At 35.4% G+C, this 576,716-nt stretch overlaps 1 protein-coding gene and 1 pseudogene across 1 annotated transcript; both read left to right on the top strand.

Moving 5' to 3' along the window:
• The first annotated feature begins 123,839 nt into the window (after positions 1-123,839).
• On the top strand, positions 123,840-576,133 carry Nell2 (neural EGFL like 2). The gene is made up of 21 exons (XM_047551259.1): positions 123,840-123,962; positions 124,357-124,442; positions 124,883-125,011; positions 195,849-195,999; positions 270,436-270,609; positions 270,697-270,793; positions 273,107-273,179; positions 273,355-273,437; positions 274,307-274,435; positions 275,964-276,066; positions 337,032-337,123; positions 341,523-341,625; positions 349,621-349,749; positions 393,122-393,247; positions 449,856-449,978; positions 452,879-452,974; positions 554,336-554,476; positions 563,078-563,271; positions 564,358-564,534; positions 566,061-566,285; positions 575,435-576,133. Exons 2-21 carry the CDS (start codon positions 124,388-124,390, stop codon positions 575,483-575,485), a joined length of 2,451 nt encoding a protein of 816 aa, XP_047407215.1. The 5' UTR covers positions 123,840-123,962; positions 124,357-124,387; the 3' UTR covers positions 575,486-576,133.
• Positions 442,440-442,853, top strand: LOC124982172 (60S ribosomal protein L37a-like; annotated as a pseudogene).
• Positions 576,134-576,716: the final 583 nt, after the last annotated feature.

Genomic DNA, 576,716 nt, shown 5'->3' with positions numbered 1-576,716 from the left:
ACAGGAAACATATGAGCACTAGTAGTAATGACAGATTTTCCACTTGTTGAGTATCTACTGTGTTCCAGATACTGTGATAGGATAATTTAATTATCCAATATCCACTGAAGTAGGTATTACATTTTAATTTTACATCTCCCAGGTGCAGAGGACACATGCCCCAGATCTGACTAATTAGAGCATCCCCGTTCCTGGTCCTAGTATTAGGTTCACAAAGAGTTTTCTCATAATTGACTGCCAGAACTAATGGGGAAGCTTCTTTCTTTTGGAAAGGTTATTAAGATAACATGGTATGGGTGTTGCAGGATGCAACAATTCTTTGTGTCCAAAAGAGCTAATTGTCCAAGAAAGGGACAGTGAGAGCCATTTGTGGAACACAGATTCTGCTCTTCCCAAAACTTGAAACTCATGAATTTTTTATTTACTTAAGCTAATGAAGTCTCTATTTTCCTCAGGTTGGTTTAAGATGGGGTTTTCTCACTGGACAATGAAAGACTCCTAATAGAATTGATCATGACACTAATTTCCATTATTCACTGTGCTTTGGTCACAAAATACTAAGTTATAGAGCCCAAGACTTTTAAAAAATCCAAACAACTAGAAAAACATAGACAAAATGTGAAAATACATGATATTCATAAGGCTTGGATAATTATCTTAGTTATTTCATATTTCAACCACCACAAACATTTCCAAGTGATGCAGAATATGTAGAATTTTTCTTTTAAGTGGAAGGCTGTACCCATGTTTACAGCAGTGCAATTCACCTTAGCCATGTTTTAGAATCAGCCTAAGTGTCCATCAGCTGCTGAATGGATAAAGAAAATGTGCTATAAATACACAATAAAGTTTTACTTTACTCAGTCATAAAATGAATGAATTATGTCATTTGTATGAAAATAGATGGAATTGGAGAACACCATGCTAAGTGAAATAAGCCAGACTTAAAAAGTCAAAAGTCAGATGTTCTCTTTCACATGTGGAAGCTGGGGAGATGCGTAAATCAGCTTTTCCTTGCTATGACCAAAACACTTGATGAGAACAATTTAGAGAAAGAAAAGTTTATTTTAGCTTACAGTTTCAGAGGGTTAGTCCATGGTCAGCTCATATCATTGCTCTGAGACCAAGATGAGACAGAACATTATGCAATAAGGTCATGACAGAAAAAAGCAGCTCAGCTCATGGCAGATAGGAAGCTGAGAAAGTGAGAGAGGAGCCAGGGACAATAGGTGGCCTAAAATTACACCCCAGTTACTTACTTCCTCTAGCCATTCCCTGCCTGCCTTTGGTTGCCACCAGTAGTTCATTCAAATTAGAAATCCATCAAGTTGATTAATGCACTGATGAGATTACAGTTCTCATAATCTAACAATTTCACCTCTGAACATTCCTGAATTGCCTAAGATATGAGTTTTTAGGGGAGGCATTAAAGGTCCCTACCATAAAAAGAGAAAAAGGGGAGGAAAAGTGATCTAATGGAAATATAAAGGAGACCAGTAGAGCAGAGGAAATGGCCAGGGGGAGAGAGGAGGGAGGAGAAAAGGGAGGTGCTGAGGAATGAAATTGATCAAATTATGTTATGTGCATGTATATTATAACGAATCCCACTATTATGTCTAATTATAATGCATCAATAAGACATTTCTGAAAATAAATAAAATGGTGGTATTTGGGATTTTGAGGGTACTATATAATATTTTCCAAGGGAAATTCATCATGCCAGCTATATTAGAAGCTTGATGGAGATAGTAGAAACTAGTTTTATTAGAAAGAGTTTACAGTGTTCAGGTCTTGAATCATGGAACATAATTTCTTTCAAGGTGAAGAGGTAAATAATAGTTAATGAGTCATAAATCCTGTGGAGAAACTTCAGAAATCATAGAATCAAAGTCATGGTAATTACAGAGACAGGCACAAAATCTGGTGAGGAATAAGACTGGGGGCTGTATTGATAAATTGATGTGGTCCTGAATCAATAAATTGATGAGACTCAAATGAAGTAACAGATGGAGATAGTACTGGGAGTTGGGTCATGTTTGCATAAAATTATTGCCTTCTGAGAGAGAAAACTCAAATTACTAAAATTCATGATGAAAAAGGAAATATCACGACAGACACCACTGAGATACAGAACATAATGAGAAACTACTTTGAAAATCTGTATTCCAACAAAATAGAAACTACCGAAGACATTGACAAATTTCTAGAGACGTATGCTCCTCCCAAACTGAACCAGGAGGACATACACAATTTAAACAGATCAATATCAAGCAATGAAACAGAAGAAGTCATTAAAAACCTACCATCCAAGAAAAGCCCAGGACCAGATGGATTCTCAGCCAAGTTCTACAAGACCTTCAAAAAGAACTCATTCCAATACTTCTCAAAGTATTCCAGGAAATAGAAAAGGAGGGTACCCTACTGAACTCATTCTGTGAAGCTAATATCACCCTCATACCCAAACCAGGAAAAGACACATAAAGGAAAGAAAATTTTAGACCAATATCCCTGATGAATAAAGATGCAAAGATCCTTAACAAAATATTGGCAAACTGTATCCAAAAACATATTAAGAAAATCATGCACAACGATCAAGTGGGGTTCAACCCTGGAATGCAAGGATGGTTTAACATTCATAAATCAATAAATGTAATCCATCATGTCAATAGACTTAAGGATAAGAATCATATGGTTGATTGATTCTTATCAATTGACACAGAAAAAGCATTTGACAAAATACAACAGCCCTTCATGCTCAAAACACTAGAAAAAATAGGGATAGTAGGAACATACCTGAACATTATAAAGGCTATTTATGCTAAGCCCATGGGCAACATCATTCTTAATGGAGAAAAACTGAAACCATTCCCTTTAAAAACGGGAACAAGACAGCGATGTCCTCTTTCATTACTTCTATTCAACTTTGTCCTCGAAACTCTAGCCAGAGCAATTAGGCAGACTAAAGAAATTAAAGGGATATGAATAGGAAAAGAGGAACTTAAGCTGTCACTATTTGCTGATGACATGATTCTATATTTAGAGGATCCAAAAACCTCCTCCAGAAAACTTCTAGACCTCATCAATGAATTCAGCAAAATAGCAGGCTATAAAATCAACACACATAAATCTAAAGAATTTTTATATGCAAGCAATGGTACAACTGAAAGGGAAATGAGGAAAACAAGTCCATTTGCAATAGCCTCAAAAAAAATAAAATACTTGGGAATCAATCTAACCAAAGAGGTAAAAGATCTCTACAATGAAAACTTCAAAACATTGTAGAAAGAAATTGAGGAAGAACTTAGAAGATGGAAAGATCTCCCATGTTCTTGGATAGGCAGAATTAATATAGTCAAAATGTCCATACTACCGAAAGTGCTATACAGATTCAATGCAATTTCAATTAAAATCCCAATGATGTACCTTACAGAAATAGAGCAAGAAATCATGAAATTCATCTGGAAGAATAAGAAACCCAGAATAACTAAAGCAATCCAATCCTTAGCAGAAAGAAAGAAACAGGGGATATCACAATACCAGAAATTCAACTATACTACACAGCAATAGTAACAAAAACAGCATGGTATTGGTACCAAAATAGAAAGGTGGATCAATGGTACAGAATAGAGGACACGGACACAAACCCAAATAAATACAATTTTCTCATAGTAGACAAAGGGGCCAAAAATATGCAATGGAGAAAAGATAGCCTCTTCAACAAATGGTGCTGGGAAAACTGGAAATCCATATGCAACAGAATGAAAGTAAACCCCTATCTCTCACCCTGTACAAAACTCAACTCAAAATGGATCAAGGACCTCAGAATCAGACCAGAGACTCTTCATCTTATAGAAGAAAAAGTAGGTCCAAATCTTCAACATGTTGGTTTAGGATCAGACATCCTTAACAGGACTCCCATAGCACAAGAAATAAAAGCAAGAATCAATAACTGGGATAGATTCAAACTAAAAAGCTTTCTCTCAGCAAAGGAAGCTATCAGCAATTCAAAGAGAGAGCCTACAGGGTGGGAGAAAATCTTTGCCACTCATACTTCAGATAGAGCATTCATTTCCAGAATATATAAAGAATTCAAAAATCTCTACACCAAGAATACAAATAATCCAATAGACAAATGGGCTAAGGAAATGAACAGATACTTCATAGAAGAAGATGTACAAGCAATCAACAGATATATGAAAAAATGTTCAACATCTCTAGTAATAAGAGAAATGCAAATCAAAACTACCCTAAGATTCCATCTCACCCCAATTAGCATGTTGATTATCAAGAATACAAGCAACAATAGGTGTTGGTGTGGATGTGGGGAAAAAAGTACACTCATACATTGCTGGTGGGGTTGCAAATTAGTGCAGCCACTCTGGAAAGCAGTGTGGAGATTCCTTAGAAAACTTGGAATGGAACCACCATTTGACCCAGCTATCCCACTCCTTGGCCTATACCCAAAGGACTTAAAATCAGTGGACTACAGAGATACAGCCACATCAATGTTCATAGCTGCTCAATTCACAATAGCCAGATTGTGGAACCAACTAGATGTCCTTCAATTGATGAATGGATAAAGAAACTGTAATATATATATTGCTGGTGGGAATGCAAATTAGTGCAGCCACTCTGAAAAGCAGTGTGTAGATTCCTTAGAAAACTTGGAATGGAACCTCCATTTGACCCATATATATATATATATATATATATATATATATATATATATGAATATATATATATGAATATATATACACATATACATACATACAATGGAATATTAGTCAGCTAGAAAGAATAATAAAATTATGGCATTTGCAGGCAAATGGATGAAATTAGAGATTATCATGCTAAGTGAGATAAGCCAATCTCAAAAAACCAAAGGATGAATGATCTCACTGATAAGTGGGTGATGACACATAATGGTGGGTGGGCAGGGGGGCAAGAATGGAGGAAGGAGGGACTGTATAGAGGGAAAAGAGGGGTGGGAGGGGTGGGGGGGAAGGAAAAAATAACAGAATGAATCAAACATCATTACCCTATGTAAATGTATGATTAGGCACATGGTATGCTGTTACTTCATGTACAAACAGAAACACCATGTATCCCATTTGTTTACAATAAAAATAATTAAAATAAAAAAAGGGAAAAAATTATTGCCTTCTGATATGCACAGAATAATCAGCATCGGTTAAAACGTGTTTGTTAATTTTCATTTGTGTGTTTGATTTCATGTCTGTTATACTTGTGTGCTAAAAAAAAAAGTACGTAGAGAACTGTTGCTATACAGGTCCAAGGAATTAAACAAAATGTATGAGGATCTTCATAGGACTGAACAATCTCTACAAGGAGGCTGAAGAATGGTTCCATGTAGTCAGAGAGCAAGTCTTTGTAGCTTGGTAGCCAGTGGAATGTACTTTCATGTTCCTGGAAAAAGAGCAACAGTTTACTCCACTTGATAGCTAAGTAGTTGGCAACATTCACTTAGTACTAATTATGTGCATCATAGTTTGTTTCTCTCTTTTATTCCACCCCCAACCCATGCCAATGATGTATTATTCTTCTTAAAACAATCATGATGCTATTACATATTGAGTCTTCATTGGCAGTGGACACTTTGCTAGAAGCTTACATGTTTTCTGATCCCCACATTAATCCTGAAAAGTTGATATTATTGTAAAAGTTTTGTAGATGAGACATCCAAAGTTTAAACATATTAAGAAAGTTCTCCTAAATTCCATGACTATAAAATTGCAGATCCTGAATTTAAACTAGGACTGTTTGACTCCAAAGTTCATGATTTCGTTTTGTTACCCCCTGCATAAAATTTTGATAACATTCCCTTGATTTAAGATAAATGAAGTCCTTTTCCCTTTCCCCTTTCCCCTAGCGGACACGTTTTGCCCGCTTGAATAAAAGTTCCTCGTGTGAGACCTGTATCTGCGGAGCGTCTTTTCTGGGAGTTATCGACGAACCAAAACTGCCCCCCTTTACATATAACTAACATCTGGTGCGGAAAGACCCGGGATGGTTTTTTTTTTTCCGCTGAAGCAAGCGGAACCCCATCCGATTGCTCCTGCGCCCGCAGATTCAGGCTCACCTTCCATTTACCTGGATGCCCAATTTTCTGCATACAACACCGGACTCCAAAATTGGACTTTATTTTTCTTAAATGCTGTATTTTTGAGCTCACAATTTTGATCCTACAGACCTAGAAGTACTGCTTCAAGAGTGAACACCGTGAAGTTTCAAGATGGCGGACTAGGGGGCGGCTGCATTTCACATTGCTCCAGGTCGCAAGATTCAAAAGAGGAGATAGTGAGAGACTTGGGACCAACTCAAAGCCGCTGGGTGAGTCTCTCCCATTGGGGAGGCGTCCCAGATGGGGTGGTAGCCCCAGAACGCAGTGAACTTTGTGAAGTAGAGTTGCTCGGCGAGACGCCCCTCCCCCCAACTGGAGCGGTAAACATGGACAACTGGGAGCATTGTAGAGGAGGCGGCTCAGCACAGCGCTTGGACTCGGAGCAACCACTGGGGCTCCGGGCGGCTGCCTGAGGAGGAGCTGCGTGGCGTGCTGTTTAGACCCAGAACGACCGCTCCAGAACACCGGGAGGTTGCCTGGAGGAAGGGGAGGAGCGTGGCGGGTCACTTGATCTAGGAGTGACTGCATCAGAGTCACAGGCAGTTGCCAGAGGAGGAGCTGCGTGGCGAGCTGTTTGGACTCAGAAAGACCGCTCCTGAACACCGGTGGCCTGCCTGGAGGAGGAGCGTGGTGGGTCACTTGGACTCGGAGTGACTGCCTAGGGCTATGGGCGGTTGGTGGGAGGAGGAGACGCGAAGTGAATTTCTTGGGCTCCTAGTGACTGCGTTGGAATCCGGGTGGCTGTCCGGAGGAGGTGTGTGGTGGGTCTCCAGGTATCGGAGCGATTGTATGGGGCTCCAGGTGGCGGCTCAGAGGAGGGGCCGCATAGCCAGGCGATTAGGTGCAGAGCAGGGTCCCAGGAGGTAGGTGACTTCTTGCTGGAAGAGCCGCACAGAGACACGCCTAGGGGCGGAGCGAAGTTTCCAGGACTGCGGGCAGATTCTCTGGGAGAGGCAGCCTAAGGAGACTCGCCTGAGAAGGGTGAGGCTCCCAGGCCCAGGAGGTAGGTCCGGGCCCCTGGGAACGTTGCAGAGGAAGACAGCCCAGCCCAGGCGGTAGTTGTAGATTGAGGGGAACCTCTAGGAGGGGAACTGATCAGCAAGACGTCCCCCCAAGTGAGTCTTCTCTGCCGGGTGAGGTTTTCCCACAGCGACGGTAAAACCAGAGACACAGGCACAAACAGGACTTGCCTCAGCCCACAGCCTAGTTCCCCGTTGGATGACCATTGGTCAACAAGTGGAGGCACCTCTGCCCACTAGCAGGGAATATACGCCACCTGAGGGTCACCACCCCTAGAGAGGCAGCTTCTTCGTGGAGCTCCGCATTATCAACTTCCTCCAAGTCTTCAGGCTACTGAAGGATAAGAGGGGATATACTAGCAATCTTCAGGGACATTATAAGTCGATAGAGGAAATCTGCAATATCTTAATGACCCACTGATTCCTGAACAATATGAGAAAACAAGGGAAGAAAATGCCCCAAACAAATCTAGATGTTACATCAATAAAATCCAACGACAGCATGGCAGAAGGAATGACAGAAAGGGAGTTCAGAATGTACATAATTACAATGATTAGGGAACCAAATGATGAGATGAAAGAGCAAATGCAGGCCTTGAATGATGAGATGAAAGAGCAAATGCAGGCATTGAATGATAGTACCAATCGACAGTTAACAGAGCAAATACAGGAAGCAAAAGATCATTTCAATAAAGAGTTAGAGATATTGAAAAAAAAAACAAACAGAAATCCTTGAAATGAAGGAAACAATAAACCAAATTAAGAACTCCATAGAAAGCATAACCAATAGGATTGAACACATGGAAGACAGAACCTCGGAATATTGAAGAAAAAATATTTAATCTCGAAAGCAAAGTTGAACAAACAGAGATGGTAAGAAATCACGAACAGAATCTGCAAGAACTATGGGATATCATGAAAAGGCCAAATTTGAGAATTATTGGGATTGAGGAAGGCTTAGAGAAACAAACCAAAGGAATGAATAATCTATTCAATGAAATAATATCAGAAAATTTCCGAAATCTGAAGAATGAAATGGAAAATCAAGTCCAAGAGGCTTATAGGACTCCAAATACACAAAATTACAACAGACCCACACCAAGGCACATTATAATGAAAATACCTAACATACAAAATAAAGACAGAATTTTAAAGGCTGTGAGAGAAAAGAACCAAATTACATTCAGGGGGAAACCAATACAGATATCAGCAGATTTTTCAATCCAGACCCTAAAAGCTAGAAGGGCCTGGAGCAACATTTTTCAAGCTCTGAAAGAAAATGGATGCCAACCAAGAATCTTACACCCAGCAAAACTTACCTTCAAATTTGACGATGAAATAAAATCATTCCATGAGAAACAAAAGCTAAAAGAATTTACAAAAAGAAAGCCAGCATTACAGAACATTCTCAGCAAAATATTCCATGAAGAAGAGATAAAAAACAAAGAAGCATATCAGCAAAAGGAGGAATTACCCTAAAGGAACTGTCAAATAAAGGAGGAACCAAGATGTGTCAGAAAATAAATAAATAAATAAATAAAATTTTAAATATGAACCAAATGACCGGGAATACAAATCATATCTCAATAATAACCCTGAATGTTAATGGCCTGAATTCATCAATCAAAAGACATAGACTGGCAGACTGGATTAAAAAGAAAGATCCAACAATATGTTCCCTGCAAGAGACTCACCTCATAGAAAAAGATACCCATAGACTAAAGGTGAAAGGATGGGGAAAAACATACCATGCACATGGACTCAGCAAAAAAGCTGGAGTATCCATCCTCATTTCAGATAATGTGGACTTCAAGCCAATGTTAGTCAGAAGGGATAAAGAAGGACATTTCATACTGCTTAAGGAAAGCATAAATCAGCAAGATATAACAATCATTAACATCTATGCCCCAAACAGTGGCTCATCCATGTATGTCAAACAAATCCTTCTCAATTTTAGAAACCAAATAGACCATAACACAATAATACTAGGTGATTTTAACAACGCCTCTCTCACCACTGGACAGATCTTCCAAACAAAAATTGAACAAAGAAACCATAGATCTCAATAACACAATCAATAATTTAGACTTAACAGACATTTATAGAATATACCATCTAACCAAGAGCGAATACACTTTCTTCTCAGCAGCACATGGATCCTTCTCTAAAATAGACCATATATTATGCCACAAAGCTAATGTCAGCAAATACAAGAAGATAGAGACACTACCTTGTAGTCTGTCAGATCATAATGGATTAAAGTTAGAAATAAATGAAAGAATAAAAAACAGAAACTACTCCAACACCTGGAGATTAAACAATATGCTATTATATGATGAATGGATAACAGAAGATATTAGGAAGGAAACTTAAAAATTCTTAGAGGTAAATGAGAACAAAGAAATATCATATCAAAATCTCTGGGTCACTATGAAAGCAGTACTTAGAGGAAGATTTATTTCATGGAGCACATTTAATAAAAGAAGTAAAACTCAAAAAATAAACGACCTAACACTACAGCTCAAAGCCCTAGAAAAGGAAGAACAGACCAACACCAAAAGTAGTAGAAGACAGGAAATAGTTAAACTCAGAGCTGAAATCAACGAAATTGAAACAAAAGAAACAATACAAAAAATTGACAAAATAAATAGTTGGTTCTTCGAAAAAATAAACAAAATTGACAAACCTTTAGCCACACTAACAAAGAGAAGATGAGAGAAAACCCAAATCACTAAAATTCAGAATGAACAAGGAAATATCACAACAGACAGGACTGAAATACAAAACATAATTAGAAGTTATTTTGAAAATCTATACTCCAACAAAATAGAAAATTTTGAAGACATCAACAGGTTTCTAGAGACATATGAATTGCCTAAACTGAACAAGGAGGACATACACAATTTAAATAGACCAATTTCAAGTAATGAAAGAGAAAAAGTCATCAATAGCCTACCAACAAAGAAAAGTCCAGGACCAGATGGGTTCTCAGCCGAGTTCTACAAAACCTTTAAAGAAGAGCTCATTCCAATACTTCTCAAAGTATTCCAGAAAATAGAAGAGGAGGGAACCCTCCCAAACTCATTCTATGAAGCCAATATTACCCTGATACCTAAACCAGACAGAGGCACATCGAGGAAAGAAAATTTCAGACCAATATCCTTAATGAACATCGACAGAAAAATTCTCAACAAAATTTTAGCAAATCGCATACAAAAACATTAAAAAGATAGTGCACCATGATCAAGTGGGTTTCATCCCAGGGATGCAAGGTTGGTTCAACATCAGGAAATCAATAAATGTCATTCACCATATCAATAGACTTAAAGTCAAGAATCACATGATTATTTTGATAGATGCAGAAAAAGCATTTGATAAAATACAGCATCCCTTCATGCTCAAAACACTAGAAAAAATAGGGATAGTGGGAACATTCCTTAACATTGTAAAGGCCATCTATGCTAAGCCCATGGCCAATATCATTCTAAATGGTGAAAAACTGAAAGCATTCCCTCTAAAAACTGGAACAAGGCAGGGATGCCCTCTTTCACCATTTCTATTCAATATTGTCCTTGAAACTCTAGCCAGAGCAATTAGACAGACTAAAGAAATTAAAGGGATACGAATAGGAAAAGAAGAACTCAAACTATCCCTATTTGCTGATGATATGATTGTATACTTAGAGGAACCAGGAAATTCCACCAGAAAACTTTTAGATCTCATAAGTGAATTCAGTAAAGTAGCGGGATATAAGATCAATGCACATAAATCTAAGGCATTTTTATACATAAGCAATGAATCTTCAGAAAGAGAAATCAGGAAAACTACCCCATTCACAATAGCTTCGAAAAAAATAAAATACTTGGGAATTGATCTAACAAAGGAGGTGAAAGACCTCTACAATGAGAACTACAGAACACTAAAGAAAGAAATTCAAGAAAACCTTAGAAGATGGAAAGATCTCCCATGTTCTTGGATAGGAAGAACTAATATTGTCAAAATGACCATACTACCAAAAATGCTATACAGATTCAATGCAATTCCAATTAAAATCCCAATGATGTACCTTACAGAAATAGAGCAAGCAATTATGAAATTCATCTGGAAGATTAAAAAACCCAGAATAGCTAAAGCAATCCTTGGCAGAAAGAGTGAAGCGGGGGGGTATCGCAATACCAGATCTTCAACTCTACTACAAAGCAGTAGTAACAAAAACGGCATGGTATTGGTACCAAAATAGAAAGTTGGATCAATGGTACAGAATAGAGGACATGGACACAAACCCAAATAAATACAATTTTCTCATACTAGACAAAGGAGCCAAAAATATGCAATGGAGAAAAGATAGCCTCTTCAACAAATGGTGCTGGGAGAATTGGAAATCCATATGCAACAGAATGAAACTAAACCCATATCTCTCACCATGCACAAAACTAAAGTCAAAATGGATTAAGGACCTCGGAATCAGACCAGAGATCTTGCATCTTATAGAAGAAAAAGTAGGTCCAGAGCTTCAACATGTCAGCTTAGCACCAGACTTCCTCAACAGGACTCCCATAGCACAAGAAATAAAAGCAAGAATCAAGAACTGGGATAGATTCAAACTAAAAAGCTTTCTCTCAGCAAAGGAAACTATCAGCAATGCGACGAAAGAGCCTACAGAGTGGGAGAAAATCTTTGCCAATCATACTTCAGATAGAGCACTAATCTCCAGAATCTATAAAGAACTCAAAAAACTCTACACCAAGAATGCAAATAAGCCAATTGACAAATGGGCTAAGGAAATGAATAGACACTTCACAGCAGAAGATCTACAAGCAATCAACAAACATATGGAAAAATGTTCAACATCTCTAGTAATAAGAGAAATGCAAATCAAAACCACCCTAAGATTCCATCTCACCCCAATTAGAATGGTGATTATCAATAATACAAGCAACAACAGGTGTTGACGAGGATGTGGGGAGAAAGGTACACTCTTACATTGCTGGTGGGGCTGCAAATTAGTGCAGCCACTCTGGAAAGCAGTGTGGAGACTCCTTAGAAAACTTGGAATGGAACCACCATTTGACCCAGCTATCCCACTCCTTGGTCTATACCCAAAGGACTTAAAATCAGCATATTACAGAGATACAGCCACATCAATGTTCATAGCTGCTCAGTTCACAATAGCCAGATTGTTGAACCAACCTAGATGTCCTTCAATTGATGAATGGATAAAGAAAATGTGGTATACATATACAATGGAATATTAGCCATAAAGAATGATAAATTATGGCATTTGCAGGCAAATGGATGAAATTGGAGAATATCATGCTGAGTGAGATAAGCCAATCTCAAAAAAACAATGGACGAATGATATCGCTAATAAGTGGATGATGACACATAATGGGGGGTGGGAGGGGTTAATGTTGGGGTTAGAGTTAGGATTAGGGAGGGGGGCAAGAATGGAGGAAGGAAGGACTGTATAGAGGGAAAAGAGGGGTGGGAGGGGTGGGAGGGGTGGGGTGGAAGGGAAAAAAAATAACAGAATGAATCAAACAGCATTACCCTATGTAAATTTATGATTACACAAATGGTATGCCTTTACGCCATGTACAAACAGAGAAACAACATGTATCCCATTTGTTTACAATAATAAAAAAAAAGCCACAAAAAAAGATAAATGAAATTCATACATAATATAACAACTTCCTAGATAAGGTACTCAAGACTTATAATCTGATTCCACTTTTCTTCCTTAATAGAAATATTTTACTGGTAAGCTCAGTTTTGAAGATAGAACCTACTCATTCCTGTTGTATGCTTAAAAGACTTTAAAAGCTTTCTCCATCTCTGCTTCAAATTCGATAGAACTATTAGCAACCTTTCTCTGAGAACTGCCTTCTCACAACATTTATTTCACATTTTAATTCTAGACTCTCTGTCTTTGCCAACCCATCAACTAACAATATTGGCTGTTATCATGGTTTTTCAGATACCTCAGAGTTTGGGCTACAGGTAAGAGTTTTCAGTGAGGGTATTAAATAAAAGACCTGATATTCCATTTCTACATTCAGCCAGATAATCCAGGATCTAATATGGTCCATTACCTATAGTTTAATTTTTTAAAAAATATAATTTGACAGTTTTGTTGAAGATGATTGACATGTATACAGTAGAATACACAAATTTAAATTGTGTAAATTTTGCATTTTATACACCTATGAAAACGGAACCATAATTAATGAAAATATTTCACTCTCAAAAGTTTCTTCATTCCAGAGAGGAAGATGGGCTAGAGGAAGGTGCGCATCCCAGCAGCACCTCAACACTGGCCTTAAAGGCAGGACGATGGCTTCTCGGTAAGGTGCGTAACTGGAGGATCTCACTGAAACTTAATACTGAACTGTAAAAAAGAGAAATCCAAAGTTACAAAAGTCATAAATGCAAATCTGAGAAATGATTCGTTAGAGAAGCACCAGCTTGGGTGCCAGGGTGGCTGCCAGCAGCTGTAGCAAAGGGGAAGGGAAGCACAGACAAACAGGACTGCATGGCCTGCAGATAAACAAGTTAAAAAATAAAGAAGAATTGACTTGGGGTAACCTGTGGATTACAGAGGAAAGCGGAATTTAATAGTCACAGAGACAGTAGGGAAAGCGAATCAGTGAAAGCAAATCCAAAAATAACTCCCACAGGAGGGGAAGCGTTCTGGGCAGGGAAAACCACTGCGGAGCTCTCTTCCCTGGTCCCCACTGCTAGCAAAAGCACATGCGCTCTCTACCTGGGAAGGCCGTCACCCATTGCAATAGCATTGCCGGAGAAAGTGACCGCTTTCCACAGTTGTCAGTTCTGAAGCACACACTTGTGTGGCCCTCACCACCCCACCCCACTACCACTACCTGCAATCCTCTTGCAGCCTGGAGACAGGAGATGGGGAACACCTGCAGCTAACCAAAAATTTCTAGAAGGCAGATGAACAGAAAGACTGAAGTAGGCACAAAGAAAAATTTCCCTGGACCGGTCAGGCTCTCGATCCCAAGCGAGAAATCTCCCCCTGTTGCCGGTGATTCAGCATCTGCACTCCAGGGCAGACACCCGTATATCATATTCATAGTGGTGAGAGTGAAACCTGTAGAGGTTTGGTCCCTACGTCCTAAAAGGGGATTTTACCAGAGACCCTACAGTTCCAGATATCCTTCGGAGACAGACATCCCCCCCTCCAAAGAGTGTGGGTTGAGCAATTCTCAAACACATACCCACAGAGTTCGAAAGTTTTATCTAGACTAAACCCCAATTGCTGGAATCTTCAAATTAGAACTCTGTAACACCCCCACCACAGAAGCACACTGTCTGTGTCAGTTCCCCATTGTGCTACCTCAATGTATACTGGGATACTGGAACCTGAGATCTACTACAACCAGCAATGCCTCCTACTCACAAGGGCTGGGAGCTAAGAGAGGAACCCAAAGGTGCACGAAGGTGTTGCACTTAATAATTCCCAATCCTCAACCCAAGGGTTACAAAGCCCAAAACAAATTTTGATCACCTCATTGGATATAAGTCCTTTATTTCTCAGCAAGAGTTTTTATTTTTTATTCTTTATTTTTTCCCTCATTTCTTTTTTCTATCCTTTATACTTATATTTTTAATTATTTTTATTCTTTTTTTTAAATTTAGCTATTTAATTTTTTTTCAAATGTCACCTCATCATATTGTATTTCTCTTTACTTGTTTTCCAGTATGTATAATTTTGTGTGTATAGGGGGTATACATACATAGTGAGTACATGTAGTGTATGAACTATGTGAACAGATTAAAAAAAGTATACTCATATCATTTTAATATAATTTTACTTTGACATTAATTGCTTCCTTCTGAACCTGTTTATTATTTAGCCAGTTTTGTCTCAAATGGGGTTCAATTATGTGTGATTTTGACCTGGTTTGATCTTACAATTGTTGGTTTGTCCATACCTCTGCTCTTGTCCCTCTTATGTTCCCTTGATCACTCTCTTCCCCCATTAACAACCAAATTGCTCTATTCCACATTCTTTCTTTTTTTATTACTTCCTGCAAATCTTTTATTCCTTCTTCTTCACAGCCAACCTCTTCTAACTACCACCTAAAAATATTCTATGTTCTATTGTAAAAATAGAACATTGAGCAGAATGTACAAAAACTCTGGGGTAACATCAAGAGACCAAACCTGAAAATCACTGGGATAGAAGAGAACACTTTGATCACTTTTTGTAAATATTGCAAACTTTTACTTTCCCACCCTACTTTCTCTGTGCTTAAGAAACTGTAATTCTGCTAAATAATAGAATTATATAGTTTATGTAATTTATACCCCATTCATGTTGTGGTGGTTATTAATACGGTGAATGAAATAATAGACGCCTGATGTGGAATGCCTGATGTAGTCCACGGTTGCATATTGCTGGTGCTGCTGTTAAATGCTGACCACACCATTTCTATATATGTGACAATTATTATTATAGATGTCAAAGTAGACACTGGAAATTTATGTCAAAACTGTACATTTGTGGCTGATTTTAGTGCAACTCCTGGCTCCTCCCTCCAAGAGGGGTTGGAAAGAGATTGGCACATTTCAAGACCACAGAGTAGAGATCCTGCTGTCAAGAAATACTCACAAATCACTGTAAAAAATTAAAAACTAAATAATAATAATAATAATAATAAAAGAAATACTCATAAATCAGCTAAGCAACAGTGAATCTTGACCACACATGATCTAGACACACATGAGCCTAAATATTATGAATTATGAAGACTTTGAATTATGGAGACAAACACTCCAAACCAAAAACCAGACCCAAGGAAAAACAACTAGAGGGGAACTTTGGGTCCAACCCCTCAACATCTACTACTATTTCAAAAACAGAAATACATCCTAGAATAAAAAAGAACTACAAATGTAAGGATACACATATAAAAGAGGAAGAGGAAGAGGAATCCATCTCAATTGATGCACAGTTCAGGACCTCCAAAACATAGGAGGAAACAGGGAAATAAATCTTCCCCTCAAATTCAAAATCCCCCAATAAAGGATCACACAGATATGAAAAAGGATGAAATTCCAGGGGAAAATTATAAAAAAAAAAACTAATCATTAAAATGTTCAATGGACTAAAAGAAGATCTAAGGAATGAATTGGGAGCAAATACAGATGAAAAAGCAATTCAATGAAGAAATAGAAATATTAAAAAGAAACCAGTGAGAACTCCTGAAAATGAAAGACACAATGAATCAAATTAAGAATTCACTTGAAAGCATCACCAACAGATTAGCTTGCATAGAAAATAAAACTTCAGTGCTTGAAGACAGAACTTCAAGCCTTGAAGACAGGATCAGTGAATTTGAGTACACAGTATGCAATATAGGCAAAAAAAAAAAAAAAAAAAAAAAAAAAAAAAAATAGAACATGAGCAGAATGTACAAAAACTCTGGGGCAACATCAAGAGACCAAACCTGAAAATCACTGGGATAGAAGAGAACATGGAGATAACAAGCTAAAGACATTAAGAACATTATCAATGAGATAGCAACAAAAAAATTTTCCCCATATCAGAAAAGAGATATCCACATACAGGTGGGGTACAAGACCCCATATAGACCTAACCAGAGGAGTTTTCCAAGACACATCATAATCAAACAAGGAAAGAATATTATCAAAAACTGCAAGAAAGAAATAACAGGTCACATTCAGAGGCAAACCAATAAGGCTTACATCTGATTTCTAAACTCAAACACGAAAAGTAAGGAGGGCCTGGAATGAAATATTTCTAGCTCTAAAAGTAAACAATTGCCAACTAAGGTTGCTATACCCAGCAAAGCTTTTCTTCATATTCAATAAGGAAAAAACTTCATGTGACAAAGTAAACTAAAAGAATTCACAACCAAGCTAGCACTACAACAGATTCTCAAAGATAAACTGCAAACAGAGGAAGGAAAAATAAAAAAAAAAACAAAGTTCCCATATAGATGAAGTTCAATCAGAGACTAATCATTTAAACGAGAATCAAGACAGAGTTAAATATAACAAAAAAATCAAGATGGTAGTAAATCACAAATGTATACCTATAATAACACAATTTGAAAGACAGATTAGCAGAATGGATCAAAAAACAAAATCCAACTACATAATGTCTGCAAGAGATTCATCTCACAGGTAAAGACATTCACGGAATTGTTTTTCACAGAACTAGAAAAGCAGTCCTTTCATTCATTTGAAAGAATAAGAGACCCAGAATAGCCAAAGAAATTTTGAATAAGAAGAGTGTTGCAAGAGGCATCACAATACCCAATCTCAAATTATAATACAGAGCTGTAGTAACAAAAATGGCATGGTATCGGCATCAAAATACACATGAAGTCCAATGGAACAGAATGGAAGATCAGAGACAAAGTCACCTACTTACAGTCATGTGATATTGAACAAATGATTCAAAAGTATATGTTGGAGAAAAGATAGCCTTTCAAACAAATGGTGCTGGGAATACTGGGTATCTATGTGTAGAAAAATGAAATTAGATCCCTGTATTTTACCCTGCATAAAAGTCATATCAAAATGGATCAAAGTCCACCTGCTAGAAGAAAACAGGGCCAAAACTCCATCATGTAGGTGCAGGCACTGACTTCCTCAACAAGACCTCTAATGCTCAAAAAATAAAACCAAGAATCGACACATGGGAAGCCATTGAATTAAAACTCCTACACAGCAAAGAAAATCACTAAGGGAGTGAGGAGAGAGCCTTCAAAATGAGAGAAAATCTTGGCCAGCTACTCCTCTGACAGGTGGAGTATAGACTATGTAAAGAACTTAAAAAATTTCATTCCAAAAATACTCCACATAACCCAATCAATAATAGGCAAAAGAACTAAACAGAAATTTATCAAAAAAGAAACACAGGGAGATCCAAGATGGCGGACTAGAGGGTGACTGCATCTCCTGTCGCTCCAGAACTCAGGATTCAAGAAGGGGAGGTATTGAGAGACTCGGACCAACATAGAGCAGCATGGTGAGTCTCTCCCACCAGGTGAATCTCGTCCCTGGTGGCAGCCTGGACAGGGGCAGCTTCTCTGAGCAGGGCAGGGCAGCGAGAGACTTCCACAAGCAGCCATACTATTTCCGGCGGCAGGCACGATCTACAGCCAGCTCCTTGGAGCAGGCCCGCCCGGTGAGAGCTTTTCTGCATGGAGCCAACCCCAAGCCCGGGACCCAGAGGTGGGTCCCAGCACGCAGGCAGCTTCTGGAACGAGGGAAGGGAAGAGAGAGACTTCCCCAAGCCCCCTGCTACCTCTGGCTGCAGGCTCAATCCACAGCCAGCTTCTCGGAACAGGCCCGCCCAATGAGAGCTTATCCACATAGAACCAACCCCAAGCCCTAAACCCAACGGTGCGCCCCGGCCCGCAGGCAGCTTCTGTGAACAAGGCAGGTCAGGGAGAGGCTTTCCCTAAGCAGCTGGCTCCCTCTGGTGGGGGCAGGCACTGTCTATAGCCAGCATCTAGGAGCAGGCCCACCCAGTGAGAGGATTTCCACACAGAACCAGCCCCCAGCCCTGGACCCAGCTGTGGGGTAGGGGCAACTTTCTTTGGAAGCACTGCTTTATCAAGTTCCTCCAAGACTTCAGGCTACTGAAGGCTGGGAGGTGATATACTGGAAATCTGCAGGACACTATAAGCCAATAGAGGAAATCTGCAATATCTCAGAGTCCCACTGATATCTGACCAATATGAGAAAACAAGGGAAGAAAATGTCCCAAACAAACCTAGATACTATATCAATCAAACCCAATGACAGCACAGCAGAAGAAATGTCAGAAAGGGAGTTCAGAATGTACATAATTAAAACAATCAGGGAAGCAAACTAGGAGACGAAAGGGCAAATGCAGGCATTAAATGACTGCACCTATCAACAGTTAAAAGAGAAAATACAGGAAGCAAAAGATCATTTCAATAAACAGAGATACTGAAAAAAAAAAAAAAACCCAGAAATCCTTGAAATGAAGGAAACAATAAACCAAATTAAGAAATCCATAGAAAGCATAACCAATAGGATTGAACACCTGGAAGACAGAACCTCAGATAGTGAAGACAAAATATTTAACCTTGAAAACAAAATTGACCAAACAGAGAAGATGGTAAGAAATCATGAACAGAATCTCCAAGAATTATGGGATATCATGAAAAGACCAAATTTAAGAATTATTGGAATTGAGGAAGGCTTAGAGAAACAAACCAAAGGAATGAACAATCTATTCAATGAAATAATATCAGAAAATTTCCCAGATCTGAAGAATGAAATGGAAAACCAGGTACAAGAGGCTTATAGGACTCCAAATATACAAAATTACAACAGACCCACACCAAGGCACATTATAATGAAAATACCTAACATACAAAATAAAGACAGAATTTTAAGGCTGTGAGAGAAAAGAACCAAATTACATTCAGGGGGAAACCAATAAGAATATCAGCAGATTTTTCAATCCAGATCCTAAGCTAGAAGAGCCTGGAACGACATTTACCAAGCTCTGAAAGAAAACAGATGCCAACCAAGAATCTTATACCCAGCAAAACTTACTTTCAGATTTGATGACGAAATAAAATCATTCCATGATAAACAAAAGCTAAAAGAATTTACAAAAAGAAAGTTGGCATTACAGAACATCCTCAGCAAAATATTCTATGAGGAAGAGATGAAAAACAACAATCAGCAACGGGAGGAACTAGCCTAAAGGAATAGCCAAATCATGTCCAAAAAAAAGAGTCAAATGGCTGGGAATAAAAATCATATCACAATAATACAATAATAACCCTGAATGTTAATGGCCTGAACTCATCAATCAAAAGACATAGACTGGCAGATTGGATTAAAATGAAAAATCTAACAATATGCTGCCTGCAAGAGACTCATCTCGTAGAAAGAGATACCTACAGACTAAAGGTGGAAAGGATGGGAAAAAACACCATGCACACGGACACAGAAAAAAAGCTGGAGTAGCCATCCACATTTCAGATAATGTGGACTTCAAGCCAAAACTAGTCAGAAGGGATAAAGAAGGACATTTCATACTGCTTAAGGGAAGCATAAGGATGGGAAAAAACACCATGCACAAGGACACAGAAAAAAAGCTGAAGTAGCCATCCACATTTCAGATAATGTGGACTTCAAGCCAAAACTAGTCAGAAGGGATAAAGAAGGACATTTCATACTGCTTAAGGGAAGCATAAATCAGCAAGACATAACAATCATAAATATCTACGCCCCGAACATTGGCTCATCCATGTACGTCAAACAAATCATTCTCAATTCAAGAAATCAAAGAGACCACAACACAATAATACTAGGTGATTTTAACACACCTCTCTCACCACTGGATAGATCTTCCAAACAAAAAACGAGTAAAGAAACCATAGGTCTCAATAACACAATCAACAATTTAGACTTAAGGGACATATATGGAATATACCATCCAACAAAGAACAAATACGCTTTCTTCTCAGCAGCACATGGATCCTTCTCTAAAATAGACCATATTTTATGCCACAAAGCTACTGTTAGCAAATACAAGAAGATAGAGATACTACCTTGTATTCTATCGGATCATAATGGATTGAAATTAGAAATAAATGACAGAATAAAAACAGAAACTTCTCCAATACCTGGAGATTAAATAATATGCTATTATATGATGAAGGATAGCAGATGACATCAGGAGGGAAATAAAAAAAATTCTTAGAACTAAAGGAGAAGAAAGACATCATATCAAAATCTCTGGGACACTATGAAAGCAGTACTTAGAGGAAGATTTATTTCATGGAGCACATTCAAAAAAAGAAGAAAAAACAACAAATGAACGACTTAACACTACAGCACAAAGCCCTAGAAAAAGAGAGCAGACCCACACCAAAAGTAGTAGAAGACAGGAAATAGTTAAAATCAGAGCTGAAATCAACGAAATTGAAACAAAGGAAACCATCGGAAAAATTAACAAAATAAAGAGTTGGGAGGGGGCCAAGATGGCGGACTAGAGGGCGGCTGCATTTCACGCTGCTCCAGGACGCAAGATTCAAAAGAGGAGATAGTGAGAGACTTGGGACCAACTCAAAGCTGCCGGGTGAGTCTCTCCTGTTGGGGAGGCGTCCCGGATGGGGCGGTAGCCCCGGAACGCAGGGAATTTGTGAAGTGGAGTTGCTCGGCGAGACGCCCCTCCCCCCGCTGGAGCGGTAAACACGGACAACTGGGATCATTGTAGAGGAGGCGGCTCAGCATAGCGCTTGGACTCGAGCAGCCGCTGGGGCTCCGGGTGGCTGCCTGGGGAGGAGCTGCATGGCGAGCTGTTTGGACCCAGAGTGACCCCTTCCGAACACCGGGGGGTTGCCCGGAGGAGGAGGAGAGGCCCGGCGGGTCGCTTGGGTCTAGGAGTGACTGCATCAGAGCCACGGGCGGTTGCCAGAGGAGGAGCTGCGTGGTGAGCTGTTTGAACTCAGAGTGGGCGCTCCTGAGTGCCGGGAGGTTGCCCAGAGGAGGAGGAGGAGCGCGGCGTGTTGCTTGACCTGGGAGTGACTGCATCAGAGCTGCGGGCGGTTGCCAAAGGAGGAGCTGCGTGACGAGCTGTTTGAACTCGGAGTAGCTGCTCCAGAACACTGGTGGCCTGCCTGGAGGAGGAGAGCGGTGGGACGCTTAGCCTGGGAGTGACTGCATCAGAACCACAGGCGGTTGCCAGAGGAGGAGGCGAGTGGTGAGCTGATTGGACTAAAAGCAACCGCTCCTGAACACCGGTGGCCTGCCTGGAGGAGGAGCGTGGTGAGTCACCTGGTCTCGGAGCCACCGTTCCTGAACACCTGGGGGGCTACCCCAAGGAGGAGGAGGAGGAACAGGGCGGGTCACTTGGACTTGGAGTGACTGCCTAGGGCTACGGGTGGTTGGCGGGAGGAGGAGACCCGAAGTGAGTTGTTTGGATTCCTAGTGACTGCGTCTGAAACCGGGCGGCTGTCCGGAGGAGGAGGTGTGTGGCGGGTCTCTGTATCTCGGAGCTATTGTACGGGGCTCCAGGTGGTGGTTCAGGGGAGGGGCCGCATAGCCAGGCGATTGGTGCAGAGCAGGGTCCCAGGAGCTAGGTGGCTTCTTGCTGGAAGAGCCGCACAGAGACACGCCTAGGGGCGGAGCGAAGTTTCCAGGGCGGCGGGCAGATTCTCTGGGAGAGGCAGCCTAAGGAGACTCGCCTGCGAAGGGTGAGGCTCCCAGGCCCAGGACGTAGGTCCAGGCCCCTGGGATCGTTGCAGAAGAAGACAGCCCAGCCCAGGTGGTAGTTGTAGATTGAGGGGAACCTCTAGGAGGGCAACTGACTAGCGAGACGTCCCCACCGAGTGACTCTTCCCGGCCGGGGGAGGTTTTCCCACAGGGACGGTAAAGCCAGAGACACAGGCACAAACAGGCCTTGCCTCAGCCCACAGTCTACTTCCCCATTGGATGACCATTGGTCAACAAGTGGAGGCACCTTCGCCCACTAGCAGGGAATATACGCCACCTGAGGGTTACCACACCTAGAGAGGCAGCTTCTTCGTGGAGCTCTGCATTATCAACCTCCTCCAAGACTTCAGGCTACTGAAGGATAAGAGGGGATATACTAGCAATCTTCAGGGACATTATAAGTTGATAGAGGAAATCTGCAATATCTTAATGACCCACTGTTCCCTGAACAATATGAGAAAACAAGGGAAGAAAATGCCCCAAACAAATCTAGATGTTACATCAATAAAATCCAACGACAGCATGGCAGAAGAAATGACAGAAAGGGAGTTCAGAATGTACATAATTAAAATGATTAGGGAAGCAAACGATGAGATGAAAGAGCAAATGCAGGCATTGAACGATCGCACCAATCGACAGTTAACAGAGCAAATTCAGGAAGCAAAAGATCATTTCAATAAAGAGTTAGAGATATTGAAAAAAAACCAAACAGAAATCCTTGAAATGAAGGAAACAATAAACCAAATTAAGAACTCCATAGAAAGCATAACCAATAGGATAGAACAGCTGGAAGACAGAACTTCAGATATTGAAGACAAAATATTTAACCTCGAAAACAAAGTTGAACAAACAGAGAAGATGGTGAGAAATCATGAACAGAATCTCCAAGAACTATGGGATATCATGAAAAGGCCAAATTTGAGAATTATTGGGATTGAGGAAGGCTTAGAGAAACAAACCAAAGGAATGAACAATCTATTTGAAGAAATAATATCAGAAAATTTCCCAAATCTGAAGAATGAAATGGAAAATCAAGTCCAAGAGGCTTATAGGACTCCAAATACACAAAATTACAACAGACCCACACCAAGGCACATTATAATGAAAATACCTAACATACAAAATAAAGACAGAATTTTAAAGGCTGTGAGAGAAAAGAACCAAATTACATTCAGGGGGAAGCCAGTACGGATATCAGCAGATTTTTCAATCCAGACCCTAAAAGCTAGAAGGGCCTGGAACAACATTTTTCAAGCTCTGAAAGAAAATGGATGCCAACCAAGAATCTTATACCCAGCAAAACTTACCTTCAAATTTGATGATGAAATAAGATCATTCCACGATAAACAAAAGCTAAAAGAATTTACAAAAAGAAAGCTAGCATTACAGAACATTCTCAGCAAAATATTTCATGAGGAAGAGATAAAAAACAAAGAAGCAAATCAGCAAAGGGAGGAATTATCCTAAAGGAACTGTCAAATAAAGGAGGAACCAAGATGTGTCAAAAATTTTAAATATGAACCAAATGACTGGGAATACAAATCATATCTCAATAATAACCCTGAATGTTAATGGCCTGAATTCATCAATCAAAAGACATAGACTGGCAGATTGGATTAAAAAGAAAGATCCAACAATATGTTGCCTGCAAGAGACTCACCTCATAGAAAGATATACCCATAGACTAAAGGTGAAAGGATGGGGAAAAACATACCATGCACATGGGCTCAGCAAAAAAGCTGGAGTATCCATCCTCATTTCAGATAATGTGGACTTCAAGCCAATGTTAGTTAGAAGGGATAAAGAAGGACATTTCATACTGCTTAAGGGAAGCATAAATCAGCAAGATATAACAATCATAAACATCTATGCCCCAAACAGTGGCTCATCCATGTATGTTAAACAAATCCTTCTCAATTTCAGAAACCAAATAGACCATAACACAATAATACTAGGTGATTTTAACACGCCTCTCTCACCACTGGACAGATCTTCCAAACAAAAATTGAACAAAGAAACCATAGATCTCAATAACACAATCAATAATTTAGACTTAACAGACATTTATAGAATATACCATCCAACCAAGAGCGAATACACTTTCTTCTCAGCAGCACATGGATCCTTCTCTAAAATAGACCATATATTATGCCACAAAGCTAATGTCAGCAAATACAAGAAGATAGAGACACTACCTTGTATTCTATCAGATCATAATGGATTGAAGTTACAAATTAATGAAAGAGTAAAAAACAGAAACTACTCCAACACCTGGAGATTAAACAATATGCTATTATATGATGAATGGATAACAGAAGATATTAGGAAGGAAATTAAAAAATTCTTAGAGGTAAACGAGAACAAAGAAACAACATATCAAAATCTCTGGGACACTATGAAAGCGGTACTTAGAGGAAGATTTATTTCATGGAGCACATTTAATAAAAGAAGTAAAACTCAAAAAATAAATGACCTAACACTACAGCTCAAAGCCCTAGAAAAAGAAGAACAGACCAACACCAAAAGTAGTAGAAGACAGGAAATAGTTAAACTGAGAGCTGAAATCAACGAAATTGAAACAAAAGAAACAATACAAAAAATTGACAAAATAAATAGTTGGTTCTTCGAAAAAATAAACAAAATTGATAAACCTTTAGCCACACTAACAAAGAGAAGACGAGAGAAAACCCAAATCACTAAAATTCGGAATGAACAAGGAAATATCACAACAGACACGACCGAAATACAAAACATAATTAGAAGCTATTTTGAAAATCTATACTCCAACAAAATAGAAAATTTCGAAGACATCAACAGGTTTCTAGAGACACATGAATTGCCTAAACTGAACGAGGAGGACATACACAATTTAAATAGACCAATTTCAAGTAATGAAATAGAAGAAGTCATCAAAAGCCTACCAACAAAGAAAAGTCCAGGACCAGATGGGTTCTCAGCCGAGTTCTACAAAACTTTTAAAGAAGAACTCATTCCAATACTTCTCAAAGTATTCCAGAAAATAGAAGAGGAGGGAACTCTCCCAAACTCATTCTATGAAGCCAATATTACCCTGATTCCTAAACCAGACAGAGACACATCGAGGAAAGAAAATTTCAGACCAATATCCTTAATGAACATCGACGCAAAAATTCTAAACAAAATTTTAGCAAATCGCATACAAAAACATATTAAAAAGATAGTGCACCATGATCAAGTGGGTTTCATCCCAGGGATGCAAGTTTGGTTCAACATCAGAAAATCAATAAATGTCATTCACCATATCAATAGACTTAAAGTCAAGAATCACATGATTATTTCGATAGATGCAGAAAAAGCATTTGATAAAATACAGCACCCCTTCATGCTCAAAACACTAGAAAAAATAGGGATAGTGGGAACATTCCTTAACATTGTAAAGGCCATCTACGCTAAACCCATGGCTAATATCATTCTAAATGGTGAAAAACTGAAAGCATTCCCTCTAAAAACTGGAACAAGGCAGGGATGCCCTCTTTCACCACTTCTATTCAATATCGTCCTTGAAACTCTAGCCAGAGCAATTAGACAGACCAAAGAAATTAAAGGGATACGAATAGGAAAAGAAGAACTCAAACTATCCCTATTTGCTGATGATATGATGGTATACTTAGAGGAACCAGGAAATTCCACCAGAAAACTTTTAGATCTCATAAGTGAATTCAGTAAAGTAGCGGGATATAAGATCAATGCACATAAATCGAAGGCATTTTTATATATAAGTGATGAATCTTCAGAAAGAGAAATTAGGAAAACTACCCCATTCACAATAGCTTCGAAAAAAATAAAGTATTTGGGAATCAATCTCACAAAAGAGGTGAAAGACCTCTACAATGAGAACTACAGAACACTAAAGAAAGAAATTCAAGAAAACCTTAGAAGATGGAAAGATCTCCCATGTTCTTGGATAGGAAGAATTAATATTGTCAAAATGGCCATACTACCAAAAGTGCTATACAGATTCAATGCAATTCCAATTAAAATCCCAATGATGTACCTTACAGAAATAGAGCAAGCAATTATGAAATTCATCTGGAAGAATAAAAAACCCAGAATATCTAAAGCAATCCTTGGCAGAAAGAGTGAAGCAGGGGGTATCGCAATACCAGATCTTCAACTCTACTACAAAGCAATAGTAACAAAAACGGCATGGTATTGGTACCAAAATAGAAAGTTGGATCAATGGTACAGAATAGAGGACACGGACACAAACCCAAATAAATACAATTTTCTCACACTAGACAAAGGTTCCAACAATATGCAATGGAGAAAAGATAGCCTCTTCAACAAATGGTGCTGGGAGAATTGGAAATCCATATGCAACAGAATGAAATTAAACCCATATCTCTCACCATGCACAAAACTAAACTCAAAATGGATTAAGGATCTCGGAATCAGACCAGAGACCTTGCATCTTATAGAAGAAAAAGTAGGTCGAGAGCTTCAACATGTCGGCTTAGGACCAGACTTCCTCAACAGGACTCCCATAGCACAAGAAATAAAAGCAAGAATTAATAACTGGGATAGATTCAAACTAAAAAGCTTTCTCTCAGCAAAGGAAACTATCAGCAATGCAAAGAAAGAGCCTACAGAGTGGGAGAAAATCTTTGCCAATCATACTTCAGATAGAGCGCTAATCTCCAGAATCTATAAAGAACTCAAAAAACTCTACACCAAGAATGTAAATAATCCAATCGACAAATGGGCTAAGGAAATGAATAGACACTTCACAGAAGAAGATATACAAGCAATCAACAAACATATGGAAAAATGCTCAACATCTCTAGTAATAAGAGAAATGCAAATCAAAACCACCCTAAGATTCCATCTCACCCCAATTAGAATGGCAATTATCAAGAATACAACCAACAACAGGTGTTGGCGAGGATGTGGGGAGAAAGGTACACTCTTACATTGCTGGTGGGGCTGCAAATTAGTGCAGCCACTCTGGAAAGCAGTGTGGAGATTCCTTAGAAAACTTGGAATGGAAACACCATTTGACCCAGCTATCCCACTCCTTGGCCTATACCCAAAGGACTTAAAATCAGCATATTACAGAGATACAGCCACATCAATGTTCACAGCTGCTCAGTTCACAATAGCCAGATTGTGGAACCAACCTAGATGTCCTTCAATTGATGAATGGATAAAGAAAATGTGGTATATATATACAATGGAATATTACTCAGCCATAAAGAACGATAAAATTATGGCATTTGCAGGCAAATGGATGAAACTGGAGAATATCATGCTAAGTGAGATAAGCCAATCTCAAAAAACCAAAGGAAGAATGATATCTCTAATAAGTGGATGATGACACATAATGGGGGGTGGGAAGGGTTAGTGTTGGGGTTGGAGTTGGGTTTAGGGAGGGGGGCAGGAATGGAGGAAGGAAGGACTGTATAGATGGAGGGGAAGGGTGGGAGGGGAGGGGGGGAAGGGAAAAAATGGCAGAATGAATCAAACAACATTACCCTATGTAGATTTATGATTACACAAATGGTATGCCTTTACGCCATGTACAGACAGAGAAACAACATGTATCCCATTTGTTTACAATTTTATAATAAAAAAAAAAACTAAAAAAAAAAAAAAAAAGGCATGCTTAATCATCTACCGTATAACCAAAAAAGTGTTTTTCATCCATCACCATGATTTAGTTTTATATGTGATGAATATCTTCTGAAAACAGAGTTCAAACATGTTTTTCAAAAGAATCTTTCAAATATTATTCAAATTTTTCACAGTAATTTTATTTAAATATTTTTTTAAATTAAGGCCTTTTATTATTTCTTCAAACATCCTGTAAAAGCTAATATAAATAAATCCAACTCTGTTCACACCAGTAAAAAAAAAAAAAAAAAAAAAAAAAAAATAAAGAGTTGGTTCTTTGAAAAAATAAACAAAATTGATAAACCTTTAACCACACTAACAAAGAGAAAGAGAAAACTCAAATTACTAAAATTCGGAATGAACAAGGAAATATCACTCCAGACACTATTGAAATACAAAGCATAATTAGAAGCTTTTTTGAAAATCTATACTCCAACAAAACAGAAAACCTCCAAGACATCAACAAGTTTCTAGAGACATATGAATTACCTAAACTGAACCAGGAGGACATACACAACTTAAATAAATCAATTTCAAGCAATGAAATAGAAGAAGTCATCAAAAGCCTACCAACAAAGAAAAGTCCAAGACCAGATGGGTTCTCAGCTGGGTTCTACAAAACCTTTAAAGAAGAGCTCATTCCAATACTCCTCAAAGTGTTTCATGAAATAGAAGAGGAGGGAACCCTCCCAAACTCGTTCTATGAAGCCAATATCACCCTGATACCTAAACCAGAAGAGACACATCGAGGAAAGAAAATTTCAGACCAATATCCTTAATGAACATCGACACAAAAATTCTCAACAAAATTTTAGCAAATCGCATACAAAAACATATTAAAAAGATAGTGCACCATGATCAAGTGGGTTTCATCCCAGGGATGCAAGGTTGGTTCAACATCAGGAAATCAATAAATGTCATTCACCATATCAACAGACTTAAAGTTAAGAATCACATGATTATTTCGATAGATGCAGAAAAAGCATTCGATAAAATACAGCATCCCTTCATGCTCAAAATAGGGATAGTGGGAACATTCCTTAACATTCTAAGGGCCATCTATGCTAAGCTCATGGCCAATATCATTCTAAGTGGTATAAAACTGAAAGCATTCCCCCTAAAAACTGGAACAAGGCAGGGATGCCCTCTTTCACCACTTCTATTCAACATCATCCTTGAAACTCTAGCCAGAGCAATTAGACAAATCAAAGAAATTAAAGGGATACGAATAGAAAAAGAAGAGCTCAAACTTTCCCTGTTCGCTGATGACATGATTATATACTTAGAGGAACCTGGAAATTCCACCAGAAAACTTTTAGAACTCATAAGTGAATTCAGTAAAGTAGCAGGTTACAAGATCAATGCTCATAAATCCAATGCATTTTTAAACATAAGTGATGAATCTTCAGAAAGAGAAGTTAGGAAAACTACCCCATTCACAATAGCCTCGAAAAAAATGAAATACTTGGGAATCAATCTAACAAAAGAGGTGAAAGCCCTCTACAATGAGAACTACAGAACACTAAAGAAAGAAATTAAAGAAAACCTTAGAAGATGGAAAGATCTCCCATGTTCTTGGATAGGCAGAACTAATATTGTCAAAATGGCCATACTACCAAAAGTGCTATACAGATTCAATGCAATTCCAATTAAAATCCCAATGATGTACCTTACAGAAATAGAGAAAGCAATCATGAAATTCATCTGGAAGAATAAAAAACCCAGAATAGCTACAGCAATCCTTAGCAGAAAGAGTGAAGGCGGGGGTATTGTAATACCAGATCTTCAACTCTACTACAAAGCAATACTAACAAAAACGGCATGGTATTGGTACCAAAATAGACAGGAAGATCAATGTTACAGAATAGAGGACATGGACACAAACCCAAATAAATACAATTTTCTCATACTAGACAAAGGGGCCAAAAATATGCAATGGAGAAAAGATAGCCTCTTCAACAAATGGTGCTGGGAAAACTGGAAAACCATATGCAACAGAATGAAATTAAACCCCTATCTCTCACCCTGCACAAAACTCAACTCAAAATGGATCAAGGACCTCGGAATCCGACCAGAGACCCTTCATCTTATAGAAGAAAAAGTAGGTCCAAATCTTCAACATGTCAGCTAAGATCAGACTTCCTTAACAGGACTCCCATAGCACAAGAAATAAAAGCAAGAATCAACAACTGGGATAGATTCAAACTAAAACACTTTCTCTCAGCAAAGGAAACTATCAGCAATTCAAAGAGAGAGTCTACAGAGTGGGAGAAAATCTTTGCCACTCATACTTCAGATAGAGCACTCATTTCCAGAATATATAAAGAACTTATAAAACTCTACACCAAGAATACAAATAATCCAATAGTCAAATGGGCTAAGGAAATGAACAGACACTTCACAGAAGATCTACAAGCAATCAACAGATATATGAAAAAATGTTCAACATCTCTAGTAATAAGAGAAATGCAAATCAAAACCACCCTAAGATTCCATCTCACCCCAATTAGAATGGCGATTATCAAGAATACAAGCAACAACAGGTGTTGGCGAGGATGTGGGGAAAAAGGTACACTCATACATTGCTGGTGGGGTTGAAAATTAGTGCAGCCACTCTGGAAAGCAGAATGGAGATTCCTTAGAAAGCTTGGAATGGAACCACCATTTGACCCAGCTATCCCACTCCTTGGCCTATACCCAAAGGACTTAAAATCAGCATACTACAGAGATACAGCCACATCAATGTTCATAGCTTCTCAATTCACAATAGCCAGATTGTGGAACCAACCTAGATGTCCTTCAATTGATGAATGGATAAAGAAACTGTGGTATATATATACAATGGAATATTACTACACCATAAAGAATGATAAAATTATGGCATTTGCAGGCAAATGGATGAAATCGGAGAATATCATGTTAAGTGAGATAAGCCAATCTCAAAAAACCAAAAGAAGAATGCTCTCTCTGATAAGTGGATGATGATATATAATGGGGGATTGGAGGGGTTAATGTTAGGTTAGGGTTAGTTTAGGGTTAGTGTTAGGGAGGATGGCAAGAATGGAGGAAGGAAGGACTGTATAGAAGGAAAAGGGGGGTTGCAGGGGTGGGAGAAGGGAAAAATAACAGAATGAATCAAACAACATTACCCTATGTAAATTTATGATTAGACAAATGGTATGCCTTTACCTCATGTAGAAACAGAGAAACAACATGTATCCCATATGTTTACAATTAAAAAAAAAACACAAATGACCAACAAATGTATGAAAAAAAATGTTCAACATCTCTAGCAATCAGGGAAATGCAAATCAAAACTGCATTACGATTTCATCTCATTCCAATCAGAATGGTAAATATCAAGAATACAAATAATAATAAATATTGGGGAGGGTGTGGAGAAAAATGTGTACTCGTACATTGTTGGTGGAACTGCAAATGAGTACAACCACTTTGGAGAGCAATATGGAGATGCCTCAAAAGAGTAGGAATGAACCCACATACAATCCAGCTGTTCCACTCCTCAGTTTTTATCCAAAAGAACTAAAATCAGCATACTGTAGTGATATAGCCACTACAATATTTATTTCATCACAATAGCCAAATTATGAAATCAAACCAGATTCCCATCAATAGATGAATGGATCAAGAAAATGTGGTATATATACAAATGGAGGTTTACTCAGCCATAAAGAAGAAAGGAATAATGTCATTTGCTAGTAAATAGATGGAAATGGAGAAAATCATACAAAGTGAAATAAACCAGACTCAGAAAATCAAGGGGTTGAACACTGTCTCTCATATGTAGACTCTAATGCAAAATAAAGGACAGAAGGCAGTAGAAGAGGGGTATCACAAAGATATAGGGAAGATCAGTACAGTAGAAGTAGGAGAATGAGAGCGAGGGAGGAAGGAAGAGAGCAAGACATAAATATGGAATGAATCTAACAGAATCATGTTACATACATACATGATGTACCAAAGGGGATATCTCCTTTATGTTTATGTAGAAAGTACCAATCAAGAATAAATAAAGGAGCAAAAGGAAGACCAGGACAGTAGAGAGAAAAGTGGGAGGAATAAGAGGAGAAAGGAGGATTGAAATGAAATTCCCTGTATGTATAATCATGTCAAAATAAATACAATACCATATATAAATATAATGCTTTAATAAAAAAAATTAAAAAGTTTCCTCATTCTTGTCCCCTTTATCCCTTGGTCCCATTTCTAAACAGTTGCTGCTCTATTTTCCTTCAATTTTCATTTCTACTAGTTTTCTTTATTTTTAATTGACATAAAATTGCATATATTTGTGGTGTACAACATGATGATTTGAACTATGTATAAATTGTGAATGGCTAAATCACGTTAATTAATATGTATTATCTTACATGTTGTGTGTGTGTGTGTGTGTGTGTGTGTTTGTATATCTGGTGTGGTAAGAGCACTTAAAATCTCTTAAGTACACAAGGTGTTATATACTTAAGATATAAGTGTACAACATGTTGTATACTTAAGATATATAGTATATTGACATGTAATACATATACTATACTGTTTTAAGCTATATATCATTACTATGTACAGTATTTATGATGTACAATAGGTCTCTTGAATTTATTCCTCCTGTCTAAACTGAAATTTTGGATCCTTTGACCAACATTTCCCAAATCCACCAATTCCTTAGCCTCTGGTAATTGCCATTCTATTTTCAGCTTCTATGATTTCAATGTTTTAAATTCCACATATAAGAAAGGTCATGAGGTGTTTGTCTTTCTGTGCTTGAATCATTTGAACAAAAGGTCTTCCAGATTAATGTTATTGCAAATGACAGAATTTATTTCTTTTTAAGTCTGAATAGTATTCCATTGTGTACATATACCACATTTTTTTATCCTTCTATCTGTTGATGAGCACTTAGGTTGATGCAATATTTGCTACTATGAACAGTGATGAAATGAACATAGAAATGCAGATAACTCTTTCACACACCGGTTTCATCTTCTTTGAATGTATACTAGTGGGATGACTGTATAATATGGTTGTTTTTGTTTAATTTCTTGAGGACTCTCCATAATGGCTGTTTTCCATAATGGCTATACTGACTTACATTCCCATCAATAGTGTGCAAACTTTGCCTTTTCTCTGCATCCTTGCCGACATTTATCTTAGATATTTTTGACTGATAGACTTTCTAACAAGTGTGAATGTAAGTTCATTGTTTTAATTTGCATTTCCTTGATTATTACTAATGTTGTTAATTTTTTTTAAAAAATATACCTGCTGGCTATTTTTATGTTTTCTTTTTGAGAAATATCTATTCAGGTCCTCTGTTCATTTTGAAATCAGACTTTTTTTTTATCATGGAATTGAAAACCACTGCTCTACTTTAATTTACATTTTCACTTCCAAGAATTTCATACAAATGAAATAAAACATTATGAACACTTTAGTTTGTATTCTTTTACCAGCATAATTATTTGGGGATTCATCTACATTGTAACAGTAGTTCATTTCCTTATATTTTAAGTAGTATTCCATTGTATGGATAGACCACACTTTCTTTATTCATTCACCTGTTCATAGACATTTGCATTGTTTCAACTTTCAGCTATTACAAATAAAGGAGCTACAGGAATTGTGTACAAGTGTTCATGTAGATAATTAAAGGCAATAGCTAATAGTATACATCAGCTTGACTGGGTTAAGGGATGCCCAGATAGCTAGTAAAATATTTTTTTCTGGGTGTTTTTGGAAGAGATTAGCATTTGAATCAGTAGATTCAATACAGATAATCTTTCCTCCCCAGTGCGGGCAGGTATCATCTAATACATTGGTAGATCTGTTTTCTCCCTCTTTGAGCTGGTATATATACTTTTTCCTCCCTGCAGACAAGGTATCTCCAGGTGCTCATGTCTTCAGACTCTAGGTCTTACCCAGTACCCTCTCTCCAACCCCTTCCATATTCTCAGTCTTTGGCCTTAAGACTAAGCATTGCATCATTGGCTTCTATGGTTCTAAGAGCTTCAGATTTGGAATGAATTACTCCATTAACTTTCTTGATTCTCCTGCTTGAATACAGCATATTGTGGTTCTTCTCAACATCCATAATCATGTAAGCAACTGCCCATAAGAAATTTCTTCTTATAGCTGGGCATCATTTCTCATTGCTATAATCCCAGTAATTTGGGAGGCTGAGGCAGGAGGATCACAAGTTCAAAGCCAGCCTCAGCAACTTAGTGAGGCCCTAAACAATTTAGTGAGACCCTGTCTCAAAATAAAAAAATAAGAAATGCAGTGACTGTAGCTCAGGGGTTAAGCTTCCCTGGGTTCATTCCCAGTACCAAAATAAATAAATAAATAAACAAATTCCTTCTTATACATTATATAAATTTCTATATATCCTATGAGTTGTTTCTCTGGATAACCCTGATACACACATACATACATACATGTGTACGTATATTTCATTTTCATTGGGAAAATATCTAGGGACAGAATGGTTGGATCATAGGGTAAGTGTATGCTTAACTTCTTAAGGAACTTCCAAAGTTTTTTACCTCCATTATATTCTTACCAACAGTGTGTGAGAATTCCACTTGCTCTATGTTCTTGATGACACTTGATGTGGTCAATATGTTAATTTTAAGCATTCTAATAAGTATATAGTGGTATCTTTGGGGTTTTATTTCCTGTAATGATGCATGATATTGAACCTCTTTTCAAAAGCTCATTTTTCATTTGTGTATCTTCTTTGGTAAAATATTTGTTTAAACCTTTGCCATTTAAAAAAAAACTGACTTATTTTTTGTTGTTGTAGTTGTTGTTGTTGTTGTTGTTGATTAACTTGTAGTATTCTTTATATATTCTGGATACAGGTTTTTCATGAGGTATGTACTTTATAATATTTTCTTCCAGTCTGTGATTTTCTTTTCATTCTTAAGCAGTATTTTATATAGAAGAGAAGGTTTTTGTTTTAATAGAGTCCAACTTATCTACTTATTCTTTCATATATTATGAATTTGATTTTAATTTCCTCAAGATCAAAAAGATTTCATTCTATGTTTTTCTCCTACGTTTATAGTTTTAATTATACATTTAGGCATGTTAAATGTAGAAAAGTGAATTCTTGAGTCTGATGAGAGGTATGGATGCAAGTTCATTTTAGAAAATATGAATATCCAATTCTTTCAGTGCTATCTTTTTGACAGACTATGTTGTCTCCCCCACTGCCCTTTCTCTCTGTTTTAGGGATGGCACTGGGGAATAAACCTCTCTATGGCCTTGCAAGTACTAGACAAGTGCTCTACCACTAAGCTACCACTCAGCTGCATTCCCCGTCTTTACAAAATTTTATTTTGTAACAGGGTCTCATCAAATTGCCCAGACTGGCCTTGTACTTGTGATCCTGATTCGGCCTCCTGAGTAGCTGGGATTACAGGTGTGCCCTGTGGTACCTTGCTGGAAAAAATGATCCTTTTTATGCTGCACTGCTTTTGTAACTTTATAAAAAGTCAGTCATCCATATATGTGTGAGTATAGTTCTAGATTATTCTTTTCTATTTTATTCCTCTATTTGTCTATACCCATAGCATGCCAACTTGATTATGGTAGCTTTATAATAATTCTTAAAAACCAACTACTGTTAGCTTTTTCTCTTAATTATTTTTTTTTATTTTTACAGACTGCATTTTGATTCATTGTACATAAATGGGGTACATCTTTTCAATTCTATGGTTATGCATGATGTAGATTCATACCATTCATGTGATCATACATGTACATAGGGTAATGATGTCTGTCTCATTTCACCATTTTTCGTACTCCCCCTCCCTCTCATTTCCCTCTACATAGTCTAAAGTTTCTCTATTCTTCTCTCACCCCCACCCTCCCACCCCCATTATATATCATCATCCACTAATCAGAGAAAACATTTGACCTTTGGTTTTTTGGGATTGGATTATTTCACTTAGCATGATATTCTCCAATTCCTTCCATTTATCTGCAAATGCCATAATATTATTCTTCTTTATGAATGAATAATATTCCGTTGTGTATATATACCACATTTTCTTTATCCATTCATCTGTTGAAGGGCTAAAGAACTTACAAAACTTTACACCAAAAATACAAAGAACCCAATCAATAAATGGACCAAGGAACTGGACAGACACTTTACAGAAGAAGATACACAGACTATTAATAAATATATAAAAAAGTGTTCAACATCTCTAGTAACTAGAGAAATGCAAATTAAAACAACTCTAAGGTTTCATCTTACTACAATTAGAATGGCTATTATCAAGAACACAAGAAATATAAGCAATATTGGTTTGGATGTGGGGGAAAAGGCACACTTGTACATTGCTGGCAGAGTTGCAAATTGGTGCAGCCACTCTGGAAAGCAGTGTGGAGAATCCTCAGAAAACTTGGAATGGACCCACCTTTTGACCCAGTTATTCCACTCCTCGGTTTATACCCAAAGGACTTAAAATCAGCATACTACAGAGATACAGCCACATCAATGTTTATAACAACTGAATTCACAATAGTGTTAGCTTTTTAAGTTCTTTTTCTATTTCAGAACTAGTATGACAATTCTAGGTCCTTGGTATTTCTACATAAACCTTAGAATCAGCTTGTTAATTTTGACACAAAAAGTCTATCCTCCTCACTATGGTTCTTTTTGCTGGTTTCCTTGTTTGCCTCCTAATTTTTGTTTGAATGACTTCACATTGTGAATTTTACCTCATTGAATGAGTTTTGTTTCTGTAAATGATCTCAATCTTTATTTTGAGAATCAAGTAGAAATGGTGTGGTTAAAGGTTATTTTTAACAAAAGATTGTTTTAGCGATATTTTATTGGTCATATTCAATTATGCTAAATTTTGCAGTGCTTTTCCTTTTGATTCTTGTTTTTACAGGTTAAAGAAACTTAGAATACACTATACCATAAAAACTTTCATTCTTTTCCATTAATATGTTGACAGAACTTCATGCATGTAGTAAACTCTTAATGGGCTTTTTTTAACGATTGAAGGAGACAATAGACAGCTGAAAATGAGAAATTATACTTTAAACTAGTGATATATGTTAAAAACCAGGTATTAGACCTTTGTGCAAGAGGAGTGATTTATACAGATGGTAAAAAACAAGCCAGAGAACCTCTTTGCAAGTATTTGAATGAGAGAGACAAGGGAATAAAAGTGATACAGTAGTCCAGAAGCCAAGGGATACTCCAAGAGAAAGAAGAAAGAAGCAGCAGTGAAAAAGCAGAAGATGTGTAAGCAATGAGTCACAAAGAAAAGAGGGAATGACATATTCATATTAAAGAACTTAAAGAACAGATAGAGGATGAGGCAGAAGAATAGTCATGAAGTTGACAGAAAGGTAGAGTTGCTATCTGTTCTTAAAGACTGCATAATGCATACAGGACACACTGAATAGGAAGGAATCATGTTTATTTTATTTTATTTTTGTTATTTTTAAAATTTTGTTCTAATTAGTTACACATGACAGAATGCATTTTAACTCATCGTACACAAATGGAGTCAACTTTTCATTTCTCTGGTTGTACACGATGCAGAGTCACACCATCGATGCAGCTATACATGTACATAGGGAAATAATGTCTGTCTATCCGATTCCACCATCTCTGTCACCCCCATGCCCCCTCACCTTTCCCCAAACCCCTCTGTCCAATCCAAAGTTCCTCCATCCTTCCTTTGACCCCAATTATATACCAGAATCTACATGTCAGAGAAACCATTTGGCCATTGGATTTTTGAGATTGACTTATTTCACTTAGCATGATAGTCTCCAGTTCCATCCATTTACCAGTAGATGCCATAATTTAATTCTTCTTTAAGATTGAGTAATATTCTATTTTATATGTATATATGTATCACAGTTTCTTTATCTAGTCATCTATTGAAAGACATCTATGTTGGTTCCACGGTTTTTGTGAATTGAGCTGCTATAAACATTGATGTGGCTGCATCACAGTAGCATGCTAATTTTAGGTCCTTTGAGTATAGACTGAGGAGGGAGATAGCTGGATCAAATGGTGGTTCCATTCCAAGTTTTCTAAGGAATCTCCATACTGCTTTCCAGTGTGGTTTCACCATTTTGCATTCCCACCAGCAATGTATGAGTGTACCTTTTTTGCCTCATACTTGTCAACACTTTTTGTTGCTTGCATTCTGTTTTTTTAAATTGTAAACAAATGGGATACATGTTGTTTCTCTGTGTTCATAGAGTAAAGTCATACCATTTGTGTAATCATAAATTTACATAGGGTAATGTTGTTTGATTCATTCTGTTATTTTTCCCTCCCCCGACCCCTCCCACTCCTCTTTTTCCTCTATACAGTCCTTCCTTCCTCCATTTTGCCCTCCCCAACCCTAACCCTAACCATAACACTAACCCCTCCCACCTCCCATTATATGTCATCATATGCTTATCAGCGAGATCATTTGTCCTTTGGTTTTTTGAGATTAGCTTATCTCACTAAGCATGATATTCTCCAATTTCATCCATTTGCCTGCAAATGCCATAATTTTATCATTCTTTATGGTGTAGTAATATTCCATTGTATATATATACCACAGTTTCTTTATCCATTCATCAATAGAAGGACATCTAGGTTGGTTCCACAGTCTGGCTATTGTGAATTGAGAAGCTATGAACATTGATGTGGCTGTATCTCTGTAGTATGCTGATTTTAAGTCCTTTGGGTATAGGCCAAGGAGTGGGATAGCTGGGTCAAATGGTGGTTCCATTCCAAGTTTTCTGAGGAATCTCCATACTGCTTTCCAGAGAGGCTGCACTAATTTTCAACCCCACCAGCAATGTATGAGTGTACCTTTTTCCCCACATCCTCGCCAACACCTGTTGTTGCTTGTATTCTTGATAATCGCCATTCTAATTGGGGTGAGATGGAATCTTAGGGTAGTTTTGATTTGCATTTCTCTTATTACTAGAGATGTTGAACATTTTTTTCATATATCTGTTGATTGCTTGTAGATGTTCTTCTGTGAAGCGTCTGTTCATTTCCTTAGCCCATTTGTCTATTGGATTATTTGTATTCTTGGTGTAGAGTTTTATAAGTTCTTTATATATTCTGGAAATGAGTGCTCTATCTGAAGTATGAGTGGCAAAGATTTTCTCCCACTCTGTAGACTCTCTCTTTGAATTGCTGATAGTTTCCTTTGCCGGGAGAAAGCGTTTTAGTTTGAATCTATCCCAGTTGTTGATTCTTGCTTTTATTTCTTGTGCTATGGGAGTCCTGTTAAGGAAGTCTGATCCTAAGCCAACATGTTGAAGATTTGGACCTACTTTTTCTTCTATAAGATGAAAGGTCTCTGGTCTGATTCTGAGGTCCTTGATCCATTTTGAGTTGAGTTTTGTGCAGGGTGAGAGATAGGGGTTTAATTTCATTCTGTTGCATATGGTTTTCCAGTTTTCCCAGCACCATTTGTTGAAGAGGCTATCTTTTCTCCATTGCATATTTTTGGACCCTTTGTCTAGTATGAGAAAATTGTATTTATTTGGGTTTGTGTCCATGTCCTCTATTCTGTAACATTGATCTTCCTGTCTATTTTGGTACCAATACCATGCCGTTTTTGTTAGTATTGCTTTGTAGTAGAGTTGAAGATCTGGTATTACAATACCCCCGCCTTCACTCTTTCTGCTAAGGATTGCTGTAGCTATTCTGGGTTTTTTATTCTTCCAGATGAATTTCATGATTGCTTTCTCTATTTCTGTAAGGTACATCATTGGGATTTTAATTGGAATTGCATTGAATCTGTATAGCACTTTTGGTAGTATGGCCATTTTGACAATATTAGTTCTGCCTATCCAAGAACATGGGAGATCTTTCCATCTTCTAAGGTTTTCTTTAATTTCTTTCTTTAGTGTTCTATAGTTCTCCTTGTAGAGGGCTTTCACCTCTTTTGTTAGATTGATTCCCAAGTATTTCATTTTCTTCGAGGCTATTGTGAATGGGGTAGTTTTCCTAACTTCTCTTTCTGAAGATTCATCACTTATGTTTAAAAATGCATTGGATTTATGAGCATTGATCTTGTAACCTGCTACTTTACTGAATTCACTTATGAGTTCTAAAAGTTTTCTGGTGGAATTTCCAGGTTCCTCTAAGTATATAATCATGTCATCAGCGAACAGGGAAAGTTTGAGCTCTTCTTTTTCTATTCGTATCCCTTTAATTTCTTTGATTTGTCTAATTGCTCTGGCTAGAGTTTCAAGGATGATGTTGAATAGAAGTGGTGAAAGAGGGCATCCCTGCCTTGTTCCAGTTTTTAGGGGGAATGCTTTCAGTTTTATACCACTTAGAATGATATTGGCCATGAGCTTAGCATAGATGGCCCTTAGAATGTTAAGGAATGTTCCCACTATCCCTATTTTGAGCATGAAGGGATGCTGTATTTTATCGAATGCTTTTTCTGCATCTATCGAAATAATCATGTGATTCTTAACTTTAAGTCTGTTGATATGGTGAATGACATTTATTGATTTCCTGATGTTGAACCAACCTTGCATCCCTGGGATGAAACCCACTTGATCATGGTGCACTATCTTTTAATATGTTTTTGTATGCGATTTGCTAAAATTTTGTTGAGAATTTTTGTGTCGATGTTCATTAAGGATATTGGTCTGAAATTTTCTTTCCTCGATGTGTCTCTTCTGGTTTAGGTATCAGGGTGATATTGGCTTCATAGAACGAGTTTGGGAGGGTTCCCTCCTCTTCTATTTCATGAAACACTTTGAGGAGTATTGGAATGAGCTCTTCTTTAAAGGTTTTGTAGAACCCAGCTGAGAACCCATCTGGTCTCGGACTTTTCTTTGTTGGTAAGCTTTTGATGACTTCTTCTATTTCATTGCTTGAAATTGATTTATTTAAGTTGTGTATGTCCTCCTGGTTCAGTTTAGGTAATTCATATGTCTCTAGAAACTTGTTGATGTCTTGGAGGTTTTCTGTTTTGTTGGAGTATAGATTTTCAAAAAAGCTTCTAATTATGCTTTGTATTTCAATAGTGTCTGGAGTGATATTTCCTTGTTCATTCCGAATTTTAGTAATTTGAGTTTTCTCTTTCTCTTTGTTAGTGTGGTTAAAGGTTTATCAATTTTGTTTATTTTTTCAAAGAACCAACTCTTTATTTTGTTAATTTTTCCGATGGTTTCCTTTGTTTCAATTTCGTTGATTTCAGCTCTGATTTTAACTATTTCCTGTCTTCTACTACTTTTGGTGTTGGTCTGCTCTCTTTTTCTAGGGCTTTGTGCTGTAGTGTTAAGTCGTTCATTTGTTGTTTTTTTCTTCTTTTTTTGAATGTGCTCCATGAAATAAATCTTCCTCTAAATACTGCTTTCATAGTGTCCCAGAGATTTTGATATGATGTGTCTTTCTTCTCCTTTAGTTCTAAGAATTTTTTTTATTTCCCTCCTGATGTCATCTGCTATCCTTCATCATATAATAGCATATTATTTAATCTCCAGGTATTGGAGAAGTTTCTGTTTTTTATTCTGTCATTTATTTCTAATTTCAATCCATTATGATCCGATAGAATACAAGGTAGTATCTCTATCTTCTTGTATTTGCTAACAGTAGCTTTGTGGCATAAAATATGGTCTATTTTAGAGAAGGATCCATGTGCTGCTGAGAAGAAAGCGTATTTGTTCTTTGTTGGATGGTATATTCCATATATGTCCCTTAAGTCTAAATTGTTGATTGTGTTATTGAGACCTATGGTTTCTTTACTCGTTTTTTGTTTGGAAGATCTATCCAGTGGTGAGAGAGGTGTGTTAAAATCACCTAGTATTATTGTGTTGTGGTCTATTTGATTTCTTGAATTGAGAATGATTTGTTTGACGTATATGGATGAGCCAATATTCTGGGCATAGATATTCATGATTGTTATGTCTTGCTGATTTATGCTTCCCTTAAGCAGTATGCAATGTCCTTCTTTATCCGTTCTGACTAGTTTTGGCTTGAAGTCCACATTATCTGAAATGTGGATGGATACTCTAGCTTTTTATCTGTGTCCTTGTGCATGGTATGTTTTTTCCCATCCTTTCACCTTTAGTCTGTGGGTATCTCTTTCTATGAGATGAGTCTCTTGCAGGCTGCATATTGTTGGATTTTTCATTTTAATCCAATCTGCCAGTCTATGTCTTTTGATTGATGAGTTCAGGCCATTAACATTCAGGGTTATTATTGAGATATGATTTCTATTCCCAGTCATTTGACTCTTTTTTTTTTTTTTTTTTTTTTTGACATGATTTGGTTTCTCCTGTATTTGGCTATTCCTTTAGGCTAGTTCCTCCCATTGCTGATTTGCATTATTGTTTTTCATCTCTTCCTCATGGATTATTTTGCTGAGAATGTTCTGTAATGCCGACTTTCTTTTTGTAAATTCTTTTAGCTTTTGTTTATCATGGAAGGATTTTATTTCATCATCAAATCTAAAAGTAAGTTTTGTTGGGTATAAGATTCTTGGTTGGCATCCGTTTTCTTTCAGAGCTTGGTAAATGTTGTTGCAGGCCCTCTAGCTTTTAGGGTCTGGGTTGAAAAATCTGCTGATATTCTTATTGGTTTCCCCCTGAATGTAATTTGATTCTTTTCTCTCACAGCCTTTAAAATTCTGCCTTTATTTTGTATGTTAGGTATTTTCATAAAAATGTGCCTTGGTGGGAGTCTGTTGTAATTTTCTAGATTTGGAGTCCTATAAGCCTCTTATACCTGGTTTTCCATTTCATTCTTCAGATTTGGGAAATTTTCTGATATTATTTCATTGAATAGATTGTTCATTCCTTTGGTTTGTTTCTCTAAGCCTTCCTCAATCCCAATAATTCTTAAATTTGGCTTTTTCATGATATCCCATAATTCTTGTAGATTCTGTTCATGATTTCTTACCATCTTCTCTGTTTGGTCAATTTTGTTTTCAAGGTTAAATATTTTGTCTTCACTATCTGAGGTTCTGTCTTCCAGGTGTTCTATCCTATTGGTTATGCTTTCTATGGAGTTCTTAATTTGGTTTATTGTTTCCTTCATTTCAAGGATTTCTGGTTTTTTTTTTTTTCAGTATCTCTGTTTATTGAAATGATCTTTTGCTTCCTGTATTTTCTCTTTTAACTGTTGATTGGTGCAATCATTTAATGCCTGCGTTTGCTCTTTCATCTCTTCCTTCAATGCCTGCATTTGTTCTTTCATCTCCTCGTTTTTCTTCCCTGGTTGTTTTAATTATGTACATTCTGAACTCCCTTTCTGACATTTCTTCTGCTGTGCTGTCATTGGGTTTGATTGATATAGTATCTAGGTTTGTTTGGGACATTTTCTTCCCTTGTTTTCTCATATTGGTCAGATATCAGTGGGACTCTGAGATATTGCAGATTTCCTCTATTGGCTTATAGTGTCCCTGTAGATTTCCAGTGTATCACCTCCCAGCCTTCAGTAGCCTGAAGTCTTGGAGGAACTTGATAATGCAGTGCTTCCAAAGAAATTTACCCCTAGCCCGCTACTGTGTCCAGGGCTGGGGGCTGGTTCTGTGTGGAAATCCTCTCACTGGGCAGGCCTGCTCCTAGATGCTGGCTATAGACAGTGCCTGCCCTGACTGAGGGGGCACAGCTGCTGGGGGAAAGCCTCTCCCTGTCCTGCCTTGGTCCCAGAAGCCGCCTGCAGGCCAGAGCCCGCTGCTGGGTTCAGGGCTTGCGGTTGGCTCTTGGGGAAAAACTCTCACTGGGCAGGCCTGCTCCGAGAACCTGGCTGTGGACCGGGCCTGCCACTGGAGGGATCCGGGTTGCTTAGGGAAGTCTCTCGCTGCCCTAACCTGCTCTGAGAAGCTGCCCACTGTCCAGGTTGCTGCCCAGGCCAAACTTCACCCAGTGGGAAACACTCACCCTGCGGCTCTATGTTGGTCCGAGTCTCTCAATACCTCCCCTTCTTGAATCCTGAGTTCTGGAGTGATGGGAGATGCAGTCACCCTCTAGTCTGCCATCTTGGATCTCACTTGTATTTTTGATAATTGTCATTCTGACTAAAGGGAGATGAAATCTAATAGTATTTTTTTATTTGCATTTCTCTCATTGCTAGAAATGTTGCATATTTTTTCATGTATTTGTTGATCAATTGTGTATCTTCTGTGAAGTGTCTGTTTAGTTCCTTAGCCCATTTATTGATTAGTTTATTTAGTTTTTTGGTGTTAAGTTTTTTGAGTGCTTTATATATCCTGGAGATTAGTACTCTGATGTACATGTGGTAAAGATTTTCTCCCATGCTGTAGTCTCTCTCTTCATGTTTTTGATTATTTCCTTTGCTGTGAGAAAACTTTTTAATTTGAGAGTCCATCCCACTCATTGATTCTTGATTTTATTTCTTGCACTTTAGGAGTCTTGTTAAGGAAGTCAGGTCCTAAGCGGACACGATGAAGATTTGGGCCTACTTTTTCTTCCATTAGGCGTAGGGTCTCTGGTCTAATTCCTAGGTTCTCACTTTGAGTTGAGTTTTGTGAAGGGGGAAAGATAGGGGTTTAATTTCATTTTCATACATATGGATTTCCAGTTTTCCCAGCACTATTTGTTGAATAGGCTACCTTTTCTCCAATGTATGTTTTTGGTACCTTTGTCTAATATGAAATAACTAGACAGGTGGGTTTGTCTCTGTGTCTTCTATTCTGTACCATTGGTCTACATGTCTCTTTTGGTGCCAATACCATGCCAGTTTTTTGTTTTGATTTGTTTTGCTTCACCTTTTTTTTTTTTTTTTTTTTTTTAACTATTGCTCTGTAGTATAGCTTAAGGTGTGATATTCTGATGCTTTCTGCTTCACTCTTCTTCCTGAGGATTGCTTTGGCTATTCTGGGTATCTTATTTTTCCAAACAAATTTCACGATTGCTTTTTATAGTTCTGTGAGAAATGTCATTGGGATTTTAATTGAAATTGCATTAAATCTGTATAACGCTTTTGGTAGTATGGCCATTTCGACAATATTAATTCTGCCTACCCAAGAACAATTCTTTCTTTAGTGTTCTGTAGTTTTCCTTGTAGAGGTCTTACACCTCTTTTGTGAAATTGAGGAATCATGTTTTATAAGCCCTGGTTTGCTGCTGTATCCAGCTATTTTTAAATTTCCTGTGTTTTCTTAAAATTACCACTCATTAGTGGAGACAGTCTGACTGTATGTCTATTTCTTACAACTTGATACAACTTGGAAATTGGTCCCAAAGTAGATCTAACCAGAATCAAATTGATAATGAAGACAATAGATGAGCACATTCTCCATGGAACCAGGTTACTGCAATTTTAAGAAGATTAAGGAATGTGAGTGGGAAGTCACCTCCTCAAAACGTTAAGCATGTGGACAGAACTTTAAGGATTTGAAAGACCTTAAACAATCTTATCAGCCAGCTTAAATTATTTGACATTTATAGGACACTCTCCACAGGAAAACATTCTTTACAAGTGCACATGAAACATTACCCAGATAGACCATACTCTATTCTTTAAAACAGTTCTCAAAAACTGAAAAAAAAGCAACAAAGAAATATGAGCAATATTATCCTAATAAATTTTAAAAATTACTTTAAATAGATTCATTTATTTAATGACAAGTACTTAGGTACACACACACACACACCAAAAAAAAAAAAAAAAAAACCAAATAGCCCTATATTTATTAAAGCATTTGAATTGATAACTTAAAAACTTTCCCACTGAGAGAATTTGGGAGAGTCACAAATAGATTCACTGGTGAATTCTACCAAATATTTAAAGAACTAATAACTTTCTTCACAAACTTCCAAAAAATTGAAGGGTAGGTAATTTTTGCTACATTATTGCAGAAAGCATTAACGTAGAAAACAACTGACCAATATTTCTCATTCACAAAGATGCATGAATTTTAAAAAATGTAGCAAATTAAATCCATCAATATATTTAAAAGATGCATCATGGCCAAATAAGATTTATCCCTATAATGTAAGTTAGGTTTAATACTATTTGAAAATCAAATCAATTGATGTAACTCAGCATATTAAAAACTCAAAAAAGATTATGTCAACAAATGCATGGAAAGCATTGCCAGAAACAAATATTCATTGCTGATTCCAAAGTTTCAGCCAAGTAAGAATAGAAAGAGATTGCCTCAAGCTAATGAAAAGCATCTCTGAAAAAATACAGCTAACATTACATTTAATGGAGCAAGACTAAATGCTTTCTTCATAAGATTAGGAACCAGATAAAGATGTTCCCCCAGAGCACTTCTGTTCAACATTGATTGTACTTAAGATTTTACCTTGTGTAACATAGCAAGTGGGAAAAAAGCAGACACTGGAAAGAAAGAAGTAAAACTGTCTTTATTTGAGGAAGACATGACCATCTATATACAAAATTCAGTGGGTCTATAAAAATCTATTAGAACTAGTCAGTTATGTAAGTTTTTGGCATGCAAAATCAATATTCCCAAAATAGATCATACTTACATATGCTAGCATCAGATATTGAAGTTAAAATACTTTTTTTTATTTAGCTTTTAATTTTTTACAGACTGCATTTTGATTTATTGTACACAAATGGGGTACATAATTTTGTTTCTATGGTTGTACACAATGTAGATTCATACCATTTGTGTAATCATACATGTACATAGGGTAATGATGTCTGTCTCATTCCACCATTTTTCATACCCCCCTCCCTCTCATTTTCTTCTACATATTCTAAAGTTCCCCCATTAAATACTATTTTAATAATATCCATAAATACTAAATACTTAGGGAAAATCTGGTAAAATACATGAAAGATCTATATACTGAAGACTGAAAAACATTATTGAGATTAATGAAATAACACCTCAATTAATGGGAAGATAGACCCCATTCATGGTCAAAGGATGTAAATTCAACCCAAATTGACTTTTAGATTCCATGCAATTTCAATTAAAATACCAACAAGTTTTTTAGAAATTGACAAGCTGATTCTAAACTCATATACAAAAGCAAAGGACCTAGAATGAAAAAATATTTCTGGAATATAAAGTTAAAAGGTAAACTCTAAATAATTTGAAGACTCATAAAACTAGAAAAATCAAGAGAATGTGTAATAGATAGAAAAGTAGACCAATGGAAAATAATAAAATCCAGAAATAGACACACATATATACACAACTTAATTTTTACAAGCTTGCAAAAACAATCAAAAGGAGAAAGGATAGTGTTTTCAATAAATTGTATTTGAACAATTGGAAATCCACATACAAAAATAAAATGGGAGATAAATTAGACTCCATCAAAACAAAAATTTTTGCTCCTTAAAAGACATTGTTAAAACAATGAAAGATAAACCAAATATTGGGAGAAAATAATTGGAATGCACATATCTTGTGCTTATCATCCATCCTGGCTTTTAGACTTGAGTGTGAGTCTAACTCCCTTGTTAAAAACAGTGTATTCCATGGTTTAGTTTTGCTCCACATGCCTACAGTTCCTCCAGTGACTTGACAGGCAGAGGTGGTTGATTAAGGGCAGTATTTATGTATCTGGAACTAATTCTAAGACCATCAACTTCCCCCAGTGTAAGTATCTAGTGATACCCTATTTTGATGCAATTTACAGTGGCAACTCAGTTTATTGAAATCCCCCATATGTAAGTATAATTTAGAATATTACTTCTGTCAGAAGTGTTTTCTCAACATTGGAATATACACCTATCATTTATTAGCTTTCTTTGCAACAGAAGACAAGATATTCTAAATTAGAATAACTTCAAAGTTTCTGTGAATTGGGAACAAAAGGAAATTTTGTCTCTGATGATTGAGGGGCTTAAGGTCTGAACCTCTCCTCACCTCATAAATGAAGTATATGGATAGTTATAATTCAAGGGATACTAAAACAAAGATACTTATATCCCCTTAAATCCAAATATGTTTATGTACATGCACCTTACATATGCTTTTACATACATATTTGCAAATAAGCTTCTATATAAATGCATCTATATAAACTCATAGAACTATGATCATACTATATAATACCTTTTTAAAAATAAGAATTTTAAGTTTGAGATACAGTCATCAATAGTGTGGCTCTTTCTGGACTTTGGTTTCTTTTATATAAATGCATCATGGATTAAATGCCCTTGGAGATTAATTCCAATTTCAGCTGTAAAATTCTGCAATTCTATGATGATACTGTGGTAACAATAAAATCTTTGTAATTCTAAATGTGGTTATCTGCACCTTCATCTGTGTTGACAGTTCTTGATTCAAGTGAACTCAGGGGTGTACAAAGTAAATGGGATATGGTCCCTTCCTAAAGACGATTTCACTGAAATAAGGGTGCCAGCAAGGCAGAAATAGCTTACATTTTCATAGGGTAAACTGTTTCTTAATTAATTCATAGTGTGGTCAATTCAAACTAATGATTTTAATACTTCAATTCTTCAAAACTGTCCTTCTTTATTTCAAACATATTTCCTCCATAATTTTTTTCATACAACCCAAGGTTGGACTAATGTCTTCATAAATACACTTTTTCACACATGTACAATACTTTATTGAAATATTTTTCACATTTCCCTTTTTATTGGTTCTTTTTAGTTGTACATGACAGTAGCATCCATTTTGATATAATTATACAGGTGCAGAGTATGTTTTATTCTGATTAGGATCCCAATCTTGTGGATGTACATGATAGTAAGACTCACTGTGGTATAGTTACATATGTACATAGGAAAGATATGTCAGATTCATTGCACTGTCTTTCCTTTTCCTATCCCCTCTCCTTTCCCTTAATTTCCCTTTGCCTAATCCACTGAACTTCTATTCTTCCCCTGCCCCCTTATTGTGGGCTAACAGATAGGATGTTAATTTCCAGGATATACAAAGAACACAAAAAATGTAACACCAAAAAATTCGAATAACCCCCATATTTCTCTTACACATGAAATGCTAAGTTCTTTGAGGGTAGGGACTATGTGCTATTTATCTTTGTATTTTTCCCAGTGCATAACTCTCTGGCACAAAAAAGTCCTTAATACGTGCTTATTGGTCTGAATGATAAAGAAAATTTGGTATATATACACAATGGAATATTACTTGGCCTTAAAGAAGAATGAAATTATGGCATTTGCAGGTAAATGGGTGGAGCTGGAGACTCATGTTAAGCAAAGTAAACCAAACCCAAAAAAGCAAAGGCTGAATGTTTTCTCTGATAAGCAAATGCTGATCCATATTGGGGGGATATAGGGAAGAATGAAGGAACTTTGGATTGGGCAGAGGGGAATGAGGGCAGGGGAGGGAGTACAGGGGCGGGAAGAATGGTGGAATGAGGTAGATGTTATTACCCTATATACATGCATGGTCACACTACTGGTGTGACTCCGTATGATGTACAGCCAGGGGAATGAGAAGTTCTGCTCTGTTTGCGTACAATGTGTCAAAATGCATTCTACTGTCATGTATAACTAATTAGAACAAATAAAAATAAGTAAATAAATAGAATTGGAGGACTCCCCTTTCTAGTGAGGGAGGACTCCCTATTAAGTGAGAGATGATGGATTTTCAAGTCAATAAAGTAAATTTTAATTATATATAGAGGTCAATTAACTACCTTTTAAAAGGAGGTTTCAGATAACAGTAGTGAACTGAATCCAATGTGACTGGCAGGCTTATCTATCTATAGGACCATTCTCAGGAAAACTACCTTTTTGGCAAAAAAGGGGTTGCAACCAGCCTTTTATATTTTAAAAAAATGCACTTTTCTTTGTTGCATGTGATCCTAACACTTTGGCTTTAGATGATAAATCCAGGGATCAATGCCTGACCTGGAGTCAAATAGATAGGCTAATCATAGTGCATAGAGCACCTGTATATTAATTAACTGCTCAGTGGATGTTCAATCAGATCTTTCTTCTTAGGGAAGTCAATGAAAGTATGCAATATTTTATCTCAACCTATTACTTGAGTTCTAACCTTTCTTTTCTTGAAGTTACTCCATCCCCACTAGATGCAGAAAAGATTTAAGAAACTGGTCACCAAATTTGAGACCCAAGTTTCCAAGACTTGCACAAAGAACCTTTTTTTTTTTTTTTCTACTTTGAAAGATTAGGTCTGGAAAGGGGAAGAATGGAAGAGGAATTTCAAGGTGATGACCGGGAGAAAAGAGGAACACAGGACAGAGTGAATTTCTCCAGTGAGCAGGAAAAGAAAGCTTGCTCAAGGAGTGGAGAGTAAAGTGGAGGAGACTCCAGTCATGCTGCCCTTGAATATGGGCCACTCAAGGTTCCAGAATCTTGGGCACTTGTTAGCCTTGCAGAACTTGGGGGCTCATACTTCTTGCATGTGGTTGGGGCACACTACGATGGAACTGAAGCAAGCAGTTGGGAATTTCCCCAAGAGCTGGGACCATGGTGGACCCATTGTCATGTTACAGAATCGGTGACATTGAAGGGATGCTAGAAGAGAGATGGAGTGTGAATAAGTTCAGCTAATGTAAGATGAGTCAAACTTAACGTTTCATTGGCCAAGGCGTGTCATAAGATCACACGTATCTCCAAACAGGCCCGAGGGCATCCCGTTAGGGCCCCTGGAGTATAACTTGAAGCATTCTGTGGGCAGCACCAACGATGACTGGAGAATGAAAAGGGAATTTAGATGAAATAGGCTTCCTGTGCTTTTAAATCAACAGGATGTTATCATCTTGAGTAATTATTTACAAATGTACACCATCTGTGCTACAGTTTGGAGATCTTTTTGTCAGTCATTATTGTCCGTGAAATAGTACTTGTATTAGGATGATATTTTCAAGGAAATTTATGACTAAACCTCCTTAAATGACATACCATTCCAAAGGGACCAAGGAACCTTTGCAGAAAAACCATTAACATGTGGTCATGGTCTACTTTCTTAGTACAGAGACACGTATGCTTGATTTTAAGTTAGTACTTGATGTTCTTTAGGTTTGGAAACCTCAGTACAGTAGCTACCACCACCGGATGTGGTCAGAAAGAAACACATATTCAAAGGAAATACGGTTAAGCAAACTTTTCTTCCTAACCAATCTAGCCAAGCACTTAGTAATTTACATCTTGACACATGGTTAGGTCACTCTAGATTTAAGCAGGTAATTGATAGAAATATCACATATTTAAACATTTTGAAAATGTTCCTATAATGAAAAGATCTATAGAAATTATTATAAACTCATATATATCAGAGGAAACTAACTTTCAGAATATTTTGAAGTCACACACTAAAGTAGGAGTTCAGTAATGATTCCAAGAATTCCAGTGCAGGGAGAAAAATAAGTTTTTTTTTTTTCTCATTTCCACTGTTTGAAGTACTTAATGATAAAAATCTGAAATTATGTGTCCTTATCTCTAAAATGAATTGATCATTAAGAGAAACTATGATTTAAGTATCAAAGATTCATGCCTTGACATCTTACATTTTTAGCAGACCTTCTGTATTTTCATTTCTCTTTCCTGAGTGTGCCAGATGTTGTCTGGATGTGTAAGCCACACTGGCATCATAATGTTTTATAGTAAAAAATTCTTGGCACAACCTCAGTCCTTTCTTGTGCAGGAGAGCTGTAGGGAGAAAATAACAGAAGTGAATTTCTACAGTATATAATTCTTTAAGATTTTCTGCTTAATGATTTTTATACAAATTTTCCCCTCCCACCTCATTCTTACAAAGATTACTTTTAAAAAAAGTCATTTTTAAAATAACTTTAATCCTTGTAACAGGCCACAAGAATATTATGGTTAAACATTTCAAAGCTCTTCCATTAATGCAGGAAACTATTAGGGCGCTTTGAACATTTGCTGCTTAGTTTCCTAATTATTTCAGCTTGAAATTTTAACGGAGGTTTACTTCTGCTTTGAAAGTTCACACAAATGTTAAAGAACATGAGTTGCCTCAAGATTTATAAAAGTCAGTGATGGTGCTGGATATTTTTATATGGTTTTCTAGAAATTTCCATGTTGATGATAATTTAGCAAGTGAATATTTGTTAGTGTGTAAATCCATTTACGCTTTAAAAGTTTTTTGATACAGGTTTGAAAGGATCACTGCTTGTCTAAGATGATGATAATTTAACTTCTTATTTTGAAAAATTTCAAAGTTGATAGAAGTAATATCTGTATAACATAAAGTAGGTGCATCATTTGTCACTTTTCCTTTCTCTTACACATCAGATATATTTTATATATGTATTCAGAATTATTTGAAGATAAGTTGCAAGCACCATGCTACCACTTTCCTTGGCATTTCAGCATCTCTCAAGAACCAGGACTTTTCAATGTTGATACAATAATATTATCTAATGTAGAGTCAATATCCAAATTCCCTCAATTGTCTCAACAATGTTCCTTACATCGTGTTTTTAAAAAATCAGGGTGCAATCAATGAAATGATGTATATAAAGGGACATAGTAAACAATTAATAAATCCTTATAAAAGATAAGCTATTAATAAATCATAAATCACCATGCAGACTTCTTATCATTGCTAGTCTGAAATACCTAGTCTTCAGCCTGAACTTTGATGAGCTCCACATAGCTGCTTGACCTCTGCCCACTGCTTGACTCCCACTATTTCCATCTATTCTCTCTCTCTCTTTCTCTCTCTCTCTCTCTCTCTCTCTCTTTCTCTCTCTTTCTCTCTCTCTCTCTCTCTCCTTGACACATAGCAAGAACTTTGTATAGGTAAAATTAGTGAGTAAATGCATTGATTTTTTGCCCTCATTTATTTGCTCTTGTTGCCCAAAATGGGCTTTTGCCTTTTTGGTCTCTAAGAAATCATTAACAGATCCAAACTAAAGTCAAGTGGTATTGTACAGTCCTATGCTATATACTTTAGGGAGTGACAAGATTCATCAGATGCAAATCCTTCCCTTTCTACTCTTAATGAGATCACAGTCTGGTGATGGTGTACATTCCCCAAATATAATGCAACAGCAAAAGTGATATGCTGTGAGACAGATACAGAGAAAGTTCTGAGAAAGTTAAGGAGAGGAAAATAGTATTTTGTGCTGGTGGTGGTCCTTGAAATATTAAGCTTTGGAATTGATTTAGACACTGAACAGGGTCGTTGGGAATGAATCTTCCACATGCTACCCAGAAGACCCATCAGGATGAATAAAAGAACAGAGGGGGAACACAAGTGGCTTAATTCACTTGGAACAAATTTCATGAAGTGGGCAATGGAACAAGTAAATGGAAAGGCTGATGGGGGGGCTCTCCTGCTTGACTGTGCCTAGTGGCTTTAACCCAAACTGTCCATAAAGTTAGGGAAGTAAGAAGGATAGGAGAGAACTAAGCAATGGAGGAAGCGAGGGCAGGAGAGAGAGAGGCAAGACTAAATAGTTATTGAATTGAACTAAATGAATAAAGTTCCCCTTTATTTCAAACCAAATTTGTGTAGTTAAATTTGTTTCCGTTGTTTTATACCACTTACTATGATGAACTGTAGCCCTGTAAAGCACCTTATGTGCTTGGTGTGAAAAAATGTAAACAAAGCTCTCACAAGCCAACGAATTAAATTATTTTCCTGCTTACATTTCTCATAAAATGATTGGTTATAAACACAGATATGCAGGCAATATGCATTTGTTTTGATCTTTTAGAAAATACAACTTGCCCCTCTTGTATCTGTTATCAGAAGGTACATAAAAATGCCTGAAGGACAGAACATTAACTATTCTTAAATTTAATGGTTACTCATTTCAAAGAGTTCAACTTTAGTGTGGGAAATGATACATTTAAAATATAAAGTGGATACAGTAGCCTCAAGGTATAACATGTAAAAAGTGTTGAAGGAATATGCAAAAAAAAAAAATTACTGTGGGTTAAATCTAAAAAATTGCATACATAGGTTAATTCTTACCCAAATCAATCTGTCCTGGTAATACTGTGGGAATGTTATATAGCTACATTTTTTTTAGATGGGGGTGTCTCACTGTGTTGCCCAGGTTGCCCTTGAATGCAGGGCTACAGAGATCTTGCCTCAGCCTCTCTAGTAGTTGGGACTATAAGTGTGCATAACACCCAGCTATATATATATATACTGTCTTAGTCAGTTTTTCATTTCTGTGACAAATACCTGAGAAAAACAATTTAGAAGAGGAAAGATTTATTTTGATTCATGGTTTCAGAGGTTTCAGTCCATGGTCAGCTGACTCCATTGCTTTGAGGTGGAGTACCACTGCTGGAAGAGTGTGACAGAGGAGAGCTGCTCTGCCTTGACTGGTGGGGGTGGTAAGGTGGGGGAGGAAGCAGCTGGGGACAAGAAATATACTTTGAGGGTCCTCCCCTGTGACCTACATCCTCCAACCTTGCCCCTTTGCCTGTAGTTTCCATCACTGTCCAGTAGTTCATTCAGTTATCAATAGATTAGTCTACTGGTTCAGAGTCTCATGATCCAATAATTTCCCGAAAGCACCACCTCTGAACAGTGCTGTATTGGAGACCAAGCCTTCAACACATGAGATTTTTGGGGAATATCCAGATCCAAACCATGAAATGTTACCAATTATCAAGTGCCTGTATTGTGCTAGGAATTGAAAATACATTTTTATTCTTTACAGTGACCCTTTAATATCTCCATTTCCAAGACAAGTAAGCAGAAGTGGATAAGAATAACCTACCATGGTCCTTTGACTAGTAAATAAATAAGCAGGAATTTCAGGCTCTTCCAGGTTTGCATTTATTCCGACAACTTGCACTATGCTTTTGGAATCTTTCATCCCCACAGAGCTTCCCATCCTGAGGCATCTAGTATTCTAAGCTGGAGTGTTCCAAGTATTCTCAATTGCAAAGGTCTCAGCAGAATACACGCCAGGTGCATTCTGATTTCTGTTCTTTGTTCCTTTGTTAGAGTTGTCAATCTTATCCCCAAATGGTTTTATTTCTGTTTTTATTTCCCAATTTCAGAGGTTTTATGATCTGTTTGGTGACCTGCTGAGATAATCCAGATAGCATTTATTTGTAAGGAGGTTGAGAAACTTTTTGGAACTGTCTGAACCAGTGTGCCTACTTGAAAAGTTTGAAATACATAAGAGAGAGAATTCCATTTCTCCTGTGAGAGAATAATTCCTAAAGGGGAAAACAATAGTAATTTCTTATATCACAGGAGAGAGCAGATATACAGAAAATAGCCTAGTGACTGTTCCTTAAATCACTGTTATGAATCACCAGTTACTTTTATTGCTCGTTGATATTACTCATTGACTCAGTCTCTGGACCTGTGTCTGGGCCTCTGTACTTAGTGTTCTCACAGCCAATATGCTTTTCTCCTCTGCCAAAATTGTGAGCACTTGGAACTATGGAAACCAAGTTCAAGGAAACTCACTATTGGTCTTTGTCTTATTGAATAATAAACTGCTATGAAACCAATAAAACAAAGCATTGTGTATAACTATGTACTGAATGCCTTGTATTATTTTTATTTTAAAAAATTGGCATCATGTTTTATTACAAATGGGAGTTGTGTGCAGAGAACTTTTAGGATATAAATATTTTTTCAATATTTTGAAAAACAACCTATTTTTTCCTTTCATTTTGTTTTCAAGTAAAAACAAAATACATACTTGTGGTGAAATCACTTGACATATATATATATATATATATGAGCAGAAGAGAGAAAATAAAATGGCACAATCTTACTAGGGAAACATAACGGATTGGTTTAGTCAGCTTTTGTGTTGCTGTGACCAAATACCCACAAGAACAACTTCGGGGGGGAAAGTTTGTTTGGGGTTCATGGTTTCAGAGCTCTCAGTTTGCAGATAGTTGATTCCATTGCTCTGGGCCCAAAGTGAGGCAGCACATCCTGGGGGAAGGACCCAATGGAGGAAAGCTGCTTAGTGCATGGTGAGGTCAGGAAGCAGGGAGAGAGTTGGTGGAGGAGGAAGGATCACAGAGAAGATACTCACCTCTTCCAGTGACCCATCTCTTCCAGTCGCTGCCCAGTCAGTCTATTCAAACTAGGATGAATTAATTAGGTTACAGCTCTCAAAATCTAATCATTTAACCTCAAAACATTCCTGAATTAATGGGAACTTTTGGGGGACACCTTATATCCAAACTATGGCACTGATGTTAATTTCTTGGTGTATTTTTACAATCTAATCCCTTTTGGTGGTTCTTTTATATGTAGTTAATATACATATATATATATATGTATATATATATGTTAACATATATATATACATATATATAAATGTATATGAAAGGCAATTTTCATACAGTTTTGTACTTTTATTTTTCTTTTTTTGGTACTAGAGATTTTACCCAGGGGCATTTTACCACTGAGCCACAACTCCAGTTCTTTTTATTTTTTTATTTTGAAATAGGGTCTTACTAAGTTTCCGAGGCTCTCCCTAAGATGCTGAGGATGGCCTGGAACTTATGAACCTCCTGCCTTAGCCTCCCAGTTGCTGAGATTACAGGATTACACCACTGTTTCCAGTTTGTACATATATTTTTATAGTTGTTATAAGGACAGGTAGAAATGAAAAATAAGAAGCACAATCCTTCCTGTTGGAAATAAGGGAGGAGAATTCTCTCCACTCCATTTTTTTAGAGTATATACTATACAACAGTTGTAAGTACTTTCTCCTCTCTTTTAAAGGTATATAAACCCTTTTGGAAACTAGATAGAGCTCTTGTTAACTTTGTGACCCAGGAATGCCTCTCTCAAAGACCTTGGAGTTATCTCTTTGAATGCAGGCACCCAGGGAGATCATACCCCACAATCCCCTGTGGGAGGGGACGAGTTTAACTTCAGGGTGCGTGTTGCTCCAAGTTGCAAAAGTTCTAACCTCTTGTTAGAAAGATATGAGAGGTTTCTTTTTCCTCAGAACAAAGGCAATTAGCTAATGCAGATGGTCACTTCAATTACCAGGTAAATTCAGGGCCAATTGTATGGGATAGATGATATTGCCAAATTCTCTTATTTGAAGATTATTGCATTCCTAAAAAAAAAATAATGCATGTAATGGGATATGTCTATTTGGTTATGTAATATGGTAACATTTTGTTCTGTCTTGATAACATCTTAGCAGATTACCTTTGATGCACATCACATTCTGGATTAACACTTATTTAATAAGAGTTTTCTTTCTCTACTATATTGGTGGAGAAAATTTCTGTTGGGGGAGAAGTTTAGTTTTTAAAATATTTCCCCAAGATTGTACTTGTATATATCCATCGTGTATATACATCAAACATAATAAAATAGGATACTCTCAAGTCTTAGATGAAAGATAATCTGAACAGGGGTTTGGTAAATATTTTTCTTATATTTCACATTAATATTTTCTAATTAACAAATACTCAGATTATTCATTTTTAAAGATACCTAAAATAATTATTTGCATTCCTTGACATAAAATAATTGTTATTTCACACATTTCAAGGACTGTCTCTTGATTGACCTGACATTATTTTTTAGAAACAGAATATAGTTCAAACCAACTTAAATACCAATTAATTTTTCCATATGAAATAAAGAAAATTAATTGGTTTCACTAGATTAAAGAAGTTCGTTCTAACATCTTTCTGTATGTGCACATGTGTGCATTCCCTATTGTACTGATATGACAAGCACTTAAGATACTTATGGTAAAAAAACAAATATATAAAAAGGTTGTTAGTCAGGTGTTAGCTGGTACACACCTGTAATCCCTGTGACTTGGGAGACTGAGGTAGGAGCATTGCAAGTTCAAGGCCAGCCTGAGTAACTTAGCAAGACCCTGTCTCAAAATAAAAACTAAAAGAACTGAGAATGTGACCCCTTGTGTTCAATCCTTGATACAAAAAAAAAAGTTGCCTATGAAATAAAAAAGTCATAGAAAATGTCTAATTGAATGTAAATGTCATCAACATATAGCTATCTTATTTTTTTCCTTTTGCAGAATATTGCATTCAAGGTCATTGTCATGCTTGTTGATGTTTTAGACTCAGTGTTATTTAATGTTGCATTGTCACATTTTTCTGATGTTTTAAACTAGGGTGGAAAGGGACAAATGTCAGTGACTTTTTTTCTTTAAACAGGGCTGATAATTTCTATTCCACTAATATCCCTTACAAATTCTCTGGATGTCTTACTGTGGGGTTAATTGACACATGTCACAATTTCACTTAAGTTTAGCATATTCTAACTCTTTAGATCAGGTGACTTCAAGTTACTTGTGTAGGTCACTATTGTACTCTGATGGTCTAGGAGGCTGGCGATTGGGAAACTGTCTTGCTTCTTGAATCTGAAGCGAAATTTCCAATGTTACTTTTTCATCTTATTTCTGCATTTTTAAAATTATTTTGTGAAGAAAGAGTATTTCACAGGCTGCGACAGCAGTAGGTACTAAAAGTCAGAAGTCTGGTACTTTTTCATTTAAGTATAAAAATGTCAAATGCTCATTTAACTAAATTTGGACAATACCACAAACAGAAAGTAGAACATAGAGAGCATTGCAAGTTCAAGGCCAGCCTGAGTAACTTAGCAAGACCCTGTCTCAAAATAAAAACTAAAAGAACTGAGAATGTGACCCCTTGTGTTCAATCCTTGATACAAAAAAAAAAGTTGCCTATGAAATAAAAAAGTCATAGAAAATGTCTAATTGAATGTAAATGTCATCAACATATAGCTATCTTATTTTTTTCCTTTTGCAGAATATTGCATTCAAGGTCATTGTCATGCTTGTTGATGTTTTAGACTCAGTGTTATTTAATGTTGCATTGTCACATTTTTCTGATGTTTTAAACTAGGGTGGAAAGGGACAAATGTCAGTGACTTTTTTTTCTTTAAACAGGGCTGATAATTTCTATTCCACTAATATCCCTTACAAATTCTCTGGATGTCTTACTGTGGGGTTAATTGACACATGTCACAATTTCACTTAAGTTTAGCATATTCTAACTCTTTAGATCAGGTGACTTCAAGTTACTTGTGTAGGTCACTATTGTACTCTGATGGTCTAGGAGGCTGGCGATTGGGAAACTGTCTTGCTTCTTGAATCTGAAGCGAAATTTCCAATGTTACTTTTTCATCTTATTTCTGCATTTTTAAAATTATTTTGTGAAGAAAGAGTATTTCACAGGCTGCGACAGCAGTAGGTACTAAAAGTCAGAAGTCTGGTACTTTTTCATTTAAGTATAAAAATGTCAAATGCTCATTTAACTAAATTTGGACAATACCACAAACAGAAAGTAGAACATAGAAAATAGCCACACATTGTCTCATCTAGAAAAACACTTATACTATATGTGTTCTCTGAAGTCCTCCACCATGTCCATAAATAACACTGAACTCTGCATTACTGAAGGCATTTAGAACACTTAATTTTATATCTTCTGAAACTTGGTATTTGAAAAACTTGCAATCATGTATTTTCTAAAACATTGTTGATTTAACAAACACGATTCAGTTATTTTGGAAAAGAGATGTTAGTTCTTTGCTTGACCTAAGAATAAAGTAATTTCACAGGTATTGGTATTTCAGGCCCCACAGCAATTTAAAGTAGGTGCTGAATATTACCCTTAGAGTTTAGTTATTGCTACTTCATTGAACTGGCAATAATAATGTTGATTAGATTTGAGTTTAATAAAAAGATCAAGTTAAACAATGTGGACTATTAGCTCCTAAACTCCTTTCTCCTTTTAAATCTCCTTCTTGTCTATTTTGTTTTCTCTCTCTCTCTCTCTCTTTTTTTTTTTCTGTGTTTCCTTCTGTCCCTCTGTTGGTAGTGAAGAACACAACACTCTATCTTGCTTCAAGGAGGCAAGTGCCATCATTAAGTCTTTAAAAAAATTTTTTTTTCCTGAGATGGAGAGTATTTTAGGAGTAACAGTCATGAAATCCAACACTTGGATTTGTACAATTGGCTTTTCTAAGTAGTTTGGAATCTTGCTTATGCTGATAGATAGACATGTTGTTAAATGAGCCTGAACTGATTTGGAGATGAACCCAGGGATGCAGCCTCTGCTGAACACAGCGATATCCCTGTACTGGACCCCTATGCAGAGTAACCATATACTGAAGAGGACACATGGACCTTGGACTCAGGATAATCCAAATTCTGCTTACTCTTTGATAAGGTATTTAGACCTTATCAAAGGTCTCACCTTATGCCTCACCTTACTTATTTGTAAAATGAGGGGAAGCATACACACTTAACTTAGGAGGCCCTCGTAGGAGACCAGTTTTCAATTGATGCTGCAGGTTTCTCTTTCATCCCTCAGTCTGCCACATACTCTCCGTGGCACAGCTTCTAATGCTATGGTCTCCAAAGCCTAAGAAATCCATCCTGATGACCAATTACCCAGTGATTTATTTATTCTTACATTGATCTGTTTGATATATGATAGGAGGCTAAAAGGTGATACCTGAGCTCTGGAATTCCCAATTCACTAAGAAGCAGTATATTACCTAATTATGTCTCTTTCTATGTGATGTGGCATGATTAATCTCCGCCTGATCTTTCTAAGCAGCAGCCCAACCCAGAAGTTTGTCTTTGTCATGAGTGCCATGATGTCTATATTTTATTGCCCTTTGTCTTACAGTTTATCAATGGAAGAATACTAAAAATAAGGCACATAGATTTGATTTTCCATCTAAAAATATCAACTCCTACAAGTCAGTGGCTGACATGCAAAGGTCACCATTGAAATATTTTTATTAGACATCCGAATCCTGCAACCCATTTACTAGTTTGGGAACTTGGGAAAGTAATTTAAACTAGATTAGACTCAGTTTCCCTCTGAGGGAGGTGTGAGGAGTTAAATACAACCCAAGTTCTTCCTGTATACATCCCCTACTCTATTAAGGGAAAATTCTCTGTTAACATGCTAATACTTTTGACTTGCTAGTTCCAAAGTTCTAACTAGGCATGTTTTAGAGCTAATGAATTTCTCAGAGCCATTTATTAGGAGGCAATGTTACTTAGTGGTTAAGAGTATCAGGCTTCATCTCTTTAAGTATTACCTATTTAATTACTTCTTTCCATTCCATGGCTACTCTCATGCTTACTACTGCCATAATCTCCAACTAATCTGTTCTCACCTTTTCCTGAGTCTTTCCATTATCTAGTCTTCATAGGAGCCAGAGCAGTTTAAAAAGTTAATAAAAAAGAGAGGCCAATATGGTAATTTTAATGTTCATTTATTTTTCTGATAGTTCAATTTTTTTGACAAAGCCAATTTCCCCCTAATATTTCTTCTTTTATTGTCATTCATATTCAAGCAGATGATAGTTAGTTTTGTATTCTCTGGCTCAGAGAAGGGATATAGCAGGAAGGAAAGAAAAATTCTTACAAGTTTGATTTTCAAAAGTCCATTATGATAAGGGAAATTATTCTAGTTGCCACAAACAACAAGAAAGAGAGTGAAGAAGCATAAGGCAGAGAAGGGATTTCTCTCCCTTTTAGAAATAAATATCTGGGCTAGGAAGGGTATACACCAGGAAGACCTATTAAGATCAGAGATCTCTGGGTTGGGGAGATAGCTCAGTCGGTAAAGTGCTTGCCTTGTAAGCACAAGGCCCTGGGTTCGATTCCCAGCACCCAAAAAAAAAAAAAAAAAAAAAAAAAGAATTCAAGATCAGAGATCTCAGTATATCCTGTCTCCCATTTTACATGGCATAACCCTAGAGACTTCAGCCTTATGAATAAGATGGGATAGTTAATGTGTACTAATTAAGATTTTTTTTCAATATAAAGGCCACTCCATGATGTTAACCTGTAGAAATATTTCAAACATTCCAGCCAACTCTTTTGTCTCAAGGTGATGGGAATGGGGAGGCAGTAGACCTGAGTATAGCTGCAGACTCAAGGGATAACCAAGAGCCTTAACACCTTTCCAATACCTGTTTAACACAGATTTTGATCACTATTCTTGGCATTTTTGTGCAAAAGATGGATTTTGTTCAATGCCCCTACCAGGAAATCCTATAAGCCCCTAAACTAGTAGATTTAGGTTGTAACCTGCTATCAGGTCTCCTCTTGGCTATTGAGAGCACAATTCTTTTTAATACTCAAAATAATCCCATTCCTTTCACTCTTGCCTTCTGTTGTTGTCTGTGAATTTCATTTGAATTTGTGAGACAAAAACCCAGAAAGAAGTTGGCAGTGAGCTGCAAGGGTCTGCCATTAAGAGCTGCAACCTGCCACCCAAGAGTAGTGGAGAAGAATTGGACTTTGCTGGTTTCGACCCTTGGAGCTGATGCCGGCAGGCATCTCCTGCCATGATTATCTGCTAACACTGAAAGGGGCTATCTCAGCTGCAGAGGCCTGCAAATTACGCATACCCTGCTCACCAGCAGAAGCAGAGAAACTAGTTTCATCTCAAACTCCGATTTCATTTACACCTCAAAGAAACAAGATGTCCACCAATCCAGGTAGCTATTCTTGTGTGCTAGTCTAGTACACAAGGGTCAAAAGTTGCTATTTCCTTATGCATGGCATAAAATTAGCAGACTCCCTATACTGGTAAGGCTCATGTAGACGGGAATAAGGAAGAATGACATGGCAGAAATTTCCCTTAGGGATAACCCTGGGAAAGGGAAAATGAAGATGGTGCTGACTGAACAAGTTATTGAATCCTGTAAGTATTCTTTTTGTCTTCTGTAAAATGAGGATAATCACAACAGCCCTATCAGGCATATATGCATTTGCATATATGAATATAAATAATAATATGCTCAATTGAAAATTTGAGACAATAGGATAAAACTGATTTTGCATACTGAAGTGAAGGGCCACATCAAATGCAGATTTTGAAAGCCTCCAAACAAAAACCAGCTTTTACCTCTCCTTTTTCCAGAGATAGGGTTACCAACTGTCCCACCTTGCCTGGGATTGAGGGATTTGCTGGGATATAAGAGTTTCAGTGCTAAAACTGGGAGAGTCCTGGACAAACTGGGAAGGTTCATTATCCTATTAACAACATAAAGGGTAGAAAGAGTGAAAACAGAGTATTTGTTAAAAGGTTTCCTAGAAGAGAAATTCTATCCGGTTGGTTGTTATTTCACTACTTCCCTTTTGAAGAGTCTGGTTAGGGGTTTTAGCACATTTATCTCAAGCCTAGAGAGCAAGGCTTAGTAGGACTATTCCAAGACAGCTTGAGCTGTCTTCTGAACTTTGGGAGACAAAGGAACTGGGGTCTGATTGCTATCCAAGAGATCCTGAGTACAGCAGAGAACACCATGAGCTACTTTGTGGGAGAGTGAGCACTAGTTGCTATGTCTTGGGAGTATGTGCACTCCTCTCCAGCTGTGGATTAGATGTGTGGGTGTTTCTGCAGGCTAGATATGGTTCACAGAGTAGAAAGCCACTGAAATGTCTAGAGTCATTTGAAGTCCAAGTGCATTTCCAGGATGGGACTGCATGGAGCACAGCAAAGCCAAGGACTGCAAGGAAAGGGGTCAGGGAAAGGAGGTATTTCCCCCTTCACTGAAGCTATAGCCTGAGGGGCATGGCTGAGGACATTCTGATGATATTATTTGAACCTTCAGTAGCATCCATAAGTAGCAGAGTCATTTATAAATATTTGTCTTGTGCAGAAAAGTGAAACCATCTCACGTCAGATATGTTCAAAACTAGAGATTTCTATCTTTAATTCCCTGTGGTGGGAAAGTATAGGGCTGAACCGAGCAGGAGGCAGGTAGTCCTATGAAGGGACTAGCATGAAAAGGGGCCATCACCAAAGAGAGTATTGGGAGGTAGGGAAATAAAACCAGGACTCACACATGGAAGGAAGGTACTGCCAGAGAAGGCACCAAGACAGTAAAATAAACCTGACTTGCTCCTTCTTTTACCCTCTTATTTAATGAATTGATTATTCAATACTTACTGGGCCTTCTCACAGTGACATGAACTATGTTGGGTGCTGAGAACACAGCACTGAAACTAGAGAGTTCACAATTCAATGTAATGTATGTAAAATTAGAATCCAGTATATTCCATTCACAAACCTGAAAGACTATTTCATTTCTTCCATTTACGTATGAGGTGAATCAGGATTTATGTTTATAAGACAAACCAATCATTCCCCAAGAACATGAATCTGTGATAGTGTTAGGTCTGAGGCTAGAATGGATCTTCCCATTCTGTTTCTCCTGTAGTGAAAGTTCAATCTGATTTATCTCCTAGACCCAGATGGAGAAGCTATACTGTTAGTTTAGTTTAGCTATGGAATGTTTCCCAAAGGCTCAGATGTTGAAGGCTTGATCCACAATGCAACAATTTCTAGGGCTGGGATTTTTGGGAAGCGATGGGATCGTGAGAGTGTTAACTTCATCAATGGGTTAATCCACAGATGCGTTCATAATTTGAATGGACTATTCGTAGGTGATAGAAACTGTAGGAAATGGGGTTTAGTTGGAGAAAGTGGATCTTTGGAAGCATGCCCTGTAAAGCATATCTTGTTTTCTACCCTTTCCTCCCTGCTCCTTCTCTGTTTCTTGGCTGCCAAGAGTGAGCAGTTTTCTGTCATACCCTTCTGTCACAATGTTCTGTCTTGCCTCAGGCCCAAATTACTGAAGGTAGCCAATCATGGACTGAAACCTCTGAAACCCTGAGCCAAATTTTTTCATTCTCTAATTTGTTTTTCTCAGCTATTTTATCACAGTGACTCAAAGCTAACTAATATAGGCACATTGAGCTATTCTATTTACTTAAGGCTAAGGTAAGGTATTTGACACATCAACCCAATTTCAATTCATAATAAGTTCATATTTAAGGTCCTATATATTTATATTTTTGGCTAAGATTATCATAACTTTTTTTCTGCACAGTTTTTCTTTCTGCACATTTGCCACCAAATAAGGAATAGATAAAAATTTGGTGTTTTGATATCAACATAAATGAAGTGATAATCTGCTTTAAATGTGTGACAGAAAAGGTGGGTGGCTAGACCTGCAGAGAGAAAGCTGATTAAATAGACATAAGGAAGAAGGGCCCAGAAGGTGAAGCCAAACTAAAGGTAGACCTGAAGAGCTTATTTCTTAAAAACTGTAGCTTTAAAATCATATGAGAGGGGATGCTTATTATTTTCTCATAGCTGCAGTAATAATTTTCACAAACTTGGTGGCTTAAAACAAGACAAAATTATTATCTCAAAGTTCTGATAAGAGTCTCTCTGGGCTAAAAGCAAGATATCAGTGTGCCTGTGCTCCTTTCTGGAGTCCCATGTAGAGAAACAATTGCCTTGCCTATTCCAACCTCCTGAGGTAATCTATATTCCTTGGCTTGTGGTTCCCTTCATCTATCTTCAAAGCTCTCAAAAACAAGTCTAACTTTCACATTGCCATCTCATTGGTTTTTTGATAACAACTTTTTGCAAGACCCATGTGATTAGATTGTAGCCACTGGATAACTCAGAAAAATCTCCCCATTTCAAACCTAAGCCTTAATAATATCTGCAAATTCTCCTTTTTTATGTAATGCAACATAATCACAGCCTGTGGAGATTAGTGGAGACTAGAAGCTATGTTCTGAATATTGGTCCCCTTACCTCCACAATTCAGATGTTAAAATCCCAAAGTGGGCATCCAAGAGGTGATTGTCATGAGAACTCCACCCTCCTGAGTGAGATTAGTACCCTTTAGAATGACTTGTCCTTTTCTCTTATTGGTACACATAGAGATGCCACATATGAGGAGCAGGTTCTTACAGACACAGAATTTGTTGGTGCCTTGATTTTGGACTTCTCAGCCTTCCGAACTATGAGCAATAAGTGTATGCTGTTTATAAATTATCCAGTTTCTAAGGTATTTGTTATAGGAGCCCAAATGGATAGAGATAGTCATCTTTGGGAAGCCGTTGTTCTGCTTACTATAGGATGACAACATTTATGGTTCAGGGTGTTTGCTAAAATTAAATGAGAAGAACTTAATGGAAGTTGTGACCCTTGAGAGACTGTAAGAAAATTTGGTTGGAATGGAAAATCCTGAGTTAAAAGGAAGCACAGACTACCCAGGAGACTTTGGGAAAGTGATGACCTCACCCATCCTTCACAATGGAAATGTAATATTGCTAATATTAACTAACAATTATTAAATGTTTGCTATGTGTTCAGCCTGTTCCAAGTGAATTGTCTGATTTAATATTCATAATGATTTTTGAGGTATGCACAATTGTTACATTTCACACTTGATAAAACAGGGTCAGAGAGTTTAAGTAACTGTCTCATCACACAATTAGCAAGGGGAGAGCAGGGACTCAAACCCAAAGGCTCAAGGATGTATGCTTTAAAGCTTGAATTCTTAACTTTTAGAAACTTTTCTTCTGTATTTTAGAACTGTCATTAAAAACATAGTTCTTTACAGAGGTGACTTTTTTTTTTTCAATGTCCTTTGAAATCCAGAAGAACTAGTGATTTATGTCACTATTGATAGAACCAGTCCCTTGGAGTCATCACATGACCATATTTTCAAACTAGTTATTAAAAAATAGGGATTGTACATCAATTAGAATGTAATAAGCTCATTTTCTCCATCTAGAAACCTAAATGTTTAAAAGATGAGTCTACTGTAATTTCAGAAAAAAATTGTCTACCGAATGTTACTGGATGCATGCCATCAATTCTTAAAGAAATGGAAAGAAAACAGAAAATGTGGAAAATAATCTAGCTTGTTAAGGTTTGAGTCTGCATAATTAAAGTAAAATTTTACTAATTTTTTCTGTGCTGAAATAAAAACCCAATACATTTATTTTTGCAAAAAGTTGTTAAAACTAAGAACATTGATACAGAAAAACTGAGACATTTAGTTATTAGACACTTGATCTTTCATAAAAGGAAATATGCAAATACACAATTTAATTTTGTTTTGATTAATTTCCGAGTCCCTCACTGGTTCACCCTTAATAAGTGCACTTGGTATCTGACCTCTTCTCACTATCCTGTCAGTGTCATTCTGATCCAAACCACCTTTATCTCTCCTTGCATTGCTAAAATAACTCCTGGCTTGTTTCCAGCTTCCACCTCTTACCCACTCAGTCTGCTCACAGCAGCTAGGTCACCCATTTAAAATTAAGTCAGGTCATGACTCCCCTTCTTAAAGCCCTGAAATGTTCTCCCTAAACTCATGTCTCATCTTTTTCAAGTGTGAATTATAGGCTCCCTCTGTGAGCTCATCACTTTTCCCCTTTTCTCCACACTCAGGGAGTTCCAGCACTCATGCTTCCCCAGACCACACCAAGCCCACTTTAAGATCAGAGTTTTTCAATGCATTTATTTCCTACTATGCCTTATGCCTATAACAGTGCCTGAAACGTGGTAGGTGCTCAAAAAATATCAGTTTCATAAAGGAACATTATTTCTTCTGAAAACAAAACTAATATTTATTGTAAAGTATGGAAAAAATACAGAAAGATACAAAGAACATGCATTCCCCAAAGAGATAGTTACTGTTAGCATTTTATTAGATTCTTCCAGGTTTTCTCAAGAAGATACATTTTCTTTTTGTGAAATGAAGATTATTCTTTATATAAATTTACATGCAGTTTTAAAATACAATATTATATTATATGAAAATGCATGCTTTTTAGTTTAATATTTTCCAAGTCAAGTTGTAAAATTTTGGGACCAAAACTGTATCTCAGTGACAGGATGCTTGCCTAACTGCATTAGGACCTGGGTTTCATCTCAGTACCATGAAAACAAACAACCAAAAAAGTTATAAAATTTTTAGTTTTATTATGTGTTTTCCAGTCACTTTTGTGATTAATAACTTGATCATATGAAGTGTTATCATTTCACTTAAAATGATATAATTGTATGTGCTCATTTATGTCTAAAGAGTATGTGTGATTGACATCATTTTAAGAAATTTAACATTAAAATAGAAATTCCATTCATAGAGTATTAAATTCTAAAAGTATTAAAAAAAGAAATTTGTGGTGGCTGACATAACTTCCTGAAGAAATAGTTTTCCAAACTAAGCTTACCATGCTGGCATGTCAATATTTCAGTTTGTTCTAGGACACTTGAAAATTGCTTTATATCCAGTCCAGAGGATATTGAAATAGCAACATGCTTTTGGTTACCTAGAAAAATGTATGTCATTAAAATACTCTTTATATTCAACCCTGGGAACATATCCCATGCATAATGTATTCATAAATAGTTCATTTTATTTACAGCTTGTCACATAATATGGCATAAGGAAGCACAGTTCTGATACACTTCAATTGAATTATGCTTTTCTTTTTGACAGAGTGGGGAAATATATTTGTAAAAATGAATAAACACACCTTGAACTGCCTAATTTTTTGAGACGGAGTCAGAGACAAACACATTAACATTATTCTGTTATTAAAACATCTATGGCAATAGAGGTTTTGGACGTTTAATAGCTGTTTGTTTTCTAAATTGGGTGCTTGAAATACTTTATATCAAAACTTCATGACAGTGATTTTAGAAAGCAGCAAACTCCTAGAAAAAAATATTGTTAAGAGTTGCAGTTTTATAATGTGGGTATGGAAAAAAAAAACTATTGTTACCTTTTCTAGCAGTCTTTTGATGTTTAATGCAAAGTAACATGGGAATTAATTTTCATAATTGACCAGTGTGGCACATTTTCTGTTATTGTAGATTGGATAGAGACATTGTTTTGTGGGACAGAAAGTACCAGTATTGCATTTGTACATTTTTTCATAGGAATATTAGATAAAAATCAAGTCAACCACGTTAATTTTTCCTTCTCAACTAATTGTTAATTTCTCAATCAGTAAGAATAGTAAGCTAGAATGTTGCAACTGGAGAGTAAATGAGAAGTACTCTATAACTTTTCAAGATGAGTATAGTATCCAGTCTGTCATGACACACTTTTGGTAAGGTCTAAATTCTAGTGTAATGTCTCAATGAACCATTTAGTGTTCCTTGCAATTTGGGGGCCACAGATTTATTTATGTGCCACTTCCTCCCATGTTGCAATCTGGAAATCTGTGCCCTTGGTCATAACAGGTTTTGGAGGAGAAAATGAATGGATAAGTGGAAATCTACCATTAATACAGGGGGAACATACCAAAACATAAATGAAACTGAAGCAAAACAATCACAAAAACACCAAACCAAATGCAAAACCTTCAAGTACATACTATGTCACAAAGAGACAAAAGCTATATCATATTAGTTAAAATTTTTACATGAGTTAACTTCTTAATTAAAGGATGAGAAACTCTTTTAATAGTCATTTCTGTATGTTTTAATGAAAATATTAATTATAAAAATAGCTAATGGAATTAATTGATTCTATCTCTATAGCCATTTCTCTGTTAAGAATCTGAATGTTAGTGCAGTGACTCTAGACAATAATTCTAGATCTCATTCTTTTTATACATAAAAAAGAATCAATAACTAACTGGTCTTTTGAGAGTTTTCAAGATATGAAGGTGGGATATTTGTCAGCAAGGGCTGGGGAAAATTAACTCTAATGAGATCCAAAGTTTAAAACCTAAACTGAGAAAGTAACAGTTTTATTATGGGCCAAAGCCAGTATTCAAGGAACTAATTCAAAGACAGTGGGAAAGGAGAACCTTCTGAATGAGCATCAAGGGGGATTAAAATCATTACACAGGGAACTGGATGTGACTGACAGGATGTTTAACAGGTGGATCCTGAGGAGGGTAGACTAAACCCGCCAGCAATACCAGGGAAAGGAACTGGAAGGGGTTAGTTGGGTAGATTAGTCCCTGCAATATTATTACCTCTGCTCCCCACTCTGCTGATTCTGGCAACTTCAATCTAGGAAAAAGAACCAAAGAAGCCAGATATGCAAAAGGAAGTTCCATTTAGAATATTGGCTATACTTGTTAGGGGTTTAGGTAGGAAGGCTACAGACTAAAGTTCTTCAGAACAATTAAAAATCTATGCCCATAGTACAAAACAAAGCAGGTTTGGAAGCAGTAGACTTTTCTGGGGCATCTTGTGTCTCACTACATCTAGCTCTTGGTCTGGGTAGATCTTGACAGAGATCCCAGATTTTATTAAAGGTAGCTGGAGATAGCACTGAATGATACCACTTAAAGACTCAGTGATTGAAACTGTATTAGGTTAGATGAAAATAACAAAACCAAGTATAAAACTTACTTTTATTTGAATACATTCTAATTTTGAAGCACCTCCAGATCATAAGTACTTTGTAGTTTCAGGATAAGAATACTGAAGTTTAGAGGGATTAAATAGAGTTAGTTTTCTGTATCTGCAGGTTTCACATTCATGGATTCAACCAACTAGGGATTGAAAATATTTGAAAAAAAAATGTGTCTGTATTGAACATGTATAGACATACTTTCTTGTTGTTATTCCCTAACAATACAACAATTTTTACATGGCATTTTATATCGTATTAGGTAATACTATTAACCTAGAGATGGTTTAGAATATATAGGAAAATGTACATAGTATGCAAGTAGTATATGACTTTATCAGGGATTCAAAGAGACACCACAGGGATCCTAGAACTAATTCCCAAAGGTAATATCATCTCATGCTAATAAATGACAACATTGGAATCTGAATACTAGTTTATTTGGCCTTAAGCCTATATATTAACCATTATTTTCTTGTTCTGACATACAAATTTTCATCATACTTCTTTGCATATGTGTGAAATGCTAGAAATGCATGTGGAAGGTCACCTACTACTAAGCACACGAGATGTCAGTGACCCAGGTAGCCTCACCATCTAGCTCCAAATACCTGAGATTCATTCCCTACATTCAAAAGTTATTTCCCTTAGCCTCAGAGCTCATGGGCATTCATGTACATTTCGTCATATCACCTAACTGGTTCCTTCCTACAGCCCCCAGAAGGCATCCTGTAGCAAAGAGCCCCTTGAGCCCTCTAGTGGTCGTTAGGAGGCTCCACCCTTCCCTAGCGGATCTCCGTTTCCAGGAACATTCTCCAAGCCCCGCAGATGTTGCCCAGGGAAGCAAGGCGGTGTGACACCACCTAGAGTCGCCCTCATGGCTTCCCTTTAGGTGCTACTGGGGCATGTCCACTAACACTGCCCCAGCTCAAGATGACTTCTCCAGCCTGCCAAGTGTACGCTTTTGGATGCTACGGGGTAGATTCTGTCACAAAAATTCAGGAAGAGTCAAATACAGGTATCTAGAGGATGTGGCAGCAAGTTCAAAATTTATTTTTGTTTGGTCGTCAAAATGCACAGGGTGGCTTATATAAATTGACTCCCAGAAGCAGCTTTGGATATCTTATATTTCCCCAAGGTAAATATTTAAATAACTCTAGTCACAATCCTAGGTTACGTGGGGTAGTATGTTTATGATTCTCTGAGATGTTGTTGATTATGTTTATAAGATATATTTAAATAACACTGGGATGCCTTACATAGTCTAATATAGGAATACTATCAGTATTTACATGAGTTTAATATAATCATGATGACATATTAATCATTTCCTTGTTATTAATTTAACTTAACAACTAGATTCTTCTTCTTCTTATTTTTTGTACCAGGAATTGAACCTGGTAGTGCTTAACCACTGAGCCACATCCCCAACCCTTTTTTAAATTTTGAGATCTGGTCTCACCTATAGCCTTATTAAATTGTGGAGTCTGTCCTCAGACTTGTGATCCTCCTGCCTCAGCCTCACAAGTTTCTGGGATTACAGGCATGTGCCACAATGTCCAACTTATTCTTACTATTTTTAAAACATGAACAAGTCTGTATTTAAATATGCATATATTTTAACATGTATATTTTGGTTATTAAGCACACTTACCAAGTATATATTTATTTCATTGTCTACTGGAGTTTACTGATATTATTTATTATTGTACTTAATATAAACCAATATATTTTGAAAACATTGCTGTTGTTTTTAAATAATTGCAATGGAAAGACTTTATCAGTATAGCTTCTTAGAAAATGATATAGATTTTAGTAAAATAGGAAATAACATTTTCTTTAGGCATATCTGTTAAAAACCACTATTATCCACTTAATTATTATTAACAAATTGAAGCAAATTTGATGTGTTGAGAAAATATTCACAGGGTAATGCAGTACTGTGTTAAGTGCTGTATAATAGTCAAATGGAATTATGATATGATTCTTATCCTCAAAGTTCAGGAGAGAAGTTAAGGAAAAGACCTAAATAAAAATTTAAAAGGACATAACAGTGAAATCCCATCATCTCAGCAAAGCAAAGGCAAACTAACATCTCAAAAGACAGAAAAGTTGCAATTCAAATAGTATTGACAACACTGTCCATCATTTCTTTCAATAATTGCCTGGAGTAACCATGACAGGGGAGACATGAATCTGTGATTACCTGGGCTTGTCACTGTTCTGGGCACCTCTCAAATGCAAGCATATCACTGAACTGAGTGTGATTCTAATTTTAAAGATATGCATATATGCATTTTTCATATAAAATGGACCCTAAAAGCAAGCCAACTACTTCATCTGGTGCTCAACCAAAGAAAACAGGAATCTGTTCCAATGCTGGAGAAAAAACTGGCTGTGATGAACCACCTCATGGTCTCCAGTGGAATGCCTGTCGAAGGACATTTCCAAGGTAATTTTGATTATTCATGATTTTCTCGTTTCTGAGTTTAGAATCCAGTAATCTTGACTGTGTTGTAAGTTAAGTATCAACAGGGAAATACAAGCATCCTGGAGGGGTTTGGGTGCCAGGTTAGGTAGGTTGACTTTATTTTGCTATCCAATATAAGATAGTTAAAAGTTTCTGAATAAAGGATGTCATAAAAACTGGACATTGAAAGATTAATTTGGCAATAATGTTCTGAATGGACTGAACTGCGGAAAAACTAGAGGCAATTAAGGAATCATTGATTGCAGAGGTGAATAAGAGGCAATGATTATCAGACCTAGGCTGAAGGTAGAAAAAGTCAACCTTTCTCACTGACTAGGGTGGATTAAAAACAGAGATTTAAGTTTGAATGACCATGAAATTGGTGGCATCTTTAGCCAGATTTAGGGAAGTTAAGAGAACAATTGGTTTGAGGACTGAAGATGAGTGTGACTTTTGATTGATTATGAAGTCAATGTAGGACACACAGATGGAGATGTTCAGCAATGGATTAAAACTGCAGGTAAGAATTCTATCAACATTTGGCTTGAAGGTACATTCTGTTTAGGAATAGCCCTTGAAATCATGAGAATAAATAACATGAGTAATGGAAATCAATCTTGTAGAAAGAAGGGAGAAGTTCAAATGTAAATTTTTGAGGATTGACCTTTGATACCTTATTAACTTTTCTTCTTCTAGACTTCAAAAAACAATAGAAAATAATGAACTAATTTTAGAGGCAGAAGGAAGAAAAAAATAGTAGGAGAAGGAAAGAAACATTATTTTAAAAGGAACAAGATTTTCACAGAAAAGGGATAGCCAAGTATTTTAAATGTTGCTAAAATTTCAAGGCAGCCTGGAAACTGAGTTAAGGGATATGGGAGTTTCAACCTGAAATTATGATGTGTAGTTTATTGAAGGATTTTTTCCTGATCTGTAAGCTAGCATAGGACTAATAATTGTATGAAAATCAGCTCATACGTAGTTACATAGTTTATTCTGTATATACTCAAAATAAAGTTTTGGAAACTGGGATTTTTCTCAAAAATAACTATCCAAATAGTCATTCAGCCTAAGAGTATGAGCCAAAGTCTGATTGTAAGACAAAGAGTAAATTGGACTTGAGAAATATAGACTTTGCTTTTGAGAAGTTCAGTGGTGACAGCAAGGACAGAGAATTTGTGGTTAAAATGTAGGAAAGGCTTGAAAGACAGTTTGAACCAGCAGCAACTTCTGAATTATTTTACAGTTAATCTATTGTGTATTCTTTCAGTCTTTTTTGCATATGTTATTTTGAGGCCACTTAATATGTCCCAAATTTTGTATATGTACAGTTTTTTAAAAATGGAAATGAACATTTAGCATTTGCTGCATATGAAAGTGGAAGTACACAGAAACTACATTTAGTGCATAATCTGAGTGAAGGGTTCATGCAAGAGTTCACCAAGAAGATGTTTTTTATGATTCTGTAAATACTTCTAAAGTATCTTTATGGTTTCTCCTATCTATGAAAAACTATGTTTCTCCATACTCTAGGTCCTGAACTCTTGGAAATAGTGGAGTGGGAAATGGAGACACTTCTGTGGAAGAGATTTCTCATTATAGGGTGATGCTGCAGTACCCATCTTTTCCTGAGCAAGACTGGGACTTTTCAGGCACTTAAAATATCTCTTGACCATAGAGAATTAATAATAGCTTTAGAGCAAATTACCTATAAGGTGATCATTACCTTTAAGGAATCAAAGTAACCCAAAGTGGGAGGAAAATTTTCTTGGAAATATTTGCCTCAGGTCCATCAGCCAATGTAAGCAAAGCATTTCATTTTGAGATGAGAAATTACAAAGATAGTAATTGTAACTACCACATGATAAGTTTTAAAATTAAAACCTCATAACATCGATATCACATAGGACCTGGAAATAAACTGGCATCATCTTTTTATTATTTCATCCAGAAAATATCTCATTTATCCTCTTCTCTCAAAAATTCCTTCCTTGTTCATGGAGGCCTAGGATGTGGCACACCAGGAAAGTTCTTGGTAAACTGGGCAGAGTTGGAACCCTTCTTTGGAGCATACTCATCCTTCTATCCTGCAATAATTAATCCTTGCCAATTTTTTCATTTTGGTGAAGATTTTAACATCAGGCTTACTTCTTTCTTTTTATAGCTGCCCTTGTACAGGTATATAATCCACCTACCCCTTATTTTCAGTTCCTTGGCCTTTTCCATTTCAGTCTTCTTTTTTACCCTGTCCTGACCTTAGCTGCCAATTCTCGTAATCAAATCAGACTTCGCTATTATGAATAAGTGTACCATCCTCAAAATATCAATTTCTGACACCTTGTCTCCAGTATGTCAACACTGCTCTTTTCAGCTGTCACCACGTTTTTTAGCCACTCTGGGACTTCCAGTTCATTGACTATCACCATTTTTAGTGCCTACCACCCTTAGTTCCTGTTTTCACTTTCCCTCCATCGTAGATTCCATTGTCCAATTACTTGCAAATAACTCTTGCTTTCTAGCCTGACTCTGTTACACTCAAATGATAGAACACCAACACTAGTTAATCTCAATGATTTACATAAAAGTAGTATAGTTTAGAGATTAAGAGTGTAGGCTCTGGGCCCACAATCCTTGAACCCTGTGTCCAACATTTACGAACTTTATGAAATACCTTGGTAAAGGTAGGTTTCTTAATAGTTCTGTACTTCACTTTTCAGATGTATGTATCTCATGGGGTTGTTATGTGCTTGAAAGTATTGATAAAAATGAAGTCTTAAGAACAGTGCTTGACATGTAATAATTTCCCAAGTCTTCAGCTGATGGTTGGAGAAAAACATTTAATTAAGTTGACTGATTTCTTTTTGTAATGTTCATGATTGTCTTTCTCAACTGGAGAAATGCCTGAAATTCAACTGACTATAGTTATCATTTTCTTATTGATTTATTTTTTCTTTCACAGAGATTTCTATGTCACATCTTTTTCTTTCTTCTCAAATTTCCAAATCCTGCTCCCTGTTCCTCATTCTCAGTTGATGACTTTGCTTCATATCTTTGCTGAGAAAACAGGAACAATGTTGTTTGGTGGGAGATGGTGCCATTTTCCCACCAACCAGCTTCTCACAACTGTATCCTTCTATTATAATGGGGTTGTCTCTGTCCCAAATTTAATCCTTTTACTTGTGCACTGGGTTCAACTTCTTTTTACTTAATCAGTGACTTTGCTGACATAATCTTTTCCTGTCTTGCATCATTATTACATGTTTCTTTTCCTCTTTGCCACAGTGTGCTAAAAATTAAACAGGGTAGAAGAGAGATTTCCCTTTTTTCTAAGCCTCCTATAGTATCACTTTTTTTTTTTTTTAAGATTTGAATTTAGAGGATTTGGAGACCACATTTTTGTCAACTGATCTTTTTTAAAATATTTTTTTAGATGTTGATAGAACTTTATTTTATTCATTTTTTTATATGTGGTGCTGAGAATCAAACCCACTGCCTCACACATGCTAGGTAAGTGATCTACCACTGAGCCACAACCCCAGCCCTAGTATCACTTTATTTAACATCTTTTGCCTTAAACCTTAATGTTTCCATAGTCAACTCTCATTCTCAAGACAAATCCAATCAGACTTTCATCTCGATTGGATTCTTCTCTGGACCTTTAAATATTGACTCTGTGTGTGTGTGTGTGTGTGTGTGTGTGTGTGTGTGTGTGTTTTGCTGGGAATTGAACCCAAGGCCTTTCACATACTAGGCAAGCGTTCTATCACTGAGTCGCATCCCCAGCCCTAAATATTGACTTTTAAATAATGACATCCTCCAGAGTCAGACTTGGCATTCTTGGGCTTGCTGAAGTGATTGGAGTGACTGAATCCAGAAGAAATTCATTTCATAGGTTTATAAGAGGCCATTAGAACTGTGTTGCAAAGGGAATAAGCATAGTTTGTAGGAATGAGAAAAATAATTTATGATCATTTTATACTGAATTCTACTTAATGTTAGATATTTTAATGGAAGCAGTTTTACTGTGATAAATTGAGTTCCATGAATGTTTTCTGGCACTGGCCTTGGAAAGAGGAGGGGCAATCCAAAAGTGAAGTCAATGAGTTCATGATGACATGGTTCTGAAATTAGTCAGTTTATCCTAATTTAACTAGTGGAAAATCAAGAACAAAATCAGTACTAGAAATAGAACCCAAATTCTTGGTGGTTTTGGGTCTTTGATTAAGTTATTTGCTTTCCATATTGAAATACAGTAAAGAAGAATGAAAAGAAAGGATAGGGGATAGGAATATTAAAGACAATGATTCTGACACAACTTTCTATACATGTAAGAATACATCACAGTGAATCTCCACATCATGCGCAATCCACAAGACTGAGATTTCAATTAAAATAAGATATACTCCATGTTTGTATGAATATGTCAAAATATACTCTAATGTCTGTATATCTAAAAAAATAAATAAAAAAGGTATTCAAGTACAAAATTGCTGGAAAGGGTGATAAGATAGCAACACAAAAATACAGTTTTCCTTAGTATTTTCAGTTTAACTATGTGAGAGCTGCTAAAGAATCTCTTATTGCCGTTTCAAGATCTCAGATTTTTTCTTCCATTACTACAACTTTTACATTGGTGAAGTTAGGTTTTCTTTTTGAAAACTGATTTATGATGAAGAATGAACTGAATATAATTACAATTTATTATTAAGAACCAAAAGCTGACACTTTCTGCAAACTCATGATTTAAAAGTATCATCATAATAAAATTGTTTAACTATCCTAGCAGTTTTCTATCACGTAACACCAACAAGAACTAAGCACAGTTTGTCTATGTAGATTTGAGTTTTGATGAATATTATAAAAGAAGACTGACTATGGAGTTTATATCAAACCACTCTAAAATAAATAATAGTGATAATAATGATAGCTACTTTCTATCAGTAACTACTTATGATCAACTAATTATATCTTTTATATATTTTATTCCTTGTTATTATTTTTGAGATAGTGTTATCATCCTTCACAGGGAGAAACTGAGATTCAGGAAAGTTTGACAAATTTTTTTCATAGCATTCACTAGCATGCTCACAATCCTTTTACTTTCAAAGGGAAAGGTTAAGGAAATAATGAAATGCTGAATACTATGCCTGAAACTTTTGTGTGATCATATTGTTTAATCAAAAACAGGAGTTAAGATATAGAGGGTAATATAAACTTCATGCTTAGTACTTTGTATCACATGAATGGCATTTTAAATTAGAGAGATTTGCAATGTGTTATAATGACTTCCTCATTTCAGCAAAACATTTTATATGCGATGCTTAAATTCTTGACCCTACAAAGAACTAAAAGAATTATTTCACATCCAGCTTTTTCCTCTTATTTAATGACTAGTGAGGCATTTCTTCTTTGCAAATCAGTTTAAGAAACTATTGGTCTTCAACTAAAAAAATAGTTACTGGGAATTAGGTCCTTAATCTGTACACATATGGCAAAATCATATTAAAACCTCTATTTTAGCATCCAAGAAGACATTAAGTGTAGGATGTTTTGATTGTTTTATTTAGCAGTGGTTTCTTTAGAATTCTTAATGTCAATTTGTTGGTTAAAAGTTGGCAAATGATTACTTCTTTTGGCAGTCAAGCATATTGATGTAAATATATCAAGATGAGTGCTTACATGTGGTCCCCAAAATCCACCCAAAAGACAAAAGTAAAAATTATGTTTTTGACTCTTTTGTCTAGTATGAGTAGCTGTATTTTTGTGAGTTTGTCTCTGTATCTTCCATTCTGTACTATTGGTCTGCCTGTCTATTTTGTTGCCAATACCATGCTGTTTTAGTTGCTATTGCTCTGTAGTATAGTTTAAGGTCTGGTATTATATAATGGAGAAAAGATAGCCTGTTCAACAAATGGTGCTGGGAAAACTGGAAATCCATATGCAGTAAAATGAAATTAAACCTGTATCTCTCACCCTGCACAAAACTCATCTCAAAATGGAAGGACCTAGGAATTAGGCCAGAGACCCTGCACCGAATAGAAGGAAACTAGGCCCAAATCTTCATCATGTTGGCTTAGGATCAGACTTCCTTAACAAGACTCCCAAGGCACAAGAAATCAAAGCAAGAATCAATAAATGGGATGGACTCAAACTAAAAAGCTTTTTCTCAGCAAAGCATACAATCAATAATGGGAGAAGAGAGCCTACAGAGTGGGAGAAAATCTTTTCCACACACACTTCAAATAGAGCACTAATCTCCAAAATTTATAAAGAACTTACAAAACTTTACACAAAAAATATAAAGAACCCAATCAATAAATGGACCAAGGAACTAGACAGACACTTCACAGAAGAAGATATACAGGCAGTTAATGAATATATGAAAAAGTGTTCAACATCTCTAGTAATTAGAGAAATGCAAGTTAAAACACTCTAAGATTTCATCTTACTCCAATTAGAATGGCTTTTATCAAGAACACAAACAATAATAGATGTTGGTGTGGATGTGGGGGAAAAAGACACACTTACATTGCTGGTGGAGTTGCAAATTGGTGCAACCACTCCGGAAAGCAGTATGGAGATTCCTCAGAACACTTGGAATGGACCCACCTTTTGACCCAGTTATCCCACTCCTCAGTTTATATCCAAAGAACTTAAAACTAGCATACTGCAGTAACACAGCCACATCAATGTTTATAGCAGCTCAATTCACAATAGCTAGATTGTGGAACCAACCTAGGTGCCCTTCAACAGATGAATGGGTAAATAAACTGTTGTATATATACACAATGGAATATTATTCAGTCATAAAGAAGAATAATATTATGGCATTTGCAGATAAATGGATGGAATTGGAGAATATCATGCTAAGTGAAATAAGTCAATCCCCAAAACCAAAGGCTGAATATTTTCCCTGATAAGTGGATGATGATACATAATGGGGGTAGGGGGCTGGGGGCTAAGAGAACAATGGAGGAACTTTAGATTATGTACAGGGAAATGAGAGGGAGAAGGGGGCAGGGGTATGAAAGATGGTGGAATGAGACAGACATCATTACCCTATGTACATATATGATTACATGAATGATATGAATCCACATCATGCACAACCACAGAAATGAAAAATTGTGCCCCATTTGTGTACAATGAATCAAAATGCAGTCTGTAAAACTAAAAAAATAAAATAAAAAAATAAAAAGTAAAAATTAGTCAAATACAATGGAAATTGGATTTCAAATTGTTTTTGTTAATGATTTATAACAAGATTTCCTTTCATAGATGATAAATCTTTTGTAATCAGCTGTTAGCATTTTAGATAAAAAATAACATCCATGCAGAAGGGTGAGTGGGAGCTAAGAATTTCAAGAAGACAAGGGTAAAGAGGAGGGAATTGAGAACAAATGTATCATACTGGAGGATTTACATCATCTTGGTAATTATTACTTTTTCTTGGTTCATATTTTTTAGTTCTCTGTCATGTAAGCAATCTGCTTCTTTTTGTAAAGAAAGAACATTTTAGAAAAAAATCACTCCAAATCCCCATCCCCAGACAAAAACATAGATGTAAGATAGATTCAACTTTTATTTTATTTACTGACCTTGTTTGGTCAGAAGATGGAGTTATAAAGGTAGTTTCAGGACTGGAGGCATCAAAACCAGAGGTTGATAAATGACAACTTTGGAAATTGGTAGCGCTTGTGTTCCATGCTGGTCTGGGCACCTTAAGGAAGGCCCTGTGGTTCTTAACTCAGGAGGTTATCACTTTGGCCAAACAAAAATACTACTATAAAGTATAATTAATTCAATTCAACAAATGTGTTGTGTAGCTATGAAAGAATGTGTAAGATGGTCTTGATTTTCAAAGAGATCATAGTCCTTTAGGAGAAACAGGTAAATAATTATTAATAATGATACATAGGAAGTTAATTCCTTATTAGATTATGAACAAAATGCTAATGGAGCACAGATGGAAGAGAGAATGCTTAATTCTACACAATGGTTATTATGCACTCCAATTTTTATTTCAATTTTTATGAGATACACACAGTAATATGAAAAGTACTTCCAAAAGTATCTTAGAGTATAGGGTCATACAAGATTTCACCATTTGTATCCATTCACACATTTGGGAGAATGAGAGAAAAATATTTTTTCTATTCTCTCATCCCTCAAAGGTCTGTTCTGCAGATACCATGAACTCACAGACTAATCTAGGGGCATCCCTGGCTTCTCTGAGAATTTCTTACAGTTCAGCGTTTCTTTAGGCACTTCTTGGGTTTTAAAGAGTCTTTGGAGTTATATAATATATTGTATCTATCTATCTATCTATCTATCTATCTATCTATCTATCTATCTATCATCTATCTATCTATCTTATTCTTAAGCTACCAAGTATTTGGCACATTGTAGCCTCTCAATAAGTTGCATTTAGTTGAACTGAGAAATTCCACTTCTTCTAAATGTTCTACTGATCTCACCTATTTAAATTTGTTTCTCCCCACACTTCCTTGACCTATTCTCTTCTTTCTGATTGTGGATTTTAAAGGATGTGCATCCTTAATGAGTTTTTCAGGAACTTTAACCATGTTAAGGGTTTCCTTTCAATTTTAAAAGAATGATGGAAGAGCCAAGACCTTCATCTTGATTCCTCTCCCATCCCTCACCCTTGTATAGATTCTTTCTTTGGTTCCAAGGCAACCTCAAATAAAGATACTGTCCTTGTATTTTTCTTTATATATAAAAGTTGGAAATCACTTAACTTCTGTATCATATACTGTATTATATATGCTACTGCTGTATGGTAATAGTTCCATTCACCATTTGATAGATGTTCCAGACTAAAGTGTTTTAGAGTAATGGATCACTAAATGAAGCTAGAATTGATGGCCAAGAAATTCAATCATTGTCTTTTCTAATGGAATCAAAGTATTTCACTAATTAGATCTTTCATTCCACAAGATGGCGCTGTAGTTCTTCTGATTATTTGGAATCTGGCAGCCCAGGGTTGTATTTTACTTTTAAAAGTATCTCCTTTTCCCCCTTTCTTTACATACAAAAGTGACATAAAAGAAAGAATGTAAGAAGTCTGTCTTTTCATGATAGACCATATTTAGTACATAATAGGCATAGAATTGTTTATACAGGAATTAGTACACAACAAAAAATATACAGAAATGAGATTATTTTTGTACTACTTTTTACTTGAATAATTGTTTATTAAGAGAAATAAACATTTCAAACATGGTCTAAGTTAAAAATTATTTAGGAGTCATTTATGAATGGTCTAGTATTGTAGTTTTGGTGTTCAAAATGAGCAAATCACCAATTGGTTTTTGAAGTCTATAACAAGATTGTAATAATGATTGTTGTAGTAATTTCCATAACTCTCACATAGGCGTCAGTTCATTTTTTTTTCAGACTGTGTTCTCACTGGCTCCTCAGGCTGTACTTGAACTCAACATCTTCCTGCTTCACTCTTCCAAGTACCTGAGACTACAAATGTGGGTCCTGGTGCCAGTGTCTCAGTTCATTTCTTATGATAGTCCAGGAAAGCCAGAGTTACTTATGTCTATCTGATCTCACAACAAAGTCTTCAGAATGTTTAGTGGTAAAAAGAAAAGCACAATTCCTTTAGTTATATGTAGAAAAACATATTTAATATAGGACTGACTTTTAAAACTAAATATTTTAATGTTTCATTGTTTCCTCACTTTTGTTCTAAATATTTTTAGTTTCATTATTTAAGTTTTAATATTTAAATATTTTAGTTTCATTTTTATTGTTTCCAAATAAATTTATGTTTAAATCAATTTGTAGTAATGATTTTGAACCTTTTAATGTGCGAAAAACAGTTTCAATATGATCTATCAAAGAGAATAAAATTTAATTATTACTTTCTTATGATCTACTAAATCTGAAAAATAATTTAAAAACACTTTGCTTAAAATATGACCAGAAGACTTGGTTTTCATATTTAGGAGTGAATTATATTTTTTTCCATTTTTTATTGGTGCATTATAATTGTACATATTGATGGGTTTTGTTGTTACATATCCACATGTGCACTCAATAAAACAATATAATATGAACAATATCATTCCTCAGCACTTCCCCCTCCCTCTCTGTCTTCTACCCCTTAGGCCTTGGAGTGAATTCTTTTTGAGATTCACTTTATACTGGGTCCATTTAATGAAAATTATACATTGACCCAAAATACTAAAGATTTTAATTATTGTTCTCATGTAGTCCCTTATTACTTAGACATTTAGTAAATAAGAAAGTCCAAGTAACAAGAGAAAATGAATAAATCAGTGTGTGTTATTCTTAATTATATCTAATTACATTGAGTTTGTAATGCATTTACATTTATAAAATCACTTAAGTTATCAATGTCTGAGACAACAGTTTATGTTATGACTTGCACATTTGTAAGGAGTGAATTAGTTAAAGTGCTAATTAGAAAACTCTTGCAAAAGAGAAGACAGGTTGTGGTTCACTTTTATTTCTTTCTATTTGAATCTTATAGTGGTGAGTGGGTGGAAAAGTCATGGTTTAGTTTAAAATATTTGAATGCACATTAGCAGACATGTTCACACTTTTAGTTGGTGCTTGAAATATTTAATCCATTTACACTCTCATTACCCCTACTACTAATTACATTTTTGAAGGCCTACTATGTGCCAGGTATTTAATTCATACAATAATGTTATGGAGTTGGTACCATTACTCTGCTTTCACAAATGAAGACACTGAGGCTTAGGGAAGTGAGATAATTTACTAAAGGTCAGGCAACTGGTGAGTGGAAACTGGATCTGAAGGCCAATTCCTGTTATTCCAGAACATTTTTTTAAACCTTTAACCTATATTGTGTGTATCACTGCCATGTCTGGTAACTTTTAATGAAATCTATCAATTTATTATGGAATTTTGTGTTTTTAATATTAGGAGTAGCTTAGGCTTTTGAATTTTGATGTCCGTTTAAAGCACAGCAAGAACATTTGCAAAGGGGATTTGTTATGTTATCATGATTTAGACAGCAACCAGATCATTTCAAGGGCTTACCAGATTATCATGGGAAAAAAATGGGAGTATGGCGTTTGAAAATATGTAAGTTCTTGTTTTATTTCCTTCTTTTCCTTCTTCTCATATTCTAATTTCCCCATCTCAGTTTTTCAGTGCACAGCATATAAGCTAATGCAAGCCCTTTTGAAGTATTTTAAAAATACTCGAAATCCACCAAACTTACTACTTTGCAACACACTTAATCAAAAGATGAAATCTATTCCAAAATGCTGTTAAATTCTTAAAATAAAAGAGTTTTCATTTTTTTATGCTCACACTTATATTTCAACTGAAGGACTTTATGTGCTCTTTGTAGGGAAGATTTTCTGCATAGTCTTGTTTAAGCATCTAAAAATGATTAAAAGAATCACAAGGACGATATTGAATAGAAGTGGTGAAAGAGGGCATCCCTGCCTTGTTCCAGTTTTTAGGGGGAATGCTTTCAGTTTTTCACCATTTAGAATGATATTAGCCATGGGCTTAGCATAGATGGCCTTTACAATGTTAAGGAATGTTCCCACTATCCCTATTTTTTCTAGTGTTTTGAGCATGAAGGGGTGCTGTATTTTATCAAATGCTTTTTCTGCATCTATTGAAATAATCATGTGATTCTTGACTTTAAGTCTGTTGATATGGTGAATTACATTTATTGATTTTCAGATGTTGAACCAACCTTGCATCCCTGGGATGAAGCCCACTTGATCATGGTGCACTATCTTTTTAATATGTTTTTGTATGTGATTTGCTAAAATTTTGTTGAGAATTTTTGCGTCGATGTTCATTAAGGATATTGGTATGAAATTTTCTGTCCTCGATGTGTCTCTGTCTGGTTTAGGTATCAGGGTAATATTGGTTTTATAGAATGAGTTTGGGAGGGTTCCCTCCTCTTCTATTTCATGGAATACTTTGAGAAGTATTGGAATGAGCTCTTCCTTAAAGGTTTTATAGAACTTGGCTGAGAACCCATCTGGTCCTGGACTTTTCTTTGTTGGTAGGCTTTTGATATTGTCCTTGAAACTCTAGCCAGAGAAATTAGACAGACCAAAGAAATTAAAGGGATACGAATAGGAAAAGAAGAACTCAAACTATCCCTATTTGCTGATGATATGATCATATACTTAGAGGAACCAGGAAATTCCACCAGAAAACTTTTAGAACTCATAAGTGAATTCAGTAAAGTAGTGGGATATAAGATCAATGCACATAAATCTAATGCATTTTTATACATAAGTGATGAATCTTTGGAAAGAATAATTAGGAAAACTACCCTATTCACAATACCCTCGAAAAAAATAAAATACTTGGGAATCAATCTCACAAAAGAGGTGAAAGACCTCTACAATGAGAAGTACAGAACACTAAAGAAAGAAATTAAAGAAAACCTTAGAAAATGGAAAGATCTCCCATGTTCTTGGATAGGCAGAATTAATATTGTCAAAATGGCCATACTACCAAAAGTGCTATACAGATTCAATGCAATTCCAGTTAAAATCCCAATGACGTACCTTACAGAAATAGAGCAAGCAATTATGAAATTCATCTGGAAGAATAAGAAACCCAGAATAGCTAAAGCAATCCTTGGCAGAAAGAGTGAAGCAGGGGGTATCGCAATACCAGATCTTCAACTCTACTACAAAGCAATAGTAACAAAAACGGCATGGTATCAGTACCAAAATAGACAGGTAGATCAATGGTACAGAATAGAGGACACGGACACAAACCCAAATAAATACAATTTTCTCATACTAGACAAAGGGGCCAAAAATATGCAATGGAGAAAAGATAGCCTCTTCAACAAATGGTGCTGGGAGAATTGGAAATCCATATGCAACAGAATGAAACTAAACCCATATCTCTCACCGTGCACGAAACTAAACTCAAAATGAATTAAGGACCTCGGAATCAGACCAGAGCCCTGCATCTTATAGAAGAAAAAGTAGGTCCAGATCTTCAACATGTCAGCTTAGGACCAGACTTCCTCAACAGGACTCCCAAAGCACAAGAAATAAAAGCAAGAATCAAGAACTGGGATAGATTCAAACTAAAAAACTTTCTCTCAGCAAAGGAAACTATCAGCAAAAAAAGAGCCTACAGAGTGGGAGGAAATCTTTGCCAATCATACTTCAGATAGAGCACTCATTTCCAGAATATATAAAGAACTCAAAAAACTCTACACCACGAATACAAATAACCCAATCAACAAATGGGCTAAGGAAATGAGCAGATACTTCACAGAAGAAGATCTACAAGAAATCAACAAACATATGGAAAAATGTTCAACATCTCTAGTAATAAGAGAAATGCAAATCAAAACCACCCTAAGATTCCACCTCACTCCAATTAGAATGGCGATTATCAAGAATTCAAGCAAAAACAGGTGTTGGTGAGGATGTGGGGAGAAAGGTACACTCATACATTGCTGGTGGAGCTGCAAATTAGTGCAGCCACTCTGGAAAGCAGTGTGGAGATTCCTTAGAAAACTTGGAATGGACCTACCATTTGACCCAGCTATCCCACTCCTTGGCCTATACCCAAAGGACTTAAAATCAGCATACTACAGAGATGCAGCCACATCAATGTTCATAGCTGCTCAGTTCACAATAGCCAGATTGTGGAACCAACCTAGATGCCCTTCAATTGATGAATGGATAAAGAAACTGTGGTATATATATACACAATGGAATATTACTCAGCCATAAAGAATGATAAAATTATGGCATTTGCAGGCAAATGGATGAAATTGGAGAATATCATGCTAAGTGAGATAAGCCAATCTCAAAAACCAAAGGATGAATGATCTCGCTGATAAGTGAATGATGACACATAATGGGGGGTGGGAGGAATTAGTGTTAGGATTAGAGTTAGAGTTAGGGAGGGGGGCAAGAATGGAGGAAGGAAGGACTGTATAGAGGGAAAAGAGGGGTGGGAGGAGTGGGGGGAAGGGAAAAAATAACAATGAATCAAACAACATTACCCTATGTAAATTTATGATTACACAAATGGTATGCCTTTACTCCATGTACAAACAGAGAAACAACATGTATCCCATTTGTTTACAAAAAAAAAAGAATCACAATTGTGAATTTCTTTAAAAAGTGGGTAGTTAATCCTGGTGATGTAGGTTTGGATGAAGTGAAGTTTATCATAAAGTAATCAAATTCTTAAGGCTTATTCCAACCCCAAATGCATCCCAATTCTAAGATTTTTGACTCCGGAATGATGCCAGAAAGGTACACTGGGCTATGCTTAAAATTGCACAAAGCACAGTTTCAGTATAAAATGGAACAGCAATAGAACATGCTAATAGAAGTTTTTGTGAATTGGGTGGGTTGATTCGATCACTCTCCTTCATTCATTCATCCATTTTTCCAACTGCCATTTGATGGTTACATAGTACTTGTAGCATATTCAATTCAGTATCTATCGATCTCTTTGTTATAGGCACTTTGTACTACCAAGTTTTAACTTATACATAAAATTAAATGATCAATTCAAGTATTTGCCTCCATATGTGATTATGTATTTTACAATACAGCTGACTGAGCTGTTTTGGGATTCAGTCCTTGTTTTGTTTTTTTTTTTTTTTTTTTTTTTTTGCGGTGCTGGGGATCGAACCCAGGGCTTTGTGTTTGCAAGGCAAGCACTCTACCGACTGAGCTATCTCCCCAGCCCCAGTCCTTGTTTTTTATGGTCAGCTAATTTTGAGCAAGTGATAATCTATCAATTTTTAAAGAATTGGTGAGATTTAGGTTGAGTGACTGAGTTGATCTAATTGCTTGGTGATTAAAGGATCTGATGCTTTCTTAGACATAATCACATATTTAGTAAATGAAGTGCTTTGATACATCCACACAGTCGTCTAGTAGTTATAGTAATCATAGTAATAATTTTTATAATACTAATTCTAATACAGTTAGTAAATTTTGCTCTATTGGTGGGAAGCAACTGTCCTGTTAGTGCTTTAAATATTAAACTGAAGTTCTGATTTAGCAACTTCATTTTTAGAAATGCAATAAAAACATGTTATCTCAGGAAACTCACTATTTTCTCTGTTCCTTAGTTCCTTCCTATGTAAGACAAAGAAGCTACAGTTGAAGGGCTCTAAGTTCATGACTGACACCAAAGTTTTATAATTTTAGGATCTGTGTTTCCCCCATTTTAGGAATTTGAAGAATTCATCATTTAGTAATTATTCATCAAGCATCAACCTTGTGCTAGACACTAATTTGCATGCTTGTAGGTCTAGCTATAAATTGGATTAAGGTCCTTCTTCATGTAGTTTACAACCTAATGAGAAAAGATGGATACTAAACTTGTAAAATCACTAGATTTTTAGATAGTAACAAGTTTCCTACAGGATAGAAAGAGGGTATGTACAGGATGGTGAAGGAGGGCTACTCTGCTGTGTCAATATCAAGGGTAAGAATATTCTAGAGACTGGGAAAAACTAAAGCAAAGATCTTGCTTTGGATAGAAGTTGTCATTTTCAAGGAACACAGAGGCAGTGAATAAGGAAGTAGTCTGAGGTGAAGATGGAATTGATTGCTTTTGAGCTGGTGTTGGGTAAAACCTTAGTAAGGTGTGAGGATTTTATTCCATTTGCAATGGAAATCTAAGAGAGTCTTAAGTATTTACCTAATTATCCTGTTATATAAATGTATAACCTTGAATTGTGGATCCTGAGGCCTACTTAGCCAAATATTGGTGGTATGCTATTACTTTGTCTTTGAAACTCATTTGTAAAATTACTTCATTAAAATAAGAATATCTTTCCTGTTCATAAGTTAAAAATTGCAATTTTTCCAAAGTTCACATTGAGAATTGAGAAGCAAATATGTTAAACTCTAAGAGGAGAAGAAAAAGGTATTTGTATTCTATTTAGAAATTCAGCATTTACAAACCCTTTTTATTCAGTAAGATTTCTGGAAGAGTGGGAACCAAATTTCTATTTTGTGATAAAGAGTTATGGGTTTATGATTTCCCCTTAGTATGCTTGGTATCATGAATTAAGGAAGAGCACAGATAGACTCATCAGAGAAATGATGATTTTATATTACTCTGGGGTAAAGGAATATTCTAAATATGACCTCATATGGTGATAAAGAGAAGGAAAGCTTGGAACCAAAGTATACCGATATTCTTTTATAAGATCTTTAGTATGTAATAAGATATGCCAGTAACCTTTGAAAGATAATTGGGAAGTTGATTAATGTCCATTAAAGTGAAGCTAACTTACAGCAGGGTAAAATGTGTGTATGGTGATAGACAATGTCTAGCTTCACAGAGATTTCCCTCCAAAATATGAAAAATTTTATTGTATATAAATGGTGTCTACTGGTTTGAACTAAAGTAAGACTAAGTAATATAGTTTGCTATATTAGTATGTATTTGGGGGGATGTTATTTAATGTATTCAAACTTCTGTTTCCTCACCTGTGAAAAGAGGTATGAACCAAGTGAATTCTGAAGACTTTTGTTTCAAATTTTCTCTAATTCTATATGATTAACACAAATAATTTGATTTGTAAATAATAAGAAAAATAGAGGAGAGAGAGAGTATAACTTAGGATCAATTGTTGAATTAGGGATGCTGGAAGGGACAGAATAAATAAATTTTAAGAAGCAAGACTCTTCAAAGATTGGTTGGTTAGAAATAAATTTTTGTTTTGCCATAATAAAGAGGCATCTTAAAATTTGCAGTTCTTCCTCTGTATTGAGTATTGGATTTCATAAACATTTTCTTAATGTTGGCTATTTCAAAGTCAGTTTCTGGAAAGAAAACTGTATGTGTTATTGTTTCCTGTGTGTGTTTTCACACTCCTGTGACCTGAAGTTAGTTCTGTGAATTAGTCATGGCATTAAGTCATTGCTGTTTCTTGCCTCTCTTTCAGTTTCAATAATCCAAAAGCAAATCAGAAAAATGAAAGGCCAGTTCAAAGACTATGAGGATTCAATCTTGTGACAGTAACTTTTGTGGATTGTATGTAGCTATTTATATAATAACCTTGAATATTATGAGGCAAGTTGGTTTCTTGTATGGGGATTATTTATCTAAAACCTACTTGGAGTTGAAAAATGTCCAGTGATTTAATTACTCTAAGTTTGTCATTGATAGATATATCTAAAACATTAAATTTTGTAATCCTCATTAAGTTAAATTTAGGATCTCAAAAAGTTCAGAAGATTTGATGTTTTTCTGTGTGTGTTTGATTAGAAGATAACAACTAGGCAATGGATGGGTTAAAGTCAGGAAAATAAAAATTAAAAAACTGCCTAGATTGTAATGAAATTAAGGTTATACCCAAGTATTTTAGTTTCTTAAGACACAGTACAAGACTGTTTTCTCTCCTCCCTAAATACTTTCTTCAGTGCCAGGGCTTTCAATTACCACCTGTGGGTCTAAGTTTCTTTGCATCCATGTTTCTAAACCAGGAGTCTCTGCCAAGATTCAGACTGTTTAGTTCCTGCAGGTGGTGTCTCAATGAACTCTTAACTCAACATGGTTAAAACTAAATGGTTACCCGTCCCCCACACCTGATTCCCTTCCAATTTCTCATCAGAAGAAAGGATCACCCAACAGCATTAACCAGAGGCCTTGTCCCTATCTTCAGTTTTCCACTGCAATCTGTCACAATCACAATCTTCTGTTCTTTGCATTTTTTCTTTTTTTAACCACAACCTTTGAGTCTGTCCATTTCTTCCTAGCTCCTTCTCTTCTCTGAGCCACTCTCCCCTCTCATCTAGACTGTTGCCATAGCCACTAACTTATCCCTTCATATTTACTCTTGCCTGTTTCCAATATTTAGTCAAGAACCAAAAAGAACTTATTAAAAGGCAAATATGATCATTACCTCTCCTTTTGAAAACTCTGCAAAGATTTCTCATTATCCACTAGAATAAGCTCAAACATTAATGCAGTCCCAAGCCCAGTAAGATCCAGCCCCTACCTTCTTTCCCAGATTCACCTTGACGTAGCCTCCCCTTCACTCTTTGGACACCATCCACTTGACATATGGGTTTATTAAATATGCCTTTTTTCCCTATATAGGACTTCATAGTACTATTTTCTTTGCTTAAAATATTCTTCCATGTCTACTTTTTTAGCCCCTAGTGATCAGTTAACTCCTATTCATTACTCTGCTGAAACATCATTCTCCATTTTGATCTTTTAGTAAAGGTCACATCTCCTTAGTCAATGCTGTCTCATCACCCTGTACCCTTTCTTTTTTCATTCATTCACTGAATAGCTGCAGTTTAGAAGTCTACATGCTATGCACTCTTCTAAAAGCTGGGAATGGAATGAGAGATAAACCACATCATAGAACAAAACAGAATAATTACAGATGGGAACAAATATTATAAATAGACTATTGTGTTAGAGAATGATTTGAGAGAGTTACTTGAGTTAGGATGTTTGTAATTGCAATTAAATAATGATGATATTTTTGTCTTCTCTGTAAAAATGTAAGCTCCCAAGAACAGGAACTTTGTTGTGCTTGCTCACACAGTACCCAAGCAAGTTATAGTATGCAGCAGCTAGCCAACTCAGTATTACCGAATGAATGAATTGGGCAACTGTATTAGTTTCTGAAAGCTGCTGTAACAAAGGACAACAAACCAGGTGCCTTAAAACAATATAAATTTATTATATCGTGGTTTTGGAGGGTAGAAATCTGAAGTAAAGGTGTCAGCAGTGCCATTCATCCTATGAAGTCTCTGGAAAGACTCCTTTCTGACCTTCTTCTCTACATTCTGGTGTTTGCTGGCAATCCTTGACTTTCCTTGATTTGCAACCACGTGACTCCTTCATTGTCACTTGACCTTCTTCTCTGTATGTTTGTCTCCTCTCTCTGTGTCTGAATATTCCTTTAAACAAAATAATAAGGATATCAGTCATGTGATATACCACCCTAATCTAGTATGACCTCATCTTAAAGTGGTTACATCTGCAAAGAACTTATTTCCAAATAAGATCAGATATGGAGTAGGGGTGTGTAGTGTGGTTTGATTCTTAAGTGTCCCTCAAAAGCTCATGTATTGAAAGCTTGGTCCCCAAGTGATGGCACTGGTGATGGCACTAGGAAGTGGACCCTAGTTGGAGGAAGTAGGTCACTGGGTATATGCCTTTGAAGTCTATATTTTGTCAACAGTTCCTGGATTTCTCTCTCTGTTTCCTGGCTGTTATAAAGTGAGCAGCTTAGCTCTGTCTTGGCCATGATGTTCTGCCTCATGATGGGTCCAGTATAAACAGAGCCAAGAAACCAAAAACAAACTTCTGAAACTATGAACCAAAAAAATTCTTCCTCCTTTAAGTTGATTTTTTCTGGTATTTTGTCACAGCGATGAAAAGTTGACTGACAGGATGTTTTGTTAGGACTTTATTATATTTTTGGGGGACACATTCAAAAACTCAACTCATATGCATACTTCTCTCAGTAAAAGGAAATCTAAAAAGTTCATATTAAAAATTTATACAGTTGAGGTTATAGCTCAGTGGTAGATTGGTTACCTAACACATGTGAGGCACTGGGTTTCATCCTCAGCACCACATATAAATAAATAAAACGAAGGAATTGGGTCTACCCAGAACTAAAAACAAATTAAAAATGTGTGTAGTGTGCTTTTTAAAATGATTTATTTTTAGATAAACTGTATATAAAGTTGGGTATGTATGATGCATTGTTTTGATTTATTTTAGACTATTTGGTTGAGCTTAATATGATCAATATCCATACCATTCTAAAGTATCATATGATATGAACCAGATTGATCTTATGTTCTCTATTCCCATAGCATATGAGAACTTGCTTCTTCATGTATTAAAAATAAATGAATGTGGAAGGATATTCATGACACTCACATCATAAAAATTCACCCTGACATTTTTGCAAAGACTGTGTGTAGGATGTTGACATATTTTGTTAAAAAATGACAGTTTTAGTGCAAGTTGTTCTCATTGTGACCAAGGAGAATGAGCAAACAAAAGGAGAAGAATAAGTTACAGTACTATCCACTTGTGAAGTGAACCTGTCAAGCAAAAGAATAGCAGAAGTACTCTCTGAAAAGGTGGAGAAGTCCTTTTGTGTATGATGTGTGGGGTGGGGTGGGAGGTTACTAATATTTTCTGCTTCGTGCTCTTTGTCTTAGAAAAGTCATTCTTGATTTTTTCCATCATATGCATCATCTTGTGTCCTTTGAACTCTGTTAGCACTTTTTTCCCATTTTCATAAATGATCCTTATATTGTATTTATTGCTTGTATGGTTCCAAGTGTTTGCATGCACTGACTCAATTAGTCTTTGTAATATCCCATTCCTATTGCACAGTTGAGGGGCGGAGTCACAGGGATGTTATATAACTTGTAAGCTGGAGCCACAATTCAACCCCACCAATCTAATTGTGAGTTCATGCTCTTCCTTATCATGCTGTGCTGCCTGAGATAATGAGTTTTAAACTTGTTTCCTACCTCTGCCAAACTGTAAGCTTCTGAGAACTTGGCCACCATGTCCTTACATTTGTATATCCCATAAAACCAATGTTTATAAATGAATGGACATTAGATCATGGTTTCACATTGCTATCCAGTGTTTAGGTCTCTGACTTCTATGTCATGATTTGAATAAAAAGATGTTTATATAAAAAATAGAATCCTGAATAGATATAAATAACAGAGGGAAACTGACAAATGTCAATTTGGGCACTTGAAATCTCCTTCCTGAAGTCCCCACCTGTGAGTTATAATTTGCACTTAGGCTGGGTTCTCAAAAATGTTGTCACTGAGAGTAACTTAAAGTGTTAACCCCTTCAATAACATTTGTCTTTTCACAGGAATTAATTTATCATTTCAGCTATCAGTCAATAAATGGGGGAGATATTTGAGCAGTGAGCTATACCTGAGTTGCAGAATTTTGTTCATTTTTATGTAAAATATGTCATTTAATAGCCCTATTGGTAACTTTTCCACTTGTTTGCACTCTTGTATAAATATAAGATTAATTAAAAGCAAATAGCTTTAATCTTCAATTTAAAATCTGGCGATCCTGAAATAAAGTTGGCATGTTGGTATTCATTTGCTTGTAGGAAATTCTGCTACATAAGAATTTAAATTTAATTTTACCTTTTTATTATGTGATATGTGCATCACAAGCCTGTGGGCAATAGAAGAGATTTAATAAAGCTAAAAATAAATAAAATGGGAATGTTAATAAACCTTGTAGCTCATTAAACATTTGGATTCACTGTGTATATACCTATTAATTTTAGATGAGACTACATTAGAAACCTTTGTTACATGAAGGTTGTAATTAAGTGAATAATATATTCAAATTTAATACAAAACATCTTCCACATCTTTTTACTGGCAATTCTTTACTGAAAAATTTCAAGGAACTAAGAATACCTAAAAAGTAATGATTAAATATGCAAATATAACAATTTACACTACTTTCTAAAGAATTAAAATTGAAAAGATATGTCTAAATGTATTCTCTTCTCACATCTTATTATCTTCTTAATCTACTTTAACATTTGTGATTTTACCATTTTATTAAGAAAATGTACTTGTCTCTTAATCTTCTTCATTATTCTGCTTCATTTCTATATTTGAAAATTCTGTTAGATTTTTGTTTCCTCATTCTATTAAAATATATTGCATAACTTTCAAATTATTCTTTTTTCTTTGTGTGTGACTATTCCTCTTTCTTTTAAAATGCTCTCTAGTTTCTTACCATAAAATCCGTGTGTAATGACTTTATTTCTTTATTTTGAGAATCAGATTTCTTGCGTGGCCATTAAATATCCATGAAAATAAACACTAGCTTATAAACATATGACTATGGAAAAAGTGAACCCTCATTTTCTGAGTTTTCTAGGCCTGCCATGGCAAGGGACCACAAACGGGGAGTCTTAAAACACATAAATATATCATCCCATAGTTTGGAGTCTAAAAATCTGAGATAAAAATGCTGGCAGAGTTGGTCTTTTAAAGGCTGTAAAGAAGAATCTGTTCCAGGCCTCTTCCCTGGCTTCTGGATATTTGCAGACAATCTTTGGTGTTGGTCAATAAGTACTTCACCTGATTTCTGTTTTCTTGTTCACACTGTATTCTCCCTGTGCTCATGTTTCTGTGTCCAGGTTTCCCCCTTTTTAAAGGATATATTCATATTGAATTAGTTCTCACTCTAATGAACATGTCTTAACTTGATCATCTGCAGACTGGATTTTCATATAAGGTCATGGTTACAGGTAATTGGGGTTAGGACTTAACAACTCTTGAGGGACACTATCAACCCATAACAATGCAGTTACATTCAATATATAGTTATTGTGTATCCATGTAGTTTTGTATTATATTACTATTATTTTATGTTAATATTAAAAGCAATAGTTTATTTTTATTGCATATTTAATATATGCTGGACACTAGTATAATGTAAATGTAATATAATGTAAATTCATTATGTCATTGAATTTCCACAATATTCTTGAGATACAATTATTTTCTCCTTTTTTTTTTTTGACCACAAAAAAGAATGTGGCTGTATCTTCTTCAGCAACATGAGTGGCACTAGTAGACATTATGTCAAGTGAAATATGTCAGAACCAGAAAGACAGATACCATGTATTCTCTCCTGTATATGAATGCTTAGCCAGTCTGAGTGTACAATAGTGATTACTACAGCGTGGGAAGGGCAGTGGGCAGGAGAGATAGGAGGAGAATGGGTAATGGATACCTATATGGTCCTAAGAGTCTCTATATTGGAAAACAGGGACTGCATGCAGGGGGGAAAGAATCAATGGATGACTTAGGTAGTATCTGTCAAAGGAGGGGTATGGTTAATCTCTTCTGCTACCACTTTACAAAGGATAATTAAAAGGCTTCCTCTGGAAATTAAAAATAGACAATGTATGTAGTCTGACAAAAATGATTAGTGAGCAATGATGGAAGAGTGAGGCTTTATGATGTCTTTGGATATGAATTGATTAATGTACTTTTCCTGTGCAAATATGGAAAGAGAAATACTAAAGTTCTAAGGTTTTTCATATTGATAAGAGAATCTATGCACATTCATGCCTGAGCATATAAATATGCCAAGTTAACATAAGACTAATGAGGTCACTATGCAACTCAAATATTAATACAAATTGTAATTGATTAATATAGACTACAGTAGAAATATTTATGACTTTATGAAACTTTCTAAAATATACTTTGCAAGCTTTGAAGTTAATACAAACTTCAGATTGGATGGGTTATATTCTAGATGAATAAAGAGAAACTCATTAGCAAAACAATTTGATAATAATGGAGTCCTTTTTCTTTCTTCTAAATGCCAGGGTCACATAATAGAATGGATGTGTACCTTAGGGTAAAAGCAGGATATAGCAAAATTGATTGTAAATATTATGTTTTTCATTAAATTTCTATCACTACCACCACCCTAGAGGTAGTATCCTTTGATGCTTTCTGCCTGAATACATTTTTTCTTTTTTTATATATTTTTTATTTGTTCTTATTAGTTATACATGAGAATGTATTTTGACATGTTATATATATATAACTTCTCATTTTTCTGGTTTTACATGATGTAGAATTACATTGGTTGGGTAATCATATATGCACATGGGATAGTAATGCCCTATTCATTCTACTATCTTTCCTATTCCTGTCTGCACTTCTTTCCCTTCATTCCCCTTTGTCTAATCCAAAGTGTACATTTTACTGTGATGGTGGCATATACTTTGTAAGTCATACCTTGAAATAAATTTGGCACAGTTGGAGGTGTTTGGGGTACAGTGACCAGGCAAGCCCTTTCAAAATCCTTTTCATGAGGAAAGGACTTAAAACATTCAAAAAAAAAAAAGCGATGTTTAAGAGTTTTGGTTTTTTGTTTTGTTTTGTTTTGTTGTACTGGGACGTGAACGCAGGAGCTTTTTCACTGAGCTACATGCCCAGTGCTCCCTTTTCTTAAAAATTTTGAAACAGTTCTCCCTAAGTTGCCCACAATGGCTTCTAACTTGTGATCCTTCTGCCTCAGATTCCTGAATTGCTGGGATTACAGGTGGTGCCACATTAGTCTTCTGCTGCCAACAAAATGGCCTCAAGTTTAGTGACTAAAATAATTTACATTATCTCTTTGTGACTCAGGAGTCTGTGTACAACTTAACTGGGATATTCTGCCCAGGGTCTTACAGGTTGTATTTACAGTTTCATCTAGAGATTTTCAGAGAAGATCTGCTTCCAAATCGTTCAGGATGCTGGCTCATTTTATTTCTTTTCCTTTGTGGCTGAGAGCTGTTTTTTTTCCTGACTTGACCAGAAGCTACCTTTAGGTCCTCAAAGCCACCTGTAATTCCTAGTTACTTGTCATCCACAGTTACTTGCCAAGGAACTTCTATTACATGACCTCTTAATCTTACTTCTATAACATTACCATTTACTCTTCAACCCCACAGAAGAATCTCTCATACTGGGAGTCTTGGGCTTCTGTGAGGACCCAGTTGCTCTTTTAAGATGTTTGCCTAATTAAGTCAGGCCCACCCAGGATCACCTTTGTTATGCTTAGCAATTTGAAATCAACTAATTTGGATCTTAATTGCTTTTGCAAAGTCACTTCATCTTTAATCATATTCTAATGGTTAGAAGCAAGTCACTGGCCCCACATAATGGAGGCTTCTTGTCTCAAGGGGAGGGGATTGTATTGGAAATGAATATCAAGGGGTGGGAATCATGGAGCCACTCCAGAGTCTGCCCAACACATTTACCTTTTGAAGGTTTGGGAGGACATGATATCACTTTCTGGCCAAGTGGAATGTCGTTGCCTTTTAATTGGTTATTTTTATCCTCCTTTTATAATTGTGGAAACTAAGACTCGACAGATTGATACCTTACTGAGATCCCTCACTTAGGAAGTAGGTGGGCCACATCTCTCTGAATTCAAATCTTGTACTTTCTCTGTATTATAAAGTTGCTTATTCTTTTGTATAATCATCAATGGAGATTAGTGTGTAAAAGTTTTTTAGAGAGATGGATCCTCTGATATTTTCTATAACAGTGACTATACCATGGTGTGTACTAAACCCAGTTTAATGTGATGTCTCTTAATCCTGGTGCATATTAGAATCACTTGGAGATCTTTAAAAATACACTAATTCTCATGATGTGACAATCAGATAACAAAGTGGTTTCTATGGGGTAGGCTAGTCATGATGGTGTTTTTATTTTCTTGTCAGCAACTATCTTAGGTAAATCGTTCAGTTTGAGTAGCAATAAGAATTGAATAAATAATGGATCAGAGGAATGTTTGAAGGTGAAATGGGACATTTTGGAGAATGATGGATTCTCTGTCAATCCACATGTCTCAGTAATAATAATCTAGCTGGTTGAAGGAAAGGTTAGAGGAACTTTGAGAATGAATACTTGGTTGGACTAGAGGACCTTTAACATGTCTTCTGACTTTTAGTTTGTGATTCTGTGGTACTGGTATTCAATCAATGTTAAACATGACTTATAATAGTTTGACTTGAAGGTTTTCAAATTTTGTTATTTTCTCAACTTTCAGACACTCTACAAATCTCTTCCAGGAAAAATCATTCTGCTGAGTTAAGGAAGGTGGGATTTATGTTTATAATTCTGGGTGCAATGAGGACTGCAAGGGAGGTGTGCTGGAGTAAAGAAGGTCCTAGATATTTTATTGCAAAGGAGACTAAGAAAAATTCACAGCTATGACCTATTTAATATTGGTTTCTACCATATTCCAGAAATTCTCTTGCTTCCTCTACTACTACCTCATTTGTCATAATTTTCATTTAAAAAATGCAGAGCCAGTGTGAGTGATTAATACCAACTTAGTTTTAGTTTTGTCAGATCCTGAGCCCAGTTTGTTTGCCTTGCTTGCTGCTTCTACTTACTGTTTAGGCAGATTTTATATGTTCAGTTTTCTTGCCTTTATACTTTTTCTTATTTGATTCCCCTTGTCTGTTTCCTTTATGAAAATTTTAAATTTGTTCTAACCTTCTTCATAACTTCAAACCTGCAGTTATTTGCAGTTTTCATAGAACTAAGGTTGGCCTGTCGATTGCCTATCATTTGCTGAGTCAGCACCCTCTAATACATGTCACTTGTTAAATTATGTAGACTTTTCCAATACTTTAGCTTTGATTTAAACATACTTGAAATATATAATGCAGATTTTAGAAATTTAAATATAGTAGGTGGCGGAATATGACATTTTGGAAAGTGATGGCTGTGAATATGCTTTAAAGGTGTTTGAAGAAGCTTTCAGATTACTCTGAAGCTAGGTATTGTCCAACCCAGCTGTGTTTTCATTATGATGAAACAAATTGTAGCAATTGATTAGCAGTGTCATTTAAGAAGTACAATGGGTGACAACTTCATACATACAATTAACACAAATTACTAAGTAGTGGTGGTGGTTATTGTATAATACTTTCCCCACTTTCACATCTGTTCTGCAGATAGCCGAGTCTTTGAGAAGATTGTTCTGCATTCTAATGACTGATTCTCAGTAAAGTGTTGTCTGACCTTGGGCTCTGCATTTATTATTTTCTTTGAAGATGCTTCAGAATAAGTTTTAAATTATTGGAGAGAGAATTGTAATCTCCATTTACTTCCAAGTATATTACTTTCAATTCCCACATGTCCTGCCAGTCACCAGTACAATCAAATGGTCACAGAAGATGAAGAATAGAGATGGGAATTCATTAGGAAAAACACCTTGCTTGTGTTTCAGTTCCTTATTAGTGTTCTGTAGTGGTTGTTCAGATTAGATGGTTAACAGAAGGATGAGAAGTCTCTCATGTTCTTCATTTACTAAGAAGAGAACCTTGAATATGAAACAAAGCAAAATGCAATTAGAAGTAAATAAAAAATTATTGATTCAGACTTCTGAAATTAGTTGCATATTGAATCTTTTAATACCTTCATTTTTGTAAATTTTGCTAGTTTAAAGTTTATGAAAATGAATTATTTTATCACTGTACTTTTTCATCGAAATGCAAATATTTTTATCATTGTGCTTTTCCAACAAATATTGTGAGACTAAGTTCGGAACATTTTGATTTTACTGAATCTAGTCTCTTTAATTTTAAAGCCATCTTCTCTGGTAATTGATAAAATTATATCTCCCATCCAGGACTCTCCAAATTCCAGAGTGTATAACTAATAGTATGCTCAAAATTTTCACTTTTGTTTAATAGCCATAAGTATTTATTGAGTAACTAGTATGTACTAAGCACTGGTATGGGCTCTGAGAATACATCCAGCAAGAAAAGAGAAAAATTCTGTCCTCATGAAGATTTCCTTTTACTGAGGATGTAGGATGGAATAAATAAGGAATATTAGATGATGTTAAATACTGTGTAGAAAAAATTCTGAGAAGGGTTGTGGGAAATATGTGAATGGGGTACTTTGAAATTTTGAAAGAGGGGTGTTAGGGAAAATATTGACATGTTGACATTAGAGCAAAGTACAGAGGAGGTGAGGGAGTAAGTCATGTGAACACTTGCAGAAATGACTGCTCTGCCTAAAGCATTCTTGGCAGAAAGAGGAGCAAGTGTAAAGACCTGAGTGCTTGTTCTGGAAACAGTCAGGAGGCCACAGAAACCTAAATGGAACCATGGATGAAGAGTGAGACCAGAGGGGTAACATCGACCTGCTCATGGGACACTTGGCAAGGACTTCAGCTTTTATTTCAGTTAAGTTGGAGAATTGCTGAGGGTTTAGAACAGAGGAATGACAGGACCTAAATTATATTTTAAAGGGATCACTCATTTTAAGCATACACTGAAGGAAAGGAGGACAGTAGCAGGGAGATCAATTAAGATGGTGGCTTGGCCTTATGTGGTTGTGGGTAGAGGTGTTAAGTGGCCAGATTCTAGATGCATATTGAGGAGTAGCAGACAGGACGTTCTCAGTGATTGAATGTGGGATGCGAGAGAAATGACTGCAAGCTTTTTGGCATGAATAATCAGAAGGATCCATCTAGCATTTACTGAAATGAGGAATATGCTTTTATTCAATCTGGAAGGGGTAAAAGCCTTTTATTATTATAAAATGTCTGTAAGATTTCTTTCCTATTTTTTTTTTTATTAATTTTTGCACCAAGGATTGAACTCAGGGACACTTGATCACTGAGCCATATCCCCAGCCCTATTTTGTATTTCATTTAGTGACGGGGTCTCACTGAATTGCTTAGCCAAACTGCTTTTGCAGAGGCTGGCTTTGAACTCGAGATCCTCCTGCCTTAGCCTCTAGAGCCACAGGGATTCCAGGCGTGTGCCACTGTACCTTGCAAGTTTTTTTTTTTTTTTTTTTTTTTTTTTTTTTTTTTTTTTTTTTTTCGGTGCTGGGGATGGAACCCATGGCCTTGTGCTTGCAAGGCAAGCACTGTACCAACTGAGCTATATTCCCAGTCCTTGATTTCTTGTTTTTAATCCTCAAAATATGAGTTCTTAAATTCTCTCATATCATTTTAATTTAACTCTGAATGCCATTTAAAACAATTCTTTGAAGAAGGTACAGTGACTTGGATTTTCAAATATCTGTGATTTCAGTGTGAATCATATTGTTTTTGTTTAAAATATATTCATGTTCATAAATTTTGTAGTATATTAAGATGTTTGAAATTTCTTTGGCAAATTCACAACAATTTCTAATTTGAAACAATGTTGAATACTACCTTGACCTCTAAATTATTTCTGGTTATTGGACAGAAAAACAGAGTTAATATACTCTACTGTTTTTATAATCCTAGTTTGAAATCTGAATTTTTAAATAACATTTTTTTTTCCTAAATACAAAACTAAGACTTATCTGCGGTGGTTTAAATGTCTGTGCCTTCCAAAATGTGTGTTTAATGGCCATTGTAATACTATTAAGATGTAAGCCTAAGGGGAGGTGTCTCAGATCCTGAGAGCTCCACTCATGAATGGATTTATGCTCTTACCATGAGATTGGGGGTTAGTAAGCACAGGAGAGATAAATTCCACTCTTCTGTGTGCACTCTGGCACATGTGGTGCCCTCTGCCATGTTATGCAGCAAGAAGGTCCTCACTAGATGTGGCCCCTGGATCTCGGACTACCCAGCATTCACAACTGTAAAAATGAAGTCTCTGCTCCATATAATTCACCTAGCCCTTGGTATTCTGTTATATAAGCAGAAAATTAACTAAGACAGAAAATTGGTACCAAGAGTGTTATTGTTTCTGTGACAAATTTCTTGAAAATGTGGAAGTAGCTCTGGCATAGGGAAATGGGTAGAAGCTGGAAGAATTTGGGAGACCAGGCCTACATTTCTGTGAATATAGTGTTAAGGGTGATTCTGGTGAGAACTCAGAAGAAGAAAAAACTAGGGAAAGTCTGGAACTTTTTAGAGATTACTTAAATGGTCACCATTGGAATTTTGCTAGAAATATGGATAATGGATAATAAAGGCCGTTCAGATGAGATCTCAGATGGAAAGGAAGAACAAGGTACTGGAAACTGGAATAAAGTTCACCTTATAATGCAATTACACATAATTTGTATTATGTCCATGACCTAGGCTTTTTGGAAGATGGTTCTTTTTTTTTTTTTAATTAGTTGCTGAGGGTCTCACTAAGTTGCCCAGTCTGACCTCAGACTTGTGTTTTTCCTGCTTCAGCCTCCTGAGTCAATAGGACTACAGGGATGTGCCACCACACCCAGCAAAAGATGTAATTTAATAGTGACAAATTAGAATATCTGAGCAGCAAAGCATTCCGGCTGTGGTGTGGCTGCTTTTAACTGCTTATAGTGAAATGAGAGAGTAAAGAGATGACTTAAAGATGGAATTTATAATTAAAAGAGAAGCAGAGAAGAAAAATTTGGAAGACTCTTTGGCCATCTAAGGAGTCAAAAAGCATATATGGGAGTGAATACTAACTGTGCGGCCAAATAACTGTTGGCTGAAGAGTTATGCATGGATAGAAGGAAACTAGGCTCTACTAATGAAGACAATGGGAGAAAGATCCCAAAGGGATTTCAGAGTATCTGAGGCCTGCCTCTCCTATTGTAGATCCAGAGCTCTAGGAGGGCAGAATGGTTTCAGGGGACTGGACTAGGGTACCCTCCACTAGCTCAAAGTCATCATGTTATGACTTTTGCTCTTGACTTCCCAGCACCCCTAACTGTGAAAAATATATTTCCTTATAAATTACCCAGTCTAATTTATTCTGCCTTAACAACAGAAAGTGGACAGAGACAGTAGCCAGAGTGGAAAATTTGAAACTCAGAAAAAGTATAAAGCAGAATTTAGAAATCAACTTTATTCCTTCATCCTGCTGTTATATTTTTAGATTCTAAAATTTTCAATCAAGTGTGTGGAGAAAATAATGAGAGCTAGGAGACCATGTCTCACCACCTAGGGTAAAGATGGATGTTTCAGTAAAGCATTCTACTTAAGGAAAGATCCCAAATGCCCTTGTGTTATCTCATTTTCACCAATATCTAAAGAGGCTACTGATTTATTGCAAAAATTTCCCGGAGTAAGTGTGCAATAAACTACTTTGGAAAAGGAAATATAAGCATTACAGATGTAAAGATTAGTGATTCTGGCCCTTTCCTTTAAATCATTCTCTAACTTTAAAGTGTACTGAAAATTTGATTGTATTTATAGCATAACATTTTGGTGAAGTCATTCAGGGAATCTAACCTCTTTCCGTGATTTTTAAAAAAATTTTTAATCTTCACAGACCTCAGAGTTTTCTTTTGGATATTTTTACATTTATTCTTTAATTTGCTATCTTTATAAATTAGTGATCCAAAAAGAGTGCTAAACCGTGTGCGGTGCCACATGCCTGTAATCTCAGTGATTCAGGAGGCTGAAGCAGGAGGATCACAAATTAAAACCAGCTTCAGCAAAAAGCGAGGTGCAAAGCAACTCAGTGAGACCCTGTCTCTAAGTAAAATACAAAAATTGGGCTGGGGTTATGGCTCAGTGGTTGAGTGCCCCTGAGTTCAATCCAAAAAAAAAAAAAAAACACCAAAAAACAAAAAACAAACAATCCCAAAACAAAAAGAGTCCTTGACATTAGATAGATTTGCTTTGAGTGATCCTGGCCAAATATATTCTTTGACTAGATTTTGAAGATGTTGTCATAACAGAAGAAAACGCTTTTCTACTCTCTATATAATTTCGTGTCACCCTTCATTAGAAAACTATTCTGTGGTTTCTGAGAATGTTATGACCAGATTCTGCACTGTGTTCAGTGATCTGGCAACTCTGACAGGTGTTCTACCAACCCCAGAGGGTGATTATTACTCTGGGTCATCTTGTTAAATTTGAGAAGCATCAGAGCTTGTTTTTTTATTGTTTGTTCTATTCAGTTATACATGACAGAAGAATGCATTTTGATTAATTGTACATAAAGGGAGGACAACTTTTCATTTCTCTGGTTGTACACAATGTAGAGGGAAATGAGGGGAGGGGAAGGAGCAGGGTATAGAAAAGATGGTGGAATGAAGCAGTGCTTCTTTTTAACATTCTGACTTCATCAGCATTGTATAGATGAGTCTTTTTAAGAAAACATGTCAATAATATAGTTTTTTTTTCCCAAACAAGAGCAAAGGGCACTTTAGTTTCTCTTTTTTTAAATTGCTTGTTTCCTTTTTTGTTTGTTTTTGCAGTGCTGGGGATTGAACCCAAGGCCTTGGGTTTGTGAGGCAAGCACTGTACCAACTGAGCTATATCCCCAGCCCCTAATTTGTTCCTTTTTGATTCAGTCATTCCTCTGCTTAAAAACCTTCAATGGTTTCCTACTCTTTTAAAATAAAGCCCAGGATCTCTGTAGCTTTCAAAGTATGGAGCCACCCTTGCCTGCCCATCCTTATTTGCTGTTTTCTTCACCTTATGTCTAAACTAGACTTTCATTTGTTACGCAGGGAGTGAACTTTTGCTTCTGTTGTGTCATCCATCTGAAATATTCCTCATTTGCCCTTTAAAATTATTTATTTTAAAACCTCCTATTTTTATCCTCTGAAAACTCCTCTGGTCTTTATTTATCTATTATCTTTGTTGTCTGTATTCTTCTATTACTTGGATAATATTTTTCTTATAGAATCAATTGCATATTGCTTTGCCAATAAATATCTTATGTATTCATATATCTCTCCTTGACTAGCTTGTACTGTTTTTAGAAGCATAGACCTTTAGAAATAAAAACAATTGTAGCTTTCATCACTCTTGTACACACCTTTAACTAAAATTTTAAAATTATGTTAATTTCTGTCACTTATTAATGAAAGGTCACTTAACTAAGAGTTAAAAACGTTAGAAATTTCCTCAGTTTATTTAAGGAAGCCTATAAAGCTAACCTCAGCTAGATATTTTGAACTAAAAAATGCATTTTCTTCTCTTTTTAAACTTTGCTGTGTATTTCATATTAGCTTACACTAGCATATATATTTACTAACCATCAAGAATTGCTGAGTTGGATTATTTTTGTGAAATAGTAAAACTTTTAGCCTTTAATAAATGACATCTTCTTGCTTTCTAATTTATTGAACCAAAGACCTATACTAATAGTTCCTTCCTCTTCCGATCTTTCTGAATGGTCACTATTTAAACTACTTTGACCCAAATGGGAATCTTAAGTTCTTTTGTGTTTATTTTTCTTCCTTCCTAAAACACTAAATGTTTTATTTTTTCCTAGTCTAAATAATTAGGCTATTGCACTTTATAAGACTTAAATAATGAAAAATTTGAATTTATAATGCATATAATTATGACTTATCAATTGTTGAATTGAGAGTTTATTAGTGTAGACATGTTAGGTGATAATGTAAGCTGGTTGTTTACTCCATCTCTGTTTTTGTTGATAATATGATGCCACTAAAGAAAAATTGAAGAATTTCTTTCAACTATGGATCTTAAAGTGGAAGAATGTGTCTTGTGGTGGTGGTGGTATCAAATGAAAGGGGGAGACATGATATATGATTTCATAATTTAAATTACAGAAAATAGATATCAGAAAAAATCTTATTGCATTATATGTATATAAATCTTAATCTCCTTGGGTATGTTTATTAAAGGAACATAGATTTTAAAGTAGGTTTCAGGGTTTCTAATTCAGCTCCACAGGATGTCACATTCTCATGACAGTGATTTGTGTTTATAATGCAGACTTAGATCAAAGTAAGTTTTTTCATTTATCTAAAAAATTTTGTATTTAATCATCAGTATGGATACTAGTCTATTATATAAATAGATGCAGAAAAAGAAAAAATGATTTTAAGCAAGACTAAGATAAATATAATCTTGGTTGCAAATTAGGATTTCCTTTTGCATTTCAACAGTTTCTCTTTGTTCCTTTTAACTGAACTAATGGGTCTTTATTAAATTGTTGTAATCTCATTATAGTATCCTTTGACCCAAGTTGTCATTCACTCACCCTAATAAGTGCTCTTCCAGTACTGCAGCAAGAAATCAAACTTGTTCTCTAAATCAAAATGTTCTCTAAATACCATGGGAAAGGCTGCAGGGGAAGACTTCCTTCCTCCATAGGGTTGCTTTCTGCATTCTCTACTTCTTGTTCTCTACTGGCCAACTCCAGCCAATCAAATGGAAGAACAAAATGTAAGAATAAATGTCACCTTTTTCCTTTTACCTACTTTGTGATTCATACCTTTGATCCATATGTCTACTGCTCGTTATATCTTTTAGCTTCCTTTTATTTTTTAACCAGGATTTTGTATCTGCCATCATAGCTTCTATCTGAGGTTCCAGCTAGAATTTTTTTTGGTAAAGTGATTAAAACTTCTCTTCTATATTCTCCCTCCTCACAATGTCTTTGAGTGTTATAAAAACAAGTAGTATCAGTAATTGAAAATCCAGTAGGCAATTTAGTCAGTTTCCCCTTCTCCATCATGCTACAAAGCTATTTTATAAACCAGAATGTAATTGAGCTCAAATTTTTAAAAATTGAAACTTTTTGTATAAAGATGAACTTAAACATTTATTTTACCTGTGATCACTACATGACTTTAAGTGAATAGGATTTATAAATGATGATATAATTACTTTTCATCACATTACCCATTTTAAAGACTGCACACACAGTTGAAGACTTCAAATGTCAAATCTGAAGTTCTGCAGAAGTGGCAGTAATGCAAATACTAATGGTAATAAATCTGGTCCAAATAAATATATTCCCTTAGGCTACTATGAAATTATGTTATATAGTTAAGATAAACTGCCAATAATGTGTAATTAACAAATCTAGAAATCAGTATCTTCTTTATTACTTTAGATAGGATAGAATTTATCTCTATGCTGCAGAAAATTGGGAATAAAAATAGTCTATAAGATGTGAAAAAATATTTACCTATGTAGTCAGATTTAGAAGATGTCTTAAAATAGAAAAATCTGATATAGTTTTTTTGCAGTTATTTATACTGATTAAAGGCAGAAGTCTAAATTTGAACACTGAGAAATATGAAAAGACATTCCAAATCACAGAGTGTTTTATCATCTGAAGGCACAGCATTTGGGAACTCATGTCATGAAAAGACTGACAAATTATGAGTCCATTCTTTGATTGAGGAGCCAAAAGAATGGATCAGTAAATATGCAGGACCTGGTGGTTTAGATGACACTTTTTTTTCCTGCCTGTTTCTATTCTATATGTCTTTATTCTTGTTCTGATTGTGACAGCACAGTTTTCTATTTTCTCATTAGCTTAGTTCTCTATCTTGTTTCCAGAACAAAGCACAACATTCTTCCTTAATGTAGCTTCTCACTGAGAGATTGTTGAAAAAAATACATGAATAAAAACAAAGATACTCAATTGGAGAGTATCCAAAAAGGATAAAATTTCATAGGATATTAAGTGTTTTGTGAAATAACTCAAAATGATCTCTTGTGACTTTTTTCTTATCTATTTTTTCTTATCTATTTTTTCACCCACATCTCTGTCTTCATTTCCTTCCCCCTTAAAGAGTTCGTTTTACTGCCATTTGTTCTAATATCCAACCCTCACACCATATAGGGTCCTTTCTTTTTGCCCTTTGCTACTCCCCTAACCTCTGATGCCCTGTCTCACCCTACTGACTCCTTGTGGCTATGAAAATAGACATAAGCCATGATCAACCATTATATTAGTAAATGTGCATTGAAATTACAGTTGGTGCTATTGTCTGAATGTGTCCCTCTCTAAGTTAATATTCTGAAATCTAATCCTCAGTATGGGAATATTAAGAGGAGGAGTCTTTAGAAACTGATAGATCCTGAGGACAGAACCCTCAGGAATGAGATTAGTTCCCTTATGCTAGAAACTCAAGGAAGCTTATTAACCTCTTTTATCCCACGAGAATATTGATAGAAGGTGCCATTTATAAGCAGAGAGTGAGCCCTCACCAGACATCAAATCCTACAGTCCTTTGATCCTCCAGAACTGGGAACAATATAAATCTGTTTATAAAATTACTCAGTCTTATGTTGTTTTAGCGACCTAAAAAGACTAGAACTCTGAATTAGGCAGGAAGCTAGGTTCTCGTACCTCAAAGGTGAAAAAAAAAAAATACCACCTAAGGAAGACACAGTCTGGGTAGAGAAAAGATAGACAAGTAAACAACTTTGTAACAATGTCTGAGATGTGCTACAATATAGGTGGACACAGAATGCTGTAGATTTGAAGACTACAGTAGAGAGAGGGAGCATCCAGCTGGTGCTCTGTGTGTATATGTGCCCACATGTGTTTGTGTGTTAATTTGTGTAAGGGATGTAATAACCATGTGAGTCTTGAAGGATGAATGGAAGCTCATCAGGAGAGGACTGGGGTGAGAGTGGAAGACTATTCTAGGTAGAGTAAGTGGCACAATACAGAAAAGTTAGCAGCTTTTGTACTGCTGATCCAACTTGACTTCCTTCTTCATTTATTTCTACCGTCCTCCCATTCTTTCTCACTCCACTTTTCCTTTATTCCTTTTATTTTTCTGCCTTCCAAAGGCTTCAGATCTAAATAATTTTTAAAAGGAGACTAGTAACCGGTGTGACTCTGTACCCGTGTACAACCGGAGGAGTGAGAAGTTGTACTCCATTTGTGTACAGTGTGTTAAAATGCATTCTCCTGTCATGTATAACTAATTAGAACAAAATTAAAAAATAAAAGAAAAATGAAAAAATTTAAAAAAGAAAAAGGAGATTAGTATTATCAAAGAGAAGAGTCATTTTCACTTTTTGCTATCCAGTGAGTCTTAAAATGTTATTTTACATTTTTCACTAAAGATATGAGACTTTTATTGTGACTGATACTTTAAAGAGTCAGTTCAGTGAATACTGACAACTTTGATGTCCCTGGAATTGGGAATTTGATGATAAACAAATGTAGAGAAGGATTCTGTCATTATTGTAGTTACATTCTTGAAGAGAATACAGATATTAAGCAAATAGTTATAAGGACAAGTTCTAATAGGAAAACATAGGGCCTGAAGAGGGAGAGAACATGGTGTATTTATATGTGACCAGAGAATAAGAGGAGGGAGGAAATGGCATGTGATGAGTCTGAAAAGCTGGGTAAGGGATGGATTCTGTAGAGTCTTGCAGACCAACATTACTCAAAGTGTGACGCCAGTTTAAAAACTCTGTATAATGAATCCATGTGAGAGAAATGAGCAAGTATTTTGAAATTCTTAGAACATTTTGATATTACCACAATTTTAAGCATGTGATCATTGTCAGCATCTGTGGTAGGAGTATCTGCTAATGGTGCAACTACAATTATAGGAAAACATTGTGGAATAATACCCAGAGTAAGAAGCTTGGGTCAGAGTGTCATTTAAAGAAACTATTTCCTTCACTAAGAATGTTTTGTTCTGAGAAAAAAGGCAGCTGAATTAAATAGTGTGCTTAGTGACATAGTAAAAATCATGTAAAGGCTAATATGTTAAATTTTACAGTATTCTCTTGTTATATGATGATATGGATGATATAAAAACTGATCAAAAGCAATTTATGCACACTGAATTATGATGGTTATAGACAAAACGTTCTGCTGGCAATGTTTGAACTACAAAACAACCTATGTTGGTCTACATTTCATTGTTATAACAAAATATCTGAGACTGGATAATGTATTAAGAATAAAGGTTTATTTTGCTCACAGTTTTTGGAGGCTGAAAGTCTAAGATTGAGTGGCCTCACTTGTAAGACTTCTGGAGAGGGTCTCATGGTGAATGGCATCATGGTGGGAGCACATGTGAGAGGGATGACATGGCAAGATAAGAAATCAAAGACAGTTTCAGGGTTCAGGCTCACTCTTTCATAACAACTTGCTCTCATGTGAACTAAATGGGTCCCAGGAGAACTATCTTAATTCTGTCCAAGTGCAGTGCCCCCAGTGACCTAATTACCTTGCACTAAGTTACACCTCTTAAAGGCCCACTGCCTCTCAACACTGCCACCTTGTGGGTTTTGCTTTCAACATATGAACCATGGCACTCAAATCATATGCAAACCATAACAGAAATTCTCAGTCTTTATAGAAAACATAAAATCAGTTTCATCCCTCTTGTTTAAAACTATAAACTGTGTAGCGTAGGTTTATTTATAAATCTGACATCTTTGATGCTTTCAATGATCTTAATATCTTGATACAAGGAAGGGATGCACAATATTTTTCAATAATAGGTAAAACTGAAGGATAATATTGAGAGTTGGAAGCTTGAAAAAACAATGTCTGAAGAGTGTTAATTATAACAAATTTAACAAAATTTATTGTTGAGGTCCTTGATGATCTTGATATTGCAAATCTGTGAGACATATCCAAAGTGTTTGGATTTTTTCTTTCCATCTAAATAGATACATACATGAAAAAAAATAGTGGATCCATCATCCCTTTCAATTCTTGAAAGATTATCTGTAGGATAAGTTATTGTAACTATTTACTGATAAAGGATTAAAGAAGGATTTTGAATATACAGCATCACTTATCCTACTTTAAATAGAAATAAATAATAAATAAATATCCTGAGTTTACTGTTATTTCTTTGTTTCCATTCCAGTCAATTTACTTTTGTGAGACTGATTTCTGTATTTTGAATGTTAATAAAACAGGACATAGATGGATGTTATTCCCTGAGAGTAGCATTGCCATCATTCCAATCTGGATAACTTCAAAAGCAGAAACCAAGCTCAATAGTTGATATACATGATGTTCATTCAAAGTGTGTGTAATACAATTTAATATTGGGAATTGCTATTTCCTTTATAACTTTCTGTTTTTATGATAGTGAATGAGAAAAGTTATGAGCATAATCAGGAGTTCTCCATTTTATTCTCCTAAAGGCACACTTTTGATAAACATTGTATATTATTTCTCTAATTTTCTTATTATTTGTTCTGATTAGATTTATTGAATTGCAATTTCAGGTCAGTTGAATTTGTATGTCTTTTTTCACTTATTTTTCCTAAAAACTTATACTTTACAAACAAAAATATATCATTTTCTAATCTATTGATTTATAATGGAAGAGATTTAAAAAGCATTAGTTTGTCTCTACAGATAGTTTGAGAAGCACATCTGAGGCCAGGTTTAGGATTTTGGACGCTGTCCTAAGGACAGGAAGAAGACTTTTCAATGATATCTCCTATTCTCATTTAGGATGCTGGGTGGTCATTCACAGTTAGGAGGCTTTTAGGGATCCCAGCTGTCATGCTTATTCCTGGGAACAACTAACCTCAAATCCTTTAGACTATTTTAAGACCATATGATTGCCTACTCTGCTATGATGTGTAATAAGAAAACCATGAAATTTTTCTATATCATCTCTGAGCAGTAAAGAGTTATCAGTCTATTCCAAAAGTACTTTATTTAACTGCAATAAATAATGTTAATAATTGCTGTTTAAGTGAGAGCTGACCATTGATGCTTAATTTTTATTGTGACTATTTGATTTTGTATTATTACTAAATATGTGAAAGATTAATTTGGCTATGTTTTACGTAAAGTAATAGAATTTTAGAGCTGAAAAGATTTGATGTTTTCAACTTAATCTCTGATGGAGAAAATTGAGGCTCAGAGGGGTTTGACAGAACTGATTCACAAGTTATTGGAATCAAGACATTGTAGTATGCTACAACAGACCAAGTAACACCTGGGGTTACCAGAAGCAAAAAAAGTCAAGTAAGAATCCTCCTCTAAAGGCTTCATGGCCATGACAATACCTTGATTTCAGATTTCTAACTTCTTGAACTGTAAGAAAATAATTTCTGTTGTTTAAGTCACTCACTTTTTGGTTATTTGTCATGGCAGCCCTAGGAAAATAATACATGGATGGATAGCATATTGTGAATAACAATTTATTTGATGTGTGAATTTCCAGATGAGTTTAAATAACATCCTCTCTGGATATTGATGCTTTAAAAATAGTTTGGATCTGAGAATCACATTGTTACAATACATGCAAAGCTCAATTGTGTATCTTACTACTGTTGGTGTTGCTTTGGTTTCATCAGTAATAGTTTGAAAATAATAATAGTATTTGCCTTAGAGGGCTATTTGTAATGATTGATTAACTGAAATAATTCACAAAGCCTTTTAAATGCAGTTTCTGGAAACTAATAGGTGTTTCATATGTATTAGATATTATTATAATTATGTTGATGATAGAGACCTGGTGGTGATGGAGATTATCCTTTGACCTGTCCAATTGGAGACTGGAAAAATTATAAGTAGAATCCTGGATACTGTCAATCTAATGATGTTTTTACCTCTGTTCTAGTCTTTCTAGTAAACTCTTACTCATGTGCCTTCACAGATTCTTCTTTATACACAGATTCCTTTTTCAAATACTCAAATCTTGAAAAAGATGTAAGGAAAACTTCCTCCTGACTCTGCCTTTATTTTCTCAACTGTGTGGCAGTCTTGCAGCTTTGCTAGATGTCTCACCCTGTGATGAACAATCTCCCAGGAAACCCAGGCATTGTGCATCTATTGTTAGAATGGGCTTGTTCCATTACTGAGATGTATTTGAAAGCAAATTTTCAGTTTTGAAATTATAGTGTACTTTACTGATGTATTGGATAAATGTATCTATCTAATTAGTAAAACATACTCTTCTGAGATCCTCTCAAGACAGGGAATGGAACCACATTCTATGCATTGTATAAGAAAAAAGAGATAGAGGAAATTGCATTTCAATGTGATTAAAGAAATATGTATTAAGTTCTGACTGTCTGCATGACATTATGTTGGGCCCTTAATCTTATGAATAGAAAAGGCATGAGCTCTGTTGTTAGAGAACTTTCAGTCTAGTGGGAAAAGTGAGAAAAAGTTTTTTTTTCTATATAGAATCATAACCCAAAGGAGGGAAAAGATCAGTCATAGAAATAAAAAGAAAACATTTAAAGAGAAAAACGTGTAACCTCTTTAAAAAGTAAGAATGAACAAAAAGTCAATGATAAAAGAATAACAACAACAATAATATAAAGACCTTCCCATGAGCCTGAGCTCCCATAGTGGCAGTGACCAAGGCAAGAGCAGAGACCCTTTATAGGACTATCCTGCAGGAGAACTAGAAGAACAACACCTTTTGTAGGGAGTGGAGGGCACACTGCATATGGATCTGCCAGAAATGAGGGCATGAAAATTTTAGCATGACTTCCTCCCACGGTTTTAATTTCCATCTCTGGGCTAGCCCCAAGCCTCTTTTCTTGGTGCCAGTCTATTTGACATTGTTATATGGATATTTGGCAGGTCCATCAAACTCAGAAAACTGTGACCATATTGGCAGAGCACAGGGAACAAGTTTGGTGTCCTCTGAGTGAGGAACACCCCAAAAGGGGCAAATGACCAAAGTATAAGGAAAAATTTGGACACCAGTAGCATACCCTAGACTGGAGGATTAAAAATGGGAATGATGTTTTCTCTACTTCTGCCTTGATGAAATATATGCATGCTTGGAGGCAGTGATATGGAGGGGGAGAAATATGAACTTAGGTTAAACTGGAAGTAAGCTGAGAAAACACAGAAGTGATTGAATAAGCCTGAGATTCACTAGATTAAAATTTCTAGCAACTTTAAAAAGAGGTAACTATAGTGGAGTGGTTTTGAGGATCAACTCTGTAGTCATACCACTGTGTTTGAATTCCATTCCTGTCACTATCAGCTGTAAGACTCCGGGGAAGATATTTAACCTCTCTTACCTCACTCTCCTCATCTTTATTTAAAGAATGTGTATCTGGTGAAACAATCATGAGAATTAAAGAGTTAATGTTCTTTGATCATCTGACACATAATAAATACTCAATGAAACATAGAGAAAAAGTCACACTTTTACCCACTAGAGTTTTGACAATTAAAATAGCATATGCTCTACCGAAGGAAACTAGAAAATTGTAGTCAAGCCAAAGGGAAAGAAAAATAAATTGATGTGTGGATAAATGGAGCAGAAAAGCAAAAGGTTGAAAAATGTACCTATAATGTTTGTGAAATAGTTGTCAGTCACATTGATATAATTTGCTGTGGGAAAGGGAGGGAACCAAAGGAAATGAAAAGAATGTGTTTATCCTAAGTTGGAGGTATTTTGAGGAACATTTTTGTGTACAATCAATAAGAACCTGAAATACTGAGATAAATAACAAGTGAGAATAAGTTGTCAATTTATTTTCATTGCTGAAAAATTGTTACAGAACTGCTGCAAATATTACACAGGAGGTTTTGCTCAGAAACTTAGACCTCCATCAAAAATCATTTGTTGAACCCATTTTGAATGTAGAGTAGTGATTTAGAGATGAAAGAAGCAAGCTTTTGCCATATCTTAGCAACTAGATAGAATGTTGTAAAAAAGTTAAAACAGAGACTTCACGTGCCCTGGAGGATGCCCTCTTGATCAATAGCACACAAACTTTCTCTGTAGTAAATTCTAAATAACAATAGCTACCGCTTTTGAATGCCTTCTACATGCCATATATATATTAGGTATATTTATATACATTATTCTTGTATTCAGCCAGTGTGTCTAATGTACATGTGTAATGTATAAAGCAGTGAACAAAATCATCAAAAATGGAGCTTATATCCTAGAATGGGGGGATACAGACATATATATATATATACACACACACACATGCATACGTACATATATACATATATATATGCACACACATATAATAAAATATATAAATAATTAATGAGTAAAATATATAAGGAGGAAAATATATAATAAGTATGAGGAAAGCAGATAGGGAGTGCTAGGTATATGACTCCACTTGCAATTTTAAGTAGAGTCATTTGGGAAGGCCTCACTGAAAAGATGACATTTGAAAAAAGTGAAGGAACAAGCCATCTGGCTGTCATGTGCAAAGTTCCTGGGACAGAAGTATGATGAATGTTTCAAGAACAGCAGAGTGGGTAGGGGAAACAGTGAAATCTTTGGTCAGGGAGGTGTCCATGGGGCCTAAGTAACCCTTCATGTAGGTGGTCAGGGAAGTCTGTTGGGGTGGTGCATCATTTCTTTTGAAGATCTAGTAGTTATATTTTTTAATGAGTCTATGATCCTTCAGAAGGGTTCTTTGATCTAAGTGGTGCCAGAACCTTGTTTGAGATTCTGTAATTTGAAACATGAAGCACCATACTCACCACATATAATTGGACCTCCACAAATATCTGTTGAAACAATGAATAAATTAGGAAAATAGGTATGAAGAACTAACCTTGAATTAGTTGCACTATGATTTTGGACAGACTGCTTGATTTGTCTGAGACTTCGTTTGCAAACTGAGAATTTTTCACGTTTCTATTATATGATTATGAAAAATGACCATTATTCCCATAAATCTCTTCCTTTACATCGTGAATACCAAGAGTCAGCTTGTATAGGAAAAGGATAAGGATGACCTGGACACCCCAGTACTACTCCCCCACTTGTCTACCTGCTCATTCAGCAGCTCTGTCTACCTTTTCAGATTCTTAGTTCTAGGTTTTGGCCAAGATAGTTAAGCTGGAGATAGAGGTGGCTCTGGCAGTGTGACAAACTCTTGGGGCACTTCTTCCTGTCAGAGGATTGGATGATATGTATGAACAGACACTTTGGCAGAGATAATGCTGAATCTGGGTCCCTTCCAGCCTTTTAAGGTACTAACATAAACTTATCTTGTTCCCAAGCCATGCATTTGGGAAACCTGGCCTGGGCTTTTCATCTAGCAACTGCATATTCATCAAAATGAAGATTCTAATGACAGTAGTTAAGCACTAGCAAGAATTCTATGATGAGTCAGAAAGGATTTTGAATTATTGTGTCTTTAGGCCTGAACTTAATACATTTTCTTTAAGGTGAGGGCAACATATAGCCTTAGAAAAGAAATTCTTTTTGATGATAGCAGAGAGAATCAAATAAAAATCTTTCTTTGAAAATGGAATTGTTCATCACTTTTCTAGTTACCATTTCTGGAGTGTTTATAGGATGAAGGGAGAAATCTCACATAAGCAAAACTGATTTCTGGGTATCACTAAGAATACTCTGGTCTTTAGCCCTTCAGAGGAGGGCTACTTGTTTCCTAATGCTAGGCAAAACCCTATCTTTTAATAGAAAATCTAAAACAAGGCCAGAAGCCAGCAGACCAGCTGGGTCCATGTGGATGCTTCATTCTATTCAGATGAACATTAAGTACTGAAATGTACTGGCAATAGCAGCCAATGCTCACTATGTTTGACTGTTGGCAGTTAAAAATAAGGGCTGCATGGTGGGATAAGCTTTTGAACCGATGACTCACAGCTCTTGGAGACTGATACATTTGATAAGCCAGTTAGTTCTATGCTCAGAATGCTATATATGTATTTTTAACCAGCAGTGCACTAACTAATTGTGCTATTTAGTTAACATTATTCACATTTCTAGTTCTCTTTTCTGTGCCTATTCCTGTGGACCAACTTTACCATGATTTTACATTGTGATAACTGAATCACAAAGGGGAGTGATAGAAGTAGGTCAGTACTGATGTGGTTTGGTTGGATGTGATAACAGCAGAAAGAACAAGCGTTCATATACTGCATGGCAACGCAGACGACCCCCAGCAGCCCTGAGATAGATAGGCATTAATGATCATGCTATCCTGCTAACAGGTGCAGGGAGGTTGTGTCTGGCCCTGGAAAGAAAGGACAAGGAACTTGACCTGAAAGATCCTAATCAAGTTCCAAGCTTGTTTCTTTTTGTCATGATGCCTCTAGATGTTTGAAGAAATACTTTTTTTTTTTTTTAGAAAGAGAGAGAGCTTTAGTTGAGTCATGTGAATAGTTGGAGGTGTGTGGTGAATTCAAAGAATGTTGACTGAAACCTAATCTCCTCCCATATTCTCCAGCTAGGCATCTCTTTTACTTTCTATTGTCAACAAATGAGAGTGTGCTTTGGGAGGAAAGCCATCTTTGTTTCACAAATTATCTTCTCCTATTTACCATTTTTGGTCTATATTATATTTAATCATTCTGCTTCTTTAATCTTTTTTTCTCTTATAGTTTTTCTTCTCAATGTTTTATTTCTTTGATCTCCTTTGATCTATTTGTGCATTCTTTCTAATTCTATTCCAAAATCATTCTGTTATTATATGTGGTCCCCAAAGTCTTAAAGTGTCAGGCCCCTTTGAACCACATGTGGAGTAAGGGAAGTGTCAGAGTGTGTGGTTGGTGAAATAAGCCACAGCCATTTTGTCTTATACCCTGAAATAGAAACTGAGATACTCTGATTATTTTACATATACTGAGGGGAAAACACACACACACGCGTGCACACACACACACACACACACACACACACATACCCACACACACATCAGAATCACACTATAGCCATCCCAGATTTTGTGAAGGGTAACAGCATGTGAGAGAAGCATGCTGTTCCATGTATTAGTAGTTAGTTGCTTTTCAATGCTGGGTAGTATTCCAGGGTATGAATTTACTATACTTTGTTTATTCATATATGAGTTGGTGGATATTTGGGCTGTTTCTAATATTTGGTTAAAATGAATAAAATTGCTGTAAACACTCAGCAATGGGCATATATGAGGAAATATATTTTCATTTATTTAGGGTAAATATGTAGGAGTGAACATGTTATTGTATAAGGAGCTTCCAGACAGTTTTCCAAAAGTCTTGTATCTTTTGATTCCCACTAGCAAAGAATGAGCTCTCTGGTCACATTACATCTTGTCAGCACTTGGAATTGTCAGCCTTTGTTTTTAGCCACTCTAATAAAGTATATATCATACTGTGATTTTAATTTGGATTTCCCAAATAACTACTGATGTTGAAACTTTTTCATGTACTTTTTTTGTTTGCCATCTGTACATCATTTTTGGTAAAGAATATATTTAAGTACCTTGCCTGGTATTTTTAGCTGATATTTTTTGGATTCAGTGAATTAAAATAGCTTTTTATATAATCTGAATAGAATTCCTGTATTAGATATATTTTGGCAAATATTTTTTTCTTATTCTGTAGTTTGACTTTTAATGACAATGATATTTTCAAAAAACTGTAAGGTTTAAGCCAGGCATGGTGGCTTATACTGCTTCATAATCACACTAAGTGGACTAGTCTCATACCACATTGTGTTGATAAGAGTTGCTTTGTAGTGTTGTTCTGAAGTCAGTGCAAATCCTCCATTTTTTTTCCAAACATATTTTTGAATTTTCTGTTTGCTTTTATTTTACATATAGATTTTATAAACAGTTTATCAATTGCTACAAAAGAGCTTCCTAGAATTTTGATTGGAATTGTCTTAAATCTTTAAGATGATATGAAGATAAGTGATCCCTTAGTAATATTAAATCTTATCTGTGAGCATGGTAGATCTTTTCATTGATTTATGTCTTCTAAATTCCACTTAGCAATGTTCTGTAGTTTTCAGTGTAAAATCTGGCAATATTTTGTTAGATTTCCCCACATGTATTTTATTTTATTTTTTAAAAATAAATGTTCCTTTTTTTTTTCAGTACTGGAGATTGAACCTGGGGCCTCACCCATACAAGTACTTTACCCTCAACCCTTTTTATTTTATTTTGAGACAGTGTCTCAATAAGTTGCCAAGACAGCCCTTGAATTTGCAATCCTCCCGCCTCAGCCTCCCTAGTTCCTGAGATTGTAGGCATGCTCCACTGCACCCAGCATTATTTTGTGTTTTTAATGCTATTGTGAATGATATTTTTAACTTTTTTATTTTCAATTATTCACTGCTTGTATATAAAAGTATGGTTGGTTGATTTAAGTCAATATTGTATTCTGCAGCCTTTCAAACTGACTTACTAAGTCTGAAAGCTTTTTCATAGATGCTTTGGGAATTTTTAAATGAGATAACCATATCATCTAGGGAAAACTTTATTTCTTCCTAATGTGAATGAATTTTATTTCTTTTACTTGCCTGACTTTCAATACAATGTTGTCTTGTTAGACTAGTTGTAGGATCTTTTTAGTTGTGCATATTAAATTGAAGAAATTCCCTTCTATTTTTACTCTGGAGCAAGTTATTTTATTATGACTAGCTGTTGAATTTTTTCAAATGCTTTTCTTGCATCATTTGATATGATCACTATCTTCCATAAATTATAAATATGGTAGATTTTGTTGATTAATTTTAAATTGTTTAATCAACTTTGGGTTTGTGGAATGTACCCTACTTGGTTGTGGTTTATTATTCCTTTTACACATTGCCGTATATAATTTACCAATATTTTGTTGAGATATGTGTGTGTGTGTGTGTTCCCCAGAGTATGTTTCAGACATTTTTGTTGTTGGTTTTGTTTTTGTATTGTCTTTGTCCAGTTTTGACATAAGAGTTAGGAACTATTCTCTTTTACTTTCTGGAAGAATTGTGTATAAATGATGTTATTTCTTCTTTGAATATTTGGCAGACTTTGGCCTTGAAACTACATGGAAGTAGAGATTTTTGTTGATTATGAGAAAGGAAGGTGGGAGTTTTCAAATATAATTGTGAATTTGTCTATTTATTCCCTTAGTTTTCTCACTATTTAGGCAAATGTTTCATATATTTTTATACTTTGTTGTTAGGTTCATTCATATGTAGGATTGTTATGTCTTTGTGAATTTATTCTTTTATTGTTATATAATGTACCTCTTTAGTCCTGATAATTTTCTTTGCTCCAAAGTTTACTTTTTCAGATAACTATATAGCAACTCCAATTTTATTTTAATTTATATTTGCATAGGATGTATTTTATTCTTCACCTTATTATGTTTGAAATGGTTTTCTTTTTAACAACACATAGTTGGATTTTGTTTTTGAAATCTGTTCTGACAATCTCCTTTTCATTGTTGTGTTTAGATCACTTGCATTGAGTACAATTATTAACATTCCTGGATTTTGGTCTGTCATTTTCTTTTGTCTTTAGTCCATCCTTTTTTTCTGCCCTTCTTCTAACACTTTTTTTCTTTTTTCAAGTTATTTGGGATAACTCACCTTACATAGCAAAGGATGTTTGGAAATATGATGAGGATTAAGGGCCTTCAGAAACAATGATTATACACTGAATTATCAAGTGGCCCCAATATAATCATATAAATCCTTAACAGCGGGAATTTCCAAACTGTAGTCAGAGAACCAGTGTGTGCCATGAGAAGGATTTAGTTTACTGCTGCCAGCTTTGAAAACAGAGGGGCAATGAGACAAGGAATGCAGACACCTGCTAGAAGTTGAAAAAGGCATGGGAATGAATCTCCTCTAAAACTTTCAGAATGGAGTAAAGCCTTTCAACAGTTGGATTTTAGCTTGGGGCATCTGGTGGAATTGCAAGATTATAAATTTGTATTGTTTTTAAGCCACTAAATTTGTGGTAATTTGTTATAGCAGGAACAGAAAAGCTAATACAATCATCAAAACTAATACAACCATCTTCCCATCTCCAGTACCTCTTTTTCTAGCATCTAGAGATTTTCTCTTCTTAACGATTATTTATGAATGAAATATATTGAACATTTTATTTAGTTTTGATTTATGCTTATGGTAAGAGGGGATCCCTTCAAAGTCAGTGGAATTAACCACTTTGAATGAACTTCTCACTTTGTGGTTAATATTTATTTTAGTTTTCTATGCATATATGACAAAATGCCATGAATTCAGTGGATTAAAACAACACACAAATTTATTATCTTACATTTCTGATTCAGAAGTATAAAACGAGTCTCGCTGGCCTGAAATCAAGATATTGACACTACTATATTTTTCTGTGGAGTTTCTAGGGGAGATCCTTTGTTTATTTTCATTCTTTTTGCCTTTTCCAGGTTTTAGAGGTTACCCAAATTCTGTAACTTGTAGCCTGTCTATATTCTTCCATCTTCACTTGCAGCAATAGCAAGTCAAATTCTTCTGGTATTATATTACTTTGATCTCCTCTTCTGCCTCCGTCTTCCAACATCCTTGTGAGTATATTGGGTATACCAACATAATCCAGAAGAATCTCCTTATTTTAAGGTCTTGAGATCAGCAATCTTAATTTCCTTTGTAACTTGGAATCCCCTTTGCCATGTAAGTTAGCATCCACAAGTTCCAGGGATTAGAACATGGAAATTTTTTTTGCAGGGGTGTAGGTAGGGGTGTTTTGCCTGCCACAGTGCTTGTAAGCAAAGAATTTTAACATTGTGTAAAATGAGTTTCAGTGTATATTGATATAATAAGAAGACAATCACAGCCTAGAGAGGTGAGGATACACTATATAGTGGTAATGTTTCTATATTCCAGTTGAAATGGTAACATACAACTCTAGGTAGAGCGCAAAAAGTTAAGTCAGCATATTGTATTCTCTAGGATACGAATTTTAAAAACTGCAAAAGAAGACATAGTCAAAAGACATACAGATAAAGTTTGTTACAGCAGCAACATTATTATCCATTGTAATTAAATGGATAAAATGAAATTCTGAAAATACTGTCATCTTGTGGGTAGAGATTAGGAATACTACCAATCATTCTATAAATCATAAAACAGTCAAAAACATGTCAGTAGCTCTAAGGTTGAGAATCCCTGCCCTAAATAATATAGTGACTCACCTCTATTATAGATTTCCAAATTTTACCCTTTGATTTTATTAAAACAAATTTCTGCCCCTGTCTGTACTCCTATTTTAATAATTTCCATAATATTTAATTAGGTCAGATAGTTGAAGTAGCAGGTTCAGCTGGAATAATTTGGGGTACATAATATCACTCTTCTGGAGGAAGTGTAAGTGTGCATGGGGTACTGGAGACAAGTCATCAACTTTTAGCATGTCATAAGTGAGAGTCAGAGAATTTGGAGAATATTGCTAATTTTATGATTTGATTGAGTACAACTAGGTTAGGAGAACTTCTATATGTAATTATGTGTATATACATATATTTATATTCTCTCATTTTCTCTTCCAATAGCATTTTAAATAATGACATTACCTAAAATTTATGTAACTTTTGCAGGTATGTATTACAGTGTCATATTTTGTATGTACTTCCATAGAATGGCTTTTAATTCCTTGAAGAATTATTTCCTTTGAATTAGTTAATAAATTAAATTAACTTTATTTGGTGTAGTTTTAAAAATTTGGGAAGTTTTATAACAATCAACTTCATCACATATAAGTACTGGAATATTTCTCAAAGTTTACAAAATTATAATTAAGTGGATTATTTTTCATAAGCAGAGAGTACTAACAATTAATTTGGAAAAAAAACTCTCAAATTATGATTTCTTTCTCTAAAACATCCAAGACCAGAGCTAAAAAGTTCCACTTTCACTACACTGTTATACTGTTGTGTCTACATATACTTACATGTAAATATATATACATGTACATACATATATAGAGAATGTATATTAAGCATATTATAAACATTTGTCATAATATCCTGCCCTGTAGGAACCTCAGATTACTCAGTAAGCATTTTAAAACAAGCCGTGTCAGAACCAGTTGGAGAAGTCAGAATTCATGTGTTTGAATGGAAGGTTAAGAAACACAACCTGCCCTTGTTCTGATTAACATTCGAATCCTTTTGAAATCGTTAACTTTTCCGAAATGGAAAAGTTACATTTCCTAAAAAAGTACATTTCCTAAAAATGTACCTCAAAGTTTTAGGTCTTTGTTGAAAAGTATTATGTGCCATTGACTCTGAATGTACTTTTTGCCTGCTGAGAAGTAGAGCACGATTGACCTCACTTTTATGGTCCAGAGCATGCGTGGTGAAGGTTGGGTAGAGCCTGCTTGAGTGTAGTCGATAATGTGGTGTTCCTTCTCTCTCTTCTTTCTCACCCGGACTTTTTTTTTTTTTTTTTTTTTTTTTTTCTTTTTTTCCCTCCCTCCCTCCCTCCCTTCCTCCCTTCCTCCCTTCCTCCCTTCCTCTCTTCCTCCCTTCCTTCCTTCCTTCCTTCCTTCCTTCCTTCCTTCCTTCCTTCCTTCCTTCCTTCCTTCCGATCGTCTGTTTATCCGTTCACTACCTACCTAGCTATCATCTGTCCACTGTTTCCGGACCTCATTAGGCATCCTGTTAGGTCGCCTGGACTCCTGCCAACTGTGTGCTTGGTGAACTAGAGCCTAGGTTCTCCACTTTGACTTTGGCAGGGGGCGCGCGAGGTCCCGGAGCTGTCCAGCAGCTCCTAAGTTTTTCTCCGACTCTGCAAGCCTCGGAAGCTCTTCAGCGCCCCGCCCCAGACTGGGAACATCTCCAGTAGGGCTCCCAGGATGTCCCAGGCTCGCCACCCATCTACACCAGTCTTGCTCCTTCCTTTGAGTTCATTAAGCTCTGGTGGCTTTCTCCCTGCGCCCGGTGCTGCTCCCGAGCCCTGTGCACCAGTGTACTCTGGCTTCACCCCTTTGCCTTAAGAGTGCCTCTCGTTCTAGCCTAGCCTCCAGCAGCTGGGTGGTCCTTTCTCTCTCTGTCTTTCGAGACACGCCCGAAATCTAGGGGTGAGAGCAAAGACCGCCCATCAACTTAGCACCTTGATTTTAGATCTTTCAATCCCGAAAGGAAATTGGCGTTGACTGTCCCCGAGAGAGAGAGAGAGAGAGAGAGAGAGAGAGAGAGAGAGAGAGAGAGAGAGAGAGGAGGAGGGCGGAGGCTGCAGTGGCTCGGGGGCTCGCCAGACCCGGCTTGGAACCCGGGAGCCCATGCGGGAGAGGGATACTGAGCTGCGGCCTCGCCCTGGCAGCCCCTCCTTCCTCCTCCTCTCCCCGCCTCCGGGCCCGCCCCTCCCTCCCGGAGGAGCAGTCTCTCCTCCGCGCGTCTCCCGAAGCTCTCTCCATTGTCTCTGCCTTTACAACAGGTTCGGGCGGCGGGGAAGACGGGCGGGTGCGGGGCCGCCCCAGCCCCGGCTTTCTTGGGGCCGCCTTCCTTCCTCAGGGTGTGCACGTCTTCGGCTGTATTTATTCTGCTCGGGAGCTAATTCCCTGGCGTAGCAGGTCCTGGGTGAGCCCAACCCCTCCCTCCCGGCCCCCTCCCAGCCCGCGCCGCCGCCTGGGCTCTGCGTGTGGGAATGATGAGCGCATTGGAGGCTCTAAGTTCTTCACGCGTCTCCGGGGGCCACCCTTTTCTTTCTTAGGCAACCAAATCGTGTTAATCCTACTAATCAGTAAATCCGAGGCAGCCGGAGGAGAGGCACACGCTATTTTCTCGCTTGATTCCAAGAACCTCTTCGATTTTTATTTTTATTTTTAAAGAGGGAGACGATGGACTGAGCAGATCCACACCATGGAGTCTCGGGTCTTACTGAGAACATTCTGTTTGATCTTCGGTCTCGGGGCAGGTGAGTGGTCATAGAGCCGGCGCGGGGAAAGGGATGGCTCCCGCCACGGGAATGCCTCGTTTTTCCTGGACCCGAAGTAGGTCTGGAGTGGGAAGCTTGGAGTGGGGGGCGGGTTTGGATTTAGAATTTTTTTTGTGTGTGTGTGTGCTTGCCTCGGAGACAGCGAGGCGGGTCACGCCCCTGGTCAGGTTTGAGGGCTAAGGGGGAACTTCCTACAGAGAGGGGCTTAAAGTAGGTCATGGAAATGGGACTGGGTGCCCCGCTATTTAAAGCTTGGCTGCTGATCTCAGGTAAGGCTCTTGTTGGTGGAGGAGGGAGTCGCCTCTTGTCATCACTTCCCAATATTGTCGCGAAGACGCGGTTCTTTGCTGCCCTGGAGTAAGAGGCTTGCATTTTAATGGAGCTTTTTCTTTCTTTCCTCCTCCTACCCACTCCACCAGTTTGGGGGCTTGGGGTAGACCCCTCCCTGCAGATCGACGTCTTAACAGAGTTAGAACTTGGAGAGTCCACAGCTGGAGTGCGCCAGGTCCCGGGGCTGCATAATGGGACGAAAGCCTTTCTCTTTCAAGGTATGATCCTGTGCAGTAAGTCCTCAGTGTGGTTTCAGTTGCGATAGCCTTGGGAGGAGTTGGCCTGGCCTCTCCTAACTTTGTGTTTCTTCATGGATGACAGTATCAGAGCTGAGGGTTGAGTGTAAGACACATTACCCGATCTCTTTTCAAGTGGCTTGGGTTTTCTCCACTCCCGCACCCTCCTCCTCACTTTGTACTCTTGCCAGTCTAATGGAGAGTCCCTTAATTACAGATCCGAAACCCCGATGGCAGATGGTTGATTTTGGAGTCTGGGGAACAATGAATTATAACACAAACGCCTCATTTGGGTGAAATTGATTTAGATAGGAAACAAGATAGCTTAATCTTAGTTAAGACATTGATCTCTGAAAGTTTCAGGTATGGTGGTACCTTACTGGGAAGCATTTCTTTGTGCGGGTAGTTTCCCGGAAAAATGTACACCTTTTAGTAGTATTTTTTTCTACTGTATATCACAAGTACACTATAATTGTGGCAAGATTCATTATGGAAAGATCATCGTTCCTCCTTCTCCACCAATGACAAGAGAAAGGGAATAATATTCTCTTAAAATATTTTGAAAATATTTCAAGTAAACAATCTTAATGTCTTCTACTGTCATTAATTGTATGCTTAGGATTTTAAAACTTTTTGAAGTCAATGGACATTGGCTATGCACAAATGATTACTTTTCAAATTATATTTAAATATGTGGTACAATCACAATCCAGTTCAATAAGCCTTTAATTTTAATTTAGTAAAGTTTTTGAAAATTACTTGGTTTGTGGAAAGATGCTGTAATCTGAGCTTCTAAAAGGTACTAAATATATACAGAAAGAGTAGAGTTACACATGGTGAAGAATAGATGAAAGCAAAAAAGAAATGGAGTATGATTCAACATATCTGATGGAGTAAGGCATCTTTCCCCATGCCACCTAGGTTTTTCTTTGGCCATTTTGGGACCATGTCTTCATTAGGAGTGCAACTCATAATTACTAAGGGGTTGAATGTGCAAAATACATCCACTCCAGCAGATCTTCCACCAAGAAATTGCAACCACATAAACTTGAGTGTTTCTCTAGTGGTGTCATTGCCTGTTATAACCAGTATGTGTCACCATGGACATTAACACCAAAGCTCACAGTTGGGAAAGGAGGAAATTGACATGTGTTGCATTTATTTAAAAGAAGTTTTGCTCTTACTGGAAATTAAAGTGTAATTTTCATTTTAAAAACTGTCATTTTGATTTTATTTTTAAGTTAGTGTTTTTATTGTGACAGATATTTAAGATAATATCTTATATCCTTAAAGACCTTGTTTTGTTTGGAGGGTGGGGCTTAGATATTGAATCTTTTAAAAACAATACCCTAATCTAATAAAGGAAGTAAGCCACAGCTGTCAGCAAAATTGCAGAGTTTAATAAACATGTTATCAGGGCTAAGCTTTTGTTTTTTGTTGTGTATTATTTTATCTCTGATTTTCAGTTCCTGTGAAATGGAAAACAAGTTATTTCATGACTGCCAATTCCAGTAACTGGAAAACTTTACAGAATCTAAAGCTTCTAATAAAAAAAAATGGTATTGAAGTGCTCTTAATATTTCTAAGGAGCCTTTAAATTTTATTAGTGTTCTTCCTGGCTCCATATGAAGACTGCCTGAACTGTCACATATAGGAACCCTCAGGATTGTACATTTTATATGAGACAATTGGAAAACTAGATATTAGACAGTTTCTTAGAAAAAGTCTAAGGAACTAATATTTTTTCCTGGTTAATTTCTATTTTAAAAATGAATGTTTACCACTTATTTTTATTAAATTGCCAACTTCTTTAAGGTAGCCATTATGTTCCAAATAGCAAGGCACATAAAATATGTTTTCTTTGAATCATCCTCAGTAACTAGATATCTATGTACATTGATGATTTGGTTATTTTTGTTTCACAATTGATGCCAAGTCCAATATTTAGACAGAGTAAATGCCTTAGAAATATAGTTTATGAAATTTGAAGATGTGATTTTATTTCCTGTCAAATTATGAACTTTATTTCATGTAGCCAATCATTCAGTAATGCTGTGTTCTCAGTAGGCATATAGTACTGATGTATTGATTATGCTTTAGTGATTTCTCTTTTTCTAAAATTGGGATTCCAAAATTGACAACAAGTGAACCTTTGACTCTGCATGTAGTTCTGCATTGCCTTGTAAAGGTAATGCATTTAGGATGTGGAAGGTTTTGTTAAGTCGGTTCTGAGTCTTGCTGCTTCATTGTATTCCATGGGCTTAGAGAAACAAAAGCATTGGGACTCTGGAGATTTTATAGATCCATTTATAGTGAATTGAGGGTGCTGCAGATATTTTATATGGTGTGTAAAACATCACAGCAGGAATAGTAACAAATTACAAAATCTGTGAGATGCTTTTAGATTTCAAGAATCTATCATACAAGTTTCTTTGTGCTATTAGATGTGTTCTAAATAGACAGAAGAGATTTTGAATTGTCAGATTTCTCCTGCAATAATAAAACTATCTTCTGTCTCTTAGCTTTAAAATAAATAAATTTCTCTCTCTCTCTCTCTATATATATATTTGTCCAGTGATTTTTTTACTTATTTAATATTAATTTTTCCTTTTGGCTACTTTATTTTTGTCTTTAGTGATTTTTGAGATGCAATTCAGTACTTTTTGAAACTATAAATAATCTTTGTAAATTAGTATGAAGCATGAATATATATATTATTAACACTTTATTATATGTTTATAATCACATGGGAATATATTTCAAAGTCATACCTTTTTATTGTAATAGCAACAATAGTATCACTAAGATGGTTTTATTGTTGCTGAAATTTAATTTATGGCTGCTTTATAAATTTAGGTACTAAGATACTAAATTAGATCATCACTTAATAAATATGGCTTTCAGTTGGTCCCTATTATATTAGATTTCCTAAGAAAAAAGTGTCCAGGCAGTAGTATAGAATTACATTAGAATCTTTTAGTGACTTCAAGCTTTAGTCTTTCTCATAGCCACAAAATACACTTCTTATTATTTAAAAAATAGAGGAGTGAATTCTGACAGTGAGGAAAAGCTGTGAATGGTTATAGAGTCCTGAAATCTTAAGGACTAGTGCAGTTATACATAGAATTTTGCCTACCTTGTTTTAAAGTCTAGGAAGTATTTTACAAGATAATGATCATAGCAATGTTCTTTTTTCTGTGTACATAAGAAATCAGGAATGAGAGTGCACAGAAGCAAAGTTTTAGGCCTTTCTAGAAAAGTTAGCATGATTTTTAGATCTTTGATTTTTTTAACAATTCATCTGTCCAGGTTCCAAATATAGATAGTTTTATCTGTTGGCTTAAGAAAATTTCTTCTGAAGTGTTCATAGATTTTATAATCTCACTAATTCCCCCAAAGTAGATAAAATCAAAGTATATTTTTTCCTGAGCTGATAATTTCAAAATGTTTAGTAATTATTTTTAAAGGACTTTAAGATTTAAAAAGAAAAAAACTGTTCACAAATCTACTCTTATGGCAGTTTGAAAATAGAATGTAATAAGGACATTGTCTTAGAAGACCAAGGTAACTGCATTAAGGAAAGCAAGGTGTCAATGAGTACTTGTATGATAGTTAATGGGCCTGTCTAAACTTAGGGATGCTGGTTATTGATGTCCCAGTGGAGTAGAATAACACAGTAATTAAGAAATGAACTTAGAAACCAAATAGACTAGTTATGTTACTATGGTGAGGGCCCTTTATTTTTCTGAGCTTCAGTATCCTTGATTATAAAATGATCAATGTTATGAAGATTAAACAAGTTACGTTCATTCATCCAAATGAATCATTCCTATGTGTTACTAGGTGTATGGTAAAGAAGTAGAACTTTCCTTTGTCATCATAGTGCCTTAAAAACAGCCATTAAATAATTACACAGATAACTTAATCACAATTGAGATAAATTATATGAAAAACTATGGGTGTAATGGGAATCTGTATTTTAGTTTGGAGAATCAAAAGGTCAGGAAAATTGTCTTTGAGGAAGAGTCATTTATGCTGATAGCTGAAGGATATATAAGAGGAGTCTGGAGAAGAAAGGCTGAGGGAATTCATGGAGAAAAAATAACACAGGCAAGGGGAATGGTATGAACAAAGGTCCTGAGCCTAGAATGAGCATGGTGCATTGAGTAAACAGAAGAAGTCTAGAGGAGTGGAGACACAGGGGTTCTAATATGAAATGAAGCAAATAAGTATAGTAAGGACCAGGTTACATTGTAGATCACACTAATATAACAGAATTGAAAAGCTATCATTATATAAACATGTATTGGTAGGCAGAATAATAGACCCCTAAAGATGTTCATGTTCTAGTTCTTGGAACCTGAGAATTTTATGTATATTATATGATAAGGTTGCTAATCTGCTGTTCAGAGGATAAGGAGCTGTCAGGGATTATCTGGGTGGGCCCTATGTAATCACAAATCCTTTAAATATGTAAGAGGCAGGTAGAAGAGTCAGTATCAGAATTCTTTGATCAGAGTCAGTATCAGAGTTCTGTGATGTGAGAAAGACTGGACCAGCAGTTGCTAGCTTTCATGATGGAAGAGGTCCCAGAATCAAGGAATCTACGAAGTCTTTAGAAGCTGGAAAAATCAAAAAAGTTTTTTCCCCTTAGAGTCTTCAGAAGGAACACAGCATAGTTGACACCTAGATTTTTGTCCAGTTAGGCTGATTTTCGATTTCTGACCTTCAGAATTGTGATGTAGTAAATTTATGTTGATTGAAGTGATTAAGTTTGTTGTGATTGGTTTTTAGCAGCAATTGGAAACTAATATATGTTTTGGTATATGGAAGTGGGGTACTCTGTAAGAAATACCTAAAAGTGTGGAAGTAGCTTTGGAGTTGGCAATAGGCAGATAGAATTTTGAGAACATACTAGAGAAGGTCTTTATTGCTCTGAATATGATTTTAATTGAAATACAGATGTTGCTGACTATTAGGGAGGATTCAGAAGAAAGTAAAGAGCATGGTAGAGAATCTAAATCTCCTTAAACAATATCTAAATCATCATGAACAGACGGTTGGTAGAAATATAAACATTAAAGACACTTCCAGAGAGGACTCAGATGGAAATGAGAAACTTGTTATTATAAACTAGAGGAAACAGTATCCTTGTTTGTGTTGTGGTAGGAAACTTAACTGAATTGTGTCCTTCCATTATGTGGAAAGCAGCACTTTTAAACAATGAACTTGGATATTAAGCTGAAGTGATTTGTAAGAAAAATGTTGAAAGTGCACTCTGGCTTTTTCTTGCATCTTATAGTAAAATATGAAATGAAGGAGAGAGTTTGGGGAGAATTGTTTAGCAAAAAGGTCCAGAACTTGATATTTGAGAAATCCTCTGCCCATCTATATTACAAAAAGAAAAAATTAAAATAGGAGATTCACTGTTCTGGAATGGCTGTTCTAGAGAGAAAACCAACAGTATGACTGGAAAATTTTTTGGTAGTGTCTCAGAAATATAAAAGGTCATATTGCATTTAGGGCTCTTTGAAGGACATACAATTCATGGATCCCCTTAATTATTTCAGCAGAGGTCAGGAGTTTTTAAAAGACACTTTCTTTTTATTTTACCTTTTTTTCCCTCTTACTTTGCAGTACTAGGATAGAACTCAGAGGTGGTCTCCCACTGAGCTACATACCAAGTCTTTTTTTGTTTGTTTTGAGATGGGGTCTTGTTAAATTGCTCTGGTTGGTCTCAAACTTGTTATCCTCCTCCCTTGACCTCCTGAGTTGCTGGAGTCATAGGTGTGAGTCACTACACCTAGCTGGAGGCCAGGAATAGAAATGGAATTATTCAGGAAATATCTGTGGAGTTATCTTTTTATCTGAGGAATATCTATTTCTCCCACTATGACTGAATCTCCATGATATACATGGGAAACCTATAAGGTTCTTAAGAACACTGTACCAGGAAAAATGCTGCTGCTGGTTTTGCTTGAGTCAGAGGATAAAATTAAAGAAGGTCATGAGATCCTAAAATTTCTAAAAGCAAGAAACAGACTGATAAACCTACTTCATTGTGAACTTGGGTCACCTTTCATGAAAAAAGAAGGTTTAATCAAAGGTAAGAATTGAGATGCCAGCAGATAGAGTTAAGAATCATAAAGGATTATTCTCAAAACTTGATACCATGTGGTTTTCCTGGCTGGATTTCATCATTGCTTATGTCTGGTGACCAGCCTCTTTTTACTTCTATTATTGTGCCTAAGAATGTGTTATGCCTGGAGCCTCATTCATACCTGATTTAGGTAAGATTTGAGACTTTTATTATTCTTAATCTATTTTTTTAATGACAAATATAAGTTGTAACATTTGTCAGGTACAACGTGTTTTCACTATGTACATTGTGGAATATCCAAATAAAGCTGATCAACATGTTCATTTCATCACATATTTGCAAATTTTTGATGAGGACACTTACAATTTAGTGTCTTAGAGATTTTTGAAAGTACAATACATTGTTTTTAAAATATTTTTTGTTGGAGCATTATAAGTTTTATAATGGTAGATAGAATTCATTATTTTGTATACATACATACAATATAACAATATAATTTGGCCAATATTATTCCCCAGTATTTCCTCTTTCCCTCCCCTTCTCTCTCTCCCTAGTCTCTTTCCTCTACTCTGTTGATCTCCCTTTGATTTTCATGAGCTCTATCCCTACCTTTATTTTCCTCTCTAGAATTACAGTTACCATATAGTACAGTAGACTTTTTGAACTTATTTCTCCATCTAACTGAAACTTTATATCCTTTTACCAACATCTCCTTGATGATCTCCCGCACTCAGCTCCTGGTAACTACTGTTCTTCTCTCTACTTGTATGAGTTCTTTTTCAAATTCCACATAGAGGTTAGATCATGTGGTATTTGTGTTTCTGTGCCTGTCTTATTTCACTTACTCTAATGGCTTCAGGTCCATCTATGTCATCCCCAGTGACAGAATTTTCTTCCTTAATGTGGGTCAGTATTCCCTTGTCTATATATACACCACATTTTATTTATTAATTCATCTGGATGGACACTTAGGTTGATTTTTTATTTTGGCCATTGTGAATAATTCTGCAACGAAGGAAGGACTCCATATATCTCTTTGACATACTAATTTAATTTCCTTTGAATTTATACCCAGAAATGGGATTACTGGATCATATGGTAATTCTGTTTTTAACTTTTTGTTTGTACTTCCCACACTGTTTTCAATAATGTAAAGGATGAGCCAATTTATATTCCTACTAGCAGTATGCACAGGTTCCCTTTTCAGCACATCCATGGCAATGTTTGTTATTTTTCCTTTTTTTTTTTTGATAAGATTTATTCTATTCTAAAAGGTTTAGGTGATATCTCATTGTGGATTTAATTGGGATTTTAATGATAATTAGTGATGGTAAACATTTTTTCATATTCCTGCTAGCCTATTGTAAATATTCTTTTGAGAAATGTATATTTAGCTGTGTTTTTAAAAATTGGTTTACTTGTTTAATTGCTATTAAGTTGTTTAGTTTCTTATGTATTTTGGATATTAACCCCTTGTCAAGTGTATGGTTTGCAAATATTTTCTTTTAATCAGTAGATTGTTTTTTCACTTGTTGCTTCTTTTGCTATGCAGAAGCATTTTAGTTTACTGTAATCCTTATCTATTTTTGCTTTTGTTGTATTTGGTATGATATTCAAACTATTGTTGTCCAGACAAACACCCTTGAGCTTTTCCCCCTTCTTTTTTTTAGTAGTTTTATGGTTTTGGGTCTTACATTGAAGTCTGTAATCCATTTTGAGATTGTTTTTGTATATGGTTTGAGGTAAGGGTATAATTGCTCTGACTAGAACTTAACAGTTCTATTTCAATTAGGATTGGCAAGCTTGGGCATCTTTTTCTTGTTCCTGCTTTTAGATGAAAAGTTTTCAACTTTTTTTAACATTGAGTATAATGTTAGCAGTAGTTTAATCATACATGCGTGATATTGTGTTGAAATACATTTCTTCTAAGTTGTTGAAGGTTTTCAGCATTAAAGATGCCTTTTTTGGTTTATAGATATGATCATATGGTATTTGTCCTTAATTATTTTAATTTGGTGTTTTACATTTATAGATTTTTGTATGTTGAACCATTTTTGCATCCTTGGCATAATTCCTACTTGATCATGGTAAATAAATGATCCTTTTAATGTGTTGTTGAATTTGATTTGCTGGTATTTTGTTGAGGATTTTTGAATCTTAATTCATTGGTATATTGGCTTATAATATCTTTATAGTATTCTTATTTTTTTTTTTTTTTACAAATGGAATACATGTTGTTTCTCTATTTGTACATAGAGTCAAGGCATACCATTTCTGTAATCATACGTTTACATAGGGCAATGATGTTTGATTATTTTTTCCCTTCCCCCCCACCCCTCCCACCCCTCTTTTCCCTCTATACAGTCCTTCTTTCCTTCATTCTTACCGCTCTCCTTATCCCTAACCCTAAACCTAACCCTAAACCTAATGCTAACCCCTCCCACCGCCCATTATATATCCTCATCCGCTTATCAGCGAGATCATTCGTCCTTTAGTTTTTTGAGATTGGCTTATCTCACTTAGCATGATATTCTCCAATTTCATCCATTTGCCTGCAAAAGCCATAATTTTATCATCTTCATTGCGAGTAATATTCCATTGTATATATATGCCACAGTTTCTTTATCCATTCATCAACTGATGGGCATCTAGGTTGGTTCCACAATCTGGCTATGGTGAATTGAGCAGCAATGAACATTGATGTGGCTGTATCTCTGTAGTATGCTGATTTTAAGTCCTTTGGGTATAGGCCAAGGAGTGGGATAGCTGGGTCAAATGGCGTTTCCATTCCAAGCATTCTGAGGAATCTCCATACTGCTTTCCAGAGTGGCTGCACTAATTTGCAACCCCACCAGCAATGTATGAGTGTTCCTTTTTCACCACATCCTCGCCAACACCTATTGTTGCTTGTGTTCTTGATAATCACCATTCTAATTGGGGTGAGATGAAATCTTAGGGTAGTTTTGATTTGCATTTCCCTTATTACTAGGGATGTTGAACATTTTTTCATATATCTGTTGATTACTTGTACATCTTCTTCTGTGAAGTATCTGTTCATTTCCTTAGCCCATTTGTTGATTGGATTATTTGTATTCTTCGTGTAGAGTTTTTTGAGTTCTTTATAGATTCTGAAAATTAGCGCTCTATCTGAGGTATGGTTGGCAAAGATGTTCTCCCACTCTGTAGGCTCTCTCTTCACATTGCTGATAGTTTCCTTTGCTGAGAGAAAGCTTTTAAGTTTGAATCTATCCCAGTTGTTGATTCTTGCTTTTATTTCTTGTGCTATGGGAGTCCTGTTAAGGAAGTCTGATCCTAAGCCAACAAGTTGAAGATTTGGACCTACTTTTTCTTCTATAAGATGAAGGGTCTCTGGTCGGATTCCGAGGTCCTTGATCCATTTTGAGTTGAGTTTTGTGCAGGGTGAGAGATAGGGGTTTAATTTCATTCTGTTGCATATGGTTTTCCAGTTTTCCCAGCACCATTTGTTGAAGAGGCTATCTTTTCTCCATTGCATATTTTTGGCCCCTTTGTCTAGTATGAGAAAATTGTATTTATTTGGGTTTGTGTCCATGTCCTCTATTCTGTAACATTGATCTTCCTGTCTATTTTGGTACCAATACCATGCCGTTTTTGTTACTATTGCTTTGTAGTACAGTTGAAGATCTGGTATTGCAATACCCTCTGCTTCACTCTTCGTACTGAGGATTGCTTTAGCTATTCTAGGTTTTTTATTCTTCCAGATGAATTTCATAATTGCTTGCTCTATTTCTGTGAATTACATCATTGGGATTTTAATTGGAATTGCATTGAATCTGTATAGCACTTTAGGGAGTTTAGCCATTTTGACAATATTAATTCTGCCTATCCAGGAACATGGGAGATCTTTCCATCTTCTAAGGTTTTCTTTAATTTCTTTCTTTAGTGTTCTGTAGTTCTCATTGTACAGGTCTTTCACCTCTTTTGTGAGATTGATTCCCAAGTATTTTATTTTTTTCGATGCTATTGTGAATGGGGTAGTTTTCCTAATTTCTCTATCTGAAGATTCATCACTTATGTATAGAAAATGCATTGGATTTATGAGCATTGATCTTGTAACCTGCTACTTTACTGAATTCACTTATGAGTTCTAAAAGTTTTCTGGTGGAATTTTCAGGTTCCTCTAAATATATAATCATGTCATCAGCGAACAGGGATAGTTTGAGTTCTTCTTTTCCTATTCGTATTCCTTTAATTTCTTTGGTTTGTCTAATTGCTCTGGCTAGAGTCTCAAGGACGATGTTGAATAGAAGTGGTGAAAGCGGGCATCCCTGCCTTGTTCCAGTTTTTAGGGGGAACGCTTTCAGTTTTTCACCATTTAGAATGATATTGGCCATGGGTTTAGCGTAGATGGCCTTCATAATGTTAAGGAATGTTCCCACTACCCCAATTTTTTCTAGTGTTTTGAGCATGAAGGGATGCTGTATTTTATCGAATGCTTTTTCTGCATCTATTGAAATAATCATGTGATTCTTAACTTTAAGTCTGTTGATATGGTGAATGACATTTATTGATTTCCGAATGTTGAACCAACCTTGCATCCCTGGGATAAAACCCACTTGATCGTGGTGCACTATCTTTTTAATATATATTTGTATGCGATTTGCTAAAATTTTGTTGAGAATTTTTGCGTTGATGTTCATTAAGGATATTGGTCTGAAATTTTCTTTCCTCGATGTGTCTCTGTCTGGTTTAGGTATCAGGGTGATATTGGCTTCATAGAACGAGTTTGGGAGGGTTCCCTCCTCTTCTATTTCATGAAATACTTTGAGGAGTATTGGAATGAGCTCTTCTTTAAAGGTTTCGTAGAACTCGGCTGAGAACCCATCTGGTCCCGGACTTTTCTTTGTTGGTAGGCTTTTGATGACCTCTTCTATTTCATTGCTTGAGATTGGTTTATTTAAGTTGTGTATGTCCTCCTCGTTCAGTTTAGGTAATTCATATGTTTCTAGAAATTTGTTGATGTCTTCGAGGTTTTCTGTTTTGTTGGAGTATAGATTTTCAAAATAGCTTCTAATTATGTTTTGTATTTCAGTCGTGTCTGTTTTGATGTTTCCTTGTTCATTCCGAATTTTAGTAATTTGAGTTTTCTCTCTCTTTCTCTTTGTTAGTGTGGCTAAGGGTTTATCAATTTCGTTTATTTTTTCAAAGAACCAACTATTTATTTTGTTAATTTTTCCAATTGTTTCTTTTGTTTCGATTTCGTTGATTTCGGCTCTGATTTTAACTATTTCCTGTCTTCTACTACTTTTGGTATTGGTCTTCTCTTCTTTTTCTAGGGCTTTGAGCTGTAGTGTTAAGTCGTTTATTTGTTGATTTCTACTTCTTTTTTTGAATGCGCCCCATGAAATAAATCTTCCTCTAAGTACTGCTTTCATAGTGTCCCAGAGATTTTGATATGATGTGTCTTTGTTCTCGTTTACTTGTAAGAATTTTTTATTTCCCTCCTGATGTCTTCTGTTATCCATTCATCATATAATAGTGTATTATTTAATCTCCAGGTATTGGAGAAGTTTCTGTTTTTTATTCTGTCATTTATTTCTAATTTCAATCCATTATGATCTGATAGAGTACAAGGTAGTAGTATCTCTATCTTCTTGTATTTGCTAACAGTAGCTTTGTGGCATAAAATATGGTCTATTTTAGAGAAGGATCCATGTGCTGCTGAGAAGAAAGTGTATTCGTTCTTTGTTGGATGGTATATTCTGTATATGTCCGTTAAGTCTAAGTTGTTGATTGTGTTGTTGAGATCTATAGTTTCTTTATTCAATTTTTGTTTGGACGATCTATCCAGTGGTGAGAGAGGTGTGTTAAAATTGCCTAGTATTATTGTGTTGTGGTCTATTTGATTTCTGGAATTGAGAAGGATTTGTTTGATGTATGTGGATGAGCCAATGTTCGGGGCATAGATATTTATGATTGTTATGTCTTGCTGATTTATGCTTCCCTTAAGCAGCATGTAATGTCCTTCTTTATCCCTTCTGACTAGTTTTGGTTTGAAGTCCACATTATCTTTGATGAGGATGGATACTCCAGCTTTTTTGCTGTGTCCGTGTGCATGGTATGTTTTTCCCCATCCTTTCACCTTTAGCCTATGGGTGTCTCTTTCTTGAGATGAGTCTCTTGCAGGCAGCATATTGTTGGATTTTTCTTTTTAATCCAATCTGCCAGTCTATGTCTTTTGATTGATGAGTTCAGGCCATTAACATTCAGGGTTATTATTGTGATATGATTTGTATTCCCAGTCAATTGACTCATATTTGTTTTTGACATGATTTGGTTTCTCCTTTATTTGGCTATTCCTTTAGGCTAGCGCCTCCTGTTGCTGATTTGCATCTTTGTTTTTCATCTCTTCCTCATGGAATATTTTGCTGAGAATGTTCTGTAATGCTGGCTTTCTTTTTGTAAATTCCTTTAGCTTTTGTTTATCATGGAAGGATCTTATTTCATCGTCAAATTTGAAGGTAAGTTTTGCTGGATATAAGATTCTTGGTTGGCATCCGTTTTCTTTCAGGGCTTGGTATATGTTGTTCCAGGCCCTTCTAACTTTTAGGGTCTGGATTGAAAAATCTGGTGATATTCTTATTGGTTTCCCTCTGAATGTAATTTGATTCTTTTCTCTCGTGGCCTTTAAAATTCTGTCTTTATTTTGTATGTTAGGTATTTTCTTAATAATGTGCCTTGGTGTGGGTCTGTTGTAATTTTGTATATTTGGAGTTCTATAAGCCTCTTGTACTTGGTTTTCCATTTCATTCTTCAGATTTGGGAAATTTTCTGATATTATTTCATTGAATAGATTGTTCATTCCTTTGGTTTGTTTCTCTAAGCCTTCCTCAATCCCAATAATTCTCAAATTTGGCCTTTTCATGACATCCCATAATTCTTGTAGATTCTGTTCATGATTTCTTACCATCTTCTCTGTTTGGCCAACTTTGTTTTCAAGATTAAATAATTTGTCTTCAATGTCTGAGGTTCTGTCTTCCAAGTGTTCTATCCTATTGGTTATGCTTTCTATGGAGTTTTTAACTTGGTTTATTGTTTTCTTCATTTCAAGTATTTCAGTTTGTTTTTTTTTCAGTATCTCTCTTTATTGAAATGATCTCTTGCTTCCCGTATTTGGTCTTTTAACTGTTGATTGGTGCGATCATGTAATGCCTGCATTTGCTCTTTCATCTCCTCCTTCAATGCCTGCATTTGCTCTTTCATCTCCTCATTTGCTTCCCTGATCATTTTAATTATGTACATTCTGAACTCCCTTTCTGACATTTTTTTGCTGTGCTGTCATTGGGTTTTATTGATGTAGTATCTAGGATTGTTTGGGACATTTTCTTCCCTTGTTTTCTCATATTGGTCAGCTGTCAGTGGGACCGAGATATTGCAGATTTTCGCTATTGGCTTATAGTGTCCCGGTAGATTTCCAGTGTATCACCTCCCAGCCTTCAGTAGCCTGATGTCTTGGAGGAATTTGATAATGCAGTGCATCCGAAGAAAGCTGCCCCTAGCCCCCTACTGGTTCCAGGGTTTGGAGCTGGCTCTGTGCGGAAAGGCTCTCACTGGGGGCCTGCACCGTCCAGCTGGCCGTGTGGGAGGAGCCCACTGCCGGAGTGTGGAAGGCTACCTGGGGAAGACTCTAGCTGCCCTGCCCTGCTCTGATAAACCACCTCTATCTGTGCCTGCCACCCGGGCCGAGCTTTACCCAGTGGGCAGACTCACCCGTGGCTCTATTTCAGTCTGAGTCTCTCAATACCTCCCCTCCTTAACTTCTGGGTTCTTTAGCGACTGGGGATGCAGTCACCGTCTAGGCCGCCATCTTGAATCGCCCTGTGGAAAGAGCCTGCGGCCGGAGTGGGCAGAGCCGCCTGGAGAGGTCTCTGGCTGCCCTGCCCTGATCCCAGAGGCTGCTTGCGGATCGAAGCTCTCCGTTGGTTCGGGGACTTGTGGCTGGTTCTATGTAGAAAGCCTCTCACTGGGCGGTCTGGTCCGAGAAGCTAGCCTTGAAAGGCACCTCCCACTGCAGGGGTCCAGGCTGCTTGGGGAAGTCTCTGGCTGCCCTATCCTGGTCCCTGAAGCTGCTTGTGTGCCAGAGTACGCTGGGAGTACGCTGCGCTGGCTCCGGGACTTGGAGCTTGTTCTGGTCAGAAAGGCTCTCACTAGGGGGCCTGCTCTGAGAACCTGGAGAAGCTGGCCTATAGTATTCTTGTCTGCTTTTTATATCATGGTAATTCTGACCTCATGAAGTAAGTTTGAGAATATTGTACATTTTTTGGAAGAGTTTGAAAAATATTGGTGTTAGTTATACTTTAAATGTTGGTAGAATTCAAAAGTGAAGCCATCGGTTCATAGGCTTTTCTTTGACAGGAAACTATTTATGATTAAATCTCCTTACTTTTTACTGGTCTGATCATATTTTCTGTTTCTTCATGATTCAGTTTTGATAGGTTTATGTGTCTAGGAACTTATCCATTTCTTATAGGTTATTCAGTTTGTTGGCATATAATTGTTCATAGTAGCCTCATAATCTTTTGCATTTTTGTGGGAGAAGTTTAAATGTCTCTTTTATTTCTGATTTTATTTCTTTGAGTCTTCTCTCTTATTTGCTTATTCTAATTAAAGTTATATCAATTTTGTTTATCTTTACAAAAAATCAACTGTTTGTTTTATCTTTTTTATCAATTTTTATTATCTCTATTCTATCATTTTTTAATTCTCTCTTTTGTTTATTTCTGCTCTGATCTTTATTATTTCATTCCTTCTACTAACTATAGGCTTAGTTTGTTGTTTTCTCTCTTGTATTGATGTAACATTAGGATGTTTGTTTGAAATCTTTCTTCTTTTTATTGTAGGCATTTATTTCCATAAATTTCCTTTTTTAAAACTGTTTTCACTGCATCTCAAAAGTTTTGGCATGTTGCATATGTTATACTCATTTATCACAAGATATTTTAAAATTTCCTCTTAATTTCTTCCTTGACCAATTGGTTGCTTGTGATCATGTTGTTCAATTTCCATATTTTGAATTCACTGATTTTTTTTTCCTCTCAATCATTTCAAGATTCATATCTGCCCTAGTTTGGTTGCTAAAAGAAAATACCTTACACTGAATTATTTATAAATAATTGAGGTTTCTTCATCACAGTTCTGCAGTCTAGGAAACTAAAATCAGGACACTAGCAGAATCTGTGTCTGTTGACAGCTGTTTCTCATAGGTGGTGTCTTTTAATGTATTCTCATATGACAGCAGGACAAAAGGGTCTTGGGTGCTCCATTCGGCTTCTTTTATAAGAACATTAGTTTCATTCATGAAGGTGGAACACTTATTATTAATTACTTTTCCAAGGGCCACACCACAATACTATCACATTTGGTATTAGGTCCTAAGATATGAATTTTTGAGGGACATATATATTTAAAACATAGCAATACCATGATTGTTGGAAAAGATATTTGATTTCAGTCTTTGTAAATCTGTTGAATCATTTTTTTAGACTAACAAATGATCTATTCTGGAGAGTGTTCCATGAGTGCTTGATAAAGTGTATTTTTCTGTTATTGGATAGAATGTTTTATACATATCTATTAGGTCTATTTAATCTTAAGTGTAGTTTAAGTCCAATGTTTTCTAATTGATTTTCTGTCTGGATGATATGTGCATTGCTGAAGGTGGGTTATTGGAGTTCCATACCGTTATTGGTTTATAGTTTATTTCTCCTTTCACATCTATTAATATTTGCTTTGTATATTTAGTTACTCTGGTTTGGATGCATTTATATTTACAATTGTTAGATACACTTGATGAATTAAGTCCATAGTTTATATGACAGTTTTTCTTTTTACAGGTTTTACATTGAAGTTTAAGTATACCTACTTCTGCTTTTTGTTTTGTTTTTCATTTGCATAGAATATCTTTTCCCATCCCTTCACCTTCATCCTCCACATCTTAAAGGTGAAGTGAGTCTCTTCTAGGCAGCATATAGTTGATTCTTTTCTTTTTAGGAAATCCATTTAGCAACATTTGTCTGTTGATTAGAGAATTTTATCCATTTAGAGTCAAAGTAATTATTGCTAGATAAGGACTTACCACTGTTATTTTGTCAATTGCATTTTGGTTTTGTAGATTCTTACTTCCTTTTTCTCTTGCAGTTTTCCTTTGTTATTAGATGACTTTCTCTGGTGATATGCTTTGACTCCTTACTTTTTATCCTTTGTGTCTTTGTTAGATTTTTCCTTTGTGGTTATAATGAGACTCACACAAAACATCTTGTATAATAACATGCTGTTTTAAACTGATAACAAGTTAAATTTGATCATACAAAAAAAATAAAACCTCTGCACTTTACCTTACCTACACACATTTTATGTTGCCAATGTCAATGTTTACATATTTCTATATGTGTATTTCTTAACAAATAATTGTAACTTTTATCATTTAATACTGTGTTCTTTTATCTTTCATACTTAAGATAAAAGTGATTTACACAATACTGTTACAGTATGACTATTGCAAATTTGATTTTGTACTTATTTTTACCAGTAAGTATTATACTATTACATTTTCATGTTACTCCTTTTTGTCCTTGTCATTTAACTTGACAAACTCCTTTTACCCTTTCTTATAAGACATGTCTAGTGTTGATTAACTTTCTCAGCTTTTGTTTGCCTAGAAAAATCTTTCTTCTACTTTATTTTTATAGAACATTTTTGCCAATTACAGTGTTCTTGGTTGGTAGGTTTTTTTGGTCCAGAATTTTGTATTATTCCATTTTCTGCTGACCTTTAAGATTTCTTCTGTGAAATTTTTTGTTAGCCTTTTTGTAACTTCTTTACGTGGGATTTTTTTTCTTGCTGCTTTTAGGGTTCTCTTTTATTTTTGAATTTTGACAGCTGATGATGTTTTGTGCCAGTATTGTTAGTATTGAATGTGTTTGGAGAACTTTGACCTTTCTGTACCTTGTATATTTGTATATTTTTCTAGATTTGAAAAGTTTTCTGCTATTATTTCTTCAAGATTTCTACCCTCTTTTTTTCCCTTAAACTCTCATAATTCTAAAATTTGCTGTTTTGATGTCAGTTGTCCTATAAATCCCACAGTTTCTTTATTCCTTTTCATTCTCTTTCCCCTCTCATTGTGTATTGTCACATAACTTGTCTTGAAGTTCATCTAGTCTTTCACTGTTTGATCAGTTCTGTTGATATTGCTATCATGTTTCTCATTTCTTTCACTGTATTTTTCAGCTCTATAATTTCTATTTGAGTTTCAAAGAATAATTTCAGTTACCTCATTAAATTTATCATATTGGTTTTGTTTTCCCCTAATTTTGTTGTATTATTTCCAGTATCTTCTTAAAGCTTGCTGACTTCTTCAAGGCATTTATTTTTTAATTATTTGATATGCAGGTCATTCATTTTCATTTCTTTGGGGCCAACTAGTAGGACATTATTGTGTGCTTTTGATAGTGCTGTGTCTCTGGTTTTTCATGTTTCTTGTTGCCTTGTATTAATGTCTCTACATTTGAAAAAGTAGAAACTTTTTCTAGTCTTTGTAGCCTGGCTTTGTCTGGGAAAGCCCTTCATCAGTCATTGTATCCAGAGATTCTCCGCAGGGCTATCTATTGTGTTCTGTAGGTGGGCTTATTGCTGAAGTTCTTGGGCAGGCTTTCTTAGCAGTGCTGGTGCTTTCTTAGCAGGTGATCAGAACTGTTGCCTGGATCCAGTGGTATGGACCTATTGATTGAATCTGTGTATCAGGTCTGGAGCCTACATTCATGGGGGACTGATCTGTACCCTGAGTCCACAGGGATTGACCGGTGCTGATATTGGCCTGTAACCTCTATTTTCTGGGATGAGTCTAATGAGTAGGACTGTGGGGACAGTTTGGTGTTGAGGTAGGCTTGAAGCCTGGGACTGTGGGGCCCTGACTGGTACTGGGACTGGCCTAGAGCCTGGCCTGACTGTGGGGTGGCCTGCAACCTGAGACAGTGAAGGCCAGCCTCATGTTGGTGCTACTCTGATACTTAGTGTAGTTGGAGTTTTCCTGGAAGTGGGTGAGTTTAAAGACAGAGTCTTCACATTAGTCCTGAGCCTTGATCTGCATGATCTGATATGGCACTAGAGTGGTCTCTAAGCTCTGTCTGGGGGTACTGCCTTGGAACCTGGGGCCATGGAGGCCTGCCTAGAGCTGTACTTTACTGGGGAAAGTCTATTTTGGAGGTCTGATACAAAGACTGGTGTTGACTTCTCTTTTCTTCTCCCAGGTACAGAGCATGTCTCCCCAAGCTATGCTGCCTGTGGTTTGGGGAGGGATGACATGGATAATATAAAACTTTCCTTTCTCCCCTCTTCAATCTGTCTTTTCTTACTTCTGTACTACATCCAGGTGCTGTAATATCACATCTGGTTTCCTTAGCTCTGTGTGATAGTATTTTTATGTGTGGATAGTTGTTCAAATTGATGTTTTTCACAGAGGATGATCCCCTAAAAGTCCTACTTTGCCAATATATCATCAATGTCTTGTTTCTAAGGCTGTTGAATTGATAAAGATTTAGATGAGATTTTGTGGATATTTTGGGTTGGCATGAATGTATTTGTATGACAGATGGATGTGAATCTTTGGTGATCAGGGAACAGACTGTGGTAGGCTGAATGATAATCTTCCAAATGTCTACATATGAATCTCCAGAACCTATGAATGTGCTATGATACATGGAAAAGAGGAATTTAATTTGGAGATTTAATTAAGATTGTTAAGCTAATCAGCTATCTTTAAGATAAGGAGATTATCCTGGATTATCTGTTCATCCCCATGCAATCATAAGGGTTTTTAAAAGGTGGTATAGAAAGATATTTGAGCTAATGTCAGTGTGATGCATTGTGAGATTCAACTGACCATAGCTGTCTTTGAGGCTAGAGGACAGACATAGGCCATAGTCTGTAGAAGCTATAAAAAGGAAGAAAGTAAGTTTCCCCTTAGAGCCTGCAAAAGGAACACAGCCTTGCTATACCTTGATTTTAGTTTAGCCATTTTGAACTTCTAACCTCTAAGTCTGTGTGATAATATGTGTTGATATAACCATTAAGGTATGGTAATTTGTTATAACAGCAAGAGGAAACTAAGATATCTCTTGAACATTAGCATTCATTTAATTTTAATTCAATTAATTTTCTTTTGAGCCCTCACCAAACTCCAAACTATGAATAAAAATGTGTTTATGGGGTGATTGGAAAATTGATCTTGACAGTAAAAAAGTCTTAGTCATTTGGTATTTAAAATAGTGTTTTATGGTAAATGTTGTCTTTAGAGGATTTTCCCCATCATTTAACTGTGAGCTAATTCTCAGAAAAAATAATAAAATAAGGTGTCAGGTTTTCAGGTATAGTCTTTAAAAAACAAAACAAAGCATGCTTTCTCCTCAAAAGGTTAATGGAGAGAGTAAAATTAGGAAGCATGAATCTTTTGGCAATAGAATGGACTGAATGTAGCATGCTCTTTGACACTCACTGAGTATAGGAGTTGGCTGGGGAGATAGCTCAGTTGGTAAAGTGCTTGCCTTGCAAGCACAGAACCCTGGGTTAGATCCCCAGCAACTCAAAAAACTGAGTATAGGAGCTACATTTATTGACTAGGGCAAGCATAAACAGTCTCCTATGAAAAAGTGCCAGGGATATCTGAGGGTTTTTAAGTAAATTTGGTTTGAGTAAAGCACTAGAGTCATCTTGAAAGACTCTGGCCAGTCAATGGCTTAGGATATCATGGTTAAATCCTACCCCAAGAAACAAAAGTAAGAACGGTTTTCTTTTGGCTTTTCCTGAATATCCTTTTCCTGCTGGTTTCAGGACCCATTCTTTCAGGCACCTACTCTCTCTCCTGTTTAAGTAAAATAGATTAGAGATGGTGCTGTTGGGAAAGAAATGTGTGGAATACAGCTTCCATCTCTTTCATTTGACCTTATGCCAGGAACTGAGCAATTAAATATGTACTTTCTGATCTGTTCTTGATGGCATCTCTGCTGATAGCCTTCATTCTGGGGAAGGAATGAGGAACCAAGACAACCAAGTATCTGTTCCTACAAAGGAAAGATGCAGAATGACAACAAATTGCTACTTCAGAAGGTAACATTCAACTTATTTAGACAAAGGGAAGAAATGATGGATGTAATTATGAGTTCATGCTGATGTGCAGTAGTATTTAGGAGCATGGGCTCTGGAAGTAGCTAATTTGGGCTATAGTCTTGGCTCCTTCATTAACTACTCATGTGGACTTGATCTTGGTGCTTATCCTGCTTCTTAGGATTGAGATGTACGTTAAAGGAATAAAACCATGCCTGACACTAAGCATTCAATAAATGTTAACTGTTATTTTTATTTTTTAGTTGACTCAGCAGCAGGTCTTACTCTGGTGGATTTTGGGGGGCTCCTAGGTGGAAGTGCTAGGTTTTGTGCAGGACTAAGGAAAGAAGACTTTTCATATGATAAGGTGGAGAACAGATGAAGGTAATCTGGGCTAGGGTAAAACTGGCCCTGAAGTGTTTACTGTTTTCTTTTTGCTGTTTTTTGCCTTATAGGGGAAAAGAGGATATGGAGATTTGGGTAGAGGGGATGAGAACAGATGGGAAATTAGTATAGGAATGAGTATATTCTGCTTTGTTGAACTACTGGAAGCATAGAAATAACCAACAGAAGGATCATGGTGTAGCTCCTTTCTATAGTTACACCAACATACAATACTTTTCAAGCATAATCAAAGTTTAGCTGAGGTTTTCTCCTATTTCCCTATTGAGAACATAAGTTCCCTAGAGAAAGAATTATTCCCTATATTTCAATTTCCATTAACAAGTCTGAGCTAATTTTCTACCCTGGATTGTTCTTATTTTGTTTTTGTTGAACTTGTACAACTCAGGTAAGTTGTCACTTTGGCTGCACATCATTCTTTTGGGTGATTTATTGTTTCTTTTTCTGTTCTCTTTCAACATCTTCCGTTAAAATAAGCACCACATTGTGTCATAGCTAGTTTTTTAAAATGTATAAAATACCAATACTTCCCTTTTACTTCCTCACCCTTCTGGTCCAAGCTGCTACCCTCTCTCATCTGGATTACTGTGATAGCTATATAAGTGGTATCTCTGTTTACATTCTTAGTCCCCTGAAGTCTATTCTCAACATAGTTGTTAAAGAGTGATCCTTTTTGTTACTATTGTTCTGTAGTATAGTTTAATATCTGGTATTGTGATACCTCCTGTTTCCCTTTTTCTACTCAGGATTGTTTTGCCTATTTGAGTTCTCTTGTTCTTCCAGATGAAGTTCATGATTGGTTTCTCTATTTCTATGAGGAATATCATTGGGATTTTAATTGGAATTGCATTGAATCTGTATAGTGCCTTTGGTAGAATGGCCATTTTGACAGTGTTAATTCTGCCTATCTAAGAACATGGGAGATCTTTCCATTTTCTAAGGTTTTCTTCAATTTCTTTCTTTAATGTTCTGTAGTTTTCATTGTAGAGGTCTTTCACCTCTTTTGTTAGATTGATTCCCAAGTGTTTTATTTTTTTTTTGAGGCTATTGTGAATGGAGTGGTTTTCCTAATTTCTCTTTCAGAGGATTCATCACTTATGAATAGAAATGCATTAGATTTACACATATTGATTTTATATCCTGCTACTTTGCTGAATTCATTTATTAGTTCTAGAAGTCTTCTAGTGGAGTTTTTTGGATCTGTACTACAGAGCAGTAGTAACAAAAACAGCCTAGCACTGGCACCAAAATAGACAGGCAGACCAATGGTACAGAATAGAAGACACAGAGACAAAACCACATAAATACAGTCACCTCATACTGGACAAAGGAGCCAAAAACATACTAGCCTATTCAACAAATGGTGCTGGGAAAACTGGAAATCCATATGCAGTAAAATGAAATTAAACCTGTATCTCTCACACTGCACAAAACTCAACTCAAAATGGATCAAGGACATAGGAATTAGACCAGAGACCCTACACCTAAAAGAAGACAAAGTAGGCCTGAATCTTCATCATGTTGGCTTAGGATCAGACTTCCTCAACAAGACTCCCAAAGCACAAGAAATAAAAACAAGAATCAATAAATGGAATGAACTCAAACTAAAAAGCTTTTTCTCGGCAAAGCATACAATGAACGTGAAGAGAGAGCCTATAGAGTGGGAGAAAATCTTTTCCACACACACTTCAGGTAGAACACTTATCTCCAAAATTTATAAAGAACTTACCAAACTTTACAACAAAAATACAAAGAAACCAATCAATAAATGGGCCAAAGAACTGGACAGACACTTTACAGAAGAAGACATACAGGCAATTAATAAACATATGAAAAAGTGTTCAACATTTCTAGTAATTGGAGAAATGCAAATCAAAACAGCTCTTACTCCAATTAGAATGGCTGTTATCAAGAACACAAACAATAGTAGATGTTGGTGTGGATGTGGGGAAAAAGGCACACTTTTACATTACTGGTAGAATTGCAAATTGATGCAGCCACTCTGGAAAGCAGTGTGGAGAATCCTCAGAAAACCTGGAATGGATCCACCTTTGACCCAGTTCTCCAACTCCTGGGTTTATACCCAAAGGACTTAAATTGAGCAAACTACAGTAACACAGCCACATCAATGTTTATAGCAGCTCAGTTCACAATAGCTACATTGTGAAACCAACCTAGATGCCCTTCAACAGATGAATGCATAAAGAAACTCTGGTATATATACACAATGGAATATTTTTCAGCCATAAAGAAAAATAATATTATGGCATTTGCAGATAAATGGATGGAATTGGAGAATATCATGGTAAGTGAGATAAGCCAATCCCAAAAAACCAAAGGCTGAATGTTTTCCCTGATAAGTGGAGAAAGACATATAATCGGGTTGGATTGGGGGTAGAGAGAGAAGAATGGGGGAGCTTCAGATTATGTAGAAGGAAATGAGAGAGAGGCAGGTATTGGTGGAATGAGACAGACATCATTACCCTATGTACACGTATGATTACACGAATGGTATGAATCTACATTGTGGACAACCATAGAAACGAAATGATGTACCCCACTTGTGTACAATGAATCAAAATGCAGTCTGTAAAAAATTAAAAAATAAATAAGTAATTAAAAAAAGAGTGATCCTTTTAAAACATTTTTTAAAACATTAGAAAATCTCTGCTCTTATGGAACTTATTTTCTAGTTAGAAAGACAGAAAATACATATACATAGTACATATCTTTTCACTGCTTTGCCCCATACCTTTAAAGGTTCCCCATTTCGCTCACAATAAAAGATACAATTTTTAGATCTATGGAGTCCTACATGAACACTCTCAACCCCACCTCATTGCTTTTCTGATTTGGTTGCTTGTCTCTCGTTGATTTGCTTCAGCTCCACTGGCCTTTTACTTTTCCTCAAATAAACCAGGTAATTTTCTGCTGTAGGACCTTTGCACTGACTGTTCACTCTGCCTGGAATGCTCTTTCTCCACATATCTGTATGTTTGCCCCTTGCCTTCTTTAAATGCTTTTTCAGTTATCAATTTTGTAATGAGGATTTCTATGATTATTATTATGGTTTGGGTTTGAGATGTCTCCCTTTTATAGTTTGAATATGAAGTGTCCCCCAAAAGATCTTGTATTAATGCAAGAATATTTGAAGGAAATAATTGGATTGTAAGAGTTGTAACCTAATCAGTTCATGCTAGATTGAATGGACTGACTGATACCTGTAGGCAGGTGGAGCATGGATAGAAAAAATGGGTCACCAGCAGGGTAGTCCCTAGAAAGATGCTTCTTTTCTGAAGCCCCTTGTCTCTTTTCCCACTCTCTTGCTGCTTTCTGACCCCTCCATGAGCTGAGCAGTTTTCCTTTGCTGTGCCCTTGCCCCATGATGTGTTGCCTCACCTTGGCGACAAAGCAATGGAGTTCACTCTCTATGGACTGAGACTTCTGAAACTGTGAATCTCAAATTTCTGTTCTCTAAGTTGTTATTATCAGGTGTTTTGTTCACAGTGATACAAAAGCTGACTAAAACAGAAATTGGTTTTAGGAGTGAGTCCATTCCTGTGACTAATCTGATTGTGGTTCAGAAGTTTTTGGAGCTGGATTGCAGGAGGAATTTTGAAAAGTTTAGAGATGAAAGCTGGAAAAGCTTTAGAATATTGGAAGGGGAACTTAACGGGCAATTCTGGTGGGAGCTCAGAAGACCATAAAGGCAATAGGAATGTGGCCTGTGCTCATGAGGTTTCAGAGGGAAATGAGGACTCTACTGGGAACTGGACTAGAAATCCCTCATGTTATATTCTGGCAAAGAACTTGGCAAAGTTTTGCCCATGGCATGAGATTTTGTATGAGGCTGAATTTAAAAGTGATGAACTAATTAATCTGTTGGAAAAAATTTCAAGGCAGCACAGCATTCAGTCAGTGGCATAGATATTGCTGGCAGATTTTAGCTAAGTTTACTGTGAGGAATGTGAGTAGAAAACAGAAAAAGCTCACGTGTTAGTTAATGCAGGAATGTTCAAAGGTGAAATGCTTAGATTTTGAGGACTGTAACCTAATCAGTGAATTATCCATGTGATGAATTAATAATTTAATTTGAATGGATTACTGGTGGTAAACTGTAGGCAGGTGGGACATGGTTGGAAGAATTAGTTATTGGGTGTACCCTTGCAGGTTATGTTTTGCCCCTGCCTCCTGGCTCTCTCTCCTGCTGCTTCCTGGATGCCATAAGCAAAGCAGCTTTCCCCCACCTTGCCTTTCTTCCATGATGTTCTGCTTTCCTCAGGCCCAGAGGGATGGAATCAGTCAACTGTAGACTGAACCTCTAAAACCATGAGCCCAAAATAAACTTTTCCTCCTCTATGTTGGTCTTGTGAAGCATTTTGGTCCTAGTGGGAAAAACAAAACAAAACAAAACAAAAAACTGACTAACATAATCACCAATTGAAATTTCAACTTGTCTTCTCCATAAATATTCTTGACACCCCTTACTCTCATCTCTTAGTTTCTCTACATTTATCATCTAACATACTGTATTATTCCCTTATTTACCATTTGAATTGTTTACTGTGTGTATCTCCTTGTAGAAAGCAAGCTTCATAAGGGAAGTGATTTTTGGGGGATGGTGTTGGGGATTGAACTCAGGGGCACTTGACCACTGAGCCACATCCCCAGAAGGGCAATGATTTTTGAGTATTTTATTCACTCATATGTATACCAAATGTCTTATATGTATTAAAACCCCCATAAATATATGATAGATGAATATACTGACTAAATTGTTATCTTCTTGTTCTTTGTGGTGGTCTCCTACCCTACCATGTGGTACTCTTAATGTGTTCAGTAAACCTCCAGTGAATAAATACTTGTGGAATCAAATTTAGTTCATTTATTCATGGCAAATCTTATTTTTTTTCTGGTGACATTATTGTGTTATATATATATATATATGTACATACATATATATATATACATGGTTGAATAGCCCTTCTTTTAAATCAAAATACTTTCTTTTCTAGTCATAGAAAAGGTAAGAGGGTTGAAAAACATGTAAAAAGGTTAGTTTTGCTTAACCTAGTGCTCTGAATTACTATAAGAATTCTCTTTTCTAGCCCACAATGAGTTATACAGCTTTTTGAAGAACCTGGACATCCCAAATTCTTCTTAATAATGACGGTTTAAAATTTTAGTTTGAAAAGTTGTGAATTCAAAGTTTAGCAAAGACACTCATTCATATATAAGTACTGAGAAACATTTCAAAGACAGATAAGGATTAATTTGTATTATTTATGCTGTGGTACTTCTCCATTATTGCAAATAAGGACATACTGGAGCGAATCCAGAGAAGAGCAACTGGGGAGCTGAAAGGTTTAGAAACCATGCCAGATGAGGAATGGTTGAAAGAGCTTGGAAATTTAGCCTGGAGAATAAAAGACAGTGATGTGGCAATTTCTTTTAGTTTTTGGAAGGACAGTCATGTGTAAGAGGACTGAGATTGAGTTTGTGTTGTTGTAACAATAGTGATTCCCAAATGTCAACTTGATGTGGTTTATTGACTGCCATATTAAAAATACTCCCTTGCCCTCCTAAACCTACTGAACCTGAACTTGGATGAATCCCAGGAATCTGTATTTTGAAAATGTTTCCTGAGATTCTGTTTGTTCATATTTGTGAACTACTATTCCAAACTGAGCTATCCAATATGGTGGCCTCTGACCACAGGTGGCTATTGAGTAGTTGAGATATGCCTAGTATAAATTGAGACCCAGTGTAAGTATAAAATTACAGGATGGATTCTAAAGACTTAGTAAAAAAAACTGTAAAATAACACTAATATTTTTATATTGATTATATGTTGAAATACTGTTTTGGATATAGTGTATCAAAATATGTTATTAAAATATAAATCTGTTTCTTTTTACCTTTTGATATAACTGCTAGAAATTTAAAATATTTATATGACTCACTTTTATGGCTCTCTTACTTTTACCAGCACTGGCGTAAGTGGCAAAAGTAGGATTTATAAAGTCAGAAAGTGTCAGATTTTGAGTCAATTTGACAAAAATGCTTCTCACAAAGTCCCCCCAAGTCTGGTGGCTTGTTTTAAGGAATATCTATCCATCCATCCATCCAGCATATTTCCAATATACTCAAGAAGAGGTTAGGTGAACAGGGGGAAATATTGAAATGGATAAATATGAATGGGAGTTAGAATAAATGATTTCTATGGTCACTTGATTTTCAACCAAAAGATTATTTTCTCGTCTTTTTAAATTAACTGTTCTTTTTTTTGTCCTCTCTGATGTCTAGAACATCCTATTTTTCCATCTATCTTACAGTCCTTAACATGTCAAAGCAATACTTTCTCAAAAGCCTTTTGAATTGTTCTAGCACTCTGAAGTTTGCTACTTAGAGATAACCTTTTACTAGTGTGCTATGTACTACATATCTGTTTTGTAAATATTCATTTGTAATGGTACTTTATTTCTTCTATGCACTGATGGTTTAGTGTTTAATCTATTTTGCTTATCTTTTTAAATTGAGAATCCCCTAGGCAAGCACTGTGTCTAATTCTGTGTTCATACATTCTAAAACATTGTACGGATGGACCATTAAATGTTACAGGAAAAGTGCCAAATAGATTAAGTATTTCAGAATGGAACATAACCTATATTTTTAGAACTTACTTAAATTTCCAGCAGTAATTGGTAGCTGACTATCCTCACCATGAATTGTGTTTGTTGACATGTACTTGTAACTGGGCAGAGTTCTTTCTGGAGAATGACAGATTGTTAAAAAGAAAACTAAAAAGGCATATAAAAATGTTTGCTCTAGGCTACCTAAGAGATGCAGCACTTGTAGTAACTGAATGCTGAACCTAGTTGTTTCCTGCAATCGTGTCGACTTTGTTTGAAGGAGGATATGTCATTTGATGATATATTCTTACTATATTTCATCAAGTTACTAATTGTATTATAAATACATATTTATTTAAAGTGAGTACTTCAGAGAGGCAACTTATTTTATGATACTATCCTTCATATGTTTGTTATTCCTTGTGAGACTGATTTTCAAAAGTTCCAGTGTACGGTATTAGTATTATTGCTGTTAATACTTTCTATTCCCTAATGTTCAGAGTGAATTTATATAGAATACTTAATAGATAATTTAATTTAGGCAACTTAGAAAATCATCATGACTGTAGGTTTTATGTTTTTGGAGGGCTGGGGAGATAGCTCAGTTGGTAGAGTGCTTGCCTCACAAGTACAAGGCACTGAGTTCGATCCCCAGTACCACAAAAATGGTTTATTGTTTTTGCCTTTCAAAGTAAAATAGGGATTTTTCTCTCTGGGAAAAGAAGCATTCCCCAAATAAAGGGAAGAAATACTTTAAAATGCTTCAAGGGGGAAGGACCATTGAGTCTAAATTTGAATCCAAAAACTTTGGATTCGGGTTTGCTGTGAGTTTAATACACTTAGTGTTTGACTGTTATTCTGAAGAAAATACATAGATGACTTTACTAAATTCCTTGAATTTAAAATTCAAGGATTAGAAACTAGAACTCATTTTAACTGGACTTTTAACATCCCTAAATCAAATTTGAGTTGTTCTGACTCAATTCTTCCGAAAGTTCATTATTAATTTTTTGATTAAATTTTAACCCTGAAGATATAGGACACTATTTCAGCATACATTTTATAAGACCTACTAATGTTATGGGTTAAAAGTAAGAGTGATTTGAAGTTGAAATGAAGTGGATATAAGAATTTGACTTGGGATATGAAGTTGGAGCATAATTTGTGAATTTTGGAAATTCACAAAAAAATGAGGACTTTAAAGGGAAAGAAAGAGAATAGAATAGATATGTTTTTATTACCACTCACCTTGAAGACACTGACTCTGACATAGAAGTCAATTTTTGAAGAGTTGCTACAAAAATTTTTATTATCCTTATTCTAGATGCCTCTCCACAACAAAGCATCTCATAGAGCCTTTTTATCCCTTTGCTGCCATGGTTTCAATTTTTAATAATTAGGTTGCATTTCCAATGACAATAGTGTAATTTAAACTGTTCTTTGATAACATACTTTCAAATTACAACATGTTTCAAAGACTAATGGAAAAGAATGGGTGTTCACTCTGTGAATCTTTGACCAGGCAGAAAACTGTTGAGTGGGGAGAACTCACCTACTTAATGGATGATTACTTTTTGGTTATTTTGGTCAGTAAAGTAGTGAATTCTGAGGGTGATGTTGGGATAAGGGCAGTTAGCTTGTAGATTGTAAGGCTCAGTCCTATTTCAAAGATGTTCTGTGACTGGTGTTAATTACACAGATGTCAGACAAGCAAGAGAAAGGCTTAAAAAATACTTTCTTAGTTGCCTTAGGAAGAAACTAGAAGGAATATTTAAACTGTAACCATCTGTGTAATGAAATTTTTCTCACATGGGAAAAACATGAATAGAGATACAAATGCATGCTGCCTCATTTTAGGCTCTCTGGAAATTATAATATAGCTGCTCAAAAATATATGTTACTGGAAAATTTTCTTTTCCACACTATCTTAATAGAAGAGGTAGATAAGGAAAATATAATTTTTTTAAATAACTGTATTTTCAAATATGAATCAATAGAAAGAAATCTTCTAATTATTAAATTGAAATCTAGAATTCCAGCAAAAGATTCTTTGTTCTAAAAAAAGAATAAATCAAATACTCTGTTGATATTGACAATGAGTACATTTATATTTTAGTGGGTTAAATAACAGGATTCATTCAAAATAAATTGGAAATATAAACAAGAGACATGGGAGGTGTGAAGTAAGTTTTCTAAGTTCTTTCTGCAGACACATTTATTTATAACTATAGAAGGTAGAATGAAATGTGCTTATAAACAAAAGATCAAATGTTTTTAAATGACAAAATCTGTTCTTGTGGCATTGTAGGTACTGAGGGAAGAACAAGTTATGGCATAAGATTTCATAAAACAGATTCAGCTGTCAGTATGTGATGCATGAATAGAGCTGGACACTGCTGGCTCTGGAACCAAGTCTCTTGTTACAGATGCCTGCCAATCCTGGAAAAAACAGGTCATTTTGTGCATGGCACATCATCCCTCTATAGGATGAATGGGATTTATAAGTGTTAGTCAGCCATTCTTCCCTTTTCAGATAGACCTGCTAAGCATTTTTGCAGTTTGATTTGAAGCACTCATGTTGGGAGCTATAGTTTAATTCTATCTTTAGCTCTAGCTGTATATACACAAATTACTGGCAAGAAGTGAAAATAACAACATGGCCTTGTGCAGGATGTATCTATATCATTTTCACACTGCCATGTAGTAATTGCATTTGATTCTTTCTCTGTTTCTACAGTGTTTGAGATTAAACCCAGGGCGTCCTATATGCTATTCAAACATTCTGCAACTGAACTATGTCCTCATCCCTCTATAGTTTTACATGTACATATCTTGTTATTAACATGTAATCATAAACAAAGAATCCAAATTTGGCTTTGTTTGAAGTTTTAGGACATTTATGTTTCACTATTAACCTGAAACAAATGCATAGAAGTGATTTTACCAAAGTTTTTACAAAATTCTTCCTGAAGCTTTAACCATTAATATTTATTTATTGATGTGAATCTGTTACTCCTCTTAATTATGATAAAGTGCCGTGATGGGTGAGTGAGTTTGGAAGACTAATACAACCAGATATTGTCTTCTAATTCCAGAAGAATAGTGTGCTCTCCAGATGGATTCTGTTATAAGCAATAATTGTTAGTTTAATCTTGTTGCTTCTTTGAACTAAAAAGGAAGTATTGGATTACTTCATTAATAAAACAGATATAGCATTTTAGCCTAATTTTGTTCATAGTTATATAAATACATATAATATATCAATATTTTAAGTATAGTGTATGTAAGATAATCTCAGACTCCTACATCCTCCTGTTTAGCCCCAGGAGTCAAATCATGTTTGCCTGTTTCTTCTAATTCCTTTATCTGGACCCAGTGCTCCTAAAATTACTTTTTGTCCTTCCTGATCTCTTTGGATGCCCTCCTTAACACTGACATATGTGTTATCACTGTTGGCAAAGATTTCTGGAGTCCGGTGAAGCAGGCGCCATTTAATAGTATTCCCAGGAATTTAATGGCATTGCCTATCATTTCAATTATTTTTTCATTTTATTGTTGTTTTCCTTGTATTTCAGCTTGGTATATTTTGCAGTGACTCACAAAGTCCAGTTTCATGAATGTACATTATTCAGTGAGCCTTTATATGCTTCTGATATTAACATTTTATAGAATAAAAATTACTATTACTGTTTGTATTGATTCCCTCATTGATAAATGAAATTTCAACTCTAATTAAATGTAATTTTCATATATTAAACTATAACAAATAATCTATAAGTAACAATTTGTTAACAAAACCATTAATCTGTTGTGACTTTACAACTAATCAAAATATTTTCAATATATTATTTTTTAAATTTATTTTTATTGTAAACAAATGGGAGATACATCTTGTTTCTCTGTTTGTACATGAAGTAGAGGTATACCATTTGTGTAAACATACATTTAACTAGGATAATAGTTTTTGACTCATTCTGTTACTTATTTCCCTTAACCCCACCCCTCCCACTCCTCTTTTCCCTCCATAGAGTCCCTCCTTCCTCCATTCTTGCCCCGCTCCCACCCCCACATTATGTGTCTTTATCCACTTACCAGTGAGATCATTCATTCTTTGGTTTTTTGAGATTGGCTTTTTCATTTAGCATGATATTCTCTAGTTTCATCCATTTGCCTGCAAATGCCATAATTTTATTATTCTTTATGGCTGAGTAATATTCCATTATATATATATATATATATATATATATATATATATATATATATCACAGTTTCTTTATCCATTCATCAATTGAAGGGCATCTAGGTTGGTTCCACAATCTGGCTATGGTGAATTGAGCAGCTATGAACATTGATGTGGCTGCATCTCTGTAGTATGCTGATTTTAAGTCCTTTGGGTATAGGCCAAGGAGTGGGATAGCTGGATCCAATGGTGGTTCCATTCCAAGTTTTCTAAGGAATCTCCATACTGCTTTCCAGAGTGGCTACAATAATTTGCAGCCCCACCAGCAATGTATGAGTGTACCTTTTTCCCCACATCCTCACCAACACCTATTGTTGCTTGTATTCTTGATAATTGCCATTCTAATTGGGGTGAGATGGAATCTTAGGGTAGTTTTGATTTGCATTTCTCTTATTACTAGAGATGTTGAACATTTTTTCATATATCTGTTGATTGCTTGTAGATCATCTTCTGTGAAGTGTCTGTTCATTTCCTTAGCCCTTTTGTTGATTGGGTTATTTGTATTCTTGGTGTAGAGTTTTTTGAGTTCTTTATATATTCTGGAGATTAGTGCTCTATCTGAAGTATGAGTGGCAAAGATTTTCTTCCACTCTGTAGGCTCTCTCTTCACATTTCTGATAGTTTCCTTTGCTGAGAGAAAGCTTTTTAGTTTGAATCTATCCCAGTTATTGCTTCTTGCTTTTATTTCTTGTGCTATGGGAGTCCTGTTAAGGAAGTCTAATCCTAAGATGACATGTTGAAGATTTGGATCTACATTTTCTTCTAATAGATGGAGCGTCTATGGTCTGATTCCAAGGTCCTTGATCCATTTTGAGTTGAGTTTTGTGCAGGTGAGAGATAGGGGTTTAGTTTCATTTTGCTGCATATGGATTTCCAGTTTTCCCAGCAACATTTGTGGAAGAGGCTATCTTTTCTCCATTGCATGTTTTTGGCACCTTTGTCTAGTATGAGAAAACTGTATTTATTTGGGTTTGTCTCTGGGTCCTCTTTTCTGTACCCTTGATCTACCTGTCTATTTTGGTGCCAGTACCGTGCTGTTTTTGTTACTGATGCTTTGTAGTAGAGTTGAAGTTCTGGTATTGCAATACCCCCTGCTTCACTCTTCCTGCTAAGGATTGCTTTAGCTATTCTGGGTTTCTTATTCTTCCAGATGAATTTCATGATTGCTTGCTCTATTTCTGTGAATTACATCATTGGGATTTTAATTGGAATTGCATTGAATCTGTATAACACTTTTGGTAGTATGGCCATTTTGACAATATTAATTTTGCCTATCCAAGAACATGGGAGATCTTTCTATCTTCTAAGGTTTTCTTTAATTTCTTTCTTTAGTGTTCTGTAGTTCTTATTGTAGAGGTCTTTCACCTCTTTTGTTAGATTGATTCCCAAGTATTTTATTTTTTTCGATGCTATTGTGAATGGGGTAGTTTTCCTAATTTCTCTTTCTGAAGATTCATCACTTATGTATAAAATTGCATTGGATTGATGAGCATTGATCTTGTAACCTGCTACATTACTAAATTCACTTATGAGTTCTAAAAGTTTTCTGGTGGAATTTCCCAGTTCCTCTAAATATATAATCATATCATCAGCAAATAGGGATAGTTTTGAGTTCTTCTTTTCCTGTTTGTATCCATTTATTTTCCTTGGTCTGTCTAATTGCTCTGGGTAGAGTTTCATGGATGAAGTTGAATAGAAGTGGTGAAAGAGGGCATCCCTTCCTTGTTCCAGTTTTTAGGGGGAATGCTTTCAGTTTTTCACCCTTTGGAATGATATTGGCCATGGGCTTAGCATAGATGGCCTTTACAATGTTAAGGAATGTTCCCACTATCCCTATTTTTTCTAGTGTTTTGAGCATGAAGGGATGCCATATTTTATCAAATGCTTTTTGTGCATCTATTGAAACAATCGTGTGATTCTTGACTTTAAGTCCGTTGATATGATGAATTACATTTATTGATTTCTGGATGTTGAACCAACCTTGCATCCCTGGGATAAATCCCACTTGATTATGGTGCACTATCTTTTTAATATATTTTTGTATGCAATTTACTAAGATTTTGTTGAGAATTTTTGCATCAATGTTCATTAAGGATATTTGTCTGAAATTTTCTTTCCTCGATGTGTCTCTATCTGGTTTAGGTATCAGGGTGATACTGGCTTCATAGAATGAGTTTGGGAAGGTTCTATCCTCTTCTATTTCATGGAATACTTTGAGGACAATTGGAATGAGCTCTTCTTTAATTGTTTTGTAGAACTCAGCTGAGAACCCATCTGGTCCTGGACTTTTCTTTGTTGGTAGGTTTTGGATGACTTCTTCTATTTCATTACTTGAAATTGATCTATTTAAATTGTGTATGTCCTCCTGGTTCAGTTTAGTTAATTCATATGTCTCTAGAAACTTGTTGATGTCTTCGATATTTTCTATTTTGTTGGAGTATAGATTTTCAAAATAATTATGTTTTGTATTTCACTCGTGTCTGTTATGATGTTTCCTTGTTCATTCCAAATTTTAGTAAGGGTTTACCAATTTTGTTTAGTTTTTCAAAGAACCAACTATTTATTTTGTCAATTTTTTTGGTTATTTTCTTTTGTTTCAATTTTGTTGATTTCAGCTCTGATTTTAATATTTCCTGTCTTCCTCTACTTTTGGTGTTGCTCTGTTCTTTTTCTGGGACTTTGAGTGTAGTGTTAGGTCACTTATTTGTTGTTTTTTTCTTTTTCTTTTGAATGCGCTCCTTGAAATAAATTTTCCTCTAAGTATTGCTTTCGTAGTGTCCCATAGATTTTGATATGATGTATCTTTGTTCTGATTTACCTCTGAGATTTTTAAAATTTCCCTCCTGATATCTTCTGTTATCCATTCATCATACAATATGTATTATTTAATCTCCAGGTGTTGGAGTTGTTTCTGTTTTTTACTTTGTCATTTATTCCTAATTTCAATTCATTATGATCTGATAGAATACAAGGAAGTATCTGATAGAATACAAGGTAGTATCTCTATCTTCTTATATTTGCTAACATTAGCTTTGTGGCATAAAATATGGTCTATTTTAGAGGATCCATGTGCTGCAGAGAAGAAAGTGTATTCGCTCTTGGTTGGATGGTATATTCTATATGTGTCCCTTAAGTGTAAATTATTGATTGTGTTATTGAGATCTATGGTTTCTTTGTTCAATTTTTGTTTGGAGGATCTGTCCAGTGGTGAGAGAGGTGTGTTAAAATCACCTAGTATTAATGTTTTGTGGTGTATTTGATTTCTGGAATTGAGAAGGATTTTTTTGGCATACATGGATGAGACAATGTTTAGGGCATAAATATTTATGATTGTTATGTCTTGCTGATTTATGCTTCCCTTAATGCGGTATGAAATGTCCTTCTTTATCCCTTCTGACTACCTTTGGCTTGAAGTCCGCATTATCTGTTATGAGGATGGATACTCTAGCTTTTTTGCTGAGCCCATGTGCATGGTATGTTTTTTTCCCATCCTTTCACTTTTAGTCTGTGGGTATCTATTTCTATGAGATGAGTGTCTTGCAGGCAGCATATTGTTGGATCTTTCTTTTTAATCCAATCTGCCAGTCTGTGTCTTTTGATTGATGAGTTCAGGCCATTAACATTTAGGGTTATTATTGAGATATGATTTGTATTCCCAGTCATTTGGCTCATTTTTGTTTTTTGACACAACTTGGTTTCTCCTTTATTTGGCTGGTCCTTTAGGCTAGTTCCTCTCTTTGCTGATTTACATTGTTGTATTTCATCTCTTCCTCATGGAATATTTTGCTGAGAATGTTCTGTAGTGCTGGCTTTCTTTTTGTAAATTCTTTTAGCTTTTGTTTATCATGGAAGGATTTTATTTTGTTGTCCAATCTGAAGGTAAGTTTTGCTGGGTATAAGATTCTTGGTTGGCATCCATTTTCTTTCAGGGCTTGAAAAATGTTGTTCCAGGCCCTTCTAGCTTTTAGGGTCTGGATTGAAAAATCTGCTGATATCCGTATGGTTTCCCCCTGAATGTAATTTGATTTTTTTCTCTTGCAGCCCTTAAAATTCTGTCTGTATTTTGTATGTTTGGCATTTTCATAATAATGTTCCTTGGTGTGGGTCTATTGTAATTTTGTATTTTGGAGTCCTATAAGTCTCTTGTATTTGATTTTCTATTTCATTATTCAGGTTTGGGAAATTTTCTGATATTATTTCATTGAATAGATTGTTCATTCCTTTGGTTTATTTCTCTGTGCCTTCCTCAACCCCAATAATTTTTAAATTTTGTCTTTTCATGATATTCCATAATTCTTGTAGATTCTGTTCATGATTTCTTACCATCTTCTCTGGTTAACTTTGTTTTTAAGGTTAAATATTTTTTCTTCAGTGTCTGAGGTTCTGTCTTCCAGGTGTTCTATCCTATTGGTTATGCTATCTATGGAGTTTTTAATTTGGTTTATTGTTTCCTTCATTTCAAGAATTTCTGTGTGTTTTTTTTTTTTTTTTCAATATCTCTAACTCTTTATTGAAATGCTCTTTTGCTTCCTACATCTGCTCTTTTAACTGTTGAGTGGTGCGGTCATTCACAGCCTGCATTTGCTCTTTCATCTCATGTTTGCTTCTCTGATCATTTTAATTGTGTACATTCTGAACTCCCTTTCAGACATTTCTTCTGCCATGCTGTCATTGAATTTTATTGCTGTAGCATCTAGGATTGTTTGGGACATATTCTTCCCTTGTTTTCTCGTATTGCTCAGGTATCTATCCTTCTAGTAGTGAAACTCTGGGATATTGCACATTTCCTCTATTGACTACTATTGTCCCTGTAGATTTCCAGTAACTCACCTCCTAGCCTTCAGTAGCCTGAAGTCTTGGAGGAACTTGATAATGCAGTGCTCCACAAGGAAGCTGCCCCTCTAGGAGTGGTGGCCTTCAGGTGGGGTTTATTCCCTGTCAGTGGGCAGAGGTGCCTCCACTTGTTGACTGATGATCAGCTAAAGGGGGACTAGACTACAGACTTGGGCACATCTGGTCTGGGCCTGTGACTCTGTTTCTCTGCCCTGGTGGGAAAGCCTAACCCAGTGGGGAAGACTCACCCGGTGGGAAGTTTCACTGGGCAGCTCTCCTACAAAAAGTTCCCTTTGGTTCAGAACTACCGTCTGGACTGGGCAGCCCTCCTCTGTGATGTTCCCAGGGATCTGGACCTATCGTCTGGGTCAGGGAGCCTCACCCTGCACCGAAGTCTCTTGCTGTGTGGCCCTCCTCCAAGAATCTGCCTGTGGTGCTCCTGCCGCCTGGGCCTGGGACCCTCACTCTGCATCAAAGCCTCTCACTGTGTAGCCCTCCTCTGCAGTGCTCCCGGTTGACTGGGTTCATGGCTCCAGTGGGGGAGTCTCACTGGGCCACTCTACTCCACGAGGTTCCCTGCATTTTGGAACTACTGCCCCATCCGGGGAGCCCGCCCAGTGGTAGAGACTCACCCGGTGGCTCTAAGTTGGTCCCAGTCTCTCAATACCTCCTCTTCTTGACTCCTGGATCTTGTTAAAGGTCCTCTAGTCTCCTGTAGGTGTCTCAGAAAGGGAGCTGCCCTTCCATTGATGATGGCCACGCCCTCAGGAATAATTCAAAATGCCTGTAACCAGCCTATAAAGAAGCTGGGGAGTCTCAGGGAGAGTGTGCTGAGTCAGCATAGAGGCATTTGCAGTGTCCCTCAGCAGTAGGGGGGACAGGCAGGCAGGGTCAGCAATGGCATCTGACCTTGGTGTGGGGGTCAGGCGGGGTTGCTCAGTGAAGGTGTCCAACCTCGGCGTGGGGTTGGGTGGGCTGGCTCACCATTCGGCTCTCTCCATGATGGCGACTGACCAGATGTTGGGATCAGGCAGGCTGGCTCGTCCGTGGGTTTGCTCTGTGATGCAGGTGGGATGACTAGCCTGCTTAGTTCTGAGATGGCAACCAACCTCGGTGTGGTGGTTGGGCCAGGTTCTCAAAATACTTCTTATGATAACTTTTTAAAACTAATTACCAAAAAGTACATGGAATAGACATCGTTGACACTTCCATCTCTAACACTGTCCCATTTTAGGAATTTCATTTCTTCTTAATTCATTTACATATGGTTGGAATTATTTGTAAGTTTGCATTACTTTTATTATCTTTAAAAATAACAATTAAAAAATCTTTTTCAGGACTACTAAATTAGTAGTTCCCTTATAATTATCATTAATCCTGTAAATTACTTTTCTGCTTTTTATTTTTATCTATTTTTGTTAAAGCCTAATTAATATGTAATTTAATGAACAATTCAGGAGTACTTATTTTGGTGAGCTTTGATAATTGTATATAATCAGGTCACCACCTCCAAGCTAAGATCCAGAGCATTACCATTACCCCCAGAGAATTCCCTGTTCCCCTTTGCAGTCAGTTTTCCACCCCATTTCCCACAACTACTTTCTGATTTCTCACAGGATACAGTAGTTTTTCTGTTTGGATTTTACATAAGTAAAATCAAGTAGTATGTATTCTTTTGTGTCTGACTTTTTTCACTTAACAAAATGTCTTTTTATCCATGTTACATGTATCATTAATACTTTTCTTTTCATTACTAATTATTATTTTCTTGTATGACTATACCATAAATTGATAATTCACTTTTCTACTGATAAACATTGAGTTATTTCTAGTGGTTGGCATAGTCTGCCATAAATATTCTGAATGTCTCTTTTGGATATATGTTTTTTTTCTCCTTGGATAAATGCCCAGGGAGGAACTTCTTGGGAGATGTTTATTTAACTTTGTAAGAAACTATTAAACAGTTCTCCAAAGTAGTTTACAATTTTATATTAATAAAGAAATGTTAGAGAGTTCCAAGTGCTCTGAATCCTCATGAACATTTGTTTCTTGAAGTTTTTTTTGCTTTTATCCAATTTAGTCGTTGCAAAGTGCTATCTCATTTTGGATTTAATTCACATTTCCCTGATGTCTTATGCTATACTCACTGACTGTCATATATTTTCTGTTTGTAAAATGTCTGTGCAGTTGTCCTGAATGTGTGTTTTTCATATTTTTATGTTGATATATAGTTTTTTTTAAACATATTCAGCTACAAATCATTTGGATATCTGTTTTGTGAATATTTTGCCCAAGTGGAACTTGTCCCATCATTTTCTTTTCTTGTTTTTTTTTTGTTGTTGTTGTTGTTTATTTTTGTTTTTATACCAGGGATTGAACCCAGGGGCACTTAATCACTGAATCACATCCCCAACCTTATTTTGTTTTTTTTATCAGAGACAAACAAGGTCTTGCTGAATTGCTTAGGGTCTTGCTAAGTTGGTGATGCTGACTTTGAACTGGTGATCCTCTGAGTCAGCCTCAGGAGCTGCTGGGATTACAGGCTTGTGCCATGGCACCTGACTTCAATCATTTTCTTAATAGAATCTTTTGATAAGCAGGTATATTTAGTTTTGATGAGGTGTCCACTTTATCATTTTGTTTTCATTCATGGTTTGTGTATTTTGTGTTGTCCAAGAAATTTGGTATCCTATTACTTACACAAAACTTGTAACTTGAAAGTTCTTTTTTTCCCAATCATGCTAATACAACAAAAGGAAACAGACCTAAATAATTTTAATTTTGAAGTGGTCTGACCTTATATTTTTGCTTACACAGTCTAGGTAATTAAAAAAATGGGTTCACTGAACCTGAATGAGTTATAAGAAGTAGTGAGACCATTGGGTAAGTGCAAAGTTCAGGCTTAACTTGGAACCTTTTTAATTAAAATGTACTTGTATGAAGATGGATGACACAGTTGGGGTTTTTTGGCTTGTGACCTCTGCCTTAAGAAATTGGTGGACTGTGTTCTTAGTAAATGATATTTGTCCAGTGACCACTGCTTAAAGTATGAGTTCTTTGTGGATGGGAAGTAATGACCAGTCTATTGATTAAAACAGAACAAAAATCCAGTTTGTTATAGTGTTTCCTTTCCTGCTTTTTTCTAAAATAATGATGGATCATGAGGAGAAGGGTTATGACTTTGGTGACCTTATACCTGCAGAGAAGTTTGGAGACTTTTGGGAGGAGCGTCTTATGGCTTTTCATGGGGTTGGGGGAGGATGAGGGCCAATGTCCTGTGTCTTTTTCCTGCTGCTTTATGCTTGTCCTCCTGTTACTACCTGTTCTGCTGATGTTTGAGGTCCCGGTATATGGCTGCTGTCACTTGTATATTGGCCTGCTGTTCCCTTGGTCAGAACTCAGTTGTATCTCCTGGATGACTGCCATGTCCTGGTTCCTGTTGGTGTTCTGGAACCTTTTGTCATCTGATTTTAATCCTGTTTGAGCCTGGTCTGACTGACTAGCTCCTCTGTATCACTCTTTATAATGCCATCTCTTTGCTTCTCTGATGCCCTTTCTGGCAAGGTGTCCATCCCGACCTTGGGAAGGATAAATCTCAGAACATTCCTTCTCTGTAACTGGTTGTACTTCTGAATTTACCTGGATGTAGCCATGCCCTAAGTGGATGCATTGCAGCCCCCAAAGCCATCATTTACTTGAGTTCAAACAGGGAGTGAGCATGAGTCTTTCTCTGCCCCATTGTTTAAAAGCCCCAAGAGAGGAAGATCTTTTCTCTTTGTTCCTCTTTATTTTCTTCTCAACTCATGCAGTTTTGCAAGGAGTGGGATTTTTAGAAACTATTATTATTTTATCTTCTTGCTTCTGTCTTGTGCCCTCTCATTCATGGAAAGGGTATATTTAATACACTACTAAGGAAATCTTTGAGCCACATTCAACATGCCTAGCCCTTGATATATGCAAGGAAGGAATTGTGAAATTTATAAAGTCTTCTCTAGAGATAGTAGCTGGCTTGCAACGCTATAGTCTTTCTGCAAAATCCTAATTTTGAATTATAGAAGTTGAATATTACCTAGGCTTTTTTTTCCTTTACATTCCTCTGTACTGGGCCAAAATCTTCCTCCCAGGCAGAAGGATGCTTAAGCTAGCTGAGGTGAGTGCATTCAGAAAGGCACATTCATTATTTATAAAATATTATCCCTGTTACACATAAGAAAATAGAAATAAATCCACTGTGTTAAATCTACTGTATTAGTCTCCATGGAGTTAAACAGTAAATTGTAATAGGCTATGTGATCATAATACTTAAGGAACCTTTGCCTTAGTTTGGAAGATAGGATTAATATATGTAAAAACATATTAATATATGTTTTTTACATATAATACATATAATACACCTAATAATACATATAATACACCTAATTCATAAAGAAAGAGAATTCAAATATTTAGTTTTTAACCCTCATTGCATCCATATTGAACTGATGTTCTTAGCATAGGGTGAGTTACTGCCCTGCCAATGGTAATAATGGTGATGGTGGTGGCTATACGAGCTGGGAGCCCATTATTGTAGTCCTTTGTCCTGATCTGTTAGCCCGGGAGCTATCAGAAGCATAGAATGTTATATAATACTCTAAGCTCTGGTATCAGGCATTGTATTGTATGGGAGAAAACTTTGCCTGGCAATAAGCAGCTGCTCTAGCACTTCCATAAGATATTCTTGCATTAAAAAGGCATTCTCAAAAGACCTATGACTGACACTGACTTTAGAACATTGTTTATGAAGTGTCAGATGCCATGGTATATAGATGAATGTTTTTTAATTCTGGATGGTGTTATAATTTAAAAAATCCAAGTAATATTTGTTTGTATCATTTATATGGAGCTTAAATGGAAATTGAAAGATTATTTGAACAATGTAAAAAATTGTGAGTTATAAATATATACTTGCATAATGAAACACAGATGCCACTGGTCTTGGAAAAACTAGAAAAAATGTTTTAAGATTTATTTTGTTTTGATTGTTTTAAATGAGTTCCATTGCTTACAGTAAGATATCATAAAGCTTTAGCATATTGGCTTAGGGGAAAATATGGAAGAAAAATTAGAACTTTTTTTCACCTGGAACCTAGACTACTACACTGATGCAGCAACTTAAAAATGCAGTGGATTGTAGTAGCGATAATATTGACATGACAAATGATAATGGTTCCAGAGGAGTTGTGCTGATCAATATTGCTAGTGATCCATAAACTGAGAACTCTCTTAGCAGGTTTTGATATGATTGGACCACAGTGGCACTAAAGAAGCCATTCCCATCTGCAGTGTCAAGAGTCTTCATAAAAACAGAATGTCCATGTTGATGCTGACACCATAAACTTCCAGGCAATGCTGGAATTTTTCCTTAATGCAAATACATTGTTAACTATGATGGCTTCAAAGGAACTTTTGTGGTCTTTGGGGGTCAATAATCTCTAAATACATCCTTGCATAATGAACCACAGATGCTATAAGAGCACTTTTGCAGACATCTGGCCTTTAAGTTGTCCCTTAAATGGACTTAAACCATGTACACGGTCAAGTCAAGTAACTTGAAGGGATCTACTCCAATCATTAGTCCATATGGTTATTAGTGCTCCTGGTGTGAATGTTCCAAGTCCCTTTCATTATATTAGCATTTTTATAAGTTCAGAATAAGCTCTGCCTTAATATGGAGCTCAAGTCATTTTCTAATCTAAGATCTTGAGTTTTAAAAGCTTTCAGGATTAAACTCTGACATAGAGACTAACCAAATGAGTCAGAGAAGTACATGTTGGCTTAAAGATTTTCCCCAGAAGTGGAGGCAAATTGAATTATCCTGCTTTAAGCTCTTTAGGGTGGTAACTTTTATATGACTGGAGAGGAGGCAAGATAATGAAATGGGTGGATCCTTAGTTTTTGCCTTAAGGCTGTGTGTGTGTGTGTGTGTGTGTGTGTGTGTGTGAGAGAGAGAGAGAGAGAGAGAGAGAGAGAAAGAGACAGAGACAGAGAGAGAGAGAGAGAAGAAGAAAGAGGAGAAAGAGAAGGGGAGAGAGCGAGAGGAGAGAGAGAGAGAGATAGAGATAGAGAGAGAAGAAGGAGGAGGAGGAAAGGAGAGGGGGGAGAGAGAGAGAGAGCACGAGTGAGTGCATGAGCACACATACAAGTATTTATGAAGACTCTTTGACTCACAAAGTTCCAAATCTTAATCTTTAGCTTTGGGTCATTTCCTTCACTTTAGAACACTGAGTTTCCATTAAATTTAAAGTGTAGGGTTTCCTTTAGGAATTTCTTCTGCCCTCAGCTCTTTCTCTAAATCAGAGCTGTCCCATAGAATGAGGTGATGGATGTCCAGTACAACATAGTAACCATTAGCCACGTGTTCAGCATTTGAAATATGGCTGGTGTGAATATGGAGCTGAATTTAAACTTTTTATTTAATTTTAATGATTTGGCCTTATGTGGCCAGTGTACTGATTTAGCCATGGAATACTGCACTGTGTATCACACTGAACTGTTGTGAACAGCAGGACTCTAAATGCTGTCTGCCATTCCCGTCCCTCCTCCATGTGCTTGGTGAACTTTTGGTCAGATATTATAATACTTGAAAAAGAAGAGCCTCAGTTAAAGGTTCCTGTTTTTTTATATATGTGCTTGTTTGTTATAGGGAAAGTTTCATTTGACCTGTATAAAAATAAATTAGTAATGATGACTTTTTAGAATAAAATTTGGAGCTTGAACTTTTTAATCACAATTTTCCTTAAGTTATGAAATGGTTGATGACTGAATTTTTCTAGTTTGCAAAGGAACATGGCTTACCCCAGATTAAGAAAACTTTACTGGAACTTTGAGACTTTCATTATTTCCATTTTTGAGTAGAAAATATCAGGGATTAAGAGGATAAATATTCAATAAGTGACAAGTTTACCTGGAAGGTTATGGATTTTCAGAATTGAGATAATAGAATAGCTACTAATTGTAATTGTAAAAAAGTAGATTCCTTTTATGTCCGTTGTACACAATGATAAACTGTACTAGGGTGTTATTCTTCACTAACATAAAGAAAGGAAAAAGAGGTTTGCAGTGCACAGATCTTCAGAAATGAATACTGCCTAATACATTTGTGACTTATTTAAGATTTTGAACTGGATTTCAAAATTGAGTGGATTTATATTTATATTTATCTTTAAAAATATTAATTTGTTTACAGAGAAATGCACAAACACTACGTGCACAACTCAAACCTGTGTATGCTATATCTTCTCACTCTAGGATCTCGCAGTATTTCCTGTATACAATTTTCAAGCATCCTTATGACTTTTCCAGGTGATCCTTGCCAATACTCCTTCCCTACTCTCCATCTTTGAGGAAATTCTTATTTCTGTAACAATAGCTTAGTTTTGGCTGTTATGTTGCTTTGTAGGAATGGAATCATATATTGCATCATTTTTTTCGTGTGCCTAGATTTCTTTGTTCCCCCATATTTTTGTAGTTTATCCATATTGAGATATATTTGAACTTTGTCCTTTTTTGTTGCTGAGTAATATGCTATTGTATAAACTAATCATGATTTATTTTTTCTTTCTTTTGTTGCTACATAGTTGCATGTTTCCCTTTGGGGGTTATTGTGAACATTCCTGTATGAGTTTTTTGGGGACACATGCTTTTATTTTTCTAGGTGAATACCTAAGCATGAGATTGCTGGCTCCTAGGCTAGTTGTACATTTAGCTTAGTAAGAAGGCACCAAACTATTTTCCTAAGTGGTTATACTATTTTATATTCCTACCTGCAATGTCAGAGATCCAGTTGTTCCATGTTTTCCCCTTACATTTGGTGTGGTAAGGTTCTTTATTTTTAGGGTTTCCAATGAAACTTTTGTTGTAGTTGCTCTGACTTTAACTTGTATTCGTCTAATGACAAATAATGTGCTTTTTGATGTGCTTATTTTCCATTTCTTTAAGAAGTTACTGATCAGTTCTAATTAGTTTTTCTTTGCTATTGTTGAGTTTTAAGAGTTCTTTACGTATGCTCCTTACAAATTCCTGAAATTTTTTTCTTGCATTTATAACTTTCTGATATTTATTTCCTTAATGAAGTTTTTTGTTGTTGTTGATAAATAGACATTTTAGTTTCCTAGGACTGAAGTGGCAAATTACATATACTTAATAGTGTAAACCAGCAGAAATTTATTATCTCACAGTTCTGAAGATCAGAAGTCTGAAATCAAGGTGTTGGCAAGGCTCCCCTGAATTCTTTCTTGCTGCTTTGTAGCTTTTGATCATTCTTGGCAATCACTCTTTGACCATCCCTGCTCTTAACTCCATCATTCCAATTTCTACTTCCATTCTTGTTTGATGAACAGAAACTTTTCATTTTGATGAAAACTAAGTTATCTATTTTATCTTGTAGCTGATTCTTTTTATACTTTATCTGATAAATATTTATTTATTCCAAGTTCTCAAAGATATTCTTCCATGCCTTCTTCTAGATAGTTTATAGATTTTACCTTTTATATTGAGGTCTATAATGCATTTTAAATTTATTTGTTTGTATAGTGTGAGATGGAAATCAAGGGTGATTTTTTAATATAGATATTCAGTTTTCCACCATTATTTATTGAGGACATCATTCTTGAATTTCTTTGACTCTCTTGTCAAATCTGTTGAGCATATAAATATACCTCTGTTCTGAGACTCTCTGAGCTGTTCCAATACCTCACTGCCCTGATTCCTGTGGACTTAGAGTAATTGTTGAAGCCAGGTAGTGTGGTTCCTCCAACTAACCAGCCTCCCGACTTCCCTCCCTCCTTTTCTTCCTTCCCAAGCTGGGATTTGGTTATTGTAGGCCTTCTGCATTTTATTGAATTTTGTTATCGTCTTTTAGATTTATTTTCTGACAGGCAATTACTTTATCGGAAGGTTATCATTATTTTGTTCTGGCTTGATTTTACAATTTGCTTAGGTGGCTGGAAAAGCTAGAGTATCTTCATTCCTGACATGAGGTCTTTCTGGGATCAAGATCTCTGAGGGTTCAAAGAGTTTGCTTCATTTTGGATGGTCATAGTTCAGTGTCTTCCAGTGCTGCAAGATTTCTGGAATCTCTATTCCGCTAGGAGTTATTCACTGCCAGTTGATTAGAGTCTTGCCTCATGTGCACACAACTCTCATTGGCCAAATTTGGGAAATTCATGGAATGCTTTGGGGACTCTGTGGCAGAGCTCTTCCTTTCTTTGGTCATTGTCCAGTAAAGAATGCTGCTCTGTCTTTGAGCTCCAGGCATTTTCCTGTACCTCAGTTTGCAAGGTTCCCCTAGGCAGAAAGCAAGAGTTCATTTAAGAATCACAGCTGTGCTGTCTGTTGTCAAATGCCTAAAAATAGTTACTTTCTATATTTTGCAAAGTGTTATTATTTGATATGATAGAAAGTCAGTCTGATAACATTACTGAAATTTGACTGGGACAGAAAATCTGGACTTTCCTTTTGGAAGAAAAATGCAAATAGGATTACAGTCAATTAGATTCTTGATGGTATCAGATGTTTAAGGATTTGATCTATAGAAAGTTGAGACAAAGTATATAGTATAAAATAAGGAATGTGAAAAAGACCACAGGGTGCATTTTAAGAAGTTCAATTACTTCTGGTAATCAGGATATTGCAGCAATTTTGAAATGTCATACTATATAGCCTGCCAATTTCTGTTCTCTTCCATCCATTGTGCTTTCAACTAATAGATTTCTGAGGCATTGCCCAGTGCATGAGTGTGCATTGGTCTATTGAGTTTTAAACTGTTGAATTTTAATAAAATTATTATGGCTTTCCCCCAACTGGTCATTATACTATCAAAGAACACAGTTTTTAGAATATTAAAAATATCGAGTTTGGGGGACTGCTTGCCGTACTGTTCTGGGAATCCTTAAATTCAGTTACATAAACAACTGCCATAGAAAAACATCTTCAGCACTTTAAAAGTTCTGTCTTCTCCATGTATTTGACCTATTCCTATCTTAGAAAAACGGGAAAGAAGATGAATTGCTGCATGTTCTTTAGCACTTTTGACTTACTCATAGCACACTTCATTTTAGGCTAGAGGTCTGTTAATAAATGGCTGCATTTTCTGTTGGTCAGGGAATGTGTTTGATTCATTGCTTACTTAGGATTTATTAAGAACCATTATGGTATGTATTATGACATTTCAAAAGAAGAAAAGAGCCATGCTTAGGAAAATATGAGCCAATTTCAAAGCAGTAGATATATGCAGGTTGCATCTACTCTGGGCCAGTTTGGATTTTGACTTTCTAGTTATAAAGCAACATTTACTACTTTAAAAAGGGTCATTATATGAAATGTCTGGGATGGCATACTTAGTATTTCTAAATCAAGTGTATTGTATAAACCTTATTTAATGGTAAAAATTTATTGTTGATACCCATTATGTACCTAAATTATGTGTACCATATTGTTCTTTACATTCCTATCACCACAGTATAGATTACTTGGGATAATAACATAATACTTGTAAATTAAAAGAAAATTTACAATTTTAAGATAAGAAGACTGTCAATAGATTTTAAAAAATATTAGTTTAATACATTGGATAATATTTTTTGATAAGGTTTTGTTTATTTATTTATTTTTTCATTTATTTATATGTGGTGCTGAGGATTGAACCCAGGGCCTCATACATGCCAGGCAAGTGCTCTATCACTGAGCCACAACCCCAGCTCCACATTGGATAATGTTTTGCTGGAACACAAATTGCTGTTTACAGCATATTCGATGCCTACCATGCTGGCTTTTTTGAACATAATTTATGTACTGTTGGATGACTCAGACATGCCATTTCTAATACTACAAAACTTTTCTTCTTAAAATATTCAGTGACGTGACTTGCCTATCTCTTGGCCTAAAACAATCACTTATGTGTATTATTTACATGTATCTTTTCACATTTTTCTGTTACAATTAAAATACTACTTCTGGGGTCAATGAAATGATCAACAGGAGAGGCAGGTGGTAGAATTTTATGACAGTTCTCCATTAGGAAGAAGGTGATTTTCCAAATGTTTGAGAATATATTAATACTGATATTTTAAAAATTGCTATCTTAATAAGTTATAGAATGGTATAATTCTTTTAGCTGAACTTCAGACTCTTGGGAATGTATTTATGCATGTACAATTTAATAAACAGTCTTGTAGATTGGAATTAAAGAAGCAAAGATTGGAGGCATGGAGACCAGGAGAGTATTGTAATTGGCCAGAAGTGGTGTTGAGAGTTTGAACTAGAGTGGAAGTCATGGGAATGGAAAAGAGAATCCATGGGTGGTGACTGATCACTAGCCCCAACATTCCAGAAATATTTTATTCATCATTCAGTAGTTTTCTCATTTTGTGCATGTACCACTGGAGAGATGATCTTCTAAAGGTGACTAAAAATCTAATTTCTATCACTTACCATTTCCTCAAGGGATTATTGAATGAGATTAAAAATATAATCTTACTTCATGATGAGATCCTGGAAAATGGAGGATATTATTCATCTATTCACATTAATTGAGTTTTAAATTACTCCAGCAATTGGACTAATTTGGCGTAGATAAGTATTGTCCTAAGTACTGTCCTCAAGGAACTCAGATTAGATGACACTGCAGTAAAATCAAGTAAATGCCCTGCAATACAGTGCCATAATTTTGTAGTGGAGGCAGGTCCCAGTGAATTGACCTTATGGAATGAATCTTTAACTCAACTAACTCTAATGGGGTCTTCAGGACTACCTTTTCAATCAAGCACAGTGCTTTACTGAGTTGGAATTTGGAAAGCATTTAAATGCTAGTTTGACAGACCAATGAAGTAAAGAAGGACATTTCAGTCACAGGCACAGCATTTGCAGAGGTGGGGTGTTCAAAAGATCTTGGCACATTTGAAGGCTTGTAAGGTGGTGTGGTATGGATAGAATGCAGCAGGCATGTGAGAAAGTGGTCCAGGATGAAGTTGAAAGGACATCAAGAATTAGACAACACTGAATTCTGAGAATTAGAATGGAAACCTGACCTTAGGCATCTGCCTTGCAAGTGTGTGCCATTGGCCATGGCAAGAACTGAGAAATGTCTGGGTGTCTGGGTTAAGCAACACAACCAAGCCCAACTGCTAGAAAAACAATCCAAAACTCTTCTCAGATGGCAGGGAAATTGTGTTTGGGGTGTGAAAAGCAAAATTTTAAGGTATTTTTAGTAATGTCATTTTGAAAACTTTTCATGGTGATTGGAGCCTTGAAAGCCAACTTGGGGGAATGGTAGTGCCCAAGTAAAAACTTTGCTGAGTAAGTTGTGCTAGAAGTTGAAAAACATTCTGATAGAGGGCAGAACTTAGGTCATTATACATACGTATTTCAGATTATTATTTCTGCATAAAACTCAAAACATCATCATGTACATCCACAAGAATGGGGTCCTAACTAGAATATGATATGTTCCATGCTTGTATAATTATATCAAATGGATTCTATTGCCATGTATAACTAAAAGAACCCATTAAAAAAAACAACAACAACAACTCAAGGACCCATTTTGAAAAACATTTTGGTGATACTATTCTTTGGATAGCACAGTTTTCCTGGTTTCACGTTAATGCTTATGTTCTTAATATTAATGAAGAGAAATATTATAGCTGCTTAAAACATTGATCTGGGTCATTGTTACAACTATTTTTTTCATGAGGGCTATTGCATATAATTTGTATTATATGGGTCAATTTTGGGTCTTCTAATATAGTTTTGTTTTGCTTTACTGCCATTGTTGTAAGCAATACAGAAACACAAATATAGACAGACTTTTTTCAATAATGACCATAATGTATTAATTTTCTTAAAATTTTTGTTTTGGGTTACCAGGGTTACCAAAGAGATGTGTAAATATTCTGCAGAAGAATAATTAGTACAATGGTAGAGAATAGTCCTTCACAGATGGTATAAAGGAATGAGGAAAATTTTACAAAGAACATAATGAGAACAGGAAATTGTATAATATAAATTCACTCGTGTGGCACAGATTGAAGTATGCGTGGGGAGATGTGGGAGATGCACAAAATTAAAACCCCCTCATCACACTCTGTAAATTGCCATCTTGCAGTCGTCAGGTCCTCCTCCTTCTCAGATGTTGAAGTTATGTTCCCAGATCGGCGGAAGAAAATTTCTTAGTTCAACATATTCCCACTTAGTTGATGAACTAATTTACAATTATGGTTATTAAAAGCTGATGATATGCATGTTGAAATGATTGTTCATATTCATATGTATTAAAAAAGTTTTCTATTCTTCCCATGATCTTTCTGTCACTCATAACATGTAATAAATACATAAGTATTGTAGTTCTGTTAGAATAACTATAGACATATCCATTACCTGACATCAGTACTTGGCTATTTATTTATATTCACACAGTAATAACATATCAATTCAAACTGGGTGTGTTGATGTACACTCTAATCTCAGTGATTTAAGGAAGTCAGCCTAGGCAACTTAAGGAGACCCTGTCTGAAAATAAAAAATAAAAAAGGGATAAGGATACTGCTCAGTGGGAGAACACCCCTGAGTTCAAGCCTTAATACCAAAACCAAAACCAAAACAAAACAAAACAAGAAAGCTAAAAAAAACCCAGACTATCCAAATACAGATTATCAAAATGTGTGTGTGTGTGTATACTTGCATAAGTGCCTATGTGTGATATATTAATTGAATATTGTTATGCTCCAGGCACTGTCCTAAGTGTTTTATTTACATTAGTCTTGAAAATGATCCAATGTACCTTTATTATTCTCATTTTGTAGATGGGAACAAAGGCAACCAAGTAACAAAGAGGTTAAATAACTTGCTTAAGGTAGAAAATGATAGAAATAGCATGGAAATTAAATATATGCTGACTCTGTTGTATACACACTTATTAAAAAGTGCTTATTAACAGTAGAATAACTGTAGAAGATAATAATGTATATATATGCTATAAGGAAGGAATTTCAATATCTTTTCCATAATGAAATAATCATATTTTGAGGAACTACATGTTTATCTTGACTTGAACATTATACAATGTATACATGTATTGAAATGTCACTATGGCACCCCATAAATATGTAAGAATTTTATGTATGAGTTAAAATAAAGATAAAAGAGTGATTATTCAAAATGTAGATACTTTATATAGTAAGGATTGATACTTACAACATGTATACCATCTAAGTGATTCATATTGCCATAATTTACAAAAACCATTTTTCAGCACTGTTACACATGAGTAGTAATTACTGATTTTCTCAATATAGTCAATAACATATGCTTTTACTGACCTTTTAAGGTATTCTCTGCTGCCATAATTTCAGGCATACTTTTTTGTGCTTTGGGGAATGACATGACAACAAATTCTGGTACTATATATTTTAGTAGAGTTCATTACTTCTAATAAAGAATATTTTCACATTGCATCATCTAAATACTAAAGCAAAGATTTGAAATGGAACTCCTTGGACTTCAGTTTCTAGAGAAATTTGAAAGGTGAGAGAGGTAAGCTCTATGGATTGTAGTTTGCTCGTGTTCTTAGAAAGACTCAGGCTTCTCAGCATTACAATCAAGCAGCCCCTCACACAGGTTTTTCAAAGGCCATTTTACCCATAGAACTTGCATCTTTAGAAAGCTGTATTCCAGTGATTTTTACTTCTACTTTAGGTTGATTTTAGAATATTATAATGCAACTCGCACAATCTAAGTCCTTAATGCTGCATAGAAATCAGAAATGATTTAATGTGGACAATTTAATCCATTTTTCATTTTTGTAAGGAGCATTATTGCTGTTACCAAAAATGGGACAGAGAAGTCAGGGCCTTAGCAATCAGGAAGTCAAAATGTAGTTCTGAGAACTGCAAAAATATTTGGAAAATTATCTGTCACTTATGAACCAACTTGTTAAGGAAAAAACTGTTCTACAATGTTTGGTTTCAAAGGTAGCTATCTACATGCACAGCTATGATGATAAATAATGGGATGATATGGAGGCACTCAGCATGGGTCATAGTAAGCAATTGCTAAATGCTGTCACACACTCATCTGGCAGCTGGAGTGTAGAGGTGAAGAACACAGTGTCTGGAGTGGATGTCAGGACTCAAATCCTGGTATGCCTATCAGCTGGAAAGCTTAAGAATTAGTTCTCAATCAATGGCAGTTTTGTTACCCAGGGAACATTTGGCAATATCTAGAGACATTTTAATTGTCACCTTTAGGAGTGGTGTCCTCCTGAAGGCCAGGATACTGTTAAACATCACATAATAGGTAGAGTAGCCTCCCCCTCAAAGTATTATCTGATCCAAACTGTGAGTAGTGCTAAGGTTGAGGAATTCTGACCTATAAGAAGTAACCAGATCTCTATATAAAATAAAGATAATAATAGCACCTATTTAGCTAATACGAAGACAGCATGTAGAAAGTGCATCATGTGGTAAGAGCTTAGTAAATGGAAACCCTTGTTACTTTTTCAACAACTACTTGTAGAACTCTTACTGTGTGCCAGGTACTACCCTAGACATCAGGTATTCAGTAGAAACAAAATAGGCCTGGATCCTGTCCTTGAAGAGCTTAGTTTTTATGACTTCAGAATTTGTTGCAAAGGTACCCTCTGCTCTGTAGGAATAACAGTATCTTTCACTGTTATGCACCCTCATGTTCTATATACCTCCCTCCCCTCTAAGTATAATGATTCTTCTTCATTTTTTTAAACCTTTCTTCTAAACCTTGAAGAATCCACTGATATTTCATAAGAACAATGTTAGTGCTGACTTTACTAACATACTCATCCATACCTCAGGGTCACAAACCCCTCACCCTCACACATGTGCTGATACAGCTGGTGTCTTTGAGAATACTTTGGAGAGTTCTCTTACATGCTCGCTCTAACTGAAGAACCACCTTTATTCCAGGACTTCCTTTCTTCCCCCACTGGCTGTGGATATCCTAGTTTTTCTTGATTACTTCTGGGTCCCTGAGTTTCTTCTATAATCTCTTCCCCTTATTCCTTCAAAACTGTCAGGAGCTTCTCATGGTTGCTGCTCTTGCTCCTATATCCTAATGTAGCCTGTATTTCTTTTGTAGGTTCTTTCGAGGGGAGACATTCGCAGGGGTTCTAAGTGGGAAGTTTGATTATGGTTTCCCCTGGAAACCAAGCTATAAATGGTGGACTGTCTGCAGTTTTAGGCTTGGGTAACCAAGGCACTGAGTGCCAAACATTCCCAATTCCTGAACCAGTTCAGGAACACATTGGGACCTCACCCCACTAGTGTGGGGATAGAACTAATTGTAATTCATTGTGCTAATGACTGGTGTCTGGTGTTCCTAAGAAAAGCCCTGTGTTTCTGCATTCTGACTGAGTCATAGCTCTCCCTTATGCTCCACTCTGTTTGCCCAGTTCATATGACTGGGCTTCTGTTTTGATTTCCTCTTAGCTCTGCATTTCTATGAGTAACACAGTATCTCTGAAAAGCATGATCCCAGAACTATGATCTGTTCCTAACCACCTGTTTATACTTCTTCCACTACCCCACTCCCTCACTCCCACAATCCCTTATGTTCTAGCAATGTGAAATACCGGTAGCTTCATGGGTATGACATCTCCTTTCCTTACATATACTATTTCCTCTTCCTGGATTTCCCAATTTGATGTTGAGCTGCTGGCTTCCTTCTTCAGTATTTAACCTGTAGCTTTTTCAGTTATCTTATACTGGCTTCCAGGTTTCTCCACTGCACACCAAGGGGCCCAGTGTTGTGGAGTTCAGCCTACTGGATTCATCCAACAGAATCTGTTCGATTTAAATCAATCACATCAAACCTTAATTCAGAGACATAAATGTGGTATTATGGTAAAATACCCATTTTATCTTCCAAACACTGGAAAGAAAAGAATTTTGTACAAGTAAAATGAACCAAAGAGGAAAACTTGTGACTTAGAATAGGGTTCAGATAGGAAATGCTGGGAAGGGAGAGAGCAGCTTGTTTTAAACTCCATTCAGATGTTAAAGTTTCAAAAGAATTTTCAGTTAACAACTTTTCCTAGCCTGGAGTAAAGAGATGAATCTGGTAATTAGTGTGGGTTATACCTCTCAGGACCTCTCCATAAACTTATGAACTGTTTGTTTGTTAGATTATAGATACTTCTTAGAGCTGTATAGTGAGCCAGGGTGGTTCACCTTGCTTCAGTGGAGAATTAAGAGGAATGGAAGTGACTTACCCTTATGTAGCTAAGGTGGGCATGTTGTTCATTTTATCTTCCAAACCTTTTTAACAAATATTTATTGAACCCTTCTTTCTATCCTGGGCTTTAATGACTGGTAGTTATTGTGGTAAAAGAGAAGTTTAATATAGAGTTCTTGCCTTAAAGGAGATTAAAATTGGTCTTTCTGAGGATGTAAGACTGTCCTATAAAGCAATTAGACAAGAAACAGAAAGATATAAGGCAGAACAAAGTGCTAGACTAAAAAATAATGAAAATGTACAGGAAATCATCAGAGATGTGGACTGTCCTGAAAGGAGAGAACTTCAATGAAAATGAAATGGAAATGTTAAATTCTGATTGCAGTATAATTTCAGGATTATTTGGATGCCCAGTTCTCTGTTTGAAAGAGTCTAAAATATAGAAAAGAAATTATCTATGGTTATTTTGAAGAACACCCAACTTTTTGCCTGAATTTAAAAGAAAAATTGTATCTGATACAGCATAAACAGAAAAGGCAGAAACATTTGTTAAGTATTCTGATTGTTCTGTGTAGGTCAACTCACAACTACCCTAGCACTGAGAGCGAACCTGAGAGAAGAAAAGTCTAGTGTTTACACTGGGCTCTGGAAGATGTTTCTGATCATTTAGATAGAAATTATTTTCTTTGATATTCTGGAAATTTATAATGTTTATAAGAAAATAATCAAGTGACACTATAGTCATTTGAGAGGGATGTTTGAACGTGGCATTAATTTAGGCCCTCTTTTGTTCTTCTTCTAGAAATATGCTCATCTTAGAAAGCTAAATTTTTTTCATTAATATAGGATCCTCACACAAATTGTCAGTTTATATCTTCTAAGGAAAAAGAACAGTCTTTCAACCTTAATTGATATGAATATAAAACATTATTATAAGATTTTTTTGTGTTCTAGTTTAGTATATTGGGTTTATCATCTACTTGTGTTTTAAATAATATTAAAGTAGGTGACAGTGCCAAGAAATTTTGAGGGCAGAATAAATATATAACCTTTGCTTGGTTATTTGGACAAACTATACTCTATATTATGAAAAAGCATAGAAGTAGGTGGCCAAGTCTTCAATGAATAAGAAAGTAATTCACACATCATTTTCTGCATGCAGAACATTGTACAAAAAGGGAGAATAATAAAATTGATCTCTGTGCTTGGAAAACTTGTCACATGATGAGGGAAGATATATTCTCAAATATGCATATCAACATTACTGATGGAAATAACATTGTTTATCTTCTTACTTATTTGCCTATACAGTATCTAGTAATTTCTCTAACTGAACCTCTTATCACATGTTTTGATTTTCCTTCCTAGATATAAGCATAACTAACTAAATACATAAAATATTTCTCTTTATCTAGGGAAAATATTTGTCTATATATATTGCATCCTGAGGGCAGTAAACTTTGGCACCATGGGCCAAATTTGGGGCATATTTATCTAAAAAAGAAAGAAAAAAAGAATATGTAGCAGAGATGTGTATAGCCTGCAAGGTTTAAAATATTTACTATTTGGCCTTATGCAGAAAAAGATTGCTGATCCTTGTTTTAAAGAATGACACCCCAGGGGAACATCTTTAGTGAGTCATAGGAAAGGTGGGGAGATGTATTGCTTAGGGAATGGGCTAAGTTCTTGTGACAGAGACCCAAAGTGCAGTGCTCAAATGAAAAAGAAGTTTTACTTCTCTCTCACATAATAATTTGGAGGCAGGCAGTTAGTTCAAGGCTGATGGGAAACTCTGCAACCTAAGTTATTCTAAGACCCAGGTTTTTGTCTGTCTTCTTCTCCATAATACTATTATCCTTGTTGAAGAAGTTGACTCATTCTCATCATATTCCTAAGGGAAAGGAAGAGTGGAAGGCAATGAGTTTTCTTTCTAATCAAGAAAGCTTGGTCATAGCACCTATTACTTTTGTTCATATCCTATTGGTCATGAGTGAAGACACCTGGTCACTTAAGCTGTAAAGGACACTGGGCAAAAGATACTGGTTGCTTCCCCTGTGCCCACATAAAAGTAGAGTATTATTGCAAAAATAGGAAGCTATTACCATGTGAGAACAACTAGCAGTCTGTGACAGTGAAATTACTGATCTTAATTGCAAAATTCTCAATATGATTATGATCATATATTTGTTCAATTAGCTAAAGTTAATAGAAAATTGGGCTAGGATCCTTAGTCTAGGATGACACTTAAGCTGAAATCTCTTTTTGAAATGGGACAGACACAAGCATGCTGGACTCAGATATGAGGCTTCTGGGGATGGAAAAATCTTTGCTGGTGATTATATAGCTTCTAGCAAGGTGAAGTTCAGAATTTAGACAATGAGTAAATTTTCTGTGTTTTCTGCAGGTGTAGGCATTTAAATAGTGAATTTCATTTAGGAAAACTGAGTGATGGGAAAACATCAAGAAGTTGGTATGATAGGACTATGGGTAGCATGTGGGATTGAGAGGGAGTTGGGTGTGGCATCCAATCTTGTGAATGGGGTCAAACCCAGCAGTCCCCACAGCTAATTCTGGCAGGCATCATTTGAGAGATTTAGCATTCTGACACATTTAAGAAAGATTTATCCATTCCTAAAGGGCAGCAAAGAAAGAGATTTGGCAAGATCCTGACACAGTGTTAAATCTTTAACCAAGCAGATGGATGTGCAGGACAGAGTGTAGAAGTTCAGACTGAAAAACTGAAGCAGAAGCTCAGCTTCATAGACTGGGCCAATGTGGTGAGGCTGGGACCCAATTTATTTTAGTTCCAGAGATCTTTTTTATTGAATCTCTGAGCAGCAAACATTAATTCTAACCCCCACCTCTCGTTTTCTGGCACCATGATCATAACTGGCTAGGAAACCAAAGGGAGGCAAACGTTGGCCCTGGGGAAACAAGGACAGAAACTAATGAGGGCTAGGATCTGAAACTCTGCATTTAGAAGTTGATTGCAGTGTGCTCCTTGTCCTTTGGTACTTTATAATGCTCACAGAAAAATAATCATAGTAGAAAAGTGAAACTCAATTTTGGTAGGGTGATTAATCATGATAACTGATATTTTCATATATTGTTATTCTGAATAATTTGATTATTATAATTAAAGAAGAGTAAAAGCAGAACAAACTCTCAAATTGATGTCTCAGGCCAAATTGGCCTATTAGGAGGAAGATGAAATTTGGTATTTCAGCATTTCACCTCTGCATTATTGATGAAGCACTAGATACTACCCCTTGGCTGTTCAGCTAAGTTTGTTAGAAGCTGCTTGTGCAGTCTGTGGTTTCACAATTCATAACCTTCACATTTTATGGATATAAAACTATGTATAGATCATATTCATTATCCTGTGTATTAATAGGTGCTAATAAATGTTAAAGGCAAATAATGGAAATCCTGCTTTGATCCTGTTATATTTTTCTTCTTTTTATACTAGTTATTCTATGAGAGACACATCAAACAGTTGCATGTGTGTAGATAAAAGATAACCAGCTTTTTGAAATAACTTTTTTATTCACTCTTAGAAACTGTATGAATATTTGATTCAGATCTCAAAGAAAATAAAGAGATTACTTACATTCAGTTTCACTTAGAAAAATTAGTTTAAGTATATTTCTCTTTTACATTTATAATTAATTCTCTTAATAGATGAACACTTTACAAACAGTAATATGTATATTTTAGATATATCTAGATACATTATATGGCTCTTTAAAAAGTGATCTAATTAATGAATTTATAAACTTTAATATTAAGGTGGATAATTTGTTAAAACTTTACCATGCACACCAGTAGCTATTGTCAGTATATGAAGGTGCAGTTGAGCCTTTTCATGTACTTTTAAGGGCAAGATCAGTAAAAACTCAAGTGGTTCTTTTGTTCTTTTAAGGAATTCAAGTATTTCAATTTTTCAAGGTTTCAATGGCTTTAGTCAGTGATGTTTTGGAAATTATGAGAGCTATGAATTTAATTTTCCTTATGTTTTTAAACAAAATATGATTCATGATATAAACTGACAAATTGTAGGCATTAAGTTTGGGTTTAATTTGATAAAATCTTTTAGATTGGTTTCATTAAAAATTTAGCACATTACCAAATCTTAAATCAGCTACATATGTTTGAATGATGTTGTTGAGACCAGTATTCCCAGGTAGAGGAAGGATGGACAGGGAATACAAATAATATATTAAAGCTCTGGATATCATCATCATCATCATCATCATCATCAATCATCATTATCTCTTATTTACTTAATGTATGTGCATATTTGATCTTATTCTTGAGGAGTATTGTAGTTGGAAGAAGAAATGATAGAAGTAGGCTGTTTTGGCTGATTTACTCTCAATTTTGCTTATCAAAACAGCTGGTAATATCACTGATGAGATTTTGAGGAACAACTTTCCACTAGCCAAAAGCATTAATCTGATTATAAACCCAAGTGCCAATTTTAATTTTAATGCATAATGAGAATTGTAACAGTGAACTAAGCCAGAATACTCATGGTGGTAGATCAGTATTCCTCTTTCTGAAGGAATAGCATGGAAGTCACATTTTTATGAAAGCTTATTTGTTGGTAAGGAGTCTAAAGAAATAAAATGGAATAATCTTAATAACTTATATCTGTTACATATAAAATTTTAAACTTTAATTCTAAGCTGCAAATTATAAAGCTATTTTATTTTTTATAACCCCCTTATATCCTGATTATATTTTGTTCTGTTTTATTTATGAAAATTTCAACATGGGAGTCAAATGATTTGATTATAATCAACCAGTTAGTTGCTAGATGCAGGAGTAGAAAGTGAAATTTGTTTTTGTTTTATTGGTTGGTTAATGCTTGTGCTTCTGATTTCTGATTATATTACTCTATATATGTTCTTATATGACTAGATAGTCACAACATTAAACTAATAATACATTTTTTAAATACACATGAAGATACATGTTTATTTCACATCAAAATAAATTATAGTTAGTTTCATATTTAAAAAAACTTTTGAGGTTGCTTTGGGATTTAATAGGATTAAGAAAGTAGAACAGGAATGTCTGGGTCAGCTTTCTTAAAGATATGATACCTTATACTGTCTTAGCCTAGTCATGAAAAGAGCAATCAATTTCTGAAGGGTGAGGTTGTGGTATCATTAGATGTGAGTTGGTGTCATAAAAAAGTTGCAAATTGCTCATATGTTGTTCCCAATAACTTTTTTAAGAAGAATTATTTGAAAATAGTATTTTTTAAAAGTTTTTTGTTTTTTGGGTATTTTTGACAGTTTTTTTTGACATTATTCATTTTGATAGACCATAAATAAATGGAGTGTAATCTCTCATTTTTCTGATTATACATGTTGTAAGATCACATTGGTCATGTAGTAGTATACATACATGAGGTAATGATGTTTGTTTCACACATTCCTACCTCCATACCCCTTCCCCTTCCCTTCTCTTCCCTCTATCTAATATAAAGTAACTCAGTTCTTCTATATCCACCCCCACCCCCTTATTGTAAATTAGTATCCACATGTCAGAGAAAACATTTGGCCTTTGTTTTTCTGGGTCTGGCTTATTTCATTTAGCATCATATTCTCTAACTCCATCCATTTACCAGCAAATGCCAGAATTTCATTCTGGCTGAGTAATATTCCATCTGTGTGTGTGTATGTATGTATGTGCATATATATATATATATATATATAATTTTCTTTATTCACTCATCTGTTGAAGGGCATCTAGGTTACTCCCATATTTTAGCTATGGTGATTTGAGCTGCTATAAATACAGGTATCTCATACTAGACAAAGGTACCAAAAACATTCACTGGAGAAAAGATAGCATATTCAACAAATGGTGCCAGGAAAAATGGAAAGCCACATTTAACAAAATGAATTAAACTTTTATCTCTCACCCTGCACAAAACTCAGCTCATGGTGGATCAAAGACTTAAGCACTAAAACAGAGACCCTGCGATTACTGGAAGAAAAAGTAGACCCAGATCGTCACCATTTCAGCCTAAAATCTGACTTCCTTAACAAGACCCCTAAAGCACAAGAAGTTAAAGCAAGAATCAGTAAATAGGATGGACTCAAACTGAAAAGCTTCTTCTCAGCAAAACAATCAATAATGTGAAGAGAGAGCCTACAGACTGGGAGAAATCTTTACCACAGCACCTCAGATAAAGCATTAATCTCTAGAATATATAAAGAACTCAAAAACTTAACACCAAAAAAAAAAAAAAACCCAATCAATAAATGAACTAAGGAACTGAACAGATATTTCACAAAAAAAGAAATGCAGTCAATCAACAAATATATGAAAAAATGTTTAGCATCTCTAGCAATTAGAGAAATGCAAATCAAAACTAAGATTTCATCTTACTCCAATCAGAATGGCAAGTATCAAGAATAGAAACAACAATAAATGTTGGCGAGGACATGGGGAAAAGGTACACTCATACATTGCTGGTAGGAATGCAAAATGGTGCAACCTTATAGAAAGCAGTATGGAGATTCTCCCATAAAGAAAACTTGGAATGGAACCACCACTTGACCCAGTTATCCCACTCTTTGGTTTATACCCAAGGGACTTAAAATCAAAAAAGCTTTTTGTTTTAAACTTGTAGTTCACATCTCAGTAGATTAGAGTATATAGCTGAAAGATTATATGATAGGAATAATCCTGTGGATTTGAAAGCCTAATTAATCAAAAGATCAAAATAAATTTATTTTTACAATATGCTTTTATGAAAAGTTAGTTTAAAAATTAATTTAAAATAAAAAGTTTACTCTCTGGAATATGGATCACTGTAGTGCTGTAGGACTTTTATAAAAATAGGAAACCATTCATCTGGGTTAGGTTCTTGATGCTTTCCCTTGGGTTTGGTGTATTTATTTCTATATACTGCCAGAATTGCTTTTGGTATTTCCCAATATAGTAGATTCATAGAAATGAGCTGTGATAGGAAACAGTTATGGTGATGATACCCAAATGCCTTGGCTTCTCTGTGCGTTTTCTTCCAGTCTACAATTTCTTTTATAATGGAGCCAATAATCCATTTAATAAAAGTTTTTATAAAATTTAAATGAGATTGTTCATGTTTAAAGACTTTGCAAACTTTATACATAATGTTGATCAAATTTTAATGACTTTTAGAATTGTTACTATTAATTTTCCTTGAAAGTTTGCAGTATAAATGCATGGGCATATTGAAGGGAAAGTAAGAGTAATGGACAGAAAATATAATAATAGTAATAATTTCATGTGTTTCTAATCAGAATTTTGAAGGTAAAAACATTTTGTAGTAAAGATTGAAAAAATATAGAATGGTAATTTGGTGAGTTTTGGAACAATTTAAGTCAAATGTTCTATATCTGAGATTAGATAGACTTTATAATTGAATTTACATATGGTATTTTCATTAGTTCACTTATGTAGGGAAGAATCTATTCAAGCTTTTACACAGTGCAGTGCATGGAAATTCATTTGATTCCTGATGGTAATCGTAGTGATACTTCTTGTTATGATTTGGATATGAGGTATTCCCCAAAAGCTCACAGGTGAGACAGTGCCTGAAAGTTCAGAGGAGAAATGATTAGGTTGTGAGAGTATTAACCCAATCAGTGATTTAATCTCCTGATAGGAATTAACTAAGTGGTAACCAAAATGGCAGGGTATGGCTAGAGGAGGAGGGGATTGGGGCATGACTTTGGGCATATATTTGTATCTGGCAAGCAGAGTCACTCTCTGCTTCCTGATAACCATGTCAACTGCTTCCCTCCACCACCCTCTCCCGCCATGATGTCCAGTCTTACCTCGAGCCCTGAGGAATGAAGCTGGCCTGCTATGGGACTAAACCTCTGAAATTGTGAGCCCTCACATAAACTTTTCCTCCTTTAAAATTGTTTGATCAGATCTTTAGTCACAGTAGTGAAAAAAGCTGACTAAAACACTTCTCAACTGCGAAATAAGAAAATAATATTTTATTTTTTGTTATTAGAAGTTGGACAAATCCCTTCTCCTTACTTTTTTTAAAATTATTGACATACTTAAAATTCTTAAAGACTTCTACATGCTAATAATGAATTATCTGAAAGAGAAATTAAAATAATAATCTGATTGACAGTAGTCACAAAAATACTTAGGTACTAACTTAACCAAAGAAGTGAATGACTATACAGTGAAAACTAAAAAACATTGCTGAAAGAAATTGAAGAAGACAGAAATAAATGGAAGATATCTTTATTTATATATTAAAGAATTAATATTGTTAAAATATTCATACTATCCCAAGTAATATACAGATTCAATGCAATCCTTATCAAAATTCCATTGACATTTTTCACAAAGATAGAAAAAAATTCTAAAAATTTATAAGAAACACAAAAAACTCCATATAGTCAAACCATCTCGAGGGAAAGAAACAAGGCAGAGGTATCACACTACTTGACTTTAATGCAGAGCTATAATAATCAATCAACATAATATTTGCATAAAGCAGACACATAGATCAATGGAACAGAATAGAAAGCCAAGAAATAAATCCACCCACTTCTAGTCAACTGCTCTTTGACAAATGTGCCAAAACACATACTAGGAAAAGGATAGTCTCTTCAATAAATGGTGTTGGGAGAACACATGCAGAAGAATAAATCGAATCCTTACCTTCTACCATATACAAAAATTTAATTCAAAATGATTAAAAACTTAAATGTAATACTTGAAAGTGTACAACTACTAAAAGAAAACATGGAGAAAAATATTTTTGACATTGGTTTGGGCTACAGTTTTTTGAATTTGACTCTAAAGGCACAAACAACAAATGCAAAATAGACAGATGGGATTACATCAAACACTTAACTTTCTGCACAGAAAAGAAAACAATCAACAAAGTGAAGATATAGTCTACAGAATGGAATAAATGTTTGTAAGCCATACATTTGATAAGAGGTTAACATATAAAATGTATAAGAATTTATGCAACTCAATAGTTAGAAAGCAATAACCCAATTAAAAAATGGGCAAAGGCCTGGAAAATATTTCTTAAAAAAATGGCACAAACTGTCAGCAAGTATATGAAAATATACTAGCATCACTAGACATTGAGGAAATGAAATTAAAACCACAATGAGACATCACTTCATACCTGTTAGAATGACTGTTATCAAAAAGACAAATGATAACAAGTATCGATGAGCATATAGATAAAAGGGAACCCCTTACACTGTTGCTGAGAATGTAAATTGGTACCATTATTATGGAAAATTCACTATGGAACTTTTTTATAAAATTAAAAGTAGAATCACCACCTCTCTAGCAATCTCAGCTCTTGGTATAAATCCAAAGGAGATGAAATCAGTAGCCTGTAGTGAAATCTGTATCCCCATGTTCATTGCAGCATTGCCCACAGTAACCAAACTATGACAAGAGCCTAAATGTCTGCCAGTGGATGAGTGGATAAAGAAAGTGTGGTATATACCAACAATGGAATGCTATTTAACCTTAAACAAAAGAAGAAAATGCAATCATGCAACAACATGGAAAAATCTAACAGTGTTGAGTGAAATAAGCCAGACATCAAGAGACAAATACTGTATTATCTCACTTACATATAGCATTTAGGTTCAGATAGTTGAACTCAGAAGTAGATAGTAGAATGGTAGTTTCCATCAGCTAGAGAATGTAGGAAATGGGGAAATATTGGTCAAAGGAACCAACTTTCATTTATACAGGATTAATGAATTCTGTATATTTTATGTACAGAATGATGAGTATAGTTATTAGGACTATAGTGCATATTTGAAATTTGCTAAGAACAAATCTTAAGTTTTCCGGCCATGAAGAAAAAAATGACAATTATATTAGGTGATAGATATGTTACCTGGATTGTGATAATCCTTTCACAATATGTATGTATGTCAAAGCATCATGTTGCATACTATACATACACACACACACATATATATAATTTATATTTGTCAGTTATACATCATTAAGAAGAGGTATTTGTAATAAGAAAACAAAACAAAACATTGAAACAGCACAATAGAAACAGAAATAATGCATAACAAACTCTAATCTCACTCTGTATTTTAGTAAACACCTATATTTGTGTACATAACTGCATTAATTATCCTGTATTTTAGAAATAAGTCAGTTTCTCTCTCTCTCTCTCACTCCATATATATATATATATATATCAAAGAAGGGAAAAGGCGATTGTCAGGGGCTAGGTAGGGAAAATAGGGGTGACTAATCAGTCAGCACACAATTTCATTTAACAAGATAAAAAATATGTAGAACCCAGTCAGTGTACAGTATTGTGCCTATTAATAACGCTGCTAAATTGCACACCTGAAAATCTGTAAAGATAGCCAGGCATCGCAGTATGTATGCATAGGAGACTGATATATACATATATATATATATATGCAAGGAATTAAGAGTACACATTCAAATCCCTAGAAATTGTTACTACATCAACATGTAAACTCATCATTCCATCCCAGTAATTCCATGACTAAAAACGAGTATTTTGTTGTTATTGCTTCAGAGCTGCTTCATTATTTATTAATCATTGCTTTGAAAATGCTACTAGTCATTTATTAGTGATTTTTTTTAAGGCTCTGCACACAATAGAAATAAAAAAATTGAATAAATTTTGTATTTAAATTCAATCAGTACTCCAGCTAAAAAGATTCAAAGCAGCATGGGCATGTTGACAGGTTTTCAGAGTTTGGTTGTAGCCTTTCGAGACTCCTTTTCTTAATCTATTTTTTCCTTAATAGTCAATTCATGTGAAATTTGTCTGCCTTGCTTTGAAAAGAATTTCATTTTACATTGATCTTTGTCCCAAAAAGAATGAACATTCATAGTCTTCTAGAAATAGAGTGATGGACAAGATTGTGCATGAAACCAAGTGCCAATCAACAGGTGGATGGATAAAGAAAATGTGGTGTATCTACACAATGAGGTTTTACTCAGCTATAAAAAGGAGTGATGATATGGCATCTTCTGGTAGATGAACTAAACTGGATAACTTCATGCTGAACGAAATAAGCTAGACTCAGAAATTCAAGGGTTGAATGTTTTCTCTCATATGTGAATGCTAGAGCAAAATCAAGATAAAAAGTAGTGGAGATCCCATGAAAATAGAAGAGAGTTTAGTGGAGTAGAGTAAGGGGATTATGGGGGAGAAAGGAGGAACAGGAAAAGGGAGGAACTGTGTAATGAAATTGACCACATTATTATGCTATGTAAATATATGAATACATGACAGTGAATTTCACCTTTATGTATATGTATAAAGCACCAATTAAAAAAATAAACAAGTAGAAGGAAGACCAGTAGAGTAGACGAAGGGGAATAGTGGAAGGGAGGAATGGAGGAAATAATGAAGTACTGGGGACATAAAACAAACAAAACAAAGCAAAATAAAAAGACATCTTCCAGATGTCTCTACTGTCTCTGTTACAGTATAGCACCTCTTAGCATGCTCTAGACTGTGGGTTCAATCTCAGCATTACAGAAAAGAAACAAACCTGGAAACATCCCAAATATCCCATCAATAAGTAAATGAATAAAAAATGAATCAAAAGTAAAATAGGAAAATGGAATATTATTAAATAATAGAAAGGAATGAGTTCCTGGTACATACAGAAAAAGAGATAATTTGAATGCTAAAATTTTTTATTGTCAGTCTCAAAACTGATTTTTTGTCTGAGTTTGGGATGCTTATAATGAAAGTCAATTCAGAAAATCACCAGAAAGATGTTATATGACTTGGTAGTTTTAGTGGTTTTAGTCTCATGCAAGGGTGAGATAAGTATAAAATGCTAATAGCAAACTCATAGTGTTTCACTACATGCCTAAAGCAACTAATAAGGTTGGTAATTTTTGGAAACTTGTTCTTCTGGCTTCTAAATTTGATTTTGGAATCACTATACTTTATTTTCCTGTATTTTATTAGTGACAGGAGGCCTTATTGGAAAAAAATTAAAGACATTTCTGAATAAAATTTTTAATCTGAAACTTTAAGGTCAACAAAATAAAAATAATTCTTATATGTTGGTTTCTATGACTTTGATTTTCTGATCAGTACCAAAATTGCATTTTATAGTAATGATCACAGGAACTCAGATGTCTCTCTTAACATTACATAATCCATGAGATGAAAATAGAAGACAGGAATTCTAATTTTACAAATTGGGAAACAGAAATGCAAATGTATAAAGTGACCTTTCTTAAAAATCACTACTAAGTGAGTTACTTAAGGAACTAAAAATGCTAACTTATATAACTTTTTTCAGTAGGTACTCTTACTTGAATCTGTTTGTGACAGTAAAGCATCAATAAAGATGCCATGTGCAGGAGGCACTACAGTTTAGTGGAAAGAATATTGGTCCAGAAATTGTTATTCTATTATAATTTCCTTAGTGTATTTGGATGGACACAAGATTGTTTCATGACTTTCAGTTCATTGAAAATGGAAACAGTGATTGTTGCTGCTGTCATGTTTCCAGAGCTTTGTGAGAACAAAGTGGAATGTGGGTTCAAAGGTGAAAAATATATTATTGTGCAGTTTTGAAAGGTAAAAGTTGTATATTATTTTATGTGCAGCATCATATATGTGTATCACATATGTATGTGTACATGTATACAAACGTGAATACATACATGTCTCTATGTGTGTGTAGCTTACATATGATATCCCTGCTGTATCACTGATCTAGTGTTTTTATGGGTCCATCCTTTTATTCTCCTCTTGCTTCCATGATTACTATGATTCACTAAGTCACCCTCATGACTTCAGATTTCACATTATAATAACTTCTAAATCTAGATTTCCAGTTTCAACCTTTGGTAAGATCAGATTCCGAAGTGCCAGCTTCCTACTGGACACTTCCAGGAGCATGTCCCGCAACACTTGATAAGTATCACTTCTGAAACTGAGTGGGTACCATAATGCTCTTATTGCATTTAGTTTCATTCAGTCTGTCAGCCTAGAAACATTGGATTTAATTGGATTCACTTGTCTTCCTTTGCTTTACCTTTTGCATGTGGTTTATTAGTGACCAAATTCTTTAGGTTCTACTTTCCAAATAGCCCCTGAATCTTACACCTCCTGTCTATTCTAATGCCTCTCACAGAATTCTGAGATTCCTATCAAGTTCTTCTTGGACTCAGAAATAATGGATTTTTGAAAACATATTTGGAAGGGGAAAAGAAATTTAAATATTTTTAGAGTATTGTAAGGATTGGTGGCAGATGGTGTTCTATGGATGAAGAACTGATTCTTATTGTGAAATCATGACTTCTACTTCCCATAGGTGCTTTCTTTGTCACATCCAGGAAACTTAAAAATTTTCACCTGTGTATCCTGGGCACCTCGGGGCTTGTGGGTCAGGGGAGGAAAGCATACTGAGGCCATGATGTGTCAGGTCGGTTTTTTCTCTCTCCCATTGCTTTCCATCCTGCCTATTACTCCAACACAGTTGGAAGCTCATGCAAGCCTTAGTTTTTAAACACCTATGCAATGAACTTGGCCAATTGGGATTGAAGAAAATATACATTATCTTTCTTATCACTACAGTATGAGTTGAACAGGGATTCTGGTGTCTCTTCTCCTTTCTGTAAGTCACTCTACTTCATAAGCAGCATCAAAAGAGGAAGAAAATGGGTTGGGTGGAGCGGTTGGATTGGTTAAGTGATTCTCTCTTGAATTGTGACCTGGTATGGAGTAAGCTTCAAGAATAAGCTAGTTGCAGGGCTCATAGGACCTCACTACCACCCTGATGGGTCAATGATGGGTCTACTCTGCACATTCCTTCAGCATTTTCTAAAGCATCTCAGTGCAAAGCATCTCTGTTATGTTGGTGCTCACTTGGCTCTTCTTTCCCATCCACATGCCTGACAAGCAATTCAAGGACCAGTGGCTCCATGTCACTGTGAACAATCAAAGTAAAAAATATCAACTTGATTGGGAAAAGGTAGTTTACAGACGCCAAAATAATTTTTAAGATAAGTGAAATAAAATATAAATGTCAATTATCACCCAAATTAGATAATTTCTGAAACTGAGTGGGTAACATAATGCCCTTACTGTATTTACTTTTATTCAGTCCCTCAAGCTAAAAAATTTAGATTCAATTGAATCTCTCTTCCTCACTCTAACCCCTTGCTTTTTAGAAAAACCTTCCTCAAGTGTCTTCTGTGTTTCCATTCCTTGTCTTTCTTCAAATTACCTTCCATGTGGCCACCAGAGAAATTTTTTCAAAATGTAGATTGATCAGTATTTTAGTTTCCTTCATCAGTTTTCAACCTCAGTGACTTACATTTTTACTATTGATACTCATCATCCATTCTTTAGGCCCTTCATCCTTTCATTTAAAGATGTTCACATATTGTTTAATCTAAAAGCAAAATAAAATTTAAAAACATTCTAAAATAATATAGCCTCTTAACTCTTCCCACAAATCTAACTCTAATAACAATGCAGCATGATATGGTGATTTAGTGAAGGTTTTTCCATGTATGCCATATAACAAAATTGCTTCAAATTCTTTCCAAGCATCTTTTTTTTTCTACAAAAAAAAAAAAAAAAAAAGGTAATGTAGCTGCCACATTTCTAAATTTTTTTCTCTTGCTGCTAACTAAAGTGTTCAAGATCTCTGGGTCGCATCCTTGGTTCACTCCATGTATGGGTCTGATCATCACTTATTTATTTATGTGATCCTTTCTCTGTTTGTCTTATTTGCATCCCCATCTATCATCCTGCTTGGCAAGAAAAAGGATGCTGCTCAAATTCTACCTTCCTGAAAAGAGGAGAAGTATATTACATATTTATAATTTAATTTTAAATTACTTTTATCTATCAAATTAAACTGAAGCAATGAAGGTTGTGAGTAATTCACTTCTATGTACATTTGAGTGGAATAAAAATTAACATTAGGTGAATCATTGTAACAGAATTACATTTTGGATGATCCTTGAGTAGGTGTTGTATGGAATCCTTTTAGGAGCTATTGTATGGAATCCCTTCTACAACTTTTCTTAATCCTGTTGGAGCCTGGGGAGAAACTAATTTATGACAGAAATTTTAGATTGTTGCTATGCTTTTGAGTTGTGACTATTGAGTGTAATTGTGGAAGTTTAAAAGAAAAGCTACTTTTTCCTAAAAGTGTGTGTGTATTTTTTTTCCCCAGTAGTGGGAATTCAACTGAGGGGTGCCCTGACACTGAACTACATCCTCAGTTCTTTTTATTTTCTTTTGAGTCAGGATATTGGTAAGTTGTCTAGGCTGACCTTGAACTCGTTATTCTCTTCTCAGCCTCCTGAGTAGCTAGGAATATAGCTGTGCACCACTGCACCTGGCATTTCCTAAAACTTTGAACAAAAAGCCCTGGGTCTAGCTTTATTGCTTGGATTAGGTACCTATTCCTGGGCCAATTTATTGTGGAAAAGGATAGATATTGCTTTGATTGGCTAGAATGTGTCATGACTGAATATAGCACAGAGGAGTCATGGGTTCAGGTAGGAGGGATTATTTCTCAATGGCAAATTAAAGTTTTTTGTTTTCCAAGAGGGAAATTTGTGATTGGTGATGGCATTGCAGGCATCCATTATATTAGTCTACAGACTTCTGCCTCATCCCATCCAGCTTTCTTTTTCAGCCTCATCAGCAATGGCTGTTCTTCACCCATTCCAGCTATGCCATGACTGCTCATACCTCTGTGCCTTTTCATAAGCTATTCTCAGGACTGGAATGCTTTTCCTTCCTTTCTCTACCTGGTAATCCTCTGATCAAATTCCATCTATTTATTAGTCTTCCCTACAGAGACTGTTGGCTACTTTTTCCAAGTCAGTGATGTGTCACTTCAGATTTACCTAAATGACAGCATTTCTTTCATTATATTGGATTATTTGTTCCTTCCTCTATTTTATGGGTATCTCAAGGGCTTCTTCATGCTTGTGTATTCCTGGTGATGGACATGGACCAGGTGATTGCATTTTTATTCATGAATTGTAGACTTAAAAATTAGGGAACTGTGAATTTATCTTTTAGTCTCTATTTCAGCAAGATTTTTGACCCTCAATCAGGTTGTGATGCACTATATCCAGGGAGTGTTGGAAACGTGTGGGAATACCTAGAGTGGTTGCAGTGACCAAGGGTAGGGAGCCACAGGCATTCTTTGAGCAGGAATGCTGGATGTTCTGCAGTACAGAGGAGATGGGTAGGATAAAAGTAAATGTATAGGACTCCAAATGCTACTTCTTCTATTGAGAGCTTACTTACCTGGCTGAAGCGTAGGAGAGAATTTTTTCACAACACAAACTGCATTTCTGATTCTCATTGATCTTTCATACATACACTGTAAATAGTAGAATATTGTACTTAAAGCTAGTGGGGTTTTTTGAATAGTAGAGTTTTCCTGTCCACCAAATTCATTTCTATCACTATCTGCTTCATCCACATCTTCTGGGTCCTGAGGTTGGAGTGCAAGACTAAGCTGTGTAAAACGGCAGAGTAAAAGTTTGTCCTTTTCCAGGCAAGCCTTCCTTGGCTATAATTTCTCTGAGCCCAAGGAGAAGGGAATGGGAATTAAGTTCTATGTAATTCTTTCAACAAATATGGTGAGATAATTCAAACTTAATGCTTCATTCACTGCACAGAAGGCTGAGAGTGACTAATTTCACTGATCTTTTGACAAATATATTTATAGCAAACCTTCTGGCTAAAGACACCAATGTGTAGAGTGGCACATAGACTTAAATCCAGTTTTCTCTTAGGAGGTGTCAGAAAAGCTAAATGGCTCTAGCATGGTCGTTTAGGTTCTATTCTAGGAAGTTCATGCTCTTCCTTTTTGTTGGTAGATGTGGCTCTGGGATCTAAGGTAAAGGAAATGTAGAAGGAGAAAAGTTGGAAGCACACTTCTTCAAATAAGACTATTTGATTCTTTGCCTCAAAGATGACATTTTTGAAGAAAGAGTCCTAAAAAAAAGTTCAATATTCTTGTCATTTTACTCTGCTCTGTTTTTATATAGCATAAAGTCTTGTTGAAAGAATTTGTAGAGACTTTAACATTTGGGATTTATCAGTTATTATTTGACAAAGGTTTTTTTTTTTTTGAAAGATATTGCATGTAAAAAGTACTTTATAAAACCAAATTCTAGTCTATTCTTACTATATGTTTATTTATTTATTTTTAGATACTCCCAGAAGCATAAAAGCATCCACTGCTACTGCTGAGCAATTCTTTCAAAAGCTGAGAAATAAGCATGAATTTACTGTTTTGGTGACCCTGAAACAGACCCACTTAAATTCAGGAGTTATTCTCTCAATTCACCACTTGGATCACAGGTAAGTGTGGCTGCTGTGGTTTTCCATGTTTTTATTTATGGTTTAATTAACATGTTAAAGAGAACTAAACAAAAGCCAGCTAAAATATGTACTTGATGGGTTTGAAACAGAGTGATTTTACTACCTTATGCAAAATCACAGACAGAATTGATATCTGCCTAAAAGCAGAGGGAGCCACTGCTTTTCAGGGTGCTAAGAGCACACACAAGTCACTTTTCCTAAAACAAACTTGTTAATTCCTAAATTATTCAAGATATTCTTCAGTGTTTAAGTCAAATATCCTTCTTAATTCATTAATCATTACCCACAAAAATACCATATTCCCTCTCTTTGGGATATTGGTTAGGTTTAGAATTCAATAGTCTTATAGATTTAGTCCCTGACAGACAACTTCTTTTTTTACATAGACTGCAGCAGTTATAGCTGTATTCCTGGACATATGGTTAATAAAAATGTCATCTAATATCTTCTACTGGCTCTCCTATGTAGAAGCATCATTAGGTGGGAATAAAAGGATGTGGGAGGAAGAAGGAAGAAGAAATTCATTCATGACACTTGGCATACATATAAACACACACACACACACACACACACACACACACAGAGTAATACCAAATAGCTTTTAAAAACACTTTCTTTCTTTTGAATGAATGACCACAGTTCTGACAATGAAATTTTCTCTGTTTGTATTTTGAATACCTTCTCTACCCCTTACTATCTGTGGACCTTGGAAAAGTCACATAAACTATGTCTCAAATTTTCTCTTCTGTGAAACTGGGATAATAATAATATCCAACTTCATAGGTTGTTGTGAAGAATAAAGAGTTTATATTAAATGGCTTTAATAATCTTATGCAGACATCAGCAGAAACCTTTATATTTGGTTTTCCTTATCAGAAATGAGGCAACCTGGAACTTTGAAAATCTTTGTTAAATACTAAAAGGAAAACACAAGTAAATATATGAGAAGAACAAAATATAGCAAATCTCACTATCCTTTAGCTGCAAAGGATAACTTTCCTGACCTTTCACTTCAATTTCTTTCCTCCAGTTTCTATTCTATGTAAGAGGGGAATATGTCATACTAATACTAATACTAATCTGGTAGCTGGCTTGGGAACTTCATGGGTGAGTGAGAAAGGGAGTCATTCCATTTCTAAGGGGTGATAGGACTTTCCCCTTGGTGTATTCCTGGTCCTAGACCTCATCTTCAGCTGCTTGATACCAGGGGAGATCTGTGCTTATAGTACTGGGTCTCTGCCCAAGTCAGTAGGTCTTTTAGGCAACACAAGTTATGTATAATAAAGGAACACTGTTTGCAGAGCAACCTGACTTATTGTTGCATACCTCTACTGATTAGGAATATTTCCTTTTTATTTGGATACTAGATTTTTCTTCCTTGTAATTTTCTGTCACTGCCTTGTTTGTAGAGACGTGGAACTCAACCAGTATTTTTCCAGATGACATTACTTACATGCATGATGGCCACTGCCACTTCCCTTCTGATCCCTTCTCCCTCTATACAAACGAGATCCATATACTCCATCTGCTCCAGTGGGTCTGTTGCCCCAGTCTGTACGAGTTCCATATGGTTAATGTTTTTATTGGTTCCCAGAGTTGAACACATTAACTGCACACATGTCTGATTGGCACGGACCTCTTCTAATCTGCAAAGTTTCTATCTAATATTTATCAAAATAGTTTGAAATTTTTCTTAGAAACTTAGTCATTTTAAAAATATGGGCTAGGGAATACCTGACATTCATCAGAAGACTTGCTGTTCAGAAGATCTTTTCTTACTCTTCCTATGAAGTAGATTTGTTAGGGTTATATGTCTTTATATTGACTTATTTTAATTGAAAATATGATAGTTTTTTTAAGTATTATAGCAACTTAGTGCCACTATTGAAAATTTATAGAAGAACTTGAGAAACTATAATAATTTATGTTACAAAAAAAGAGACTAGCTGGGCGAGACTTCCCTGCCGGGGAGGTAGGGCCAGAGAGCTGGGCCCAGACAAACCAGGTCCCGTCCCACAGTCTAGTGCCCCTGTGTTTGACCATCTGTCAACACGTGGAGATGCCTCTGCCCACTAGCAGGCAATATACCCCACTTGGAAGCCACTATCCCTAGAAGAGCAGCATTGTTTTTGGGTCACAGCATTATCAAGTTCCTCCAAGACTTCAGGGTACTGAAGACTAGGAGATGAGTTATTGGAAATCTGCAGGGACACTATAAATCTATAGGAGGGAAACTGCAATACTTCAGATTTGCACCCCTAGAGGGGAAGATACATGAGTAATATGAAAAAAACAAGGGAAGAAAGTGTCCCAAACAAACCTAGATGCTACATCAAAAAAATCCAATGACAGCATGGCAGAAGAAATGTCGGAAAGGGAGTTCAGAATGTAAATAATTAAACTGATCAGAGAAGCAAACAATGAGATAAGAGAGCAAATGCAGGCATTGAATGATCACATTGATGAGTTAAAAGAGCAAATGTGGGAAGCAAAGGATCATTTCAATAAAGACATAGGGATTCTGAAAAAAAAACAAATAAATTCTTGAAGGAAACAATAAACCAAATTTTTTTTCTATTTTTTTAATGTCTTTTTTTATTATTATTGTATACAAATGGGATACATGTTGTTTCTCTATTTGTACATGGAGTCAAGGCATACCATTTGTGTAATCATACGTTTAATAGGGCAATGATGTTTGATTCATTATTTTTTTCCCTTCCCCCCCCACCCCTCCCACCCCTCTTTTCCCTCTATACAGTCCTTCTTTCCTTCATTCTTACCACACTCCTTATCCCTAACCCTAAACCTAATGCTAACCCTTCCCACCCGCCAATATAGGTCCTCATCCGCTTATCAGTGAGATCATTCGTCCTTTAGTTTTTGGTTTTTTTTTTTTCTTTTTATTATTTTATTGTAAACAAATGGAATACATGTTGTTTCTCTGTTTGAACATGGCGTAAAGACATACCATTTATGTAATCATAAATTTACATAGGGTACTGCTGTTTGATTCATTTTGTTATTTTTTTCCCCTTCCCCCCCACCCCTCCCACCCCTCTTTTCCCTCTATACAGTCCTTCCTTCCTCCATTCTTGCCCCCCTCCCTAACCCTAACTCTAACTCTAACACTAACCCCCCCACCCCCCATTATGTGTAATCATCCACTTATTAGCGATATCATTTGTCCTTTGTTTTTTTGCGATTGGCTTATCTCACTTAGCATGATATTCTCCCATTTCATCCATTTGCCTGCAAAAGCCATAATTTTATCATCTTCATTGCGAGTAATATTCCATTGTATATATATGCCACAGTTTCTTTATCCATTCATCAACTGATGGGCATATAGGTTGGTTCCACAATCTGGCTATGGTGAATTGAGCAGCAATGAACATTGATGTGGCTGTATCTCTGTAGTATGCTGATTTTAAGTCCTTTGGGTATAGGCCAAGGAGTGGGATAGCTGGGTCAAATGGCGTTTCCATTCCAAGCATTCTGAGGAATCTCCATACTGCTTTCCAGAGTGGCTGCACTAATTTGCAACCCCACCAGCAATGTATGAGTGTTCCTTTTTCACCACATCCTCGCCAACACCTATTGTTGCTTGTGTTCTTGATAATCGCCATTCTAATTGGGGTGAGATGAAATCTTAGTGTAGTCTTGATTTGCATTTCTCTTATTACTAGGGATGTTGAACATATTTCATATATCTGTTGATTGCTTGTACATCTTCTTCTGTGAAGTGTCTGTTCATTTCCTTAGCCCATTTGTTGATTGGATTATTTGTATTCTTGGTGTAGAGTTTTTTGAGTTCTTTATATATTCTGGAAATGAGTGCTCTATCTGAAGTATGGTTGGCAAAGATATTCTCCCACTCTGTAGGCTCTCTCTTCACATTGCTGATAGTTTCCTTTGCTGAGAGAAAGCTTTTTAGTTTGAATCTATCCCAGTTCTTGATTCTTGCCTTTATTTCTTGTGCTATGGGAGTCCTGTTAAGGAACTCTGATCCTAAGCCAACAAGTTGAAGATTTGGACCTACTTTTTCTTCTATAAGATGCAGGGTCTCTGGTCTGATTCCGAGGTCCTTGATTCATTTTGAGTTGAGTTTTGTGTAGGGTGAGAGATAGGGGTTTAATTTCATTCTGTTGCATATGGTTTTCCAGTTTTCCCAGCACCATTTGTTGAAGAGGCTATCTTTTCTCCATTGCATATTTTTGGACCCTTTGTCTAGTATGAGAAAATTGTATTTATTTGGGTTTGTGTCCATGTCCTCTATTCTGTACCATTGATCTACCTGTCTATTTTGGTACCAATACCATGCCGTTTTTGTTACTATTGCTTTGTAGTAGAGTTGAAGATCTGGTATTGTAATACCCCCTGCTTCGTTCTTGCTACTTAGGATTGCTTTAGCTATTCTGGGTTTCTTATTCTTCCAGATGAATTTCATAATTGCTTGCTCTATTTCTGCAAGGTACATCATTGGGATTTTAATTGGAATTGCATTGAATCTGTATAGCACTTTAGGTAGTATGGCCATTTTGACAATATTAATTCTGCCTATCCAGGAACATGGGAGATCTTTCCATCTTCTAAGGTTTTCTTGAATTTCTTTCTTTAGTGTTCTGTAGTTCTCATTGTAGAGGTCTTTCACCTCTTTTGTTAGATTGATTCCCAAGTATTTTATTTTTTTCGATGCTATTGTGAATGGGGTAGTTTTCCTAATTTCTCTTTCTGAGGATTCATCACTTATGTACAAAAATGCATTGGATTTATGAGCATTGATCTTGTAACCTGCTACTTTACTGAATTCACTTATGAGTTCTAAAAGTTTTCTGGTGGAATTTCCCAGTTCCTCTAAATATATAATCATGTCGTCAGCGAACAGGGATAGTTTGAGTTCTTCTTTTCCAATTCATATCCCTTTAATTTCTTTCGTTTGTCTAATTGCTCTGGCTAGAGTCTCAAGGATGATGTTGAATAGAAGTGGTGAAAGAGGGCATCCCTGCCTTGTTCCAGTTTTTAGGGGGAACGCTTTCAGTTTTTCACCATTTAGAATGATATTGGCCATGGGCTTAGCGTAGATTGCCTTTATAATGTTAAGGAATGTTCCCACTACCCCAATTTTTTCTAGTGTTTTGAGCATGAAGGGGTGCTGTATTTTATCGAATGCTTTTTGTGCATCTATTGAAATAATCATGTGATTCTTAACTTTAAGTCTGTTGATATGGTGAATGACATTTATTGATTTCCGAATGTTGAACCAACCTTGCAACCCTGGGATAAAACCCACTTGATCGTGGTGCTCTATCTTTTTAATATATATTTGTATGCGATTTGCTAAAATTTTGTTGAGAATTTTTGCATCAATGTTCATTAAGGATATTGGTCTGAAATTTTCTTTCCTCGATGTGTCTCTGTCTGGTTAGGTATCAGGGTGATATTGGCTTCATAGAACGAGTGTCGGAGGGTTCCCTCCTCTTCTATTTCATGAAATACTTTGAGGAGTATTGGAATGAGCTCTTCTTTAAAGGTTTCGTAGAACTCGGCTGAGAACCCATCTGGTCCTGGACTTTTCTTTGTTGGTAGGCTTTTGATGACCTCTTCTATTTCATTGCTTGAAATTGGTTTTTTTAAGTTGTGTATGTCTTCCCTGTTCAGTTTAGGTAATTCATATGTCTCTAGAAAATTGTTGATGTCTTTGAGGTTTTCTGTTTTGTTGGAGTATAGATTTTGAAAATAGCTTCTAATTATGTTTTGTATTTCAGTCGTGTCTGTTGTGATTTTCCTTGTTCATCCCGAATTTTAGTAATTTGAGTTTTCTCCCTCTTTCTCTTTGTTAGTGTGGCTAAGGGTTTATCAATTTTGTTTATTTTTTCAAAGAACCAACTGTTTATTTTGTTAATTTCTCCAATTGTTTCTTTTGTTTCAATTTCGTTGATTTCGGCTCTGATTTTAACTATTTCCTCTCTTCTACCACTTTTGGTATTGGTCTGCTCTTCTTTTTCTAGGGCTTTGAGCTGTAGTGTTGAGACGTTTATTTGTTGATTTCTACTTCTTTTTTTTGAATGCGCCCCATGAAATAAATCTTCCTCTAAGTACTGCTTTCATAGTGTCCCAGAGATTTTGATATGATGTGTCTTTGTTCTCATTTACTTCTAAGAATTTTTTTTATTTCCCTCCTGATGTCTTCTGTTATCCATTCATCATATAATAGTGTATTATTTAATCTCCAGGTATTGGAGAAGTTTCTGTTTTTTATTCTGTCATTTATTTTTAATTTCAATCCATTATGATCTGATAGAGTACAAGGTAGTATCTCTATCTTCTTGTATTTGCTAACAGTAGCTTTGTGGCATAAAATATGGTCTATTTTAGAGAAGGATCCATGTGCTGCTGAGAACAAAGTGTATTCGTTCTTTGTTGGATGGTATATTCTGTATATGTCCGTTAAGTCTAAATTGTTGATTGTGTTATTGAGATCTATGGTTTCTTTATTCAATTTTTGTTTGGACGATCTATCCAGTGGTGAGAGAGGTGTGTTAAAATCGCCTAGTATTATTGTGTTGTGGTCTATTTGATTTCTGGAATTGAGAAGGATTTGTTTGACGTACGTGGATGAGCCAATGTTCGGGGCATAGATATTTATGATTGTTATGTCTTGCTGATTTATGCTTCCCTTAAGCAGCATGTAATGTCCTTCTTTATCCCTTCTGACTGGTTTTGGTTTGAAATCCACATTATCTGAGATGAGGATGGATACTCCAGCTTTTTTGCTGTGTCCGTGTGCATGGTATGTTTTTCCCCATCCTTTCACCTTTAGTCTATGGGTATCTCTTTCTTTGAGATGAGTCTCTTGCAGGCAGCATATTGTTAGATTTTTCATTTTAATCCAATCTGCCAGTCTATGTGTTTTGATTGATGAGTTCAGGCCATTAACATTCAGGGTTATTATTGTGATATGATTTGTATTCCCAGTCATTTGACTCATATTTGTTTTTTGACATGATTTGGTTTCTCCTTTATTTGGCTATTCCTTTAGGCTAGCGCCTCCTGTTGCTGATTTGCATCTTTGTTTTTCATCTCTTCCTCATGGAATATTTTGCTGAGAATGTTCTGTAATGCTGGCTTTCTTTTTGTAAATTCCTTTAGCTTTTGTTTATCATGGAAGGATCTTATTTCATCGTCAAATTTGAAGGTAAGTTTTGCTGGGTATAAGATTCCTGGTTGGCATCCATTTTCTTTCAGGCTTGGTAAATGTTGTTCCAGGCCCCTCTAGCTTTTAGGGTCTGGATTGAAAAATCTGCTGATATTCTTATTGGTTTCCCTCTGAATGTAATTTGATTCTTTTCTCTCGTGGCCTTTAAAATTCTGTCTTTATTTTGTATGTTAGGTATCTTCATAATAATGTGCCTTGGTGTGGGTCTGTTGTAATTTTGTATATTTGGAGTTCTATAAGCCTCTTGTACTTGGTTTTCCATTTCATTCTTCAGATTTGGGAAATTTTCTGATATTATTTCATTGAATAGATTGTTCATTCCTTTGGTTTGTTTCTCTAAGCCTTCCTCAATCCCAATAATTCTCAAATTTGGCCTTTTCATGATATCCCATAATTCTTGTAGATTCTGTTCATGATTTCTTACCATCTTCTCTGTTTGGCCTACTTTGTTTTCAAGATTAAATATTTTTTCTTCAATGTCTGAGGTTCTGTCTTCCAGGTGTTCTACCCTATTGGTTATGCTTTCTATGGAGTTTTTAACTTGGTTTATTGTTTCCTTCATTTCAAGTATTTCAGTTTGTTTTTTTTTTCAGTATCTCTAACTCTTTATTGAAATGATCTCTTGCTTCCTGTATTTGGTCTTTTAACTGTTGATTGGTGTGATCATTTAATGCCTGCATTTGCTCTTTCATCTCCTCCTTCAATGCCTGCATTTGCTCTTTCATCTCCTCATTTGCTTCTCTGATTGTTTTAATTATGTACATTCTGAACTCCCTTTCTGACATTTCTTCTGCTGTGCTGTCATTGGGTTTTATTGGTATAGTATCGAGGTTTGTTTGGGACATTTTCTTCCCTTGTTTGCTCATATTGGTCAGATGTCAGTGGGAATCTGAGATATTGCAGAATTCCTCTATTGGCTTATAGTTTCCCAGTAGATTTCCAGTGTATTACTCCCAGCCTTCAGTAGCCTGAAGTCTTGGAGGAACTTGATAATGCAGTGCTTCCGAAGAAAGCTGCCCCTAGCCCCTACTGGTTCCAGGGCTTGGAGCTGGCTCTGTGCGGAAAGGCTCTCACTGGGGGCCTACACTGTGCAGCTGGCCGTGTGGGGGAAGCTCACCGCTGGAGTGTGGAAGGCTACCTTGGGAAGACTCTAGCTGCCCTACCCTGCTATGATAAGCCACCCCTATCTGTGCCTGGCACCCAGGCCAAGTTTCACCCAGTGGGGGAGACTCACCCCGTGACTCTATTTTTGTCCAAGTCCCTCAATGCCTCCCCTTCTTGAGTCCTGGGTTCTGGAGCGACTGGAGATGCAGTCACCCTCTAGGTCGCCATCTCGGATCGCCCCGTGGAAAGAGCTGCGGCCGGAGTGGGCAGAGCCGCCTAAAGAAATCTCTGGCTGCCCTGCCCTGATCCCAGAGTCTGCTGCGGATCGAGGCTCTCCGTTGGCTCCGGGACTTGTGGCTGTCTTTATGTAGAAAGGCTCTCACTGGGCGGTCTGTTCCAAGAAGCTAGCCTTGAAAGGCACCTCCCACCGCAGGGGTCCAGGCTGCTTGGGGAGGTCGCTGGCTGCCCTGTCCTGGTCCCTGAAGCTGCTTGTGGGCCAGAGTATGCCGCGCTGGCGCCGGGACTTGGAGCTTGTTCTGATCAGAAAGGCTCTCAGTAGGGGGTCTGCTCAGAGAACCTGGAGAAGCTGGCTGTGTGGGAGGGGCCTAGCGCTGGAGTGCGCAGGGCTGCCTGTGGAAGACTCTAGCTGCCCTGCCCTGCTCCGATAAGCCACCTCTATCTGGGCCTGCCACCCGGGCCGAACTTTACCCAGTGGGCAGACTCACCTGTGGCTCTATTTTGGTTCGAGTCTCTCAGTGCCTCCCCTTCTTAACTCCTGGGTTCTGGAGCAACTGGGGATGCAGTCTCCCTCTAGTCCGCCATCTCGGATTGCCCATAATAAACCAAATTAAAATTCCATAGAAAGCATAACTAATAGAAAACCCAGAAGACAGAACCTGAGACATTGAAGACAAAATATTTAGTCTTGAAAATAAAGTTGACCAAAAAGAGAAGATGGTAAGAAATCTTGAACAGAATCTATAAGAATTATGGGATAGCATGAAAAGACCAAATTTAAGAATTACTGGGATTGAGGAAGGCTTAGAGAAACAAACCAAAGGAATGAACAATCTATTCAATGAAATAATATCAGAAAATTTCCCAAATCTGAAGAATGAAAAGGAAAATCAAATACAAGAGGCTTATTGGACACCAAATGTACAATATTACAACAGACCCACATCAAGGTACATTATAATACACCTAACATACAAAATAAAGACAGAATTTTAAAAACTGAGAGAGAAAAAAATCAAATTACATTCAGGGGGAAACCCATAGGGTATCAGCACATTTTTCAACCCAGACCCTAAAAACTAGCAGTGCCTGGAACAGCATTTTTCAAGCTCTGAAAGAAAATGGATGCCAACCAAGAATCTTAAACCCCTTCAGATTTGACAACAAAATAAAATCATTCCATGAAAACAAAAGCTAAAAGAATTTACAAATAGAAAGTTGGCACTAGAGAACATTCTTAGCAAAATATTCCATGAGGAAGAAATGAAAAACAACGATGTAAATCAGCAAAGGGAGGAACTGCCCTAAAGGAATAGCCAAATAAAGAAGAAACCAAGTCAAGTTAAAAACCAAAAATAAGCCAAAATGACTGGAAATACAAATCATATCTCAATAATAGCCCTGAATGTTAGTGGCCTGAAATCATCAGTCAGAAGATATAGAGTGGCAGATTGGATTAAAACGAAAGAGCCAACAATATGCTGCCTTTAAGAGACTCATCTCATAGAAAATGACATCCACAGACTAGAGGTGAAAGGATGGGAAAAAAACATAACCATGCAGATGGACCCAGTAAGAAAGTAGAGGTCTCCATCCTCATATCAGATGAAGTGGATTCAAGCCAAAGTTAGTCAGAAGGGATAAAGAAGGACATTTCATACTGCTTATGGGAAGCATAAATCAGCAAGACATAACAATCATAAATATTTATGCCCCAAACAATGTTTCATCCATGTACTCAAACAAATCCTTCTCAATTCCAGGAACCAAATAGACCACAACACAGTAATACTAGGTAACTTTTATACACCTATATCACCACTGGACAGATCTTCCAAACAAAAATTGAACCAAGAGGCCATAAATCTTAATAACACAATTGATAATTTAGACTTAAGGGACATATATAGAATATACCATCCAAAAAAGAGCGAATACACTTTCTTCTCAGCAGCAGAGAAGATCTCAGGATCCTTCTCTAAAATAGACCATATTTTATGCCACAAAGCTACTGTTAGCAAATACAAGAAGATAGAGGTACTACCTTGTATTCTATCAGATCATAATGGATTGAAATTAGAAATAAATGACAGAATAAAAAACAGAAATGTCTCCAATACCTGGAGGTTAAATAATACACTATTATATGATGAATGGATAACAGAAGACTTCAGGAGGGAAATAAAACAATTCTTAGAAGTAAATGAGAACAAAGACACATCATATCAAAATCTCTGGGACACTATGAAAGCAGTACTTCGAGGAAGATTTATTTCATGGAGCACATTCAACAAAAGAAGTAGAAATCAACAAATAAACGACTTAACACTACAGCTCAAAGCCCTAGAAAAAGAACAGATCAACACCAAAAGTAGTAGAAGACAGGAAATAGTTAAAATCAGAGCTGAAATCAATGAAATTGAAACAAAAGAAACAATCAAAAAAAATGACAAAACAAAAAGTTGTTTCTTTGAAAAAATAAACAGAATTGATAAACCCTTAGCCACACTAACAAAGAGAAGGAGAGAGAAAACTCAAATTACTAAAATTTGTGATGAAACAGGAAATATCATGACAGACACGAGTGAAATAAAAAACATAATTAGAAGCTATTTTGAAAATCTATACTCCAACAAAATAGAAAATCTAGAAGATATCAACAGGTTTCTAGAGACATGATCCACTCAAACTGAATCAGGAGGACATACATAATATAAATAGATCAATTTCAAGCTATGAAACAGAAGTCATCAAAAGCCTACCAACAAAAAAAAGTCCAGGACCAGATGGATTCTCATCCGATTTCTACAAGACCTTCAAAGGAGAGTTCATTCCAATACTCCTCAAAGTTTTCAATGAAATAGGAGAGGAGGGAACCCTTCCAAAACTCATTCTATAAAGCTGATATCACCCTGATACCAAAATCAGACAGAGACACATTGATGAAAAAAAATTTCAGACCATTATCCCTAATGAACATAGATGCAAAAATTCTTCACAAAATTTTAGCAAATCATGTACAAAAACATATTAAAAAGATAGTGCCCCATGTTCAAGTGAGTTTTATCCCAGGGATGCAAGGTTGTTTCAACCATCTGGAAATCAATAAATGTAATTCACCATATCAACAGACTTAAAGTTAAGAATCACATGATTATTTCAATAGATGCAGAAAAAGCATTTGATAAAATACAGCATCACTTCATGCTCAAAACTCTAGAAAAAATAGGAATTCTAGGAACATTCCTCAACATTGTAAAGGCTATCTATGCTAAACCCACGGCCAGTATCATTCTAAATGGAGAAAAACTGAAAGCATTCCTCCTAAAATCTGGAATAAGGCAGGGATGCCCTCTTTCACCACTTCTATTCAACATTGTCCTTGAAACTCTAGCCACAACAATTAGACAGACCAAAGAAATTAAAGGGATACGAATAGGGAAAGAAGAACTCAAACTATCCCTACTTGGCGATGACTTGATTCTATATTTAGAGGAACTGGGAAATTCCACCAGAAAACTTCTAGAAGTCATAAATTCAGTAAAGTAGTAGGATATAAAATCAATGCTCATAAATCCAAACATTTTTATTCATAAATGATGAATTTAGGAAAACTACCCCATTCAAAATAGCTTCAAAAAAGTCAAATACTTGGAAATCAATCTAACAAAAGAGGAGAAAGACCTGTACAATAAGAACTACAGAACACTAAAGAAAGAAATTAAAGAAAACCTTAGAAGATGGAAAGATCTCCCATATTCTTGGATAGGCAGAATTAATATCGTCAAAATGGCCATACTACCAAAAGTGCTATACAGATTCAATGCAATTCCAAATAAAATCCCAATGACATACCTCATAGAAATAGAGCAAGCAATCATAAAATTCATTTGGAAGACTAAGACTCAGAATAGCTAAAGCAATCCTTAGCAGGAAGAGTGAAGCAGGGGGTATAGCAATACCAACTTCAACTACACAACAGAGCAATAGTAACAAAAACGGCATGGTATTGACACCAAAATACACAGATAGATTTTTTGTTGTTGTTGTTTTTAGAAATCAAGAAGTTCTTTTTATTATTTAAAAAATTTTATTGGTTCTTTTGAGTTATACGTGATAATAGAATTAATTTTTATATAATTATACAAGCATGGAATATATGTTATTCTAATTATTACCCCATTCTTAGGGATATAAACAAATGTGGGATTCACCATGGAATTTTTTTTTTTTATTTAGCTTTTAGTTCTTTACAGACTGCATTTTGATTCATTGTACAGAAATGGGGTACACAATTTCGTTTCTATGGTTGTACACAATGCAGATTCATACCATTCATGTAATTATACATGTATGTAGGGCAATGATGTCTGTCTCATTCCACCATTTACCTACCCCCCCTCATTTTCTTCTACATATTCTGAAGTTACCGCATTATTCTCTCATTCCCCACCCCCAGCCCCATTATTTATCATCCTTCACTTATCAGGGAAAATATTCAGCCTTTGGTTTTTTGGGCTTAGCTTATTTCACTTAGTATGATATTCTCCAATTCCATCCATTAATTTGCAAATGCCATAATATTATTCTTCTTTATGGCTGAATAATATTCCATTGTGTATATATACCAGAGTTTCATTATCTGTTCATCTGTTGAAGGGCATCTAGGTTGGTTCCACAATGTAGCTATTGTGAACTGAGCTGCTATAAACATTGATGTGGCTGTGTTACTGTAGTTTGCTGATTTTAGGTCCTTTGGGTATAAACTGAGGAGTGGGATAACTGGGTCAAAAGATGGGTCCATTCCAAGTGTTCTTAGGATTCTCCATACTGCTTTCCAGAGTGGCTGCACCAATTTTCAACTCCACCAGTAATGTAAAAGTGTGCCTTTTTCCCCACATCCACACCAACATCTATTATTGATTGTGTTCTTGATAACAGCCATTCTAATTGGAGTACGATGAAATCTTAGAGCTGTTTTAATTTCCATTTCTCTAATTACTAGAGATGTTGAACACTTTTTCATATATTTATTAAATGCCTGTATGTCTTCTTCTATAAATTGTCCAGGTCCTTGACCCATTTATTGATTGGGTTATTTGTGTTTTTGTTGTAAAGTTTTGTAAGTTCTTTATAGATTTTGGAGATAAGTGCTCTATGTGAAATGCATGTGAAAAAGATTTTTTCCCACTCTGTAGGCTCTCTCTTCACATTCTTGATTGTATGCTTTGCTGAGAAAAAGCTTTTTAGTTTGAGTCCATCCCATTTATTGATTCTTGCTTTGATTTTTTGTGCTTTCGGAGTCTTGTTGAGGAAGTCTGATGCTAAGCCAACGTGATGAAGATTTGGGCCTACTTTGTCTTCTATTAGGTGTATGGTTTCTGGTCTAATTTCTATGTCCTTGATCCATTTTGAGGTGAGTTTTGTGCAGGGTAAGAGGTAGAGGTTTAATTTCATTTTACTGCATATGGATTTCCTGTTTTTCCAGCACCATTTGTTGAACAGGCTATCTTTTCTCTATTGTATGTTTTTGGCTCCTTTGTCTAGTATAAGGTGACTGTATTTATGTGTTTTTGTCTCCATGTCTTCTAGTCTGTACCTTTGGTCTGCCTATTTTGGTGCCAATACCATGCTGTTTTTGTTATGATTGCTGTATAGTATAGTTTAATGTCTGGTATTGTGATACCTCCTGTTTCACTTTTTCCATTCAGGATTGTTTTGGCTATTCGAGGTCTCTTGTTCTTCCAGATGAAGTTCGTAATTGCTTTCTCTATTTCTATGAGGAATGTCATTGGGTTTTAATTGGAATTGCATTGAATCTGTATAGTGCCTTTGGTAGAATGACCATTTTGTCAATGTTAATTCTGCCTATCCAAGAACTTGGGAGATCTTTCCATCTCCTAAGGTTTTCTTCAATTTCTTTCTTTAATGTTCTGTAGTTTTCATTGTAGACGTCTTTCACCTCTTTTGTTAGATTAATTCCCAAGTATTTTATTTTGTTTGATGCTACTGTGAATGGAGTGGTTTTCCTAATTTCTCTTTCACAGGATTCATCACTTATGAATAGAAATGCATTAGACTTACGTGTATTGATTTTATATCCTGTTACTTTGCTGAATTCATTTATTAGTTCTAGAAGTTTCTAGTGGAGTTTTTTGGATCTTCTAAATATAGGATCATGTCTTCGGCAAATAGTGACAGCTTTAGTTCTTCTTTTCCTATTTGTATCCCTTTAATTTATTTGGGATGTCTAATTGCTCTAGCAAGTGTTTCAAGGATGATGTTGAAAGAAGTGGTGAAAGAGGGCATCCCTGGCTGGTTCCAGTTTTTAGAGGAAATGCTTTCAGTTTTTCTCCATTAAGAATGATGTTGTCTGTGGCTTAGCATAGATAGCCTTTACAATGTTGAGGTATGTTCCTACTCTTCCTATTTTTTCTAGTGTTTTAAGCATGAAGGGGTGCTATATTTTATCAAATGCTTTCTTAGCATCTATTGAAATGATCATGATTCTTTACTTTAAGTCTATTGATGTGGTCAATTACATTTATTGATTTCTGGATGTTGAACCGACTTTTGCATCCCTGGGATAAACCCCACTTGATCTTGGTGCACTATCTTTTTAATATATTTTTGTATGTGATTTGCCAGTATTTTGTTAAAGGATTTTTGCATCTATGTTCATCAGGGATATTGGTCTAAAGTTTTCTTTCTTTGATGTGTCTTTGTCTGGTTTTGGTATAAGAGTGATACTAGCCTCATAGAATGAATTTGGAAGGATTCCCTCCTTTTCTATTTCCCAAAATACTTTGAGGAGTATGTTATCAGTACTTCTTTAAAGGTCTTGTAGAATTCAGCTGACAGTCCATCTGGTCTTAGGCTTTTCTTGGTTGGTAGGCTTTTGATGACTTCTTCTATTTCAGTGCTTGAAATTGATCTGTTTAGATCCTGATTCAGTTTGGGAGGATCATATGTCTCTAAAAATTTGTCAATGTCTTTGATATTTTCTATTTTGTTGAAGTATAGATTTTCAAAGTAACTTCTAATTATGTTATGTATTTCAATGATGTCTGTCTTGATCTTTCCATTTTCATCATGAATTCTAGTAATTTGAGTTTTTTCTCTCCTTCGTTAGTGTGGCTAGGGGTTTATCAATTTTGTTTACTGTTTCAAAGAACCAACTTTTTGTTTTGTCAGTTTTTTGAATTGTTTCTCTTGTTTCAATTTCACTGATTTCAGCTCTGATTTTAATTATTTCCTGTCTTCTACTATTTTTGGTGTTGATCTGTTCTTCTTTTTCTAAGGCTTTGAGGTGTAATGTTAGGTCATTTAGTTGTTGACTTTTTATCTTTTTAATGTATGAGGTCAATGCAATGAACTTTCCTCTTAGTACAGCTTTCATAGTGTCCTAGAGGTTTTGATATGTTGTGTTATTGTTCTCATTTACTTATAAGATTTTTTTAATTTCTTCCCTGATGTCTTCTGTTATCATTGCATCATTCAGTAGCATATTATTTAGTCTCCAGGTATATGAGTAGTTTTTGTTTGTTATTTTATCATTCATTTCTAATTGTATTCCATTATGGTCTGATAGGATACAGAGTAGGATCTCCATTTTTTTGTATTTACTAATGGCTTTTTTGTGGCATAGCATATGGTCTATTTTGGAGAAGGATGGCTGCTGAGAAGAAAGTATATTTGCTCGATGATGGATGAAATACTCTGAAATATCCATTAAGTCTATATCATTGATTGTATTATTTAGTTCTATAGTTTCTTTGTTCAGTTTTTGTTTGGAGGATCTACCCAGGTATGAGAGTGGTGTGTTAAAGTCCCCCACTATTAATGTGTTTTGGTATATTTGATTCTTAAAATTGGGAAGGGTTTGTTTGATATACATAGATACTCCATTGTTTGGGGCATAAATATTTAAAGGTGTTATATCTTGCTGTTTTATGCTTCCCTTAAGCAGTATGAAATGTCCTTCTTTATCCCTTCTGACTAACTTAGGTTTGAAGTCCACTTTATCTGAAATAAGGACGGAGATCCCTGCTTTTTTACTGGGTCCATGTTCATGGTATGTTTTTCCCATCCTTTCACCTTAATCTGTAGATGTCTTTTTCTGTGAGATGGGTCTCTTGAAGGCAGCATACTGTTGGTTCTTTCTTTTTTATCCAATATGCCAGTCTATGTCTTTTGATTATTGAATTTAGACCATTGACATTCAAGATTATTATTGAGATATGATTTGTATTCCTGCTCATTTTGGCTTATTTTTGGTTTTTTACTTGTCCTTTGATTGGCTTTTCATTTAGGGTAGTTCCTCCCTTTGCTGACTTGTATTGTTGTTTTTCACTTCCTCCTCCAGAAATATTTTGCCGAGAATGTTTTGTAGAGCAGGCTTTCTATTTGTAAATTCTTTTAACTTTTGTTTATCATGTAAGGATTTTATTTAATGTCAAATCTGAAGGTTAGTTTTGCTGGGTATAGTATTCTTGGTTGGCATCTGTGTTCTTTCAGAGCTTGAAATATATTGTTCCAGGCCCTTCTAGCTTTTAGAGTCTGGGCTGAGAAATCTGCTGATATCCATATTGGTTTCCCCTTATATGTAATCTGACACTTTTCTCTAGCAGCCTCTAAAATCCTATCTTAATTTTGAATGTGAGGTATTTTCATTATAATGTGTTTTGGTGTGGATCTCTTGTAGTTTTGTGCTCCTGGTGTTCTGTAAGCCTCTTGTATTTGATTTTCCATTTCATTCTTCAGGTTTGGGAAATTTTCTGATATTATTTCATTGAACAGGTTGTTCATGCCTTTGGTTTGTATCTCTGTGCCGTCCTCAATCCCAATAATTCTTAGATTCAGTCTTTTCATGATATCCCATAATTCTTGGAGGTTCTGTTCATGACTTCTTAACATCTTCTCAGTTTGTTCAATTTTATTTTCAAGATTGAATATTTTGTCTTCATTGTCTGAGATTCTGTCTTCCACAAGGTCTATTCTGTTGGTGATGCTTTCTATTGAGTTTGTTTTTGGTTTATCATTTCTTTCATTTCAAGTATTTCTATTTGTTTTTTTTTTCCAGAATCTCAATCTCTTTATTGAAGTGTTCTTTTACTTCTTGCATTTTCTTTTTTAATTGTCTACTGGAATGGTCTTGCATTGCCTGCATTTACTCTCTTATCTCATCTTTTGCTTCTCACATCATTTTAATCATGCATATTCTAAACTCTTTTTCTGTCATTTCTACTACCATGCTGTCATTGGAGTGTATCACAATAGCATCTTGGTTTGTTAGGGACACTTTATTCCCCTGTTTTTTCATATTGTTTCTGTATATTCCCCTCTAGCAGTGAAGAGCAGTGATACTGAAGTTTTCCCCTGCAGGCTTATTATGAACCTGCAGTTTTCCACTACCTCTTCTTTGAAGGGGAGATCAATACCAGTAGCACTCAATACAGAGAAAATTCAGCCCCGAACCAGATAGCCCCTATAAAGACTTTAACATTTTAAAACTAAACAGAATCAGTTCAATTACTATTTATAATATTTCTAGTTGTGAGCAAGAGGATGGGGAAAGGATATAAGTGAGTAAATAGGGGTACCTATTAAAGAGCCTCCAGTCTCCTGTAGGTGTCTCAGGAAGGGAGCTGCCCATCCAATGATGATTGCCATACCCTCAGGAATAATTCACAGTGCCTGCATCAACCTCCAAAAGAGCTGGGGATCCCCAGAGAGGATGCACTGAGTCAGCACGGAGGCAGGCGCAGTGTCCCTCAGCAGTAGGGAGGCAGGTGGGCAGGCAGGCTCAGGGCTGAACCGACCTCAGTGTGAGGGGCGGACTCAGTGATGTCCAACCTCAGTGTGGGGGTCGGGCTCAGGGACAGATAGATTAATGGTACAGAAGAGAGGACACGGAGACAAATCCAAATAAATACAGTTTTCTCATACTAGACAAAGGTGCCAAAAACATACAATGGAAAAAAGACAGCCTGTTCAACAAATGGTGCTGGGTAACTAGAAATCCATATGCAGCAGAATGAAATTAAACCCCTATCTCTCACTCTGCACAAAACTCAACTCAGAATGGATCAAGGACCTTGGAATCAGACTAGAGACCCTGCACCTTATAGAAGACAAAGTAGGTCCAAATCTTTAACATGTCGGCTTAGGATCAGACTTCCTTAACAGGACTCCCAAAGCACAAGAAATAAAAGCAGGAATCAATAACTAGGATAGATTCAAACTAAAAAGCTTTGTCTCAGCAAAGGAAACTATCGGCAATGTGAAGAGAGAGCCTACAGAGTGGGAGGAAATCTTTGCCAATCATACTTCAGATAGAGCACTCATTTCCAGAATATATAAAGAACTCAAAAAACTCTACCAAGAATACAAACAACCCAATCAACAAATGGGCTAAGGAAATGAACAGACACTTCACAGAAGAAGATGTACAAGCAATCAACAGATATATGAAAAAATGTTCAACATCTCTAGTAATAAGAGAAATGCAAATCAAAACTACCCTAAGATTCCATCTCACCCCAATTAGAATGGCGATTATCAAGAATACAAGCAACAATAGGTGTTGGTGAGGATGTGGGGAAAAAGGTACACTCATACATTGCTGGTTATTGTAGCCACTCTGGAAAGCAGTATGGAGATTCCTTAGAAAACTTGGAATGGAACCACCATTGGACCCAGCTATCCCACTCCTTGGCCTATACCCAAAGGACTTAAAATCAGCATACTACAGTGATGCAGCCACATCAATGTTCATAGCTGCTCAATTCACAATAGCCAGATTGTGGAATCAACCTAGATGCGCTTCAATTGATGAGTGGATAAAGAAACTGTAGTATATATACATAATGGAATATTACTCAGCCATAAAGAATAATAAAATTATGGCATTTTCAGGTGAATGGATAAAGTTGGAGAATATCAAGCCACATTTGATAAGCCAATCCCTAAAATCCAAAGGCATAATGATCTTTTTGAGGAGTGGATGATGATACATAATGAGGGGTGGGAGGGAGGCAAGAATGGAGGAAGGATGAATTGTATAGAGGAAAAAGAGGGGTAGGAGGGTTGGGGGATAGGAAAAATAAATGAATGAGACAATCACCATTACCCTATGTACATGTATGATTACACAAATGGTATGACTCTTACTTCATGTACAGAGAAACAAGTTGTACCCCATTTGTTTACAATGATCAAAATAAATAAAGTATTAAAAAAGAAACTAATAATGAAATTCTGTGTAATTCGATCCTTTGTTCTGAGTGTAGACATGTCATATTTTGTTTAATATCTCAGTCATGAATATTTAATTCATTTTCTTTTTAACTTCAACAAATACTATGATAAGTGTAATTATATATATAATGTTTGTGATTAGCTTTTATATTTGCTAAGTATAATTTAAAATTTAATCTATACTTTGTTTTCCTTTTCATCTTACCTTTGTATCATCTACAAATTTGATAAAATTTATCTAAAAAATACCACATTCGGGATATAGTACATTTTTTCATTATATAAAAATAATTTAATATTATGAGGTACTTTAGTTTACTTTAGAAATGTTTTGTTTGTGAATTATATTTATAAGTAATAGTGAGATCATTATTAAATATTCTGTACATGAACTTAACATAATTTGGTCAGTTTCTTTTCCTACTATATTCCCTGTCCCTTTCCTTCTCCCTCCCCCTGATCTCTACTCTTTACTATACTGGTTTCCTATTTTTATATTACCCCTCCCTTTTTTTTTTCCTCTGTATCTTTCACACATAAGAGAAAAACATGTGACTCTTGACTTTCTGAGGCTGTCTTATCTCACTTAACATGGTACTCTCTTATTCCATTCACTTTCCTGAAAATGACATAATCTCATTCTTTTCTGGGGTAAATAAAACTGTGTTGTGTATGTATACCACGTTTTATTTACCCATTCATCTCTTGAAAGACATATAGTTGATTTCATAACTTTATGAATATATTCATATATTATGAATTGCACTGTTAAAAACATGGGCATGAGTGTACCACTATAGATTGCTTTTCAGTTCTTTTGGATAAATACAGAGGAGTGGTATGGCTGGGTCATAAGATGATTCCATTCTTAGTATTTTGAGGAATGTCTGTACTAATTTCCATAGTTGTACTAATTTACAATCTTACAGTGTATAAGTGTTCTTTTTTTTCCCAGCATCCTTGCCAGTATTTATCATCATGTGTATTCTTGATTGACATCTTTTATTGGAATAGGAGGAAATATCAATGTAGTTTTGTTTTGTGTTTCCCTGATGGCTACAGATGATGAACATTTTTTCAAAACAACAAATATGTTGGTCATTTTTTTTTTATTCCTTTAAGAAATATCCATTTAGTTCCTTTCCACTTACTGATTAGGTTATTTATTTTTTGTTGTTAAGTTTTTTGAGTTATGTATATTATGGAGTTTGATCCTCTGTCAGAAGAGTAGCTAGCAAATATTTTCTCCCTTTTCATAGACTCTCTTCATCTCTTCCTTTGCTGTGCAAAGGAAACCTTCCATTTATTATTATTTATTCTGAACTTCAGAAGTCACATCAAGGAAACCCTTTGCTTACATGTGGGAGCATTGACCCTATGTTTTCTTCTAGCAGTTGCAGATTTTCTGGTATCATTTGTAGGTATTTGATCCATTTTAAATTGTTCAGGGTGATATTGGGAATCTGGTTTCTTCAACACATGAATATCAAGTTTTCCCAGCACTATTTGTTAAAAGGCTGTCTTTTTCCCAACATATTTTTGGTGACTTGGTCAAGGATTAGGTTACTGTATGTGTGGGTTTAACTCTGTGTCTACCATTCTGTTGCACTATTCTACATGTCTATTTTTATATCAGTACCATCTGTATTTGCTATTATAGCTCTGTAGTATTTTTTGAAATTGGGTATTGTGATGTTTCCAGACTTGATCTCTTTGTTCAAAAATGCTTTGGCTATTGTGGGTCTTTTGTTCTTTTGCATGAATTTTAGGACCGTTTTTTGTCTAGTTCAAGGAAAATATCATGGATATTTTCATAGGGATTGCATTGAATCTATGTAACACTTTTGATAATTTGGCCAGTTTAACAGTATTAATGCTGCCCATCCAGTAACAGAAGGACTTTCCATCTTCTAATTTTTTTCTTCAATTTCTTTCTTTAGTGTTCCTTAATTTTCATTATAGAGGTTTTTCACCTCCTTGATTATATTTATTCCTAGGGTTTTTTTTGAGGTAATTGTGAATGGAATTATTTTCCTGATTTTTTTCACTAGATTCATTATTCATGTACAGAAAAGCTACGTTGATTTTTATATGCTGATTTTGTATCTTACTACTTTGCTGAATTTGTTTATTAGCTCTTCTAATCTTCTGGTAGAGCTTTTTGCATCTCGTAAGTATAGGATGATATCATCTGTGAACAGTGATAATTTGACATCTTCTTTTCCTATTTATATCCCTTTATTTCCTTCTTATGCTTACTTGCTTATTTAAAATTTCAATTAATATATTGAATACAAGTGGTGAGAGTGGACACCCTTAATTTGCTCCTGATTTCAGAGGAAATGCTCTCAGTTTCCCCCATTCAGTATAATGTTGATTTTAGGTTTGTAGTAGATAGTCTTTATGATGGAGAGGTAAATTCTGACTATTCCTACATTCTGCATTATTTTTATCATGAATGGATGTTGACTTTTGTCAAAGACTTTTACTATATTGAGATGATCATGTTATTTTTGTCCTTGTTTCTATCTATGTGGTAAATTTCATTTATTGATTTGCATATGTTGAATGATCTTTGCACCCTTGGAATGAAACTAACTTGATCATGTCATACAATATTATTAATGTATTTCTGAATATGATTTTCTAAAGTTTTATTGAGGATGTTTTCATAAGTTCATCAAGGACATTGGGCTATTGTTTCTTTTCTTGATGTTTCCTAATCTGGTTTTGGTATCATAAATTCATTCATAAAATGAATTTAAAAGTGTCTCCTCTCCTTTCTATTTTATGAAATAATTTGAGAAACACTGACATCCATTGTTCTTCAAAGGTATGGTAGAATTCAGTTTAGCATATATCCAGTCATGAACTTTTCTTTGTTGGAAGAAGGTTTTTTTTGTTTATTTGTTTTTGTTTTGTTACTACTTCAGTCTCATTGCTTGTTCTTTGCCTGTTTTTGTTTTTCTATATCCTCTTGTTTCAATTTTGGTCGATCATATACACCTAGAATTTCAGCCGTTTCCAACTTTTTGGGATGTAAGTTTTCCAAACAGTCCCTAATGATCCTCTGGATATCAGTGATGTATGCAGGGATATCTCTGTTTACTTTTCTACTTTTATTAATTTGAACCTTCTCTCTCTTCTGGTTAGTTTGACTAAGGATGTGTCATTCTTATTTATCTTTTGAAAGAGCCAATTTTTGTTACATTGAATTTTTTACTCATTCTGTTATTTTTCATTCTCCCCAACCCTCCCACCCCTCTTTTTCCTCTATACAATCCATCTGTTCTCCATTCTTGCCTCCCTCCCATCCCCCATTGTGTATCATCAGCCACTCCTCAGAAAGATCATTATGCCTTTGGATTTTAGGGATTGGCTTATCTCACTTAGCATGATATTCTCCAACTTCATCCATTCACCTGAAAATGCCATAATTTTATTATTCTTTATGGCTGAGTAATATTCCATTATGTATATATACTACAGTTTCTTTATCCACTCATCAATTGAAGCGCATCTAGGTTGATTCCACAATCTGGCTATTGTGAATTGAGCAGCTATGAACATTGATGTGGCTGCATCACTGTAGTATGCTGATTTTAAGTCCTTTGGGTATAGGCCAAGGAGTGGGATAGCTGGGTCCAATGGTGGTTCCATTCCAAGTTTTCTAAGGAATCTCCATACTGCTTTCCAGAGTGGCTACAATAACCAGCAATGTATGAGTGTACCTTTTTCCCCACATCCTCACCAACACCTATTGTTGCTTGTATTCTTGATAATCGCCATTCTAATTGGGGTGAGATGGAATCTTAGGGTAGTTTTGATTTGCATTTCTCTTATTACTAGAGATGTTGAACATTTTTTCATATATCTGTTGATTGCTTGTACATCTTCTTCTGTGAAGTGTCTGTTCATTTCCTTAGCCCATTTGTTGATTGGGTTGTTTGTATTCTTGGTAGAGTTTTTTGAGTTCTTTATATATTCTGGAAATGAGTGCTCTATCTGAAGTATGATTGGCAAAGATTTCCTCCCACTCTGTAGGCTCTCTCTTCACATTGCCGATAGTTTCCTTTGCTGAGACAAAGCTTTTTAGTTTGAATCTATCCTAGTTATTGATTCCTGCTTTTATTTCTTGTGCTTTGGGAGTCCTGTTAAGGAAGTCTGATCCTAAGCCGACATGTTAAAGATTTGGACCTACTTTGTCTTCTATAAGGTGCAGGGTCTCTAGTCTGATTCCAAGGTCCTTGATCCATTCTGAGTTGAGTTTTGTGCAGAGTGAGAGATAGGGGTTTAATTTCATTCTGCTGCATATGGATTTCTAGTTACCCAGCACCATTTGTTGAACAGGCTGTCTTTTTTCCATTGTATGTTTTTGGCACCTTTGTCTAGTATGATAAAACTGCATTTACTTGGGTTTGTCTCTGTGTCCTCTCTTTTGTACCATTGATCTTCCTGTCTATTTTGGTTCCAATACCATGTCGTTTTTGTTACTATTGCTTTGAAGTATAGTTGAAGTTCTGGTATTGCGATACCCCCTGCTTCACTCCTCCTGCTAAGGATTGCTTTAGCTCTTCTGGGTTTCTTATTCTTCCAAATGAATTTCATGATTGCTTGCTCTATTTCTATGAGGTACATCATTGGAATTTTAATTGGAATTGCATTGAATCTGTATGGCACTTTTGGTATTATGACCATTTTGACAATATTAATTTTGCCTATCCAAGAACATGGGAGATCTTTCCATCTTCTAAGGTTTTCTTTAATTTCTTTCTTTAGTTTTCTGTAGTTCTTATTGTAGAGGTTTTTCACCTCTTTTGTTAGATTGATTCCCAAATATTTTATTTTTTTCGAGGCTATTTTGAATGGGGTAGTTTTTCTAAATTTTCTTTCTGAGGATTCATCACATAAATAAAAATGCATTGGATTTATGAGCATTGATTTTATATCCTACTACTTTACTTAATTCATTTATGAATTCTACAAGTTTTTGGTGAAATTTCCCGGTTCCTCTAAATATATAATCATGTCATCAGCAAATAGGGATATTTTGAGTTCTTCTTTTCCTATTCATATCCCTTTAATTTCTTTGGTCTGTCTAATTGCTGTGCCTAGAATTTCAAGGACAATTTTGAATAGAAATGGTGAAAGAGGGCATCCCTGCCTTATTCCAGTTTTTAGGGGGAATGCTTTCAGTTTTTCCCCATTTAGAATGATATTGACCATGGGCCTATCATAGATAGCCTTTACAATATTAAGGAATGTTCCTACTATCCCTGTTTTTTCTAGAGTTTTGAGCATGAAGGGGTACTGTATTTTACATAATGCTTTTTCTGCATCTAGTGAAATAATCATGTGATTCTTGACTTTAAGTCTGTTGATATGGTGAATTACATTTAAATTACATTTATTGATTTCTGGATGTTGACCAAACCTTGCATCCCTGGGATAAAATAGAAGAGGAGAGAATCTTTTTGTATTTTTAAAAATTCTGTACTTCATTAATTTTGGCCCTTATCTTATTTCCTTACTTCTGTTGGCATTGGAATTGACTTGGTTTTGTTTTTTTAGAAACTCAAGGTGCATCCTTATATTGTTAATTTGGGTTTTTATTTTTTTTAATATAGGCCATCCTCTTAGAACCACTTTCATAATGTTCCATAGATTATGGTATGTTTTATCTTTATTCTTGTTGATTTTAAGAATTTTAAAATTTCTCCACTGATTTCTTCTATTATTCCTTCAAAACCATATTGTTTAACCTCTATGCTTTTATGTAGTTTTTTCTTTTTTGTTTCTAATTTAATTCCTTTATTATCTGATATGATACTTGAAATTACATTAATTTTTTTTATTGGTTGAGGCTTATTTTGTGACCTAAAGTATGGTCAACTTTGGGAAAAGTTCCATGAGCAGCTGAGAAGGAAATGAATTAATCTCTTGTTGGGTGAAATATTCTATAGATTTTTTTAGATCCACTTGATTTTTAGTTTTTTTAAGATCTCATCTAATGACCTCCCTACTTATTAGAGGTATGTTGAAATCACCCAGTATGATTGTATTTGAGAATTTATGTTAAGTAGTGCTTGTTTTATATTATTATGTGAACTGATATTGAAGCTAAACATTTACTGTCATTATATCTTCTTGATGAATTGTTCTCTTTCCAGTATAAAATGACCTTCTTCATCTATTCTGATTAATTTTGATATGAAGTTTATTTTTTCAGAATTGGGAGTAGCTACTCCTGCTTGCCTTTGAGCTCCATTTTTATGGAATATTATTTTCCATCCTTCACTTTGATACTGTGGATATCTTTACCTGAGAGTTATATCTGTTGTAGATCACATATATTTGGTTCTTGTTTTTCTTTCATTACTGGATTTTATGATTTTTTAAAAAATCAGATATTAGTCTTATTGATTTACCTCTAAATGTAGCCTGAAATTAATCTCTTGTGATTTTTGAAATTTTGTATTTATTCTGTATGTTTGTCATTTTAATTATCATGTATCATGGAGTGGTTCTTTTAAAATGTTTTTATTAGTGCTGTATAGTTACACATAATAGTGGTTCATCTTGAGATATTCAAATGTGCATGAAATATAATCTCTTCCATTTCAATCCCCAGTACTTGCACTCTCACTTCTTCTCTTCCTTCCCCTATTTCCCTTTCTCTATTTTATTTGTTTTCCTTTTGTTTATTGTTTTTTAATTGGTGCTTTATAAATGTACATAAAGATGGAATTCATTGTAGTATTTTCATACACATACATAGCATAATTTGGTCAATTTCATTCTGCAGAGAAGTTCTATTTGGGGTTCTGAATTTCTCTTGTATGTCTATTTTATTCCCAAGGTTTGGAAAATTTTCTGCTTTTATTTCCCTAAAAAGGTTATCAATATTATTAACAGGTATTTTTATTCCTTTTTCAATTCAAGTAATTCTTTTTTTTAATTTATTTTTTATTGTAAACAAATGGGATACATGTTGTTTTTCTGTTTGTACATGGCGTAAGGCATACCATTTGTGTAATCATAAATTTACATAGGGTAATGTTGTTTGATTCATTGTTATTTTTCCCTTCCCCCCCACCCCTCCCACCCCTCTTTTCCCTCTATACAGTCCTTCCTTCCTCCATTCTTGCCCCCCTCCCTAACCCTAACTCTAACCCTAACACTAACCCCTCCCGACCCCCATTATGTGTCATCATCCACTTATTAGCGATATCATTCGTCCTTTGGTTTTTTGAGATTGGCTTATCTCACTTAGCATGATATTCTCCAATTTCATCCATTTGCCTGCAAATGCCATAATTTTATCATTCTTTATGGCTGAGTAATATTCCATTGTATATATATACCACAGTTTCTTTATCTATTCATCAATTGAAGGACATCTAGGTTAGTTCCACAGTCTGGCTATTGTGAACTGAGCAGCTATGAACATTGATGTGGCTGTATCTCTGTAATATGCTGATTTTAAGTCCTTTGGGTATAGGCCAAGGAGTGGGATAGCTGGGTCAAATGGTGGTTCCATTCCAAGTTTTCTAAGGAGTCTCCACACTGTTTTCCAAAGTGGCTGCACTAATTTGCAGCCCCACCAGTAATGTATGAGTGTACCTTTCGCCCCACATCCTCGCCAACACTTGTTGTTGCTTGTATTCTTGATAATCGCCATTCTAATTGGGGTGAGATGGAATCTCAGGGTGGTTTTGATTTGCATTTCTCTTATTACTAGAGATGTTGAACATTTTTCCATATGTTTGTTGATTGCTTGTAGATCTTCTTCTGTGAAATGTCTATTCATTTCCTTAGCCCATTTGTCGATTGGATTATTTGCATTCTTGGTGTAGAGTTTTTTGAGTTCTTTATAGATTCTGGAGATTAGTGCTCAATCTGAAGTATGATTGGCAAAGATTTTCTCCCACTCTGTAGGCTCTTTCTTCCCATTGCTGATAGTTTCCTTTGCTGAGAGAAAGCTTTTTAGTTTGAATATATCCCAGTTTAGTCCACATTATCTGAAATGAGGATGGATACTCCAGCTTTTTTGCTGAGTCCATGTGCATGGTATGTTTTTCCCTATCCTTTCACCTTTAGTCTATGGGTATCTCTTTCTATGAGGTGAGTCTCTTGCAGGCAACATATTGTTGGATCTTTCTTTTTAATCCAATCTGCCAGTCTATGTCTTTTGATTGATAAATTCAGGTCTTTAACATTCAGGGTTATTATTGAGATATGATTTGTATTCCCAGTCATTTGGCTCATTTTTTAAGTTTTATTTATTTATTTATTTATTTATTTTTTGACACACCTTGATTCCTCCTTTATTTGACAGTTCCTTTAGGATAATTCCTCCCTTGCTGATTTGCTTCTTTGTTTTTTATCTCTTCCTCATGGAATATTTTGCTGAGAATGTTCTGTAATGCTGGCTTTCTTTTTGTAAATTCTTCTAGCTTTTATTCATCATGGAAGGATTTTATTTCATCGTCAAATTTGAAAGTAAGTTTTGCTGGGTATAAGATTCTTGGTTGGCATCCATTTTCTTTCAGAGCTTGAAAAATGTTGTTCCAGGCCCTTCTAGCTTTTAGGGTGTGGATTGAAAAATCTGCTGATATCCGTATTGGTTTCCCCCTGAATGTAATTTGGTTCTTTTCTCTCACAGCCTTTAAAATTCTGTCTTTATTTTGTATCTTAGGTATTTTCATTATAATGTGCCTTGGTGTGGGTCTGTTGTAATTTTGTGTATTTGGAGTCCTATAAGCCTCTTGAACTTGATTTTCCATTTCATTCTGCAGATTTGGGAAATTTTCTGATATTATTTCATTGAATAGATTATTCATTCCTTTGGTTTGTTTCTCTAAGCCTTCCTCAATCCCAATAATTCTCAAATTTGGCCTTTTCATGATATCCCATAGTCCTGGGAGATTCTGTTCATGATTTCTTACCATCTTCTCTGTCTGTTCAACTTTGTTTTCAAGGTTAAATATTTTGTCTTCAATATCTGAGGTTCTGTCTTCCAGGTGTTCTATCCTATTGGTTATGCTTTCTATGGAGTTCTTAATTTGGTTTATTGTTTCCTTCATTTCAAGGATTTCTGTTTGTTTTTTTTTCAATATCTCTAACTCTTTATTGAAATGATCTTTTGCTTCCTGTATTTGCTCTTTTAAACTGTCAATTGGTGCGATCATTCAATGCCTGCATTTGCTCTTTCATCTCATCATTCAATGCCTGCATTTGCTCTTTCATCTCATCGTTTGCTTCCCTGATCATTTTAATTTTGTACATTTTGAACTCCCTTTCTGTCATTTCTTCTGCCATGCTGTCGTTGGATTTTATTGATGTAACATCTAGATTTGTTTGGGGCATTTTCTTCCCTTGTTTTCTCATATAGATCAGGAATCAGTGGGTCATTAATATTGCAGATTTCCTCTATTGACTTATAATGTCCCTGCAGATTGCTAGTATATCCCCTCTTATCCTTCAGTAGCCTGCAGTCTTGGAGGAAGTTGATAATGCGGAGCTCCACAAGGATGCTGCCTCTCTAGGGGTGGTGACCCTCAGGTGGGGTATATTCCCTGATAGTGGGCGGAGTTCCAATGGGGAACTAGACTGGGGGCTGAGGTAAGGCCTGTTTGTGCCTGTGTCTCTGGTTTTACCGTCCCTGTGGGAAAACCTCCCCCGGCCGGGAAGACTCACTTGGTGGGGACGTCTCGCTGGTCAGTTGCCCTCCTAGAGGTTCCCCTCAATCTACAACTACTGCCTGGGCTGGGCTGTCTTCCTCTGCAATGATCCCAGGGGCCCGGACCTACCTCCTGGGCCTGGGAGCCTCACCCTTCGCAGGCGAGTCTCCTTAGTCTGCCTCTCCCAGAGAATCTGCCCTCAGCCCTGTAAACTTTGCTCCACCCCAAGGCGTGTCTCTGTTCGGCTCTTCCAGCAAGAAGCCGCCTAGGTCCTGGGACTCTGCTCTGCACCTAATCGCCTGGCTATGTGGCCCGTCCTCTAAGCTGCCACCTGGAGCCCCGTACAACAGCTCCAAGACCCAGAGACCTGCCACACACCTCTTCCTCCGGACAGCCGTTCGGTGTTCCGACGCAGTCACTAGGAGTCCAAGCCAATCGCTTCGTGTCTCCTCTTCCCGCCAACTGCCTATAGCCCTAGTCAGTCACTCCGAGTCCAAGTGACCTGCCCTGTTCCTCCTCCTCCTCGGGGTAGCCCCCGGGGTGTTCAGGAGCCGTCGCTCGAAGACCAAGCGACCCATCGCACTCCTCCTCCAGGCAGGCCACCGGTGTTCAGGAGCGGTCGCTTTGAGTCCAAACAACTCACCACTCACCTCCTCCTCTGGCAACCGCTTGTGGCTCTGATGCAGTCACTCCTAGACCAAGTGACCCGCTACGTTCCTCCTCTTCCTCCGGGCAACCCCCTGGTGTTCAGAAGCGATCGCTCTGAGTCCAAACAGCTCGCCACGCAGCTCCTCCTCAGGCAGCTGCCCAGAACCCAATGGTTGCTCCGAGTCCAAGTGCTGTGCTGAGCCGCCTCCTCTATTATGATCCCAGTTGTCCGTGTTTACCGCTCCAGTGGAGGGAGGGGCGTCTTGCCGAGCAACTCCACTTCACAAATTCCCTGCGTTCCGGAGCTACCGCCCCATCCGGGACGCCTCCCCAACGGGAGAGACTCACCCGGTGGCTTTGAGTTGGTCCCAAGTCTCTCGCTATCTCCTCTTTTGAATCCTGCATCCTGGAGCAACATGAAATGCAGCCGCCCTCTAGTCCGCCATCTTGAAAACCCCCTCAAGTAATTCTTAAGTTTGGTCTCAGTGTTATCTCAGGGTTCTTGTATATCATGATCATGGTTTCTTCTTATTTTCTTTCTTTATGGCCAACTAAGTGCTCAAATTCATATAATTTGTCTTTGCAGGCTTAAACTTCCTTCTGCATGATCTAATCTATTGTTCAACTTTCAATTGAATTTTTTGTTTTAGCCATTCAGTCTTTAATTTCCAGGATTTCTATTTAATTATCTCTCAGAATCTCTTTACTGAAATATTTTTTCACATCCATTATACATATTTTTTTTTAGTTCATTCATTAAATCTCTTAGTTCATTGATTATTGTAACAGTAAGCTCTTTGGCTTCTTTGTCTGGGATTTCATCCATTTCAATATCTGTGGATTCAGTTTTTGGATGGCCATAAACTTTTGGAGTACACTGATGTTGGGTTTCTTTGTTTCTAAGGTTGTGTATTTGTGCATCTGTTGAGATGGGTTCCTTTTTCTCTTTTATGTAGGAGTCCTTTTGTGAGTAGCTATCTTTTTATAATAAACATTTGATCATCACATTTGATCAGCATAAATGGTCAACCACTACTACCACATTGAGAGGAGAGAGTAACTGCTAGTAACAATAGTAATATAAGAGCAAATCATACATCAACATATGGAGAAGTGAGAAAAATATAGATTAGGTGAAAAGATTAAGCTTCAATGATAGTATACTAAATTGTATTTGAAGGAGGGATAAAAAATTAAGAAAAATAGAATACAGGAAAATAAAAATAAGGGAAAAAAGGAATTGGGAGATAAGAAGTCAGATGATAAAGTGCAGAAATAAGGATAATGGTGAGGAGAAGGGAATGTACATGAGAGAGAAGAAAAGAGTTATCAAGAGAGATTACAATTAATTGACAAATTATATAAAATTAGATAAAACTGAAAAAGACAGAAAATGTGTGGAGACACTAGGAATCAGCTTACATGAAGTATAAAGCAATAATTGTCTTATAGATATTTGGTTTTCTTTTGGGTAAGGTTTTTAAAATGAAGATCTTCCAGGGTTTTAATTTTAGAATTTCCCACCCATGAGGAAGTTTGTGTGACATAATTTACACGCTGTTTGTCCTTAACTCTGACCCAAACCAGCAAACTTATTAGGGAGTCTGTATACCAAGCTCAGCCCACTCCTTATCTTGAGGCACATGTTGGGGGAGCATTGTGTGATTCAGAGCTGACTTCACCCTCACAGTGGTTTTGCTATTGTGACCAGGGGTGTGAGTATTCCTCTGGCAGGACTGTCGGCCAGCCCTCTCACCTGCACTGACTGTAGACCAACGAGGAATCTGGATTGTGTTGTACCCCTTCTTTCTGAGAGCTTTAGTTTGTGTGCTGGAATTGGGGGAGGTGTGAGGGACATGTCAGCCTATTCTGAAGACCTGTGAGTGAGGAAAGTAATTCAGGCCCAGAGGAAGGTGGTTGCAGGGTCACCACTTTCCACCCAGCCCTGGTCCAATCCACTTCCACCCATCTTCTGTCAACCATGCTCCTTATCCATTTGTCAGATAACCAATCCTTTCCTTTCCCTTCCCTTCTCTTCCCTTCCTTTTCTTCATTTCTCCCTCCTTCCCTCCCTTCTCTCCTTTCCTTCCTTCCTTCCTTCCTTCCTTCCTTCCTTCCTTCCTTCCTTCCTTCCTTCCTTCCTTCCTTCCTCTCTCTCTCTTACAGGGATTGGACCTAGGAGTGCTTACCACTTAACCGCATCCCCAGCCCTTTTTATTTTTTATTTTTTGAGACAGGGTCTCACTAACTTCCTTAGGGCCTTGCTGAGGCTGGCCTCGAACTTATAATCCTCTTCTGGAGTCACTGGGATTATAGCTGTGTGCCACCATGCCTGGCTCCAGACTACCAATTTCAAATGAAAGCACCATTTATTGTTCTTCACTCCAAAGACTGATAGGTTAGCAGCCATGGGTTCTATGCTCAGAATGACTCATAGCATGGAGTATGAGCACCTGTTGATTCAGTGAAAAATAAAAAAATTAGGTGACTGCTTTGTCTTGGGTATTCAAAAAGCAAATATTATATGTTTAAGATAGAAATGAAAAAAAAAAATAGAAAGCAGCATATGAAAAGGCAAACTGCAGGAATTTCTAGTCTCCCTCCAGGATGTCCAAACAAAGAGTCCTTTTAAGCGATTGTTGCTTCCCTGCTTTCATTATCTCCGCTGGAGGGGGCCAGGACTTTTTCCAGTGCTGGCTCAGCTTACTGTATCTGAGCTTAGTTCCTGCTCACTTTACTAATTTGTTGGACAATTGTGCCTGTTTATCTTAAACTCAGTAGGAGAATTTTGGGGGGCTGCTTGGAAGCGTGCATCCCCCTTCCTCACTACTGAGCCTCACTGAACTGCTTCACTCCTGGCATCTATTCCTTTGATTAATTCTCTTTCTATCCTTGAAACCTATATTTTTAGTTTTTACCTGGTTGCTAGCTCTCTGAGTTGTCTACCAGCATTTTCCCACAGTCTGATTCATACCTCCATATGCTGCTGCAGAACTGTTGTCTTAATTCTATCGTGGTGAGCTGCTCCAGTATTATGGGTTCCACTGATCTGCCATTTCTCCCTCCCTCTTTCATTTACTTAGTAAGCTAAAAATAATAATAAGGCTTACTATGTGCCTGGCGCTGGACCTACATTAGTTCATTTTATCATCCATATTCTGTAGTGGTGAGAAGTGCAGACTGGAGACAGACCATGTGTGTTTCAGTCATAGCTCTATCACTTATTGGTTTTTTAATCTTATGCAAATTACTTCATTCTTCTGTACCTCAGCTTCCTGTTTTGTAAATCCATATAAAGTGCTTGACAGTACTAGTGAAAAAAATCCACAGAAGTTCCAAAATTGCACAAGGTGAGTTCTTGTTCTTATTTTATAGAAGCAAAAAATAAGCCTCAATGATGTTATTAAAGGTTCCATAAGAGTACGTGGTCATGAAATTTAAACTCAGCTTATATGTTTACTGAGCCAGCCTGCCTCACCTTTGTGCTTTGTATCTATCAGTGTATATGGGAGATTGCTAGACTAGGTTCTTTCTGCTCATTTCCCCCTTAACCCCACAATATCACCTAGCTAGTTAATGATAGAGTCAGGACTTAAACCCACTGCATCTGCTTCTTGATTCTAATGTTTCTACCTGTTTACTGTGACATCTACTAACCCATTATCACTTGACAGATATTGTCTTATGGTTTGTATTTTTCTTCTTCCTATTATTACTGTTAAAGTTATCTTTCTTCCTTAGTTATCTTTTTTATTCTCACTCATATCTTTAGTTTCATCATTTAGTGTAAGTTTATTTTATTTTTTCTCACTTTCACAAAAAGTTTAATGTGGTTTATAGAGATATCTGTGGAATGACAAGATAAAATAAAAGGAAGCATGCACATCAGGGCAGAGGAAAAAATATAGAAACCCAGTTAAAAGATCACGTGAATGCTGCTATTCTTGGTGTGACTGAAAGCTCAGTCCTTGTCCTCAATGCCAGTTCATGCCAATTTAATAATGAGGACATGGTTTTGAGAAAAAGGAAAAAGAAGGGTTATTGCTTTGTTAGCAAAGGAGAAGCACAGCGGACTCCTGACCCAGGGGCTTTGCTTCTACCCATCAGCGAAAATAGAGGGCGTTGAAGAAGTTCTTCAAAGGCCTATATTCTAGATGTGCTCTGACCAGAATTCCTAGGTGCTACCCAGAAAATGTACTGAAGTTTACTTGTTAATTTGGGAGATAGTCACTTCCTAGATCTTCTGATGGCATCTCCTTCCTGTGCAGCACAAGTAATTCAAGGTAATCTTGTCTGCCACCCCACCATAGGGAGGGGGAGAGGGAGAAGAGGAAAAGAAAAACATGTCCCTTTTAAAATAAGCAGCACCAGCTATATTCAAAAGGTGATGTGGACCACTATTACATTGGTACTGAGACCAGAGTCATATTTCTCCCAAGGCCTTTTATCACAAAAGGTAGTCGAGTGTTCTTGGAAAAAAATGTTCAGAGGGCTTCATTTCAGCTGGTAGCATCATTCCACAGATCACTTCAGAAAAAGCAAATCTATAGTGATGCCAATACATGCAGTCAGGTGTGAAGGTAGTGCGCCCCTTGGAGGCTCTGACTTGTTACATTAATGTGTGGGATGTCCCGTGCAACCAAGTTTTCCTGATCATTATGCCAGTAGCCTCTTCTACATGAAGCCTTGGATATTCCATATAAATTGCTCTTCTCCATGTAATCTTATCACTTCTTACTTTGGCAGTGATAGGTGCAGGTCCAACTCTCCGTGAGTACCTTTTTAGTTCACAATAGTAAGAGCTGTTCTGTATGCCATGTCAAAGAATACTCATTATCCTAATTTTGGAGGGAAGTGGGGTGGAATGACAGTGGGGTCAAGTTACACTGCTTGTTCTAAGCTCATGTTCTTGACTACTTGGTAAAAAATTCCAGAGCAAAATCGTGATTTGAGGCTTTGTCAGTTAGACCACACAGTGTCTGCAAGAGAACACTAAGTAAATATTGATACTATTATTGGAGAGGTGTGAGGTTGTTTCTCTCCTCTTCTACCAGTTTCTAGTCTTATCCCCACTTGGGCTAACTGCAGTGAGCCCTGCCTCCTGTTCAGCCTGCTCTCAAGCCTAAGTAAGCAGGGAGAAGGTAAGAAGCCACAGAGACTATGGAAAAGTCAGCTCCAGCACTTGTAGTGTTGGAGTAAAGTGATGTTGTTCAGTGGGAGTATACATATCAGGCACAGTGGCCAGTCTGTTCATCATCTGTGTGTTACCCTTTTCTTTTTTTCCTGCTTGTCCAAGTCCTGCTCATATTTTAAAACTCTGCTTATATCTCCATGAAGCTACTACCAGCTTTTCAAGTTTTTTATTCATTTCTTCTTCTGTTAGCATTCAATGAATTTTTAAAAGTTGTGTCCCTCCTTCTGGTAATCTAACATCTAATATATTATTATTTGAACATTTCATGTCTATACATATGCGTTACACTTGAGAAATTAAAATACCATTTACTCCTTTTGATCACAATTGTATTAAATACTTACTGAGATATATTAAGATTTGAACTGTAATTTTTTTTAACCATTCCAAGGTTTAAAACTTAAAAAACACAATAGGACATGGAGAAAAAGTCTACTTCAATCCTCGTTGCCTGCCATCCAGTGTTTGTCCTTAGGGGAAAATCATTATTATTATTGAAGATATTTTGAAAATAAGAAAATTATAAAAAGAAAAATAAAGTTTCCTAATCAGTGATGTGTTAGAGGTACTCACATACTAGCTTAAAAGAGTTGAAACTTTGTGAGTTGGTTGACATTAATTTGAAAGGCTGAAAATAGACCATGTTATGGAAATCAACAAAATATGAAAATTGCAAATGCTACAAAGCAGAGCTTTAAAATATATAGTATTTTTAAATGAGCTTTCATTTTTTTCATATTTCTCTTCTGTAATCTTTCCTATATCAGTGAGTAAATGAACCAGTGTCTTAGGACTATTTCTCTGGAGAAAAGATAGCTAATTATTAAAAATTTGCCAGCACACCACTGCCTATAATCCTGGAATCTAGAAATAACTACCAATATTAGCACTCTGGGATATAGCTTCCAATCCTTTTCTTAGGTGAACTTGTTTGGGTAAAATTGTATATAATTGACAACAGATTTTTGTTAGATTTTAAGATTTTGTCTGTCAAGGATGTGCATTAAGTTTGTAAATTTCATTGCTTTTATCCTGTTTGCATACCCAGTTAGGTGCTAAGTAAACATATAATGGATGAAAAAATGAGTGAAAGATGAGAGAAAGATCATGATTGTACCAGGCATCATAAAGGGCACCACACAGTTTTCATCAGTGTAGACAAAAGGATCTAGAGAGTGTTCAGATTGCTATAATGATGCAGTGTGCCAAATCTGTCCTGAAATGTCATTAGCTCCAGCACGAGGAATTCACTAACTGGCAGCCACTGCCTTGAAACAGGTATAAGTCAAGTTCTTAGAAAATAACGACACCTGTAATGAGCTATACAGCAATATCTCAGCCACTGTGTTAAAGCTGGAAACCTAATCACACAACTTTGTTGGTTTGGACACATGAGACTAATAGGCATACTCTGGATTCCAGGGTATCTGACGTGAGCTAAGAGCAAGACAGAATCAGGGATTGTAGACTATCACAGCATCTCAAAATTGAAAGAGGGCATAAGTCAAACTTTGGCATTGGAATACAGTTTCAAATAAAGTGGCATAATTATAAAACTACTGAGAACCTCATAAGCATGCCCTGCCTGGTGTGCTATGAGCAAAGGCTCATTTGGCCTCCAATCTGAGATGCTAGTTTCAAATAATGTTTTACAAGTAGAGGCTGTTATTAAAAATTAAATCACAAACTCTGAGGGAGAACAGTGTAAGAAGGCTGTCAGTTCTTTAGTCCTTTTGATATATGTTTAACCATCATTATCATTACCTAAAAAAACCAGACAATATCATATGGCACTTGTCTGAAAGATCTAGACCCTCAGGTCACTCTAAGTTCTTCTGCTGTTACACTTCTCTGACTACTGTGTTTTGAAAGAGAAAGAAGAGTAAATAGGGAAATAATTTTAAGATACTCATTCACTTATCCATTTGTAGAGCAAACATAAAAGAAGATAAATATAAGAAAAATATTCAATGAAAAAAGCAAAAGTATATTTATTAGTAAAAATAAGTGAAAAATTTCCCCCTAATTTCAGGGACCTCTTTCAATTAGTTCTCTCTGGGTTGTTCTTAGAATTTTCCCAATATCTATGCATTATTTATGCTTCTAACTTTGAAATCTTTGCAAATAGCATGCATGGAAATAATTTGTGGCAATAACTTTGCAGATAAATATAAAACTTATAATTTGCCATCGTCTTCTGTATTAATACACTTCAGGTAAAATAAATGAGATTTTTTTTACACTGTCTTAATTATTGATACATTCTGGGTAAGTAAGAATATCATCATTGTGTATGAGGTTGATAAACTATGTCTTCATATTTGCGAGTGCTTGTCATGTATTAAACCATTTTTCTTTCTTGACATTAGTAAGTAAAAATTAAACTTGCTGGCAATATTTACTTGGCTTAATGGTTCTGAACTAAAAGATGACTTTGTTTATTATGGGTGAAATTAGCAGACTGACATAAAAGCTACTGAACTCTTTACTTTTGGGTTGTACTTTAATAAATAACATTAAAGATAATAGGATTTATAAGTCAAATATTCAAACTCTAAATTCTACATAATTATAAAAACTTTACTTAGACTTTTCCTCTTAAAGTGTATGTATGTCATTATTTGTCTCTAACAAAATTGCATCTCTGATGTGTATTTTAGAGCCTCTCTTATTATTAGGAAAGTTACCATATGTATTCTAATGTGGTTAAGCATACATACATCATTACCAAGCAGGCATGGTGAAGTGCTGCTCATCGAAGACAGTAAACAAATGGGATTTGTTATATTTTTTATATGTACCAAATTTGTATGTAGGGGAATCAATGGAAAGAAATCCATGTTTTGACACAGAGGAGTTATCTCCTGGAGAGAAAGGTTCCCTCTCTTTCATGTTGAAGAAGGGAGCCATTCCCTTTTCTTCCTCCCTGCCTTTCACTCTTTCTGAAGGGACCAAGAAGGAATCAATTGACTGCTTCTACTGCATCTCACAGACTAACCTACCCAGATCCACTCCTATCGCACATTTCATGTACTTACCTCTCTGAACAGGGTGCAGAGAATCAGGTTTGGTTCCACACCACTGTCCTATTTTGACCATGTGCAGTTGTCAGGTTCCACATATCTTAGATCATAATAAGACACTTCGACTTTATCCTTCTTGCAGCTCCTTCATGTCTGTTCTCCTCACTGCAGGTAACAGAGTACTAGTGTCCTAGCAGTCGTGTAGGCAGCTGTTGTTAAGGAAGAAGCCTCCCATGTTTTAGGAAATGAACTTGGTGTCCCTGCTGGAATATTTTTTGCTTCTCATTTTCATGTTGCCATGCCATTTCTTTATAGATGATTGTTAATGTGAATTGTTCATTATAAATAATTGGCTCACTTGGCTCTGAATGATCAGTCCATTACTTTTTTCTTTTTGACAGCTTTAACAGTTATTTATAATGATCTAAGACATTTTATAAATACTTTTTCTTCACTTGGGAGTGGAAATTTTGAGGCTGTTATGTTTTCTGTTTTTTACATTGTTAAGGTCTTGCAACTTTACTATTTGCCCCTTTTACCTTATTGATTTATTTAAGCTCCATTTAGTAAAGATATTAACTCATTGTAATCTGTATTTTTCATTTTCTTTAAAGTGTCTGTGATGTTTTATGGTATATTAAATTTTTTATTGGATGACTATAATTATATACAATAGGGGGATTCATTGTTGCCTATTTGTACACAATGTAATGATGCAACTTGGTTATTTTCATTCCACAATACTTTCCCTTACCTTATTGGTTGTGCTACTTATGAGGTGAGACCTTTATTTTTATGTTATGTTTTCTAATTTTTAAAAGACTTTTAAGTTACCATGTTATTAGAAAAAATGTATTTTATCAAAAGTAACATATTCCATAATACTAATTTGTTTTCTCTTTTGTGTCTGTGACAAACTTGGAGTTTTGGATGTAATCTCAGAATATAATGACAAAATTTTCAGTGTATTGTCAAAGTTTCATTCTTTTATTAATCTGTTTTATGCTTTGACATTTCAGTAATCTCTTCCAAGATGAATAATGAATAATTGTTGTACTGTACTTTAGTTCTTTGGCATTAAAATACTTTTCCTTTTTAGTCTTCTGATATAAAATTTAACCTTCTCAAATATTCTTTAGGCCCTTGATAACTGGCTTAAAATGATTTTAAAAGGGCTCATTAAAGTTTTAATGAACTTTCTATAGTTTATCATCAAGAAAATACTATTCAGCTTATGTTTAACTAATTTTCTTTATTTGATGAAATGTGTACCTTTTAAAAAAGTCTAGGTGTCATATTATTTATTTTGATGTCTTTCTTTATAATGGGGTTCATGTTATCTCCATTGCTTAACAAACCTTATTTCCTTTCATGTGTACATTTGGATGCCATTGATTTTGGAGAAGAGTCTTTTTTTTTTTTTTTGTGGTTGAAACTGGGTATTGATTTATATCGTAAAGTTGAATAAAAGCCATTCATATTTTGCCTGTCTTTTCAGTGACTTCATCCATTGAGCATTTTGAAAGATGATTGGCATACTGTCATCTTTCCTTTATACTTTAGTCTCTGGTTATTTAAAACTCTTGGTGTTGTAAAACTTATGTTTGATTTTGGTTTGGAGCATTCTTGAAAATATTGAATGGCCTTTAGGATACATGGATGACTGAATATTTCACCTTCAACCCATTTAATTTGGCTGTTAAAATGCCCTGAACACACAAAAAGGGAAGTAAGATGTGTTTTGCATTAACTACAAGTAATAATTTACTTTGCAAATGACTTTACGGAAAAGTTGAAAGTAATGTGCCTAGCTTTTTGGTATTTCCATAATAGCTAGAATTTAAGGTCATGTGCTTTTATGTCCTTTAGTTAAGTGATGTCCTATACCCATTTCAGTTGGCAGCTCTTGAAGTAATACGCTCACTAAGAGCAAAAAGTCTCCTCAGTGGGTGGCTCATGAATCCTGTTGCCTTCTTTCTTGACTCTTGTTTACATTGAATGGTAGGGGAGACACCATGACCCCTGAAGCATGTCAGAAAACAGATGCTGCAATGTTGACAGCTTACTCTGTCCCTGGTGGCTGATTCCTTTCTTTCAAACACAGTGTGCGTGAAACTTCTGGCTATCCTGCATCCATCAGTGCATTTCTTTTATTGTGTGCCCCATAGTTTCAGAATGTTACCTATAAAGCTGCTAAAAATTCCTACACAGGACAAGCTTTATTAGACTAAGGATTTCTATTGATTTTTAGGACCTTAGGAAAGCAAATTGCTAACTTAAGAGGAAAGTTTGAAACCAGATAAAATGCTGCATAGAATCTTAGGGTATTGGAGGTCTTGGTCACTCCAGGTGGATGTATATCTAAAGCATCACAGATCATTTTTCAGGTGAAGGTGAAGATGAAAAGCTACCGTTTTTGGAATATCATTTTCTAACTAAAAAAAAAAAAATTGTTCTGTGAGAGTGAAATTGCATGCACACCTTAGTAGGCCTGTAAAACCACTTAGATATCTGAAAATTGAAGAGAAATTTGGTATATTCTCTCAGGAACACACATATACATACAATCTCAATGCACCCCAAACTACAAAAATATTGAATTTATTTGTAGACTGATCCTTAAGAGATCACCAAATATTTACCTTTAACTTCAGGAAGAACTGCTTTAAACCCCTCTAACAACTAAAACTACATCCAGAAAAGGTGTTTTATTTTATTATTTATTTATTTTTTCACAAAATTAAAAATTGATTTTAGTAACCAAATTCAGAAATTAAAAATTACATATTAACTCTATTTTAGAATAAAATTAAGTACATAGTATCTTGTATATTACATGACTGTGTAATTTAGTGATTCTTCAATGAGCATGTTATTCCTGGTGGGTTATGAATCTACCAATATATCTTTCTATATTTCTAAGTCTTTTCATATCATGGTAGATGGATATATTAACTCATAAGGGTGGATGGGTATATTAACTCATATTGAACTCATAAGGTTCAATATGTTTGAACCTTCCTTGAGCACTAAAACATATCACAGATCTACTGATCACTTTACTTCCTCTCTGTAGAGAAGTTGAATAACATTTGTATTTACTGGGAAAAAAGTTTCTATTTTGTGCTAGTCTTTTCAAATAACTCTTGAGTAGGAGTTCCATCCTTAAACATAAACAATTATACACACACACACACGCGCGCACACACACACACACACACACACACACACACTCATACATATTTATTATGATTTGGTCCCAGGGATTAAGCCCAGGGGCACTTAACCACTGAGCCACATCTCCAGCCCTTTTTGTTTTAAAATCTTATTTTGATGCGGGAGTCTCATTAAGTTGCTTAGGGCCTAGCTAAACTGCTGAGGCTGGCCTCAAATTTACAATCCTCCTGCCTCAGACTCTTGAGTCACTGGGATTACAGGCATGTACTTGTGCACCACCATACTCAGCTAATGTTTACATTTTAATAATTAAATACTTCTAATTTTCTTCTCTACTATTTGGTGGATGGTATAATCAAGGTTATACATTTTTTTTTCCTTTCACATATCATTAACATTTCTTGAGTTGGAGCAGGGACTAGAGGCACAGAATAATTTGGGAGTTGCCATCAGGACTGGGGTCCAATGAATCCAATCTCCAAATTGCCATGAGTTTTCAGGAAGGGGATTTCAGGAAAGGGAATCTTACTAATCACTGAGCCACATCCTCAACCCTTTTTATTTTATTTATTTTTTTATTTTGAGACAGAGTTTCACCAAGTTTCTTAGGGCCTCAGTACATTGCTGAGTGAGGTGGCCTCAGCCTCCAGAGTTTTTAGAATATATTATAGGCATGATGCACCACACCTAGCTCATTATTCTATTTTTTAAAAATTCATGAGCTAACACTGCACAGTTTTAGTTACTGTGATTGCATAATAATTTTAGATGTGGTAGTTTAGTTTCTTCAAATTTTATTATTCTTCAGGATTATCTTTGATATATTTTCCACATATTGTACTTTTAGAATCAAATTGAATTTTGATTGAGATTTCATTAAATCTGTACATAAATTTGGGGGATGAATTTCATATTTAATGAACAATTATTAAATTATTGTCTAATAAGATTTTTTGTAGAGTTATTGCATAATTTCTGTCAAACTTACTTTTGGAAAGGTGATGTTTGATATTATTATAGTTGTCATACTTTAAAATTTCATTCTCTATTTGTTAGTGGTACAAAAAAGCTGAATTTTTCACATTGATTCTTTGACCAGTAAACTTGTTAATCTTATTCATTAATTCTAACAGTTTATTTGTAGATTTTATTCCATGTACACAGTCATATTATCTACCAATAAACAGTGATAGTTCATTGTTTCCAATTCTTATACTTTTAAAGTTCTATTGTACTAGGCCCTCTATTTCAAGGTAGAATGGAAATTTGCTTACTAACATTGATATTTTCACAATCTCAAGGGAAAGCTTTTGATATTCCACTATCAAGTATGATGAGTAAGTATCATAGTTATCATTATTTTTGTTTGGTTTTATGCACATTTTAATACTTTGAAGAACAGACTTCAAATTAATTTCTCAGTATTTGCAAAATTATGATTGGATAGTTAATTCAAATATTTTCTGCAATAGCTAAAATGATCATTTAGTTTTACTCCTTTATTTTTTTCATTTGGTGAGTTATGCTGAATGAATTTCAAATGAAAAACTTAACTGTCTACAATAAATCCCAGTTGGTTATATTTTTATCTATCACTAGATTGCATCTGATAATGCTTGAATAGACCGTTTTTAAAAATTTTTTATTTTTACAGACTGCATTTTGATTCACTGTACACAAATGGGGTACAACTTTTTGTTTCTATGGTTGTACACGATGTAGATTCACACCATTCGTGTAATCATACATGTACATAGGGTAATAATGTCTGTTTCATTCCACTACTTTTCCTACCCCCCGACCCTCTCCCCCTCTCATTTCCCTCTGCACAATCTGAAGTTCCTCCATTCTTCCTTTACCCGCCCCCTTTATGTATCATCATCCATTTATAAGAGAAAGCATTCAGCCTTTGGTTTCTTGGGTTTGGCTTATTTCACTTAGGGTAATATTCTCAAGTTCCATCAGCATACTACGTAATGCAGCACATCAATGTTTATAGCAGCTCAATTCACAACAGCTAGATTGTTTAGCCCTTTTATATTTATTTTATTAGATGAATTTGCTTATAATTTTCTTTGCTTTTATTGTCTTTGTCAGATTCTGGCTTCAAAAATTGCCAGAATATTTTCATTTTTTCTCTTTTGATAATCTTAAGAAGAAAATGTAAAACATTGTGACTACTTTTTCCTTAAGTTTTTAAGAGAATATGTGAATTTATCCAAGACCAGAGTAATGTTTATAAGAATATTTTAATTATACATTCAAACTTTAAAATACTTGTTTATTTTTTACTCATGTTTGTCAGTTTTTCAAAGAATTGTATACTTTTTAAAGAATGTGAATTATTCAGATTTTTTCTATTTATTTCTGTATAGTTCTCAAGGAATTGCTTATTTAAAAAATGTTTCAAATTTGAGAGTTTTTTTTTCTTTTGTCCCTTTATACTGACTTAGTTACATAAACAAGGTAACAGCATAAAAACTGGCATATAAAAATAATAGCATATATCAGCTATTTTTTAATTTGTTCAGTTGAGATATACATGGCAGTAGAGTATATTTTGATATATTATACATACATGGAGTATAATTTATTCTAATCAGGATCCCATTCTTGTGGTTGTACATCATGTGGAATTTCACTGTTTGTGTATTCACATATGAATATATGTGAACATAGGAAATTTAATGTCTGATTCATTCTACTGTCTTTCCTATTTCCATTTCCCCTCCCTTCCTTTCATTCCCCTTTGTCTAATCCAATGAATTTCTATTCTTCCCTTCCCTGCCCTCCCTTGTTGTGGGTTAGCATCCACATGTCAGAGAGAACATTTGGCCTTTGGATTTTGGGGATTGGTTTATTACACATAGCATGATATTCTCCAGTTCCATCCATTTAGCAGCAAATGCCATAATTTCAATCTTCTTTATGGCTGTGTAATATTCCATTGTGTATATATAGCACATTTTTTTTTTATCCATTCATCTGTTGAAGGGCACCTAGGTTGGTTCCATAGCTTGGTTGTTGTGAATTGAGCTGCTATAAATATTGATATGGCTGTGTCACTGTAGTATTCTGATTTAAAATCCTTTGGGTATATACTGAGGAGTGGGATAACTTAGTAAATGGTGGTTCCATTCCAAGTTTTTTACAGACTCTCCATACTTCTTTCCAGAGTGGTTGCACCAAATTGCAGTCACACCAGTAGTGTTTCAACCTTTTCCCCAATATCTTCCCCAACATTTATTGTTACGTGTATTCTTTATAATTGCAATTCTGATCTGACTGGAGAGAGATGGAATCTCAGTGTAGTATTAATTTGCATTTCCCTAGTTGCTAGAGATGTTGAACATGTATTCATATATTTTTTGACCATGCATATTTCTTCTGTGAAGTGCCTGTTCAGTGCCTTTGACAATTTATTTGTGGGTTTTTTTTTTTTTTTTGTGTGTGTGTGTGTGTTAAGTTTTTAGAGTCCTTTGTATATCCTGGAGATTAATGCTCTATCTGAGGTACAGGTGGTAAAGATTTTCTCCCATTCTCTAGGCTGTTTACATTCTTGATTATTTACTTTGCTGTGAAGAAGCTTTTTATTTTGATATCTTCTATTTATTGATTCTACATTTTACTACTTTCACTTTAGAAGTCATATTAAGAAAGTTGGTTCCTGAAGCAACATGTTGGAGAGTGTGCCAACCTTTTCTTCTAGTAGGCACAGGGTCTGTGGCCTATTGTCTTGGTCCTTGATCAACCTTGAGTTGAGTTTTGTGCAGGGTGAGAGATAGGGGTTCACTTTCATTCTACTACATATGAATTTCCTGTTTTCTAGCACCATTTGTTGAACAGGCTATCTTTTCTCTCTCTGGTGTATGTTCATGGCTCCTTTATCTAGTATGAGATAACTGTATTTATGTAGGTATGACTCTGAGTCTTTCTTTCTGGTTCCATTGGTCTTCATGTCCATTTCTGTGCCAATACCATGCCATTTTTGTTAGTATAACTTGGTAGTATAGTTTAAGGTCTGGTATTGTTATTCCCTCTGCATTGCTTTTTTTTGCTAAGGATTGCTTTGGCTATTTTGGGCCCTTATTTTTACAAATGAATTTTATGATTGCTTTTTTATTTCTATGAAGAACCTCATTGGAGTTTTAATAGGAATTGCTTTAAATATGTATAGCACATTTGGTAGTATGGCCATTTTGACAGTATTTATACTGCCTCTCAGAGAACATGGTAGAGTTTTCCATCTTCTAAGGTCTACTTCAGTTTCTTTAATGTACTATAATTTTCATTGTAGAGGTCTTTCACCTCTTTTGTTAGGTTGATTCCCAAGTATTTTATTTTATATATATTTGAGGCTATTGTGAATGGAAGCGTTTTCCTGATTCTTCTTTCACCTGACTTGTCTTTGGTGTATAGGAAAGCAATTTATTTATGGCTGTTAATTTTATATCCTGCTACTTCATTAAATTTGTTTATGAGTTCAAGAAGCTTTCTGGTGGAGTTTTGAGTTCTTTTTTTCCTATTCCTATTCCTTTAATTTCTTTCTTTTGTTTAATTGCTCTGGCTAGGTTTTCAAGGACTATGTTGAATAGGAGTGGTGGAAAGAGGCCATCACTGTCTTGTTCTTGTTTTTAGAGGAAATGCTTTCAAATTTCCTCCATTTAGAATGATGTTGGCCTTAGGTTTAGCATCTATAGCTTTTACAATGTTGAGGTATATGCCTACTATCTCTAGTTTTTCTAGTGTTTTGAGCATGAATGAGTACCTTATTTTGTCAAGTGCTTTTTCTTCATCTATCAAGATCATCATGAGATTCTTGTCTTTAAGTACTTTGATATGATGAATTATGTCTATTGATTTCTGTATGTTAAACCTGCTTGCATCCCTGGAATGAACCCCACTTGATCATGGTCACTCTTTTAAATATGTTTTTATAATGCAATTTGACAGTATCTTGTTAAGGATTTTTGCATCTATGTTCTTCATGGATTTGGTATGAAGTTTTCTTGATGTGTCTTTATCTGGTTTTCATATCAGGGTGATACTAGCTCATAGAATGAGTTTGGAATGGTTCACTTCTTTTCTATTGGAATAATTTGAAGAGTTTTGTTGTAAATTCTTCTTGGTAAGCTTTTGATGGCATCTTCAAATTCATTGCTTGAAATTGATCTGTTTAAATTTCCTGTGTCCTTCTGATTCAATTTGAGTAGGTCATATGTCTCTAGGAATTTGTATATGTCTTCATGATTTTCTATTTCATTGGAATATAGATTTTCAAAGTTGTTTCTGATTATCGTCTGAATATCAGTAGTGTCCATGGTGATATTGCCTTTTTTATCATGAATGTCAGTAATTTGAATTTTCTCTGTTTTTATTCATTAGTTTGGCTAAGTTTTTATTAATTTTATTTATATTTTTTCAAAGAACCAACTTTTTGTTTCCTCAATTTTTTGAAGTGTCTTTTCTTTTGTCTCAATTTCATTAATTTTGGCTCTGATTTTAATTGTTTCCTGTCTTCTACTGCTTTTGTTGTTGTTCTTCTTTTTCTATGGCTTTGAGATGTAATATTAGGTCATTTATTTGTTGATTTTCTATTCTTTTAATGAATGAGCTCAATGCAATGAACTTTCCTCTTAGAACTGCTAGAGCATCCCAGAGATTTTGATATGTTGTGTCACTATTCTCATTTAGCTCTAAGTATTTTTATTTCATCCCTTATTTCTTCAGCAATTCATTGGTCATTTAATAGAATATTATTTAGTTTCCAGGTGTTAGAGTGGCTTCTGCTTTTATTTTATTGTTGATTTCTAATGTCACTCCATTACAATCAGATAAAATGGCAAGGTATTATCTCTATTATTTTTTATTTTCTAAGAGTTGCTGTGTGGCCTAAGATATGGTCTATTTTAGAGAAGGATCCATGTGCTGCTGAGAAGAAAGTGTATATAGTCATCAATAGATAAAATAATCTATACATATCTGTTAAGTCTAAATTATTATGTTTTTTTATTTCTGTAGCTTCTTTATTTAGTTTTGTTTGGAAGATCCATTGAGTGGTGAGAGGTGTGTTAAATTAACCCAATATTACTGTGTTGAGATCTATCTGAGTCTTGAAATTTTGTAGGGTTTGTTTCATGTATGTAGATGCTCTATTGTTTGGGTCATAAATATTTAAAATTGTTATGTCTTGTTGATGTATATTTCTCTCAAGCAGTATGAAATAGCCTTCTTTGTCTCTTCTGCTTAATTTTGACCTGAAGTCCAGTTTATCTGATATGAGAATGGAAACCCCTGCTTCTTTCACAAGATCCATGTGAATTTTATGTTCTTTCCATCCTTTTACCTTCAGTCTGTGGATGTCTTTGCCTCTGAGGTGAGTCTCTTGGAGACAGCATATTGTTGGGTCTTGTTTTTTAATTCAATCTTCCTGTCTATGTCTTTTGATTGATGGTTTAGTTCATTTACATTCAATGCTGTTATTGAGAAATGATTTTTATTACCTGTCATTTTGATTTATTTCTTATTTTTAATTTGAATAAGTTTCTCCTTTGATAGAATATTCTATTGTAGTTTCTCCCTTTGCTGGTTTTCAATTTTATTTTTCTTTTCTTCTTGGTGAAATATTTTATTGAGTATGTTTTGTAGTAGAGGCTTTCTAGTTGTTAATTTTTTAACTTTTGTTTATCATGGAAGGTTATTATTTCATCTTCAATTCTGAATTGTAATTTTGCAGGGTATAGTATTCTAGGTTGGGAATTATTTTCTTTTAGAGCTTGGTATATATTATTCCAACACCCCCTAGTTTTAACCATCTGGGTTGAAAAAAAACCAGCTGCGATTCAGATTGGTTTCCCTCCAACTGTGATGAGCCATTTTTCTCTGACAACCTTTAGAATAATATCATTATTCTGTATGTTGGGCATTTTATTAATAATGTGCCCTGGTGTGGGTCTGTTGTAATTTTGTATATTTGGAGTCCTGTCTGCCTCCTGTGTTTGATTTTTCATTTCATTCTTAAAGTCAGGAAAGTCAGATATTATTTCATTGAACATTTTGTGCATTCCTTTGGTTTGTGTCTCCAAGCTTTCACCTAGCTCAATAATTCTTTAGTTTGGTCTTTTCATTTTATCCCATATTTCTTGGAAGTTCTGTTCATGGTATCTTAACATCTCTTCTCCATGGTCACCTTTATTTTCAAGATTATATATTTTGTCTTCATTGCCTGAAATTCTCTTCCAAGTGGTCTATTTTGTCTTTATTGGCTAAAATTCTCTTTTCCAAGCAGTCTAGTCTGCTGCTGATGCTTTCCAATGAATTTTTAATTTGGTTTAGTGATTCTTTTATTTTGAGGATTTCTCCTGTTTGTTTTTTTTAACAGAATCTCTCTCTCTTTATTGTAATGATCTTATGTTTCCTGTATTTTCTCCTTTAAATCATTCTTTGCCTCACAGATAAATTTATGAACTTTCTAAACTTCTTCTCTGACTTTTCTTCCAATGTGGTGTTGATGGGTTCTGTTATTGAAGTACTTTTGTTTGGGGTGGTTTGTTCCCATGTTATTTCTGTCTACCAATGAATGTGACAGTTGATTTTGTGGCAGTGGAGTTACTACCCTATGGATTCATAGTGTCCCTGAAAGTTTCCCATATTTCACAGTTTAGGGGGAGACAGATAATAACAACAACCAATGCAAACAGTTTACAGCGTTAAACCAAATAATTCTTGCTATGAAATCTACAATGTTGATAGTCACAAGAATCAGAAATCATATGATCATTTACTGCCCATGATAAAATCAGTAAGTTTATAACAGGGTTTACAATTTCAAGTTTGAACAGGATAGAACAGAAATGATGTAGGATGATTATGAGGGAGGAAGTGAGAAAATAGAAGTAATAAATTAAAGGAAGAGTGAAGAAGAGATCAACAGAGATTAGCTATTAGCACAGGAAAGTAAAGAGTCAAGACAAACAAGTGAGAGAAAAAAGGTCTAAAATAATAATTAAAAAGTAAAAAAAGAAATAAAAGAGTATAAGAACAAAATCAATACTAATAAAACATCTTAGTCCTTGAAATATTGACCCATAAAAATAAATGCCTTCAAACAATATTAGAAATGAGAAAAAATAAACAGATATTAATTGTATATCTATCCATTAGTGTTCATTATGAGGAAAGAGAAAGATGGGGGCTAGAAAAGAGTTTGTAGATTCAAGAGCTGACTAGGGCAAATGCAGAGGTGATGTAGCATGGGTTTGTGAGTGGGAAGAAAAAATAGAAGGAAAAGAATTAATGGAAGAGTGAAAGAGAAAATAGAGTTTGTTAGCAAGAAGAGAGAAGTAGAAACAAATGGAAGCAGAGTTTTGAGACAGACAACAGATAATCAGTCCAAAATACACTAATCAAAACCCTACCCCTTGGTCTGGGTTTGTAGCTCCGTGGTAAAGTGCTTACCTTGTACATGTGAGGCACTGGGTTCAATCTCCAGCACCACATATGAATAAACAAATCAGCAAGAATATTGTGTTCATCTATGACTAAAAAACATTTTTAAAAAAACAAACCCTATCCCTCAAAAAAGAGAGCTTGGAAAAATAGCTACCTTTAAGAAATGTTAAAAATGAAAAGAGAAGAAATAAATATGTATATGTACAAATGTATAAATGTCCATCATGTATCAATGAATACACATTCAAAAAATAAAACAAAATAAAGAAAAAATAACAGAATAGTCAATGAGAGTATATGCCCTCTGTCTTAGCCAAACTGTCTTTGTTTCTCAGTTTCCCTTCTCAGAGGAGTGGTATGAGGTGCTGTGGAGAATACTTCTGGCTTCTGATTCTGGGTATATTTGCCACTGGGTTCTATGAGCTGAGTTTCTGCAAGTGAAGCTCCCAGGGGCAGGAGTTTGGTCTGGTAATCACCCAGGTGTTTATTGCTTGAGGAGTTTTTGGGTGTCAATGAATCAACAATGCACTTGTAGGACTGTACCCCACTATTGTCCCCAGGGCACCACTTGTGGCAACGGGGAGTTGGTTTTGTTGCTTTGCTGTTTGGGGATACTGCTCTTTCTGTCCTCTCAAGGACTGTTTCTGAGCACTGACCTTAGTCACTTTGTCCGTTTGGATTCTCCCTGCCACTGGCCCTGTACTTCTGGGTTCAAGGGAATGGGGGATTGTGGCTTCCTCTGATCTATATTGTCCCCAGGCAAAATGGTCTCCATGCCAGAAATTCCCTATGCCAGAGATTATCCTGGTCTGCTAGGCTTAATTTAGATCCTGAGGTTAGCATCTGCCGGATTCATGTATTGGATTCAGCCCCGAACTCACATATATAAATTCTCAGTCTGAGTTCACACTGTTGTCACATGGAGGTATTAAAATGTCTCCAGCTTGGGCTCCCCATGCATGTCAGGCAGACTGACTTTCCTGCACCAGTTTAATGAGCTGAATAGCCTCTGGGTTAGCCCAGGGCAGGCTGTCCCTTCCATCCTGGGATTCCCCAAGCCAAGAGTTTCCTAGCACTTTTCCGTCTTTTCTGACCTTGTGCATTAATTTTGTCCCCTCCTGCCAGGAGCTCAACTCCAATTCTGTTCTTTAGCCTTGTCTGATGTACCCCAGATTTCCCAGTCTTCAAGGCTCTCTGTCCAATTTTGAGTATCAGTGGAGTGGTTTTGTTTTGTTTTTCTTCACTCACCTCCTAGAGAAGTATTTTTCTCCCTATTTGAGTCCCAAGTCACAGAACTGTGAGAAAAGCCACTTCCCTCTATCTGCCATCTAGTCTCTGCCTTGAGAGATTTTTAATAATATTGTGTTTTTTCAATACCTATGGAATCTGTAGTGCTGTCCCCTTTTAAATTACATTTTTTCCAAGATTTTGAAAAGAAATAAAATAGAATGAGAACACATAAACAATCAATACCAGGGTTCCTTTTAGAAGGTTTGATTTTCTGGTGAAAAGACAATATGCATAGATAAGTTTAAAATATGTTTATATAAAAATCTAGATTTCAACTACTTACAAGGGCCACATCTAAAAAAGAGGATTTTAATAAAGTAAAAGAAGAAAATAAAGAAAATTCAAGTAAAAAGAAAATATGATTTGCAATGTTTACATCAAAAATAATTCCAGATAAAATTCATTGAATTGGAACTATGGTTACTATGCCTTAATAACAATTTTGTTCTCTAAAAATGGCAAAAGCAATATGGGAACAAAATCTAAATCAACAGTGGTTAAGACATAAGGAAAAATTGGGTAAGGTAGAATTATGGTTGGAGATTTAACAAAACTCTCAGTCCTTAATAATTCTACTAGAAAGTTATGAATGTACATATAGGATTATGATAAAACAATTGATGTTGCTTAATAGCTATATATGTAAATTAGGAACAGAAATATAAAATGTACATTCTAAATAATAGTCTATAATATTTACAAAAGTGTTAATGTACTAGTACATAAACACACACACATCCCTCAAAAGATTTTGCAAAGTACTTTTATAGAGTTTATATTCAACTTTAATACAATAAAATAAAATGTTACTAGAAACAATTTACAAATAAAATCAAGTGATAAAACTAAAACAATTCTTATGACAATGATTATGAGAATATTATATATAAAATTCAAGAAGGTGCTACTAAAACTATATTTATTCTTTAATAATAAATAATGAAGACACAAGATAAACATATTAACCTCTAAATTTAAGATTGGAAGTAAAAAATAAAATAAGATGATTATTTTAAAAGTATTAATAAGAAACAAATTAAAACATGATTTAAATAACAGAACTAAGAGCTGTTTCCTTGGAAAAGCCAATTCAATAAAAAATACTGATTAAGACAAGGAGTAACCAGATTTCAAATCTTAACTAGGGACACAAGAAATATGAAGAAAAAAAAAAAGGTAGTATGACACCTTTTAAAGAACATCTCTCTAGTAATAGATTAAAAAGATATCAAAGTAGATAAAATGCATGATATAGGAGTAAAAAAATGATTTTGAAAAAGCTCAGTTAGATTCAAGAAAATACAGATGAAAAGTTAAATAAAATTAAGAAGACAATGCTAAATATGAATGAGAAATTTAGCAGAGATAGAGATTTTGGTAAAGAACTAATAAGATTCTTGGAAATGAAGAGCTCAGAAGTCAGATAAAAATTTTAATTGAAAGTCTCGACACAAGACTTGATCAAATGGAAGAAAGAATATCAGAGCTCAAAGACAGATCTTTAGAAATACCACCTCTGACAGAAAGGAAAAGAAACACGAAAAAGAGAAAGAATGAAAAGAGTATCCCAGATTTTTGGGATGCTATTAGAAGATCAAACGTCTGCATCACTGGCATATCTAAAAGGACAAAACAAAGTTTAAGTACAATATAAAACCTACTCAATGAAAAAACAACCCCAAACTTATCTAATATTGGGAACAAACAAAATTGTCATTCAGGTATAGAGGGTTATAAAACCCAAACAGATATGACCTGAAAAGATCCTCACCATGTTTTAGTCAGCTTTTTAATTGCTAACTAGACCTGACAAAAACAATTTTAGAGGTGGAAAATTTTATTTGGGGTCTCATGGTTTCAGAGGTCTCAGTTCATAGATGACCAACTCCATTGCTTTGGACCTGAGATGAGGTCAAACATCTTGGTGGAATGGTGTGTTGGAGAAAGAGAGCTCAGGACATGGAATCAAGAAGAGGAGAGAGTGAGACTTTTTGCACCAGGCACAAAATATACACCCAAAATATACACCCCTGCCCAATGACACACCTCCTTCATAATCCAATCATTTCACCTCTAAACCCTTTTGCATTGTCTTACTGATGAGTTTTCATAGGACATCTCATACCTAAACTATACCACCACAACATGATAGTCAAACTATCAAAAATATAGGACAAAGAAAGAGTTTGGAAATCTGCAAGAGAAAAGCACCAAGTCACATTTACAGGCCATAGTATTAGAATAACAACAGATTTCTTAGAAGAAACTCTACAAGTCAAGAGGCATGGAAACAATGTATTTCAAGTCCTGAAACAAAATAACTATCAACCAAGATTACTATGCCCAGCAAGGCTATCTTTAAAAACAGGTAAACCAATGAAATAGAACAGATAGTGACAAACTTTCATGCCACAGTCATCTGAATCTTGACAAAGGTGCTAAAACCTATGTTAGAGAAAAGACAGCCTCTTGAAAAAATGGTTCTGAGAAAACTAGATATCCATATATAGAGCAACAGTGGTATATCACTCTTACACCTGTACAAAAGTCAACTCAAAATGGATTAAAGACTTAAGTATAAGATCAGAAACTTTACATCTTTTAGAAGAAAACTTGGGGTGACACTTCAACATATAGGTTCAGACAAAGACTTCTTGAGTAGGACTGCTGTTGCTCAGGAGATAAGAGCAAGAATCAATAAATGGGATACCATTAAATTAAGAAGCATCTGTACAGCAAAGGAAACATAATGAAGAGACAGTCTACTGAAATGGGAGATAATTTTGTCACCTACTCTTCCAACAGAAGATTGATATCCATAATATATGAAAATTAAAACTAAAATAGTCCCTCAAATAACCTAGTCAATAGATGGGCAAATGAACTGAACAGACACTCCTCAAAAGAAAATATATCAATGGCCAAAAATTATAGGAAAAAATGTTCAATATCTTTAGTCATCAGGAAAATGGAAATCAAAACTACATTGAGATTTCATCTCACTTCACTGATCATGGCAGTGAAGTACACAAATAACAAATGGTGGTGAGGATACAGACTAAAGGAACTCTTATATAGTATTAGTAGGAATATAAAGTGGTATAGCCATACTGGAAATCAGTATAGAGGTTCCTCAAAATGCTAAAAATAGTACTACCGTATGAGTCAATTATACCCATTCCTTGGTATTTATCCAAAAGAATTAAAGTCAGAATACTTTAGAGATATATGCATATCCATGTTTACTGTTACATGATACTTATGTTTTACCACAAACAAAAATAAACTCAGAATGGATTGTAGACTTAAATGTAAGACCTCAAGCTATGATACTGCTAGAAGAAAATATAGAAGAAAAGCTGCATTATATTGATCTGATCAATAATATTTTGGAGAACAGCTTAAAAGCACATGAAACAGAATTAAGAATAGGAAAATGGGGTTAAATAAAACTAATAAAATAAAAACTACTGAGTGAAGAAAACAATCATCATAGTGAAGAGACAACCTACAGAAAGGTAGAAGATATTTTTGAACTATACATCTGACAGATGGTTAATATAAAATATATAAGTATCCTAAACAACTCAATAGCAAGACAGTAAATAACTTGATTTAAAAATGGACAAAAGACCTGAATGACATTTCATAAAAGACATACAAATGACCCAGAATTATATAAAAGTACCTATCACCACTAAGCATCAAGAAAACATATATCAAAACCATAGGAACACTCATATACTCTTGGGATTGTAAATTAGCACAACCACTATAGAAATCAGTATAGAGATACCTCAGAACCCTAGGAATGGAATTACTATATAACCCAGCTATACCACTCCTTGGTATCTATCCTAGAGAATTTAAGACAGCATGCTATAGCAATATATGCATACTGATGTTTATAGTTGCACAGTTCACAATAGCCAAGTTATGAAACCAGTCTAGGTGTCTTTCAACAGATGAATGGATAAAAAAAGTGTGATATGTATACACAATGAATTTTATTCCACCATAAAAAGAAAATTATGTAACTTTGCAGGAAAATGGGTGGAGCTTGAGAGCATTTTGTTAAGCAAAATTAGACTCTGAGGGTCAATGGTTGTATGTTTTCTGTAATATGTGTAAGCTCGAGAGAAAAAAAGGAAAGGAGATGAATAGTGTTTCAAAAATATAGAAGGGAAACTAAGAGAGTAACCACAGGGGACCAGGAAGAGGGAGGAGGGGAAGGAAATGGGAGGTACTGAGGAATGAAATTGACCAAATTATATTGTTATATTGTGTGCATGTACAAATATGTAACAGTGAATTCCAATATTATGTATAATTGTAATGCACTAATAAAGCAAAGTGAAAAAAAAGAAAGTCAAAGGGAAACTCTTTGGGTATAGGAATGGTATTAGCAGGAGGAATGGGGGTAGGGGAAATATTGGAAAATGAAGCAGATCAAATTTTTATGTACTTATGAATATGCCACAGTAAAATCCACTATTCTGTATAATAATTTGGATCTTTAAAATATATAAAAAGTAAATCAAAGGAGAAATAAAGACTTTCCAAGATAAGCAAAAACTAAGGGAATTCCTTATCACCAGATAAGCCCTATGAAAGATGCTTAAGGTAGTCCTACACCTAGAATTGGAAGAAAGGCTATAAATTCCACTATAAAAGTAGATACAAAAATGAGAAATAGAATAGAATTAAGCATTGTCAATATGTTACCAATATATCATCAAAGCAAAAAGAACCAATGAGAGATGAAGAAATGAGCAATGAATATGCAAATCAACTGGAAGAAAATAAACAAAATGACAGGCATAAGTCCAATACCTTTTGTTATGGTTTGGATATGAGGTGTTCCCCCGGAAGCTCAAGTGTGCGACAATGCAAGAAGGTTCAGAGGAGAAAAGATTGGGTTGTGAGAATATTAACCTAATCAGTGAATTAATCCCTGATGGGATTAACTGAGTGATAACTGGAGGCAGATGGGATGTGACTGGAGGAAGTGGTTAATTGCTATATATTTCGTATCTGGAAAGTGGAGTCTTTCTGCTTCCTGATCAAAATGTGGGCTGTTTCCCTCAGCCACACTCTTCTATCATGATGTTAAGCCTCACCTGAAGCCGGGAGGAATGGAGCTGGCCTTCAGTGGACTAAGATCTCTGAAACTGAGCCCTCAAATAAACTTTTCCTCCTTTAAAATTGTTCTGGTTGGACCTTTTAGTCACACCAGTGAAATTGCTGATTAGAATAACTTTCAGTAATAATTCTGAATATAAATGGTCTTAATTTTCCAATTGAAAGTTGCAGATTGGGTGAATGATTTAAGAAAGAAGATCCAACAGTATTCTATCTATAAGAAACTCATGTTACTAGTAAAAACACACAAAGACTGAAAGTGAATCGTCATAAAATGGCATTCCAAGCAAATGGAATCTAAAAGCAAATAGGAGATGCCTGACATATATCTGACAAAACAGAAGTTAGGACAAAAACAGAAGAGACAAATATAAAGATCACTATATAAAGATCACTACATAAAGGTCACTATATAAAGCTCAAGGGATCAGTTCATCAAGAAGATTTAACAATTATAAATCTATTTGCATGTATTGTCAGAGCACCCAATTTTGTAAAACAAAGACTTGTAGACTGAGAGAGACTGACATCAATATAATAATATTTGGAATTTAAGTACCCTGCTCTATCAATGGATAGATAATGCAGAAGAAACAAACAACAAAGAAACATCAGAGTTAAATGACAGTATAATTCAAAATGCCTTAGCAGACATTAAGAGCATTTCATTTGCAAGCTGAAGAATACACATTTTTTCATCAGTACCTGGAACTTTCTTTAGTGTAGACCACATATTGTCCCAAACAACAGGTCTTAAAAAATTAAAAAAAAAGAAATGATATCTTATATGTTTTCTAATCACAAAATGGAAAGAAACTAGAAAACAACAGCTGGAGAAACTTTAGAAATTATACAAATATATGGAGTTTGAGCAACAAATTTTTTTGAACAAATGGTGAGTCACTGAGGAATTTACTTGAAACAAATGAAAATGGAAATACAGCTTACCAAAATCTGTGGAATAAAACAAAAGCAGTACTAAGAAGGAAGTATATAGCACTGAGTGCCTACATAATTTAAACAGAAAGAGTTTATTTAAATAACATATTGATACATCTTGAGGTCTTAGATAAGCAGGAATAAACCAAACTCAAAATTAGTAGAGGAAATAAATAATAAAGATCAAAGCAGAAGCAAATGAAATAAAATCTAATAGAATAATACATGGGAGCAATAAAGACAGAGTTGGTTCTTAGAAAAGATAAAGAAAACTTACAAACTTTACATTAACAAAGAGAGAGAGAAAAGATCCAAATAAAATAAAATTTTTGATGTAAAAAGGATACTTTATAATCAATACAATAGCAATTCAAAGGACCATTAGGAATTATTTTAAAAAACATATATATGCTCAACAAACAAGAAAATCTAAAAGAAATGGTTAAATTTCTGGACACATGCAACCTACCAATATTGAACCAAGAGGATGTAAAAAAAATAGAGAAATAAAAGTGATACAATGGCATCAATAAGAAAAAGTTCCCAAGCAAAGAAATGCCCAGGACCAGATGGCTTCACTGCTGAATTCTACTAAACTTTTTAAGAAGAATTAATACCAGGTCTTCTCAAACTATCATGTAGAATTGAGAGGGAAACTTTCCAAACTCATTTTGTGAGGCCAGCACTACCCTGTTACCAAAACCTGACAAGTAGACACACACACACACACACACACTATCTCTGATGAACCCTGGTGCCAAAATTCTTAATAAAATACTAGCAAACCAAATTCAACAACACATCAAAAGATCATATACCATGATAAAGTTGATATCATTCCAGAGATGCAAGGATTGTTCAACATACACAAATCAATTAAGGTCTTTATAATGTAAATATAATGAAAAATAAAAATCACATGATTTTAATAGAAAAAAATCATTTGATAAATTTCAACATTTTGTGATAAAATTCTTAAAGTAGATATAAAAGGATCACACCTCAATCTAATTAAGGCATATGACAAACCCATAATTAACACGTCAGGAGCAAGATGAAGGTGTCTTGTCTCGGCATCTTACTCAATATGTTACTGGAAATTTTGGCCAAGGTAATCAGGTAAGGGAAAGAAATAAAAGGCTTACCAATAGGAAAGGATGAAGTCAAATTATTCCTGTATGCAGATGATATGATTCTATACATGGAAAACCCTAAAGACTTTACTAAAAGACTATTAGAACTGGCAAACCAATTGAGTAAGGATACAAAATCAACATACAAAAATCATTAGTTTTCCTATATACTAAAAATGAATTTATTGTGAAAGAAATCATGAAAGCAATCCTATTTACAATAAACAAACACACACATGCTTATGCATGCACATGAGACACTAACTGAAGAAGCGAAAAGATCTCTACAGTGAAAATTATAAAACACTGAAGAAATTGAAAAAGACACCTAGAGGTGGAAGGACTCCACGTTTATGGATTTGAACACTTAATGTAGTTACAGTGTCCATATTACCTAAATTAATTTACAGATTCAGTGAAATCTACACCACAATGCCAATTTCATTCTTCATAGAGCTAGAAAAACCAATCTTAAAATTAGTGTGGAATTACAAAAGACCCTTAAATAGTGAAAGCAAAAAAGAGCAATGCTGGAGGAATCACACTAGCTGTTTCCAGACATAGCACAGAACATAGTAACCCAAACAACATGGTATTGGCATAAAAAACAGACACACAGATCAATGGAACAGAGTGCAAAACCCAGAAATAAATACTGTATTAAACCTTACAGCCAACTTATTTTCAGCAATGGTATCCAAAACATACATTGGAGAAAGGACAGCCTCTTTAATAAATGATACTGGAGTAACTGAATATTCACATGCAGAAGATTGTAACTTGAATCTTATCTTTTACCGTATACAGAAATCATCAACCCCCAAAAGATCAAGAACCTTAGTGTAAAATCTGAAACACTAGAGGAAGACATAGGGCACGCTATTGGTACAGTGATTTTCTGCATAGAGAATTTGTGTGTATGTGTGTGTGCACGTGTGTGAACGTGTGTACACAGAAAAGCAGTAATACCCATCATGAATTAAATGTGTGGGTAGATCAGTCATCAGTTGGTGTACAGTGTACAGTGACTTTAGCAATCAGTTTGGTAGCAAAATTTCCTACATTGGTATACAACCTATTATTTGGTGATTCTAGCACCTTTTCACTGTCCCTTACCCACATACTTTTTTTACCCACATCTTTTGTCCTTTTCCAGTTTAAATTGTAGTCCATCTTTAGTATCTCTCTCACATAGAGATGGTCATCTTTCTTATTTTCTCTTATTTTAGCCCTTGCTTGGCAAAACCAAAACCCTGTTAACTTCATCTTCCTGCCTCAGTTGTACTCTTGTATCTGAACTTGGCTGTAGAAAAACACAACTAGGCTGACTGATCTCATCCTAAAGGCATCGTTACTGATTTCAAATATATTCCAATGCTGGCATATTTCTTAGACCGTTTACTCTAGCATTTTGCTAAATAACAGTTTTATTATACCTTGACACCTCTATGTCTAAAACCTCCACCCTCATCCTCACTTAGCAGATGTCCTTGTGTCCTAAAAATCAATCCGAAGAGAGCTTCCAAATCCACCCCATTACTCATACCGCCACCTGCTGGTTCTTTGCTGATATGTTTTTTTCTTCTTTAGGTTTTGTGCCATGACCCTCACAAAGGCCAGTCACACAGCTGTGTATTAAATTCTATTCCCTTGAAGGATACTGCTTTGGGAATTCACATCTCCTCTTGCCTTATTTCTTTCCCATTCTCTGTTGGATCTTTTTAAGGAACCAAATAGAGTATGCTGTTTATGATCTCAAAGATACCAAAAACCTTCCATTGACCTCACTTACCCATTCAGTTATCGTACCTTCTTTGTTTTTCTTTAGCTGTCTCCAATTTCCTTCTTCTTACTATTTATTGAACCCACTCCAAAGAGGCTTTTCTCTCTCTATTTCACTAAAAATTACCTTGTCAAAGCCACCACTTACGTCCATGTTGGTCAATTTGTTCTTCAGTTGAGTGTTCATCCTGTTGAACTTTGTGCAACATTCCACCAGGTTGATTACTCCCTCCTTCCAAACATTTTCATCATCTGGCATTCACAACACACACTCTTCTGGTATTATCCCTCAGACCTCCAACTGGTTCCTTCTCACACTTCTGATATCTGAATGTAGGACTAAGGCTTGTCAAACATACCTCTTTACTATATCCATTCTCTCAGTGATCTCATTCTGTCCATTAGCTATAAATTACATATCTTTGAAACAGAAACTTCCTAATTTTTTCTCTAGTCTTGATCATTGCCCTTAGATTCCAAATGAATACATTGAGGGACCCACCTGTGTCTTTGGATGTATGATTGAACTGTGCACGTCAGAAACTAAGCTCATCATTCTCTTTCTCAGACTTCCTCTGATTCTTCAAACTTGAGTCTTTCCCATCTCAGTAAATGGCAACTACTTTCTTCCAGTTGCTTAGGCTAAACACCTTGAAGTTTTTCTTTGATTCCTGTTTCTTTCACCTGCACGTTAATCTTCCTACCCCAAAATATTTTTGCTCTCTCTTTGAAACATCTCCAGAATTTGACTACCTTCCTTGGTCAAAGCAACCCCTAGAAATAACTTCCTAACTCATTTTCCTGTAACTCCTCATGCTTCCTAAAGTATAGTTTTGACATGGCAACCAAGTTGATCATCTAGAACCCCAAGAACCCTCTTGTGTCCTTCTACATCCAGTCATCAACAATCATCCTAATTAGACTACATACCCCTTCATGACCTGCCTCCCTGCTTCTGCTACCTTTCTGCCTTAACTTCCTACTATCTTGCTCCTTGCTCATTCCTTCACAGCCCCATAGGCTTAATTGATACTCCTGGAGATTGTGAGGCAAGCTACTGCCCCAGGATCATTGTTCTCCTTCAGGTCACTAGCTGTCAGTTTCTCAACAAGGCTTTCCCTGATGTCTATGTTAAATATCACCTGTACTCCTTATTCTGCTTCCCTACTTTGTTTTTATAGATATTTTATCACCACATAACCTACTTATTTCATAAATTTTACTTATTTATTTTAAAATGACTAAATAAGGATTGGCATTTTTTTCCTCTGTAGTTTACATCTATATTCCTAGCATCTAGAACACAGCCTTGAACAAAGTACAATAAAAAATTATTGAATGAATAAATTGGTGAATGAACATAGAAAAGTATATGGCATGAAATGTATATGGCATGTGAAATAGCAATTTCATTTCTAATAATTTAGAAAGAATTATAAAGGTATAAAAAGATATTGAAAAGGTATTAAAGCATTTTTGTGAAGAATGAAAAACTAAAAACAGTGATAGGAAATTGGTATTAAATTATGATACAGTTACACTGTGAAATACTACATGTATATTTAAAAAGGATGTGACTGACTTTTATTGACAAGAAAAGACAATGTAAAGTACAAATTATGTCAAAGGATATATACAGAATATGTTAATATTGATCATCTTTTTGCTAGTAAAACCATTAGTAATCATAATTTTCTTCCTCATGCTATTGTATATCTTCTAAGGATTTGCCTATTTATAACCTAATATGTACATATATAACACAGCCACACCCACCCACACACACACACACAAATATGACTAAGCTGTCAAGTCTTTGCAACAAGCCATACACCTTCCCTCCTTCTGCTTTTTTCCAATAAGGCAGGGATACTTAGCTTGGAGTCCATTAATGGATTTGTGAATCTGTGAACCCCTTTATAGTTTGTATGTCAAATTTTCTGCACACCTGAAAATGTGATTTTCAGATGATCCAAAAAGTCTATATTCTCTAGTGGGTCTTCCCCAATCTTACAATCATTTGGTTTTGTCTTCATCCTTGATAAAAAGGGGAATACTTGTCTTCCTTGAACATGTCACTTCTTTGAATCCTTTTTCTCCATGTATCTTTATAATTTCTATCTGCTTGGTCTCAGTTACAAGTGAGTTGAGATAATGAGTGGGCCTAACATTAAGTAGTATTACTTTTTATACAACAGCTATTTTAACTCCTCAATTTTCATGGATATCCCTGTGCTATGGAGTACTTCACTTATTAGTGCCTTATTATATCTATTCTTTCTCAATCCTTCCATAAAACCTTTCTCAAATTGATATTCTAAAAATACACACAATGCCAGAAAATTCCCTTTATTTCCAGGATCATAGCTCAAAGTGATGTTTCATAGAATTTCTTTGTGTCTTGCTAGCCTCATCATTAATAGTAATAAATTACCTTCATTTTATGAGTGACCGTTTTTCCTACTATTTTATTTTAACTCAGTTATGTAGGGTAATATGATGGAAAGGTTGTTATTCAGGCCATCATGTTGAATGCCAGGGCTTCAATCATGAATTAATTCCACTTGCTACTGATCTTTTCCCTTGGTGATATAATTTTGGCTCTTAGTTATATTATTCATGAAGAAGCTTTGTTATCCTCATTGATCTGGCTATATTCCTCTTCTTGCGGCAACATTTTATAGTGGTGTTCTTATTAGTTTTGAAATGCCTAAACTTAATAATGTGTTTATCATTGAGGATCTCTAAACTTCAGTGAAGTTTGGCTTGTTCAATGCCATATTCTCAGTACCTGTACTAAAGATGTGCTAGAAGAACTGAACTAATAAATCATTGTTTAAAAACTCCTCTTCCTGTATGCTTTAATAAGAGAGGTCATTTTCCTTCATAGAAGTGGAATGGTTTGCCTCAGGAAGTTGTGAATTGTTAGTCACTGGATATAGTCAGATGAACTGGATGACTACTTTGACAGGCGTGTCATCGATAACAGTTAAGCATCATTATTTGGGAAGATTTATTACTAAAATGCTTTCTGCTCCTGAAATGCATGCTTGTTTAAAGTAAGATCCAGTATAAAATTGCTGATGTTTAAATGGAATACATAATTATGTCACTGGAAATTTAAATCATAATAATAACATGTATGGAGTGCTTGCCTTTTCCTAGGAACTATACAAAGGTAAGGACTTACATCTCTTATTTCATTTAATTCTTACAACAATCATATAAGGTTGGAACTCTTGCCCACCCTATTTGATAGCAAAGGAAAGTGAGGCTTAGAGAGAATTTTAATTTGCCTATTATTACAGTAAACTGTAGAGATAGAATTAAGAGACTGTTGCTTCTTAAACTTCTGCATTATATTGTGTTTGATGACCAAATAGCATTGAAAACAAGTTAACACAAATAGCATCAGTATTGTTTTAATAAGGGGTACCAAAAAGTGTATGTTTTTCTTTATGTTCTCCCATGTTCTGTAATATCTGAAGAAGTAACTGGAATAGACAAGATGAAATATTTATCTATAACAAATGAAAATGTGTTATGACCACAATAATTTTGGCCCTCTACTGGAATTCACTTTTTATATTTTGATGGTTATGTTGTCAATGACTGGTGCTGTCAACTGGTTTCTTTGCGAGTGTATTCTGTTTTTGCCTCTAACTTCTGCCACCTGGTTTCTGTATTCTTCCATTTAAAAATGTATTCAAATTGCTTTTTATTTTCAAAATCAACTTTAAGAAACTTTATAAATGATGTTTTATTGGAACTATTGACATAATAAGAATGTTGCTATTTATTGAGTGCATTCTATGTTTTTGGGCATTTTGCTTTAAATGGAGTATTATTTTAAATTCTCATTATATAGATAAGGCAACAGAGGCAGTGAGAGGCCATGTACTCTACCCAGGTCACAGGCAGTAGTAAGAGGCTAAGCAGTGTTTTATTTTTAAACATAACTGCAATAATTTAGTAAAGCTGCTTTATCATCATAAAATAGAGTGGTGATTCTTTTCTTTTTTCTTTTTACAATGATTCAATCACAGTGGAAATGTACAAAACATACAGATCAGCATATACAACAATTTCATCTTCATATAATCAGCAACAGAGACTGCTCAATGAGACATACTGTCCTTGAATCTCTCTACATTTCCACCCTGGTCTGACAGGTAAACAGAAATAGTGTCATCAGGCTCATTCCCTCACTAGAGGAGTGGAGGCGAAAACCTTTTGCAACTAATACCTTAGCATTCAAAGAGGAGGTATTTGTTGCTGAATTTCTAACTCGAGCTAGTCTGTGAGCAGGGTTTTCAATTCCAAGGCCTGTACATGTTAACTACTTTGTAGCTGTGCCTTCTGTGAGCTACACTAATGATATATTTGGCACTAAAAGTACATGTGGATTTTCTTTGGGTGACTAATTTACAACTGGGTGGTAGCTTAATGTACTGAGATGATCTGATCATTTTTCTATTTAGGTTTAATTTAAGGCAGTGGAAAAATTCTCATTTCATGTTGTGTGCAACCTTTTTGTCAAATGAGATGTGACCTTATTTTTATCCTTTAATCTTGAGTTATGAAGGAGGTTGTTAAGATGAATGATGTCCTGCCACTGTTGCCTATTTCTCTGAAGCCTAATCTTAAATTAGTTTATATTTCTGCCAAATGCAAACGATATTTGAATAACAAGGGCATAAATTATAATAAAGGGTGAACTTTATTTCTGATTCTACCTACTTCTCAAAATTATAAATAACAAATCAGGGAGACATGATATGTTCAAGTGTAACAAATTATCTCCTTGGGATTTAAAATGCAATTTTTAATTTAAAGTAGTTTATGCTCATTAAAGGTAAAAGAGAAAATAAAGGATCATAGAGAGAAGGTTGGAAATTACTCATGGCTCTATCACTCAAACAATGCCTTTAGAAATGTTGGTACATTTTGTTCCAACTATATATATATTCCCCATGGTCACAATTTTAATGTATCATTTAGGTCTCTGAAAGGTTATAAGGTGATTTTTGAAGTTGCTGGGTTGGAGGGCAATTTACAGAACAGATGGGTGGCTGGGGTAAAAGAATTTGGAACAAAAATATCACTAAAAGTTGCGCTTATGGTCAGCAATCAGGAAGCAAGATGCATAGGTCTTGCTTCTTCACAAAGTTTCCTCGGATGCTGCTGCCACTACAAAAAGAAATACTCCTGTCCCTTCCTTCCTAGCTGTGCTCTGCCAATGTTTGGAGTCTCAGGAAAGAGGATGCATTATAGTGGTATATCATGGGCTTGCCCCTTGCTCTACCACAGGAAGGAAGAGGGAGTACTTGATCTCTTTCTTTTTGAAATGAATATGATAGCTAATGTTCGCTATCCTTACCAAATGTTTGTTTCTGCTGAGTATTCTTAATTTAAAACTCAATCAAATCCTCACTAAATCTGAGAAAACTATTAGTATCTGTTTTATAGTGTGGTAACATCACCATTACCAAGAAGGGTACCTGGATGTGAACCCAGCCATCTGACTTTTGAGTTTGGATATTTAGGCTCTCTGTCATGCTAAGCCTTGGTATAGTGGCAGGAGGGTTGGAGAGCAAGGGTGTTCTCCTGAGAATCCATACAGTGGGGAAAAGTGAATATTCTGACATTTTTCTTGATCAAAATGTGCCCTATGTTCATTATATATACTTTTAAAATTCTAATTATGTAGTAATCGTATTTCCATGTAGATTTGTGTATTCATATGGTCTTGTATGTCTTTGTAGAGACAGGTTTCAAAAACATTCTATTTCAAAAATTCTTAATCAATTTTGAATTGACTCTTTTGAACTGTCTTCCAGTCTATTAATGAAAGCTATTATTTATCAAGTACTCACCATATGGTAGGCACATTTCTAAATGTTTTATACCATTTATTTTTCTCTATACAATTTTTTCTGTATTACATTTCTATTTCATTAAAAAACAGTGATGCTACTAATGAAAATACAACTTTTGATAAAATACTTATCTTCTTAAAGGAGTTGTTCTTGTTAGCAGGCATAGTATTTTCCTAATTGTTACCATTGTTATCAGGTTTAGGAATTCATTATAAATGTCATTTCTAATAGTATCTAGAGGGGGATACCTGATAGCAACAATAGGATTCTTATCTTAGTATGTTAAGAATCACAAGAATGTAGCAATAGGGTGGTGTGTTTGAGGATGTAATTTTTTAAAAGAACAAATGCTTCTCTATCATTATAGAACTTTCTAGTTGAATTGATAAGAATACTTATTATTAAATAATAAGACAAAATGTACTCATAAAAATTTTCTCAGGAATGTTTACCATCACTAATTATCAGGGAAATGCAAATCACAACTTCAGTGAGGTATCATCTCACCACAATTAGAGTAGTTCTTTTCTTTTTTTCTTTTTGACGATAGAATACATGTATTCATTTTGATAGAGCATACAGAAATGGAGTGCAATCCCTCATTTTACTGATTATACATGTTGTAGGATCACATCGGTCATGCAGTCATATATGTACCTGATGTAAGAATGTCTGTTTCACTCTACTATCATTCCTGGTCTCATACCACTTTCCCTCCCTTCACTCCCCTTTACTTAATATAAAGTAACTCTATTCTTCCCTATCCCCCACATTGGGAATTAGCATCTGCATATTAGAGAAAACATCCAACCTTTGGTTTTTTGGTTTTGGCTTATTTTACTTAGCATGATATTGTCTAACTCTGTCCACTTATTAGCAAATGACAGAATTTTATTCCTCTTTAAAACTGAGTAATATTCCATTGTATATATATATATATATATATATATATATATATATATATATACACACTATATATATATATACACAATATATATATATACACAATGTTATGTCAATTGAATATAAAATTTTAAAAATGTTCTTTGGTGGTAGCTGTTGGATAAAATCCAAACAATTTGGTGTTTTATTTATTCTTTATAATTTATGGATATGATTTAAATTTTTGATTACTTGGTTTATCTTTTTCTTTATATCTTAAAAAAGAATTTTACTGTATACCTGCACATGAATATATACACATTAATAGGTGTATGTATATGAACTTTTACTATGTATATATAAGCATATGGATATATATATCACATTTTCTTTATCCATTCATCTTCTGAAAGGCATCTAGGTTGGTTCCATATTTTAGCTATGGTGAATTGAACTGCTATAAACATTGATGTGACTGTGTTACTGTAGTATGCTAATTTTAAGTCCTTTGGGTATAAACCAAGGAGTGGGATAACTGGGTCAAATGGTGGTTCCATTCCAAGTTTTCTGAGGAATCTCCATACTGCTTTCCAGAGTGGCTGCACTAATTTGCATCCCCACCAGCAATGTATGAGTGTACCTTTTTCCCTACATCCTCACCAACACCTATTGTTGCTTGTGTTCTTGATAATAGCCATTCTGATTGGAGCAAGATAAAATCTTAGACTAGTTTTGATTTGCATTTCTCTCATTGCTATAGATGTTGAACATTTTTTCATATGGAATGCCTATTTTCAAAAAAGAGAATAAGGAATTCTGGGGAAGATGTGGAGAAAGGGGAATTCATGCAACCTTGGTAAGAATGCAGATTAGTATAGCTGTTATGGAAAACAGAATGGAAGTACCTCAAAAAACAAAGATTAACCACCATATGATCCAGTGATATTACTGTTGGCTAAATATCAAAGAAAGGAAATCAGTATGTCTTCACTCTGTGTTTACTGAAGTACTATTCACAATAGTCAAGGTATAGAATCAACCTGAGTTTGCATTGATGGATGAATGGATATATATCTAACAATGGAATATTATTGATCTATAAAAAGAACAAAATTCTATCATTTGTACCAACATTGATGAATGTGGAGGATGTTACTTACATCAAGTGAAATAAGGCGAAGCACAAAAAAGACAAGTATTGTTTGATCTCACTCAAATATGGAACCTAAAAAATTGATATACTAGAAGTAAAAAGTACAATAGTGGTTACCAGAGGCTGGGTGTTGGGGAAGGGAAGAGGGAGAGACATTGGTTAGCAGATAGAAAATTATGGTTAGATAGGAAGAATAAATTCTAGCATTTTCAGGGTGACTATAGTTATCAACAATTCATTGTTCATTTTAAAATCATTAGAGGAGAGGATTTTGAATATTCTCACACAAAGAAATGATAAATATTTGAGATGATGGATATGTTAACTATTCAGATTTATTACACATGGCATGCATGGATTGAATTACCATATTGTATCCCATAAATATATACAGTTATGTCAATTGAATATAAAATTTAAAAAATGTTCTTTGGTAGCTGTTGGATAAAATCCAAACAATTTGGTGTTTTATTTATTCTTTATAATTTATGAATATGATTTAATTTTTGATTACTTACTTTTTCTTTTTCTTTATATCTTAACAAAGAATTTTACTGTATACCTGCACATGAATATATGCACATTAATAGGTGTATGTATATGAACTTTTACTATGTATATATAAGCATATGGCTAGGTACATATACATATATGTGTGATGCTTTCTTATATCATTTCCCTTTGTTTGTACTTCCCTGAAGTATTACTGTTAATATTTTGGCATTATTCATCTTGAATTTTTTTCTCCAAATAGACAGGTGTGCACAAGGTTTTTCCAAACAAAACGGGGTTATATAGAGCTTTTTTGTTTACTTACTAGTACATTGTGATATTGTTTCATTTCAAAATCTTGTTATTTTGTAGAGCAATATACTATTACAGAATACAGATGCATAATAGTTCCTTTAAGAATGAATAATTGGTATTTTCTGTTTTTAAATAATTTTAAAATATTTTTAAAATTTTTATTTTAACCAAAAGCCCAAAGTTCTTTCTGATGTGTGGATGCTAACACATAATAAAAGGGGGTGGGGAGAGTAGACATTCATTTGATTAAATGAAGAGGAATGAAGGGAAGGAAGAGGGATTGGAATGGGAAAGACAGTAGTATGGATTGAACATAACTTTCCTATGTTCATGAATACATGACCAGTGAAACTCCACATCATGTAAAACCACAACCTAACTAGAATAAGTTTTGCTCCATGATGTAAAATATGACAGAATACACTCAACACATATATATCTAAAAAGAACAAATAAAAAAAGATTTTATTTTAAAATAGTTCCTAGTTATTTCCTCTGGATTTCAGGAATATCTGAGAATTCTCAGAAAACTTGGAATGGACCCATCTTTTGACCCAGTTATACCACGCCTGGGTTTATACCCAAAGGATTTAAATTTAGCATACTACATTAATGCAGCCACATCAATGTTTATAGCAGCTCAATTCACAATAGCTACGTTGTGGTAACAACCAAGATGCCCTTCAACAGATGAGTGGATAAAGAAACTGTGGTATATATACACAATGGAATATTATTCAGCCATAAAGAATAATAATATGGCATTTGCAGATAAATGAATGGAATTGGAAGAATAACATGCTAAGTGAAATAAGCCAATCCCAAAAAACCAAAGTCTGAATATTTTCCCTGATAAGTGGATGATGATATATAATGAGGGGAGGGTGCGGAATGAGAGAAGAATGAAGGAACTTTAGATTACATAGAGGGAAAAGAGAGGAAGTGAGGGATAAGAAAAATGGTGGAATGATACAGGCATCATTACCCTATGTACATGTATGATTACACGAATGGTATGAATCTGCATCATGCACAATCATAGAAATGAAAAGATGTACCCCATTTGTGTACAACGAATCAAAATGCAGTCTGTAAAAATAAAATAATAATAACAAAAAAATAGTTCCTAGTTATTTCCTCTGGATTTCAGAAATATCTGTATTGATATCTCTAAGTTTGTTTTTTCAGGTCTTCTCTCTTATTTCTTTTGGTTAGTTTGGCTAAAGGTTTATCAATCTTGTTTATCTTTTCAGAGAACCAAATCTTTGTTACATTGATATTTGTATTTTTTTATTCTCAAATTTTTGGCTCTGATTTTAATTTCCTGTCTTCTACATCTCTTATTGATTTTGCAGTTAGAGTTCTTCTTGCTTTTCTAGGGCCTTGAAGTATAACACTAGATTATTTATTTGGAATCTTTCTGTTATTTATTTTTATGTAGATATTCAATTCAAGCTTTCCTCTTAGGACTGCTTTCATCATTCCTTGAGATTTTGATATGTTGCATCTTTGTTCTCATTTGTTTTTAAGATTGTTTTTTATTTCTCTCCTGATTTTGGCTATGACCCATTCCTTATTCAAGCTCTTTAGTCAATTTCCATGGTATTACAATGGTTTCTGTTTTTTAACTTGTTATCGATTTCTAATTTCATTCCATTATGATTTGATAGGATGCAAGGAATTATCTGGATTTCCTTTTCTTTCTCTCTTTTTTTCATATTTACTAAGACTTGCTTTGTATCCTAAAATATAGTACATTTTGGAGAAGCTTCCATATGCAGTTAAGAGAAAGCACATTTTTTTTGATGAATGAAATATTCTGTAGATGTCTATTAGATCCATTTGATTAATTGTATTTTTTTTAGTTCTGAAGAACCTTTACTTAGTTTATGTCTAGATGATCTATCTATTGGTGAAAGAGGTATGTTGAAATCACTCAATATTATTGTTTTAGGGTCTGAGTCTTTGTATAAAGTAAAGTTTAAGTAAGTAGGTGACTGACATTTGGGGAATAAATATCTTCAATCATTATATCTTATTGAATGATTACCTCAATCAATATTGATTGATCTTCTTTGTCACTTTTGATTTATTTTTGCTTAAAATCTGTACTTTTTAAAGTTTTATTTCAGATTTTAAATAAATCTTCCATGAGCATCTTCTGAATATTTCATTTCTTTTTTGTGCTATTTTTATAGTAGGGTAGATTTTTAGATTTGGAAGTGCTAGTTTAAAAAGTATACACATTTAATATTGGATACTTTTCCAAACTACCTTTCAAGATGCTTCTGTTGGTTTATGAGCAAATCATGAATCATAGTGTTGTTTCACCACATTTTATTCATAATGGACCTTATTATTCTTTTAATTTTTGCTAATCTAATTGGCAAATCCATTAAGTTACTTTTTCTTACTGACTTACAGGTATATTTCATGTATTGTGGACATCAGCCTCTGATATATTAAATATTTCATCTTGTCCTATAGAATGCCACTTGCTGTCTAATTTTATTTAAACTATTTTTTTCCATTGAGAAAACTTTATTTTTATTTTTTTTTAAGAAAACTTTATTTTTTATATAGTTAAAATGTTATTAAACTATGTTTTACTTTGTGGCTTCTGTTTTATTTCAATGTCTTCTTTCTTTCGATTATGCCTTATTTCCTTCTTCTACAGATTATCCCCAGCAGCATACACACATGCATAGTATTTCTCAACAATAAATTTAAAGAAAAATCTCCCTTTACTACATGTCTGTTAGAATCTACTTTCCTATTGCTCCCAAAGTGTCTGTTCATTTTCTCTTTGCCCATTCTCTCTTGCACCTATTTAATCAGACTTTTCATCTAATAAGTATTCCCAGATAGCATTAGGACCACCAGATACCCATCCACAGGTTGTCTTCATCTTACTTGACCTGTTAGTGACATTTGACACAGAGGATCACTCCCTTTTCTTGAGGCATGGTCTTCATCACTAAACCTTTGGGATACCCATCTCATTTTTCTCTCCTCTAATCTCACTGACCAAATTTACTGATTTCCTTTGCTGATTACTTCTCAAAATGGTGAGTGTCCTTCTTCTATTCATGTTAATTCCCTGGCAATCCCTATGCCTTCATGGCTATCAATATGATCTATGTGCCTGTGACTCTCACATGCTTTGTCCATAATCATCCTCTTCATTTCACATTTACAAATTTAGCTCTCCCTGCCCATATATCCTCTTCAGTGTTATTAGCAACACATACGATAAACATGAGATTATTGTATTTTTAAAATTTTTAATTTTTTAATTTAAATTAATTTTTAACATATAAAAACACAGAATTGCCCATATTAATGGGAGTCCATGTGGTATTTCAGTACATGTACACATTATGTAATATTTAATTCAGGCTAAACATGTCTGTTGCTTCAAATACTTACCATTTATTTTTGATGAAATCTTTCCAAATTTTTTCTTCCTGTTTTTCAAAATATATAGTACATTATTGTTATCTATAATCACCCCACTGTGCAGTAGCACACCAGAAGGACTTGCTTCTTTCTAACTCTAACTTAGTACTCATTGAGCAAACTTTTTCCTCCCCACTACTTTCCCCAGCCTTTGGTACCCATCATTCTGTTCTGAACTTTTATGAGATCAACTTTTCTATATTCCATATATGAGTGAGATCATTTTTAATTATATTTTTTAAATTTTTACAGACTGCATTTTGATTCGTTGTACAAGAATGGGGTACATCTTTCATTTCTATGGTTGTGCATGATGTACATTTATACCATTCATGTAATCATACATGTCCATAGGGTAATGATGTCTGTCTCATTCCATCATTTTTAATACCTCCACCCCCTCCTCTCTCTCATTTCTCTCTATGTAATCTAAAGTTCCTCCATTCTTCCCTCTCCCTCACTTCCCTCCCCCTCATTATATATCATCATCCACTAATCAGGGAAAACATTCGACCTTTGGTTTTTTGGGATTGGCTTATCTCACTTAGCATGATATTCTCCAGTTTCATCCATTTATCTGCAAATGCCATAATATTCTTCTTCTTTATGGCTGAATAATATATTATATATATCTCTCACAGTTTCTTTATCCATTCATCTGTTGAAGGGCATCTAGGTTGGTTCCACAATCTTGCAGTACTTTTCTTTTTGTGTTTGACTTTTTTAACTGGTTCCATTTATATCGTTGCATATGACCGAATTTCATTCTTTATTATGGATGACTAGTATTCTGTTCTGTATATTTACCATATTTTCTGTTTGTCAGTTGATGGACACTTTGTATTCATTTCTGGGCTGTTGTGACTACTGTTGCTATGAACATGGGAGTCTGTTCCACATACTGATTTCATTTCCTTTGGAGATATACATATGCATACATAAATGAACATATACGTACACACACACACACACACATCTAGTGGAGATGTCTGGATTATATGATAGTTCTATTTTTTAATTCTTTGAAGCACCTTCATACTGTTTTCCATAGTGCTGTACTAATCATACTCATTTCCATACCTGTGTAAGAATTCCTTTTTTTCTATTTGTTGATTTCAGTTTTCTTAAACTTGTTCCTCCGACAGTCTCCATATCAATATATGGTACTTCTTATTTTTCACTTGTTCATGTTTAACATATTGAAGTAAAAAATCCAGTCTCCACCAAATTGTTTTTTTTGTCAACACTGCACCATCAGCAAATTCTGACAGCTCAATTTTCCATATATATGTAAAATAGAAACTTTCTACCGAATCTACCACAACTACCCTAAGACAGCACTCCTATGGATTATTACAGTAGCTCCAAAGTAACTTTCCTGCTTTAGTTCCCTTCCCAACCCTTATTTAGTCATTCTTTCTTATTGCTAAACAGTATTCCTGGTACTAATATACCACAGTTTGTTTAGCCATTCACCCACTGAAAAACTTTTGGATTGTTTATACTTTCTTTATCCTTTGGTTAGAGAGAGAAGTTTTTTGATAAGGATTCTTTTGGTCTGCATTCTTTGGTATTTCCAGAATGTGGGCTTCTTCATCTGCAAGTCTGAATATATTGGGTAAAAAGAAAAAAACCCAGTGAACTCACTACCATATTGTTTTTGGGCTTGAGGTCCCTAACTGGTTTTCTCTATTTTCTCCATCTTTATTCTCTTCTTCTTTTTTTTTTTTTCCTGCTCTGTCTTAACAATTATATATATATTTGTGGGGTATCATGTGATGTTTCAGTACATATGTACATTGTGTAGTGTTTTAAACTCTTCCACTTGTTTATATATACTGTCTAGTTGTACTTAAAGGGAGGAATGGGACATCTATCTATTCTGAATAGAGGTCACCTGAGTCATTTCTGAACTTAATTTTTAATGTGTCTCTTTTGGCTCTTCTCTCTGCAGGTATCTGGAACTAGAAAGCAGTGGCCATCGGAATGAAGTCAGACTGCATTACCGCTCAGGCAGTCATCGTCCTCACACAGAAGTGTTTCCTTACATTTTGGCTGATGACAAGTGGCACAAGCTCTCCTTAGCCATCAGTGCCTCCCATTTGATTTTACACATTGACTGTAATAAGTAAGTGAAATATTCTCACTTCAGAAAATGGAAGATTCTAAGAAATGACTCTCCATTCATATTCCTCTCTGATTTTTCTTTTTGCAGAATTTATGAGAGAGTGGTGGAAAAGCCCTCTACAGACTTGCCTGTAGGCACAACATTTTGGTTGGGACAGAGAAATAATGCACATGGATACTTCAAGGTATCATTTGGCTAGAGTTTGAGCATAAACTGTAAAAGTTTTCTAATGAGTTTGGACAAGTTTGTTTCACTTTTTATGATGTGGAACAAAAATAAGAAAGGTGTACGTTTAATTTGTATCTATTTCTATTTTCCTTTCTTTTTCCTTTTCCACTGGTCTTTTATTTAACTGGCAAAATGTCTCTTCAGTGAGTTTGGTTCTTAAACCTTAAAGAGATGATCATAATTGGGACAGTTAACATGTTTTTCTTAAAATTAAGCATTCAAAGCAATAAAAATCTAAAATGTTGACATATAGATAAACACTCTATCACTGAAGTATAACCTTTGGTGATACTTTTACGGGGATGTTAATAATAAACAATTTGAAACTTTTAAAAAAATATTCATTATTTCTGGTCCCCTCAAACTCCAGAAAGTAAGAAAAGAATACATATATGTGCACAAATGTGCCCTAATAGAAAGCAGTCATAAGTTATATCTTTTTTTAAATGTGTCCTTAGAACCACTTCACAGAATTTCATGATTGGAGAGGATCAAACGATTTAATTTTTAAATTTTAAGGATGGAGAAATAAAGACCAGAGACTGCTTGGCTCCAAGCCTACAGTGCAACCATTTTCTCCGAGTGACTGTGACAGTGCCTGCCACGCAGCAGTGGCTTAATGACTGTGTGTTAAAGAGTGACAGGTGATGTGTACAACTCACGGATTTTATGCTAGAGGTATCAGTAAATTTAAAATTGTGTTCTGAGCAAAGCATATAATTTTACAAAGGTAATTTGTTTTAAAACTTATTTAAACATTATTGCCTGGAATCCAGGTGCTTTGAATGCAGTATTCAAACTTATCCATAGCCTTGCTAGTGTTAATGCATGGTCTTTTCTTTCTTATATACATATGCATAAACCTGTTCGGAGAGGTTAAGTGAGTTGCCCAAACCCAGGCAGCTAGTAAGTGGCACGTGGAAAATTGATTCCATGCTTACCATTCCTAAAAATCAATGCTCTTGTCCCATGTAGGGAGTGGAAGATGTGTGCTGTGTGTTCCAAATTTCTCCTTAATTGAATTATGAAAGTCTTTCCCAGGGAGCCCAGATGTGACTTTACAGTCCTTACATGTCAATTATGTGTACAACCCTGTGGGTAATTGTCTGTATTATAGTCAGTGAATGGTATCCATTAGAATTGTACTGTATGTAACCTAAGTAACTATATGTGTAGCCTTTTGTAACATTGCTGCTTTTAAGTGATAGGAGTATGTGCAGGAGTTGACTCCTTAATTCAAACTCAAGCAAACAACAAATCCAGTCATTGCCACACAGTATACCAAAATGTTTATCATTCCTAGTGACACCTGTTATTAATCAGATTACCCAGGTGAAAGATAAACACATGATAAATCTCTATAGGTACGTTCAGAATTGCCTTCATAACATGTTGGAACTTTTACTCATGCTATTAGACATTTTGCCTGCCTTTTTCAAAGGAATAAAGGGAAATATCAATTAAGGGGGAAAAAAGTTGATGAAGAAAGGGAGGGGGTGGTGGATGAAAGGGACAGCTGGAGTGTGTCTGATGAGATCATTTCTGAGTTACCATTGGCCTTTGCTTTAAGAGCTCAGCAAGCTGGAAACTAATTGTTATACCTTAATGACTAAGGATGCATGTAAATTTTGCCTATAAACATGTGATGAAGCCTTCTGTGTAAAACGGGTCATTTCTAGCTGGCATTTAAAAAAATTTCATGCTAAACTTTCTGTACTCTTAAGGATTCACCACTAAGTCTTGCTGCAGCTGTTTAATAAATCTATTATCCTTTTTGAATTAAGAAATTAGTTTTAAAATGTCCCACTGAAAAATAAGAAATGCTCAAATGAGCATTGCTTTCAGGATTCAGTTTTTCTATTTTTTTTCATTTTGATGATTAAAGTTAATTCAAAATTGGTAACAATTTCAGGGGTGCTAAAGCTGGAAGTGGTTTTTAGGTTAATTTTTAAAGGTCATTTTCAAACCCTACTTCGGTGGGTAACTAAAAATAACTTCTCCTAACAACCTATTGCCACTTAATTATATCTTGACATTTAATCTTAAGGCTTTAAAAATATTATCAGTAAGAGGCTACATGGGTAATAATCTGTTTTGCCTGATGAGTTTCTTCCCCTTGGTATGAAGTAGAAGGAATATATTAAAAAAGACTCTTTACTCAGGGATTTTGGTGAGTCTGTTCTTTAATGTTTTCTTCATGAACTTGACTGTTGAGCATAATTTGGGCAAATGAAAACAATATTTCTTTTTCTTTATTTTTCACACACAGGGCATAATGCAAGATGTGCAATTACTAGTCATGCCCCAAGGATTTATTGCTCAGTGCCCAGATCTTAATCGCAGTAAGTCTATTTGTCCTTCCACTGTGTGATGTGATAAAAAGTGTGCTTCTTGTTTAATTTTGTCTAGAATGTCAGTTTGAAATTGGAGTTCACATCTAATGGATGTCAGCATAGACTTAATCACATTGAGCCCCCTATAAATACAATTTGACCAATGTTGTGTTTGTAATTCCAGCCTGTCCAACTTGCAATGACTTCCATGGACTTGTGCAGAAAATCATGGAGCTGCAGGATATTCTAGCCAAAACATCAGCCAAGGTAAAAGCTTCTTAAAAATATAGTGAGGGAACTAAGAAATCCTTGAGGTTTCAAATAGTTCCTTTTATAACCATTGATTTTCTCCTTTGAGACATTCCTTATACCACACTATTGGAAGTACTGAATCTAAATCCTTGCTCAAGGAAAAGGCTTATAAATATTCAGATCCCAGCCATCTGTATAACAAATGATTCAGTAAATCAGGAATAAAGCAGATTACCTTTATCCATTGCTTATCACACATCAAGATTTATTTTTAGTTTAAGTTTTCATTATTAGTTATTACTATTTAGCTTTTTGTTATAAGCCAGAGGCAGCAAGACAGTGTAAAGAATATGTAGTATAATTTTATCAAGGAAATGGTTTCACAAATGCTTTCTACCACTATGTTGCAGTAGTAGGTTTATTCACTAATGTCTTAAGCATATATCAGGTTTTCTGACAATTTCACCAGATTTTTAAATTTTGCACAGTAGTTATAAATTACCTGAAAGTTGTATTGTATAGTGACTTGTTATTTATATAACTCCTAAATTTACTTTTTCACTTGAGTAAACATATTAATGAAGCAATATTTAAAAAAAATAGAAAATGCTTTTCTGCATTGAGTGATGCATATTGAATTAGCCATCGATTTGTGTTTCATAAATTGTACTTTTTGTTTTAAAGTCAAGGAACAAATTTTTCACAAAAAGTAAAGAAAGCCCCTTTCTTTTAAAAGAAAGACTGATTTTTTAATAACTAAGTGGTTGATGTGCACAGCTATCATCATTGCTGTATACTTAAAAAAATTAGATGCCTGCTGGAATGTTTTGCATTTCTGCGTTGCTGGGTTGGTGAACAATGTGAACCCTTCCTTTGTGTCACAGCTGTCTCGAGCTGAACAGAGAATGAATAGACTGGATCAATGCTATTGTGAGAGGACTTGCACCATGAAGGGAACCACCTACCGAGAATTCGAGTCCTGGACAGACGGTTGTAAAAACTGCACATGCCTGGTATGGCTTCCATTTGTGTTCAGAGGACGGGAACTCAGATGTTCCCACTTCTTTAAAAATTTATTAAAACAATGTAATCATGAAAATTTCAAGACCCATTTCCTCAAGACACAACACTAAAGTGCCAGAAAACCTGGTCACATCTAAGGAGCCTTGTATTACATTATTAAAAACACTTTCTAGTCTGTAAAGATGATTATGGTTTAGGAATGCTATAAAGTTTAAGTTTATTGGTACACACATGAAGTTAGCAATTTAAATTAGCATAGTAAGGTGATTCTCAAAGGATTCTCCTATATTCCTCATTAGCATTTCCATGGATTTTGACCCTCTTCGTTTTATTAATGCATTTTAGTAAAACTAAATTATATATAACATTAAATATCATGTTCAAATTGAGCAATGTAAACAAATTATGTAGTTTAAAAAATAAGATTATCTTAAATAGTTTACTAATACAGTGGAATACAAACTATAGAGTTTAAATGAACATGATTTTGGTCTAATTGCTCACTAATAAAATAGACTTTTAATGTATTATTTCATAACAGTATATTCATTTTCAAAGAAAAGTTCAAAATGAGCTTGGTTTTGAACTTTTAAATTCCACATTGAACTCATCTGATAAAAAGTAATCTTTCTGGAGAGAAGTCAGAGATCTATATGAATTAACCATTAAATTTCCCCATGGTCATCTCGTTTATTCAAAAGCAGACTGTCATACAAATAAAAACATAGTTCAGAAATAACTGTGTGTGTAAGAGAAAAAGAGAGAAAGAGAGAGAAAAGAGAGGGCTTTTATTCAGTAACATAACATGTTTCTGCCAAAATTATAACACTTTACAAATACAGTATAACCTTATCAGTCTTGTAAATGGGGACCAAAAAATATAATTGAGTAAAATCTAAATCCAGGATGTGTTATGGTGAAGTCAATAAAATGACTAGGAAAGCCTAAGTAGCCAACCACCTGGGACCTCTGGATGACCTTAAGTAATCAAATTCCTTGTGGGCCTGTTTGCAGTTTGGGGCATCCTGTGGTGATTGTCAGCACTAGCTTGCTTTGTGGGGGCGGCCTGTCCAATCTTACATATCCATTAGAGATTCTGATTCTTGAGACTGGGACTTCCAGGATGGTAGCAGCTATTCCAGAAATTTTCTGGTTTGTTGATGTTCATTTTGTGAGTAATCTAGGGATAATTGGGTGCTCCAGCCCTACTCCGAGGTTGCTATTCCCTTGTTGGGGTGTGCCCTTCCATTCACCTGTGTCCTTATCCACTTCTCTACAGAAGATGAGGACTATAGTTCATTTAAGATCAGTTGCTTGACAAAAGATTGGGACCACTCACCAAATATGTTATGACTCAACTTGTATTGCTATGGGTCACTGTATTAGGGATGTTACTGTATAATAGCTAAAGAAAATAAAGATATTTATGTAAAGAGTTTGAAACTTTAGAAATGGATCAAAAAGACCTTGGAGACTATTAAATTCCTAGAAATTCTTTAAATATTGTTTGCTTTTCAGAATGGAACCATCCAGTGTGAAACTTTGATCTGCCCAGTTCCTGAATGCCCAATTAAATCAGCTCCTGCATATGTGGATGGCAAATGCTGTAAGGAATGCAAATGTGAGCATACATTTTATGATGAATACTTTCTCTAGAAAAAATAAAACTTTGTATTAATAAATGTTTAACCCACTGGTTAATCTGAGCAAGCTAAGTGGCTTTCGGAAATGATGGAATATTTATCTATTTTGGTTTATTTGTTCTTTTCCATTTTGAAATGCTATTCTCTTTTCTAGCAGGATATTGTTTTCCTTGGAAGAATCTACTCTGTATAGTGATGGTGATAGGAAAGATGTGTAAGAACTTATTGGAAGGCATTTGACCTATTGCATTGCTTAATATAAGTACCTCCAATATAGATCAAGAGTAGTTCACATTCAGCCACAATAACCAAGGAAATCCATGATATAATTGACCTTCAACATCAGGAGATATACTGCTACATTAGCCCAAATAACAGAAGTTCACATTATTGTAGAATCATCCAGTGGGTATGGCATGGCCCCAATTCAGAAAAAAATGTCTCACACAGTGTCTGAGGCAGCTTTTCTACATTTTAGCACATATTATATAAGCTCCGTTCTATAGTTAGCCTCAAAGGAGTGCTAGGTCATTCATTAGTAAGAAAAATCAGTTCATCCATGTTACTTATAATTTTAAACATCTTTTCCTTAATCCTTGTTAAAAGAGGTTCTCATTTTACTATTTGTTTTTGTAAAGGAGAAACATGTATGAACACTGAGTTATTATAAAGTTTGTAGAGTATATAAAGTTGTTTAAGTCCAAGTGTATTCAAATGTATGCATTCAAGACAGCAGGAGAAAGGGAGGGATGAGGAGGCAAAAAGAGAAACGTGATGGAGAAAGAGGGAGAGGGAATTACTAGTGACTTTTACTGGGGTTTTATGTATACCTCACTCCTTTACCTTTGTCATATCTTACTTTTGCCTACACAGTGGGCCTGTGCTGCTGTTGGTGAGACTGACATTATCAGAGAAAAATCAGGAAGTTGCTTTGTAGTCCATTGATTTCATTCCCTCAGGGGCTCATTTATTTTTAATTTTATTAGGCTTACATTAAAGCCAGTTCATTTCATGAGAGTGTAGGAGCATAGTCAAGTAGATTTGAAGGAACTAAGAGGGATTGAATACAATTGTTTTAACACATGTCACTAGCTAATTTCCTTGGTGAGAAGTAATTTGAGTTTTCCTTGGACATCTCTTAATAACTAGAAGCTGTGGTGATGTTCTGTGATTTTCTTTGTGTAGGTATTTGAAGCTAGGAGGAAGGCAGGTTAAATATAGGGCTTCCTAATTATAAAACAACAATAACTGGAATCATACTTTCTATTCAACTTTTATCCTTTCTTCCCATATTCTATGTTGTTATCAGTGAACAGGACAGATTTGCATTAAGCGAGGTCAATTTATTAGATATAGGCTGATTGAAATAAAGGCTATTGTGATGGGTACATTAGTCAGAAGTGGTGAATTTCAGTTTTGATATTACCATTTGTCTCTGTAACCAACCATAAGCTGCCTATTAAATCATACTAATTCTTGAAATCTTCCCAACAAGTATGTAAGCACAATGAAATGGTAAAATATTGTGAGATTCATTAATGCATAATGTTTCTGGCAGACTTTGGTGCTAATGATGGAGAACTGACTATTTTCCTCATATCTAAACTAGTGAAAAACGAAATTAATCTGTGCACAGGCCACAGCATTCTTGGGAAAAAAAAAAAGCCAAATCAATTAAGTTGACTCTCTCATTTTATGTGGCTAAAAAGTCACAAAGATGAAGTGACTTTGTCTTTCTGGTAATATCTGATGATATCCAATAAATACCATGGGATATAGAGGGCTTATGTCTATATTTGTTTGTAATTTAAATGATTTGAACTTCTAGTTTTAATGAATCCTGCATTTTACTAAAGCTAGCAAGACAATACCATAACAGGCATAGATTTTTTTCCTTCTAAGGGAAATAAATGTTTAGTTCATATGGATATCATTAGAGATTATTTAGGAAGACGTCTCAACAAGGCACAATTTTAAAACAAGTCACTAAAAATATTTTAGAAAATGTGCTTTTGGAAAGTTTCGTATTAGACATATACTACTTAAAACGAGTTTAACAATCATCTCTGACTTTTTTAGAAAGTACAGATTTCTATATATGTTCTTACAGTGGGAGAAACAAAAATAGTTACACATATCAATAATTTTTTAATGTATGTATGTGTATGTTATCTTACTGAAACATGAGGAGAAAGTCTCATCTTCCTATGTTAATTTTAACAATACTACTTTATAAATTATGAGAACTTAATTTTATTGGAGTATACATTAATTTCCAAGGTTTTTACTCTTTGAAACACATAAGCCCTCCTAGACCTCTGCACCTACCCTATCTTTGAGATGCTTTTGATCAATTGCCTTTAAGAAAAAAAAAGTTCTAGTTATATATGACAGTAGAATGCACTTTGACACATTCTACCTAAATGGAGTATTACTTCTCATTCTTCTGGTTGTACATGATGTAGATTCACACTGGTTATGTAGTCAGATATGCACATAGGGTAATAATGTCTGATTTATTCTACAATCCTCACCCCCACACTCCTCCCCCTCCCTTCACTTCCTTCTGCCCAATCCAAATAACTCTGTTTTTGCCCTAGCCACTCCACCCCCCCATTGTGAATTAGCATCCACATATCAGAGAAAACATTCAGCCTTTGATTTTTTGGGACAGGCTTATTTCACTGAGCATATTCTCCAGCTCCATTCGTTTACTGGCAAATGCCATCATTTCATTCTTCTTTAAGGCTGAGTAATATTCCATTGTGTGTGTGTGTGTGTGTGTGTGTGTGTGTGTGTGTGTACACAATTTAAAATGTGATATGTATATATGTATTTTCTTTATCCATTCACCTATTGAAGGACACCTAGGTTGGTTCCATAGTAAACAGGTATTGTGAGTTGAGCTGCTATAAACATTGATGTAGTCCCATCACTGCAGTATGTTAATTTTAAGTTCTTTGGGTACATACTGAGGAGTGGGATAACTAGGTCAATGGTGGTTCCATTCCAAGTTTTCTGAGGAATCTCCATATTGCTTTCCATAGTAGTTGCACCAATTTGCAACCCCACCAGCAATGTATGAGTGTACTTTTTTCCCCACATCCTCACCAACACATATTATTGCTTGTATTCTTGATAATTGCCATTCTGACTAGAGTGAGATGAAATCTTAGAGTGATTTTGATTTGCATTTCTCTACTTGCTAGAGATGTTGAACATTTTTCATATATTAATTGCTTTGTATATCTTCTTCTGTGAAGTAACTGTTCAGTTCCTTAGCCCATTTATTGATTGGGTTATTTGTTGTTTTGGTGTTGAATTTTTTGAGTTCTTTATGTTTCCTGGAGATTAATGCTATATCTGAGGTACATGTGGTAAAGATTTTGTCCCATTCCAATTGCCTTTTTAGTGACATAAAAATCAATAGAATATATTCTTCAGTGCAAACTGTTAAAGGAGATAAATCATTTATTATTCCTGAACTTCTTCCTAACTGCTCAATGTTACTTTGCCAAGATTGAAATGAATAAAACCATGCAGTAGCCAGTCACTATTTGGTGTTCTCAATTTAATGCTTTCAGTCTTGATTCATTAGAGTTGTTTGCACTATTCTGAGCATTCCTGTTTGGTAACCCCCTGCCTTTTTTTTTTTTTTTTTTTTTTTTTAACTCAGTAACTTCAGCTCCAACCCTTTATCTGAACATAAACAGTGATGAATAGCAATAAGGTGATTGTTCTGGGAATGAAGTCAGAGAGAAGCAAGCCTTTCTTTTGAATATACATGAGGAAAATTGTGGGAGGAATTGCTTAACTTTTCTTGCCTCTACCATTGAGCTACTGTGGTGGAGTTAAATCGGTTAACATTCAAAGTCAGGAATGCAAATGCCAGATCATTAAGGTAATGGTAATCACAAATATAATGAAGTCATTCTCACTTTTTCAGCTTAGAAGGCACATTCTTTGTCCCTCATTTTATCTGTACATATCAAATAAGGGCCAAGGAATGTTGCCTCCATCCTCGTAACAAGAATATTGCATTATTTGTCCAGAATACATGATTAGTTAGTGGTCCCAGAGAAATTCCACTGGACAGTGCTGTACTTTGCCAGTCTACTTCCATTTTAAAAATTATCGACTATAATTAATCCAAGTGATTCACTTTTATCAACTGGTTAAACTTGCTAGAGGTATTCCAGAGTTCTAGTTGAGGGGGGACAGAATTGTAAAGTAAGCAGAGTTTGCTTTTATCATTCATCTTCTCCATTTCAGGCACCATCTTCATGTCCTTTAACTCAATATCAGGCTCCAAAATAGCAAATAGCAAGATTCAGTAGCAAATTCAAGATAGCCCTAGACAACGTAATGAATCAATATGTCAGGTGACATTAACTCTGAAATAGAATGAGGTCGAAATAATTATAGTATATAAAATCTTGACTCTTTAAAAAATAAAGAATTTCAGAATATAATTGATTAAGTTCTAGGACACAGAAAGTTTCTGAAAGTCACAGAAATTGGAAAACATTTTAAAGTATCAGTACTTTACTTATTTTCTTTCAGTGGATTGTACATTCAAGCTTGTACAAAAAAGGTAGTTCATGAATATAGGGTATCAGAAGTAATTCTGACTGATGCTAGAATGTCTTTTACAGAAGAGACTATGTTTAAAAATAAGAAGAAGGCAAATTTCCTCTCCATTACTTGAGGAATATTAAGTATGGAAATGTGAATGTGATCCTCAAAATTGGTTGGTGCTTGCTTAGTAGCAGTAGTACACAGTGTTTTCTCAGAGGCTAGTTTTATATGAATAAATTAAAATTATTTTTCTTTTGATTAAGCAACATCAGAGTTTCAGTACATTATATAGACTATATTTTAATATGCTTTGTGCTGATTAGACATCAGATTATATTAATTAAAAAGTTCTTGTTTAAATAAAATAGACTTACTATAATGTGTTTGCATATTGAGTAATTAGGTCTGTGGGTTACAAGTCCAATATTATGAGTTTGAATTCTGGCTCTACAAATTATTTGCTGTGTATTTTGATCAAATCACTTGACTTCTCATAGTCTCAGTTTCCTCATTTGTAATGTGGAGGAGCAATTATATTTGCTACTTGAGTTTGTATGAGGTTAAAATGATTAAAACAATGTTAACTATTATTATTTATATTAAAAGAATAATTCATATCTTATTGATTAAAAATACAAAGTAGCTAAATGGTCTCCTTGGAGCATATATATTATAGCTTCCTAGGACCTCAAGGTATTTAAGATATCTTTGAAAGAACCATTTACTTCTGGGAAGATAAAATTTCATTATTTCTATTTTACAGAGGAATAGTGTAGCCAAATAAAGGGATGTTACTAAGATCATATGTAATATGAGGTAATTTTTTCTTCTCAAATTATGTTCTGATATATGGTACTACTTTCCCAAAACCATTATCTTCCTCAATATTTTGGGTATATCTTGATCAAGATTAACACATGGAACTAATTTATGTACTGTTTTCTGTGTCTGGTTTCTTTCACTCAGAATCATGTTTTTCAAATTCATTCATATTTTTGATGCAGATCATATTTATAGATGCAGATCTATTACATTATTTTTGTTGTAGATACAGATGACTAATATTTATTACTGCATATATATTATTTAGATTAAGGTTACACATTTCAGTCACTTGTTGAAGGACAATTAAGTGGTTTCTGGATTTTGACCACATGAATAGTACGTATGTATATAATTTAATATGGTTTTGGGTCTAATATATGCATGTATTTCTGATGCGTATATACCTAACAGTGGAATTGTTAGGTTATAGGTTAAAGCTGTCTTACTCTGTGACAAAACCATATTGCCAAACAATTTTCCAAAGTATAGTTTATTGTCTCACCAACAACATAAAGAATGTTCAAAGTTGTTCCACATGCTCATTCACACTTGAAATTTTTAATTTTAGCCCTTTTGATAAACAATGATGTTGGTACATGGTATTGCATGGTAGTTTAAATTTGTATTCCCCAATGACCAATTAAGATGAACACTTTTTCGTGTACAGTCATGGGACATGTTCTGAGAAATGCATCATGAGGTGATTTTGTGTGAATGTTAGAGTGTATACTCAGACAGATCTAGATGGTGTAGCCTACTTCATGTCTAGGCCATGTGGCATATAAATATGATATAGCTTATTCCTGGAGCCAAGGTAAACAGAACAACACAAGATTCAATCAAGTACATGAGAAAATCATGCAATCAAGAGATGGGGTAGCCATCAGATGTATGAGGCTGCTGCTGTATAATACAATATACTGCTTTACAAAAACTTTTCTAATGTATATAAATAAGAAGTTCATTCTAAAATGGTGTTAGAAGCATAGTGTAGTGAATACACAAACCAGTAACATAGTCATTATCAAGTATTAGGCACTTGTACATGAGTATGTGTGTTTCACTTTTATATCATGGGCAATACAGTAGGTTTGTTTACATCAGCATCACCACAAATATTTAAGTAACACATTACATTATTATGTTATCATAATTGCATTGTCAGTAAGTGATGGGAACTTTTCAGCTCCCTTATAATCTCAAGGATCACCATCATATATGTGGTCTATCATTGATCTAAATTTATGCAGCACTTGGCTGTATTATAGACTGCTTTCATTAATTTTCAGTAACAGAAAATAAATGATTTTGTTTTTTTCAAAGAGAAATTTTCTTGCTTTTAAAAAGAGGTGATAATTTGGAAGTTTAATTCTTTTATTTGTACATATATGTGGATGTTTCTGCCAGATAAAATAAATAGTAATCTGGGGGGGATTAAAAGACTGCCATTCAAAAATTTGTAGATTTTTAACAAGGGCATTATAACCTTATAAAACTGATTTGTGGAGGCCTTTGAACATGTATTCATGACTTTTAAATAAAAATCAATGGTATATAATTCATCAAGAATATATAATTTACCAAGAATCTCCTTATTCTTAAAAAAGAAGGGAAACACAATTTATATGATTTATTTAGGTTATATTTAAAAATGAAATAATTTTGGAGCAAAAATAACCAAAAAAACATAGCTGTCTCTGTAGTAATGCTGGAAGCCTAGGAAGTATTCATGTTGTGTTGAGCTTTTCATGCATGAATACAATTACAAATTAGTTGGCATTATAGAGACACAAGGGACCCTGCGACCAGAATGCCAATACTTGGAGAGGGGAATTACACAATAATGAAAAAGGTAGAAATAGTAATAAAGAAGTATGTTTTCTATCATACTAGTGCAGTATTTTTAGAATATTTCTTGAAAATTCATTGTTATTAAAGATTATTAGGTCATAAGAAACAATTGAGTGAATTGAAAGGTAATGGTAATTATGTGTACAGAGTTGTCTGGCATTAGCCTTGTCTCACTAAAAGCAGCATAATTTAGTATTTAAAATAATATGTAATAACTCATAGAATTAGGACACTTTTCTAATTCTATAAGTAAGTGTTAAAAAGTGGGCCAGTTCATTTGTGTATTACCTTGTTAAGATAATGAACCTACGATAGGGAGTACTTTACCAAAAACAAATAGCTAAGTTTTATTAAAGAGAGATTTCATCAAGATAATCCTGTGGTTTCCCAAATACTTTCATTAATTTTGTGCTGATATTTTTTAATAAACTCTTCAAAAAAATTTGGCATACTGCTACCTTTTATATATAACACAAACTGATAAATGCCAGATCAGTGGAAAAATACTCAACTGGCAATATATTAATAAATAAGAATAATTATAATGAACATTATAATCTTCAGATCAATTGCTAAGAGAAACCACATTATACATTGCAATGATCTTTAGAAAAATATAAATCTAACGTTAATTAGTCAGCTTAAAGCTGAGCTGGGATGCCAGGAAAAGTTAGTATAGAATCACAGGGTGATGATCATGTCACAGTGACTGAGCTGCTCTGTTTTTTATGTCAGTTCTGAATACTAAAAGCTGTTTAACTTTATTGTTCTTTCTTACTAATACTGGCATAGTATTTTAACATTTAAATTAAAAAGAATGCTTGCATATAATTCACTTTCAAACCATGCACATAGATGTAAATAAGATAGAAAAGTCTCCTTTATTCTCCCTCCCTCAGACTTCTAGACCTTTATTGCATCCTTTGTCATATGACTGGTCAGGCTTTTTATGTGTTATCAATCATCTCATGCCTTTCCTGGCTTTTCACTTTTATTATTTATATATGTATATATTTGTATCAATGAAAATCACTTTATATTATTCCATTGTATAGTTTATAATTTTATTTCTTGTCTCTCAAGGAATATTTGGTTGCTTTCAATTTGTTTTATTTTCCTCATGAGAAGTAATACTTTAGGATGTCATTCACACATAATCTTCATGGACCTTTATACAGTTTTGTCTATAGGGTAAATTGCTAAGTGTGAAGTTGCTGGGTCAAAGCCTATGACACTTTAAATGTTGCCAGTTCTTTCCAAATTACTCCACTATGGTCCCTGATGTTTTTTAATCTTTAGTGAGGGAGCGCTAGGTGGCAGTGCTGAGGGAAACCTGAGAACAATACTTTTGTCTGTTTCACTGGATCTTTTTAGAAAGGGAATTAGAAGGACTTTTTCTTCTTTCCAAGCAACCTTGACAAGATAATGCCGATTCATGGGAAATCCTGTAATGAAAGATAGTCCATGAAAGCCTAAAGATTCTTGTTTTACCACAAACATTGTTGTCTGGTGTGCTCTTGGGAAATTATTGTTCAAATTAATTGCTGTTCCGCATCTTTGGAAAATTCTGTAGATGGCATAAGAATGTGTTGAATTCATGTTTTTTGAAATGAAAGTAGTTTTCCAGAAGATGTAGCATCGAATACTACTCTGTGATTCTGAGGCATTGTGCTGTGCCTATTTAATCATGTTTTATTTTAATAGGAAGCACTCAGCTTCTAGTTCTTCACTCTGAATTATAATTTCTCTTCATTATTAAAATCCTTGAATAAATGTATTTTGGGGACTTTATTATTTTTCATGCCCCATTACATTTTCTCAAAAGAACTTCTCTGCCCATATAATGACATTGCTTAAATGGCTTAAAACTCTTCAGAAGAAAGCTTCATGCAAATCTGTCTGTAATAATAATTAAGTCAAACTGCCTAGCACAGTTCTAGGGAACTAAAAACGGGATTCTTTAGGTGATCAGAGGGTTAGTCCTTTTTAGTAGTGTAAGGTTTTGAAACAAGTGTGAGGGTTTTAGATTTGTACCAAACCAGAGTGATAATCTAGACATCATTCATATGAGACTCAATTTAAGATGGAAGAAAAACACTTAGGTAAAATGCAGCTTCTTATCTGCAGTGTTTTTAGGTAATTGTTTTAAAAATGAACTTATTTTCTTCTCAAAAGCAATTGCACAAAATGGCATTTTGAAATCAGAATAGGGAAAGTAAGATATGTGCAATTTAAAGAATTTTAGAAGTTGATTTTGGCAATTACGTGGAAAGCAGAAACTTAGGAAGACCAACTACATAATAAAATGGACATCAAAGTTCCCTTTGGAGAATCAAGTGACAGCAACCCCCATCCTCAACTAATAGTGCAGCTGCCCTGGACTCTCCACTGGATATCTTAAAGACTATATGTGTTCTTTGTCTTTCTGTGCATATTATAGGTCTTATAAAATTACTATAGATTTAGAATGAAATGAGGAAAACATAATGATATAGTAGTAGTTCAACATAAGGAAGGGACAGAAAAAAATTCTCTTTTTCAGTTTAGAGATGGTTGCAATTGGGTACAATTTGGACACATTTCTTTTTATGTGAAAGTTGGTCCAACTCCTAAGTGTTTAACCATTAAAATGCATATGAAAGAACATGAAATTACTTTGAAAAATTGTTACGTGGAGTTGATTGGGTTAATAATGGAGCTGCATCCATTTCAAAAGTGTTAAGTTGGTAAAATCTCTTTTCATCAGAATGGCTGATGCAATCCCACTTCAAGGTCACATTATATGTTCCACCCATGTTATATATATTTATAGGTAGATTTTGCTCCTAAATGGCATCAGCTTCTGTCCACATCCTCTTTACCTCAGTTGCTTTAACGTCTCTATTAGGAACCTCACTATGTGGTCTCTGAAGTGTGGGCAGATATAGGACTACACTAGGTTTAGGATTTGAGGCTCAGACCTTGGGGGTTTTATACTTTTAGTTGTTTTATACTTTAGTTACATTACAGGTATATAATAATTTTAGGTTTGCCTTCGTAATGGCCCTCACTTATAAATATTCTTTCGAGTGATTAAGAAATATTTTATGAACACCATGCAACAAACTCAGGAACTCAGGAAGGGGAATTTTAAGTCCGTATGGCACAATAAATAATATACAGATATACTATTTATGACTTTAACTGTTGGCAAGTGACATCAGAGATCCATGACACATACATTGGTAATTTTGCTGAGACCTGAATTTTTATCAGACAAGATATAAGGTCTGTATGCAGAAACACATTATTTAACTTAGTGATTCTCAAATTTTAATGGGAATGTGAATCACCTAGGGATCTTGTTAAAATCAAAATTCTCATTCAGTGCTTCTGGGGTGGGGCCCAAGAGTTTGCATTTCTAACCAGCTCCCAGGTGATGCCAATACTGCTGGTTCATGTAATGCACTTTGATTAGCTAAAACTTAGCTAGTGTGTGTGCTTTCTGACCATCTGTAATCTCAAGGTAGCTTTCCCCCCTGCTTTCTTTTTAGCTTCAAACCTGCAGTAATGTTTTAGGATATATATCTTAGGATATATGCTTTGAACTGACATTTTAAAATTTTTATTTGTTTTAGTTAGTTATTCATGACAGTAGAATGCACTGATACATCATATATAATGGTCTCTTCTGATTATACATGACGTAGAATCCCACAGGTCATATAGTTATATATGTACATGGGGTAATAATGTCTGATTCATTCTACTATTCTTCCTACCCTCATACCCCCTTCCCTCCCTTTACTTCCCTCTACCTAAACTAAAGTAGCTCTATTCTTCCCTAGGCCCTCCCCACATTGTGAATTAGTATCCCCAGATCAGAGAAAACATTCGACTTTTGGTTTTTGGGGATTGGCTTATTTCACTTACCATTTACTGGCAAATGCCATCATTTCATTCTTCTTTAAGGTTAAGTAATAGTCCGTCATATATATATATAAAAAACTTTTTGTTTTATTCTTTCTTCTGTTGAAGGGCACCTAGGTTGGTTCCATAGTTTAGCTATTATAAATTGAGCTGTTATAAATATTGATGTGGTTGCATTATTTTCTGAGTATGAGAACTTAACATGAATTACCCCTCTTGCCTCTCATAATAGCTCCCAAATTATTTTTGAAAAAACTGAAGCTAACTTTCTTTGCTCAAGATTACCTAGCTAGTAAAATGGTAGCACCACAATTTAAACATATGAGGTGTTTCTTGTATACTAACTCATATGATATATAACATATTTCATTAGTGAAAACAGAATATCTGTTGGAATGGAGAAACAAAGGTTTGAGATGTTTTGAAGGCTGCAGGGGTCGTGGGTTTGGAGAGTAGTATGGTCTGAACATGTTGTGTCCCTCTGAAACTCAGGTTGGAGTTTAATCCCCATTGTGAAATATTAAGAGGTTAGAAACTGAATTCGATAATGTTTTTAGAGGTGAGGCCTTTGGAATGTGGTTAGGATTACATAAAGTCATTAAGGTGGAGCCCCCAGGGTTGAATACTACTAGCTTTATAAGAGAGACTAGAAGACATATGTGTGCTCTCTGACTCTTCTCTTGTGATATTCTGTGCCATCTTTGGACTGTGCATCAAGAAGGCCATAACCAGCTGGGCGTGGGACACAGACCTGTAATCCCAGAGGCTTGCAAGGCTGAGGCAGGGGATCACCAGGGCAAGGCAAGGTCAGCCTCAGCAATTTAGTCAGGCCCTAAGCAAAAAAAAAAAAAAAAAAAGGATTGGGGATGTTGCTCAGTGGTTAAGCACCTCTGAGTTCAGTCTCTAGTAACTAACTAAATAAATAAAGAAGAAGAAGGCATAACCAGATGTGGTCCCTTGACTTTGGACTTTCAGAACTGTGAACCCAAACCTCTTTTTGTTAAAACTCACCCACTCTGTGGTATTATTAGCAACAGAAAACTGATTAATACAAGTACTTAGGAAATATAACTTCATAATACTCATTTCTACATGATGTATATGAAAGGATAGAAAAATCAAATGTAGACCCCACAGTAATCATTATTAAAATGAAGTACTTATGTCTATTATAGGAAGTACAGCTTTTCATTAATTTGTAGTTCTTCATGTATGGGAATAGAAACTAATTCTGCTAGTTCAGGAAAATAATTTTCAAAGGAAATGTCCTCTGGCTGGATTCTGTTTGTTTTTGGTAATGAAAGGACAAGGAAAACAGACTAAATTAAAAATTAAAAGTGTCAAAATAAAATGTTCAACTCTACATGGATTATTAATAGGAATCTTTGAAAATCAGTGATCATGAATTCATCTTTGGTTCCAAAATCATTTAACTTTTTTTCTTTGTATTTTTTATTAGGCGATATCTCTTTCTAAATACTTACAGAATAATTTACATTGTCCGATTTTTCTGGACATTTATTGGCTTACTATTCTTGTATAGAATATGTAATTTTAATTTGTTGGTTGGTTCTGCAAGACAGATCGTGCTGTTTCATTATTAAACTAAACTGTTATCATCCACCTTGTAACTTTTAGTGCCCCATATACATTGAGATTTTGCGTTTTTTATCGTAGGTCTTGTAAGAATAAAATTAATTAAAATGAACCAGTATGAGGAAACTTGATAACAATGAGTTTTCCACAAGCTAAAATTCCCTTGTTTCTTTTCCAAAAAATTCTTGCATTCATTCATGCTCCTAGAATGGTGCTCTGTGTCCTTCATAGTCTTGGGGTCATTTTAGAGATAGTTATCAAGGAACAGTTAGGGAGCCTGCTCAAATGTACCTTGTGATGCTAAAACTCTGGGCAGATGGTCCTGGGTAGTCTATTGATTTTTATTCAATCTATTCAGGTCTTTTAAACTGGTTTCAGTCCTTCATAGTTTATTGTGGAATCATTTGTACGAAAAATGAACCATGAGCCCTTCTTTTCTTTTTCCCCTGAGTTCTCATTGTTAGCTTTGGGAAGCTAATTCTTCATTATGCTTGAATGAAGAAGAAAAAATGCAATGGGCAGCACATTCTTTTCACAGTATTTCATGAGTATGCATCAGGTTTTTAAACCAATAAAAAAATTGAACTTTTCTTATTACAAAATTAGGACATCTCAGAATAGTAATAAGAATTTCCCATTTATATTTATGCTGCAGTGCAATTCTGTGTTTCTCAGGCCCTCATTCTCAGTAAGGTCACTTTTATTTTTTGGTTGGGAAGAACAGAAGGAGTGGGCTAGTATAGAACAAGATGGACATTGTACTTGTTCACTGATTTATTTAATCTATTAATGTTCTTTTAGACCACAGATCCTAAAAGCTTAGGGACTTAGAGCCGGGGAAGACAATCCATAGAATGTGAAGTGGGATGTAAGAATTGGATTAACTGTCTTGGCTAAGGTTTCCATAAGCCCAGGAATGAATTTAGGAGTTGAGGGAGAGCTTGGACTCATTCTAGAAATAAGTGTTGAATGATAAAAGTAAAATTGAGTGTCTTACCACTGTGTCTCTTGTCTATAATTTTCATTCATTTGAAAAATAGCTACTAAGCATTTCTTATAAATTGGGCTCCATTAGCTACTGAGAATACAGTGGTAATCAAAGTAAGGAGTTTTGGCACGTTATTGACACATTATTCTTTTTTTCTTTTTTCATTTTTACTTATATGTGTTTTTCATTTTTTTGTTCTTTTTAGATGTACATGATATTACAATGTATTTTGACATATTATACACATGTGGAGTATAGCTTTTTATAATTAGGATCCCATTCCTGTGTTTGAACATGATGTGGAGTTTCACTGGTCGTGTATTCATACATGAACATAGGAAAGTTATATATATCCATTCTGTTGTCTCCTATTACCATCCCCTGTCCCATCCCTTCTTTCCCTTTGTCTAATTTAATGAACTACCATTCCCATCACCTCCCTTCTTGTGTGTTAGCATCCACATATCAGAGAGAACATTCTGCCTTTGGTTTTTTGGGATTGGCTTATTTTACTTAGCATGATAGTCTCTAGTTCCAACCATTTACAGCAAATGCCATCATTTCATTCTTCTTTATGGCTTAGTAATATTCCATTGTGCATATATACCACATTTTCTTATCCATTCGACTGTTGAAGGGCATCTAGATTGGTTCCAGAGCTTAGCTATTGTGAATTGAACTGCTATAAACATTGATGTGTCTGCATCACTGACGTATGCTGATTTTAAGTCCTTTTGGTATATGCCTAGGAGTGGGATAACTGGTGTTTTACCTGGTATTATATAACTAGTGTTATATCAGTCCTAGGCATATACTCAAAGGAATGGTGTTTCCATTCCAGATTTTTTGAGTAATTTCTATACTGCTTTCCAGAGTAGTTGTACCAATTTGTAGTCCCACTAACAATGTATGAGTGTCCCTTTTTCCCCACATCCTTGCCAACATTTATTATTACTTATATTCTTGATATTTGCTGTTCTGACTGGAGTGAGTTGCGGTGTAGTTTTTTTTTTTTTCTTTGTATCAGAGATTGAATCCAGGGACACTTAACCACTGAGCCATATTCTCAGCCTTTTTTAATGTTTTATTTAGAGACAGGGTCTCACTAGTTGCTTAGGGCCTCTCTAAGTTTTTGAGGCTGGCTTTGAACTTGTGATCCTCTTGCCTCAGTCTCATCAGCTGCTGAGATCACTGGTGTACTCCACTGCACCTGGTTTCAGTGTAGTTTTAATTTGCATTTTTCTAATTGCTAGAGATGTGGAACATTTCTTTTTCTTTTTTTGATGATTTGTATTTTTCCTTTGTTTAAGTGCCAGTTCAGTTCCTTTGCCTATTATTGAATGGATTATTTGTCTTTTTGGTGTTACATTTTTTTGAGTTCTTTATATATCCTAGAGATTAATGTCCTATCTGAGGTGAAGGTGACAAAGATTCTCTCGTGTTCTATACATTCTTTCTTCACATTCTTGATTATTTCCTTTGCTGTGAAGAAGTTTTTCAGTTTGATACATTTATTGATTCTTGATTTTACTTCTTACACTTTAGGAGTTGCATTGAGGAAGTTGGTTCCTGATCCAACATGATGGAGGGTTGGGCTTACTTTTTCTTCTAGTAGGTGCAGGGTCTCTGGTCTAATGCCTAGGTCCTTGATCCACTTTGAGTTAAGTTTTTGCAGAGTGAGACTTAAGGGTTCAATTTCAATCTACTACATATGGATTTCCTTTTTTTCTCAGCACCAATAGACATAAAGACAAGTACCACATGATTATCTCAGTAGAGGTAAAAAAAAAAAGCATTTGACAAAATTCAACATCCATTCATGCTCAAAACATTAGAAAAACTAGGGATAATAGGAACATACCTCAACATTATAAAAGTTGTCTATGCTAAACCCAAGGCCACCATCATTGTAAATGGAGAAAATTTGAAAGCATTCCCTGTAAAAACCGGAAAAGGACAGGCCCTCTTTCACCACTTCTATTGAGCATAGACCCTGAAACCCTAGCCAGAGCAATTAGACCAAAGAAAGCAATTAAAGGCATCTGAAGGAAAAGAAGAGCTCAAACTATCCTTATTTGCCAATAACATGATCCTATTTTTAGAAAACTAAAAATTGCACCAAAACTTCTCAAACTCATAAATGAATTCAGCAAAGTAGCAGGTTATAAAATTAACACCCATAAATTTCTTTTCTATACATCACAGACAAGTCAGGTGAAAGAAGAATCAGGAAAACTATCCCATTCACCATAGCCTCAAATATATATAAAATAAAATACTTGGGAATCAATCTAAAAAAGAGGTGAAAGACCTCTACAATAAAAACTATAGAACACTAAAGAAAGAAACTGAAGAAGACCTTAGAAAATGGAAAGTTCTCCCATGTTCTCAGAGAGACAGAATTAATATTGTCAAAATGGCCATACTAACCAAATGTACTATACATACTTAATGCAATTCCTATTAAAATTCCAATGAGGTTCTTTATAGAAATATAAAAAAGCAGTCATAAAATTCATTTTGGAAAAATAAGAGTCCCAGAATAGCCAAAACAATCCTTAGAATAGTGATGCAGGATTCATCATAATACCAAACCTTAAACTATGTTTCTGAACTATAGTAACAAAAATGGCATGGTATTGTCACAAAAACAGACATGAAGTCCAGTGGAACAAAGTAGAAGACACAGAGACATACCCACATAAATACGGTTATCTCATACTAGACAAAAGTGCTATCAACATACAATAGAGAAAAAAGACAGCCTTTTCTTTAAACTTTTGATAGAACTAGGCTGAAAATACATCTTATTGGGGATTTTCTTTCATGGAAGACTTTTACTTGCTCTTAAATCTCATTGCTTGATATTGGTCTATGTTTTCTATCGCCTCATAGTTCAATTTTCATAGTTTTCATGTGTTTAGAAATTTGTGAATATCTTCTAACATATCTGGTTTATCAGAGTATAAATTTTCAAGAATACTTTCTAATGATCTACTTTTGGGAGTATCTGTGTTGATATTTCCTTTTTTGTTTCTTTTTTTTTTTTTTTTAAGAACCATGGTGTTATTTAGAGCATACAAACTAGTACTTTTGGTACTGTCACTGCATGTATAAATTGCCAGTTGGCTCCATTTAGTTTTTTTTTTTTTTATTGTAAACAAATGGGATACATGTTGTTTCTCTGTTTGTACATGGAGTCAAGGCATACCATTTGTGTAATCATAAATTTACATAGGGCAATGATGTTTGATTCACTATTTTTTTCCCTTTCCCCCCACCCCTCCCCCCCCTCTTTTCCCTCTACACAGTCCTTCCTTCCTTCATTTCTAATTTTATTAATTTTGGTCTTCTTTCTCTTCCTTTTGGTTAGCTGGGTTATGGTTTATCAGTCCTCTTTATCTCCTCAAAGAACTAACACTTGGCTGCATTTATCATTGTATGGTTTTATTTATTCTCAATTTTCTTAATTGTGCCTCTGATCTTAATTAATTCCTGTGTTCTACTGATTTTGGAATTAGTTTCTTCTGACTTTTCTATGGCCTCGACACATAATATTAGATTATTTATTTGATTTTTTTAATGTAGGTACTCATTTCTATAAGTTTTCCTCTTAGAACTACCTACCCTCATAGTTTCCAGACATTTTAATTTGTTGTATTGCTGTTCTCATTTGTATCTGAGAATTTTTTTATTTCTTTCCTGATCTCTTTTATAACCCTTTCCTCATGCAAAACTTATTCAATCTCCACATATTAAAATATTTTTTATTTTTTATCTTGTTATTGAGTTCTAATTTCATATCATTAAGATCTGGTGATATGCAAGGAATTATCTCTCTTTTGTATTTACTAAGACTTACTTTGTGTTCTAAAATATGATCTATTTTAGAGAAGGTTCCATGTGCAGCTGAGAATAATGCAAATATGATTGTTGATGGGTGAAATATTCTATAGTTGTTTGTTAGTACATTTGATTAATAGGTTGTTCATCTGAATAGACTTTACTTAGTTTATATCTGCATGACCTATCTATTGATGGGAGAGGTGTATTGAAATCACCCAGTATTATTGTATTGGGATCTATTTGATTATTCAAATATTATTATATAAATATATTTGAGTAGAGTTTATGTTTGTAGGTGCACTGATGTTTGGGGGCATAAATATGTATAATCATTTAAGCCCTTGTTACTGGGTAATTTCCTTAATCAGTATGAAATGACCTTTATTCCTTCTGATGTAGTTTGAAATCTACTTTGTTTGATATGAGAGTAGTTTTTCCTGCTTGCTATTGGTCTCATTTTGCATGAAATGTCTTTTTCTATCCTTTCATCTTCAACCTGTGGATGTCTTTGCCTGTAAAGTGAGTCTCTTGTAAACAGCATATGCTTAGATCTTGTTTATTAATTCATTTGGCCAATCTATGTCTTTGGAGGATTTAGATTATTTATTTTCAGAATTATAGAGAGATGATTTTTATTTCCTGCCATTTTGATTTATTTCTAATATTTAATTCAGACTTGATTCTCCTTGAGTATTCTTCTAGTGATATTTATTCATGTGCTGGCTCTGATATTTAATTTTAATTTCTTTTGTGTGAAATATTTCATTTGGTATGTTTTGTAGTGCTGACTTAGTGGTTATGAATTCTTTCAGTTTCTGCTTATCATGGAAGGTTTTTATTTCATCTCAGTTCTGCTTCATTTAGCAATCATGCTTGGCACCTGTTCTCCTTCAGGGTTTGGTATTTATTATTATAGCTTCTCATGAACTAAAAAATCAGTAGAAATTCGAATTGAGTTACCTCTAAATGTGATCTGCCATTTTTTTTCTTGCAGCTTCTTCAATTATATCATTGTTCTGCATATTAGCCTTTTTCATTATGTGTCTTAGGATCCTTTTTGATATTTCCTATTTAGGATTCTTTTTTTTCCATTAAGTACAAATTATTTTTATTGTTTTTATTTTTTCTTAATCCCTCTTATATTTGGATTTCCATCTTATTCCTGAAGGTTGGAATTTTTTCTGATATTATTTCATTGAAAAGTTTGCACATTCCTTTATTTTGTATTTTGGTGCCTTCTGGTCATGATCTTTTCATGTCTTTTTCTTTACTATCAAATTTATTTTCAAGGTTGTTTGTTTTTGTGACCTGAGAATCTGTTTTCTATATGGTCCATTGTTTCAACTAAATTTTTAATTTGAATTATTTATTCTTTCATTTCTAGTATTTCTATTTGATTCTTTTTCAAAATCACTTTCTCTTATTGAAATGATCTTTTACTTCCTGTATTTTCTTAGCTGATTCCTTATATCTTATTTTAGTTCATTGAACATTTCGACTACAAACTTTCTATAAAATTTTTTTTATCAGACATTTCCTGCCCTGTGGGATCAGTTGTTGAAACATTTTGGGTTGTTTGGGGAGGCTTGTTTTGAAGCATTTTCACATTATTTCTATGCCTTTCCATCTACTGGGATGGTTATCTCATCTACTTTTTTTGCAAGGGACTACTTAGGGAGCTTGTTTTATTTAAGTGCCTCAAGGTGGGTGAATACCCAAGTTTCGATACTCCCACTCAGGTGTACTCTCTACTATGTCTCGTATTTGCACTGCTTTGAGAGAAAATACTAAATCCTATTAACTGCAATCATTTCAGAGCAGTGAGATGTAGTAATAAACCTTAGGGGGAGCCTGGGGAATCTTATTGAAAATGTTCCCCACTCTTTTTGTAATCCACATGTAAAATCATAGTAATGATCTTGAACAGGTTGAGAAATTGGTTATTAAAGAGTAAAATTACTATTACATTAGGAGTTGAAAAGGGGAGGAGACAATAAGTGGGAAGACAAAAGAAAAAAAAAAGAAAGAAAAGAGAAAAAAATACATACCAAGATAGAAGAACAAATGGGGGCTGTTGAAGTAGGAGTAGACAATGCAAGAGAAAAAAGAGAAATTAAGAGAAACAAGTATAAAACTTAGTTAGGAAAGCAAATATAGAATGACTCCAGTCAATTTTTTAAAACATCAGAAGAAATACAATCAATTGAATCGAGGTCTGCAGTATAAAATGATAAACATGTATCAATTCAATATGAAAAGCAATATCTATAAGATTAAAAACAACTTTAGAGCTATTTATGCTATTCAGTGCCAAAGTGTGGAGATTTCTTGCTGAGTCTTGCTGATTTGGATTTCATCAGAATTTGGGGACTTTAGAAGATACCCACTACTCTAGTCTTTACTTCTAAGTTTCCCTGGGTGAAGAGGTAGTGATTGCACCAACTCACCTCTGATACAATTCTTGGAGTCTCCTCCAATCTTTGGTATATACTTGTACCTACTAGTTTTCTGGTGGTCCAGAGGAGATGGTCTCTATTTATTCTTGACTTAGCAGCCAGGTTACTTCCTGTTAGGGGGGCAGGGTTTTTTTGTGCCCTTCTGAAGAAAAGCTCCCTGTATTTAGCATTGTCCAATCCAGTGTGGGCTCTCCTAAGTGTATTTCATAGTATGTATGGCATGGCAGTATAAGTTAGAGGTATTGTAGTTTGGTTGATGTAGCACTGGGCGGCCTGTGGGACAGGTAGGACTGTTACCTCCACCCTTTGTGGAATGCATATGTGAGTGGGCTTGTGTCTGGGTATGCTGGGCAGTGCTGGTGTATGCGGGATGTACATCTGTAAACCACTTGACTGTTGTGTATGTGTGAGGTTTCCTGATGACTGCTTGTGTTTATCCTCACGAAATGCCTTCTGTGGATCTGTGCATCTGAGTGAGAATTCAGTTGAGTGTCAACTCTGAGACTCACAGATGTGGATTCCTCCTAGAGCTGCTGGGACACAGGAGCTACTTCCCTGGTTTCTATGATTTTCTCTCTAGCCAGTGCTTATTAGTTAGGCCAGAGGGTCAAGTGTGAGTGTTTGGATGGTGCTTCTAGCTACTTCTGTTGGGTTCAGGGTTTAGGACTGTTGATGACTTCTATGGAATGCTGAGTGCTGGCTCCCCTCTGCTGGGACTTCTTTGTAGTGGCCCTGTCTAAGGGCTGGTTAGCTATCTGCAACTGGGGAACCTGGGAATACAGGCTCTCTGTGGGCAGTCTGTGGCACAGAAGTCTCCACCCTAGGTGCTGCTGATGGCCAGGATTTTACCCATCCCCATGACTGAGGTAGGGTGTCAGTTGGCCTGCCTTCTTCTGAGCTACTGCACTGGTGACTGTGAATCACTGAACACCTGTTCCCCTCCAGTGGGACTTTTTTATAGGGACCCTATGTAAGCTCTTGGTGGCCATCTGCAACCGTGAGGCCTGTGGGTGCAGGTTCTGTGTGGCAGTGAGAAACTGTATTGATTTAATTTCTTGAGAGCCTAACTAGCCATGGACGCTACAAAACGACTGCCCTGCCCAGCACAGCTTTCTGCCCACAGTTTGGACTGGCTCTGATTTTTTTCATTATCTTTGTTGTTCCTGTCTCATTTTAACTTGGTCTGCTTTTCTTTCCAACTATTGTTAAGGAAGTACGCTTATGGGATTTTTCTTACTCTCTTTTTTACCCATCTCCTTGAATCCACCCTATTCAGGGTTCAGGATCAAGGAATTCTTTCCTCATTTTTTGTTCTTTTAACCAAATTTCAGTTCCATCCAAGTCTCAAGCTGACCAATAGTGAGTTTTAGAGTGTTTATTCTGTCGCCCACCTCTCTGGTCAGTTGTTCTTTCACTGCTCTGTCTCTTTGCTGTAGAGACAAAGTCTAGGATTGCTGCCTAGCATCCCTCTGCCATTTTACGTGACTCGTGAACTAGCTTCTGTAACTCTAGATGGATAACACTTTGAAAGAGGGAAATATGGCCTAGAAATTTCATGTCAAAGGAATAGCATGAAACCAAAATTTATTCATTAGGACTTTTTATTCATTAGGAATAAATCTAAAAGAAATATTCATTAGGAATAAATTAGATACAGACACTATACTAATGACATTTAAATCCCTCAACCTGGGATGGAAAACTGCCAACAAGCAAGCCTTTGTAATACTAGGTAGCTTATATTTACTGAATATTTGAATATACCAGCTCTTGTATCAACCCCTTTATATATACTTTCCATATATATTATATCATTCGATCCCTAAAACAGTCCAAGAGGTAAAAATTATTACCATTCTCTGAGGAAACAGTGTGAACATTTTAAGTAGTGTATGCAAAGTCAGCACAGGCAAGTTTCAGTCATTATTCGTAGTGCATTTTGCCAACCTATGCACTGTTTCCTAAATTGCTTTATAGTTTATCTACTCTGTGTTTTGTTTTGGTGCACTTTGAACTACACTGACAATATCACAAATAATAAAAGCACAGAAGGAAAAGACATTAGGTAGAAAACAGTATCCATCCCACTGTCCATTCATCCATTCATTGTACAAATAGTATTGTGCCTCTGTGTTCCACGCAGCAGTCCAAGGACAGGGGACAAGGTCGGGAATAAAAGTGATAGAAATCTTCTAAGTCTCTGCCCTGAGTAGTTTCTGTCTGTAGGGGAGACAGCAATAAACACTAATTAAATTATAATCCTGTGAAGTTGAAAGTAGCATTAAGGAAAAGAATCAGGAGAAGGATGTGGAAGTAACATTTGAAGTGAGACCTGAACTAAGTAACAGAACCATCCATATGTCTGTTTGGGGGACAGTGAATGCAAAGGCTCTAGAGAAAGCATGTGCTTGATTCCAAGTGCAGTATATACTGCAAGAAGTTTAGGGCAGCCGGTTGGTCAGACAGAGAGGTCTGGTGAAAGATGACATGGGAAAGGAGCTATGATAAGGATTTAGGAGTTTATTCTCAGCCTGTTTACCGTGCTTTAGAAGATAATACACTCTGGCTGTGGCCGTGAGTGTGGTGCTGCTCTGGCAGTTTGTGACTTGGTGAACTCAGTGCCTGAGTACCGTTTGAAGGAGTCGGTGTGGCCAACATTTTCAGCTGAGGTACATGTGAGCTTGATGATGCTGTGGAGAGAAGAGATTTTTTTTCCTAGAGAAAAGCATTCAGTTTGAAGGTAAGAAGTTGGAGAACACATTATTTTTGGAAAGGGAAGAAAAAGTTGAGAATAGAGATGTGGCAGGGAAACTAAATGCTGAATCCTGGACCATGTCTTTGGGTTTTTCCAAGACTTTCAGAATTGAAATGTTACATTTGTTTAAAAGCAAAAGCTGTAGCAAGGTGGTAACTGCAGTTTGATCTGAATTGACGTCTAGTTTCCATTTCGTGAGCATTTGATGAACCTTGACTCATCTTTATGCTTACCTTGATTTCATTGTTTCTTGTGTATTCGTTCTGAACTTAAATAAGATATTATAAGTCAACCATAATGCTGAAGCAAAATAAGCCTTAAATGGTGCTATTATGATAATAAGTACTGCTGTTTATATAATGCATATGGGAGAACTTTATGAGTTTGAGAATTAGGCATGAGATATTTGCTCTTGATAAAAATGAATTCTTAGGAGTTTTGTATTATTTTTTAACTTGGGCTAAATTTCATAATTTAAGACAATTCTGTATTGGTCAGTTGTTTATCGAAATGTATGTAAAGCAGAATGGTATATAAACTTTTTCAAAAAAGAGTTCAAATTGAAGCCTTAGATAAGGTACTGATCAAAGTTCAGAAAAATCAATTTTTGTAGTTTCGTACCAAAATTACAAGTTTCTATATTTCAGATTTTGGTGGACTCATTATTTTTACTTCAAATTTCAGGGAATTAAGGAAGAACTATTTAAGTAAATTAAATAATAATGTTTTATATTATTTATAATTTTAGAATTATAAACTCAAAAGGAGACAGGAAAAATATGAAATGTTTTCTTGCTATTCATACATATAGATACTTAATCTAATTATCAGTTCATGCTTTTGTGTTTTGCAATTTGCTTCCTGAGAAGTAAGTTGATATGAAATATGTGTACAAATTGTATAGCTCAATAGTTGATTTTAATGATTATTTTAATAAGGAAGATAAAGTATGCTTCAAATTTCTGATGAAATGTATGTGAAATTTATGTGAAATATCTACAGGCTCAGATGTTTTCAGCTTCTGCTGTCATTCCCTTGAAGCCATCAGGATCTCTATCTAAAACAGAATATAAAAAATAAAATATAATTGAGTGGAATGAATCTCAATTAATCCATTAATGTCTTTACAGAAAAAAAATGACTATTAATATGTCTCCTATTTCTTCCTTTCCCCTTTCATTTACTCATTAATTATATTTTAGCTTCTATTAGCCTGTCTCTCATCCCTTAATGACCCCAATTTTCTGATTGGTCTTCTTTGACTTACACAGTAGCATGCTTAAGCATTCAGTGAATTCTTTGTAAAATTCTGTAGTCATTTACTCTTTTCTGGGAGTCTCTTTTTGGAGCTGTGTTCTACTTTCTAATATTTGGACTAAAGTTCATTGCCAAATCCTGTTATTTTTACCTTGTCGATAGTTGTTTAGGGAGAACCCAAATTCCTTCCTAAATATTGTCTACTCTTTTATAATTGTTATAATTGTATTTTGATATTGAATCACTTTTAGGAATGTGGAATCTCAAATTAACTGACTTAACTGCATTAATAATCTGTTATCTTCCTTTTTGCATTTAAAATGTTTTAGTGGCTTCCTCTCAAGTAACCTTCTCTGAATGTGTGTGGTGTATTCAAGCCTGGATGTATAGAAACATAATAGATGTAGGTTTGCCTGAAAGCTTTGGTTAGCCCTGTAGTCTTTGGCTATATGGCACCCAGTGGGTGGCACTTGAGAAAAGAATGATTCCTTTACAGTGACCAATGGTCACCTCAGTCTAGTGAAATTTTTCATAATGTCAGTTTCTGATTACTCTGTTTTCTATTAATGCAGTTTAGCCTTGGTAATCTACTGATCTTTATAGAATAAACTGTCTTTAAGAGTTGCTGGATGTTGCTTGTTTTATGCAGTATGAAATATGAAAGCATACAAACTTAAAAAACCCTTAGAACTTCTTGATTCCTATCAGTGAATCCTTCAGCATTAATGTATTAGGATATAGCTAAAATAGCTACCTTCTTATAAAAGTCCTAAAATAATTTGTCCTAACATGTAATTAAAATTTTTCCTTTCTTATCTATAGATATTGCTAGGTAATTATGGGCTTCTCAGAACACCATTGACTTTAGAGATCATAATATATTTCCCCTTTTAATCTGACCTTTAACAGTGTGTATGTTAACTGTATTTTATTTTTTAAAAATGTAAAAGGAAAACACAACCTCTGCTAGGTGACTTTACCTTTAAAGAATGAACCAACCTCCTGTATAGAGAGGACTTTCCTGAACTGCACATTGCACAGAGCTTGGTATACATATTCTCTAGAGATTCATATGTTCTCCATCTGTCTGTGTATGCCTGGGTTTTGTACTCTCAGTAATTTATCATTCTTTTCTCCCTTCCATTTTCTGGTCTTTATGGTTAACATAGTTTCTTTAACCCCTTTTGCAGTACTAATCTTGTTGCTTAAGAATATTTTTTACCATTTCTGTGCCTTGTACACTCACCAGTTGAGAGGTTTGATGTGGTAGGCAAGAGAGTGTTCTTCTTGCATAGTGGTCATGTCCCTTCTTCTTCTTCTTCTTCTTCTCCTTCTCCTTCTCCTTCTCCTTCTCCTTCTCCTTTCTTCTTCTTCTTCTTCTCTTCCTCTTCTTCTTCCTTCTTCCTCCTCCTCCTCCTCCTCCTCCTCCTCCTCCTCCTCCTCCTATTTTGGCACTATTTACCCTTCTCCATATTCTGTTTGGATGATGGCATTGCCTCTCCTTGTCTCAGGTCACAGTGTGCTGTTGATTTAAGAATGCCCTCCTTACACCCCTCGTCTTTCCTGCTTTGATGGGTGCTCATCTTATTATTTGTGTTAGCTAAGCATAATGGCATCTTGAAAGTACATATAATAATCTCCAAATGACAGAGATTCTTACTTTTTCTTCTGAGGAGGTGAAGCAATAGTTTCATCCATGGGAGATAGAAATGGTGAAAGAAATAGCATGTATGAACAAGAAGAGGTGTCATCTGACACTTGCTTTAGCACTGCAGTACTTTTTGATGTGTGTTTTATATGTTCAGGCTGAGAAAAGTCAGGAAGAAAGCAAAATGGCAAAAGCATATTAAAATTGAATCAGAAAAAATAGTACGGCAATTTACATTCTTTTTCTGTATGTAAGTATACTTCAGAAAAATAAGGAAATATAGAGGGAAATGGTGATAACATTTAAAAATATTGAATGTGTGTGGTAAATAATTTTTAAAGGAGCTGACAATACATTATTTATTTTCTCACCGGTATAGTAGCTCCTTCTGAGTAGAATTCCCCAGGGAAATTTTTTGCTATTTGCCTTTAGTTAAACCTGTTGGGAGAAATTGAACTGAAGGTATAAGCAGCTTTAAGAGGGTCATTACCTGCCAATCTTTGATTCAAACCCTTGTTTATAGTAACAAAATATCAGACGTAGTTCTTTTGGAGTCAGCTTTTTGTTGAATGGAATGATTTCATCATGCAAGGGTAATGTACCTTGAGTAATATTAATTTAATGTCGATATCTCTGTCCTTATTTGAACCATTTTGCCTTTTATTGCCTCTAAATTATTTATGAGTATGTGAAAATTTACCGTAATACAATTCTCCAAAAGAGGAGTAATATTAACTTAATTGTTGTTTTGGTCTCTTCCTCTGTCTTTGCTAGTCTTTAATATTCCCACTTTGGCATTTGATTTTATAGCTGAATACTTAATTTGGAAAGTTGATCTTAAATTCTGACTGTTTTAATTTGGTAAATGGATAGGCCTTTCCAGTGCTTTTATACTTTCCAAGTTTGAAGAATTTGGTCTGTGTAAGCCAAAGCTGCCTGGCAGTTTCCAATCTTATTCAGTAAGCAAAGTATGCTTGATTTAACTAAGGTGCCATGGAAACAAAGCATCTCTCAGCACTCAGTCTTTTATATGACTCCCTTTTAAGCAACATTATAGATCTAGTAGTGATAAAAATGCCAACACTGATTCCTTTAGGTTTGGTTCTTTTGCATGAGTAATAATTAGTGTTTTATTTTATTTTTTATTGGTTCTTTTTAGTTATACATGACAGTAGAATTCATTTTGATATAATTATAAAAGCATGGAATCTTTCTTGTTCTAACTTAGTCCCCAGTACCTCTTCTTCCCCTTCCTTCCCCCATATTTAGTGTTTTAAGTATTCAAGAAGTCATAATGGAGTTTGTTGAATACATCGTATGGGATCTTTAATTTTTAACCTCTATTCTCAGCAAATTTCAAGTAGTAGACCTTGTTTTTAACCATAGTCATTGCTTGCAATATATCTCAAAAAACTTATTCATTTTGTAACTGAAAGTTTGTACCCTTTGACCTGCATTCTCCCATTTCTCCCCTTCCTCCTGTCCAAAGTTCTTGATAAACACTGTTCTACTGTCTGAGTTTGATGCTTTGGTTCTACATACAAGTGAGATCATGTAGTAATTCTGTCTCTGGCTTATTTCACTTAACATATTATCCTCCAGGTATGACCATGTTGTTTCAAATGACAGAATTTCTATCTTTTTAAAGGCTGGATGATATTTCATCGTGCGTGTGTGTGTGTGTGTGTGTGTGTGTGTCCATATGTAATCTTATTTTCTTTATCCATTCACCTATTGATAGACACTCAGATTATTTTCATATCTTGGCTGTCATTTATAATGCTTCAATAAACGTGCAAGTGCAGGTATTTTTGAGATGCTGGTTTCATTTTTTAAATACATATCCAGACATAGTACTGCAAGATCCTATGTTCTGAAATCACTTTAAACAAATTGAACAAACCTTCAAGTTCCAGGTACTTGGTTAGATGCTATGATATGAGCACAATAATAGAGTCCCTCTTCTTAATAAGTTTACAGTGAGCAAAGAACAGTAGATTACAGTGTAATGTCCTGGGTCCTATGTTAGAGTTACATAAAAAATGCTGTATATTCACAGAGCAGAGGAAACCTTTGTTCATTTGTGAGAATCAGGGAGGGCTTCTCAAAGGAGTCATATTAGAATACATTGAACTTAATTTGTCTACTATATAATCATAACTTGACTAGTACTAACTGGTTCCTATGACTTCATCATTGACATAACAGTGCATCTGTAATTTTATCTTATTAATTTGTTGTTGGTCATGTATTTCTTTGTAGCTATTCTTTTGTCATTTTTGTTCTTATTTTAATTAAATTTGAGGCCCTTGAGAGCAAGAATTCGATCTTGGTTGGATACATAAAGAAGGAGTGCAGAAATGCAAAGGAACACTTAAGTTAATAATTAAATGACAATATGGAATTAATGAAGATCAAAATTCATGTATAATAGCCAGCAAAAGAGAGGAAACATGATTTTCTGTAGGCCAGTATTCCTTTATTGGGGGCAGAGGGTTGATCACAATTGTCATGCCGCCAGCAACAATACTCTAAGTGCTGGACTTACGTGTTTATCACAGAGCAACAGGAAATATGTGCCAAAATTAATCATAGGAAAAGAAGTGATTTGAAATTAAAATAAAAGTAACAATATCCTTAGGGACATCTTGCATGAAAAACTGAAAAAAGGATATGGGAGTAGTGGTCAAATATAGAATCTGTCTGTTAAAGGGGCTAATTTTATTAATAAAAGATAAAACAGGTGTTTTGTTATTGTAATAAATCATTGTCAGCTAAATGTGTGCTGGTTGACACTCTTAGTCCTACTAATTACAATGACCAGCACTGCTGTATTCTGAGCAGTGTACCAAGAAAATGCATATTTTAGCAGCTACACAGGGGGGAAATAAAGGACTCAAAAATTAGGCATTTTATGTTAAACTGAAAACGTTAGTCTGAATGTTTAAAAAAGTTGAGGTATCTATTTAAATTTTTCATGTGTAATTTTTACAGAAGAGATAAAGTACTATTATAAATATTTTGATAAAAGTTATGTTGGGCATGATGGCTCATACCTGGAATCCTAGCAATCAGGAAGCTGAGTGTTATGGTTTGGATGTGAGGTGTCCCCCAACAGCTCACATGTGAGACAATGCAAGAGGGTTCAGAGGAGAAATGATTAGGATGTGAGAGTCTTAACCCAATCAGTAGATTAATCCCCTAAGGGATGAACTGAGTGGTTACTGAAGCAGTAGGGTGTGACTGGAAGAGGTGGGAATTGGGGGTGTAGCTTTGGGGTATATATTTGTATCTGGCAAGTGGAAACCATTCTCTTTGCTTCCTGATCAACATGTGATCCCCTTTCCTCCACCACACTCTTCTGCCATGATGTTCAGCCTTGCTTTAAGCCCCAAGTAATGGAACCACTGTCTATGGATTGAGACCTCTGAAACTGTGAACCCTCAAATAAACTTTTCCTCACCTAAAATTATTCTGGTCATGTCCTTTAGTCACAGCACTGAAGAAAGCTGACTAAAACGCTGAGGCAGGAGGATCTTGAGTTCAAGGCCAGCCTCAGCAGCATAATGAGGTAGTAATTTCAAGAGACCATGTCTCAAAATTAAAAAAAAAAAAAAAAAGCATTGCGTATGTAGCTAAGTGGTTAAGCACCCCTCAGACCCTGGTACCACCCCCCACCAAATAATTATTTTCCTTGATACTGTGGGTTGAGCCCAGGGTCCCTTAACCACTGAGCCACATATGTCTTCAGGCCTTCTTTATGGTTTATTTTGAGACAGTCTCACTAAGTTTCTTAGGGCCCTGCTGAGTTGGTAAAGCTGGCATTGAACATTCTGCCTTAGCCTCCCAAGCCTTGGGGATTACAGGGAGGGAATACAGGCATGTACCACCTTGTCAGGCATTATATGTATATTTTTTTATTGTAAACAAATGGGATACATGTTGTTTCCCTGTTTGTACATGGCGTAAAGGTATACCATTTGTGTAATCATAAATTTACACAGGGTAATGTTGTTTGATTCATTCTGTTATTTTTTCCCTTCACCCCAACCCTCCCACCCCTCTTTTCCCTATATACAGTCCTTCCATCCTCCATTCTTGCCCCCCTCCCTAATCCTAACTCTAACCCTAACACTAACCCCTCCCACCCCCCATTATGTGTCATCATCCACTTATCAGCGATATCATTTATCCTTTGGTTTTTTGAGATTGGCTTATCTCACTTAGCATGATATTCTCCAATTTCATCCATTTGCCTGCAAATGCCATAATTTTATCATTCTTTATGGCTGAGTAATATTCCATTGAATATATATACCACAGTTTCTTTATCCATTCATAAATTGAAGCACATCTAGGTTGGTTCCACAATCTGGCTAATGTGAATTGAGCAGCTATGAACATTGATGTGGCTGCACTCTGTAGTATGCTGATTTTAAGTCCTTTGGGTATAGGCCAAGGAGTGGGATAGTGGGTCAAATGGTGGTTCCATTCCAAGTTTTCTAAGAAATCTCCACACTGCTTTCCAGAGTGGCTGTACTAATTTGCAACGCCACCAGCAATGTATGAGTGCACCTTTCTCCCCACATCCTCACCAACATCGGTTGTTGCTTGTATTCTTCATAATCGCCATTCAAATTGGGGTAAGATGGAATCTTAGGGTGGTTTTGATTTGCATTTCTCCTATTAAAGATGGTGAACATTTTTCCACATGTTTGTTGATTGCTTGTAGATCTTCTTCTGTGAAGTGTCTATTCATTTCCTTAGCCCATTTGTCGATTGGATTATTTGCATTCGTGGTGTAGAGTTTTTTGAGTTCTTTATAGATTCTGGAGATTAGTGCTCTATCTGAAGTATGATTGGCAAAGATTTTCTCCGACTCTGTAGGCTCTTTCTTCCCATTGCTGATAGTTTCCTTTGCTGAGAGAAAGCTTTTTAGTTTGAATCTATCCCAGTTATTGATTCTTGCTTTTATTTCTTGTGCTATGGGAGTCATTTTAAGGAAGTCTGATCCTGGGCCAACATGTTGAAGATCTGGACCTACTTTTTCTTCTATAATCTGCAGGGTCTCTGGTCTGATTCCAAGATCCTTAATCCATTTTGAGTTTATTTTCGTGCATGGTGAGAGATATGGGTTTAGTTTCATTCTGTTGCATATGGATTTCCAATTCTCCCAGCACCATTTGTTGAAGAGGCTATCTTTTCTCCATTGCATGTTTTTGGCCCCTTTGTCTAGTATGAGAAAATTGTATTTATTTGGGTTTGTGTCCATGTCCTCTATTCTGTACCATTGATCTACCTGTTTATTTTGGTACCAATACCATGCCGTTTTTGTTACCATTGCTTTGTAGTAGAGTTATAGATCTGTTATTGCGATACCCCCTGCTTCTCTCTTTCTGCTAAGGATTGCTTTAGCTATTCTGGGTTTCTTATTCTTCTAGATGAATTTCATAATTTCTTGCTCTATTTCTGTAAGGTACGTCATTGGGATTTTAATTGGAATTGCATTGAATCTGTATAGCACTTTTGGTAGTATGGCCATTTTGACAATATTAGTTCTGCCTATTCAAGAACATGGGAGATCTTTTCATCTTCTAAGGTTTTCTTTAATTTCTTTCTTTAGTGTTCTGTATTCTCATTGTAGAGGTCTTTCACCTCTTTTCTGAGATTGATTCCCAAGTATTGTATTTTTTTTGAGGCTATTGTGAATGGGGTAGTTTTCCTAATTATTCTTTCCAAAGATTCATCACTTATGTATAAAAATGCCTTAGATTTATGTGCATTGATCTTATATCCTGCTACTTTACTGAATTCACTTATGAGTTCTAAAAGTTTTCTGGTGGAATTTCCTGGTTCCTCTAAGTGTATAATCATATCATCAGCAAATAGGGATAGTTTGAGTTCTTCTTTTCCTATTCGTATCCCTTTAATTTCTTTGGTCTGTCTAATTGCTCTGGCTAGAGTTTCAAGGACGTTGTTGAATAGAAGTGGTGAAAGAGGGCATCCCTGCCTTGTTCCAGTTTTTAGGGGGACTGCTTTCAGTTTTTCACCATTGAGAATGATATTGGCCATGGGCTTAGCATAGATGGCCTTTACAATGTTAAGGAATGTTCCCACTATCCCTATTTTTTTAGTGTTTTGATCATGAAGGGGTGCTGTATTTTATCAAATGCTTTTTCTACATCTATTGAAATAATCATGTGATTCTTGACTTTAAGTCTGTTGATATGGTGAATGACATTTATTGATTTCCTGATGTTGAACCAACCTTGCATCCCTGGGATGAAACCCACTTGATCATGGTGCACTATCTTTTTAATATGTTTTTGTATGCGATTTGCGAAAATTTTGTTGAGAATTTTTGCGTCGATATTTATTAAGGATATTGGTCTGAAATTTTCTTTCCTCGATGTGTCTCTGTCTGGTTTAGGTATCAGGGTAATATTGGCTTCATAGAATGAGTTTGGGAGGGTTCCCTCCTCTTCTATTTTATGAAATACTTTGAGAAGTATTGGAATGAGCTCTTCTTTAAAGGTTTTGTAGAACTTGGCTGAGAACCCATCTGGTCCTGGACTTTTCTTTGTTGGTAGGCTTTTGATGACTTCTTCTATTTCATTACTTGAAATTGGTCTATTTAAATTGTGTATGTCCTCCTTGTTTAGTTTAGGCAATTCATATGTCTCTAGAAACCTGTTGATGTCTTCAAAATTTTCTATTTTGTTGGAATATAGATTTTCAAAATAGCTTCTAATTATGTTTTGTATTTCAATCGTGTCTGTTGTGATATTTCCTTGTTCATTCTGAATTTTGGTGATTTGGGTTTTCTCTCTTCTCTTTGTTAGTGTGGCTAAAGGTTTATCAATTTTGTTTATTTTTTCGAAGAACCAACTATTTATTTTGTCAATTTTTTGTATTGTTTCTTTTGTTTCAATTTCGTTGATTTCAGCTATGTGTTTAACTATTTCCTGTCTTCTACTACTTTTGGTGTTGGTCTGTTCTTCTTTTTCTAGGGCTTTGAGCTGTAGTGTTAGGTTGTTTTTCTGTTGAGATTTAATTCTTTTATTGAATGGGCTCCATGAAATAAATTTTCCTCTAAGTACTGCTTTCATAGTGTCCCAGAGATTTTGATATATTTCTTTGTACTCATTTACCTCTAAAATATTTTTAATTTCCTTCCTAATATCTTCTGTTATCCATTCATCATATAATAGCATATTGTTTAATCTCCAGGTGTTGGAGTAGTTTCTGTTTTTTACTCTTTCATTTATTTCTAATTTCAATCCATTATTATCTGATAGAATGCAAGGTAGAGTATCAGTCTTCTTGTATTGCTAACATTAACTTTGTGGCATAATATATGGTCTTTTTAGAGAAGGATTCATGTGCTGCTGAGAAGAAAGTGTATTCGCTCTTGGTTGGATGGTATATTCTATAAATGTCTGTTAAGTCTAAATTATTGATTGTGTTATTGAGATCTATGGTTTCTTTGTTCAATTTTTGTTTGGAAGATCTGTCCACTGGTGAGAGGGGCGTGTTAAAATCACCTAGTATTATTGTGTTATGGTCTATTTGGTTTCTGAAATTGAGAAGGATTTGTTTGACATACATGGATAAGCCACTGTTTGGGCATAGATGTTTATGATTGTTATGTCTTGCTGATGTATGGTTCCCTTAAGCAGTATGAAATGTCCTTCTTTATCCCTTCTGACTAAGTTTGGCTTGAAGTTCACATTATCTGAAATGAGGATGGATACTCCAGCTTTTTTGCTGAGTCCATGTGCATGGTATGTTTTTCCCCATCCTTTCACCTTTAGTCTATGGGTATCTTTTTCTATGAGGTGAGTCTCTTGCAGGCAACGTATTGTTGGATCTTTCTTTTTAATACAATCTACCAGTCTATGTGTTTTGATTGATGAGTTCAGGCCATTAATATTCAGGGTTATTATTGAGATATGATTTGTATTCCTGGTCATTTGGCTCATTTTTTAAATTTTATTTATTTATTTACTTTTTTGACACAACTTGGTTCCTCCTTTATTTGACAATTCCTTTAGGGTAATTCCTCCCTTTGCTGATTTGCTTCTTTGTTTTTCATCTCTTCCTCTTGGAGTATTTTGCTGAGAATATTCTGTAATGCTGGCTTTCTTTTTGTAAATCCTTTTAGCTTTTGTTTATCATGGAAGAATTTTATTTGATCGTCAAATTTGAAGGTAAGTTTTGCTGGGTAGAAAATTCTTGGTTGGCATCCATTTTCTTTCAGGGCTTGAAAAATGTTGTTTCAGGCCCTTCTAGCTTTAGTGTCTGGGTTGAAAAATCTGCTGATATCCGTATTGGTTTCCCCCTGAATGTAATTGGGTTCTTTTCTCTCACAGCCTTTAAAATTCTGTCTTTATTTTGTATGTTAGGTATTTTCATTATAATGTGCCTTGGTGTGGGTCTGCTGTAATTTTGTATATTGGTGTCCTATAAGCCTCTTGAACTTGATTTTCCATTTCGTTCTTCAGATTTGGGAAATTTTCTGATATTATTTCATTGAATAGATTGTTCATTCCTTTGGTTTGTTTCTCTAAGCCTTCCTCAATCCCAATAATTCTTAAATTTGGCCTTTTCATGATATCCCATAATTCTTGGAGATTCTGTTCATGATTTCTTACCACCTTCTCTGTTTGGTCAACTTTGCTTTCGAGGTTAAATATTTTGTCTTCAATATCTGAGGTTCTGTCTTCCAGGTGTTCTATCCTATTGGTTATGCTTTCTGTGGAGTTCTTAATTTGGTTTATTGTTTCCTTCATTTCAAGGATTTCTGCTTGTTTTTTTTTCAATTACTCTAACTCTTTATTGAAATGATCTTTTGCTTCCTGTATTTGCTCTTTTAACTGTCGATTGGTGCAATCATTCAATGTCTACATTTGCTCTTTCATTTCATCATTCAATGCCTGCATTTGCTCTTTCATCTCATCATTTGTTTCCCTGATCATTTTAATTATGTACATTCTGAATTCCCTTTCTGTCATTTCTTCTGCCATGCTGTCATTGGCTTTTATTAATGTAACATCTAGATTTGTTTGAGGCATTTTCTTCCCTTGTTTTCTCATATTGTTCAGGTATCAGTGGACCGCTAAGATATTGCAGATTTCCTCTATTGACTTATAATGTCCCTGCAGATTGCTAGTATATCCCCTCTTATCCTTCAGTAGCCTGCAGTCTTAGAGGAAGTTGATAATGTGGTGCTCCACAATGAATCTGCCTCTCTAGGAGTGGTGGACTTCAGGTGGGTCATACTCCCTGCTAGTGTGCAGAGGTGCCTCACTTGTTGACCAATGGTCATCCAAAGGCGAACTAGGCTGTGGGCTAAGGGAAGACCTGTTTGGGCCTGTGTCTCTGGTTTACCATCCTTGTGGGAAAACCTCACCGGCAGAGAAGACTCACCCTGTGGGGAGGTCTCGCTGGTCAGTTCCCCTCTTAGAGGTTCCCCGCAATTCACAACTACTGCCTGGGCTGGGCTGCCTTCCTCTGCAATGTTCCCAGGGGCCTGGACCTACCTCCTGGGCCTGGGAGCCTCACCCTTCGCAGACGAGTCTCCTTAGGCTGTCTCTCCTCAGATAATCTGCCCGCAGTCCTGGAACCTTCGCTCCACCCCTAAGCAAATCTCTGTGCGGCTCTTCCACCAATAAGCCTCCTAGGTGCTGGGACTCTGCTCTGCACCTAATCTCCTGGCTAGCAACCCCTCCTCTTAGCAGCCACCTGGAGCCCCGTACAGTCGCTCCAACTCCCAGTGACCTGCCGCACGCCTCTTCCTCCGTACAGCCGCCTGGTGTTCCGGTGCGGTCACTAGGAGTCCAAGGAACTCACTTCGCGACTCCTCCTCCCACCAACCGCCCATAGCCCTAGGCAGTCACTCTGAGTCCAAGTGACCCGCCATGCTCCTCCTCCTCCTCCGGGTAGCCCCCCGGTGTTCAGAAGCGGTCGCTCTGTGTCCAAGCGACCCGCCGTACACCTCCTCTGGGCAGCCGCCTGGAGCTCTAGTGTGGCCGCTCCGAGACCAAGCGACCCACCATGCTCCTCCTCCGGGCAGCCCCCCGGTGTTTAGGAGCGGTCGCTTTGAGTCCAAACAACTCACCACTCCTCCTCTGAGCAGCCGCCCGGAGCTCTGATGCAGTCCCTGCGAGTCCAAGCGACCCCCCGCACTCCTCCTCCTCCTCCTCTGGGCAGACCCCGGTGTTCAGGGGTCGTTACTCTGAGTCCAAACAGCTTGCCTCGCAGCTCCTCCTCTGGCAACAGCCTATAGCTCTGGTGCAGTCACTCTGAGTCCAAGTGACCCACCGGACTCCTCCTCCTCTGGGCAGGCCCCGGTGTTCAGGGGTGGTCTCTGATTCCAAACAGCTCGCCACGAAGCTCCTCCTCTGGGCAGCCGCCCGGAACCCCAGTGGTTGCTCTGAGTCCAAGCGCTGTGCTGAGCGGCCTCCTCTACGGTGCTCTCAGTTGTCCAAGTTCACTGCTCCAGCGGGGGGAGGTGTGTCTCGCCAGGCAACTCTACTTCACAAAGTTCCTTGCGTTCCGGGACTACCGCCCCATCTGGGACGCCTCCCCAATGGGAGATACTCACCCGGCTGCTTTGAGTTGGTCCCAAGTCGCTCAATATCTCCTCTTTTGAATCCTGAGTCCTGGAGCAACATGAAATGCAGCCACCCTCTAGTCCGCCATCTTGAAACCTCCAGGCATTATATTTTTATGTGATTAATTGTAGCATTAAAAAGAAAATGTTGGTAAATCTGGTCAATGGATAAGTAGATATGAAAATATTTATATTTTGACAGTTACTTAAAATATTAGTTTATAAAATAAATTAGGAAATCCTCATTAGTTTTAATAAAAATTAAGTTTATGCTTAGTTATGTTTGAAGACAATATTACACTATGTAAAATTTTTCTTTCCATGTTATTAAGGGGACTAGTGTAGATCAGACATTTCCTGATTCTCAAACTTAAATATTTATATAAAATCATATTTTCAAAGATCTAATATTGTATAATATTAATAGAATATTTAATTTATTTTAATGTAAAATGGCAATCTTGGCTGATTTTCAATAGTAGACATTTAGGAGTAACTATTCTGGTCTTTTTCAGTATATTGTTGAATTTTTCAGGCACTAATGTTAGCAAAATGTGACAATAAAGACAGTATGAGATTCTGATATTTACTCATGATGACCTGTCATTTTTTTTTAATTAAACACATGTGATCTGGTATATACTTGATACTGTTAACTTTTAATATCCTTGTATTGTCTGAGGGAAAATCAGGATATCGTTCTTAGAGTTATTGACTAAACTTAGTTTTTTATTAGTTAAGGATATCAAGTAAGGATGTGGGGAAAAAGGTACACTCATATATTGCTGGTGGGAATGCAAATTTGTGCAAGCACTATGGAAAGCAGTATGGGCATCCCTCAGAAAGCTTGAAATGGAACTATCATTTGACCCAGTTATCCCACTCTTCAGTTTATACCCAAAGGACTTAAAATCAGCTATTACAGTGATACAACCACATCATTGTTTATAGCAGTTCAACTCAAAATAGCTAAACTATGAATCAACCTAGGTTCCCTTCAAAAAAAATGAATGGACAAAGGAAATTTGGTATGTATACACAATGGAAGAGTACTCAGCCTTAAAGAAGAATTAAATTATGGCATTTGCTGGTAAATGAATGGAACTGGAGAATATATGCTGAGAGAAATAAGCCAATCCCAAAGAACCAAAGGCCAAATGTTTTCTCTGATATGTGGATGCTAATTCACAATAAGTGGGGGAAATGCTATGGAAGAATAGAGTTAATTTAGTTTAGGTAGAGCATTGTGAAGGCAGGAGAAGTGTTATGGGGGTAGGAAGGATAGTAGAATGAAACAGATATTAACTCACGTACGTATATGACTGCATGACCGATGTGATCCTACAAAATGTACAATCAGAAAAGTGAGAAATTATACTGAAGTTTTGTATGTTTTATCAAAATGCATAAATGCACTCTACTGTTATGTATAACAAATTGGAACAAACAAAAAATTAATTAAACAGGTACTCTGCATAGGGGAAAATGAAATTGAGAAAAGATAATCTCAGAGAAATAAAAAGATAAAGAGAGTTAAAGAGAAAGCAGAAAGTAAGGTACTACACAAAAATTAGATATATCAGTTGTCACTTTAAGTATAAATGGTTCAATTTAAAACATAAATATTTTGAAAATGACTTAATAAAACTCAGCTCTGTTAACAGGTATTAATCTAAAATATAATACAGGAAGGTTAAACATGGAAGAACAATAAAATATTGACCATGCAAATTAAAATTAGTCCTGAAAAATATCAAAATAAACTGTAAAATCATTTAACAAAATACAGCACTCCTTCATGTTCAAAACACTAGAAAAACTAGGGATAGTAGAAACATACCTCAACATTATAAAAAACTATATATGTTAAACCCAAGGTCAACATTATTCTAAATAGAGAGAAATTGAAAGCATTCCATGTAAGAACTGGAACAAGACAAGGATGTTCTCTTTAACCACTTTTATTCAACATTGTCCTTGAAACGCTAACCAGAACAATTAGACAGAGATAAGAATAGGAAAAGAAGAACTCAAACTTACTATTTGCTGACAACATGGTTCTGTATTTAGGAGATTCAAAAAATTCTGCCAAAAAACTTCTAGAGCTAATAAATGAATTCAGCAATGTATCAGGATATAAAGTTAATACCCATATCCAGTTTTCTCGGCAACATTTGTTGAAGAGACTGCCCTCTTCATCACGTATTTTACACCATGGCAGAAGTCATTTGACCACAGACATGCGATTTTATTTCTGAGTTCTCTATTCTGTTCCATTGGTTGAGATGAGTCTTTTTTATATGCCAATATCATACTGTTTCATAAGCTATAGTTCTATAATATTAGTGGTGAGGTATGAGGCCTCTAGCTTTGTGCTTCTTTCTCAAGATTATATTGGCAACTTGAGGTTTTTTGTGGTTCTTGTCAATTTCATTTTTTTCCTTTTCTTAAAGAGATATTGGTATTTTGATAGGGATTGCATTGAATTTGGAGACTGCTTTGGATACTATGAATCTTAGAACATTCTGTAAATAATGAATGGTATTTATTTATTTATTTTTTGTCTCCTTTAATTTCTTCTAGTGGAGTTTTATAGAGTTTGGTGTCTTTTGCCTCATTGGTCAACTTTCTTCCAGAGTACTATATTCTTTTTTTTTTTTAATTGTAAACAAATGGGGTACAAATTGTTTCTCTGTACATGAAGTAGAGGCATACCTTTTATGTAATCATACATTTACATAGGGTAATGGTGTATGATTCATTCTGTTATTTTCCCTTCCCCCACACCTTGCACCCCTCTTTTCCCTCTATACAGTACCTCCTTCCTCTATTCTTGCCTCACGCCTAGCCCCCATTATGTATCATCATCCGCTTATCAGTAAGATCATTCCTCCTTTGGTTTTTTGAGATTGGTTTATCTCACTTAGCTTGGTATTATCCAATTTCATCCATTTGCCTGCAAATGGCATAATTTTATTATTCCATCATGTATATATATATATATATATATATATTTATATATATATTACATTGTATATATATATATTCCACATACATATATATTCCATTGTGTGTGTGTGTAAATATATATATATATTCCATTGTCTGTGTGTATATATATATATATATATATATATATATATATATCACAGTTTCTTTATCCATTCATCATTTGAAGGACATCTAGGTTGGTTCCACAATCTGGCTATTGTGAATTGAGCAGCTATGAAAATTGATGTGGCTGCATCACTGTAGTATGCTGATTTTAAATCCTTTGGGTTTAGGCCGGGAGTGGGATAGCTGGATCCAATGGTGGTTCCATTCCAAGTTTTCTAAGAAATCTCCACACTGCTTTCCAGAGTGGCTGCACTAATTTGCAGCCACACCAACAATGTATGAGTGTACTTTTCCCCCCATATCCTTGCCAACACCTATTGTTGCTTGTATTCTTGATAATCGCCATTCTAATTGGGATGAGATGGAATGTTAGGGTAGTTTTGATTTCCATTTCTCTTATTACTAGAGATGTTGAACATTTTTCCATATGTTTGTTGATTTCTTGTAGATCTTCTTCTGTGAAGTGTCTGTTCATTTCCTTAGTCCACTTGTTGAATGGGTTATTTGTATTCTTGGTGTAGAGTTTTTTGAGTTCTTTATATATTCTGGAAATTAGTGCTCTATCTGATGTATGAATGGCAAAGATTCTTCCACTCTGTAGGCTCTCTCTTCACATTGCTGATAGTTTCCTTTGCTGAGAGAAAACTTTTAGTTTGAATCTATCCCAGTTGTTGATTCTTGCTTTTATTTCTTGTGCTATGGGAGTCCTGTTAAGGAAGTCTGATCCTAAGCTGACATGTTGAAGATTTTGACCAACATTTTCTTCTTTAAGGTGCAGGTTCTCTAGTCTGATTCCAAGGTCCTTGATCCATGTTGATATGAGTTTTGTGCAGAGTGAGAGGTACAGGTTAATTTCATTCTGCTGCATATGAATTTCCAGTTTTCCCAGCACTCTTTGTTGAAGAGTTGAATTTGTATAGCATTTTTGGTAGTATGGTCATTTTGACAATATTAGTTCTGCCTATCCAAGAACATGGGAGATCTTTCCATCTTCTAAGGTTTTCTTTAATTTATTTTTTAGTGTTCTGTAGTTCTCATTGTAGAGATCTTTCACCTCTTTTGTTAGATTGATTCCCAAGTATTGTATTTTTTTTTGAGCCTATTGTTTTTTTTTTTTTTTATTGTGAACAAATGGGATACATGTTCTTTCTCTGTTTGTACATAGAGTAAAGGCATACCATTTGTGTAATAATACGTTTACATAGGGTGATGTTGGTTGATTCATTCTGTTATTTTTTCCCCTTCCCCCCACCCCTCCCATCCCTCTTTTCCCTCTATACAGTCCTTCCTTCCCCCATTCTTCCCCCCTCCCTAACCTTCACTCTAACCCTAAAACTAACCCCTCCCACGCCCCATTATGTATCATCATCCACTTATCAGCAAGATCATTCTTTCTTTGGTTTTTTGAGATTGGCTTATCTCACTTAGCATGGTATTCTCCAATTTCGTCCATTTGCTTGCAAATGCCATAATTTTATCATTCTTTATGGCTGAGTAATATTCCATTGTATATATATGCCACAGTTTCTTTATCCATTCATCAACTGAAGGGCATCTAGGTTGGTTCAACAATCTGGCTATTGTGAACTGAGCAGCTATGAACATTGATGTGGCTGTATCTCTGTAGTATGCGATTTTAAGTCCTTTGGGTATAGGCCAAGGAGTGGGATAGCTGGGTCAAATGGTAGTTCCATTCCAAGTTTTCTAAGGAATCTCCATACTGCCTTCCAGAGTGGTTGCACTAATTTGCAACCCCACCAGCAATATATGAGTGTACCTTTTTCCCCACATCCTCGCCAACACCTGTTGTTGCTTGTGTTCTTGATAATCGCCATTCTGATTGGGGTGAGATGGATTCTTAGGGTGGTTTTGATTTGCATTTCTTTTATTACTAGAGATGTTGAATATTTTTCCATATGTTTCTTGATTGTTTGTAGGTCTTCTTCTGTGAAGTGTTTGTTCATTTCCTTAGACCATTTGTCAATTGGGTTATTTGTAGTCTTGGTGTTGAGTTTTTTGAGTTCTTTATAGATTCTGGAGATTAGTGCTCAATCTGAAGTATGATTGGCAAAGATTTTCTCCCACTCTGTAGGCTCTTTCTTCCCATTGCTGATAGTTTCCTTTGCTGAGAGAAAGCTTTTTAGTTTGAATCTATCCCAGTTGTTGATTCTTGCTTTTATTTCTTGTGCTATGGGAGTCCTGTTGAGAAAGTCTGGTCCTAAGCCGACATGTTGAAGATCTGGACCTACTTTTTCTTCTATAAGATGCAGGGTCTCTGGTCTGATTGCGAGGTCCTTAATCCATTTTGAGTTGAATTTTGTGCACGGTGAGAGATATGGGTTTATTTTCATTTTGTTGCATATGGATTTCCAATTTTCCCAGCACCATTTATTGAAGAGGCTATCTTTTCTCCATTGCATATTTTTGGCCCCTTTGTCTAGTATGAGGAAATTATATTTATTTGGGTTTGTGTCCGTGTCCTCTATTCTGTACCATTGATCTACCTATTTTGGTACCAATACCATGCCGTTTTTGTTACTATTGCTTTGTAGTACAGTTGAAGTTCAGGTATTGCAATACCCCCTGCTTCATTTTTCCTGCGAAGGATTGCTTTAGCAATTCTGAGTTTCTTATTCTTCCAGATGAATTTCACGATTGCTTGTTCTACTTCTGTAAGGTACATCGTTGGGATTTTAATTGGAATTGCATTGAATCTGTATAGCACTTTTGGTAGTATGGCCATTTTGACAATATTAATTCTGCCTATCCAGGAACATGGGAGATCTTTCCATCTTCTAAGGTGTTCTTGAATTTCTTTCTTTACTGTTCTGTAGTTCTCATTGTAGAGGTCTTTCACCTCTTTGTTAGATTGATTCCCAAGTATTTTATTTTTTTCGAGGCTATTGTGAATGGGGTAGTTTTCCTAACTTCTCTTTCTGAAGATTCATCACTTATGTATAAAAATGCATTGGATTTATGAGCATTGATCTTGTATCCTGCTACTTTACTGAATTCACTTATGAGTTCTAAAAGTTTTCTGGTGGAATTTCCTGGTTCCTCTAAGTATATAATCATATCATAAGCAAATAGGGATAGTTTGAGTTCTTCTTTTCCAATTCGTATCCCTTTAATTTCTTTGGTCTGTCTAATTGCTCTGGCTAGAGTTTCAAGGACGATATTGAATAGGAGTGGTGAGAGAGGGCATCCCTGCCTTGTTCCAGATTTTAGGGGGAATGCTTTCAGTTTTACACCATTGAGAATGATATTGGCCATGGGCTTAGCATAGATGGCCTTTACAATGTTAAGGAATGTTCCCACTATCCCTATTTTTTCTAGTGTTTTGAGCATGAACAGGTGCTGTATTTTATCAAATGCTTTTTCTACATCTATTGAAATTATCATGTGATTCTTGACTTAAGTCTGTTGATATGGTGAATTACATATAATGAATTACATTTATTGATTTCCTGATGTTGAACCAACCTTGCATCCCTGGGATGAAACCCACTTGATCATGATGCACTATCTTTTTAATACGTTTTTGTATGCGATTTGCTAAAATTTTGTTGAGAATTTTTGGGTCGATGTTCATTAAGGATATTGGTTTAAAATTTTCTTTCCTCCATGTGTCTCTGTCTGGTTTAGGTATCAGGGTGATATTGGCTTCATAGAATGAGTTTGGGAGGGTTCCCTCCTCTTCTATTTCATGGAATACTTTGAAAAGTATTGGAATGAGCTCTTCTTTAAAGGTTTTGTAGAACTCGGCTGAGAACCCATCAGGTCCTGGACTTTTCTTTGTTGGTAGGCTTTTGATGACTTCTTCTATTTCATTACTTGAAATTGGTCTATTTAAATTGTGTATGTCCTCCTCGTTTAGTTTAGGCAATTCATAGGTCTCTAGAAACTTGTTGATATCTTCGAAATTTTCTATTTTGTTGGAATATAGATTTTCAAAATAGCTTCTAATTATGTTTTGTATTTCAATCGTGTCTCTTGTGATATTTCCTTGTACATTCTGAATTTTGGTGACTTGGGTTTTCTCTCTTCTTCTCTTTGTTAGTGTGGCTAAAGGTTTATCAATTTTGTTTATTTTTTCAAAGAACCAACTATTTATTTTGTCAATTTTTTGTATTGTTTCTTTTGTTTCAATTTCGTTGATTTCAGCTCTGAGTTTAACTATTTCCTGTCTTCTACTACTTTTGGTGTTGGTCTGTTCTTCTTTTTCTAGGGCTTTGAGCTGAAGTGTTAGGTCGTTTATTTTTTGAGTTTTACTTCTTTTATTAAATGCGCTCCATGAAATAAATCTTCCTCTAAGTACCGCTTTCATAGTGTACCAGAGATTTTGATATGATGTTTCTTTGTTCTCGTTTACCTCTAAGAATTTTTTATTTCCTTCCTAATATCTTCTGTTATCCATTCCTCATATAATAGCATATTGTTTAATCTCCAGGTGTTGGAGTAGTTTCTGTTTTTTACTCTTTCATTTATTTCTAATTTCAATCCATTATGATCTGATAAAATACAAGGAAGTGTCTCTATCTTCTTGTATTTGCTAACATTAGTTTTGTGGCATAATATATGGTCTATTTTAGAGAAGGATCCATGTGCTGCTGAGAAGAAAGTGTATTCACTCTTCGTTGGATGGTATATTCTATAAATGTCTGTTAAGTCTAAATTATTGATTGTGTTATTGAGATCTATGGTTTCTTTGTTCAATTTTTGTTTGGAAGATCTGTCCAGTGGTGAGAGAGGCGTGTTAAAATCACCTAGTATCATTGTATTGTGGTCTATTTGGTTTCTGAGATTGAGAAGAATTTGTTTGACATACATGGGTGAGCCACTGTTTGGGGCATAGATATTTATGATTGTTATGTCTTGCTGATTTATGGTTCGCTTAAGCATTATGAAATGTCCTTCTTTATCCCTTCTGATTAACTTTGGCTTGAAGTCCACTTTATCTGAAATGAGGATGGATACCCCAGCTTTTTTGCTGGGTCCATGTGCATGGTAAGTTTTTTCCCATCCTTTCACCTTAGTCTTTGGGTATCTCTTTCTAAGAGATGAGTCTCTTGCAGGCAACATATTGTTGGATCTTTCTTTTTTATCCAATCTGCCAGTCTATGTCTTTTGATTGATGAATTCAGGCCATTACTATTCAGGGTTATTATTGAGGTATGATTTGTATTCCCGGTCATTTGACTCATTTTATTCATTTATTTGCTTATTTTTGACACGACTTGGTTCCTCTTTATTTGAGAGTTCCTTTAGGATATCTCCTCCCTTTGCTGATTTGCTTCTTTGTTTTTCATATCTTCTTCATGGAATATTTTGCTGAGAATGTTCTGTAATGCTGGCTTTCTTTTTGTATATTCTTTTAGCTTTTGTTTATCATGGAAGGATTTTATTTCGTCATCAAATCTGAAGGTAAGTTTTGCTGGGTATAAGATTCTTGGTTGGCATCCATTTTCTTTTAGGGCTTGAAAAATGTTATTCCAGGCCCTTCTAGCTTTTAAGGTCTGGATTGAAAAATCTGCTGATATCCGTATTGGTTTCCCCCTGAATGTAATTTGGTTCTTTTCTCTCACAGCCTTTAAGATTCTGTCTTTATTTTGTATGTTAGGTATTTTCATTATAATTTGCCTTGGTGTGGGTCTGCTGTAATTTTGTGTATTTGGAGTCCTATAAGCCTCTTGAACTTGATTTTCCATTTCGTTCTTCAGATTTGGGAAATTTTCTGAAATTATCTCATTGAATAGGTTGTTCATTCCTTTGGTTTGTTTCTCTGAGCCTTCCTCAATCCCAATAATTCTCAAATTTGGCCTTTTCATGATATCCCATAGTTCTTGGAGATTCTGTTCATGATTTCTTACCATCTTCTCTGTTTGTTCAACTTTGTTTTCAAGGTTAAATATTTTGTCTTCAATATCTGAGGTTCTGTCTTCCAGGTGTTCTATCCTATTGGTTATGCTTTCTGTGGAGTTCTTAATTTGGTTTATTGTTTCCTTCATTTCAAGGATTTCTGTTTGGTTTTTTTTCAATATCTCTAACTCTTTATTGAAATGGTCTTTTGCTTCCTGTATTTGCTCTTTTAACTGTCTATTGGTGCATTCATTCAATGCCTGCATTTGCTCTTTCATTTCATCGTTTGCTTCCCTTATCATGTTGATTATGTACATTCTGAACTCCCTTTCTGACATTTCTTCTGCCATGCTGTCATTGGATTTTATTGATATAACATCCAGATTTGTTTGAGGCATTTTCTTCCCTTGTTTTCTCATGTTGTTCAGGTGTCAGTGGACTGCAGAGATGTTGCAGATTTCCTCTATTGACTTATAATGTCCCTGAAGATTGCTAGTGTATCCCCTCTTATCCTTCAGTAGCCTGAAGTCTTAGAGGAAGTTGATACTTCGGTGTTCCCCTAGGTAGCTGCCTCTCTAGGGGTGGTGGTCTTCAGGTGGGGTATATTCCCTGCTAGAGGGCAGAGGTGCCTCTACTTGTTGACCAATGGTCATCCAAAGGGGAACTAGACTGCGGGCTGAGGCAATGCCTGTTTGGGCCTGTTTCTCTGGTTTTACCATCTTTGTGGGAAAACCTCACTCGGCAGGGAAGACCCACCCGGTGGGGAGGTCTCGCTAGTCCGTTCCCCTCCTAGAGGTTCCCCTCAGTCCACAACTACCGCCTGGGCAGGGCAGCCTTCCCAGGCAGCGTTTCCAGGGGCCTGGACCTACCTCCTGGGCCTGGGAGCCCTGCCCTTCGCAGACGAGTCTCCTTAGGTTGCCCCTCCTCAGAGAAGCTGCCCGCAGTCCTGCAGTCCTGGAACCTTCGCTCCACCCCTCAGCTGGTCTCTGTGTAGCTCTTTCAAGAAAAGGTGCTTTGATCCCCGGCTCGGACCATGCTTTGCACCTAATTGCCTGGCTATGCGACCCCTCCTCTGAGCAGTCACTTGGAGCCTCGTACATATGCTCCAAGCCCCAGTGACCCGTCACTCATCTCTTCCTCCAGGCAGCCACCCGGTGTTCTGTGTGGGCGCTTGGAGACCAAGCCACTCACTGCGCACCTCCACCTCCTCAGGACAGCCCCCTCCCCGTTGTTCAGGCGGTTGCTGAATCCAAATAGCTCGCCGCCCAACTCTTTCTCTGGCAGCCCCCGGAGCCCCGGCAGATTGCCCCAAAAAACCAAAAAAACAAGCGGTGTGCTGCTCGACCTCCTCTGCAAGGTTCCCCACTTTCCGAGTTCACTGTTCCAGTGGGGGGAGGTGTGTTTTGCTGCCTGGGCAGGGCAGCCTTCCCAGGGGCCCAGACCTACCTCCTGGGCCTGGGAGCCTCACCCTTCGTAGACGAGTCTCCTTAGGTTGTCCCTTCTTAGAGAAGCTGCCCGCAGTCCTGGACCTTCACTCCGCCCCTCAGCTTGTCTCTGTGTAGTTCATTCAAGAAAAGGTGCCTAGGTCCCTGGACCGGACCGTGCTATGCACCTAATCGCCTGTCTATGCGACCCGCCCTCTGAGCAGTCACTTGGAGCCTCGTACATATGCTCCAATCCCCAGTGACCCATCGCTCGTCTCTTCCTCCAGGCAGCCACCCGGTGCTCTGTGTGGGCGCTTGGAGACCAAGCCACTCACTCATACCTCCACCTACTCTGGACAGCCCCCTCCCCGTTGCTCAGGCGGTTGCTGGATCCAAACAACTCGCCGCCCCACTCTTTCTCTGGCAGCTGCTGGAGCCCTGGCAGATCGCTCCAAAACCAAGCGGTGTGTCGCGCAACCTCCTTTGCAAAGTTCCCCACTTTCCGAGTTCACTGCTCCAGCGGGGGGAGGTGTGTCTTGCCGCCTGGGCAGGGCAGCCTTCCCAGGCAACGTTCCCAGGGGCCCGGACCTCCCTCCTGGGCCTGGGAGCCTCACCCTTCACAGACGAGTCTCCTTAGGTTAGAGAAGCTGCCCGCAGTCCTGGAAACTTCAATCCGCCATTTTTTCGCTCCATTTTTTTGCTCTGCTTCGCTGTCCATGTTTACTGCTCCGGCGGGGGTGGGTGGGTCTCGCCGAGTCACTCTACTTCACAAAGTTCCCTGCGTTCCCGGGCTACTGCCCCATCCGGGACGCCTCCCCTATGGGAGAAACTCACCCGGCGGCTTTGAGTTGGTCCCAAGTCACTATCTCCTCTTTTGAATCTTGAGTCCTGGAGCAACATGAAATGCAGCTGCCCTCTAGTCCGCCATCTTGAACCTTCTTCGAGCCTATTGTGAATGGGGTAGTTTTCCTAACTTCTCTTTCTGAGGATTCATCACTTATGTATAAAAATGCATTGAATTTATGAGCATTGATTTTATATCCTGCTGCTTTATTGAATTCATTTATGAGTTCTACAAGTTTTCGATGGAATTTCCCAGTTCCTCTAAATATAGAATCATGTCATTAGCAAATAGGGATAGTTTGAGTTCTTCTTTTCCTATTCGTATCCCTTTAATTTCTTTTGTCTATGTAATTGCTCTGGCTAGAGTTTCAAGGACAATGTTGAATAGAAGTGGTGAAAGAGGGCATCCCTGCCTTGTTCCAGTTTCTAAGGGTAATGCTTTCAGTTTTTCACCATTTAGAATGACATTGGCCATGGGCTTAGCATAGATAGCTTTTACAATGTTAAGGAATGTTACCACTATCCCTGTTTTTTCTAGACTTTTGAGTGTGAAGTGATGCTAAAATTTATCAAATGCTTTTTCTGCATCTATTGAAATAATCATGTGATTCTTTAATTTTGTTGATATGGTAAATTACATTTATTGATTTCCAGATGTTGAACCAATCTTGCATCCCTGGGATAAAACCCACTTGATCATGGTGCACTATCTTTTTAATATATTTTTATATGTGATTTGCTAAAATTTTGTTGAGAATTTTTGGGGCAATGTTCATTAAGGATATTGGTCTGAAATTTTCTTTCCTCAATATGTCTGTATCTGGTTTAGGTATCTGGGTGATATTGGCTTCATAGAATGAGTTTGGGAGGGTTCCCTCCTCTTCTATTTCATGGAATACTTTGAGGAGTATTGTAATGAGCTCTGCTTTAAAGGTTTTGTAGAACTCACCTGAGAACCCATCTGGTCCTGGACTTTTCTTTGTTGGTTGGCGTTTGATGACTTCTATTTCTTTACTTGAAATTGATCTATTTAAATTGTGTATATCCTCCTGGTTCAGTTTAGGTATTCATATGTCTCTAGAAACCTGTTGATGTCTTTAAGATGTTCTATTTTTTTGGAGTATAGATTTTGAAAATAGCTTCTAATTATGCTTTGTATTTCACTCCTGTCTGTTGTGATATTTCCTTGTTCTTTCCGAATTTTAGTAATTTGAGTTTTCTTTCTTCTTCTCTTTGTTATTGTGGCTATGTGTTTATCAATTTTGTTTATGTTTTCAAAGAACCATTTATTTTGTTAATAACTTCGATTGTTTCTTTTGTTTCAATTTCATTGATTTCAGCTCTGATTTTAACTATTTCCTGTCTTCTACTACTTTTGGTGTTGCTCTGTTCTTCTTTTTCTAGGGCTTTGAGCTATAAAGTTAGGTCATTTATTTGTTGATTTTTTTCTTCTTTTATTGAATGTGCTCCGTGAAATAAACTTTCCTCTAAGTACTACTTTCAAGGTGTCCCAGAGATTTTGATATGATGTGTCTTTGTTGTCGTTTACTTCTAGGAATTTTTTTATTTCCCCCCTGATGTCTTCTGTTATCCATTCATCATTCAAAAGCATATTATTTAGTCTCTAGGTGTTGGAGTATTTTCTGTTTTTTATTCTGTCATTTATTTCTAATTTCAATCCATTATGATCTGATAGAATACCAGGTAGTGTCTCTATCTTCTTGTATTTGCTAACAGTAGCTTTGTGGCATAATATATGGTCTATTTTAGAGAAGGATCCATGTGCTGCTGAGAAGAAAGCATATCCGCTTTTTGTTCGATGGTATATTCTATATATGTCCATTAAGTCAAAAGTATTGATTGTGTTATTAAGATCTATGTTTTCTTTGTTCAATTTTTATTTGGAAGATCTGTCCAGTGGTGAGAAAGATGTGTTAAAATCACCTAGTATTATTATGTTGTGATCTATTTGATTTCTGGAATTGAGAAGGAGTTGTTTTACATACATGAATGATCCACTGTTTGGGGCATAGATATTTATGATTGTTGTCTTGCTGATTTATTCTTCCCTTAAGCAGTATGAAATGTCGTTCTTCATCCCTTCTAACTTTGACTTGAAGTCCACATTATCTAATATGAGGCTTTTTTGCTGAGTCCATGTGCATGGTATATTTTTTCCCATCCTTTCACCTTTAGTCTGTGAGATGAGTCTCTTGCAGGCAGCGTATTGTTGGATCTTTCTTTTTAATCCAATCTGCCAGTCTATGTCTTTTGATTGATGAGTTTAGGCCACTAATATTCAGGGTGATTATTGAGATATGATTTGTATTCCCAGTCATTTGGCTCTGTTGTTTTTCGGCATGACTTGGTTTCTTTTATTTGGCTATTCCTTTAGGTTAGTTCCTCCCTTGCTGATTTACATCATTATTTTTCATCTCTTCCTCATGGAATATTTTGCTGAGAATGTTCTGTAATGCCGACTTCCTTTTTGTAAATTCTTTTAGCTTTTGTTTATCATGGAATGATTTTATTTCGTCCTCCAATCTGAATGTAAGTTTTGCTGGGTATAAGATTCTTGGTTGGCATCCATTTTCTTTCAGAGCTTGAAAAATGTTGTTCTAGGCCCTTCTAGCTTTTAGTGTCTGGGTTGAAAAATCTGCTGATATCTATATTGGTTTCCCCCTGAATGTGATTTTATTCTTTTCTCTCATAGCCTTTAAAATTCTGTCTTTATTCTGTATGTTATGTATTTTCATTATAATTTGCCTTGGTGTGGGTCTGTTGTAATTTTGTATATTTGGTGTCCTATAAGCCTCTTGTACTGGATTTTCCATTTCATTTTTTAGATTTGGGCAATTGTCTGATATTATTTCATTGAATAGATTGTTCATTCCTTTGGTTTATTTCTCTGTGCCTTCCTCAATCCCAATAATTCTAAATTTGGTCTTTTCATGATATCCCATAATTCTTGTAGATTCTGTCATGATTTCTTACCACCTTCTTTGTTTGGTCAACTTTGTTTTCAAGATTAAATATTTTTTCTTCAGTGTCTGAGGTTCTGTCTTCCAGGTGTCCTATCCTATTGGTTATGCTTTCTATGGAGTTTTAATTTGGTTTATTGTTTCCTTCAAGAATTTCTGTTTGGATTTTTTTCAGAATCTCTATCTCTTTATTGAAATGATCCTTTGCTTCCTACATTTGCTCTTTTAACTGTTAATTGGTGCGATCATTCAATGCCTGCATTTGCTCTTTCAGCTCATCGTTTTCTTCCCTAACCATTTTAATTATGTACATTCTGAACTCCCTTTCTGACATTTGTTCTGCCATGCTTTCATTGAATTTTATTAATGTAGCATCTAGGTTTGTTTGGGACGTTTTCTTCCCTTGTTTTCTCATATTGGTCAGGTATCTATCCCTCTAGTAGTGAAACTCTGAGATATTGCAGCTTTCCTGTGTTGACTTACAGTGTCCCTGTAGATTTCCAATAACTCACCTCCTAGCCTTCAGTAGCCTGCAGTCTTGGAGGTACTGGATAATGCGGTGCTCCACTGGGAAGCTGCCCCTCTAGGAGTGGTGGCCTTCACGTGGGGTATATTCCCTGCTAGTGGGCAGAGGTGCCTCCACTTTTTGACTGATGGTCATCCAAAGGGGGACTAGACTGCGGAATGGGGCATGGCTGGTCTGGGCCTTTGTCTCTGTTTCTACAGCCGCCCTGGTAGGAATGCCTCATGGAGGGTGAGGGGGGAACTCACCTGGTGGGGAAGTCTCGCTGTATAGCTCTCCTCCACGAAGTTCCCTGGGTCCAGAACTACCTTGTGGGCTGGGCAGCCCTACTCTGCAATGTTCCCAGGGGTCCAGACCTACTTCCTGGGCTGGGGAGCCTGGCCCTGGGAGGGACTCTCTCGCTGAGTGGCCCTCCTCTGCAGTGTTCCCTGGGGACCGGATCTGCCGCCTGGAATAGGGAGCCTTGCCTTGTGCTGAAGTCTCTCGCTGGATTGCCCTCCTCTACAATGCTCCTGGTTGTCCAGGTTCACCACTCCAGTGGGGGAGTCTCACTGGGCAACTCTATTCCACAAAGTTCCCTGCATTCCAGGACTACTGCCCTGCCCAGGGAGCACATCCAGGGAGCCTGCCCTGTGAGAGAGACTCACCCGGTGGCTCTGAGTTGGTCCCAAGTCTCTCAATACCTCCTCTTCTTGAATACTGAGTCCTGGAGCAACATGAAATGCAATCTCCCTCTAGTCTGCCTCTTGAAAACCCCTTCTTTTATTCTTGATATTACTGTAAATTTTACTCTTTGTTATGTTTTCACATTGTTCCTTGTGTAAAAACAGCTGATTTTTGTACGTTTATTATGTGTCCTGTAACTCAGCTATATTTGTGTATGAATTTTAACAGGTCTTTCGTGGAATCCTTAGGGTCTCTATATGTAGGTTAATGACATCTACTAACAAAGGTAATTTTATCTATTCCTTTTTTATTTGGATGCCTTTTATTTCTTTTTCTTACCTAATTCCTCTAATTAGGATTTCTAGTACTGAGCTGGAGAGAACTGTTAGAATTCTGCAGTGAAGTCATTGTCCTGGTATTTTTATTGGAGATTTTTGATAAATGAATCAATATCCTTATCAATTGTACATCTGCTTGCTTTGTGTGTGTGTGTGTGGGTTGTATCAGGGAGCAAACCCTGGTCTTGCACGTGCTAGGCAAGTGCTCTTCCACTAATAACATCCCCAACCCATTTTGAAACTTTATTTTGAGAAGTGGGAGGAATCATTAAATTGCACAAGCCAGTTTGGAACTTAGGGTTTTCTTGCCTTGACCTTCAGAATAGTTGGGGTTATAGGTGTAGAGCACCATGCCAGGCTTCCATTCATATTTTTAAGTTTTCCATGACTCCATCTTGACAAGTTGTACATTTCTAGAACATGTTCATTTATTTTTAGGTTATCCAGTTTGTTTGCATATAAGTGTTCATAGTAGTCTCTTGTGACCTATTTTATTTCTTTGATACTGGTTGTAATATGTCCACTTTCATTTCTAGTTTTATTTGAATTCTCTCTTTCCAAAGGCTCATCAGTTTTCCTGATTGTTCTTTCAAAAAATCAACTCTGACTTTTATTGATTCTTTTCTATCAAGGTTTTTTAATCATATTTTTTCAACTCTAATCTTTTTTTTTGTTTTTTTTTTTTGTTTTTTTTTAACTCTAATCTTTATTATTTTCTTCCTTCTGCTAATTTTGAAATTAAATTTTTCATTTTCGAGTTCCTTGAAATGGAAAATTATATTTTTTTAAGGTAGTTCTTTTTTCTCTCCCTTTCTTCCTTCCTTCCATCCCTTCTTGCTTTCCTTCTTTCTTTTCTTGTGGTACTTGCTGTTTTTAAACTTCTCATGAGCAATGCTCTTGCTGCATCCGATAACATTTATTATGTTATATTTTCTTTTTCATTAGTCTTAAGAAGTGGTGAGAGTGGCACTGAAGAAGATTTGAGTCAGATGGCTTCATTGTTGAATTCTAGCAATCTTAAAATGGAGCAAGCACCATTTCTTCTCAAACTATTCCAAAAACCTAAAAAGTGGAAAATCATTCCAAGCTTGTTTTACAAGACCACTTTTCTAAGACTGTTCTTCTATATTGTCTATAATTGTTTATGACTGTACACATTTTTTCCCATACTAGGCTGGATGCTTCTTGAAGGCAGGGAAGATGACTCCTACTACAGAGACTGGGGACAGGAGGTTCTCAGTAAACATTTTTCATTTCTATGTGTGGCCAGTCTTGCTGCATATCTTTATGAAATTTCTTTGCTTCTCTTGTTTCTCATTTTGTTGCTTTCTGATTTTCTTTATCCTGCTCCATCTCAAGTCTACTTTTGAATTCTTCTGTCCCTGGCTGCTGGCTGTGCTCTCTATTTCCTCCTCATGGTACTATCCCTTCTGCTTGTCTTGTTCTACACATATCTTTCTCCCTTTAATTAAACTTGTGCTTCTTCTCTTCCCTTGACTCATGTTGTTTGCATAATGGAAGAGCTTTTTAATATACCTCTCAGGAAACTGCTCTGCAAAAATGTCCTCCTTATGGATTTATCCCCCCAGTGGTTTCCCTCTTCTTGTTTTTCCTGCACACCAGAGGCTTTTCTGAAACAGCACAGTCACATTTTCAGGATATTTATGCATGATCTCTTAATTGAGTACTAATGTGTGTTTATAGCAAAAAGTATCATGCTTTACAATTCACAAAGCATTTTACATTCAGCATCTTCACTTTAACATCAAAGCAACATGTGGCTAGAAGGTGCCAGTTTTGGAAAAAAAATGTTTCACAAAGTTAAACCAAAAATTAGTTCTTATTTTGATGGAATTCACTGGGTTTTTAGTGGTAAGAAAAGATACACAGAAGGACTGTCAGATGGATTCTAGTCTTGGCTTTGAAACTGACAATGTGTAAACTTTTCCTCATTATATTATATATTATATTTTCTTTGGAAAGTGATAATTAAACCTATCACCTCATGTGTGTTTATCTTCTGTCACTTTAGTAGTATTTGGGTACTGACACAAATACTGTATTTTCCTCACAATCTTTATATTCACTCATTACATTTATTTTTCTTATCCTCAGGGAACTAAATGAATTGATCATATATTTTTAAGACCCCATTCTTTGATATATGAGCCAGGATCAAGAATAAGACTAGTGGGAGAAAGGTAGCTAAATCAAAGGAATTTCAGAATATATTTTAGGTTGCAATTATAAGACGTAAAATCAAGTTAGAGTCAACAGCACTGAATCCCTCCCGCCAGCAGTAAACTTATTCTCTTTGTGTTGATATTCTCTAAATATTCAATTTTTGTTTTCCCAGTGTATAGGCCCTTTAACCCAAAGACTGATCTGGACTGGATATTTGAATTTTTCCTCTTGTTCTATTCTGAAATTTATTTTTTTCCTCCTTTGCCTCCTAACCTCTCACTATTGCTAGATTTATGACATTTCCTGGCCTGTTCTTTTCTTGGAAGAATAGACTACTGACCTAAATTAAAGTCCCCTAGGAAAATCACTGGTTCTCTAGAAGCCCAAGGGTATTATATATATATTTTATATATATATATAATATATATATAAATTTATATAATATATATTATATATATTATTACATATATATATAAAGGGAGAGTTGTACAACTACACTTGTGATCTCATTTCCTGAACTCTAATATTAGTTTTGCAAACAACTAAATTACCAAACAATTAATGAGATTTAGTTGAAGGAAGCAATCATGTATATTTAATGAATTTGTGAATTATTTAAGCACTCTGAACTTCTGTTCATTTTAAATAGTGTTCGCTCACAAAAATTGGTGCTACTGAGAGGAAGAAAGGAAAACATTTTGTCATCAAGTTGTCCAAGCAGACTTCCTTTGAGCATGTTAACTTGTACTATTTATATTAATAAGCTACTACTATGACACTAACCAGCTGTTTTCTTATTCTTAGACAAACCTGCTCCTATTTCAGATGTTTCGATCATTTGATAGAAAGGACAGAATCTTTCTGAGAGATCTAATCTGTAGAACCTTTATCATAAGATGCAAAATCCAGAGTTGGGGTTGTGACTGAGTGTTAGAGGGCTTGCCTAGCATGCATGAGGCCCTTCCATCCTCACAGCACCACATAAAAATAAAATAAAGGTATCATATTCACCTACAACTAAAACAAAATTTTTTTTAAAAAGATGCAAAATCCAAAGATGTGGCTAGATGTAAAGGGAAAAGTGAGGTTTAAAGAGGATGTGTTAACTTATTTTAATTTTTCATCAAACAGGAATCTGAATGAGAATTTACCAAAAATAACTGAAAAATCCTTGAGAATTTATTATGCAGGGCCAATGCTGGGTGCTGAATCATTAAAAAGATAAATAAGACACTGGACCTGTCTCAGGGAAGTTAAAAAATACATACATCTAGCTAAAGAAAGCATGTTCAGTGTTGTAATAGAGATTTACACATTACAGAGTAGAGAGATTAATTTGTATCAGTTAGTTCTCAAGACTTTTATTACAGCCATATTGTTAAGCACTGACTCCAAATGAGTCCAGATTACAAAGAATAAATTCTGGGTTAAATGAATGCAGCATAGCTGATCAGAGTCCTTTAAGAATATTTCAACACTGAGATTTTTTGTTTGAATTTCAATCTCATGCCTGCATGTATTGTACATTCTTTTTTAAAAAAACTATACCCAAATACGAATGTACATATAGTTAATGAGATATTTTCTTGTCCAAAGACTTCCATTTATATATCAATTACAAATAGCTATCATGTATGCTCAAAATAAAAAAAAAACTGCTCTTATACATGGAATTTGAAAGAACCCTTTCAAAGTCAATGAAGATTTCAAAAAAATCATATAAAACTCTGACCTTAACAGACAACTTAATTAATCCAAAGATCACTGACACTTGGTGTTTTCAAAAAGAATTTTAAAGAAACTGTAAGTCTTACTGAAGTGATTTGCTGGTTTTCTTTTTGGTACCCATAATTTTTAATTATGTGTTGAATCATTTTTAAAGGTGTTGATACCCATTGGGAAATTTAAAGTAGATGCATATATTTTTGATCTACTAATAAAAAGGAAAGACTGAATGTGGATTGAGTGATGAAAAGTTTAGAAGTGAATGTATGCCTTTTTGCTTATATATTCTAAAATGTTTTCAGATGAATATGGATAATTCTTTCTATATGGGTCTACAGAAGTTGATTTAAATGTCATTAGAGGAAGTTGTTACTGTTAGCTCTTGCAGTAATGACCAGTAAATCAGGATTTTAATGTATAGTTTAGAATTTTCAGTTGTACTTGTTTCTTTCACTTATCTTCGTTGTAGGATGCAAAATCCAAAGATGAGGCCAGATGTAAAAGGAAAAGTGAAGTTTAAAGAGGATTTGTTAACTTATTTTAATTTTTCATCAAACAGGAATCTGGGTGAGAATTTACCAAAAACAACTGAACAAACCTTGAGAGTTTGAGATTTTTTTTTTTTTAATTTCAGGTTGTCAGAATCTGTGTTTCTCAATCTGTTATAAATTACTTTTCACTTTTTAACACATAACTTTCAAATTTGTATCCACACCATCTCCTGTCTTCCAATTTGCTTTTAATTATATTTTTAAATTATTTAAAAATTGTTATTTGTTTTTAAAATGGGGAAAAATAAAGTGAAAATAATTCATATTAGTTGTTTCTGCTGATACTAATATAATTATGGTATTAGTAACTATGCAGTTTTCAGTGCTTAACATAGCTTTGGAAAGACACACCAATTACTATATTATTCTATTAAATTTCCCCAAATCCTTATGAATGCTTGAACAGGCTGTGCACTGGAAAGTTCTGGGTGACATAATTCACATAGACCATGATGCAAATAGTATCCCATGGAGTTATGCAAACAACAACATCTGTCAGTCACAGTAAATAAGCATTTGACACTGGTTAAAAGTAACAACTGAAGAGTTGTGTAGTGTTGTGGATTAATCTGATTTTATAGAAGTCTAGCTCATTAGTCTCCAAAGTAAAAAGCCTATATGAATGGATTAATACATCTCACTTGAAACTTCGTACCTTAAAATATATAATAAAGCTTCTCTCCATACAATAAAATAGAAGTAACTTAGTCAATCAATTGCTCTACATAGGTTTTTGAAAATATAACCAAATTGATAAAATTCTGTTTTAAGCTGGCAAATAGTTTAAGGCATAGGAATCCAGATTAGGTCACAGGAACTTAATGTTATATATACACACACTTGCCCACTTATGGAAACACAACAAAATTAGGAAATTATAAACATATGAATACAATTACAGAAGAACTCAATACAGTAAAAATGATTATTCCTTCCCTGTTTTGTTGAAGAAGTGACTTCTTTTACTTATGCTTTATTGGAAAAGTAAGCAGGCAAAAATTTTTCAGTTGGGGAATTCTAGAGATGGTTCCATAGTTATTATGATACCCACAGTGATCATTCTTTTCTCTTAGACTTTGACTCTGATACCTGCTTGGGCAGTCCTTGGTTGAAATCAGGACATAGAACTTGTCAGCTTTCCCTTCTGTGTTTAGACACTTGATCTTCCACGACATTCCCTAATTTTACCCAGTGAATGCCTATGAGCCTTATTTCGATAAGCATCCTGGGTTTTTCCTTGAACTAAACTTACATTTTAAAAATCTCTCTCTCTCTCTCTTTCTCTCTATCTCTCTCTCTCTTCTCTACAAATCTTGTTTGTTCTGTGTTCCACTCTCTTATGGACCTTCTCAGCAATGTATTCTTATAAAGGAGACCCATTAACAGCCTATAGTGAGTTATTTTTCCTGCCTGCACCATGATCTCAATTTCATTCTCTCTCCTGTTTTGTGCTCCAGGAACCTGACTTCTGCAGACTGCATCTCTCAGTTTCCTTGACAGGTAGGAGGTTTTGTGTAGGTTTTGCCAATGGGAAGCACTGGCAAGAAATTGAAAGACAGGAGAGAGAGGGGCACCAATCTTTCTTCCTGTTCTCTGTGCCAGTTTGTATCTCTGCCAGTAGCTGTGCCGTCATGATTACAGCTCTCTCTAGGCAGCCTCTCCTCCATAATTGTGACTCACCTTGGGCTCTAGTAAAACCAATTCTTCCTCCTGTTCCTTAGCCCTAGGGTGCTGACAAATTCCTGTTGTTACCAGAGTTGGGGTCCTTGACCAGCCCTTGTTTGTTTCCTTAACCTTGATCCAACTGTTCCCAGAAGTTCAACACAGATTTTCCTTTGCTTCTCTGTAACCTATGAATTCTTCAATAGAATTTCAGTTTGGCTCTATTGTAGTTAGTTGTTAGTGAGTCTGCCCTATTAAATAGTGAGGTTGCGAATATGTCTTATTCATTTTATAACCTCAGTACCTAGCAGAGTATCTGGCATGTAGATGGAGCTCAGTCCATATTTGTTAAATGTATGAATAGTGTAATATGACTATTGCTCTCTCATTTTTCTTTTTGAAAAGTCCCACAGTCATTCTAATGGTATTTTCATTATTCCTTGCAGTGCTTTCAGGACTCATTACAGCTTTTCTCTTTCTCTTCACATTTTCTCCCATAGAGCCTAGGAAAACATATTCTACTGTCATTACTAAATATTCCATGTAAACCTTAGAATTATGGAGAATCACAACAACTGATCAAAGAAAGAAATGAGACAAAATATACTCACTTTGGGTTTACCTAAACCGGGTTCACCACTTATGAACATTGTTTGAAAGGGAATGAAACTCATGATCTCATTCATTTTTGTGCTTTCTCCCTCTCTGTCAAGCTCCATTTGGTGCCCTATTGTCTCACGAGTTGCATATTTTGAATTAAGAGTTTAGAACAGAAGTTCCATCTGTTCTGAATGAATATTAAATTATCATAGGCTTTGTATAAGGAGAATTTACCCTTGTGTTTTGTATGTGTTTTCTTTCCCCTTTGAGTAAGAAAGACTTAGAGCATCAGTTTTCGTCTTCGTGGTTATCAAGTCATTTAATAAGCTTAGAAACCTTTGAATGGCAGGTGCTGAATAGAAATAAGAAAGACTTTATTTATTCTCATTATCTTATAAAATGCAGTAATTATTAAGTATAATTAAACGTAGTATGTCAGAACTTGATATTTTGAGTTTACTGGGTTTCATAAGAAAAAAGAGCACATTCTAAATTACATATTGAAGAGATATACTTTGCAATCAATTGAGGTCATTAAGTAAATGCACATGTTATTTTAATTCATAATATGGTAGATAGTATGCAACTGACATATCTGTAGTTTCCTTTTGAATATTCATGAGTGAACAAATTTCAGTCAGCCTTTAAGTAATATAATTTAGGCAAGTAAGTTGTATTCTTTTCCGGCAAGCTCCAAAAAATTTAAAATCAGGTGGCTGGTAGATGTGTATTTTGTAGTCAAATTTGTTAATAATAAGCTGAATAAGGAAATCAGTTGAGGGATGACTCTTTAAAATATATGCATGGTTTCCATTATTTTAATGTGTAGCTTTAAATAATCAGTTATTCTTTCAGTGAAAATGAAAGCTGGGTTGTATTGTAGATATTAGTATTTGTACAATAATATATTTATACTAATAAAAACGTTTCTACATTGCCAATTATTATTGGTAGGTTGATGCTTTTAAAGAAAAATGGGTAATATAAATTCCAAAGAGTTAAAGAATTATTTCTTAATGTAAATTCCAAAGAGTGAAAGAATTATTTCTATTTACATAATAAAATTAAATGGAAATGCACATATTCACTTTGTGAAATCTGTATGGTTAAAATAAAGTTGAATTTAGTGAATATGGGGAATGAAGGGTCAAAATCTATTTGCATCAGATGATAACTTCCACTGAAGTAATTAATTATCTTGAGTTGATCACATAATCACTTTTTTGAAGTAGCTATCTTGGGATGGATCTAGATGTTATGGGGAACTGAAACATCTACAATTTTGGGTGCCCTTCAAATAATATAAAATTCTAAAAGTGAAAGTTAGTTTTGAATCTTAGAAGGGGCCTAAGGCAGAGAAAGATCTTGAAAATTAGGTTTCATTAGTTTCAAGTTAAACCTTTCCTCGGTTTAAGTGAATTGACATGGGAATTGTGAAAAACTCACTTCAAAATAACCAAACAGTTTCTGTTGGCTAAATAATAGTTTTCATGAATTGTACGTATTTTGCAAGTTTAAGAAAGAAATTGTTTGATATGTTATGCACTTTAGTTAAAACATGTTTTTCCACTGATACTGTGTTTTAAATATCTATATCATTGGGATGTAAGCAAGGCAGGTCCAGATTTAAGTTATCTCAACATCCTCATGTGAACTCATATTTACACATAAATAATAATAAATTATAAAACATAAAGCTTGCATGTACTTACTGCAATTAAAATAACTTCTAATTTTCTGTTTTTAAAGTCCAAAAGTATATATAAAAAAAAATGAACCTTTTTCATATTGTGTTACCACTGATTTGTTGCCATACTAAGTGCTATCTAATATGTTGTAAGTGGGGCTTTATCTCTCAGACAAATAATGGACCGTAAGCCTGATTTTTGACACTTCTTTTTCAGAATTTTATTCTAACTTGCCATCACTTCTTTTTTGTACCTTATTTTACTCTCTCAACTTAATTAGCAAGATGCTAATTGATGTTTACATATACCTTATGGTAGACTGAACTTAGGTTTGTAATCATTCAGATACCTAGAAAAGGTGTAAGAACACATGAAATACTGTTGCAAAATGATTTGAGTACCTCTAAGCCATTTTTCCTAATAAAACATCAATATATGTATTTTTTTTTATTTCAAAGCAATATGCCAATTTCAAGGAAGAACCTACTTTGAAGGAGAGCGAAATACGGTCTATTCCTCTTCTGGAGTGTGTGTTCTCTATGAGTGTAAGGTAAGGAGATCCATTAGTCTTTCAGAATTGTTAAAATTATGTAAATACATAGTAAGCAATTCTTACTATGTAAGAATATGTAAGCAATAGTAAGCATTTCTTTAAAAACTCACCCTTGTAATACCATGGATTAGTCAACTTCTCATTACTGTGACCAAAATGTCTGACCAGAGCAGCTTAGAGGAGGAAAGACTTATTTTGGCTTATGACTTCAGAGGATTCAGTTCATTTTTGGTCAGCTCCATTTCTTTGGGTCTGAGGTGAGACAGAACGTCATGGTAGGATGGTATGGCAAGGGAAAGCCACTCAACTTATGACAGCTGGGAAGCAGAAAGAGAGTGGTGGGGGTACTGGGGATAAGACAGACCTTTCCAGGGCATGTCCCCAGAGACCTACTTCTTCCAACTGGGTCCATTTAGCTGTCAATGGATTAATTCACTGATGAAATCAGACCCCTTATGATCCAGTCATTACCTAAAAGCCCTAACTCTGAACCTTGCTTCATCCAGTACCATGCTTCAACACATGATCTTTAGGAGAACATTCCAGATCCAAACCATAGTATACCATTTTTAAATTATACAGCAAAAGAAAATTCAAAATGTCATATATACTTCTTTTCTTTTCCTTTTTGGTACCAGGGATTGAACCCAGAGGTGCTTACTGGGTGAAGCCACATTCCAAACTCTTTTTATTTTTTGAGATAGGGTCTCGCTAAATTGCTTAGTGTCTTGCTAATTTCCTGAGGCTGGCTTTGAACTTGCTATCCTCCTGCCTCAGCCTCCTGAGTCACTTGGATTACAGGTGTGTACCACCACACCTGGCAATTATATTTCAAATAAAGTCATTTCCATCATCTTTTTTAAAGATATAGATTAATAGTTATAAAGTATTCTTCACAATAAATTAAAATACTGTTCTGCCAAATTCAATTTAAGTCCTTATTTTCTGTTGTGAAAACAATGTAGTTTGCTGTCTTTTGTGATTTTCACTCAGGCAAGAAATTTGACTCAGTTCAATTAAAAACAAAATAAGAAATTACCTAAAAAAATTTAACTGTTAAAAGGACATGTAATTGATATTGATGTTAATGTCCTGACAGGAGTAGTTCAAATTATGTCAAGGGGAATTTCCTTACAATATTATTTATTATGGCTTCTTGAAATACATTTTTGAAGCCAGTGCATTTCTTTTGAACTTTGCTCTTTGACTTACTATTTGAAAGCTAAATATATAAAATGAAACTTTCTCATATAATGCTGCCAGTGATTTGTTGCAGCCCTAGGTGTGAGCTATCATATATCAGGCAAGTAATTGGCTACAAGTCTGCTTTGTGCCAATGCTTTTTCAGAGTCTTATTTGGATTTAATATTGCCTATTTTTCATATTTGCTTTTTATAAACTACAATGTTATATTTCTTGACCAAAGTATATATTTCAAGTCATATTTTATCAGAAGTAAATCTACATATGAAGTATGTGCTTTAGATTTACATTACATTCAACCTTTCATTTTTCTTTTTAAATACCTCTTGTACATGGATTTAGGGGATGGTTTAGTATGTGGAGATTACGTAGGGAATAAAATAAATGATTGTCTTTCCAATATACTGTGATCACCTTTATGATTATGAAGAGTTGGGGAAAGGAGAATCCTAAAAATTTTGGCAAACCTGAAAGAAGATCCACTTTATGCATCTTAATTTGAAAATCCTTTGAGATAGGCAAGGAAGAGATGTGAAGAAGCAGAACTGTGACAGATTTCATTTTTAGAACATGAAAGCTAGGGTTTCTTCATGTCCATTATAAAGTACTAAAGCCGCTTCTTTTGGTTTTAAATTGGCTTTCCTATGATGTTGGTTACATCTAAAGATAACAGAACTGAAGCATAGGAACATTAAAATAAATTACTGAACCTGTATTTCAAGACGGACTTTTCTCTATCAGCATCTCTACACCAATGCTGTTTCAAGTGGAGTGAGTCCATCTCACTATAGATATAAGGATTGGAAGACTTAGCGTAAGATCTAGTAACTCCAAAATGAGAAAGGGAATCAGAGAAGAAGTTATTTCAAGGAGGTAGAAAACTTGTCAGCTGCTTTTTAATGATAATCTCTGACTTTGAAACATCAGTTCTAAATTTAATAATCTTGAGAGCACTTGAAATTTCCCTGTTTATTGTGAGTATAAATCTTTTCATTTGACCAGAATGTGTTGTAAATAGTAATAATTATGGTGTTGAAATTTACTGGGATAGTTGCTTATTTGATTTTAAATATGCTATAAAATTATTTGATTTTAAATTAGTTTAGAGGTCCATATATAGGCAACATTGCAGGTGTTGTGTTAGTTAGCTTTTCGTTGCTATGACCCAAAAACCTGAGAACAACAACTTAAAGTAGAGAAAGTAGGGGCTCAGTCTGTGGTTGGCGCATTGTTCTGGGCCCCAACTGAGTAGAACATCATGGTGGAAGGGCATGGCAGAGAAAAACAACCAAGAACATGGCAACCAGGAAAAAAAGGGTGGGGGAGAGACAGAGATAGATAGATAGAGACAGAGACAGAGAGAGAGAGAGAGAGAGAGAGGGAGAGAGAGAGAGAGAATTAGGGGCTGAAGGAAGAACAGCATTTCCAGGGCAGTCCCCAGTGCTCTACCTTCTCTAGCCATGCCCCAACTGCTTACAGATTAGCTGGGATAACTAGGATACCTCATTAGGTTACAGCTATCATAGTTTAATCATCTTACCTTTGAATATCCCTGCATTAACAGGAACTTTGGGGCTCCTCATATCCAAATGATAACAGGTGTTCAATAAATATTAAATGAATGTTATCTTTTATTTGTTCAAACAAAAGCACCATTTCCTCCTTTCAGAACACTGTGCTGTTCAATAGAAATATGATGCAAATCACAAATACAATTTTTATTGATGCAAATTTTCTATATTTAACTCATATATCTAAAACATTATCACTGCAATGTGAAATCAATATAAAATTATGAATGAAATATTTTACATTGCTTTGTCATATTCCATCTTCAAAATCTTGTCTATATTTTACAATTACAGTGTTCAAGACCCTCATATAGCTTGTGGCAATTGATTGGAGGGCACAGCTCTATCAGATCATCATAAGCTTTTGACATTCTTGACTGAATTCTTGACATTAAAGATTTTCATTGTTTTTTCCCCTCCCTTCACTCCCTCTCAGCTCCAGTATTTACAATTTTAGATAATTGACAGATCTCTCATGCTTCCATTTTCTGGGCTGTCAATTCCAGTCCCTATTTGTTCTTTTATTGTCAGTTTTGTGACCTTGAAAATATGTAATAGGGATGATTTTAATAGTAATACAGAACAACACTGTGGTTTATGATTACCAGAATCCGTATTACTGTCAAAGCAAACACTGAGTAGAATTGGACTCCAGGGAATATACATGTCTTCTTCTGCCTTCTTAATAACAGATTAGGATTTAGAGAAAGCCCTTTGCATAAATAAGCCAGGAAAGGCCGATATTGAAATGCATACTTCTTCCATGAATGAATACTTATAGAAATGGTATCTAAAACTTGAGTCTATTGAGCAGTAGTTAAAATGGAGGGCTTCAAGTTCTAAGAGTTGGTTTATTGCTTCTGTAATGGTAAGCATAATATAACTTTTAATGACCCTTGTTCTTAAGAGTTTGGCAATTGACAGTTTAGAAATCAATGTTTGTTTTTAGGGCAGGGCTATTACATGTGGTCAGAAAAGTGGTTTCTATTTTGATTTCTCCTTGAGAAGGATTTAATTTATTTTGTTATCTAGAACTATGATTTTATGTCAATGTATTCATTCATTCAAGAAAAAATTTTGAGTGCCAACAATGGGCCAGAAAATGTACTAGAAATTGATTTATGAGAAACATTAATTCCTGCCTTCATTTTCCTTATAGTTTTGTGGAAGAGCTCTGACATTCCTTCCTGGAATCATCTGTGACAATCTCTGTGTAACAGAACTTTATAAGAAAAATAAAATGACTGTTTTTAAGAAGCTCAGTTTTATTTAATTTTTTTTTGAAGTAAGCTAGTGATATGACTCAAATGTATCTTAGCCACAGTTGTTATCAGATTTGCAAATATGTTGTAAAACCAACAAAATATTTCAGGAATATCCCAGGTGTTTGGCAAATTACAGTCTTCGTTGCAGTATGCTGAGCTATGATTCCTAGAACTGCTTGTTCATTCTGAAGGCTTACCAGTTGATATGTAATATTATTTCTGAAGTGGACCCATGACCTGTGTAGAAGTTCTCAGGATGAAAATTTCACCAGCATGTTAAAAGATGCCAGATCTGTGAACTTCTTAGTTAAGTATTAATTATGAAATTCAAGGTATTTCTTTTCTGTTGTCTAATAGGACCAGACCATGAAACTTGTTGAAAGTTCAGGCTGTCCAGCTTTGGATTGTCCAGAGTCACATCAGATTACCTTGTCTCACAGCTGCTGCAAAGTTTGTAAAGGTGGGACTTTTTTTTTTTTTAAATAAAGTATGACATGCAATAACATAGAACTTGAAAACATTATGTTAAGTTACATAAGTCAGGGACACAAAGACAAATGTCACATGTTTGCACTTACATGGGGAAGCTAAAAAGTTGATCTCAAAGAATTAGAGAATAGAATGGTGGTTATCAGAGTCCAGGAAGTATCTGAAGGAGGTCAGAAGGGACAGAGGATGGTTAATGGGTGCAGGAGTGCAGTTGGATTGGAGGAACAAATTCTCATGTTTTATAGCACAGTAGTATAACAATGGTTGACATCAATGAATTGAATATTTCAAAATAGCTATAGAGGATTTTGGATGTTCCCAGCATAAATAAATGATTTATGTGTGAGGTGATAGATAAATTCCAGTTTTTCTGACATGATTATTTTAGTCAACTTTTTCACCACTATGACTAAAAGACCTGACAAGAACAATTCTAGTAGAGAAAAAGTATTTGGGAGTGCACAGTTTCAGAGGTCTCAATTCATAGACAGCAGACTCTATTTCTAAGGGCTCATGGTGAGGCAGAACATTATGGTGGAAGAATGTGGTGGAGAAAAGCTACTCACATGAGTATCAGGAGGCAGAGAGAGACTACACTCTACAGATACAAAATATATAACCCAAAGACACACCTTCAATGCCCTACCGACAACAGCCACACTCTACCCACCTATAGTTACCATTCAGTTAATCCTGTCAGAAATTAATTCACTGATTGGTTTAAGGCTGTCATAACCCAATCATTTTTCCTGTGAACCTTCTTGCATTGTCTCACACATGCACTCTTGGGGGACAGCTCACCTCCAATGATCATTACATATTGTATCTATCTGCTGAAAAGTCACACTGCACCCCATGAATGTGTACAATTATTATGCATCAGTTAAAAATTTAAAAAAATTTTAAATATATGTATGATAGTCATCATAGGAAGCTAGTACAATTGATATGAAATAGAAATTTTTATAAAGAAATTATTACCAAAATCTAAATGCTTTCTACAGATACACAGTAGGTAGTAATGGCATACTAGCTGAAGTGAATTAAAATCAGGATGGTCCCAGGCATTTCTGCTGTGTCTGTACCTGTCTGAAGCTCTAAATTTCTAAATCTGTGTGTACTTGGTCTGAATTAACCCAACCCAGGTGTTGAAATTTATACAGCAATGTTGAATTAGTTATCTTATTGACAGTTATTATTGCCTGACAATTAGTTTTTTTCCATTGGTTGTTTTTGGTTTTTCATTTCTGTTCACTTTGTTTCTGTAATTGACCTCACATACTTTCCATATGACAGTTTCAATTTGAGTCTTCACTTGAAGGCTTTCAAACTACAGAGAAGACAGAGACCATCAACAGATATACTTTGCTGGTTGTGCTGCCTCTGAGATGACAGGTCTAGAACCTATAAGTAGAAGGGACATAGAGTTATAGTCCAAAAGAAGACAATACCAAAATTCAAAGCTATTAAGAAATGGAATGAGTTGATTCAGGAGGCAGGGAGTTCCCTTCACTAATGGTTCTTAAACTTAACACCTTATTATAGATTCAAATAGTGAACTAAGGACTAATTGCATGAAAACTCTTTAAAATCCCTGCTAATCATGAAATTATATGCATCTCCCTGTATTTTGTTAAAATTATATATTTGTGACTATCTCCTATAGTAGACTATGCACTCTGGGGGCAGCTGGGTCATTATATTGATTTCCACATCTCAATACCTTGTATGACATCTAGGATATAGTTGGTGCTCATGATAGAAGCAGTTCAAACTGCAAACTACCTTCTCCAAATAAACGACTAAGACTTGTTTGAATAATGACTTTTATGCAGATACAAAGCACAGCTTCATTAGAAAAAAAGTAAAACCAGGATATTTTATAATACTTAAAATATTTTGTTTCTTTTTAATCTAATCTATTAATAGGAGACATAAAATCCCCACCCCCATTTTTAGCAGTGTGGTACATTTTGTTTTTGTTTTATTTTGTTTTTTTAAACTCCTTTTCCATTCATTCAGTGAAGAATTCTAAATTACTATTCTGCATTAGGCTCTTTGAGAATTACAAAGTGATTTAAGACTTGGTCTTCTCTTTAGAAAGTCTCTAGGATAGCTCTTAGAAACTAAGGAACACTTCCAAAAAGAGTAACTGTCAAGTAGAAATATAATGAGGGTCATTAGAGTTTTCATACTCATAATGCCTGATCCAGTGCCTTGCACAGAGCTTTGTAGATTTTGATATGAATCAAGAATGCTCATTTCAGACATTTGATATAGGACTTCCAGTTTGCAACTTACTAGAGTTTCTTGTGACCAAAAGTAAGCTATAGCAGTGATTCTCAAATTTGTATATGTATACAGATAACTTAGAAATCTTATTAATATAAAGATCCTGATTCAGTAAGTCTGGGCTCAGATCTGAGAATCTGAAGTTCTGATATGGTGCCTGGTGATGCAGATGCTAATGTTAAGCAGAACATCCCTTTGAGTGCTTATCTATTGCATAACAAACTGCCCCTAAAAATCAGTGGTTTCAAACAGCAACTATTTATTAATGGATCTCAATATTGTGGGTCAACAATTCAAACAGGACTTGAGTTGGTTCTGCTGCTTCATTTGATGTTAACTGGGGTCACTCCATGCTGTTTACTTGGAAACTGCGCAGAACTGGGAGGTTCAAGGTAGTCTGTATGCTCAGCATCTTGGTAATATCTGGGATACTGGATATAGCCAGAACTGCTTTATTCTATACATGCTCTCAGAAATTTTCCCTAGGTTCTCTCTAGCAGGATAGTAGTTAGAATGGTGGCTTGGGACTTCTGAAGATGATAAAGTCTAGAACTGGCACATATTCCATTGCTGAAAGCAGCCATGAGCCAGCCCAGATTCAAAAAGAGGTAAAATAGACTCCACCTTAGATAGAAAGTTTGGTAAAAAATTGAGATCATTGTTACCCCTTAGAAGTGTCTGGGTCCTAATAGAGATTAGATACATGAATAGCATTGAAGTTAGCCAAGGTTGGGTATGGCAAGATTTGATTAAGAAACTAAGATAGGGCTTTTCAGCTGTCAAGAGAAGACCTTTGAACATCCATTTCCTTTTTAAAAGAGTCCTATATATTACAAAAGAAAATTAAGAATGGAAAAACTAGCTATAAAAATTGTTTTATATTTCTTTGCAGTTTTAAAAATTAGTGTTTACATAGTACACTTAAAAACAGAATGACAAAACATACTGTAACTCATGTCTCTATGGTCAGAGGTTCTAAAATAATTGATATGAGAAGGGACCTTGGTATAACATCTTTAAAAATTCAAAGATAAATTATTTTTCTGCAGCCAGGATTGTGAACCCCTGCCTTAGATAATACTCAAATGAAAATTGAACAAGTTGGTTCTTACTGATATATTTAATACCATTTGTAAAAGAGATTGCATCTCTTTCTGTCTTCAAATATGCAGAATACATAAATGAGTTCTTCTGGCATCTGATGACTTTCAAACTAAAAAGAGTCCAGTTCTTAAGTCTTAAATTTCGAGTCAACTCCTACACATATGTTGTGACAAATTCATTCTTAATAAAATTTGTCTCCAGTTTCTATGCCTGTCTGCCTAATGATAAAGATGCTGTGTTCATATCTAAAACAGTAAGTTGTTCAACAACAGTTAGTGAATATTCTCTGAGGGCAGAACATGAGATGAAAGTGTTGACCTTCCCACCAGAGGTTTGGTCAGTGGTCAGAAACCAAGCTGTGCACTGAAATAAGGCTCCAAATTGCTGGGCACTAAGCTGAATCCCACCAAGACTGTTTTCTAGGTACCCTGCAGCTGGTTCTCCTCTGCTGTAACAAGTCAGAAGAAATGAGACCAGGAAGTTTCTTCACTTTTTTCATATTTGAGAGCCCTTTCAAGGAAGCTTATAACAAATTACATAACAGAGATTCAGTGATACTGAGAGGACTCTTAGAATCAGAAATAATATACATGGCTTTATATCTATATTCCTTCCCTTTCATTTTCTTCTTCCTTGGCACCCCCATTCTCTAATTTTAGGACTAAGTCCTATTCACTGCATGTCTCACTTTAATTTAGTATTTACTTCAATATACCTCATAATTATAAGAGAGCATGGACATGGAGAAGGCTGAGTTGTTATACATTGTTTTCCTTCATTTCTGCATAATCCAGTTTTCCAATTATTCAGTTATCACCTTCATCATTCTAGATATCTGTGTATTAATAATAACATGATTTCTAAGAAGATTTTTAGTTTCATTATTAAGCAATGGTATCTTGAAATAAGGCAGTTATTTACTAGATTTATATATTTATATATTATTTATATGTGGATTAAAAGAAATTCATTGCTATGAATACTTCCTTTTCATGTTCATCCATGTACATGAGCTACACTTTGGAAAACACTAGGATAATCCATTATCTTGCAAACAACATGTAAATATGTTAGTATTCTTTTATGAGTGAGTGATAGAACACACAATTCTATTGACTAAGCCAAAAATAAATAAATAAATGAATGGAATATATGGGTCCTAATAAGCAGAGGGTAAATTGACCTCAGGTGCAGCTTGATTTTGAAAACAAATTCTGCCCCTTTGTCTAGATGCATGTCTGTTTGTCTCCTTTGAGTTGACTGATTTCAGACTGTATGTGTTCCCAAGTAGATCCCTGACATGCGGTACTGGGGATCTAACTTAGGGCCTTGTGATTGCGAGGCACGTACTCTACCAGCTGAGCTATCTCCCCAGCCTAGATCCCTGACATTCTTGTTCTGATGTTACAATACTCAGATACATGGAAGAAAAGTCTAATATCCTCATGAGTTGGATAAAAGTACAAGAGCCAAGTTTCAATGGTTTTCATTAGCTTGAACTAAACAAATTATTGTATCAAAGTCAATGAAATGCACTGATTGATGTAGCTTTATAATTGATGTAGCTTAAAATGGGTAGAGTCCATTTTCCAGTACATGGGTTGACATAGGGTTGAGTGGTTCATTCAAGTATTACTAGGTTTCTTTCCCTTCCCAGCACAAACTTAAGGAATAGATGCCTATCAACAAAACCAATAAATACTCACCATGAAATTATTGTAATTTCTTTCTCCTGATAATCTGTTACTGTTATGCTTTCCATCATATTTTTTGTACAACCTTTATTTCTCCCGTTATGTAGAAATGTATGTTAATATTTGTTAGAAAAGTCTGTATTTAATAAAAGAAAACAGAACTTTATGTAAAGCTTACAAAGGGAATAAAAAAGAATTTGGTATCCTTGAGTTTAAAATCTAAAAGAAGAAATTTTAAAAAGGCTAGATTGTGCTGGATATGTGGTCCATTCATCTGTCTATAGAAGATATTTGAATTTTCTTCTATGACATGAATCTTGACATATTTGGTTTTAGCTTATTAGTATTACTCTAATAGCTTTAGTTATTAATAAATACTACACTATTATGCTTATATAGATGATCTCATTAGAACCTGACATTTTTATAAGGTAGATATTATTCTAATTTTACAGGTGAAAAAAAACCTGAAGCCTTAGAAAAGTTAATTAACTTACACAGCTAGTAATTTATACAGACAGTTTAAGAGGCAGAGTTTGGAAGGCAGTATGGAGATTCCTTAGAAAACTTGGAATGGAACTACCATTTGAGCCAGCTATCCCGCTCCTTGGCCTATACCCAAAGGACTTAAAATCAGCATACTACAGTGATGCAGCCATATCAATGTTCATAGCTGCTCAATTCACAATAGCTAGATTGTGGAACCAACCTAGATGCTCTTCAATTGATGAATGGATAAAGAAACTGAGGTATATATACACAATGGAATATTACTCAGTCATAAAGAAGAATAAAATTATGGCATTTTCAGGCCAATGGATGAAGTTGGAGAATATCATGCTAAGTGAGATAAGCCAATACCAAAAACCAAAGGATTAATGATCTCTCTGATAAGCGAATGATGATACATAATGGGGGATGGGAGGGAGGCAAGAATGGAGGAAGGATGGATTGTATAGAGAAAAGAGGGATGGGAGGGGTGGGGAAAGGAAAAATAACAGATTGAGACAAACATCATTTTCCTTCGTACATGTATGATTACATAAATGGTATGACTCTACTTCATGTACAACCAGAGAAATAAGTTTTACCCCATTTATGTATAATCAATCAAAATAAATAAATTATTTAAAAAAATAGTAGAAGACAGATGTCAGAAAAATGAAAAATTGATAGTTGTGAAAAGTATGAACCTAAGAAAGAAAAATAAAAATGCAACAGAAATGATATACTCACAGATCTCTAAAGTTGTTTCAAATGTTATAAGTAGAATAGAACAGAATTTTAGCACTCTGTTAGAACTTGATCTATTGTGTTTTTAAAATTAACTTTATTTTAATTTAGAATAAATATGAAGTGATTTTTTAAGCTTTTAAATTTTAGTTTGGTGATGTGCTGAGCTGTTGGGATAGATAGTGAAGAGGGCTTTTTATCTGAAATTGTTTTCCCTCAGGCTTTGTACAAAGACAATGGAATATGTTTTTAAGAAATATAGTCTCAATTAGCTATTAAAAAAAGGAAATACAAAGACTCTAGGTCAAACTATTTTTATCTTTTCCTCTTCTTAAGAATTTTACTCCTAATATTCAGCCTGAATCCTAAGAATTTAGATTATGAAGAATCTTGTCAAGACATGTTGCCAAGTGATTTAAATACTGTTATTGACCATATTTTTGTGGTTTTCATACACCTATTCTTATTTTATTTTTGTTGAAATCACTAATCTGTTTGATTTTTACTCTTCCTTTTTAATGGTATTATTATGTTTTTGGACTATGATTCTTCTTTTTTGTACCAGTAGTATTTTACTATATGTCATGGTTGATTTCATGGGGGATATATATTTTAATTCTGGAAGAATATTCAAAATTGTATAGCCAATCAATTAGAATAGACATCAGTTTCATCACAAATAAGATGGACCCATTTAGAACCTCCATCTTCATGATTTTCTCAAGTAAAAGTTTTTTTGCTTGTTATGCATATATGAGTTTATTCTAAGCTACATGAAACATACTGTTCTCATCCTCTTTTATACATGGGCTGAAGTAATAATCCATTAGACAATGAAAACTAGGAAGATAACTTATGCATTAGGCAATTTAAAATTTTGTTGAATGATGTATAATCATGTAATTTCCATTAAATATGAGTTCTAGTGTTCAAGCTTTTCATTTCAGCCTCTTAGTGTTCTTTGAACAAGGGATTCAGACGGGAGAAAGAAATCCTGAGAAATTGCACATGATTGGTGTCACTGTTTATAAAAGTTCCATTTTTCTTTTCTCTTATAAAGACTCTAGGATCTTTGAAATTTCTGCAATTCATAAAATTTTTCTTCATTTTTGGGCAACCATACTTTACCTTGCAGATAGCCAGAGGAAATTAGATTAAAGTGATGTAATTTTCATTTTTAACACATTTTGGAATTTTTAAAAAAGATGCTAAGCTGTCTGTTTCATTACTCACATATACAGTGGGCACATTTCATCTGACTTGTTCAATATTACCCACAGGTAGTATTCATACTATTTCCTCATTGTGCTAACATCTTTATTATAATGTTTTTCATTGCAGACTGAAAGAATAATTCTTTGTTTCAGATATACGGAGAGCTATAATTAGATATTAGAGACTAGATAGCATTTATAAAGTCAATAAACAAGAAACATATGGAATTAGCTAAAGTAATAAATAATTGGGTTAATCATAAAGAAGAGTTTTTTGGCACTTATAGCATGTGATCCTCTGATAAACTTTGATAAAGATTAATTATTAAAAAGTAGTTGAGGGAAAATAATTTAAAGAAAATATTAAAGAGATGAGGACTATTTGTTTTATTATAGTTTTATTTATTTTAATGGATTTTTTTCTTACAGGTTATGACTTTTGTTCTGAGAGGCATAACTGCATGGAGAATTCTGTCTGCAGAAATCTGAATGACAGAGCCGTGTGCAGCTGTCGAGATGGTTTTAGGGCTCTTCGAGAGGACAATGCCTACTGTGAAGGTAATCCTTATAATGATGTGTAGCTCAGCTGTATAAATTTCCTAGGATTACTGCATGCAAAATTTATTAATTTCCCAGGTTGTCAAGTTGATGGGCCCATTAAAAGCAGTGAATTTAATTTGAAGCATATTAATCAGCTAAAAATAATTATCTTTCAAATTAAAGTTTTTCAGCTATCTGCTATATGTCAGACTAATAAGTTAATATTGCTGGTTTCTTGAATTAGAATAATACTTCCACTGTGAAATAGCCTTATTTTTTTCATAATTAGATATTCAGATAGCTCACATATTGACATGATTACTGTGGCTTGCAGTTAGAATTGTAGTCAGATTTTTCCAGACAATGTTGTGTAACAAAGGCAATCAATTAACAGGAAGATAAAATGCCTACTGCTATTTTTTTTGCTTCCATAAGTTATCTCAGTGATTTTATTCATGCTCTGTGCTATTTAGTAAATAGCTTTGATGTAGTAAATCATTTCCTAGTTATTTAAAAATTTTAACTAATATCCAAGATAGTTCATTCTCTCATGGAAACACTATGGAGTGAAAAGGCTTGTGGTTTTTATTGTTCCAGAAGATCCACATAGTGCCTCAGATGTAGACATTTATCACTTCCTAGAGGCATAGATTTAAATCATTCCTATTAATTTTGTGATTGGCCACTGGGTCATGCAAGTACGAATACTATTTGGAGGTACTTGGGGGTGTTTTGGAGGATTTGTAGGGATCTAGACTTACCTCTTCCAAATACTAAGCATGTACTATAGTTCCTTGGAGGTAGTGAATTTCAGTAAACATGCAACCTCTGTTTACCTACAGGAAGATTTGTTGCCCCTTGGGAGACTAACTTGTATTGTTTCCTGACTGGAATAGATTTTCCTCTGCCTTATAAATTGCTATTCATTTTTAAAATTGACCTTTAGTTCAGAGTGTTTGTTTAGTGAATTTTGATGCTGTCCTAAAGAGATCATTCCATTTTCACTGAAAGGAGGACACATGACTTTCTCCCCACATTTATGAGGCAGATTCATTTAAAATTCCTCATTTTAAAAGATTTTTGCATAAGAAATGAACTTTGCCTCATGATTTTATTCTTACTTAACTTAGAGGTGAACTTGCTAAAATAATGTACTTTCATTATATTTGAGATCTCATATATGATAAGTTTCATTGTTATTATTAATGTTTTTATGAAAACCACATGATACATATTCAAATAAATGCTTTTGAATCTTAATTTCATGATCATTATTTTTATTGAGAAGTGCTTCTTTTGTTGTTACTATTGGATATGTTCACTTATATAATACATATTTAGTGAGGATCTACTGTGTACCAAGCAGTTTTCTAGGTGCAGGACAGTAACTGGTGAACAAAACTAGTAAGTTCCTGTATATAGTCTCAGCAACTAAGGAGGCTGACGTAAGAGGATCATAAGTTCAAGGCCAGCCTCAGCAAGTTAGCAAGACTCTCTCAAAATAAAAAATAAAAGGACTGGGGACTGTATCTCAGTTGTAAAGCACCCCTGGATTCAATACCCAGGACCAAATAATAATAATAATAATAATAATAATAATAATATAATAATAATAATTGTTATTATCATTATTATTATTCATCCCAGTGTTCAGGAGGTTTGCATTCTAGGGGAGAAACAGATAAGAGGGTAACCACAGAAATACAGAAGATAATTGCAGGTAGTGAAAAGTAACAGGAAAAAATGAAATAAGATGGTGTACTACTTTGTACATTGTGATTAATTTAGATTGAGCAGTCAGCTTTTGGGGAGGGAGATCAAGTGAGGGTGGTGGTTAATCTGAGACTTGATGATAAGGAAGCAGCCATAGAAGATTCTGGGACAAACCATTCCAACCCAAAGGAATAGCAGGTGTAAAGTCCCTGTGTGGGAACAGTCTTAGGATGTTCTGGAAACTAAAAGGGCAATGTGATAGAGACGTTAACTTACAAGATTCAGATGGAGAATTAGGTTGAGGCCAGGCTGGTAAGGGAGGCTTATAAGAATTTCAGAGTTTTGTTTCAAGTAGAGGAGTGACTTGCTTGTACTTGTCTGGGAATGGGTACCTTTGACTGTGGTATGGTAAATGAACTATAGGGTTGGGTGTTTGGGGGAGAACAAAAGTATAAACAGAGAGGCAAGTTGGAAGGCTATAGGAATAGTGCAGACAAAGATGGTGGTATGGAATTAGGAAAATGACAGAGAAGGAGAAGAGGAGGGGCATATTTATGGTATGTTTTGAAAGTGGAAATCAACTTACTTGCAGGTAGTATATTGCTGTAGAGAATTGAGGAGACCAAGGGGATCCAAGGTGGGGAGTGTGAGCAATATATGACTGATTTTGCCATTTATTGAAACAAAGTTTTTTAAGGAAGGAGGCTAGAGATTTAGATTACATTCTTTGTTTATCAGTGCAACCTATTAAAATTGGTTTAATCATAAAGACTTAGTTACTCAGTTTTTACATGCAAGTTTATTTATAGATACATTGAAAGCTGTTTTCCAATTTGAATGTATCATACTGAAAAATATTTCCAGCTTTATGCTCATTATTATTTGTCATGTAAATATATTTAAATAAATAGTCTTCAAAACTTTAGAAAGTGATCGAAGGACTTATTGGATTATTATAGAACTTTTGAATTTTTATATATAAGAACTTCTAATATTATTGTTTTGTGTTTTTCATACCACATTACACAGGTTTTGCAGTATTCCTATGAAATTTAGTTACTCTTTTTACCCTAGAATTGTTGCTAACCTTGAGGATGTTTTGTCTTCTTAGAAGCTATACCTTTTTAAAGTACTTATGCAATGTTATATACCACTTATTAGCCTTCCTCCATATAGAGTTCTGGTCCTATAAAAATTTAGACTTCTTATCAGACATGAAAAATAAGCAAGTGACAGTTTGTAAGTAACACAAATCTATTGGAATGTTTTAATGACACAGCTGTAATTGAGACTATTGATTTTTACTATGGTTTGGTTGATCAGGGTTGTACAGCATTGATAAATGCTGGAGTTCATTTATTTGTTTGATAAATATTTATTGAGTACCTACTTTGTACAAAGCTAATGCTAGGGGTAAAGTAGTAAATGGAGATGGACATGATTGATATTCTCTCAGGTCAGAAAAATAGATAATAAACTAATCATTAAATTAAAGAATATTTAATTGCAAATGTGGCAAGTACCTGGAAAGAAAAATATGTTAACAGGGGGTCTGATTTGGGTACGTTGTAGGGATAGGGAAATTTTTGCTTCAGAAAAGAACTTAATTCTGAAATCTGAATGATAGGTAAGAATCATCTAGGCTTAGAAGGAAGAATAGGAAAGAAGGGAATCTCCAAGGCATGGAAATAAGCATGCCTAAAGAACTTTAGGTAGAAAGAGTGCATTCTGAGAACTGAAGGAAGGCCAGTAACTAAAGGCAGAGAGAAAGGGAGAGGTGCCTGATGAGACCTAAGATGGAAAGCAAGGCTTTGAAGGTCACACTAAATATTGAAGCTTTCATAATAAGAATAAGGGGAAGCTAAAGAAAGGTTTTAAGTGGAGCAATATCATGATCATGTGTATGTTTTAAATAGATCACTTTAACTGTAGGATATATGTGGGTAAGACAGGATGCAATTAAACTAGTGCATGATAGACAGTGGTGAGTTACCTTAAAAATAGATGTGGAGTCGTGGGTACATTTGAGAGCATTCGTGAGGTAAAACTAGCCAGCTTCAATGTTTTAACCACTCCTAGTAGAGAATGAGGGAACTTTGGAGGTGGATTCCCTGGTTCTAGCCTAAAAAATAGGCAAATATTGACGCTGTTCACTTAAGGAATAGACTGGATGAAAAAATGTTGGTATCAGAAGTTTTTAAATCTGAAGCCATCCCACTTACCGATTCTTGGTTTTTTGTCTTGAACTTTAGGAATCTCATTGAGGAAGTCAATGCCTGTGCTGATATGTTGGAGTGTTGAACCTATGTTTTCTTCTAGCAGTTTCTGGTCTAATTCCTAGGTCTTTGATCCACGTTGAGTTGATTTTTGTGCAGGGTGAGAGAGAAGAATCTAGTTTCATTCTTCTACCTGTGGATATCCAATTTTCCCAGCATCATTTGTTAAAAAGGATATATTTTCTCTGACATATTTTTTGGCACCTTTGCCAAGGATCAGATGACTGTGTCTATGTTTTTTGGCTCTGTGTCTTCTATTTTATTTCATAGTCTTCATGCCTGTTTTTATGTAAGTACCATGATAGTCAACTTTTCAGTTTATATGACCAGAATACCCGACAAGAACCACTTAGAGGCGGAAAAGTTTATTTTGGCTAATCATTTCAGAGTGTCAGCCCACGGTCAATCAATTCCATGTCACTAGGGCTGAGATGAGGCTGACTAGAGTGTGCAGCGGATTGAAACTGCTCCGATCACAGTTACCAGAAAGAAGAGAGAGGAGAAATGACTGCAGAAAAGATGCAGTATTTTTTTACTGTTCTGGGTCTTTTATTTCATATTTTTTAGGATTTTTTTTCTTATTTTGGTGAAGAATCACATTGGTAATTTGAAGGGAATCATATTGAATCCTTAGTTTGCTTTTGGTGACATGGCCATTTCAACAATATTAATTCTGCCTATCCAAGAACAAGGGAAGTCTCTCTATCTTCTAAGGTCTTCAGTGTTCAATGCAGAGATCTTCCACCTCCCTGAATAGATTTAGTCTGAAGTGTTTTTTGTCATTTTTGAGACTATTTTGCATGAAATTATTTTCCTGATTTCTTTTCCAGCAGATTCAGTATTGAAATTTAGAAAAAACTACTGACTTTTCTATATTAATCTTGTATTGTGCTACTTTTTGGATTGGTTCCACAGCTCTAGAAGTCTTATGGTGGAGTTTTTGTGGGTCTTATAAGTATAAGATCATGTTGTCAGCAAGCAGAAATAATTTGACTTCTTCTTTTCCTATTTGTATCATTTTACTTTCTTTCTCTTGCCAGATTGCTCTGGCTAGAGTCTCAAGAACTATATTGAATAGAAGTAGTCAGGATGGATATCTTATCTTATTCCTGATTTTGAGGAAATACTTTCTGCTTTTCTCCATTCAGTATGATGTTGGCTTTGGGGTTTTTGTATATATCCCTTAAAATGTTGAAATAAGTTCATTATATCCCTACATAAATGGATGCTGGATTTTGTCAAAAGTTTTTTCTCCATCTGTTGAGGTGATCATGTGATTTTTGTCCTTACTTCCACTTTATTGATGAATTACATTTATTGATTTTATATATGTTGAACCATCCTTGCATTCCTGGAATGATACCAACTTGACCATAGAATCTTAATGTGTTTTTAAATGTGGATGGCTAAGTGAAATAAGCCAATCCCAAAAAACCAAAGGTCAAATATTTTCCCTGATAAGTGGATGATGATAAAAAGTGGGGGTGCATGGGTGGGGATGAGAGAATAATGGAGGAAATTTAGATTACATAGAGGGAAATGAGAGGGAGGGAGGGGTGGGGGTATAAAGGATGGTGGAATGAGACAGACATCATTACCCTATGTACATGTATGATTACATGAATGGTTTGAATCTACATCATGCACAATCATAGCAACAAAAGCAATAATAAAAGAAATAAATTTTAAAAATAAATAAAATTAAAAATTAAAATTAAAAAAATGTTTGGCTAAGATTTTATTAATGATTTTTGTGTTTATGTTCATCAGAGATTTTAGTCTGTAGTTTTCTTTCCTTGATGTGTCTTTGTCTGGTTTTGGTGTCAGGATGATACTGGCTTCATAGAATGAATTGGGAGTGTTCCTTCACTTTCTATTTCATAGGCCAATTTGAAGAAGGCTGACATTAGTTCCTCTTTAAAGGTCTTGTAGATCTCACCTGAGAATCTATTTGGTCCAGGTTTTTTATCTGTCAGGAGACTTTATGTTACTGCTTCAGTCTTGTTGCTTGATATCAGACTTAGGTTTTCTTTATGTTCTTGGTTCAATTTGAGTAGGTCATGTGTCAATATCTTCTAGACTCTCCAATTGATCAGCATATAAGTTTTCCCAGTAATTCCTAATGATCTTCTGGTTTTCAGATATATTTGTGGGAATACCTCCTTTTTCTTCTCTAATTTTGTTGATTTTGGTTGAGTGTGAAAAGATAACCTAGAAATAGGAGAAAATATTTCCAGCTATTCTTCCAATAGGGGATTATCCCAACTATATAAAGAAGTCAAAAAGCAACACCAAAAGAAAACAAAAAACAAATCAATAAATCAACAGATGATCTAAACAGACATTATTCAAAATAAAAAATACAAATGGTCAACAAATATATGCTAAAAAGCTTCACCAGTCTTAGCAATCAGAGAAATGGAAATCACAACTACACTGAGATTTCACCTCACTCAAATTTAAATGGCAATTAAAAACAGTAAGAACAATAATTGCTGGCAAGAATGTCAGGGGAAAGGTGTACTCATAAAATTTTGCTAGGGATGCAATTTATTATAACCACTATGGAAAGTAATATGGAGATTCCTCAAAAGACTAGAAATGGAACCACCATATGACCCAGCTATCCCACTCCTTGGGGTTTATCCAGAAGAACTAAAATTAGTCTGTTGTAGTGATACATGCATACCAATGTTTATAGCAGGACAACTCCCAGTAGCCAACTTGTACAATCAACTCAGGTGCCTATCAACAGATGAAAGGATAAATAAAAGATGTTATATATGCACAATTAAATTTTACTCAGCCATAAAGAAGAATGGAATCATGGCAATTGCTGGTAAAAGAGTGGAACTAGAGAACATCCTGGTAAGTGAAATACGCCACACTCAGAAAGTCAAACATCAAATGTTTTCTCTCAAATACAGAAGCTAAGAGAAATAAGGAATTAAAAAAGCAGATCTCATGAAAATAGAAAGGATATCATGCATTAGATAAAGGGGAATGAGGGGGAGGAAAAAGGAATGGGAATGGGGAGGAACTGCAGAATGAAATTGACCAAATCATGTCTATGTGCATGCATACATATATCACAACTAATTCCACTTTTAAGTGTAACTATAATGCACCAATTAATAAAACTATAAATGAAGGAAGTAGAGTAGAGCAAGGGGTTTAGGGGAGGGAGAAGTGAGGTAAAAAGGAAGTGCTGGAGATTTATTGGAGCAGATTATATTATATGCATCTATGACTATGTTAAAATGAACCCCACTATTATGTATAACTAAAATGCACTTAAAAATATAAAAATAGATTCTGGAGATTAGAGCTCTATCTGAAGTATGAGTGGCAAACATTTTCTCCCACTCTGTAGGCTCTCTCTTCACATTGCTGATACTTTCCTTTGCTGAAAGAAAGCTTTTTAGTTTGAATCTATCCCTGTTATTGATTCTTGCTTTTATTTCTTGTGCTATGGGAGTCCTGTTGAGGAAGTCTGATCCTGGGCCGACATGTTGAGGATTTGGACCTACTTTTTCTTCTATAAGATGCAGGGTCTCTGGTCTGATTCCAAGGTCCTTGATCCACTTTGAGTTGAGTTTTGTGCAGGGTGAGAGATAGGGGTTTAGTTTCATTCTGTTGCATATGGATTTCCAGTTTTCCCAGCAACATTTGTTGAACAGGCTGTCTTTTCTCCATTGCATATTTTTGGCACCTTTGTCGAGTATGAGAAAATTGTATTTATTTGGGTTTGTGTCCATGTCCTCTATTCTGTACCATTGATCTACCTGTCTATTTTGGTACCAATACCATGCCATTTTTGTTACTATTGCTTTGAAGTATAGTTGAAGATCTGGTATTGCGATACCCCTTGTTTCATTCTTCCTACTAAGGATTTCTTTAGCTATTCTGGGTTTCTTTTTCTTCCAGATGAATTTCATGATTGCTTGTTCTATTTCTGTAAGGTAAGTCATTGGGATTTTAATTGGAATTGCATTGAATCTGTATAGCACTATTGGTAGTATGGCCATTTTGACAAAATGAATTCTGCCTATCCAAGAACATGGGAGATTTTTCCATCTTCTAAGGTTTTCTTTAATTTCTTTCTTTAGTGTTCTATAGTTCTCATTATAGAGGTTTTTCACCTCTTTTGTTAGATTGTTTCCCAAGTATTTTATTTTTTTCGAGGCTATTGTGAATGGGGTAGTTTTCCTAAACTCTACACCAAGAATACAAATAATCCAGTCAACAAATGGGCTAAGGAAATGAACAGACACTTCACAGAAGAAGATCTACAAGCAATCACAGACATATGAAAAAATGTTCAACTTCTTTAGTAATAAGAGAAATGCAAATCAAAACTACCCTAAGATTCCATCTCACCCCAATTAGAATGGTGATTATCAAGAATACAAGCAACAATAGGTGTTGGCGAGGATGTGGGGAGAAAGGTACACTCATAAATTGCTGGTGGGGTTGCAAATTAGTGCAGCCACTCTGGAAAGCAGTGTGGAGATTCCTCAGAAAGCTTGGAATGGAAACACCATTTGACCCAGCTATCCCACTCCTTGGCCTATACCCAAAGGACTTAAAATCAGCATAGTACAAAGATGCAGCCACATCAATATTCATCACTGCTCAATTCACAATATTCAGATTTTGGAACCAACATAGATGCCCTTCAATTGATGAATGGATAAAGAAACTGTGGTATATATAGACAATGGAATATTACTCAGCCATAAAGAATAATAAAATTATGGCATCTGCAGGTAAATGGATGAAATTGGAGAATATCATGCTAAGTGAGATAAGCCAATCTCAAAAATCCAAAGGAAGAATGATCTTGCTGATAAGTGAATGATGACACATAATGGAGGGGAAGGGGGAAAGAATAGAGGAAGGAGGGACTGTACAGAGGGGAAAGAGGGGTGGGAGGGGTGGAGGGGAGGGAAAAATAACAGAATGAATCAAACAACATTACCCTATGTAAATGTATGATTACACACATACATGTACAGAGAAACAACATGTATCCCATTTGTTTACAATAAAAATAAATTTTAAAAAACATAAGACAATATGAACCATGTTGGGTTTATAGTGCATATGGGACATTTAATGAAATATACATTGAATATATGTGGCATTGAGGTAAGTTTAAATTGAAATTAAAATTTGAGATTCTTTGGTATGTAAATGTTCCTTAAAAATGTATGTGTTGAAAGTTTGGTCCCCAATTGATGATGCTGTTGGCATGTGGTAGAAACTTCAAGGTATGGGATCTTGTTGGAGGGAGCCCACATGTCCTTGAAGAGCATATCTGTCCCAGTTCCTTCCTCTTTTTCTGCCTCTGCTTCCTGTCCACCATAAGGTGAGCCACTTTATGCCACTAAATGCTCCTCACTATGGTGTTCTACCTCACCATCTGCCCAGAAACAATGGAGCCAGATGATTTTGAACTGAAATTTCTCAAACCATAAGCCTGAATAAATCTTTCTTCATCTATGTTGATCTCAGGCAGTTTTTCACAACAACCAAAAGCTTACTAACACAAAGAATTAGAGATTACCTAATCAGTTTTGAGCAACATATAAACATTTTGCACAAAAAAAGAATCAGAGACAGATAACAATCTTATAAAAGAAATTTATGAAGAAAAAGAGGAGAAACTGCCATAGAAACCCAAGAAAAGAGAATATCAAGAAAAAAAAAGTACTGTGCTTATCTCGGTTCAGTTTTTTTTACTATAAAAATAATCCCCGAGAACAGGTAATTTATAAAGAATAGAAATTTATTTGGCTTGTGATTCTGAGGACTGAGAACTCCAAGAGTATGGTACTGAGATCTGCTCAGTATCTGGTAAATGCCCTTACAGCTCATTTTCTTTTCTTATAAAACCACTAATACATCACCCTCATAATCTCATCTAACCCCATTACCTTCCAAAGACTCCACCTCCAAATATCATTAACATGAATTTTGGCACTAAATTTCAAACACGTGAACTTTTGGGGGACATCTTTAATCCATATCAGCTTCTGAGAAATCAAAAAGACAAAAACAGAAAGATGTCTTTTGCATTGATCTCACAAATGACAATGAAGGCATCAGCAAAAGGCACCACAGACAACAATGAAGATATCAGCAGTGCTGATTTTGATACAAAATCTACAGATGACAATGAGGATATTAGCAACTGCAGTTGCTGATACAAAGTTGATTACAAAAGCCATTTTGCAGTGTACTGAAGATGGTATGGGGGGAAGTGCATCTGAAGAAGGGAGAGAAGTACTTTCAGATGTTCACCTATAAAGGGAAGGGGAGCAAGCAGTGTCTTAAAAAGAAGTGGAACCACAGCAAGGTTTTTCACTTTTATCTCCCTTTGTCTTTTTAATTTATATTTCTTCTTTCATCTGCCCTGTTCTTCAGTCACATGGATAATAACTTCTTGTTCTTGAATGAGTTTTTCAGTTCTCAAATATTTGTAAACACCATTTATTATTAGGATGTTATGATTGCATGGCTTGTCCAGCTTTTAGATATGAAATGTCTAAAATATTTGAAAATATTGACCTACCTTAGTGAACAAGTTAACCACATTGCTTTCTTTGAAATTATATATTAATCTCCATCCATTCTGTGTCTCTCATGTAATCTCTTACTTTTTAAAAAAATTCTTTACCTTTCATTTTGTCTCTTGTCAGTACATGTAATATATGAAAGTTGTAAAAAATTAGGTTGGACACGTATTCAGAGTGACTTTTTGCTGCATGTCTTTAAACTGAAAATTGTGGAAGCTTTTGATGTTCTGATTCTATCTTCTTTCTTCGTCTCCCACTATTCAATATTTTGTTAAGAGTTATCTTGGCATTCTATCTTAGACGGTGTATTTAGAAGTCACTGGTTCCTTAATTTCTTTCTTCAGTAGGTAGTAGTTTCTTGAAATTACAGCCCTGTGAGTGCAATATAATGATGAATTTCTGATTCTTTACACTCCTAAAATCACTGATGATTTTGCTCTCAAAGTCTTTATTAATTACACTAAGAATAGGAAAGTTATTTTACATAAATAAATCATTTATATAATTGCATGTCACACATACCTACAAAAATTGGTAATTGATGCCTTATTAATAAATTTTAAAGTAAGTTTGACACATTTTCTCAAATTAACAAAAATGTGAGAAAGAGTTTGGTATAGTGTGAATCATTCTACCCCAGTAATTCCTCATTGATAAAACTGTTTCTCTTAGATTCATTCAATCTCTTTCATTGTGATTCTACTGGATGTCATTTTACACTTCATGTCACCTTGTCTTTAGTCACTCTGTCCCCATTGTCTCTCCATTCTGCTCAGCTAGGAACCATTCTCCAGATTAATATTCACAAAATATCATTAATTCTACTGGAAAGCCTGTGGTACCTTGTTGCTGATCACCACATAAAGCTTACACTCCTTTGCATTGTTTCCAGGTTTGTATGTCATCTCTCCCTACATAGCTATTCATCCTCTAGTCCTTGGCAGGTCCCCCTCAGCTATGTGATTGTTTCTTTTGTGCACGATGATTCCTCTGTATTGTGGGTTGAATTATGTCTCCCCAATATTCAAATGTTAAAATTAATCTTGAGTACTTCAGAATGTGATCTTATTTGGAAATAGGAATATTTCAGATATAATTTTTTAAGGAAAGAGGAAGTCATAGGGCTTCCTCTTGCACTATGCTTGCTATTTTTATTAGAAGAGGGAATTTTAACACAGGTATACAGGGAGTGTTATGTGAACTTGCAGGCAGAGGTTGGGGTCATATATCTGCAAGCCAAAGAACACCAGATCTTGACAATAGTGTACCAACAGCAAGATCAAGGTCATAGAGCAAATTATCTTTCACAGCCCTCAGAAAAAATCAACTATGCCAACCTGTTGATTTCAGTCTCTTGGTTTCCAGAATTTTGAGATAATAAATTTCTATTGGTTAAGTCACCAATTTATGGAACTATATTATGGCACCCCTAGCAAATTAACACAATTTGACTGAGATATCTTTGCTTTTTTGTCCAATGAGCTATGATCTAAACATCCTTCTAGGCTCCACTTTATTTTTATCTCCTCTATAAAGGTTTTCCTGATGAATTAAGTGCACAGAGATTTAATTTCTCAAATCTTACTTTATTTTTATCTCACTGAACAAATAGTACCTTATTCTGTACTGGTTTATAGCCAATTGTCCAATTGCAGGATACTTTATTATATACTATGCTATTTATTAAGGGATTTAGACATGTGTGTCTGTGTGTTTCTTCCAAGTATAATGTGTCTGTCTTCTAGTAATAGACTATTCATTTTATCTGAATTCTCCTAAACTTCCAAAATAGAAGCAATACTGAGATGAAGAAATACTTGTTTATTGATGGTGTGAAGTACTTAGATATGCTGAACCTTTAGGCTACCTTATCACTAAAGAATAATTCAAGATTGGCATTGAATTTACTGAGTTGTGTTTATATCATACCTAAGAAAGTCTAATTGTGATATTAATTTTTGTAGCCAAAAGGGGATTTCATTTATTTTAAATTACTATGCATGGGACTTTAAAAATTATCCAGGTAGTTCAAGAAAATAAATTTATTTTTTCAAAATATTTATTCTTTATTAAAGTATATGTATACTGATAAATGTCATACATATTGAAAGAACCCCAATTCCTAGAAGTTTTCCCATCTCCACCATTGCTTTTAGTGAATATTCTAAATTTTTACCCCAAATTCTAATTCTAGCTATAATTTATAAACCAACTCACTTGAACAGGAAAGGTCTAGCTTGTAGAAACTGCTTAGTAAATGCCAGTTAAATTTGGATTGGAATCTTAACATTTGTTTAGCACTTGCTATGGGCCAGACATGCCAAACTTTCAAACATAAACTCTAAATTATTATATTTACACATCTAATTCAAGTACTTATTTTCATTTTTGTTTCCCTCTTCTTAAAACAAAAACAAAACAACAACAAAAACTAAAACATTGTCTCTTCCTTCCCCATTTCTGTCTTTTAAGACTATCCTTTGGCTAAATGATTCCCTTCTATATTCTTTTCTGTTCTACATTTCGGGGGAATTCCAGCCTATTTGCAAAGTAATATGAGCGTAATTCAATGGAAAATAAGTAATTGCTGCATTCTTTTCTGTAGTTTGTCAATATGTTTATAATAAAAAACAATACCAATTGCTAATAACTATATGGTTCGTTGGAGACATTTAAATGCCTTCTCATGTATTAATTTTATTTTATTCAACAAACCTCTGATATAGGCATTGTAATATTCTATTGTTTTATATTTGAGAAAACTGAAAAACTTGAAAATTAAATGATATTTCCAAAATCATTTACCCAAACATCAAACAATAACTGATGGTGCAATTTAAGTCTTCTGTCTTCAAATTTTGCTTGTTTCATTTTACCACTTTTAACTTACTTTCTATATTCCTTACCTAATTTTTTAATAAGCAAGAGTATCTGCTCTCTTCCTCTGACTTCCTTTCTTTCACATTTCTCTTATCCTTTCTTCTTGCTCTACCCTGTTCTCTTTCTTTCCCAATTATTTACCACCTCACAAATAATTAATTTAGCCATGAATTCCTGATATAACTAATATCTGCATATTTTTAACTTTGAAATGCAGAGGCAATCTAAGAGTGATATTCTCATAAAGTTGCTCAAGGTTATATGAAGAGAAAGTTGTAGAATGAGCTGAAATCATTGATTGCAAACCCAACACATGAGTCACCACTAGAGCTAATGCTAACAGCTGAGATAAATAACCTAGAGAACTGAGCCCTATGGGATTAATTAGAGAATTCTGGCAGACAGTATAGCTTTAAGAAATATAGTTAATGATACACTCTTCGTGGTGTGTTGTGATAGTTTCTTAAATAAAAAAATTCCAAGTATATGAGTAGTGAGAATTCTTCTGAGAAACAGAATCAATATGATTTATTTTTATAAGGAATTGGTTTACATGATTATGGAGACTAAAAATTCCCATGATCTGCCTTGGCAAGTTGAAAATTAAGGGAGCCAATAGTGTGGTTTAAGCCTGATTTGAAAGATCTGAGAACCAGTGGTACTGAGGACCAAAAAAGATTGGTGCCCTAAGTCAGGCAGTCAAGTTTCCCTATACTAAAAAAAAAAAAAAAAAAAAAAAAAAAAGAGAAGTTTTCCTTTACTGAATTGGTTCTATTTTGTTGTTCAGTTGTTTGACTGAGGTCCATCTGCATCAGGGAGAGTGATTATCTTTATTCAGTCTACAGACTAAAACGTTAATCTTATCCAAACACACTCTCACAGACACACCCAGAATAATGTTGGACCAAATGTCTGGTCATTCATGGCCCAAATTGTCACATAAAACTAACCATCACAGTTATGATTTTAAAATGAGAGAGAGAGAAGCAAATGCATGTCTGATGTTTTCAAATATATGAATTTGCCTTTTATATTTTTTTTGTTTATTTATTTATTTTTAACGTTTACATAGGGTAATGATGTTTATTTTTTTCCCTTCCCCCCCACCCCCCCACCCCTCCCACCCCTCCCACCCCTCTTTTCCCTCTATACAGTCCTTCTTTCCTTCATTCTTACCGCTCTCCTTAGCCTAACTCTAAACCTAACCCTAAACCTAATGCTAACCCCTCCCAACCCCCATTATATGTCCTCATCTGCTTATCAGCGAGATCATTCGTCCTTTAGTTTTTTGAGATTGGCTTATCTGACTTAGCATGATATTCTCCAATTTCGTCCATTTGCCTACAAATGCCATAATTTTAACATTCTTCATTGTGGAGTAATATTCCATTGTATAAATATGCCACAGTTTCTTCATCCATTCATCAACTCAAGGGCATCTAGGTTGGTTCCACAATCTGGCTATGGTGAATTGAGCAGCAATGAACATTGATGTGGCTGTATCTCTGTAGTATGCTGATTTTAAGTCCTTTGGGTATAGGCCAAGGAGTGGGATAGCTGGGTCAAATGGTGTTTCCATTCCAAGCTTTCTGAGGAATCTCCACACTGCTTTCCAGAGTGGCTGCACTAATTTGCAACCCCACCAGCAATGTATGAGTGTTCCTTTTTCACCACAACCTCGCCAACACCTATTGTTGCTTGTGTTCTTGATAATCGCCATTCTAATTGGGGTGAGATGAAATTTTAGGGTAGTTTTGATTTGCATTTCCCTTATTACTAGGGATGTTGAACATTTTTTCATATATCTGTTGATTACTTGTACATCTTCTTCTGTGAAGTGCCTGTTCAATTCCTTAGCCCATTTGTTGATTGGATTATTTGTATTCTTCGTATAGAGTTTTTTGAGTTCTTTATAGATTCTGGAAATTAGCGCTCTATCTGAGGTATGGTTGGCAAAAATATTCTCCCACTCTGTAGGCTCTCTCTTCACATTTCTGACAGTTTCCTTTGCTGAGAGAAAGCTTTTTAGTTTGAATCTATCCCAGTTGTTGATTCTTCCTTTTATTTCTTGTGCTATGGGAGTCCTGTTAAGGAAGTCTGATCCTAAGCCAACAAGTTGAAGATTTGGACCTACTTTTTCTTCTATAAGATGCAGGGTCTCTGATCTGATTCCGAGGTCCTTGATCCATTTTGAGTTGAGTTTTGTGTAGGGTGAGAGATAGGGGTTTAATTTCATTCTGTTGCATATGGTTTTCCAGTTTTCCCAGCACCATTTGTTGAAGAGGCTATCTTTTCTCCATTGCATATTTTTGGACCTTTTGTCTAGTATGAGAAAATTGTATTTATTTGGGTTTGTGTCCATGTCCTCTATTCTGTACCATTGATCTACCTGTTTATTTTGGTACCAATACCATGCTGTTTTTGTTACTATTGCTTTGTAGTAGAGTTGAAGATCTGGTATTGCAATACCCCCTGCTTCGCTCTTGCTACTGAGGATTGATTTAGCTATTCTGGGTTTCTTATTCTTCCAGATGAATTTCATAATTGCTTGCTCTATTTCTGCGAGGTACATCATTGGGATTTTAATTGGAATTGCATTGAATCTGTATAGCACTTTAGGTAGTATAGCCATTTTGATAATATTAATTCTGCCTATCCAGGAACATGGGAGATCTTTCCATCTTCTAAGGTTTTCTTTAATTTCTTTCTTTAGTGTTCTGTAGTTCTCATTGTAGAGGTCTTTCACCTCTTTTGTGAGATTGATTCCCAAGTATTTTATTTTTTTCGATGCTATTGTGAATGGGGTAGTTTTCCTAATTTCTCTTTCTGAAGATTCATCACTTATGTATAAAAATGCATTGGATTTATGAGCATTGATCTTGTAACCTGCTACTTTACTGAATTCACTTATGAGTTCTAAAAGTTTTCTGGTAGAATTTCCAGGTTCCTCTAAATATATAATCATGTCATCAGCGAACAGGGATAGTTTGAGTTCTTCTTTTCCTATTCGTATCCCTTTAATTTCTTTCGTTTGTCTGATTGCTCTGGCTAGAGTCTCAAGGACAATGTTGAAGAAGCGGTGAAAGAGGGCATCCCTGCCTTGTTCCAGTTTTTAGGGAGAACGCTTTCAGTTTTTCACCATTTAGAATGATATTAGCCATGGGCTTAGCGTAGATGGCCTTTATAATGTTTAGGAATGTTCCCACTACCCCAATTTTTTCTAGTGTTTTGAGCATGAAGGGATGCTGTATTTTATCAAATGTTTTTTCTGCATCTATTGAAATAATCATGTGATTCTTAACTTTAAGTCTGTTGATATGGTGAATGACATTTATTGATTTCCGAATGTTGAACCCACCTTGCATCCCTGGGATAAAACCCACTTGATCGTGGTGCACTATCTTTTTAATATATATTTGTATGCGATTTGCTAAAATTTTGTTGAGAATTTTTGCGTCGATGTTCATTAAGGATATTGGTCTGAAATTTTCTTTCCTCGATGTGTCTCTGTCTGGTTTAGGTATCAGGGTGATATTGGCTTCATAGAACGAGTTTGGGAGGGTTCCCTCCTCTTCTATTTCATGGAATAGTTTGAGGAGTATTGGAATGAGCTCTTCTTTAAAGGTTTTGTAGAACTCGGCTGAGAACCCATCTGATCCTGGACTTTTCTTTGTTGGTAGGCTTTGATGACCTCTTCTATTTCATTGCTTGAAATTGGTTTATTTAAATTGTGTATGTCCTCCTCGTTCAGTTTAGGTAATTCATATGTCTCTAGAAATTTGTTGATGTCTTTGAGGTTTTCTTTTTTGTTGGAGTATAGATTTTCGAAATAGCTTCTAATTATGTTTTGTATTTCACTCGTGTCTGTTGTGATGTTTCCTTGTTCATTCCGAATTTTAGTAATTTGAGTTTTCTCCCTCTTTCTCTTTGTTATTTATTTTTTCAAAGAACCAACTATTTATTTTGTTAATTTTTCCAATTGTTTCTTTTGTTTCGATTTCATTGATTTCAGCTCTGATTTTAACTATTTCCTGTCTTCTACTACTTTTGGTATTGGTCTGCTCTTCTTTTTCTAGCGCTTTGAGCTGTAGTGTTAACTCGTTTATTTGTTGATTTCTACTTCTTTTTTTGAATGCACCCCATGAAATAAATCTTCCTCTAAGTACTGCTTTCATAGTGTCCCAGAGATTTTGATATGATGTGTCTTTGTTCTCGTTTACTTCTAAGAATTTTTTTATTTCCCTCCTGATGTCTTCTGTTATCCATTCATCATATAATAGTGTATTATTTAGTCTCCAGGTATTGGAGAAGTTTCTGTTTTTTATTCTGTCATTTATTTCTAATTTCAATCCATTATGATCTGATAGAGTACAAGGTAGTATCTCTATCTTCTTGTATTTGCTAACAGTAGCTTTGTGGCATAAAATATGGTCTATTTTAGAGAAGGGTCCAAATGATGCTGAGAAGAAAGTGTATTCGTTCTTTGTTGGATCGTATATTCTATATATGTCTGTTAAGTCTAAATTGCTGATTGTGTTGTTGAGATCTATAGTTTCTTTATTCAATTTTTGTTTGGAAGATCTATCCAGTGGTGAGAGAGGTGTGTTAAAATCGCCTAGTATTATTGTGTTGTGGTCTATTTGATTTCTGGAATTGAGAAGGATTTGTTTGACGTACGTGGATGAGCCAATATTCGGGGCATAGATATTTATGATTGTTATGTCTTGCTGATTTATGCTTCCCTTAAGCAGCATGTAATGTCCTTCTTTATCCCTTCTGACTGGTTTTGGTTTGAAGTCCACATTATCTGAGATGAGGATGGATACTCCAGCTTTTTTGCTGTGTCCGTGTGCATGGTATGTTTTTCCCCATCCTTTCACCTTTAGTCTATGGGTGTCTCTTTCTATGAGATGAGTCTCTTGCAGGCAGCATATTGTTGGATTTTTCTTTTTAATCCAATCTGCCAGTCTTTGTCTTTTGATTGATGAATTCAGGCCATTAACATTCAGGGTTATTATTGTGATATGATCTGTATTCCCAGTCAATTGACTCATATTTGTTTTTGACATGATTTGGTTTCTCCTTTGTTTGGCTATTCCTTCAGGCTAGCGCCTCCTGTTGCTGATTTGCATCGTTGTTTTTCATCTCTTCCTCATGGAATATTTTGCTGAGAATGTTCTGTAATGCTGGCTTTCTTTTTGTAAATTCCTTTAGCTTTTGTTTATCATCGAAGGATCTTATTTCATCGTCAAATTTGAAGGTAAGTTTTGCTGGGTATAAGATTCTTGGTTGGCATCCGTTTTCTTTCAGGGCTTGGTATATGTTGTTCCAGGCCCTTCTGGCTTTTAGGGTCTGGATTGAAAAATCTGCTGATATTCTTATTGGTTTCCCTCTGAATGTAATTTGATTCTTTTCTCTCGCGGCCTTTAAAATTCTGTCTTTATTTTGTATGATAGGTATTTTCATAATAATGTGCCTTGGTGTGGGTCTGTTGTAATTTTGTATGTTTGGACTTCTATAAGCCTCTTGTACTTGGTTTTCCATTTCATTCTTCAGATTAGGGAAATTTTCTGTTATTATTTCATTGAATAGATTGTTCATTCCTTTGGTTTGTTTCTCTAAGCCTTCCTCAATCCCAATAAGTATTAAATTTGGCCTTTTCATGATATCCCATAATTCTTGTAGACTCTGTTCATGATTTCTTATCATCTTTTCTGTTTGGCCAACTTTGCTTTCAAGATTAAATAATTTGTCCTCAATGTCTGAGGTTCTGTCTTCCAGGTGTTCTATCCTATTGGTTATGCTTTCTATGGAGTTTTTAACTTGGTTTATTGTTTCCTTCATTTCAAGTATTTCAGTTTGTTTTTTTTTTCAGTATCTCTAACTCTTTATTGAAATGATCTCTTGCGTCCCGTATTTGCTCTTTTAACTGTTGATTGGTGCGATCATGTAATGCCTGCATTTGCTCTTTCATCTCCTCCTTCAATGCCTGCATTTGCTCTTTCATCTCCTCATTAGCTTCCCTGATTGTTTTAATTACGTACATTCTGAACTCCCTTTCTGACATTTTTTCTGCTGTGCTGTCATTGGGTTTTATTGATGTAGTATCTAGGTTTGTTTGGGACATTTTCTTCCCTTGTTTTCTCATATTGGTCAGTTGTCAGTGGGACCCTGAGATATTGCAGTTTTCCGCTATTGGCTTATAGTGTCCCGGTAGATTTCCAGTGTATCACCTCCCAGCCTTCAGTAGCCTGATGTCTTGGAAGAATCTGATAAAGCAGCGCATCCGAAGAAAACTGCCCCTAGCCCCCTACTGGTTCCACAATTTGGAACTGGCTCTGTGCTGAAATGCTCTCACTGTGGGCCTGCACCGTGCAGCTGGCCGTGTGGGAGGAGCCCACTGCCGGAGTGTGGAAGGCTACCTTGGGAAGACTCTAGCTGCCCTGCCTGGCTCTGATAAGCCACCTCTATCTGGGCCTGCCACCCGGGCCGAGCTTTACCCAGTGGGCAGACTCACCCGTGGCTCTATTTCAATCCGAGTCTCTCAATGCCTCCCCTTCTTAACTCCTGGGTTCTGGAGCGACTGGGGGTGCAGTCTCCCTCTAGGCCACCATCTTGGATCGCCCCGTGAAGAGAGCCTGCAGCCGGAGTGGGCAGAGCCGCCTGAAGAGGTCTCTGGCTGCCCTGCCCTGATCCCAGAGGCTGCTTGCGGATCGAGGCTCTCCGTTGGTTTGGGGGCTTGTGGCTGGTTCTATGTAGAAAGTCTCTCACTGGGTGGTCAACTCTGAGAAACTAGCCTTGAACGGCACCTCCTACCGCAGGGGTCCAGACTACTTGGGGAAGTCTCTAGCTGCCCTATCTGGTCCCTGAATCTGCTTGCGTGCCGGAGTATGCTGCGATACGCTGGCTCTGGGACTCGGAGCTTGTTCTGGTCAGATTGGCTCTCACTAGCGGGCCAGTTCCGTTCCGAGAACCTGGAGAAGCTGGCTGTGTGGGCGGGGCCCACCGCTGGAGTGCGCAGGGCTGCCTGTGGATGACTCTAGCTGCCCTGCCTGGCTCTGATAAGCCACCTCTATCTGGGCCTGCCACCCGGGCCGCGCTTTACCCAGTGGGCAGACTCACCCGTGGCTCTATTTCAGTCTGAGTCTCTCAATGCCTCCCCTTCTTAACTCCTGGGTTCTGGAGCGACAGGGGGTGCAGTCTCCCTCTAGGCCGCCATCTTGGATCGCCCCATGAAGAGAGCCTGCAGCCGGAGTGGGCAGAGCCGCCTGAAGAGGTCTCTGGCTGCCCTGCCCTGATCCCAGAGGCTGTTTGCGGATCGAGGTTCTCCATTGGTTCGGGGGCTTGTGGCTGGTTCTATGTAGAAAGTCTCTCACTGGGCGGTCAGCTCCGAGAAACTAGCCTTGAACGGCACCTCCCACCGCAGGGGTCCAGACTCTGAATTTGCCTTTTAATGCTATCATCTCTCTCCAACCAAGTGAAAAAATTGCCACATAAGATAGTTTTCAGGATTAAGATATGGAAATATTAAAATATTTTTAGGCCTTTAGGAACATGTTTACAATGCAAAGAAAACAGTGGATTATTTTTTTAACTGAAACTCATTCCTTATCCAATTAACTTTTTTGGTTCAGAAGCTGTGAAAATCCCCTCCAAGTGACCCAACTGAATTTGAACTTGCTTTAGCAATTCTTCTGTGCTTATCATTCACTCTCTGATAGTTAACTTCAGTTTTCTCTGACTCAAAAGCACATTCTACACATTTGTAAACTTGAATACCAGTAAGATGTTCAAATCAAAAAGGGACTTTTTTAAAAAAATTCAAAGCAAGAATATCCTCTGATATAAAAGGAAGACTTTGACATTTTAAAATCAAAGCCAATAAAGATGAAACTTTTCTAAGTTTCTTCATAGACATGGTTTCTCATGGGAAACAAGTTGGAGAAACAGTCAGTGCTACCCTTATACTATTCTTTTTAAACAACACACTGTAGTTGTGTGACTTTCATTCATTGTCAGCTCATATGTACCCCCCAAGAATGTCTCACTCTAAAATACTCGTATTCAAGTGTATTGGACTTCATGATTACTTTGGATGTCTGGTCATTCATGGCCCAGTCAAATAATAATAATAATTTCTATCATCAATTAGTTATATATCTATATGTTAAAAAACACATTGTTCTCTCTGTGGTTGATCTGTAGGCTCTTAGGAACTTAATTTATGATTGACTTTTATCATTGGACTTTGTTCAGCATACATTTAATCACAGTATCAGGTTTTGTTTTTGTTTTTTTGAGCACACACTATATGCCAGGCATATATTTAGTGGGTGCTAACCACATAGCCCTGAGCAAAACCCTACTAAGTCCCTGCTCTCGTGTAACTAATTGTTTATTTGACATAACATTTAAAATCTGTGCCCATTTTCCAGATGCAGATTGAAATGAGAATTGTGATAAGCAGTTGTTTTTATTCTCTTTTGGCAGTTTTTTATTTATTTTTACCTTCTTTTTTTTTTTTTAACCTTAGTGTCACTGTGTGGTCCAAGTGATAGCAGTGTGATTCAGTACCTGGGAACTTGTTAGAAATGCAGAATCCTACACTTTATCTCAGACCTACTGATTCAGAATCTGCATGTTAACAAGATCTCCAGGTGATTCTCATGCATACAAAATTTTGAAGAGTGTTGAATTAAGGCATAGAGTTTATTGATGTATCATTCTAATTTGATAACTAACATTTTTCAGCCATGTGCTCAACTGGAGAGGAATTTTTGGTTCAGATTCTCAGTTTATTTTCATCAGTATACAATTTGGTTTCCTAACATTGTTTTTAAGAGTGTAGTTCAAGTGACATTTCTTTGTAGTGTGATAGAGTGAAGGAAGACTTATGATCATAGAAGGGCTGCCTGGTCCTTGGGTCTAGTTTGAACATTCTGTTGTGGAGGAGACATAATGTGATGATGAAGAGGTACAATTTACATTTATTGAGAAGCTTGTTAAAATGCATATTCCTTGGCAGCCATCAAGAATACAAATAATAATAAATGCTGGAGAGGACATGGAGGAAAAGGTGATACTTTTACACTGTTTGTGGGATTCTAAATTATAAATCTATATGGGGGTTCCTCAAAAGATTAGGCATGGAACTGCCACATAAACCCACTATACCACTCCTTGGTTTTTATCCTAAAGAATTAAGGTCATCATATTATAGTGACACATGCATACCCATGTTTATAGCAGCACAATTCCAAATAGCAAAACTATGGAACCAAAACTATGGAACCAGCCTAGGTGTCCATCAGTGGATGAATGAATAAATAAAATGTGATATACACACAGACACACACACACACACACACACACACAAATAATCTCCCCAATGGAGTTTTATTCAGCCCTAAAGAAAGGTGAAGTTGTCATTCCCAGGAAAATGGGTGGAACTAGAGACAATTATGTTAAATGAAATAAGCCAAATTCAGAAGGTCAAGGGTTATATGTTTTCTCTCTTATGTGGAAGCTAGAGAGTAAAAGGAAAAGAAGGGGGTGAATCTCATGAAAATCAGAGGGAGATCAGTAGAGGAAAGAAACCAAGGGAGTAGGAGGTAGATGGGAGGTGGGGAAGTGCAGAGAAGTGATATTGGTCAAATTATATTGTTATAGTATGCGTGTGTATGAATATGTAACAACAAATCTCATCATTATGTACAACTATAATGCAACAATAAAAATGTGAAAAGATGCACATTCCTGGACCCAGCATTTTCCTTATTAAGTTAGTCAGGATTGGATTTCAAAATTTTTACAGGTTTCCTAATTTTTTCTTATTCTCATTAAATTTTGAAAAGGACTATTCTATGTTCGTTCTATATTGATTTCCTTCTGAGGATGAATTTTAAAATATCATTATTTTTTAGTCGTTAGTTGATACACTCTTGCCTAGAAAGCTGAATTATTCAGCCTGTGGTCATATATGCCTGTGTGTCAGAGTGGTTTTAGTTCAAATGAGGGTTTCTCACACTTGCACTATTGCCATTTTGGAACAGGAAATTCTTTGTTGTAGAAGGCTGTTCTATACATTGTAGAATATTTAACATTATCTCTGTGCCAGTAACATACCTGTGCTCATCTACACTCCCAGTTGTGATAACCAAAAATGTCTTCAAACATTGCCAAAATTTCCCCCTGGAGGGAAAAAGTGCTCCAGTTGAGAATCATGGATTTAAACTATGTAAGGAAAAGGATTATGGTTTTATATATGTTCCCTGCTTCTGCTGTCTATATTATTTGACTTTCTTAAGGGCTTTTGGTTTTTTGCCAAAACTGAAAGAAGGCTTAGGTGTAATCATGGAAGTGCTGCCTGGTCCTTGGGTCAAATTTGAATGTTCTATGATGGAGGAGACATAATGGGATGATGAAGAGGGAAAACTTACATTCATTAGGAAAAAAGGTTACTTTTGGACTTTTGGTTCAAAGAACAAAACAAAATTAGGTAGAAGATTTTTGGAATAACTCTAAACATGCCTGTGAAGGTTAAAGATGCTGTATGATGTCTCCAGGGTTTTGTAGCTTTGGGTATGACAGTTTCTTTCAAAGGGGCAAAGTAGACATTTAGGAACATGTATTGGTTTTGGAAAAGACTGTGAGGACATGGAAATGGTTCAGAAAATGCTCAGGGATATGGTGATAGACAGTGATAATGTGTGTTGATTTATTCCTAAACTCATAGGAACACTCAGGGTTTACTTAGAAGTAACTGGGAAGATGTTGAAGGGAGGTATCAGATTCATCAGTAACTAGGGAAATTTGTTTATAGAGCCTATAACATTTTTTAATTTCTGGTATGATTTTTGAGTTTTATCTGGTCCACCATTCTCACCAGAGTGCTTATCTTTGCATTTCTTTGTAGTATTATAGAAGCATTTACCACCTATTAATATTAAACAAATATTTATAATCATCACCCTTTTACTGGTCAATTGTATTACTACTGAAGATTAAACCAGATGAAATAACTTATTTTATATACACTCCTTTTGCATAAAGAGTCATTCTAGTAGCAGTATGGGTACATTGAAGATTTATATATGGAACCATGTGTAATTATGTTTTAAAAATATGTCAGAAGAAATTTGGGATTTAATAGACAAATGAGGAAAAGTGTTGATATAAATTGAATAAAAATTTCTTTATTTTTGACAAATGGACACAGTCCTGATATTATAAAAAGAACTTTGAGCAAAAAGTCTTGGATATTTTTATTTTATTTTATTGTAAAGAAAGTTTATTTTCATCATGAGAAGCACACTGACTATATATAATACGCACCAACAAAAGAAAGAAAAATGCATTATGCATTCTTCTGCAAATTCACAACATAAAAAATAGTGCCTTTTAAATATATAACAAAAAAGAGATATAATTTAAAAATCATTGTTATAACACAACACACAAGGAACCCACCATCAGCTTCTGAAAAACCACAGACTAACTCTTCAGGTAGAGTTCCTAAGGGAGGACCTGCACCTACATTTTGTTGCAAAAATGTTTAGGACACTAATAGAGAAGAAAAATAGGGTGACTAGATGATAATAAAACCTCTATTAAACAAGGGTACAACTGTGTGATGGGTATGGGTGAGATGTTGTGGTTCAGAGGAACTTGGCCTGAGCCACCCCCTAAATGGCTGGCACACCAAACTGCTTTCTTTCATGGGCTACTGTGGGATGCAGCAGTGGCCAAGGCTGGCCTGGCCTACAGGAACTACCAGTGCTGTTTCTAGCAAGGCTTCTTGGAGTTGCTGTAAACACACAGTGTCAAAATGAATAGCAGAATAAACACAAGTATGGCTTAGGACAAGGATTTGTGTTTAATTCTTACCTCTGCTTTCTACTAACTGTGGGAACTTGTGTAGATCACTTCACATCTCTGAGACTTGGTCTCTTCCTTTGTTGATGAGGAGAATTAGTCTCATGAGGTTGTTAGGCAAGCAACATTAAATATGATTAAGGGTGTAAAATGCCTTCCAGAAAAAATAAATCTTTGGTAAATGCTTGTCATTATACTTATGTTTTCACATATATTTATACTGCCATTGTGTCTGTCAGCTTATGCAATATAATTTTATATTTGGAACTAAAATATTATAATATTAGTTTTTTGAAATTTCAGGCAACAGTATTCTTAGATTTCATGTAGTAATATTGTCTTATATCTGAAGGCAATTTTAATAAGATTTTGAGTACTTAGTAACTATGTTATCATGGATTATTTCCAGAACCAAACTACTTTTTGCCAAATTCCATTCTGTTCTAAATAATATTCTAACCAGTTCTTTTGTTCTCATGTTGAAAATTATATGATGTCTTTAAATGTAACCATGGGAATTCATTTTCTTTGTATAAATGAATAGCAGGTTCAAATGCTTGATAATTACCTATGCATGTATTTGTTTATTAACATTAAAGAGAAAATGTCTGGGTAGAATTAAGCTATTTATTTTAACCAGATCATTTGCAGGTGTCTTATGTGAGGCAGTCACTCATTGTCATTTTTCCAGTAGAGAAAAATTAGAGAAATTTTCTCTGGAAAGGAGTCCATTTGAAATGAAATCTAAGACATCATATAATTAACAATTTTTAAAAATAGGAAAAGTATTTTTGCAACTCTGTTAAGTTTAATGTCAGATATACAGAGAGATTAGTTATAAATACCTGCTTTATCTTTCCTCCACAAAATCCAAGTCACATATTTTAGTTATCTTTGCTAAAAGCACTGAAGTTAACTAACAATAGTTGCTTGAAATGAAACACAACTATTAGTATTCTTTTTACAATTCTTCCTCTCTTCACCTGTTCATTAATTTCAAAAAAGTAGAATAAACTCTAATATGTAGAAAGATTGTCATATGCATCAAGACACCTGAAAAAAAGGTTCAAAACTAGGAGATGAAAATTGGTGTGGTTAATGAAAGGAAAATAGTGTAGTTAGAAATATGCAAGGATTGCACAAATTAAACAAATATTACTTTGATTCAATGGTCCTGAGATTATGTTTCATAAAAGATTATTATCTTTTAGAAAAACCTGTGATGCTGTGAAGAAAAATTAAATGACCTGGTCAAAGCAACAGATATTGGAATAAATGTTCTTTCATTGTTAATGTAATAAATAGAAATAAGAATGATTTTTAAGAGACAAGGATAACAGTGGATTGTGGGGAGCAAATATAAGTTAGAGGAATGTGACAGATAAGAATGGGAAATTTGAGTCATGTGCTGGAAAAGGACCTTGCTTTTGTGGGCAAATAATTATCCCATAGCAAAAACAGCCCTATGTGTTTTGACGCAAGGGCAGTCATGAAATCAGTGCTGCTCTTAATGAACACGAAGTGTTGTTGAAGAGACAAGGATATGGTGGTTCTAAATTGCATCTCTTATTTATTGGGTATGAAATAAAAATAGATCTCTGGGATTTTAATAATACATAAGAAGATATTCATTTTTAGTTTAAATTCAAAACCAGCTTTCATTGCATTTTAAGTATCCTTCAAGTAATTTTTCTTCGATATAAAGAATGTGCTCCCAAAATCTTTTTTTTAAGTTGTGCATACCTTAAATAGAAATATGATAGTGAAAAAAATGGTCTTGGAATTGTAGAAAATACATGCTTTTGTATAGCAAGTTGTGAAGTCAGACTTCCTAATCAACATTAAACATTAATTAAGATTGTCAAATTTAGCAATGCAATTTCATCTGTGATTTATGTAGAAACAAGCAATTGGGAATTGGAGTGGCCCCACATTTTTCATGAAAGCGCTGACATAATGTTTAGATTAATCTCATAACTCTGAGTGGGTAGCAATTTGGATAGCCTTATGACTGAAATCCTTGTTTTCTGGCAAAATAAATTTTATTTCTGTTAAATTAGTTTTTAATATTTAAAAATAATAATCTGCCTTCTTGGAAAGAATGCTATTCAACTTGATGAATTTTCAAATCCAACATGACAAGGCAATAATTCAAATGAACCTGCCTGTTCCTTAATTTTGAACAAGGTGGAGTCAGCCAAGACTGCTACTATCCAACCCTGAATAAGCACAGACCAAAAGTGCTGAAGTAGAAACAGACTGACTCCCTATGAATGAAGAGGGTAGGGAAGCTACTATAGAAGAACTGGGCATTCATCTGAGCCTTGAAATGTGAATCCAATTTAGATTGGCAGAAAACAGTAAACAGAGGGAATGAATGAAATGTACTTTGAAGTTTTTCTGGGGCAGGAGGAGGTTTTTGTCCAGGATGAAGCTGAAAGATAGGGGCCAGATTGTGGAGGAAGGGTGGATAATCATGAGTGATTCTACTCTTGATTTACCAATCATTAGCTTATAAATGACATTTGAGAAAACTATTTGTTCTCCCTAGGTCATAGGGTTATTAGGTGTGTTAAAATACAATGTATTTAGCATGCACTGTAAAAAAGCAAAATGTTGTAAACATCATGTCAGTTGGTGGTCCACACAAATGTACTACATACTCTCTTACCCAGGCAGGACTCTAAACTCAGTGTGGTAATTTTATTGTACATTCCAGCTCAGTTTCACCTTATTTCCTACCATGATCACTGCAAAACTTTACCATATTCAGAGAACCTTTGACTCTACCCATTGTCTTACATTCAGCAGATAACTTCTTTACCAACAAAACAGAAATGATAATAACTTCCTCAATCTCCTGCTCCCATTTCATAAATCCACATTATTTACCTGTACCTGTGGAGGAGAAACCCCCACTGCCATGAGTGATGGCCTCATCTGTACCAAACCTCATCTCTTCCTTTCTTCAGAAGAAACTTGCTCCATCCATTATCCCTTTAAAACTCAGTTTTCAACTTCTCTTTTCTCCTTCCTATCAACATTTAAATATGCTTCGTTTCTTCATTAATCCCACAAAATTTCTATCTTTTCATATTGCTCCTCCTCCCCTTTATAGCTGAAATTTGTAAAGTTATGATCTATTCTGTCTCCATTTCTTCATATCAGACACTCTACCTGCTTCAGGCTAGATTTTTCATCTCATATCTCTTCCCAAGTATGCTCAGCTGTGTCCTTGATAACTTACATATTTTTAGTCGAGATACCGTTCAGTCTGTATCTCGTTGACCTCTAGGCAGCAGTTAATTTTATTGATTACTCCCTCCTTCAAATATTTACTTACTTTTTCTTGATAACACTATAGTCTATAGATCTGAGTTCTGAGTTTCAAAGGATCAAGTTCCTTTTGATAATTTAAACATAATAGGAACATGTTGCAGAAGATTAGGTAGCTTACAATGTAAGTAGGAGGAGAACTTTAGATGATATTTGGCAGCACCAATACCTATCACATCTGCTCTTTTTGTCAATACTAAAATTCACAAAGGTGTTTTGGTCTGTCCTCTGATGACATCCAGGGCTAGACTCCAGAATCTGCTGCTACCTCTCTAAGTGGTAGATACCTTCTCCACCATTCTTACAAGAAGACATCACAACCTTGCCTAGTCATTTAGTTCTCTTCTGAATTAAATTTCTGCTAAGTGTACCTAGTTAGCAGTCCTAGGTCACAGTCCAGCTTCTAAAGAAACAAAATATTTGAGTTGAAACTTTTATCTTGGCAAGACAGGGATTTCTCCAACTATAGAAATTGTATTCCAATTGTATTGGCCCTTATTTTGGCATTCATCTTTCTCTAGCACTCATAGTTTTGGTGTTACCTCTCTTAACAATCTTTCTCACTCTCTTTTCTTTATTTGCTCCTTAATGTTCAGGTTCCCCAGGACTCTATTTTAGTTTTTCTCCTCACTTTTTGCCCTCTCTATGAGTAGTACTATATAATACCATGGTTTTAGTCACTTCTCTTTTCTTATAATTCCCAAATCTTGGTCATCAGTGCACTTCTGTCCCTTGAGTGAGCTCTGGACCCTTGTCTTACAGGCTCTTGAGCATGTCTACTTAAAAATGTCATAAACCCCTTAAAATTCATCATACTGGATACCTACTTTTCTCTAATCCAGATATATTCCTCCAGTTCCCTCCAGTACAGACCCCTCAGTTGTTTGAGTGAAAAAGGAGAATGTCATCCTTCAGAACCTCTCTAATCTGCAAGCATCCAATAAGCTATAAAGTGCAAGAAATTTTATATTCCATGTATTATTTTTAATCTGCCATACTCCTTCCATGTTATATTGTCAAGTGAACTTCTCCTAGCTTTCCACATTTAATCCTCTCTAATCCATTCTCTACCCTGCAGGTAAAAAGTTTAGCAATTCATATCTTCTTATTCCCCTCCTAAACACCTTTCAGAGGGAAAGCGCATACCCTATCTCTATGCATATGCTCCTAAAGACAGAATGTATGTGGAAGGTTGCACAAGAAATTGATAATGGTGGTTGTCCCAGGGATTAAGAGTGGGAGAACTAAGCTAGAATCAGATTTACTTTCCTTGCACAGTCTATTGAATCTTTTAAATTTTATTTTGTGTTAAGATGATACTATATACTAAAAATCAAGCTAGGGATATAACTCAGTTGGTAGAATGCATGCCTCATATGACAAGGCCCTTGGTTTAATCCCATACACACACACACACACACACACACACACACAAAATCAGTTAGTAAAACTTCAGTGGATCACCACTGGTTAAAGGATCATATCAGATTCCCACATAGTTTGAAAGACCTCTGCACAAAATAGTTCCTTCTTACTTCATTACTCACATTTAATATTTTGTTCTCCTTCAAACTTACCAAATTCTCTCAATTTTCAGCATTTGCAAATAGTTCCCCTGTTTGAAATATTATCTTTTCTCCTATCCCACCTGGATAACTCTTCTTTTCCTTAGTACTTAGATATATAGATACCACATTTTTATTGCCTGCCAGAATTTGTTATCCTTAATCAAATTACCATTACCATTTTTATTATTATTTGTCAGTTTTGTCAGAAAGACCAAGTAACAGCAAGTTCAGAAACTGCATTTGTTATATTCAAGACTATTCTGCTGATAACTAAGGTAGTACTTGGACATAATGGGAATTCAAGAAATATTATAAGAATAAACAACACATACATTTCTTCTCTTGCTTTAATATTTCAAGTTCTCTCATCTTTCTCCATCAGTATTATTTTATGATTAACCATCTTCATCTCTGTCTCAAATTTTCCTATTGGTTGTCTCTGGGTTTTTGGTTTTCTTTGTTTTTGTTTTTGTTTTTGTTGTCATTCAGGAATTCCAAAGTTAAGAATAATATATTCAATATATTCTATTAGGAGTAACAAGAAAGGTAATATAATGCCATAGCTTTCACTCTTCTGAATATGAAAAATGAATGAAGCAAATTTGTGATCATTATTTTGAAATGTCAAAGGAAAACCATGTGTTTCAGTCATACATTTCAATCATCCATTCAGGTGAATATAATTTTTAATACATAAAAATTAATCTTTGGTAAACAAACATTAATTTACTGACTTTAAAACATGATTGCTGGCAATTCCTTTCAATGTTAGCTTATTTGTAAATGCATTTTAATTTATTCTTTACTGATTTTCACTGAGTAGCCTACTTATAATTGCAGATTTTTTAATTAAAAAAATACACTTATCTTTCCAAATGTTACTCTCAAATCTCTTTCCAGAATTACATTTCTCAGAACTTAGCTTATTTCCTGTTTGTGAATTAAGTTATTGATCTCTTTGCCAACTATGCCCAGTCAGTATTTCACAGCTAGTGAGCCAAGACTTTTAGCAATAACCCATACTGATCTGTATTATTCTTCAATATGTGGAGTCCTAGCAGTTGAGCTGCATGACTTCAAGTTTTTATTGGCTAAGCAAAAAGGCATTAATGTTCATTAACATGCTAATATAATCCTTTTACAGGGTAAAATTGAGATAAATACTGTAACCTAAGGAATATACTATGCTTAAAAAAAAATAACATTAGTGACCTCCAAAGTATAAGGTCGGGCTAGCTTGGTGGTGTGGCAGAAGAACACAAAAGAGTGGGCGTTATGTCTGAGTAACCCATGCCTCTGAGTTTAGGCTATAGATGAGTTCATAGGCCAAAAGGAACATTAATTTTGGACCTGGGGTCTGGAAATATTGTTCTTGTTACAACTGCCACTCATTAACTGCCTGAGCTTGTGCTAGAAGTCTCTTCCAAAAACACAGATGCTATGCAATTAATCCGCTCTTAAAAACCTCTCCCATTTCACATAGGATAAATTCCAAATTCTTTAATATGGCTCACAAATGCGGTGTGCTCTGATCCCTGCCACCTCTTTAATTTGTCTCTGGCTTCTCTGTGCCTCTGTCTCTTCATTTGTAAATTATTCGGATTAGGTTAGATAATTGCTAAAGTTCCTCTCAGATCTAAAAATCTGTAATTCAGAATAATTACAGAGCCAGCCTCAGCTTTCAGATAGGATAAAAGGGAATTTGTAAATTCTTGTTTTTAAAATAGACCAACTTGAAGTCTCCTGGGGCAAGAATTGTTGTTCTAGTATAAGAAACAGTTCATTTCTGCTTTTTAAGTTTGGTGGAATATGCTATGTATTTCACAAAATTCTGAAGAATCAGAAACCACTGCAACTATGTAGATAATGTTCTCTTTGTTAAAAGTGTGGAGTTTGAGGGCTGGTACTGACTTTAAAAGTGTCTTTTGGTGATAAAATTAAGGTCCAGAGAGTTGAAATGCCTTTCAGACTTGTAGTAGAAACAGAACCAGAATCTGGGCTTCTTTATCCACCCCCTTACCCCCACACTGCAGTGTTCCTTACAGTTTTACCCAGTTGGCTTATGCTTACTGTCTGTACAAAAAGTCCATGTCTAGATAAATGTCCAGGCAATATACTCAGAAGGTAGTGGGATCATGGCCAAGTTGAGCTTCAGGCCAGAGCAGCATGAATGATTCTTTCTCCTTAGTCCTTTCAGAGGAGGATCCATGAAAAGATTCATTGATTCATTTAACAGACATTTAACCAAGGCCAGTTGTTTTTCTGGACAGACCCTATACCTTCCTGAATCTTATATTCCAAGGGAATAAATGGCTGATATATTACCACTTAATAGATACTGATAGGAAATATGGAAATATGGAAAAATGGGTTGGGAAAGTTACTTTAGGTTTAGTAACCACTGAGAACTCAGCCTTTTATTCATGAAATGTCTTCTCACCTTGGTAGAACCTCTCTTACCAACTCTTCAGTTGCTCCATGTTACCACCTCCTTTATGATGTATTTGTCAACACCACCCTCCCAAATGCTTTAATGTCTTCATATCATTGCAAAGAAAGTGCCTTTTTTATAGTTGTTGAATATTTAAGTATATTCACATTATGTCTCCTATGCCATAACTGTATTTCCTTTGTTTTTCTACAGAAGCTTCATAGATCATATCTTGTTCTTCATTTTTTTTTTTTCTGCCGTGTCTGCTGCCTTCACTAGACTTGAATCTTTAAAATATGTAGTTCATTTTTGAACACCACAGACAGGAAATTCTTCTCTGGTAGCCCCTCCAATAGAGTACAAGTCTTTCACTTTAGCCTACCTGTTCTTCAAAATTCACCTCGAGCCCTGTTCCACTGGTGAAATTTCCATGTTTGTTTCCACTCTTAGCCATCAGCCTTCCTCTGAATATCAGTTCTTGTAGGATTGACTGATCATATATTTTTGATTTCTGACACTTAGCATATAGTACTTATGTTGCTATTCCTGTAAATAAGTCCTGGCTTCTTAATTTCTGTATCATCTTTTCAAATTGGAAGTATAAAATTATTTGTATTACCAAATATAAATTCTTAAATATGTTCTTCATTGATAGGTGCTTAGGCATTGTATTATATTGTTTGCATGTATGAGAATGTAACAGATCAAGCTATTATGTATAATTATCATGTACCAATAAATATATATAAATAAAAATTAAAAAATAGGTGCTCAGAACAAACAAGCACTGTTTTTTATAAAAAGAGATTCATTGCTCCCTATTCAATGCACCTTGGGTATATTTCTGTTAAATAGTGTGCATCACTTCATAACATTGTCATTTATGTATTCTTTTTTCCAGCTAGAATTTGTCTTTGTTGCTTAATGCAACAAAGCACCTTTGGAACATAGCACATTTTCATTATACACTAATAAATGAATTAATATTAAAAATAAGTAGATGTGTGAAAGCTTGTGATTTGCTGATATACACTGTGAATTTTTAGAAGAGGAAAAGGGAGCACCATAGAATGGGATATTCATTTCTTGGACTCTAAGCCTATCCAAGGCAGAGTCTATGGCTGAACTCTCTTTATACTAAGTTTTGGAGGTGACTTTTGCCCATATGGCCTAGCAATGCACTCTTTGCTTGATCGATAATACTGAGCTTATTTTTTATGCTTCCATTTGGCAGCCCATTCCAACTTTGTGTGGCTCTTTCTGTTTAGTAGAAAGTTACCGTGTTAGCTTTTCATCTTTGTAACCAAACTACCCAATAAGAACAACTCAGAGGAGGAAGAGTTCACTTTGTCTCATGGTTTATAGGGATTTAGTCCATGGTGGGCCTACTTCATTGTTCTGGGCTAGGGCGAGACAAAAGATCATGGCAAAAAACTTGGTGGAGGACCTCTGCTCACTTCATGATGGACAGGAAATTAAAAGAGCAAGGGAAAGAGATTAAAGGGAAAATAAACCCTTCCAGGGCATGGCCTCAGTGACCCACCTCCTCCAACCACACCCCACTTGCCTACAATTACCACCAATCAATCTACTCAAATGGATATGGACTGATTGGATTATAGTTATCATGATCCAATCATTTCACCTTTGAATATTCCTGCATTAACTGGTCTTTTTAAGACTCCACATATGAATGAGATATCCACCCAATGGTTGTTGCTCTACCTCGTAGGATCATTGACATGTGAGTAAATATTCAATAAAGTGCTTTATAACACAGAAAATATTCAATAAATATGCATGGGATTGAACTAAATTGTGAAATTGTGAGAATTTGACTCAAAATTTATGTTTTTAAATTTTGACTTGGAACTAAAATATATTTGAGACTAAATTTAAACATAATTTTCCACAAGATTACATTTTACTCATGACATTTTTGTGTGTATATGTACATGTAAATGGAAATTACATGTATGTAACTTTGCAATTTTAGTACATAGCTGCAGCTCTTTGGGAGTTCTTCCTTTGAAGGTAGGGCTTGAGAAATCAAACAAGGCAACTGAGATTAGTATACAGTGTTTGATGGGTTTTTTTTTGTTATTGTTGTTGTTGTTGTTATTTCACTTTCTTTTCCCTCATAAAACCATTCCAATTGGTAAGTGGTCTCTTTATATCTATTGGTAATAATTCCAATCTATGAGTTCTAAATTATTGAAGTTCCTGAAAGCTTTCATATTAAACAGGCTCCTTGTTGTGAATTTATGACTATACATTGAGTTTAATCTGACCATATGATACTTAAAAGGGAAGCATCTACAAAAGAATATTGTACAGGTAAGTGTCTCCCATTCCTATGGGATGTAGATGAAGCAGTGAACAATGGGAAGAAATGATATTTAGAAGACCAAATTATCCAACAACTGTGACTATGAATGGGTCACATTAAGAAAAGTAGTACTAATTCATAGTCTCTTTACCGTGCTTCCTCCTGTAGGATTTTAGTACCACCAAAGTTCCTATCCCATAAGTATTCTTGGAAAGGATCTGGGGTGTTTTACATGTAAGTTTGATGTGCCAGGCTTGATAGCTACTCCTACTGGAGCAACCTTCTTCTATAGAATTTGGTTTTGTCTGTGGAGAGGGCTGAAATTAATGTTTGCTTCAGCTGGGATTCACAATCCTGCTCTGGCCTCTGAAGTTGCTTCCCTGTCTCTATTTGGAACTATTGGCTATAACCCAGAACTACTCTTATTTGTAGGAATGTCATGGTTTGCTCAGAAGACTTCCTCCCTCTTATAACCAAGATGTTTTCACTGAGTTGTTTCTTATTCTTAGCTCTTTCTTTCCTCAAATTAAATTCTTCTACCTTGGTGCAGGTAGACTCTTTGATGGCCATCTTTCTAGTTCACACTCTTAAGCCCAGGGGACTACTTCTATGGATTTCCACTAACTTTCACTTCTCTGCAGCACCCTCTTCAGAGGGGCTGGGTTCAAGTCACCCATTGACTGAGCTAAGTTGTTAAAAATCCCTTGTGATTCCCATTATGATATTAAAACCCAGCAAATGAATCTTCATCATACTTTTAAAGAGTACTTGTAGTTTGATTTTTAGGGTATAATTAAATGTGTTAATTTTCTTGCAGACCAGTGCAAACATTTAGCAGTAGTATGGCACCATGAGATGAGTATTATTTAGAAATCAGAAAATCTGAGACCCATTCTTAAGCTGGGATTCACAATCCTTAAGTCTTAATTCTTAAGTCTTCATAAACTAGCCTTGAAGAATGTATTTACTCATTCTGTAGCATTTATTGGCCCCATAATGCCCTAGACATCCTATGAGTTATTGTTGATACAGAAATGAGTGATGTACACAGTGATTCTTAACCATGGTTATGCATTAGATCAAGAGCCATCAAATTATGGCATATGAGCCAATGTTGTTTACTACCCATTTTTGTAAATAAAGTTTTATTAGAACACTTGCAAGTTCATTCATTTGTGTATTGCCTATGATATCCAAAGCCCAAAATATTTACTACTCTGGTTCTTAACAGAAAAATGAATAAGACTCATGAAAATTTAAAAACAAACAAAAATATTTGCAGATGATATGATTCTATATTTAGAGGATCCAAAAACCTCCTCCAGACCTCATCAAATGAATTCAGCAAAATAGCAGGCTATAAAATCAACACACAAAACTTCTAGACCTCATCAATGAATTCAGCAAAATAGCAGGCTATAAAATCAACACACATAAATCTAACGCATTTTTATACGCAAGTGACGAAATAGCTGAAAAGGAAATGAGGAAAACAACTCCATTTGCAATGGCCGCAAAAAAAAAATAAAATACTTGGGAATCAATCTAACCAAAGGGGTAAAAGATCTCTACAATGAAAACTACAAAACATTGAAGAAAGAAATTAAGGAAGACCTTAGAAGATGGAAAGATCTCCCATGTTCTTGGATAGGCAGAATTAATATTGTCAAAATGGCCATACTACCAAAAGTGCTATAGAGAGTCAATGCAATTCCAATTAAAATTCCAATGATGTATCTCATAGAAATAGAGCAAGAAATTATGAAATTCCTCTGGAAGAATAAGAAACCCAGAATAGCTAAAGCAATCCTTAGCAGAAGAATGAAACAAGGGGTATCGCAATACCAGAACTTCAACTATACTACAAAGCAATAGTAACAAAAATGGCGTGGTATTGGCACCAAAATAGATAGGTAGATCAATGGTACAGAATAGAGGACACAGACACAAACCCAAATAAATACAATTTTCTCATACTAGACAAAGGTGCCAAAAATATGCAATGGAGAAAAGACACCCTCTTCAACAAATGGTGCTGGGAAAACTGGAAATCCATATGCAACAGAATGAAACTAAACCCCTATCTCTTACCCTGCACAAAACTCAACTCAAAATGTATCAAGGACGTTGAAATCAGAGCAGAGACCCTGCATCTTATAGAAGAAAAAGTAGGTCCAAATCTTCAACTTGTTGGCTTAGGATCAGAATTCCTTAACAGGACTGCCATAGCACAAGAAATAAAAGCAAGAATCAACAACTGGGATAGATTCAAACTAAATAGCTTTCTCTCAGCAAAGGAAACTATCAGCAATGCGAAAAGAGAACCTACAGAGTGGGAGAAAATCTTTGCCACTCAGACTTCAGATAGAGCACTAATTTCCAGAATATATAAAGAACTCAAAAAACTCTACACCAAGAATACAAATAACCCAATCAACAAATGGGCTAAGGATATGAACAGACACTTCACAGAAGAAGATCTACAAGCAATCAACAAACATATGAAAAATGTTCACCATCTTTAGTAATAAGAGAAATGCAAATCAAAACTACCCTAAGATTCCATCTCACCCCAATTAGAATGGGGATTATCAAGAATACAAGCAACAATAGGTGTTGGAGTGGATGTGGGGAAAAAGGTACACTCATACATTGCTGGTGGGGCTGCAAATTAGTGCAGACACTCTGGAAAGCAATGTGGAGATTCCTTAGAAAACTTTGAATGGACCCACCATTTGAGCCAGCTATCCCACTCCTTGGCCTATACCCAAAGGACTTAAAATCAGCATACTACAGAGATACAGCCACATCAATGTTCATAGCTGCTCAATTCACAATAGCCAGACTATGGAACCGACCTGGATGTCCTTCAATTGATGAATGGATAAAGAAACTGTGATATATATATATACAATGGAATATTATTCAGCTATAAAGAATGATAAAATTATGGCATTTGCAGGCAAATGGATGAAATTGGAGAATATCATGCTAAGTGAGATAAGCCAATCTCAAAAATCCAAAAGACAAATGATCTCACTGATAAGCGGATGATGACACATAATGGAGGGTGGGAGGGGGGCAAGAATGGAGGAAGGAGGGACTGTATAGAGGGGAAAGAGGGGTGGGAGGGGTGGGGGGGGAAGGAAAAATTAGCAGAATGAATCAAACGTCATTACCCTATGTAAATGTATGAATATGCAAATGGTATGCTGTTACTCCATGTACAAACAGAAACAACATGTATCCCATTTGTTTACAATTAAAACAAACAAACAAACAAAAAAACAACAACATTGCTTGTGTTTCATCACAGACGGTTAAATCAAACTTTGGAGTTTAGGGTTGGATTTTGCCTCAAGAACCAGCTTTTTAAAAAAAATGAATTAACTTGACTGGGTGTAGTGGTGCTCTCGTGTAATCTCAGGACTTGGGTGTAAGGCCAACATCAGCTATTTAGTCTATTTAGTGAGGCCCTAAGCAACTTAATGAGACTCTGCCTTGCCTCAAAAAAAAAAAAAAAAAAAAAAAAAAAAAAAAAGCTGGGGATGTTGCTCACTGGTTAAGAACTCCTGGGTTCAATCCCTGGCACTGAAATAAATAACTAACTGATACATAAAAACATAAACATTATACATATTAATGGGTAACAAATAATGTTTTGATACATGCATGATGTTTAAATTAGGATAAACCTTTATCTTGCCAAATATTTATTGTATTTTAGGGTAAAAGCTTTCAAAATCTTTTCTTTTAGCAGTTTTTTTTTGTACCAGGGGTTGAGCCAATGGTGCTTAACCACTGAGCCACATGCCCCTCCCTTTGTTATATTTTATTTAGAGACAGGGTCTCTCTGAGTTGCTTTAGGACCTCACTAAGTTGCAGAGGCTGGCTTTGAACTCAAGATCCTCCTGCCTCCACCTCCTGAGCCTTTGGGATTACAGGTGTGCACCACCATGCCTGAGTTCTTATAGCTTTTTGAAATGTACTGAACATTATTTTTATCTGAAGTAAGAGCACACCAGAACTTGCTGTTCCTGGGTAACTAACTTAGTACTTGTTTCACTTTGGATCTGAAATATTCCCCCAAAGACTTATGAATTAAAGACCTAGTCTCCAGCTGGTGGTTCTATTGGGAAACTGTAGGAAGTAGGGCCTAGTTGGAAGAGGTAGGTTTCTGGGGCATGCTTTGGCAGTATATTTTGTCCCCATTCCTAACTTGCTCTTCTTGTTTTCCAGCTGTCATGACATGTTCTGCCACATGCTCCTTGCAATATTCTGTCTCACCACAGGCCCATAGTGATGGGACCAAGCAATCACACACTGAACCTCAGAAACTATGAACCAAAATAAATCATTTCTTCTTTCAATTGGTTTTCTCAGGGATTTTGTCATAGCACCACGAATTAGACTAACAGGACTAACACAGTACCCATTGATAAACTTTTCCTTACTTCCCTGCACCCACTCTTCCCAGCTTTTAATAACCACCATTTTACTCTCAACTCCTTTGACATCAGCTTTTTAAGACTCCACATTTGAATGAGATCATACAGTACTTGTTTTCATGTGCTTGGCTTATTTTACTTAATATACTGATCTCTAGTTCCATTCACTTTGCTGCAAATAATGGGGTTTCAGTCTTTTATGGAAGAATTATATTTAATTTCATATAACTACCATATTTTCTTTATCTGTTCATCAGTTGATGAACAATTAAATTGATTTCTTTTTCTTGGACATTCTGAATAATGTTTCATTAACTTGGGAGTGAGGATATCTCTTCAACATTACTGATTTGATTTCCTTTGTATATATACTTTGAATGGGATAGCTGGATCTTACGGTAGTTCTATTTTTAATTTTTTGAGAATCCTCCATATAGTTTTCTACAAAATGGCTTTACTGATTACATTTCCACCAGTGTGCAGGAGTTCCCTTTTCTCCATATCCTTCCAGCACTTGTTATCTTTAGTCTCTTTGATAATAACCATTCTTACTAGGGCAAAGTAATATGATGATGTTGAACATTTTTTTTTTCCATTTACCTGTGGGCCATTTGTCTTCCTTCAAGAATTGTTTATTTAAATCTATTGCATATTTTTGAAATAAGGTTATTTGGAGTTTTTAAAATTTATTTGTTTGTTGCTATTGAACTTTTATAGTTTCTATGTATTCTGGATATCAACACCTTGTTGGCTGAAGACTGCAAATACTTTCCCTTTATCCAGGTTGTTTCTGCACTCTGTTGTTTGTTTTATTTGCTGTTTAGAAGCTTTTTGGTTTGATGTAATCCTAGTTTTCTATTTTCATTTCTGCTTCCCATGTTTTGGGGTCTTTGTAGAAAAAAATTCTTGCTGATTCCAATGTTGTGAAACTTTTCCCCCTTTATTTCTTCTTGTAGTTTCAGATCTTAGCTTTAATTATTTAATAAATTTTAAGTGTATTTTTATAACTGGTGAGAGATATGGGTCTAGTTTCATTCTGTATGAGAAAAAATACCCAGTTTTCTTGGCACAATTTATTTTAAAAACTGTCCTTTTCCCAAAGTGTTTGTTAGTAGCATTGTTGACAATTGGCTAAAGACATGTGGGGTTAATATCAAAACTTTCTATTCTGTTCCATTGATCTATGTGTCTGTTTTTATACCAATACTTTGCTACTTTGATTACTAGAACTTTGTCCTGTGTTTTGACATCAGATAATGTAATGCTTCCAGCATTGTTCTTTTTGCTTAAGATGGCATTGACTATCCAGGGATTTTTGTGGTTCCATATAAATTTTATAATTGTTTTTCTACTTAAGAAACAATGTTTTTAAAAAGCATCTTCTGAAAGAAGATTAATATCTAGAATATATAAAGAGCTCAAAAAACTACACCAAAAAAATCAAATAACCCAATTGATAAATGGGCAAATGAACTAAACAGTCACTTCTTCAAAAAAAATACAAATGGACAACAGATTAGGGAATTGCAAATCAAAACTACAACTGATAGTTCATCTTACACCAGTCAGAATGGCTATTATCAAGAATACAAATAATAGGGCTGGGGCTATAGCTCAGTTGGTAGAGTGCCTGCCTCGCAAGCACAAAGCCCTGGGTTCGATCCCCAGCACCACAAAAAAAAAAAAAAAAAAAAAAAAAAAAGAATACAAATAATAATAAATGTTGAAGAGGATGTGGACAAAAAGGAAGGTGGGACTTTAAATTAGTACAACCACTATGTAAATCAGTATGGAGGTTCCTCAAAAGACTAGGAGTGGAACCACCATATGAACCAGCTATACTACTTTTCACTATTTACCCTGAAGAATTGAAGAGTAATTGAAGAATCTTACTGCAGTGCCATACATATGCAGGTTTATAACAGCACAATTCACAGCAGCCAAACTCTGGAACCGCCTACGTGTCCATGATGGATGAATGGATAAAGAGAACTTGGTATATATACACAATGGAGCTTTATTCAACCATAAAGAAAAGTGAAATTATGGCACTTACAGAAAATGGATAGAACTACAGATTATCATAGTAATCAAAATAAGTTGAACTCAGATGGTTAAGGGTCCTGTGTTTTCACTCATATGTAGAAACTAGAGAGGAAAAAAGAAAAGAAAGGTGAGACTGAAGCTCCTAAAAATCAAAAGGAGATTAGTAGACAAAAGGGACCAAGGGGTGGAAGGCAAGGAGGGAGCAGGGAAATGCTGGGGAGTGATACTGGGCAAATTATATTGTTATATTGTGTGCGTGTAGGAATATGTTAACAACAAATCCCATCAATATGTAGAACTATAATGCAACAATAAAAAATGTGGAAAAAAGAGCTAATGTTTTAAAAAGCATCCCAGATGAATGAACTAGATAGTCAAAGTTAAAAACAAAAACAAGAAATCCAGTATTAGGTAATTCCTACACTTGAAGAATACACCTTAAAAATTGATCAAATATAATTGAAGCATCTATAATGGAAGCACGAAGTTCCCAAAGGGAACCACATAGGGAGCATTGTAATTCACTAGTGATATTTTCATAAGAGGGATGCTGAAGTAGATAAAAAGGTGAATTCAGATCTCCTGGAGTAGTGTCAGGGAGAGAAAAGCACAGAGAACAGCATATGCAAAAGTATGCATGAAAGGTATGAAATAGCATGACCAGAGAATGATGAGAAGAACAGTGTGACCAGAATACAAGAAAAAAAGAAAGGAAAGGCATAGAATATAATGCTGGAAAAGCAGAGGCCAATCTGCAGAGAGCTCTGTATGAGAAGATAAAGTTTGGAATTTATTATATTGACTGTGGGATTTGAATGGAAAAATTGAGTTTCTCTAGGCCTCAGTTTTTCCATTTCTAAAATAATTAGTGCAGATGACTACAAAGAACCCTGTAGTCTAAAATATAGATTACTGCCAGTGTGTCAATTACTTCCATTAGCACTCTCAAGACTGGGAATATAGTGGGGATTATAGGAATAATATGACCCCTATAGTGGTGGGTTCCCCCATAGTTGTTCAATTTTTTGGTGTACAAATGAGGTTAATTCTACATTGTGGATTCATCACAAGAATTTGAGAAAGTCTCCTTTTAGAGGAGAATTATATTGTGTGGTCAGTGCATTAAAACTCTTAATAAAGAGTATTATATGATGAAAAAATATCTGCAAACTGCTTTATGTTCCATGTAGAGAGGTGCTCTAAAATTGGGACAGTTTATTGTCAAAACTGGCATTCTTCAATTAGTACTAAGGCCTATTATAGCTTAGAATCTATAAATTTTTATACTCAAAACTTGGTGTGTGAATTACTATTAGTCTTCAATATCCTATCTTACTTTTACTATTTTATAATTTCTCATCTATATTATATGTTTATTATAATTTCATCTCTGTTCCAAAACTCAGTATAGTAGCTATAAATACCTCCTTGTATCTCTGAATAAACTACATGTTATTGACTTCATATCTTTAAGTGAATTCATTAAAGTTCCATTGTATAGGGTGAATGATTTACCTGTTTCATGGTGTCCCTAAGTGTACAGAATAGCCAGTGAATCAAAAATAATACATGGTAGGTTCAATGATTGAAAATTCTAAGGCGCCCCAACTGTACTACCTGATTCATTTTTATCAAACACAAGTAAATAATTGTGCTCAAATTTTCAAAAGATATTTAGAATGATGCAAGTTGAAATAGACCTATTTGAAACTGCAGCAGGAGCTGTCAGAAAAATTCATATGGTCTCTGCCATTGGAACATCCAATATTTTCATTAAAGAAGATATTTTGAATGCTTTTTAAAAATGCTATCCAATTAGTAACAGTTTCTCTCTCCTCATCAAAGAAAATCTTAGCAAAATCCTACAATATTAGCCACTATTGACTCTGCCCAACTTTTTCTTCACAGACATTGATGAGTGTGCTGAAGGGCGCCACTACTGTCGTGAGAATACCATGTGTGTCAACACCCCAGGTTCTTTCATGTGCATCTGCAAAACTGGATATATCAGAATTGATGATTATTCATGTACAGGTAAATGGTGGCTATTTAGGAAATAAAATATTTCTGTACCTTTGGTTTATTTTTAAAAGATTCTTTTAATTCTAAGTTTCTGGTGGGTATGCCATAAATACTAAGCAAAATCATATGTTCATGGTTTAGTGGTTAATTCTGAATCTGTTTGAAAGATAGGAATACCTGCTTGCTCTAGATAAGTTTTAGATTCCTTGTTAGACAAACTAAAGAACCAAATCAATATTATACTAAATTTATATCTAAATAGTATTTAGGTTCAAATTTTGGATGAGTTACTAAGGCCAATCTGAGAATCAACACTTAAATGATACTTTCCTTTACATGACAGTAGTTTCATAGGGTTGTATTATTTTCTTGAAGTGCTGGGGCTCAAACCTATGGCCTGTACATGCTAGGCAAGTATTCTACCACTGAACTCCATCTCCATCTCACCCTCTGATTTTTTTTTTTTTATTGTAAACAAATGGGATACATGTTGTTTTTCTGTTTGTACATGGCATAAAGGCATACCATTTGTGTAATCATAAATTTACATAGGGTAATGCTGTTTGATTCATTCTGTTATTTTTCCCCTTCTCCCCCACCCCTCCCACCCCTGCCACCCCTCTTTTCCCTCTATACAGTCCTTCCTTCCTCCATTCTTGCCCTCCTCCCTAACCCTAACTCTAACCCTAACACTAACCCCTCCCACCCCCCAATATGTGTCATCACCACTTATTAGCGATATCATTTGTCCTTTGTTTTTTTGAGATTGGCTTATCTCACTTAGCATGATATTCTCCAATTTCATCCATTTGCCTGCAAATGCCATAATTTTATCATTCTTTATGACTGAGTAATATTCCATTGTATATATATACCACAGTTTCTTTATCCATTCATCAATTGAAGACATCTAGGTTGGTTCCACAATCTGGCTATTGTGAACTGAGTAGCTATGAACATTGATGTGGCTGCATCTCTGTAGTATGCTGATTTTAAGTCCTTTGAGTATAGGCCAAGGAGTGGGATAGCTGGGTCAAATGGTGGTTCCATTCCAAGTTTTCTAAGAAATCTCCACACTGCTTTCCAGAGTGGCTGCACTAATTTGCAGCCCCACCAGCAATGTATGAGTGTACCTTTCTCCCCACATCCTCGCCAACACCTGTTGTTGCTTGTATTCTTGATAATCACCATTCTAATTGGGGTGAGATGGAATCTTAGGGTGGTTTTGATTGGCATTTCTCTTATTACTAGAGATGTTGAACATTTTTTCATATGTTTGTTGATTGCTTGTAGATCTTCTTCTGTGAAGGATCTATTCATTTCCTTAGCCCATTTGTCGATTGGATTATTTGCATTCTTGGTGTAGAGTTTTTTGAGTTCTTTATAAATTCTGGAGATTAGTGCTCTATCTGAAGTATGGTTGGCAAAGATATTCTCCCACTCTGTAGGCTCTTTCTTCACATTGCTGATAGTTTCCTTTGCTGAGAGAAAGCTTTTTAGTTTGAATCTATCCCAGTTATGGATTCTTGCTTTTATTTCTTGTGCTATGGGAGTCCTGTTGAGGAAGTCTGGTCCTAAGCCGACATGTTGAAGCTCTGGACCTACTTTTTCTTCTATAAGATGCACGGTCTCTGGTCTGATTCCGAGGTCCTTAATCCATTTTGAGTTTATTTTCGTGCATGGTGAGAGATATGGGTTTAGTTTCATTCTGTTGCATGTGGATTTCCAATTCTCCCAGCACCATTTGTTGAAGAGGCTATCTTTTCTCCATTGCATATTTTTGGCCCCTTTGTCTAGTATGAGAAAATTGTATTTATTTGGGTTTGTGTCCGTGTCCTCTATTCTGTACCATTGATCCACCTTTCTATTTTGGTACCAATACCATGCCGTTTTTGTTACTATTGCTTTGTAGTAGAGTTGAAGATCTGGTATTGTGATTACCCCCTGCTTCACTCTTTCTACTGAGGATTGCTTTAGCTATTCTGGGTTTTTTATTCTTCCAGATGAATTTCATAATTTCTTGCTCTATTTCTGTAAGGTACATCATTGGGATTTTAATTGGAATTGCATTGAATCTACCCTCTTATTTTTGAATGGAGGTTTATAATGTTTTTCAGAAATAGATTCTTCGATTTCTAGAAAATGGGGATATGGAAGCATTTGAGCTTCTTTACATTTGAAAAAGTGCAGTTGAGCACTGCATTGAAGAAGTTTTCCTTATTTTTGTTTCATGAAATACCACTCCATTTAGTGCCATCCAGAGTGCTCAGGCATATCCTGAGTATTAATAATGTCTAAAACCGGTTCTAGGATAACACCCATTCTCTTCATATTCCATGGGTTATTATGTGTAGAATATGAAAACAAATTGTGTTAGAAAACTAACTTGACAACTATAGAATTTGAGAAAATGTGGGTATGAAATAGGACATTCCTTTGGATTTTCTACTTTTGAAGTAGAAGAATCATAAAATTAATATATAAGATGCATAGGATCATAAAACTGGAACCTTACATGTTATTCTTGCGATTTTTTGTCCTATTTCCAATTTTATAATCTTTATCAGATGGCTGTTATAAAGTAATTCCTAGAGTTTCCAAGAGAATCTTTAAACAACTCCCTAGTAAAAATATGAATTTAAATTAAAGCATCACTTTTTGTGTTTTTATTAGCTGTCCATTTCTATGTCTTCATTATAATGTTCATAATATGCACTAATTAATATTGTCCTTATCAGAGCAGGAAGAAGGATATTCCTTCAAATTCAAAAAGTCTTTATATAAAAAGAAAATGATAGAAATAAAAAATAATGAGAAGAAACTTACCAATCTATGAGGCAATACAACAATATCTTACAGGTAGAAAATATTTTTAATATAGTGATGTAAATCAATTTATAAATTCCTACTTTGGGGCCAGTTCATTCCAAAGATTTGGAACAATTTCGCACTTATTCTTTAGACAAAATTTAATAACAACGAGTGGCGTACTATCTTGAAAGAGGACTAGAGAGATGGTTTTCAACATAAGAGTAAAATTTTTTAAAATGTCAGAATAAATACATGGAGGATATAATGCACAATTTATTGTAATATTGATAATATTGAAAAGTCTGAGTTTCATTTTAATGGTTAACAAGAAACTAAGATAAAACTGCTGTATATGGTAGAAAGTGATATTTCAAGATGTGCTTGTTAAAAATAAGAGTGCACATTTCTAAGAAGTCTACTGATTTTTTGGCATTACAGACTTGAAAAGCCTTGTACATATTTATACTTCCTAGTGATTCTTGTTGCTTTTCTTGTACTCTTAAAAGATTATTCAAGATTTTAAGTAAGAAGATGTATCACATAATTTGGCCTTGTGTTGAATGGAGAGTGTTTCTCCAGGGCAGAATATTTTTAAGAGGTTCATTTTTATTCTAAGTCTGTCTGTTGGATGTAAATCCAATTATAGTAAATTCAACAGTTTAACTTTAGTGCATGACAGAGAATCTTTTTGAACTTTGGGTTTTGCCTCTCTCATCACATCCCCTTCCAAATAAAATCCCACCAATTGCTGTTTTTGACTACTTAGGGTGAATTTCCCTGTAGGATTTCAAGGTATCTAATGATATAAATGAAGTATCTTTTGGTAGGAATGCAGAGGAAGGCTGAAATAATTTTAAGAAAAGCTATTCAGACTGTAGTTTTTGTGCCTTAGGAGCCAGAGCCAAGAATTTCAAAATCTGGCAGATTATGGGGAATGTTTTTCCTTAATGAGGCACTAGCATTTCCAACTAGCACCATTATTTCTATGCCTCCCCTTAAAGAGGAGAGTTTCCTTGCTCTTAAATTTCATATCTATACCCCAAAGTTGAATTTCCTAGGGAATATGTTTGTGTTTTATTTTATTGCAGAGTCAGGTGAGCATTGTCAAAATTTTTCTTTGTTAGGTGAGTCCTCCACCTCCATCCTCTCACACATTGTTAGAGCCTGTCTATACCAAAGAGTCAAAGACTTGACTCCTCAGATGGGGGTTTGCCTTGTGCCTGATGGCACCTAGGCTATTCCTTTTAAGGACTCCCATAAGGCCAAAGTCACACTTCATTTCTCTAATAAAAATTGAGATTTTTTTTCTAAATTTTAGTAACAATATCCATATATTACATACTTGTAGCAAAAGACAGTCCAAAATAAATGTCAAGACACTACTGCACAAGCATTCCCTGTTGTTTGTGGTCAAATTCTGAATTTTTCCTATCTTTTATTTTATTGTGGCTTGGAGTTATAGATGCATTTCATTTCTGTACTCCTGTCCCTCTTTCCTGTCGAAGAATCCTCTACCATAACACAACTGACACTCTCAACAGTACACCTTGTAGATTCTCAAAGTTGCTTATCCCAAATGAAAATTAATCATAAATGTTTTAACTTAAAGAAATGTATAAAACCAACACAATAATTAACAGGATCTTTGATCAATAAAAAAGTCATTTTTTTCTTGCTTTTATAACCTTATAGTGCTGGTGTATAAATGATATATGATGCAGAGTAATTACCTTCCATAGTTGGTAAAATTGCACCTTTTTCTTTATTCCAGCTCATTTAGATTTGTTTTTCTCAATGATCATAAGAGTTGGGAGAGAAGAATTCTTAAAAATCTAGTCTAATCCCTAACTTACATTAGGAAATTGAACCTCAGGGAGATTTGTTGCCTTACCCATATTTGTACAGTTAGTAAGAGGTGAAGTGGGCCTGCACATATGCCTCCTTAGTCTTAGCTTTTACAATTCTCACCATTTGTCTAATTGGCATTCATACAAAATAAATAAAAGGAAAAGACTCATATTTTAGGTAGAAATACATAATTCAATTTATAAGCTTCAGTAATCAAGCTGCCTTTCTTATAGATCATTGCAACTCCTTGAGGAATTTTTCCCCTGCAGATCTCAAAATAACAATCCCAAATCAGAAGTTTGTAGAAGAAATATGCTGCATCATATTCTGAGCTTCTAATTATTACAAAGTTACAGCATTAACTCAGTTATACCATTTGCACAAAGGGTGTGGCAGTTTATACCTTTCATAAACCCATTAACATGATTTCCTTCTAATGAGGTTACTATTATTTTTTCTAATTAACATTTCATGTTTTCTCTCCTTCTCACATCCTTTTTCTGTTCTTAAGAAGAAAGACTGAGTGTACCTACAAGGAAAGGGAGAGAGACAGAGAGAGAGAGAGAGACAGAGAGAGAGACAGAGAGAGAGAGAGAGAGAGAGAGAGAGAGAGAGAGAGAGAAATGAGGGAAGAAAAAAGGGAGAAGGGAAGGAAAAGAAGGAAGTGGGGGAAAGAGGAGAGAAAAGACAAAGGAAAAGGAAAGGATAGAGGGGGAAAGATTTGGTGTACGTGAGCTCAGGCATTTTAAATCCATTCTTTAGGATCTTTGCAATAATAACTTAATTATGCTAGGAACATTTCTTGATTACTTATCTAATAATGACTTTCTTGGTTCACTTACATTAATCAAATTGATTAAATCTTCTTGAGTCCTATTGGTCATATCTTCTTGGAACTGGTCTTATGTAATGGACAATGAATAAAACATCTCAGGAAACAAAGATGGAATAAAAACTGCTGGAATTACCAAAGAATAAACATTTGAGCAAAGGCAGTCATTTCACATCTTCCTGATACCTCTTTCTGTTCTGATTATTACAAAAAAAAAAAAGTTGTTCTGATTCTTCCATTGTGCTGCCTTGTCATCTTCCTACTGTTGTGCAGTTCTTTAGAGTAGTGACAGGAGAATAGGAATGAGGTCTGGGTAAAAGAGATGGGAAATAATTCCACCTAGTTCAGTATGTAAATTAGACTTTTAGGGCAATGATGGTCAAACAGAATGATTTTGCCTCCTCACTTGCCAGAATTTCTATGACAATGTCTGGAGACAATTTTGTTCATCACAATAGTTGTTGTTGTTGTGAGGGGTAGGTTACTACTGGCCTCTGGTAAGTAGAGGTCAGTGATGCTGCTAAACATCCTGTAATATTTTTCTTCACCTGTCCTTTCTAGGAAATGACTTATTTCCCTGGGACCCTTCCAAATAGGAAGTTTCCTCTGATTGTTTTTCAAATGAGTCAGTAATCTTCATCTTATATAGGAAAGCCCCCACAAGAAAGAATTACATTACCCAGAATGTCAACAGTATCAGAGTTGAGAAATCCTACTTTAGAGTTGCCCAATCAAAATTGTATGATGTACACATTATTTTTGAATATCTCTGGTCTCGGACAAATTAGCTTTACCTGAATAGGGAGTAATATCTTCTCTCACTCCTTATGGTACCCAGTATTGTTTTATTGTCCTTTGGTCACAAATAAGGTCCTTCTCAACAAGCCCAGCTCCCCAGTAAATTCTCCTCTCCTCTTTTTCCTAGCAGAAACCTGATCTTAGCATCATGTGGGAGAGTGGTTCTCAAGTGGTTAAATTTCAGGACTCAGCACAGGCACAGAAGATTTCTTAGAATTCCCTCAAATTATGCTTTCCAGATGCTTCCTCAGTATGCTTTTGCTGACTTTTGGTCCTTGATTATACCAGTGCCTTTTGATGCTATCTTTGTTCTATGTCACATATCACAGGAAGTTCATAAAGTGTCTAAGCACAGGGAATTCTACTAGATACTTGATTTTTTTTATTGTTGAAAGAAGAACCTCCTCCAGTGTTACCCAAGGAGTTTTATTTCTGAAAGTACTTAACATTTTATAGCATTGAATACGCCTAATACTTACATTTTATTATCTTATTGTGGTCACTTCATTTTTTCTAATGTGATCAGTATAACTGATATTTTTTAAAATTTTCATTAGCATTCTGTTTTTCAGACTTGTTTAATTTGCTGAGTATATAGAAAGAATGATGAATTTTATGATGATATAAAGTTTTCCTCACTTTGCTTTATTACTGTTGACATTCTAGCATCTGTAAGAGTCTTGGATGCTATTCTCAGGTACAGAAAGTTACAGAAATGATTTACTGTTGGGAAACTGGAGCGAAGATTTTAAGCCAGTTGTAAGCCATGCATGTACCTTCCTCAAATAGCTGTGGTGTGTTTCTTTAAGTCTGTTATCAAATGCTAGAGAACTTTAATGCTTGCAGTGTCTAAAGAAATACTACTTTTGAGAGACATTAAAGTATTTAAATGCTTTGAAGAAATAATATTTTGGAAAGGCAGAAATAACATTATTTTTATTCTGCCTTCTTCCAAAAATGATTTATATTTATGTTAGCAATTTTTTATGAATGGACAATAACTTTATTATCAGCTATTTAAAAATAACTCTTGAGGGATCTAAATCACAAGTACAAAAGAAGACAGATAATTCACTGTGTATGTACCATGATAATTACTGATATACAAATGGTAAAGGAAGTGAGAATACTGGAGGCAGGGACACAGAGGACAGGGAGCCACAAGAAGGAACACAGATGTAGAGAACAATGATAAAGAGCAGGAAGTGAAAATAATAGGATATCACCTTTCAAAATATGTTGAAAATATACAAGGTTATTTCAGTTATAAATGCCTTGGGCACTCTATCTTTTATAAAATTCCTAGCACAGAAGAAATGTTTAATAAATGTTAGCTACCTTTATTATCATTGGTACTCTTGTGATTAGACAAGCTATCCTCTTAAAGAAATGCCTTGTATTTCTGGAATCCTTCCAGCTGGGTACTTTCTCTGGTTACTTTTAAATTGAATCATTAATTTTCATAAAATAGATAGCTTTCTTGGAGCAATGGTTTCAACTGTTGTTTATCCAACTGTGCTTACTGCATACCTGTGAATAGGGCTTAATAAAAGAAAGGGAAATATTGGTGTGACAGAATAGCACTTCTCCCAAAGGGAGAAAAATGCATTCCTCAGCAGGGTTTGTTTTACTTCCTGGGACAGAGAGTTTCCCATTGTTCTTTAGGATGAGCTTTTGATTTAAAATGCTGGGACTGGATGCATGCGTTCAAGGCCCTACTGCAGATATTGTGGTGCATCTAGGCAGCTACTGAGATACTAATCTGCCACAGTAGAGAATAGGACCTCTCAAGAATCAGGGCCTCTTGTCAGTTCTCAAGCAGGGCAGCTTTTATGAGCCCAGCTTCTTTTATGTAGATATTTTTTCTAAGGAATCCCAGTCAACAATCAGACAATCCTGCCATCTGTTCACTAGTTGCCATGACTATCAGGAAGGACTTATATTTTTGTGAACAACTACTTTACATTTATTCTCTGGAATCAGCACTGTAAACTGTAATAAAATGGTGGTACATGTCAGCCTTTATAGAAAATGTGAATATCAGACTTTAGCTTTCATAATTCAGAGTATACCCCTTAAAGCTAAAAGATATCTCAGCCATCTCCTGTAATTACATTTTATTACACTGTGTAGTATTATTGAGTAATTTGAAAATATAACATGATCACAAAAGTAAATGAAATGCCAAGCCTCAGTACTCAAAGAATTAATGATGAAAAGGTATTTCTAAAAAAACATAATATGAGATTCATTTCTAGAAGAGTGTGTGTTGTAGTTACCACGAAGGGTTAATGTTTAGGGAACTTCAGGCCACATTTAGAAAACTTGCAGAGAACAGAAGTGAGATGTGTCTGCACAGCTAGTGAGAAGGCCAAGGCAATGTGCTTATCTCCTTTCTGAAACACATATGTGCATGCATACAATTAACAGCAAGCTCAAAAAGGAACAGGCTCAAAGGCTTAGGGAGGCGAATTGCCTTTTGAAAGATGAAAAGCTTGGAAAGGAGTCTGTGCTCTCTGAATCTGTCAGTGAGTGGGGGAAGCACAGCAGCTCCAATGTAGCAGTTCCCAGGCTTGTCAGAGCCTTTATGCAGCATGGCAGTGCAGCTGTTGTATCCAGGTTCGACCTCTAACCCCTCTGGTCATAGTTTGATCTTTAGAGCACCAAGCGTTATGTGGTCACAATGGCCCAACTCTATGCAAGCTCACCTTCACACTGAGAGCATGGGAGCTGCCTCATTAGCAAACCTCACCTACTTGACTTGGTTAGGCAGTAAACCCTAATTCACCTTTGTCCCAAATGGATGTATTATTTGAGTTTTATTTTGAGATTTTTATATGAAAAGCATAGAAATGAAATCTCACATAGGGGAATAAAAAGATTATACACGCCAGGAGTATAATAATAGCGGTGTCTTAGCAACAGACACCTGTGGAGGACAGGATTGCTGAAGTCGAAGCTCAACAGATGCCTTTCATTTCCTTTCTTGATTGTTGGCTTTGACATATCAGCTGGATGAAGGTTTGACCTACCTTGTGCCTTCTCACTGTTCTGTGCTCCATGTAATAGGGTACATCTTCCTGTTCTGTTGTTGATCTAATCTTGCAGAGATGTGTAACCTCCTGGTGACATTGTCTGTCTTACTGCTCTCCTTTCCTTTCTAGCCCAAGTGCCTCTGCAGTGGCATATCCATGACAGATCATGGTTTTGGAATCTGAGGCTGAGTTTTTCTCCCAAGTCAGGAGCCTTGTCTCTCTTGTGTGCTTTTACTGGCAAGAGGCAGAGCCCCACTGACAACTTGGACAGTGCTTTTGCTGACTGTCTGTTGCCTCTTGTTTTAATGATTGATACTTTCTTCATATAATTTATGATACTATTTAAGAGGTTTCCTACTGCTTCAGTAAAGTTATTTCATCAAAGGGAATATCATTATAATGGTTATCTACTGCTGCATAACAAATATACCGGCATAGCAACTTAAAATGAAAAACATTTATTAGCTTTCAAAATGTCCATGGGTTGAAATCTGGGCATGGCATAGCGGGGGTGTTCAGCTTTAAGGTTCTTCATGAGGCTGCAATCATGGGGTTGGTAAGGACCAGAGAAGGATTTATTTCCAAATTCACCTGTGTGACTGTTGACTGATGTAGTTGCTTACTGTCAGTTGACAGTCGATTGCTTTTATCACCTTGCCGTGGGGCCTTTCTAATATGGCATGTTGCTTCATCACAGGGATGAAGAGAGACAGCATACTAGCAGGGTGGAAATTACCATCTTTTGTAATCTAACCACAGAACTCACGTCCTATTACCTTTGCTATGTCTGTTGATTAGAAGCAAATCTAACCAACATTAAAGAGTAGAGATGTACACAAAGTCAGGAATATCAGGAGATAGAGATCAATAAGGACCATCTGAAAGGCAGACTTCTAAAAACATGGACTATTATAGGAATATTATATATAGATAAATGACTCAGTTCAACCAAGTGTGAATAAACAGCACCAAATTGAAGAGTAAGAGTAGAGAGTAGTAAAAATATATTTTAATAAAACAATAAATTTTAAAAAATACATTATGTAAACACTGTGTGAGAATGACTAGAATACACATAAGAAACTTCTTTCACTTTTCTTTATACTAGAGCTTTGATATGGGTATGCATGGTAGGGTTATTATACTACTTAATAGGTAGAGATAACGTAAATGATTACAGTACAATGGGGTGTAATCTCTAACAAAGACACTTGCAGAGAGTTGTGGGGAACCCAGAGGAGGCAGTAAGTGAATTGGCTGCATCCTGGATAGACATTACCAACTAAATGACATTGAAATTAAGGTTTTTAAAGGTGAACAGATATTTTAGGACTGGATGAAGTGAAAGAAGTGAAAGAAAACAGTTTAAGAAATAGGAGGGGTAGGTACAAAAGTATGGGTTATATAATAACAAGTTTATTGTGAGTAGAATTGTAAGAGATAAAGCCAGAAGTTCTCGTGGAAAATCTTAAGTCATATTTTATGGTTTCTAAAACATTACAGTCTGCACATTCTAAAATTAAGATGTGCATGTAGAAGTGTTAATGCTTTATTTTGTTTTTTGTCTTTTGTTCTTTTATTCTTTGTTGCTGAAAGTTGTTTATGAACTCAAGGAGACTTCTAACAATCAATACAGGCCTAGAATCAAGGTGATAGGGTATTTTATTTCAAAGAAGACAGAACACTTTGTTGTTATTCTTGGAGCTCTGTGAAAACAAATTTTCAGTGTGGCTTAATGAGAACTGATTTTAGAATTTTTCTAGAACAAAGTCATAATCATTAAATTACTACCTGAGGCATTTAAAGAAATAAATTTGCATGTACAGGTCCATTAAATGTGGTAGAATACAATGACAGCTAAAACCAAGGCAGGGAATGGCTAAAAGGCCCATAGAGCCTCTCATTAGTTCATCCAAATCAAAGTATAACCTTTCTGGCCCATTTTCTCCATGAGAATTTTGTGACATTTTAGCTCATGGGTAATATAGCTTACTCAGGCTTCTTAGATTTGTCTTTGCTCTACTATGTACTATATGTGATCTTGAGCAATTTACCTAATCCCTTAGCCTCAGATCCCTCATTTTTAGAATGAAGTATTATATACATTTTATGTTGTTTGTACAATTAAATGAGATGAAGCATGCCAAGTAATTAGCAAGACAGCTGGGATATAAAAAGCATTCAGTAAATTAATAATTGTTATTATTGTTGCTATTTGTGGTAGGAAGAATATGTCCCTCCAAAGATGTTTAAATTATAATTCCTTGTGATAGAGAACCTATGAATCTATGACCTTACATGGCAAAAGGGAGTTTTCAGATCTGATTGAGATTAAGACCTTTGAAATGAGGGATTATCTGGAGGGATTATCCAGGTGAGCCCTGTATAATCACATGAGTCCTTAAAAGGGAAGAACATTTTCTGACTGTTGTCAGAGGGAGATATGACTACGGAAGAGCCATCAGAGGAAAGAAGCATTAGTGGCTTTGAAGATGACAAGGGGGCAAAAAGCAGAAATATAAACAAAGCAAGGAAGCAGACTCATTCCTGGAATCTCTAGGAAGGAAAGCAGCCCTGTGGACACCAGAGGCCTGGTAGACCAATGTCAGATTTTAGACCTCTGGAACTGTAAGACAATGTATGTTGTTTCAATATACTATGTATATTGTATTCAATATAATGAATTTAGAATAATGTATGACCCCAGTAGCCAACTTAAATACTATTATTATAAGATAGCACTGCTGAATGATCCAAATTCTGTTTAAAAATGATTTTCAGTTTTCATTTCTTTTCTAATTATTAAGAAGAACCAGTAATTCTGGAATAAGTTGGATGTTTTAGGAAGAGTTAGAGGGAACAATCTCTTAAAGAGAGGGAGACATAATTTACATTTATTCCCAAATTTTTCACTTTAATGATTAAGTTGCTTTTTTATATTTGGTTTTGCTGTAAAAGTTAGGATGCTAATTATTTAAAACATTTTACTAGTCTGCTTCTGGTGAACATAAGAATACAAAAATTACATAGAAATAGACTATACCTCTACCCAAAACATAGGAAATTATATTATGATGTAGTACAGTTCTTACCTGCACCATTTTAACTAAGATTTTGAATTTAATAACTTGAAGGGTATTGACAGACAATAATCTGAAACTACTATAAAAATTTGTGCAGTTATATTTTTATTGGGGGCTCATTGCTGTCATGTTGGGTTGTTGAGAATTATCTTTTGATTCAGGAAGGCCACAAGTCAGCAAAGCTGTATTTAAACCACAAGTTATTGACCCATGGGCACGATTGGCTCTAGTTGGGGATTTATTTGGCTTTTGGGGTATTTTAATGAATCAAAACTTACATGTTCAAAAGATTTTATCAGACTGTTCTCTATTATTACTGGTTCTGCACTGCTGTACTTCAGCTATTAACAAAAACTGATGTAGTAACAGCATTCTAAAAGAAGTTTTCTCAGTTTACCACAGTCCCCATTTCCAACCACTGATACTGAGCAAGTCCAGAAAGGTAAGGTTCAAATAAATACCTGAATTCTTATAGCAGTTCTCATCTACTACTTTATCTCTGTGTTACATGAATTGGAGCATTTTTAGTTTGTAACCTATGATTTGTACTATTAAGTGATTATTAATAATATCCTCTTAAGCCATGGCAATTTTAATATGGAAACATCAGAGGTTTGGCTTGTCTATGAGTCATGCCCTTACTAAATCCACAAGTCCTGTTGAAATAAACCCCAGAAGAATCAACAGACACTTCAACAAATTTTGAATTCATCCTTATTAGTTTTTCTTACAAATACAAAAGTTACACACAGAATATATATGCCATTATATCGTAGTATCCGTTAGTTGGCCACTTTTTAAAACTCCTAGAAATTTAATTCATTTCCAAGTTTATGGCAGGGCAAATTATTTAGACCAAGAAACACATAAAAATTGTTATAAACTAGAAAAGATCTATGAAAGTGAAACTATTGAATACTGGATATTTTGTTTTTTAATGATCAGTGTATTAGTTTGAGCTACCATAACAAAATACCAATGACAAGTTTATTTTCGTACTTATCTGGAGACTAGAAGTCCAAGATCAATGTTTTGGCTGATTTGATTTTGATGAGGACTCTCTTCCTGACTTGCAGATAAATGCCTTCTCCCTGTCTCTTCACATAGCCTTTTTTTGGTGGGTGAACACAAAGAGGAAGAGAGGGAGAGAGAGAAAGAACGCATTCCCTGGTGTCTCTTTTATAAGGACACCATAATGATGGATCAGGGCTCCATTCTTATGACTTCTTTTAACCTTAATTACTTCTTCAAATGCTTTATCTCCAAATACACCATATTGGGAGGTAGGGCTTCAACGTATACATTGAGGGTTGAGGGGAGGCTCACAAACCTCCAGTCTATAACAGCCACTCTGTTCTTTGAGAAATGTAAAGATAGATATAATATCTTTCAAAAGGAAGTAGCAGTCATGGCTTGTAAGGAGGTATCAAGTTATTACAAGAAACTGAAAATAATCATTCAAAGGACTACATGATCTAGATTCAGTTTGAAAGATTTCACTGTGAGTTAATCAGTGAAAGATGATATATTACTGTTTGTAAGTCCTTTGCAAGTGGAGTTAGGCCTGGGGCTTTGGGCTTTAGTTTGGCAATATTAATGATGCTTTCGATTTTATTCAGTTTCTCTTTGTACATTTTGTGCCTTTAGCAGTTACTCTTTCCACATTTCTATGCAGAATTTGATGGGTCCAATCTTAAGCAACTAATACCAAAGTGGAAACAGCCCTGTATACAGGCCTCCAATTGCCTTTATGATTACAGGCAGCTCTTAGTCTCTGTGAATCTGTTTCCTATTAACAAACAGAGGGAAATATAATTTGTTTGTTTGTATATATGTAGTCAAAGCTTTTAGTTGCAAATAAAAGGGAAATTCTGGCTGCCTTAAGCTTAAAGAGATTTCCTGAAAAGATGTAGGTGGCTCAAAGAATACACACAAAATTTGAGAAAATGTACAAAGACAAAGCATCTCTGCAGACTTTGAAGCTCTAACAATCTTCTCAGGATGGGACAATCATAGAGCATTTCAGATGCTGCCACTGGGGGCCACTAGAGGAAGCTGTTTGGGGGCTCACATACTGAAAATGAATTCCAAAGGTCTCATTTGTCTTCCAGTCATCCACTTGACATTCAAAAGTCCTGGGAAGAATTCGTAATTGTCTTAATTTATGTTGCAAGGCCATGTATTTGCGAAGTGGAAGAAGAGAAACTAATTTGCCTCTTTTCGCTTCCATAGTGGGAGGGGCACCTGATAATGCTTCCTAAACAGAGCAATGATTCAGATGCAGGAGATGGATGGATGGATGGAAGGAAGGAAGGAAGGAAGGAAGGAAGGAAATGAGAAAGAAATAAAGGGAGGACTAGGAAATAGAAGAGAAGAGAAGAGAAGAAAGGCAGGAATGTTGGTGTGAGGTTCTGTGGTAAAAATATACCTAAAGAATGCTGAACATCTTTCAAAGCATTATGAAATTATAAGATTGCATTATTATTATTCTCATTGCCACTATCTCAGTTCAAACCTTCATTGCTTTCTCTCTAGGCAATTTGGTTATTCTACTATCAAATGATCTATAATTTTTACCTCTTCGTTATGATCTCAACTGCATCACTGGGTTTATCTTCTTATGCAGCGTAGTCATTTCCCTCTCTAGAAACTTAAGTGACTTTTCCTTGCTTACAGAATAAAACTCACACACCTTAGAGAAGTTTGGATTTCCAGTTTCTTGTCTTTCTACAGCTTCTGTGTCCTTCTACAAACCACAGCCTTCTGCTTTGGAAGACTATTATATTAGAACTTGATAAAGTACCACATTGTAATGCAAATGGTTATGTAACTGTCTGTAGTCCCCATTCTGAAATTGGGGTGAACTAAATGACTTAGCTTTGGATGGATCAGGGGAGTAGGAAGTGATTGGATCATGATCTGTTGATACTTTAGCAGTTAAATTCAAAGCATCTTAATTTGCAGGGATTCAAGAGAAGGCAGAAGCAGAAGTCTTCTAGTAGGAAAAGTTTTCAGTGTTCTAATTTGTCAACCACGTTTATCCCTAGAACCTCCCCATCTTGCTTCTGCCCACCTCTTCCAAAGAATGTGGTCATGCTTTGCAGAAGATATACAATTGACCAACAAATATGTGAAAAAATGTTCAACATCTCTAGGAATAAGAGAAATGCAAATCAAAACTACCCTAAGATTTCGTCTTGCTCCAATTAGAATGGCTATTATCAAGAATAAAAAAAAAGAATACAAGTAGCAATAGGTGTTGGCGAGGATGTGGGGGAAAAGGTACACACATACATTGCTGGTGGGGTTGCAAATTGGTGTAGCCACTCTGGAAAGCAGTATGGAGATTCCTTAGAAAACTGGGAATGGGACCACCATTTGACTCAGCTATCCCACTCCTTGGCCTGTACCCAAAGGAATTAAAATCAGCATACTACAGTAACTGTTTTAGTCAGCTTTTTTACTGCTATGATTAAAAATCTGACCAAAGCAATTTTAAAGGAAGAAAAGTTTATTTAAGGACTCACAGTTTCAGAGATCTTAGTCCATAGAAGGTCAGCTCTATTCCTTGGGGATTGAGGTAAGGCAGAACATCATGGCAGAAGAGCGAGCATAACAGAGGGAAGCAGCTTGCATCATCAGAAAGCAGAGAGAGAGAGAGAGAGAGAGAGAGAGAGAGAGAGAGAGAGAGAGAGAGAGAGAGAGAGAGAGAAACACTCCAAGTCTCCACTCTACAGATACAAAATATATACCCCAAAGCCAATCTCCTCCAGCCATACCCTACCTCTTCACTTACCACTCAATTAATTCCTATCAGGGGATTAAATCACTGATTGAGTTAAGACTTACAACGCAATCATTTCTCCTCTGAACCTTCTTGGCATTGTCTCACATGTGAGCTCTTGGAGTATACCTCATATCCAAACCATAACATTCTGCCCCTGGCCCCCCAAAACTCAGACTCATCTGACAATACAAAATATATTTAGTCCATTTCTTACAGTCCCCATAATTTCAACAGTTCCAAATTCCTCAAAGTTCAAGTCCAAAGTCTTTGAGGCTCAAGGCAATCTCACACTGTGAACTCCTGAAAAATTAAAAGGAATTTACAAATACCCAACATATAAAGGTACTGAGTAAACAGTTTTATTTATAAAAATAGGGGCATAGAAAGAAGGGATGAGACCCAAACAAGACTGAAATCCAGCTGAACAAACAGGTCCTATAGCTCCATGTCCAGCATTTGGGACACATGACATTGTGATGTTCTCTCCAAAGGGCTGTGTAGCTCTGCCTCTGTGGCCTTGTTGTTCATAGCCCAAGTGGCCTTCCTTTTGGCTTGTCTCTGCAGGATTCCTGCAGCTTTCCTAGGATGATGTCCCACATTACTGCCATTTCTTAATCTCGAGGTTTCTACTGCAGCTTCAGCTTCCTCCTTACATCTTCACACTTTGGCTTCTCAGGGGGCAACCGCAGGGACTCCAACCCAGCTGCATTTTGCCTGGCTTCCAAGGTCTTCCTTTGAAATCTTGATGGAATCTTCCATGATCCCCTAACTCTAGCCTCCTGCATTCCTGCATACTCAGCACCATGTGATTCATGACAAGGTCTGCCACCATCTCAAACAGTTGCCAGGCCTCTAGGAACCCTTGTTATAAGCAGACCTCTGAGGGTCTGGGTGGCTGACCATGTTGAAACACCTTCCTAGACCCCTTTATGCAGGAAGGGTGCCCCACTGGTCCCTTCTCAAGAGAATTTTCACCTTTATTCCCTTGAACTGGAGATGGATATGGTCTTGCCAGCTCCAGAGATGCCCTCAAGCCATCTCATTGTCTCTAGGCATAGTCTTTAGTATTCCTTTAGGGGCAGTAACTTCCTCAACCCTATTTTTATTCCTGCCTTTCAAATCCACATGTTTAAAATCTGTATACTCTGCCTTCTGCTTCTGATTATCATAATAAATTTGGCTAAAAGTCACTAACAATATCCATGCCACTGTCTGAATGCTTTGCTGCCTAGACATTTCTTCCTCCAGATTAAGAAGTCCATTGCTTCTAAAATCAGTCTCACAGAAAGTCTCAGGACATGGGCAAAATTCAGACAGCTTCTCAACCAGAATATAACCTGAATGGCCTCTACTCCAAATTCCAGTGAAGTCCTTCTTTTCTGAACCCCCTTGAATCGGGTCTTCACTAATCATTGTCCTGTCGCCATCCTGGTTTTCTGAGCTCCCACCACAACTGGCCTTTAATCTCTGCTTACAGCAATATAAAACATTTTCAGATTGCACTGCTATACATCTCAAAATTCTTCCCACCAATTCCAAAAAGCTCCAAAATCATCTGAAACACATGGTCAGATTAGTCACAGCCAGATCCCACTTCTAGGTACCTATTTCTGTTTTAGTCAGCTATTTTCCTGCTGTAATTAAAAATCTGACCAGAAGAATTGAGGCAGAACATCATGGCAGAAGGGCATGGCAGAGGTAAGCAGCTTGCATCATCAGGAAGCAGAGAGAAAGAGAATCTCCACTCTACAGATGCACAATATATACCCCAAACCCATGCCCCAATTCCAATCTCCTCCAGCCACACCCTACCTCTTCAGTCACTACTCAGTTAATCCCTATCAGGGGATTAAATCCCTTATTGGATTAAGACTCTTACAACCCAATCATTTCTCCTCTGAACCTTCTTGCATTTTCTCACTTGTGAGCTTTTGGGGTATACCTAGTATCCAAACCATAACAGTAACACAATCACATTGATGTTTATAGCAACTCAATTCAAAATAGCTAGATTGTGGAACCAACCTAGATGCCCTTCAGTAGGTGAATGGATAAAGAAACTGGTGTGTTTCTTTAAATACACAATGGAATATAACTCAGTCATAAAGAAGAATAAAACTGTGGCATTTGCAGGCAAATGGAAGGAGTTGGAGAATATCATACTAAGCGAGATAAGCCAGTCTCAAAAACCAAAGGCCAAATGTTTTCTCTGATAAGTGAATACTGATACATAATGGGGGAAGGGAGATGGGAGGGAGTAAGGGAAGAATGGAGGAACTTTAGGATTGTATAGAGGGAAATGAGGGGAAGGGAGGGAGCAGGGGTAGGGAAGATGGTAGAATGAGACATATATCATTACCCTATGTACATGATGATTACCCAAATGGTGTGACTCTACGTCATGTACAATCAGAGAAATGAAAAGCTGTACTCCATTTGTGTACAATGAATCAAAATGCATTCTGCTGTCTTATATAACTAAATATAAGGGGAAAAAAACGAATGTGGTCACTTCCAGTCATGTAGTAGTCTCCCCTGCTCACCTCCAGTCTCAGTGAAGAAAACTGAATAGTGATATTGCCTAAACTGTCCCCTTGCCTTCCAACCATATAATGTGTCACATAGTAACTGGAGAACCAACTGAAAGAGTGTTTCTTTAACCTTAGGACATCACTATCTTTATTTTAATCAACTGGGTTTTTAGACCTCACTTAATCCATTATGGCAGGTTTACTATATCCTTCTTGGGAATGTTTTTGCTAATTTGGTTTTCAATTACCAGACAGCTTTCTTTACCTTTCTCCTCACTTACTGAAATACTCCTCGCCTCCATGGCTTAGTAAAAATGTTCCCACCTATATGAAGTATCTTTAGGTCTTCACATTAGAAAGTACAAGTTAATTCAGCAGCCAATGAAAAAAGTGCATGTAGTATTATTCATCCCAATAGTCACAGGGTGGCATTTTGATAGATTTCTTCATCTGCATTTCTTTGGTTCTTAATTAAATATTTGAATTGTTGTTTACACATCTGTCTTCCCCCATTAAATTATGTTATTTGAAGATAGGATTTATGTCTTTTTCATCATCATGAAACAAATATCTCTGTTGAATAAATGAAAAAGCTGAGTCTCTGAAATGTTGAGTAACTTGCCTAAGTTCTCAGATTGTGTAAGTGGAGGATCCCTTTTTCAAACAAAGAGAGGAAAGAACATTTCGCTACTCTCTTCTTCCAGTATTTTAGGTGATGAAAACCATCCCTAGAATGTAGTCATGAACATAGACTCTTGAGTCTCATCATCCTCAAGTTCACGTCCATTAGGCTATATATCAGTGCCAGTCGTAGATGTAATTGTATAAGGGACCCTGCTGCCCACTCTGGCATTTCTCTCTATTGTTCTTTGTTTCTGTCTGCCTTGAATTCCTTCTAGGGGACTAGAATGACGATGTACTCTTGCACTTTGGTATGTCCTCTTCACCAGAATTCTTGAAGCCAAGTGCTCATTAAATATTGAATTCTTGTGCACTTTAATATAAGACACGATGCTAATAAAAGAGCTGAGTTGTTCATGCTTACTATGTCTTGGACACAATGTAAACCCTTTATTTTTACTTTCTCATTTTATCTTATGAACTCTCCTTTAAATCAGTACTATTATTATTGCAAATTCACATATGAAGGAACTGAAGCTTTAAAAGTTTATGTAACATCACAGATTTGTAAATTTTGACCTAATTTTGAATTCTGCCTATGCAACTTATTAGCTATATGACCTTTGGCAAGTTGCTTAACTCAGTGCCTCCATGTCTTCTTCTATAAAATAGAAATGGAAATAAAAATAATTACTTCATATTCTGTGTAAGGATTAGATGAGTTTTTATATATACACATATATAGTATATATATATACACACACATGTATATATATACACAAACATGCATAATTTACAGCAGTGTCTATTAAGGGGTTTTTAAAAATGTTTGTAAAATGGTATTTGAAAGACATATGCTTGATGCTAGGGATGATACAAATATAAATAAGAGCTAAAGCTTTGGGAATTCATTCATTAAGTGAAATAGAAATATATTAAGTTATCATTTCACTAAAACTAATACAAGACAAAATAAACTGATTACCAAACAGATTTGTAAGCAATGTTCTGTGGTCATTTGCTTTTTAAAATATAAATGATGGATGTAAAATAAGGGCAAAAAAGAGTATGAAATGCTGAATATACATTGGCCAAGAGTTAGGAATTGCAGGGTATGTAAGTAGACATAACCCTTGCTAACTGGAAAACTCATTCAGTTACTAAACTGCTCTGAGACTCTCCTTTGGTTAAATGGAGAAATTATACCCATTTTACAGCTGTTTGTAAGGATTATAAGTATTAGGTGTTTGAAGTGCACAACCATGGCTGTAAAATAGCTTAAGGTTAGCCAGATATCCATGAAATTCTATTATTGAACTATAAAAGGGATTATTATACCCAAGGAGAAAATTGGAATTCACAATAAGAAAACATTTCACTTCCAATCTTACTCATTTTTGCATTATCTACCACTCATTTGCTGAAGCCACAGGCATTGAGGTCACCCTTTATTCTTCACCCCACCTCACACACTCAGTGCATCTAGTTATGCTTTTAATTATCAAAATAAAGAGCTCAAATCCAGACCCTGATTTCAGTCTCCTTCTTGTTATACAACACTAAGTCACCATATTTTTGTCACATTTGGCTATTGCTATTTCCAGTCTGCTCTGTACTCAGCAGCAAGAGCCATAATTTAAAGGCAGACATTGCCTTTAAGTCCATGTTATGCCCTTGTTTATTCCCATTTAGTGACTCCCCTTTACAAACCTGTAATGTGTTTCCTTCCTATCTCTCCTCCACCTTGCCTCATTCCACTGTTTTACTTCTTATATTTGGTCTCCCTAGCTACTCATTTCCAGAAGAATTCTCAAACCTCTTCTTTCTCAGGAATTTCCCATATTCTGTGCCTTTTACTTGAAAAGGAGAGTTCCTCCTGCTTTTGTGTAGTTAACTATTTTCCATCCTTTATGTTTTTACTTAAAGATTGCCTTTCCTGCTCATGCTATCTACATAGCTTCTTCTTCACACACTTAGTCTACTATGTTTCCTTCAAAAATACAAAGCTTCCTTTTGTTTTAGTTGTGTTTTGTTTGTTTTTTCTCATTGCCTGTCTTTCCCTAGCTCCTGTATACTCCACAAGAGCAGCAGGAATGAAGTCTATTGTTTCTGCTTTAACCATCACTGGATATCCAGAATGGTTCCTGAGGTTGTTTGATAAATGAGTATTAGCAGGCATTTAGATCCACTAATTCATTCAACAAATATCAGCTACTGAGAGCATGAAAGCACATCAGAGTTTTAGAGAATAAAACAATGTGTTGAGGAGAGTATAGTGGTATGTGTGTACACATTTTTTCTAATATAGGATTAGTATATTTGTTTCTTGTTTACTAGTTCCTTCAGAAAATTAACAAATAGCTGTTCACAAGAAAACTTCATTAAGTGAAGATGATTGCCATGCCATGTCTACTTGCAATACTTGCCTATTCTATTTGAGGACAAGTTTAGAAGGTTAGGGTACCTTTTCAATACTAGGTTGTGGTTGCCACAGCTCTTCTTCATTTCTTAGTTACTTTGCTTAGAATTTATCTAAGATATGTTATACAGAATTAAACTCAGTTACGTGTCACACAAGGAGCTGCCAGCTTCTTACTCATGTTTATTGATCTGTAAAAAACCAAGCCAATTTTACTTTTGTTTTTCTTTTACTTCAACATAATGACCCAAATGTGTTATTCCAAGATTGTCTCAACAAAGAATTAGAATGAGATTGTTAATCTTCTTGCACTGGCCTCTGTGTTCATAACCAAATCTTCTCTTGTAATAATAGTAAATGTAAGTTTGAGGTTTTTCCAATCGAAATGTCTTTCCAGTTTTATTCTTTTCTAATTTGTCTTGTCCTATCAAACAAACATCTCCCTGCTCAGATTAGGTTTTCATGGATGAATTAATTGATATTACTCCACATAGAAACTCTTATTACATAAATAAGAGTTCTTATTTATGTAATTCTTCTTTTCAGGGTCTTTAAAAGGTACTTTAAATCATCTTTAAATCATGCTTTAAAAAGTATAACAAGCTTTTTCTTCCCACAAAATCTAAGTATTGTGCATATAATATAATCATTTTAGAAGAATGAATTTGAATTATATTTACCAATAAAGATCCTACTGAAACTTAGGAGAAAACAAACACATATTTTGAAAAGTCTAACATTAGTTAATTTAACCACAGCACATATACATGAAACCTTAAATTTGTCCTTCATATTACTACATGTATTTTTGTTGTTGTTTGGTGGGGTTTTTTTGTTTGTTTGTTTTGTTTGTTTGTTTGTTTTGTGTGTGTGTGTTTGTTTGGTGAGGAGGGTACTAGGGATTGAACCAAGGGGTACTTAACTACTGAGCCACATCCCCAGCCCTTTTTATTTTTTATTTTGAAACAGGGTCTTGCAGAGTTGCTTAGGTCCTTGCTAAGTTGCTGAGGCTGATCTTGAACTTGAAATCTTCCTGCCTCAGCCTCCCAAGCTGCTGGGATATCAGGTGTGCACCACCAAGCTCAGCTCTACATGTTTTCTTTAAATGTGAATTATTTATTTCTGATACAGATGTGATAGATTCACCCAGTACAATAAATACAGAAAAGCTCAAAGAAGGAAATTAAAATCCCCATATTAACTAATCCTCTTGAGTTACTGCTGTTGATTTTGGAAATGACTCGTATTTTACCTATGTTTGCAACACTTGTGTACCTTTTTGAGTTAAAATGGAGTCACATGATCATTTTTTAAGTTTTTATTGAAATGATCAATTTAATATTAATATTATATTATTAATATTTTGTATCATAACAACACGGCATGGCAACATTCTGTAAAATAGGTAATCTGGAATTTTTAAGTCAGTCACATGTGATTGGAATGCTAAGAAAATTTTACTCATTCAAAATATGTGATGCAGAAATTTTTGTAATCCTCTGATACTTCCCTTAGGATACATCTCTACAGGAAGAATTGTTAGACTCCAAATCTACACACTATTTATTTAATACTTCGAATGCATGTTATCAAATTGTCCTCTGAAAGTTTGTGCCAATTTCACTTCCATGAGAAGTGTATGAGAATGCTGATTCTCTGAACTCTTATATGCATTGGAGCTGTTTTTATTTTATCTGTCAAACTTATAGGTTTAGATGGAACAGTTGATTTTTTTTTTGTGTGTGTGTTCAACTGAGCACTTTAATTTTTAGAATTTCTACCAGAGCCCTATTGATTCTTTCTTAGTAGAATATTTTTTTTTATTTTTTTTTTTTTTACGTTTACATAGGGTAATGATGTTTATTATATTTTTCCCCTCCCCCCCCACCCCTCCCACCCCTCCCACCCCTCCCACCCCTCTTTTCCCTCTACACAGTCCTTCTTTCCTTCATTCTTACTGCTCTCCTTAGCCTAACTCTAAACCTAACCCTAAACCTAATGCTAGCCCGTCCCACCCCCCATTATATGTCCTCATCCGCTTATCAGCGAGATCATTCGTCCTTTAGTTTTTTGAGATTGGCTTATCTCACTTAGCATGATATTCTCCAATTTCGACCATTTGCCTACAAATGCCATAATTTTATCATTCTTCATTGCGGAGTAATATTCCATTGTATAAATATGCCACAGTTTCTTTATCCATTCATCAACTGAAGGGCATCTAGGTTGGTTCCACAATCTGGCTATGGTGAATTGAGCAGCAATGAACATTGATGTGGCTGTATCTCTGTAGTATGCTGATTTTAAGTCCTTTGGGTATAGGCCAAGGAGTGGGATAGCTGGGTCAAATGGTGTTTCCATTCCAAGCTTTCTGAGGAATCTCCACACTGCTTTCCAGAGTGGTTGCACTAATTTGCAACCCCACCAACAATGTATGAGTGTTCCTTTTTCACCACATCCTCGCCAACACCTATTGTTGCTTGTATTCTTGATAATCGCCATTCTAATTGGGGTGAGATGAAATCTTAGGGTAGTTTTGATTTGCATTTCCCTTATTACTAGGGATGGTGAACATTTTTTCATATATCTGGTGATTACTTGTACATCTTCTTCTGTGAAGTGTCTGTTCATTTCCTTAGCCCATTTGTTGATTGGATTATTTGTATTCTTCGTGTAGAGTTTTTTGAGTTCTTTATAGATTCTGGAAATTAGCGCTCTATCTGAGGTATGGTTGGCAAAGATATTCTCCCACTCTGTAGACTCTCTCTTCACATTTCTGATAGTTTCCTTTGCTGACAGAAAGCTTTTTAGTTTGAATCTATCCCAGTTGTTTATTCTTGCTTTTATTTCTTGTGCTATGGGAGTCCTGTTAAGGAAATCTGATCCTGAGCCAACAAGTTGAAGATTTGGACCTACTTTTTCTTCTATAAGATGCAGGGTCTCTGGTCTGATTCCGAGGTCCTTGATCCATTTTGAGTTGAGTTTTGTGTAGGGTGAGAGATAGGGGTTTAGTTTCATTCTATTGCATATAGTTTTCCAGTTTTCCCAGCACCATTTGTTGAAGAGGCTATCTTTTCTCCATTGCATATTGTTGGAACCTTTGTCTAGTATGAGAAAATTGTATTTATTTGGGTTTGTGTCCATGTCCTCTATTCTGTACCATTGATCTACCTGTCTATTTTGGTACCAATACCATGCCGTTTTTGTTACTATTGCTTTGTAGTAGAGTTGAAGATCTGGTATTGCAATACCCCCTGCTTCGCTCTTGCTACTGAGGATTGCTTTAGCTATTCTAGGTTTTTTATTCTTCCAGATGAATTTCATAATTGCTTGCTCTATTTCTGCGAGGTACATCATTGGGATTTTAATTGGAATTGCATTGAATCTGTATAGAACTTTAGGTAGTATAGCCATTTTGACGATATTAATTCTGCCTATCCAGGAACATGGAGATCTTTCCATCTTCTAAGGTTTTCTTTAATTTCTTTCTTTAGTGTTCTGTAGTTCTCATTGTAGAGGTCTTTCACCTCTTTTGTGAGATTGATTCCCAAGTATTTTATTTTTTTCGATGCTATTGTGAATGGGGTAGTTTTCCTAATTTCTCTATCTGAAGATTCATCACTTATGTATAAAAATGCATTGGATTTATGAGCATTGATCTTGTAACCTGCTACTTTACTGAATTCACTTATGAGTTCTAAAAGTTTTCTGGTGGAATTTCCAGGTTCCTCTAAATATATAATCATGTCATCAGCGAACAGGGATAGTTTGAGTTCTTCTTTTCCTATTCGTATCCCTTTAATTTCTTTGGTTTGTCTGATTGCTCTGGCTAGAGTCTCAAGGACGATGTTGAATAGAAGCGGTGAAAGAGGGCATCCCTGCCTTGTTCCAGTTTTTAGGGGGAACGCTTTCAGTTTTTCACCATTTAGAATGATATTAGCCATGGGCTTAGCGTAGATGGCCTTTATAATGTTTAGGAATGTTCCCATTACCCCAATTTTTTCTAGTGTTTTGAGCATGAAGGGATGCTGTATTTTATCAAATGCTTTTTCTGCATCTATTGAAATAATCATGTGATTCTTAACTTTAAGTCTGTTGATATGGTGAATGACATTTATTGATTTCCGAATGTTGAACCAACCTTGCATCCCTGGGATAAAACCCACTTGATCGTGGTGCACTATCTTTTTAATATATATTTGTATGCGATTTGCTAAAATTTTGTTGAGAATTTTTGCATCGATGTTCATTAAGGATATTGGTCTGAAATTTTCTTTCCTCGATGTGTCTCTGTCTGGTTTAGGTATCAGGGTGATATTGGCTTCATAGAACGAGTTTGGTAGGGTTCCCTCCTCTTCTATTTCATGGAATAGTTTGAGGAGTATTGGAATGAGCTCTTCTTTAAAGGTTTTGTAGAACTCGGCTGAGAACCCATCTGGTCCTGGACTTTTCTTTGTTGGTAGGCTTTTGATGACCTCTTCTATTTCATTGCTTGAAATTGGTTTATTTAAGTTGTGTATGTCCTCCTCGTTCAGTTTAGGTAGTTCATATGTCTCTAGAAATTTGTTGATGTCTTCAAGGTTTTCTGTTTTGTTGGAGTATAGATTTTCGAAATAGCTTCTAATTATGTTTTGTATTTCACTCGTGTCTGTTGTGATGTTTCCTTGTTCATTCCGAATTTTAGTAATTTGAGTTTTCTCCCTCTTTCTCTTTGTTAGTGTGGCTAAGGGTTTATCAATTTTATTTATTTTTTCAAAGAACCAACTATTTATTTTAATAATTTTTCCGATTGTTTCTTTTGTTTCGATTTCGTTGATTTCGGCTCTGATTTTAACTATTTCCTGTCTTCTACTACTTTTGGTATTGGTCTGCTCTTCTTTTTCTAGTGCTTTGAGCTGTAGTGTTAACTCGTTTATTTGTTAATTTCTACTTCTTTTTTTGAATGCACCCATGAAATAAATCTTCCTCTAAGTACTGCTTTCATAGTGTCCCAGAGATTTTGATATGATGTGTCTTTGTTCTCGTTTACTTCTAAGAATTTTTTTATTTCCCTCCTGATGTCTTCTGTTATCCATTCATCATGTAATAGTGTATTATTTAGTCTCCAGGTATTGGAGAAGTTTCTGTTTTTTATTCTGTCATTTATTTCTAATTTCAATCCATTATGATCTGATAGAGTACAAGTTAGTATCTCTATCTTCTTGTATTTACTAACAGTAGCTTTGTGGCATAAAATATGGTCTATTTTAGAGAAGGATCCATGTGCTGCTGAGAAGAAAGTGTATTCATTCTTTGTTGGATGGTATATTCTATATATGACCGTTAAGTCTAAATTGCTGATTGTGTTGTTGAGATCTATAGTTTCTTTATTCAATTTGTGTTTGGACGATCTATCCAGTGGTGAGAGAGGTGTGTTAAAATCGCCTAGTATTATTGTGTTGTGGTCTATTTGGTTTCTGGAATTGAGAAGGATTTGTTTGACGTACGTGGATGAGCCAATGTTCGGGGCATAGATATTTATGATTGTTATGTCTTGCTGATTTATGCTTCCCTTAAGCAGCATGTAATGTCCTTCTTTATCCCTTCTGACTAGTTTTGGTTTGAAGTCCACATTATCTGAGATGAGGATGGATACTCCAGCTTTTTTGCTGTGTCCGTGTGCATGGTATGTTTTTCCCCATCCTTTCACCTTTAGTCTATGGGTGTCTCTTTCTATGAGATGAGTCTCTTGCAGGCAGCATATTGTTGGATTTTTCTTTTTAATCCAATCTGCCAGTCTGTGTCTTTTGATTGATGAATTCAGGCCATTAACATTCAGGGTTATTATTGTGATATGATTTGTATTCCCAGTCAATTGACTCATATTTGTTTTTGACATGATTTGGTTTCTCCTTTATTTGGCTATTCCTTTAGGCTAGCACCTCCTGTTGCTGATTTGCATCGTTGTTTTTCATCTCTTCCTCATGGAATATTTTGCTGAGAATGTTCTGTAATGCTGGCTTTCTTTTTGTAAATTCCTTTAGCTTTTGTTTATCATGGAAGGATCTTATTTCATCGTCAAATTTGAAGGTAAGTTTTGCTGGGTATAAGATTCTTGGTTGGCATCCATTTTCTTTCAGGGCTTGGTACATGTTGTTCTAGGCCCTTCTAGCTTTTAGGGTCTGGATTGAAAAATCTGCTGATATTCTTATTGGTTTCCCTCTGAATGTAATTTGATTCTTTTCTCTCGTGGCCTTTAAAATTCTGTCTTTATTTTGTATGTTAAGTATTTTCATAATAATGTGCCTTGGTGTGGGTCTGTTATAATTTTGTATGTTTGGAGTTCTATAAGCCTCTTGTACTTGGTTTTCCATTTCATTCTTCAGATTTGGGAAATTTTCTGTTATTATTTCATTGAATAGATTGTTCATTCCTTTGGTTTGTTTCTCTAAGCCTTCCTCAATCCCAATAATTCTCAAATTTGGCCTTTTCATGATATCCCATAGTTCTTGGAGATTCTGTTCATGATTTCTTACCATCTTCTCTGTTTGTTCCACTTTGTTTTCAAGGTTAAATATTTTGTCTTCAATGTCTGAGGTTCTGTCTTCCAGGTGTTCTATCCTATTGGTTATGCTTTCTATGGAGTTTTTAACTTGGTTTATTGTTTCCTTCATTTCAAGGATTTCAGTTTGGTTTTTTTTCAGTATCTCTAACTCTTTATTGAAATGATCTCTTGCTTCCCGTATTTGGTCTTTTAAATGTTGAATTGTGCGATCATTTAATGCCTGCATTTGCTCTTTCATCTCCTCCTTCAATGCCTGCATTTGCTCTTTCATCTCCTCATTAGCTTCCCTGATCGTTTTAATTACGTACATTCTGAACTCCCTTTCTGACATTTCTTCTGCTGTGCTGTCATTGGGTTTTATTGATGTAGTATCTAGGTTTGTTTGGGACATTTTCTTCCCTTGTTTTCTCATAATGGTCAGTTGTCAGTGGGACCCTGAGATATTGCAGTTTTCCACTATTGGCTTATAGTGTCCCAGTAGATTTCCAGTGTATCACCTCCCAGCCTTCAGTAGCCTGCTGTCTTGGAGGAATCTGATAAAGCAGCTCATTCGAAGAATACTGCCCCTAGCCCCCTACTGGTTCCACGTTTTGGAACTGGCTCTGTGCGGAAATGCTCTCACTGTGGGCCTGCACCGTGCAGCTGGCCGTGTGGGAAGAGCCCACTGCCGGAGTGTGGAAGACTACCTTGGGAAGACTCAAGCTGCCCTGCCCGGCTCTGCTAAGCCACCTCTATCTGGGCCTGCCACCCGGGCTGAGCTTTACCCAGTGGGCAGACTCACCCGTGGCTCTATTTCAGTCCAGTCTCTCTGTGCCTCCCCCTCTTAGCTCCTGGGTTCTGGAGCGACCGGGGGTGCAGTCTCCCTCTAGGCCACCATCTTGGATCTCCCCGTGAAGAGAGCCCGCAGCTGGAGTGGGCAGAGCCGCCTGAAGAGGTCTCCAGCTGCCCTGCCCTTATCCCTGAGGCTGATTGCAGATCGAGGCTCTCCGCTGGTTCTTTGCAGGAGTACACTGCACTGCAGCGGCTCCGGGACTCGGAGCCTGCTCTGTTCAGAAAGGCTCTCACTAGTGGGCCAGTTCCGTTCCGAGAACCTGGAGAAGCTGGCTGTGTGGGCGGGGCCCACCGCCGGAGTGCCGGAACAGTTGATTGATATTGGTGTTTTCCATGTCTTTTATGTAAATTGTGGTAAGAGCACTTAGCATGAGATCTAATCTCTTAAATATCTAAGTGCACAAAATAACATGTATTGTTATCTGGAGACACCATCTTGAACAGTGGATCACTAGAACTTATTCTTCCTTCATAACTGAAACTTTATACCCAGTAAGCAGCAACTCCCATTTTTCCATCTCTGAGCCCATGGGAACCACCATTCTAATCTTTGCTTCCATAAGTTTGACTATGTAATGCATCACTTAAGTGTAATCTACGCACATTGTTTTATAGCATGTACATTGCTTTAATCACCCTTTGTGAATTGCTTTTTCATGTTCTTTGACCCTTTTGTCTATTTTGGCTGTTCATGTTTTTCTTATTGATTTCTAATGAATTATATGTATTTTCAATGTCTTTTTCAGTTTGTATAGTTATCAGGCTAAGAATCATGTAAGGACCTTTACCTACCTGATAGATTAGCAGACCATTCTACCCTCCCATATATAATCCTTGGAGACTCAAAGTGTATTGGGGGACAGTTCAAGAGACCCCACTGATAAATCTTCTATAGCTTTGTAAAAATTTGTAAGTAGGCAAGTAATTTAATGTTATGGCTGTTTCATATCAGAGAAAATTGTAACTCCAGAAATTAAGAAACTGGTTCAAAGCCTCACAATTTTTAAATATGGCCATGACTAGGCTTTTAGATGCCAAATCTTGGCTTTCAACTCTGTCACCTTACTCCTAATTTTCTTTTTTTTTTCATACTTTTATTTTTTTCTTCAGTACTTTTTTTTTGTAAACAACACATCAGTACTAAGAGGAACATTTTAATCAACATAGTTTAGGTTCCTCTGCCATTTTATGGGAAGATTGGCTTTATGTCAGACATGGGTCAGTACTAGATGCCTTGTAAAGACTGAATCATCTCATTGTTTTTCTAAATTCATTTTTATCATGGATCAAATTTGATTTAATTTTATGGTTAATTTTATTCATTCTAAAAATACAACATTTTGACAAATAAGCTGAGGAAAAGGAAATATGATTTAGCACACAAAGCGCTGAGATCCTCTTTGCATTATTTCTGGTTCATTTATGCTTTTAGATATGTATTATGTACTTACATATTTCCCATTAACAGAATGTCACTGATTTATTTTTTCATATGAGATGACAGTTTCAGGGGCTGTGGTTGTAGCTCAGTGGTAGAGCGCTTGCCCAGCATATGTGAGGCACTGGGTTCAATCTTTAGCACCACATAAAAATAAATAAATAAAATATAGGTATAAGAAACACAGTAACATAAAAAAGGGTGATAGTATTAAAGTCACAATTTTTCACATATATACTATTCTTTTTTTACTAATAGTGATGGCTTTGTATGGAGCTAGCCATATCTTCCTTCTCAATTATCTCCGGTTCCAAGAAAATGTAGCTGTGAGAATTCTGGATAGGATTTGGTATCTGTGGAACAGTTTTTCCCCCTTCATAAAGTAAACATAGTTTTCTCCATCTTATTGCTCTTAACTGATTTACTTCTAACGTTTAACATCCTAAGTTCCATGTTGTCATTCCCAAACATATTGTATTCCACATGTAGGCAATTACAAAAAGAGCTATTTAGAAATGTCAGTGTTCCTGAACAGGAAAGCATCCATCTAATTGTTATGTGTTATTGGAAGTTTATGCTTTATGGTATCTTGTAATAAATTTGCCCATCTTATCCTCAGCTTATTATATATGAATAATATGTTGACCATATTGTAACAAAAAACAAAATATGATCTGGGTAATCATTCTGTCTAATAATGCTTGTTCCTTTGCAACTACATTCCCAGAATATTACTGAAGGAGTGCAATGTCAGCATAAGATTACTAAACAATATGGAATATGAAAAGTGATCACACATACACTGGTTTTACAGATTTTGAATTGTTAACATTGGTGTTTATCAAAGCTAGAGAAAAATTAAGTACTTAATCCAAAGATTTTGGAGATTCAAGGATACATGTTACTTAATTATTTGTGGAGATAGACCCATTAAGTTTCAAATCCCAGCTCTATTTTTTAATTGCTGAGTGACAGAGGGCAAAATGTTTATCCCTAAGTTTTAGTTTCATCATCATTATTACAGCTGAGATACTAGCATCTACCTTGTGGGATTGCTGTAAAAACTAAATAGGAGACTTAGGGAAAAGTGTTCTACATAATTCCTGGTGCATAGTGTGTTATAAGTTTAAGTTGTGAAGACATGATGCCAATGATAGTTTGAAAAATGTTGAAAACCCTTATTAACCCTTCAAGACTATGATCCTGATTAGTAGAGCAATGGACATAGTGTGGGTGAGGCATGACATGATGTGTGTGCCATAACAAATATATGGCCAGTGTCCTTGCGTGAATCTGGAGGTCAGTTTTACACAAAGGATAGCTATTCATCCTTTGAGGAGCATCATGGGGGTATCTTCAAAACATCCCATAGCTCTGCCAATTTTTTTCTATTTTGTTCCTTGCTCTCCTTAAAAGATTTAAGATTTTTCCCTTAAGGTTGGTGTGGTAGATTTTGCCTGTGATTTTCCCTGATCAGTTCTTTCCACTTAAAATTATGTATTGTGCATTTTACCAAGATTAGGCAGATAGTGCTCCAGTGCTAACCATCAAAGAAAATGCTAATAATTTAAAAACTTAAAACCTGTGTTCATCTTTAAGTCCTGAAAAGATCATTTAGCCTTCAACTGTACCTATGATATGATAACATTTGTTAGTGGATTCTGTAACAGCTTTATAGGAGATTCAAGTGAGTGATTATTGTGCATATAAAAATGCCAAAAGAGTTTGTGAATCTGTTCAAGATAGAGTAAGTCTAAAATTCACCTCTGTTTCATTGGTTAAGAAAGACTATGTAAAGAGGAAGTGATTTCAGGAATTGTTAAATGGATAGAGTTTGTTAATTGAGGGTATGTGAGGGAAAAGATGTTTCTAGGTATTTGTAGAGCAGGAAAAGTCTGTAGAGTGAGAATGAGATAAATACTAGGAAGAAGAAAAGGAATGAAGTGAACACAGAGAATGAGGGAATCTTTCAAAGAGTTTTGGTGATAATTCTTTGAAATTTCTAGTCCATATTATTACCTAATGATTGCATTGAAAGAGGTTGGAGCAGTGAGTGAGGATGGAGCAGTGGGCAGAGAGAAACACTGTCCTACTAATTTTTAAAGTTAGCTAGACAAGACTGGTAGCACAGAGGTGAGTCTCATGAGGATGTGTTTCAAGTCTATATATAATTTTTTTTCTCTTGGAAATGCATTTTGATTTTATGCATGCTTCTTTCTGAAATGTTAAGTTTTTTAAATATCAAGTTTTATCCAAACTTTGTTTTGTGCTTTTGGTTCCTCTGCCTAGTTTCACTTGAGACACAGCTTTCCTTCACTTCTCAGACACATGAGGTTCTTTCCTGCATTCAGATTTTTATACACCCTGTTGCTTCTGCTTCAACAATTCGTTCTCCAGTTTTAGCTGGACTAGTTGAAACTCATCTTTTAGATCATAAGGTTTTCTAGGACCACCCAATTTAATATTGGTATCTCTACTATTCTCTCAAAAACTCCACAACCTTTTCTTTCACAATTCTTACTGTGGCATATACCCACTTGTTTAATTTCTGGTTTTCTTATTATTTGGGAGCCCTGAATGTGCAGAAAACATGCTTGTGTTTTCATTTCTTTATAATCAAAGTCTGCCAACTATCTGATATAGATGGTTAACATAGAGTTGTTGGATAAAAAGAAAGGATTAAAAATTGAATGCAAGATGATATAATTATTTCTTCCATTTAATGATAAAGTCTTTGCTTTTTATTTATTATTATTATATTTTCCAGAGTATTTCATGTACATTTTCTGTTTTTAAAATCATTCTTATTATTTTGAATAAAGTACTTTGTGTTTCTCAAATTTTCATATGCGTGATAATAGAAAATCAGGCAGGATTAGGACCATCTCAAAAGATTGCCACTAGAACTACTAGTTTGTGGAGATATATATATATATATATATATATATATATACACATACACACACACATGCACACACACACACACACACATATACACACATATATATGTATATGAGGAGAATATTAAAAATCATGTTAAGCCCAGTTCCATGTTCTCATTTTGAAAAACCAAACCTCAGTGACTTCTCCACATTTTTTAAAATTTAAATTAGTTCACCATGTTATATAATAGAAGGAATTGAATCAGTCAGTTTTATATATATATATATATATATATATATATATATATATATATATATATGAAATGTGGTCAATTAAAAGTTTATTTTAAGATAGAACTTTTCAGCTGGCAACCTTTAATTAATGTTGGAATATATTCTCCCATGGGGTAGAGAATTTTAACAGCAGTTGAATATATTAAAAGGTAGCAAATTTCCCCATATTGTATAATCTCTTTAACCAACCATAATTTGACTTACCCAACAGATAAACTGATATTGATCAAAAGTGTTATTTTATTAAAATAAAAATAAGTTGGAGCTGGGCATGGTAGTGTACACCTATAATTTGCAGCTTGGGAGGCTAAAGCAGAAGGATTTGTGTTCAAAGCCAGCCTCAGCAATTAGTGAGTCCATAAGCAATTTAGCTTCACCCTGTCACAAAATAAAATATTAAAACGGCTGGGGATGTGGCTTAGTGGTTAAACTCCCCTGGGTTCAATCCCCAGTACCTAAATAAATAAATAAATAAAAATAAGTTGTTTATACTCTAAATGAAAAAATTGTTGTGGTCAAGTCACTAGAAAATGTGTTATCAGATTAGATGTTGGTAAGAAAGCAGTAAAATATTGGGAAAAAATACTAGTCTTCATTCAGATTATTCTGCAAGTGTTTTTGATTTCTCTTTCTCTTTAAATAAATTAAAGCCAGAATTCCTACAGAATCATACTGGGTGATTTATAAAAGCATAACTTTTAACTCAGAGCAAAAGACTTGGCCCTCCGTTAGAGACCAATGAGTGAATATTCATTTATATATTTTAAATTAGAGTATTTAAGATTTGTGCATATTACTTTCTATGATTTCATTCTCTATCACACTTCTCTGAGCCATACTAGGGTTAAGAGTATCTATGGATTTGACCTTTTGTAGAATAGAGAGGACCTCACGGTAGCTACTATCCTAATTACCACAAAAACATGAAGAGCTTGGTTGGATATGCCATGCTTCTCCACAGCCTCTCTTCCGTGAAATCATCTCTTTTAAACTGATATCTTTCTCTTTTCTAAATTTACTTATGAAAATCATTAATGACTCCCTAAATACCTACCATTACTTCTATCATCTGTGTCTCTTTGGACCCTGTTTTCAAAGAACTTAGTCTATTTGAGAGTTTTGCTAATAAATAAAAACAATCAGAAGAGGCCAGTATAATAGGCCTTAGGGTTCTAAGGATGCGAAATTTATTTTGAAAGTAATGAAAAGTGAATTGCGTGTTCCAGGAAAAATAGAATTTGGGGGGAAAGGATAAAGAAAGGGGATTTTAGGCAAGGAAGATATCAAGAATTAAACACTATATTCTTTGTTCACTGGGTAGTCCTTATTTTGCTTCCTGGAGCACTAGAAAATAAGTCTAATCTTTGCTCCAGATAACAGAACTAAAAATAATGATCAAAAAATTACCATATCTTTAGTGTTCTGTAGTTCTCATTGTAGAGGTCTTTCACCTCTTTTATTAGATTGATTTCCAAGTATTTTATTTTTTTTCCAGGCTATTGTGAATGGGGTAGTTTTCCTGACTTCTCTTTCTGAAGATTCATCACTTATGTATAAAAATGCATTAGATTTATGAGCATTGATCTTATAACCTGCCACTTTACTGAATTCACTTATGAGTTCTAAAAATTTTCTGGTGGAATTTCCCGGTTCCTCTAAATATATAATCATATCAGCAAATAGGGATTGTTTGAGTTCTTCTTTTCCTATTCGTATCCCTTTGATTTCTTTGGTCTGTCTAATTGCTCTGGCTAGAGTTTCGAGGACAATGTTGAATAGAAATGGTGAAAGAGGGCATCCCTGCCTTGTTCCAGTTTTTAGGGGGAATGCTTTCAGTTTTTCTCCATTTAGAACGATATTGGCCATGGGTTTAGCATAGATGGCCTTTATAATGTTAAGGAATGTTCCCACTATCCCTATTTTTTCTAGTGTTTTGAGCATGAAGGGATGCTGTATTTTATCAAATGCTTTTTCTGCATCTATCAAAATAATCATGTGATTCTTGACTTTAAGTCTGTTGATGTGGTGAATTACATTTATTGATTTCCAAATGTTGAACCAACTTTGCATCCCTGGGTCAAAACCCACTTGATTGTGGTGCACTATCTTTTTAATGTATTTTTGTATGCGATTTGCTAAGATTTTGTTGAGAATTTTTGCATCAATGTTTATTAAGGATATTGGTCTGATATTTTCTTTCCTCAATGTGTCTCTGTCTGGTTTTGGTATCAGAGTGATGCTTTAGCCTGACAAGTTATTCAGTGTCCCTGAATAGTATACATCCCACTTCAAAAACAAGCTAACTCATCCTTTTGTTTATGCCCACTTTTCCATAAGCAATAGACATCAGGGATTGCAATCAGATTAACCATTAGATGTAAACAGGTATTTGATCTTAAGACCAGAAGATATGTAGCCTTTGGAGCAGTAAAATAATAACATAGGAAGATGAACTCTAACGTTTTTATTCTCCCCTCTCATTTCACTACATGCCTTCTCACACCTCTGCTTCCTCCCCTGGTGTCCCAACTGCAAGTTTCTCTTACATCATCTCTAATTTACTCATTCTACTTTTTAAAAAAAGTCTTCCACAGTGTCAATTAAAAACTTTTTAAAAATTGTAAATTGTAATCTCCCTAACTGCAGGTGAACATTTTAATTACAACCAGCAATGTTCTGCTCTGGGGAAATCACCTGCTCTTTGTATTCACTACTCTTGTTCCACCTTCTGATTGCACCTGGCATCTTCCATCACTGCCTTCTTTCCTCCACCTTCTGTCTCTGGGGACCCAGATCTAGTGTCACTGGCAAGCATGTATATTTAAAGGCTCTCTCTTTTTGTGCTGTTTAAACATGTTCCATCTTTCTTCCCACAAATGAGAAATCCATTCACTCATTCAGAGTGCCACTTAAATGTAAAGTGAGATGAAAGAATGTGGGCAAGAATGAAGCAGGGGATATCGTAATAGCAGTAATTCAACTATACTACAAAGCAATAGTAACATAAAATGGCATGGTATTGGCACCAAAATAGGCAGGTAGATCAATGGTACAGAATAGAAGACATGGACACAAACCCAAATAAATAAAATTTTCTCATACTAGGCAAAGGTGCCAAAAATATGCAATGGAGAAAAGACAGCCTCTTCAACAAATGGTGCTGGGAAAACTGGATATCCATATGCAAAAAAAATGAAACTAAACCCCTATCTCTCACCCTGCACAAAAATCAACTCAAAATGAATCAAGGATGTTGAAATCAGACCAGAGACCCTGCATCTTATAGAAGAAAAAGTAGGTCCAAATCTTCAACATGTCGGCTTAGGATCAGACTTCCTTAACAGGACTCCCATAGCACAAGAAATAAAAGCAAGAATCAACAACTGGGATAGATTCAAACTAAAAAGCTTTCTCTCAGCAAAGGAAACTGTCAGCAATGCGAAAAGAGAACCTACAGAGTGGGAGAAAATCTTTGCCACTCATACTTCAGATAGAGCACTAATTTCCAGAATATATAAAGAACTGAAAAAACTCTACACCAAGAATACAAATAACCCAATCAACAAATGGGCTAAGGATATGAACAGACACTTCACAGAAGAATATCTACAAGCAATCAACAGATATATGAAAAAAATGTTCAACATCTTTAGTAATAAGAGAAATGCAAATCAAAACTACACTAAGATTCCATCTCACCCCAATTAGAGTGGCGATTATCAAGAATACAAGCAACAATAGGTGTTGGTGAGAATGTAGAGAAAAAGGCACACTCATACATTGCTGGTGGGGTTGCAAATTAGTGCAGCCACTCTGGAAAGCAGTGTGGAGATTCCTCTGAAAACTTGGAATGGAACCACCATTTGACCCAGCTCTCCCACTCCTTGGCCTATACCCAAAGGACTTAAAATCAGCATATTACAGAGATACAGCCACATCAATGTTCATAGCTGCTCAGTTCACAATAGCCAGATTGTGGAACCAACCTAGATGTCCTTCAATTGATGAATGAATAAAGAAACTGTGGTATATATATACAATGGAATATTACTCCACCATAAAGAATGGTAAAATTATGGCATTTGCAGGCAAATGGATGAAACTGGAGGAGATCATGCTAAGTGAGATAAGCCAATAAAAAAAACAAAGGAAGAGCGATCTCGCTGATAAGTGGATGATGACACATAATGGGGAGTGGGGGGGGGGCAAGAATGGAGGAAGGAGGGGACTGTATAGAGGGAAAAGGGGGTGGGAGGGATGGAGGGGAAGAAAAAAAATTAACAGAATGACTCAAAAACTATTACCCTAGATAAATGTATGATTACACAAATGGTGTACCTCTACTTCATGTACAGAGAAACAGGATATATCCCATTTGTTTACAATACAAATAAATAAAAAAAAAGAATCAAACCAAAAAAAATTGCCATATCTCTGAATTTTTTAGTTGTCAGTGTTATTTCATGCTTTCCCAAGTTATTATTGCTAATAAGTCATTATAATTGCTATTGATGTGTGTTAGTTAAGTAACTTAAAGTGGGGCCCTTATAAGATGATATGACTGTTGATTTCTTAAAGGACAATTCCCAGAGCAAAACCCATAAGAAGCACCAACTGACTACACTGTGTTGGTCATGTGCCTGGAGTTGATCTATAGACTGTTTAACAGGGAACATATTTACTTTTCATACAATGTAAAATTTTAAATTAAGAAGATCAATTAGTTCAATTAGATCTTTTAAAACTTATTTTAGTATTTAAGAGTTCAGATTTTGAATTCGGAAGATCTAACTTTGAATCCAACTCCTCTACTTAAAATTCTCTGAAGAGGTTTATTAATTTCTTCCTGCCTCATTTCCTTCACCTATAAAATGGGAATGATAATCCTTATTTCACAGGGTTTCTGTGAATATCAGATCAAAGAACAGAGTAAATCATATGTTACAATACTTGTCACATTGTAAGTGCTCAAAAAATAGTAGCTACAACTTAGCTTGAATATAAATGTCAGTTCAATGATGAGACATTCTCCTGTTCACATTAACTCTACCTGATTATACAAGTAAAAATTATATATCTCCAAAGTGTAGAAGGTTAAATATGCAAAATATGCATATAGGTATTACTTCTCTTTGGATAATGAAACACCTTGACTTGATTAATGGTGCTATTAGTAACTTAGAACAAAGTAATAGTGCTTCACTACTTATTATCATATGTAACCAGCAGGTCTGCTCTTTTGAAAGGTACCCTTTTCTTAGTAGAATTAGTGCTATTTATGGGAATCATTTCAGGAGGACAAAGGCAAATTAGAAAAGAAATTCATAGAGAAAAATGATATTCTGAAACCTTTCAAGTACTGTTCTAGATTACAAAGTAAATGTAGTATAGCTGGAAATTATGACAGCGTCTACAAATATATGTTACAGTGCAAACCAGTTTCTGGAATTGGTGACCATTCCTTCACAAAGTGTTTTGATAATAAATATTTTCATTCTTCATTTGAGTCAATTACCATGTTGTTCACAAAAATGATTTTTGGAAAATAATATTTTAACCCAGAAATTTCAGAGAAAGTTATCAAAAAATTCTTTCATTATATGTGCTAGAACCATCTCCTAAATATGAAGTTCATCTATAAAGATTTCATGTTAGATCTGGCAGCCTAGACTTTTCTAACTAGCCTGCTGCTAACATTTTTGTGATACTCTTGCTACTGATTCATTACTGCATGGACCACACAACTCTGTGTCCTGCTTCTAACCCAATATAATCTTGTCAGTAGGAAAATGTTCTCAATAAGCTTTAATTTTTTTCAATTCTTCCTGAAATGATTTCCACATGATTTTTTGAAAAAAAAAATCAAACTCCTCTAACCTGATATTCCTCCTTTATGGTGGACTCTGTTATAATGCTGAAACTGAAATTATACCCTTTCATGTTTCTGTTTGAAAGTGACTACTTAGGCCATTTATATTGAAATAGTTCTCACTCAGTTAAAATTAATACAGTAGAATGAAATTATATTATTGGGTTCCTTTGTACCCAAATGTAGATACACTTTATATAATATCATGTCTCTTGAAATGTAATTGCCTTTAAATAAAAGCCTAATATTATACAGTTATTCTACACTGAACAGAGAAGCTATTATTCCTATTCATCAACTATATATTCACTAATCTTCAGACCCTCAGAATTTCAAATTTAGAGTTATGAAGTGTAAAAAAAAAAAAAAAAAAGGCAGATTGGGAAAAGTCCTTAATCTGAAGAATGCATATCAGGGCCTGCCTTAGGCTGGGTGTAGTGCTGGCCCTGCCCTTCATGCTCTCATTGAGTTTACCATCTGCGAGGAGGGGACAGGCAGGTAGATTAGTAAACAAGCAGGTGAATGAATAGTATCAAATGCTGAGTAGATGCTATGAAGAAAAGCCATCAAGAGCAGCGCTGGGGGCCTTCTTAGGTTATATGTTCAGAGAAAGGCTCATTTGGAGTTCTGAGGGATGCAGAACCTGGGGTCAAACATTACAAAGTAAAGAAATAAACCAGTCCAAAACCCCTTTCCAAAAAAAGCTGACAAATAACAAGGGTGGGGAAGTTCTGTGGAACCCAGTGGGTTTGAAGACTGGATGAACAGACTTAATAACCTCAGTTAATTGGAGCTTCCATGAGATCACATATTTGCTTGGGTTGTGTTGTCGTGCAGCAGCTAAGTGTTCTACTGTGGGGGTCAGCATGCTACAATATTTTTGGCAACCACTGAATAATTACCAAGTCTAAGAAATCTAAAGAGGAGTTACTGATTTACTATCAGTATAATCCCCCATTGTGTTATTAACTCACACTTCATTATACTTTAAAATGTAAAATTTAATCCTTTCAATACATAAAGTTATAAGGTGTGTGTGATAATTTGTACCTCTATCTTTACTCTCCTTGATGTTCATATAACATTTCCATCTTGATATTTGGATTACACTGATTTGCTCTAATTTGTTACCAGGAATTGTAAATTAAAGAGTAAATATGATTCAATTCTTTTGTATCATTATAGAATAAGGAACTGTGTGTCAATTTATTATGTTTTGTATCTGGAATGTTCCCCCAAAACAGGTATGAAAGTTTTGCTCCCTAAAGCAGCAGTTCTCAGATGTGGAGCTTTGGGGAGTGATTGGATCATGAGGGCTCTGACCTTATTAGTGGAGTAATCCATTGATTGGTCAATTAGACTATTGGAAAGCAGTATAGATTGTAAGAGGTAGGTCATTGTTGAAGGAGAGGGTCCTTGGGGGAATTCCTTTGGATATTATGTCTTGTCCTCAGCCCCTTCCCCTTTCTCCTGGCTACTATCAGGTGGCCAGCTTTCTTCCACCACTCCTTTCCACCATGATGTTCTGCCTCATCTCAGGCCCAAAGCAATGAAACCAGCCAAACCATGGACTGATAATTCTGAAACAATGAGCCAAAGTAAATCTTTCCTCCTTAAAGTTGTTTTTATCAGGCATTTTGTTCACAGCAATGAAAAGCTAACTCACACACAAGTCACAGTGTAGTTGAATTCCACATTAGCCATCTTTTCTCATCTGTGCATTTCACTGGTATGCACATTAGCACTGATTATGAAACACATGTCCTTTATTTTTGACCTCCTCACCCATTTATTCATTGGTTCTTGCTGATGATGCCAAACTGTGTTAGAACATGTGAACTCAATAAGGAAATGATTAGTTCCATTTAATGATAATCAGCCTTCTGGTATGATTTCCAGGAATGCATTGCATCATTAAAGCAGGAACCAGTTATTTGCAAAATCAAAATCAAGTGGTTACTAATATACTTTTAACATAATGGTGTTATCCATAGGGGGGGAAAAGTGTATTCCTTGAATATACTTGCAAAAGAGTTGTACTATTTTCTCAAAAGTGGGTTTCTTTTAATACCCTGTTTAAACTATTTAATCTGCTAATCCCAGACTTTGGGAATTTAGTAATTATACTATTTTTAAAGAATAGGGAAACAAGTTATAAATCTGAAGGAAAATATGTCCCTGTGCCTTTTTATTTTTTACTCTGTCAGCCTACCTCTAACTTTTGAAGGGTTTGGCTGTCAGCCAAACTCAGAGCATTCAGCTATTACAATTGTTTGTATCTGTATATATTCTCAAGTGTCTTTATAGTTGAAATAAAACAAGTAACAAGTTTGGTGTACAACAGACCACTATAGACAAGAGATTTTTGGCAGATGCTCTATTGATTCAGTCCTCCTGATTTTTATCTTTTTGGTGCACCTGCTTTTTTTTTTTTTTAGGTATTCCATGCATCTTTATAACTAGTGAGACTTTATTCTTGATTTAAAGCAAAACTTATTAGAAATATTTCCATTTCAATTCACAAAATTACATTTAAACAGAATATACATACAGAATACTTAGATTACACTAAGAAATAAATGTCCACTTAGATTTGGGGTGTAATTTTTAAATGTTTATTTAGCCAAATACTGCCCAAGATATGTGGGCAAAGGTTTTGATTGAATTGACAAGAAAAGCAGTTCTGAATTTCATAAAGCTTTCACCAGGGAGACTGGATTGTCAGCAGCAGTAATTACAGCAGGTAATTGTGTCATTTACCCTGTTACAGACCACTGAATGTGACGAGCATGGGACATACCAGCTGTCACACCCTGTTAGCTTTCACATTCTGGGATTTGCAAAATCACACTAGGGCTCCCTCTTAGTGAGTGAAAGGAAAACAAAAATAAACCAAGATTAAAAACTATTACTATTCTAAAAAACAAAAAGTTACATTTTTGCAAGGTTGAAATTCAGTGTGGGTACCCTTTGCTTCATGTTTGTTTCTTTATAATCAAAAGCTGTTGGCTGAAAGTAAAGATAAATAAGATCCAATTTTGCCACTTTAGTAATTGGTACTTTGGATAAATCATTTAATCTACCTGAGCCTCCATTTCTTCATGTGGTCAGTAAGAATTATAATAAGAGACATAACTTCATAAGGTCTAATTTCTTTTTTAAACTTCTCTATATTTTTTACTGTGCATAAATTCTCTTAGGTGTTATAGAAATAGCAGAAAACAAATTAAGGTCACTGCCCTCATAGTGCTTCATTTTAATTAAGAAGATGGACCATAAATATATAAACAAATAATTTTGTATAATATAATATAATATTAGATATGAACAAGTGCTGTAAAGAAAGGAAGCAATATGAGAAACAGCTTCTTTGTGGAATGTGCCCTCTGAGTAGAGTCCTGAGTGGATTATAGCATCTCTAGAAGAGAGCTGCAAAATGCCTTTTATTTCAAGGAACACCAGCCAGAGGGACTGGGAGGAGAGGTGAAGGATGACTTCCCTGAGGGGGCATATTGTAGCCAAGGCAAACACTTTGAGTTTTATCCCAGAGAAGTCTGGGAAGAGAAGGAAGTAGAAGTATCATGATCAGCTTCATGTTTTGAAATGCTCATTCTGTGTACTTATATGAAATAAGAAGACTACAGATGGGTATGTTTGCTTATTATCAGAATACCTTCAAATATATTGGTATATGTATGATTGCTCTTAAAAATCATTTAATTTTAAACTTATAGGGAAAAAATTTATAGAGACGTTAGAGAAGAATATTGATTAAAATTGATTTTGTAATGATACCTCTTTTTCATTTACCTTTTAAGTTTCATTTTACCTTAGATTATGTAGAATTGTCAGGAATAATTATAAAGGTATTAACTTCATTTGTGTTGGCAAGCTTGAGTATTTCAGCACAATTCAGATAAGATTTTGAGATATGGTAATGTGTTGGCAGATTTGATTGACCACACAATAATCAATGTTTTCTAGATTTTTTCCCCTCTATAATAGTTGAATGGAGAGAGAGTCCAGGAATGTAAATCCAGTTTAAAGTCTTCTGTTGCAAGTGTTCAGCATTCAGACCAGGACCTTCTTAAAACAACCTAGATGGATTGGTGCATTTTGAAAATCAGGGAATAAAAACGGACAGAGCACTAAATTTCAATCAGACCCTCTGCCAGATACTCAGTGTATGCCATATACAATGAGTATATGGCAGTGAAGCATATAGTGAGTATATGCTCGCTTCTTGAAGCTGCATTTACACATCAAGTATGTATACCATTTTTACTTAGATGTAGAGAGGTGGCTCATAGAGTTGACTGATTGTTGCTCATTCTGGCAGGGATAACTATTCTTTAACCTCTCTTGCCATGTTAATTGGGGCATAAAAACAAATCACATCTGCCTTGTAATCTGGAGTTCATAACCTAGAAACAAAAATTGGTAGGTAATACTTGCAATCTAGGGTGTTCTATGTTGTGATAGAGGAAAGCATAACAGGCTAAGACAACAATGGAGACAGAGGCTGTTATGAAAGCCATGAGAACAGGCATTTCAAGAAAGAGAACCTTCCTACTCCCAAAATAAACTTATGACCTCAATAGTGTAACTTCCCTAACACTTAGTGATTCTGAAATACATGCAGCTGAATGATTTTAATCTTCTCTTTCAGATAATTGTATTTCTCAAAAGTTTCAAATGATAATCCCAACAGTCTGTTTTTACCAGAGTTTTAAGAATGTTTATGTCTCACTTTGAAAATAATCATTTTGATTTAGCCTGTCATTTCATCTTGGGGTACAATGGGTTGGGAAGGGTGGGTGAAGAATATGGAGGCCAGGTTGGAAGACCAGAAAAGAGTCCTGGTCAACTTGATCTGTCATAGGGGTCCAGGAAGCTACTGGAACCAGCTGTTCTTTGGAACTGCAAATCTTTTTTCAGTTTGCTTTCTTGCCTTCTTGCCCGCATTCTTTCATCTCACTTTACATTTAAGTGGCACTCTGAATGAGTGAATGGATTTTTCATTTGTGGGAAGAAAGATGGAACATGTTTAAACAGCACAAAAAGAGAGAACCTTTAAATATACGTGCTTGCCAGTGACACTAGATCTGGGTCCCCAGAGACAGAAGGTGGAGGAAAGAAGGCAGTGATGAGGAAGATGCCAGGTGCAATCAGAAGGTGGAACAAGAGTGGTGAATACAAAGAGCAGGTGGTTTCCCCAGAGCAGAACATTGCTGGTTGTAATTAAAATGTTCACCTGCAGTTAGGGAGATTACAATTTACAATTTTTAAAAAGTTTTTAATTGACACTGTGGAAGACTTTTTTTAAAAAGTAGAATGAGTAAATTAGAGATGATGTAAGAGAAACCTGCAGTTGGGACACCAGGGGAGGAAGCAGAGGTGTGAGAAGGCATGTAGTGAAATGAGAGGGGAGAATAAAAACGTTAGAGTTCATCTTCCTATGTTATTATTTTACTGCTCCAAAGGCTACATATCTTCTGGTCTTAAGATCAAATACCTGTTTACATCTAATGGTTAATCTGATTGCAATCCCTGATGTCTATTGCTTATGGAAAAGTGGGCATAAACAAAAGGATGAGTTAGCTTGTTTTTGAAGTGGGATGTATACTATTCAGGGACACTGAATAAGTTGGCAGGTTAAAGCATTTCTCAAGTTCCTCTGAAAACTTTCAGTGGTTCCTGGGGGCAAGAGCTCCCCTCTGTGCAGAAAAGTGAGAAAAGAATTACTGCATTTGAAGGAACCTCATCAAGTAAAATCGAATGGTTCAGAATGAGGTTTAGAATAAAAGCCATTTCAAAATCTTTGAAAAAAAAAAAAAACAAAGAGGCACTCTAACCGTATTATCAAAAAAGAAAATCCTTTTTGGATTTTAAAAAGGTGACTTTCAAAGTAAGAGAAAAAAGAGTTCACTATATACCTAAATTGATTCTTGCCACTCAACAACAGAACAAAACACAGGTACAAATTAGGTACCAACTTGCTACTTAACATCTATCTATTACTAGTGAAGGTAAATTATACATACACACACATATGCACAAACACACATATAATGCATTCACACATACACACATGCACACACATAAAGAGACATTACATGCATTATTTTATGAGGCAGTAACATCTATAAATGTCTTGGAGGGATTCCTCCTTATTTATCTTGTCATGACTAAACTCTTACTTATACATTAAAGACCTTAACACATATTTGTAGCATCAACATCATTGCAGATAATATTGACAATATTAAAGAACATTGTTTTATTAGATTTAAAAGTCAGAAATGATTAGATGCTCCAAAACATAGTATACACAGAAATATGAAATAAAAATGCACAAAAGATATTTTTATATGTATCTTATCAAATACACTGAAGAACATATATGTAATCCTTTGGTATAGAAACTCATAGTGTTTCTTGAATTGTTCTGTGGTAGAGACTCAAATAACATTTGTTAGTAAAAATGAACTTTATGATGAAGATCATTTTAAAATTAAGTCCCTGAGTGGAAATATTGATAGATCTTTTTGCCCCATGGTCTCATTCCTTTAAAATCTAAGGAATTATTCTATGTTCTACAATTGGATGATTGAAGGTCAGAATTTGTTATCTGATCCAAGTGTGGAAATATTCTAAGATTTAAAATGCATTGGAAGGACTGTCTGGGTCAGTGTACTGTGGTTGTTTACTCTAGATGATAAAAGGGAATTTCAAAAGTTCCCTTTTATATTGAATTTTGTTTTAAGATACATTTTTTCTGGTATGGTTTGTTGAAAATACCCTCTAATCTTATTTATTTGTAGATATTAAAGCAGAGCAAGCCTTAGAACTTTCAATAAAAGAATAGATCATGTGAGGTTAGGCAAGGGTGATATTTTTTCTCCAGCAGTGATTTTTCACTAGTTTAGTGAAAACCTTTCCTTTCTTTCAGATGCCAATAAATGGAAAAACACTCATTTTACCAAATTTAGGAGGAGCAATGGCATGGAAACATAGGAGTAATAAGCTTGAACTTCAGCCTGGTGAAGTTCAGCATCATGATCTCTTAACCAGTGCATAGATGCTGTTACAAATGTTTAATCTCAAACATATTATGTGGACTTAGAGTGAATACAGTGAACTCCAGATGTCGGGCATGGAGAATTTGAAAAATGTTGATTTTGAGTATATTAGAACCTGACCATCATTTATTCATCCACATTTATCAAGTGCTTAATATGTGTTAGATGTTACAGCTAGAGTGAGGATTCAAAGATCTATGGTAAAAATGTCCTGTCTTCAGGAATATGCTGAAATTATGGGACAGGTAAGGAGATCCACAATCCTTACTAGTTTAACTACTTCATGAAGCACTACTTATGCCCGGATCATTCTCAGTGCTTTCCATACATCACCTCATTTGATCCTCAACCCTATGAAGAGCATATCTAGCCATGATCTCTTATTCATAATTCTGAACTTCCCCCAAATTTTTATTTCTAAAATTCTCTTGCCAGCAAAATTCAATGATGTGAGGCTTTTTCTTATCTTTATTGATCCCATTTGGTATGAATAGACACATTTTTACTGCAAAAAATGTTTGGTTGATTACTGATTACTGACCTACATCCTGCTGGGGATTTTCCAGAGTAGGAAACTATGGACAAGACAGATTAAGTAACTTGATGGCTGGTAAAAACATTGTGGTGTCACTAAAAACAAAAAGGAGAGGAAAAGAGAATTGGGATAAGGGAGAGAGGAGATCAGATTTCATGAAAAGTCATTCAGACCGTGGTCTGGAGATGGATCAAAGTGGAGGCAGTGCTGTCATCATGAGACCATTGCCCAAATCCAGACAAGAGAGACTTAGTGTCCAAAATTTGGCAGCTGTTTACCATTGTTCATAAAAATAGGGAATGGAAATTAGAACTACTAGGGAAGTAGAATCTAAGCGACTTAGTCTCTAGGATGCGGAGGGTGAGAAGAAACAAGAGGGAAGTTGATGGTGAGTGCCAGATTCCTGGTTTTGGAGGTAGAAAGGCTTAAGGAAAGATTTAGCTGCAGATTTCTATGGATGAGAAATTCTTGTGACCTGGACATTTTCCTATGAAGTCTGTGGAGGTGTCATGTGCTGAGAGTGAGGGCAAAGGAAGGGGGCAAGCATTTGAAGAGACAACAGAGATGACAGGATTGCCACCCTCAAATACCTTGACCAGTCTGCATTAGCAGGTCTCTAACTGCTGCACATATTAGAGACACATTTCATGGTGATTGATGCACTCTTTAACAGATATTCATTGCAGATCAATTTTGTGTTGGACGTTAAGGTGATTAATAAATTAGACCCACCAGCTTACCACCTAAGTGTTTGTCTCACAGACAGATTTTGTATAGGGAGTGTTTATTTATTTTTAGCATCATCAATAGAATAAGTTCAGTTTTCTAATATGGTCCTTACTTTTATACTTTGACTTCTTAATTCTGTTTTCTCCTATGCCCTACAAACAAAACAAAGCAAAAAATAAACAAGAACAAGAATAGCAAAATTCCTAAAAGTAAGAAGTTCTCTTATTTCTATTCATCTTGACACCATCTTGCCAGGCATCCTGATACACAGCCTGAGTTATCTAATGTCTTTCTCTAGGCACAGATATTGATTCACTTTGGTACCTCTGAGTTCTATGTCTAAATCTGCCCCTGTCTTCATTACTTTGTCCATTTAATACAGTTTAGTTCCACAGAAGCACAGAGGCTGGAATATCTGCAGTAAGAAAGATATGTCTACTGCATGCTGTGTGTATGTTACATGTATACATTGCCCAGCCCAGTGCTTGGCAGGTAAGAAGCACCTGGTTTCTTTTTATTTATTCATTTTTTCATTGCTGCCTTTCTCTTCCTCTTCCTTTTAATGTTATAAGACTCCTGATTAAACTCTTGGGAATAATCTGACTCAAAAGGATTAAATAAAAAGAAAAACAGAAGCATTGAAAAAAAGAAAGAGCAAAGCTGTATTTCTAACATGGGAAACCGAGTTTGTCAAGAAAGTTAGCGCCTCCTCATTTACACATTGCTATTAGATTAATTTTCGTAAAAATTATCTCTAATTTTGGCATGCCATCTTTTCTTTCTTAGCTGACAGTCACTATTGCTTTATTGACAACCAGATAAAATCATGTTGTGTTCTGGATCCTAACAACACTTATTCCTTACTATATCTTTCAATCATCAGCATCTGCCACCTCTATCACTTAATGGCTTGCTCATGCTCCTTGCTCTTATTTTCTACACTCATATTCTCTTCCTGTGAATGCTCTTTCCCATTTTTACCCTTTTCTGCTAACCTCCCACCCATATTTCAAGACCCACCTATTTGCCTATTTCCTTACGCTTTCCAGACTCCAGTTAGACCTCATCTCTGAGCTCCTTAAGTCTCATGAGATTTTTGTTTGTTGGTTGCAGTTTTTAAAGTATTGAAGGTGATTCCTGATTTTGTCACTTTCTGGCTAAATGCTGTTGGACAAGGTACATAATTACTCTAAGAAAGTTCTGGTTCTCCAGGCTCCGGCCTAGGTCACAGCAACATGGATAAACACACTAAGTAGTTCGGAATTGTTGGTAAATCGTTGGTAAACGGTACCTCCCTCCAGAAAATGGTGAAGAAAATTGAAATCAGCCAGCATACCAAGTACACTTGCTCCTTCTGTGGCAAAACCAAGATGAAGAGATGGGCTATGGGGTTCTGGCACTGTGGTTCCTGCATGAAAACAGTGGCTGGTGGTGCCTGGACCTACAACACCCTTTCTGCTGTCACTGTCAAGTCTGCAATCAGAAGGCTGAAGGAATTGAAAGACCAATACAAGTTCTGCCATTTGAGACATCCCTGGCCTATAATAAATAGGTTAATTTATATAACAACAACAACAACAAAAGAAAGTTCTATATTCCCATTTGTAATGAAGAATAATAGTAGTACTTACCTGAAAAGGCTTTTGTGAAGACTAAAAGGTATAGTGTATGTAAAAAACTTTACACAGTTCTTTATAGCATGTAGTAAAGACTAAAGAATTAGCTATTGTCCCTAGTTACTCATTATTTTTTCTTACAGCACTAAACTTCTACAACATACCACAGTTAATTACCTGTTCATATCACCAATCTTCTAACAGTTTAAAAGTTCCTTGAGGTAAAAAATCTCAAATCATCCATATTTTCATCCTTCAGAACACTGAACTACACAGAAGAAACTTCAATAATATTTTGAGAGAACAGATGTAAATTATCTGGTGATAGTTATAAGATGTGGTTGCCCTTCAATGTATTCAGATAAAGTTTACTCCATGAAACACAATTGAGACAAAACAAGTTTTTGCCATAAAACCAGAATTTGGATTATGTTGTGAAATTACTAAAGGAAAGGGAGGAAATTTGAGTGTATTAGATTCTTGATCAAATAAGGATTAGGGAAGGAGGCTGAGCATACAAGTGAAAAGACTAGGAGAAAATAAACCAAGCATGGCAGAAGGAGGACGTCTGAAAAAAATTTCTAGTTGCCAAGCAAACTGAAGAATAACAAGAAGTCAGTATTGAATTGGTATGGTCAGTGAACAGGAAACTTGAATAGTGAACAAAAAATGCTTGGAAGTTAAAAATTAGTTTGAGAGAGTTTGCTGCCAGTGTGAGCATTAAACATGTTTACAGTAGGATTTCTTGAAGTTATTTTAATGATAATAAAAGCAGATTTCTGTTAAAACAATATGGTAGGAAATATTTTTTCTGTAATATAAAGTGAATAAATAAGAAAATCATAAACTAAAACAGAACACCTTTCATCAGTATGACAGCAGGCATTTCCCCTTTGATGTCACCTTTGAAAAAGTGGCATTCTGGAATCAGAAAAATATCCAAAATGTACTTTATTTCAGAAAGAATTATAAAAAGAACATACTCTGTGGAACATTTAGATCTTCTCTATAGAATTAAAATGGAAAAGATAGGACATAATCTAATGAAGGCAAAAAAAATTAATTTTCCACTGAAATAAATAGCTGACAATTATTGTGTTTGTTCTTTGCTAGGGTCTTTATATTCATCATTGAAATTTATTCTTTATAGTATCTCTCTAATAAACATCTCAACTTTCTTACTTAACCTGAAAAGATTGGCTTTTTCAGGGCTACCTAACTACAATAAAATGACATCTAAAATCAAACCTGTCTGGAAATCAAGTGTGCACTGTATCACGTTACCTCCCTGCTGTTGCCATTAAAATAGCTCATAATTTTCTCATTTTTTCTCTTTATCCCACATATTTAGTTATGATCTTAGTATAGTACAGTTGATTGAGGACATTTTAAATCATCTAATGAATTGTAACAATGTCCCTCAAAACTCAATAATCATTGGGGTATAAATGTTTTGAATACAGAATTTTGTGTTGATGGTGGTGGCAAACTCAGTGTCTCCATATGCCAGACCACTAAGTATCTTTGAAGAGGAAGGAATGAAGGGAAGAACAAGTTCCAGTTCTTTCTTATAGACCCCAAAGCCCCTGGAAATTATTGAATTGTAATACAGAACATTCTTTAAACATAGTCTGTACTTATTTTGAAAAGATACACAGTATGATAATTATCTTGTGATAGTAATAATTAACTATGGGCAGGTTCAAATGCTTAGTTTGATAGAATAGAGATGATGTCTTTTATCTGAATGCTCACGGTTGTTACCCATCTTTTTAGAGTAAAATGAAGTCTCAGTATTACTGATCTGTGGGCTGTGCTGTTCTGATTCTTTTCACAGGTCAGTGCAGATAACTGTGTATTTATTTTGACAGGAACACATGAGTAACACTTATGGATGAACTTCTGCAAAATCTATTGATATTTTAAAGCAAGCAATCTGATCTACAGAAGTAAGAGGAAACTGACTATGCAGCTATACATTTTTTAGATAAACCATCACTCTGAACATGTAGTTGATGCTACTATTTATTAAAAGCATCTCATGAATAATGCACACTTCTATGTGCTTCCTTGATTAAGACTTATTTGGTCTTAAACCTATGGAACTTCTTCTTAGGTTTAAAATAATCAAATAATAGTTAAAACCAGAAGGTAAGTTGTCACTGTTTAGGATAGTGTCTTGCTACAATCTAAGAGACAGTTTACTGTGAAGTTGATATTCCAGGAAACACCTCGGTCAGGGAAAGTGAAGAAGCTTTTGAATTTTTTTTAGCTGTTGTTTCCCCAACATTTCTAGATTTGGACACAAGAGTAAAAGAGTCAACATAGATAATATATTTCTGTGACTGAAGGAATCCATCAGAGGAGAAAATAATTTTCTGAGGGTAGTAGATCAGCTGTGAATCTATATTGTATTATGTTACCAGAAGGACAGAATATAGAGTATAAAGGTGTTAGCTAGAGGTTCAAGGATACTGCTGGGACTTGTGAAGTGGAATTTTCTGGAAGCAGTGTACAGTGTGACTAGGACCACTGGGTCAGAGGAAAGGGCTCTCAGGCATTGGAGCTGTCTGTTTGCCTAACTGTTTTATTGTTGAGCCTCAAGAGGTTTTTAAGTTGGGGGAATTAAAGCTGGTATAGTAAGTTCTTTGACTAAGTTACTTTGTTTTGCAAGGGTTTTTACTTAACCATATTTGGTATCTTACTTTTTAAAAGTTCCTCTCAACCTTGTGAAAATGAGGATTTCAGTATGAAGAGAAAGCTCCCTCAATCCTTTGCCCTATGAAGTTCTATTACTCTAAAGATTCTTATTGGACAGGGTTAAATTATGGGAGAAAATGCAATAATTAATAATAATTTCCTAATTGTGAAGCAATGGAAGACTGCATGCAACAGAAAGACATTAAACTGTGTGAACAACTAAAAACCTATGGATATTTACAAACAATACAAAGATAAAAAATAGATTGGGGGAACAGCATTAAATACATTGGGCAACTATTGCTTAGTGATCAATAATCTAGTTTTTAAAGTCAGCTGTTGTGATTCACAATTCTCACACTTATTAGTTCTGTAATCTTCAGCAAATTAGCCTTGCAAACCAAGTTGAATTTTCTGTGAAATAATGTTTTCTAATTGATAAAATGTATTTTCCAAATTATGTGGTGTATAGTAAGCAATAAAACACAGCTACAATTATTATAAATCATTCAGATTCATTCAGACTTTAAGGACCTTTCTACTCCAAAAACAAAAGAATCAAAACACACGAATAATCATTTATTTTGAAATTTGTGTCTCCTCCCCACAACATAGTAAAAAATATCAGGGTCAAATATTCTATTCTACAAGGAGTTATTCCTGGATTCCTACCTGACCCGACCAGAAATGACTTATTTTTCCCTTGGTCTCTTGCAACCCCGCAGTTCACTTCTTTACATGTTTCTCATAATGTAGGCCATATATTCAAGGTATTTATTTCTGTCTTACCTACCCAGCTAAACTTAGATTTTTGAGGTAGCTACTCTTTTCATCCTAAGCAGACCCTAATACAAAACAGACTTTGGAAAAAAAAAGTGTATTTAATAAATTTAAATGTAGACATATTTCAGTAAGAGCTTTTCACTCTTATTTTTGCAGTATTTGCATTTTATATCATACTGAAATTCTTGAACAGAACATGTGCTCTTGTATTGCATATCTGTTGAAGTCACAGGCAAGAAAACTATGTGAATTTTAGAACGTCTGTTTTTCCTCTAGATAACAACTCAATGTGAATACTAAATATAAAACAACTTAAGTCCAGCTATATATTATTACATGATTGATGACATCTTTGGATGTGGAGTCTTAAAATGATTTTGGATACATTAATGTTCCCAAGTTAGGAGTAAATCAGTGAGAACAAACTATTAGTGTTATATGTACCATCTCCTTTTGGAGGAATCCAGGTACATACATTAGTACTACTTTTTGAATTTTGTGTGTGTGTGCTGGGGATCAAGTCCAGACCTTGCCTATGGTAGGCAAGTGTTCTACTACTGTGCTACTCTGCCCTTCAGACTGATTATTACTATTTTTTCCTATGGAGAAATTTTACTATATTGAGCCTGTCACTGGTATGAAATTTTTTTTTTTTTTGTTTGTTTGTTTGTTTGTTTGTTTTATGTAGAGATGGAGAGCCAAGAAATTATGGTACACAGAACAAATCATTTTCAACTACTTCTGTAAGATTACATGTTTTATAGATACTATACTATATTGACTGACACCCAAATTTCTTCTGCTTGATATTGTTGACTAATGGTGTTTTCTTTCCATATGTTTATTTTTTCTCATTTTGTTTAAATTTCCAATTCCTAGATTCAATGAATGTTTCCATTTTGATTAAAATAACATGTGCTATTATTTGTAATGCAGAAGAGTTAGAGATGCATTTCATTACAATCTCAGCTGTCACTTGGATTATCACATCACACGAACAAAGAAATCTTCACTGAGGATTTGAAAATCGTATTGAAGCATGTGTATTGTATATTCTGAATATCTGCCTTTCAACATATGTGAAATAAACCATGGAATCCATTCAATATTACATCCTGACTTGCTTTTTTCTAACACTGTAATATAATGTTGATTAAAATTTTATCTTTGAAATTTCTTCCTTAATTTTGTTTACTATACTTTAAATCTATTAGAGGAAGTTTCGAAATCAACATATGAACTTGATGGGTTGATAATGTAGTCCTCACGGAATCAGAAGTTGATATTTGACCAAAAAGCATGGAATGGCAATGATGAACTATTTATCGTGATAACTTTACAGAATAATTGCTTGTTGCTTTGCTTTGCTTGTATTCTGTTTGGGGAAGGACTGTCAAATATTTTACTAGGGAAAACATAGTATCTCCTAATTTTGTCAAAGGAGGAGATCTAGGTATTTTCACAAATAACAAAATATTTTTGTGTAATCATTGAAGATGGTTAGTGTTTTCCAGAAGAACCTGGGGGAAAGAACATTACAAACAAAGGGAGCAGTATGTGTAAAGACATTGGTGCATGTCAGAACCTGAAAACTGTCTCTACCTTGAACTGTTTGGGAGCAGTAAACTGTAACATAGCAAACCAGGTCTTAAGTTGATTAGTTATTTAACGTTTATCATCCTGGTTACTAAACCAAATCTTTTTAGCCCCTCTCCATGCTCAGTGAGTACAGCCTGATTCAGAACACAACCAAGGCAGGGATGAAAGCAGCATCTAATGATTCAACAGCTGTCCTTAAAGGGCTACAGTTGTCCATATAGAGTTTTATAGATGAACTGCGGCACTTTGAATTGCACTGGGAAGAAAATTGGCAGCAGGCACAAACTTCAGAGTGTAGATTTATTTTGCTTCAGGCCACAGAATCCAAAGGAAGGTAGGCTGACCATTTTGGTCTCTCTGAAACGTTATGGCCCTTCAAGTATAATTCCAACTATGAAACTCATGTGTAATCCGTATATTTTTTCCCTAAGCTTCCAATAGTAAGCACGAATTTGTTAAAAACCATGAAGTGTTCTGATACTAGTAAGGTTGTAATTTTGCGTAATTTTGAGTAATTCAACCAGGAATTTGGAAAATAAGATATCCAGTCATATGATTCTAAAATCTCAGTGTTTGAAATCTCTCATACTTCTGACGGATTCTTGGGAATGATCTCTAAGAATTTTATTACAGGACTGTGATTTAAAAATATAATAACTGTGAGCACTTATAGCATGAGACATAAAATATCATAATGAAATGTTAATTTTTATTTTAGAAAAACACAGTACATTCTATTTTATTAGTTGTGGTGAATTATTCTAATTTCAACTGGTTGTGCCAAAGGCAGTTTTTTCAAAGTTACAAGTACGTTACCATTAATAACGTCACGAGTACAAAGAAGAGTTATAGAATGAAAATCTAGCATTCCTATATCTTCCTCATAACTTATATCATATGGATCAATCAATGTAAAATATTAAAATGTGTATTTAATTTTAGCTCTAAATAATATTTCTGTAAAATAATAGTAAGTAGTGCCTTGCAGGGATTTTAACAGGATAATCTGTGTGCATTTACTTACATACTTCATTTTATATTCATCCTGACTCTGATGTTATGTCTGTTTTCCTTTTCATATTCACTATATTTATTTTTAATATTTACATATTTGATGAATGCTAGAATTCTAAAGCTACCTAATATTCCTGTGAACTTGTGCACAATATATAAACACTTTGAGCTGCTACTGACTCCTCTTTAAAATGATGATAGATATTGGTTCTGCCTCTTTTACTTGGGTACTAGAAAGATCAAACAATTCAGTGCTTTCAAAAGTTTCAAATTTTAAGCAAAGGAGTCGTCATGTTGGTTGTTTGTTTTAAAGTTTATGTTTATATATATTATAAAATCAAATTTGTCTTATTTAATCGATATGTGATACTTTGTAGAAAAAGAAAGGAATTTACTAAGAAGGTCAAATATTCCCCAAGAGTTTGCATAAGTATCTTTATGCCTACAAGTGTGCGTGCAGGTGTTAACCACAGGCACCTAGCTCCCAGAACTACAACTCCATTATAGTGCAGGTCATGACTCATGGAGTAATACACTTTCACATCCTTCCCTATCACAGCAAACACTTAGGTGGCATATTTATTTCACAAGAATAACTCCCCAAATATTAACCCCAGAGAGTATACACAGCTGGCTTTGGAATCCACTTCTGAGAATTAATCCCCATCCTTACCTCCCCTGTCCTTCTGTTCCATCCTACTGTTGATGGGCCTCTTCTCCAAATCCTTTTGTATTTAATGTTTGTGGAAATGTAAACGAAGTGTACACTTCCAGAGGAGTATATAGTACTTCAAAATCTGAGGTCATCCTTAGTTTAGGATTTGCATATGTCTGTGGTTGGAAGAACTGTCATGTTATAAACAAGATGTAAGTACAGTTTAAAATATAGTGTCTTCGAAAATATATCTTTGAGTAACAAAATTTTATTCCTCATTTCAGAACACGACGAGTGCGTCACAAATCAGCACAACTGCGATGAAAATGCTTTATGCTTCAACACCGTTGGAGGACACAACTGTGTTTGCAAGCCTGGCTATACAGGGAATGGCACCACCTGCAAAGGTAAAGGGTTAAGTGCCAAGCCCTCTTCCATTATTTGTAATATAGCATCTCTACCTTCCCCTGTCCCTTACCATCACCGTTCTGTATCTTCTGGACACCTTGCACAATAACCGAGGGCTTTGATGTGGGATTCATAGCCTTCCTCTCAGGTCACTTCAGTGTTTAAGTGGCCAAATAGTTCAGTTCCTTTGCCCTAATGTTCCTTGACCTCAGCCATGGTGATTTACCTCTCTTTCCCCATCTACACACCACATCTATGACCATATCCTAGGCATTTTTGTCCAGAACTGCTCCATCTTTGGACTCCTGAACTTCAACATTTTATTTAGCTATCATTGATACATGATACTAACCCTAGGTTCCTCTCCTTCTAATTTGATTGTTCTGTTCCATCTATAACTCCTGACTTCTAGTTTCTTTGAAACTTTGTTTTCATTTAGTTTACCAGTATCTCAGTATAAACATGAAAGTATCATGATAGCTATATAATCCAGGGTAATGTTTTGGCCTATCCACATCTGACCTCACCATCAGCCCACTTATTACACTACCATAATCCTTTGTGAAATATCTCCCTTTTGGGTCAGTCTGACAGTTTTTTTCTAGGCTCTTTTTCATCAACTTCTACCCCTGTAAAATATTAGTGAACTGTGTGTTTTGGTCTCTGCATGTCGCAGTTTCCTGTTTTAGCTGATTTGTCACTGCCAATTGATAACTCTTATAAAATATCTTTTTGAGCTCAAATTTTCATTCCCACCAGCAGATACTTGAGTTGTAGTCCACCACCATCCGTGAATTCACATTTTCATCACTGTTGTCTTTTACTTCATTGAACAAGTTTGCCTCCTTCTTTGCAAGGAAATAGAGGTCTATTTTGGAAACTTTACAAAATTCCATAATACACAGTTCATATTCCATATTATGTCATGTTATTTGTCTAATTTAGACATTTTAAGTTTCAAACTGCTCATTCATCAAACATACTGCATCCTTTATCTTGAAGTTTACTAAAGTCAATATACCGTGAAACTATATATCTGAGAGGTAGGAAAGACCAAGGAATAAAGTTGATGCAATGGTTCATAAGCATGGGTCTTAAGGCCTGGTCTGAAATAGATTGGAACCAGATGTTGGTGGGCCAAAACATTACCCTGGTTTATAAAACTGTTGAAATCTTTAGTATAGATCATTGTGAAGAAGGTCCACTCTCTTTGGGGTCCAAATACCACAAAGCTTTGCTTAGAAAAAGTAAACAGAATCTAACTAAACCCAGAGTGCTTGCTTCAAACATCTGGATGTTCTTAGAGTTTGTTGGGGATTAAGATTTCATCTGTGAGCCCCAAATCTTCTTTCTCTTATTTCTTCCTGATTCTGATTTCTATTTGATATGAAGAGTAAAGTTTATAACATAAAGAACTCTTGAAATTATAAGCAGATGCAGACATAATTCCTATATTTAAAAAAAGGAGAACTTTAGAGAATCTATAAATTTCTTCTGAAAACTGCTTGAATAATGACTCCCAAGTTCCTGTATCTCTGTTGGAAATGGGAAAATAAGCAGAGATATAAGTAATTTAGATGTAGAATCTGAATCATTGAGTTCTGTGCTTTATCAACAGGCTGCAACCTTGCAAATTACTCCAAAGAAAATGTGCACATGGTCTGGCAGATGTATTCTTTATTATTTATAAAGTTTACATTTTAAATCCATTTGAGAATCCTTGATGAGCCAAGTATTCTTTTTGCCCAGAATGGAGACAGACTTAGGACTGAGGACCAACAGAGGCACATGGCTTCTTTGAGTCTATTGCTTTAACTCAGCACCAGAATTTCAGATTTCTACATTTCATTACCCTAAGAAAGCACATCCTAGCTAACTAGAAGACACACATGCTAGAAAACTAGATAAAACTTTAGCCCCAGTGCCTGAAAGAAACTGGTCTAGTTCATTCATAAGAGACTGTTAGTCTGAGAAAGCAGCCTCTGAGTCTTACAGAGCCAAAAGCATAAACTGAAGTGGAAACAAAAGGTTTGAAGGAAACTCAGTCTCTCCCATCTTGATTCTTATCACTTTTTTTTTTTTGGTTTTTTCTCACCTGCCTTTTTCTTCCCCCCCACCTCAATTTCTTTTAAGACAGCACATCCCAAAAGATGACCCTTATAGTGATTCAGACCTCAGCTACTTGTCCTGCTCCCAGAAGAAGTTTCCCTTCATTCTCAAACTCTTTTTAATACATCAGGCTTTACAATGTCTTTGCCCTTGATCCCCATATCTAGACCTGTCATTAGCTGAGGAATGCCAAACTCTTCCCAAAGATCACTAAAGAATTCTTCTTACTATTGAGTAATTCTAAGTTACCAGGACTGACTTAGAACTTTTCAAACGATGGAGTGTCGCCATAATATTCTGGTACTTTGTAACAATTCCATTTGAAAATAAACCTAAAAACATGGTAACTCAGTGTGTAGAATGGTCACAGCCCCATGGGGTCCAAATCCCCTCCTATTTCCCTGTGTCAGTACCTAGATGGTGGTTTGCTCTATCTAGGAGAGTTACCATGTTTTTAGGTTTATTTTCAAATGGAATTGTTACAATGAGATGCAATCTGAATTTTAATGTGCTTCTTATTAAGTTACTGCTTTTGTTAAGGTTCCGTATTTTGTTTCACTGGTAAAATATATCTTTCCATTGGAAATAGTAGTTTTACAAATTGTGTTGAAATTTCTTACATGGACGGAAACTATTAGTATGAAATTATAATAGTTTTTATGATTTGATGTTCATACCTCTAAGGAATGAAAAAAAGTTGGACTTAGAGATTACTGAAATATTTCTAAAGACTAAAGTCATGTACCTAACTTATTTTATCTTCTTTATTTATGTATCTGAATTACTTTAGCATTTTGCAAAGATGGCTGCAGAAACGGAGGAGCCTGTATTGCTGCTAATGTGTGTGCCTGCCCACAAGGCTTCACTGGGTCCAGCTGTGAAACGGGTAAGAATATCATTTCATCTTCTGGAAAATGAATTTTTACACCAATTCATAAAGTAATCCATGAGGAAAATAATGTTTCAGGTTTCAAGTGGGCTCTCAAAGCATGGAGCTATTCATAAGGAAGTGCCAGGAGGAAAGAGGTGGGAAGTTTCAGTGATGCATATTCACTGGGCGATTCCCCAAAGTCATGCTAAGGAGGTTTTGCAGCTATTTTAACTAGATGCATATTGAACTTTTTCAGAAGGATGTGTGGGATTGCCCAGGATTTCATGGCTTCATAATTCTTATTACTCACCAGGAACCTATTTTTACTGAAATTTATGATTTTTTAAGATATAGAGTTCAAGCTTATGGTCAACTCTGTTCCTAGGATACTATGCCTACATGTGAACATTTTTAATAAATTTTTTGTATGACCCATTCAGTATTTTTTAATTTTCATTTATTTAGGAAACATTTGAAGTTTTATATTCCCTAATTATTCCTCAGTCAAGGCATTCTGTACTTATTCTTTCTGATAGAAACTGATATTAGAAATGTTCAAAATTATTTTTAAAACAATATTGCAAAAAGCCCAAAGGCAGGACAGTGGCTGGTATCCAGGAACAGGGTGAGGAAGGAGGCCAGTTCAGGGAAAGAGGTTGAGAAGTAAGCCTACAGGTGAGATCACCTGGAGCTTTGAAGGCTGTGGTATGATTTTGGAATTCAAACAAGATGGAAAGTCACTGAAAAATTTTAAGCAGAGAGTACACGATTTGATTTGTTTTATAAAGGTCATTTTGGCTGCTGGGTAGAGAGTGCACTCAACAGGGAAATCCCAGGTACAGACTGCAGCAGAGAGGTTGGAAATTGGAAAGAGGAACTTTCATTTTTCTCTATTTTTCTATGAATACCACATAGTACCCTGAGGTCAGGGAAATTTTTCAATCTGTTTTAGTATAAATATCTGCAATGTTTATTTTGCTACAATGAAATTACATTGTGAACATCAAAAAAATTTAGTTTGTTATTAGCTTATGACAACAAAGTAACATACTTCATCACATGAAAAACATGCCTTTGAGATAAAAAAAATGTGTTTTAGTGTATTAACTCCTGATTAAAATTATACCAATTGTATTTTGGTTGTCATTGTTTAAGTAGTTCAAGTAGCAGATGACTTCAGAGAGGCTCATTATTCTCCCTAAATCTGCCACGACTGATGATTGACAGTTGTCATGTCATATTGCTTTTCCTAAATCTTAGTGCAATAGATGTAGCACATGCTCTGCCTCTATTATACCTGCAGTCTTGTGGTTTAATAAAAACACTGACTGATTTGAAATATGAGACAGAAAATGTTCTGCTCTACTTGGAAGGGAAAATTTTATGGAAGAGACACTGTTACTGTGCACAGAAGTATATCACAAAAGGTCTTATATCTCTAGATCATCTCTCTACAAGTAACTCTAAGTGACGTTTTTCAAACTTCAGTGACTAATTTCAGATCCTCAGTATTAAAACACCTAGTGACTACTTTTAATGTATAGGACTCTTTTTAAGGGTATCATGTCCTAAATCAAGAGTTCCCCAAACTTATTATGCATGTGAATCACTTAAATAGCTTGACAGCATGTGAAAATACAGATTTTTATAATTAGTTGTAGACTTTGCCATAAATCAGACACCTCTAATGCAATGGCCCTCCAATATTTCTATCACAAAATTTCCACCAATATAATATACTCGCACATATCAAAGTACACTTTGGACTTCTGTATGTTGACACTTAGGAAAATAAGTTTCCTGAGTACAGTGTTTTGTGCTGCTCTGACACAGAGTCTGGTACTGACCTACTGGCTTTTTCGGAACCTTTCAATGGTGTGAAGAAAATGGTGTGGAATTTTGAATAAAGGCTGTCTTGAAAATCTTGGATGAATAATGGCTATGCCCAATCCTAGATTATCAGTCTTCACTAGAAAATAAATCATATGATGAAATTGTAAAAATCTAGAATGGTATAAAATTAATTTTAAGCAATGCAATATTTAAGACTGGTGTAAAAATAACCTATCATAATATTCAGCTCTCTCTGTTTAATTATCCTTGAACTTTTTGTGAAGACAATCCCCAAATTGACTCTAAGTAACAGTCTTGTAGCAGCCAAGGGCCTTGAGAAGAATAGATGTGGGCTCAAAAATCTAATTCTACTGTTTACTTGTTTTGTGACCTTGGGCAAATTACTTAACTTCTCAGTGTTTGTGACCTCTATATATCACCTTACTGTTCTGTTCACCACTTTCTTCCAAGTAGCTATTATTTCCATTTATATACAAAAATATTGGGTTCACAGTAATTTAAAAAAAATTTTTTTCACTACTATGGTAGTTCAGGGATCTCAATTTACCGCTCTCCATTCCAATTCCCACAGAATATCAGAACACAAATCTAAACATATTACCCCATGTGGAAGCAAAAATCCTCCTTTGATGTTCCCCATTGCATTTTTACTCATGATATATAATGCCCTTCAAGCTGCATATTCGCCCAGCTTCACTATCTTCTCTCTCCATCTCCTTACCTTATTTCCATTTTCAGACACTGAACTTCGAGAGGGTACAAGGTGTTCACTTTGCATCCTTGAGACACAGTATAAGACCCATACCTTAGTAGGTGTTCAGTAAATACTTGGTGAATAAATAAATGTGCACATGAGTGAACAACTAAATGAGGAGAGAAAAACTGGTGCGGTAGCTTCCATATAAGCTGGACTTCTTTGAATGTTAGTTTAAAGACCCTTCAGGATCATATGGTCCTATTTTTATATAGCAGAAGAGGACTTGAGGCACAAAGAGGTGAAGTACCTTACGAAAGTTATCTCACTGTAGATCCCGTATCTGTAATCTGGAACTCATTCCTAGTTCTGTGTTTTACTCCTCCGATTTTTTCCTTTTCCATTTTATCCTATGCCATACTGTTCAGACAGAAATTCATTATACTATCATCTTTTACCAGGTCTGTACTTTTTGTTATGCCCACACTTTCAATTACAGGATAATCCTAGTGTCTTTAACACTGAAAACTGTGGCAATTTTTCCTCACAAAATAAGGAAAGCATTAGGATTGTCACAATTTGCAAGTATCAGAAGGACCTACTTTGGCCTGCAGGAATTGGATGCTGTCTGATAACCTGTAAAGGAGATTAATTTGTAGTCTCAGTAGCCATCTGTTTGAGCCTTTGTAATAGAATCACTGGTGATGAAATAACAGGATATGCCTGTTTTTTTTAACTATCTTAATGCTCATGACATTTACCAATTCTTGTTACTTTAGTAAAAATGGTCTCCTCTGTATTCTCTCCCCTTATGTATTTAGTCTATCTTATATGTATCTTAGTAGAAATAGTTGAATTAATTTACTAACTTCACAAAAGACTTAAGTGTATACTTTATGGTGAGTGGAATTAATATTTCATGGACTTCTTTTTTAGCCACTGTACAAAATCACCCACGTAACTTCATATTTAATTAAACATCCTAATATTCCATCAGGTATTTAACTTGGATTTAGTAGGGTGATTATTTCTTGAATAACTCAGTAAAATGCATTAGAAATCTGTGTGCTGAAATTTAATAACTCTATCATTGCCATTCTGTATTTATTATACTGTTGCTAAATCTCAGCAAACATGTTTCTGATGATCTCATTAATATGCAAAGTTGTTTTATACTAAAAGTGAAGCTTTCAGAAATGATTTAAGGCATAACACTTAAAGAGTTGACAGTTCCCTATGAACAGCCTGTGACTTATATCAAAATAAAATGATTATAACTGGGAAGAAGTTGGTATCAAAGGGTAAAGTTAAAAAAAAGTTCTGCAATATCAAAGAAGAGATCACACATTTTGGTGACAAATGACTTCTTTTTTTCCCCTTGTGTTTAAAATAGTAAGTTTCTTAGCCACAGATAAAATAAGTTTAATTAATTTTAATGAATAGTTAACATAAATTGAAGTTGTATTCCTGTTTTTGTATTTTAATATATGAAGTTGCAAAATAGTAAAATGAAGGATGAGGTATATATGAGAGTTGCTTTGCCTCAGAAATAACTTCAAATGGATTGACACAGGTTGATTTTAAAAGATTGTAATATTTTATATACACATATATACATATATATTATATATTCTAGTACAAGTAGTAAAAATCTTTTTTTTTACTTAAAATGTGGATTTTTTGCTAGTGGTATATATAGTTAATATTTATTAATAAAAAACTATTAAGTTCCCTGATATGATTGGGTCGCACATTTTTCATCATGAAATGTACATATTGATTTAATTGCATCATCATATAGCTTTCTTTTAAGACATGTTTTTATTTTTTAAATAGTATACTTACTTTAACCCATTGGGATAAATACTGAGGAGCAGTATAGCTGGGTCATATGATGGATCCATTCCTAGTAAGGCATATTTTTCAAAACGTACATCAATTTATACAATTTGACATAGGAAGTCAAAAACAAATTCACAATTTAGAGAAAATTCTTAAAACATTTCTGATGTAGCACACCTTTTATTGTCACTAAAATGACAAGTGAAATTCCATTCCTAAAATATATATCTTTTCATGGGGGAACAGTAGAATTTGAGTAAAATATTTGAGATAACATGATAAATATAATTTAAAAATGGAAGAAATACTTTAGAAACCTTGCTTAACCAACGGGATTACCTTTTTTAAGTATTATTTTAAATTTATATCCACTCTGGCCTAATCAACACAAACTTCATATAAAAGAATCATTAAATACACCTTATTGGTGTAAAGGAAATTCAGAATGGAGAAACCTCTGATTCTGGTCCTTCCCTGTCTGTTAAAGTCACTTGTCTGGATCTAAATTTCTCAAAGAAAGAGAGAGCAAGTCATTTGGTGGCTTTTGATGGGATAATCTGTTAATCTGCCTAGGAATAAATCTCTATTCATACTTGCTGAGACCAATCCAATTTTGAAACCTGGACTCTAATGATAAAATGATTAAATGACATTTGATGGATGTATGTGTATGAATCAATTTTTTATGAATTATGGGTTTAGATCCCAAAGAAACTTTTACTATTAGGGATGGAAAAAAATGAAAAGAAACAGAACACTCTAAAATTTTTCTCCTATTCTTTTTAGTTATACATAACATTAGGATTCATTTTGACATAATTATAAAAGCATGAAATATAATTTGCTCTAATTCATTTCCTAGTATTTCCCCTTTCTCTCCCTTCTTTCCTCCCCTATTCCCTTCCCCCTATAATACTGATATTTCTGTTATTTACTTAGAGGTTGTTTTTTCTACCTAGTGCCTATGAATATACATAATGGTGAGATTCAGTGTTTTCTATATTCATGTATGTACATAGGAAAATTAGGTCAGATTCATTCCACTGTTCTTCCCTTATTCCATTCCTCCTTGCCCTCAATCCCCTTCACCTACTCCACTGATTTTTCTTCTATTTTGATGGAATCCTTCCCACCCCCATTTCTTTTCTACTTTTTCCCCTATTTTGAACTAGCTTCAGCTTATCAGAGAAAATATTTCACCTTTGACTTTTTGGGTTTGGCTTATTTTACTTAATATGATAGTCTTCAGTTTCCTTCATTTATTGGAAAATTCCATAATTTCATTTTCCCTGACGGCTAAGTAATACAAGGGAAATGCAAATCAAAATCTACATTGAAATTTTATCTTACCCCAGTCAGAAGAGGAATTATCAAGAATACAAATAATAATAAGTGTTGACAAGGATGTGATGGTAAAGGTATACTAACACATGGTTGGTGGGACTGCAAATTAGTTCATCTACTCTGGAAAATAGTATGGAGATTTCTCAAAAAAGTGAGGAATGGAACCACCATATGACCCAGTTATCCGACTCTTTGGTCTATATTTAAAAGATCTAAAATCAGTTTACTATCAATGTTTATACTAACACAGTTCACAGTAGCCAAGCTTATGGAACCAACCTACATACCATTCAACATATGAGTGAATAAAGAAAATGTGATATATACAATGGAGTATTACCAAGGGCTTTTTAACCTTACCCTGCATATTGGTACATATCTTCTCTGTATTTGGTGATCCTTAATTTTTTTTTAATTAGACATAAATTGTGTAATATTGTGCCAAACTCTGGTCCTCCCTGAGGCATGTAACATAGTGGTCAGGAACATAAAAGTTGAATTCAGAGAGACATCAAACTGATTTCTAGCTTATTGCTCAATAACTGATTGATCTTTTCATGTTATTCATTTTTCTTCACCTAATTTTCACATGTATAAGGTGAAGATGATAGTAATGTCATTCACATAGGTTTATCTTGGAGATTAAACAAAGTAAGCAAGGCAGACAGTATGATGTTTAGGGTTAGGGTTTGGTAAATACTTGATAAATAATATTGAATATGACTATATCTCAAATTCTTAGTTAAATTTTAAATATAGAACTAATTGAGGATTTGGGATATTCTTGAGTTATAAAAGTTACAATCGTAATTTTTACAAATGATTATACTATTCTTGACTCATTTATAAACCAGTTTTAAGTACAGTTTTAGTGCACTTTAAGAGTTTAAAATATGTAATTCAGAAATTTACATTCTTTACATTGACTTAAAAATTGCTGTTTTTTTTACTCAAGATTGGTTTGACTATTCTGGGTCATTTTATTTCCATATGAATTTTTAAACAATTTTCTTTATCTGTAAAGAATGCCATTGGTGTTTTGATGGGAATTGCTCTGAATCTGTATATTGTTTTTGGTAATGTGGTCATTTTAACAATATTGATCTACCCCTCCATGAACAAAGGAGGTCTTTCCCTTTGACTTCTTTTTTCAGTGTTTTGTAATTTTCATTGTAGAGATCTTTCATGTCTTTGGATAGATGTATTCTTACTTTTTCTTTTTTCAGACTTCGTAAAGGGAATTATTTTCCTGATTTATTTTGTCAAAAGTTTCATTCTTTTTAATTGTTGTATAGAAAAGCTACTGATTTTTGTATGTTGATTTTGTATCCAGCTAACCTTGCTAGAAGTCTTCTTACAGAACTTTTGGAATATTCTCATTTTGAAACACGTTATCTACAAACATTGATAATTAAACTTCTTTCCCTGTTCGTATCCCTTTTCATTCCTTCTTTTGCCTATTGGCTCTGGCTGAAATTTCAAGTACTATATTGAAAAGAGGAGGTGAGAGTGAATATCCTTGTCTTGTTCCTGATTTTAGAGCAAATGCTTTCATTTTTTCCCCATTCAGTATGATCTTGGCCTTGGGTTTATCATACATCATGTTGGGGTATGTTTCTTCCATCCCTAGTTTCTCCAGTATTTTTATCATGAATAGGTGTGGAATTTTGTCCAAGACCTTTTCTGCCTGTATTGAAATTATGTGATTTTTGTCCTTGTTCTATTTTTGTGACATATAACATTTATCGATTAGCATATATTGAACCATTCATGGTTCCATGAAATAAACCAACTTGATCAAGGTGTATTATTTTTGCAATGTGTTCTTGGATTTGATTTGCTAATATTTTATTAAAAATTTTTACATCTACATTTATCAATGACATTTATTAATAGTTTTTCTTCCTTGATGTGTCCTAATCGGGTGGGAATATCAATTAGTAGAGGCACTGGGAAAGTCAGTATGGAGGTTCCTCCAAAGATTAGGAATAGAACAACCATATGATCTAGCTCTGCCCCTTTCCAATGTCTGTCCTAAAGAATGAAAGTAAGCATACTACAGGAATACGTGCATATCTATGTTTATGGCAGTACAATGTATAATAGTCAAATAATGAAACCTTCCTAGGTGACTGTCCACAAATGAGTGGATAAAGAACATGCAGGTATAGATATAACCAAGTTTCTTTCAGTCATAAAGAAGAATGGAATTATGCCATTTGTAGGAAAGCAGATGGAACTAGAAACATCATGTTAAGTGGGATAAGGCAGACTGAGAAATTCAAGGGTCCTGTGTTTTCTTTTATGTGTGAAAGCTATAGAGAAAAAAATTGGGGGGAATAGTATCTCACGAAAATGAAAGAGAGACCAGTAGGGTAGAGGAAGGAGATGAGGGGAATTGGGGACCACCAAGGGGAAGGCAAAGGGAAATACTTGGAAATGAAATTTACCAAATTATGCTATTTTCATGTGTGAATATGTCAAATGCCATTATTATGTGTAACTATCATGCACCAATGAAACATTAAATAAAGAAAACCAAAATATCCATTACAAAATATTTGGTGCTATTTTAGTTCCAATGCAAATCTTTAAAAAAATAATGTTTCATGGAAATTTAAGTCTTTGTACTATTCAAAAAGTAGTTAAAAGTTCTCAGTATTTAATCTCAAAGTCATTCTTACAAGTTCTTCAGGTTAATTGGAAAAAATTCTTACTCACCCTTTCCATGTATCAGTCATGTATAATAGATAGCAACTATGATGGGGAAATTTTTCACACTCTTTATTGTAAGGCTTACCTAATTAACACTGAAAATGAGGACACATCATGGAGCAGTATAAGGGAAAAATACATTTTTCAAGCTGTTGGAGAGCAGGTCTCCAAGGAAAGAGGACAAGTGGAAACATTTGAGAATTTGGCAAAAAATTTTACTCTTGCTTTAAAAATACTGATAATTTTCTCTGTATATTTTGTATAACTTGTGTTAGGTCTTCGGATTCTTAGAATTTATATCTCCTGTTTTTTTTTTTTATTCTAAGCAAACTGAATGAAGTGAAGTCACTATACATTTTTAAAAGTTTTTTTCAAAAATAACTGAATACATCATTAATATTTTGAATAAGCAGTATATGTGCACATTATAAAATTTGCACATTATAAAATTTGAAGAATATATAAGGAAAAGTAAATCTCCTTTTTACCCTTTTCCAATAATTGGTATTTCCCCTTTATAATATATCATGGAAATCATGCCGTGTCCTCCTTAGAATGGTTCAAATAGGAAAAAGCCTGTTACAGAGATCCACTGCCATTCATCTTGTAAACTTTTAGTTTGTAAAGGTCTGTTGTTACCAGGGGAAATTCTTATCTTAGGGACATGATCATTCTCTTCCTTTGGGTATCCCCATACATTGAGCTGGAATGTTCCACAATTTTTCATTCATAAATCATAAACATTATTTTTACATAGATGAACTGATTAACTTCTATTTGTTGAAACTATGATGGAAGAAGGTAAAAATGATATCCTAAAGAGATAATAGAAAGAAAGACATGAACAACTATCTGGGACTTAGGATTCTCTAACTAAAAATATATCCATGATGCAACATTTTTATTTATACTCAAATTAGTTTTGCTTCTTGCATTTTATTCCTTGTATGATTTTTTTTTTCTTAAGGACATACTTTGGTACTTGGCTTAGAACCAGATATATTAGTAGCAAACTGAATATGGTCTGAGAATGGTTTTGACATTATTGCTCTTAGGTTAGTTAGGCGTAGAATTCTAAGTTTTCTTTAAGCACTGTAGAGGAATTATTCCCTTATTTTGAGGGCCTCTAAGGTTGTTTTTGAGAAGTCTGCTTGCAATTCAGTTGCAATCCATATGAAAATGCTGGTTTTTTTTTTTTTTTTCAACTCTAATTTCTTGTAAGATCCCCTTTCCATTTAAGATCCCCTTTTCCTTGGGGTAGATGGTTTTAAACTATTATGTCTGGGTATACATATGATTTCATTTAATTGACTTGGGTCTCCTTTAGATGTTAGAATCTTAGCAGTCGACTCATCAGTCCTGGGAAGGAGTCGTCTTTACCTCCTTCAGCATTACTTTTTAACTATACCCTTTTTTTTCTTTTCCTTCTACATTTTGTGCTTGATATATGTTATTCTTTATCTTTCCTATTTCATCACTTTCTTTTGTATCTTCATCTCTTCATCTCTCACTCTTGTGCCTTTTGTACTTTTTTTTTTTTAAATCAATTATCTCCTCAGCTTTGTCTAGTTCTCTGTTTGCCTTACCCACTGACTTTTTTTAAAAATTCAATTACTGTCCTTTTAGTTTCTGGAAGTTCTTTTTCGAGTCTTTTATTTTGTTTTTTCCTTAGTTCTTTTTCTTTTCTTATGGTTTTGATTTCTTTTACGTCTTCAATAATTTTAAATATACTTACATTATAATCTTTATCATATTTCTCTATTATCTGAATTTCCAGAGGATCTAAGACTGCCTTTGATTGTTTTGTTGTATTCTTGCCTGTGATATAGTGTTTCTTCATGTGTTTTGTACTTTTGATGTCTTGCCCAATTATTTTCATTAAAGCTTTACTTCTGAAGTCTGAAGTCTTTTCCACTGAGAGAATTTTTGCTTTTCCTTCTGCAGGCCTACTAGGAGTATTGCAATCCTTATTTGCATTAATTTCTTTGCCAAGTGGTATGCCCCACAAGTCGTTTAAATTTTAACTTCAAAACTCTCTAAAGGAAATCATTATTTTCTTATCAAAGTTTGTATATAAACACTGTCTGCTCCTGTGTGCTGGTGGATGTTGCCTGTGTGTGTGTGCACACACTCGTGGGAGTGCGTGCATGTGTTTCTGCTTCTATCCTACACCCAAACTGAGGGGTAGAACTTTAACCATCCTGCTTTGTCGGAATCTTAGACCTTCTGTAGGATGAAGTCCTCTCTGCTCTCATTCATATCGGCCTTAGAATCCAAATCTGAGATTCAATTTCTCTCGTACCATTTAGGAATTTCCATATCTTAATGAGCTCAGTTAGGAATTTGATATTTTATTTTTAATTTATGTGTTTGTAGAAAAAAATCTTCAGGTTGTGCTGTTCTCAGTATTGCTTGAACTTACGGGGGGAAAATCACCTATTTTAGATGTAAAAATAATTTTGCTGATGCTCAGTAACTTCTAAGAGTGATGAACTCTGCTCATTAATAAATCTGCATACTGTGAGTTGAAACTCATAGTGGTAGAATGAAAATGGGGTGGAATGTAGGAAAAAAACAATAGTGATATGAACTTTGTGAAATTTACTACGAATTGAGATAGAGATTTGACTATTCTTGTCACCAGATTTTTAATTTGCCTGAACACAAGTCTGAACTTCTAGAGGGTTCTTGGTTAGTTTCTATTATTTATTTATTTAATTCTGTCTTAAATTTCTGGAAGAAGCCACTGAGTCTTAGGTGTAAAGAAAAACCCATAGCAGTAAGCTTTTCCCAACTTTAATACTCACTATTTTTTGAATAATAAATTATATTCCAGGTAAACTTTTTTAGATTTAGACTAAAATGTGTTACATCAGGATCCAAATAGTAACTATTGGACTTGGGTCAGTTCAAAGATGATCATTAAAGTTTGTGAATGACATAGATTGGGGATGGTAGCTAACATGAGAAAAAATGGAATCAGGATTCAGACTAATTTAAATCATAGGACATAGAACCTCATAATATGATGACCTTTGACAGATATTTAAACATGTCTCCTCTTGATCTGATTACAGTTCTTAAATAAGTCACACTGTTTCTACTGGTGTTTTTCTTACTCTGATCTCTTCCATCTTTGGCCCACACTCTGTGTCCTTCTCTCCTCATTTGCCTTTTCCTGTTCCCTCCCACTGGAGTGTGGTTCATTGGAAAGGTAAAGCCTACAATCTTGTGTTTTACATGGGGCTTGCCATCATGCTTTGAATAAAGTAAGAAGTCAATAAGTATTAATAAAATGTAAATTCACTCTTCTATTTAGATTAGGAAATCACAGAATAAAGGAAATCAAATTTAACATTTTTATGCTTCACTTGATGACTGATTCCAAGTTAAATATGAACCAGAAAAACATATTGTGCTAGCTCTCAAAGAAAATGCAAACTTAGGTTAGGTTAACATAATGCCATGTAAAATAGTACATGTACTAGTCTCCCCAAATTCTGCATCACTTATTCTATAGTTATATATTGTATTCATTTTGATTCAATAGTTTTAAGAGGTTATTGGCAAATGGGAGGGTGAATAAGGAAAAGTTTTCCCAGAGATGAAATCCTGGCAGAAATGAAGATGGCAATTGAATAAAGCCTTGATGTTTAATCAGGAAATGAAAAAAATAAGAAAATTGAAATGTGATGTGTGAAAGCTATTCTTAAATACATGAAAAGCTAAAATAGTATGTGGATTTTGGATTTGATTATTCTATTGCAGTTCCTGGGAGCAAAACTAGTAGTTTTACCAGAAGGCAAATTTCAGCTCCAAATAAGAAATGTACTAATAACATGAACAGTATGAACAAGGGATGGGCCAACTTGCATGTTTAAGCAGTGTTAGGGACACTCGAGATTTCCATACTACGACTATATGCCTTTGGTTTTTGGGGAGTGTCTAGGGCTTTTCTCATTATAATTCTTCATAAAAGTAACTAATTCAAACTGTGTGTCCAAGGGCACATACTTTAAAACTAAAGAGGCATTGTAGCTTGATGGTTAAGAATTGTGAGCAGGCTTGGTGAATGGATGGTTCTTTGGGTCCAGATCCATGCCCTGCCAATAACTACCTGTGTAAGTGGAGAAAATTACTTAATTTTTCTGTGTCTTTATCTGTGTCTTGATTTCCTTGTTTTAAAATGGAATGATAGTAATAATGCCTACTTTATTGTTGAGAAGATTACCTAATGCTTGTAAACTGTTCAGCAGTGGCTTAGTAAATATTAACTATTATTATGACCTTATTCTTAATCCCTACAATAACATTTTTAAGAAGTTATTATTGCCAGATGAGGAAGCTGAGTTTGAAAAGATTAAGCACTTTGCTCTGATCTGCAAAGTCAGTTAAGTGGGGAAATAAGGACTTGTGCCCAGGGCTGTTGGATTAAAATAATACGTGCTCTTTTTGCTCTGACATTTAGCTTCCTGCTACATCATAAGATGATAAAATGCCTGTGAAATGGCAGCAAACTTTGCAGAATATAGGTGCCAAATTATCTACATTAAACATTTATTAAGCTCCTGTGCATGCACAGCACAATGTGACGTATGAAGATATAGAAATTTGCATGCACTTCTTTTCTCATAGGATTTTACATCTCTAACTGTAAAGTACAGGGGAGCATTGCAGCTAAATGACAGAGAACAAGTGGGTACAAAAATAATACTACTGCCTTTTAAATGACTGTTAACTACAAATCTTGTCTGGTTTGGTAACCCCAGAAGAAATTGTTCTCAAGAAGGATGAATTCTGAGCTGTAATACCAGCAGTGGTAATTTAGAGGGGAAGTCTTCAGGATAAACTGCTAGTGGGACCTAGGAGGCAAGCAAATAGCTGATTAAATGTGCAAAAAGTGCACACTCAAGTGTTAGAGTTTCCATTGCCGAACTTCTCAACATTCGTGTCTGAAGATAATTATAAGGATGAACAAGGATGAACTTGGACTTCTAGTTTAATCAAAAGCCTAAACAAACAGGTTAAAAGAACTCTTTGATATTCTTGGTCTTTTAAGTTGTGGAACTCTTTCTTATATTTCTTATATAAGCTATGTTTTCATTTGCCCTGCATATACTTTAAAATACAAATTATTTTCTCATTCAAGGATGCTTTTTCCTTTCAGATTTTAGAAGATTGAATTTAAAATGAACCTTGCATTGTCCTTTTTTTATAAAGCCACTTTTTTCTACTTATCATTTTCTTAAATAATGTTTAATTCAAGGAAAATAAATAGTGGATTGCAAATGTTTGTGTTTGTGCTTGAAAACCAGTCTAATGTACTTAGTAAAAATTATTATTTATTATTTTTATGGTCCTCCTGGTTTTGATCATTTATAACAAAAATGGATTATTTATAGCACAGATGCCTATAAGTGGTTGCAAGTGGGCAAGAATCAAAAGTATGTTGCATATTATAGGATGCCAAAGCATTTACTCTGTGAGTGATTGAAAAAGGACTCTTTCCATAAATTATAAAACTTAATTACAAACCAGAGTACTGAATCTGTTACGCAGATAATTTTGTCTCATACACCAAGGAAGAATCAATTTTTAGTGTCTAAAATAAGGTAAATTAGAATAAATCAGCCAATATTAGCTTATGTAGGAGCAGAAAGAGGGAAATGGTTAGATTTTTGGATTGTTAATATGCATACTTTATTATCTGAAATCAAATCTTTATCAAGGACTTTACATTCTGTTTTTTATTGTAAACAAATGGGGTACAACTTGTTTTTCTGTTTGTACATGAAGTAGAGGCATACCATTTGTGTAATCATACACTTACGTAGGGTAATGGTGTTTGATTCATTCTGTTATTTTTTCCTTCTCTCCCAACCCTCCCACCCCTCTTTTCCCTCTATACAGTCCCTCCTTCCTCCATTCTTGCCTCCCTCCCACCCACCATTATGTGTCATCATCCGCTTATCAGCAAGATCATTTGTCCTTTGTTTTTTTTTTTTTTTTTTTGAGATTGGCTTATCTCACTTAACATGATATTCTCCAATTTCATCCATTTGCCTGCAAATGCCATAATTTTATTATTCTTTATGGTTGAGTAATATTCCATTGCATATATATACCATGGCTTCTTTATCCATTCATCAATTGAAGGGCATCTAGGTTGGTTCCACAATCTGGCTATTGCGAATTGAGCAGCTATGAACATTGATGTGGCTGTATCTCTGTAGTAGGCTGATTTTAAGTCCTTTGGGTATAGGCCAAGGAGTGGGATAGCTGGGTCAAATGGTGGTTCCATTCCAAGTTTTCTAAGGAATCTCCACACTGCTTTCCAGAGTGTCTGCACTGATTTGCAACCCCACCAGCAATGTATGAGTGTACCTTTTTCCCCACATCCTCTCCAACACCTATTGTTGCTTGTATTCTTGATAATCGCCATTCTAAATAGGATGTAGAAATTTGTCTGCACAAAAGTGCCCTACACTTGCAGTGATCCTTTGCTTCAGACCACACCCTTCCCCTGGAATGATTGTTTTTTCAATAAAATATAACTGCTCACTCACTAATTCCAAAATATTCAAATATCTAACAACCCCCTTTCCTTTGCTTCCTTGGCATGACATTTTCTCCAGACTAGTATTGCAACCACCTTATATGGTTGCTGTTTTCATTCACAGTTTTGGAGAAAAAGAAAAGGAACTAAGTGAATTGACCAGGGTTACATAACTGTCCCATTGAAGAGCTGGAATTAAGCACAGGACTGTGTAAGTCTAAAGCTCATATGTAGAATATATCTTCAACCTGAAAAAACTATGTACACATGTACTCTTCTTTAAAATTTTATATTTTTTAATAATTACACATATTTATGGAGTATGGTATGATAATTCAATACATATGTACCATGTGTAATAATCATGTCAAAGTAATTAGCATATCACTGTCCTCAAACATTTATCATTTCTGTGCATTGAAAATCCCTGGACTTCTCTAGTTATCTTGAAATACATAATAAATGGGTAGACTGCCATTACCGTGCAGTACAACACTAGAACTAATTCCTCCATCCACCTATGTTTTGGCACTCATCATCTGATCTCTCCACCTCCTCCACCCCTTCTCCCCTTCCTGTCCCCTAGTGACCACTTTCTACTCTCTGCCTCCATGAAATCAACTTTTGGAATTTCTTCATGTGAGTGAGAACATGTGTATCTATCTTTCTGTATGTGGCTTATTTGTGAGTTCTTTCTGTTGTTACTCCCCTACTTGTCTTTTTTTTTTTTTTTACATTTTTTTTCTTCTTATCATATACTGAATGTGGAAATTTTACAAAATTGCCCAACTGTCATCTCTTCTTTTTTTTTTTTCTTAACACTATCTCCTTTGTGGAGTGCAGTCACTATCATGTCTTCAAAAGGAGTCATCCTAACCAGACACTTCTCCAAAGCTTCACTCCACATCCCAAGGGACATGTCTGTTTCCACCTGGACATTGTGCACTACACTTTGGCCTTTTGTTACCTACATCTTGAAAGCTTTCCTCTCTTCACGTGGCCAGATAGACCACCTATTACCCTTCATTTCTTTCATTCCCCTCAAAGCAACTAGTACAGATAGTATACAGCATAATTTAACCAAAATCTTGAGGATAATAGAGAAGGGCTAATGAGGAGCAAAGCAAAAACAGAATAACAAAAAAGAAATAGAAAAATCAAGATCCTAAGCTTTGACTATTCTATGCTGTGGAGTGAGAGGTGGGTTTTCCATTAAGCTAATGAAGCTTGTTTCTGCTCTCTTCACTTGACTGGGCTTCTTTCCAGACCTTGAGAGGAACACTAGCAATATATTCACCTGGTCATATATTTTTATAAAATTTGCAGTAGTAATATATGTTTGTAACCACTTTTTCTTGAGAGTCCCTCAAAATATTTTGGCTTCTGGCCTCACAGCCCAACCCCCTGCACAGAACTAGTTCTTACAAGTGAGATATCTCTCACCTGGAAGCCCTTTTTCTGTATAGACTTTCTGTTATTGCTGAGACCTTTCTGCTTTCTTTGTGACTCACACGCTTTACATTCTAACACCCCCCCCTTCTGTCTGTCTGTCTCTATCTAGAGGAAGCACTCTCTTTCATATCCAAGGAAAGCATCCAGATGTTTTCCTAAACCAAGATTTTTCCTGTCATGTCATGTGCCAGTCTCCCAGATTATGTCATTATTTTGAAGTACCCTATTAAGTTCCCTAGCACCATAGGCCCACCATGGTGCTCATTGCTTTACATTCATTAAACCATTTTAATCATAACAATCTTTTTAAAGAAGTATAATTACTTCCATGAACATTTTAAAAGCCAATGCTTTGTAAGGTTAAATAATGTGCCCGAGGTCACACACAGACATATGGTAGACTCTTGAATAGTTAAACTTGGTCTTCAACGTGCTCATTACCCCTTTTCCACTTCATCATCCAGATACTAGATATTCCTCTGTGAACCTCTTCTTGATTTTTCCAGTCACAAGTGCTCTTGCCGTCCTCTCCACTCTGTTCTTCTTCCCTCAAATTATCTGGTGTCATTTTTAATCTTAAGGCATGAGAGTATTATCTTAAACCCTATGGGGTTTGATACAATGCTTCATGAGAGTCCATCTGGTAATTTATAGAATGATTTTTATGGCTATAATAAAATAAGGGTTATATCTAGATAAAGGAAATTACATGAAATTCATAAAGAGGCTACTTTAAAAATTTTTGTTGAATGGTATAAGCATTTACTATCTTTATCAGGATTTAACCCATTTTTTCTTGATCTCTTAAGTAAAGAACCTGAGTGGCATTAGGGAAAATATATACATGTGGCATTCACAAGAAAATGAAGTGCAGTGTGTTATCTTTTTCTAATGGGTGATGTTGACTCTAAAAACCATGAAGCTGCTGTTGGAAGGAATCAGGTATTCTTAACTGTCAGGAGAAAAAACTATATGCTATGTAATGACTTACAATAATGACTCTCACCCAATTCTTAGAAACATGTCTACTGGAATATATGCAAAAAAAAATCAGAACTTAGGCACTGTATTGTAGTGAATATATTATAAACAATGACTTAGGAGTTGATGGGAATGGGCATTAACTTGACTTAATGAAGGAAGTGTGAATAAGAGGAGGAAGGACAGGGAGATTTTCTCAGATGGACTGAGCCTAAGTGAGACTAAAAGTGACCCACCAGTGATTCAAGAACAGAGATAAACTTTTGCAAAGCATGGTACTCAGTGAGTTGGAAGAAGCACATGATTTCTAACATAAGAAGGGGTCTGGGGAGAGTTTCTGTCAGGACAACTTAAATAGGCACCCTAGCAAGAAATTTTTGTTTTCTTTTGCTTTTACGAACAAAATTGAGACTACTGCTTAATAGCAACCTTAAAGGATGTAATTTTAGCAAGCATTGCTCAAGAGTAGTGCTTCTTTTTGCTTAAAAAGATTGCCTGAAGCAAACTTTTTATTCTTCTTTTTGAATTCAGATGCCCTAAAAGGAGTGTTTGGTGCCTACGAGTTCTTTTTGTTCAGTAGACTGACTGAGAGAAATGAGTATAAACTTTAATGTGAGTTAGAACTCAGAAAGAATTACAAAACATAGGCAAACCAGCATTATGGGACAAAGCACGAGCTTTGGAGTCAGGCTGCTGGAGATCACTTTCTCAGCTTCATCACATAAAACTGTGTAATACTGAGCAAGTGACTCCATCTTTCCTAATTGGTTTCTTCCTCTGTGAAAGCAGTTAATAATATCACTCTTATGGTAAATATGAGTAGTAGATGAGCTTATTCTTATAAAGCACTTAGCACAGAAGCTGATACATACTAGGTGCTGCATAAAATTTAAATAATATTATTAAAACTAGCTGAAAGAAATAGAGACAGAAAATCAATTAGATATTACCAGGGGTAGTGGCTGGATGAGGAGTTGTTGCTTAATGAGTACAGTTTCTGTTCAAGGTTATAAAACATTTTAGAAAGGATTGGGATGACAAGTATGCAATGTTGTGATCATAGTGAATAACAGTGAATTGTATACTTAAATATTGTTGACATGGCACTTTATATGATCTTACCACAATAAAAAAAAGAGAGAATATATAAATGGTGGCTATCTCTCAACTTCAGACCTGTCTCATATTCTCTTTCTTCTGGTTTTCTTTAATGCAAGGAAACATATATACATACTTTCAGATCTAACACACATACTATTTTCAATGTCCTGTTGCATAAAATGGAAGATCCCTGAGAAAGAATACTATGACAGTGTTCCTTATGTCCAGTAGAATGCATTAGACAGTCTAAGGGCACCTAGGGTACAGAATCAGAAGAGAGCCATCATCCTCTTCAACAGATCTTCGTAGTCTCAGCAGCTAAGCATGGCTTGGGACCTATCCCCAGTGTCCCAGGATGCCCCAGGGAGGAGGCACAGGCCTGGGTGTTATGAAGCTAACTCGGTCATGTACTTACCAGGCAACTCCAGATGTGCCCTCATGTGTTACTTTCTACTCCATTTAGGTCAAACAGTCCAACACAGAGACTCAAGTTTAAACCAACCCTCACAGCATTATACAAATTACTTATCATTTTTAATGAAAAGGCTTCACTAAATAAATACTGGACTGGTTACCACCAGAGTAGTTCACAAAAACCAAGGAAAACTAGGCCCAGGCAGAATTCATTCCAACTACTTGATGGATTTTAGAAAATCTAGAATTCTTAATTCTACGAAGGTCTTTTCTGTATTGGAGTTATTTAAGAATAAAATCTGCTCTCTATCCCTGCCCTATTTGAAACATGGAATTAGGCTGTGTGACTCCAGAAGTTCTTTCTGGCTCTGTGATTCTGTGAATCATACCCACCCAACGTTATTAGGCATGAAAAGAAACACCATCTCAAAGAATTACCTTTATTAAGCTATAAAAATACATTTAAAATATTATACGTTAATATTTTTGCAATATGATATGCATTTAATGGATTTATTTTTTTACATTTGTAGCTCCTTTTTTATTTTTAAATTTTTTAATTTGTTCTAATTAGTTGTACATGACAGTAGAATGCATTTATACATTTTGATAGATCATACATAAATGGAGTGTAATCTCTCATTTTTCTGATTATAAATATTGTAGGATCACATCGGTCATACAGTCATGTATGTACAAGAGATAGTAATGTCTGTTTCACTCTACTATCATTTCTACCTCCACACCCCTTCCCCTCCCTTCACTCCCCTCTACCTATTGTAATGTAACTCTATTCTTCCCTATCCCCACTTATTGTGAATTAGCATTCACATATCAGAGAAAACATTCAGCCTTTGGGTTTTTTGGGTTTGGCTTATTTCAATTAGCATATTCTCTGACTCCGCCCATTTACCAACAAATGCCATAATTTCAGCTGAGTAATATTCCATCATGTGTGTGCGTGCACATGTGGTAAAGATTTTCTTGCAATCTGTAGGCTCTCTCTTTATATTATTGATTGTATCTTTTGATGAGAAGAAGCTTTATAGTTTGAGTTCTTCCCATTTATTGATTTTTTATTCAATTTCTTGTGCTTTAGGGGTCTTGTTAAAATCAGATCTGAAGTCAGATTGGAAACCAACATGGTGAAGATTTGGGCATACTTTTTCTTCTAGTAGTTGCAGGATTTTCGTTCTAGTGCCTAAGTCTTTGATCCACTTTGAGCACCTCAGATACAGCATTAATCTCTAGGATATATAAAGAACTCCAAAAACACCAAAAAAACAATTAGCCCAATAAATAAGTGGGCTAAGGAACTAAACAGACTTCACAGAAGATATACAATCGATCATGCAGGGTGAGAGATAAAGGTTTAATTTTATTTTGTTCCATGAGGACTTCCCATTTTTCCCAGCACCATTTATTAAATAGGCTATCTCCTCTGCAGTGAACATTTTTGGCACCTTTGTCTAGTATGAGATACTTGTATTTGTGTGGGTTTGTCTCTGTGTCTTCTATTCTGTACTGTTGGTCTACATGTCTGTTTTGATGCCAATACCAATGCTGTTTTTATTTACTATAGCTCTGTAGAATAGTTTGAGTTCTGGTATTGTGATGCCTCCTGCTTCACTTTTCTTGCTAAGGATTGCTTTGGCTATTCTGGGTCTCTTATTTTTCCAAATGAATTTCATGATTGCTTTGTCTAGTTCTATGAAAAAATGTCACTGGGATTTTAGTAGGAATTGCATTAAACCAGTATAACACTTTTGGTAGTATGACCATTTTGACAATATTGATTCTGCCTATCCAGGAGCACAGGAGATCTTTCCATCTTATAAGATCTTCTTCAATTTCTTTTTTTAGGTTTCTATAGTTTTCATTGTAGAGGTCTTTCACCTCTTTAGTTAGATTGATTCCCAAGTATTTTTTTTTTTGAGGCAATTATGAATGGGGTAGTGTTCTTTATTTTTCTTTCAGTGGATTCATTACTGTTGTATAGGAATGTGTTTGATTTATGGGTATTGATTTTATATCCTGCTACTTTGCTGAATTCATTTATTAATTCTAGAAGTTTTTTGGTGGAATTTTTTAGATCTTCTAAATATAGAATCATATCATTGGAAAATAATGATAGTTTGAGTTCTTCTTTACCTATTTGTATACCTTTAATTTCTGTCTTCTTTCTAATTGCTCTGGCTAGAGTTTCAAGGACAATGTTGGATAAAAGTGGGGAAAAGGGAATCCTTTTCTTGTTCTAGTTCTTAAAGGGATTGCTTTCAATTTTTCTCCTCTTAGAATTATGATGGCCTTGGGTTTAGCATATATGGCTTTTATGATATTGAGTTATGTTCCTATTATCCCTAGTTTTTCTAGTGATTTGAACATGAAGGAGTGCTATATTTTGTCAGATACTTTTTTCTGCATCTATTGAGATGATAATATGATTCTTATTTTTAATTCTGTTGATATGATGAATTATGTTTATTGATTTCCATATGTTGAACCAACCCTGTGTCCCTGTGATGAACCCCACTTGATTGTGGTGCACCATCTTTTTAATGTTTCATATGCAATTTGCCAGAATTTTATTGAGAATTTTTGCATCTATGTTCATCAGGAATATTGGTCTAAAGTTTTCTTTCCTTGATGTGTCTTTGTCTAGTTTTGGTATCAGGGTTATATTAGCCTCATAGAATGTATTTGGAAGGGTTCCCTCCTTTTCTATTTCATGGAATAATTTGAGAAGTATTGGTGTTAATTTTCCTTTGAAGTTCTTGTAGAACTTGGCTGAGAATCCATATGGTCCTGGGCTATTCTTAATTGGTAGGATTTTAATGGTATTTTCTATTTCATTACTTGAAATGGTTCTGTTTAAATCTCGTATGACCTCCTGATTCAGTTTAGGTAAGGTTATATGTCTCTAGAAATTTGTTAATGTCTCAATATTTTCTATTTTATTGAAGCATAAATTTTCAAAATAGTTTCTAATTATCTTCTGTATTTCAGTTGTGTCCATTGCGATATTTCCTTTTTTATCACATATTTTAGTAATTTGGGTTGTTTTTTCTCTTCGTTAGTGTGGGTGGGGGGTTATTAATTTTATTGATTATTTCACAGAACCAACTTTTTGTTTTGTCAATTTTTTTCAATTGTTTCAGTTCATTGATTTCAGCTCTAGTTTTAATTATTTCCTGTCTTCTGCTGTTTTTGGTGTTGATTTGTTCTTCTTTTTCTATGGATGTAAGATGTAATATTTCATTGATGGATGAAATAGTCTAAATGTGTCAGGTAAGTCTAAATTATTGATTTATTATTTAGTTCTATAGTTTCTTTGTTTAGATTTTGTTTAGATCTATCCAGTAGTGAGAGAAGTGCATTAAAGTTACCTAGTATTATCATTTTGTGGTCTTTTTGATTCTTGAAATTGAGAAAGGTTGGTTTGATGTACATAGATGCTTCATTGTTTGGGGAATAAACATTTACAATTGTTATGTCTTGCTGATGTATAATTCCCTTCAGTGGAATGAAGTGACCTTCTTTGTCCCTTCTGATTAACTTTGACTTGAAGTCTACTTTATCTCACATGAGGATGGAAACCTGTGTTTGTTTATGCAATCCATATGAGTGATATGTTTTTTCCCATCGGTTCACCTTCAGTCTGTGGATGCCTTTGCCTATGAGGTAAGTCTCTTGGAGACAGCAGTTGTTGTCTTGTTTTTTAATCTAATGCGCAAGTCTTTTTATTTTGATTGATGAGCTTAGGACATTAATATTCAAGATTATTGCTGAGATATGACTTGTATTCCTAGTCATTTTGGTTTATTTCTGGCTTTTAATTTAATTTAGTTTCTCCTTTGATCATTCCTTTAGTGTAGGTTCTCCCTTTGCTGGTTTTCATTTTTTTTTCCACTACATACTCATGGAATATTTTTTAAAGAATGTTCTGTAGTACAGGCTTTCTAATTGTGAATTCTTTTAACTTTTGTTTAATATGCAAGGTTTTTATTTTATCTTCAAACCTGAAACTTTATGTCTTGCTGATGTATAATTCCCTTCAGTGGAATGAAGTGACCTTCTTTGTCCCTTCTGGATATAAAATTCTTGGTTGGCATCCATTTTCTTTCAGAGCTTGAAATATGTTGTTCCATGACCTCCTAGCTTTGAGGATCTGAATTGAGAAATCAGTTGAGATCCAAATTGGTTTTCCCTTAGACATAATTTGCTTTTTTTTTCATCTCACAGCCTTTAAGACTTTATCTCTATTCTGTATTTTAGTCATTTTCATTATAATGTGTCTTGATGTGGGTTACTATAATTTTGTACATTAGGGGTCCTATAAGCTTCCTGTATTTGATTTTCCATTTCTTTCTTTAGGTTTGGAAAATTTTCTGATATTACGTCATTGAAAAGATTGTGAATTCCTTTTGTTTGTATCTCTGCTCCTTCATCTATCTCAATAACTCTTAAATTTGATCTTTTCATGGTATCTCATAATTTTTTGAAGTTCTGTTCATGGATTCTTAACATCTTTTTGCATAGTCAACTTTATTTTCATTATTAAATATTTTGTCTTCATTGTCTGAGGTTTGGTCTTCCAAATGGTCTAGTCTGTTGGTTATGCTTTGCATTGAATTCATAATTTGATTTATTGATTCCTTCATTTCAAGGATTTCTGCTTGTTTTTATTTTTTCACAATCTCTCTTTATTGAAGTGATCTCTCACTACCTGTATTTTCTCTTTGACTTCACTCTTTACACCATCCTTTACTTCACAGATCAGATTAGCTATGTATATTCTAAACTCCTTCTTGGACATTCCTTCTACCCTGTTGTCAGTGGATTCTCTTATTGGGGTATCTTGGTTTGTAGCATTTTGTTCCCTTATTTTTTCATGTTGCTTGTGTGTTTTCCCATATAGTTGTATGGATCTGAAACAGTACAAATTCTACTCTGTAGACCTATATTGTACCTGAAGATTTTCAGTATCCCTCCTTTAAGAGGGAGACCAATATCAACAGCATCCAGTGCAAACAATATACAGTCTCAAATCTATAGCTCCCACCAAGGTATCCACTGCCCTCTCACTATAAACAGCAATGATGAGTTCAATCACTGTCCTCAATAAAAACAAAAAACTTGCCAAACAAATTTACAATCTCAAATAGTGGACAAAGAACAGAAACAGTGCAGGACATGGTGTTCATGAGGGAGAAAGAGAGAAGCCAGAAGCAAAAATCCACAGGAAGAGTAGAAGAGGAACCAACAGGTATTGGCTATTAGGTGGAAAAAAGGTAGAAAAGGAATCCAGGAAGCAGACAGGCAAGAGGAAGAATACACACAAAGAGAAAAATAAATTAAAACCATGAGAATATACAGCAGAACTGCAAAACACAATGGATATATCACCCTCTTCAACAAACTGATGCATAAAAACACCTGGCTCCAAATTTGGTGGAGAGAGCTTCCAGAGAAGAAAAAAATAAAAATGAAATAAATCCTAGTGGAAAATTGAAAACTGTTTTCTGCCAAGGTCCAAAAGATTCTCAACCCTGTCTGATTTCCATAAGACTGCCTAGCCCAGACAGGCCCTGGCAGACACAGTCAGTATGTCATCAATCTGGGCTTCAGATGTCCTGGGTTCCGCCATGTTGCAGTCCCAAGATCTCAATGTCACTGGAATTTGGAGAGAGACCACCAGGGGTGGTAATCCTGAGAAACACTAACTAGATGGTGGCAAACTACACCCCCAGGAGGAAGACCCCAGGTACAGTCAAACATGTAGCACCTGGACACTGAACTTCCAGGTCCTAGCCAGTGTCCCCAGACATGGGCAACTGCACCCAAGATGGCAGTGGCAGCAACCCCACCTGCACCCCAAACAAACCCCAGACTCTGGCTGGTGTCTCAAAATGGATGTGGCCATGTGCAAACAGACCTGGAGTTCTCCTGTCAGCAGACTTCTGGGCAGTGGTGGAAGTAGTAGTAGCAGGAGTCCGTGGCAGCAGGGAGGGTGTCAACAGCAGCTGCAGTCATCCATCAGTGGCTTTGGCAGCAGGTGGGGGGACTGCAGCAGCATTGGCAGCCGAGGAGGCTGTGGCTGCAGCTCCAGTGGCATCCAGAGAGAAGACCTCCTGGTGACCTCTGGGGAGCGCAGTGACTTTGGTGGCAATGGTGTGGGTGGCAGTGGCAGTGGCAGCAGTATAGATGATAGCTGCACCCAGAGAAAAGATCTCAGGGCGTCCAAGGTAGTGACAAGGGTGGCAGACCTTGGGGCAACTGCAACAGTGTCAACAGCAGCAGTAGCGCCCAGAAAAAAGACTTCCAGGCACCTGTGGCAGAGACGTCAGGAGCAGCTGTGCCCCAAGAAGATACCTCTGGGTGATGACAGCAGCACCTGGAGAAAACACCTTTGGGCATTCATGGCAGCATGGGCAGCAACAGCACTCAGAGAATGCACTACAGGCGTCTGCAGTAGCAACCTTAGGGGCCGCTGCACCCCCGCACCCTAGAGAAAACCTCCAGGTGAAGGCAGCAGCATCTGCAGCAGCCCATTTCATGGATTTAAATGATTATTAAACTTGGTAGTTATTTTGAAACTGCTATTGTTCATCAGTAATGATCATGATAATTATTTTTTATTTCATTCTGAATACTATAATTATGTGAATAACTTCACAAAGTGCATATATATGTGTACATATGTATACCCTCTATACATATGTGTGTATGTGTGTGTATATATATGTATATGTACATATCTCACTCGACAACTGGTGTTAGATGAGAGATGATTGACAGTTTGTATTGCATGTAAGTCTTCAAGCTTTTAACTATTTCAAACTTATGTGTACAGCCCCAGCTTTGTGGGGGACACAGATCTAGGCACTGGAAACAAGGCAGAAAGAAATTGAACAGCACCTTTGTTTTTGCCTCCCTAAATAAAACCCTTATATCTTAATAATTTAAATTCTAATATGCTGTAGAGCCAAATAATTAAAAGTGAGCAACTTCACTATGTTGACTATTGTACTTAGCATGGCAACCCTGTTAAAAATTTTTATTATCCCTATTACATAAGCGAGGAAATTGCTTTAAAATACTTTCAAAACAGGTTAATACTATAGAGTTTCTAATCATAGTAGGCATTTAGTACGTTCTATATAATTATTTTAAATATCTTAACGGAAACTTGAGAATTACATAGGTAGATAGATATTACTAATCTGAGCAGAGCCCATGAGAATAACAATTCATTTTTTAGAAAATTAACAGCAGTAAGAGAAATGCTTGCTCTATGAAAGTGCATGCATATGTGACATATATAAGTGTGTGTGTATATATATATATTTATATAAAACAACTGCTTATATAGTCATTCTTCAGAATCCATTGCTTCTGCTCACAAAAACAGTGACTTTCAGCTGAAGGTGAGTTTGCCCTGACAGAACATATGCTATGTCTGGAGACATTCTTGGTGTCATAATCAGGGAGAGGAAATGCAAGTGGTATAGAGTGGTTAGATGTGAGGGAGTCTGCTAATCATGCTGTAATGCCCAGACCACAGCAAAGAGATACTGGGTCCCATTTTAGCAAAACTAGAACACTGCTTTAGTAGTAACCACTATTAACTGTTAACTATTGGATAAGTAAACTTACAGGTCTTTTTCAACATACTTATACACCCATGCAACATACACACCCACAAGTTGTGTCAATGGGACAGTATTGTGCATATTATCCTATGACTTGCTATTTCTACTTTATTACAAGTTAAAAGTCTTTCAGTCAATACATTTAGTTTTATATCATTCTTAAGAACTGCATAGCATTTTCTATGTGGATGCATCATAACCTAATTCTTCTCATACTAAGGGACATTTAGGTTGTTTTCAATTTTTATATCAAATGGTGGTAATGAATATCATTTTATGTATATCTTTGTGCAAATGTGAAAGCATTTCTGTAAGACTGTTTCATAGAAGTAGAATTACAAAGTCAAACTTTAAAAATAAATAAATAAATAAAATTGTATGAACATTGGATATTGCCAAGATCTCCAGAGAGGATGTATACAAGTTTTATCCTCACCAACTGTCTATGAGAATGACAGGAATGTTTTAAACTTTGAAAATGTGATTTAATAAATAAAAAAAGAATTTAACATAGGTAAACAAAATTCTACTTGATTTTGGGAATGGTTAGACAAAGTCACAAAAGTCTACCAATCTATGTCAAAGAACATAATAATAGTCACTAGAAAACAAAATGTGATGATCATGGAAAATCATTCTGCTCTATAAGCATTAACACAGAGGATTAACCCTGGTGAAGGAATATCCATTGCTGACATTGTATGGGGAATTTACCAGAGAGTTAATTTATTCTGGCTGCCTTATTAATGGGATCCACAATATCATTTTCCCTCCTCTAACTGTGTAGAAAACTAAATAGCAATTGTCCACAAGATTCATAGGATCATGGCTTTTCAGTAAAGCAGAGGAAAAATAAATCAGAAAAAAAAAGGTTGTCCCCTGAGATCATTGGAAAAGGAATCATGAATAGATTAATTCTTAGAGATGTGTTTGGTAAGGACTGGAATTGATAAAGCATGAATTAAATATTTCCTTTTTTCCTGATTTTTCCTGGAGGAAGCAACTATATAAATAAGACCTAGATATAGAATACAGGAACACTACTTAACCTGTAGCATTTTCATGTGAATGAAAGAGCTAGTAATAAATTGTGATGGAGCCGTTGATAGGCAGAGTGTCCTGTAATGAGCGATCCCAAATTGCATGATGGTTTTGTCATCAAATCTTAAGGAAATTACTATTATTTACATGACATTTCTTGAACTCTACTCTGTCCTTGAGCATCTGGCTCTCAGACAGACCAGTCTGACTAGTCACACAGTGTTGGAAAAGGTAAAAGCTTTCTCTCCTCATGCAGCTTCCATTTTAGAAGGAAAAACACACTTAAAAATCAGCAATAATTATATAACTACTTTTGTGACAAGAATTGAAATAATATCTGACTTCTCTGTGGAGTTCTGGGAAAGGTATCCTTCAAGAAGTGACATTTGAGCCAAGATGGGAGAACTGTATTACTTATACTTCTGAACACTTAACAGCATTTTGAATCACACTTAGGGACTAGTTCATGTTTTCTAGTATTCTTTGGAATTAAGCTTCCCTATAGACTGAAAGTTTCAGGAAGGAAGGTAATAAATAATATTCTAAATCTTTGCATATTCATTAATAATTAGCAGTTTATAAGATAGGTGGCTAATAAGTAATTCAATGTGTTTATTCATTTGCCTGCTAATTTACCAGTGCCTAAGATATGAGCATTACTATTGTAAGACCCTAAGATACAGTATTGACTCAGATGACAAGATGTCTGCTCTTGTGAGGTTTACGTTCTGGGTTGAGGGGAGCAAGTGTAGACAATACTTATCTAAATAAATAATATATATAGTTGAAGTACTACATATAGAAAATAAAATAGACAATTCTAATATTCTACTAGCATTAGTACTTAGAGAAATCTTTTTTAAATGAAAGAGGTTTAAGTTTTGAATCTTATCCCATAAAATTATGCCCTTCAGTCTTCCTCATTCATCCTTTAATTCATTGCAGATTTCTACATTTGATTGACTATATTCTTTCACCATACCCTCCTTGACCTTTCAGTAGGCACAGGGATAATCCAGTCAATACCATGACTTTTAATTTCTTAAATCTCATATCCTGCTTTCTATCTGTCACACACTCTTATGGCTGTAATCTTAAGATTGTCATTGCCTATAAGTCCATCACTCCCTGAATCCATCTTGCATACACTAGTATCTTTACTCCATCATTGCTTAATTTAATTAAAAATATTAATCCTTTTATCCAAACATTTTTCTAGTAGCCAAATGATTCCATGGTTCAACAGTGATACCACCATGATTGGTTCATCAGTCTAAGCACTTCTTTATGAATACCTTTAACTTCTTGCTCTTTCTTCATATATCATATTGCCCAGAATAACCCAGCCCTTGTCAAATAGTCATTGGCCTCTTCCATTCTACTTCTGAGTAGTTGACTGAGGCTGGAGAATAACATGAAATTGTTCTGATTGATCACTCTTTAAATTCATGATCATAAAACTCAAAAGGGAATACAGAGCTATGGTTCCTTACAATGCTCTTTTCTCAATCTCCAGAATAACTGTTTCAGGCCCTCTTCTGTCTCATTAAGGTCCATCAACTTTCTCTGTCAAACTACCCACTCCCATCCTTCATCTTCTACCTCTTTGGGACCTAAATGAAAAAGAATTATGCTGGAAAATATTTGGATAAAATTGAAGAAGAATGCAACTATTTGGTAATTTTTTTCCCACATTCCTCTCAAAACTCGTGCTATACCATTGGGTTAATTTGTCATGAGCTTAAAATTTTTCTTGAATTAAATGGTTAAAATTCAAGCCATCATCGGTTATCTTTTCTTTTCAATATCAACATGTTTTAGGCCCTATTTTGATCTTGTTTTTTCCATTGCCCACATTCAAACTTCTAATATATTTCTAAGATCTCTATATTTGAGTTGAGATCATATTTTCAACCATATTTTTCAATAGAATTTCATTGCCTTATTGTAATTTCTCAAGAAGAAAGGTTTCAAGATACTTCAAATACTTTTACTTCCAAAATAACTCTTAATTTTTAAAGCATACATATCTTATTCTTTCAATAAATTTATACAAAGACAAGTAGTTAAATTGAGCCATTAAAAATGGCTTTTACACATAATATTTTCAAGTGTTAGTATTTTCAAATTATCTTGTAGCTAAGACTCATTTTTCCTTCAAATGATGTGTTGGTTAACAGTGTTTAAATAACCATATAGGAAAATGTTTGGGATATTTAGAACAGTGTTGTGCAATAAAATCTTTAACAAACAGATCACTTCTCAGTTACGACTCGAGTGATAAGCCCTCATTAGTTTATTCTGTTTTCCATTTATCAAGTAGGCAATGTAGATTGTAAACTGGAATTGATTTTTTGCTTTTAAATTAAATTTCTGTAGAACGAAGAGTCCTAACTACTTTTCCTGTAGAGTAGTTGTCCATTAGCAGCAATTGGTAAGTAAAAACTGATGACTTTAAGTATAGGCTTTACTCTAAAACTATGAAAAACTTATATTAATTTACTGATAAACCTTAGATCATATGCATGTGAAATCACCTAAAATAGTAATGAAATCTCTGATATAATTGATTAGAGCCTTAGGAAGTTGCAATATAAATTGCTCCATGAAGGTTTTAAAAAAAATGTTTTTCCCAAAATGATGTTACCATGTAAATATTTTACTTCATTAACCATTTTGCAATCATATTCTTTCCCACTGACTTGTAAATATTACAACAATTTAAAGTTCGAGCTCAAGCTCTTTCTACTTCTAAAGGTATTTGAGAAATTTCTATTTGTTATAAAAAATGAATGGAAATATACAGCTCACAAACAGTAAAACATACCGATCTTTCCTTTGAATGATGTCTAGAATGTAAAGTTCATTTCCAGAAATTTACCAAACCCACACCTTCTGGGTTTTTTTCCCCAAATTAGTGTATTGATATATCTTATAAGAATTTATATTTTATAAATGGATTGTGATTTCAAATGATGAAGAAGTCTTAAGGAAATAAATTGTTATGATCTAAAAGTTAATTGTTTTTTCATATTATGTATAGGGAATTAAAACACATCAGAGGAGCCAGGTGTGTTGGCTCAGTCCTATAATCACAGTGACTCAGGAGGCTGAGGCAGGAGAATCACAAGTTCATGGCCAGCCTCAGCAAGTTAGTGAGGTCTTGAGAAACTTAGCAAGACCCTCTCTCAAAATAAAAAAATAAAGGGCTTGGCTTGACTTGGTTCAATTCTAAGTATAAAAAATAAAAATAAAAAACATAAAAAATAAAATGCATCAGAGGAATGAATTAATGCATCAGTATCATTATGCTATCAGTAATTTGATAACAAATTGTATTGGTGCATATTAATTATACACACTAGTGGGTTTCATTGTGGCATATCCATACATGCACATACATAATTTGATCAATTTAACTCTCCAGTGCCTCCTGTTTCCCTCCCCTCCTGGTTCCCCTGACTCCTTCCTATACCTACTGATCTCCCTTATATTTTCATGAGATTACTTTTTTCTGTTTTACACATATTAAAGAAAACACATGATCCTTGACTTTTTGAGTTTGACTTATATTTCTTAATAATGCTCTCCAGTTCCATCCATTTTCCTATAAACAGTATAATTTAATTGTTCTTTGTGGCTAAATAAAACTACATTGTTTATAGATACCACATCTTCTTTATCATTCATCCATTAATTGACAGCTAACCTGGCTTTATAACTTGTCTGTTGTGAATTGTGTTCCAATGAACATTGGTATTCTGACTTTAATTCTTTTGGACAAATACCTGGGAGTTTTATAGCTAGGTCCTATAGTGATTCCATTCTAGTGTTTTTAGGAACCTCATACTGATTTCCATAGTGGCTCTATTAATTGATATTTATTTTACAGGAAATAAAAGTTCCTTTCTCCCATATCCTTATCAGCATTTATTTTTTTTTGGTGTTCTTGATGATTGCCATTTTACCTGAACTGAGATGAGATCTCTGTGTGGGTTTTGATTTGCAATTCCCTAACAACTAAAGTAGTTGAACCCTTTTTCATATGTTTGCCATCTGTTTGCATTTCTTCTTTCAAAAATGCCTGTTTAATTCATTTGTCCATTTATTGATTGGGTTATTTGGGTTTCTTGGTGTTCAGTTTTTTGAGTTCCCTATATATTCTGGCTATTACTCCTTTATCTTTTGTCAGAGGAGTTGCTGGCAGAGATATTCTCCCAATTTTTAGGCTCTCTCTTCACATTCTTAATTTTTTCCTTTGCTGTTCAGAAGCCTTTGTTTTGATGCCTTCCCATCTATTTATTCTTAGTATTATTTCCTGGATTTAGGAGTCCTATTGAGGAAGTTGTTGACTGCACCTCTGTTGGAGTGTTTCCCCTATGTTACCTTCTAGCGGTTGCAAAGTATCTGCTCCTTTCCTAAGTCTTTGGCCCATTTTGAGTTGATTTTTATGCAAGGTGAGAGAGCAGAATTAAGTTTCATTCTTCTGCATATGAATGTCCAGTTTTCCCAGCACTGTTTATTAAAAAGGTTGTCTTTCTTTTCACATATATTTTGATACCTTTGTCAAGGATCAGATGACTGTATCTGTGCCAGTTTCTCTCAATTGACACATGATTTTAAAGTCATTTATACACTTAAATATATATATATAGCCATCATATCTTACTGCCACTGATATTAAAAAAAGTTGAATGTGGAGTGTTTTTTGAGTATTGGCTGACCATCCATGAGGTTGACTCTACTTTGCATTCTTGAGATAAGCAAACTTCTGTAGAACTTCAAAAGATAAGTGAGAAGCCAGGCACAGTGGCCCATACCTGTAATCCCAGAGGCTTGGGAGGCTAAGGCAGGAGGATGGAGAATTCAAAGCCAGCCTCAGCAATGGTGAGGCACTAAGCAACTCAGTGAGACCCCGTCTCTAAATAAAATACAAAATAGGGTGGGAATGTGTTTCAGTGGTTAAGTGCTCCTGAATTAAATCCCTGGTACCAAAATAAAAGAAAAAAAGAAAAAGAAAATTTAAGTAAGAGGCCACTTTTTCTGTGGGAAAGGTCCATGTAAGGAAAGGAAGTTTAGAGAGCATCTCAGGTTCATGAGATGACATCTTTCCTACATCTCTACCCTTAGAGTACTTGGTACAATTTATGTGATGTGCAGTTCTGTGAGTCGAAGCAATGAAGGTAGCTGGCTGCCCCTTCCTACTGATTTCTCCTCTATGGACACCTTTTTTCTCTTTGAATCACTGTGGAATTTCACATAACTATTCTCTCTTCTGATGAACACATTTAAAAAGAATGACACTATACACTAAGAAGGCTATGTCAGAGTATGAGGCTCTAAGACTTAAGCTTATCACAACGTGGGTACAGAGTCTACTCAAACTCAGTGTTGGAGAGACTTCCTTTCCCCACATGGACCATTGAAGCACATTTTCAAAATCGGTTTTTCTATCCCAAGAACCTTACCAAGAACTTATTTTTTATTTCCAAAAAGCCTTCAGGATAGCTTATATATATATAAATAACTCCATAAAAATAACTTTATTATAAGTATTTGAATATGGTTTAATAATCTCATAGAGTTATAGCATACATTATATCATTTGACCTTGCCAGGAAGTCTTGAGATATGTATGACAGATTCATCCTCTTTTAGAGGTAAGATACTTGAAACTTAAAAGTGTTAACAGATTTTATTTTCTGGTCTCACACAACCGGAAAGTAGCAGGGCTAGGAGTTAAAGTCTTGCCTTCAGAAGCCAAATGTAACTAACTTGAAAAACAACTGACCCTGTTGATTTAATACAGTGAAAAAGAAGAGTTTAATGGTGTTAAACTAAATGGTGTTAAAACTAAGCTTATTTAGCAGGCATTCTTCAACTTTAAGGGGCATTCTTTAGGCATTCTTCAACTAAATGATTCTGTAGTATGTGGTAAGGACTCTGAAAAGTTAGGATATACATTATGGAATTAGCATCCTATAGGACCCATCATAAAATGGTTCCATTCAAAATGTGTCTTCTTTACCTGTTTTGAGGCTTCCTGATGGACTGATGTAAGGCCAAGAAGAAAGCATTCCACCTGTTTCAGCACACAATGTTATGTTTATTCCTCTTGGCCAGAAAGCTAGGGTCTAAGGTAAATACTTGTTCATACACTTGGCCAGATTCAAATCTGATTTTTGAAAGAAACATCCAGTCTTTTCTATAAGTAACCCCATGGTATACTTGCAGGGATAAATAAGCTATAAATTAATTCAGACTTCTGATTTTTACTGAAACTTGCCAATGTGCCTGCCTGTGTGTTTGAATCTAAAGTGATATATTTTCTCCTTAATTAATAAAACAAAATAAAAATTCAGGGACTAATCATAAAATCCAAATTGTAAACAACTTTGATCTACTACTTTGCCAAAAACTGGCTTAAAATTTCTGATGTTTTAAAAAATGAAAATCAAAAGGACATATCAAAATCTATTCTCCTAGAGTTCTCTGTGCTCCAAACCTGTATTAAAGAAAGTAATAACAAACAAACAAAGGAATACCTCTGAGAAATGCCCTAAAGAAAAAAATTAAGTTATGATTGAACCTGGGAGAGACAGAGGAGTAAGTTTTGAAAACTTTTTATGTTTCTTGCAAAACAATAATAAAATATTGACCATCACCTTAAGACATTTCTTGTATATGTACTCTTAGAATTGAAACCAGGGGGTATATTTTCTTTAGGAAAACTTGTATGCACCATTTTGTTGGATGTTAAAAATTTCTCCATAATTTCCTTCTTGACTTTGTTGCTAGGTGGCTCTCTTTTCCAGCCCCCGGTGCACCTTTCTCTCTCCCAGAGGTTTTGGTACCTTAAAAAAAAGTCATAATATAATCTCATTGGGGAATAAGCAAGATAAAAACCTTGTTTAAACAGACACACTTTTAAGTTTTAACTCTATGTTCATATCCTTAGGCCTTTTCCACTTTAATCAATTTATTTACTCCAAATTTCTTTTCAGAATTAAAATTTTGTGGGTTTTTTTTTTCTGTTACCTATGTGTGAAATACACTGTGATGGAATGAGGTGTTTATTTGTTTCTACATATTTAAAATCAGATATGGCATATTTTTAAAATATTACATATATTATTTATAAAAGGAAATATATAAACATATATATAACATATATAGCATAATATAATATATAATTATAACATATATCATATATATGTGTGTGTGTGTGTGTATATATATATATATATATATATATATATATTATTCATAAAGGGAAAGGCATAGCTCCTTGAAGAAAGTCATTTAAAAAAATTACTGGTTAAAGTAGAAGCTTAGAGGAAAGATTTTCAGAACAGTCCACAACAGAATCAGAGAAACTATGGGTTCAAGCAACAATTCAACTCAATAGATATTTAATGAACATGTATATTTAAGTGATAATATTTGATACTTAAGAATATTTACAATTAAGTCCAGTTCAGCTCTTATCTCTAAGGATTTAAATTTCTGTAGAGGGAATTGAAATTACGCAAATTACTAGAGCACATGGGAACTTCACAAGCTCAAAGAATAGAAATTGCCTCCAGTTGGTTAGATCTGCACAGAATTCAAAAATGCATGTTGGATTTGATTTGTTCAGGTCATACACTAATGGTCCAGGGAATTGGGATTACTATTCTATGAATTCCATAAGCAAAGGTGTGTTAATTCAGTTGGAACTGGCTTTAACCAGCAAGCTCTAGAGGTAAATCATAAAGAGGGTATCTACCTGGGAATGAGACGGCACCAGTGATGACAACAATGGGAATAGTGATGACTGGATGCATTCAATTTTCAACACAAGTCTGCTATTAGGCTAGCACTGGGAAAGCACTGGGATTAATCAAGAGAAAGATTCACCATCTGCCCTCAAGGACCTCATGGTTTAGTGAGGAAGGAGGCCTAACCAGACAGTTCCACTGATAATTTGCGGGTGTGATTCTGCTAAGTCCTACAGAGGAGTCAAGGCCCCTGAATAGCATAGCTACAAAAACTGCCATCAGCATTGTCCCTAGGGATGGAGAGTGGGACTTGACCTACCCAAGAATGTGAAAAACACTTCACTGGGGTAACTGGGTTGAACTGGGATCTAAAGGAAGAGTAGGAGTTCAATAAGTGAAGTAGAGGGGAAGAGTGTTCTGTGTAGAAGCAACATCTTGTGCAAAGAGCCTGTGATGGGGACAGGATGGCACATTTGAGGAATGGAAAGAAGACCATTTTACCTGATACAGAGGCCAAGGGAGCCTGATTTGTTGTAAGACTTTAGAGGCAGGTTGGGGACAAACTATAAAGGCTTGTATGTCTTTGACATTTTAGTATTTATCCTCCAGCCGAAAAGAAACTTTTCAGGCCGGGGTGGTAGCTCAGTGGTAGAGTGCTTGCCTTGCATGTGTGAGGCACTGGGTTTGATCATTGGCACCACATAAAATTAAATAAATAAAGATGTATGTGTCTCATACAACTAAGTATCTATTTTTTAAAAAAGAAACTATTCAATGTAAGTATGGCAGGATTTGAGTTACCTAAAGAACATTTGGCATGGGTATGGTAAGAGATTGGAAGGCTGTTAGTGAAAAAGGAAGAAGAGTTAGGAGGTCCACTCAAGGGGAGAGTTAATGAGAAATGGTGACAATGGAGAGAATTTAAATGTATGGAGCTCTCCCTGTATAGAGGGTACTGTGCTCAGAGCTTTACTGCATTATTGAGAATATGCCTGGAAATCGCCATGCCTTGTCAAAGTAAGTTCACATTTCCACTTCCCCTGAGTCCACTACATTCAACAAGCAAAATGCAGTTCTGCTAAGATGTTATCTCCCAAGATATAAGAACCAACCGTGTGTCCAAAAGCCATAGCTGTAGAACAAGATTTCATTTGCCACATTTCCTCTTAAATTATTATTTTACTTATATCTCTTTTTCATGCCACATAGAGGCAAATGTCAGTGCTTTGTAGAAAAGATACAGCTAATCAAGAAGTTCAGATTCATCTAAGCCTCTACTAACCAAACCTTCAGGGATTTTATAGAATTACCTTTCTGCAAAAACCTGACTGAAATGAATCCTCAAAGTTCGGTTGTTGTGCATTTTCTGTTTACTTAAAACTTTGATGTTTTAAGTAAGCTAAAAAGGATTACGAATGGTGGCTAAAATGATACTCAATTGTGCATACTAATTACTTTTTTCTTGAATCATTTGTTCATTAAACGAATATTCGCTTTACTGACTAGTATGTACTAGGCACTAGGCTGGACTCTGCAGATACAGTAAAATGGATGAAATAACTAAGAATTCCTATCTACATAGAACTTACATTGTCAGAAGGAAAGGGAGACCATGAACAAGATACATAAGTAAAATATATAGTATGTCAGATAAGACATACATAACAAACAGGATGCATTTTATACTTTTCACCAAATGTATACCATAATATAGTATGGATAATAGACTAAGGCATCCAAGATGCCAGCATGCATATATCTCTGTGAAGTGTCTCTGTGTTGAGCATTTTGTATCTGTGTGAGAAAACTAATCAGAGAAGAGGTAATATCAAGTATAGATGCATTTGAGGATTGCAATTTTAGATGTCTATGAATAGCCTCTCTGAGTCAGTGACATTATCATATATTTCTAAAGGATATAAGCACAAGCCATGTAAATATTTGAGGCAAGAATATTCTTGGCAGAAGGAACATAAGTGCAAAATCTGTAAAGCACTAACGTCTCTTAATTCAAATGGTACTTTCTTCCTACCGATTTACAATCAAATTTGAAATTATATTTAACATAAATATCATTTCACATTGTTGCAAAATATGATTAGGTGGCTTTTTTGCTGTCTCCAAACTCCATTTAATATAGTATAAAGTGTTTAGTGATTTTTGTTAAATGTGTGTTTTAAGTCTCCTCTAAACTTAAAAAAAGAAAAAAAATTATAAAAATATAAACTAGTTGTAGTTTTCAATTTAAGACACTATTGATAAAGTCCCTGATTTCAAAGATGAACATTTTATCCCTGCTTTCATATTTTTGTTCATGTTGATTTTATATATTTTTAAAATTTAAGAAATTTAAATTCTTCATAACCATAATTTGCATAGACTTTTCATATGGTGCATGTAAGATGAAGACAAAACAAAATATAAAACCTTGATGATATGAAAGCAAATGGCTGGGGTTGGGACCTCTTAGATTGTATGACCCAGAAAGAATTCTTAGTAATTCCTGCCTGCCAAAGAAGCCAGCTATGCATAGCTCTCAGTGGACAATACTCCATGTTGACCATTCTGTATCAAAGATGCTAGAAGATGGTATGATCTTTCTGTGTATAATTAAAATCATTTCTGTATTGTGGGCAGTTCTCATATGGGCTATTTTTAAACTTAAACTTTTTAAACTAAAGTTGTTTTTTTTTTTCTTTAAGCCATTGTATCATGTTCCATTGTTTGTGATGATTTCTGATGCATTTGCTAGAATCTGTGCTATTGTTCATTATGCTATAGCAACTATAGATCTCATATTATCTTTGATATTCTACCTTTTTCTTTTACATATATACAAACAAACTCAAAATCAAACCACATTGAAACACTGTTATCCAGAAAATATCTTAAAATGGGTGGGGAGTAAAGCTTTCTGTATTTTCTAAAATCAATGCCTTGTATGTTTATTCATTGGCTATGCTTTGTGTTTATCATATTTCTTAAGAAAATCAAATCAAAATTATTTTTTAAATAATATGCATTTGATATACTTGGTATTAAAATATTATGTACAAATAAAGCATACTGATGGACTGCAGAATAAAAGAATTTCTTTGAAAGGAGGAGGAAAATAAGAAGTGACCTTTATAAACCATTCAGAGTTATTTCCTTCTGAGCTGTGTGCTGATTTGCCAGTAAGTAAAGAGTCATATCGTTTTGTTATGATCTCACTGTCCTCTTCATATTCTTTTTTTAACAAACTGCATTTTGATTCATTATACACAAATGGGGTACATCTTTTCATTTCTTTGGTTGTGCACGATGTAGATTCATACCATTCTTGTTTTTGTTTGTTTTTTATGTATGTATGTAGCTGTAAACTACGTACCCTGAGTATGGAATATTTGTGGCTAATATTGAGTCACAAGTTCCAGCTAAAACAAAGTTAAAAACTTGGAAACCATTTTAGACCTGAGAGAGATGATATTCCATAATCAACTCTGTGTACAATTTATCTTCTATCATGGGACCCCAAGAGATGGTCTTCCTGAGGTTAAGAGTAAAAACATTTCATACGCATGTATGATGCTGCAATGCTTCAAATCTCATTTTGGCATTTAAGTAAAGATATATACTAAATATGGAAGTATCAACATTGTGCATAAAATTAACTCATTCATTCATCTGCTAAATATTTACTAAATGCCTACCATGTGATAGAAACTCTCCTAAAGATGCTCTGAAAAAGGTAAAATCATTTCCATTACAGTAGTTCTGGTTTGATTTAAGGAGATGAAAAATAAGCATGTGGGTAAAAATAATTACTTAATTGGATTCTTAGAAAGCATTCTCATATTTAACCATTTACCATTTCTACTCAGTCCTTGCTTATCTGAGATCTGAGACTATGTTAGTGCAGGCTAATTGCTGACTCCTGCCTGAATTCTGTGCTCTGAGTGACAGACCCATTCACACTTTGTTAAGCCCAGAAGGCATCACTATGCATAAAAATGCATAAAGAGGACAAAATGAATAGGTGAAGCTCCAAAGATTACCCCATTTGCTACTATACCATCTAAAGAGAGGAATAGCAAGGACAATTTAAAGGCTGACCTCCATGGTAGATTTTCCTCTTGCTTCTAAAGTAGCTTTTGTTCACACACCTGTTTTCAGAAATGTCTTTATATTCTACCTTGCTTTTTTCTTTTAATATAGGAGTATGTTCTATGCTTTGAGCCTATTAATAAAGCACAATAGAATTTCTCTGACCTTGATTCCTTATAGAAGAACCCCGATAGGATTGTCAGTGCAGCTTCAATAGCTGGCTTGAAATATTAGCTGTCTCTACAAGGCAAGAAAATGGTACCATACGTTTTGCTAAATTTGGTCAGGACATAATGCATTTCTGTCCAATTCTTCAGACCACGTATGCAAGCATTCACTAATTGAAAACCATATTTGCAGTAACAGTTTTTTCCAAGTCTGAGATGTGGAAAATGAAGCAATTTAAGTTTCAAGGACAAATTGGCAGAGATGAATAGATCACTATCTTTTAAAAGAGATAATCTTTATAAAAAGCAGAAAATCAGGATATAACTCTTTGAGCCAGTACTCAAAAGTTTAATTATTTTAAACAATTATTATAAATTTTTTAGTTTAACTTTTAATTGGCATTGACATATTCCATGGCAATGATACCAACAGGAAAACACATTGCACACAAGTCTGAAGAAAAAAAAAAGATTGAAGCATACATTCAGTTCATCATACCTAATTAAGTGTACTGAATTATCAGCTTCCATTGTTATAAGTGTCATCTCCTTTGATAATATTGGTCGCATAATAGGAGACTGCCACAATCCCAGTTGTCTGCGGGTCTGTGATTGATCAATTTTTGACAACAAAGAAATGTTAACAGGGCTTCATGGTGAAGCAGTCACTGGAAATCCCTTTCACGATGTTTTACCTAATTGTGGAGCACCACCATCACCACACATGATATAGCAACACAATTAAATTTCCTTTTGCTCACATTTAGTGGGACCTATGGGGGTGTGCAGAAATCAATGGGGGATCAGGAGCCTGGAAAATTACATACTTGAAGAATTAATGAACTATAATTCCGTATTACATTCTCAATCACATCATGCTTCCTTTTCATTAATAGAACTAAATTGGTTTTCCATAGACAGGGTACTTTTAAAAATGCAATCATGCTCTTGCTCAGATTTTTAAAAAAATGTTAATCTGCTTTTCAGATGGGGTCTTGTTTTATCATGAAACATGTCAGTAGGAAATTTATAGAGAAGAACTTATCTACTGTGTTAACTCAACCTGTTGAAGTGGCTTGAAATCAGCCTTTAAATCCCTGGCTAGAAATTGTAACTAATTTCCCAGTCCTTGTTCTTTTTAAGGAGAAAAATGTTTTTGAATTAGACAGTGTTCTCTAGTAGAGTGATAATTAAAGTGTTCTCTGAATAGAATGGGTATCTTCTCATAGAAATTTCACATATTGGAATTTATTTAATATTAAAAACGCTTTTTATATCCTAATAAGTATTTCAGTTGCTTCGTATGATTTCCAGGACCTATTGTCTAAAAGTCTTTGGACATAGTGTGCATGCTTTAAAAAAATGAAAGTCTAAACTTGAAAAATCTTTAAGGAAGTCTAAAACAGAATCATTTATAAACTCAAATTAAGATTTTAATTTATTTGGCAAGGATTAGTGTAGCTAAAGAAAGTAGTTCATCATCCTGGGCATTTTGGAGATATTGTCTTATAATTAATGGGGTATGGTACAGCATGCTGTGTGTGTATTATACATTTGTGATACATATATAATGTGTATATCCATGCACATATATACTCTATTTCAAAAGCATAATCAGCATGTGGCAGTATAGCTTTGTAAAACTGAATTCTACCAGAATTCATATGTCAGAAACAATTTCATTAATTTTTGATAATATTATATACACATCTCTCATATTCTAGTCTTTAAAAATCAGGTCACATTATATTTTAAGTTATTCTCTTTTAAATCTTATAGTGACAAGATGATAAACTGTAAAAGTGCAGAATATTATACTTTCTTGTAGATTAATCAAATCCAAAGACTTTTATGCTTTTATGCTCTTGCTATTGTGTTTTATTTCCATGATATTAAATCTAAAATCAAAATTCAGTCTGAATACAACTATTGCATCTCAAATAACAGAATTACATAAAAGCCAATACACAGTTTTTTATATTAAGTAACCATAATTTGGAAATAAATTATTTAAGGTTGGTTTCTCTGAATGTGATCTTGTACTTTCTTTCATGAAATTATAATAACTTGTTAGATTTAAGCTTCCCCCTCATACAAACTGAATTCTATTTCTTGCCACCAACCCACTTTTCATTTTATTTCTTTTAAAATTTTATATCAAGCTCTTTTCTTTTTTTATTTAATGTATTTTATTTTTTATTTAATTTTTTATTTTTACAGACTGTATTTTGATTAATTGTACACAAATGGGGTATAACTTTTCATTTCTATGGTTGTACACAATGTAGATTCAAGTAATCTTACATATACATAGTGTAATACTGTCTGTCTCATTCTATTATCTTCCCTTCCCCCACCCCTTCCCACCCCATTTTCCTCTACACCATCCAAAGTTCCTTCATTCTTTTCTTCCTCCTTCCCGCCCACCCCCATCATTATGCATCATCATCCACTTATCAGAGAAAACATTCGGTCTTTGGTTTTCTGGGCTTGGCCTATTTCACTTAGCATGATATTTTCTTTTTCAACCTTCCTTTCATCACTAAGGATTTTAATGACAACCAGATTAACAACACCCAATACATTTTCCATTTTATTTCTATAGCTGTTTGTTATTCAATTTTTGAATTAGTTTTCAGTTATTGTGACTTTTATGGGCTGCATTTATGAATGTTACTTTGGTTTATCTTGGTGCTCTTTTCAACTTTAAAAATTCACAAACGTAAATACATTTTAATGGAATTCTCACCTTTCCTTTTCAAATGACTTCAGGTTATGGAAAAGTCCTCATCTGTCAGGAAAAGTGACTATACCCCACGTGATATTGTAAGATCATCATCTGAATCAGGGAAAATGTATATAGATTTTTCAGGCCAATTCACACATAAGAACTTAGAAATGGTATTTCAACACCCAAAATAATGATGTAAGGGTGAGATTCTCCATTCTGGTTTGGGGTAGAAAATTAAGAAAAACAAAGCCTAACAATAAATGCAATATGAATAGAGTTATGAAATAATGAAAATGCATTCTCTTTTTGTCTTTCTTCATATTTCTATGTTCAAGTACATGCCTTGGTCATCAATTCTTTGGTCCTTTCTTTTGGTCTTCTTTCCAATACTGTTTCCTCTCTTATTCATTTTATCCTTATCCTAGGTTACTTAGAAAAATCCTAAATTGATTATAGTGCAGAAGTTATCCAACTCTAAATCCTATTTCAAGAAAAAAAATCTTAGATACTGATTTTTAAAAATCACACACACACACACACACACACACACACACACACCAGAATCTGACCCTGACCCCAAAGTAGGTAAAGTATTTGCATTTCCTATTTGCTCATATATTTTTTTAAAGAATTCCATTAGCACTGCATCGAATTGACTGAGGTATCCAAAAACCCAGCAGAAAGATACCAGAATTCCTCATAGGCAATGAGTATTGGTCAGTGAAGGTCAGATTAAATTTTAAAGCTAAAAATAATTTAAGGACTTTTTATCTCATCTCATGGGAAAATACAGTTTTCATGTTTTACTGAAGGTGTGAAACTCCATATCAGACAAACATGCATGTAATATAGTAAGCACAGCAATTCTCAATTTATAAAATGTATTCACATATATACTACAAAATAAATTCTATTGTTCATATTTTTACAGATGATGAAACAGCTCTAGGTCAAAGTTATCAAAATAGATAACTATTGCTGAGTTTTGAAATCAGATTTTCTGAATCCAACTACAGAACAACCCCTTGCTATTGATATATGTCAAGTTATTGTAGTCCATATTGCTATTACTTGTGCAGGGGCATGGGTTGGTAATCTACTTGAGTACATTCCATAAAAGACACATTAACTTGTGGTCAACATCTTACTTTCTTTTTCTAATTAACATGAACCTCCAAAATATGCAACTTCTCACTAATTCTGTACACTAAAAATCTAAGAAATGTCCTTAGCTTCTCCTAATCATTCATTCACTACATCAGATCAGACATCAAGTTATGTAATTTTGCCTCCTAAATAGCTTTTGAATCTATCAAGGAAACTTTTCTTCGTGTCCACTCTGACCACCATTGCTTTTATCATCTCTCACTTAAACTATTGCCAGAGCTTCCTCAGTGTTCTCCCTGTCTCTGTGGTTTCTCCCTTCAAATCCATTGTCCAAACAGACACCAGAATTGGTCTAAAATGCAAATCAGACCAATCACTAACCTGCTTTTATTGAGTTATCAACTAAAAATCAATTCTAAGCTTCTTAGGGATATGCAACCACCTAAATCCTATCACCACTTGCCACTTCAGCTGTATGCTCTTCCACTTTCCATTCCTCTCCACTAAACTATTCCCTTTAGCAATCATAATAATAATCTATAATTGAAAATTTTGTTTGCTAATGTGCTCAACATTTTATTTATATTCTAAGACTTAAGGTTTATAAACATTTCAAGAAAATGTAAAATTCTGTTTTATAATTAAGAAGACAGTAGCCCAGGCACATTAAAAATTAGGTTGACCCAATGCCATTCAGTTGATAAGTGTCAGGGCAGATATTGGTAGTCAAGGTATCTGATTTTAGAACTATTCTATAGACAAGGCTATAAGTTTCTTATACCTGTGTCTTTGCCCCTGCTCTTCCCTCTGTCCAAAAGGGAAGGGCTTCCAAGAAAATTTGTGTTTATTTCTCAAGATGTTTTTTATTTTGACAACCCTTTCACAAGAGTTAAACTTCCAGCGAGAATGTCTATAGACCATCCTTCATCAATTCTAAGACTCACATACTTCACATTTTAGCTTTCCAGAATCATGTTGTGTCTTACAATCAAGCCACAATGTGTCATTGTTTATTTATCAGCATTTCTCATTTTAGTGATACATAAAATTATTTGTAGCTTAGAATTAAAGAGTAAGATTGGATGAAATATGCAATTGTTAGAGTTGCACATTAATTTTAACACTAAGCCCCTTGAAAGCTAAAAGGAAACAGTGAGCATATGTTTCACCCATCTGAGGAAGAACTTTCAGAAAGGGATACATCTGAGGGGAGAACATTCATGGCTCCTAGAACTTTCTACTTCAAGACACATATAGATCACCTAAGGAGGATGAGAAAATGTAGATCATGAGACTTCTTTACCTGGGGTTCTGATTTCATAGGTCTCGGGCAGAGATCAAAAAATCCTCATTTTTATCAAGCATCCACGGGTTTCTGATTCAGGTGGTCCACACTTGAAGACCTGCTGTCTTCAGGAATGCAAAGCCATTTTTAGTATTTAGTTCTCAAATGGAGATTAAAAATGGGTAAGGATTGACCTATGGGATAATACCAATAATGCCCTCATTCTATAGCAAATGCAAAGGAGTGACATTCACAGGCTTTTTTTGTGTAGCATGTGTTGAAAGGAAAAGTGAGGGCATAATCTGAAAGCATATCTCAACATGGGTCTAAGAAAACCAAAATAATACAGCCTTAACATACCATGTGGGTCTAAAATAATAAACATGAGAATAGAATAGGTTACTAACAAGCTATATGTCCTTCAGCCAGCCTTGTCAGACATTTTTTTTTACATATGCATGTATTTAATGTGTATTTCCCATGTGTGTGTATTTTCTTAGACTGCGTCTAAGACTCTGGGGTCTAGCCCAGTGCCTGGCATACTGTAGATGCCCACACTGTCTTTCACACAGAGGGTTTCATAATAAATGCTGTACTTCCTTGAGTACACTGTTTAAACTCTGAGAGCTGAAGTAATCAGCCCTGAGGACTGTTAAAATATTTACATAATTTAGATTTTCCTTTGATAATGCCATTTGTAAGTCATATTCAATATTTCTCCTCTGTGTTATTTTCTTCAGTAATGAATCTCTTCAATGTAGTTTGTACCTTCCCATTATAAAAATATGCATTTTTGCTTTCTAGAACTTTCTTCTGTGGGGGCAACTTACTCAGATGTATTAATAGTATTTCCCTGACTTGAATTTATTTTTAGCTTGCTAACAACTTTAAGTACAAATTTTGTACTTGTTAAGCCAACTCTGTCATTTTCTTTCATTATTAAAACAATATAGCTGGAAGAATATGAAAAGGGAAACATTCCATCATATGTTATCACAAAGTAGTTCATTAAATCCTGGAAATTTGTTATCTCAATTATGTACTTACCCATGAATATAGGATCAATGAATACTATATGCTTAATCCACAGTAAACTTATTAAGATTAAGATTATTGATAATCAGGGTAGGAAGTTTTCAACTAAAAATAATCATAACATTTTGGGGACCTGAAGCTAACTGGAAATTCCATTTTATAATATCTGTGACACTAACCTCTTCTCTCTTCTACTCTGTCAACTTATTTAGAAAGTCAAAAAATAGAAGAGGCATTTCTACCAAAAGGCATCAATGAACTGATAGTATTTTTGATAGTCTCAGTGCACTGTAATGTTCTTCCAAACCAGGCAAGAAAATTTGAGTTATAGTGAACATAGTTTTAATAGTTTTCTTTTAATTTTTCAACAGTGTTCCCTTAAGTAGTATAGATGATGATGTACTTCACTAGACTCACTCCTCAGCTATGGAGGATCATCCTTTCCCAAAACTGTATGGGTGAATGATCACTTACTTGGATTAATTTTGGTGCATTTAAGCATTTTTAAATAACATATCACCTTTAAAGCAGTGACCTCTGCTTTAAATTCAGGACTTACGGTTTTGCTGATAGCAGAGGCAGGATAATAATCATCATTAAAAAAACTCACCTATAATTTCCCTGTCCTTTTAAGGTCTCATTTTTAAAATTCTATCATATTTTATCATGAACATCAGAGAACAAAATAATTTAGTTTATGAACTATTTTTCATACAGCCAGAAATAGTGAAATGGAGTTAAAACTCAATCAGTTTTCCATTATGTATTTTGTATCATCAGTATATTTCTTTCTTTACTGGTCCCATTTACTTAGGCTGTAAATATTCTCAAGTTTTATTACCTGTAAAAGTTCCTTGACTTATTGCTTCACTTTTCTCTCAAAAATAACAACACACCCTTCTCCTTTCCTTAATAGTAAAACTTTGTTAAATAAAATTCATATTCACTTCCTTTATTTCCTTGATCTTTCATTCACTTTTCAATTTATACTCTTCCTGCTCACATCTAAATGACTATATCTAGTATTCTATCTTCTATTTTTATTCAACTGGGCCAGTTTGACACTGTTGACAGTTCTCTCCTTGTTGAAGTTCAGTATGCTCTCCAGGATGCCCTCATCCTTTAATTTCTCTTTCTCAGTCTTATTTCTTCTCTTGAATATTCTCTTCTAGCAATTGCATTTTCTCTTCCATTTTAGTGACTTCATTTCCATCAGTATATACCAGACTATCCAAATTTGTACTTTTTTACCAACTTTTCTTGAATCTCAGATCTGAATTCAATGGATAATTAGACATCTTTATCTAAATGTCTTATAAGCACTGAAAGCTCAACATGCTCCAAAGTAATATTCCAGTGATATTCTAGTGTTTTCTTTGCTTACCCTCAATGAGAAATTAGTCACCAACTCTTGTAGATTCCACCTCCTGAGTTTCTTTGCATCAATCTTCTCTGCAACAATCATGAATATCTCCATTTGTTAACTCCAATGACCCTCTTTCCTCTAATTCAGCCTTTTTCCTAATGGCTACTTTCCCAAGACCTACCCTTCTAAATTACCTACAAATCATGTAAAGCATCTTTCCCCTTTATTAATAAGCACCTTTCCAGAGGCTAGGACCACACAAAGAACACTAGTGCTTTTTGTTTCTATTTAGCCATGTTGTTTTTGGCAATTAGTAGGACTAGTGTTCTCTTGGTGAAGTACCAGACCAGTTTGGTAAATGATCTGTAATCCAAAAAAGACTAGACAAAATGGTGGAGTCAAGGGATAATCTCCCCAAAGTAGTGGCTGGGAGCCTGATTTCAACACTGGGACTAGGACATTTTCTGAGATTAAGCAAACATTGGTAGGAGCTTATTTTCTGCTTTTTATAACTATTAATATACTGCAAAATCTTTAATAGATAACTCATGAATGGATAACTCATAAAAGCTTTTTGTCTGTCCATTGCTTTCAGAATAAATTCTAAAACTCCAGGTCCAGTAAGCAAGTTCCATCACCATCTGGCCCCACCTATATGTATCCAGTCTTATCTTTTGCCATTTTCCTTCACATAAATATGCATCTACATGTTAGTCACCTTTCCATCACTGTGATAAAATACTTGAGATTAACAAAAGAAGAATACTTATTTTTGGCTCAGGGTTTTAGTTCTGTTATTTTGGGCCTGTGGCAGTACAGTACATGATGGTGAGAGCACATGTCAGAGGAGGACTGTTCACTTCATGGAAGCTAGGAAGCCAAGAGAGAAAAGAGAAGACAGATGTTGCAGTATCTCTTCCAAGGGCACAACTCTAATGATCCAACTTCCGTCCACTACGTCCCACCTCCCAAATGTTCTGCTACCTCCCAAGAGCTTAACATGCTGGCATTCAAGCCTTTCACTTATGGGCCTTCAGGACATATTCCATATCCAAATTATAGAAACCTGCCATCACTCATTTTCTATCATTGTCTTCCTTCTATGTTGTGTTAGTCAGCCTTTTGTTGATAAGACTAAAATACCTTACAATAATAGTTTAGAAAAGAAAAAAACTTTAGTTGGGGCTCATGGTTTTAAAGTTTCAATCCATGGTCAGCCAACTCTATCACTCTGGGCCTAAAGTGAGGCAGAACTTCATGGTGGAAGGGTGTGGTGGAAGAAATCTGCTCAGTTCATGGCACCCAGAAAGCAGAAAGAGAGAAGGAGCCAGGGGCAAGATATTTTCCCCAAAGGAATGTACCAAGTGAACTACTTCCTTCTATAGTTACCACCCAGTAATCCACTAAAATTTTTATCCATCAGATGGATTAATCCATTGATGAGGTTCTAACTCTCATAATTAAATTACTTTGAACATTCTTGCATTGCCTAACACAAACTTTGTGGGGGGGGTACCTCATATCCAGACAATAACACATGTTGTGCACAGGCTGATGTTTCTGTTTGGAATTCCTTCATCAGCTTATCTGTCCAATAATAAAAATCACATGTCTTTTCTGGTATATTACATCCCTCTGCTATGCAAGTTTATTTCTAGTGATTTGTTAACATGTTTGTACCACCGAATTAGCTTCTGAAGAGCTGCATTAGGCCCAGATGTTATAGAAGTGCTGGTGTCTGTTTCTTTAAATAGAAGTATTCCTCCAGATTAATTATCACTTCCTTTGCTTCCTCAGTTTCAATTCTTATATCTGATTTCTCATCCTAATCCTACCCCTTTGGGCTCTTGTCCTACTAAAACTGTCTGCCAAATGCAGGGTTTAGTGTTTGTTTCATCCTTACATACTGTTCATAAATCTCATACATTCTCATACATTCTCCTCCCCTAAGGACAAACTCTGACTATCTTTCCGTCCAAGTTGGGATTTTCAGGTCAGTCCCTCTGTGTAAACACATGCTTTACTAGGATGAGGAGTCCACAATACCCAACTCTGTTGCTGAATACATAGTGCCCAACTTGTTGTTTGAGATTTTTTGTACTTCAATAATATTTGTCTGGTCAAATTAGATAGAAAATCCCTGAAGTAAACTGCAGAGACTTTATTCCCTCTTGTTTCATGACAGCTATGCTGGAATAGTAGCATCAGATTAGAGGCTATACACCTCCCCCTTCTTATGTATTATAGAGATAAAAAAAAGATCAAGAGCGTGTTTTGGTAACTCATCAATAGTGCAGATTGTTGCTTTCTAACGGCTATGCTTGACGGAGTGGACCTGAAGGCAGCATGCACCTTGGGTATGTGTGTACCTGAATCCTGAGAGCCTTAACAGCTTAACCCCCCAAATCCCCAGTGACTGGTGCCTAGATATCCTCTCTTTAATCAGTCCCCCACTGGTAAAATAAGTGAAGCATTGAAAGATAAATATTATGTTATCCATCCCCAGGCAGAGTTGCTGCTGGATTTACCTCCTGCTTAGATGGCCTGCTCAGAAACTCAGTCATGTTGAATCATACAGCAGGCAAGCCCAAGGAGCTTTCTGATTGGGAGATTGACTTCACATTTCTTGGCTTCCTGTTATATGGTCCTCTGCAACTTTTAAAAAAGTGAAACTGAGATTTATCACAGCTTGAAATGTTATTGTGATTCAATTCTTTATTCTAATATCCACTCTTCACTTCGATGGATTTGGCAGCTGATTCCTTTTGTAACAGAGAGTCTTGGAAATAGATGATGATGTCAGCTGCTAATGAGGGCTAGTGAGGTTTAGGAGCATACACTGTGTTAGAAAGCTTTTTGTTGCTGTGGCACATAGCCGACAAAAACAACTTGGGAGGAAAGATGATTTTGGCCCACAGTTTCAGAGGTTTCAGTCCATGGTTGACTGGCTCCATTATGATGGGCCTGATGTAAGGCAGAGCATTATGGTGGAAGGGCATAGTAGAGGAAAGATGGTCAGTTCATGATATCCTTGAAGGAGAGAGGAGCGGGGGTGGGACCTGGCACAAGAAATACCCATTCAGAGAACAACCCCAGTGATCTACTTCCTCCAACTGAACCCTACCTCCTCTAGTGTCCATCACCTCACTATAATGCCATCAGATTATTAATCCATCAGAAGATTAATTCACTTCGAAACCTCATGATTCAATCACTTCCCAAAAGCCTCAATCTGAACTTTTCTGATGGCAAATAAGCCTTTATCAGATGAGCCTTTGGGAAACATTCCATATCTAAACCATAATGTTCATTAACACTAATTTTATTTATTTATTTGCTCAACTTTTTAATCAATAACATAAGGAATCAAAGATTCTTAAGATTTGGGCCTACTTTGTCTTCTATTTGGTGCAGGGTCTCTGATCTAACTCCTAAGTCTTTGATCCATTTTGAGTTGAGTTTTGTGCAGGGTGAGAGATGGAGCTTTAATTTCATTTTACTGCATTTGGATTTCCAGTTTTCCCAGCACCATTTGTTGAATAGGCTACCTTCTCTATTGTATGTTTTCGCTCCTTTGTCAGTATTAGGTAACTGTATTTATATGGGTTTGTCTCTGTGTCTTCTATTCTGTACCATTGGTCTGCCTGTCTATTTTGGTGCCAATAACATGCCATTTTTGTTACTATTGCTCTGTAGTATAGTTTAATATCTGGTATTGTGATACTTCCTGCTTCACTTTTCCTGCTCAGGATTGTTTTGGCTATTTGAGGTCTCTTATTCTTCCAGATGAAGTTCATGATTGCTTTCTCTAATCATATGAGGAATAGATGAATGGATAAAGAAACTGTAGTATATATATACACAATGGAATATTATTCAGCCATAAAGAAGAATAATATTATGGCATTTGCAGATAAGTGGATGTAATTGGAGAGTATCATACTAAGTGAAATAAGCCAATTCCAAAAAACCAAAGACTGAATGTTTTCCCTGATGAGTAGATAATGATATATAATGGGGCTGGGGGGATAGGGGGTAAGAGAAGAATGGAGAAACTTTAGATTACAGAGAGGAAATGAGAAGGAGGTGGAGTATGGAAAATGGTGGAATGAGACAGACATCATTACCATATGTAAATGTATGATTACACTAATGGTATGAATCTACATCATGTGCAACCATAGAAATGAAATGATGTAGCCCATTTGTGTACAATGAATCAAAATGCAGTCTGTAAAAAATAAAAAATATAAAAATTTTTTAAAAAATGTTTCCCACTCTACGAACATGAATGAACTGAAAATTAGAGTTGGAGTTGTTAAGATGTATGTTAAAATAACTCTAAAGCAAGTCACTTATGTTAGGAAACATGACAAGCCAGTAAGTGTGATAAAAATTCTGAAGGGAAAGAGATTCCATCTCAAGCTGGGTCTGACCTTCCAGCCCACACAAACTCTACTTCCTACAACTAGGTTCATTGATTTACAAATAGGTTGAGCAGCCTGCTACTCACCAACTTCTTGTCTGAACCAAACCAGTTCTGGCTCAGCTGCCACAAACTCCATGTGGTTATCTATGCCTGTAGTGATATCTCTTTAGAACTATCCCAAGACTGCCTGCTGAGTTCAGTTATTCAGAGTTGTACTATTTCTTTCTCCATCAAATGGTTTCCCTATTCTGGAAAGGATTCCACACAACCTATATTCCTAAGCCTGTGTTGTTTCAAAATTGTTGTTTTCTTAATGTGTGGCTACAACAGTGTGCCCCCATCGTAACACACACAGTCTCATTTCACATGAATTCCCCCTCCTTTATTCTTCTCAGTTTCTTATAACCGAAAGCTGATTTGGGGTACCTTTTGAAGGACTATTTGTTAATTTGGGTATTCGGAAAGTATTTTAGTTGTCAACAGTCATGCACCAGTAAATAATTAGAAACCAATTTCAGACCATTGAATTAAATATGTGCATCAAGCCAAGAATGCATATTACTTTTTATTGTAAAAAGTTTAATAGCTTTACTGAGTTAAAATTGACCTACACTAAATTGCACATATCTAAAGTATAAAATTGATAAATTTTATGTGTAATGATATAAATACCTGTGAAGTAGTCATCACAATTCAAATTTTCTTTGTGCCCCTTTATAGCTTTCTCTCCAGCTTCCTTCCTGCAAGAAGCCACTGATTTGCTTTCTGTCACTATGTTAAAAAGCTGTTTTAGTCAGCTTTTTCACCTCTTTGACCAAAAGACCTGACAAGAACAATTTTAGAAGAGGAAATGTACATTTGAGGCCCACGGTCTCAGAGGTCTCAGTCCATTGATGGCTAACTCCATTGCTCTGGGCCTAAGGTTAAGCAAGACATCATGGCAAAAGAGTGTGGCAAAGGAAAGTGCCTCAGGACATAGCTACTAGGAAGCAGAAAAAGAACTCTGCTCACTGTGAACAAAATATATACCCCAAAGCCACACCCCCAAGGACCCACCTCCTCCAGCACACTCTACCCACTTACAGATACCACCCAGTTAATTCCTATCAGGGAATTGATGCACTTATTAAGTTAAAACTGTCACAACTAATCATTTAACTTACAAACTTTCTTGCATTATCTTATACATGAGCTTTTGGGAGATATCTCATATCTGAACCATAACATGCATTCCCTTGAATTTTCCTTAAATAGAATCATACTGTATGTAATATATTGTTTTCCTATTTATATTTGATTTATTCCCATTGTGATTTTTATTATTAATTGTCATACCTTGGGCTGGTTAGGGAGAAATGTACAGGTACTCTGGCTCCATCTGTGGGTCTTCCACCTTTGCACAAATAGCATTCATTCAAAATCTTGCAATTCTTTTATTAAAATTTCTCTAATCTGAATGTGACATTGTTTTATAGCTCGTTTGGAGTCCATCCTGAAGGTTACTTATAATAAGATGGTAACATGACTTTAGCAGCCACCAGCATGACGTAGTTTCCTGTGCTTCTTTCAGGATATCTGCAATCTGAAGTCTGTTCTGTTTTGTTAGTTGCCTGTATTATATCAGAAACTAGATAAACCATGACACATTTTATACCTGACTACATCATATTTGAGTGGAACTAGCATGTGTAAACTATCTGAGATGTTCAGGTATTAGATTCCAGAAGAAAACAAATGTGTGTGTGTGGAATAGTGTATGGAAATTAACTCTGTCTCTAGTTTGGAACACTTAAACTTTCTATTCTCACAATGTTTACTTTATTGTTCTCCATAGTCTTTATAATTTACTTTCTAAAATGAGTTACTTATTATATGTCTTCACAGTGTGTAGGGCACTATATATTTACGTTTATCAATTACATTGTACTTACATAAATAGTTGTTTTAATGCTTCTTTTTTAGCTTTTTTATTTTGAAGATAAGGAAGAACATTTTATATATTTACTGAGGTAGAAATTCTTGGATATATTTAATAGGGTTTCTCAGCTGTACTTAGGAAATCAAAGAGCTGTCTAAAACCAGCAGAGTTATTCTCTTAGAAATCTACCTGGGGGTCAAAGGTTATATTAGGTCATGAATCAGCCTGGGAGATAGAGGTGAAGAGACTCATTTACAGGAAATGTTCACCTTTAACCAATCCTCTATGGCCCAATTGAAATGGAGAGATAAATAGAGTAGATAATAGAAGCTGACCAAATAAATTCTCAGAGATGAGAATCCCAAATTATAGGTCATATTTTATGGCACTGTTGGGATTCTTGGCCTATGGCAAAATACAATTTGAAAGTCATAGCAATAACTTTAAGACAGTGAGAGAGAAATAGAGTAAGCGGGTGAGAGAGAAAGTATACTGTTATCAATGTGAGAATTTGGGGATAGTTTCCTCAAAATATAAAAATAAATAACTGGTTCTTCTTTATCATTTTTGCACATTTTCATATAGTCTTGACATTTTGCACTAAAAATCATTTGGTAAGTATCCTCTTTGTGGATAATTTTGTATAATTGAAGAGAACTTGCAGTAGTAGCAGTAGTAGTAATAGTAATAGGAATAATAATAATAATAACAGTGAAATACTGTTATCCATCTTTTCCCCCTTTAAAGCCAGGAAAAAGAAAAAAATCACATGTAAAATTTGGGAACAATTATCTTCATTGCAAGGGATCTATAATTGAACTTTTCTGTGAAATTCAAGAGATACAGTGAATCTGAGTAGAGAAAATATTTGAGCCAATCAAAAATATACGTATTTTTTAAAGCAAAATATGTGGAGGTTTCAGCACTTTGAAGGAATTTCCTAAGAGAGGATTATAGTACTTTAATTTTAATATCATTTTAAAAAATCACAGACCATAAGGGATATTATTTATCTATATCATATTGAAAAATGAAGAAACATGGAAAAGCAACCCAAAGTTACAAATTAACCATTTGGTAACACTGATATTTTAGAAAATTTTATATTTTTTCTAACAAAATATTATCAAATTATATGCAATGCAAAACCTTTCTAATATTCTAATTAATTGACTTAAAGATAATTTTTAAAAATTGCATAACTTTGTGTCCTAGACATTACAAATCTGATAATAGCAATAATATCCCAAATCTCTGCACTTTGACCTGCTCATGTAAGCAACCAAACCAGTTGATTTCTGGTACTGGTCTCCCAAATGTTTACCCAAGGATAATTACATATATAACTTATATGTCCCTGTGCCCCTTGAATTTGTGTGCCCAGAATAATTTCATTTTATCTGAGGAGATTCTGGTAGGTCATGTTACAGGAAGGTCCTTTATCTTATGAATAATCAAAACTTTGCTTTCATCGATTTTGTAACTATTACCTGGTGATTAAAAACTAGTCACTATGGGCTCCTCCAATCCAAGTTGGACAATAGTTCCTATTTCTACCACCTTCAGACAGTCTTCTGAATGTTTCCCCAGAGTTAGCATCATCTCCTTATCAAACTGTTACCCAATTTTTACAGATACAATTCACACTGTATCCATTTAGGTTTACTTCCTTGAGTTTCCCAGTCTTTGCCATTGCTTCATAGCAGGTGACTCAGTTTTCTGTATGTGAGATGGGGACAGGTATTGAAGGAGAGCGAGAAGTCTCTTGGAAGAGAAGAAGGTTTTAGATAGAAGAGAAAGGGAAATAAATAGGAGCACACATATTGATACAACAAGTTACATTTCTTCTTCACAGATCAGTCTCTGTTAGTTTTGCAGTCAGGATTTATATTCTTTTCAGTCATCTAATCTAATAATCAGTCTCCAAGATCTAATAAATAGCAAGTTCTTCAATTTGTTCAGTGAATGAATGAATGAACATAAATGTGAATGCAGGTCACTTTAGTATATTGCATATATTTTTAGAAAAATGACATCCTTGTTCAAAGGGGAAGAAGTCAGAAAACGGGGTTCACAACAAATGATACTTGAATTTCCCAAGCTTTGTATAGATGAAAAAACAGGTTTTAGATAGTTTATTATGATCGCCCACCGCCCATGGGGACAATCACAACGCGTACGCTCTTCTTGATCACAGGAACCAAAAGGGCTTTATTCCACAAGTCTCAGACTTATATTGAGAACATCAGCCTATCAGAGAGTAGACTACCAGGAAAGTCAGCCTATCAAGGAACAGTCTCCAGGGAGATACCAGGATTGCCTCATGTACAACAGCCAACCAGAGTTACTTCCTAAAACTTGAATATGAGTGCAGCTATGTCTGGCAAGCTGCCAGGTGCCATCTTAGAGATCAGGCCAGGTGTGGCTCTGGGGCCCTCAGAGCCCGCCCCTGACATCTCCCCCTTATTCTTTAAATAAAGAAAAGATGACTTGGGACCACGCCTGTCTTAGGTTGTCCATGGCAAATTACATCCTTACCCGTCATTGGAATTCTGACCTCCAGGTGTCAGAACCCTGTCTTAGGTTGGTATACATTTCCACGGATCTTACCCATCTTTGACTACTGGTCCAGCATGCTTAGCCATATTTGGGGGGATGTGCCTGTCTCAACAGCTGTCAAAGTCTGTACAATAGCCCGTTGATGACATCGGGCATCTTGGCCAGCTCTGATTTGGCTGCGTATAACATAGGCTATCCCTAAGCAGATAATAATCAGAACAGCTACTGTTCCAGCCCACTGTTTTGTCAATCCCAGGGCTTTAGAAAAAAAGAGAACATCTCAGATACCAATGCAACTTGAACCCTGGTGGCATTGACTCTGAGTATTTCAGCTCATAACTGACTGGTTAAATTATCAAACGTAGATGACCAATTACCAGTAAGGTAGACAGAAAGATTTTTAGATAACATAGCCACAGAGCTAAGGTTATTATAAGCAATAGGGGTGACACACACTGCTCTTAAAGGATAAACACATCCCAGTCCCAAAAGTTCTTGCAAGATATCCACTTGTTCTTGTAGTAAGTCCACTCTTTGATTTACAAGGAGTATGCCTGCTATTAGATGTTGTGTAGTCTGTAAGGCTGCAACTGTATTTTCGGCCAAGTGATTGTTGTTGCTGTCTGTATGGTTGTGTCAATGCTTCTGCTGTGGTTGAGGCTGCCGCTGCAGAGACTGCTACCGTGGTGAACACAGCCGCTGTGATGCCAAAATCTCTCCTGTTTCTTGATAGTAACACTGGCAATTCCGCATCTGTAACAGAGACTGGGACTGGTAGGAAGGTAGGAACACACATTAAGACTGCCAGCGGGAACCTAGAAGCATTCCAACATTGAGGGAGATAGCATAAATCTGAAGTACAATTGAGAGAAGCAGTTGTTTCGTTAGGTGGAAAGGTACATAATTGAACTGTTCTTCCTAAGAGACTAAAAAGAGGTTGTAAGTTAGTTCAAGGGGGGAAAGGCTACGAGCATCATGGTCATCAGGAGTATGTTCAGCATCTTCATTTTGTTGGTCTGAGTTACTTGTTGGTAGCGTTGGCACTGGTTGAGTTAGTCGCTCAGGAATCCACATAGGCAATGTTTTATCCTGTGGAAACACACAAACCGAGCCACGGCTCCAGTAAAGCACCGGGTCCGGGCCGTTCCATTGTCCTGTAAGAACATCCTTCCATTTTACCGTCACTCTATCATGTTGTTTATGATTGCCATGTCTCTCAGTGGCAGAGCGACCCTCATTATCCAGAGTTAAAAATTTTAAAATAAAGAGGCAAAGAGAAAGTTTATCTTTAGGGGACCTGAAGGTCTCCCCTATTCCCCCTTTTTGTTTATAAAGAGTCCTTGTGGGTTATAAGGTATACCTGTGGTTAGAGTTATTTCAAATTTAGTGAGAAATTGGTTCTTACCAAATTTAGTTTTTAAAGAAAAATTTAGACTCTATAACGTAGTACAATACTCTAACAGTTGTTTAACCATAATTGTATAAACCCCTATTTTTAAGACTAATTGTTCTAAAGAATAAAACTTAATAGACACAAAGTTAAGAGTAAATTAGTGTTTCTAAGAAATCCTTGTTATTTTACCATGTCATTTTACCATATAGATTAAACTTTGGTTTATATTAGAACATTAGTATTTCACCTTAGGAAAAACCTTAAATAGCTTTAAATGTTTCACATACATACAACCAACTTAGTTACATGCAAACTTGTTGAAACTTGCCCTTTACTTACATAGACTTTCTTAGCACTTACTTAGACCCTCATTTATTTCATCACACAAGCACTTTCTTACCCAGAAACATTTCCTTTTCTCTTTTACTAAATATATTTCCATACCCAGAACCTTTATTTTCTCTTTCCTGTTGACCCCTTTTTGTTCACATTCTGAAACAACTGTTATGAAATTTCTAAATTTAAAAAAAATTACTCTATTTTAATAAGATTAAATATTTTGTTATTTATAGTACTCTAACAGATGTTCAAAACTCTAGTTGAATAAAAAAAATAGAACTGAACAAAAAGTCATGAGCTCAAAAAATATGTAGAATTCAAAAAAAACAAGAGTCCTGGAAAAATGATACGGGAAAAGTGATACAGCCGTTAATTACTTTAGTAAAGCACCATAAAATTTACTTTTGCTGGAGTTCAGGTAAGACATTTTGCTCCTTTTTTTTTTGTTTTTTTTTTTTCCTTGGGTTTGAGACAGGTCTCCTACTGAGCCTTCAGGCTTTCTCTATTTACATTTCAATGTAAGCCTTGACTGAGATTTGGATCTGAAAGGGGATAAAATGTTCCAGCAGAAACTTGATGCCTAGGGCATTTTAACCCTTAATCCTGGTTAGTAATCAATTCAGGTTTGGATGCAGAAAATTGTGAAACAATTATCTCCCAATATTTGTGGGGACTGGGGCTACTACATCATACTCCTTACTAGGACATGCCACTGATGGTTGGGCTGGTTACTCCCTCCACACCGGTGTATGTGGGACCTCATGGCAGGAGGACTAGGTGGCCTGGGTGGGGCGAAGTTGGAGGAGGAGAAGGAATTAAGAGGGGAGAAGAAGGAGGTGTTCGAGTTTGCAGGAAGAGCATAGAAGCGCAAGAAAGAAGAGACTTGAAGATAAGGAATCCCTTTCCATCTGCCCACTCGCTCACCTATGCTGTGTGGCAATATCTTTGGTAGCCACAATCCACCTTCCCATGGAGCAATCTTTCATCCCTGCATAGGCCAATTTGTGATCGGTAGTAACATTTACTGGGAAGGCCATACAGGGAGAGGGGAGGTTAGAGTCTGTGAGTTCTTGCCCAGTATCATAAAATGGCCACCGGGAAGATTTCCCACCATCCGGAAGGAGGAGGACGAGGGCTTTCATTGGAGTCTGATGTGGACCCAGAATACAAGATGGCGGCAATGAGCCTCCCTGGGGCAGTAGTGGGCCCTCCCTATGTGTAGAGGCTGGCTGCCCTCGTGGTTCCTCAACCTTGGGAGGAGCAGATTGAGATTGATTGGGCTCCTCATTAAAGGTCTCCCAATGTTGTTTACTATGTGGCAAGTTTCTGGAAGGAGATGCAACGGGAGGAGCCGGCGGCTCTTTGGGGAGAAACTTGGAGCCCCCTTTGGGAGGTCCTGGAGAGAAGCAGGCCTTAAGGGCGGATAACGTAGGGCAGACTCCTAATGGTGGACCCTCCCCTAAACTGATTTCCCTCTTAGAGGTGTCCCAGGCTTTTTCCACCTGTGTATCAGACCACTCAAGGCTGCTACTCTTCAGCATGAGTCTAAGAGCTGAGAGTGCAGGGTCACCATGTGTGGTGTGTGTTTGCCCCATCTTTTCTTTAGTAGATCCTGTAACAGCAAGATTTTTTGTTTTACATAGTAAATCCTCCTCTTCATCTGAACTATCCTCACACCCAGTTTCATTTTCCTTGTCTGTCTCTGATCTTATTGATGCCCTTTCTAATGCTTTAGACCTTTCCTCTTTTATTTCCTCCAAAACCTCTTCCCCTTGTTTTATGGCCTCTCTGCATTTGGTTCAGGCTGTTTTAGTTTCAAGAGGAATTCCATTGGCCCGGAGCAAATCCTTTAAGGGACCTTCCATGCACATTCGTGACATTTCAGTACCCATATTTCTCTATTAAACTAACAGAATACAAAGCACTTTAACTAGCAAAACAAAAGCGAAAACCCCGTGAACTTTAACTCGTCGCTTATCCTGCGAACTTTAACTCGTTGCTTATCCAGCAAACTTTAACTCGTCGCTTATCCTGCAAACTTTAACCTGGCCAGACTGTACTTTACTTTCCCTGTATTTACCTGATCAGTTCCTTCTTTGTAACTCGAGATCCCGGGTTTCGGCACCACTTATGATCGCCCACCGCCCGCAGGGACAATCACAACGTGTATGCTCTTCTTGATCACAGGAACCAAAAGGGCTTTATTCCACAAGTCTCAGACTTATATTGAGAACATCGGCCTATCAGAGAGTAGACTACCAGGAAAGTCAGCCTATCAAGGAATAGTCTCCAGGGAGATACAAGGATTGCCTCATGTACAACAGCTAACCAGAGTTACTTCCTAAAACTTGAATATGAGTGCAGCTATGTCTGGCAAGCTGCCAGGCGCCATCTTAGAGATCAGGCCAGGTGCGGCTCTGGGGCCCTCAGAGCCCGCCCCTGACAGTTTATATAGGGTATAGTATTAATTACTTAGGGAATATTTTTAAATTTTATCACCAAAGTAAGCTTGTTATATTCTTAAAAAGCTGTGCATGCTTTAATGTATACATCTTGAGGAGCTCATAGATAAGTATACACCTGTGAACCATCACCTCTATCAAGAACATAAACATATCCATCACCCACCAAAGTTTCTTCTTGCCCCTTTATTATTTTGATTGTTTTGTTTTGAGGTTTTGGTAAGAATACTTAACAAAGATCTATCCTCTTAGCCATTTGTAGTGGTGTACAATATAGTTAAATATAGATGCTGTTTTGTATAGTAAATCTCCAGACCTTACTTTTCTTATACAACTACAACTTAGTATCTTTTAATCATCATCTTCCCATTTTCCCCTGTCCCCAGTCTCTGGCCACCACTATTCTATTTTGCTATGAATTTGACTATGTTAAATTCATGAGTGAAATCATACAGTATTTGTCTTTGTCTGGTTTATTTCACTTAATCTAATGCCCTCCCAGGCCATATATGTTGTCCCAAAGATCTTTTTCTTTTTAAAGGCTGGATAGTATTGCATTGTACATATGTCCCACAAGTCTATCTATTCATCTGTTGGTGAACATTTATGTTATTTCAGTAGCTCATTTGTGAAATAGTGCTTCAGTGAACATGGGAATGCAGATATCTCTGGCATATTTTGATTTCAAGTCCTTTGGCTATGTGCCCAGACATGGGATTACTGGATCATATGGTAGTTCTATTTTTAATGTTTTGAAGAAGTTCTGTACTATTTTCCATGATGGCTACACCAATTTATAGTCCCACCAACAATATAAAAAAGTTTGTTTTTTTTCCACATCCTGCTAACACTTGTTAACTTTTGCTTTTTAAAATAATTGCCATCCTAACAAGTATGAGGTGATATCTCATTGGGGTTTTGATATGCATTCCCATAAGGATTAATGATATAAGCACCTTTTCTCCTAACTGACTTTGGAATAAAGAGCATTAATTCGTTCATGGGGGCAGAGCCCTCCTGACTTAATCACCTCTTAAAGTCCCAACTTTCAACACTGTGTTGGGGATTATGTTTCCAACACATGACCTTGAGAGGGGGAACATTCATACCATACCAGGAATATTAGCAGCAATAACAAATTGAATCAAACTGCATTCTGACTTAAATATAATAAATGTTAATTTTTTGTATAACTGTTCAAACTGTTTCTTATTGGAAGAAAAATGGGGGACTTATATCCTTAAGTTTTGCCTACCCCTTCCTTTCCTGTATTCTCTGTGACTTCCTTAACTGTGTCCAGGCACAGAATGGGAAAAAGGGATAGAAGTAGCACACCTGATTCCTAAAAGCCTGGCCACTCATATTCTACTGACAAACTCGTACAGTTTAGCTGTGTCCCAATGAAGAAGAAAATGATTTCTGTGAACTGTTAGCAAGAAATCTCTGCCACAATTAGTGTACTATACTTGTTTTTATTCTTTCCAGGAATGTAGTATCTTATTAGCAGGTGCTATTATTCTGTTTCCTGCAAAATAACAAGAAATTAAATGTGAGTAAAAAAAATGTATAGCCAATAAGATAAAATTCATCATTTTATTTTGCTTTCCTACCCTAGTAGATTTCACTTTTCTAACTACTGAATCTCTTTTTTTCCCCCCCTAGGCACAGTAGACAGTAGGGTGGGAAGATTTACAGAGGACATCACTGTGATTTAGGGAGATATAACACTGGGGCATAAGTGAAGGTGATTGAACAGAAGGTTTTTCCATTTTAAATCATCCTCCCTAAGAAGTTAAAAGTAAAAGAATGATTACTTTTGTAGTTGTACATTATAACTATTTTGTGTATTATATTTGAAAGTTTCAGTAAAATGAAATTTATTTTTAAATCTCAGATTTAAATTTCAAAGCAGTTATTATTACTGTAGTTCTGAAAGAAAGTGAAAATAATATGACAGTTATCAATGTGCATCATTTTCTCTGAACCTCTACCACCAGAATAAAGGGAGGCTGTTAGCTTAGTCTTTTCAGAGTCCTGCCCCTGTTGTTTTCTCTTTGATTTTAAATCCAAAGATCCTTCTTGTTTTTATGCTAGCTACTGTGGGTCAATGTTTAAAAGACCAACACATGTATTTTTAAAGTCCACTACAGAATTATTTCCTTTGAAGAAATGCAATTGCTTACATAAGTTCTTCTCATTAATGCTTTGTCATTTGCATTGAAAACTCAATCCAAATTCATAACACTCATGATACTCCCATATATTAAGGACAACTCATTTGAGTTCAACAAGTATTTATTGACTTCTACGGTACACCAGGTTGTATCCCAGAAACAGAGGAACTGAAAGATGAATAATGCAAGATCTAGACCCTCTAAAGCCTCACATTTTGTTTTGGTAAAATGAATAGGCACTCAGCACACTGGTGGTTCAAAAGTAAGTGCAGCAGGACAATTAGAACCCAGAGAATTTGGATAAGTAAGACATGTGAAAACCCGTGAAACATGATTTTGATGAGTCCAGGTCAGTGAAAGGGTCCATAAAGAGGGACCCTTGCAGGCAAAAGGCATAGAGAGGGGAAAATTCTTCCATAGGCAGGGGACAGGAGGGCCAGTACAGCTCTCAGAGCACAGGATATGTGGAAACAGTATAGTGGGAGATGAGACGGACAAGATGACCTTGACCGCCTTTTTGAGAGATTATGTAAGGGCTACATATGAGCTACTCTTTGAATTTCCATTCTGATTTTACTCATGAAATTCTAATATCTTTTGGTAAATCTTTTAAATTATTAAAGCACCATAAATTTAATTTTAGAAAATCTGCAAAATGAAGAAAACTGTATAAAATAAGATAAAAATCATCTCTGATATTACCAACTGAATATAACTATTGTTCATGAATATAGCACATTTATAATACTGGGATGATATTTTGTTCATAATTTTGATCCTAGTTTTTTACACATTTATTATAAGCATTTTTCCATGTCATTAGGAATTTTCAAAAGCATAATTTTAAGAGAGTATATAGCATTACATTTTATATATGTACATAATTTATTTAATCACCATCTCATCACTATGATTAGAGCCTTTCCTCTGCCTTAGCAGCTTAATACTAGGGCAGTATAGACTCTAAATGCTTCACACTGTTGACCTGTGCTGTGAAGCTACTAGAATACTAGAGGACAAACTTTTTACAAGCCTCTTTGCAGTGTTAGAACCTGCCTTTGAGCAGAAGCAGGATAAATTCCTGTTAAATACATGTGCTGCCACAGAAAACTACAAGTAGCTTATGGCAGCTCTGTTCATATAGGGGCGATTTTTCCTTTTGGTCCCTTCATATTATTTCTTCTATCACTATACAAACCCAATAAAGAAAGAAAAGAAGTGTATATGTGTGTGTCTGTGTGTGTGTAAATAATAAAATGGAAATTAGATGCAAAAGATAGATAAAATACTTAGTAGTTAGTAGCCAGACAACTGTCAGTTGCCTTCCCTCTGTAATTCCTTCTACTTTTATCAGATAATCACAAAAATGTGAATGAAGGGATTTTTTTTTCCTTTTTAAGATACATTACCTAAAGTATAGAATTAGGCTGAATCTGTAAGATCAAACACTCAGAATTGGAAACCCTTTGATCTAGCATTTGGGGTTGCCTTCACAGTGAAATTGGATTATACAACTGATCTGATTGATCATGAAGAAATAGGCTGTTAAAGTGAACACAAAATATAATTAGTCTGGAAAGTGTTTGATTAAGTGACCTCGTATTGACAGGACCAGACAGTTGCTATCAGTCTGTGTGGTTAAGAGGTTTTAGAGCACCATTAAAGAGCAAACCTGTCTTTAAGAAACCTATAGGCTGTTTCACTTAATTGTAATTGGAAGGAGTTATTGGTTTGCTCGATTGCTCTCTTTTTGCTATTTTTTCCCTTCAATTATCTATGTGGGAGAGATAGGATGTTTTGTTACTTGCTGAAGAACCCACATCAAGTTAATGGATGTTTCAGCAGAGATGGAAGTGGTTGTTATAATAAAATGGTCTGAATGTAGACAGTCTGTCAGATGTATGACATCGCTCAAAGCCAATAGAAGCCATTCATCAGTACATTTCATGGTTACACCCACTCAAAAGCTCTATCCAACAACTTCTTATTCAGATATATGTAAACTGTAGTATTGCATTTCTTTGTTTATTGGCGTCTATGATCCCATTTCACTCAAAGCAATATTTCTTGTGATACAGGTCTGTCAGTTAGTTTGCAAATAAATACAGAATAGCTATTTTGACTGTCATCTTAACATTCCTGGCATGCCATTCAAAGCTCATTTACCTGAATACCAGTAAGTGAATACATCGAATGCATAAAATTTCTTTCAGCACTATATTAATAATTAGAAATCTTACAATATGTTATTATACAAAACCCTCTATCCCTCTTATTCCTGCTGGATAGTTTGATAGTTTGAGAAAATCAACTTCTTTCTTCCCCTGGAAAGTAATCTTAAGTAGATCAAGTAGACAATCTACTCCTTGCTATTAGAAAAAGACTGGGAAACAGGAATTTGGGCTTTTCTGTTTTCACCTTGATTGAGAGCAGTCTATTTATTATTGTAGGGCTAGTAGATGCTTCATATTCATTTACTCTTGGGGGCCTAAATATCATATCATCTCACAATATAATAAACGAATAAGTGTTTTAAGTAATTTGCCAATATTGTAGGAATCAAACTGGAAGTTTCTGTCGAGCCATATTTTACTTCATTGGTCAAACTTTCATTGAACTGGTCAGAGTTTCAGAGTGAAGTAATATCTCTTTCCTGAATTCATGTATTTCTTAATCTCTAGATCTTACAATATCTCCTTCTATCTGAGTTATTTATGTTCATGCAGTATTTTTAATAAAACTGTGAACTCTGGAACATACTCTCATACTGTTTATTACATGTTTTATATGATAAGCATTTAATAGATGAATGAGTGAAACTTTTCTGTGTATACATTATCTATGTTGTGGAAGTATAGAAGCCATAGAAGCCATTTTCTATCCCTGTGTCCTCCCTCTCTATCCCTTTCATCTACTTCACTGATCTTTCTTCTGTTTTGATGGTGCTCCTTTTTTTTTTTTTTCCTCATTTTGCTCTAGCTTCCACATATGAGAGAAAACAATCAACCCTTGATTTTCTGAGTCTGGCTTACTTCACTTACTATGATGTCCTCAAGTTCCATTCATTTGCCAGCAAATGCAATAACTTCTTTGTGGCTGAGTAAAACTCCATTGTGTATGTGTACCACATTCTTTACCCATTCATCAGTCTATGGATACCTTGGTTGGTTCCATAATGTGGCCCCTGTGAATTGTGCTACTATAAACATTCATGTGGCTATATTACTATGCTGATTTGAGTTGTTTTGGATAAATACCAAGAAGTATGATAGCTAGGTTATGTGGTGGTTCTATTCCTAGACTTTTGAGGAAACTCCATGTTGCTTTCCAAAGTGGAAAACATATCTTCACCAGCATTTAATACTCCAACATACTGGTGCAGGTACTAGCTTCCTTAATAAGACCTCTAAAACTCCAGAAATAAATTCAAGAATCATTAAGTGTGATGGCATCAAATTAAAAAGTTTCTGCACTCAAAGGAAATAACGGAGACTATGAAAATAGAGCCTACAGAACAGAAGATCTGTGCCACCTTTTCCTCTGATAGGGGATTAATAGCCAGAATATTTAAAGAACTCCGGAACACTTAACACCAAAAAATCAAATAACCCAATCAATAAATAAATAGGCAGCTACTTCTCAAAGAAGAAATACAAATGGTCAACAAATATATTCAAAAATGTTCAACAACTCTAGCAATCAAAGAAATGCAAATCAAAACTACCTTGAGGGGCGATCCAAGATGGCGAATTAGAGGGTGAATACATCTCCAGTCGCTCCAGAACACAGGATTCAAGAAGGGGAGGCATTGAGAGACTCGAACTAAAATAAAGCCACAGGTGAGTCTCACCCACCCGGTGAAGTTCAGCCTGGGTGGCAGGCCCGGATAGAGGTGGCTTATCAGAGGAGGGCAGGGCAGCTAGAGTCTTCCCCAGGCAGCCCTGCACACTCCAGCAGTGGGCTCCTCTCACATGGCCAGCTTCTCCAGCTTATCGGAGCAAGCCCCCCAGTGAGAGCCTTTCTAATCAGAACCAGCTCCAAGTCCTGGAGTGAGCGCAGCGAGCTCTGGCCCACAAGCAGCTTCAGGGACCAAGACAGGGCAGCCAGGGACCTCCCCAAGCAGCCCGGCCCCCTCTGGTGGGAGGCTCCTATCAAGGCTAGCTTCTCGGAGCAGACCGCCCAGTGAGAGCCTTTCTACACAGAGCCAGCCACAAGTCCCCAAGCCAACGGAGAGCTCCGACCCGCAGGCAGCCTCTGGGATCAGGGCAGGGCAGCCAGAGACTTCTCCAGGCAGCCAGCCCCCTCTGGCTGCAGGCTCTTTCCACGGGGCGATCCAAGATGGCGGACTAGAGGGTGACTGCATCTCCAGTCACTCCAGAAACCAGGATTCAAAAAGGGAGGCATTGAGAGACTCGGACTAAAATAGAGCCACGGGGTGAGTCTCCCCCACTGAGTGAAGATCGACCTGGGCAGCAGGCACAGATAGGGGCGGCTTATCAGAGCAGGGCAGGGCAGCTAGAGTCTTCCCCAGGTAGCCCTGCACACTCTGGCGGTGGGCTCCTCCCACATGGCCAGCTGCTCGGAGCAGGCCCCCCCCCAGTGAGAGCCTTTCCACACAGAGCCAGCTCCAAGCCCTGGACCAGTAGCGGGCTAGGGGCAGCTTTATTCGGAAGCACTGCATTATCAAGTTCCTCCAAGACATCAGGCTACTGAAGGCTGGGATGTGATACACTGGAAATTTACAGGGACACTATGAGCCAATACAGGAAATCTGCAATATCTCAGAGTCCCACTGACATCTGACCAATATGAGCAAACAAGGGAAGAAAATGTCCCAAACAAACCTAGATACTATACCAATAAAACCCGATGACAGTACAGCAGAAGAAATGTCAGAAAGGGAGTTCAGAATGTACATAATTAAAACAATCAGGGAAGCAAACGAGGAGATGAAAGAGCAAATGCAGGCATTGAAGGAGGAGATGAAAGAGAAAACGCAGGCATTAAATGATTGCACCAACAACAGTTAAATCAACAGTTAAAAGAGCAAATACGGGAAGCAAGAGATCATTTCAATAAAGAGTTAGAGATACTGAAAAAAAAAAAAAACAGAAATCCTTGAAATGAAGGAAACAATAAACCAAGTTAAAAACTCCATAGAAAGCATAACCAATAGGATAGAACACCTGGAAGACAGAACCCCAGACATTGAAGAAAAAATACTTAATCTTGAAAACAAAGTTGACCAAACAGAGAAGATGGTAAGAAATCATGAACAGAATCTACAAGAATTATGGGATATCATGAAAAGGCCAAATTTAAGAATTATTGGGATTGAGGAAGGCTTAGAGAAACAAACCAAAGGAATGAATAATCTATTCAATGAAATAATATCAGAAAATTTCCCAAATATGAAGAATGAAGTGGAAAATCAAGTACAAGTACAAAATTGCAACAGACCCACACCAAGGCACATTATTATGAAAATACCTAACATACGAAATAAAGACAGAATTTTAAAGGTCGCGAGAGAAAAGAATCAAATTACATAGAGGGGAAATCAATAAAAATATCAGCAGATTTTTTCAATCCAAACCCTAAAAGCTAGAAGGGCCTGGAAAACATTTACCAAGCCCTGAATTAACACGAATGCCAACCAAGAATCTTATACCCAGCAAAACTTACTTTCAGATTTGACGACGAAATAAGATCCTTCCATGATAAACAAAAGTTAAAGGAATTTACAAAAAGAAAGCCGGCATTACAGAACATTCTCAGCAAAATATTCCATGAGGAAGAGATGAAAAACAACGATGCAAATCAGCAACGGGAGGAACTAGCCTAAAGGAATAGCCAAACAAAGGAGAAACCAAATCATGTCAAAAAACAAAAATGAGTCAAATGACTGGGAATACAAATCATATCACAATAATAACCCTGAATGTTAATGACCTGAACTCATCAATCAAAAGATATAGACTGGCAGATTGGATTAAAAAGAAAAATCCAACAATATGCTGCCTACAAGAAACTCATCTCATAGAAAGAGATACCCATAGACTAAAGGTGAAAGGATGGGAAAAAACATACCATGCACACGGACACAGCAAAAAAGCTGGAATATCCATCCTCATTTCAAGTAATGTGGACTTCAAGTCAAAACTAGTCAGAAGGGATAAAGAAGAACATTACATACTGCTTAAGGGAAGCATAAATCAGCAAGACATAACAATCATAAATATCTATGCCCGAACACTGGCTCATCCATGTACATCAAACAAATCCTTCTCAATTCCAGAAATCAAATAGACCACAACACAATAATACTAGGCGATTTTAACACACCTCTCTCACCACTGGATAGATCTTCCAAACACAAATTGAATAAAGAAACCATAGATCTCAATAACACAATCAACAATTTAGACTTAACCAATATATATAGAATATACCATCCAACAAAAAATGAATACACTTTCTTCTCAGCAGCACATGGATCCTTCTCTAAAATAGACCATATTTTATGCCACAAAGCTACTGTTAGCAAACACAAGTGGAGATACTACCTTGTACTCTATCAGATCATAATGGATTGAAATTAGAAATAAATGACAGAATAAAAAATAGAAACTTCTCCAATACCTGGAGATTAAATAATACGCTATTATATGATGAATGGGTAACAGAAGACATCAGGAGGGAAATTTAAAAATTCTTAGAAGTAAACAAGAACAAAGACACATCATATCAAAATCTCTGGGACACTATGAAAGCAGTACTTAGAGGAAGATTTATTTTATAGGGCACATTCAACAAAAGAAGTAGAAATCAACAAATAAACAACTTAACACTACAGCTCAAAGCCCTAGAAAAAGAAGAACAGACCAACACCAAAAGTAGTAGAAGACAGGAAATAGTTAAAATCAGGCCAAAATCAATGAAATTGAAACAAAAGAAACAATCGGAAAAATTAACAAAATAAAGAATTGGTTCTTTGAAAAAATAAACAAAATTGATAAACCCTTAGCCACACTAACAAAGAGAAAGAGAGAGAAAACTCAAATTACTAAAATTCGGAATGAACAAGGAAATATCACAATAGACACGAGTGAAATACAAAACATAATTAGAAGCTATTTTGAAAATCTATACTCCAACAAAACAGAAAACCTCGAAGACATCAACAAGTTTCTAGAGACATATGAATTACCTAAACTGAATGAGGAAGACATACACAACTTTAATAAATCAATTTCAAGCAATGAAATAGAAGAGGTCATCAAAAGCCTACCAACATAGAAAAGTCCGGGACCAGATGGGTTCTCAGACAAGTTCTACAAAACCTTTAAAGAAGAGCTCATTCCAATACTCCTCAAAGTATTCCATGAAATAGAAGAGGAGGGAACTCTCCCAAACTCATTCTATGAAGCCAATATCACCCTGATACCTAAACCAGACAGAGACACATCAAGGAAAGAAAATATCAGACCAATATCCTTAATGAACATCCACAAAAAAATTCTCAACAAAATTTTAGTAAATCGCATACATAAATATATTAAAAAGATAGTGCGCCATGATCAAGTGGGTTTTATCCCAGGGATGCAAGGTTGGTTCAACATCCAGAAATCAATAAATGTAATTGACCATATCAACAGACTTAAAGTCAAGAATCACATGATTATTTCAATAGATGCAGAAAAAGCATTTGATAAAATACAGCATCCCTTTATTCTCAAAACACTAGAAAAAATTGGGGTAGTGGGAACATTCCTTAACATTGTAAAGGCCATCTACACTAAGCCCATGGCCAATATCATTCTAAATGGTGAAAAACTGAAAGCATTCCCCCTAAAAACTGGAACAAGGCAGGGATACCCTCTTTCACCACTTCTATTCAACATCGTCCTTGAGACTCTAGTCAGAGCAATTAGACAAACCAAAGAAATTAAAGGGATACGAATTGGAATAGAAGAACTCAAACTATCCCTGTTCGCTGATGACATTAGTATATATTTAGAGGAACCTGGAAATTCCACCAGAAAACTTTTAGAACTCATAAGTGAACTCAGTAAAGTAGCAGGTTACAAGATCAATGCTCTTAAATCCAATGCATTTTTGTACATAAGTGATGAATCTTCAGAGAGAGAAATTAGGAAAACTACCCCATTTACAATAGCATCGAAAAAAATAAAACACTTGGGAATCAAAACAAAAGAGGTGAAAGACCTCTACAATGAGAACTACAGAACACTAAAGAAAGAAATGAAAGAAAACCTTAGAAGATGGAAAGATCTCCCATGTTCTTGGATAGGAAGAATTAATATTGTCAAAATGGCCATACTCCCTAAAGTGCTATACAGATTCAATGCAATTCCAATTAAAATCCCAACGATGTATCTTACAGAAATAGAGCAAGCAATTATGAAATTCATCTGGAAGAATAAAAACCCAGAATAGCTAAAGCAATCCTCAGTAGCAAGAGCGAAGCAGGGGGTATTGCAATACCAGATCTTCAACTCTACTACAAAGCAATAGTAACAAAAATGGCATGGTATTGGTACCAAAATAGATAGGTAGATCAATGGTACAGAATAGAGAACATGGACACGAACCCAAATAAATACAATTTTCTCATACTAGACAAAGGTTCAAAAAATATGCAATGGAGAAAAGATAGCCTCTTCAACAAATGGTGCTGGGAAAACTGGAAAACCATATGCAACAGAATGAAATTAAATCCCTATCTCTCACCCTACACAAAACTCAACTCAAAGTGGATCAAGGACCTTGGAATCAGACCAGAGACCCTTCATCATATAGAAGAAAAAGTAGGTCCAAACCTTCAACTTGTTAGCTTAGGATCAGACTTCCTTAACAGGACTTCCATAGCACAAGAAATAAAAGCAAGAATCAACAACTGGGATAGATTCAAACTAAAAAGCTTTCTTTCAGCAAAGAAAACTATCAATAATGTGAAGAGAGAGCCTACAGAGTGGGAGAAAATCTTTGCCACTCATACTTCAGATAGAGCGCTATTTTCCAGAATCTATAAAGAACTCAAAAAACTCTACACCAAGAATACAAATAATCCAATCAACAAATGGGCTAAGGATATGAACATACACTTCACAGAAGAAGATCTACAAGCAATCAACAGACATATGAAAAAATGTTCAACATCTCTAGTAATAAGAGAAATGCAAATCAAAACTACCCTAAGATTCCATCTCACCCCAATTAGAATGGCGATTATCAAGAACACAAGCAACAATAAGTGTTGGAGAGGATGTGGGTAAAAAGGTACACTCATACATTGCTGGTGGGGTTGCAAATTAGTGCAGCCACTCTGGAAAGCAGTATGGAGATTCCTTAGAAAACTTGGAATGGAACCACCATTTGACCCATCTATCCCACTCCTCGGTCTATACCCAAAGGACTTAAAATCAGCATACTACTGAGTTACAGCCACATCAATGTTCATTGCTGCTCAATTCACCATAGCCAGATTGTGGAACCAACCTAAATGCCCTTCAGTTGATGAATGGATAAAGAAACTGTGGCATATATATACAATGGAATATTACTCTGCCATGAAGAATGATAAAATTATGGCATTTGCAGGCAAATGGATGAAATTGGAGAATATCATGCTAAGTGAGATAAGCCAATCTCAAAAAACTAAAGGACGAATGCTCTCGCTGATAAGCGGATGAGAACATATGATGGAGGTAGGAGGGGTTAGAGTTAGGGTTAGGGTTACGTTTAGGGTTAGGGATAAGGAGGGTGGTAAGAATGGAGGAAGGAAGAACTGTATAGAGGGAAAAGAGGGGTGGGAGGGTTGGGGGGAAGGGAAAAAAAATAACAGAATGAATCAAACAACATTGCCCTATGTAAACTTATGATTACACAAATGGTACGTCTTGACTCCATGTACAAATAGAGAAACAACATGTATCCCATTTGTTTACAATAATAAAAAAAATATTTTAGGCACCTTGAAAAAAAAAAAAACTACCTTGAGATTTCATCTCACTTCAGAATTCCTTTTTTTTTTAAATGCTTTGTTCAAGTTGTTGCTCATATATTAGAGGGAGTTTCATTTCTGTGTTAAACTAGAAATATCTGTTTTCAAATATACATGGAGGCACTTCAGAATGCCCCTTGGCGTTGTTGATAGCCCTCTCTTCTTTGACACTCTCCTCTCCTGTATTCCCTGTGTCAGACTATGATATTCCCATCTCTCTACTAACAATCACTCCTCTAATTCTTCTTCCTTTTCCATTCCCCACAGTTTCCCCATGGAGTATCTGTGTTTCTTTCCTCTCTCTATAATCTGTAGTTTCATTTAGTCTTGTCCCATTTTATAGCATCTCACAATATCAATTCTGATTAGTTTTCCTTTAGGGTACTTCTGTCTCTGCTATCTTTTCTCATTTTTTTTTTTTTGTCTACCATCTACACATCATAATTATCTAAATCACCATCTTCTCATATATAACATTTCTATAATGGCATTTATTAGTGTTTTTAAAAAATATGTCTTAAAGGAAAGAGACACATGGGCCAGGTGTGGTGGTGCACACCTGTAATCCCAGCAGCTAGGGAGGCTAAGACAGGAGGATCACAATCTCAAAGCCAGCCTCAGCAAAAGCAAGGTGCTAAGTGCTAAGCAACTCAGTGAGTCCCTGTCTCTAAATAAAATACAATATAGGGCTGTGGATGTGGCTCATTGGTGGAGTGTCCCTGAGTTCAGTCCCTGGTAGTACCCACACACACAATAAAAGAGAGAGGTGTGGTTAAAATATATCAGACAACATAGTAGAACTTGGAATGTAAAGCAACAGTCCCCTGACTCACTACCTGCTCACTTCCTGGCAGTCTTTCTCAAAAGGAGTTCTCGCAAATGAAAATGAGAAAATGCCATGAGGGATTATTTTCTCATATCCCAAAGATGGCATATGACTAGCACCATACCAGATACACAGTAGAGAAATTAATTGATGACTTACACAGATGCCTTAGGATATTAGGCTTAATTTTCTCTTGGAACCTCAGGAGACATGCAGCTAGGAGGAACTACTTTTAATTCTTTTAAGATGTATATACTATGCTTTGTTTAATTAGTCAATTTTAAGCATTATCATTAGTCTACTAGCTATGGAAGATGGAGATTGTCATACTTATACTGTCACCCTTCCATATACCCTTTATTCTAATATAGCTTTGTCACTAGTTTCAGTTTCTCTATTGATTACCCTTTAAGTCCTTCACCATGTATGTGACATATAAATTGTTTTATATAGATATATAGATGTAGATATATAAAAATATACAGATTTCTCCCTTCATTTCTCATTTTATCAACTATAGAGTTTTTTACTACCCACTATGTAAGATAAATTTATTGGTTGTACTTCTTACCTCCATCTCCTCTTCTGTCTTCTGTCATCTCCCAATTTCTCTCACATTCATCTTCTAACTTCTGTCTTCCATTCTTTTACATTACTAAGGTTGATACTTAAATTATATTCAGTAACTACAATTGAATATTTCATGCTTTCACTAGGAATTGAATTTAATATTTAAACATCCATAGTGTTTACCCCTTTATGATCACGGAAATGTTATCTACTAGAGAAGCAGGTATTATACACATAGCAGTTCATTTCTTTGAATCATTTTGTTAACTCTAAAGTTTCTAATTGACAAGTATTTTTCTTGTACTCATTGTCACACATTCATTATTTAAAATCAACTCTCCATTTTCTAGTCTATAGACTCTTCTGTATCAGTGTATAATCCATCAGTGAGATGCAGTCACAATGTAGTAGGAGTAAGGAGATTTATCTAGAAACTAGACCTTGCAGACAGATATGGAAGGAGCTGGGAGAGTGAAGGTCTTTACAGTCAAAGGATTTGTGATTCATTCACTAATCACCTCAGATTCATGCAGTTGAACTGGTGGAGAAGCCAGAGCTTATAGGAACCCCTGACACCCTTGTGACTTCTCAAGAACGATGACTTCTGCATAACCCATCTCTGGTAAATCTCAAATTTTTCTCATGTTTCAACCAACACAGAATCACATTTAGGGAAAGGATTTCTGGGAAATGTAGTCCTCAGCCTTAGAACTAAAAAAGTTGTTATTAATAACATACATCCTCCACAATGTTTTCCCAAGATACTTCCTTCACAAAATTCTCTATAAGTAGATATATAACACAATCTGTCATGTATTTTACAAGGATCATCTGACTTCTGTGGATTCTGAGTGCACTATAGCAGGGAAAGGGAGCCAAGCAGATGAATTAAGCTGTCATATTAACTCAGGTGAGAGATGATAGTGACATGGACTGGAGTAGTAAAGCATGAAGATGTTTGCAAGTCATTATTAGATTCTTGATTATTTGGAAGGTGTTGCTGATAGAATTTGCTTATAGATTTAATAAGGTGTGTGAAAGACCAAAATTAAGAATTAATTGAAGGGGGTTTTTTTGTTTCATTTTGTTTTGTCTTGATTTTTAATTCTACAGACTGCATTTTGATTCATTGTACACAAATGGAGTACACTTTTTCATTTCTATGGCTGTGCACCATGTAGATTCATGCCATTCATGTAGTCATTCATATATATAGGGTAATACTGTCTTTCTCAGTCAACTCTCTTTCCTTCCTCCATGCCCTCCCTCACCATTTTCCTCTACACCATCCAAAGCGCCTCCATTCTTCTCTACTCCCCTGCCAGTGCCTCCCTGTTATGTATCATCATCTACTTATCAGAGAAAACATTCAGCCTTTGGATTTTGGGGCTTGGCTTATTTCACTTAGCATGATATTCTTCAACTCTGTTCATTTACCAGCAAATGCCATAATTTCATTTTTCTTTATGACTGAATAATATTCCATTGTGTGTGTATATATATATATATACACATATATGTATGTGTGTGTGTACATATACATACATATATGTATATATGTGTATATGTACATATATATATATATATTTATCACAATTTCTGTATCCATTCATCAATTGAAGGGCATCTAAGTTGGTTCCACAATGTAGCTATTGTGAGCAGCTATAAAGAGCACAGTCAATCAATGGGCTAAGGAACTGGGCAGACATTTCACAGAAGAAGATATACAGGTGATCAACAAATATGTGAAAAAGTGCTCATCATCTCTAGTAAATAAGAAATGCAAATTAAAACCACCCTAAGGGTTCAAGATAGCGGACTAGAGGGTGGCTGCATTTCATGTTGCTCCAGGACTCAGGATTCAAAAGAGGAGATAGTGAGTGGCTTGGGACCAACTCAAAGCCACTGGGTGAGTCTCTCCCGTTGGGGAGGTGTCCCGGATGGGGCGGTAGCCCCAGAACGCAGGGAACTTTGTGAAGTAGAGTTGCCCGGCAAGACACCCCTCCCCCCGCTGGAGCGGTAAACACGGACCACTGGGAACTTTGCAGAGGAAGCCGCTCAGCACAGCGCTAGGTTTCAGAGTAAACCGTCGGGCTTCGGCGGCTGCCCAGAGGACGGCCTGCATAGGAAGGCGATTAGGTGCAGAAAAGGGTCCCAGGTCCTATGCGGCTTTTCGGTGGAAGAGCTGCAGAGACAAGCTGAGGGGTGGAGGGAAGGTTCCAGGACTGCGGGCAGATTCTCTGAGGAGAGGCAGCCTAAGGAGACTCGTCTGCGAAGGGTGAGGCTCACAGGCCCAGGAGGTAGGTCCGGCCCCTGGGAAGGCTGCCCTGCCCAGGCGGCAAGATACCCTTTTCCCCCCTGGAGCAGTGAACACGGACAGCGGGGAACTTTACAGAGGAAGCTGCGCAGCACAACGCTTAGTTTCGGAGCAACCTTCCAGGGCTCCGGCAGCTGCCAGAGGAAGAGCTGGGCGGCGAGCTATTTGGACTCAGAGCAACCTCCTGAACAACGGGGGGGGGGGCGTCCTGAGGAGGTGTAGGTGCGCAGTGAGTTGCTTGGTCTCCAAGCGCCCACACAGAACACCGGGTGGCTGCCTGAAGGAAGAGGCAAGCGGCAGGTGACTGGGGCTCGGAGCATACATACGAGGCTCCAGGTGGCTGCTCAGAGGAGGAGTAGCATAGCCAGATGATTAGGTGTAAAGCACGGTCCGGGGACCTAGGCACCTTTTGGTGAAAGAGCTACACAGAGACAAACTGAGGGGCGGAGCGAAGGTTCCAGGACTGCGGGCAGCTTCTCTGAGGAGGAGCAACCTAAAGAGACTCGTCTGTGAAGGGCAAGGCTCCCAGGCCCAGGAGGTAGGTCCGGGGCCCTGGGAACGTTGCCTGGGAAGGCTGCCCTGCCCAGGCGGTAATTGTGGACTGAGGGGAACCTCTAGGAGGGGAACTGACCAGCGAGACCTCCCCACCAGATGAGTCTTCCCCACCGGGTGAGGTTTTCCCACAAGGACGGTAAAACCAGAGACACAGGCCCAAACAGGCCTTGCCTCAGCCCGCAGCCTAGTTCCCCTTTGGATGACCATTGGTCAACAAGTGGAGGCACCTCTGCCCACTAGCAGGGAATATACACCACCTGAAGACCACCACCCCTAGAGAGGCAGCTTCCTTGGGGAGCACCGCATTATCAACTTCCTCCAAGACTTCAGACTACTGAAGGATAAGAGGGGATACACTAGCAATCTTCAGGGACATTATAAGTCAATAGAGGAAATCTGCAATATCTGAGCAGTCCACTGATACCTGAACGATATAAGAAAACAAGGGAAGAAAATGCCTCAAACAAATCTGGATGTTACATCAATAAAATACAATGACAGCATGGCAGAAGAAATGTCAGAAAGGGAGTTCAGAATGTACATAATTAACATGATAAGGGAAGCAAACGATGAAATGAAAGAGCAAATGCAGGCATTGAATGAACGCACCAATCGACAGTTAAAAGAGCAAATACAAGAAGCAAAAGACCATTTCAATAAAGAGTTAGAAATATTGAAAAAAAAAACAAACAGAAATCCTTGAAATGAAGGAAGCAATAAACCAAATTAAGAACTCCATAGAAAGCACAACCAATAGGATAGAACACCTGGAAGACAGAACCTCAGATATTGAAGACAAAATATTTAACCTTGAAAACAAAGTTGAACAAACAGAGAAGATGGTAAGAAATCATGAACAGAATCTCCAAGAACTATGGGATATCATAAAAAGGCCAAATTTGAGAATTATTGGGATTGAGGAAGGCTTAGAGAAACAAACCAAAGGAATGAACAATCTATTCAATGAAATAATTTCAGAAAATTTCCCAAATCTGAAGAATGAAATGGAAAGTCAAGTTCAAGAGACTTATAGGACTCCAAATACACAAAATTACAACAGACACACACCAAGGCACATTATAATGAAAATATCTAAGATACAAAATAAAGACAGAATTTTAAAGGCTGTGAGAGAAAAGAACCAAATTACATTCAGGGGGAAACCAATACGGATATCAGCAGATTTTTCAATCCAGACCTCAAAAGCTAGAAAGGCCTGGAATAACATTTTTCAAGCCCTAAAAGAAAATGGATGCCAACCAAGAATCTTATACCCAGCAAAACTTACCTTCAGATTTGACGATGAAATAAAATCCTTCCATGATAAACAAAAGCTAAAAGAATATACAAAAAGAAAGCCAGCATTACAGAACATTTTCAGCAAAATATTCCATGAGGAAGAGATGAAAAACAAAGAAGCAAATCAGCAAAGGGAGGAGCTATCCTAAAGGAACTCTCAAAGAGGAACCAAGTCGTGTCAAAAATAAACAAATAAATGAATAAAATGAGTCAAATGACTGGGAATACAAATCATATCTCAATAATAACCCTGAATATTAATGGCCTGAATTCATCAATCAAAAGACATAGACTGGCAGATTGGATAAAAAAGAAAGATCCAATGATATGTTGCCTGCAAGAGTCTCATCTCATAGAAAGAGATACCCATAGACTAAAGGTGAAAGGATGGGAAAAATAATACCATACACATGGACCCAGCAAAGCTGGGGTATCCATCCTCATTTCAGATAATGTGGACTTCAAGCCAAAGTTAGTCAGAAGGGATAAAGAAGGACATTTCATACTGCTTAAGGGAACCATAAATCAGCAAGACATAACAATCATAAATATCTATGCCCCAAACAGTGGCTCACCCATGTATGTCAAACAAATCCCTCTCAATTTTAGAAACCAAATAGACCATAATACAATAATACTAGGTGATTTTAACATGCCTTTCTCACCACTGGACAGATCTTCCAAACAAAAGTTCAACAAAGAAACCATAGAACTCAATAACACAATCAATAATTTAGACTTAACAGACATTTATAGAATATACCATCCAACGAAGAGTGAATACACTTTCTTCTCAGCAGCACATGGATTCTTCTCTAAAATAGACCATATATTATGCCACAAAGCTAATGTTAGCAAATACAAGAAGATAGAGACACTTCCTTGTATTCTATCAGATCATAATGGATTGAAATTAGAAATAAATGAAAGAGTAAAAAACAGAAATTACTCCAACACCTGGAGATTAAACAATATGCTATTATATGAGGAATGGATAACAGAAGATATTAGGAAGGAAATTAAAAAATTCTTAGAGGTAAATGAGAACAAAGAAACATCGTATCAAAATCTCTGGGACACTAAGAAAGCAGTACTTAGAGGAAGATTTATTTCATGGAGCACATTCAATAAAAGAAGTAAATCTCAACAAATAAACGACCTAACACTACAGCTCAAAGCCCTAGAAAAAGAAGAACAGACCAACACCAAAAGTAGTAGAAGACAGGAAATAGTTAAACTGAGAGCTGAAATCAATGAAATTGAAACAAAAGAAACAATACAAAAAATTGACAAAATAAATAGTTGGTTCTTTGAAAAATAAACAAAATTGATAAACCTTTAGCCAACACTAACAAAGAGAAGACGAGAGAAAACCCAAATCACCAATATTCAGAATGAACAAGGAAATATCACAACAGACACAATTGAAATACAAAACATAATTAGAAGCTATTTTGAAAATTCTATACTCCAACAAAATAGAAAATTTCAAAGATATCAACAAGTTTCTAGAGACATATGAATTGCCTAAACTAAACGAGGAGGACATACACAATTTAAATAAACCAATTTCAAGTAATGAAATAGAAGAAGTCACCAAAAGCCTACCAACAAAGAAAAGTCCAGGACCAGATGGGTTCTTAGCCGAGTTCTACAAAACCTTTAAAGAAGAGCTCATTCCAATACTTTTCAAAGTATTCCATGAAATGGAAGAGGAGGAAACTCTCCCAAACTCATTCTATGAAGCCAATATCACCCTGATACCTAAACTAGACAGAGACACATTGAGGAAAGAAAATTTTAGACCAATATCCTTCATGAACATTGACGCAAAAATTCTTAACAAAATTTTAGCAAATCGCATACAAAAACATATTAAAAAGATAGTGCACCATGATCAAGTGGGTTTCATCCCAGGGATGCAAGGTTGGTTCAACATCAGGAAATCAATAAATGCAATTCACCATATCAACAGACTTAAAGTCAAGAATCACATGATTATTTCAATAGATGCAGAAAAAGCATTTGATAAAATACAGCACCCCTTCATGCTCAAAACACTAGAAAAAATAGGGATAATGGGAACATTCTTTAACATTGTAAAGGCCATCTACGCTAAACCCATGGCTAATATCATTCTAAATGGTGAAAAACTGAAAGCATTCCCCCTAAAATCTGGAACAAGGCAGGGATGCCCTCTTTCACCACTTCTTTTCAATATCGTCCTTGAAACTCTAGCCAGAGCAATTAGACAGACCAAAGAAATTAAAGGGAAATGAATAGGAAAAGAAGAACTCAAACTATCCCTATTTGCTGATGATATGATTATATACTTAGAGGAACCAGGAAATTCCACCAGAAAACTCTTAGAACTCATAAGTGAATTTAGTAAAGTAGCGGGATATAAGATCAATGCTCATAAATCTAATGCATTTTTATACATAAGTGATGAATCTTCAGAAAGAGAAGTTAGGAAAACTACCCCATTCACAATAGCCTCAAAAAAAATAAAATACTTGGGAATCAATCTCACAAAAGAGGTGAAAGACCTCTAAAATGAGAACTACAGAACACTAAAGAAAGAAATTAAAGAACACCTTAGAAGATGGAAAGATCTCCCATGTTCCTGGATAGGCAGAATTAATATTGTCAAAATGGCCATACTACCAGAAGTGCTATACAGATTCAATGCAATTCCAATTAAAATCCCAATGATGTACCTTACAGAAATAGAGCAAGCAATCATGAAATTCATCTGGAAGAATAAGAAACCCAGAATAGCTAAAGCAATCCTTTGCAGGAAAAATGAAGCAGGGGGTATTGCAATACCAGAACTTCAACTATACTACAAAGCAATAGTAACAAAAACGGCATGGTATTGGTACCAATATAGACAGGTAGATCAATGGTACAGAATAGAGGACACGGACACAAACTCAAATAAATATAATTTTATCATACTAGACAAAGGTGCCAAAAATATGCAATGGAGAAAAGATAGCCTCTTCAACAAATGGTGCTGGGAAAATTGGAAATCCACATGCAACAGAATGAAACTAAACCCATATCTCTCACCGTGCACAAAACTAAACTCAAAATGGATTAAGGACCTCGGAATCAGACCAGAGACCCTGCATCATATAGAAGAAAAAGTAGGTCCAGAGCTTCAACATGTCGGCTTAGGACCAGACTTCCTCAACAGGACTCCCATAGCACAAGAAATAAAAGGAAGAATCAACAACTGGGATAGATTCAAACTGAAAAGCTTTCTCTCAGCAAAGGAAACTATCAGCAATGCGAAGAAAGAGTCTACAGAGTGGGAGAAAATCTTTGCCAATCATAATCTCCAGAATCTATAAAGAACTCAAAAAACTCAACACCAAGACTACAAATAACCCAATCGACAAATGGTCTAAGAAAATGAACAGACACTTCACAGAAGAAACCTACAAGCAATCAACAAACATATGAAAAAATGTTCAACATCTCTAGTAATAAGAGAAATGCAAATCAAAACCACCCTAAGATTCCATCTCACCCCAATTAGAATGGCGATTATCAAGAATACAAGCAACAATAGGTGTTGGCAAGGATGTGGGGGAAAAGGTACACTCTTACATTGCTGGTGGGGCTGCAAATTAGTGCAGCCACTCTGGAAAGCAGTGTGGAGATTCCTTAGAAAACTTGGAATGGAAACACCATTTGACCCAGCTATCCCACTCCTTGGCCTATACCCAAAGGACTTAAAATCAGTATACTACAGAGATACAGCCACATCAATGTTCATTGCTGCTCAATTCACCATAGCCAGATTGTGGAACCAACCTAGATGCCCTTCAGTTGATGAATGGATAAAGAAACTGTGGCATATATATACAATGGAATATTACTCAGCCATAAAGAATGATGAAATTATGGCATTTGCAGGCAAATGGATGAAATTGGAGAATATCATGCTAAGTGAGATAAGCCAATGTCAAAAAACCAAAGGAAGAATGATCTCGCTGATAAGTGGATGATCATAGGTAATGGGGCGTGGGAGGGGTTAGTTTTAGGGTTAAGTTAGGGTTAGGGAGGGGGGACAAGAATGGGGAAAGGAAGGACTGTATAGAGGGAAAAGAGGGATGGGAGGGGTCGGGGGAAGGGAAAAAATAACAGAATGAATCAACCAACATTACCCTATGTAAATTTATGATTACACAAATGGTATGCCTTTACTCTATGTACAAACATAGAAACAACATGTATCTCATTTGTTTACAATAAAAAACAAAAACCAAAAAAAAAAACACCCTAAGATTTCATCTGACTCCAATTAAAATGGCTGTCATCAAGAACACCAGCAATAATAAGTGTTGGTGTGGATGTGGGGAAAAGGCACACTCATACATTGCTGGTGGAGTTGCAAATTGGTGAAGCACTCTGGAAAGCAATATGGAGATTCCTCAAAAAACTTGGAATGGACCCACCATTTGACCCAGCTATCCCACTCCTCAGTTTATGCCCCAAAGACTTAAAATCAGCATACTACAGTAATGCAACTGCATCAATGTTTATAGCTGCTCAATTGTTTTGTTTTTTAAAATTTTTTGTTTGTTCTAATTAGCTATACAGGACATTACAATAAATCTGTGCATTTTGATAAATCATATATAAATGGAGTATAATTTCTCATTTTTCTTATTGTACATGTTGTAGGATCACATCAGTCATGCAGTCATATAGGTACATGAGGTGATAACATCTGTTTCACTCTACTATCCTTTCTACCCCTACACCCCTTCCCCTCCCTTCACTCCCCTCTACCTAATCTAAAGTAACTATTCTTCCCTACTCTCTCCTATTAGGGATCAGCATCTGCTTATCAGAGAAAACATTCAACCTTTGGTTTGGGGGGATTGCTTATTTTGCTTAGCATGACATTCTGCAGCTCCATCCATTTACCAGCAAATGCCATAATTTCATTCCTCTTTAAAGTTGAGTAATATTCCAGTGTGTGTGTGTGTGTGTGTGTGTGTGTGTGTGTGTGTATACACACATCACATTTATATATATTATACATATTTATATATGTATATACCATATATTTATACACATATATATACACATATATATCACATTTTCCTTTCCATTCATCTGTTGAAGGACACCTAGGTTGATTCTGTAGTTTGGTACATATAATGACACATATTAGTGGAATTCATTGTGATATATTCATTCATGCATATAACATAATTTGGTAAGTTTCACTCCACAGTACCTCCATTTCTTTTCCCATCTCTATCCCTCTGGATCCCTTCCTTAACTCTACTGGTCTCCCTTCTATTTTCATGAGACTGCCCAACCTCTTTTTCCTTTTTTCTCTCTAGCTTCCACATATGAGAAAAAACATATGACTTGACTGAATCTGACATATTTCCACAGAACATAATGCTCTCCATCCATTTTTCTGCAAATGACATGATTTTGTTCTTACTTATGGCTGAATATAATTCCTTTGTATATACATACCACATTTTCTTTATCCATTCATCTTCTAACAAAGAAGCTTGTTCCATAACATGGCTATTGTGAATTGTACTGCTATAAACATGGGTATGCCTGTATCACTATATTATGTTGAATTTTTAATTCATTAGGATAAATACATAGGAGTAGTATAACTGGGACATATGATGGTTCCCTTACTAGCATTTTGAATAACCTTCATATTGATTTCCATATTTGTACTAATTTATGGTCCCACCAACAGTACATAAATGTTCCTGTGGTCTTGATAAGTTTTTCCCTGGTACTTTGTGATGATGAACAATTTTATATGAATTTCTGGGTCATTTGTATGTCTTCTTTTGCCCGTTTTTTAAATTTGTTATTTCTTTATTTGTTGTAATTAGTTATTCATGACAGTAAAATGCATTTACGTAATTGTTTTCTTGTTATTGATTTGTTTGAGTTCCTTATATATTTTGGACATTAACCTCTTATCAGATGTACAATTTGAAAATAATTTCTACCATTCTCTAGGTTGACTCTTCACTCTGTTGTTTCCTTTGCAGAAGATTTTTAGTTTGATTTAATCCCATTTGTCTATTTTTGCTTCTATTTCCTATGCTCTTGAGATAATATCAAAAATATCATTGCCTAGACCAATGTCAAGGAGCTTTTATCTGTTTTCTCCTAGCAGTTTCATGGTTTGGAGGTTATTTATGTGTAAATCTGAAACCTATTCTCAGTTGATATGTGTATGTGATATGAGAGGAGTGTCTAATTTAATTTTCTGTATTAGATATTCAGTTTTAACAACACCATTTATTGACCAGACTGTCTTTTCACATTGTGTATTTTGGCAATATCTTTGAAAATTGGTTTATTTCTAAGCTCATTATCATTTTGTTGCATTGATTTGTGAGTTTGTTTTTTATGTCAGTACTTTGCTATTTTGGTTAGTATAGCTTTGTAGTATATTTGGTTCTTTTTGCTCAAGACTACTTCAGCTATTCAGTGATTTTTGTGGTTCCATATAAATTTTAAGATGGTTTATTATGTGTCTGCCCTCTTTTCTTTTGAAGACACCAGTCCTTGGATTTAGTGACCTCCCTAAATCAGGATGTTTTCATCTTGAGATTCTTACCTAATTTAACAGCAAAGATTCTGTTTTTAAATAAGATCATATTTTTATATGCTTACTAGTCATGATAGTTTAGGGGATGCTATTTTACTCACTACATGTATTTTTCAGTATATTGGTGGCATTTGGTTACTTAAAATACTGGTATGAGGGGAAATCACAAAGAATTTAGCACATAATTTTTTTAAAAATTTTGTGATAGGTGCAATAAAAACAAAGTACAAGGAAAATATGGGATTAAGTATGAAAACCTGTGAGTAATAGGAAATCTAACATAACTTTTGAGTCAGTGAAAGCTTCCCCAAGGAAATTAATATTACTGTGACATACAGATGGATGAGAAGTTGTTAACTAACCAGGTGAGAGGATGAGGGAGAGAGAAGATTGTAAGCAATAGAGACAGTATATGCAAAGACCCTGAGGAGAAAAAAAGAATGATAGAAAAATAAGACACTAAGAAAGAACAAAAGTCACATTGTCCCAATCTTCTTTCTTCCTGTGGCATATTCCACAAACATGTGGAATGTGAACTTGAGCAGCCTGATATCAGGGCAGGGCAAATGAGAGGGGCCTGTACAATAATTGAAGATGAGCATTTGATATTATAAGCTCCTTTATCTTTATTTCTACTATTTCCCCTAATTCAAATGTTTGTGATATTTTCCTGAGATAATGAAAAACAACCTCACAAGGCATTTACACCTATTATAAGCCCAGTACTTCTTATCCTGTGAGACCTGTATGTAACAACCAGTTAGTAAGAAAAGAGCCCTACCTTAATTCAAAACCAGAGATCTCAGACATTTAGTAGCATATTCAGGTCACATAACTAACAAGGTAAAGAGCTGAAATTCACTCACATTGAGATATACACTGAGTTAGTCCAACTAATAGACTGTTTCTTGTTGGTCAAGTGTTGGCTTTTAGAAGCACCATATTGTAGGGAAAGAGAACTGGACTTAGAGATGGAGTTCTGCTCTGTCCTGTGGCCTTGGGCTATGCATTTGCTATCACCATGTCCTTTTCTATGACACAGGCATAAGAATACTTCACATGGTTTTTGTAAGAGCTAAAAAAATGTGATGAATGACATCCATGCATTTGGGGGGTGTGGTGTGTCAGGGATTGAACCCAGGGCTGCTTAACCACTGAGCCACATCCTCAACCCTTTTTTATATTTTATTTTTTTAGAGAGAGCATCTTCCTGAGTTGCCTAGTGCCTCACTAAGTTGCTGAGGCTGACTTTGAACTTGTGATCCTCCTGCCTCAACCTTCAAGTTGCTGGGATTACAGGTGTGCACCACCACACCCAGCACATCTATGCATTTTTAATGCCAGTCATTAATTTACTAATTTTGAGCTATAAAGTAATGAAAATATTTTCACTAAATGTGAAATATTATCACCTAAGTTCTGTAAAGAATTTTAGGTTTCTCAAGTCTATTTGCATATATTGTCATATTTTATTTTTGAAAAGGACTTATAGTAGAAAATCAGTCTTCTTATGTGAAATATTAGACAATATTTTATGCCCAAATCTAACTTAGCTCTTAAAAGTAATGATTCTCAGATGCATTTGTATTACTTGAGCACTCACACCTAAAAGTTATAAGCACATCCCCAGAAGCTCAACAAAAGACAGAGGGAAATGACCTTGTAATTAAAAAAAAAAGTGCTGCAGATAATCTGGAGAGCAAATAGCCCACATGTGAGTAATCAAGAGTTGATTAATTGTTTTGAGGCTTTTTAATTGCCTGCTGTTTATCAATATAATTTAACTACAAGTGCCTGGGATAGTGATATAAATAAAACAAACACTATTTATGAGAAATAATATCATATTTCTAATAATAAATAGTATGAAAGGCTGTACTCACATTATATGACTTTTCCACCAAAAATAGTGTCCTCATCTTAATAAAGAGTTGTATTTCCTTTTTTATGTATACAATATAGGCATAGCAATTTATCAGTTTTTCTCTTAGTTTAAAAGGAGATGGTGAAAATAATTATTAAATTCCATTTTAGGATAGATAGTTTTAAACACTTGAAGATTTTTTATTTGTAATTATACTAGAAATAACTGTTATTATACATAAGAAAAACTTTATTACTCAAATGTAACATTCTATAACTACATTTAATTCTATAAGAAAATAATTTCTCATTTTCTAAAATGACCCCTTAAATGCTGACAGAAAAAGCCATTTTTAAGTGATTACCTCTGTAGCCACTGGTCTGTGCCAAGTCTTGTGCTGCCTGACTTCAGGGAGAAAAAGAAAACAAGACACATATATAAGCTTTTTAAAAATTTATACATTTTTTCTTGATTTTTTTTTTAACCTGTTTTTTAAATTACTGTTTCAAAACATTGGTGCTTTCTAGAAAATCTTTCTTCAGCAGTGCCTTCCACTTTTATTCTCTTAGTTGATTTTTATTCCCAGATGTATGACTGCTGACTGTCATTTGATGGTTAAACATCTTTCAGAATATAGATTATCTGTGCTTTGGCACAGCATCCACAGCTGACTAGCTATGGATATTGAAAAAATTCTAATTGTCCTAAGGAATTAAGAAACAAGTTCCTTACACTCATACATTGCTGGTGGGGTTGCAAATTAGTGCAGCCACTCTGGAAAGCAGTGTGGAGATTCCTCAGAAAGCTTGGAATGGAAACACCATTTGACCCAGCTATCCCACTCCTTGGCCTATACCCAAAGGACTTAAAATCAGCCTACTACAGAGATACAGCCACATCAATGTTCATTGCTGCTCAATTCACCATAGCCAGATTGTGGAACCAACCTAGATGCCCTTCAATTGATGAATGGATAAAGAAACTGTGGCATATATATACAATGGAATATTACTCCACAATGAAGAATGATAAAATTATGGCATTTACAGGCAAATGGATGAAATTGGAGAATATCATGCTAAGTGAGATAAGCCAATCTCAAAAAACTAAAGGACGAATGCTCTCGCTGATAAGTGGATGGGGACATATAATGGGGGGTGGGAGGGGTTAGCATTAGGTTTAGGGTTAGGGATAAGGAGTGTGGTAATAATGAAGTAAGAAGGACTGTATAGAGGGAAAAGAGGGGAGGGAGGGGTGGGGGGGAAGGAAAAAAATAATCAAACATCATTGCCCTATGTAAACGTATGATTACACAAATGGTATGCCTTGACTCTATGTACAAATAGAGAAACAACATGTATCTCATTTGTATACAATAATTAAAAAAAAAGAAACAAGTTCCTTTCTAAGACAGAATATGTAATGTAATAATAGTTTTTTTGCCATCTTTTTTTTAAGTTTTCTATATACTACATCAACGGAATCCAAAAGGAAGGTCTTTGTAAAACTAAATCATATGATCGTATACAACCTGTACTAACACTTTTTAGCACCCTTATTCAGTTTGGAAAGTAATTTGTTCAAATTTGGTAGTTCTTATATGTAATAAAATAACAACGTAGTTTGTCCCCCAGGTTTGCTGTTTTCTGTGTACATTATTCAACTGGATAAAGTAAAATTAGGTTTAAACTTACCTGAAGAAAGTGTCCAAGAAATAGATTGAGATATGTTTTACTATTTTCTTTCATGATACAGTATTTAAAGCACAGTGTGTGCACATGTGAAGAACAATGTATGCATTTATATAACTTGTACTAATTGCCTAATTCATATATAGACAAAATATATTCAACTTAAAATTTGTGGATCAGATTTCCCTATTTATTAAATATTTACAGAGTTTATAAGAGATGCATATCATCAAATAGCTTATACATAAAGTTGTTTGCTTTATTATATCTTTTTCTTTAATTAGAGCTGTGAACCACTTCTGGTGTGAAGCACACACTTTGGTAATTGAAGCAAATTTTCATTCTAGAGTTTACTGACTTCAAACCAAGTAGAAAATTTTGCACAAACTAGTCAAATTAGCAGGACAAGAGAAGGGTGGAACAAAATAGCAGAATAGGATCCTCCATTGATTATGGTCCTCCTACCCCACCCATAAACACATCAATTTAAACAAGTAACCATGCAGAAAAATACCTTCATAGAAACTAAGAAAATTAGTGAAAAATGACTGTATCTAGTTATACAATAATAATAAATAAAAGACATATTGAAGAAAGTAGGAAGGACAATTTTACTTTTCCCACATCATCCCTCTCCCAATTCAGGCAGCACAGCGTGGAGAGACATATTGTCCACTTAGGAGAAAAAGAGGGAAGTGATCATAGGTGTTTGTCTTGCTGTCTAATACCAGGCCCACTAGTAAAATCTAGCACCAGGCCCACATAATGAGTCTTCTGAGCTTCCCTGGTAGCAGGCAGGGAACCATAGCCTCTGCAAAATAAACCATCTCTGGCCTGCATCACTGCCAACTGACTAAAGTAGACTTATGGTCTGGAAAATCATCAACTATTCAGCAGCTGAGCATTTCAGATGCACCCAAGCTCTTCACTATCCTCAGTGGCCACTGGATTCCACCTAACACTACCAACCATGACAGTCCTGGGCTTAGGATATGTCCTAGTACTACAATGGCTGTGGCTACATAAGCCTTGGCTTAGGGACAATACTAGATGACCTATACAGAATTTCTGTGCAGGTTTACTGATAAAAGATATACCTGGGCAAAGCCATACTGTGAAGACAAGAATAAATGTCTACTTCTTCAATGTATGAAAATTGACACATAACCATAAGGATCAAGAACATTCAGGAAAATATGACTTCACCAAATGGACAAAACAAAGTGAAGTGAGCAACCCTAAAGATATAGAAATGTATGAACTTCCTGATAAAGAATTTAAAATTGTTTTAAAGAAGTTCAGTGAACTTCACAAAAGGCAGAGAAATAATGCAATCATAAAAGGATTTTAAAAACATGTAGGAAACACCAAAATGGCAATAGTAGGTACTTACCTATCAATAATCACCTTGAATGTAAATGGGTTAAATTCTCTAGTCAAAAGACACAGAGTGACTCAATGAGTAGAAAAACAAGACCCAATTACATACTTCCTATGACAGACTCACTTCACCTATAAAAACAACACATAGACTAAAAAATGAAAGTATAGGAAATTATATTCCAAAGAAACCAAAAAGAGCAGGAATAACTTTTTTTGAGAAAAAAATTAGATTTTAAGTCAAAAACTGTAAACAGATAAAAAAGATCATTAGATCATTATATGATCATGATAGGGTAAATTCATCAAGAGGATATAACAATTATAATTATATATGCACTCAATGTTGGAGTTCCTAAATATTAAGAGATCTGAAGTGAGAGATATACTGTAATAAAATAATAGGTGAGAACATCAAGATCCCACTTTTCATTAAAGAGCAGATCATCCAGACATAAAGTCAACGAGGAAACTTTGGGCTTAGGCTACATTTTAGAACAAATGAAACTAGCTGTCATGTTCACAGCATTCTATCCAACAACTGCAGAATAAATATTCTCCAAAGCACATGGAACATTCTCCAGGATAGATCTCATACGTAGATCATGAAGCAAGTCTTAACAAATTTAATAAGATTTAAATCATATCATGCATTTTTTAATCATAATGGTTTAAAACTAGAAATAAATAACAGAAGGAACTTCAGAAAATTAACAAATACATGGAAATTAAACAGCATACTCCTAAATAGCCATATGTCAATGAAGTGACAAAAATGGAAAGGAAAAAAAATCTCAACATGCAACTGAATTCACAGCCTACCAAAATCCATGGAATGCAGCAAAAACAGTTCTAAGAGGAAAGTTTATAGCAATAAATACTTACATAAGAAAGAAGAAAGATCTCAAAAACCTAATATTGTACCTCAAGAAATTAGAAAAATAAGAACAAGACTGGTAATGGTGCCACACACCTGTAATCCCAGAGACTTGTGAGGATGAAGCAGGAAGATCACCAAGTCCAATGCTAGCCTCAGCAACTTAGTGGTAAAGCACCCCTGGGTTCAATCCACAGTACCAAAAACAGGCAGACAAAAAGAACAAACTAAGCCCAAAGGAAAAAATAATTATAAAGGCCACAGCAGGGTTTATCAATTTTGTTAATTTTTTCAAAGAAACAATCTTTTATTTTGTCAAATTTTTTAATTATTTATTTTTTAATTTTTTACAGACTGCATTTTGATTCATTGTACACAAATGGGATACATATATCATTTCTATGGTTGTACACCATGTAGATTCATACCATTCATATAATCATACACATACATAGGGTAATGATATCCTTCTCATTCCACCATTTTTCATGCCCTATTCCATCTCATTTCCTTTTACATAACCCAAAGTCCCTCCATTCTTCTCTCACTCCCCACACCCCCATTATATATCATCTTCCACTCATCAGGGAAAACATTCGACCTTTGGTTTTGGGGGATTGGCTTATTTCACTTAGCATGATATTCTCCCCAGTTTATACCCAAAGAACTTAAAATCAGCATACTACAGTAACGCAGCCACATGAATGTTTATAGCAGCTCACATCACAATAACTTGATTATGGAACCAACTTAGATGCCCTTCAACCAATGAATGGATAAAGAAACTGTGGTATATGTACACAATCGAATATTTTGTCAATTTTTTTGATTGTTTCTTTTGTTTCAATTTCATTGATTTCAGCTCTGATTTTAACTATTTCCTGTCTCCTTCTACTTTTGGTGTTGGTCTTTTCTTCTTTTTCTAGGGCTTTGAGCTATAATGTTAAGTCATTTATTTGTTGACTTTTTCTTTTGTTGAATGCCCTCCATGCAATGAATTTTCCTCTTAGTACTGCTTTCAGAGTGTCCCAGAGATTTTGATATGTTGTATCTTTGTTCTCCTTTACCTCTAAGAATTTTTGTATTTCCCCCCTGATGTCTTCTGTTACCCATGAATCATTCAATAGCGTATTATTTAATCTCCAGGTGTTGGAGTAGTTTATGATTTTTATTTTGTCATGATTTCTAATTTAATTTCAATTTAATTTAATTTAATTTTTTGATAGAATACAAGGTAGTATCTCTATCTTTTTGTATTTGCTAAGAGTAGCTTTGTGGCGTAACATGGTCAATTTTAGAGAAGGATCCATGTACTGCTGAAAAGAAAGTGTATTCACTCATTGATGGATAGAATATTCTATATATGAGTGTTAAGTCAAAATTATTGATTGTGTTATTGAGATCTATAGTTTGTTTGTTCAATTTTTGTTTGGAAGATCTGTCTAGTGGTGAGAGAGATGTGTTAAAGTCACCTACTATTATTGTGTTGTGGCTTATTTGGTTCCTGGAATTGAGAAGGATTGTTCGATGTACGAAGATGAGCCATTGTTTGGGGCATAAATATTTATGGTTGTTATGTCTTGCTGATTTATGTGAACATAGATGCAAAAATTCTTAACGAAATTTTAGCAAATTGCATTAAAAAGATAGTGCACCACGATCAAGTGGGTTTTATCCCAGGGATGCAAGGTTGATTCAGCATCTGGAAATCAATAAATTTAATTCACCACATCAACAGACTTAAAGTTAAGAATCATATGATTATTTCAATAGATGCAGAAAAAGTATTTGATAAAATACAGCACCACTTCATGCTTAAAACACTAGAAAAAATAGGGATAGTAGGAACATTCCTCAACATTGTAAAGACTACCTATGCTAAGCCCATGGCCAACATCATTCTAAATAGAGAAAAACTGAAAGCATTGCCCCTAAAAATTGGAACAAGGCAGGGTTGCCCTCTTTCAACATTGTTCTTGGAAGTCTAGACAGAGCAATTAGACAGATCAAAGAAATTAAAGGGATACAAATCGGAAAAGAAGAACTCAAACTATCCCTATTTGCCAATGACTTGATTCTATATTTAGAGGAGCCAAAAAATTCCACCAGAAAACTTCTATAACTCATAAATGAATTCAGTCAAGTAGGATATAAGATCAATGCTCATAAATTTAATGCATTTTTATTCATAAATGATGAATCCTCTGAAAGAGAAATTAGGAAAACTACCCCATTCACAATAGCCTCAAAAAAAAAAATACTTGGAAATTAATCTAGCAAAAGAAGTGAAAGACCTGTACAATGAGAACTACAGAACACTAAAGAAAGAAATTAAAGAAAACCTTAGAAGATGGAAAGATCTCCCATGTTGTTGGATAGGCAAATTAATATTGTTTAAATGACCATACTACCAAAAGTGCTATACAAATTCAATGCAATTCCAATTAAAATCCCAATGACTTACCTCATAGAAATAGAACAAGCAATCATGAAACTCATTTGGAAAAATAAGAGACCCAGAATAACTAAAGCAATCCTTAGCAGGAAGAGTAAAGCAGAGGTTGTCACAATACCAGACCTTCAACTATACTACAGAGCAATAAAAACAAAAATGGCATGGTATAGGCACCAAAATAGGTAGATAAATGGTACAGAATAGAGGACACAGAGACAAACCCACATAAATACAGTTTTCCCATACTAGACAAAGGTGCCAAAAACATACAATGGAGAAAAAATAATCTCTTCAACAAATGGTGCTGGAAAAACTGGAAATCCATATGCAGCAGAATGAAACTATCTCTCATCCTGCACAAAACTCAACTCAAAATGAATCAAGGACCTCAGAATCAGACCAGAGACCCTGTGCCTGCACCTTATAGAAGAAAAAGTAGGTCCAAATCTTCACCATGTTGGCATAGGACCAGACTTCCTTAACATGATTCCCAAAGCAGAAGAAATAAAAGCAGGAATCAATAATTGGGATAGATTCAAACTAAAAGACTTTTTTTCTCAGCAAAGGAAACTATCAACAATGTGAAGAGAGAGCCTACAGAGTGGGAGAAAATCTTTGCCACACATACTTCAGATAAAGCACTAATCTCCAGAATTTATAAAGAACTCAACTCTACACCAAGAACACAAATAATCCAAGCAACAAATGTGCTAAGGAAATGAGCAGACACTTCACAGAAGAACTACAAGCAATCAACAGATATTTTAAAAATGTTCAACATCTCTAGTAATAAGAGAAATGCAAACCAAAACTACCCTAAGTTTCCATCTCACCCCAATTAGAATGACTTTATCAAGAATACAGGCAACAAGGGCTGGGGATATAGCTCGGTTGGTAGAGTGCTTGCCCTGCAAGCACAAGGTCCTGGGTTCAATCCCCAGCACTCCCCAGCACTGCCAAAAAAAAAAAAAGAATACAAGCAACAATAGGTGTTGGTGAGGATGTGGGGAAGAAGGTACACTCATACATTGCTGGTGGGGTTGCAAATTGGTGGAGCCACTCTGGAAAGCAGTGTGGAGATTCCTTAGAAAACTTGAAATGGAACCACCATTTGACCCAGCTATCCCACTCCTTGGCCTATACCCAAAGGACTTAAAATCAGCGTACTACTGTGATGCAGCCACATCAATGTTCATAGCTGCTCAATACACAAGAGCTACATTGTGTAAACAACCTAGATGCCCTTCAATTGATGAATGGATAAAGTGTGGTATATATACACGATGGAATATTACTCAGCCATAAAGAAGAATGAAATTATGGCATTTGAAGGTAAATGGATGCAGTTGGAGAATATCATGCTAAGTGAGATAAGCCAATCCCCAAATCCCAAAGACCTAATCATCTCTCTGATAAGTGGATGATGATACATAATGGGTGCTGGGAGGCAGGCAAGAAAGGAGGAAGGAGGGATTGTATAGAGGGAAAAGAGGGGTGGGAGGGGATGGGGGAAGGAAAAATAACAGAATGAGGCAAACATCATTACCCTACTTTGTGTACAACCAGAGAAACAACAGTTGTACCCCCTTTGTGTACAATGAATCAAAATAAATAAATTTTTTAAAAAGTAAAAAATAAATAAATGAAATTAAAAAAATAAAAAATGAAGACTAGAGCAGAAATAAATGAGTCCAGAAGAATAATAGAAAATATCAGCAAAAGCAAAATGTGGGGTGTTTTTGAAAAGATAAACAGACTATTTTAGTAGGGCTAAGAAAAAAAAGAAAAGACTCTAAAGTCAGAGTTGAAAAGGAGACATGACTACTAATGTCACAGAAGTAGAAAATGGTCATGGGAGACTTATGAACACTTACATGCCAACAAACTGGACAACCTATAAGAAATTGATAAATTCCTGGATAAATACAACCTACCAAGGTTTGAATCAATAAGAAATAGAGAATCTGGAATGGAACAAAAATGAGTAAAAAATGAAATCATTTATTTTAAAAAGTCTCCCATCAAAAAAAAAAAAAATTCCCAGGACTAAATGACTCACTGTTGAAGTCCAGCAAACATTTGAAGACCTAACACCAATTCTTCTCAAAGTCTTCCAAAAAACAGAAGAGGAAGGAATACTTCCAAACATATTTTACCAGACTAACAAAAACTAGAGAAAGACACAACTTTTAAAAAAAGGAAAACTATGGGTCAATATTCTTGATGAACATAGATGTAAAATTCCTCAAAACTATAGTAGTAAACTGAAAAACAGTGCTTTAAACCAATCGTCCTCCATAATCACATGTGATTTATCCCAGGGATGCCAGTGTGGTTCAACATAAGCAAATCAATAAATGTGATACATCACATTTAACAGATTGAAGGACAAAACTCTATGATCATTTCTATAGATGTAGAAAGAACACTTAACAAAATTTAACCTCTCTTTATGATAAAAACTGAACAAATTAGATGTACAAAAAATGTACCTCAGCATAATAAGCTACACATGACAAACCCATAGTTAATATTGTACTGAATGAGGAAAAGTTAAAAACTTTACCTTTAAAATCTAGACAAGGGCACCTACTCTGGCCACTTCTGTTCAACATAGTAGTCACTGGAAGTTTTTAGGCAGACCAATTAGGCAATAGAAAGATGTAAAATGTATCCAAATCAGAAAGGAACTTCAATTGTCCCTATTTTGCAAGCACATATCCTGTAGATAGAATATCTTGAAGATTCCACCAAAAAATTTTGGAACTAATAAAAGAATTTAGTTATGTTGCAGGATACAAAATCAATTTAGGAATATAAGTAGTATTATTTTACAATAACTGTGAACTAACTGAAATATAAGTAAAGCAATACTATTTACAATAGTTACAAAAATAAAATATTAGCAATAAATTTAACCAAGGAGCTAAGGACCTATATACTTAGAGAACTATAAAACTTTGGTGAGAGAAATTAAACCCAAATAAATAGAAGATATCCTATTTTCATAGGTTAGAAGAATATTGTTAAAATGTTGATACTATCGAAAGTGATCTCCAAATACAATGCAATCCCTGTCAAAATATCAAAGATATTCACATGACTTGAAAAAATGAATCCTAAAATTTATTTATATTCAGGCACAAAAACCCTGAATAGCCAAAGCAATCTTGAAGAAAAATAGAGGCATCATACTACTTGACTTCAAAAGGTAATTTTGTTACAAAGCTGTAGTAACCAAATCAACAGTATTGACTTGAAAACTGGCATATAGACCAAGGAACAGAACAAAGAACCCAGAAACATACCCATTTTATTTACAGCTAACTGATTTTTCAATAAAGGTGTCAAAAATGCACACTGGCAAAAGGCAGTCTTTTCAATAAATTGTGTGTGTACAACTGGATGTCCATATACAGAAAATGAAATTAGATTGTCATCTAGTACTTCATGCAAAAATCAACTCAAAATGGGTGACAGAGTTACATGTAAGACCCGCAAACTAGAAGAAAAGTTCCATGACATTAGTCTGGGTGATGGTATCTTTGAATATCACCTCAAAAATTCAGGAAACAGAAGCAAAACAAGATCAACAGGGGTAAAAATCCAACTAAAAAAGCTTTTGCAGAGCAAAGGAAACAATCAACAGGGTGAAGAGTCAACCTGGAGAATATTAGAAGATATTTTCAAACTGTACATCTGATAAGAGGTTAATGTCCAAAATACATAAGGAACAAACAATAGTAAATCTACTTGCATTAATAAATGAACCAAAAAACTTGGATAGACATTTCTCAAAAGAAGACCTACAAATTGGCTGAGAAGTATTTATGAAAACCCTTATCATCACTAAAAATCAGGGAAATGAATACCAAAATCATGATGAAATACCATCTCACTACTGTCAGAATGACTATAATCAAAAAGACAAAAGGGGACTGGGGCTCAGTGGTAGAGCACTTGCCTCACACATGCAGGGCACTGGGTTCAATCCTCAGTACCACATAAAAAAAAAAAAGAAAGATATTGTGTCCATCTACAACTAAAAAAATATTTAAAAACAAAAAGAGAAAAGGTAGCAAGTGTTGGCAAGGATGCGGAAAAAAGGAAGTCTTTTTACCCTGTTGGTAGAAATGTGAATTATTAGTGCTATTATGTAAAACAGTGTGAAGTTTCTTCCCAAACTAAAAATAGAACTACCATATTTTCCATCAATCCAACTTCTGGGTATATATTTGAAAGAAAATTAAATCAATATCTTAAAGATACATATGCATTCCTGTGTTTATATTTATTCACAGTACCCATGATAAGGATTCGGATGAATAGATAAAAGAAATGTGGCATATTTGCCCAATGGAGAACTGTCCAGCCATAAAGAAGGGAAAACTCCTGTCGTTTGTGGCACTGTGGTTAAATCTGGAGGACATTATGTTAAGTGAAAAAGCTAGATTCACACAAATATTCTTGCAGTTACTCATACGTAGAATCTCATGAAGTTGGGAGAGCAATGGTTACAGAATCTGGTGGAGAGGGATTTGGGAAGATGTTGGTCCATGGCTACACATACATAATTCAGTAGGAGGAATAAGTTCAAGAGATCTGTTGTACATCAGGTTAATTGTAGTTAATAATTTTTTGTATTCTTGAAAATTTTAAGAGTGGATGTTAAGTGTTCTCACAACAAAAATAATAACTACATGAGATAATGCATTTATTAATGAGGTAATTTACCTAAAGTATGTAAACATACTTTAAAACATCATATTGTACACAACAAATACATACATACAATTTTGTATGTCAATTGAAAATTAAGTAAATTTCAAAAAAGTAGCTCAATGCTAGTAACAACTCAGATATCCTACAGTGGATGAGCAGTTAAACAAACTGTGATTCATCTATGCTATGGTATACTGGTTAGCAATTACATAATTTAAAAAAAACTATTGGTTACCCTAAATACCTATATGAATCCCTAGAAAATGATATTGAATGTGAAAAAAGGCAATCCCAAAAGGTTACACATTGCTTAATTCCATTCATATACCAATCTCGGGCACTTAAATTGTACAAATGGGGAACATACTAGTGATTGGCAGGTTTTAAGGAGTGCTGAGGGCAATAGAGAATTGGGTATGACTATGAAAAGGCAACATGAGAAATCCTTGAGGTGAGAATGCTGTTTAGAATCTTGACTATGTCAATGTCAATATCAATATCCTGGGAATGATTTTGTGCTATGGTTTTGCAAGATATTACCACTGGGGGGAATTGAATAAATGTAAATGGGGATATTTCTGTGTTATTCTTAAAACCACATGTGCATATAGAGATATCTCAAAATAAAAAGCTGAAATAAAACAGTAAAACAACCCAAAAAACTCAAACCAAAACAAAAAATTAGCAGAACAATAAATGTATAAAATGTAGTTACATATTTAGTTAGTTCTTCTTACCTACCCTAAATGGTAGAAAGTATAAATACATGAGCCATGACATACATGTTTTTAATAAATTGAAGCTCATTTTAGATGAATTAAGCCATTTTACTACATAATGAATTGCTCAAAAATTCCCTTGAAATATGAATAATTGCCCTAAACTGCATATTGATATTTTCAAATTTTCATAATTGTCACCATATTCTTTTACCATATATAGCAGTATTTACTTGATATTGTTCAGTAATTCTTTTCCCTTTTTTAACTTTTTTTGGGAGGGTTACTAGTGTTGAACCCAGGGGTGTTTTAACTCTGAGCTATATATCTCTGGTCCTTTTTATTTTTATTTTTTGAGACAGGGTCTCACTAAATTGCTGAGGACCTCACTAGTTTGCCGAGACTGGCCTCAAACTTGCAATCCTCCTGCCTCAGCCTCCCCAGTCACAGGGATACAGTTATGCACCACCATGTGATTGGCTTACTTTTTAAATTTAAATTCTATCTCATTACTATACTATAAGTTATAATTGCTGTAAAAGGAAATAATTCAGAAAAATAAATATATAACCATTAAAATAAAATATTTGGCCACCATAACCTACATACCATACCACTAGTGGAAGATATATACTGGGAAACACTGTTCTAAATGATTGTAAATTCAGATTTCATAAATAGCATTTTCTGAATATAAAATGCAATTTAAATGTTTGATAAACTTGAAACTGTTCCTGTGTTGTACAACCTCCAGCACTTAACAGGTATTCAATAAATATTGAATGCTAAATTAATGAATGAAACATTTTTATATTCATCCCCTAAAATGCTACCTATTAATAATTAAAAATAAAATGATGTTCAAACTAAGTAATAAAATACATTATGACAGGCATATGTTTGTAATTCCAATCCTTAAAACCCTATTAAACTTTAAAGAGTGTGTTTGTAGATCAAAAGTGTCATAATGTAAATAAAGTGAGGTGGGTATAAAGTAATATAGGAGAAAATCAGGTGATTGGAAAAGGAGTAATGAGAGAGAAAAGAAGTGGAGAATTAACACTTGAAATATATGTCTATTTCATAGGAACTGAGAAAGAAGGGTCTAAATTGAAGACTAAATATAGAAGGGAAAATTGTGTCAATGGAGAATACTCTATTCTATTAATACTTATTTCCAAATAATTGACTGGGAACTAATTTTTTTAAATGACTATCAACATTACCCTCCTGGCCTTTTTCCAATGAAACGCAATTCTAAAGCTTAAATCTCAACCTGTTTTCTTTTGTCCATGCATTTAAGAAATGACAAGAAATGACATGATCAATTTTCTGCATCATTTGGGTTAGAAGAAAAGACCAACCATATAAAGCTGAAATGAGAATAACATTCTGGACCTATTTATAATCAGAAGTTCATAGTTAGTAAGGCCCCTGAAGTACAAATAGGTTGTTTCATAAAAACCTATGAGGCCTATGAGTATATGGATGAAATCCCCAGTAGCTATATGTCAGGGAGTCAATGGTTAGCTTATTTGACCACTTACAATTATTTTGTCAGTAGGAATCACTGGCAGTAGTAGCTGACTCTTTGGGAAAGGAAGCCAAACACTTCTTTCATAGTATAGAAATAATGTTAAAATGTTATAGTGATATAATATATTTAATTTTTGCCTTATTATGTAATATTATTGATCTAAGAGACTGTTTTACATGCCATTTTATTGGAGGAACTATTAAAAAGTAGATGAGTATTGGCTTATTTCCCTGATAATTTTTGCTTATTTATCTATTTATTTAACTTATCTCTTTCAAAATAGAGTGTCAGAAAAGAAGAACTTTTAAAAGAAAAACAAAAGAAATATGTGCTTCAATGAGTTTGGAGTTAGAAGAAATGCAAAGGAGTAGATTCTACCAAATAGAGTGGACTATAGAAGGGAAAAGGACTCTAAAATACAGCTGGTCTTACCTTCAATATTTGGCACATCATCATCCCTGATCACTGTAGTGGGGAATGTGGTGCAGGAAGGAACACAAATGCAAGGCCACCCTTCCTTGGCAGATGAAACCTTCTGTCATAGTGTGAAGCTGTCAAGATGGGAGTGGTACATGTAGATATTTTTGGCAGCCGTAATCATGCAGTCTCGGTCAAGCCACTGGACCCAAAATTGCATAATTTCCTTTTGCTTCATTTTTTTCACAAGCTCAATATGCTGTCTCCATGGCAAGATTTTCCTAAGGGTTAATTGGCATAGTCTATGTAAAACATAGTAAAAAGTGATTGAAATGATATGCATTCTTGAAAATACACTAATGCACAAATGCTGCCACTACATATCTTGAATGCAACTGCTGTATTAGGTCAGGATAGGATATGCTGATAGTAATAAAAGACCCTAAAAACTCAGTGGCTTCAAGCAACAAAGGTTGATTTTTTGCTCATACTATAGTCCATCCCAGGTAGCTATGGAATGTGACCCATGTCATCCTCCCTCAGGAACTCAGGTTGGTATTTACACCTTCTGAAAATCACTAATCATTCTGTCTGATGAGGAAGGGTTCATGTAAAACATATACTGAATTTAAAGTCCCTGCCTAGAAGCAACACCTATCATCCATCCTCTACTTGGCTTAAGGAAGTCACATGTCCATACCTAACCTGATAGGACTGCAAACTGCAGTCTTGGACTGTGTCCAGAATATTGGTAATATTTGTTGAGAAGCTCTTATAACCATCACAGATGGTTTTCAATTTTTCCAGTTGAATGACTTTTGCAAATCAGAGAAACCTTTTAGATGTTTCGCCTGTTACTAATACCACTACATTGTTTCACACAGCTTTAACAACCGAGATACTTTATTGATTTTATAGTTTCTGTTTCAAGGATTTCCTGGTGCTAAAAATTATTGTAGCCTTGTAACAGGATATTCTAGTTTCTTTAAGAGAAGAGAAACAATTGTATGAAATCCCACTTCTGTTTTCTTTGTCAAACAGACATTGATGAATGCTCTGATGGCTTTGTTCAGTGTGACAGTCGTGCTAACTGCATTAACCTGCCTGGATGGTACCACTGTGAGTGCAGAGATGGCTATCATGACAATGGAATGTTTTCACCAAGTGGAGAATCATGTGAAGGTCAGTACAAGGAGAACACCTACAGTTCAATAACCTTTCTTAACTTGAAGAACATACAGTAAGAAGTAAACAGTAGACACTGATTTCATATTTAGCTCATTGGTTGTTTGCTATTTATCCAACAGTGATTAGAAATATATCAATATCTAACTTTGGCTTGCCAATTCTGGCAGTTTATTTTTAGACAAAGTTTGCAGCCCTATCTTTACAGATACTTGCAACTATTGAAAAAATGTTTTAGAATGAAAATCCCATAATACATAAACTTTTGAAAACACAAGCCTGCAAAAATCCTTCTCAAGAGAAAAATATATGGGGAAAGCTGGAGAGAGGGAAAATGGGGATAAAAGGAACATGATGGTGATATGGAAAGGGTAGTACACAGAGTACATGCTATTCTGGGGAATTCCTAACATATTGCCTGCCTGGTAGAATAAGAGCTGTTTAGTGAATGTTGAATGTTGGAAACAAAAGATGTGATCCCTGCTTCCAAGAAGTTTTTAATCTAATAGGAATAGAAAATTCAACCACATTATATTCAATTATTTACCATTAATTTTGAATTATTTTCAGTGAGTTGACAAACAACTCTGCTCTTTCATGTCCTGTATTAAGGGGCATAATATTTAGAAACCAGGCAAAACCAGCAGACTCCAGTGAATAATTACCAGGGAAACAACCAGCGCAGTAAGAGTTTACCATCAGAATTCTTGGCAGAAAAATGGAAAAAACAAAACAAAACTCATTGTTTTCTCCATTGGTATCTACACCTTCATAGAGCAACAGCCTGAGAGAACAATGGGTTTAAGATGACACAGTCAGTGAAAACCTTTGAGAATCTAATGTAAAGGTACTTAATATCTAAATGTTAAAAAGTCTTTAATCCTTGAGCCTGAAAGGGTTTTCACACAAAGGAAGTAAAACAGACTGGGATGATGGAAGCCAAGGTTTCCAGCATGCTTTGCCAATTGCAGCAGAAGGAGCTCTGGACCCTGAGCAGAGGGTTCATCAGGATTTGCACAAAGGAATGGGAATGTTGTTGTCTTACCCAAAGCTAAAACCTGGCATTTGCAAATCGTCACTTAGCTGTGGTCTGAGGGCTTTACCTTGCACTCGTGAATGTCCCAGGGTGAATATTTCCAGCCCTGTAGAAAATCTCAGGAACCACGGATTGCAGTTCAGAGGTAGATCAAACAGTCATTTTTGCTCTTCCCTAGTAAGCTGCTTTGCTTATATTCTACAAAATTGTATTAAGATTGACTCTTTAAAAATTATGTACAGAAAGAATGAATATAACTTACTAGAAATAATGTAAATCATACAGAAGCATATAGATTAAAGCTGAAAATGCATCCTTACTTTTTCTCACTTCCTCACATTCTTTCCACTTATCCTCTAACCTGTGTTTAATTTTCTTTTCTGTGCATTTGGATGTGAATAGGAAAAATAATGGACCTCTTTTGACTTCTTTACTTTAAATTTGTAATAGCACTCACTATCTTTTAAATATATGACCACAATCTGAAGTGAGCTGTATTAGTTATCTATTGATGCATAACAGATTACCCCAAAAGCTCAGAAGCTGAAAAAAAAAAAAGTACTTATCATTTCTGTAGTGAGAGAAGTCTGTACAGTTTAGCTAGGTGTCTCTGGTTCAAGATCTCTCATGAGATTGCAATCAAGGTCAGGACCGTGGTCTTATTTTGAGACTTATCTGAAGGGACAATGGGGGGATCTGTTTCCAAGATCACTCATGTGGCTTTGGGTAGGCCTTGGCACCTTAACATATGAGCATCTCTGAAGGGCTGCCTTAAGACATGGGAGCAAGTCTTAGTTCCTATAGTAAGCGATGCAAGAGAGAGCAAATAACCAAAATGGAAGGCACAGGTTTTTTTATAACCCAATATCATATGGGTTATAAAAATAACTTCTCTCATATTTGATTTGTTAGAAGCAAGTCAGTACGTTCAGCACACAGTCAAGGGAAGGCATTTTCCTTGAATGCATGAATACGAAGTGAGGAGGATCATAGACGTCCGTCTCAGAAGCTGTCTACCATAAGGACCGACAGCAATGACTAGCATTCCTACTAAATTTCCTAGTTACTTTTCCCTCTAACTATGATCCAGTCACTTGATAACTTCTTCCATTTTCTTATACTTTGGACGCTGTTTCTGTTCTCTTCATTCTCTATCACTATCCTATTTAACAGAGAAATCAAAGTTGTCAAAGGAACCTACTTCACTTTTCTGTGAGCCATATTAGTTTGCTCTCTTCTGTCTGTATCTGCTACTGCCCCTCCCTCCTATTTTATTAGATGAAATAGCCATTCTCCCATCAGAAATCAAAGCTGCCATTGTACCTTGAATGTCATCTTCCCTCACCTACTTGAGCACTCTGCCTTTCATATATCTATTTTCTCCTCAATTTTAATTATATCATCTTTTTCTATGACATCATATTCTCTTCAGCATACAAACAAAGCAAAGAGTAACTTCCTTGGACATCATCTGACTCTCCAAACATAGCCTCCATTTTTTGCTCTCTTTAGAACAGAACTCTTTGAAGCAGAGTTTTTTATACTTATCTCTTTTTTCATGTCCAGTGAGGCTTTAGTTCCACTGCTCCAGCTGTTGTTTTCCTTCTAAGATTACCAACAATTTCTTGCCAAATTCAATGGTCAGTTACTGTCTCTTTCCTTGACAGCTCAGGGATTTGACCCAATTGATCATTCCTTTCTATCAAAACATAACTTTCTCCCCGTGGGTTGGGGAACAATACTCTCTCCTGGCTTTTTGTCACCCTACAGGATTCTTCTTTCATTCTGCAAAGGACAAAATGTTCAAGTGCCCCAGGGCTCAGGACTTGTCAGTTATCTCTACACATTCTCAATCTCTGCCATCAATCAGTCATAGCTTAAGAGATCATCTGTATATGTTTATTCAGATCTCTTCCCTAGCTGCTGATTCCTATATCTAGTGGTCTATGAGGTATCTCAACTTGCATTTCTAGTGTACAACTCAGAACTAATAGAACTAAAATATGACTCTTGATTTACTTTCCAAATTGGATAGGTCCCTAAATATAGTTACTCAGATAATCTTGGGTTCTTTTCCTGACATCTCACATCTAATAGATAAACAAACCTCACTACTTTATCTTTCACAATATATTCCCAGTCTGAACACTAGTCATCACCTCTGCTGTTACCACCTTCATGTAAGGCACCATTCTCTTTTGTCTGGACCACTACATTCCTACTGGTATCCCTACTTCCACTTCTGTGTTCTTAAAAGCTCTTTACAGAACAATCCTTCTAAAATTGAAATCAGAGCATGTTACTTCTCTTTTCACCTTCCTAGAATCTTTCCATCTCTTAGAGGAAAACCCAAACCTTGACCATGTTTTCAAGGGCCTACATAATATATATCCTTGACCTTCTGGCCATTTCTTGAACATACCAAACATATTCCTTTTCATGGGCTGTTCCATTTCTGTGGAATATCCTTCCCCAGATTTTGCATATTTCTTTCATTTAATTCAAATCTCTCAAATAAGCTTCTCTTAGTCTGCCAGTTTGAAATGGGCGCTGACTTCTGACACTCTTCAGTTACCCTCCCTCACTTTTCTTTGTGGAAATGATAAATTCTTCTAAAATTATAGTGTTCATTTGTTTACTTGCATTATTATCCACTTTAGATTGTAAGCTTCAGAAGTCATGGATCTTTTTGCTTGTCAGTTACCATATCTCCAATTCTTAAAACAGTGTCTAGCACATAGTGGATAGTAAGTTTATTTGTCTAATGAAAACAACTGAGGTGGAAGTTAGATAGGTAAATCTTTAAATCAGAAGTATGTTATGCTATAACCTATGTTAGAATTAGATATTAGTATGAAATATACTGGCTATATCTATAATATATTTAAAGTGGATATATAGTAATGTTCAGGATAAAACATAATTAGTACACTCTCAGTATTCAGTCCAAAAAGTAACAAACTAAACATTAAAATAATACACAATAAATGTAAGACAGCAAAGTAAAAGCTTGTATGAGACACCTACACAGAAAAGTCTTTTCAAGGAAATTCCATAAACAGAATTTTTTATTTTTATAAGACTACTATTCTGGAATATGATTCTATTATTATATGCCAATAGAGTTTATTAAAATCATCAGAAAAATCTACTACTACTGTTAGAAGACAATATGCTCTGAAGGAGTCTTTTCAAAGAAACTACCTACATTATTTACCAAAAAAAGACAAAGAGTAAACAACTAACCATTTAGTATAATTTCAGTGATTTGTAGATTTGTAATATTAGTACTTAGAAGGATTAAGTTTTAAGAGTATGATTATATCTGGGAAGGTGCTATTTTTCTGTTGCTTTAAAAAAAAAAAAGCATTTCAAAATGGACAAAGCCACAACAGTAGACTCACAATTACTCTGAAGCATAAGATTTGTACTTAAAGATATGAGTAAAAGCTGAGTAAATAGCTATACTGTTTCATTACCTTTCTGGCTACAGTTGTGTGATCTACCAAATATATGTTTATAAGCTGCATATATACAAATTGCATGCTATTTTGCTTATTCACTTATCTTAGAGATTTAGACATTTAATCCCCAGAATGTCAGAGTGCTGTTTTTTCAGTCCATACCATCATTTCTACTGTGCCTGGAATTTTTTGCTTGTCAGTTACCATATCACTATGGGACATATAAATGTGTTTTATTTTATTTCCATTTTTCTTTCTTTCTTTAATTTCTTGATGATCTTTAAGTTTGATAAAGTTCTTCAAATTTATGATGACAAAAAATGTTCACAGGATACTTTCTCTTTTAAGTATTTTGTTTGAGATGAATATTGAATTTTTTTTAACCTGACCAAGAGAAAGGAACACAATTAAATGAATCCAATTCAACTAAACAAGTAGTTAACTGAATATATATGTGTAGGCATATCGATGTATTTTGCTGCATACAAATATTAAGTAGAAATGGTCACTGTTCTCAGGTTGTAGAAAAGATAAGTTCAATAATAACTGTCAAGATAGAATATTGAGTTTATTAATAGATGAGCAAATTATTGAGAAAATCATTTGATTTGGGGAAAAAATACATGCTGTGAATGTTGTACTATGTATGAGGAAAAAGAGAAAAATTGTTTCCTCTTGGGCATCAAGGAAGTTTTCTCAGGGTACCTAACATTTGTTTTAGAAGTATATTAAGCATGGTGATGTTATTGGCAAACTGAGAAAAAGGAGACAAGCAGAAAACCTAACTCTACATTCCTTACATGAGGTTCAAACTTGAATCCAAAGGACTATTTTTGAAAAGGGAATGATGAAAACATATCTGACCAAAATTATATTTTGATCTGATCCTATTTTCTGAGATCCAGACCTATCTAGCCAACTACTTAATGGACAATTCCACTTGGAGGCCCAGAGGAAAATGCATTTCAAGGTGCTATAACTGGGCACATGTCTGCTTTCATCCTTGCCACTCCCCAGCAAGGTCTTGCTCTGCTATGTATATCATCAATCAAAATTTCCAAGGTGGAAATCTACACATCATTCTTGATAGTTCTCTCATTTTAATATTCAAATCCAATAAGCCACTTAATCACATTGATTCTCTCTGCATTGTCTCTTTCTATACATCACCAAGGCTGACACTCAATACTGCAGGTTATTAAAGAGTACAAACTTGGCTCCTATATCTTATTGACTATGATATTGGGAAAGTTATGCAATATTTCTATGACTCATTTTCCTAATTTACAAAATTACGAATTCCTTGTACCTTAATTTAAAAGTACCCAAAATTCGGTACACAGCAACCACTATGTGAATCTGCTTTTATTGTATGATCATCTCTTGCCTGGACTACTGAAACAGCCTACTCACTGATGTTCTGGCTTCAAATTCTAGTCCACTGAAATCCTTTTCCAAAAGGAAGTCAAAGGAATCTTCCTAAAATGAAAATCTATTTTTTTCCTTTCCCTACAATGACATTTTACTGCCTTTATAATAAAGTTCAAATGTCTTAATATGACCTTTACCTGGGTCTGGGTACCTCTTCATCTCTATGACTGCCTACTCTCCTCTCTCAGTGGACATTTAAGTCACCACTATTTCTGTTCCTCGAACACATCTTGATAGCTCTAAACTTTAGACCTTCAAACAGACTCTTGCCTCAAAACACATTAAACCACTCTTTATCTTCTCTGTGCAATGGATAAATCTTATTCATAATATCAGTGCCAAAACTAGGGAATGTAAAGAAAGGAGAAAGATCCAGAAGAAGCTATCAATGTATTAAGAACAAATAAGAAAAAACTATCAAGAATAGAAAGTGAACTGTGCCAAATGCTGCTGCTAGATCAAGCTAGATGAAAACTGAGACTCAACCAATGGGTTTAGTAACATTATTTCTTCAATAGTCACTCCACTAAATAAATTATAAATATTTGTAAAATTGGAATTTTCACATGTCCTCATATGTTTTCAAAGTAGAATATAAGCCCTTTAGGTGTGAAAATGCCTAAATTCAATACCACTTATCAATTTGGGATATTTTCTATCTTGTGAAACCCACTTTAGATAACAAGTGGAAAAAGCAAGTTGCGTTCAAACTGATTCAAATCCCGTTGCAGAGCAGGAGTTCAGAAAATAGTCATTATGGTGTTTCTGCCTATACACTTTTCCAGATATGAAACCACATGCCAACCCTTGCAAGCAACATTTTACTCTATTTCTTTATGATAAATGTGCTTAAGAACACACATTCTTTGTGTGCCTGGAAATCTCTTCTTTGTCTTTTGAAGCAAACTCAAGGTCTCTTAACTGCCTTTAAGAAAAAAAAAAAAAAAAAAAAAGCACACTACATTACTTTGTCTCAGAGCTTTTAATTTTTTAAACATCAAGCAAAATGAAATGACTGCAAAATTTCAGCCATTTTCATTAGTGGAATAACATTTTTATTGTGAATATTAAAAGGGTTACGCAGTAAGATGTAACTGTAGAGTTTGTGGTCAAAGAGGTCAAATTATTATAGTTAATGTTTTTTCTGCTTACGATAGCTTCTAATTCTATGAATATCAAATTGAGACAAAGAGCAAGTCATCAAGTATACCAGATCATTCTGTGTAGACCAAATACAGAGCTTATTTATAAAATTTCATTTTCATTACAAAGAGAACATTTTCTCTGATCTGAAAAAATATATATTATACTTAATTTTTTTAAATTATGTATACATGCTGGCTAGCAGTTCTCTTTTTGATCATTGTCTGTGGTCACAGTGCTATCCTTGACAAATCAAGTTATTGTGAAACTTACTATATTAATAGCAACATTTTCAACCTTTGTCCCAATTTGTTGGTTTTGTTGAAATAGAAACTAATAAAAATCAGGGCAAATACAGAGAAAATATATCCTGTGGCTTATTTTCAGGAACAGATTTATAACAGAACTTCAATGTTTAAGAATTTAAATGTGATCAAGATATAACCTTGACTGGTCCAAGTCTTCAATTAATGTTGAAATCAAATCATTTAAAAAAGATAGTTACTAAATTCTGTCTTTAAAATCTTCATGGAAAATCAGTGTTTGGTTTCCCTACTTAAATATATACCTTTCATCTTCTCCTAACCTGCTTCTTCAACCATGATTTAATTCTTTCTCTCTTGACCTTTACCTAGAGGAAACTGATGAAATGGGAAATCACTGCTTACTGCCACTCATACAGTCTCTCTGAAATGTATTTTGGCTTGTGACCTTTAAATTGTGGGGTAAATAATATGAATCACATCTCCTCTTATAGACCTGATCTGTGGGTCGAGATATGTTTGCTTTTCATCTGTATGAAAATGCTCTAGCCTGTGATTGCCGTGGAGCAGGTGAGGTCGGGTGAGGAATGGGCAGTTGCCAATTGAGTCAGGCAGGGGATAAAGTGGTAATATGAGATGGAAAGTTAAGAGGGAGTGGATTCTTTTGAAGGAGGTGGTAATTGCTGATGGCCACTTGCCTTTCATGGGTGAGTAGAAGGGTCTAAAGACAGTGTGGGAATACCTGGTCTATAAAGGAAGAACACCCAGGCAGAACACTGGAAAGAGCTTACATTAGGGTGGTATAGCTATGAGAATAGAATTTGAAATTGAATAAAATGCCTCAGGGGTCCTATGACATTTCTCTCCAAATAAGGGATGTCTGTGAGCACCAGTTTAACACTGGGGATGATATCCCTTTTAGAATTTCTACTATCAAGCTGTTTTGTGTGATAAATTGAGTTATATTCTTACTTTCAAAAATATTAATGTTTCATAAAGTCTAATGGTATTTACAGAGATGTAAGTGTTGAAGTTTTAGCCAAGTTTATCTGGTTTTTAAAACCAAATGTTGATAATATTTTCCTGGGAAATCCCCAGGTCATTCATAATGCTTTAGTCAGCATTTAATAGGAGATGCATACCAGTAAGGTGAAAACTGATTTACAGTTAAATGCTTTATGTCAGGAGGTAACTTGCCTGATTGAAATTATTTGAAACAGCATAGTCTAAGCATACTGCATGCTGCTTTTTTTGGCTATAGATATAGATGAATGTGGGACTGGAAGGCACAGCTGTGCCAATGATACCATTTGCTTCAACTTGGATGGGGGATATGATTGTCGGTGTCCTCATGGAAAGAATTGCACTGGGGACTGCATCCATGATGGAAAAGTCAAACACAATGGTCAGATCTGGGTGTTGGAAAATGACCGGTGCTCTGTGTGTTCATGTCAGGTTAGTATAAATAAAAATTTTAATTGAGTGGTAATTTGCATATATTTTAATTGTACAGCTCAATGAGTTTTAATAAATTAATACATCCATTTAACCACCATCACAATTAATATTATTGAACATTTCCAGTAACCCAAATGTTGCCTGTGTCCTTTCCTTGTTAATCCTATACCCGTAGACAAAGGTAAACTCAGGCTTCTATTTCTTACAGATAAAATTAATACTTTCTAAAGCCCCATATAGATGGAACCACAAGGTGTATTCTCTTCGCCTCTGGCTTCTTTCACCATTATGTTCTTTGAGATTCATTTAATTGTTACATATATCTCTTCCATTATATTGCTGTACAGAAAGAAGTCCATTGTATCATCCTACTACAATGTGTTAATCTCTTCACACACTTATAAAATTTTATTACTATGTTAATTTTTCCATAGTAAAAATATCATGTTTGTGTGACTACATAAATGAAACCAGAATAGACAACCCAAGGGTGAAAATTATCTATTTGGACTATATTTCAGTTTTACAAAGACATTCTTTTATATGTACCAGTTAATAATAGGGATTTAAATTATAGTTAAATGAATAATACTATTATCTAGAGGCTCAATTAGCATGAAGGAAATTGACAACAGTGTGTACAAAAACAATAAGGTCTAAAATATTGCAGAAATTTAGCAATATGTGAAACCTACTGAGTAATTATCAAATACTAGTATACTTGCCTTCACACAAAATTGAGACAGTACTCAAATTACTATCCTAATATACAAATATGTGAATATTTATATGTCTTTACACACACACACACACATACATATATATATATATGGACCATACAGGGATTATCATTCTAATCATTTCTGGAAAATTTCTTTCTGATTAAGTCATGTGAGGAGTAATATGTAGAAAGGAAATTGGAAGTCCTCTAGCTTGGGTAGTTTTAACATGTTAGCTACAAGATGGAATTCTAAAGAAACTATATTGTGTTTGGTAAACAGTGTGAATTCTTTCTTCCTCCAAATGATATTAGTGCACTGAGAAATGGAGTGTTTGTTATACTTTTTTTCCCTTCCCATACAGAATGGGTTTGTTATGTGTAGACGGATGGTTTGTGACTGTGAGAACCCCACAGTTGATCTTTTCTGCTGCCCTGAATGTGACCCAAGGCTTAGCAGTCAGTGCCTCCATCAAAATGGGGAAACCTTATACAACAGTGGTGATACCTGGGTCCAGAATTGCCAACAGTGTCGCTGCCTGGTAAGTTTATCTACATGAAATAGAGGGAAAGTGTAGGCCTGGAAGCTAAATAGAAGAGCAACCTTGCCCTTCCCATCCACCATCAGCCAGTGCCTGGCCACAGTATTGGCAGTTTCTGAAGAATGTTTTTTGGTAGATGTGGTACATTATGTTGTGCATTCCTTTTCTGAGAGCGACGTCTTTCAGGAGTATTTCCATGCCTCGAAGAAAAAAAAGACTCCTGCTTCCCTCATTCCATCCAGTTTATGCTTACTTAAAGACAAATATGGGTAGAACAATAGCATTTATGAAAAAAATCATTCTTTTTCCAAACAGAAATTTTGTTAATCCATTTCTATCCATTCCTCACACTTAAAAAGCAAAAACAAAAATAGGCATTCTTTTCTTTACGAAGTTTGTTGCTGTCAGTGCTATTCTGGTGGGTATCTTGTTTTGTACATGCTATGAATATTAAACAAATACATAGGAGAATTGAATTTTTAAATAAAGTTTGTGAAACTTTTCCTGGAAACAGTAGGTAAAGAGGAAAGTAAAGACTTAATAAAGAAAGCACTGCCTTTTTTGTTGTTCAGTTGATTAAATGTTTTGTTTCTTTTTCTAATTGTGTAAAAGAAAAGGAAAATTATTCTACATGTCTTTGTAGCAGAAAGTTTCCTAGAAGAGGCTACTTTTAAACTCTGGCTAATTTCCTCTCTATTTGTGTGAGAATATTTTTAAGGCAATGATTTTTTGTTACTTCCTTTTTTATAATCTCAACCCAAAAATCAATTGAAAGAGCAAGAGCAGTTTCTGTGCCTAAAGGCTGCTTTCATTCAGAATGCCATGAGATTCAGAATTATGAAGAAAATAGGAAACAGGTGGGAGCTATGTTTTTAAAAAGATCCAATTTACACAGTTTTCCCACATGGAATAAAAAAGACCGAAATCAGTTCCTGCGTTTTGAGGGTTTTCATGTTGTTTTTTGTTTTGATTTGTGGGGGTTTTCGTGTAAGGGGGAGGGTGACTCAAAATCCTTACACTAAGAAACACATAAATTAATATAAAAATTTTCAAATTCCTTTCATCTTTCCATTTATTTTATTGTGATGGACAAAGCTTTCTCTATGAGAAAGGGATAAATGAGAAGTTAGAAGAAGAAAACATCAAAAGAATAAAAATGTCATCGCATGATCAGAAAGTTAAATGGAAACCTTCTTCCACATTAAATAACTTTTCTTTGTCAGGGGAAAGAAAGGGGCATGCAATTTTTATTGTTTTAAGAGAAATGGTTGTTGCTATTGTTTTATTGTCGTTCTTTTTTAATCTTTGAAACGTGCTTGTAAACCTAGCTGCAATATAGATCTCATCACTCTGATAGGGCTTTTGTAGATTTCTTGCAAGATTCATGGGCTTTAAAGGTCTAAATATAAATATCAATCAAATAAATTGACTATTCAGTAAACATTGTGTTCCCTTCCTCGTTCTCTGCTTCCTTCCATTTTCTCTGTTCCTCTCCATCTGTCCCGGCTCATCTGTTTTCCTTATAGCAGGGGGAAGTTGACTGTTGGCCCCTGCCTTGCCCAGATGTGGAGTGTGAATTCAGTGTCCTCCCAGAGAATGAGTGCTGCCCACGCTGTGTCACCGACCCTTGCCAGGCTGACACTGTCCGCAATGACATCACCAAAACTTGCCTGGACGAGATGAATGTGGTTCGCTTCACTGGGTCCTCCTGGATCAAACATGGCACTGAGTGTACTCTCTGCCAGTGCAAGGTAAAGCCCATTAAGTTCAGGTACTGAGAGCACTTTGCCAGCAGCACCCAGGACTCAGAGGTACCAGTGTGCTTAACCTGGACAATAGGAAGCATTTTCCCCGGTTTGTTCTTCAAACGAGATAGGAGTGCCACACAGGTTTATTGGCACCAAGGCTGACTTTCTTGTGTATCCTCCAATGTATATTCAAGGAGAAGGAAAGTGAATGTACTGGAACCAGAATGATCAGTAGAAACCGACTACTTATATTGCCCTAATGAATCTACTGTACACATCTTTAAAACAACTATAAGAACAAACTTCATATTTGTTCTGTCACATTAGAAGACAACATTATATTGATTTCTATCTAGTTTTTTTATGAGGTCTGTAAAATATATTGACAAAGTAGATACACTGCATTTTCTAAAGCAGAAATCAATATGGCAAAAATGGGCATGTTTCTTGGTTTGTTGTGACCAATTAAATTGAATTGAAGAATTTAAGATCTGTGTTTACCATATTCCTTCAGTTGGTGAGAAATCAGTATAGAGATTTTTCTCTTTCTTCTCATAGGAAAATAGAACATTATACCTTTTACTTCAATGAAAGCAAAAAGTAGATAACATAGGCAAAGTAGAGGAGTTCATGGATAGAGACCAAGTTGAAAGCATTTTGATGGTTATTCCTATAAAATTTAATTTAATAGTTTTGTACTTCATATTTATAATTTTGGGAATAACACAAAAATTAAATAATATAAAGACTTAACAACCAAAAAGCAAAAACATCAGATTTTTTTTCAACTTTGCATATCTATATCTGCTCTGATTTGTTTTAAGTGAGAATTTTCATTTTGTAAAGTTTTTTTCAATACAGTGATTTAATTCAAATTTACTTAGTGTAAATTCTTATTAAAGTGACTTGCTGTAATGGAACCAAGAAATATAAAATGTTTTAGACCTTGAGATACCTTTTTTATCTCTTTCATACCCAAATTTCTAGCTCCTTCAATCAGTGCAATTTGTCAGTCAAGTTTTTTGAGTGATCATTTACTGCCGTTTTCTGAAAGTGCACCAGCAAACTTGGAAGTACCTAGTACTACAAGTTACTAGTAATGTATCTGCAATGTCTCTTTAATATATGTTTAGCATGAATATACTTAACAGTACATATCTTAAAACTTCAGTGTTAATGGCCAAACAGGGAAATACTTTCTGACATTTAATTACTGAATAGAATTGAGTCCTTTTTCACTCTTATCTAACTGTTAGAGTACTGCTCCGAGCAGTGACAACAAAAATATATGCCAGGTGATAGGATGAGAAGTATACCAAATATAGCTCAGAAGGGTACTTTCAGTAAGTAAAATACATTCACATAACAGGCAGGAAACATTAGTGTATTTTCTGAGGTAAAGAGCATGAATAAGCTTGTCATTCATTGCCTTATAAACAACTGCTAGAAACTTTTGACTCTTGGTAGGAATGTGTTCCAGAAAATGTATTTTGATGTTAAAGTAATTTCTTCTTGTCAGACAAGTGAGGTCAAGAGCACAGTCTGAAAAGCAGACTACCTGGAGTCAAAGCATGGTCAACCATGTCAATTATATGACTTCAGGAGACCTGCTTCAATTTCTCTATGGCCTAGCTTGCTCACCTGAAAAATGTGAATAATAGTAGTACCTGGGAGTGTAATAGTATCTACTTGAGATGACTGCTATAATTATTAAGTGAGATAATCCACACAAGAAATTTGAGAGTAAGTATTCAATAAATGTTGGTTGCTATGTGAAGTAAATGGATATTCATAAAGTTGTGACACAGATGAAGATGGCATTACAACTGTGATAGAAGCTCCGTAGGAAAGATGTACTGTGCTAAGAGGCTGGACAGTTAGAAGGAGTAAATATCTCTTCAGTAAGGCAAGATCAGGAGTTGCCTGTGGAAAACAGGGTAAGATTTTCCCTTTCACCTTTTTGAAGCTTTTTTTCAAATTGAATTTGCTAAGGTTAAAAAAAATAATGCATCCTCCACTCAGAAGTTGAACTCCTGAGTCAAAAATAATTAATAAGTTTACCTTTCCTAAATCTCATAGAGAAGCATCCTATTATAATAGGCCATAGAGTTTTGAGCTTCAGACAACAAAAAGGATTATCCAGGTGAGAAATAAGAAGAGGGAGATATTAGAGGTCCTTTCCTTTAATAAATCATCACTCAGCAGGAAACTTTTCAAATTGGAAACCAGGGGTGTCTTTAATTCCTAAGGAGGCTATGATATAAGGCTGAAACAAGTGAGGTATGGAAGAAAATGAAGTGTAGTAAGAATAAAGTTCCGGACTTCCTAAATGTTACCTTTATGTATCAAAAACTGCAAACTTGAATTTGTGAAAGTGGATCTCTGTACTGACATTAGATTAGATAACTAGATCTAAGAACAAATTTCCATAGACAGGAAAAATTATAATAAACTTTTCATATATGATCAATTTTGAAAAGATTATTTCATAAATATTGGAATGACTAGATAACAATTTATTGGAAATAATTTTATATAATATATTATATAAAAACAAAATCCATGCATAAAGTATTAAGTATTAAGAAATAAACAAATAAAATAATTTTATATTTAATTTCTAAAAGACAGATGCCTTTTCCAACTTTGATGTGATAAAATACGCCTCAAAGAAGAACTTAGAGCTTCTATAGCAATCAACATTTAGCAAAGAAAAATAACTAGAGGCTGGAAAAATATTTTCAGCAGATTTATTTTCTTTGCTAGACTAAAAACATAAAGATTAATAAAAACACTTATTTCCCTATAAATAAAGTAGGAAAAGATCAATAAACATTTAACTATAAAAAAGCTATTAACATAAAGAGGAAATCATTCAACCTTTAATTTACACTTAAATGCAGACTAGCTGAATAAATCATTATGTTCATATCTTATAGTAAAAACAAAAGTAGACCAATAATATCTAATGCTGACAGAGATGTACTTGAATTGTTACTTTATACGCTGTTCTTGTCATTGAAAAGTACATATCAACAGCTATATCCCCATCCATTTCAATTCTGATTTTGAGAATCTAGACTATAAAACAATCTAAAATATAAAACTATATATGCATGGCAATATTAATCTCAACAATATTTGACATGCAAAATCATGCAAAAATTTCAAATAGAAACATGGTTTAATCAATCATAGTAATTCTATATAATACAATTATGATATTATACTCACATAATATATATCAAGTATATTTATTATATAATTGTATTATAATTATATATTTTATAATTATATGGTACTATGATATTATTTAGCCATCAAAGTAATAATAGTGCTTAAAATTAAAAATTAAGATAAATATATGATGTATAATTACATATGCACTTTGACTATAAGAAAGTTGAAAATAAAGGACTTTGAAACTGGACTCTACTAAAATATTGATAGTAATGGAACTAATATATAATATATAGTGGGACTACTATATGCATAAACTGAAAATATATATAAAGTTTATATAAACTGAAAATTTAAAACTGTCTTCTAAATTTAATTCATAGAGTTTAGTATAAAAAGAGCAACAATGACTTTAACAATAAATATAGGCAGAAATAGCAGGGTCTTAAGAAAGCTTATTTTACTGTGTCACTATGTAAAAACAGTTACTTTTTAAAATTAGTTTTGATAGTAAGTGATAATATTCCTTGTAGTCAGGCTGCTTTGTGAGTCACATTCTATTTCAGTTTTTATCAAGGTAATATTTATTACAGTGAAATCCATAGTTAAGTATATAATTGATGATTTTGATAAATCAGATATATAATATATTCAACCCTCTAGAGAGTGCCTTTGTGCCCTCTTTTAAGTAATACTTTCAACAGACAACCTCAATTTCATTTCTTAATGATAGATTCATTTTGACTGTTTTAAAATTTCACATAAAAAGATTACATGGTATGTGCCCTTTTATGTCTTATGTTAAATTTATGTTAGCTAATCCCTCTTCTTGACTTGAAATCAATATTTTTGGTATTCATTTAGTGATATAGAATATTGTTTTGATCTGTTCACTTTCAAAATTTGTGTGTGTGTGTGTGTGTGTGTGTGTGTGTGTACTTGTGTGATTCTGGAGATTGAACCCATGATCTAGGACATGGTAGGCAAATATTCTACCACTTAGTCATACCACCCCAGTCCCTGGTTTTACACTTAAAGCACATTTTTAATAGATAATGTATAGTTGTCCTTACCTTTTTACCCAATGTACAACAGGTCTTTTAATTGAAGTGTTTAATCTACATACATTTAATGTAATTTTTGACACTGATTGATTGAGGACTACTATTTTGCCATTAGTTTCTATTTGTCGAGTCTATTGTTTATGCTTCTACTTGTTCACTCCTGCCTTTCTTTTTTAAAAACTTTAATTGTATTCCATTTTAATTGTTCTTTTGAATTTTAAATTATAACACCTTATATTATTATTTTTATTCTAGAAATTACTATATATATCAACCTATCACATTAAAACTATTTGATATTATACTATTACTATAAAATATAAGAAATGTTCAATAATGTGATTTCTCCCAGCCTTTGTACTATAATAACGGAGTACTTTACAACTCTGCATGCTATAATTTTTATAATTTCATATTATTATTTTTGTTTTATCAGTCATACATCCTTTAAGGAAATTAAGGGAAGAAAATTGTTACATTTTATGCTCATCCACATATTTACCATTTCTGATGCTCTTCATTTTTTCTTACATATTGTAGATTTCCATCTACTCATTTCCCTTCAGTTTGAATAAAATTCTTTAGTATTTTCTATATTGTAGGCTAACTGGTAACAAATTCTTTTAAGATTCATTTTTCTGAAAATTTATTTATTTTTGAAAGATATTTTTACTGGATATAGAAAGCAGAATTTATAGATTTGTTTCCAGCCATTTAGGTGATACTCTATTGTTTCCCAGTTCCCACTGTTTTGATTCTGCCCTTATTTGTATCTTTGTTCCCTTTTATACAATGTCTTTTTCCCCCTCTATCTCCTTTCAAAATTCTCTTTTGTTTTTTAGAGTTTGATTATAACACATGTTTAGCTTATTTAATTACCTTAAAAGACAAAAAAAACTCTATTTTATTTCTGCTCTTCTCTTTGTCTTATAGATTTGATAATTTCTATGGCCTTATAGATTTGATGTCTATGGTCTTGTCCTCAAATTTACTGACTCTCTTCTACCATCTCTAATCTGCTGTTGGGAGCATTCAGTGAATTTTTTCACTTCAGATATTCTACTTTTCAGTTCCAGAGTTTCCACTTAATTTCTTTTATAGTGTACCTGCTGAGATTTATCATCTGTTCAATTATTGTAACTATATTTTTTAACATCTTTGAACATATTTATGATAGATAATTCCTAATCTTCATCTGCTAATTACATCTTTGAATCAGTTACAATTCACTACTTTTTCTTTTGATTAGGAACACATTTTTCTTGTTTTCTTCACATGTCTACTAATTTTCATAGTATATGGATATTGTGGAGGATATGTTATATAAGTCCTAGGTTCTGTTGGTCTCTTCTGAAGACTGTTTTGTTCTAGCTGGTTTTAAATTACTGGTCACTCACATTGTACTAGAAAAGCTTGACTTTATACTTGTTAGGTGGGTCTACTCCAAGTTTACCTTTAGTTTTAGGGTGAATTTAGAACTCTTGAGATGTATTACTTCTAATTATAGCCCTTTGGGGTTTTCAGTGAAAAACAAATTTTTTATCAGTCCTTTCTAACTTGGTAGGACACAGATTTCAAGCACTGCTACCTATAGTGTGAGCAGCATCTAAAATCTCTGATTGATTCTTTCAACTCCTCAGCTAGGGCTCTCTTATTGTCTCTTTAGAGTCTCCTCAATAAACCAGCCAAGAATTTGAAGAAAGGTTACGTGTTGATTTGCTCCTTACTTTGTAGATACTTCTCTCTCAGTTTTGTGCCACTCTATTAGCCCCGAAGCTGTCCTAAGGCCTATAAGATTGTGGCTTTATGCTTGAGTTATAGTTCTCAGTCTGCACAGACTAAGGGAGTGTCCTAAGGGAAGGTGCCGAGTAAAAATGACTCTCACTCAGTTCATTCCCTTTTTTCAAGGTTGAAATCTCTCTAGTGTTTCCTTACCACTCTCCATTGGTTTTAATTGTATTTTTTTATTTTGTCCAGACTTCACAGTCGTTACCTATAGGAGGGTTAGCCTTGCATAAGAAATTATGCCCTTACTAAAACTGAACCACAGTGGACTGTTTTGTTAATCTTTCATGTATGAACTCTGATTGCCTAATTAAGAAAGTGCTGGGGGTCTGGATTGTGGAGCATCTGTTCTATAAACAGCAGAACATATTGATAAGGAATAAGAAAAACATTCCTGGAAGTTTTGGGAAAATAAACAGTTCCTTCAAAAAGCAGGTATTTGGGAGCAATACTAATAGCCCTTTTCTCAGTGTTCTAATGCTAGTTTCACATACTCAGTGGCAGAAGCCACCACAAATTCCCTAACTCAATTTCTGCTCAAAAGTCACACAGTTTGAGAAACTGATACTTTCAGGAACTAGTGCATTCATCACTTCATTGGGGTAGGAGATTAGGAAAGATCATAAAACTAGGTTTTGTTATAAAATCTATGCCTCTGAACATGATGGTAAAGCTTTAAAATGCTTCTTGTGATCCTTGAGATGACTGAGTCTTCCTCTTTTGCAGCCAGAATAAGAATTCTGCTTAATAGTAATTTAGAAAAGATGAGGATTAGGTTAAATTGATAATATTCTTCTTGGATAATAGACTGGCATTTCCCCTCACTTGCTGTGCTTCAACAAAGGCTTGAGTATTAAAATGTCTTTTTAAAAGACACTTTTGATTTTATCATATTAAAGTATAATATATCTAACACCAATTATCTGAGAAAAGTAAGAATAGAGGATGAATTTTAGAGACAGACTAACCTAGGTTTTAATCCAAGCTCTATCATTTATTAACTGTGTGATTTTGGACATAATATTAAGCTTTCTGATCTTCAGTTTCTGAACTAAAAAGTGTGACTATTAATAATGATCCCACTGGGAATGCTGTGAGATTGAAATTAGATAATGTATTTAAAATGCCTGGCAAAGTGTCTGATACGGAGTACATACTCAGGAAGTGTAAGAATATTATCATCATAGTGTTAATAACCATATTAACATTATTACTATTTAACTAGTAGAGGAAAGAGTGACAAATCAGAGATGAAGGTATGGATTTTTTTTCCTCTTTGTAGTTTTTTATATTACCTTGATACTTTATTATGAAAACAAATTGTGCATATCTGATCTGCCCCTGCCTATTTCCCCCATTTCATTTGTAAACGGTTTTTTTCACCAGCCTAAAAATCTCACCTAGTCCTTTTTTCAGTTTCATTTTTAACTACAACAAAACTTATCATTTCAATGCTTCTCCTTCTGGTGTTCCCTGTGCTCTTGGCCTGTCTTTGTATGCAGCTATCCTCAGATCTTGGCTCAAATATCACCTCTACAAAGAAGTCTACCCTAGCCACCAGTTTTAGTATGCAGTCTTTTGTCATCTCATAATACTGCCTAATTTATTTCCTTTTGTCTTAGTCAGATTGGGATACTGTAACAGAGTACTTTAGACTGGGTAGCTTGAAAAATATAAATTCATTTCTTTTATTTCATTTGTTCTTCGTAGTTATACATGACAGCAGAATCTATTTTGATATATTTCTGTATATCTCATGGTTCTAGGGGCTAAGAAATTCATTTCTCATGGTCCAAGATCAAGGTACTGGCCAAATTTGTTTTCTGATGAGGACACCCTTCTTGGTCATAGATAGCCATCTTCACATATCCTTCTATAGAGGAGAGAATAGAGAGAAGAAGCAAACTTTCTCAATTTTTTAAATTGGTACACTATAGTCATACATAGCAATTGTATTCATTATGCCATATTTGTATGTGCACATAGCAGTTTGATCAGTCTCATTACCCTGTACCTTCTTTTTGCCTCCTTTCCTCCCTCCCCCGATCTGCTTGCTATACTCTACCATTCTCTCTTCTATTATTTATTACTACTACTACCACTTTACTGATTATAATTATATATGTACATAAATACATATATTATATATATTCATTCATTTATATTCATTGTCTATTCATGCATGGACATGGCATAATTTAGTAGATTTCTTTTTCAGTATTTGCCCATGCTTTCCCTCCTCTCTCTCTTTTGATCCCCTCTCTCTACTCTATTGGTTTCCCTTCTATTTTAGTGAGGTCCCTTATTTTTTATTCTCTCTCTCTCTTTCTTTCCTTAACTTTCTGAATCTGGCTTATTTCAGTTAACACAGTGTTCTCAAGTTCCATTTGTTTAGCAGCAAAAGATATTTAGCATAATTAAGCTAAAGATGTTTAGCATACTAATTCATTCTTCTTTACAACCGAGTAAAACTCCATTATTCATATAAACCAAATTTTCTTTATTCATTTTTCTGTTAACAAACATCTTGGCTGGTTCCATAACTTGACTATTCAGAATTGCATGCATATCATGTCTTTTTAAAAGGATAATACTGCCATTGACGATGCTCCATCTTATTCCCAAATTAATATCCAAAGGCCTCACCTCCTAATAGTATTACATTGAGGATTAGAATTTCAACATACGAATTTTGAGGAAACACAAACATTCAGACCATAACATTTTTCTAGCACATTTAAATTTTTTATTGTAAGTTTGCTTGATACTTAATAGTTTTCTCCCCCAATGTACTGTATGCCCTGCCAAATGAAGTTAATAACTAGTTTTGCTTTATTTATCAATATATCTAATACCTATAATACTCAACATTTATTTTGTGAATAAATAAATAAAAAACAAAAGTGATACAAGTGGATACCCTGGGGTAAGTAAAGCCAATCTATCCCTTGCCACATAATTCCCTCTTTAGTGATTGAGTCATGAAAAGTGATAATTCAATTCTCAGGAGTACATAAATAACAAATCAACTATACAACTGTTTTTATGTACTCATCAATAAATGAAAATTTACTAATGGCTTAAAAATTAATACTCCACATTTATTTCCACTTTTTTCCCTAGAATGGCCACATCTGTTGCTCAGTGGATCCACAGTGCCTTCAGGAGCTGTGAAGTTGACCGTCTTATGGGGGATTTCTGCTTAAAGAATGTTCTTTCATTAAAGAGACCAAAAAATGCTTAAAAATTGAATGATTTGTGGGCAGCTAAATACAGCTTTGTTAGTAGCAGAGTGGACTTTCAATTATGATGTTTGTGGAGCTTGAGAAAATCACAAAAGGAAAATTCTTGGAGAAAACTAGACCACAATTCTGCCTCTTCTGTACCTGACATCACCTTGTAGAAATGTGTGTGAAATACACACCATGATATCCTGACCCCTGTATGGAAGCCTGAGCCCCTTGGATCTGTGAAAGCCTTGGGTTTCTTTGGTGCAGAAAAGTTTCTTCTAGATCAGAATCTTCATAAATCAGTTAGGTTCCTCACTGCAAAAAATAAAATATAAAGCAGTGAATGAATTATATTTTCAGAAACAAAGCAAAGAAGCTATAACATGTCATGTACAGTACACACTCAAAAGAAATCTGAAACACGTTATTGTAATCATAAAAAATAATGCACAGGCATGGTTACTTAATATTTTCTAACAGGAAAAGTCATCCCCATTTCCTTGTTTTACTGCACTTATATTATTTGGTTGAATTTGTTCAGTATAAGCTCGTTCTTGTGCAAAATTAAATAAATATTTCTCTTACCTTAGAACGTGTGTGTCTCTCTGGCTTTATGTGTTCTGCTTTTCTCCAGATGTTTCAAAATACAAAGTTCTTTCTAGTTCTGCTGATTTAAATTCCCATTATGTTATTTCCAAATTGAGAGGTGATTTTCATTGAATTATACACCTAAGTAGGGGGTGAGATGGATACCCTCCTTCTGCCTCTCCAAGTCAATTTTACCTTTTCTACCCTGCCCTTGTATCCTGGGGAATCTGACCTACATAGAAAGTATTAATGGGTTCTCTTTCCTCGGGAATCTGATTTGGTTTCAATTATACTGCAGTGTACACAGGCAGCATATCAGGAAGATGTAAGATTTGATATTTATGCTGCTGGCTTCCTTCCTACCCGGTCACCACCATGATTGGCTGTGTCACCTTACTGAAAAATACATCTCCTGGCAGGTGGCCTTCTTTCTCAAACCTCACTCTTCAGGTTCTGATAACTTCTGCTTGCCACTCTGTCCTTGGGGGCGAGGGGATCCCTGCTCTATTTCTTGTTGGTTTCCCTATTTCCAGTCACATCTTTATAAATGGTCCCTTTGTTAAAGTCCTTAATTAGACATCTTAAGT

Source organism: Sciurus carolinensis, chromosome 4, assembly GCF_902686445.1.
Source record: "Sciurus carolinensis chromosome 4, mSciCar1.2, whole genome shotgun sequence".
Lineage (NCBI taxonomy): Eukaryota > Metazoa > Chordata > Mammalia > Rodentia > Sciuridae > Sciurus > Sciurus carolinensis.
Note: the sequence above shows the minus strand (reverse complement) of the source record. Positions and strands in the feature narration are given on the sequence as shown.

What these genes read in the sequence shown, in the direction of transcription:
- Nell2 (XM_047551259.1), top strand. Translation starts at nt 124,388, where the DNA reads ATGGAGTCTCGGGTCTTACTGAGAACATTCTGTTTGATCTTCGGTCTC. An exon ending in TAGCCAAAACATCAGCCAAG is followed by an intron (nt 273,438 to 274,306) that starts GTAAAAGCTTCT and finishes TTTGTGTCACAG; the next exon opens with CTGTCTCGAGCTGAACAGAG. An exon ending in GTAAAAACTGCACATGCCTG is followed by an intron (nt 274,436 to 275,963) that starts GTATGGCTTCCA and finishes TTTGCTTTTCAG; the next exon opens with AATGGAACCATCCAGTGTGA.